Source organism: Mustela erminea, chromosome 16, assembly GCF_009829155.1.
Source record: "Mustela erminea isolate mMusErm1 chromosome 16, mMusErm1.Pri, whole genome shotgun sequence".
Lineage (NCBI taxonomy): Eukaryota > Metazoa > Chordata > Mammalia > Carnivora > Mustelidae > Mustela > Mustela erminea.
This window is the reverse complement of record NC_045629.1, coordinates 23596227-24172942: the sequence shown is the minus strand read 5'-3', so window position 1 is coordinate 24172942 and position 576716 is coordinate 23596227. Positions and strand designations below refer to the sequence as shown.

Sequence of the window (576716 nt, the reverse complement as noted above, 5' to 3'; positions counted from 1 at the left end):
GGTACCACCCATGAAAAGAAAACATATACTGCAATTTCCCCAATTTCTTGTTATAATTTTGGGATTGGAAGAAAAGTTGTGTCTTGAAAATATCTTTGAGAGATATTTTATGTTTTCAAAAATGAAGTAAAATATAAAAATATATACTTAAAAGAGCTTAAAATTGGCATATCCCAGGTCATTTTTTAAGCTAGAAAGAACACAATGATTTGTTTTGCACTCAGAACATTGGAGTTATCTTCTTAACTTAGTGGGTACTCTTGACCAAATTTGACCTCAAATTGACATCAGCTATGATGATGGTATGTTGAGAAAAATAAAACCCCTAGATGGAAAACAACACAGAGTGTAGAAAAATAGGAATCGAGAGGCCAACACTCATTGTTGGTGACTTACAGTTTATCATTTCTGAGTTCTCAGCCCAGCTCTGCTGTGGGAAATCCACTTAAACTTGGCTTTTTTACCTCGAATGTGAAGATAATATACTTAAAAATATATCCTCAAAATCTCTACCTCAGACTGCAGTTTTTGCCCTGGCCCCTCAGAAGTACTGAATGAAAGAATTGATTGATATACGTGTTTCAAGCAAAGGAAAATAAGGTTTCCTTTGTTGTTAAGGCTAAGGGAAATGACTCCAGCTTTTTCTGAGAACCTGGCCTTAAGGGGAAAAAAAGATGCAAAAATCAAATGAAAGGTAGGGAAACTGAAAAGTAAAGCAGACGATGAATGTCTCAAGTTCATTTGGGTAGTTTCCTTGTTTGCCCAGCAAACACATAGTACCCAAGTAGGGTATAACCACCAGGTAACCTCTGTAGGCAGTTTGAAAACATAAGGCATTTAAGCGACTGTGGAATGTTTATTGTTAGGCTCATACTCTGTAAAATAAGTCTATTAGAATTATTCAATGGCTAGACATCCCAATTAGAAGTCTCAATACTCAAATACTGTAGTTCTAAAAGTTAATGAAATTGGATAATGCCAAGTATATTTTGGAAAAGTATCTACTGCCTGTTATATGTTGACTTCTAAAAAAGGGGGGGGGTATAAGAAATATAGCTTCAGTTTTGTCCAAGAATGATATACAGTGTGTTGAAAATTGCTTCAGCCAATTTCAAGAACGCCCATAAATTTTTCCATTGTGTCTCTTTTATTGGGCTGTCAACAGTAATAACACTTCATATTCAAGATATATTCCCCCCTTGTAAAATTTATCAATTCAGTAGTTCCCCTTTCCCAATTATAGATGACGTGTAGATGAAATAAGGAAGGCAGTTTTCAGAACAATCAATAAGGAAGAAGTCTTCATTATTTTAGTAATGCTGCTTTGTGAATAGTAATGCGATTTTAAATCCACACAAAAAAGTTGTGAAGAGACAGCAACTTGTATTTTTGTGGGAAATAGTCTCTTATGGCATAAAAGAGAAAAGAAACCATTTTATCAGTAACTTCAAATACTTTCCTAAAAATTATAATTTATTTTCATATATAAATTATATATATTTTCTTAATGTGTATGTATGGGTATTTATTTATTTACGCTTGTCTTCCTGAAATAAGAGCTTTGATAAGCCAAATACCATGCCCATCTTGTCCACCATTGTGTCTTGCATGTACTTTATTCAAACATTTAGTTTTGGATAAGTTAATATATGTATATAGATCATTTCAGCAAGGGTTTTATTGATTTTTCTAAAATGCTTTTATATTTTGTTTTGTTTTTAAAGTACTAAATCATGTGGATTTGTTTTTCCTTTTCCCCCATCCATTAGTCAGGTCTAACTGACCTGATCTTTGCTTATACCCAACCCAAAAGAGCAATCTCACTTTCCAGTGATTAATGTATAAAATATGAAGCCTAAATTTTCAGAGTTCACGTATATCTTATATGTAGATGCTGATTTTTTCTCTAACCTGCTGAGCCTCCAACTCTCACACTTATCCTAAGCCCAAAACAATCTTGAATTCACTCCTGATTTCTCATTTTTTGTACTTTTTGCATAATCTGTCACCAAGACTATTCTTCCACTTGGCCTTCCCCCTTATTCTCCATTTTCACTGCTATCACCGTGGTCCCCCATAACCATCCTCAACAAACACTGCTTAGTGCTTCTTGAGTGCTCTGTGTTGGATGTTCTGTTGATGACAGTGCCGTCCAGGCTTTCACTCCATCCTCCTTCCTACTGTCTCTCCTTTCCAATCCCTTCCAGCCCATTGTTCATACCACAGGTTTTTACTTTCCCCAAACCTTGCTTTTAAAGACGTTTCCTCTACTTTATGGAATTATTCCCAAATGCCAAGTCATCTTGTAGTTAGTAATTTATTCAACATATTTTTAATGGGGTGTCAACTATGTTAATTACCACTCTCTTGGCAGATATTTCCATAACCGAATTCAACATGATGTCATTTGTTGGCTCTTCATTTATTTATTTATATCTTCCTCTAACTCCCAAAAGGATTTAAGATAGTTTGTATAAAAATGAAATAAGGACAAGTAACTAAGGAAAATGGAATTCATCCAGAAAATACATGTTGTCTCTAAGCATTTGATAAAGTTAGAGCACAGATTTCAGTCTGAAATTTTCAGGAACCAAATAGAAAGTTAAGAGGAAAGATGTTTATTTATTAGATTCATAATATGTGTAAGGTTAAATTTAGACACAATCAGAATCTGCTGCTCAGAAACACAACTATTTTCCTATTGAGATTGGAAAGAAATTTCTTCTGTAGGTCCTTATCAAGAGCACACACATAATATAATAAACAATGCCCTCAACAACACCCTCACAATCACGAAGCAGCTAGTTTCACAGGCATTTCCAAGAAATGCCTCAGTGTTTGAGAATTGTATAATACCAAATGGAGAGTCAATTAAAGCACTTCAAAGATTGTGGTTAACTACATAAATTTTCAGATGTATTTTATGCACAGCATAACACTGATAATAATAGTGATGACAATTACAACTGTTTGAGCAGATAACAGATGTGCATCCTTTACATACATTGTTATTTAATCCTTACAGTAACCTCTTGAGGTAGACATAATTCCGTTCCACAAGTGAAATTTAAAATGTCTAAGGAGCACAACCATGAATACTCAGTAAGTACTGAGAAATAAGAAATACAACCCTGCCATTATATTAGAACAATTTATGCCAGCTCAATCAGTCTTCTGTCCTTTAAAGTAACCATTATCCTTACTTTTAGCATTATGGATTAGTCTGCCTATTTTAAATTTAATATAAATGAAATCATACAAAATGTATTATTTGGTATCTGCTGTCTTTCATTCAGTATTGTTTGTGGAACTCATGTTGCATGTAGTTGTCATTTGTTCATTCCCAATGATGTGTAATTCGCCATTATATGAAAATGCCACATCTGTTTAACCATGTAGTGTCAGTGGATGTTTTTGTCATTTCCCATTTTTTTACTATTATGCATATTACTGATGTAAGTATCATTGTACCTAGCCCTTTGAGCACATGTGCTCACAATGTCATGGTATATTCACCACTTCAGAGTAGAAAAATTAGATCATGGAAATGACTACCCTCCACTCTAGTAGATAAAGCTGCACTGTTTCCCTTCTCTTCCTTTCCACTTGTAATTTCATATTTCATCTATATCAAAAATACAGCTCAAATCAATCAAAGGCATTTCCTAATGAAAATACAACAAAATAAGTACCATGAAACTTTTCATTTTTAAATAAAATTGTAGCATATGATGACTACATTTTGAACAAATTTTAGTGCCCAAAAGAAGTAAGGGTAACTGTTACTCTTTTTTAATTATAGGATATGGTGAATGAGCTACTGCATGCCTATTGCTGTAGGCAGGAAACCCCCTCAAGAGCTCTTTGACACCACCTATCAGACCAAAGCACTAAAATGTCTTTGAACTTGAATTTTAAGTGCTTTGAAATACTGTAATCTTAATTAGCTATGACACATAAATTGCTTCATTTTACACCCACAATGATTAGCATTCAGAACCCTTAGTCAAAGTTTCTGAGTTCTCAGATTAATGTGTATGCCATGGAGAGCTATTATTGTCCCAGGAAGGAAATGTCTTTTGCTTTCAGTAAAAAGGTAGAGAACAGAAAGTGAAGGTTTCCACTTGGTAGATCTCATGGAATTTATCAGAAAAATTGCTTTACCATCGTCTAACACTGTTCCCCCAGCATTTTATGAAATGATTATTCATTTCAACAAAGATCTATCAATTTAAATATTTTCAACTGAGGTCCATGTAACCCATTTGGGGGGTTTGCAAGTTTTCCAGGAGAATATCTTAATTTTATGTATTTATTTTTTTGGATGATTATTTTAAAAAGTTAATGAGACACTTTATAGCTCACCTAAGTGACTGTCTTTCACTGAGCATTTGCATTTCTCAATTTCAATATTTGAGTTTGTTTTTACTTGCTGGATATTGTCAGCCACCATTGTATTCATTCCAAACTTCAGGCTAGTGAGAAAAGAAGAGAACATTGTACATAAATGAGTTCTTCAGACTTGTGGTTTTCAAGTAATTTGGATAGATTTCAAACAATAGAAAAATTGAAGAATCATTGTATTCTTTCCATGAATTTTGAGTGTTTTCCTCATAAAATGAGATGCCCATGTTCTAGTAATTCTGCCATGATAATTTTTCCCTGAATTTTCTCTAATTTGTAGCTTTTCCTCTTTTAAAATTTTTATGAGTTTTTTTAATTGTTATGTTAGTCACCGTACAGTACACCATTAGTTTCTGATGTAGTGTTCCATGATTCATTGTTTTTGTATAACATCCAGTGCCTCATGCAATCCATACTCTCCTTAATACCCATCAACAGACTCACCCATCCCCTACCCCCTTCCTTCTAAAACTCTGTTTGTTTACCGGAGTCCGGAGTCTTTCATGGTTCATCTCCCACTCCTATTTCTCTGTCTTCATTTTCCCTTTCTCCTAATGTCCTCCATGATATACCTTATGATCTACAAATAAGAGAAACCATATGATAATTGACTTTCTCTGTTTGACTTATTTCACTCAGCATAATCTCTGCCAGTCCCATCCAAGTAGATGCAAAAGTTGGGTATCCATCCTTTTTATAGCTGAGTAGTATTCCTTTCTATATATGGACTACATCTTCTTTATCCATTTGTCTGCTGAAGGGCATCTTGGCTCTTTCCACATTTTTGTGTTGTTCCCTCACTTTCCTTCATAGTTTTTTAACATGCATGTATAACTCAAAATAATATCTTGTGATTAGTGATGTATTTGGATTTGTTTCTGTTGATGTCTTTTTGTATCTCTTTATTTTTTTTCTTTTAAATAAATATTCTCTGATGTAAGTTGAGTCTTTAAATTTTTTATTCCATATTTTCTTTATAATAGCAAGGAATTTCACAGTCTATTACACTTCCCCCCTCCCCACTGGCTACTTTTCAAATTCTAACATGAATACTTACTGAAATATAAAATTAATTAAAACCTTTATCTTCCTACCAAATAGTACAAGGATTTTTAAACAGATTAGCTTGATCACCCACCTACATCCAGCATATATGTCATTGTATAAGTCTTTTGGTTCTCTTGAATTTTTATTCCCATTTCCCCAATTAAACATTTTCATAAACATATAGTCAATGTGTGTTTAGAGGCACCTGGGTGGCTCAGTCCTTTGAGCTTCTGACTCTCAGTTTCAGCTCAGGTCATAATCTCAGGGTTGTGGGATCGAGCCTCACCACGGTCTCTGTGCTCAGCTCAGAATCTGGTTGTCTCTGTTCCCCCACTTGCTCTTTCTCGCTCTTTTATTTATTTATTTATTTTTAAAAGATTTTATTTATTTATTTGACAGAGAGAGAGAGAACACAAGTAGGCAGAGAGGCAGGCAGAAAGAGAGGGGAACAGGCTCCCTGCTGAGCAGAGAGCCTGATGTGGGGCTCAGTCCCATGACTCGAGATCATAACCTGAGGTGAAGGCAGAGGCTTACCCCACTGAGCCACCCAGGTGCCCCCCCTTTAAATAAATAAATAAAATCTTTTAAAAAATACAGTCAATGATTGTTTAGATTTACACATATCTTTGTCATTTTCTTTGCCCACCATTTTTTCTTGATTCTCTGACTTTGCCATTGAGATTATTTTCTTCAGCCTCAAATAAATATTTTAGAAGGTTTTTTAAGACAGTCTTCAAGTATAAGTACTCTAGTTTTTGTTTCTCTGGTAATGATTTAATTTTATACTTGTTATTCAAAGGTGATTTACTGACTATAAAATTTTATGTTGACAGTTGTCTTTCTTTCAGTGCTTAGAAAATATTATTAGGTTGTTCTTTTGCTTTTATTGTTGTTGTTGAGAACTCGGCTCTTAATATAATTATCCTTTCTTTTTTATTGCTTTTTAAAAATCCTTTAAGTTGTGTCTTTAGTATGTGGTTTCACTACCAAGTGTACAGTACAGAATTATTTTTATTTCTTTTGTTTGGATTATTGTATCTTCTCAATCTGAAAATCTGTATCTTTTATAAATTTTACAAATTATCAATGAGTTTTTCAAATACTACCTTTTCTCCATTTTCTCTATTATCTCTTTCTGGAATTCTAATTAGATACATATTCTCCTCTCTCATTCTAGTCTTTATGTCTCTTATATTTTCTCTTATATTTTTCATCTCTTGGTGTTCTGTGCCTCATTACATGCATTGCTTCAGGCATAACTTCCTGGACACTAATTCTCTTTTCAGCCATGTCTAATCTGCCATTTAACCCATGAGATTAAAACCCTGAGATTTTAATTTAAAATGTTATCTTTTTCATTTTTAGAAATTATGATGCTAATAAATATAATCTTAAATAGGGTCTTTGTTAATTTGAGTCCTCCAAGAAGCAGGCATCAAGATAGAATTAGATGTGCAGGGGGTTATGATGGAAAAGCTTGTGAGGAAAAATGAGCAAGGGATGCAGGGAGAGCCATCAGACTGCAATGCTGATAAGGCCCGCATGGAGAAGAGAGGGGAGGAAGGAAGGTGAAGTGGAAGTCACATAAATTGAAGTGAATTTTGAAGAAAGTTTGACAAGGCACAATGGGAAGTCCTTGAGCCAAAGTCATCAATCAGAGGGATCTCACATCTTCCAGAAACAGGAAGTAACCTTAATAATTTACTCTACTCTTCCCATTTACTCTACTCTGCCCACCAAGATACATTCTTGGTGAGACAACGATGATAGACTTCAAAGTGCTGCTGCTGGGCCATTGGTCAATTACTTTGCCTATAGTAGGAGATCTGCAATGTGCATTTTCATTGTTCTGGAGTCACACTCTTGTAGCACACAGATCTACTCCATGCAGGGTTGGAGAGCAGTTCCTTCATGATTCCTGTGTGGCCTCTCTCCTTGAGGGAACACTCAGAAGAGGAAAGTTAATGGAACCAATTTTATCTCTTTTTTGCTGTGGTTGATGCTGGGTTTGGAACTGGCTATCTTATTTTCCTTCATTCATCATGTATTATAAATCCCCCATTATAGGTGGTGTAACATATATCTCCATACATGGGGTGGGGGAAGTGAGTCTGAATACTTGATAATCATATTCTTCTTAGGTAATTGTTGCTGTGTGCATCCATTTATAATTACAATGGGGCAAAGAAGTACTAGGAGGTGGTCAAGTGGACCACTTAAATTCCACACATGTTCTTCCAGTCCACATTATGTAAAAGCGGAGCAAACATTTTCCTTCTGACTAGGGTAACACTATGGTGATGCATCTCCTCCTTTATTCATCCCTGGGAACAAAAATTCCAGAGTACGTTGTCCTTAGTCACAACTTGTATTCAATGAGATCCTTGTACACTGGAATGAACATACCCCTTTTGGAGGCCAGTGTGTTCTCAAACACTTCAGAACTCAGACTTGTCGATGTTAGAAATTCGAAATTCCCTAGTGAGTCATTGAGAACAGCACTGTTTCCCTCCCTTAGTTCCCTGGCTCATATAGTCTTCCTAATGAGATATAGTATCATATAAGGGTCTCTTGTTTAATGCATGTACTGCATCTTAAGTGTATATCATCCTTTTAGAGTGTTGCCTCCAACGTGGTGCTTAGTTCTGCCTCTAGATCATTCTTTGATTCTGTGAGGATGACTGCTTATTGGCAGTGTCGTATGTGAAACAGCCAGTAGATACCATGGTTATAGACCCATCTCTACTTCCTTTTCTGCAAAATGAGTGTTGTAGTCAACTCCTAGGTTGTGTGGGATTTCATGCTTGTAGATCAAGCTCTCCATTGCCCTCATATAGTGGTGCTGCTGGCTGAGGCTTTGTAGGTCGGAAAGCAAGCCCATGCCCAGAAATAGCTATCTATTTCTGTCAAAACAAACCACTGTCCTTCCAGGCTGAAAAGGCCTGATATGGTCAACTTGTCACCAAAAGGCCAGCTGATTCATAGATCAATAGTGCCATACCAGAGACAAAGTGTTGTTCTCTATTGTTGGCAGGTTGGACAGTCAGAGGCAGCAGGAACTGGATTGGTCTTGGTAAGTAGGAGTTTTTGCTGTTTAACTCATATAGAACCTCTATCTCCGATTCTATGACCACTAGGATCATGTGTCCTTTATTCCAAATTTGAGATGGCTAATAAGGAAATTTGGCTAACATCAACTGGCTCAGTCACATTTTCAGTACCTCTTCTTCGTAGGGCATTAATGGGAAGTACAAAAATATTCACACACATTACCCACTCCCACACATTCATTCATATAGCTCCATCCCAGACTTTCTTGTCTTCAATATCCGGGTCCTTTTCCCTCTAGATCCCCAAAGATCTAGGCCTTGGCCACCTCCTAGGAATCTGGACATATTTCACTTCAGCCATTCTTCCTTCTACAAACACTTTATGAACCAGGTGCACTTCTCATAGCTCTGCCCATTGAAAATGTTTTTTTCTTTCCATTGTCTTTAAGGACCAGCCCTGAATGTGGATGTAACATAGCTGCCATCTATTTTTGGTTTGCCCCACATAACTAGGAACCCCATCTATAAACCAAGCTTGAGCTTTTTCCTCTTCTTTCAGCTAGTTATATGGAACCTACCCAATTGGCCACAGGTTCACATGGAGGGAGAGGACTGGTGCAATTGTCATTTGTTACAGAGAGGTCTGGGCCACCTGCTCATGCAGTTTACTCATGCCTTCTAGTCTTGCCTTGGATCAATTGCAAAAATATCGTTTCCATCTAGACTCATCTTACATTGTGACTTGGTTTGCCTGACTGAGCCCAACTCTAATGGTAAATTTTAAAGATACATTACAACTTTGTGTCTTATGGTCAAGCATCCCATCTCTATAGGGCCCAATAACATGCCATGAACTATTTCATTTTTTGCTGCAGATTCATAACCTTGCTCTGAAACACATGGGCTTTTATTGTGATTCTCCCATTGGAGCTTGCCCAAAACTTCCCACTATATCTTTTCCAACTAATGACACCTCCAACACCACAGGGTCACCAAAATTGAATGGCCCACATAGCAAAGCATATTATATCACAGCCTGGATCTGCTACAGTGACATTTTATGTTCTGGGCCCCAGTCATAGATCGGAGCCTTCCATGTTACCTGGTATATGGGCCAGAGCACATTGTAACCCTCTGTGTCTGCTCTGGACTGAATGTTTGTGTCTCCCCAAAATTCATTTGTTGAATTCTAATTTCAAATGAGATAAGGTTTAGCAGTTGGGCCCTTGGGAGGTGATTAGGTCATGAAGGCAGAGCTCTTATGAATGGAATTAGTGCTGTATGAAAAAGACCCCACAGAGCTCCCTAATACCTCCTGTTAAAAGGCAAACATCTATGAAGCAGGAAGTGGGTTTGCACCAGACACTGAAATCTGCCAGTGATTTGATCTTGAACTTTCCAGCCTCTAGAACTGTGAGAAGTAAATTTCTGTTATTTTTAAGACCCTCAATCTATGGTATTCTGTTATAGCAGGCTGAACAGACTGGAAGTGTCATTGCATTATAGCATATATTATTAAATATTATTATACATAATATATTATTATTATTATTATTATTTCCCTTTCCCATGCCTTTGTATATGTTTGTCATATATAACATAACGCAAAAGAGTAACGGTGAGGATAAGGATATATTGAGCTTCTTCTCTCTATCACCATCCTCTGCTTGCAAACTTACTTAGTTTTTTTCATCGAATTACTTCACTCTATTCTCTTTTGCATTTGTACCCAATTTTTATAAGTTTATTAGACCATAACATAAATTCTTTTTTGCATAGTTGCTATTTATTAATTACATATTAAAATTATGCAGTCTCAGAGATTTATGCTCACATTTTCAATGTAACTGACTTTTTTACGTGGGTCTCTAAAAAGACTTGTAGTAGCAACAACACTATATTAACTGTTTCTTTGTGTAATTGGTATACAATATTTAAACTTTAGTGGAACAGCAGATTTCTCCCACTTCCTAGGTGTCACATATGTATTAAATTGTTGTCTTTTAAATTCAACTCAACTATACCTATATCAGAATAGGAGACAGATGAAACATTTACTGCATGCTTATGAATAACTTTACTTTAGGGATATAACAACTTAGTTATCTATATAATTAACCATCTATATAATAAAGAAACCATAAAAAGAAAATAGCTGTATAGTATACATTAACTCATCCTTGGCATGCAAGTACTTACCAACAGTGCTCAAAAAATTGTTTCCTCAATTTTCTGCCATATACTAAATTTAATGAAGCAGCATAGTGTATGTGATATTTTGGTGATAAATAGCAGTTAAATCTATACTGTATATAATTTTCTGCCTGAAACTAAAACACAGTCTGCAACTTACTACTTAAATAGCCAGAAGATTAAAAATACTATCTACTTTGGATCTCCTTAAGCTTAGCATATTTAGTACACACCAACAGAACAGAACAGCTTAGAAATGTAAACTCTTCTGTACTTAATTTATCTCATCCAAACAGATACTTTGGATGAGGTCTGTGCTATGCAATTTTGATTTAAAAGAGACACCCAGACTTACAACAGACATTATAAGCATCTTGGATCCTTCAAAAGAGGATAAAACACAGTCAACGGACATTTTAAATAAATACTGGTCTGTCAGCTGATATTCATAATAGCATGCAGAATATTTATTATAAACTAGGGGTCTTTCACATTTATATTATTTTAGTCTTATTTGATACTACTTTTAAAAAAACAGCAAAGTAACACTGAAACATGTACCTTATGTCTGAAAGAGCATCATTTTTTTTGGATGTAGAAATGCCTTGTTCTTTTTTAGTTCTTTTACAGCAAGGAGGTGGTCAAGGAAGATAGCCAGATAAGATTAATTAAGCTGATATTAAAATATGCATGAAAATCAGAATTATAAACATACTGTGCTTTATGGAAGATCTTAACTGATAAGATTTCACTACACACTGTAACTTCTTTCTTCTTCCTAATCCTAGTCACTCAGCATGCCTGGAATGGTAATTGCTTAGCTATTAAAAACAATTTTGTTGAAATCAGACCCAAGAGTATGCTATTGGCTCATGTGTATCTTGAACAAGTTGAAATATTTGTCTATAGATTTATCTTTAGTTTCTTGTGATTCTTCCCACTCTTGTTACATGGTACCTTCATCTGTCCTTAACACAGACACACTCTACTACCCTTAATGGCCAGTTCTGGAGTGAAAACCATCCCTCTTGTTGGAATACAGTGATGTGAGAAACTATCCAATCATTTATTGAAGATCTTTTTTACCGATCATTACCTAATAATATCATGCAAGGCATCAGGGAATCAAAATGTAAACAATACAACTCCTCTTAAAAGGTTCTGGTAGAGCAGAGAAAATTTCCAATCCTCTATATTCGTACAAAAATAGACATGTATGCAAGATTCAAGGGGGGCAAGTGGGAGGGAACGATGCTAGTGGAGAAGTGAAATTTTCTCAAATGACTAAATACATAAACTCTGATGTAAGAGATGAATGGGTTGGGCTTACAGGCAAGGGAAGGAGAAAGAGGGGCTTCCAGAAAGTGGGTACTGTATATAGAGAGGCACAAAGGGTAATATAGCTTGTATATACACAGTATATATCTTCAGTGGATTGATGTAGCTGGAATACTGGATTCAAGAAAGGGAAAAATGTGCTATAGAGGTAGACACTAGATATATAGACATAGATGGATAGATATGTATCCCATCAATTCTAAGATGTAATGTGCTTTTACATCTTAACATCCCTAAGTTGGGCATTCATCTTTCACATGGTAGGATTTTGCCATCTCTGTCATTTAGGAAGTTGTTATTGCCAGTATAGGTACAAACTTGGTCATAGTTGGCTTGGTCCAGTCTTGCTCCAGTTGAATTATGTACAACATGTATAGTTAGTGCCATCAGGCATTAATGGGATCCAACTGAATTAGGTTCCAGTTGAATCATGTACGACATACTTAGTTAGTGCCATTAGATTATCTTTAAAAAGATCTCACATAATTCAGTGTTGAAATTTTAAAAAGGATTATTGTTTATGCAGAAAGTCACAAGAACAGACCAGCAAGGCTTACATTTGATGTTAGAGAAGCAAATAAATCTAAAAGTATTTTTGCAATAAATAATATTAAGAGTTCTAAGTAATGGGGTGCCTGTGGGTAGCTCAGTGGGTTGGTTTCAGCTCAGGTCATGATTGCATGGGTTGCAAGCCCCACATCAGGCTGCTTTAAAGAGTCTCTTCCTCTGTCCCTCCCCCTGCTCTCTCTCTCAAACGAATAAATAAATCCTAAAAAAAAAAAATAGAATTCTATGTGATAAAAAGCATTATGCCACACTTTAGTTGACATTTTTCTCTTTCAGAGTTTAATTAGCATTCTTTTTTCACATTTACTTTAGTACCTAAAGTAATTATGTATCCTATAACTAATAGTATGTTGGGTTTGATAAAGCATTGGTTATTAATAACTGAATGCAGAAATTCTCTGTACTTGTTTTATTCATTTTTGTTTTGTTAGAATAAACTATCTTAAAATGTGAAGAGGGAATTTACTCCTCTATCTATAAAGAATAGGTCACTGAGTCTTGTATTGTTGATTTTGGGACTTCGTCCTATAAGAAGATATTAGTAGACTTGGCATTCAGATGAGGTAGGCAGTCCTGAGGACAGACAGACACAAACACTGAGACACACACACACACCATGCACAGGCCTTGACTCCATGACATTAGAATAAATGGGATAAATAGGCTTTCTGGAGAAAAGGCAGACAGATGGATGAAGTTTCTGTGGAAGGTAGGGTCTTCTAGACCATTTGCAGTTTTGCCAACAGGCTGAATTTCCTCTTAGGGGTAAATGAACAAGTCTATATGGAGGCTAGGTCCAAGCTCTAAAGTCTCATCAAATGCCCTGGAGCCAAACTTAATGTGGAGCGAATGGAGTTACTAGTCCTTAAGCAGACCATGGAGATCTAGACAATGAGTATCTTTAGCATGACCAGGAAGAGAGATATTCAGAGGCTTCTTTTCCCATGTGTCCTAAGCTCTTCAATTCCTAGAATCTTATTACCGTGCAAGGTGGGTGGCATGAACCAAAAGCATGAAAACTTATGGACACTGAATTTTTCAACATATTAGTAGAGGCTTGATTAGTAGAGACTCAGAGATTGGTGTGTTGATTTAAAAATGAAATAAATGTGACATCTTATCAGCTACAAACACTGAGAAGAAATGTATTTCTGTGATCAAGCCAAAGAATTCTGAAAGCAGAGGGGAACCATTGACTAGGGCTTAAATTAGGAGAGTAGGTTAATTATATCTTCATTATTGTTCTGACAGCAATCAAGACAATGGAAGTAGGGAGGAAGAGGAATGGGGATGTCATTGTTCAGGTAGGATGTGTTTGGTAAACAGACACAGAAGAGTCAAACAAAGAAGAGATCTCTGTGGCTCACCTAGATGGCTCAGTATCTGACTCTTGATTCCAGCTCAGGTGATGATCTCAGAATCATGAACTCAGGGTTGTGAGGTTGAGGTCTTCTGCACTGAATGCAGAGTTTGCTTAAGTCTCTCCCTCTCCCTTTACCTCTCCACCCACACAGGCACAGGCTCAGGCACACACAGGCAAAGTTTCTCTCTCTCCCTAATAAAAAATATATTAAAAAAGAAGAAATTTGTGTAAGGAAAGAACATTTCAAGTTAGGAGATTCTGAAGGAATCCTGAAATTACAAAACAGAGGCAGCTGATTACTCAAATTATCTGTAAACCTATACTTTATGCAAAACATTTCTATATTTAAGGAAGCTGGATATCAGTTCCTGGCTGAAACACACATTTTGTCCTGTCTTATTATACAATCAGGAATTCCATGTAATATGGAGGGTGTATGATGAAGCTTTTACCAAGCTTAGTCATCAAGTAAGACAGACATTAAGAAAAATGTCTTTTCTCTCTCATGGAACCACTGAGCCACAGGGTGCAGCCATATATCATATAATTGGATATTAGAAGAAATCACATCTTACAACTTTGGACTCCTGATTGTACAGGCCTGTATCTTGGTTTTGGTTTTCTTCTATAGGATTTAGTTTATTTTAATCCTTTGTTTTGTGAGTGGTAAGGGGCATCATTTACCCATAATGTAATCTCCCTCCTCTTAGGCTCAGCCCATTGGAACACAATCCCTGTTCTAACCATATTCCCAGCAACTGGCTGATCTATCCCAACATATCTCAACCTGACCCTCGTATAGAAAGATAGGAGAAAGACGGAATCAGTTATATGTTTACCAAAGAGGAGATTGGCAAGCAAAACTTGGCTTCCAAGGCAATGGCAGCTGTTACCCAGGAGAGCAAGAGTCCTCAGAATTTTTACACATAGCATTTGGATCTCCCAACAAGTAGACTGAATGCCCAAAAAGTGTGGGAGTAGGAGTCAACATCAGAAAACCAGATGAGTAGTAAGCCTCAGGAGAATCAGTCAGTTTATGAAGTGATGAATTCAGGGAAGAGAACTGGAAGCAATTAGAGAGGGAGGGCTTTTGCCCTAGAAGAGAATTTAGGTACTCAGATAGGGGCTAGACCAGAGGCTTGGGAAGAGTACTCCAGTTAACAAATCAAGCGAAAAGACTAGGTACTGTATCTCAAGAACAAGGCAAAACACAACATCCTACCAGGGGAAAAGTTTAGAATTATACTAATTATCAAGGGCAACTTGACCTGGGATGAGAATAAAGAGTTTGAATGACTGAAGTATCTTTTATGTCAGTGTCATCGACATCATCACAGACAACAGTTATTAAGTTTTCACCAAGTCCTAGGCATCACGCTGTTACAAATACTTTATCTCATTTAAACAACGGAACAAATCTATGAGTTAATGTTGTTAGCATACTGAGTTTACAGTTGAGAGAACTGAGGCACAGAGAAATTAAAGAACTTCCAAGTGGAATAAATAGATAATATGTGGAAAAGTAAATTTGAATATATGTCTCACACTTTACACTAGGATAAGTACCAAATGTTTCAGGTATTTAAATATAATTTTTCTTTAAAATAATTAGAAGAAAAATAAGGTGAATTAATTTATGACCTTGGGATGACACAAAATCTAGAAGCAATAAAGAAAAACATAGAAATGTTTAATTACATAAAATAAAAGTTCTTGGATAGCAAAGGATATAGTGAGCAAAGTGAAGAGATAAGAGCAAACTTAGGAAAATATTTATAATGTAAACCACAGAATAGGGGATATCCTAATTTATAAAGAACTTTCAAAAATGAAGAAAAAGAAGAGAAAATCCTATAGAAAAATTGATTGCAAATACAAACATAGAACACACAGAAAGTGAAGTTAAAGTTTTTCCTTAATCATATGAAAAGAAGCATAAATCACTCATAAGAGAAATAGAAATTAAAAGTGAATTGAAACTAGCAAAAATCCACAAGTTTAACAATATAGCCAAATAATAAGTCAAGCAGAGAGAGTCAATTATCATATGGTTTCACTTATTTGTGGAGCATAACAAATATCATGGAGGACAAAGGGTGTTAGAGAGGAGAAGGGAGTTGGGGTAAATTGGAAGGGGAGCTGAATCATGAGAGACTATGGACTCTGAAAAACAATCTGAAGGGTTTGAAATGGCGGGGGGGGGTGGGAGGTTGGGGTACCAGGTGGTGGGTATTATAGAGGGCACAGATTGCATGGAGCACTGGGTGTGGTGAAAAAATAATGAATACCGTTTTTCTGAAAATAAATAAATTGAAAAAATTAAAAAAATATATAGCCAAATGTCAAAGCACTCTCATACATTGAGGGTATGAATACAAAATGATGTAACTATTTGGAAGGAAACTTACAGTTTCTAGAAAAAGTATGTACTTATTTTACTCCAATTCAGAAACTCACTTTTAGGAATGTATTCCGCAGGCACAATGGAAAATACAAAAATATAAGTGTACAGAGCCATTGATATAGGATACTCATAATAGCAAAAACTAGAAACAAAATTGAATGTCCATTAGTAAGGGACTGGTTGGATACATTAGTGTATATCTTAAGGCTACACTGTTATACAGAGTGAGGAGGTGGGAAGTATATCTATAAACACCTATGGAGTGGATGTACCGTTAAATGCAGAGAGCAGAATGGAGAAAATGTGTATAGTATGCACCTACTCATCTAAAAAAATAGGGAATCGTGGCAGGCTAAATAATGATCTCTCCACCAAATATTGCCTGGTCCCAATCCCTGGAACCTAAAATATGTTACTTTACATGAACAAAAGGGACTTTTCAGATGTGATTAAATTAAAAGCCTTGAGACGGGAGATTGCCTTGGATTATTCAGGTAGACCCAATGTAATCTCAAGGTCAAAATGGATGCAGAAGATGGGGATATGACTAAGGAAGAATGGTCAGAGAGATACAACATTGCAACTTCGAAGATACAGGAAAAAGGCCACTCACTAGTCAAGGAACATTTGAATGGCCTCTGAAAGCCATTTGTGGCAAAAAAGCAAGGAAATGGATTTTCCCATGGAGCCTCCAGAAATGCACACAGCTTTGCTGACATACTGAGTTTTGCCGAGTGAGAGCCATGTGAGACTACAAACCTACATGATTGTAGATAAATAATTTGTGTTGTTTTAAAGCCAATAAGTTTATGGTAATTTGTTATGGCAGGAAAGAAAACATAAAATGAAAAGAATAGTTGTGATGATCCATGGGGAGAAATAGGGCAAAGTAGTCAGGGATGGAAACTAGACTTGTTTCATAAATTTGACATGGACCATAGAAGAATTTTTCATAAAAAACCTAAAGTAAAAAAATCAATCTTTAAAAACAAAAATAAAATGAAGCAAATCAGTTGGTAGCATAACAAAACACATTCAAAGTGACTTAAAATACAGTTATTTGGCTGAAATCTTATATCCTAAGATCAAAATATTTTAAAACCACCAGGATAAAAGTCTTATACTATTTTCACTAATCATATGGCAGGTAGAAGGTTCTTTATTATTCCAAGAATATTGTGGATATATTGAGGATAAAACAGATGAGAAATACTTGTTATTCTAATTCTGTCATTCTGCGTAACTGGAACTCAGATTCTGAGGATGAGGAAAGGAGATTAAGATTTAAGATCAAAGAGATTAAATAAAAATTTGCAATCTTCAATCTGAATTCAAATTGTCAATCTAAACTTTTTTTTTTTAAAGATTTTATTTATTTATTTGACAGAGAGAGATCACAAGCAGGCAGAGAAGCAGGCAGAGAGAGAGGAGGAAGCAGGCTCCCCGCTGAGCAGAGAGCCCGATGCGGGGCTCGATCCCCGAACCCTGGGATCATGACCTGAGCTGAAGGCAGAGGCTTAACCCACTGAGCCACCCAGGCGCCCCTCAATCTAAACTTTTAATGAATTCTATTTCAAACAAAAATTTGGGTGCCTGGTGGCTCAGTGGGTTAAAGCCTCTGCCTTGGACTCAGGTCATGAACTCAGGGTCCTGGGATCGAGCCCCACATCCGGCTCTCTGCTCGGCGGGAAACCTGCTTCCCCCCCACCTCTCTCTGCCTGCCTCTCTGCCTACTTGTGATCTCTGTCTGTCAAATAAATAAATAAAATCTTCAAATAAAATTTTTCCTTGCATTGCTTAGTGAAAAGACCGAGAAATAATGACCAATCCCAGTAGCAATAAGCACTCTTAGTGCCCAGATTATAATCTCCAAATATAATTTCCCACTATAGAAACCAGAACTCCTCGGAGATTTCAGCTTTTTGGTCTTGTAAATAAATGTGTGTACTTGCTCTGGTCAATTTTTTATGCTACATTGCAATAAAGCTATAAAAGTAGAAGGAAATAATGTCAAAGTACACAGGAATCACTTCAAAGAGTTACCCATTGGTCAAAAATGGGTGAGAATAAATAAGGTTAATAATTCCAATTAGATTGAGGCATTTCAAGTACACATAAAGTATATGAATTCATAAGGATAAATTATTGGTCATTGTTAAATGCTTCTCAAGTATCAACTTATTTTGAGTACTGGTTTTTATGCAAAGTACATCTTTGCTTAACCCAATAGCAGATGAGGGAAAGTTTCTCTTTATACAGATATTTCAGCTAATAAATGAAGAAGGAGAATTAGATTTTGAATACCACCATTTTGCAACCCCTCATGGATTAGTGACTCTAACCATCAAATCATCAATGGCTGTCGATATCACAAAAACAAGAGAAACAGAAATTATGTGCTCGTTGATGACAAAGCACAGCACTACTTATGAAGTACTCTTGCCAAGAAAAAAGTACTCGAAATGATCAAGATTCTGCATCCAAATACCAACTTAACAGTAATTGGTTAAAGAAACCTGATAAATGGCAGCATAGTTCTGCACTAAGTAAAATTCAAATGATGGCAAAGTCTACAGATAACCCAGTTTCTTCAATAAATAAATTCAAGGGAAGAAATGTAATGGAAGAAAAAGATAAATAATAAAAGACTTGAAACATTTTTAACCAATCTCAGTGTTTTAATCTTCTTTGGATCCTCATTCAAACAATGTAAAAAAAAAAAAAAGAGAGAGAGAGAGAGACAATTAGAAATTTGAACATTTACTAGATATTAATCATATTACAGAATTTTAAACTTTGTTATTAAAGACATTATGGTTAGTCTTTGTCTTAGAGACAAAGAGGAAAGGAGATTAAGATTTAAGATCAAAGAGACAAAGAGACTTTGTCTTTCAGAGATATATATACTTAAATATTTATTGTTGAGCTCATGTGAGACTTAGGATTTGCTTCTAAATAATAAGGAGAGGGGAATGGCTGAGGGTAGAGATGAAACAAGATTGGCCATGAGCTCCTAACTGTTGAAGCACAGTTATGAGTACACAAGTATTTCAGAGCTTGTTATGTTATTTAGCATACATGTAAAAATTTTTTCCACTGTAAGAATATCTTATTTTAAAAAGGAATTTATATACTGTTCAGCTTGTTTGCTTTCCATTACTCTCTCTTCCAACTCTCTGATCTGTTCTTCTGCCTTCTCTAATCTACTATTGATTTTTTCTAGTATTTTTAGATACTAGTAAATACTAGAAAATACTAGTATTTTCTAGTATTTTTAATTTCATTATGGTGCTCTTCATCTCTGATTGGTTCTTTTTAATATTTTCTTTTTGTTGAAGGTCTCACTGAGATCCTCCACTCTTTTCTCAAGTCCAGTAAGTGTCGTTATGACCATTACTTTGGATTCTTGATCAGGCATATTGCTTATCTCTGTTTCATTTAGCTCTTTCTTGTGGTTTTGTCCTGTTCTTTCATCTGGGACATATTCCTGTTTCTTCATTTTGTCTAAATTTCTGTGTTTGTTTCTCTGTGTTAGAAAGTCAGCTACGTCTCCTCATCTTGAAACTAGTGACCTTATGAAGAAGGGGTCTTGTGGTGCCTTGCAGTGCAGTACTCCCGTTCCCCAGAACCAGACATTTCACAGGTGTCTCTTATGTGGGTTGCATATACACTACTATTGTGGCTGAGCCTCATTTGCCCGAGGTCCAGTGGGCTGCAATGGCCCACACTGCCTGTTGTGGGCAGGGTTTGGTCTCTGTGCCATTAAGGGGCCAGTCTGGGGCTTCCATGGGCTTGTAGTTGGGTGGAATCAGCAAGTTAGACCAGATGCCTACTTGCTGGGGCTGTTGTCACTCTGAACTACAGGGTGTTCTCCTTGTGCTCCTTCCTGGGGAGTTTTCGCTGGGGTCTAGGGATGGCAGTCCGATCAGATGCTTGTCCTCAGACTCTCTGTTAGGGCTGTGCAAATCCAATGAAGGGAAATGTACTCTCTCTGCACTGCTTGTTATAAGGATGGAACATGGGGCTGCAGGCAAACTAGTGTGTATAGTTATCGTCCTTTCTTCCCAGAGCAGGAGTTACTTTGGAGTGGCACTGGTCCCTGCAGGGACCACTTGCAGGATGAGCAGAAAGCAAAAGGAAAAAAGAATAATAAAAAACAGGAATAGATTAAAGGAACTCAATGACATCATCAAGCATAATATCATTCACAATATAAGGATCCCAGAAGGAGAAGAAAGAGAAAAGGAAGCAGAAATCAAACAGGAAATTTCATATATATATATATATATATATATATATACACACACATATATATATATATATATGAAATCTCATATACATATATAGAGAGAAAGAGAGAGAGAGACAACTAAAAATGAAAACACAGTGATTCAAAATCTTTGGAATACAGGAAAAGTTGTTCTAAGAGGGAAGTTTATAGCCTTACAGGCCTCCTCAAGAAGTAAAATCTCAAATGAACAGCATAACTTTACATATAAAGAAGCTAGAAAAAGAAAAAAAAGGAATATATATGTGCATATAAATATATATCATACATATATATGTAATAACTTACACAAGTTCTCATAACTAGTAAAAAATGAAGCTGAAATTCAAATCCTGATCTAATGCGATGCCAGGCTCCCTGCTCTTTGCATTGACTGCAGTGTCTCTAAACATGAATGAGAAAATATTCCCTCAATGTCTATCTATTTATTCTACCTCACCAACCTATTAGCTACAACTCCAAATAGGGAAGTTGCCTTTCATGAAATTTACAATATCATATTGCCAAGGACACAGGGTAAGGTCTGTGGCTCTGTGCCTGACTACCCAACACTACTGAAAATCAGGTGATGTCTCCATAGAGAAAATACATTGTAGACTCCTGTGGATCCTCAGCAGCTGATCTACTGTGGCCCAGATCTTTGAATAACTTTTGCTAGACAAGTGTGAGTATCAGAACATAACAGGATAGGTGTCGGCAGCTAGTATGGGGGCTCAAAGCATCACTGAACTAATTCCACTGAATATGTGAGAAGTAGGAGGTCAAGAAGGCTGGAGAAGGCTTAGGGCTGACACTGGTAAGTAGCAAACTGTAGGTTTCAGAGTCAGAGATGTAGTGGTCAAGGTGGGCAGAGCACCGAGGGGAAGCTGTAGACAGGACACCATCAGATAGGAGTGAGGAGGGACAGGAGGCTGATTAATGGGGAGGTGTTTACTTTCTGATTTCCTTTTTCTACTTGTTAGGGATACTTGGGTCTTGCAGACAGCAGGACACAAAGACCTCATATACCCCATGGGACAGTCAAAGGACAATAGGATTGAAACATTTCTGATTGAAACAGAGGCAAAGGAGCCAGACTTGGCTCAGAGCCATTTTGAAATCCTGATTCACTGGTGAAGGTTCAGAGGGGACAAACTGCTGAGTAGGAACTCAGACCTGTAAGCGAATAAATTGTCAACAGGCTTCTACCCTGACTTCTACCTCGGTTGTTTTGGTCTTTCGGAAGATACAAACTCACTAAATCCCATTGCCTACAGTTAGAGAGGTATGGATCAGGAGCATGGACCTCACCGGAGAACCTGTTAGACAGAATCAGACTCATCCAACCCCACTGAATCAGAATTCATTCTAATACCAACTCTGCAGGTGATTCATATGCAAGTAAAGTGTAAAAGTCCCTCCAGACCAGTTAGCATTATCACCACCATTATCATTTGGTTAGCACTTAACCACATGCTATCTCTTCAAATAAATTACCTCATTGCAACTATGTGAGCAAATCACTGTTACTATTCCCACCACACAGATGAAAACACAGATGAAAAAGCTGATATAAAAAATTTTTAAACTTGAAAATTTACATGGCTTGGAAATGGTGGAGCTGGGTTTCAAGCTCAGGTCCTTAGAACCCTTTATTATGAGCCTTAAATAGTTTTCTTAATCTCAACACTGGTCACACTCATTGGTAATAAAGCCATTGGTACCATTATGTTTGATTAAGAATGAATACATTACAGGCGCCTGGGTGGCTCAGTGGATTAAGCCTCTGCCTTCGGCTCAGGTCATGATCTCAGGGTCCTGGGATCAAGTCCTACATTAGGCTTTCTGCTCTGCGGGGAGCCTGCTTCCTCCTCTCTCTCTCTCTCTCTCTGCCCACTTGTGATCTCTGTCAAATAAATAAAATCTTAAAAAAAAAAAAAAAAAGAATGAATACATTACGGGCACCTGGGTGGCTCAGTGGGTTAAGCCTCTGCCTTCGGCTCAGATCATGATCTTAGGGTCCTGTGATTGAGTCCCGCATCGGGCTTTCTGCTCAGCAGGGAGCCTGCTTCCTTCTCTCTCTGCCTGCCTCTCTGCCTACTTGTGATCTCTGTCTGTCAAATAAATAAATAAAATATTTTTTTAAAAAAGAATGAATACATTACAAAGAAGGGAAGGAGAGAGAAAGATTCATCATCACCACCAAAGAATTTCCAAAATGAGTTAAGTCCAGATTTAAAACAGTTAGGTAGAGCAGAAAGGGCAAGGCACAATGAGAACTGCTAGAAGCCTTTCTTCACTGATTGTTTCAACATCATAAGATTCCATGTCCCACAGAAATACTTATCTGAGAGGAAAACAAAATTAATATTTTATGTTTCATCTGTTTCGACAAATACATAATTACCCTTAGCCTGGCAAAGATTTTCCTTGCTGTCCCAAATGAAAATCGACTAAATGTGACATGATTTTAGAATTAATCCCTACTATAGTTAGGATTTGCTACAAAGCAGCTGTTTCTTATTCTCGTTTCTTGAAGATCATGGGCTGATTATGACAGACTTATTAAATGTCTTTAGGAGGCTATCTGTGAAGCTGTTTTTGGCTGTTTGAGAATAGTTCCTGAGTTTTATCACAAAATTTTTGCCTGATTCTCTTGATCTAGGAGTGGTTTATATTAAGTAACTAAGAGATAATAATCAGAAAGAAACAGCATGCCTTAAAATCTGAAGCAGGGTTGTTTTAATCAGTGTATTTTAATTTAAATTACTTTTAGCTTATTTTTCAAAGAGAGATTCCAGATTTCTAGCATTTATAATTCTTTCCCTTTAAAATATAGCTTTGAAGTGTGCACAAAACACAGGCAGTGGCTATGTCTGCATGATACAAATCGCAGGTTGAAAAAGATGATATTCTGTCAGAATGGCTCCTTGCCACTGTCCAAGGCAATCCAATGCATCTTGAAGAGGTTTGTTCTCAATCATAAGCTCCTGTACAGGGGTACTTTTAAAGCACACTCCACTGTGAGCCAGGCAATTTCTTCCACTGGTTCCCAAGCATCTTATCTAAATTTTTTCCCCCCATTCCCTGTTGCTAAACTTTCACTTTAAATCCTTTCTTATTTTGTACACTCTACTGAGAACTTAATTCAGACTGTTTCTACTTAGGGAGTTCCCCATCTATTACTGGTGTTTATTCTTCATTATTTGCCCTTGATAGACTGGTAGAATTTTCCTGAACACAGGTAAAGCCCTGTGTGGTTCCTAGATATCACCATGGCATTCCTAGTTGAGCTGACCACAACCCAAGTTGGTTTGACTGAGACCTTTGCCCCCAACTCAGTGCCTCTGCACACAGTTACCTATTAGTTCTTGTAAGGGTGCTCCCAACAGAGGTCAACTAGTTTACTGGGAAATAGGAAATATTTTCTCCAAAGCATACCTTATAGATTGAAGATTCCCATAATCCAGGGGTAGTATAATTCATTCAATCACTGCAGTCTGTTGAGCTGAAACAGACCTGGAAACTCAGATGGGTATAGGCAAGTGGAGCTTTCTTATTTGTTTACTGATTTTCAAGTTATTTTAAAAATTTTGATGAGGTACATTTATGCACAGTAAAATGTGCAGATCTTACATTTACATTTTTTATATACACCCATGCAACCATCATCCAAATGAAGATATAGAACATTTCCTTCATACCATGAAGTTCCCCTTTGTCACTTTTCAGTCAATATTCCTGCCCAGAGACAACTGATATTCCTATTTCTATATATGTGGAGACATACAGATTGTACTCATTTAAGTTTCTTTTTTTCAATATAATTTTTCTGATAATCATTTATGTTTGTGTGTACTTAGCTATTTTTCACTGTTGATTAGTATTCCATTGTGTAACATATAGCATAATTTATTTATTCAACAACTGATGGATACCTGGGATATTTCTATTTTTTTTTTTTTACTATTATAAATGAAGCTGCTGTAGATGTAATGTATAAGTCTTTTCGTGGACATCTGTTTTCATTTCTCTTTAGTCTATGAGTGGAGTTGTTGAGTCATACTATAGTTATATGGTTATCTTTATTAGAAACTCCCAAACTATTTTCCAACGTGGTTTTGTTATTTTTTTACTTACACTAGCAAGATTTAAGAGTTCTGATTGTTCCTTTTTCTTGCCAATACTTGGTACTGTCAGTCTTTTTAAATTTCAGCCATTCATTCTAGTAGGAATGCAGTGTTATCTCATATGGTTTTAATTCCCCTCATAAATAATGATTTCATGTGCTTATTGGCACTCATATTCTTATTTTATGGAGTGTCTGTTCAGATCATTATTTTAAAGTTTTCAGGTTTAGTGTCTTGTATCAGCAAACTGGTTGATACACATTCCCTCCCAGTAGCCGGAAAACTAGAAGGTGACATACGTTGTATGGAGAGATCCTCTGCTTGAACTTTCTTGAAGCTATTCAGCACTACCAACTGAGTTATTTTTTTGAGGGAAACAAACAAAAGCCTCTTTCAGAGTTCCAGGGATATGCAGGGGCTATGCTATGATGGCCTTTGTCCATTTCCTTCTTTAGTCAACTATAATCATTATTGTAACCCTTGTTCTTAGTAGTAGATGAGCCGTGTCCTCGCCTTCCTGGAGTTTACAGTCTAGTAGGAAAGTCAGAAATGGAACAAATGATTAAAAGGAAAATAAATGCTTCAAAGAACATTTATTCAAAGGACAACAGAAGTGGGGGACACTTGAAGTTCATGCAGCAAAGGAGACTCATACTCTGGGTTGGTAGAAGAAATCGGGAGAAAGTGTCAGAGACTGTTTCTTTGATGAAATTATCTTTCAAATGAGCCTTGAAAAGTGAGTCGAAGTCATCTTGGGCAATAGGAAAAGGAAATGTGTTCCATTCATATTGCTGAAAGGATTGGTGGTATATATTCCAGGTGGAAATACCTATAACCACATTTTGCACTATGCAATGGCACCACCCCAGATTGCTACTCTGGACCATTGCACTTGATAAATTGAATGGGGACTTCAGGGACCTCTAGTTGTACTGTAGCAGTAACAACACCCTGTTATGTAACCATGTAAGCCCATTTTCAGCTTCCTCAAAAATTACCACATTTCCTTTCTACTTCAAATAGCCTTGTGACATAATATCCTTGATTTTCTCTTACCTACCTCTTCGCATTGACAAAACACCAGCCTTGTGATGGTAAATAAATTCACTGAGAGGGCAGGCTTTGTTTTTACACTGGGTCTCTCTTTTTACCAGTAACTGCCAGCCTACTTATTAATATGATCTTCCCACTGAGAACTTAGCCACAGCTCTCAATTATTCTCCAGGATCTAGAAGTCTCAGTAAAAATATTTTAACTCTAAAGTAGCCTATATACTACTATCATTACCACAGGGTGTCGATGAAAATAGCAGGCTCTTAAATTCAATTTATATTGCTAACCATCCTACCAATAGATTAGTAAGACTAACCATAGAGTTTGGGTATATTGACGTGCTTCATTTGTCTGCATGGAACACCCTATACCTTCACTATTACTCCGACGACTCACTTGATTCCTTTATACCACTGATATCCTGGATAGACATCAGTACTGAAGCAGACTACAGAACCCTAATCAGATATCAAGGATGGTTTCTCGTATGTTAGTGGCCAGAAGAATGAGTAACTGGTAATGTGGAAAGGGGAAATTGGGCAAGAGATGCATATTGCTCTCCTTCCAGAATATACTTAGTACTTGATGGTACTAGAAACTCAAAGAGTAACACTTAGAGAATACCAAGCTGGCAGCGATGAGCAAACTAATAACCTTCCTAACCTGTGTACCCTCTTTTCTATCTCTACCTGCTCTAGATGTTTCTGGGAACTTAACATACCCTCCTAACTATATCACAGTTGTCTGACCAGGAAATTCACCACATAGAGCAGGAGTATATTTTATAGCAAGAAAACACAGGAAACATCTAATGAAGACTTTAATCCCTTATTTCTCGTGCCTGAACTTGAGGTCCAATCTCATCGCCTCTCCTATCTATCCCCGGTTCCCAGTCCAAGGCTGTGTCACCTGGCCTGACAAGGTGGAAGAAAAATTCAGAGAGTAGATAGAATGAGACTAAACTTAATATTTAATGAGCTAAATGGCTAAGAATTTTCTAGAGTTAAAGAAAGATAGAAGATAGAAGTTCTTAGATTAAAAGAGTATAGTGAATGTGAAATAGAATAAAGTGTAAAAATTTACAACCAGAAACACTATATTCAAATGCAGAACATTAATGATAAAAATTTGAAGTCTATTAGAGAGAAAAGATAAATGATATATAAAAGTATAATAATCATACTGGTAGCATTCATTTGACCTAGAATAGAATTACATGCAGATCCTCAGTAAACTTAACTTCTAAATGGTGCACTGTAGCCAGAAGAAAAAGGAACTCAAACATAAGAACTAATAGTGAAAAAAGGTGTATACCTAAGTAATCATTACAGAAAAATAGTAAGTCATATCCATTAAGATAATAAAAAGAGGATGTACAACTTTGAAACTAGTAGAGAATTAAAAAGGAATCATGACTATTCCAATAATCTGTAGAAAGAAGAAAATAAATAAAAATAAAAGAAAAAATCCAACAAAGGCATAGTAAGTAGAAAATACAAATAAGTTAATAGAAATAAACAGATAAAAATAATGAATAAATAGAAATAAATCCAAGTATACTAACAATCCCAGTGAATGTAGATGGATTCTGCATGAACAAACATAACAGAGTCATAGATGGAAATTTTAAAAAACACTACCGTATTCTGGTTTTTTTTTTTCCATAAAGAGACAAACTAAAAGATAAGGATCAAAAAGAAAAGGATGGAATAAATTAGGATTATTATATCTGGGGATAAATTATTACTTTATGTATGTATGTATGTATGTATATATGTATGTATTTTTTTCTACATGATATGTACAGATCTCCAGGGCATCTTTTTATTTTTTTCTTTCTAGGTTTTTATTTCAATTTCAGCTAGTTAACATACAGTGTTATATTAGCTTCCTAAACCAAGCAAAAATAGCAAAACCACAATGGGCTAGATTTGGCTACATTAGACAAATGCATAGGATGAAATACACATATACATATACATATGCATATATATACATATATATATATAAACATGTATACATATGTATATTTGATTTCTCAATGTCACTAGCAATCAGGCAAATACAAATTCAAACAATGAGACATAATTTCAGACCAAAATTTTTAAATTTTGTAGTACCAAGTGTCAATAAGCATGTTGTGAAATGAGCACTTTTACACACTGCTGGTGAAGAAGAAAAAAAGTGCACCCACAACCTGACAAAAATCAAGGAAAGCTGAAAATGTGCTCACTCTATGATTCAGAAATGCTACTTCTTAAGATGCAGCACCAAGAGATTGAACATGTTTGCAAGATGTTCAAAGATGTTCTTTGCAGCAAGGTTACACTGACACTTAATAAAATAATGGTATATCAGGTTGAAAATACCCTCATATGGAGTACAATGATGAAAATATGGGTGGGTAGTAACCATGATAGTTACTACTTTGAGAGGAAGGGAGGAGATGGATTTAGGGAAGGATAAAGAGAGGTCTTCAATTATTTCTGCAAAGTATAATTTTCCTTCTTGAAAAAAATAAGCATGCAAAACAAATACAGTAAAGTATTAATATAAACTTGAAACTTAGATAGTAAGCATATATTAGACTTTTATATTTCCTCTGTATTCTATATGATTTGAATTTCATGATAAAAAAGAAAAAAATTCCATTTAGAATGGCAACAAAATATTACTAAAAAATAAATCAAATAAAAGATCTGTGTTGTGGACACAACAGAGATTTCCCCTTGAAGCAAAACCTTGATTTTGTTCAGAAATTATTTGAAAATAATAAAATTGAAAATATGCATACTCTATATTCCAGCCATTAATTCTACTTCTTAAATCTCTCTATATTCTTACATATATATAAACTTGTTCGTGTGTGGATATTCATTGCAACACTGTATATACAAGGGTGAAAAGTATAATGGGAAGGATACATTCCAGACTCACATAAATATTTATCTTTGAATGAAAGGATTATAGGTTTGGAGATGGGAGACAAAAAGGAATTCAACCTTGTAATTTTTTAAGGTAAAGGAGAATTTAAAATATTGATGATTAATCATTTTGAGTTGTGGATACAAGTATTTTGTATTGTTTTCTTATTTTTCTGTTTTTAAAATTCCTCCTTGCTGGAAAAAACTTTTAAATAGGAAAGAAAGAAGAAAGGAAAGCTCATAGACGATAAAGACAAACCACCTTTCACCCATTTTGCCCAGCCTCCACACCTCTCCCCTCTGACAACCTATCTGTTTGTTTTCTACATGTATTGGTTATTTGTGCTTTTTATTGATTTATTTATTTGTTTTGTTTTGTTTTTATTCCAAATATAAGTGAAATCATATGGTATTTGTCTTTCTATGTCTGACTTATTTCACTTAGCACAATATACTCTAGGTCTATCCATGCCATTAAAATGACAAGAGCTCATCCTTTTTTTACGACTAATATTTCATTATATATATATATATGTATACACACACACACACACACACACACACACATTTCTTCCTTATTCATTTTAATGACTATATAGTAGTCTTATGTGTGAGCCAACATTACATAATTGAGTCTTTATTGGAAATTTTGACCTTTCCAGATTTCTACTATTAAAAGCAGTGCTCTGATAAACATTTGTGTAGATAACATTAGTTGGGTCATTTTGCTTTCCTGGGCCATAGTTTTTAAATGTAAATGCTGCCTCCAAGTACACTCACCAATTTAGGAGTTTTGTTGCCTATTGCCAATTTGAAATGTAGAAAGATTCTGTCAAGTTTAATTCACATCAGCAAAATATAAGAGTCCTATTTCCCAAAACTTTTGCCAGTCTTGGGCATGACTGTATTTTTTCCTTTCCTTTTTCTATTTTCTTTCTTCTCTGTTTTTCAGGCTTTCATTAAATAAGCCTTTTCCTTCGTAAATGCATTTCTTTGTATTTACTCTTTGGAGGCAATTGTCTATGACAACAATTGCTCTTTTTTCAACGTCATTATTTCTTCTTTTATGTTTTTACAGTGAATACATGGTTACGATTAATACAGTATGCCAGAGAAGATGTCACTTATTAAGTATGAGAAACTACAGGGGTTACATGTCTAAACATACCTAGACAGGACTGATGTCAACATTTAAAACAGGAATTCTTGGTTTACTGAATTTTGACTTTTTCCTAGATAACCATGCAACACAGGGGCTATTGAGATCAGCTTTTTGGTGGAAAAGAAGAAAATCTTCTGTTTCTCTCAATTCTCTGTGTGTCTCTCTGGTTGCCTCATCTGCCTGGCAGAGGTAACCCCAAAGTATAAAACTCAGTATTGGGTTGCACACCCTCATGGATCCTGGACTTGGGGGTAAACGGAGCCTGAAGGGTGTGCCCCATCTCACAAATGCAACTCCTCTGGAAACAGTGGAGCATATGCCTTTTGATACCAATGGCGATGGCTGGGACAGAACTTCTCTGTGGAGCTCTGAGCAGAACACAGTTTGAAGTGAGGCTATCTTCTGGGCTAAGCAATACAGACCAACAATGAAGTCAGGTTCACCTGGAATTAATGAGTGAAATATTCCTAAGTTCCAGTAGCTCCTGGACAAGCCTCAGAGGCTCCTGTGAATCTAGACTTGGATCTCAAGGCCAAGGAATCTTAGCCTACTTAGAAGCTAACTGCTATTTACGTCAAGAAGAAGGGTTATGATTAGGTATAGCAGTAAACAGTGAATCCAGTAAGAATTTATTGAGCACCTATGTGCCTGACAAGTTGATGAAATCTGAATAAATGGCTTTATTCTTTCTAATGTCAAGTCACTGATTTGCACTTAACCACTGAAGAACATTAAGTCTTAATGCAGTATGAGGAAATGCACTGATGAACATCTGTATGCAATGCTTTTTTTTTTTTTTTAAACATATAATATATTACTAGCCCCAGGGGTACAGGTCTGTGAATCACCAGATTTACACACTTCACAGCACTCACCATAGCACATACACTCCTCAATGTCCATAACTCCACCACCCTCTCCCTACCCCCTTCCCCCCCACCCCCAGCAACCCTCAGTTTGTTTTGTGAGATTAAGAGTCTCTTATGGTTTGTCTCCCTCCTGATCCCACCTTGTTTCATTTGTTCTTTTCCTACCCCACAAACCCCCCACGTTGCATCTCTACTTCCTCATATCAGGGAGATCATATGATAGTTGTCTTTCTCCGATTGACTTATTTTGCTAAGCATAATACCCTCTAGTTGACCACAAATTCACATGCGTTACAGAGGGGCTCAGCCTTGTACGGCCAGAGCTCCCAGATTTGCCTACATAGGAAGACTGAGCAGAGCACATGAGGTGCATTCTTTAATAGCTGAGCAATAATCTTAGAGAGTCACAGGACATGGCTCTAAGAATTTGGAGGAAAAGCTGAAGAGCTATCTAGAGTGCTCACTATTCCCCCCATTTAAAACAATTCTGTTTGGGTATCAGAAAGCTTTCTAAGATTTTCTGTTATCTAGTTTTTATCACCTCTCTAAACTAGTTTTCCTGGGAGTTTGACATCACAAGCATGGCTTTCGAACTAGGTGTGTGCAAGGTCTGTAGGTATGTTTACTTCTCCAGTTAGATCCTCATTATCTGATAGAAGCTCTTCTATTTCTTGAGAATCTTGGGCAAGGTACAGATTAGACAACAAACTCTCTTCTGGGAGGAGGAGACTACAGTCTGGAGAGGGGCAGCTAGAGGGATGTTTTTAGTTTGTTTTTATATCCTTTTATTCTTTTTCTTTCATCCTTTAATGTAAGTACACCTATATTACTTGTGTAAAAAAAAAAATTTGAGTACTAAAATAAGTCAGCAAACAAAAAAGTGGTCTTGAGGTCAGAAAGAGTAAAGTTTAAATTCTAGGCCTGCCTTTTGCTTGGTCTGTGAGGAGGGATAATTACTGATGTTGTCCAACCATAGATTTCTTAATCTGTTAAAAAAAAAAAAAAAGATATAATTCTTACATCCAGGGGTAGATTCACATTTTGTAGGACCTGTGGTTTGTAAAATTTTGCAGGTCTTCCTTAAGAAAAAAGAATAGGAAATATCAATATAGAATTGGTATGAAAGTGAATATTTGGAATGAAAAAATACATTAAATTTTTTTTTAAATGACAGATACCACAAACATCAGAAACTTGGGACACATGAATGCATTACCACGATGCCTCTCTTGGCCTTGGAAGAAGCCAGTGGAAGGAGAAAACTTGAGACTGAAGCTACATTAGCTTTAGGTAGAAATGCCCACCTTCACTTCAAAGGGCCATTGAGAGGCTTGAATGAAATGCAGTTAGTCTCTGCTTAGCACTGAGTCTGACATACATGACAGCTCCCATAGATTTAAATCTCTATCCCTTTTCTTGTTTCCCTTTTCTTTTCTTTCTCTTTTTCTTTTTTTTCTCAGAATTGCTCAGGCAAAGGAGGCTTTAAGGAGCTATAATCACGTAACTGTTTATCCCAAAGATTCCTACTTTTTTTGTTTTCGATGCCAGATTGAGGACATGATGGTAAAATTATTACCAGGAGTAGCAAGTGGACTAAATTAGATAAAGCGTGTGGAAGGGCCTCACATATAGTGCCTGGTCTCCATTAAATTGATACCTGACCACTGAAGTGGATTATGGCTCGCTGAAAACAGACACTTCTCAGTAAGGCGAGCTGTATCTAAGCTACTTGTGAAATGAGGTACATACATGATAATAGAGATGGAAACTTAGGTCTGAGAAAGTGTTTGTTATCCTCAAAAGATCGTTATGAACTGTTTTGGAGAAATCCTGCCACCCAATTTAAAAGAGCGCAACACAAGCGTCTTGGTGAATCGCTAGCAGGTGAATCGAGCTTTGTGACATTATCCTCCCCCATGCGTTCTGTCCTGTGCTCATTCTTTCCCCAAATGACATTTACAGTGAGTAAATAGAGCCAGACCAAATAAGCCCAGCATTCAAAGGATGAGTTTTGAAAGTGTTCTCGTACAGCTGTGTTTTGTATGTCCTTTACTCAAGGGACGTAGCTCACATTTTATATAGTTCTGAGAATCAATTTAGAATGATTTTTGCTGACCTATATATTTGGTTTTTCTTTTGAGTCAAACTTTTTTCCCACTTTTTGATCCCCCCTAATCTTTCTTGGAAAAGTGATCATGTAATTACTTTCATAGTAGGTGAATTGCTTTATTTTTTGAAGAAACTCAAAACAGGATACATAAAATATCTGTGAGAATTAAAACAAAGGACTTCTGCTGGTGAATCCGTGCCAAAAGAGAGCCAGTCACTTCAGGAACACATGAGTTTATCCTGGAGAATTAGCAATCAAAGCAGTCAAATATAATTTTGACTCAATGACCAACCTCCCCAGCAGACCTATATAACAACCCTTCTATTTCAGAAAGTGGCGCTTCCATGTGGGCAGAAAACACAAAGTCTGCTGGGTCTGTTTGGCAAACAATGAGATCTTAAGACAGTTTCCAACCCAGTGACTGAAATCAATGGCTATAGCCAAATAAAGATAGACAGAAATATCTGTAAAAAAAACCAGATATTTTGATTCTACACGGAGAAAACATCACATGCTTAAATATAAAATTGAACAAAATTCAGTTAAATATCAAAGAATTGGAAGTGTCTATTTTTTCTCATAGTGTAGACAAACTGTGAAATAACACCTTAGCTCTTCTGCATTGTGTTGGTATCAGGCAAATGCAAGAAAAATGAATATTTTAGTCTACAAAATGCACTGATAAAGATCAAAGTAAAATCTAGTTTTCTGGATCAAGAAGAGCAGGTGTTGTATATAAGAAAACAAAGTCACCTTTAAAGATTACTCGAGAAAAACTGAAAAAGTATTATAATTTATCATTTTAGGTATGGAGATAAATGCCAAGGGACTGTAATTAGGCTGAGTATGTAGCATTAGCTAGTGAGGGGATTCTACTCAGTGGGTGCCTTGCACCTGGTTCAAGCTAGCACATTTAGGGATATATATATAGTATACACACACACACACACACACACACACACACACACACATACATACTATATATACTATACATTTGTGAGCATGAAGCATTGTCTATACAGATGTTCATTGGCACATTTCCTTACAGCGCATTAGCATTAACACTCCTGATTAATCGCGAAGCAGTGATTTGGGATTAGAAATCATAAACCCATTTATTAAGATTTCATCAATTTCCAGACACAGAGTTCCTTAATAAATGCCTCGTCTTCATCTGAAGCTTTCAACTAAGGTTCTCTTCGGGTCTCTCCACTGAGACCTCCTAATGGGGGGAAACTCATTATGCTTTCCCCAGTCTCACCCCGTACCCAGTACTTTCCCACTCCTAGCTTTCCCACTCAGACTCCAGAGTCCATAAAACTGCCAGAACGTTTTGTTCAGGGCTCCCTCAACAGTGGGAGGATCCCCACATCTGCACTAATCCACCTGACTTTCAACCAAGACACTCTTCCATGGGAAAATAGACAAGTGTGAGTCAGCGCTTTCTCTGGTTTTGGCCTCTTATTATACTTCTGCAGCAAGTGACTGAGAGCTTAGCTTTTGCACCTTTGGCTTGTTGCTTTAAATGGCTACTGCAACTCCTGACAGCTTCTCTCAGTTTCTCCAGCTCTGCTCAACAGGATGGCTCTTCAGAGTTGTTTTACAAGGGGGCCAGGCTGTATCTTCACATCAGCCATTTGTTGACTATGATCCACACTCTGGGAAGGTGCATAATCTGGGAGGGGCCATTTCCTGTGGCTGGAGGCAATGCCTAGGGAGGGGCACAGTTGTGAAACATCAGCTCCCAATATTCATAGCATCTGGGGATGGTTCTTTGGCTCTAAGGAAGGATCTTTGTGGAGCACCACGGTGCCAGCTATTGTCCACTTCTTGTACTGCTTGGGATCCTCTTTCTTCTTTTTGTAAGTTTTATTCCAGCTGGGAATAGGGTCTTCAGAATTCCAGTTTGCTTTTTTCCTGACAAAGTTGGGGTTTAAAAGGAGAACTATACCTCTCTCAACATTTCTCCTCAAAGCCTCCCTCAACATTTCTCCTCAAAGGTGTAACTGCTACAGCTACTCTGGATTACCCCACCGACCCACCCCAGCAAGCATCCTTGCTAGACGGGGCAGTTAGCTGGGGGCCATGATCCAGACTCTCATCCCCGAGGGGTCTGAGCCCCTGGTTCACAGGCACTTGACAGACTGTGGTAACTCTATTCATTCATTGAACATTAAAACTAGGCACAGGAATGCTAAGAGATACACTTGGTATTTTGCCAACCACCTTCTCTGTTCCTGTGTCTGAAGGCCATTCTCAGTGAGGGGCACATCTGTGAGCTTTCAGCAGCAGATATTCCCAAGAGCGAGGAGATACGTTAATACTCAGATCCCTGAGGCAGGGATCTAAATGAAGTACTACAGTATCTACTGGAAAAAGAAATCAGAATTTCTGGGAATTTTCATGAATTCCAAAAATCTTAAGTCACTCCATATTTTCAGAACGCTTTTTTCATGTTTAAAAAAATAAGTAAGTGTTCTACTTCTGACCAAGATGGAGTAACAGAAATCAAAATTACCCTACTGCCTAAAATAACACACGCACCTCCCGACCCCTCATGAGGTTATGTGAGATTAAGTGGGTTGATACAGGTAAAGGACTGACAACCCTGACTGGCCCAGTGTAAGTATTCTATAAATATTAGCTATTACTCTTCTCATTACCTCATTTAGAATTTCCATTGACCCTAAAAAGTAAGTATTGCTTCTACTTTGCAAATCAGAAAACTGACACTTTAAAGGATCAAATAACTTCCCTAAGACCACCTAGATTGGACATGGTAGCTAGAGTCAGAATCCAAAACTGGGTTGGTTTGTGTCCAAAGGTCATTTGTATGATCAAATAATTTATTGTTTATGTTTGCTGCTCCTAAATTACCAATGCAGATTGTAAGTCTTTTGAGTTTTTGTCATGTCTCAGACCCAGGATGGTATCGTCAGAGTTAGGCACTCAGTAAATGTTTGCTAACTGGAAGGATGGAGAGCTGATGCCTTCCTTTGCTTATAGAAACCAGCCTATTATACCTTGTCTTACTGTTCTCTTGTTGATGTAATTTTTTCTTGCTTGTTGTAATTACTCCAGGGTTGTACTTTCTACACTGATATCATATACTACCCACATAAAACCATTAATAAAGTTAGATGAGGTGCAAACATTTCTGAAATTTGGTTCTCTCTCCCTGAAGAGCTTCAAGCATATAACATAATTAAGTTGATCTGCTTTTGCCTTCCCATAAATGTGTGTCTTCTCTACTCCTTTTTTATTTTTAATTCAGTGACTATCATTATAGGGTCTACTTATTTTTTGAGTATGTTATTTGTAGTAATTTAGATAAGTAAGGCAATTGAAAAAATTCAGTCAAGTAGGTACTAATTCCCATCTGATTCCCCAAACCACTAAAAGAATAGGTGAAAACTTGGAGATTCTATAAACAACACGTGAAATAGGAAATATTTTAGCAAGATTATGGCATAATGTGCCATTAAATATGTGAATAAGCTGACATAGTGCCACAACTTTGGTGGTAGAAAGAAAATTTGGTCTGTGTCACTCGTTAATGTCACTATACAGTTTTCACTAATAAATTCATTAGGGCTTAATGGGAGTCTCATGTGAATAATCAAGTCCAGGATTTTCTTTCCTGGTAGGTTCACTGATCCATCTTAATGTTTAAGCAGCAATCAGATTTCCTGGAAAAACAAGGTCCAAAAAAAAAAATGGTCTGGTTGAGTGAAATGTAGTGGACACCTGTGAGTTTTGCTTATTCCCTTAAAATCCCCGATGATTTTGCCTTGAAAATCCCCTCCTCTATTCTTTGTTATGCAGTTGGAGTAGAGGTGTGCCCATGTGTGGGCCTGTGACTTAGGTGACATTCAGAAAAAGCACAGTGAAGTTGAAACCAACTGGGTTTTTGTTGGCCTGTTAAAAATAATCTCTCCTTCTGCTGGGGTGGATGAATGGATAGGCTCTAGGGTGGTTGTTTCTAGCAGTCATTGTACCATCAGAAGGCAGCTGTCTTCCAGGCAATATGGAGTCCACATGGAAGGGAAGCATGAATCAAGAAGGAGAAGGAAAGCAGGCAGGGAGGCACATCCAATGCCATTGTGTACCCCTAGAATACAGCTGTACTTCAAGTTCACTCTAGCGTTTTCCAGTTGTATGAACCAATATATTTTCTTTTTACCTTAAGCCAGTTTGAATGGAACTCTTCATCACATACAATTGAAAGAGTAGCTATCACCTTGTAAAAATATCAGTTTCCATTAAGTTCTGAAGTATTTGACTCTTGGATGGTAGCAAATACATTTTCCAAGTACTTGAAGTTATTTTTTTCACAGCTCAGATGGCCAGTTGGAAAGTGATATACCAATGATTCTACCAGGCTATTTCAATACTATCAATAAACTGTTTAGTGTTTTTGAGTTACTGGTCACAGTTTGTGTGCTCTTGTTTATTTTTGTTTTTGTTACTAAAATTAAGATATGCCCAGATAGACTATTAAACCTAATATGATAATTAAGTAAAAATGAAAGTAAATAATAATCCAAAAACTTTTATAGGAAATCACAAAGAGAAAAGAAAATGGAATTCTGGTACTGTTATTACACAATGCACTGTAAGCTTTCCAAAAGCAACCAAAGCCAAAAGAAAAAATTAGATGAGTTTTGATAATTTTCATTGTCTGTTAAAAGGAGGCTTGTCAGTTATTCCGAATTGAAAAGCTTAACAAATCTTTAGAAAAAAATTTTTTCTATACCTGAAACTAATATAAAACTGTATATTAACTATACTGGAATTAAAATAAAAAAGAAAAGCTGCAACATCTTTATTTACAAGATATTTATATTGAAATCAGATGATTGATATAAAACAAATCTTGCCATCCATTTAAAAAAGTTGAGGTTTTTTTCCCCTTCAGAATTAAGAGCCACAGTTTTTTGTTTTTGTTTTTGTTTTGTTTTGTTTTTAATTTATTTAGCAGCCTGGATTTTTGTTAAGGAAGTTTCATTTTGTTTGTTCTGTTTTTGTTTTCTTCCCATTCATCATGTGGCTTGGTAGCAACTTGAGTAAAACTGCGAGATAACATTTTCATGGCTTGCCTAATGTCTAATGATTAGAAAAGAAGAGATAGAAACCAGCTGGTTTAACCCTCCACCCGGCCAAGACTGCAGTGAAGTATCTTATCAGACAATTGAAACCACGTGCTCCAGCTCTGACCTCCTGCTCAAAAGGTCGAGGAGGTAATGTGCAAATTCGGGATGCTTCTGAAAGTCTTTTAAAAGGACTTCTGGGTGGTAAAAGCTTGGCTGAAATGACTTCTTCATGTTCCCTGGAAACTCAAACCGAGTATTTTTGCGGAGTCTGGGCAAAAGTGGTTGAATTTGACCTTGTTACTTCAAAGCTTCTGCTGCAGTCTTAAAGATAAAGGAAAACATCACGGCCTCGAAACAAAAGGACCGCTGGCTCCAAGCAATCATTTGAAGGTACTTAAACAGTCAAAAGCCATTAATATTATCGCCAAGTTGTACCCATCTTGGGAATCCTAAAACTACAACACGGTTTCCTTTATCAGCATCTATATTTGGTTCCATCTCCTCTCCTTTTTTCAGTCACAAGGTTCTTTAAATGTTTCATCAAACAATTTATGGGGACTCAATTAGTCCCTCTCATTCTTCCAAAAAACTGCATTCTCTTTTCAAAAATTCAGAGAAAGCAGAATTAAAACCATGAGCTCAATCCTCGGTGTTTAGTAAGAACTTACTGTGCATCTAAGTACAGTTCTCGAACAGGCAACTTTCAAATTTAAAATGGTTAAGCTCAGGGGTCTGAAGTCACTGGGGGACTCAGTGAAAATGAAGAAGTTGTTTCATCTTTACAATGATTGGTTCTTAAAATGGAAGCTTGTGGGGCATGGGGGTGACTCAGTCACTGAAGTGCACGACTTTTGATTTCAGCTCGGGTCACAGCCTCAGGGTCGTGAGATCGAGCCCCGCACTGAGCTCTGTGCTCCCCTTCCTCCTTTGCCCCTCCCCCCCACACTCTCCCTCTCTCTCAAATAAAATCTTAAAATAAAATGGGAGCTTGAAGACAGCAGGGGATTGGTTAAAAGGATTACCTCTTCATCAATTTTAAGAAGATGACTTAGGTTTCCTTTATGATTTATCAGTCACTTACAAGAAATAACCTAAGTTACGTTTTTCATGTTCATGAAATAAGCTAGATTTAGTTTTGCTTACATGGCTCAAATGGTTTTGTCTGCTCAGTGAATTTTCAAGTCTGGTCTCCTTTTTGTGTTTAACATCTGTGTGAGATCCCAACTTACGCAGTTTTTTCCCTCTGCTTTTTAAGACCTTGCCTATTTCATCTAGCTCATTGATAATTTATACATATACACCCTCAAGGCCTGAAAAGCAGCTTAAATCACATCCAGTTACATTTTTCTCAAAACAAACATTAAGTTTTTGCTTAGAAATGCCTGTGTTTTCAGTTGCATGAAGTATTGTCCTCCACAGGACATTTACTGTGAATGATTCCTAGAAACAAAAATGGGAAACTATGGGAGAAGAATATCAAGATACCTTCCACAGATGACAGAAAAAATTATATGAAAAATGTTAATAGCAGAGATCACCTTTGTGTATCTTTTTGCACTTGGATATGCATTTTTGAATGAAAATTTTGCTTATTTCTATTGAGGAATGCTTGCTTTCCCCAAGTTTCAGAACTTAATAATGTTTACAATTTCCCTATGTAGAGATGATGATAACAAGATGTATATTACAGAATAGCATTCTGATAGCTTCTCTTACGTCAAAGACCATAAATCTGGAGTGTGCGTAACACTGTCTGTGACCAGCATGTATCAGACAAACACCAAGACATCTCAGAATGTCTCTGCGTAAGGAATTTAGGAGACACAGTTTTGGGTTGGAAGGGAGCACTGGAGGGATTATCTAGGAAGCACATTATTTTACCTTAGACAGTATTTTTATGTTTATTTTGTCTGGCTTAGTCAGGGGTGGGAAAGATTGGTAGGGTTCTAAAGTCCCTGGCGAAGGCCAAGCAGCTCCTGACTGTGTGACTCAGCTAAAAACTAAGTGCTCAAAAAGAAACAGGCCTGGGCATCTGGGTGGCTCAGTGGGTTCAAGCCTCTACCTTTGATTCGGGTCATGATCCCAGGGTCCTGGGATCGAGCCCCGCATCAGGCTCTCTGCTCAGCGGGGAGCCTGCTTCTCCCTCTCTCTCTACCTGCCTCTCTGTCTACTTGTGATCTCTGTCTGTCAAATAAATAAAATTAAAAAAAGAAAAAAAAAGAAACAGGCCCACAAATATTTAGAGATAAGTGCAAAAATCACGGAGCTTCTAAGTTTATTAGTTACCTGACTGCTGCCATTGGCATCTGTGCGGTGAAATAAGGACTCTATCCCCATCCAAGCAAGCACCCTTCGATATGTCACTTCTCCAAACCCTGATCGACCACATGTTAAGATTTAATAATGATCATATATTATCTGATAATACTCCCCTGTTTCTCAAATCTCTATTCAATAAGGAATGAGATTTCCTATATCCATGATTCTCCAGGTGTGGTCAACAGCCATACGCGAGGCAAGTCCATGTCAACGGGTAATGATAATAATACAAATCCAAGTCTATTCTTCAGCTGTGCCGGGGGAAAGACCCATGGCTGCCCAGAATGGCATTGCTAACCTATGCCTCAGGACTACACCCTCAGTGAGTCATCAAGGGCTCCTAAACTTTGAAAGCCATGACCTAAAATTAGCACCAAACTTAGCTGCATTGCCACACAAGCCTGATGGCACTGCGAGGCTGCCACAGCACCTGTGCCTGTTTGGGCCACTGGATGACGCAGGAGTCCCAGAAAGGAGGTTTGGCTCACAGTGAGTCATCGGTCTTCTTTGGACCTGCTCATGCTTTTCCATTGCTTCCATTCTTGCTGGTCATTTAGATAGGACATTTGATTTGTCTTCGTCCTTATCCATTTCATTTATTGAATTGTTGTAGCATCAATATAAAGTACATACTTGATAAACTGGCTTTGAAACCTAGGTGATGGGGCCGGTGGTTACAGAGAAGAGTACGGTATCACTGTGAGACCCTCACAGCAGATGAGGGAGAAGGACAAATAAGTCCTCAATCGACATCAAAAAGGAGAAGGGCTGCCCTAGTGTTTCCTAAAAGGCACTGTAAATAAAAAGGGAATACTCTTGAGGCCCACATCTACATCTGATTTGTGCTTTTCTGCCACAGTGTCTTACGGCTAGGGAGGACTGAATAAATGTTTTAGTAATTTATGCAATAACCTTTCCTGTCTAATTTTTAGTAATACTAAATCCAAGGAGTATCTAAAATTTTCTATATTGAATATCACAAACCATGTATAGCCCTGAAATCCTACAGATTTCTATCACGTGGAATGTGTTGGTTCAGTTTCTTGATAGGTCTCTTTATGACAGTGCTATAAATGCAGGTGTTTTACACACCCCATATCCTTCAGAATCCTTCATAGGGAAATCTGAATCTGACCATCCAAGTGTGCTAGTTCTTGTCAGAGTGCAAGAGTGGCCACCTTCTGCCGCCTCCTTTATTAAGCTTTTCTGCCTACAACCTATTGCCAGTCCAGTTCCATGTCTTTCTTATGAAAACCCTTTCTCTGAAATGTCAGAAATCCATCTGCCACTGGAAAAGTATTGGGAGTTTACAAACTTTTGACACAGACATGAATTCTTCCCCTATAATTGTTAAATTGGATCTTAAATTACTTTATAATTTAATACACACTTAAATGCAGGATCTGCATTTGTTTACAAATATCCTTAAGGGAACCGTACACCTCCATACTTGTCTGTTGCATTTCATGGTCCTTCCTTCCTAGAAAGGGGTAGATTTTGTTTTTATGCCTCCTGCTCTCTCATGCAGAGCTGTTCCTCTGGAAAATGGAATCACATCTTTTCAAGTGGTCTGGTGAGATTAAGGGGGTGCATGACTCAAATGTGGACAATGAGTTGTAAAGGAAAGTCCACATGGGGACAGCTTCAAAGGAAAATTTCTACTCTAGGAAAAAAGGCCATTAGCAGGGATATTTCTTTTTGTCTCTCTGGGTGTTGTTTTTCTGAATGTGATTCCTAGGATGCTACACTGGGCTCTTGTTCCGCCTCAGAACAGCAGAGCTGTGAAGGAAAAGGATGGGTTCTTTTGGCAGGGCTTCTCAATTTACTGACCCACCAGGCTGTACACCTCGGGACTTCCTTTATATGAGATAGATCTATCTAGATCTATCTCATATAAAGATCTATCTAGATCTATCTCATATAAAGGAAGTCCCGAGGTGTGCAGCCTGGTGGGTCAGTAAATTGAAAAGATATCTATCTATATAGATCTATATATATATCTTTACTGAAATTTAACGCTTTTTGAGTTGCAGTTATGAGACCCGCAGTTTCGGAAAGTACCCTGATAGGACCTCTGAGTCTAAGTATAACCCCAAGCTCTGCCCCTGGATTATTTGCTTTGGTTTCCTAGTTCTGGATGCTAGGTTCTGGTGTAGTCTTGTGTTTTTTCCTCTTGATGATCTGGGTTCTTGTCATAGGTCTCTCTCCTCCCTTCCACATGCTTTTAATGAGCAGTGACTTGGTATCCACTCCTCTACTGGGCTTTGTGGGCACTGAGACACTGTCCTGATCCCCATGTGGGGACTTAGGCCCGCTGGCCCTGGTGGAGAGTGACTCCTTGAGTTTTTACATATTGTGCAGGCTCGCGATGCTCCCTGTTGCTGTTCTCTCCAGGACTGAAAACATAGCTACGTTGAAGTCCACTCTGCTCTTCCATTTTCTGCTGCTCTGTTTTCCTTCCTTTGCCAGTTCATTGCTGGTTCTTTCCTCCATCCATTCCTGGGGTTGTTTTTTCTCTTTCCTCTGCCTTGCATGGACATTTTGGTTTTTCCTCTTGAGTCTTCCACCTCTGAGCACAATGGAAGGAGCTATGAATCATCCCCTCAGGCCATGGTGTTTTGGGGAGAAAGACTGGCTATTGGACATTAGCAGAGAAACCAAAGACGCAAAGCCATTTATGAACCAGCAGTGAATCTGGGCAGAGAGCTGCAAAAGAGGGCCCTAGGAAAAGGTCATGGGAGCCATAGTGCAGGGATTGAGCAGGAAGACTCTGGGTTTTCAGAGCTTAGGTTCAAACCCCAACTCTACCCCTTATAGATGTGTGATCCCGATTTAACCTCCTTGTGCCACAGTACCCCATCAAATGGAGATGATGATAATTAGTGCTACCCCCATGCTTGCGATGAAGGCAGTGTGTTCATATACAACAAGCACTTAGCACAAACTGTTCCTGACCCATAGAAAGTGCTAATACTTCTATGATGGTCATTACCATTGAGGCTGCTCCCTGCCCACCTACACTGTAAGCTCTTTTATAGCCCTTTCTGGGGACTACTGGAATGCTGGGGCCTTGTGAGAGCAGGGGAATAAGAATGAACAGTCCATGGCTGTTCCACCCATGCTCGCCATGAGTGATTGGCTCAGTAGTGTGATTTGGACCAGAACTAACCTGTCTTAAAACTAAATGGACCTTGTACAGTGTGACACTGGCTCTCCTGAGGCATTGCATGCAGGAAATCCTGCCTGGTGGCCAAGACTTCTGGAGAACTGGTGCTCTTTGGTTCCAAATCCCAGATCTGAGCAAGTACCACACCGCAAGGGGTTAGATATAAAATACATGTCGAGGGGGCGCCTGGGTGGCACAGTGGGTTAAGCCTCTGCCTTTGGCTCAGGTCATGATCTCAGGGTCCTGGGACTGAGCCCCGCATCAGGCTCTCTGCTAAGCAGGGAGCCTGCTTCCTCCTCTCTACCTGCTTCTCTGCCTACCTGTGATCTCTCTGTCAAATAAATAAATAAAATCTTAAAAAAAAAAATACATGTTGATCACACCACAGACTATGCTCTGGTAGGTACCTCACATAAACCACAACCCATTCCATGCCTTTTATACAACTGGATTAAATTCTATAAACTCATCCTTACAAGTTCTCCATAAGCGAGCTGAATTGAATTAACTAAGGACCTGCCTGTTGCAAGTCGCCCTTGATTATATGCAATAGGGGTAGTTAAAAAGGTAAACCTTAGGGGCACCTAGATGGATCAGTCAGTAAGTGTCTGCCTTTGGCTCAGGTCATGATCCCAGGCTCCTGGGATCAAGCCCGACATTGGGCTCCCTGCTCAGGGGAGAGCCTGCTTCTCCCTGCACTCTGCCTACTTGTATATATTACCAGTTAAAATATCTTCGAAAAGGATGGAACTACATTGTTTGGGAACTTGGTGAAAGGGAGCCTTTTCACTATTCAAGTTAGGCCGGGCTGCATTGAACAGAAAAATAAAAATAACAAGGGATTATAAATGAAAGAAGTCCAGGGTAGCTACTGCGGAGCTGAGGCTACAGTCCCATGAGGTCAGAGCCATCCAGACCCTTTCAGGCTCTCTACTCCACCCCTTAGGTTGTAACCCATTTTCATGGTCCTGCCATCAGGCCCCCTTGCGGGAAGTAGGAGAAAGGAAGTATACAGAAGTCCTTTTGTTTCCAGAAGGCCTCTCGGATTCCTACCCACCACTTCTGCCACAGATCACTGATTGGGTTTTAAGTGTGTGGCCACACCTTTTTTCCAAGGAGTTTCTGGGAAAACTCCTTGTTTTAGGCTGAAGTAAAGAAGAAAGCAAGAATTGGGAGGCTACTACTATCAGTCCTTCTATGCTTTTGAATTACGGAATTAAAAATGCCCATTTAAAAACTAAGTAGAAATTACATTTAAAATGTTAAAAAACAAAACAAACAAAAAAAAAACAGCCTACAAATTTGTGCATGGGTAATGCCAGCCTCCTTTGGGGCTTATCTCTGACCCCACTCTGGAGCTGATCCACTGAGGAGTTGCCCTTTCCCTATATCCCATTTTGTCCCAGGTGGACCCAGGGCTCCCTAGAGTTAGTGCCCCCTAATGGCCATGTTGGTGGCCTAAGGGTCAGTAAGTACCTATCAAATGCTTGCAAAATTTCCCTGAAGTCCTATTTTTCCATCTCTTAAAAGTCACTTGCAGAATTCAGTCCATGAGGTAAATTTAGAACCATTGGTCTTCGAGTATTATTTTTAAATATTGTCTTGATTTTATTGATGAGAGCAAAAATTTTTGCCACATAACTAACTATGCCTGCATTGTTACCTGACTTAAAGTTAGTGTGTTCCAAAATAGAAAAACACAAAGTTTTAACTTCAAGCTCTTTTAACATGCTTAGAGACGAGGCGTACTTAGGAGAGAATATAGTTAGCTTGAGTGTGGCATCCCAAATACTGGAGAAGAGTAATTCATATGATTTCACATGTAGTAATTAATGTATGCAATGTACATTCTATGTAGAGGTTCATGTATGCTTTTTTATAATCAACTTAATAAACATTTATTTTTTTAAGGTTTTTTTTTTATTTATTTGACAGATAGAAAGATTACAAGTAGGCAGAGAGAGAGCAGGAAGTAGGCTCCCCGCTGAGCAGAGAGCCCAGTGCGGGGCTCGATCCCAGGACCCTGAGATCATGACCTGAGCCGAAGGCAGATGCTTAACACACTGAGCCACCCAGGAACCCATAAACACTTATCTAATACTTCACAAATAATTTTGTAACTGAAACCAAGCCCTTTTGCCATCCTTCAGGAGTTGCAGCCATTAAGACAGAGTAAATTAATTAAAAAAAAATGTCCTAGCCAGCACATTTTTCTTTATGTATGACAACATCAGTTGTGAATAATAAATGCTAGTAACCACTCCATTGAATAATAATGATGATGATGATGATAATCAGGGGACTATTTGTTTCATTAAGTGTAATCATCTACCCACAGATATTTAGGCCTGGTATTCACTGTTTGTATTTCCTAACCATTCACAAAGTAGGGCTGTTTAGCAGAGTTTGTACTTAACACTGTGGCTTCTCCCAGCTACTGGCAATCTCTGAGCAGTTTGTTGATTCTTTAGATTTGGACAGGTGAGTTCTGTTGGAGGAATCCCTTAATATCTGCCTCTCTGTTCTCCATGTGAGAGGGGTTCCCCTGCATCCCACTCCTCCAGGAGGAGCCAATATTCACAGGGAAACTTGATTGTAAGACCCTTATAAATCTAAGTGGGTTATTTGGCCTCAGAACCAGAAAGCAGACCCTCAGCCCCAGACATCATACTTCTGCACACTTGAGGCAGGGCCCACTTCTTACCCGCCTTCTCTTGCTGTCCATTTTGCCCAGTGGCCTGGGCCTGTGGGACTGGTGTCTGGGCACATGTACAGGAGTTTCTCTGAGGACCCAGCCGCCACCAGCCAGCTGACAGATGTATACAAATTATTCCCTCTTTCTACAGCAAAAGCATGATCCAAAGACCTGAATGAAGCTTACATTTTGAGGTTGGTGTGTACTGAGGCAAATCCATAGGGAACTCCCCAACCTGCCCCCTTCTCTCAAAATTTTATCCCTTTTAGTATCTGACAATATTATTCAGAAACCTGGGGAGTCACCTTTGCCCCTTCCCTTTGCCCCACTTGCTCTACATGCAGTCCATCAGGAGGTCCTATCTGCTCTGCCCTCCCCTGTATCTGAAGCACACCCACTTCCCTCCTCTCCATGCCTCCAGCGCCTCCCAGGAGATCACCACCCAGCCTCCTAACCTGCTCCAGCCGGTGCTCCCCGCCAGCCCACCATCATACAGTGCTGACCGCAATCCTGAAAAGGGTAGATTCCCCTGGTCAGAGGTTTCCAATGGCTTCCAGTTAAATGGAGAATAGAATTCAAGCCCCTTTCCGTGTCCTGCAGGTTTGGCATGGTCCAGGGCCCCTGGTCAACCTTTCTAATCCCCTCTCATTAGGTTCTCCCCCTGGATGAGTAAGCTCTGGTTTCTAGTACTTCTCCTAGTACTTCTGTCCATTCCCACGATGTGCTCTGCTCAGTCCTGCCCAGGGACCCTGTGCCTGATTTTCCCTTCCCTTCTTCACAGGACTGGTACCCTTCTTACCTTTGAGGATGTGGCTTAAATGCCTGAATACAAATGTCTTAGTGGCTTAAATGGCACAAGTAAGAAGGCTTAGAGAAGGGTTCTTGGACCATCTTATCTTTACTCACTTCACTAAGTTCCCCCCATTTTATATTATCAACAAATCCTGTTTATTTTCTTCCTAATGCTATTAAAAACCCATGATTATTGGGTTTTTAAAAAGATTTGTTTATTTATTTGAGAGAGAGAGAGAGTATGTGTGTGTGTGAGCGGAGTGGGGAGCAGAGGAAGAGGGAGAAGCAGACTCCCTGCTGAGCAGGAGCCCAGAGAGGACTCAGACTCTACCCCAAGACCCTGAGATCATGACCTGAGCCAAAATCAAGAGTCACCTGCTTAACTGATGGAGCAACCCAGGCACCCCATGATTTTTGTTATTCTGGTCATTATTATTTTACTGTCTGATCCCCAGGCAAAGCAAGGGTTTTGTTTCATTCACTGCTCTATCCCTGAAACATAGCGCTTTTCCAGGCACGTGGCAGCAATCTGATAAATATTTGCCATGGGAATAACGGAGGAAGTGAGTAAGACTGCTGCTGATCTTCTTGCGCAGAAAAGCACTCTGAGGCACTAGATTCAATATTATTCCATTATCTCCCAGACAACTTGGCCAAAAACTTTTATTTGCCACTGAATCATTCAACACAGTACTAGAGATAGCCCCCCAAAAAGCAGTAGCAAAATCCAGACTATACGAAAGTCGCTAGCAAGAATATCACCACCTCATGGACCAATATTTAAAAAACAAGCAAGTCCCATGTCTTTTGAGGTCATTTTTGTAGTCACACTTAGGGACCATCATGCTACCCAACACAGTGTCAGGCTTGCCTGGGGCCTTTGAACTTGTTCACTCTGCTCGGGGTGATCTTCTCCCAGATAACCAAGTCCCTTCTTTCTCCTATTGTCAGGTAGCACTCAGGTATCATGTTCTCAGTGAGGCCTTCTCTGTCCCATTTAAATTGTAGTCCCTCTCTGTCAGCACAGGAGCATATACACCCCCAACTCCACTTCCACACCCTGCTTTCCATGACGCTTGTTACAGTCTGATAAGCTATCTATACTCCTTCCTTCCTTCCTGCCTTCCTTCCTTCCTGCCTTCTTTCCTTCCATGACATCTCAAGAATGTTTGTTGGTTCACTGTTGAACCCTCAACCCCATAACGTGATGCCCTGCACCCTGTTGGTGGTCAATAAGTATAAATAAATAGGAGGTGGCATACTGCAGGAATGAAAATTTGTTCGCTTTCCTAGTCTTCGGTTCTATGTTTACATCATCTACAATGTGTCAATGTAAACAATCCAACCAGTTAAAATTTACTTTATTCACAGACCAGCATAATAAGGCTGCTCAGGTTGTGTACTGCTCAATTCCAATGAGACACATTCACAGAGACTTACCTCCTGGAGCTGGACACAACTTGCAGAGCCCCACAGGAATGAATGCCTGTTGTTTGAGAGAAGGAAAAAAGAATAAAAGAAGTGGGAGAGGGCGGTGGGTGCCTGGGTGGTTCAGTCATTTAAGCATCCAGCTCTTGATTTCGGTTAAGCTTATGGTCTCAGGGTCATGAGATTGAGCCCCTTGTCAGGCTCCATGCTCAGCAGGAAGTCTGTGTCTCACCCTTTCTCCCTCTGTCCCCTTCCCCTTCCCCACTCCTACATATGCATGCTCTCTCTCTCTCTCAAATAAATAAATAAATATCCTTCTTGAAAAAAAGGATAAAAGAAGTAGAAAGAGAAGCTGAAGAGGAGAACAAGAGAGGAGAGTGTGTAGTAGCAGAGAAAGAGAAGAAGGAGAGAGCTAGAAAGGCCAACAGAGGAACAAGAACCTGACCCAATACTTCATTCCTCTCTAGCTCTCCCAGTCCTAACGTCGAGGACCTCCTATCCCCTCACTGCAGATTTTGTATAAAACTTGAAAGTCAGCTGGCCACTTAGGCCACCTGTAGCTTCACCTGTACTAATATCTAATAAAGACAATAGGTACATAGACTGTCCACTTTAACTTTAAAAAGAATGCCTCTCTCCTATAGCCAAGATTCAATTCATCTATGGAATGCCTGCTCTTGATGTGTTAGGGTGACTGAGCCTGGGGCTGTATGAAGAAGAGATGGAGAACAGCAGTAGAAGCAGGAGGACTGGCCAGGAGATTGCAGGTGTCGTCACAGCGTGGGTTTGCAGTGATTGGAGCATGGGCAGGAGTATGATCTGTGGCAGTAGGCATGAAGTATAAAATCAAGAGATGGGAATGAAGAGATAGCAGGATTTTATAACAATTGCATGTAATGATAGAAGGAATAACACAGGATCCCAAAGTTAGAGACCTGAACAGTGCTGGCTCTACTGTTATTAAAACTGATATTTGAATACGAGATTCTGTATGGATCAATTGGGTAGAATATGGAAAATTGGTTTTTAAATATGTTTAGAGGAAATTAATCTTTTGGAATTGTAGGCAAGTACTATTGAATGGAAAGATTTATTAATAAAAACAACATACTATAGAGGAATCGAAATAATAAACTTCATTTTTATCTTAATTATGTAAGAAAAAGCTGATTTTGACTATCAATTTCCAATTCCCCTTTCCTAATGAGGTTATACAGGCAAAATAGCAAAATACAGAAATTTGAACGTAATTAGGAAAGGAAATTTTTAAACTAAACCTCACTAGTTTCCAGAGATGTTTGAAGAAGGAAAAGAAAGAAATTGCACATATTTTTTTTGGCTTGTAGCCCAAAGAACTGTACTCCAGGCTTCATAAGAAATTGAAGTAGGGAAAAAGCTGGCAAATGCAAAAATAAGACCGGGATTGGGAAATTTTCTGGTAGAGGTGTAGCTTGGTTGGAAATTAAAAAGCTAAGAAAAAAAGTTGCATTTTATAAGAACTACAGTAGTAATGAAATCTTTAAGCCTCATTTATAAGAAACAGGTTAAAAAATATAAAGGCTTGACTGATGTGGAAATAGAAAACTATATACCCTTCTCATTTTCTGCTAGTAAATCTTAAACCAGCTTCTCCACTTAAGTATTCCCATGTAACACTGGACAATAAGAATATCAGCCTCAAAGGTTGTCCTGGAAATTGTGTTAATAATCCACACAAAGGCACAATACCTGTCATTTAGTAAGTTATTCAATAAATCATTGCTATTCCAACTCTTCAGTGATTTTAAAATGAGATGTCATTTTTGCTAAAAAACTAAATACTGATTTTTCCCAATTTTGTCCCTTGTTCATTTCAGTCCTGGGAAAATGCCCATCCAGCTTTATAGAAGAGGGCAGGATAAAATATCTGGCTTCCACCAATGCTGACTTGATCTTGGGCATTTATCAAGAACATTTATGCTCTTCTGGGTAGAATCAATTACTATTCTTCTCTCAGTTTCTGAAGCAATGACCAAATACTGGAAATATTTCAATCCATAACACCTATGGTACTGCTTTCTCTTTATGCCTTTTCCTTCTGCACTGTACTGTGGGGACTACACATGGAGGAAGGCAGAAACCACCAACCCCTACCTCCACCTCCCTTTCTCCCACGCCATCCACCCATACCCCTAACTTTTTATCTTATATTTTCTGGAAGCTCCAGTCTTCCAATGTATATGGAAGTGTTTAGAATTGAGGTAGTCAAGGATAATAGTAATAAGAGTCAAGAGTGCTGTGTGCCAGGCTATGTTCTAAGCATTTTATATACCTCTTGAAAAACCTCATTTTATCCTCATACCCTCCTTATACAATAGGTTATAATATTATCTTCATTTTATAGAGGAAGAAACTGAGGCATAGATAAACTCCTTGTAGCAAGTAGTGAGTGATGGAGCTATAACTTGAACCAGGAATCTGATTCTAAAGGCCACCCCATTACATTAGCCTATCCCTCTAAAGAGAGTATTTCAGTACCAACTGGCAGAAAAATGGAAGGCTGTTGTATTGTACATTCTTGGGGTATGGGCTGCAGACTCTGCTTGAGTCAAGGTGGTATCTCCCCCATTCTTTTAGAAGCATAGGCAAGTCACCAGTGACTTTTCTCAGTTGAAAGTTCTCTATCTTACTATCAGAGAAAATATCCCCTATGTCTCCTCCACAAATTTTTGGACTGTATCTGGGAATTTTCTCTAGAAAATTGGATGAGGACCTCTTCTTTGGTCCTCGGTTGCTTCCATTTTCAACATTGTTTCTTCTGTTACACGATGTACTCTCAAACATTAGTTATGTTCCCAGTTCTACCGTCAAGGTGCTGCCTACTGCTAAAGGCACAGCACAGAGACTCTCCTCATACTTCCAAGGGTAGAATGGGGGCTGCCATTCATGGTTGAGCAGTTAGGTACCATGACCAAGGAGGCACCATACTCATTGTTGATGTCATAAATATATATATTTATTACAACAGTTTTTCAGCAGATGGCAGTGAAGACTTTTGTTTTAACAAAATTTGTATTAAATCAAATTTTTTTTTCTGACAGAGGAGATAGTGTCTTGAGGAAAGAGTCCCATCCCTATTCCTCAATTTAAGAAAATGTTACAGGGATGACTGATGGTACCAGCCAATGTGGGCAGTGCTCAATTTCTCAGGCAGGCTTCTTCTGAGTCCCAGCTATCTTTAAGACACCGTGTAGCTCTGGCCCCTTCCCATTTACCATGATTAGACTAAACACACTAATTTTCTCTCCATAGCCTCAAACTAGCTTAGTGTTCAAAGACAGAGGGTTATGTTCCAAGAAACTCTATTTCCACCTAGCCCTAGAAATGCAACTATCCCTTTGACACAAAAGGGATACAACTATTTATCTACAACTATCCTTTTGACACTACCCCCTCTTCCTAAAAAGGGGTAGGGCTAATGGGTAGGAGAAATACTTCAATTTTTTATTTTTCTTATGTATCTAAATAAGAAAAAAAAAAAAAGGACCCAGTTAGTCCCCTCCCTTAAGGGAATCTCCCTACTGGACTAATATCTACAGTTCTTTTTTCCTTGGTTATTAAAGGAAGATGAGTCCAAGAAAAATTCCCTTAGATTGGGGGTGGTGGTGAAATAGATGAGAATGCACATAGGGTAGATCATTCAATGTTTCAGAGTCTGCAAATACATAAAAGGGAAAAATATCTGAGAGGGATAATGGAGGGTGGGGTTGGGTACAGGAGATAAGTTAGAGATTTGGAGTGATGAGTATTAGAAATTTGATTTTTGGGGCGCCTGGGTGGCTCAGTGTGTTAAGCCGCTGCCTTCGGCTCAGGTCATGATCTCAGGGTCCTGGGATCGAGTCCCACATCGGGCTCTCTGCTCAGCAGGGAGCCTACTTCCCTTCCTCTCTCTCTGCCTGCCTCTCTGCCTACTTGTGATCTCTCTCTGTCAAATAAATAAATAAAATCTTTTAAAAAAAAAAGAAATTTGATTTTTGGAAAGGTTTGCTGTGTTTTATGCTCTGCAACCCTCTCCTCAATTTCCTTAAAGAATCTCAAGAAGGAATAACATGGAGGACATTGGGAGATGGAGAGGAGAAGTGAGTTGGGGGAAATCGGATGGGGAGACAAACCATGAGAGACTGTGGACTCTGAGAAACAGGGTTTTCGAGGGGAGGAGGGTAGGGGTTGGGTGAGACTGGTGGTGAGTATTAAGGAGGGCACATATTGAATGGAGCACTGGGTGTGGTGCATAAACAATGAATTTTGGAACACTGAAAAAAATTAAATTTTTGAGAAAAGAATATCAGGAAGAAAAAAACAACATAATCACTTTGAAAGACATTTGAGAATTAGATTTCTTTCTTTTTAACATCATTTGGTTTTACTGATGATTTCACATCAATGTGTGCCCAAATGGATGTCAGTTTGGTAAATGACAAACTCCCCACTCTGTGAGGCTGTCTTGAACCACAAGTTTATAGAACCTCTGCCTGCATTCTACTGCATGATTATCCTTTTATGACAAACAATGCATTCAGAGGGAGTAACATAAAATAGTCACAGGACAGCAAAACAAGATGAAAAAGCATGATCTGATTTCACCAATGCCAAACAACTGAAAATAAAAAAGCATAACCTGGACATTCAGCTGAGAATAGCCTAGGAAATGAATAAATGGTCAGTAGAATTAGAATTTTCATTGTAGAGAATATATATATATATATATATATATATATATATATATATATATATATCCAGAAGAAGAATTTCTGCATTATATGATAGTTCTATTTTTAATTTTTTTTTAGAAATCTCCATACTCCTTTCTTTAGAGGCTATGCCAATTTACATCCCCATCAACTGTGTGCAAGAGTTTTTTGTTTTGTTTTGTTTTTTCCTCCATCATTTCACCAACACTTACTAGTTTTTGTTTTCTTGACAATAGTCATTCTAACAGGTATGAGGTAATAACTCGTTGTGGCTTCAATTTGCATTTCCCTGATAATGAGTGATGTTGAGATCTTGTCACATGCCTGTTGGCCATCAGTTTGTCTTACTTGGAAAAATACCTACTTACATCTGATCCTTTTTTAAACAAATTTTTTTTATTTGTTGCTATTAAGTTGTATGAGTTCCTTATATATTTTGGATATTAATCCCTTATCAGATATATGATTTGTAAATATTTCCTCCCATTCAGTAGGCTGCCCTTTTTTTTTTTTTTTTTTTTTTTTACATCTAGTGTAGTTAGTATACAGTGTTACATCAGTTTCAGGCTTACAATATAGTGATTGAACACTTCCATACATCACCCAGTGCTCAACACCACAAGTGAACTCCTTAATGCCTTTCACCTATTCCATCCATTCTTCTACCTCCTCCCCTCTGGTAACCATCCCTTTGTTCTCTATAGTTAAGAGTCTGCTTTTTAGGTTTGTCTGTTTTTTTTTCACTTTGTTCAGTTGTTTTGTTTCTTAAATTCCACATATTCGGGAAACCCTACAGTCTTTGTCTTTCTCTGACTGGCTTATTTCACTTAGCATTACGCTATAGATCCAGCCATGTCATTGCACATGTCAAGATTTCATTCTTTTTTATGGTTGTGTAATATTCCGTTGTAGGTATATACCACATCTTCTTTATCCATTCACCTCTGGGTGGACATTTGCATTGCTGCCTTATTTGACTTTCATAAATAGTGCTGGGGCATGTATCCCTTCAAATTAGCATTTTCATATTTTTTGGATAAATACATAGAGGTTCATGTGGTAGTTTTATTTTTTAGTTTAAGAAACCTCCCCTCTCTTTCACAACAGCTACAACAGTTGCACTTTCACTAACAGTGCATGAGCCTTCCTTTTTCTCCATATCCTTGCCAACACTTATTTCTTGAGTTTTTTATTTTATTCATTCTGATACATGTGAGGTGATGTATGACTGTGGTTTGGATTTGTATTTTCCTGATGATGAGAGATACTGAGTATCTTTTCATGTATCTGTTAACCATGTATGTCTTCTTTGGAAAAAATATCTGACCATGTCTTCTGCCCATTTTTAATTAGATTAGTGTGTGTGTGTGTGTGTGTGTGTGTGTGTATGCATGTGTGTGTGTGTGTTGTGTGTGTGTGTGTTTTTATATTTTGGATACTACCCTTTTATTAGGTATATCATTTGGCAAATACCTTCTCCCATTCAGTAGGTTGTCTTTCAGTTTTGTTGATTGTTTACTTTGCTGTTCAGAAGCTTTTCATTTTGATGTAGTCCCAACAGTTTATTTTTGCTTTTGTTTGTCTTATCTCAAGAGATGTCTCTAAAAAGAGGTAGCTAAGGACAATGTAAGAGATAGTTCTGCCTCTGTTCTCTTTTAGGATTTTCATAATTTTAAGTCCAACATTTAGGTCGTTAATCCATTTCGGGTTTATTTTTGTGTATGGTGTAAGAGAGTGGTCCAGTTGCAGTCTTTCACATGTTGCTGCCCAGCTTACCCAGCAGCATTTATCCCATTTCATATTCTTGCCTCCTTTGTAGAGATTAATTGAACATCCAATTGTGGGCTCATTTTTTATTTCATTTTATTTTCTGTTCCATTGATCTAGGTGTTTATTTTTGTGCCAGAACCATACTGCTTCGATCACCACAGCTTTGTAATATAACTTGATATCTGGAATTGCAAAACCTCCAGTTTTGTTTCTCTTTTTCAAGATTGCTTTGGCTGTTAGGGGTCTCTTGAAGTTCCATATGCATTTTAGGATTGCTTGTTCTAGTTCTGTGAAAAATGTTTTTATTATTTTACTGGGGATTGCAGTAACTCTGTAGACTGCTTTGGGTAGTATCGACATTTTAACAATATTTGTTCTTCCTGTCCATAAGCATGGAATGTCTTTCCATTTGTTTGTGCCATCTTCAATTTCTTTCATCAGTATTTTATAGTTTTCAGAGTATAGGTCTTTCACCTCCTTGGTTAAGTTTATTCCTTAATAATTTATTATTTTTGGTGTAGTTGTGAATGGGATTGTTCTCGTAATTTTTCCTTCCGTTGCTTCATTATTATTGAATAGAAATGCAACTGATTTCTGTAGATTTATTTTTGTATCCTACAACTTTTATTTTAGTTCTAGCAGTTTTTTGGTGGAAGCTTTCATGTTTTCTATTTGTGGTATTATGTCATCTGCAAATAGTGACAATTTTACTCACAGTGGTGACAGTGGACATTCTTGAATTATTCCTGACATTAGAGGAAAAACTCACATTTTTTCCCTCCATGGTGTATGATTTTAGCTGTGAGTTGTTCATATAAGATCTCTGTTATGTTGACATATGTTCCCTGTACACCTTCTTAGTTGAGGGTTTTTACCATGAATGAATGTTTTACTTTGTCAAAAGCTTTTTCTGCATCTATTGAAATGATCATATGGTTTTTACCTTGTCTTTTGTTAATATGATATACCACTTGATTTACTTGCAAATATTGAATCATCCTTGTATCCCAGGAATAAATTCTACTTGATTGTGGTGAATGATTTATTTAATGTTTTGTTGGATTTAGTTTGCTAAATTTTGTTGAAGATTTTTACATCTATGTTTATCAGAGATATTTGTTTGTAGTTCCTTTATTGGTGATGTCTTTATCTGGTTTTGGTATCAGCATAATGCTGGTCTCATAGAATGAATGTGGAAGTTTATCTTTCCCCTATTTTTTGGAAAAGTTTGAGAAAAATAAGTATTAATTTCTTTAAGTGTTTGGTAGAATATGCCTGTGAAATCCTCTGTTCCTGGACTTCTGTTTGTTGAAGTTTTTTGATTACTGGTTGAATTTCATTATCAGTAATTGGTGTGTTCAAATTTTCTATTTCTTCCTACTTTAGTTTTCTTTTCACATTTATTTGCATGATAAATATTTCTCCAGCCCCTTACTTAGACTGCATGTGTCTTTAGGTCTGAAATGAGTCTCTTGTAGGTGGCATATAGATAGGTCTTGGTTTTTTGGTTTTTGTTTTTTTACGTAATCTGTCACCTTATGTCTTTTGATTGGAGAATTTGCTTCATTTACATTCAAAGGAATTATTGATTGGTATGTACTTATTACTGTTTTGTTATGTGTTTTATGGTTGTTTTGGTAGTTCTATTTTTCTTTCTTACCTTCTTCTCTTCTCTCACAATAAGTTGGTTTTCTTTAGTGATGTACTTGGATTCCTTTTTATTTTTTGTATATCTATTTTTGGTTTTTAATTTGTGGTTACTATCCAATTTGTATATAATATGTTCTTCATATAGCATTCTATATTAAGTTGGTGGTCACTTAACTTTGGACCCATTATTTACTCCTCTCCTCCCCATGTTTTAGACATATGGTGTCACACTTTACATCCTTTTATTTTATGACTCCTATGGCTCATATTTATAGATAAACTTATTTTTACTGCTTCTGTGCTTCCTACTTTTCTTATTTTTACATGTGGTCTTTTTTTTTCTATTCAAAGAGTTCCCTTTAACATTTTCTGTAAGGCTAGTTTAGTGGTCGTATATTTCTTTAATTTTTGTCTGGTAAATTCCTTAATTCTTTTTATTCTACATGATAGCCTTGTTAGATAGAGTACTATTGACTACTGATTTTTTTCCTTTCAGCATTTTGAATATATCATGCCATTTTCTTCTGGTCTGCAAAGTTTCTGCTGAAATATTAACTGATAGCCTTATGGGATTTTCTTGTATATAACTGTCTTCTTTTCTCTTACTGCTTTTTTTTTTTAATTAACTCAAAATGTATTATTAGCCCCAGGGGTACGGGTCTGTGAATCGTCAGGCTTACACACTTCCCAGCACTCACCATAGTACATACTTTCCCCAATATCCATAACCCAACCACCCTGTCCCACTTCTCCCAGCAACCCTCAGTTTGTTTGGTGAAATTCAGAGTCTTTTAGGGTTTGTCTCCCTCCCGATCCCATCTTGTTTCATTTTTTCCTTCCCTACTCTCCAAACCCTCCACTTTGCCTCCCAACTTCCTCATATCATGGAGATTATATGATAATTGTTTTTCTCTGATTGACTTATTTCACTAAGCATAATACCATCTAGTTCCATCCACGGTTGTTGCAAATGGCAAGATTTCATTTCTTTTGATGGCTGCATAGTATTCCATTGTGTGTGTATATGTGTGTGTGTGTGTGTGTATCAATCACATCTTCTTTATCCATTCATATGTTGATGGACATCTAGGTTCTTTCCAAAGTTTGGTTATCGTGGACATTGCTGCTATAAACATTCAGGTGCACGTGCCCCTTCAGATCACTACATTTGTATCTTTAAGGTAAATACCCAGTAGTGTGATTGCTGAGTCACAGGGTAGCTCTATTTTCAACTTTTTTATTTTTAAAGATTTTATTTATTTATTTGACAGAGAGAGATCACAAGTAGGCAGAGAGGCAGACAAAGAGAGATGAGGAAGCAGGCTCCCAACTGAGCAGAGAGCCTGATGTGGGGCTCGATCCCAGGACTCTGGGATCATGACCTGAGCCGAAGGCAGAGGCTTTAACTGACTGAGCCACCCAGGTGCCCCTATTTTCAACTTTTTGAGGAACCTCCATGCTGTTTTCCAGAGTGGCTGCACCAGCTTGCATTCCCACCAACAGTTTAGGAGGGTTCCCCTTTCTCTGAACCCTTGCCAGCATCTCTCATTTCCTGACTTGTTCATTTCGGCCATTCTGACTGGAGTGAGGTGGTATCTTATTGTGCTTTTGATTTATATTTCCCTGATGTCGAGTGATATGCAGCACTTTTTCATGTGTCTGTTGGCCATCTGAATGTCGTCTTTGCAGAAATGTCTGTCCATGTCCTCTGTTCATTTCTTAATTGGGTTATTTGTTCTTTGGGTGTTGAGTTTGCTAAGTTCTTTATAGATTTTGGATACTAGCCCTTTATCTGATATGTCATTTACAAATACCTTTTCCCATTCTGTCAGTTGTCTTTTGGTTTTGTTGACTGTTTCCTTTGCTGTGCAAAAGCTTTTGATCTTGAGAAGTCCCAATAGTTCATTTTTGTCCTTGCTTCCCTTGCCTTTGGTGATGTTCCTAGGAAGAAGTTGCTGTGACTGAGGTCAAAGAGGTTGCTGTCTGTGTTCTCCTCAAGGATTTTGATGGATTCCTTTCTCACATTGAGGTCCTTCACCCATTTTGAGTCTATTTTATGTGTGGTGTAAGGAAATGGTCCAGTTTCATTTTTCTGCATGTGACTATCCAGTTTTCCCAACACCATTTGTTGGAGACACTGTCTTTTTTCTACTGGACATTCTTTTTCTGCTTTGTCGAGGATTAGTTGACCATAGAGTTGAGGGTCTATTTCTGGGCTCTCTATTCTGTTCCATTGATCTATGTGTCTGTTTTTGTGCCAGTACCATACTGTTTTGATGATGACAGCTTTGTAATAGAGCTTGAAGTCTGGAATTTTGATGTCACCAACATTGGCTTTGTTTTTCTACATTCCTCCTATTCATGGTCTTTTCTGGTTCCATATAAATTTTAGGATTATTTGTCCCATTTATTTAAAAAAAGATTGATTGTATTTTGATATGGACTGCTCTAAATGTGTAGATTGCTTTAGGTAGCATAGACATTTTCACAATATTTGTTCTTCCAATCCATGAGCAAGGAATATTTTTCCATTGCTTTGTGTCTTCCTCAATCTCTATCATGAGTACTTTATAGTTTTCTGAGTACAGATTCTTTGCCTCTTTGGTTAGGTTTATTCCTAGGTATCGTATGGTTTTGGGTGTAAATGTAAATGGGATCGACTCTTTAATTTCTCTTTCTTCTTTCTTGTTCTTGGTGTATAGAAATGCAACTGAGGGGCACCTGGGTGGCTCAGTGGGTTAAAGCCTCTGCCTTCAGCTCAGGTCGTGATCCCAGGGTCCTGGGATCAAGCCCCACATTGGGCTCTCTGCTCAGTAGGGAGCCTGCTTCCTCCTTCTCTCTCTGCCTGTCTCTCTGCCTATGTGTGATCTCTGTCTGTCAAATAAATAAATAAAATCTTTAAAAAAAAAAAGAAATGCAACTGATTTCTGTGCATTTATTTTATATCCTGACAGTTTACTGAATTCCTATATGAGTTCTAGCAGATTTGGAGTGGAGTCTTTTGGGTTTTCCACATAAAGTCATGTCATCTGCAAAGAGTGAGAGTTTGACTTCTTTGCTGATTTGGATGCTTTTAATTTCTTTTTGTTGTCTGATTGCTGAGGCTAGCACTTCTAGTACTATGTTGAATAGCAGTGGTGATAATGGACATCCCTGCCATGTTCCTGACCTTAGTGGAAAAGCTCTCAGTTTTTCTCCATTGAGAATGATGTTCATGGTGAGTTTTTCATAGATGGCTTTGATGATATTGAGGTATGTACCCTCTATCCCTACCCTATGAAGAGTTTTGATTAACAAAGAATGCTGTACTTTGTCAAATGCTTTTTCAGCATCTATTGAGAGTATCCGATGGTTCTTATTCTTTCTTTTATTAATGTATTGTATCACATTGATTGCTTTGTGGATGTTGAACCAACCTTGCTGCCCTGGAATAAGTCCCACTTGGTCATGGTGAATAATCATTTTAATGTACCATTGGATCCTATTGGCTAGTATTTTGGTGAGAATTTTTGTATCCGTGTTCACCAAGAATATTGGTCTGTAATTCTCTTGTTTGATCAGGTCTTTGTCTGGTTTTGGGATCAAGGTAGTGCTTGCCTCATAAAATGAGTTTGGAAGTTTTCCTTCCACTTCTGTTTTTTGGAACAGTTTCAGCATAATAGGAATTAATTCTTCTTTAAATACTTGGTAGAATTCCCCTGGGAATCCATCTGGCCCTGGGATCTTGTTGTTTGGGAGATTTTTGATGACTGCTTCAATCTCCTTACTGGTTATGAGTCTATTCAGGTTTTCTATTTCATCCTGCTTCAGTTGTAGTAGTTTATATGTCTCTAGAAATACATCCATTTCTTCCAGATTTCTTCCAAATTTGTTGGTGTATAGTAGCTCATAATATGTTTTTATAGTTGTTTGTATTTCTTTGGTGTTGGTTGTGATCTCTCCTCTCTCATTCATGATTTTATTTATTTGGGTCCTTTCTCTTTACTTCTTGATAAGTCTGGCCAGGAGTTTATCTTATTAATTCTTTCTAAGAACCAGATCCTAATTTTATTGATTTGTTCTACCTTTCTTTTGTTTTCTATTTCATTGATTTTTTGCTCTGATCTTTATTATTTCTCTTCTCCTGCTGAGTTTAGGTTTTCTTTGCTGTTCTTTCTCCAGCTCCTTTAGGTTTAGGGTTAGGTTGTATACTTGAGAGCTTTCTTGTTTCTTGAGAAAGGTTTGTATTGCTATATATTTTCCTCTCAGGACTGCCTTTGCTGTGTCCCACAGATTTTCAACAGTTGTGTTTTCATTATCATTTGTTTCTGTGAATTTTTTCAATTCTTCTTTAATTTCCTGGTTGACCCATTCATTCTTTAGTAGGATGCTCTTTAGCCTCCATGTATTTGAGTTCTTTCCAACTTTCCTCTTGTGATTGAGTTCTAGCTTCAGAGCATTGTGGTCTGAAAATATGCAGGGAATGATCCCAATCTTTTGGTACTGGTTGAGAACTGATTTGTGACCCAGGATGTGATCTATTCTGGAGGATGTTCCATGTGCACTAGAGAAGAATGTGTATTCTGTTGCTTTGAGATGGAATGGAAATCTGAATATATCTGTGATGTCCATCTGGTCCATCACTTAAGGTTTTTTATTCCCCTTTTGATCGTTTGCTTAGATGATCTGTCCATTTCAGTGAGGGGATGTTAAAGTCCCGTACTGTTATTCTATTTTTGATGTGTTTCTTTGGTTTTGTCATTAATTGGTTTATGTAGTGGCTGCTCATATGTTAGGGACATAGATATTTAAAATTGTTAGATCTTCTTATTGGACAGACTGGCCATTTAAGTATGATAGAGTGTCCTTCCTCATCTCTTATTATAGTCTTTGGCTTAAAATCTAATTTATCTGATATGAGGATTACCACCCCAGCTTTCTTTTGATGTCCAATAGCATGGTAAATTGTTTTCCACCCCCTCACTTTAAATCTGGAGGTGTCTTTGGGTCTAAAATGAGTTTCTTGTAGACAGTATATTGATCTTTTTTTTAAATCCATTCTGATCCCCTGTGTCTTTTGATTGGGGCATTTAGCCCATTTACATTCAGGGTAACTATTGAGAGATATGAATTTAGTGCCATTGTATTGCCTGTAAGGTTACTCTTACTGTATATTGTCTCTGTTCCTTTCTGATCTACTACTTTTAGGCTCTCTCTTTGCTTAGAGGACCCCTTTCAATATTTCCTGTAAAACTGGTTTGGTGTTTACCAACTCTCTTAGTTTTTGTTTGTCCTGGAAGCTTTTTATCTCTCAATTTTCAATAAAAACCTAGCTGTATATAGTATTCTTGGCTGCATATTTTTCTTATTTAGTGCTCTGAATATATCATGCCAGTTCTTTCTGGTCTGCCAAGTCTCTGTGGATAAGTCTTCTGCCAATCTAATATTTTTACCATTGTATGTTACAGACTTCTTTGCCCAGGCTGCTTTCAGGATTTTCTCTTTATCACTAAGACTTGTAAGTTTTACTATTAGATGATGGGGTGAGGATCTATTTTTATTGATTTTGAGGGAGATTCTCTGTGCCCCCTGGATTTTGATGCTTGTTCCCTTTGCCATATTTGAGAAATTCTCTACTATAATTTGCTCCAATATACCTTCTACCCCCTCTCTCTTTCTTCTGGAATCCCAATTATTCTAATATTGTTTCATCTTATGGTATCATTTATCTCTCGAATTCTCCCCTCATGGTCCAGTAGTTGTTTGTCTCTCTTTTGCTCAGCTTATTTATTCTCCATCATTTTGTCTTCTATATCACTAATTCTCTCTTCTGCCTCATTTATCCTACCAGTAAGAGCCTCCATTTTTGATTGCACGTCATTAATAGCTTTTTTTATTTCAACTTGGTTAGATTTTAGTTTTTTTATTTCTCCAGAAAGGGCTTTTATTTCTCCAGACAGGGTTTCTCTAATATCTTCATGGTTTTTTTGAGACCAGCTAGCACCTTGAGGATCATCATTCTGAACTCTACATCTGACATATTACCAACGTCTGTATTGATTATGTCCCTAGCCTTTGGTACTGCCTCTTGTTCTTTTTTTGGTAGTGAGTTTTTCCTGCCTTGTCATTTTATCCAGATAAGAATATATGAATGAGAGAAAAAAATACTTTCAAAAAGTGGTTGATTTTCTGTTTCTTGAATTGCTGCTCTTCTTCAATATCCTGTTGGATTTATAGGTGTTCAGAATGGTTTGATAACTATCTAGCTGAACTGCTACCTGATGTCATCTCAGCCTGCTACTCCTCCACCATCTTGACTCCTCCTCTGGGTTTTCTTTCTAATAAGTATTCTCTTGCCCTCCTTTCATTTTCACTGTAATAATCTTCAGATTTGGTTGGCCATGCACAGATGTTATCTTTTGTTTCTCACTTTCTTTCTTCTGGATTTCTCATCAAAGTGTCTGTGCCCAGGCCGCCTGCCTCACGTACTCCCAAGCTTGAGTCCTGCCCACCTGCTCTTGCTGTCAGCCTGGGCTCCTCTCTTACTGCTTTTAAAATCATCTTTTTATTACTACCTTTTACCATTTTAATTCCTGCGTGTTTTGGTGAGGATCTCCCCGGGTTGATTTTATGGGGGGATCTTTATGCTTCCTGGATCTGGATTTCTGTTTGTTTCACCAGATTTGGGAAGTTTTCAATTATTATTTTTTCAAATAAATTTATATGCCCCCCTTTTCTATCTCTATTTCTTCTTGAGATCTCTGTAATGCAAATATTAATACTCTTGATAATGTTACTGAATTCCCTAACTCTATGCTCATTTTGCATTTTTTTTCCTCTTATCTGCTCAGCTTGATTACTTTCCATTATTTTTAACTCCAGGTCACTGTTTTATCCTTCTGCTTATTCTAGTCTTGTATTTCTTATATCTGGTGTATCTTAAATTTTGTTTGTGTTCTTCATCTCTGATTCTTTTTTATCTCTTTGTTAAGGATCTCACTGAAGTCTTCCACTCTTTTCTCAAGTCCAGTGAATATGTTTATGATCATTACTTTGATTTCCCTATCAATTAAATCACCTACTTCTATTTTTTTTTAAAGATTTTATTTATTTATTTGAGAGAAAGGAAGAGAGCAAGAACAAGCTGTGGGGAGTAGCAGGCAGAGGGAAAGGGAGAAGCAGTCTTCTTGTGGAGCAGTGAGCCTGATACGGGGCTCAATCTAAGGACCCTGGGATCATGACCCAAACCGAAGGCAGATGCTTAATGAACTCAGCCACCCAGGAACCTCTAAATTACCTACTTCTGTTTCACTTAGATCACTTGCTGTGTTTTTGTTTTTTTCTTTCATTTGGGACATATTCCTCTGTCTCCTCTTTATGTCTAACTCTGTTTCTATTTCTATGAGTGAAGAAAGTTAACTACTTCCCCTGCTCTTGAAAGGAGTGGCCTTATGAAAAATAGGTCCTATAGCACAGGGTCCCCTGTTTACTGGAAACTGGCACTTCAGGAGTATTTCTTTTGTATGCTGTGTGTGCTCCTCTGTTGTAACTGAACTGCTTTAGCCTGCAGTGGCCCTCTTTGCCTGTTGCAGTCAGGTTTTGGTTCCTGTGGTGTTAGTGGACCAGTTTAGGGCTTCTTGGGCTTGGGTCTATTCAGACTAAGCATTTGCCAGAGATGGAAGAGCACCAAACTTCATGGTGTTTTTCCTATGTTGTCTCCTGAGAAACTTTTGTTGGGGGACAGGGCCTGCATCAGACCAACTGTGTGTTATCTTTCCCTGTCCCCAGGGCAGGAGTCACTTTGGAGTGGTACTGGTCTCTGTTAGGGTTGCATGCACACTGCCAGACTGGAGGCCCCAGTATAAATGGGCTCCAGTCAATAGCATATTGAAAGGGGAAAATTCAAATTTTGCCCAGTGGTGGGGTCATAGCTTCCACAAATTTTTTGCTCTTTCAGAGGGGACATGCTGCTGCTGCCAAGATAGTCATCCCTGGCCCACCCACAAAGTATGCATGGTCAGTGCACTCAGTTTTAACAAGAAAGGGGACCCACAACCATCAGTACCAAGGGTTCACAAACTGTGTGGGTCAGGAGACAGGTGGTTGCAAGGTTTGTGCCAGTCTTCTGTAGGAGGAGACCTACAGTGCTGGAACTGAGGCAAGCCTGGCTGGAGGTAGTAGATCACCAAAGCCAGAAGCAAAGGGTGGGGGAGAGCAGGCACAGTATAAGCAAGTCAGGCAGTGGATGTTGGGTCAGTAGTGCTGTTTCCAGCAGGTGGCCATGTGTTTATATTGGGAACTGGGGGAGAGAAATGGTGCCTGCCAACATCTTTGTTCCTAGAGGAGTCTCCCAGGGATCTCTGTCCCTCCAGGACATATTCTAAGATTAGTAGATAACTTTACCTCCTGTATATTCCAGGCATTTTTCAAACTGCTACTTCTATGCTACATCTCCATGGGCTTTTTAAGGAAAAAGGGCAACAGTTTCCTGTTGCCCTCCATTTTCCCTCAGAATAAAGCCTGCTGATTTTTAAAATTCCGGGTTCTAAGTCTCACTGCCTTTAAGAGCTCCTGAAATTATAGCCCATCTAGTTTCCAAAGCCAAATGTTATGGGGATTCATCTTCCCTCTGCATGGTCCGCATTGTGATAGTCTTTTTCTCCTCCTCCTTAAACTTGCAGGTACGTCTGTCCCGTCCAGCAGTCCAGCAGCCTATTTAGATCCCCATTGCATCTCTGCCCTTCCTACCATCTTTGATATGACCTCTTCTCTACCTTTAGCTGTAGAGTTCATTCTACCAATCTTAAGATCACTTTCTATAGTATTTACATGACGTTGCATCTGTAGAATGAGATGAGCTTAGGGTCCTCCTCCTCCCCCATCTTTCCAGCCCTTCTCTCCTATATTTATTTAAGAATGTGACACAGGATATTAAAATTAGGTCAAGATGGCGGAGAAGTAGCAGGCTGAGACTACTTCAGCTAGCAGGAGATCAGCTAGATAGCTTATCTAAAGATTGCAAACACCTGCAAATCCATCGGCAGATCAAAGAGAAGAACAGCAATTCTAGAAACAGAAAAACAACCACTTTCTGAAAGGTAAGACTGGTGGAGAAGTGAATCCAAAGCAATGGGAAGATAGACTCAGGGGGGAGGGGCCGGCCACCGGCAAGCGGTAGAGCGACGGAGCACAAAACCAGGACTTTTAAAAGTCTGTTCCACTGAGGGACATCGCTCCAGAGGCTAAACCGGGGCGAAGCCCACTTGGGGTCAGCGTGGCCTCAGGTCCAGCAAGGTCACAGAAGAATCGGGGGTGTCTGAGTGTCGCAGAGCTTGCGGGTATTGGAACGGGAAAGCCGGCTACAGAGACAGAGCCGACAGTAAGCTCACAGCTCGGGGTTACCTTGAACTGGTCACAGGCTCGGTGAGCTAGGAGCACGGCCGGAGGTCAGGTAGACAGGAGTTACTAGGTGCTGTTCTCTGAGGGCGCACTGAGGAGTGGGGCCCCGCACTCTCGACTCCTCCGGGCCAGAGACCAGAGGCCGCCATTTGTATTCCCGTCCTCTGGAACTCTATGGAAAGCGCTCAGGGAACAAAAGCTCCTGAAAGCAAACCTGAGAAAATTACTCAGCCCAGCCCCTGGTAAGGGCGGTGCAATTCCGCCTGGGGCAAAGACACTTGAGAATCACTACACCAGGCCCCTCCCCAAGAAGATCAACAAGAAATCCAGCCAAGACCAAGTTCACCTACCAAGGAGTGCGGTTTCAATACCAAGGAGAGCAGCAGAATTCCAGAGGAGGAGAAAGCAAAGCACAGAACTCATGGCTTTCTCCCTGTGATTTTTTAGTCTTGCAGTTAATTTGATTTTTTTCTTTTTCTTTTTTTTTCTCTTCTTTTGCTAAATTTTTTTTAACTTTTACCCTTTTCCTTTTTAACGTTTTTTAACTAGTTTATCTAATATATATATTTTTTCTTCTTTTTTACTTTTCTTTATTTGTTTTCTTTTTTTAATTCTTTTCTTCTTCTTTTTTTTTTCTTTCTTTCTTTCTTTTTGAACCTCTTTTTATCCACTTTCTCGCCCCTCACAATTTGGGATCTCTTCTGATTTGGTTAAAGCGTATTTTCCTGGGGTTGCTGCCACCCTTTTAGTATTTTACTTGCTCCTTCATATACTCTTATCTGGACAAAATGACAAGGCGGAAAAATTCACCACAAAAAAAAAGAACAAGAGGTAGTACCGAAGGCTAGGGACTTAATCAATACAGACATTGGTAATATGTCAGATCTAGAGTTCAGAATGACAATTCTCAAGGATCTAGCTGGGCTCAAAAAAGGCATGGAAGATATTAGAGAAACCCTCTCGGGAGATATAAAAGCCCTTTCTGGAGAAATAAAAGAACTAAAATCTAACCAAGTTGAAATCAAAAAATCTATTAATGAGGTGCAATAAAAAATGGAGGCTCTCACTGCTAGGATAAATGAGGCAGAAGAAAGAATTAGCGATATAGAAGACCAAATGACAGAGAATAAAGAAGTTGAGCAAAAGAGGGACAAACAGCTACTGGACCAGGAGGGGAGAATTCGAGAGATAAGTGACACCATAAGACGAAACAACATTAGAATAATTGGGATTCCAGAAGAAGAAGAAAGAGAGAGGGGAACAGAAGGTATACTGGAGAGAATTATTGGGGAGAATTTCCCCAATATGGCAAAGGGAACGAGCATCAAAACTCAGGAGGTTCAGAGAACGCCCCTCAAAATCAATAAGAATAGGCCCACACCCCATCACATAATAGTAAAATTTACAAGTCTCAGTGACAAAGAGAAAATCCTGAAAGAAGCTCGGGAAAAGAAGTCTGTAACATACAATGGTAAAAATATTAGATTGGCAGGTGACTTATCCACAGAGACCTGGCAGGCCAGAAAGAGCTGGCATGATATTTTCAGAGCACTAAACGAGAAAAACATGCAGCCAAGAATACTATATCCAGCTAGGCTATCATTGAAAATAGAAGGAGAGATTAAAAGCTTCCAGGACAAACAAAAACTGAAAGAATTAGCAAACACCAAACCAGCTCTACAGGAAATATTGAAAGGGGTCCTCTAAGCAAAGAGAGAGCCTACAAGTGGTAGATCAGAAAGGAACAGAGACCATATACAGTAACAGTCACCTTACAGGCAATACAATGGCACTAAATTCATATCTCTCAATAGTTACCCTGAATGTTAATGGGCTAAATGCCCCAATTAAAAGACACAGGGTATCAGAATGGATAAAAAAACAAAACCCATCTATATGTTGCCTCCAAGAAACTCATTTTAAGCCCGAAGACACCTCCAGATTTAAAGTGAGGGGGTGGAAAAGAATTTACCATGCTAATGGACATCAGAAGAAAGCAGGAGTGGCAATCCTTATATCAGATCAATTAGATTTTAAGCCAAAGACTATAATAAGAGATGAGGAAGGACACTATATCATACTCAAAGGGTCTGTCCAACAAGAAGATCTAACAATTTTAAATATCTATGCCCCCAATGTGGGAGCAGCCAACTATATAAACCAATTAATAACAAAATCAAAGAAACACATCAACAATAATACAATAATAGTAGGGGACTTTAACACTGCCCTCACTGAAATGGACAGATCATCCAAGCAAAAGATCAACAAGGAAATAAAGGCCTTAAACGACAGACTGGACCAGATGGACATCACAGATATATTCAGAACATTTCATCCCAAAGCAACAGAATATACATTCTTCTCTAGTGCACATGGAACATTCTCCAGAATAGATCACATCCTCGGTCCTAAATCAGGACTCAACCAGAATGAAAAGATTGGGATCATTCCTTGCATATTTTCAGACCACAAGAACTCAACCACAAGAGGAAGTTTGGAAAGAACCCAAATACATGGAGACTAAACAACGTCCTTCTAAAGAATGAATGGGTCAGCTGGGAATTTAAAGAAGAATTGAAAAAAATCATGGAAACAAATGATAATGAAAATACAACGGCTCAAAATCTGTGGGACACAACAAAGGCAGTCCTGAGAGGAAAATATATAGCGGTACAAGCCTTTCTCAAGAAACAAGAAAGGTCTCAGGTACACAACCTAACCCTATACCTAAAGGAGCTGGAGAAAGAGCAAGAAAGAAACCTTAAGCCCAGCAGGAGAAGAGAAATCATAAAGATCAGAGCAGAAATCAATGAAATAGAAACCAAAAAAAACAATAGAACAAATCAACGAAACTAGGAGCTGGTTCTTTGAAAGAATTAATAAAATTGATAAACCCCTGGCCCGACTTATCAAAAAGAAAAGAGAAAGGACCCAAGTAAATAAAATCATGAATGAAAAGGAGAGATCACAACTAACACCAATGAAATACAAACTATTATAAGAACATACTGTGAGCAACTCTACGCCAACAAATTTGACAATCTGGAAGAAATGGATGCATTCCTAGAAACATATAAACTACCACAACTGAACCAGGAAGAAATAGAAAGCCTGAAGAGACCCATAACCAGTAAGGAGATTGAAACAGTCATTAAAAATCTCCAAACAAACAAAAGCCCAGGGCCAGACGGCTTCCCGGGGGAATTCTACCAAACATTTAAAGAAGAACTAATTCCTATTCTCCTGAAATTGTTCCAAAAAATAGAAATGGAAGGAAAACTTCCAAACTCATTTTATGAGGCCAGCATCACCTTGATCCCAAAACCAGACAAGGATCCCATCAAAAAAGAGAGCTATAGACCAATATCCTTGATGAACACAGATGAGAAAATTCTCACCAAAATACTAGCCAATAGGATTCAACAGTACATTAAAAGGATTATTCACCACGACCAAGTGGGATTTATTCCAGGGCTGCAAGGTTGGTTCAACATCCGCAAATCAGTCAATGTGATACAACACATCAATAAAAGAAAGAACAAGAACCATATGATACTCTCAATAGATGCTGAAAAAGCATTTGACAAAGTACAGCATCCCTTCCTGATCAAAACTCTTCAAAGTGTAGGGATAGAGGGCACATACCTCAATATCATCAAAGCCATCTATGAAAAACCCACCACAAATATCATTCTCAATAGAGAAAAACTGAAAGCTTTTCCGCTAAGGTCAGGAACACGGCAGGGATGTCCATTATCACCACTGCTCTTCAACATAGTACTAGAAGTCCTAGCCTCAGCAATCAGACAACAAAAGGAAATTAAAGGCATCCAAATCGGCAAAGAAGAAGTCAAATTATCACTCTTTGCAGATGATGTGATAATATATGTGGAAAACCCAAAATACTCCACTCCAAAACTGCTAGAACTTGTACAGGAATTCAGTAAAGTGTCAGGATATAAAATCAATGCACAGAAATCAGTTGCATTTCTCTAAACCAACAACAAGACAGAAGAAAGAGAAATTAAGGAGTCCATCCCATTTATAATTGCACCCAAAACCATAAGATAGCTAGGAATAAACCTAACCAAAGAGGCACAGAATCTATACTCAGAAAACTATAAAGTACTTATGAAAGAAATTGAGGAAGACACAAAGAAATGGAAAAATGTTCCATGCTCCTGGATTGGAGGAATAAATATTGTGAAAATATCTATGCTACCTAAAGCAATCTACACATTTAATGCAATTCCTATCAAAGTACCATCCATCTTTTTCAAAGAAGTGGAACAAATAATTCTAAAATTTATATGGAACCAGAAAAGACCTCGAATAGCCAAAGGGATATTGAAAAAGAAAGCCAAAGTTGGTGGCATCACAATTCCAGACTTCAAGCTCTATTACAAAGCTGTCATCCTCAAGACAGCATGGTACTGGCACAAAAACAGACACATAGATCAATGGAACAAAATAGATAGCCCAGAAATAGACCCTCAACTCTATGGTCAGCTAATCTTTGACAAAGCAGGAAAGAATGTCCAATGGAAAAAAGACAGCCTCTTCAATAAATGGTGTTGGGAAAATTGGACAGCCACATGCAGAAAAATGAAATTGGACTATTTCCTTACACCACACACAAAAATAGACTCAAAATGGATGAAGGACCTCAATGTGAGAAAGGAATCCATCAAAATCCTTGAGGAGAACACAGGCAGCAACCTCTTCGACCTCAGCCGCAGCAACATCTTCCTAGGAACAACGCCAAAGGCAAGGGAAGCAAGGGCAAAAATGAACTATTGGGATTTCATCAAGATCAAAAGCTTTTGCACAGCAAAGGAAACAGTTAACAAAATCAAAAGACAACTGACAGAATGGAAGAAGATATTTGCAAATGACATATCAGATAAAGGACTAGTGTCCAAAATCTATAAAGAACTTAGCAAACTCAACACCCAAAGAACAAATAATCTAATCAAGAAATGGGCAGAGGACATGAACAGACATTTCTGCAAAGAAGACATCCAGATGGCCAACAGACACATGAAAAAGTGCTCCATATCACTCGGCATCAGGGAAATACAAATCAAAACCACAATGAGATATCACCTCACATCAGTCAGAATGGCTAAAATCAACAAGTCAGGAAAAGACAGATGCTGGCAAGGATGCGGAGAAAGGGGAACCCTCCTCCACTGTTGGTGGGAATGCAAGCTGGTGCAACCACTCTGAAAACAGCATGGAGGTTCCTCAAAATGTTGAAAATAGAACTGCCCTATGACCCAGCAATTGCACTACTGGGTATTTACCCTAAGGATACAAACGTGGTGATCCAAAGGGGCACGTGCACCCGAATGTTTATAGCAGCAATGTCCACAATAGCCAAACTATGGAAAGAACCTAGATGTCCATCAACAGATGAATGGATCAAGAAGATGTGGTATATATACACCATGGAATACTATGCAGCCATCAAAAAAAATGAAATCTTGCCATTTGCAACAACATGGATGGAACTAGAGCGTATCATGCTTAGTGAAATAAGTCAAGCAGAGAAAGGCAACTATCATATGATCTCCCTGATATGAGGAAGTGGTGATGCAACAAGTGGGTAGGAGAAGAATCAATGAAACAAGATGGGATTGGGAGGGAGACAAACCATAAGTGACTCTTAATCTCACAAAACAAACTGAGGGTTGCTGGGGGGGGGGGTTGGGAGAAGGGGAGTGGGGTTATGGACATTGGGAAGGGTATGTGCTTTGGTGAGTGCTGTAAAGTGTGTAAACCTGGCGATTCACAGACCTGTATCCCTAAGGATAAAAATCTATGTTTATAAAAAATTTTAAAAATTAAAAAAAAATCAATATTAATATTAAAAAAAAAGATTGTGACACAGTGCTGAAATGAGTCTTTTTTTTTTAAGATTATTTATTTATTTATTTATTTGACAGACAGAGATCACAAGTAGGCAGAGAGGCAGGCAGAGAGAGAGGAGGAAGCAGGCTCCCTGCTGAGTAGAGAGCCGGATGTGGGGCTCAATCCCAGGACCCTAGGATCATGACCTGTGCTGAAGGCAGAGGCTTACCCCACTGAGCCACCCAGGCGCCGCTGTTGAAATGAGTCTTAAGGAGGAGAAAAAATGTCCATAAATTTGGTGTTATGTTAGTTTATGGTATTATGTTAGCTTTTCCTGTATCTATATTGTTCAATCATTCCTAAATATTTTCCTTAAAAACTTGTTTTTAGAGCTATTAATAAGTGACAACAAAGAAAAGCCATGGTTAAATAAGGGTAGGTTTTATCACACTATATACTCCTTTATTCCTCTTACCATGTTATAGGTGCACAGACATCCGTGTCCCAGGATCAAGTCCTGCATCGGGCTCCCTCATTGTGGAAGGGGGGTGGGGGTGCTGCTTCTCCCATTTCCCCCTACTTGTGTGTTCTGTCTCTCTCTCAAATAAATAATACAATTTTTAAAAAAATTAAAAGTGGCTTTATCAGGAACTACTACCTGATGTCATCTAAAATTGGAAGACAATTTTTTTAAAATGTGGAGTAATGCATTTTTCAAAAACACTATGACCAGACCATTGACTCAAAGATGTCATGTCAAATCAGGTAAAATTGGCCTTGGGAAATTTCAAAAATAACAATAATGGTAACAAATGGGAGAAAGAGAGTAATTATAAATAACTTATAAATTGAAGTTTGGTTTCAATTACAAGAAGTTTATAAAAATGATTTTTTTTGATCTGTGATTTTTTAATCATATATGCAATGATCAGGATTGTCTCAATTCATTCGGTAACAATGCTTTCTTAAAGGTACACCTTAGAAATTACTAGTAATGCAAAACAGCTTCATAGGTCAGCATTCTATCATAGATGGCAAGCTTTAAGAAATGTTGCTCATTGATATTATTTAATGAGGCACTGCCCTTGGCATTGTTAATTTTGGGTTTTCTGTGATGAGTAAGATCTATTAAGTTTCTGAGTAATTGCCCCAAATTCACCCATAAGTCCAAATGTTTATGTGTCACCTAAATACATATATGTAGGAGATAAAGGAAAGGGGAAAGGAAGGATAATGACCTTAGGGTTATGGACAACATTTAAGTTCATTTAAATCAATGGCTCCTGTTTATTTTCCTTCAGGACTGTGGGCTTTATCAGATTTCATCACATCCACACCTGCATCTTCTTGGTTTGTTTACTTTCCACCCCATGACTGCATTCAATAAACAGTACTCAGAGTGAATAACAACAGGAATTGGATGGAGAAAACCAGAGATGTTCTTAAAACCTAAGTTGAGTAAATAAAAAATTTCATTATCTTAATTTTGGCTAGTTGAAATTTTACATTAAATTTACAGCAAAAAATAAATGCGTTTGAAAGGAAGCTTCTTGATGATTCTTCTTGCATATAATCACTATTGGTTTAATTTTTAAAAATAAGGAATCCTAAAACCTATTCATTTCAGTAGAAAGCTGAAATCAGTCACCATGTCATTTCTCAACAGTTTTTCAAAGAAGAAACTTACCCTTTTTCCTTGAGGTTTAGTTTTTTGGGGACACTTTTGAATAACTATTTATGTGAATGTAATACCATTCATGTCTATGCAGTCATGCAGTTGAAGAGGTTTCTGTGACTTTTAAGTTTTTACACTCCTGTTAGAATGCTGTTTTCAAGAAGAAATGCACAACAAGCAATTAACTATTTGGTGACATTGATCAGCACGGAACATCTGAGCCCTTCCAGTAATAGAAAGTGTGCATTTTGGAATGTACTAGTTTCTGTTTTTCAAAGACTGTTAAAACCAGGCTGAGGATACATCCTCATTAACAAGTTATATGCTCTTCTAAGACTGAAAGCCTGAAGAGATGAATGAATCCACAGTCTCTGTACCTTGCATGATGCCTGTTACATAGTTATAAGCAGTGGGTATTTGTTGAATTGATCTGAAATTTGATTATACAAAATCATCCTATATAACAGATTAAAGTATTAGGAGACCTTAGAACTAGAAAATCAATAGTGATTACATTAACATTAGTCCTCTCACTTTATCAATGGGAAACCAAGGCAGTGAGCAGAGTAAAAACTACTAACTCAGCATTTAAAAGCTCACTTTCCTTCTCAAGTTTACAGAATCATGGAATCTCAGAGCAGGGACAAATTTGAAGTTAGAGATAGCCTGTGATGCACGACATTTCTTTTACAATATGCTCTTCAGATAATCATCCCAGACTCTTTGGCACATTGAGATGGGGGCGATTTCACTTCTGCAGCAGCCCATTTGATTTCCTAATGGGTAAACTTTTTCTTTTTATGAGTCAGATCTACATTCCAGCCAATTTGCACCCATAGTCATTGTTTTGCTCTCTGACATGAAATTTTAAAAGAAAATCTCTCTTTTACATGCATGTCTTTTAAATGTGTAATAACCTTCATTATTCCAGTTCAACAGACTAGGCATTGATTGCGTTCCTAATGTGTGCTGGGATCTTAGAAATAGAAAACTAAGTGTCCACATTTCTTTCAAACATTCCTTCAAAAAAGTACAAGCCAAAAGTCATATCTGTTTTAAATGTCTATAAATTCAGTGAAGTTATTGCTAATAGTAAGACCTACCAAATGCAATTGTGATTTGTGTTGGTACAGAGCTTAGTCGTTATAAGCCAATCGACCTCTGCTAAATAGCTTACTGCTAACAAAGACTGCTGACCCCCCTGAATGGAAATTAGGAAAATTCTTTTATGAGATGTTATTTGACTCACCCTGAATCTTCCAAAATTCCCAAATTGAGGATTGATTTAATTTGGGGCTAAAAAAGATATATATTCATCATGAAAAAACAATTCAAGTAATGTAATAAAGTATATCCAAAATTACATGATCAGAAATAGCCACCGTTAACATTAAGTGGCCAAAATTCCAGATGTAGTTTGTATTACAGTACATTTCTGTGAGAATATCATATATGCCTGGAAGATTTAAAGAGTGGCCTGTGGGAACAGATTGACCAAAATAGTTGCATAACATGAGACTATATAATATGCACAATTTTGACAAGATTTTACTTAGCAGAAGACATGTAAAAGAAAATAAACTTGAAAAAATTATTGATCTTAAATGTTCCCTTACTAGGAGATAGAGTCCAAACATTCCTACTAAGGTTAAAAAAGAGTTTGGTAATACATGAATAAATTGGAGTTATTATGTGTACATTTCAATTTTAGACAACACTGATTCATGACTGAAAAATCATGAGATGGTTTTTGTGGTGTTCTCATTTTTATTTTTATTTGTAAGATATATGACATTTTTCCATTCTGTCCTATCAACATAATCCCAACAGCTACTTGGTCTTATTTAAAAGAACTCAGTATTGACTGTTGGTAATTCATATGAGCTTCTGTATGTCTGAGTTTTTTATTTTAATTCACTTTTTGATTTTTGAATCGATGTATGTTATTGTCAGGTAGGTTTTCCATGAATAACTCTTGAGTGTTATACCCTCAGAGCTCTTAAATACTCGAAACTGCCTGCTTCCTTTATGTTCAAATGACCTCTTGCCTGGGTATGACATCTAGGATCACACTGGAGACATTGTGACACAGCTTTTGTCATGTGAACATCATGCATGTTCTTTATTGTGGCTTCTGTTCTTAACTGTGTTTTGTTGTTGTTGTTGTTGGAAGGATTTTCTAAGTTTCTTTGCTTGCCTTTTAAGCATGTTGAGAATGAGATGAAAAAAATAAGGCAAAGACTACAGGCCAAGATTTTAGACCTGAGAAATTTTGGGGGGAAGTAGGGAGACAGAGACCAAATGAGTTAGTAGGATGCCGGATCTCTCTATCTGCATATCCATTCGTTCCTCAGAACCACACTTAAGACACAGGTTAGAGCTTGGACTTTAGTAACAACCAGATGGGTATAGGGGTTCTCAAGAAGGCTAAGGCAGGTGATTTGGTTCCCTGGACATATGGGGGGGTTGGAACCCTCTAGAATAAACTCTACATGGCCAGTTCTGACATGACACAGGAGCCAAGGTGAAGAAGTGTTGAAGGAAGACCGGTAGGTGAAGGTGAAAGGTACATTTGTGGCTCTCATGGACCCAAGGGCAGATAATAGGAAAGGCTTATGATCACAAGATATAGAATGAAATAGGTAGGAACTTGGATACCATGGACTCCAGGAAATGAACCAAAACATCGTCCCTAAAATGCCAGATGAGAGCAATAGCATCCAATATGCACTATTGCACAGAACCATATTGGCCTACCTTGCAGGCATCCAAAGGACACAGAAGGGAATCTAAGGACTCAGACTCTACTACAACATTAGATTATGGAGAACATAGACCAGGCATTTTCCATGAAGAGGATGAGAAATCTCTTGTGCCAGCCAAGATGGAGTAAAACCACTACAGCCTATCTCTGTTATTGAGTCCAGCTAATGGCACTGGACAGAATAAAAAGCAACCATATAAGAACTCTGAAAAGTAAACAATAGTGAGCAGACTGGGGAGGGAAGTCAAAACTTGGACCATGTGACAGTGAGTTTACTAGGTTTTGGGTCCCCCCCCCTCCTTTATATTTTGACTTTGACCCAGGGGCAACTGATATCTTAGATCAGAGTAGTAGGTGTGGACAGCAAGACCTCCAAGAAACACCTCTCTGTTTCCAACCAGATGATAGAGAAATGGGAACCCTGTGAGATAGACAGTATGTATATGAGGATCTCCTCTGTCGCTCTGTCTCTCTCTCTTTTTATCCTGCTTCTTTACTGAGGGCAACACAGCCATGAGATTGTACTACCAGGTGATTGTGGCAGGAAAGGCATCTATAATCTCTAAAAGAAAGTGCATTTCTCTGACCAGAACTGGGATGGGGAGCCCGAGGAGTCTGAACGGAGGAGGGGGGTCTCATCTCTGTTATTTTTCTTTCTTCTTTCTATCACAGCTTAGCATTGAAGATATGATAAAGTTGAGGGCTAAATATCTGATAGAAACCCCAGATTTCTAGCCAAAGAGCTAAAAATTGGACTTCTGAAAACCAGAAAGAGGGGGGGGGGAGTTTCAGAAAGGGGAGAGCTGGAGAAAGGCATCCGTCCCTGTTGTCAACTAATCCAAGCTCCATATTTACCCCTGAGCTGCACTGACAAAGAAATATAACAAAGGCTTTAGGGTCTGAGCTATGATTAAAAACTACCACCCAAGTCTCAGACTAACCACTAAGTCACACATACACAGAACAGATCCAAAAACCATAGCAAAGTTTCTGAAAACCTAACTGGAACCATTGCCTGGAGAAGGCAGAATAGAATATGTGAGCTGAACACAAGTAGGGTTGTTCCCACCTAAAACAAGCAAAGAAGCAAGTCAGTGTTCCCCAGGGGTTTTTAACAGATCTCAAAGATCACAATATTATATCCAAATCCCCAGTATAGAATCCAAAATTACATGCCCAAACCAACCAACCAGACAAAAACCCCATGAATATCTGACAAATTCCCAAGAATAAAGAAGACCCAAATATTGGAATTGTCAAAGACCTTAAGAGTGAGAAAAAAGTGAATACTCTTGAAATGAATGGAAAGAAAGAAGTCTTTAACAAAGAACTAGAAACTATGAAAAAGAACCTAATAAAAATTTTAGCATTAAAAAATAGCTGACTATGGACTCTGAAAAACAATCTGAGGGTTTTGAAGGGGCAGGGGGTGGGAGGTCGGGGTACCAGGTGGTAGGTATTATAGAGGGCACGGATTGCATGGAGCACTGGGTGTGGTACAAAAACAATGAATACTATTATGATGAAAATAAATTTAAAAAAATTTTTAAAAAGTAGCTGAGATCGGAATAGTCTTTGGATGGACTCAGTAATGAAATGGAAATAACAGAAAACGAAGGTAGCAAACTTACAGCTAGGTCAATGGAGATAATCTAATCTGGAAAAAAAGGAAAATATTAAAAAATGTGAATAGATCCTAAGGACCTATGGGACAATAACAAAAAGTCTAACGTTTGTGTCATTAGAGTCTGAGAAGGAGAGGACAAAGGTAGAGATGAAAAAATATTTGAAGAAATATTTACCAGAAAGTTTCCAAATTTTGTAAAAGGGATCAATTTACAAATGGCAGTAGCTCAGAAAACCCCAAATAGGACAAATTAAAAGAAAAGCACACCCAATCACATTATAAACAAACTACTAAAAACCAAAGATAAAGACAAATCTTGAAGCAGACAGAAAATGATACATTACAGAGAAGGAAGTAATTATTTGAATTATTGTGTATTTTTCAACAGAGGCTCTGGAAGCCAGGAGACAGTGGAATAATATCTTTAGATGGCTGGAAAAAAAACTGTCAACCCACAATTCTATGTTCAGCATAAATATAGATACATATCCTTCAGGAATGAAAATAAGATAGACATTCTCAGGGGGAAAAAACTGAGAGAATATCTTACCAGTTGAGATGCCCTAAAATAAAGGCTAAAAAAATTCTTCAGGATAACAAGGAAATATGGCACATAGGAATAAAGAAAGATCAGCAGAAAAGGTAGATATCTGGGTAAAAATGATAGACGCTTTTTCTCCCTGAATGGTCTTTAAAATATGTCTGTTGAAAGCAAAAATTACAGCAGTGCCTGGTGGGGTTGTCACCACATGTAGATGTAAGGATTGTGGCAACTACAGCACAAGGGACAATATTTACTTAGGGGGTCTATTTGAAGTCCTGTATCAGGACACTTTACTGACTTTTCTGCTATGACCTATTGGGGTGCTTGTGGAAAAGGACAGAGCAGTTACAGAGAAAATAAACAAACTAAGGTTTCCTGGCCCAATGCAGTCCTACATATTTTTTTTTTCTTTGTATAGAGAGAGAGTCAGACAAAATATTTTCATGATTACCATGTTTCCAGTTACCTTCATATCTCAAGTGGGCAGCTCAGTTCAGAACTTCTAAAGTTTAATGTAGGTTGAAAATTCTTCTGGACATACTTTCCTTTAGCTGATCCCTGCTTATTTCTTACTCCAAGTAACTGCATTTGTGAACAGGCAAATTATGGTATTACTTTTTTGTTGTTGTTGTTAATTGGATAACCTTTGTGAGATGACTTAAGGTCTTTGCTCTCCCCTTTGTTAAGTGCCCTTACCAGATTCAGCTCTGCCATGAACCCTAGCTCCAACTGAGGTGTATCTTATTCCTTGGGTATGATGCTCCTGCTTTAGATCTTTCATTTTAGAACATGGACTCCTAAAAATGACTGAATATGGAATTTTCTTCACATGGTAGATGATGATAGTAGCCAGGGACTCCTACTCCTGAAAACTTTCCCTCTAATGTTCTAAAATTTCACCTCTTAATATATAGCTCTTCCTCTTATGTCCCAATAAACCCACCATAAGTTGAAAATATGGTAAGTCAAAATGCACTTAATACATCTAACCTACCAAACATTATAGCTTAGCCTAGCCTGCCTTAAATGTGCTCTGAACACTTATATGAGCCCACAATTGGACAAAATATCTAACACAGCCTATTTCATAATAAAATGTTGACTATCTCACATAATTTATTGAATACTGTACTGAAAATGAAAACCAGAATGGTTGTATGCGTACCCAATATTGCAAATATATCTATTATTTACCTTCATGAATGTGTGGCTGATTAGGACCTGTGGGTGCTGCTGCCTAGCATCACAAGAGAGTATCTTAGCCCAGGGAAAGGTCAAAATTAAAAATTCGAAGTACAGTTTCTATTGAATGTGTATCACTTTCATCGTAAAGTGGAAAAAAAAATCATGAATTGAGCCGTTGTAAGCTTGGGCCATCTGTATTTCCTTTTATATTGGGGTATATAAGAGAGAATTCTTTGGATTTTCTTGTCTCATCTTCTTTCCTTCTTGCGTTTTTGGAAGCACAGGGATGATATTGGAAACCACAACAAAATATTCTGTTCATTTCTGAATTTTATGTCATGGAATTTTATTAGTTTCCTTATCAGTTTCCTGTTGGTAACTGTCTTTGGCTGAGTTTTTCTCCTTTTGTTTGGGAATACAGGAGTATCATTTTGTAAGGTGTCGGGAGGAATTACTAGTGATCCAGTTTTATTCTGCTGTCTTTACTCAGAATCCTGAGCATGAGATAAAGGCTTTGGCTATAACACGATATATGCATTTCTGAATAACCCCACATCCTACAAACTTGTACTAAAAAAAGAGAGCTAATAGAAAAACTAAAATTAGGTATCTATCACTCAAAACCTATGCAACCTTGTAATTAGAGTATCAACAAAAAAATAACAATTCAATAAAATACTTGCAGAGTTAGAAGCCTATTAATTTTTAAAATAAATGGTGAATATAGCTTGATGAGAGGAGAAATAAAGAAAGGTTGAGGCTGCAGAGATTGAGGCCAGGCCAAGATGCTCATCACATGTCAGGAGACATGTGACAAGGAGAGAGGGAGGCCAGGGGTGCATCCCACATACTACTGAATACCTCTGCAGCTTGTATTCAGCGGTGCTCATATTGTTTGCATTTAACTGCTATTTGACAGTGTGAAACATTATCATGCTGGAGAAAAGTCCATATAAAAATTTCAAAGGAGGGACACCTGGGTGGCTCAGTGGGTTAAGCCTCTGCCTTTGGCTCAGGTCATGATCCCAGGGTCCTGGGATCGATCCCTGAATTGGGCTCTCTACTCAGCGGGGAGCCTGATTACCCCTCCCCCCAACCTTGCCTGCCTCTCGCCTACTTGTGATCTCTGTCTGTTGAATACATAAATAAAATCTTTTTTAAAAAAGAATACATGTATGATCTTGGAAACATATTTAGGTTCTATTATATACAAATGTATGTAATATACATAACCGTGTGTACACACACACACCCCAAAATGTTAGCTTTGGTTATTTCAGTTGGCAGGATTGCCAGCAGATTTTTATTTTACTTTCCCCCTCCTTATCTGTATTTTCTTTTTTTCTATAATAAAATTGTATTTCTCTTGCAATAAGATGAGGGAAAGTTATTATGAAAACTCACATCTGAAAATATTTTAGCTCTCACAGTATTTTATAGCAGGAAACAGCAAGCAATATAATTTCAAAACCATAGGGAGCTATTTTAGAGTCTCTTCTGCTTCAACCTACTAGGCTGGCGCGGCTTGGTGATGCGTGGCTGTGGCATGAAATGGGGTGCCGGGGTCTGGAGAGCTTATGCCAACACTCACTTATAGGTCTGTCGGATTTGGTCTGTTGCAACATCCTATGCTTATCGACAAACTTCATTTTCAGGGACCATCCATCTCTTATGGAAACACTGTTTCCTTGGAGGCACAGATGGATGGAACACAATCCAGGGTCTTTATTGGGGGAAGGAAAGAGCCATCATAACAGGAAAGTAGGTTAATGTTACATCATGAATCAAGCCACCATCCTCCTCCCCCGAAAAATGATTTCTTGCCCTTACAAATGTGGCCACATCTTGATTTAGGCCATCAAGAAAAGGGAAGATTCTGCTGGGTGTCTCTTTTTTTTGAGACTGAGAAAACAAGGCCAGATCTTAGTGGCTCTACCCCTGTTATGATTCTTTGTGTTAATAGCATCTATATAAGCCTGGGCCAGTGATGTACCTCCTCTCGGCCCCAGGTTTCCTAGCTGTTAAATGGTTGTGATGATCTCAGAGGTTCTCCTCTATCAAGGAAATTATATGGTGTTATAATTTAAGGGCATTCAATTAATAATAACTGAGCACCCACTACGTTCAGGTATTATGCTAGATGCTTCAGAAGGTGTAAAATTTAGTAATATGTGGTCTTTCTTCTCAGGACACTGATAATCTGAGAAGATACAGACATGAAGGCATTAGGTTATTAAGGCAAAATGAAAGTGCCATGAGAGTAGAGTATATGCAATGCTCTTAAAGTCAGAAATAGCATAGACCCAGTAAGAGTTCTAAAACTGTTCTCCTAAATTTGTTTAGTGGCTTTCAATTGTTCAATCATCTAGCTCTCTTAAATATGAACAAATTATTTTCAAAAACCCTAAAATGAAACTGTAACAAACCCACAGAATCTAATTTGTTGCAAACACTAGTGGAATTTCCTCTTATAAAATAGAATAAAACCTTAGTAATTCAGACCAAAGAAAGTAAGAATTGAGACAAAATGCAAATCCATTATAGAATGTGGACACTACTTGAGTTTTACTTTCAAGTGTATAAAGAAACATTGCCTAGAAACATTGCCTAGAAATCTTTATAAAACAGCTTTTGGGGAATGTACAGTTTTGTGGAATATAAGATATAAAACTACTCTAACCTTCTAGTACAGATAGGAAAACACCTACAAATGAGTTACTTGAGGCCCCAAAGAGAGGAGTCATTTTAAATGACACAGGGAATGTTTATAAGTGGTTATTTGATGTACTTGAGATTTCTTTTTTTTTTAAAAAAAAAGATTTTATTTATTTATTTGACAGACAGAGATCACAAGTAGGCAGAGAGGCAGGCAGAGAGTGAGGAAGGGATGCAGGCTCCCTGCTGAGCAGAGAGCCCGATGCAGGGCTTGATCCCAGGATCCTGGGACCATGACCTGAGCCAAAGGCAGAGGCTTAACCCACTGAGCCACCCAGGTGCCCCTGCACTTGAAATTTCATGAAAGTGCCTTGCTCTCCAATGTTCTTCACAATGCCTATACTTTTGTCTGTCTATTAGTTCAAACTTTATGTGTAGGAGATATGTTTGGTAGCAGGTGTCAGCTTTCATTTATTCATTGTTTTTCTGTTTAGCATGGCTTCAACCAGGCATTTTTTAGCCTACATCATTAATATGAAGTGTAAAGTAGAAGAAAGTCAACAAATACTTACTATCCAGGTAGTACGTTTCCAGGATAGGAGCCTGCCCTTCTGTATTAGCAGATTAAGTAACTATCAGTTTTATTTTAATGCCCCTGCTATTCTGCTAAGGCTGCATTACACTGTTACAAATTCATTTTTCTGGAGAATAATTTTGGGTCACCAGATGTCATGTATGAGAGGTAAGGCCCTAAGACTTCACCTATTCAGGTCTACTATGTGAATTGTTGCTTTGGTAGGTCATAAAAATTGGCAATTTAATATGAGTGAATTCATGTTCTGTAGCATTAGTTAGATATTAACCATTCTCTCAGAGAGCAGTAAGTAATAGGACCCTTAGAGCGAAAAGACACGGAGAAGTTACATTGACAGAAGAAGGATTTAGAAACAAAAAGGTTTAGGACAGGGGATATTGCTAAGATAACAGATGTTGGGTGAAGTCTCAACAAGGAAACAAAGTAGTCAAACTTGATCCACTCTATAATTTCTTTATTCCAGCTGTGTTCAGAGGTGCAAAGAGAGGAAGAGACATGATCACCACTCTAACTGGCAAGAAAAGAGCATCCAAAACACCTAGCCTATATGCAAGCCTAAATAAAATCAAAAGCTGGATTATTTTCAGACCACACTTATTATAATAATTCTGAAACCAGAAAAATCACTCTGGATGGTCAGGCAAGAGTCTAAAGACATAATACCTTCAACTGAGCCTTGAATGGTCTGAATAAACAGGGGCAAATGTACTACACGCAGGGCAGATTGCATCCAAAAGGAAAATTGGCAGCTTGTAATGTGGATATGAAAGGGTGTCCCTTGTTCTCCAAAGACCTCTACTCTTCTCCATCCCCTTGTTTGGGGGAGTGTAACACTGCATCATTCGTTATTTAACTCCATGTGAATTAATTTATTAAGTCTTTCCTTTGGGAGGCAGAGGTAAAGGGGCAGCTAGAGAGAGGGGAAAACCACACAAAAAGATGCTTATCTCATCCCCCTCTTCAAGTTCTCCATCATTGAGCAAGAGAACTCACGGGAACCAGAAGGCAGCAGAAAGTCTCATCTCTCAAGCTTGGGAATCTGACTTCAGTTCAAATTGATTGCTAGAAAATAAATAAATAGAATGAAGGCAGGGCCAAATCCTCAACATCAGCATATTGTGGTTAGTGTGCAAAAGTTTTTAAGCATAAACAGAACATCCAAATATCCCAAAAGAGGGGAAAAACAACAACAACAACAACAATGCATTTGGCTTTGGTAGAGGTGATGTAACTGGGTATCCAGGAAAAGATAGAAATATTCTGAGCAGGATTCAGAGATGATTCTACATAAAGATAACTCTGCCTCTATTTCTGAGAATATATCAGATAACTTGTCAAGAGCATTTGAACTATCTTTGAGACCTGTTTTTACTAAGAATCGGGTGTAGAAGTTAAAATATTTCCGCAATAAAAATACATTTTAAGATGAGAGCAGAAGTCCAATAAACTCCACGAGCATTATTTATTACAGTTCCTAAACTTGCACCATGAAATGCACCTTTTATTGTTCTTTTCCCCATTCCAGGATTCATTGCTTTATTAGACAGTTACTATTATCCAATAAAAATCTCATTTCATCCGTGTTTCCCGTAACTTTTCCATTTTAGTTGTATTCTAGATTTTAACAATCCATACATAGGAAAGAGTCACTATATATAGTGACTCTTTCCTATTGTGTATATATATATATATATACATACATACACAGAGGGACAGTCAGATCTACAACAGATTAGTATGCATTATCATTTCTAACCTTCACAAATTTCTTGTTTCGTATATATATGAAACATATGTATGTTTATATGTTTATATATACATGTTTATATATACATAAATATATATGTAGATCTGACTGTCCCTCTGTATTCACATCCAAGACTCGTGGCATCCTCTCATATCCTCAACAATTTATCAGAAGTCTTGATCAAGGAGGAGTAACATTTTCTTATTCTTCACCCCTTTCTCTATCTCCAGCCCTATTTTTAATATGTTCTGTTTTCAGTCTTTCTGTTCAGGGCCTCTTTAAACAAGTTGGATACTTTGTTCTAATTAATCCAGTTTCAATAGAAATGAGTAAATCTTCCTTATGCCAGATGAGGAAATCGGTTTATAGTAATTCTCTCTTCCCCAAGCTTCCACCAATTTTGTTATTTATATTTTGATGTTCTCTCTGTGCCTGGTTGTAATATAATTTTAAGCAGTAAGCCTAAACTTCCAATTCTTGTCACATCCGTCTTCAACAGAATGACGCGAAACCCCATTATATATGCTCCCACACTTCCTTCAATCACCTCTCTCTAGTCTATCTTCCATCTTGTCAGTCCTACCATTACTTTCCAAATTTCCTTAACTTCTTATCATAAAATTTTCAAATATGTGCAAAGTAAAAACCATAGTATAATGAACTTCCATATACACATCACCCAGCTTCAACAATGGTCCATTATCCGCTATTCTTGTATCATGTATATGTTCAGCCATTCTTCATTTTATCACTCACTAATATTTTCCCCATGACTTGAAATTGTCAATTTTATAACATTTGTCTTCTCCAACTAGCTTTTTTTTCCCCTTGAGAAGTAATATAATTCTAAAAAAAGTGGAGAGGTTGCTGTTAGCTTGCATGGACTATTTGCAAATGAATATACAATTTCTGTTAGCTTCTCTGAAATTATGGCTCCCCCATGATGACCAGGGTCCATACTTCTGGCCCCTAATTCCCCTGAGGGAGTTCCTTCCCCAAAACTGGATACGAGATCCTTATAGCTCAAAAGTGATGGGAGGGACATCTGGGTGGCTCAGTGTATTAAAGCCTCTGTCTTCAGCTCAGGTCATGATCCCAGGGTCCTGGGATCAGGCCCTGCATTGGGCTCTCTGCTCATCAGGGAGCCTGCTTCTCTCTCTCTTTCTGCCTGCCTCTCTGCCTACTTGTGATCTCTGTCAAATAAATAAATAAATAAACTTTTAAAAAATTAAAAAAAAAAAAGAGGAAAAAAAAAAGTGATGGGACCATGTGCTTGGGAGAAACATTCTTGCAGATTCAGCAGAAGGTGATGGAACCCAGGTCCCTCAAGCTGTCCCCAGCTTGAATTGTCTCTACTAATAAAAACAGAGCCAGAGGACCTCCTTTTCCCTAGGAGGCTTTCCTATTTATTAGACTATCTGAACATGTAAGCCATGCATATGTAAATATCAGAGAGCTTTAAGATCCCAATATTCCCAGATCTAATCCTGGAATTTAAGAGACAAAGTAGAGTTAAGCACGGGAGAACAGGAAACCAACAGTCGACTGGTTGGTGTTAATACTTACCAGTTAGGTCCATGAAGTAAATATAGGCATAAATATAGACTTTACAGCCACTTTGACAGGCAGCTTTAGCAAGATTTCTAAACTCTTCCATGCTCAGATTTTTCTTTTGTAAAATGGAAATACTACCAGCCTTAGACTTTAAAGCAAACAAAGTGTGTTGTGTTCTAGGCATTTGGAAATGACGTACCATAAACCATATCCCCCTCTACATGCAAAAGCACACATAGAAGATAGAACCCTTGCAGGAGCCCCAGGCAGATTTCTAATATCCTATCCCACTCCCTCACTACTGCAAATCTTTGCTACAGTTTTTCATGGCTCCTTTTTTTTATTATTATATTCTTCCCCTTTGTTTGAAGATGAAAATCATATTCCTTTCTGCTCTGGTAAAAAGTCCCTAGAGTGTGTGTGCTCAGTAAGCATCAATTATATTTAAAAAATGATGATTGCTATGATGGTGCAATAAATTTTTGAAAAACAGAAACATCGGACTTTCCTAGTATCCTGAGTCAATGACGGTCAGAAATAGATTCTAAAACTGCTGACCCATTGTCCTATGGTCTGCTAGCTCAAGGGATCTTTCTTTCAAGACCTCTATATGTAATTAAGTGTTCAGTTCTTCAATCATGTATTTTTCCTCTGCTTGTAACTTTTTTGCTGATGGCCAAGGGCATTAACTCCTTCCTTCCTTAGGCAGTAGAGCCTTGGGGGGAAAAAATGCAAGGAGAAATTCTATAACCCTGAGAATGTACTACAAAAATGTAACTGAGGAGACTTTTATTGGCTAATGATAGAAAGAGTTACCCAGCAGGTTTGAAACTGAAGATGGGCCTCTAATCTCTGTGATACATCAAATACAAAAGTTACGTTTCCCAGTTCCTGGAAATATCACATTTCCTCATGGTCTTTCATTGCTTTCTCTTCCCCCGCGATAGTTTTTCCCTACTTCTCAAAATGAGTTTACTTTTCCCCCGAAGACCCTCATAAAGTTATTGTTTCATGATAGAAAAAATTATTTGAGCTTGAGGGTGAGAACAACAATATGTCACATCCCCACCCAAGTCACATGGCATTCCTCAATATGTGATATGAAATTCAAGAGGTGAATATACCTGGATTCTTATTTTGTATGTTGTCTTCCAGTGGAAAGGGGCTTAATCTCCAATTAAGAGAACTTTCAATAGTGTGTTGTCATCATGCTGGAGAGGACCATGAGAATTCAGCCAAAGTGAATTAATCCATTGTTGAGAGGTAGCTGAACAAGAGAGTAGGTTAGGAGACAAACAATTTTGAGAAATTATGTTGATTCTAGCAGTCAGTCAGAATGTTGGCTACTGTGTCTAAAACAGAAAGAAAAAAACTGAAAATGTGTTCCAAGTGGGTTGCTAAAGTTGTTGGTGTTTCTGGCATTAAATCTTCACTCTGTTGAGAAGTATGGCCTTGTTGGAACTGAAAACAGCACAAACCCCTTTCTCCCCAATGAAACCAAAATACTAGCTATAGAAGTAACTGTGGTCCCACTAGCTAAGACTCCTTCCGACCAGCTAGGAGAGAATTTCTGTTTCTGGCTGCATCTTGGTGACTTTTTCTTACCTCCTTGTTCTTCTCTGCCTAATACATCCTTCTTGGAAAAAAAGAGCACTGATCAAATCTCTTATATGATATACTGCCATCCTGACATAGATTATCATCCACATCAAACAGAATCAAACTATCAAAACTAAGTTGGGTCCTCCTCTTCTGTTCCTTCACTCTCCCTTCTCCTGGAGCCTTCAAAGAGATTGTGGCTAAGGGACACAATCATTTACCAAGACACCTGGAAATGGGTGGTAAAGTAAAGCAACTAAAGGTAGAAGACCATCTGCCTTTGGAAGAGCAGCAAAATCATGTACAGCATTAAATCCAATCCCAAAGATACTTGGACTCAAACAAACATAAATGTCCCATGGTCTCCCATGGCCAGGTATCTAGCAATGGGCTTCTTCCTTTGGGTTTATAGGCATTATATCTATAAATCCATATTAAGCATATATCTACATATAGATAAATAGCTATTTAGATAAAATAGGTAATTTGTTCATAGGTAGTGTGCTCATACCTTCATTTTAGCATTCAAGAACACACCTTGTTCATTTTCTTATTGACTACCTAGTGTGTGCTTGGTATCAAGCACCACCCTAGAGAATTTGTGTGTGCGTTTTTTTTTTTTTTTTAAGGGATCAAGGCCTAAAGTAAAAGTGACAGTGGTTAGAAACATTATTAATGGTGAGAAGAAAGGCAAAAATAAATCCAGAAATAACTCAAATGTTGCAAACTGGAAAATGGATAATTACAAATTTATTAAGTGAAAAAAAATCAAAAGGATAGTCACAAAGTTTTCTTAAACTGTAAAAATCTACTTTTGTACATTAGACAAGAAGGGAAATATGTTTGAGAGGAAGGAAATGGTGCTTTTTGCTCATTGGATGTTTATAAATCAGACTGTAGTAATCACTTTTCAAAAATATAATGGGCAGAGTCCAGGCCATGAGGTTCTGTTTAGAGGGGGTAGCCTAAGTGGGGACCTTAAATTCTGGTGGCGCTGAAACCTACATATCTAAGAGAGCTACAAGGAGAGGAAGAGAGGGCATACAGATCTTTTTAGTGTGAAGTTCACTTTGAATCTGACCTTGAATGGTACACAGATAGTAACATTTGGTTCCATTCTCACAGTGTTTCTATTTCTATTCATAGTACAAAATGTTTTCTCAGTAAGATATGAACAAGGATACTGAAGGTCCATCATACTTGCTCTATTGAAAAATAGGCCATGAAAATTAAAAGTGGATATGTGTTAGGTATAAAAACTAAAACTTATTAGGAATGCCTTCAACAAAAGTAACAAAAAACCCAACAGAGGGTAACTTAAGCAATAAAAACACTGAAGCAGGGGCACCTGGGTGGCTCAGTGGGTTAAAGTTTCTGCCTTTGGCTCAGGTCATGATCCCAGGGCCCTGGGATCGAGCCCTGCATCTCTGCAGAGCAGAGAGCCTGCTTCCCCCTCACCCTCTCTCTGCCTGCCTCTCTGACTACTTGTGATCTCTGTCTGTCAAATAAATAAATTAAATCTTAAAAAACAAATAAATAAACAAACAAACAAACATTGAAGCAGCTCCTATAGAAAGTCTGGAGGGTGGGTAGGCACTTCCTAGTTTGGTAGGCCAACTCAGTAACCTCATCAGCGTATTATTCTCTTTCTGTCCATTCTGTATTACTGTCTTTAGCATGTTGGCTTTTTACTTTTTGGTCATAAAATGGCTGCATGACCTTATTCCCGCTTCCCAAACAGGAAAAAAAAAGGATGGAGAACAAAAAGCTGTCCTCAGCAAGGTCTGACTTTTTAGTTCCAACTAATTTCCCTTATATCTCATTAATGAAACTGGACACCATGTCCACACCTAAACTGGCTAAGGGACATAAATGGCCATAACTCATTATACTTGTGTGATCTAACCACTCATGACTTCTATTCCTTGGGACTAAGGAGTGTGCTTTCACCAAGGTCAGGGGACTCCTCTTGCTACCTGAATAAAATTTGGATTTGTTTTTAGCTAGGAATAATGATTGTGAAGTCATCAAAATCACCAAGGTCTACCTCAATATTCCGTACCTATCAGCCTGAAAACGGTAGCATAGTATATAGTTGATGTCTCTAAAGTTATTCAATCCATGTTTCCAAGATCAAGGGTACTTCACTGTTTTTTTAAAAAGAATTTCTAAAACAGAAATTGTGTAATTCCTTTCAGGAACACCTTACTGGGACTAATTTTGTTTCTTGGGATATTCATTTATTTTCCCTTTGAATTTTTCCAAAATTCACTTAAAAATATGAACTGACACATGTGGTTCAGCTTGTTTAGCAAAGTTCAACATTTTTTTGAAACCTGTAACTGTAAATTTTTTTACAAAAGAGATCTATTTGAAATGTGGTTGAATAAATGTGCCATTTGTTGTACTGTGAAATGTCGACAAATGACCCAGCTGAAATATTGCTCTGTTTTTCTTAAAGGATTCTTTGTTCCAGATATGGATATAGGTGATGTTTTTATTTTTAGAAATTTTCACTCAGAAATAAATCTAAGATAATACTTCTACTCAAATCCTCTTCAGAGACCATTGTAAGTGATCCATATAAGTTATTTTAAAGTTTCCCTCATCTCCATATAGAGTATTTAATTAAGTGGCATAGGAATTGGAGATATTTCTTCATAGCTATGACTCATAGTTGGTTTTTCCATAAAGCATAGTGTAAAAATTTACTTTGAAAAATCCCTAATATATACAGAAAAGCTGTAAGGTTTTTTTCTGACAATCATTTAACTTGTGGAGAGGGGAGTACTGTCTATAAAATTACACATATGACAGTGAGTTTCATGGCTTTTTTGCCTTAAAATTACAATGCAAAAACTTAGGCCATCTCCCAGCAGAAGCAGAAAAGTGGTGTTGACAAATACAGTAAAAAAAAAATTAAAAAAAACAATGGAAACTTTCAGAAATTTTCCTTTTAGAATAACTAACTGGGCACCTTTAAGATATTTTTCAGATTTCTTTATATTTTAATGATGGAGCAGTACAGAATTTAGAAGCTTGGATTTGGGGTCAAGTACATGAATTCAAATTTTGCTTCTATCTATTATTATTTGTCCAACCTTGGACAAGTTGATGGGTTTCTTTAAAACTTAATTCCCTCTTTGGTTAAATGAGAATAACAAGTTGTTGAAGAATAATTGTTTCAAAAGGTAAAATCATGATTCTCATACAAATATAAACCAAGATGCCCTTCAACGGACAAATGGATAAGGAAAATGTGGTCCATATACACTATGGAGTATTATGCTTCCATCAGAAAGGATGAATACCCAACTTTTGTAGCAACATGGACAGGACTGGAAGAGATTATGCTGAGTGAAATAAATCAAGCAGAGAGAGTCAATTATCATATGGTTTCACTTATTTGTGGAGCATAACAAATAGCATGGAGAGCATGGGGAGTTAGAGAGGAGAAGGGAGTTGGGGGAAATTGGAAGGGGAGGTGAACCATGAGAGACTATGGACTCTGAAAAACAATCTGAGGGGTTTGAAGGGATGGGGGATGGGAGGTCGGGGTAACAGGTGATGGGTATTACAGAGGGCACGGATTGCATGGAGCAGTGGGTGTGGTGCAAAAATAATGAATACTGTTATGCTGAAAATAAATAAATTTAATTTAAAAAATATAAAATGAATGCATGTCAGAGGCTTTTTTTTAATTAATGAGGAAAACAGCTGTTATAACCAAATAAAGCAGAATTCAAATTCACATCCATGTATCTGTCATTATAAATTCTCAAATAAATTTGCTAATAGATGCAGAACTAGTCAGTGAGCTTTAATTAGTGATTAATTTTATCTATCTCACTTCCACCAGCCAAAATTTATTTGCATTTTTACTAAGAAAAATCATTTATATTGTATCTAATTTCTACCACTTACAGGGTTGTAAAGTAATCGAGACAATGGGAGACAACCTGGACAGATGTGCTGGAGGGAATGTACTAGAACTCTGTAGGTCTCAATCACTTCAAGGGAAAATAGATGTCATTGAAAACATGAAGACAATTTTAGACCATCAGGTGCCTGAGTCCAAAATGAAATACCTTCTGACTTGCAAGAGTTTGCCTCATGACAATAAAACTTTTTCCTCTATTCTAAACATTTCTTTAAATTTGAGTCTTTACTCCAGATCAGATAGAAGAGCATACTGAATACGATGCCTTTTTCTCACTCTTACCACATCTGACAGGAAGATGCTGAAGTTCAAGGGAGAAAAAAAAAAGACCCAGACTGCAACTGAATGTGCTTCTTGGCACCCACCTCTGGGTATTACCTTAGGAAGGACAAGAGGATCTCCAAGATGGGGTTCAAGATTAGGATGCTAAGCACAGAAGACCGTTTTGCACTGCTTCCCTCCTGAAATTCTGGGAGGAAGCAGTCTCACAATATTTGCTGTTCCTAGCTCAGGTTATTGTGATAAAGAAAACATGGAAGCATGGAATATTTAGGGTGAGAGAAACCCTAATATACCAACCTGTGTCCCCTACACCCTAGACCTGGCTTAGGGAGATCTCATGCACCTACATCCCTATGCACACAGCTAGGGTATGCTCAGTGCAGGGTGAGAAGAGGTTGATGCCAAGTCCTAGACCTCCTTTTCAGAGCCCAGGGCTCAGACAACAGGAGATGCTGGCACTGCCCATGGGTAGATGGGGCTAGATGCTATAGGACAGAAGCCAGAAACACAGACCTCTCCACAGAGACCAGAGAGAAACAGAGGCAACACTCAGACATCCAGACAACTTCCTGAGGTTGAGTAAGGGGCAAGATCCTTGAGAGAAGAGAGAGGAGAAAGGTCGACATCAAGTTTGTCTTTTCCAATGACTGAGTCTAAACCCTGAATTGATTATTTGCCCTAAAGTCTGTATTCCAAACCACCATGACTGACTTGACCTGAGCTGAACAGCTTCAGTTATTTATACTATAGACTAGGCATTAAGCACAACGGTGATACATGTGAGAAGATACAATGTCAGTGTTTTATAAAAATATTATAAGATAAACCCATCTTCCACAACACCTTTTTAGCATCTTTCAAGGAACTCTACTGAAAGTTATCTCGCATTTTCTCATATTTTGCTATTAGTTATTTATGCAGGAATTTCCCCCACTAAATCCTGGCAAGGCCTATGTCTCATACATCTTTTTATAGTATCAACCCAGCACATAGTAGGTACTCAGTAAATGTGGGTACTTATTGAAGTAAGTTGGGTTATTTTTCTAAATTAAATCTTCAGTGTTTTTTTTTTTTCCCTAAGGATTCACATGTTCCCTATTCTTTTTTTTTTTAAATTTTTTTTTAAGATTTTATTTATTTATTTGACAGAGAGAAATCACAAGTAGATGTAGAGAAAGGCAGAGAGAGAGGAAGGGAAGCAGGCTCCCTGCTGAGCAGAGAGCCCAATTCGGGACTCGATCCCAGGACCCTGAGATCATGACCTGAGCCGAAGGCAGCGGCTTAACCCACTGAGCCACCCAGGCGCCCACATGTTCCCTATTCTGCAACAATTTCAGAGCTAAATGATATCAGTGATCTTTAATTTTATCATGTATTTCCTAATTGCAAAATCATTAAAAGTCTGTGTGCATGCACGTACATATAGAGTGATGATATAACATGCCTCATAAATGGCGTGGTTGTTTCCACATTGACCAGGTGCCTTGACCACACGTGCCCCATGGCCATGGTCTTGTCTTCTGCTAGGGTATTTGGGCAGTAGTGACCTATCGTTTGGGCATCCACACTTCTCCTGCAGTACAGGTGTGCCTGGCTCTCTTTTCATGCAGCCAGCTACGTTCAGGTTGCTGCCAACCACTACATACTAAACTTCCATTGAGCTGTCAGAGTAGTTTCATCATGCATGGCTAGATCATTTTTTTTCCCCTGACACGTTAAAATTAACCCAGAACTCCTCATCGTAGAAAGTCGCTGAATTGTTCTTTCCAATAGACATTACCTCTTACTGAACAGTCTTGTTTTTACCTGCCTGAAATTGCAACGTCTGGCATACAGAGGTTCAAGCTGTGTGAAGACAGGACAACACAGGCACGCAGATCTTGGCAGCACAGAGCGGCTCCTTGGCCCATGATTCCATTTGCCCCAAGGACCAATAAGTACCTCTCAGAAGGAGAACCTGCTGACCAAGCACACCAAGGAGACTGGTGCGATGGGCTGGACCCCTGAGGTTGCTGTGACATTGTAGAGAATGACACTGAGCGCTGCCTCCTCGCCTCTGGTACCTTCCCGTTCTTGGTGACTTTTGCCTTACTTCTGATTCTGCATGCTGATTCAGTGTCCTGGCTCTGTTTGCTGACACTGGTCATTCTTCTTTTAAACTGTTCTCCATGATTCTTGACTGCATCCTCATAAGCATTACCCTTCTCCAAAGGACTTGTCTCCTCCTTACTGATGGTGGTCTCAGGCTACAGAGGTGAGTACCATTCTAATTTCCCTTTCACTAACTCTGTCCCTGGGTACTAATGAGATGTTTGAAAGTGCTGACTCTGTTGTCTTAGCTTGCTAATTGCCTGCTTTAAAACACCAGTCAAGAGAAGATTTCGTGACCCATTGTGTCACCTCTGCCCTAGGACCAATTCTAATGGCACCTTTAAGCATTCATGCAAGAATGTGCTTAAGTGTGCCTTACCAAACAGCCAGAGATATTGCCAAGTTTTGGTAGACTACTCTCAACATCTGTTAATGGATTTTTTTTTAAACACCCTGGTTGGCTAAAATGTGAACTCTTAGGACTAATAAAAAATTCTGAGCCTCTGTAATCTAAAATATGGAGTCTTCCTAAAAGCTTCTTGACTTAAACTATAATAACTTGAGTTTAAAATGCATAATAAGATGATGTTTACACAGAATTCTAAACATATTTATTGAAGTGTAGGACCACATTACCCAACTTTGCACAACATATTCTTATTTCAGATTCTATTACAAAAGATGACTTCCACACTTGGGCAGGTTAGTTTGCCTCCTTGGCTTCCAGAATTTAAGTACAGGCCAGCTGTGAGCAAAAAACTCACTGCTTACTAACAGGAAGATGCAGATGGTTTACATCATACCTACAACCTAAATTATTAAACTCAAAATATTTAAAACGGCACCTGGACTTTATAAAAACTCTATGTTATAGATGGATTCCAAATTGTTTAGCAATACAATCATAATGGCTTGTATCATTTTCTAAGAAATTTTCTTTTACAATTAAATTACTGTTTGATGCTTCCCGAAGTTGATTTGTGGGTAGAGTTCTAGTCTGAGAAAAATCTGCTTTTATTTTTGAGTGATAGCAACATGAAAGAAACATATTTTTACCTCCTTTGCTGTTCTTCTTTAAAATTGCTCAAAACCATCTAAACCCTGAACACGAGGCAGTTCTTGTAGGTAGAGCTTGATGAGAAACGCAAATTGGAAAAAGGTCTCCAAGATTCAGGGAAGTGGTTTGCAAAGGCCAGACTACATACATGGAATAGAAGATCGTATTATCTGAAACAATAAAGATTTGGGCCTGATTCATTACAGCAAATCAAAAAGTTTGCGACAGTCACTCCCTAGATACAAATGCAGAAACAATCAGTCTAGATAACTGGTTAATTTGGACTTTAAAAACATTAAACAGAACACTTGACTGAAATGGTTGTTGGGTAAATTCTTTACAATGTCTTTCGGGCTTTGCCTGTGCCCAATAGGTCCAGGAATCTTGTGCAGAGAATAACTGCAGGGCGAGCAGTGACTTAAGGAGGCAATGCATGTTACCCTGAGCTCTGGGAGTACGAACCCGCAGATGTTCTTGGAAAACAGTGAAGAGAAAACAGAGAAATGTGCTGTGGGAGTCACTTGATGCCAGTTTATTCTTTTGCATAATTTGCATCAATTTTGTCAAATTCACATAACATAGACTTTTAAATAAGTGAGATGATAGGAAATAGTTCTGGCCAATTAATTTTCAAAAAGCTATTTTTGTTTGTTATTGCCTTTGTTCAGATTTAGATAACAGAGTTTCTATTTCTTGTTTAGAATCATTTAGGGTCTCCTAGTCATAATTCTGGACTTGAGTTCTCTTTCAAAACACCACATGTGTGTTTGAGATGTAGGTGATGGGGCTGAACATGGACTTCAGGCTACAGGCTGGGAGATGTTTTGGTTTAGCTTTGATTTTCCATCTTCTTCCCTTCTTTCCTGTAAAAGTGAATTGGAGTGTACAATTATATGACCCGCTCCAAAAATATTATGTATTTGTAGATAGTTCATGTATCTTTATGCATCAATTGTCTAGGTAGCATAATCAGTTTTACCGACATTTTGTTTAACTTGACAAATTGCATTCAACCTATTGAAGGAAGTGGTTACGACTCCAAGCTGAAAGTACACAAAATCTGGAAAATACTGAAGTTAGAATTTTGTTGCCAGTGTTTGCGCAGATACAGTAGGCACACAGAGAAAACATGTACATATGACAGTAAACTTTTGTTTTACTTTTATAAACTTTTGTTTATTTTTCCCAAAATACTGATTCCTAAGGAGTATAGGGTGAAGTGAACAGTATGATAATGATGCATTCTTCTGATCAGAGATTAAACTGATTGCAAAGCTACTGATTGAAGATAACCAGCCTAGCTCAATAGGCAGAGTAGTAGACTTGAGGTTGAATTTCTCCTGTGCTCCTCTGCTTCTTTCGGCATCATTCATCTTATAAACATTGAGAGCTTGCTGAATGTCAGACAAGTGCCAGGCACTGGAAATACAAGGTTAAATAAGGCATCATTCCTACCGTTCAGAACTTATAATGGTGCTGCAGGAAGAAAAGGTAAACTGATAAATAAATGCAGGCAAATGGATAAATCACACTGAATATGATCGCTCAGACTGACTCGGTGAGCGCACATGTGTGCACACACACACAGACACAGTGTCAACCTGATCTACCTCTAACTCTAAACTTTTTGCACACATTAATTTTGCTTTTCAGAATGCAAATCCAGTCACATCATTACTACTACTCACTCCTGATTTTTGCAAAGCTACTGATTGAAGATAACCAGCCTAGCTCAATAGGCAGAGTAGTAGACTTGAGGTTGAATTTCTCCTGTGCTCCTCTGCTTCTTTCGGCATCATTCATCTTATAAACATTGAGAGCTTGCTGAATGTCAGACAAGTGCCAGGCACTGGAAATACAAGGTTAAATAAGGCATCATTCCTACCGTTCAGAACTTATAATGGTGCTGCAGGAAGAAAAGGTAAACTGATAAATAAATGCAGGCAAATGGATAAATCACACTGAATATGATCGCTCAGACTGACTCGGTGAGCGCACATGTGTGCACACACACACAGACACAGTGTCAACCTGATCTACCTCTAACTCTAAACTTTTTGCACACATTAATTTTGCTTTTCAGAATGCAAATCCAGTCACATCATTACTACTACTCACTCCTGATTAAAATCCTTGTATAGTTTTCTCCTTCTTTGAGGATAAAAATGAAGCTCCTTAGTACAACTGCCTACCAGAGGGTGCATCACCCAGCTTTGGTGTCCTTCATGCTCTGGGTTCTGGCCATGCAGGCTTATGATTTTCCTGAACAGCTTTATTGAGATATCATGTATATGCCGTAAAAATCACACTTCATCTGTTTTAAGTGTAGAATTAAAATAATTCTAGTATGTCACCATGATTTGAGTTTAAAACATTTCTGTCACCCTAAAAGGAAACCTCATATCTATTTATAGTCATTCCTCAGTCTAAATCCACCCCTGCCCCCAATGCCCTACGCAATCCTTAATCTACTACCTCTCTTTATAGATTTGCCTTTTCTAGACATTTCATATAATCATATGAAATCCATTCTTTTTTGACTAGCTCCATTCACTGAGGATTTTTTGAGGTTTATCCATGTTACAAGCATATATCAGGACTTTGTCTCCTTTTAGTTTAGAATAGTATTCTGTTGTATGGATTGACCACACTTTATCCATTCCTCCGTTGATGGACATTTGGTTGTTTCTATGGGGGGGGAGGGTTATGATGAATAATGCTACTATGAACATTCACGTACAAGACTTTGTGGGGACATATATTTCACTGTTTCTGGGTAGATATTTAGGAATGTCATATAGTGGATCATATAGTAAGTCTATGTTTAACTTTTTATGAAAAACTATTTTCCAAAGTAGTTCCACAATTTCCACAATTTCATATACTCCTACCAGCAATATATAAAGGTTCCAAGCTTTCCACATCCTTGTCGTTGCTTGTTCCTGTGTGCCTGTTACAGCCATCTGTATAGGTATAAAGTGGTATCTCATTGTGGTTTAGACTTGTATTTCTCTAATAAAAAATGAAGTTAGACATCTTTTCATATGTTTATTGAACATTTGTATCTCTTCTTTGGAGAAATATTGATTCACCTTGTTTACCATTTTAATTGGATTGTCTTTTCATTCTTGAGTTTTAAGACTTCTTTATATATTCTGGATGCAAGTCATATAACTGATGTAAATTTGGTGGCTTCGCATTTCACTTTGTTGATGATGTCTTTTGAACTACAAAAGGATTTAATTTTTATTAAGTCCAGTTTATCTATTTTTTATTTTATTTGTATTCTCTTGATGTTATGTTTAAGAAATTAGTGCCCAACTCAAATCTGTTTTATTTTTACTCTCTGTTCCTCCTCCCTCAACCCATGTCAGCCTTTGTACATGCTACTCCCTCAGCATAGAACACTCTTTTGTTCAGAGAAGGCTTCCCTGACCTCTCCCTTCTATAGCACTGACACAGGTACAGCTTTTCCAGCTTCCCCTTTGTTCAGATAATTATTTTATGAATGCTTGCCCCTCCCACTACACTTTAAGCCTCTCAAAAATTCAGCTGACCTATTTTTGTGTACTATAATATCCCCACACCGAAAAATTCTTCTTGGCGTGTAGCAAGTACTCAATATTTGTTGAATAAATGAATAAATAATAAAGGAATGATGTCTTAGATGTCATCAGGAAGGCATCATTTAAACTGAATACTGAAGGATGAGGTAGAGGCTTAACAGGCAAAAAGGCAGGACAGAGAACTGAAGGCTGAAAGGGTAGGCACATGCAGAGGAGTTAGAAGTGGTAAAGAACAGCGACGGAGACTGGTGTGATGAGAAGTTCACTAAGACAAAGCAGGGTGTAGGAGTGTGTGCACGTGTGGACGTCTATGCCACTGAGCAGCGAATGGCAAGAGATCACAGATAGGGTGAGGCATTCGGATATATGTAGAACAGTGACTGGCAGCAGTTGGAGAAGCAGGGGGGCTGGGGCAGGAGGAGCCTATAGACCAAGAGATCTATGCAGAGACCATGCAGTATTCTAGTATTGCCTTCTCTCTCTCATCCTGGCATCTTGGGGCACACTATTGGAATGTGTTGTACCACTTAGGAGTTATACTTTGTAAAAGCAGGGTCAAAGAGAAGAATCCCAAGAGTCTTCCTTAATGATGGAATATCAAACACCATAGCTCCTGTTTAGGGGAGACAGTTTGGCTAGCAAGCCCTCCATATAATTTGGATTGCAACCTATAGGGCGCAGCGTACAACCGTAGGTAGGAATAAGAATACCTGTGTTATTTCTAGATTCACTATTCAGAATTCAACTTAGAAACCATGCAATTCACAAATGGTAACCTCAGGCACATATTTAACGTGGGAACAAGATTCCTCCAGCCCATCTAATAAGAGTATTCCAGAGTAATACTAAGAAAGTTGAGTTGTGGGAGCTAAACTGCGCAAACTAATCTTCCAAAAGAGAATGTCTAGGGGTGCCTGGGCACCTCAGTTGGTTAAGCACCTGACTCTTGATTTTGGCTCAGGTCATGCACAATCTCAGTGTCATGGGATTATGCCTTTGGCCGGGCTCCCAGCTCAGAACAGAGTCGGCTTGGGATTCTCTCTCTCCCTTCCTCTGCTCTTCCCCCGCACCCCCCCCATGCTCTCCCTATCTCTCTCTAAAATAAATAAACAGAATCTTTTAAAAAAGAGAGAGAGATTGTCAAATAGCAGTGTGTAGAATAATTTAGTTTATCACATATTTCCACTTTCGTTTTTTTTCTTTTGAAAAAGAAATTCTGATCACATTTAAGAAAATGTTGTGAAGTTTATAGTTTTAGTAAGAAGATAAAGATTGTGTTCGTGAAATTTTCAATCCTTTCTGTTTATACTCTGGCAAAAATCTTTTAGGTTTACCTTCTTAAATTAGATCTTCTTGGCTCATTGCAATGATTTATTTATGTTTTTGTTGTTTTTATTTGCATTGCAAAGATTGGATTTTTAAGGTGCTTGACATAAAATAAACTCACACACTTAAGTTTGGAACCCAGCAAAATTTGAAAACCGCATGTTCACAAAGAAACAGGGAGAACTCTGAAATTAAAAAATCCAACCTAAACTTAGGATGAAACCAGAAGTGTTGCAGAAATGTCCCAGAGTTCAACAGTTTGGGTCTGTGTGCATTGGTTTACCTTCTTTCACTTATGTGATGGAAAATACCAAAAGCTACAAAATGAGGTCATATGGAGAAATGAAACCTCCTGGAATTAAAGGTTCTCATCTAGCCTCTAAATATCCTTTCTGGTTATATTGCTCCTGTTGTCTAATCCCACACTCTGTGCAGATATTTTCCCCTAAAAAAAAAAAGGCCAAACTCTACTTTCTTAGATTTGTCAGCTAATTTAGATGAGGTGGAATAGAAATGTTGCTAATAATATCTATGTAACGAAGTTTATTTCTGTGTTATCTTTTGATTTGTATTGATCTTGAGCTGAGTTATTTGTTCAATTTTTATTTAAGATAAATATTTCTGCAGATCTTTGCAGTTTTGCATTAAGAAAAGAATAATGCTCTCTAGACATTTTTCTGGACCTGACAGTTCGTAAATTGTAGGCTGGCATTTTTAGCCTTAATATATGGTAAAAATAAGCCTGTGTTGATATCTCGGTCATGATTTAAAACTACTGTCTTTTATTTTTAACATTGTTGAAAAATGAGTCCCTTTATCTTCCATCGTTCCAGTTTATTTCCTATGCTTGCAACTTAAAAGGCAAGACATGCATTTTCCATTCTGGCCACTTGAGGGAATCAGACTTTAGAAATGGCAGATAATTGAGACCATTATTTCAAAAGGGAGGAGAGTAAATATTTATTTGTTGACAAAATGGTTCTCATGTCACTTAGACATCAAGAAGATCACAGAACCCCAGTTCTGAGATAAATTACTCTTTATATACTTTATATCCAGGTGGAAAAGAGGAATTGCTGATGAATGGGAGTCCAGGGAGGTACTAAGTGAGGGCCCCACATACAATTTATGATCAGCACTCTTGGACTTCAGAATGATTAATATCGTCAATTCTCACTGGAATAAGAGCTGTTTTAGCCCAGGAGAGGACTGTATATTACTGTTTATAGAAGCAGATAACATCAAAGTAACCCATGGCTTGTGTTAAGCAAATACAAAATTCTGGGTCAACGCAAATTAATCCTAAAGGAGTAAAGGAAAGTTCTTAATGACTGTGAGATCTATGCATTATCACTTTTCATTCGAGTGGTGGAAAATGGTTAGACCTATTGATGAGATTTGCAACTGGCCTTCACTGCATTGTGCTAACAGCTGCATAATAACATATTCTCTGATAAAGAGCCTTATTATCTATACATCTGTAGTTTGTTAATGAAGTGTAGAAGTCTATGCAATTTTAAAATTACATTCAGGAGCTTCTGAACCATTTTAATATTATGTTTCACAACAAAAAGGCAGCAAATCACATTATACTTTATATATTCTTACACTTTAAGTGGCTGTGTGGATGGATGAATTAAAGACTGTTCTCTTATCTACGTTATACAAAACAGATGTTATTGCAAGGGCATATCACAAAGAGATTTTTTTTTTCTCCCCAAATGATGTTACTCAGTGAATAATGATATATTCCTTTGGTTTTAGGAAGATGGGAAATTTGTAAACAAAAGAAAAATATATGTGGATATTAATACTTATTAATACTTACATTTAAAAAAACATTTGGGGGATTTTGAATATAATTCAAAGGAACTATGGATAAGGTCTGTTCCTTGATAAATATTTTTTTTATTTCTTCTCCTATATAGTTGCTTTTTGCTTTAACACATCTATATCCCAAAGTTTTTAATTATTTCATTGCCCCATTTGGGTTATGTCACATATCCATCTTATTATTTCCAAATGAATTATGGAATGCCAACCTTTTTCAGATAAGCATACTAATTAATTAAAATTTATCAAAATTGGCCTCATGTCCTCTGCCTGCTATAAGGTATATAAGGTAAAGTTTCCCCTTTTTTTTCTATTGCTTCAAGTCATACCAATTTCAAAAAGGTGGGAATCTAATTGACTTGAATTTCACATCCTTTTTCTTCTTGTTTTGATGTTGCTAAAAGTTGCAATAGAAATTGGCAGACTAAATAAATTGTTAATTACTTAATCCAGTCTCTGATAGAGCAAATAGATTTCCTTTGGAAAACACTCATAGGAAAAATAAACTAGTCGATGAAATTGCCCTGTAGTAAAGTTTTTAAATCATTTTGATATTTAAAGATTATGTCACTTAAATCTGTGTCTTGAACTCAGATTCCTAAGATTAGTATTTGACCATAGGTTTTATTATAAAACTTAGGCCAAGAAGATTATCTTAGTCTAAATGATACTTAGAGAAATTATCCCAATGAGTGTTCATATAGCATTTTTATTATTCAATGTTTTCTGATTTGTGTGTATTTCAGACAAGTCAGGTAAAATTAGGACTCCCTTTGTTCTGCCTAGTCATGAAATAGTCCAGGCTTAACCACCCTGAATTTGAGCATTCAAACTATAGTCTTTAAAGTGCTGACTGCTCACATTTAAGACGGCTGCGTGCCATTACAGCATCATGAATATATGCTATTTCTGATGTGATTTTCTTGAAACCTTGAGGCATAATGTTAGAGATGTTATCTCATTAGTTTGTTTACATTCTTTCTCTTGTAGGCTACATTTTTAGCCTCATGATCCAAACACTTCTAGATGCTTCTAGTGATTGGCAAGCAACTAATCAGCTTGGACAACCAAAGCAACCGGTCCAGGGACGTCTTTTTGACAGAGTGTTATTGTTACATTGGTAGGCTCTTTGTATGCCATTTTTATTTGTCAAAGCAAGTCACTGTTTTGGAGTTCTTGAAATGGTATAAGCCAAGCAGGGAAGATAGAACCCCATTTAACAGCTGAGAACCCTGAGTCCCAAAGGTCTAAAGTTAGGCCTAAGTCGGAGAGACCAAGTTCAAACAGCAAGTTACTGTACTTCAGGAACTTGGTGCAGGTATTTGCACATCTAGTAAGGGGTTCTTTTTCTAAGCCAGTTGCCCAAATGACCTGCAGCTTTAGCAAAGCTATTTTATTTTATTTTATTGTTAAGATTGTATTTATTTATTTGACAGACAGAGATCACAAGTAGGCAGAGAGGCAGGCGGGGGGGGGGGGGGGGGAGCAGGCTCCCTGCTGAGCAGAGAAGCAGATGCAGGGCTTGATCCCAGGATGCTGGGATCATGACCCGAGCTGAAGGCAGAGGCTCAACCCACTGAGCCACCCAGGTACCCAGCAAAGCTATTTTCAAAAGCCCTGCTTGAATAATAGATTATTTCAACATATCTATAAGTAACATTATATTAGGTAATAGACAAACCATTGGAATTCTGATCTAACCATGATCGTTGTTGATAAAAACCCATGATAAAGATACTGCCCCAGAAATAGTAACCAGGGTATTCAACTATGAGGACTTTTTTTTTTTTGGTTCTGTTTTACTGCTATTTTATATACAGGGGATAAAGGGATTCTTCCAATATCTACCATTTTTTTCTAAGTAAAACTTTGTAAACTGTGTGTTTATATACATATTTACCTACTGTGTAAGTTTCTAAACCAGTATCCTTAAGTAAGTAAGAGCAATTTACCTTTCAGTTGTGACATAGTAGAGAATTAGTTCAACTTGTCTCAAGCACTTCTTCCATTATTCTGCCCCCCCATACACACACACACACACACACACACACAGAATACCTTATATTTTTCTACCGCTTATAAGGGGTAATAAAAACAATGCTCCTTGACTGCGATATTGTAGGACGCCGCATGCTGTTTATTAACCCCTGTTGCAATTTGCAAATATCCCTTTTCTTGGGTCCTTATCAGTCATTTTAACAGTACTAGCCACTTGGGCTACCCTATCCACTGAGAGTTTATAGTGACTGTAAATCTATTAAGCCACAATTTGCACATAATAAAATGAAACAGCAAGTAGTTAAATGAAAGGCTCGATTCTGAGCTGCCTGCCGAACCTTTTCCAGGAAAAGTCATTGAAACTGCTTCTGCCACTGCTCCATGCCTTTGAGAAATTCAATCATGCTGATTGAGGAAACCTGGAGAGAGTTGGCTGTTCCTTCCTCCTGTTCATAATTGCCCTGTAGACCATTTAATCATCTGTAGATGAAACAAAGCTGGTGCTGTAGAGGGCCGGAAACAAAGGCATGCGCTTATCAATTGCTTCCTCCCCACCCTGCAGAGCCAGCACCCATCTCTGAGCCGACCTGCCGTGGGGTGGGGGGGTGATGCAGGCAGATGGGATCTTCCGGTTGTCAGGACGGTGGCCTTCCTGAATGCCTTTATTTTATTACAGTAAAGCACACACCAGCCAAGTTTTTAAGAGCTGAGTTCAGAGCAGAGAATGAAGTCTTTCTACTTGCTGGAGAATGCAGATGGGCATAGATAGACTAGCAAGACAAGAACTTGCTGGGTACCGACTTGACAAGAAGAAATTAAAGAAATTCTGGCATGGACTAAACAAAACAAAATGACTGACCACAAATGGTCAAATAAATTATGGGCACATGGTCAAATAAATTGCAATATAAGCATGGCACACATCTATCCTATAGATATTATCTGTAGCAAACGACCAGTGGCTATGCATGCAAATTTTGGCACATCACCCTGAAAGTTTAATTTTTGTGTTAGCAGCCCGTTTCATTGTCCTGTGTTGGTGGGTGACCCCAGCCCTTCGTGCACAAAAGGTCTGGTCAGAAACCACATGCCCAGTTTTATTAAGTAAGAAAAGAAGACAGGCTGGCAAGTGGAGACACTGAGAACCAGAAAACCTGATACATCACACTAATTGACTTGGAATATTAGCTCTGTGTAGAGCCGCAAAATGCCTCTCCCAAATGCAGACAATGTGGCCAACAACTTAAGCCCAAAGGTAACTGTGTGAAGCTGTCATAAACTACCATACCTAATTTTCAGAATGGAGTGGCGTGAACATTGTGTCTACCAAAGAATGGGGTAAAGAATAGTTACATTGTTTGGAGCTGTCCGTTTGATTGTTACAAGACAACTTTTGCATTTTTTTCATTTTGAAGCTTTTCTTGTCAGTAGGAAATTTGTAGGGAATTTTAATTCTAAAAAATACTCACCTCTGGCTAATGTGTGCCAATTAAGTTCTATTCATCGAATCAACAGTTTTCTGTTACCTGTTCCTTCAGGTAGAACAGGGTCTGATAGCCCTGCTCTTTCCCAGGCTTCTGTGCAAGGACCTTTGCTGCCTGCAAACAGTGGGGACACCTGTTTTCTGAGCAGGGAAGGCCAGCATCTGAAATCTTAGGAATGGGGCTGCTATTGAAAAAGGGGTGCTTGATAAGGCAGCCACTGTGATAGGCAGCGGAAATTTGATAATGAAAGGAGATGCTTAATAGATTAATCTGGTGTGATTTGCCAAAACACAGGGTTTTCTGGAAGATTATCCACACTCCCAATAGGAAGCCCTTTGTTTTGTGAAAGTCTCCACTTATCATTGTATTCTTTATCTCAATAAGAAACATAATGGTTTACTTGTTTACATGCATGGTGGATATATTCAGAGCCGGACTGCGGGGCTGTGAACTCCCTCTCATTTGAAATGTTTCCAGCACGCAGGTTATTAGCTGAGGGGGAACAAGCAGTTGGACACACATAAAATTTAAATCTGCCTTGCTTAGATTGGCAGAAAGGACTGTTATTTCATCCACTGGGAAAAGGTTTTATTTCCTGCTCAAATACTTTCGGAGGAAAATCACAAGCTTATTTGTAGCCATCACATAGGAGTGTGTATATATTTTTTGAGCTTAAGTGGTCTGTCTACAGAAATGGACTTTTTGCTGTCAACGTTATTTGCCACTAATTTTAATTATTTCATTAGCTTGTCTTGCTCCTTCTATTTTGTTCAGCTTACCCTAAAGCGTGACTTCCGCCTGTACATTATTTACATTGATGGTATGACTCAGATCAAGCCCTTGATGCATCTTGAACAATACTGCTTTGGTTTCTGGAATTGATTTTTAAATATCTCACATATCCGGCAGGACAGGACTTCCAAAGCACAGTGCTCCTACTCTGAAAATAAACAAAAAATATCCCCACTGTTGACCACAATTTGATTAAAGCGCTCACAGCTTTTTTTTTTTTTAAAAGAAATCTTCTCTACTGACACAACTCCTTTTTTCTTTTTTGTTCTCATACAAAATAAGCTTGCCAGAGGAAATAAATATCTATATGTTTTAGTACAGATACAGATTTTCATACGCCATGCTCCCAGGGTCTCCCTGCTGGGGTTCAAATGATTGTGTTTCTGACCTTTAGTAAGAGCAGCTAACATGTATTGGCTGGTTGGACTATGCCAGCCATGGCACAGGGGAAATTTTTAGGTCTGGTTTTTTTGTTTTTGTTTTTGTTTTTTTGTATTTTTTTTTCTTTACATAATCCTCACAACAATGTGACCCTCACAACAATCACTCTCCCCTTCATAGGTAAAAAATGAATGTAAGAAGGTCAGTCATTCCCTAGGCTTGCCTTCGAGCAGTAACAAAATGAGGTCTTGAACCTAGGTTGCTTGCCCATCTGGGGAGTGTGTTTCTGGCTACTCCATTTCATTGCTTCTTCAGTCACTGGACTCTCCTCATTATTCAATATTTAATGAAACTGAGAGCGAGGTAGGGGAAGGTTATTTTTATAGAAGTGTGTGACGAAGAAATGATTCCCAACAGGAAAATTTGGGAGGCCTGGAGAATACACTATCCACTTGCTTTTCTTTGCTGCTTTCTTGGCTTCGGTGGGACACCTTAGGGCATTGAATGATTGTTGCCAGGAAGGGTCGTCCTATCGCATGTGCAAGAAGGAGAGGCGGAAGGATATAGAAATGGATAAAGGGAAAATGGGAGTGAGAATCTGATAAACCTATGAAAAGACCATGAATCTCCAAAGAATTGTCTGTCTAGACCAATGGATGACTACAAACAGCAGCTGCTGGCTCAGGCCGCTGGCGATGGATCCAGCGCTGGGAAAGATTACCCCCAGGTAACACACGGCACCATGTGAAAAATGGCACCGTGCCTTCTTCATACACGTTTAGAAGTTGAAAGCCCTGGAAATCTAGTCTTCCCATTTATAGTTTTTGTTTCATATTTCACAGTTGGTTGAGGTACATATGGCTTTGCTGTCTTTCTTTTCCAGTCCTCTAGTTAACCTAAATTGGGGTTATTCTTTCCGAAAAATAACTTCTCACTGGGGGATAAAACTAGATCACCTGTTTTGAAATGGCAGTCACGTGGTCAAACTTGAGCCTGTGATTTCGTTTTTCAAATGCTTTCTAAGATGTTCCCTGATTAACATATTTGCATCAGAAGAGTGTTTTTATGTATTCTCATTTATTCAGTGTTTGGTTTCATTTTATGTATATGTAGAAGTCTTTCTATTTTGAGTCATGTCTGTGAATCTAAGAACAGTAACTGTCCGTCGTTTTGGTATCTCGTGAGTACATATTTTCAGTTTATTTATGTAAGGAATACGCCTCCTCTTAGTTGTGTTTCTGAATGGAAACGTATGGCTGCATGACCAGACCTGAAAACCGTGGTATTTCCTTTTCATAGATGTTAAAACACCATGAATAAGCAGGATTCCTCACCATCAAGCACCTTCATGGTTAATTAAATCTCTGCACAGAGACACATAGAAGACTCGTGTCTCTGTGGTGTGGTAATAGAGTCCCAGGGATAAACACAGGAACAAAATTGCTTGTTGGGCTTGGAATGTTTTCACTAGAGGCTGACTCCTTCAAATAGCTTATTTTTCATTGACTATAATTATTTACATCTACTGGAACGATTTTATTTTCAGGAATAGCAATAGTCATTTATGCTTCAAAATATCTTAGAAATGAGGAGTCCCATATGAAAAAAAAATTAATGTGAACAGCCACATTAAATTCAGGTTGCACATTTATAGAAAGCTTTGAATCACACTAAAGTCTCCATTTTATGAACTTTTCTAGTTCAAGAAATAAACTTTCCAGTTTTAGAATTAAGTACAAGCCACATGAGGCTGGATTGTTTTTGTACCTTGAGGATTCAGCTCATTCTGCTTAATGTAATGTCTTATTTCTTTTCCTTATTATTATTATGTTATTATTTATAATGTTTTATTCTTTATTATTTTAATTATGTCTTAAATTTTGTCTTTTTAGGGGGGACAAATATGCCTTTCCCCCCTTCTGTATAACATACTGTCAGTTTTCCACACAAGGATCACATCCTATCACACAAACATTCTCGACAGCTTTCCCTGGGAAGATACATATCTACATACTAAATATTTCTCCAATCTCTCCCCTTGAATATATATCTCTTCTACCATTAGTCTTGTTCATTCTACCTCATTTGTTACTGGGGCCATTATAGCCTCCTACCTAGTTTACTGCATCTACTCTGGCCTCCTCCAATCCATTTTCCCCCCTTGCAATCAGAGGAGGTATTAGGAAAGTATAAATCTGATCACCATTTTGTTTAAAACCCTTCTAGGCTTCCCATTGCTCCCAAGATCAAGCCAAATCCCTATAATGTGGTAGAACCCCTCTCGGCCCCTTCTCATTCTACCCTCTTGCTCCTTCCCTGTTCTCCAGGGACACCGGCCTTCTTTCAGGACCTTGAGATCATTACCTTTGTCCTCCTGAGAAGATTCTGCACATGCTCTTCTATCAGCCTGGAATGTTCTTGCTTCTTCCTGTCTCCTTCCTCGGGGAAGCTTCCCTTCACCTCCCTGATTCAGTCACACCTTTGTAGGATCTCTCTGAACCCTGGGGAACTTCTTCTGTAATAGCTATTGCAATAGTATCTTTATACTAACTTACGTGTCTCTCTGTTCCTTACTCGAGGTAAACCCCAAGACACTTCCACAAGGATATGTCCTTCCTGTTGTCCTCATTACCAAGGACACTTAATAAAGATACATCGAATGATCAATTAGCAGATTAAAAAATGAATCGCAAATATTTCTAGAATACTTGAGATAAGTCTCAAATTAAATTAACAACCTAAGCGGACAACTCTTTTCACTACCAAGAATGAGACCAGTCTCATCTCACAGGTACTGCTGTCTGAGGCATAGGCAACAGATGCTGAAGCAAAGTAGAGTAAATATCCCTCTTGTACATCAGCCTAGAGCTTGGGATCCCCATCAATAATATCTGGGTGAAGCAGGATTGTCAGCCCTTCTCAGGGATGCATCTTCCTTCTTCCAGCCCATAAGTCCCTGGAGCATCTACACTACACCTTCTAAATACGTAAACACCAACATTGTGTTAATAGGTGAGCAAGCACAGGAAATGCTTTATGAAATCATGTTCTGCCATTTTGTTTATCCAACAAATTGGTTCTTTGCACACTGTGTGCCTTGTGATGAAGATAATGCCCAGGAATTATGAAATTTGGGAGGAAAAATAATTTTATTGACAGTTTCAATGAAGGCAAGGGAAAAAGTCCTTATCCCACCCACATATCCAAGCTGCAGTACCACTGAGAAGGCTATCAGCTGGGATGGTAAGATCTTGATAGCACCAGAGTCATAAACTTCTTTTACCCATTGCTGCCAAGAGGCATGATAAAGCCAAGTATAATCAAGAAGTCTAACACCTAGCCATCCCAGCTGATGACCTTCTGTAGTGACAATTCATCAAGACTTGGAGTAGATGTCTGTTTAGCTATCCCAAGGTGTTCTAGGTCCTGTGCTCTGATCAGAGCTCCTCCCGTCAAGATCCTTATTATCCACCAGGGCGATCTGAAACACAGAAAGATGAAAAACATTTATTGTACCAAGGGCAGAGAACTGAAACAATTCTTCACAGAGGAAATTACACTTGAGCCAAACCTTGGAGGGAAAGTAGAGTTTACCAGGTAAAGTCGGGCAGAGGAAAGAGCTTAATCCAGAGCAGAAAGGTGTGAGACTGTAAGGCAAATCCAGAGAGCTGAAGCTAACTCATTGTGGCTGGAGTTTAGTGAGGAGAAAGGGCCAATGAAGCAGTTAGAAGGATGCTGATAATTATCCATGGTGGATCATGGATGGGAAGAGAAGCTGTTGTCCTCTCTATGTTGTGTCCATGAGTTGTTGTCTTTTCTCTTCAAGTAATATGCCCTCTTGTGTCCTTTCTTGCAATATGTAACAAAGGCAATGGACAATCTTGAGCTCATACTGTTAGTACATTAGTTTTGTATTATTGCATGATGAGTTACCAAAACTTAGCTGTTTAAACAACAAAAAGGTATTATCTCACAATTTCTCTAGATCGAGACATGGTATAGCTGGGTTCTCTTCTCAGGGTCTCACTGGGATGTAATCAGGGTCAGCCCATCCTGCTGTTTTTTTATTGACAGCAATAAACGAGCCCCTGGGTTCTCTTCCAAGTTCACAATTATTGGCAGAACTCAACACCTTGAATTAGCCAGACTGACATCCCCATTTTTTTTTGAAAGATTTTTATTTATTTATTTGACAGACAGAGATCACAAGTAGGCAGAGAGGCAGGCAGAGAGAGAAGTGAGCAGGCTCCCCGCTGAGCAGAGAGCCCAACGTGGGGCTCGATCCCAGGACCCTGAGATCATGACTTGAGCCGAAGGCAGAGGCTTAACCCACTGAGCCATCCAGGCACCCCATGACATCCCCATTTTTTACTCACTCTCAGGCAGGGGTCCTCTCTAGATGTAACATATAGCCCTTGCCTCCCAGTCCCTCCATCTTCAAGTCGGCAGGATTGCTTCAGATCCTTCTCATGCTTTGGGTCTCTGACTTCTCTTCCACCAACTGGAAAACACCCCCTCCTTTTCAAGGGTTCGTGTGATCTGGTTCTTCTCAACCAGATAATCTGCCTATTTTATGAGTATAGAACATAACCTAAATAGGGGAGTATAATCCATCCTATCCATAGGGATTGTGCAGGGTGTGGATAGCAGGGCAGGCAGCCTTGGGAATGTTAGAATCTTCTAATTCTGCCTACCACAATGAGCCACTACAATGGCTGTGATTCAGCTTTGTGTAAACAGAGGATGCAATGACAATAAAAAGTCCCCTTGAAACTACTGCCCACCCCATAAACTTTACCCCATTGGCCTACCATCCCTAACACTGAAGTTCTTCCACAGATGTTATTACTCTTCTAGGTTAACCAACAAACCAAGAGCCATGGTGTCTAGAGGCTACATATTGGGAAAAAATAAGGCAATCGCTAGAGCATCCTTCTCCAGTTTTCATGCCGGCATATTCCCCGTGCATTGATCTAATGGGGTCATGGGTTACCTGCTGGGATACTCTAGTAGAAGTGTGTTGCTTTTCATTGTCATGTGTTTGTTACCCTTCTTCTCACAAGAACACTCTTAGTTTCCTTTGAGGAACCACCCCTGTCCCTACTCTAAATCTGTGAGAATTGGGTGAAAATAGGCCCCTTCCTAGTAATCAGAGGTGTGTTAGACCAAGACCTGCCTATGTGGCTTGAACTCACTGGCCACAGTGATTTCCCCAGGAGTGTGCATCTAACCCAAGCTGAGCCAATGAGCACCAATAAGTCCTGAATTTTCACTAGCACTCTCTGGAAAAAGAAGCTTTTATCGGTGATAGACTGCCTCAAGCAGGGTTTCTTAAATTCCAACACTTTGGGCATTTGGGGCCCAATAATATTTTGTTGAGGGGGAGGTGCTGTGTACTGAGGACATTTTGCTGCATTCCTAGCTTCCACCTACTAGATGCCAGTAGCGTTCCCCACTCCCATCCTCAGTTACAACAACCAAAATTGTCTCCACAAATTGTCAGATGTCCCTTGGAGGGCAAATTCACTGACTACGAGAACTTCTGACTAGAGTTACTTGTGTCTGTCTTGCCACCAGGAGAAGAGACCCTGCTTGAGAGTCAAATCATTATAGAGAACAAAGCTGGGGCATGTTGAGGAACAAATTCTGATGACATGAGTTGAAAAATTTTGAGTCTTTTCTTATGAGATATACCCTAGACTTTTTAGTTATATGCAAAAATAAACTCCTTTATCTGTTTAAGCCTATTTGATTTAGGTTTCTTTTACTAACTCAGGCACTTTGGATGAATATAGTCTGGGAAAAAAAGATGCCAAGATATCAATTTCAATCAATTCTAGTATTGTGAGCCTAGGTCAAATGCACAGACAAATGAGCTTCTTAAAGGAAAAGTGTATGGAACTAAGTGATAAACTTCATAAAATTCATAATGTTGTCTTTTCCTTACCTACAATGTTTCATCTAAAATCTGTCTACATAGTCAAATAAGTAGTAATTGCCTGAATGATAGCCATCCTAAAGCTCTGAAAGAAGTTCTCCCAAAGTGGTACTACAAAGTGTATTCAGTAGGACTTTTTCAGGTGCAACTTAGAGAAACAAAACCTTAATTGGCTGAAAGAAATGTATTTAATCTCTCTTTCTCTGTCTCTGTCTCTGTCTCTCTCTCTCTCTCTCTCTCTCTCTCTCACACACACACACACACAAACCAAGGAGACTGAAAGATGGAGCTGCTCCAAGAGTCACTGAAACAATTCTCCTCAATTTCCCCAAATCTCTGCTACTCCCTGAACATCAAATTGTACCTCCCTTGATACAAAATACCTTCTTAAAATGACAAAAACATAGGTACTGATGGCTCCCCAGTATTCTGTCCCCAGCCATAAAAGAGGAACCTCTCTGCATTTCTATATACCTCAAGTGCAATCATTTTAACCCAGTGAATAGACTTGAATCTAGTATCTTTCCTCGGATCAATCAATGGTGGCTAGTGGATAGGCTACTTCGATGGCCCCTGTGCCTCTTCTCTCTAACCAATGCTTTAGGGTCATATAAGGACAAGGATGTGGGCAAACCCTGTAGTAACTAAGTGGCCCCGGGAAAGGGGCATTCCTGGAAAAAGTGGGAAGAAGTATTGAGCTGTCATTTTGGAAGGAGAGCACTCAAAGGAAACTTCTTTGAAACTTTTTCCTTGAAGTCCAAGCAATTAATATTAGGTTTTGCTGTACTTCCATTGTTTCTTTAAGGTTACTTTAGTTCAGCCCATTAGCAACTTGGATAGGGCATAATGATCCTTAGATGCATAGCCCCATGAAACAAAATAAAAAAGAAAAGAAAAAGGCTTCCCCAAGCACACAGCAGAGCCGCATTAATGGTGGCCTTGTTCAATAAAGCTTATAGATATAACTGATAGGACCCAGCCCAGACATTGAAAGTAGTATCTGTAGCAGGTCCAGATATCAGAGCCTCATAGCCTTTTTGGACAGATCCATTGTTTGTAGACCTTTAGTGGGATCCGGATCGTGGTGCCTGTTGATGCCAGAGTCTGTCTACTTCGGTTCCCAAAGGACTTGCCGGACTGTTGGATGCAGTACAAAGTCTCCATGTATTAATGCAGTTGAGAAACGTTAACATGTTCTTTTTTTTTTATTTTAATTTTTGTAAGGCCAGTTACACAATGGCTGGGGCAAGACTGCAGGAGGAAAGGGGAGGCAAGGAGACGGACAAGAGAGCTGCTGGCCTAACTGAACACTCTGGTTTTCCACAGAAAAGAACAAATCGTCCTAGTAAACTCAAACGCTGATTCCCATCTTCTTGACCCAACAAAGATGACCAGAGGCAAAATGTTTATTTGATGAGCTCTGAGTCTTGATCCTGAAGCCCTATTAGGAACTTGAAGAAAGAAAGGGGGGAAAAACCCAAACCCCCAACTATTCCACTTATTCTTACTACTTGCACATAGGTCAACAAGGGTGGTTAAAAAACTTGTAAACTACAAAGCAGCAATTACTAAATATTTTCTCTGCAAGAACAAATGAGCTTGACGAGGATTCTAGCCCAAACCAGAGCCAAAAGAAATGTTAACAATCCAGGCCAACACTCAGAGCCAAATAGAGGAAGATGTGTTATTCCTCCCTTCCTGCTTGTGGAGAGAAATGGTGTATAGATATATAGACAACACTTTCTCTACTTCGGCTTGCAGGTCAGACCTTACTTCTCTTCAAAATATATCTGAGGTGAATTAAAGTTCTGGAAAAGGCACAGATCGAATTGGTTTTTAGCCTGGTTTTTAAAGTCTTAGATCTATTCATCCAAACACCGCTTTTCAAACATTTTTCCCCAGCAGTTCCCCTTGTAACCTCATTTTGAACCCCAAAATATAAACCAGAAAATGTGGAGCTGCTCTAGCTGAAATGCAGGGGGGAAGCCCAGAGTTCTGCATGCTTGATTTCACCTCTTTCTTCTGGATTCCACAGAAAACCACTGACCTGAATCACCCTTGAGTACCTGGACAAAAGTCACAGCTCGGTCACTCCTAGACACTTGAAGGATCTGGGGCAGAGTCTCCAGATGGTGCTGCGGTTCAAGCCTGCCCTCGTGTCTCTGGGGGTCATGACACCTTCATGAAGATGTGAGTCAAAGCTGGAAGCCAAAAATGGAGGACTTGAAAATAAGGACTGGACCACGGGCCAAAGCAAGCTGGCCAATTTCCCACATCATGAAATGAGGCTACATTTGCAAAGAAGTAATTGGCAATCCTTCTCACTCTTGGAAATCACAAAAAGACTGCGCTCCCACACTGATCACCAGCTCTGCCCTCAGTCACTATCGGGGAAAATCCAGTCATTGTCCCAAAGACTGAAGATAAAGGGTAGAGGAATTGAGAGTCCCCTTGTCAGTGTGGCCCTGGTTACTCAGCTTTCAGATGAAGCCTTCCCTGAGGTGCTAGCTGTCAGGCAGCCATGAAGTCATACCGAGATGATGAGACCACAAACAAATGGAATTTGTAGGACTTGTGAATCATCTTGCTACCTGATGGCTCGCTACCAATGGGCTGTAAGAACTGAAATTTGATTGACAGAAAATCTTGCAAGAATAGTTTATTCTTTTTTTCAGAATACAAATTCACTAGGCTAAAAACGCAAAATTTTAAATCCCAATCCAATTACATTATAAGTTTTATTTGATTTAAATTTAAATTCGTATATAATCTGCGAACCACTTTCATTTTCCCCCTGCAGTATCCTTGGGCAGTAGACAGTTGATAGCTGCTATTGATTTGCTCGTATTTAACATACCAAAGACAGCATTCCTTGTTTCTTCTACCCAAGTACTTCCCTCCTTGGCTCACCCAACAGTCTCCAGTTACTTAGGCTAAATATTAAGAATCATCCTTAACTCTCTCCTTTCCTTCATGCCTGCATTCAGTGGGTTAGCAAACCTTATCAGTACTACCTCCAGTGTATGTTCTTTTTTTTTTTTTTTTTGAAGATTTATTTATTTATTTATTTGACAGAGAGAGAGAGAGATCACAAGTAGGTAGAGAGGTAGGCAGAGAGAGGGGGTAAGCAGGCTCCCCGCTAAACAAAAAGCCTAACACGGGACTTGATCTCAGGACCCAGAGATCATGACCTGAGCTGAAGGCAGTCTTAACCCACTGAGCCACCCAGGTGCCGCTCCAGTGTGTATTCTTAATCTGACCACTTCTCGTCATCCCAAACCCCTAGTCTGAGGCATCACGTCTTTTATTTGTTTTGCTTTGCTGCCTACTCTCCATTCTTCAGTTAGCCATCAGAGTGATCTTCTCAAAGCCTAAATCTGATAGTATCGTTACCCTGCATGAAACCCCACAGTGGCCCATTATACAAAGCATAAATAAACAAACAAACAAATGAAAATCCAAACTATTTATCATCCTCTAAAATTCTTAATAATGTAACCAGTCATCACCTACAGGTCTTACTTTCTACCCCAAGCTTTACTAGACTCTAGCCTTCTTTGTATTTCTCAAGCTCACATTAATTAACATTCTGGGTTTTGGCAGTGCTATTTCGTCTACCTACAAAATTCTTCCCTCTGGTCTTTGCATGTCTATCTCTCTTTTATCATTTCTATTTCAGGACAAGTATCACACCCTTAAAAAGTTATTTTTGACCATGTGACTATGGCCTATGCTGTAGTACCCACACATGCTCTGTGTCATTGGTGATATTATGATGATATTAATCACTTTATGATATTAATCACTACCTAAAATTATCCATACGTTTTTATTGACACTTATTCCATGACCCACTTAGCACAGTACCTTGTCCATAATAAATATTTAATAAATGGTAGGTATTATTATCACATTTTCTTACTTTATCTTTACAACAAACCAACAGTAGTTATCTGCATATTACATTTGAGGAAAAACCCTCATCCAAATAGAATAATTCCAGCCCTAGTCCGTGGAGCTAGTACCAAGTAGCACTGAAGATGAGATCTCCGCCAAGACTATACTTTTAATACTCAACGATTCTGCTTCACATAATGAGCTGTTTCCATGATTCTCAAGATTTCCAGGTAATCAAGACCCTGCTGGAGTTCTCTTGTTACCTAACCCTTAAGTAGGCTTAGACTCCTCCTTAGTAGACCACCCATTTGAGAGGAATTTGCCCTTATTGTCATGGTTTCAGTGAGGACAGATTTTGTAAAAATTTAATTGACCCCCTGGGCACAAAGATGGTCACCTCATCTCAGCTAGGCCAATAAAACATGCCCCAGGATATTTGGACTTGCAACAAGTGAAAGTCTCAGATCAATTTCTGTCTAGTCTTTGAAGCTATAAAATGTAAAATGTAAGAGTTACCAGCATTTACCCAGCAGCTTCCCAGTATGTTTAAAAAAGGAAAAAAAACAAAAAGTCATCTGGAGAGAGAATGCAGCCAAAAATGAAAGATAAAAATGTCTTGATGGCCTTTGGTTTCCTGATTCCTGTTGTTCCTGAAGCATGGTTCCTTCTCTATCATTCACAGAATGTGAATGTTCAGCTCTTCCTTGGATATCATGAACCAATTCCTATCAAGTTCAAGTTGAGTTTATAACTTATGACAAAAATAGTCTCAAGAAAGAGAAGAACATGAGTCCATGTGTGAATACAGATGTGTTGGGAATGCCTAACCTATTGAATACTTACTATATACTAAATGTGTCTTCTGTGCTATGAGATAGAGTGGTGCCCAAGATCTAGTCCCAGTTCAGTAGGATCCTTCACTCTGGTGGGAAAGAATAGGTATAAAAGGAAGAACATCAATATCATCAGAACTATGCAGTGGGTATTAAAACAAAAATGTGCTTATGATACAGGAGCACAGAACAAAAGCATATAAAGGGGAGGTGTCAAGAGGATGCCATTCTTTGACCATATACATATCCCTTATGCTTCTCCAACTATGCTTTCTCTCATTGGAGAGCTCCCCCTTTCCTTCTCCCAATGTTCCTTAAGGTTCTAAGTATACCCATTGTCCCTGGATTACATAATCCACTCAATTTCAGTGACCACCCATTTGGGAAACATTCTATTTACAAACTACACTCATCCTCCATGTTAGTGGTAAAACTCATGTGTATCACCTGCATTTATCTCCATCCCCTAATACTCAATATATTCCAATCTGAATTTGTCACCTTCTTCCCTATTTCTTTTACATTCTTTTGCCCAAATTGAGGCATCATCAGTCACTCAGTTATTCAAGCCAGAAAATAGAGACATCTTTGACTGGTCTACCTTCCTTGCCCTTACCTGATCCCTACTGGCACAGTCTATGGCAAACTTCATGGTTCCTCTCCCAGGACTACTGTAAAGATCTCACTAACCATCCTCCACACACACAAGAGACCCCTGAATACAAATTTGATCACATCACATTTCTTCAACCCCTCCATGGTTTCCTATTGCCCTAAAATTAGATGCCAAGTTTCTTTGAAACTGGTAGGAGGTTCTGTCATCTTTTCCTTGGAGCAACCACCAAGCAGAGGAAGGAAAGTTTAATGATGCCATTTAGCTACTAGGGATTGGAGTCTATCTGTAAAAAGATATTTGGAGCTATTACACATAAATGGTACAAGGTGACAAAAACCATAATTCTTTATAAAGATTCTTGTATGAAAATAAAATAGATACATGGAAGGACAAATAGATATATGAATATTTTGATGGATGGAAGAATGGATAGATAACGGATTTATGTCTTCCTCCTTTCAAAAATACTGTGTCATCTTTTTAACATATTTATACTATCATAATGTTATATGCTTATATATAATAACATATAATAATAACATATATAATAACATATATATTAACATATAATGTTATATGTTATATGCTCCATATTGTAACAAATGTTGAAAATGGGCAATTAACCTTTCGATTGTATCATTCGTTTCTAATCTTACTGATCTTTTTACAATAATCTCTTCCTTCAGATATATTTTAACAACATAGTAGTTTCGGATGTAGTTTCAGAAACTTGAATATTAAAAATGAAGTGTCCTTATTTTGGCATAATAGGAAATCAAACAGCATTTTAAAACTTCCTTATAGTCATATAAAATGATGACCGAAATGCCTTCCTGGCACAATGCTGAGCACGTGGCAGGGGTCCAATAGGTTTAACATTGTTCTTCTCGGTCCCTTTAAATAACTAAGTCATTGTGATCTTGTGTATATCATGAGACTTAAATAGTAATTAGAAACTAAATAAAGAAATGTCTTCACTATTCCCCATGATGGTTTAAGTTTCCAGATGTACTTTTCTCCTCATTATGATGGATTTTCTCAAGTCATATTTCCTTGGTGCCAAATTATGTTTCTACCATTTTCTAGTTTTGAGACCCTGGCCAAGTTATTAAACATCTCTGGGCTCAGTTTATTTGTCTATAAAGTAGGGATAAAAAGAGAATTGTTCTGGGGCACTTGGGTGGCTCAGTAGGTTAAGCATCTGCCTTCAGCTCAGGTCATGATCCTGAGGTTCAGGGATCGAGCTCCGCCATCAGGCTCCCTGCTCAGCAGGGAGTCTGCTTCTCCCTCTCCCTCTGTGTTTCCCCCTGCTTGTGTGCTTTCTCTCTCTGTGTCGAATAAATAAATACAATATTTTTTTAAAAGAGGGAATTATTCTAATTAAATAAGACAAGACATTTAAGGACTGAGAGCACTGCCCTGAACATGGTACAAATTCTCTGAATACAATGGTATGGTTTTTCAGATTACAAGCTATAGCAGAATGGGCTTCTTTATCAGAAAAGCACCTGGGATTTTGAAATGTATCAACCACAGCTCATAGACTAGAAACCATACACAGATACCACAGCACCAGAAATAAAGCAATGTTTGAGGTACATAAACTTCTTTTACAGACTTCATGGGATTAGCTGACTTTATGTCTCTAAAATAACCAATTAACATTTTAGGAATATCTGAAAATATGCCTAATGCAGGTATAAAATAACATTTCCCCCATTCTGCATGATGGTTTATGGTTGTAGAATTGAATTTCATCCAAATAATATCAACCAAAAAGTAATCTTGGAGCAACCCAGAATATGTAATAAAGAAACACTACATGCAACTAGAAAGTAAATTATGTTTTTCTGAAAATGAGAGAGAACTCCACAGTCTGGATTTTTTACATTACAAAGAGCTGTTAGAGACTATTTGAAATAATAGGTACAATAGACCACAGTTAATCCCTTCTTGAAATTGCCACAAAAATATACTAGAATAGTTTATGATACCAAGAAAACAAAGATCAAGCAAAGACAATAAAAACACAAAAAGAATCATAGAAAAAAAAAACAATGAAATTTATCATTTCTACACTTGAAACATGCATATCTTGGACTTTATTTCACAATTCTAATAAGCATGAGACCTGGTTTTCTGAAGATAAGACTATCACAGCACAGGCTGATGTCTCTTGAGAAGGGTAGATGGGGCAGTTTGTGTACTTGCTGCCCCATGGTTAGCATGTCCCAAGGAATAATTCCAGCCAAGAGTCTGGTCTTTTAGGTCATAGTTTGAGACACAGAGAGTAATGCAACTCAGAGTTCATCATTAGGGAAGATAAATAGGACAAGGAATCATTTTATTTTTACTTGAATTCCTAGTTTTTCATACTAACAGGCCCTAATAGCACAAGCATAAAGGAGACCAGGGGAAAACTGGTCAAAATAGCCCAGGGAAGGGAGACAAAAACAACCTGGAAACAACAACAACAAAAGGCTCCTTTCTTTTGGCATTGTTACCTTGGATCCCCGTTTCTGTATATTTTAACTTTTATTCTGTTTATCAGTTTCCATCTAAAAAATAATGTCTGAGCCAAATTTCATCCTATGTAACTCTATGAGGATTCTCTTTGCTTTCTTGGAGCCTAACTCTCCCATGGCATTGCAATGAGATGTAAATCTGACCCTAGGGGAATATTATTTCAGTGAGAGGAGAAACTGCCTTTTATGGCAGCATGGTATCATTTAAGTGGGTTTTTTAAATGTAATCTTTAAGAGAGATATAAAATTTATAAGTGGTAATGATATCATTTTAATCATTTGAAGATAACAGACCCACACAAAATGAGGGTGTTTTCTTCTTAAGTGGACTTAATCAAATGCAGAGTTCGAGAGTCTCCAATTTAGAGATACTTCTTCAAATAAGCATTTTTCCTGCTGAGTCACTGTGGTTTTCAAGGAATTGGTTTCTGAAGGTTGGAATTTACATGGTTTAACATTTTTCCTGTCCCTCTGACCCTAACTCCAACCCATTTTCTGGTTCAGTTGCTCTCCTGAGTCACGAGCCCGAGGACATCCCAGCAAGACCAACCTGCAGGATGATTTTTTGGCTCTCTCTCTTCCCACTTGACCATGTGAAACTCTTCCTCTAAACAGCAGTGGGATCTAGGGCAGGCCAGACTACAGAGTTCCAAGTCCATTCTCAATAACTGAACTACCCATCTCAGTGCACATATACATTTTGTACTAATGATTTATTGCCTTACAATTTCAACGATCTAGTGTCAAACGATTCTACTACTAAAATGCTGGTTTGCAAAAATGGTAGTGGCTTGTCAAATACTAAAGTTTTAGGTTTTTGTTTTTGGTTTTTTTTTTAAAGAACTGGTCAGTTTTTGTCAGTAATGGTTGTCATTAGCAAAAATAGACTTTTTTTGTTGTTTTTTGAGAGAGAGAGAGAGAGAGAATGTGCAAAAGAGGGGCAGAGGGAGAGAGAGAGAGAATCTTAGGGTGGCTCCACACAGAATGGAGCCCTATGCAGAGCTGGAGCTCCGGACCCTGAGTTCATGACCTGAGCTGAAATCAAGAGTCTAGCCCCTAACCCACTGAGCCATCCAGGCACCCTCTGACCCCTCTCCCTTATTTTTTCCAAAAGAAACAGAGAATGACTGTTTTGGAATGTATTGTTTTTCTTATTAAATAAAAATTGAAAGAGGAAAAAAAAGAATAAAAGGACCAGTTGGGCCATACATGTTTCTGCTTAGGGGAAGTATCTCTTCAATAGAATTTTCTGTGATGATGAAATGATTTATTACTGTGCTGTCCAATACAATAGTCACTGGTCATATTTAGCTACTGAGCACTTGAAATGTGCCTAATGCAATGGAGGAAATAAATTTTTAATTTTATCTGATCAATTAAAATTAAAATTTATGGAGCCACACCTGACACTGTTTTGGTTAGCACAGTTCAGAATCTTGAGTTGTGTAGTTTTGAGTTTATTTTCATTATACCCACTAATTAGATGTTTACATTTCTTTATGTCATTTTCAAATTTGATTGCAAATCATAAAGCACAAAAATTCTGAATTGTCTTCTTTTTACACATCCTGTGAAAGAATATCTTTTTAAAACCTGACTCTATTGCTAAAAGTTCATTCACTTTTGATTTATTTAGGAAATAAATTTGTTAAATGAAGATAGACAAAAGACTAGCTTGATTTTTGTTCTGGGAAAACCGGCTCCTAAGGATGGTTTTTGTCTCTTTAGCATAAAATTACTATTCTGATTTGTATTGTTTTTCTAACTAGTTCTTGATTTTTTATTGTTCTTATTGCTCTAACAGTGCCCTCAGGGTCTATGCTATAGGACCAGGTTGGAATAAATTTCTTCCAGCATTTCTAGTAACTAATTTCTCTTGGCAGAAACCCAAAACATTTTAACATTATACCAACGTTATACCAAATTCTACAAAACATTGGGTTATACAGTAATACACCTATGCATTTTGAGTCTTTCTAAATGCTTTGTAATTTATTATATACAATGTAACTTCATTTCACAAAATTATAATACAGGTGCTTATGACCTACTTTGTGAAATTCTATATAGAAGAATTTGAAGGTAATTAGAGACGTGTATTACTAAAGTACCTGCTCTTAGTCATTCAAATGTTTCAATTTGCAAAAATTTTATAGAGCTCAAACATGTAAAAATCTATAATATGAGATTTTAAGTGTTAATATTTCCTACAAATGTCATTTTATAGGTTACTAGTGTGTTATTTAAAATACTGTGCACCATTTAAGATTTATATTAGCCATAATAATAGCATACTTTCAATATTAGCTGAAATTTTTAGGTAATTTTAAAAATAAATAAAGAAGGATTCCTTAAGACTACACATATACCTGCAGTAATATTAAAATTTATGTGGGAGTAAAAACAAATATTGATCTGAAAAGAAGTAATCCTCAAAAATATCTTTAATTGCACTTGAAAAATAGGTCAGCATTAACAATATATAATTATTCCTGCCAGACTAAAAATTGAAGTTTGATAAAGTCATATGTAAAATAATAAGGCATAAAGTAATAAATATCTATTTGTTAAAATAAAATTATGTGTTTAAAACAAGAGGACAAATAGTCTCTATTCATAAACTTTTCTCAACCAGAACGGACATACAGTAAGAATTATAACTAGGGAAACAGGTGATATTAAGTAATCACAATGTGAATAATCCATTAATCAAAGGATAGCAAAAAAGGTAGTCATGGGTGTAACTCCTTTTGATACGTTACTGGGATCCAGATGAAGACAGAGCCTTGACATTAACTGTCGTCTCAATGCTTAGATGTTTCTGAAGAGATAAAACTTGAGACTGGGAAGGGTTTTCCGATACTGGACACAGCTTCGGGACGGTCTTCGGACCAGCACTCATTTTCAGGACTTGACTTTGTGATTCACTCTCTCTCCCTACCTCCCTACTGAGCTAACAAAACTTTTGCTTAAAAAGAACCATTAATGGCTAGGGAAAAAGAGAGGAATTTACAAATTCTCTAACAAGATGTTAGAACCACCTAGAAATTTTTATGGAACTGATATATATATATATATATATATATATATATATATATATATATATATGGCCATATTTGATAGCAATTGGAGGTGTCCATGAGCCACCAGAAATGGCATACAATTTTAAAGGAACACAGCTCAAACAAGAGATAGTTACTATTCAGGAAAATAAGTTAGACATGTATGTTAAGACGCTTAAAAAGGTGATGATTCTCAAGAAATTTAGATAGGAAATTTTGTTTAAATGCTGTTTTTGCTGTTATTTAAAATTTGTTAAACTAGAGTGATGTATGAAAGCCCATTTATAAATAGAACCGGTTTCAAAAGCAGCATGCTATGCAAATGATATGTATGATATGCAAATGGAGTATAATGGATGAGAAAAGTTTCAGAAATCATGAGCAAATCCAGGAACGTTGAGAAACCAGTTTAACTTCCTCGAGTTTTCCATTCATTAAGCATCCTCACTCCAAAAGGAGAGTCTAAGCGATGGGCCTCTAAACCCATGTTTTCCCCACTATGCAAAAATACAGCATTCCTGTGAAAACTTTCATGAGCTGAACTGGCATATAAAGAAGATGTAATAATCATTAATTTATATGAAAACATTTCTGAGAATTCCCAGACTTCAGAAAAAAAATAATAACCTCTCTTAGGCTTTTCGGATACTTTCAGACACACTTCAGTAAGGGCTGCCCAAAATAAATGGAGACAGGGCGCAGATGCTCAGACACAGTTCAAAGCCACGGCGGATCACTGCGGAGGGGCTGTGTGTAGTTCCTGGGGAAGGCGCTTGGGGGCGCCACTCTAGGTGGGCTGACTATATGCTACTTCTACAACGGCTTGTAGTCAAACGTTGAAGAAACACTATTTTTGCTTTTTGACTTTTTGTAAAAGGGAAAATTTTCGGATTCCTTTTGCTTAGCAAAAGCGGGTACTAATGTCGGTCTTTATGAAAGCAAAGTGGCATAACATGAACTTTCAAAAAGCAGAGGATACCTGTACCGTATGCAACATTCTGGTGACTGACCTAGTCTTACTAAAATCCCTTCAGAGCTTACCAATGACAGCGTGAGCAAAATATCCTCTTAGAGAGTGGGTTTTATCAGTGATTTCAAACAAAATTCAGAAAAGAAGTACAAAGCAATGAACACTTGGAACTATTCTGGTATGGATGTTGTGTTTGCTGCCATAAGCATCATGTTGTAAGCTTGCAATGGCCTTTTTGTAAAAAACATTAAAATTCTGATCTTTGATTATTGAATTACAGAATCTTGGGGTTCGAAGTCATTTTAGATGCTAATTCAACCCAATCCTTTCTGTAATATCCTTGCGGAAGGCTCATCCAGCTTCTTAACAAACACTAACAGCATCAGAGAACTTAGCAGATGGTTCTCATTTTCAGAGTTTTACTTGTTAAAAAGCTCTTCCATGTGCAGTTCCTAAGTGCATCTATCTTTAACTGCTCTCCTCTAGTACCAATTATACTCTCCCCTAGATAATCAAAGTAAGTTTAGATCTCCTCCCCAGGAAACACTGGTTACTTGTTAAGTTTTCTTTTTAGTTGTTTCCACCATTGCTCCCTTACCATAATTTATGGCATTCATCATCTTTTGAGTCTCTTCAGTTTGCCCATGTTCCTATTAGATTTGGGCCCCAAGAAACCAGCACAATAGTTCAGATGTTATCTAATCTAAGCAGGGTATAGCAGGACTAGTCTTCCTGGAGCAAAGCACTGTGCTTCCTTTAAAGACTGGGTCAGGGATGCCCAGATGGTTCAGTTGGTTGGGCATCTGACTTTGGCTCAGGTGATGATCTCAGGGTCCTGGGATCAAGTCTCGAATCTGGCTCCCTGCTCAGCGGGGGGCCTACTTCTCCCTCTCCTGCTCCCCCTGCTTGTGCTCTCTCTCTTTCTGTTGAATACATAAATAAAATCTTTAAAGACTGGGTCAAGTTCTTTGACAGCTACATCACACTGCCAACTCCTATTGATCATGTGGTCCGTCCACAGTGTGATATTAGCTGCAGATGTTTTAGAGATAAGGAGGTTCCCTTCTAGTCCTAGTTTGCTAAGAATATTTATCAGAAATGAATATAAACTTTATTAAATATTTTTCTGCATCTTTTGAAATAGTCCTATATTTTTTCTCCTTTACTCCTTTAAAGGAATATGACAAACCTGCCCAGAGACATTTTAAAAATGATCAATCAACATTATATTCTTGAAACCAATCCAATTTGGTCATAAGCTATTGGCTAATTTATGTATTGCTGGATTCTGCTTGCACATATTTTGTGTAAAATATTTTTTATTCCATACTCATAAACAACATCAGCCTAAGTTACTCCTCTCTTACAATACATTCATCAGGCTTAAATGTTAAGGTTATGCTGGCCTCATAAAAAGAAGATAGGAAGTGCTTCCTCTTTTTTAATTCTCTGGAAAAGTTTGTACCTTAGTTCTTCCTTAAATTATAGAGTTTGCACTGATCCATCCAGTCCCAAAGTGTTGTTCAGTTTGGTTTCATTTGATTATTGTTGAAGGTTCAAAATTACAGATTCTACTTCTTTAATAGCAATAGATATTTTAGATTCTTTTTTCATTATAGCTATTTCATTAGTATCTGCTCTTATTTTTATCATTTGTTCTTTTTGGATTGAGTTGAAGGTCTTTTTCTAACTACATGAGATAAATGTTAAGCCATTTATTCTCATCATTTGTTTTTTGTCATATATGTATATATATTTCTGGGCTTCAGTTAATGCAGGATAACCTTTGTCTTTTGAGTATACTTAATTCTTAATTACTAATGCAATTTTTAATGTAACATAATTTAAATGTAAGTTTATCGCAATTTTGTTTTTGCTTGGTCTTTACTACTTTTTCACTCCATTCTTGCCTTAGATTATTTTTTCCAATATAATTTCTTTATTGATTTGGAAGTTGCAAATCAATAAGTTTCCTATCCTAGAAATTATAATATGTACCCCTGAGTCATCAAAATCTAATGTTAGATTTCTGCTTCCAGCCAAACTTGGGTAAGAATGGTTTAATTTATCCTCTGACCTGAAACAACTGAAAACCAGATGAAATATATATATTACAAAAATTTTCTACAGACATTGGACATATGTAACTTAAGGTGTGTGATCCCCAAAAGGCAAGAAATTAATGAGGTGAATCTTGCAATTACCTCTGCTTAAAGCCTGGAGAAAGCAGTACAGGCTGTGCTGAAAAGAGGGCTATCTAAAGGAAAGCTAGGTGGTATTTCTAACTGTAGAGATTGGACTGAGAGTGGAGGGGAGCAAAAGTTGCTAGTTTCCATAAAGCAGTGTACCAAAGAGGAGAGAATTGCACAGAGGAGGAACTCTGGAGATATGCAAAAAGTTTGTCTCCAGTATGCCCTTGAGTGCCTATGAGGAAATTGCCCAGGGCTGGGGGAAAAAAAACTGCCCAAAATGTGAGAGGGGAGTGTACCGTCAGATCACTGGGGACAGGAATAGTGTCTGTTCCTGTATTACTCTATTTTCTTATTTTCCATATTCTTGAGGCACTGGGACCTGGGGTTTCCCTGACTGAGAAGGGACTACCCCTTCCAGGGCTAGCTAATTAATTCCTAGAAATAACAAATGAATCCTGTGCAAGCATACCTTTTATATGCAAACCAAACAATAGAGTCCAAACCTTTAACTATGTCTTCTATCCAACACTTGAGAAGACAATATTTCTCTGTCCTAATTACCCCGGTTCAGGTACCAGACAACTAGGGAATACCCCTCTAGCCCAGAGCCCACCATGATTATCCAAACTATTCAATCCTAAAGCTGTTCAGCAGTTTATTTTGCTTCACTTACTCCCTCCCATGAAAGCCACAGTAAAGACTTTTGCCCACGCTTCCCCATACTCCTTTTGCTTCCTGACTGATCCTGGTGCTTTCTCGTGTAGCCCTGCATGATGGGCCATGCTTCTTGTCTCTAGAGAACTGTCAGTAAAAACAAAACAAGAGAAAAACAAAAGTAAAAAAACTTCTTTTATGACAGTCATTTCCATGTCTGTGGGTCTTACCATAGCTGATTAAAACAAATCCTAACAGCCAGAATGGAAAATCTCAAATTCACGAATCATTTAATTACTAAAAAGAGTCTCACCTCAGTGCTGGGGACAAATTACCATAAGCTAGTTGCTGCTCTTGTCCCTTGTAACAAAGGCTAAAACAAGACTACAAAAATCTAACTGATTTCAAATAACCATATTCCAAAATAAAGCTCAAGAAAATTTATAAAAATGCAGAAATACCTATTACCCCAAAAAGTAAAATACCCAATGATTGGCATCCAATTAAAAGTCTCTGGGCATTAAAGGAGAGGAAAACTATAACCCATAATGAGGAGAAAAAAATCAATCAATTGAACCTCACCCTGATATGACACGAGTGATAGAATTAATAGAAAAGTACATTAAAATAGTTATTATCTTAGAAGAAAGACTGAATATGTTAAAACAGGAAAAATCCAAAAAATACAAATGAAATTTCTTTTTAAAAAATCACAATGATTGAGAAAAAAAATGCACTAGATTAGACTAATGACAGATTAGACATTACGGAAGAAAATATAAGTAAACCTGAAGACATAACAATAAAGACCATCCAAAGTGCAAAAGAAAAAGGACTGAAAAAAGGTACAGAGGATGAATAGTCATTAAACTTTAGGACAACTTTGTCCAGCCAAATGTATCTGATACTGGAATGTCTTCAGGGAAAAAAGAGGAAAGCGGAAAGAAAAAATACTGGAAAAATAATGGCCAAATAATTTTAAAATTTGATGAAAACTGTTAATCCATACGTTCTTAAAGTTTAACACCACCAAACACAAGGAACATCATGATCAAATTGTTATCTCAGGGATAAGGACAAAAATCTTAAAAGCACAAGAAAAAGAGAGGAGCAAAGTTAAAGACAACAGCAGACCTGCACACACACACACACACAAAAAAAGTCCTTAAAAGCTGAAGGAAAACGATACCAGATGAAAACCTGTATCTATACAGAAGAATGAAAAGAATAAAAAATGGTAACTACATGGGTAAACATAAATAGTTTTGCTTCTTAAACATCCTTAAAAGATAATAAACCATTTAAAGCAAAATAATAACAATGTATTATGGGTTCAAAGCATATACAAAAGTAAAACATATGGCTACAAATAGCAGAAGAGCTGGAACAATATACTGTTGTGTATACAACAGTATGTATACACATATGCACGCATGCGCGCACGCACACACACACACACACACACACACACACACACACACCCCACACACAAACACACACATTAAAGCAACCACTGGGATGCCTGAGTGGCTCAGTGGGTTAAAGCCTCTGCATTTCCACTCAGGTCAGGATCCCAGGGTCCTGGGATCAGCCCTGCATCAGGATCTCTGCTCAGTGGGGAGCCTGCTTCCCTTCCTCTCTCTTTGCCTGCCTCTCTGCCTGCTTGTGATCTCTGTCAAATAAATAAATAAAATCTTAAAAAAAAAAAGCAACCACTAGAATAACAGAGCAAAGAGTTATAGTTAATATGTCAACAATAGAGTTGAATTCATTTAAAAAAAAATCATTCAATCTAAAAAGAGTAGAAAAAAGGAAAACTGAGAAAAAAGAACAGATGGGAGTAGAACCAGGTTGGTAGACATCTGACCTGCGTAGTCATTTGAGGTCTTGCACTTAGAAGGGAACTGAATTTGGATTAATGCTCTGTTGTTACTATTTTGAAAAAATAATTTATAAACAAAGTTCCTACAATTTCATGTTCACTGGACCACACAAATTACATAATCAGTTTTGCATGGGACAAATAGAAAACAAATAATAAAATGTAGATTTAAACCCAGCCATACCAATAATCACATTAAATGTAAATGATCTAAACACTTCAACTTAAAATTGCAGATTGTCAAATTAGATTTTTAGATTTTATTTATTCAATTGTGCACTTCCTACAAGAAACAAATTCTCTCTATGTAAGATTTCTTAGATATGACAACAAAACCCTATCCATAAAAGAATAAATTGATAAATTGAACTTTATTAAAATAAAGAACTATGCCAGTGCCTGGGTGGCTTTTAGTGAGTTAAGTGTCTGCCTTCAGCTCAGGTCATGATCTCATGATCTCCAAGTCCTGGGATTGAACCCTACATCAGACTCCCTGCTCAATGGAGAGCCTGTTTCTCCCTCTACTGCTTCCCTCTTTTCTTCCCTTCCCACCCCCTGGATCCCTCTAATGCTCACTCACTCTCTCACTCTCTCTATGTCTCTCAAATAAATAAAGTCTTTTAAAAACAAAATAGATAAATAAAATAAAAGACTATGCTATTTGGTTTTTTAAATGAGTTTTTTATTTCACTTGTTTTAAAGATTTTATTTGTTATTTGAGAGAGAGCGCATGAGGGTGGAAAGTGGTAAATGGAGAGGGAGAAACAGACTCCTTGTTGAACATGGAACCTGATAAGGGCTCCATCCCAGGACCTGGAGATCACGACCTGAGCTGAAGGCAGATACTTAACTGACTGAGCCACCCAGGCATCCCAAGACTCTGCTATTTGAAAGACACTGAAAATAAGCTACAGACTGAGAGAAAATATTTACAAATCACATAACTAAAAAACAACAAAAAAAATCAAATTTGTTTCTTGAAAATATAGAGAGCTCTCAAACTCAAGAAAACAATTAAATTTTAAAAATAGACAAAAGAGGGGCACCTGGGTGGCTCAGGGGGTTAAGCCACTGCCTTCCGCTCAGGTCATGATCTCAGGGTCCTGGGACTGAGCCCCTGTATTGGGCTCTCTGCTCAGCAGGGAGCCTGCTTCCTCCTCTCTCTGCCTGCCTCTCTGCCTACTTGCGATCTCTGTCTGTCAAATAAATAAATAAGCAAAATCTTAAAAAAAAAAAAAAAAGCAAAAACAAAAAACTTACTTGTTCTTCTGCCTGAAACAAAGAAACAACAAACCTTTGTTTTAATGCATATCTTCTTGTAGTAATTGCTCTCATTTTTTGTTTAAAAATATTTTATATCACCTTCATTCCTAAAGTAATTCTTTACTGAATAAAGATTTACTGCATAAAGAATAGGTTGGCAGAGGGATTTTTCATATATTACTGATATTATTCCCCAGTCTTCTAGCTTTGTTGCTATTGAGAAGTAACTCTCAGTCTAATTTTACTCCTTAGAGTAATCTGCCCTGTACCAGCACCACACCTGCTACTTTCAAGATTTTCTCTTTGTCTTTGGTTTTTTGCAAGTTTCTCTACTGATGCATCAAGGCATGGATTTGTTCTTATTTTCTATGACTTTAGATTTGCTAAATTTTAAATTTGGTGGACTGGTAATTTTCACTACTTTTTAAAAAATTGAAATTTATAATCACTTTAAGTATTGTACTTTCTACACTCTTCATCTCCACTTTAGGTCCCCAACTGAATATGTGTGAGAGCAACTCACTGAATTTTTCTTCATTATCTGTCATGTATCTCTTATATTTTTATTATTCCATGCTTTATTATATACCATTTATTCTTAGTTGTCAAGTTTACTGTTTCTCTCTTTTGCTAAGTTTATTTTGCTCTTAAACTCAGCTATTGTGTTATCAATTTTAGTGATTAGAGTTTTCAGTTCTAAAACTTCTATTTGGTTCATTTCACATATGCAATATCATGCTTCAATTTAAAACTTGTTGCTGAATTTAAGTTGAGCTCTTTTTTCTCTAAACAGCAACCATGGTTGCTTTACAGTTTGTGTCTGGTATCTCCACCATGTGGAGTATCTGTAGGTCTCCATCTGTTGTCTGTGCTTATTCTTGTTCCTGTTGTCTTAACTCTTTGTATGCCTCATTGTATTTGATTTTTTTGGTAGACATTGTATTTGAAAAATAATTTTGGAACATGGTCTGAGACCTAAGCTAATATTAGTTTCCTTTATAGACAACAGTTATCTTTTGCCAATATTTTATTTTTTAAATGTTCAAAATTACAGAAAAATTTGAGTTTTATAGTAAACATTTCTATATTAACTACGAAATCTATACCTTTCACATTTTACTACACTTTTCTTTATCACATATCTATTCATCTATCCATGTAAGAGGTTTTTGGTTTCAGTATTTGCTTGCAACAAATACATGAGAAAAATAACAATCTGGGGTCATTTCAATTTAATTTCAGGGCTCAAGATTTTTCTGGACTATGGAGATGAGTTGAATAGGGCAGTCAGCACAGAAACTTTTACTTTTCCTTCCTTTCTCTTTTTTTAGTGTGCTTCCCTTCAGGGCACTAACTCAAAGGTGGTTTACTAACACTCTCCCTTAGAAGATTCTAGAGTAAAATTTTAGCTCCCCAATTTGTTGAAAATACTAGATGTACTAATTACTCTCTTGGTCACATTTTCATAGTTTACCAACACCCCTAAAACAAAAACAACTCCATATTACAGACTTCCTTCTCTGGATTCATACTTTCTTCTCCTTATCTCTACAGTTACTCAATACTCTTTTAGCTCTTTAATGATTTGAGAAGATTTTATGAATATTTCATCCACATTTTTAAGTTTTCCAAGGATGAGGAAATAAATGGCTTAAAATACCATTACCAGAAGTACAAATCTCTCATTTTCTCATGAACCCATTCAAATCACAATTTCATTCCTACCACTTCACTAAACCAGGCCTTCTCAAGGCCACTAGTAACTCCCAAATTCGTAATTCCAATGGTTGACTCCCAGTTTTCACCTCAACATTTCAGTAGTATCCAGTATTAGTGGTCAAAACTTGCTTTATTTAGTTGATATTTGAGGCTTCCCACTCTCCTGGATTTTCTCCCATCTCAACTGACTGCTCCTTCCCTAGGTTCATTTGCTGGAATCTCTTCCTTGAACTGGATCCTATGTATCAGTGTGGCCAGAGCTAAATCTCTGGAAAATTTCTCTTCTTTATGTCCACTTTTTAGGTGCTCCCCTCCTGTTTTAAATAACATACACATCCATCCTGACTGTCAAATATTATTCACCAAATATTAAATCTAAATATCATAGAGACATTTACTTTTCATGTTTTTGTGAGTTCTCTAAGCATTATATTTTGACTGGTTTAATTTCAAAGAGTGGCAAAGAGTATACATATTCAACAGAACATTAAGCACTCAAATAGCCTTGTAGTTTAATGAAGTTTTTATCCTTAATGAAAAATAAGAAGTCATTCTTAGAGAAAGGAAATGACAGTAATTTAACTACAGTCATGAAACATCCTGGTAGATAGAAACTGAATAAAAACCTATGGATTCTGATTTTTTTCATACATTTTTTTCTATTCAAATTGCTTATGAAACATTTTTCCTAGAATATCTAAGAGACATCTTGACATTAACATGTCCAAACTGAATTCTTGATTCCTTTCATCCCAACCCATTCAAGCTTCTCCTCCTCAGTGTTACACATATTTAATAAATGGCATTATCATTTGCCCAGGTTTTTAGATCAAAAATCCATGTGTCATTATGGCATTTATAAGTTTATGGGTTTTGCTAGCTTTGGAAAATTTTTTACTTCCATATTTTCAAATATGGCATCAGCCCCATTTTCTTTTCCCTCCTTCTGGGACTGCAAAACCAAAATGCTAAACCTTTCTACCAGGTTTCACATATCTCTTATACAATTTCCATACTTTAGCTTCTTTATGCTGAATTTCTTTGACTTATCTTTCAGGTCATTAATCCTCTTTTGGCTGTGTCTAATGTATACTTAAACTCAACTATTAAGCCCTTAATTTTGATTATTTTGCTTTTCAGCCTTAGAATTACTATTTAATATTTCATTATATTTGTCTATCTACTGAACTTCACAATCTAGTCCTCTATTTTTTGAGCTTATTAATGGGAATTTTTTTTTTTTCTTAAGATTTATTTTAGAGAGCCAGTTGGGAGGGATAGAGGAAGAGGGAGAGGAAGAGAATCTCAAGCAAACTCCCTGCTGAGTGCAAAGCTGATGCAGGTCTCAATCCCACAACCCTGAGATCATAAGCTGAGCTGAAACCAAGAGTTGTCTGCTTAACTGACTGACCCACCCAGGAACCTCATGACAGTGTTTTGTTTTGTTTTGTTTTTTAAGTTCATGTCAGATACCCAGATAACTTATTACCAATGGTTATCTGTTTCTATTCTGTGATTTTCTTGGTTTTTAGTTATTTAGCCATTTTTTTGATATGCTTGCTTATTTGTTAACTGAATATATGAAATTTGAGACTCTGGATGATGTTATTTTCCTCCAGAGAATGTACCTTTGCATTTATCAGGCATAGGACAAAATCTTAAAGAAATCAGGCCTTAAGCTGATTGTGATTTGATTTTTAGTCTTGGGAAGTCTGGTCCATTTATAGTTCACATTTACTTATGGTGTATATCCCTTCAGTGGTCTCAATAGAACATCTGAGGTGTTTTCCAGGATCCCTCCCTCTTGATGAGCCTTGAACTCCCATCTTTATCTTACTAGCCCCATGAGAGTGCTAAGAGTTCTGCTCAACTTGCCAGCTTCTGTGCTACCCACATGTGGATCTGTAAATATTACAAAGTAGAAAGCAGCACTGAATGTTGGGTTCACTCTCTGTACTCTTTTTTTTTTTTTTTTTGAGAAGAGTCATTCCTAGAACCTCATATTTTGGCTGACTTGGTATTTCTATGATGCCTGTATATCCATGTGTCTAGTAGTTTATTCAGCTTCTCTAGTTCTTGGTGCATGGTCTGATAAATTTAATCCACCACAGCCCAAGCATAACCCACAGGAGTGAATCTTGATGTTTTTCTTTCCCTTATATCACTCCATGTTTTATCCATTTTGAAGTGCTGTGGGTCATTCTATCCAGGTATATCCTAAATATAACCAATTATCACTCTCTACTCTTAGCCAGTATCACCTTCCCCTAATATAACAATAGTAGCTCCTTATAAGTAAGGGATTTAGCTTTAGGTTAAAAGTCAGAAAAAAAAAAGTCAGATTTTATTTTGAAATAGAGAAGAAATATAAAATGGATATGGAAAAGATACTTTTGTATATTTGGTGTTGATTCAAAACATGAGAAGTTTCCTCTTTGGTCCTTTTTATTTTCTCTGTAACTTAGGAGGTGAGGTAATGTACTAGGGAAGGGGCAAGTATACAAGATCAGAGATTTAAGAAGAGTAAGAAAATGATTTGGTTTGATTCAATGATTGATCTAATATAATGCAACATGATTGAGACCCTACCAGGTCATAAATGTAGCAGAACCAAGCTGCCATGTTATACGACCCAGAGGAAGTAAATGGTTGGGCTCACCAAATTTAATGATTTGTGAGTAAATAAAGTCAAAGTCAAAGGTTAGAGGAACTTTAGGTCATTGGAAAAATTGTTTTAACTGTTGGAATGACCTGCAAGCTCTAATTCAGATAGGAGTAAAATAAAAAAACAGTAAAGGCTAATATATTTGTATAAAATAAAAAGCTCAGTGACCAAAGTTTCCAAGTGAGATGAAAGAAGCATTATGGCATGGAGTACATGAACAGACAAACCAAAAACAGGAGGGTTGTGGTCAGATGTGGGCTTAAAAGCTAGTGATATTTGAGGTGAAGAAAATGCCGATGATGACAGCGTCTGAGGTGAAGTTGTGGAGTGGAGTGGAGAGTGAGGTGGGGAAGAGGGAAGGGTGATGGGAGTAGATCTCTGAGCCCTGAAGTAACTCAAGGTGATGGCAGGGCTTTGGGTGGAGAGAAGGACGATCAGCCAAGGTTTTTCATTGGCTGAGAGGTTGGAAGAATGACTTAATGGAAAGGCATGAACTTCAAACAGTAAGTCACTAATAATCTGAGAGGAGCAGTGAGAGAAAGACCACTCCTGAGTACGGTCAGGTTTTAGAAAAGAGACGACTACTTGTCAGTGCTTCATGAAAGTAGCTTCTTTGTTCCCTGAGTCTCAGAGCTGGGCCAAGGACAAAAACACAAGGACATGTGGGGAATGTCTGTTGAGTGGAAGACGGAGGGCCAAGTGTCTATAACAGATAGCTTCCAGGTTGCCTTCTAGCCTTGAGACCCAGGATAATAAGGCATCATCAAATATTTGTACTGTCTGAACATGATGTTTTTAGATAAAGTATAGCAAGAATTTCTATTTACTTTCTGGAAGATGAAATTAGTTGTGGTATCAAAAGTCTAAATATGGGAAAGAAATACTGCCACTAACTTACAGTCTCAACAATAAAAGATAAAAGGACATTATTAGATATTTATTATATCTCAAGAATTTGAAGGAACATGTTACACATAAAAATGACTCCTTTAAGATAAAACAGCAAAGGTGCTCATTTTGCTGAAGTGGCATTTCTGTGTCTATGGTATTATTTGTGTGATTTCTCTTAATGATGTGCCCGTCATGGCTTGATTTTTTAGTGAACAATATGACCATATATATAAATGCGTACCTTCCAAGAAGGGATAGAATGTGGTCTTTTAAATAGAAATTTGGAATTAGAAAATGCTTTCATTTGTTTATTAGGTCAAGTTATCTAGAGAGCCCGAGATTAACCAGAAATTTTTTAATTCACTTTTTTATTTATTCAACTGGTATTTAATACATAACTTGTAAGTGCAAGATACTGTTTTAAAACCCAGAGATATGGGGCACCTGGGTGGCTCAGTGGGTTAAAGCCTCTACCTTCGGCTCCAGTCATGATCCTAGGGTCCTGGGATCGAGCCCTGCATCAGGCTCTCTGCTCAGCAGGGAGCCTACTTCCTCCTCTCTCTGCCTGCCTCTCTGCCTACTTGTGATCTCTCTCTCTCTCTGTCAAATAAATAAAATCTTAAAAAAACAAACAAGCAAACAAAAACCCCCATAGATATAATGCAAAAAACAAAAACAAAAAACAAGTTTTATTCTCTAAGACATTTATTTTCTTTTGGATTGTGCATACATGTTCTCAAAACTAAGACCTGTTAGGGGAACCTGGGGGGCTTAGTTGGTGAGGCATCTGTCTTTGCCTCAGAGGATAGAACCCCCATCCAGCTCCCTGCTCAGTGGGGAGTCTGCTTCTCCCTCTCCCTCTGCGCCTTCCCCCTGCTTGTTTGCTCTCTCAGATAAATAAATAAAATATTTAAAAAAAAAAACACACAAGATCTGTTAATGAAAAGACAAAAATGATCCTGTAATTTGCTACAAAGATCAGCAATAGTCTAGGATAACATGGATTTCTGGCAATTCACTAGAAAATTTAAAAAATTATTAGGTTTTAAAGATCCTTGCACATTTGTTCTCAATATGCTCTGGTATCAATATGGGTATTAATTGATAAAAATAATAGTTTGTGTGTGTGTGTGTGTGTGTGTGAAACCACCAACTTATTCCATAATCTAGAGAATTAAATCCTTAGGTTGATTAAATCTATGCTCTTCAATAGGGTAACTTTCCCTCCCTCAATTACCAGGACAATCCCTGTTGTTCTGGACAACACTTTCAAAAGTATCCTGGTTTGAAAAAATAAAATATAGAGTCAGGTTACTTATAGATAACTAAGCTACAGGACAGTACTTAGCACTAATTTCAAAGGAAGCAAAATATGTAGGCACTAAATACAAATTCATAAAATTACTTTATACAAGTTAAAATTTTCTATCCATAACTAATTGTGAATTCTTTGTAAGTATTTTTTGAGTACTGTTTCTTGCAGTGATGTTTGAAAATACAGACAGTGTTGATTAACGGGAACTTGAGTTTTAGAACGGATTTTTAATGAGTGGTGACATATGATATTTATCTGCAGAATCAGTAAAAGCTATTAGCTTTTGGTTCCACCACCGCGAGACAGCAGCATGTTATGCATGATATCCAGAAAAAACACTAAAATAGTTTAACGAGCAAATTTCATTGTACCCTCAGGGATGATTTTTTAGTCAAGATCACTCCAAGTCTGCTATAACAAAGGTCATAACATAAAGAACACAGAGGTACTGTCCAAAGTGCCTTGATCTTTTCTTAGTGACTTACAGTGTAACTGTCACCCACAACGTTCTCAACTGACAGTCTTTCCTTTAAGTCTGGAAATATTTTTACATTTTCTTTCACTTATTTTTCCCACTGGCATTTGTAAATTGTTGCATGAAAATTATTCATACACACAATTGGTTCTAAAAGACGGAAAGATTTGTCCTGAAATTACTTTTTCGAGTCAAATCTGTTTGGATTAAATTATCATCCTATTCAAGCCAATGAAGGAAAATTACCCCTGGGTTTCTGGGGTTACGAATTTGGCCTAACAAAATGATAGCTCATGTCTCACTAAATATCAGTTCATTAATAATTTTTATGTGCAGTACCAGCGAGGTGAAAATCTCAAGAAATTCAATTCTGTCTAAAAATATTCTAATGATATTGTAAGAATTAACCACTACCGGGGTAAGAGTGGAAATGTACCCATTTTATAGAAGAAAAGGCTGATGTTCAAATATAAAAAGGACAAGGGAGGAAAAAAAAAGAAAACAAGAAATGTAGAATCCAGGCTTTTGCTATATGGAAATAGAAATTTATTATTTGGCCTTTTTTTTTTTTTTTTTTTTTAAGGGATGAGAAAGGAAATGGAGATTCAAATTCTATTGCTCTTGTTTTACTCTTTCTCAAATAACTGGTATTCATTGAGCATCTACTTTATGACAAGAATTCCAGTAGGTGCCTAATCTACATTAACTAATTTAATTCTCAATACAATATTGTGAGGTTTTTGTTTTCACAACCACTTCACAACATGAAATTAAAGCGAAAAGTTGAATCTACCTCCGTCTTCCAGAGTTTAGACTCAGGCCCATTCAGAGCACCTTCCATAAACCAGGCTGCTTACGCATTTCCCAAGGTGAGATTGCCATGATACTCAAAATCCCATGACTTTGGATCACCTCCATTTTGCAGATGGAGACACTGAGACCTTAGACGTGTACAAGACCACAGGTTTGCTTGACTTCAAAGCAAAGCTCTTTCTCCTGTACCAGTCTTCCTCCTTAATCCCACCCCCACCTTAAAATTATTTTACTTTTAGAAAATGTAAATAATCAGTGTTCTTCCATTCTCTTTTTTTATAGTCTATTACTTTTCATTACCACTGAAGAGAATTTCTCCATCTCAATGAGACCCTTTTATGCTTATAAAGTGGCAGGATGTATGCTCACATGATGCACATATATGAAAGACAATGTGGCTGGGGGGGAGATGACACCATATCAAACTGATATAATAACATATTACCACAGTGACTATTTTTTTATTTGCCCACTTTTTACCTGATATTATTTTATTATTTTCTGCATACTTTTTAGATTAGTGTGGACAATGGTCCCAATACTTTATCCTTTCTCAATAAAATACTTAGGCTCTGATTTCTAGCTGTGTGACTTCAGACAAGTAACCTCTCTGTGACTCATAAGATTGGAGTAATAAATGCGTCTACTCCAGAGAAGTGTTGTAAGAATTACGTGAGTTAGTCCATATAAAGATCTGGAATTAGATCTCAGAATTCATATAAAGAACCTGGCAATCAGATTTAGTTTACATAATAGTAAGATTATGATTTAAACATACCAACACACACACACACACACACACACACACACACACACGTAAGCACGCATCAGAACCTCCCAATTATTTGTTGCTTGTCCAGCTTCCCCTTTCCTTTGGCAATATCTTCATGGTAAATCTAAGTTTCGTGAACACAAATTATATACCTTCCCTAGTTGCAATCATTTTGTTTTTGAAATTGGAGAAAATGTTGAACTACACTAGAAGTGACCCATGACAAAGAAGACATTTTGAAACTAACAAAGAAACTTACTACTAAAAAATGGCAGTAAACAGTGGACTGAAAAATGTGGTAAGAAATCATCTTGTCTACATTTAGCATCCGTCGTCTTCTGAAGTAGAATGGTTATTGTCACCTCCCTAATAAAAGAAACCTTGACTGAAATGACAACACAGTGTAATGCCTTCCAAAATACTTAGGTAGATGAAATATAGCATGTTCCTCATAATACTGGGAAAATCATATTTTAAAGAAAGCAAACCAAGTAATGATTTTAGACCCAGGAATATTAGCAACAAGTTAACCTTATCTATAAAGCAGACATGATTGGCAACCATAACATTGAGACAGTTGTTAGAACTAAGGACAAATGTTCCATGGGAGGGCCTCAAAGTAATAAAATGATAGACTGTGACAAGAACAAAGGGAGGATAATGTTCCCATATATGCCATATTTGCATAATTTTTAAGGATACCTGAAGTAGAAATGTGGTAGCATACTCTTTCCCAAAGATTTGCTGGCAAAATCAGATTTGTGTGTGAGCTTGAATACTTACAGTCTATGTGTTTTGTCCAATATCATGAGCAAAAAAGTTCCCTGAAGTTCCATTATTTCCAACTATGTTGTTTTTTTTTCCTGTAAACTTTACTGTCATGGCAAGTACCATGAACTTTGTTGATTATCATTTTAAATTGGCAATGCTTGGATTTTCTCTGCTCATGAGGTGTTGCCCAGAATCTACTCAGTGAAATCTGCCCATTCTGGAAAGATTGTAGATTAAAAACAAACATATAAAGTGAAGAAGGACAAACATGCTCCTGAATGGTAATGAACACAGTACATCACTGAATAACCCATACAAATATTTCACATCCATGAGTGCATTATGCCTATATTTGTAGTCCTGAATCAACAATGTGACTGTTATCATTTTCTATGTACATTGCATGTTCTGATTTAAAATTTCAAAATGCTTTCCCATGTCAATGACAATCTTAATAGAGTCCAATTAGTTCCACAAGGCACTTTCTGATGCACAAGCCTCTGGCTTGATTGCGGTGAATGGTGGGTATTTCCTGTGTTTAAGCCCACATATGGATTGAGTAAGGTAGTGGCAGAGAGACTACTGTTTTCCTTCACTACATCTTCATTTCTTTTTCACAGGCTAAGCCTTTTTTGTTTTTCCTGGCTCTGTTGTCAAAATACTGACCAAAGTTTTGGCTCATGGTTTGGAGCACCAGGCCAAAACAATCCTCTGGAAACTAGTGTGGCAAAATGCATTTTAATCTATACATTCACCATTCAACCATGTGCATAACCACACCCAGTGACCCACTCTGTGGTTTAAAAACAACATGGGTTTGCCCCCAGAACAGTTTGATTTATATGACAAGTTTTTTCAAACCTGTTCTATCAACATTAAAAAATGTTCTGAGGCTTGGTTTCATCACATCTCTTGTGGAAAAAAAAAAAATATTAACTACACTAGGATCATTTTTGTTTCTGTTTTTAAAAACAAGGTGGATTCCATGTGCATTCTGCAGAATTCCTTTAAAATGTATTCAAATAATAGGTTATTTTGATAATGCCTGAAAAAATGTCTGAATCAGAAAATAGTTAATGCAATTATTGAAAGCATTTCCTAGCAGTTTACAAATAAGAAAAGATTAAGAATTTTCCTTGAATGAGTCATCATATTTTTCCTTTTAGATGAATTCACAGTGATTAATTCCTTTAAGTGTCAGAATCCATATTTTTCCTTGCCTTAGCAGAAATGCTGGATTAGTTCTCTGTTAGCTGTTTCCCAATACAAAAGCATCAAGAGTTGATCTCCCATCCAAGTTTGAATATTGCTTGAGAAATAAGATTGTTCAAGGGTATTCTGAAGAATTTTACTAACAGTGGCTTCCACTCTTGATATTGATCCAATTAATTTCCTCCTCTGTAGATCTACTGAATCTACTTTTTAAAATTCTGAACTAATGAATATTTTAATGAATGTTAATTGTTTCATTGTTCAACAAACACAGATTTTGATTCCTGTCTCAAAGTACCTGCTCCCCTCAAGATGTTTGCCTTAAACAAGGCGATACTGGAAAATTTTACTGAATTACTTAAATTTGCCACCTGGATTTTCTCCCAGATGAACAGCAAGAGCTAAAGTAGTCAAAAGAATGTCCTTCGACTTTAAATTAAGTATTAAAACTTTCAACAAAACGCAATTTATGGTGTGTGCTGCAGAAAATTTTACGGCTCCCCCTCCCTCCGCTAAAAGAGAGAGCAAGGGTGAGAAAGGAGGGCGAAGTCCTTTAAAATACGAAGTTTCTCCTCTCTCCCTCTCTCATATCGGACTACCTAAGTTTTAGTAACGTATATCTTGTAGGTCTGGCAGGAGAAAGATTTCAGTGTTCCAAAATCTAGATCTTCCTTTTTGAAAGAGAAGAAAATGTTGATTTGGGAACTTGGCAAAGGAGAGAAGAGTTGGGGGAGAATGAGAGTGAGGGGAAGGCGTATCTTTCTGATGGCTGGTGACCTACTTTGGGCTCTCTGCAAATTTTAAACGCATTGTTTAGAAGATATTTTATTCAGTTAAATTTTTAGACTTAATTGTTCCCTTCCCTCTTCTCAACCCAATTACCATTTCCTAAACTGTAAATTTCCATAAACCAGAGATATTCCCAGTTCCAAATACATTTGCACTTTTAGTTTCCCAGACTACTGATACCACCTAAAGGCTCTCACATGCATTTAGGACAAGGATTTAAGAGTTTGAATCAGAGGCAGCTTTTGACGATGTCACTGTCTGCGGGTGCCTAAACCTGCAGTTACCAGGGTACCCGCCCTCTCCGCGCACCGGAGCAGCCGCCCTGCCAGCTGTCTTCATCTGTAATCCCTTGAGGCTATACAACCCACAGTCAAGGTGTGCCAAAGCGAGGATCCCTCTGCCCAAACCCAGGCGCCCCGAGGTGGAGGAGGGAGTCATGACGACGTCACAGCTTTTCTTATATCTCTGAATTGAAGACAGGCTGCTACCCAGCCTGAACCACCCATCCAACCCTCAAGGCAAATCCACAAATGCATTCCAAGTCCAAAGGTGTCCCTACACCTCCTACCAAGATGAGCTGTAATTTTAATAAGCTGAATCATATTGTGCAGTACCTCTCATTTCATAGGAAACAGGGAGAAACTGAAAATACAACAGTGTTATTTGTGGACAAAAGAGCTTTTATCTATGATCTATGATCTTTTTAAATATTGGTCCTAGAAACAGTAGACATTGGATTATCAAAGTTTTTGTTAACTCTACGACTAATGAAATAATCCTTGAGAGGCTGAAAAGAATCAGAAAATTATTATATTGCACTTATTTTATTAGGATTATGCAGTTTATCACCTATTAATAGATTCTTACTCTGTAATGCCACAGGAATACATCTGTTTTTAATACTTGCTGTATAGATCATTAGCCTACCGGTCTTTCTGATCTGTTTCTGCAGTGGCAGAATAAATATCATAATTAGTGCTATTTTTGTACCTATATGTGCCACTTTTGTACAAGTTCAGAGATGTTATTGGGTCTGCTAATGTGACCCTGATTTTCAACTCAGGTGATTAGTGTAGGGAATTAAGTGTATCTACTCATTATTCATTGGAGATTGCAAAGATACAACAGACAATCAGAATCATAATTCCAAATGAAAATAAAGAATGATTCTTTAACCGTGTTTGGAAGGGTGCACGGCAGGGCATATTTTCTTTCTTACTGGCAAGAGTTTGTAACTGGATACGTTAACATTACTGAGAACATGAAAACATGAAACAAAAGTATTGATTCAAGAATTCACTGAAGAATCCAAGTGCACACTGGCTGCTTTTATTTTATTCTTTCAAAGTGCAAGTCATATTGGTTGTTTATGGTGGACAGGTACAAGTAGCTGGTCCTTCCCTTCGTGCATTTTTCAACATACACGAAAGAAAGTGTTATTTGTATTGTTAAATTTACATTATCTCCTCTTTAATTGCATCAGCTGCTAACTAGATCTAGAAATAATGACATTTAAAGAGAAAATGGCAACCATCTCCACAAGACTGGAGTATAATGGAAGAACCTAATTAATTTAACCTCATAATCTTCCATAATGGCTGAGTTTCATCATTCCCACAGATGGAGCTTGGAGGAATTAGGAGTGCTGTTCATCCCCACAGACTCCACAGATTGGCTGGCCAAGGGGAGATTTTTCTTTATATTGCTTCAATTCACATATTGGCAATGTCTGCTTGAAGTGTACTAGGAAGACAAAGTGTGTGGCATTAAAAGGTGAAAGTGAAAACCCCATTATTGCAAAATATCTTGCCTCTATAGAGTTTTATACAGCAGAGGCAAAACAAAATCTCTTTGTTGAGAGACGTGGGACCAAGAATTTAAGATTACCTATAAATATTCTTTTAGGTTTAAATTGCAACAGAAAGGGAAACAAGGCTTAACCTCAGGAAAATGAGAGATTTGCACACGTCTACAGCTAGTCTTAGAAATGCCGTTATTCATTTTTTTCTTTCCAGAATGATTTGTAATATTACCTGGAACTTTTCCTATTATAAGAAAATGGAAAGATGTGGAGATCCTGTGTGAGCACAGGTACAATACAGTAGGGGATTTAAAGAAAAAAAATACATCATAAGAATAGTTTCACTGTTTCATTTCTCTGCTACAGTGACTATTACTTTAGACACTATATACTGCCCAAATTCATTGTTGGTGAAGAAATCAGAGGGCATCTCTCTTGGTCATTTTGTTCCAAAGAAGCCAGCTCCTTTTCATTGTCATAAAAACTGTATGTTACTTTACATACCTTAACTGTGACTATAAGCATGGGTTCATATTTCTCTGATCACACTGAGCACTTATTCTCAGGATATATTGATAACTATGTCTGAGGGAACGCTAGTGTCAGATCCTATCCATATTGTACATGTATTAGATGGGCTGAGAATCATGAAATTGAAATGATTTGCTTGGGTCTCATACAAATCTTAGAAAGAGAGAAGATGGTAACTGATGAGGGCTCCCCAGAGTTGGGGTGGGGGGGACCTTACCCGTATTATTTCGAACACTGGCACTTTCTCATTCTAGGATCCTTGCATTTCTATATGCCAAGCCCTATGTTAGAGGCGAGAATCCACATTTTCTGCAGGTGCCCCCACGATGACTGTCCAAGCGTTACAAACATTTTTTCTGTCAGGTTGTGATTTTTTTTTTTAAGTTGCTGATCTAAATCTCGAAAATACCCCAGATCACTCTCTACCTCCCGAAGACTTCCGAATCCACTTTCTAGAGCAGTGTGTCTTGACCTGGAAAAAGCCCTATGGGTCTTCAGGTAGCACTTGGCTGACGACTCAACGACCTCCCTAAACGCATTAGCAAAGGTGTTTCTCCAGTAAATGGCAGCTGGGCATCGTCTGACCGCCTCCAGCCCAGCCAGTTTACTGCCTTGGCAGAAAGAACCCGAGACAGCTGGGGCGGGGCTGAGCAGTCTAGGTTTCTCCGCACTTCGCCGCGTGCGCCTCGCCGCGTTCCTTCCCGGGACTGGGAACCACGGTTCCCCCACGGTAGTGGTGGCCCCAGAAATCCTACAAGGCTTTAGCTAAAGGCAACAACAATGACCTTGCGGTGTGTCTGGGCTGGAGGTGTGTTCTTATCTTCCAGTTGTGAGGCACTGCACGCACGCTTTTTTCCACTTTGATTATTTGTTCACGGTGGGGGTTTGGCGGGAGTGATGCTAAAGCTTCTCCAAGCGACCTTTAAAAGCTCCACCCCTGCCATGAAGTGGAGGGTTTGTACTTGACTGCGGTTAAGCCCGCCAAAAAAAAGGAGGTTGGGGGATGGCCATGGAGGAGAGAGGAGACTGGGGAGAAAGACTTAACTCATTGTAACTTTCTGCCTACGGCAGTTTTTGATACTAAGGAAAAGGGACTGACCAAATTAAGTCCCAAGAACGGCAGGATGAAAACTGAGGTGGGAGTGGGGGGGTGGAGACCGCGGGATTCTCAGAAATCCCTGTGGAAGGGTGAAGGGTGAAGAGCCTTTGGTTCTCCGGAATCTGTCCTCAAAGGGGCATCTGGGTTTGGGAACGCTGTGCCCTGGCCTTGGACGCGCGGGATGGGCGGAAAACGCTCCGGCTTGTGGTTAGGCTTCGATGAAAGGGGGTGCACTGGGATTCCGACCCGGCCTAAGCTCCCGAGTCTGCCTGGGTATTCATTCACTGAACACATATCCACCGACGACTCGCCCCGCGCCAGGCACTATTCTAGATTTCGGATGTAACAGCCCTGTCATCTTAGGCAGGTCACTTAACCCCTGCGAACGTCAGTTTCTTCCTCCGCAGCACAGCACGGTTGGACGGCTGCAAGGCCGCAGAGATCCCGTCCAGCTGTCAGATAGGACACAGGCGCGAATGGGTGTGCCCTGCGCTGACGGATGAGCCCCCTACTCTCGGCGGTGGGCGGGGAGAAGGACCCGATAGGCCATTTGGCTTCGGTCACTTCTAGGATGGCGAGATACTATTGTTCTTCACGCCTAGCCAGCAAAACAAAGTTATGGGAGGGTGCGGGAACCTAACTGATCTCAGCCCCGAGAGCCCAGTTTCTCAAAATATTACGGCAAACCGAGGCGAAATCTTTCTTCCGAAGCATATCTTTAGGTATCTGACCACCGTTAGGGGCAGAACAGGCCTCTCTGCAGCAAGCGGGCCAGCCTTAGGCCCCTTACCGCCCCGGCGCCAAGGGCCCGGCCCACCGTCGGCAGACAGCTCTTGTCGCGGCCCGGGGTCCCACTCCCTCTCGGCGCTCGGAAGAGAAACCGAATGCAGCCCGCTGCAGCAGGGCTCTCTTCGTGGCGCGGCCCGCGGCCTGCACCGCTGGCCCCTGCAGAAACGAGCCCAGTGCCCCGCGCCCGCCGCGGCATTCCGAGCATCGTCGGCTTGCCTGGCCCAGTTTCCACAAAGCGTTTTAAGAGCTCCTGCTACCACTTCCCGGGACGCTATTTCTAGCCCCAGCTGAAAGTGCGGCGCGCCACGCGGGAATGCGGGGGCAGCCCCGACGAGCTGTGCCTCGGCTATCCGCGCGCGCTCTCCAGCGCCAGCCGGGGCAGTTTTACCCCAGTTCTCGGGGCCCCGCGCCAAGGGCCGCGACGCCGGCATCCAGTTCGTGGGTTCAATCCCACCGACGCTACAGGTGGCGGGTAGGGTACCCCGCCTCTCTCTCCCGCCCAGGCCTCCGACCCCTTCCTCGGCGCGGGTGGAGGGGCAGCTGCCTGCTGCAAGCGGAGCCCGGCGCCCTTCCCGCCTACGGCCTCCTAATCTCACCGCCCCAGAGCCTTCCTCCAACCTCCCTGGGTGGGTTCAAAGCCTCCCGGTCCTTCTGGTTCATTCCTCGTGCTCCCTCCCCCAGTGTCCCATTCTGGAGCTCAGAACCTGCGCGCGTGACTGCGCCACCGCGGAGAATATCCCGGGTCGTTGCGGAGCTTTAGGTGGGGGAGGCGGGGAAGGGAAGGGAGGGGTGGGAGGAGATCGAGCCCATAGAGAGGCCGTGGGTTGGGGCAAACTGATCCTCGCGGGGCTAAGCAGAAGCAGCTGCTGGTAATAGGCGCCGCCTGGGAGGGAGCGGGTTTCCCAGCCCCGGTGGCTCGCGGCTGCAGCGGGTGCGCAGGCGGCCAGAGCAACCGCCGGCGGGAGTGACCCGCAACGGAGAAACGGAGACACCCGTTCTACAAGCAGGCCTGGGTGCTCTTCCACCTAACCCTCCATGGGACCGAAGAGTCCCAGAGGGCTTTCCAGGTCAGCCTTCCTCACCCAGGCGGGGTAAAATGCCCCCACCAGTACCCTCCCCCTCCCCGCCCCGCTCCGGCCCGAATTTCTCCTTTCCTTCCTCGCACCCCAAGTTTGGTGCTAGATGGGCGTGAATCAAAGCTTCTTAAAGAGGTGGGATGGGGCACGGCAGTTGAAGTCCCCTCGCCTCCGCCCCTCACACCCAGCATCCTGGCGGAGATAGCCAAACACTTCTCATTGTTTCCGGAGGTCAAGCAGCAAGGACGCGCTTCACTTAGAAGCATCTCTGGCTGTCTTTTCCCATGTACTTCTGAGAAGTGAAGCAAGGAAATGATGCCTGCTGCAGTTTCAGAAGCTTATATTGGACAAGTGTTCGTAAATGAAAAAATTTGGAACCTTAGCAAAATTAAAAAGCACATGGAAATCCACGACAAGCCATAACAACTGATTTTTATCTATCATTTTATATCCGTCTATTATCCATCTAAATATAAAAACCCCGTGATTTTATGTAGTTTACATAAACCACAGGTATTTGGCACTTGCTCTTGTGTTTTATTCTGATACATTCATGAATTGGCAATGGGCCTTCCAAACCGAGTAATTACATATTTTAATCTTGGAAAAATGAAATTCGGCTCAACTAATTCCATTTACATTTTATGTTTTGTTTTGTTTTTTGTTTTTAATTGGGAGATGGTTCTCTAAAATCCCCTCACCACCCAGTTAGAGTCCTAAGGCTTTCAGCCTCTGGTTCCACTATTTCAGTGATATCTAGTAATAAAATCTTTGCGGTCCCTGAAGATAATCAATCTAGAATTTCTTTCTTTGGATGTTTACATCATGAAGAGTTTTCGTTACAATCTTGTTAACATGTTTTGTTTAACTCGAGACATGTTAGAAAAAAAAAACCTGAACGTTCTTATGGAGGGAATATTTTTTTTTCTTAAATCGTGACTTAACTGAGGTGTCAGCGGTAGCACTCTGTTTTATCATCCCTTTCCGAAGAAAATTTGTGTTGGATTTTACTTGTCAAATGATGCATCGCACTGACAGTTTGTCTTTTGATTTTATTTACGATAATATAAACTTTTAGCAAATAGAAGATATATTCTGAAGCAAAACAGCTTCCAGAAGTAAACCGTTTTTTTCGCGTATCCGCCTACCTGTTTGGCGACCCAAAACAGATCATAAAAGGATGTCTTTTCATCTTGTCTAATTCTTAAGGTTTTAAACATCTCTAAATACATGAAATATGAATGTCCTGTTTTAGGGAGCCTATGCATTATCGCATCTTGGATTTGAACAATAGAACTGTTCATAATCTATGGAGAAATAAATGTACATTTATTTAGAAACAGCCCGGGGAACGGCAGCCCTCTTTGAGGTTCTTCCGCAAAAATCCCCGCCAGCGAGCTGCTTGTACATTTATGTCCGTAGGCACGTCACTATTCAGGCCATTATCTTCCCTCTTCCACTTTTATTGGCAAAGTGCAGCTGTGAAGAACGAAAAACAACATATATTGGGAAATAATAAGGGAGATTCTCGATTTCTAAAGCCGTACCCTAATTTCTAGTTTCACTTCTGTCTTCTCCACCTCCCCCACCCTCTTATCCCATTTGCAGGACCACGTGTGCGATTCTGCATCCCACAGTCTGTTCTCGAATTTCTTATATAGTTTTTTTCCACCCTCTCAAGTAGTCAAAAAAAAAAAAAAAAAAAATGCCAAGGGGGGAAAAAGGCCTGAAATCAAATTGCAAAGCGACCAGGCAGAGCGACCGGACGCGCCTGCACACGGTACCAGCAACCCGGAGTCTCCGGGGCTTTTCCGAGAGCATCAGACTGTGCCGGCGTCCTAGGCTTGAGGAAAAAGACAAGGCTTAGGAAGAGAAGCTAGAATTCCATAGACGAAGGCGAAATCGACAAAGAAAAACCTCCTGCCCGAGGTGAATTCTGCTTAACTATCTGAATCCATCTCACGTCGTTTCACGGTCTCTGGTCGGGCGATTCCTCCGACGTCGACCCAGCCCCCAGGGCGCGGGACCCCAGACTGTCTCTCTCGGTCGGTCTGTCTGTCTGTCTCTCTCTCTCTCTCTCTCTCCTCAAACTTCCTAGCTCAATTTCCACATCAAATGAGTCATCCAAGTTTGACTCTTGCAGCCTCATTCGCAACATTTCTTGAACGGTAAACACCTCTTTCCGAGGCAAATCGTTTTTTTTGATCAGCATTTGTAGCTCACGTTTAATTTTCTACATTCTTTCACACGCCCGGCGTCCAGTCTCACTCGCAATCCAATTCCACCGGCACTGAGGGCAGGTAAATGCACGGTGTGCTTAGCCTCCATCGATGTCATTGTAACTGATTGTGCCTAAGAATTCCCCGCGTGGCTGGAACGACACCCAAACGGATTGAATGAATGACTTGAGACTGCTAACAAAATTTTACATAACTTCAAAGATTAGAAATTACTACAAGTGGTCGCAATGCAGTCATCCCAGGGATCATGTTATACACATACACAGAAGAATAACCCCTTTTTCACTCCAAGAAACATTTTGCCCCAGCTAACCCAGCAGTTTCCTTGGCTGATTGGGCCATGATTTGAGTTTTCCTTTTGAATATATAAATAAATTCTATGATGTGAAAGGAAATATGTTTCATGTTAGATTTAGGCAAATTATTGAGCTAGGCATTTATTTCAGGATCTACAAGCAAACTAAAAAATAAAATCCAGGGACAAGGATTTCTAGAGTAAAATGGCCATTAGCTGGCAATAGGCTGGTGCACTCTGAAAAGTGAATAATAAAATTTATCTGTTGGGATTCCCCCCTTTCATACTCACCATAAGCATCCTGGTTTGGGGCTATGATTTAGGTCATTTATAGATTTAATGTCATGTAAAGGTAATGGCTTAAACAATGCATAAAGCAGTTTTAAGTTTTATTTCTTCAAGAATTGCTTAAGCTATCAAACATTTGTTTGATAAAATGGAATACTCTAACAAAACAAGGCAAGCAAACAAAATGTCTGGTGTTAGGAAAGAACCCACATGGAGGCAAAGAACAAAACAAAACAAAGAAAATAACAGACAAAAACAGAAACAGAAGACATCAACCCCAATCAGCAATTCAGCTCTCTGAATATCTGACTAATATTCAAGGACACATTAGGTTTTCATTACCAAGAACAGCTCTTCAGTGCCTCTTGTTACATGTTAAGAAATAAAGACAATTACAATGTTGGAAACATAATTTTCCTCACCATAAATATTTTATGCTTATCAAACAAACAGTGGATTGTTTGCTTTGTCCTTCCCACTACTCCTTTGGCACTAATTTTGGCATTTAGATGGTACTTGGTTTGGCAGGCAAGGCAAGGCAGTTTGAAAATTATCTTTATAGCTACCTCTAGTACCGTTCTTCATGCTTATTGTTGGCCAATTGAGAGCTGATTGTTTCATCTAAATGGCCTCAGTCCACAGTCTATGCACTTATAGGGTAAACCCTTCATGTTACATCTTTTCAGTGAATCCATGCTTTCTTATCCTGGGCTTTCTACCCGCTTAGTTTTGTTTTTGCCTAATGACAGACTCACAAAATGGAACCAATTTTAAGAAAATGTTAATAGTAATTCACAATTATAAACCAAAAGTCAACAAAAGTACTATCAGCTATCTGCCAAAAACATGGTCAGGAAATAGCAAATGAGATTTAACCTAGATAAGCACAAGTCATAGTCTGGGGAAATATAATCTGAAAGTCATAAACTTGAGGTCCAACTTCATACTCTTCATGAGTCAAACTCCCAGAAATTTCCGTTCTGCTGGCCATTAGAGTTTACTTATAGAGCATGCAGTTCTGTTCTAAACTATGTTGGAATAGCAATTATGTTTGATTTTTTAAAAATACACCTGCAATTGTATTCTTGGGGGAAAAGGTGCTGTTTTAAAAAGTACCTAGTTGTGAGAAAGAAGAATAAATCTGATGCTTGTTTGTCATATGATATTACAGAAATGTAAAAAGAACAATCAAGCCATTGCCTTTGGAGTAGGGGCAAGAACAAGTGACTGCCACATCCAGGAGTCATATTCACCCAGAGCACTTGTTAGATATCATCTCTTTATAAAAGTAAAGGCAGCTCACAAATGGATATATGTTAATAAGTAGAATGATCTGGATTAAAGCATATTGGAAGCTCAGGAGAGCTCCAACTCTAACAGTAGTTGAGAATGAAAAGTATATATGTGCCAAGGGAGAAAAATGATAAAAAGAACAGAAAAATCAGACATGTTAGATTAAGTATGCAGAAAGACTGAATCTCAATAACTTTGGAAGATTCACCTAAAAGGAAAAGAGCAACAAAACAGGTATTTTTTAAAAAAATAATCAAATGTACAATAACGTTTAACAGAGTACTTATTTATGAGACCTAAGACACGGGTAAAACATCACTTGAAAATTAACCTTAAGTCTTTGCTTTAGTAGAAAGCTGGGCAAGAACCTTGTATTGTATCCCACACTTGGCTTCCCAAGCAATAAGTGCATAAAGCATCCTCTCATTAGATACTTCCAAAATGCCTGGTATGATTAAAGAATTTGATGATGTTCTTTGGAAGTCTTGATAGGGGGAAATGTATTTCCTAATGTTAGTCAACAATAAATGGATTAGAAAACCAGTCCTAATGTAATGAGAAATTGGGTGTAAAAGTTAAAATTTATGGCTCACATAATAAGTTCCTGTCTAGTGAGTAAATTTCTCCAGGGTTTACCTCATACTGTGTTTTTAGAGGAGCAATAGGCATAGACATTAACTTTCAGACCACAGGATATTACAGTAGACTAAAACTCACACGTACTTTTTATAATATACAGGCCCTAGAGCATAGAGATCAGTCTTGTGCATCATTTTTCTTGGCACTATTATTCTAGTGCTTTCCATTCATGCTCTCTGGCCAGACACCTTCTACCCTGAAGGAGTTAACATGATGCTAACAGTACTAAGTGATTTAGCTAAATGAAAAAAGACCAGTACTGGGGGAAAAAGTGACTGATCTAGTGAAAGTTTCTTTAAATGATTCCTGCACATAAGAAAATTTCTAACTCATACCTGAAGAGTTGACTTGACTTTTGGCTATTCCCACATGGTCTGGTCTTCTCCCACTGATGCTCCGAAGTAAATCTCCATCTAAGCCAGGGGCCTGGATCTTCATCTTCTTTTAAGGAAAATTCCCACTAGGTGCATTTGACGATTTTTTTTTAGAGATTTTATTTATTTATTTGACAGACAGAGTTCACAAGTAGGCAGAGAGGCAGGCAGAGAGAGAAAGAGGAGGAAGCAGGCTCCCCGCAGAGCAGAGAGCCTGATGTGGGGCTCGATCCCAGGACCCTGGGATCATGACTTGAGCTGAAGGCAGAGGCTTTAACCCACTGAGCCACCCAGGCGCTCCTTGACAGATTTTTCTATATGAAATTACATTGCCAAATCAAATCATAAAAGGAATTTTAAAGTGGGTGTGTGTGTGAGAGAGAGAAGCATAAAATTTCTTTTGATCAGGAGTGTTCATAACACACCTAACCTGTCATTGTAGACAGAATACAAATGCTCAATGAACTACAAAACTTCTGTTGATTTTTGCCATCTGCCTTTTTTTTTAAAAAGATTTTATTTGACACAGAGAGAGATCACAAGTAGGCAGAGAAGCAGGGAAAAGCAGGATCCCTGCTGAGCAGGGAGCCCAATGTGGGGCTCGATCTCAGGACCCTGAGACCATGACCTGAGCCAAAGACAAAGGCTTAACCCACTGAGCCACCCAGGTACCCCTGCCCTCTGCCTTCTGTGGATCTGTATTTGAGAGGTTGAATAGGACCTGGGTTTAAATATACATTTCTGTCACATGTGTTCTGTGTTTATACCATAAAGCTAGAGTATAACTCTACACTTAAGCAATTTTTGTTCCCTCATGTGCAAAAAACCCTATCATTTCTTTATTGTACATAAGGTAGGTTAGGATAGCAGTGAAGATTAGTATTTTATGACAAGTAAGCAGCTGAATGTTCTCAGTCCAATATAAACCAACAGATACATAATTGATTCCTTATGGTATTTACTAGTTACATGGAAATTCAACAGATACGTATATTTATAAATACACCAACAGACGAATAGAAACATATATGTTCTCAAGTGGATAATTATGACTATTTGTCTTATTGGGTTTTGGCTTGGTGTGAAAAAGGACATTTAAATTTTTACTGAAAAGTTTATTCAGACTTACAGTTGTATCAAATGAAAAAATAAGTAGTCTCATGTTAAAATTAAACCTATCTTAGGTGGTATAATGCATTTGCTGATTGTGACCCTATGCCCGAACAGGACTATAAATCCACACTGTGCCTGTGATTGATTTGGGATTTGGTTTTCTGATCTGGCAGAGAGATGTGTAAAAACCTCAAGTAGTCAACAGCTCCCTATTGGCTGTGCATCTGAGGGACTCAAGAGCATTGTTTATTCCAGCAAGTGTCTGGAATACATTATACTCAATAAATTGGCTCCTGTTACTCCCGTTTTGGAGAATATGAAGAATTTGTATACTGCACAAAAATAAGTGTACTTTGGCCAAATAACAATTTTCCTTAATAAAAAATTCTGAATATGACTTTATCTTCTGAATCTAGTACTACCAATATTTTAAACACATGGCACTTCCTAAAGAGCAAGAATGAAATAATTCTCCACACCTTCAAATTCAGAAACTGGTTCAAAGTTTAGATCTGTTTTCATCCAAAGACCATATGAATCTAGGTTTTGAGAAGTTAAACAAAATAATATGATCAGATATTTGGGCTGGCAGCTGCCATATATATATATATACATATATATATATATATATATACACACACACACATATATATTATATATATATATTAAGGAAATTTTAGGATTGGGGTCAAAGGACTGTATTAATACATAAAATTTTTAGATTATGTGTTACTTCTAAGTTATAGAGACTGACTTTTTAAATATAATTTTCAAATAAATACCATACCTGTAGTCTTTGACAAAAGAAACTTTCATTGCTTTTGGTGAGTTAATAGCAGACACTTGTATTTGGAAGTTTGTCCTTATTGTTGCTTTAAAAGACTCTGGATTTGCTTTTTTATATTATAAAAAAAAAATTATGTCATAATGGTAGAAAGGATAAGCAATGGATTCCAAAAGGCAAAGCCATCCTCATCAATTTGCCGATTTGGTTAATATTTTTATTAAGACAAGATATTGGGGGCTATTAGGTTAACAAACTATCAGCGCACTGACTTCTACAAGAAGTCTTCTTACCTGATATATATGGTCTATTTTGGAAAGTTTCAGGGTCTGCATCCACATAAACACCCAGCAGTTTAGGGCCAAAAATCAGTCGGTGCATGTTTCTACTTATCTCCTGTGTGTTGGTCTTATCTGGGAATCTATAACCTATGGTTTTTGAAGGTGAAGGATTCTGACTCTAACTTCATGGTATTTAGTACAAGTCAACAGACACTTGACTGATAGAAACAACAGGAAAGCATGTGACTCTAGATGAGTTTGAAGAGTATGCACAATTATATTTGTATTCATGCCACGCTTTATACTTTCCGAGGGCCTTTTGCCTACATGATCTCATTTGATGTGAATAATTGAGCGAGGAAGAGGTAGGCATTTTATTTGAGAGGGAGAGAGAACTGCAAACATTTTAATGCTCACTGAGAAGCCTGAGTCCTTATAAGAGCAAATCATCAAAGTATTTGCATATCTTTCACTGCTTGTGATTGGATTCCCCTAATCAAGTAAGCGGAAGTTCCCAAAGAACGAGTATCTCAGGTTACAGGTCTGTGATGGATGCTTCATTCAAAGCCGAAATACTTCACAGGTTGAATCCAGGTTGGCTCCAGCTCTCATTAACTCACAGATAGAGGGATTTTGAGGTTACAGAAACTTCACCCTACTCTCCCAAAGGGTTCCGTGATGCAACAAAGGCTAAAGAAGAAAGAAAGAAAGGAAGAAAGAAAGAAAGAAAGAAAGAAAGAAAGAAAGAAAGAAAGAAAGAAAGAATGAATTAGTAGAAAGGGCCAGACGGGACATTTAGTCCTGTCTGAACGATTTGTGGGTAATCCACTTACTACTCTTTGTCTCAGTTTCCTTAAGTTAAGAGTACATACCTTTAAGACCACTTATAAAATTATTTGAATCCCAGATGTCTTAGTAAGTTTCAGTCTGACTGCTTATCCCTTTAAATCCTCCCCACCCCAGCAGGGGAAAGAAAAAAAAAAAAAAAAACGAACAAAAAAACCATGTCACTCCGCCTGTCTTCCCTTAAGGTCCACCTCGAGCACACCTAACTCCCCCTTGTTGATAGACCAACCCCCACCACCTTCTCCCTCAGTTTAAACACTGTAAGGGCTGAGGAGTCCTAGACACCCCGCGGGGCGTGGGCAGCAGGCCCAGGCTCCGGCTCGGGTGGCGGAGGGGAGTCGGGAGAGGGGGCTGGGGGCCGAGAAGGGGGTACTGGGAAGACCGCGGGTGCTGAGAAGAGGGTTGCCCTCGCCAGCGCCGGCCCTGCTGTAGTTGCGCACTCGGAGCCGCGCAAAGGGCGCCCCTCAAACCCGACGCACAGGCGCATTTAAGAAGGAAAGAAAGAAAAAAGCCACCGCTGGCTCGAATTTCTGGAAGCCAGAGCAGTTTTTGCCCTAAACACAGAGACAGTACCCCTCTTAGCGCTGCCCTGGCCTCTCCGTTACCCATTTTCGGTTTGGTTTTTGGAAGAACCGGTTCCTCAGCCCCTCGTCGCCGCAGTTGTGACACGAGTAAGTCCTGCCGCCGGGGACCCTGTCGCCGGTCACCCTCCCCTCGCGCGCTCTCTTCCACCTTCGGCCCCGGCGGCGGCGCTCCGGCCCCTGCCAGGGCTGCCCGGCCGCTGTGGCCTCCAGGCGGATCGCAGTGACGAAGAGACTTTGTTGTGTAACTAAAGCTGACCCTCTGGCTCCCAGGCAGCGGCCGAGAGCCCGGGGCCACTGCTGCCCGCGGCCCCACCCGGGGCGGGAAGGCGGCGATCGGTGCCCGGGAAGAGGCAGAGGGGGCGCAGACACCAAGGGGGCCCCGATCCCCGGGCGAGCGCGCGCGTCCCCTGCACCCCAGCCCGCCCGCCGCCTCCAAGGTGCGGACACCGCCGCCAGTCACGCGAGGACTCCTGGAAGGGCGCGGCGGCGCGCGCAATAATGGGGACGCGCGTCGCCCCTTTGCCTGGCAGCCTTAGGGCGCCCGCTGCACGTGGAGGGATGTGTCTCGGACGGTTTGTTTTCCTTCCGGGAGGTGGTGACTGATTGGGACGTCGGGGGACGGGGGAGGGGGGAGAGCGGTCATCTTGGCCCTATTTGATGTGATTGCTGTCTTGGATGTGTGCTTGCGCTCGAAGCCCCAGTAATGGGAAACATTTGGGGGAGCAGTCGGGGCAAGTAGATATTTATATTTAGCGCTTTCTAGCCCCCGGAATTCCTTAATTTGGCCGAAAGTGAGTTGGTTGGTCCAAATCAAGGAGGCCAGTTAAAAGTAGTAGCAGATGACTTGGAGAGGCCAACGATGGTGACACATTATTATTTCTAGGAATAAGTAAAAAAGCAAGGACAAATAAACAGGATCTCTGCTTTACCTCTGGTGAGGTTAGGGGGAGGTAGGAATAATGCATACAGTATAAATAATTTTTATCGTTTTGACAAGACCCACCCAGCATTTTTGTTCTGGTGGCCACGCTGGTGAATGCGAGCTCCGTAAATAATCTCATTAAACTCAAAACCTCTTGGAAAAAGAAGGGGGGTGGGTGGGTGGGAGGAGGATTCAAACCTGTAAAGAAGTGTGAATTCATTATATGTTCAAAAAAAAAAATGAGTAGCAAGTATCTACTGAGCAAACAAGATGCCAGCTATGAGCGAGAAGTGGAGGAATAATGTAGAAGCAGGATGTCCAAGTAGAACAAGAAAGGCATTCTTCCATCCTGTGCAGAGACCCCCAGTGTCCTGTGTCTCAAGCTCTGAACTGTTCATTCAGCCGTTGCAGGGAAAGGGGCCCTGTACCAAGCATCTTGTTACATGGATAAAAATGGTTTCTGCCCTGAAGCAGCAGCATGGTGGACAATTGTGACCTAATGTGACTAGTACTCTGCTGGGGGAAATCATAGGTGTACCAGGCTTCCTGGAGGAAAGGACTAGATGAGCCCTGAAAGCTATGTAGGAGACTGGGTGAAAGGTACATCCTTCAGGCAGAGGTCTGTTGCCATCAGAAGCATCTAAAAGTAGCCAGGAGCAGCTGCAGGTGAGCAGGAGGGACCTGGGATGCAGGAGAGATGCACAGAAATGGTAGCTGGGGCCAGACTGGGAAAGACTTGGATGTCAGACCCATCAGACTAAATCAGACTTGTTCCTCGCTTTGGGCGAGAGCACAGTCTAACAAGTTTCACAATTTGGAACATGTAAATACCTTGGAGAGCAGGCAGAGGACTAATTAAGATAATTAAGATAAATTACAAAATAGGAACTATGAAAAAAATCTGTTAGTGGATTTATTTCCCCTATAAAAAGTGGAAGAGTTCACAAAAGGTAATCAAAGGCAGGTAAAGAGAGGGAGCTCTACAATAACAATACAGTTTTACTAATTGTTATTTTAGTAACCTGAAAGACAGCTTCTAAAAGTGTCTAATTAAGCAGTTGACTTACATAATAATTTTTGGATATAAAAACTAGAGACAATTAAGCGTATTGGATTATGACCTTTCATAATTTTATGACCTTTCACCCTTTACAAAAGGCTTATCATCTGCTCAACATAAATTTACTGAACATGTATTATGTGTAAAATACAATAATCTCTCTGTCCTATTGGGTGATATTAATATCATTGTATAGATGAACAAACAGGCTCAGAAAGGTAAATTTTTCCAGGATCACAGGGTTGATAAATGTCAGAGTTACTAACTGCAACCCTTACCCTCCTACCATGATCCTCCAGTACACTTTCTCACTCTTTGATTCATCAGGACTAGCTCTGTTTTTGGCTTTCTCCTCTTTATCATTTCTATTAGTGACTTTATTGTTTTTTAATATTTTATTTATTTATTAGAGAGAGAGAGATAACGAGAAAGAGAGAGAGAGAAAGAAAGAGAGAGAAAGCAGGGGCAGAGAGAGAGAGAGAGAAAAGCAGACTCTCCCCTGACCAGGGAGCCCCATGTGGGACTCAACCCCAGCACCCTAGAATCATGAGCTGAATGCAGACACTTAATTGACTGAGCCACCCAGGCGCCCATTATCAGTGACTTTAAAGTAGAAAGCTAAAGCAGTGGTTTTTAGGTTGGCATATTACACAAAGCTGGAATGGTTACATTAGTCATTCCTTGCAGAATCCTGAGTCAAAGAGAATCTGAGTGAGTTTGATTGACAGGCGAAACTAACGCAATGAGAATTTCACAAGGATGAGTCAGTTCCTCAAATACAGAAGGATTGGGACTTGAAAATAGGTCATTTGCAGAATAGTTTGAGTGTCCCGAACTCAGTCAGTGCCAGTGGTTTTGGGATCCAGGGCCCACTGGCTGACAGACATGTCCTGTGGAGGGAAATCAGAAAGTTAACCCATTTTGAAAGGACCTTTTGGGCCTAGAAAGGAGAGCCCTAAGGGGGCTATTATTCATCTTAAATATTTCAAAAACGACTTTACATATGTAGGATGTATAGGAATTATATAAAGAATAATACAGGAAGGTATTGAAGTATATTTGTATCACTGCAGAAGAAAAACTGATGTTAGAGAAGGGGCTTTGATGGGTCTGTTTCAGCTCAGTCTAAGAGAAAATGTCCTCGAAGTTAAACCTCCAGCTGTGGACCAAATGACTTGCCAAGCTGGTGAATCTCTGTCCCCAGAAGTGTTCCTGTAGAAGCAGCCTGACTATCTGGAAAGGACGTTTTCGGTGATTCCCGCTCTAGATGGGAACTTGGATTCCACACCTTCCTTCTGTGGTCCCATCACAGCATCTCATACCGCCTGTATCCCAGTACGCATGTCACTGTTAATTGTTTGCTGGTGGAATTGAGGGGAGGCAGATTCCTGAAATGTCTCTAATGTTGAACTAATGGAAGTTATCCTTTGATTTTAAGGAAAGAGTGAAATTCACAAAACCCTGAATCAATGCCTCTATTCTGACAGCTTAGGGCTTTCTCCATTACTGTCTTTGTTTTCGGTGTTTTGGCCTCTGAGATTGCAGTCCTGACTCTGGTCAAGAAGCAAGTAAAAGTAAGAGTCAGCATCCAGGAAATGAGGAAATTGCTTTGCTAAGCTTTAGCTGTGACTGTCAAGGGTAAAGGAGGTAGTGTTGGAGCAGAGCAGGGAGGTGTTTTTTCTCTAGTTTCTCCTAAACTGGCATATGTAATATGCATTAATTCCAAGGTCTAATGATGAACTTGGATCCCCTGTACTAAATATGTTACCTAATGGTCTGGATAGTGAAGTCTGTGCCTGTATCCATGGCTAAAATTGCCTTTGAATTTTAGCAGAAATGGCAAAAGAGTCTGGGAAATAAATCTTTCCATGTATTTTTTAGAAATAAACCTGCTTTTTAATTTTGACAGCTGAACTTTTTTGTAGGCTAAGCACAGACCAAGTGCTTAATGAATCTGACCCAGGGTATTACTGAAAAGCTGACCATCATTCCACATTTTAATTTATCTTCAAAAATTAAAACCTTCAGGATCACATCAATTATTGACATGCTAATTAAACTTTAATATTAAAGAACATTGTATACTTTTTATAATCCTCACCCCTTAAACCATCTCCTTAAAGGAGATGTCTTAAAGCCCCTTTTTGCTTTGATACCTAAAAATGAACATTATTAATTGTACTCAGGTAGGAGTGAATGTCAGCTGCATTAGAGAGGAGTGTTGGTGGATAAATGGCTAGACAAAGATCAGCACTAACATCGTCAGATTTGATTTGGAGGGGCAAGGACAATTATATTAGCAAAATGTTACTTTCTTGATGGTACTGGGAAAAAAAAGAGGTTAACAACTAATAAGAAATGTGAATTGTGGCACTTAAAAAAATCAACTTTATTATTTTATAGTTCAGTGAGTTTTGATCATTATGTTCACCTATGTCACCACCACAATCAAGATCCAGCACTTCTAGTGCCCCAGAAAGTTCCTTTGTACCCCTCTACTGTTCATCAACCACTCTCCACCCCCATCCTGGGCTCTGGTTCCAGGCGACCACTGTCTGCTTTCCATCCCTATCGGTGAGTTTTTATGATGTATTTTTAACATCTTAGGAGGTATCCAATGGTAGATCTTTCTACATGAAAGTAAAGGAGTTGATGTTTCATATCTCCTCTTTGTCTTTTGAATAAAGTGAGAAAACTCATCACTTAGTTATAGCCATTTACTTAGACACCGAATAACATAGTCACTGAATGGTACCAGTGCAGTTTGCTACTAGTTATTCTAGACCTTGTTATTTTAAAACTGAACCTACAGTCTCTGTAGGCTGAGAAACTATTTCTATGATACATTGTATCATAAACTACACCTGTAGAGGACTGATTGTACCTACAACCAGCAGATGCAGCAGAATTAATATACCGGCCTGGTGAAATTTTAGATACTTTTCTCATTTGCGTATTATATTTTAGGTTACTTTCCCTTGGATGCCTGCATTTGTTCATTATGTATGAGATTTATAGGCCCGTGATTCTCAAGCAACATGCTACCACACAAACCACTGTTCCTCAAATCCCTCATGCATGTTCCACCAATAATAATTAATGGGCAACATTTATTATTTCTACGCTTGCGTATAAGGTATTTTATTACCATGGCCGTCAGACTCAACCAACTGAGTCCTGTGGCATGGTGATTTACCTTGCTGAAAGACAGGAGAAAGTGATTAGGATGGTAATGAAAGGGCCGATGTTTATTGGAAAGAGGTTTGACTTTTCATCTTCAGTCCATGAGAGCAAGATTGAGTGAAAGAAAGGGCAAGTGAGCCATGTGTGATAACTATGCATCCTATCGGCATGGCGATGGTGCACATCAACGATTTAAGGCTCTCAAATGTCCAGTCATGGTCTTTAGTATTCAAAAGTTCTTCCATGAACAAAAAAATTTAGCAACCTTTGATATAGGGAGATTCATGAATGCTGTCAAGATCACAGGTTCTGTGGTGGTCATTTCATTGGAATATTCTTAAGATAGGACTCTCATGTTTCATCCTTCTGCTAGGGTCAGTGTTGTATGGAAGAGAGATCTGAATAAGTGAATTTGACCTCACTTACTAGTTTCGACTATCTTACCTTTTGATCCTCTAATTGCAGTTTGGAATTTATCCTCAAGACATTTAAAAGAGGGAAAAGAGCTTGATGAATGCAGATCTTGAACTGTTATATGCTATAGTGCAAGAGTGAAAAAAAAACCAAATGTCCCACTTTATGGGAATATTGCTCTGATGAAATATGAATTATATGGAAATTAAAAATGATAAGTACAGACCATAAAATGTTTATGGAACAATGTTAAGAGAAACCAGAAATAAAATGAAACATGGTGACTCACTATGATTATCGTTTCATAAAAGTAAGTTAGATTAATGGGATTACAGGGGCCTTCCTTTAGAGTTTTCTTAATATTGTTCATGTATTAAGTGATGCATTAAAATACTTCGTAGGTCTACTGCTCTTGAAAACATAGTTTGAACTGAACTTTAGTTACTGAATAAACACATACTGTTAATTTTCCTGATTTGCTTCAACCCATTCAATTGCCTCCTTGCCTTCCATTCTTCATCTGAAGTTAGTAGGAAGTTGCATATGGTGCAGGCAGAAATCTGGTCATATGCATATAGAAGGGCTATGATGAATAGATAGGCTTTATACATAAAACTTTAAAACAGTTGTACCAGTAATTAAGTGGAACAGCTATAAAAGCAAATTGTTGTAGACATTTATTTCTATAGAAACTTTATCTCCAGCTGTGGAAGACTTCCACCAATGTAGAGCTGAACTTGGTTTTGCATTAGTGGTTTCAGCAGTTGGGATGTGCTCCTGAACAGTCTCAGAACTCATTGAGTATTTGGTTTCTGAATCTCATTCACCTGAGAATGCCCAATCTCTGTTTTTCTTGCTATAACCAAATATCTTAGGAAGGTGAGCACAGCACAGAATAAGAAACAGTGACGCACGGCATCTTGTGGCTTTGGGAGCCATGGAATGGTGAGTCGTGTGAGTCCCTGGAGGACACTCATCCAGTGGTTCATTTCATTGCAGGCTTCTGTTTGTAAATTTTCTTAAAGACCCCTTGATTTGATATATTTATTCAATCTGTCGTTGTAGTCTTCTGGTGACATACTTCAGAATAGCCCTTTTCTTTTCTATAAAGCATGTTCAACCACCAGTTTCCTTCTGCTTCTCAGGAATGTTAGAAAACTCAACACTTGGTGAGAAAGCAAAGATTAAAGTGATGGTGTGTTGTAACGAAAATACTCTTTCATGAAAGGAGTCACAAGTTATTAACAGTATCTGATGGATCTCTGGTTCATTAGAGGTGATTTATGTGTCATCTAAAACATAACCCATTTTTCAAAACCAGCAGGAAAAATTAAAATATAGATGATGTATAAAATTTTTAAAAAATATTATTTTCTTCCAAATCATATTAGTCTCCACCTTATTTTTCTTCAATCTAAAAGGTCTGTCTGGTGAGCTTGCCTGACTAGACCCTTTCTCCGTTATACACTTAATGCCAACTTAATGTCTCCCCATATTTTGTTTTGACAATGGCCAGGAAGTTTGTGATGATCCAGAACTAAGGTAAAAGCAGGATGAAGTTTATGGACAAGATGAGACGCTGTTGCTTATTTTATAAACCACCTGGTTTTGCTGATGGATAGAAATGAATGGGAAGAACCTATGTGGAATGAATATGGATTTTACTGAACCCAGGGAATTTTAGGTTCAGAGTTATTGAGTATTTTTCTTTTCAGCAGCAAGCGCTGTTCATAGACATGGGGAGACAAACTGGCATCCCAAGGAAAGTTTAAACTAGAGCAGGAATGCGCAGAATAGATTTTTTGCCTCACCTGCAAAAAATTGTTGTTGTATTTAGAACTGCTCAGTATTTTAGAGAGTAATAGTCTTGTCAGTTGCCATAGGGCCTAAAATGTCACCTCCAGGTATCACTGAACTCTACAGATGTAATTATAGTCCATCACTAGGGGCCCAGTTTTGTTATACATCTGGGCCCCCAAAGGAAATTTCATATGATTATGGTATTTGTCATTTTGAGTCTCAATTTGATGCTTTCTACAGATTCTATTTTATCAGTGTATATGTCTGATGTTTATTTGCTAGTACCTATACACCAATTTTAGTCTTTTCCTACCCCATTCCCCCAAGAGTGGCAAATAGAAAGGGAGTTCCTAAGGCTTCCATTACTCCCATGTCCAGGGAGCCCACCTATCAAAGTTAGCTTTTCAGTGTGTTTCATTGACAGTCCGGGTTGGACTAAAGGAGGCATAGTCTCTTCAGTTGTTGAAAAGACCAGACAGGGCCAGTGCTCCTTGTCTCCTGCTTGCCCAGCATGGCTTCCACTCTCCCTCTCGCTGAGCAGAACCACTGGCATGACTCCATTCAACACCGCCTGCCTAGGCTAGCATCTGGCCTGGGCCTGTGAGGGCCCCTAGCCTGTCTCCTGTCTCCTCTGAGCTGCAATGACCTTGGAAGGGGATGATTACCACAGTCTGCCCTGGGAGAGCATTTTTCTCAGGTGACCTCATGCAGCTAGTGAATAGGAAGAGCCGAATCACATATATTTAAATGTGTGCCCAGCTGTGCAGCTGTTTCTCACCATTTTGTTCTGTTGATCTTTTCCTCCTACTTAAGGAGTTGTTGAAATACATTTCAGGAAGAGGCTTCCAGGCTTTTCCTCTGTGCTCAGAGTGGATAACTGACTCCAGAATAATGACATTGGTCCGCAGAAACCTAGGCTGTCTCTCAGTCCCTTGCCTTTTGATCAGGGAACTTTATACTTCGGTGCCTAACAGAGCGATGGCCTTCCATGGTGTATAAGTCCAGGGGGCACCCCTCCCATATGGGGTGCCATAATAATTGACTTGGTAGTGGTTAAGTAAAGGATTTGGCCTTTTGTGGCAAATGCACCTTGCTTTTGGCAAGGTGAGTGCTGGGTGGCTGTGTGAATGGGTGTCCAACCACCACCAGACTCATGGTGCCCTGTCCTTTCAGGGAAGCCTCTGATACCAAGGCATCTGCTGCTGGTGCTCCACAAATCTCCTAAAACAAATCTCAACCCACTGATCCTTCCATCAGTGTGCACCTGCCCTCACAATTCTGTGTCTAGATGAGTCTCCTTGAATATTCCTCTAGTCCTTCTTTTCTAGGAGCCACTCCTTGGTCTAAACAAAGTCCCTGGGAATTTCATCTCAGAGTACTCCACATGGGTTTATATGTAGGTCTAAACAGTTTTATGAAAAACAACTCTCTGTACTGTAAGTAGGTAAATAGGTAGGTAGTCAGATAGATAGGAATCAAGTAACCTGTTTTCGCTTGAGCCTGTTTCTTAGGTAGTTGAAACCAATGTTCAGGACCAGAAATTTGATGGGTACTTTTCAAGCAGATTGAATGATAGCACCACCATTTAGTTGCCCACCTAATTCTGACTCAGAGTTCACATGTATTAAAAAAATTGCCTTGCATCGATAGCATTCATTCATTCATTCATTCATTCATTCATTCATTCATATTTAATGAGTGCCATATGTACCCTGAACAAGAGAGGAAGGCATGGGCCTACGCCTCATGGAGCTACAGTCTAGTGGGGGAAACAGGTAGAGAAATAATTACAGTCCTATTAGGTAAGTGCTATAATGGGGGCAGGCTTACTCATAAACCATGAAAGATCAAGTCCAGCAAGGGAATTAAGGGTTTACTAAAGCCAGGCTCCTAAATATCAGTAGAACCAGTCATGGCCTCTATTGCACGGTTTGGATTGACATGTAGAAATCTGGAAACAACTAGGCTGATTTGGCAAGCAGTGGAGGATTTGTAAATAAAGGCCATGGCTCTCTGTGATTTTTTGATTTTTGAGTGGTAGTCTTTCTCAGTGGAGACATCTATCTGAAGTCGATGAATGCTGACTCTTTTGACTTCTCAATAAGCTCAGTCTTTTCTTTTTTAGCCCAGGAAACAATAACAAATACAGCATTCGGTACAGAACAGTTTCATCTTCAGAAGAAATACAATTACGAATGAAATACCTTTCATGCTTCTGTAACTTTACCATTCTTAATACCTTAAACTGTTCAGTAAGTTCAATATGGAAATATGGGAAAGAAACACATGGGAAATAATCCTGGAATATCAAATATACAGATTTTGATTGAAACATGTTCTCAGGACAGGTATAGAGAGGATGGGAGTTTAGGGGAAATCAGAGGGGGCTTTGTCTTGGGCCTGCTCCCTTCTGGGAGGAATGAGACCAGACTTTGTCTAACCACATATAGGTGCACTGTGGGCAATTCACATGAAAGCACTTTGGAAACTGTAAAATGTTTGACCAAGGTGAGGTAGGATTATTATTATAATTTTTAAAAGTTGCCTTATCACCTTAGAAAAGTTAATGTGCCTCAAGAGAGTTAACTCAAGCAACAAAAAAAGTATAGTTTCTGTAATAGCTCTTCCTTGATTATGCAAGGAATCCTCCAACAGCAATGATGGGGTGATTTTAAGATTCAGTTCTGTACTTTTGAGCAATTGGAAATAGAGTACTATATTGTGTTTTCTTGGTTTAGCAGACTGTAAATACATCCACAGCATTTTTATTTATACATAACCTGAAGTTATAAAATTGTTTTTGGTGAAAATTAAAAAAAAACAACACTGTGCTCTAGTAAGGATTCTCAAATTTGGGGAGTCTAGTTATTTATGAGTCTTAAGTTATGAAAGAAGCATCACCTTTGTGCTGACAGTGGTTAAGGCATATATTTTCCAGCATTGATAATTGTGAGGGAAACAAACATAAATGAAAATGATTCTAGTATTTCAAAGTTACCTCCCAAATCATTCAAGCTTGGGATCTTTTACCTGAAGATTATGTGTGTAAATACATGCATTCATGAACTTATACATATAAAATACATGCCTGTAAGATAAAATCCAATTGAAATCTCCCATTTCACAGATAGTAAAACTGAGGCTCAGAGGGATAAATTATTTACCTCAGATCATTCAACTAGTTAGTGGCAGAGTCAGAACCTAAATTCAGATCTCTTGACTTCCCGGGGAGTGGTTTTCCTACCATCTAACACGCAGAGGTTCAAGAACGTTTACAAAAAGTGGTACTGAAGTCAGCCAACCACATACTCATGGTGCCTAGGTAGCTCATTGGTTAAGCATCGGACTCTTGGTTTTGGCTCTGGTCATGGTCTCAGGGTTGTGAGATAGATCCCTGTGTTAACTCTGGGCTGGGTGTGGAACCTGCTTAAAATTCTCTTCCTCTTCCTCTCCCCTGCCCCTCACATGCACTCACTCTCTCTCTCTCTCTCAAAAAAAAAAAAAAAAAAAACAAAAACACAAAACAAAACAAAAGAAGAAGAAGAAGAAGACTACTACATATTCTCTGTTCTGTAATTTTGTCTTGGGTGATATTAAGATCATGTCTTTTTTTTTTTCCTTAAAATTCCATAATATTTAAATATCTATGTTGGAGTTGATATAAGGCATGTAGAAAAATGTCTTAGTTGCCAAGCCCAAGTAAGAGAACCTGAGGATCTCTTTTGGGTTCCTCATTTGAAGATGAGCATGAAAATCAATTCAGAAAGTTTGGAAATGAGACTGGGAAGCCAGAAGACTATGTTATTATTATTTTTTTTTTGAAGATAGCTAACGGCAGAATATATTTCAACATACTATATTTATTGTCCACACCTTGCGGCATCCCCAAAGCCCACTCTTCTCAAAGGTGTTGAGTCTCTGAAGGTTCAGAATTGATCAGCCGTGAAACTGTGACCTAATGTAAACTTGCTAAGAAATAGTATAATAATATCCTTGCCCTGAGGCTAAAACACTCAACTCTAGATTTTCTCTTTTATCCTCACTCAGACTACAATCATATCCCTTTGTTACTCTTTCCTCTTTGCATTATGGTGCAATTGACGTTGATAAATAGCTTGGAGAAACTGAATTCAAAAAGAAAAAAAAAAAGCTCTTGTACTGTTGGCTCAAAAATAATGTGTTGTAGAAAGCCCTCTCCTTGGCCTCTCCATTCTTTTTTTTTTTTTTTTTCCTTGGGCTGCAGCTGCTGACAGCAGACACACTGAGCTATAATTTGGCCACATTTGGCTCATGTAAATTGTGATAAACAGTGAGCCCATAATATTTATTTTAAAGATTCATTCAGTGAAGGTAAGCATTCTTGACTTGTGTATACATGCAAGTAAATGGAAAGCTGCAGATGCAGAGATCAGCTCTTGATTTCATGCCACACAATTAATACGGCCGCTTGGTGCTCTATTCTTCACAGGTGCAGGGGTGTTGGAGCCCTTTGAAGAAGTGTGTAGCTAATAGCCCATATATAATTCAGAAGAAAAAGTCTTCAATGGAAGACCCCCGGGGGATAAATGGACAGTCTGTAAGTAAACAGAATGTCAATCCTAAGGAAAGAGTTATTACTCTTAAAATCGTAATTACTATTTTTGTTGTAACCTGAGTGTCTGGAAATTCCTCAAAAGCTCTGTACCCATTTTTAATGATTTTAGAAGTTATGAATTAAGTAGTACGCTATTTAATCAGCTTAACCTAATTTATTATCTGTCTTAGAGATACCAGAAATCAAAAGTAGAGTTCTGGAAGAAAAATGCCAACCTTTAGTATGACTTAATTACACCAATATGAATAATGTTGTTTTAAGGCTTACATTTTTCCTTACCTCTGGGAAAACATACATTTGTCTCATAAAACTTGAAATTAATGTCTAAGTTTTGGATTGCCTTGTGTGTATTTGTTTTACGAATACGTGTGTGTGCGCATCCTTTAAATGTGTGTTCATTGTTTATTTCCCAGTTTGATAAACTCTTGAATGCGCTTTAAGTTAAGAAGAACTTTAGTTTTAAGGTCTCTTTGGTTTTATTTCTTTTGTTTATTCTGTGAGCAGAAGAGAAAGGATTTAGAAATTTTCCTCTGGTTCATATCAGGAAGAAAGCAAGCTTCCTTTGGCTCATCAACAAATATTCCCAACTAGAGGTAACCTTATAAATAACTTTGGAGGTATTGAATAAGGCAATGGATATTAATTTTTAAAGAGCACACATCAGTAGGTTAAAGTTGTTATGGAAAATGTCCATAGCAATGTTTGGGCTGGCATTCGTGACTTTGTCTTTTAGGTTTTCTGATCAGATACGATGCTTGTAGACCTGTGGTTTCATAGCTCAGCTCTGTCCACAGTAGAATTATTACAAACCTGAAGTGTGATCTTTAGTAATGCAGTTGTGGTTCCTGTAAATGTGTGTTTTACAAGACCTGTTGGTGTTATGCAATAAGCAGTAATGGCTAATGGATAAGGATTTTAATAACAAAGGGTCAAGTGCCATCAGAGTACTTTTGTAGTCACACTGTATGCAATTACAGGGTGTATTTTTATAGATTTCCTCAGTCATCTTGTGAGGTAATTCACATGAACACTTCGAGATCATTCCATAAGGTCTAGCTTTTAGCCTAAACAGGCAGAGGACCTTTAACCCATTTAATTTGTTTGTTTGTTCTTTTAAATTCTTGTAATGCGCCTTGTGCATTTGATTTTATTATTATGTTAAAATATTTTTGTAGTGCTTGTGAAATTAATGAAAAATTCAACTTGCTAATAACTTCCTACTTATTGCCCTCTTTCGTGTAACTTTTCTCTTTAGGTTGATGTAAATTGATACGGTGGAAACTCACTAGGAAATTAAACAGTATCTGCAAATAAATGCTGATAGTGTTTCTTTTAATATCTTAAATTATGCCAATTCTAATTTAAGAATTAAGATCTGGGACTAAAATTAAAAGAATAGGTAAAGAATATAATGACTAAAGATGTTTTTTGCAGGGGGCGCCTGGGTGGCTCAGTCAGATCTGCTCAGGTCATGATCTTTGGGTTCTGAGATGAGCCCTGTCATGGACTTCAAGCTCAGGGTGGAGAGTCCCTCTACTCCTACTCCTTCCCTCTCTGCCCATTCACACACATTCTCTCTCTAATTAAAAATAATAAATAAAGTGGTTCTTTGCATATCGTAACAGTTGTGCTTACAGGGCAATCTCATTACATATCTTTCTGAGGTTTCTTCCTTTTTGCTATATTAGAGCGAAAACAGTTTTTCTCTTGAAAGCTATCTCGTTAGCATGGGGGTAGCAAACCGGGTGGGAGGTTTCTCAAGGGCAAGCCACGTGGCACTGGAGAAGCGTTTGCTGGCAATTTGGCTCCTGCCCATGGCTTCAGTCTTTTCAAAGACCCTGTACAGAGGCTTGGAGTGGGCTCCTGCCCAGGCTCCCTTTCTCTCACCCTCAGACTCCCCCATTTTCTCAGGAGGGTGGCCGTTCTGGGCAGGCTACAGAGGTGCACACACCGGAGTTGTGTCTTTCCACAATGTCAGCTTTATTTGGTCATAAAGCCAAGTTAATCACAATTATAAAGCGGGTTCAGGATCCCACACTCCATGACCATGTGTCTCACCATGTGATTCACCTTGGCATCTTACACGGCACACAGAGCAGGACAGAAGACAAGCCACACAGCAAACAAGATAACAGAGGGCGCAGGACATGAGGCTGCAGGTCAGGCTGTGGGTGCCCGGTTGAGATAAGGTCCAGGTCAGCTTGTGGCCCTCAATGCTTCTGATATTCAAGCAGTAAATCTCAGTTCTATTCGGAGATCGTCGGACAGAGCCTTCTGTGGCAGCTGCTGTTTTAAGCGATCAGACACAGAGGGGTCCGGTCTGAAGAGTCTGACAGTTTGCTACAGAAATTCCCCCCTTTTGAATCGGTCTTGGGCCCCTGGAGTCCTCCTCTGGTTGCTGGTTGTCAGTTCTGGGGTGTCAGCTAGCTGTTGCTGGTCCCAGCGAGATGTCCTAACCACAGTACCTTAACTGCTTGCATTACTGCTTGACATGAGAGACTCCACTGTGCTCTCTATGTCTGTGGAGTCTCATCCACAGACTCCAGATGGGAAGAGGACCTTGAACATAGCTGAAAACATTCATGTAAGTCAGGAAAGGCAAAGGATCAAAAGCAGACCAGGAACAGTATCAAGAAGAGCTCACACTCTCGAACATGAACTGAACTTCCCCTTTATTGGCTTGTTCACCTTTCAAAGTCGTTGTAGAACAAGTTTCAACTATCTCCAGAGCAACCACAAGAGCACATTGTACCCCCACTGTACCCGAGTCAACATTATCAACATGCAGCCATTCTCATTTCGTCTTCTTTCATTCACGGCCATGTCACCACAGAGACACCGCTCTTCTTTTATAGTTTGTTTTTTTTTAAGATAAAATTTATGTACACTGAAAGGCTCAAATCTTAACTGTACAGTTTTGGTGAATGAAAATGCCCACGTAATCCATATCCTACCAAAAATTAGAACATTTCCATCTGCCCAGAAAGTTCTCACCCCAAATTTTCTCACTTGATACTTCCCAGTACCCACCCCCCCACAAATCAACCACCCTTCCAATGGTTTTCACCTTTGATCAGTTTTGCTTGTTCCAAAAGTTCATATACATTGAGTCCTCCCGCATGTTTACTTTTGTTTCTGCCTTCTTTCATTTAGCATTAGGCTTCTGAAGAGTAATGAGTGTCGTTGCATGTACTAGTATTTTTTTTGCTAAATAGTATTTCATATAAAATATTCTTTTTATACAATATTAAGTATATTCTATGCATTTCTCTGGGAACCTCAATTTCTGCATCTATAACATAAGGAGAGAGAACTCTCATTTAACCTAGTGTCCTTTATAGCTTTACTTTTGTAGCATACTTTCTCCTCCTCTACAGACCTTTGCTCACAGAATTTCCTCTGCTAATGGCCCATTCTACATTGTGCCTCTTCTGATAAGACTTCATACTTGTTTCCCTCAGCATATTTCTGATAGGAGTAGTAGCTTTATTTAGTTCCCTCAGCAGAGAAATGGTATTTTTTTTTTAAAGAAAAACTTCTTGAGAGGTTTCACACACCAGTTTTTAAAATGTATCTGTAAAGCTCACCATGTGTAGTCATCAGCATAAAATTACGAATCTCTATTGCCTTTGCAAATAATAATTCTTTCTCACCTCTCAATGGTTCTTTCTCTACTCCCTAGATAAAAAGATATGTGACTAGGTGGGAGAAGAGACAGTGGAGCCTCTACATCCCTTCTTTGAAGCCTGGACATCTGGGCTGGGCAGGAGGCTAACGAGAGGGCTGCCTCTTTTAGCTTCTTGACAGCTGTGAGCCCAGAGGGTCTCTGTGTGTAAGAGGCTGAAAAGAAATCCCAAGGCCTTCAATGGGCAGTGAAGAGGGAATGCTCTTCTTCTTGGTGCTGCCATGCAATGTGAGATTCGAAGCTAAGTTCTGAGGTGGCCTGTGATTCTTTGAGGGAGAGAAAATGATGAGCTGAGCATCAGAGAGTATAGTATTTCTATAATTTAGCCTCTTGACCCTCGAGGTACTTTGGAAATGAATCTGTCATGTGACAGGGGACTATCGGCAGAGGTTCAGGAACTTCTCATTTTGATCCTAAGTAGACATGGCACTGGACAAAAATGTTCTTATTCTGGAATGTTCTGTGTATGTGCTTTCCACATCTAGAAAGAAGTAGCTCATGTGATTTTGTAAGTTTGGTCCACCCTTTAGTTTGCCTCATGAGGACGGAAAGGAGAGGAGGAGGAGGCCCATCATAATGCTGGACAGTCCTCCCCCACCTCTTGAGGAGGACCCATTCGGGGAACACAGCTCCATTTTCCCTCAGGAGAACCAAGACTGGCCCTCTCTGAGGTAAACACCTCTGAAACACAAACATCAAAGAGCCCAACAATGTCTATGTCTTTCAATTTCTTTAGAGTATGAGGATTTCTGGAAGGAGATCATGTCAAGATTAAAAAAAAAAAAAGCATCTGCTAGCTCTTTGGGGGGAAAAAAGTGAGTCAAGAAAATATATCATTGTGTTTTTCTTATGAAGTTGTGAGGCCAGCAGTTAAAAACCCACCATGTAATCACCTGACCCTTATATCTGAATTAGACAGACAGCCTGGTATCTTGAAAACCACATTTTAGATTCAGAGTCAGAAGACCTGGTTTTTAACTGTTACTAGTTGTATGGACCTGGGGTAGATTTTCTAGCATCTGTCCCTTCAGCAGTAAAACAGAGATGATAATTTTTTGCCTTCTTCTATTTAAAATTGCAGTGTTGTAAGTAAGTAGAATCATGTATTTAAAGTTCTTTGAAAACTGAAAAGTGCAATATAACTCTAATGCACTTTTATTGGAAATATCTCTAGGAAAATGTGGTCATGGATAGCAAATTATCTGGCCACCTGCAAGTTTGCAATAAGAATTTTAAAAATGCAACCATCATACCAGTGCCAATTATAAGCACTAACACTATCTATATTTGCTTGTGTGTTGTCAGCTATGGGGGGGAATCAGGTCTCCCGAGACTCTTCTAAAGAAAAATTTTATTATAAATCCTAGATTGTTAACTCGCTTATATTACAAAAATTTCAAATGATGATATTTTAAAGCTTTTAGGAATAACAGTATATTAAATCTCCATTGTATTCTCTCAAATGTACCTCTTATGCCTTAAATTATAGTAAATGTGAAATGCTAACTCCAGCTTTTGCTGAGATGCTGGATTTTGCAGGAAAACCATTAAATAACATATGTACAGACTTTATTCCTATACTTGAAGATTCTCAAAATGAAAAGTGACTTTTAACCAAAATGGAAAAATGAAATATTTATTTTATTAAGAGAGAGGCACACTGTTGAGCAGAAGTTACTAAAAGCAGTTATCTAATACATATGTGTAAACCGAATTAACTGGGAAATCATAAATTAAATCAGGATTTCACTTATGCAGCTTCACCATAAATGAGAGGTTTTATAGCCATGAAATTTTTAAGTAACTTAAATTTAAAAATAGAGAATTCACTGGTTTTCAGTTTCCTTTCTTTTCTTTTTTTTTTTTCTTTAAGCTTATCTGTTTCTTCAGGTTGCTGTAACAAATGACCATAAAGTAGGGGGCATAAAACAACGGAAATATATCATCTTATACTTCTGAGGCTAGATGTACAAAATGAAGGTGCTGGCAGGGCTCCTGCAGAAACCTAGAAAAGACTTCTTCCTTGCTTCTCTGGAGCTTCTGGCAGTTTGCTAACAATCCTTGTCATTCCTTGGCTCGTAGCTGCAGCATTTTGACCTCTGCCACATGGCACATGGCATTCCCCCATTTATATCTGGGTCTCTTCTTCTCTTTTTATAAGGACGATAGTTATATTGGGTTAGAGCCCAACCTAATGACTTCATCTTAACTTGATATTTGCGAAGACCCTGTTTCCAAATAAGGGCACGTTCACAGACACTGGGAATTAGGACTTGAACAGACTTTTTTGGGGTGTGGGATGCGATACAACTCAACACATAACAAAGTCCAGTAAATATGTGAAGCCTAAAATAAAACCTTATCTTTGCCTACCCATCCCGCCTCGAATGTCTGAAGAACTCCGGATTATTTGGTCTAAAGTGGGACAATCACCACGAGCTGGTTTAAACAAACAGAAGGGAAATCTGAAAGAAAGGAAGGAACTAGGAAATCTAGGCAGTTTTCTTTCTGTTTTTCTCTACACATTTTCTTCAGTCCTGTCTCTTTCTGTGGGCTGGCTTTGTCTGCTCCCCTTATACATTCTCTGGCTTACTGGGTCATGCACTGTGCGGAAAGGGAGGCTCTGATGGGTACTGCCGGGGTTTTGATTCTGTGGCGGGTAGAGCAGGGGGCTGCAGCAGAAACAGGAAGATTCCCAGATTAGGGGGCTTGGCAGACCACCCAACAGGTACCTCTTTGACCCTTCATGAAAATTCATCAGGGAGACACCAGTTTGAAACCATAGGTCTAGTCCTACCTCAACATTTATAGTTGGGAAGAAAGAGCCCTGATGTGCCATCACTTACATTCTGATCATTTTGATAGAAATATATATATATTTTAGATTATTTATGTATTTCTTTGACAGAGAGAGATCATAAGTAGGCATAGAGGCAGGCAAAGAGAGAGAGGGGGAAGCAGATTCCCCACCGAACAGAGAGCCCTACATGGGGCCTGATCCCAGGACCCTGAGATCATGACCCAAGCCGAAGGCAGAGGCCTAACCCACTGATCCACCCAGGCGCCCCTTGATGGAAATATCTAATAACAAATAATTCTTTCCTGATGACTTAAGGTTCCTTTTACAACTATGAGCTATAAACTGCATCCCTAATATCCTAGTTTTTCTACTCTCCTTTGACCCATCTGAGAACAGTGATGCTTAGCCTTTTCAGTCGTGGAGCGGAGAGCTGGGGCAGAACTGTTCGGGATGGGCGCACAGCAAAGAGATACCAACTTCTAAGTTAAGCCAGGAAACCCTGACGCAGACTCAGAATACCCGGTTTTGCATCACAGCTCAAATATAGGGCCTTGGGAAAGTTATTTCAATTCTTCTTGGCTTCAATTTTGTTTTTGTAATAGAGATAATAAAATCTATATTGCTGGGTATCTGTGATGAAGAAATAAGCTTGCATATGTCAAGGCACTGTATAAACTGTAAAACAATATATACAGTCACCTGTGCCAAGCCTTGTGGGGCATCTTTCCCCAAAGCACAGGACATTTGGAGTCAAATATGTCTGCTACTGACAAGTTTTTAGCCCTCTCTCAGCGCCAGTGCTTCCTCGTTTGTAAAGTGGGGTTAGTGATACCTTCCTTGCATGGCTGTATGGTTCAAAATAATGTATAAAAGACATCTAGTGACTAAGATCAGTTTCTGGAGTCGGACTCCTGGGGTTCTGGTTTGAGCGGTGGTTCTCACATGCTGCGTGACACTGGGCATGTCTGTGTGCCTGCCCCAGGCCATTTTCCTGGTCTCTAAGTGTTGATGAAAGTCATAACTGACACCACGGGTTGGTGTGAAGATTGAATGAGAGTATTTCCATGATGATGCTATGTCAGTGTTTTCCGTTGTAACTGACATGTCGGGCAGATGTAGGGTAAGCACTTAAAAAACTTGAGTTGTTATTTAATTAAAATGGATTTGATTGGGGAGGGTGAAGTACTACCTCTTATTTTAATTTTTTTTAACTTTATTTTCAGCATCACAGTATTTATTATTTTTGCACCACACCCAGTGCTCCATGCAATCCGTGCCCTCTATAATACCCACCACCTGGTTCTCCCAACCTCCTACCCCCCCGCCCCTTCAAAACCCTCAGATTGTTTTTCAGAGTCCATAGTCTCTCATGGTTCACCTCCGCTTCCAATTTTCCTCAACTCCGTTCTCCTCTCCATCTCCCCTTGTCCTCCATGCTATCTTAATTTAATTTTAATGGACACACATCCACAGGGTTAAGATGAGTGATGACTCGGGATGTCAGATTCATGCTGGAAGGAACTAGGCACATTTTCCCCTTTGCACGGGCAAGCCTGGTGCGGGCACATTAAAGTACCCAGGTTGGAATATGATCTGAGCGTTTGGAAGAGACTGGCTGTTAGAGTTCAAATTGGGCACCAGGTTTTATTACCAGCTGGGTATTTTAGATCAAGAATTAAACCTAGACAGGAAAATTACTCCAGAGCCAGGACAGTGACTTGTTTATATTTCTAGGGCCAAACACAAGGTCAAGCCCTTTACATGCACTCAATAAATGTTTGTTTATCTGAGTTGGCTGGCAGCTCATGTCCTGGTATAGCTCACTTGGTCCATATGCACCAAACAGATGGAGTGTGACAGGGATGAAAATTGCTTGTGGCTGATGCTGGACAGAAAGGAGAGAGGAGTTCTGACCATTCAGACTCCCTGCCTCCGGTCTGTCTCTCTGCACTCTTAATAATTCAGATTCAGATCCGTATGTATATGACTGTTAACAATGATGCTATATGCGTCTCTCTTTCTGAGTAAAAAGCACAGACTCTGGGACTTTTTTTTTTGGAAGTAGGAAAGGCAGCTTAAATCCTTAACAGAGACAAAGAAAACCTCCTGGTTTATATCTCTTGTAAACATCACCCAAAGTGTGGGCTGGAATAAGAAAGCCCTTCCAATATAGCAATAATATAATAAACATTCTCATGTAGAGAAAGTAAAAGACCAGAGAGTAAGTATTTTGGACTTTGAGGGCAAGAAGGTCTCCAGTCTACAGCTGTGGCATGAAAGTCTGGGAGGTAGGGAACTGAGCCACAGGCTGCGGTTAATGCCCGAAGAGAGACTGCGTCCCCGCCCTTTGTTCACCTGTTAGCACATGCAGGTGAGGCTGCACTTGTACCTCTACCCCCTTTCAAGGTTTCTCATTTTGTCCCTCTCAAGCTAGCTCTGTCATCTTGGATGTGACTTTTTCCTCCCACTGGCCTCCTTGTTCTCATTTATAAAATGAAGGATTGAGGAGCTCTCTTTTGGTTCTAACAAATAATGATTCTATTAGTGTTCATAATGTACTGGGTAATCGAAGTTAGTAAAGTTTAGGCATCACAGAATGAATATGTGTGCTGGCCGCCAAGGGATGGACAAGAGGACCCATCACTTTTTGCGACCCCACCAAGTGCTCTGCTTGATGACCCCATTCTATATAATTCAAATCCCAGGTTTGAACCATAATGTGATGCGTCTTCCCATTTCTAGGGTCTCCTGGTTTTTTTCTGTTGCAACTTTCTTCATTCCTCGGTCAATGAATACTATTGTTTGTGGAGCCTGTAATACATCTTTATTCTGGCACTTATAACGTGATAAGGGGTTTTTGCTGCCCATACTGCTGTATATGTATAGTTTTATTTTATATGTAATATCATATACAAATGTTCCTATCATTTTTTAAATTTTTTATTTTATTTTTATTTTTTTTTTAAGATTTTGTCTATTTATTTGACAGACACAGATCTTAAGTAGATACACAGACACAGGTCTTAAGTGGGCAGAGAGGCGGGCAAAGAGAGAGGAGGAAGCAGGCTCCCTGCTGAGCAGAGAGCCCGATGTGGGCCTCGATCCCAGGACTCTAGGATCATGACCTGAGTCAAAGGCAGAGACTTTAACCCACTGAACCACCCAAGATCCCAGGACTCTAGGATCATGACCTGAGCCAAAGGCAGAGACTTTAACCCACTGAACCACCCAAGATCCCAGGACTCTAGGATCATGACCTGAGCCAAAGGCAGAGGCTTTAACCCACTGAACCACCCAGGCGCCCCCTATCATTATTTTTAAAAGATGCCAGGAAGAACAATAAAGAAGCACTTCTGCGTCTTGTATCCCATTCCTGAATGTGTTTATAGTGATTTTAACTTAAGTATACAAATTCACTGATACTCCTCCCTTTAAGATATGAAGCCTTTTGATGATGAACCCCTTGAGTTGACCCCTCCTCTTGGGTAGGGTCTGGACCTAGTGACTCACTTCTAATAAGCAGAAACACGAGCAGAAATGGTATGCCACCATGGATATTAGGTCATAAAAGTCACTCTGGCTTCCTCCTTGTTTTCCCTTGAATCACTCACGGTAGGGAAAGCCAGTTGCCATGTGGTGAGGGTGCTCAGGGAGTCTCATGGACAGGACCATGTGGCCAAGAACGAAAACCTCCTTCTTTTCCCTCCATGTGATGGCACCTTCTTGGGAGTAGATTCACCAGCTCGAGTCCAGCCTATAGGTGACAGAGCCCCAACAGACAACCTTGGTGTATCCTCCCGACAGCCCCTATATCCAGGTATCCCCTGATACTTAAATAACCTGCTCCCAGATTTCTGACTCTCAAAAATTGTGTGAGATGATAAATGTGTGTTATTTTAAGAGGCTAAGTATTGGGGTAATTTGTTATGTAGCAATAGATGACTAATACAGTGATCCCTTTCACTTATTTTTGCATTAAAATGATCTTTACTCCATATTTGTGAATAAGAGTGAAGCTTGATAATTTATATAATTATATAAATAAATGTTATATTTCTTACAGATAATATAGTTACATAAATACATATAATTGTATAAATATAGCTAGTATAACTTGTTTTTCTGATTGTGTTTCATGTAGAATCAATCACAGGGTGTTTTTATTTTTTTCCCTTTTGCCAGCTGGGTACCTTTGGATGTTAATTTATTTATCTTTATCTGTGCCCCCCATTAAACAAACAGAACTTTTTCTTCTTGATACAATAAATGCTTTGAACTGCTAATTAGGGTATATTTTATACTGTGTTATATTGTCAACACATACTCACAAATCTGCTTGCCTTCTTGATAGTGAGCTATCAGAGGGCAGAGAACCCTGGAGAGGAATAGTCAGTCACCTGTCTCTTTGACAATCAGCCCTCTGTTTTGTACATTGTAGACGCAAATGATGTTTTGGTTGATTCAATGAATGAATGAATAAGTACAATTGCCTAGAGCGAAGCTTCTGTAAACAGGGAGAAATCTTTCTAATTGCTGGTTGGGCAGCTTTTACTCCACATATCTCCGGGGAACCAAGCACCTTTGGAAACAGACCAGAATCAAGCTCAGAGCCTTTCTTGCTCTGTCAGGTTTCATGAAGGTAGAGGGACACTGAAAACAAACACGACTGCTGTGAAATGTCTTCAACTGGACCTCCATTAATGGAAATTTCTGATAATTTAAGCAAAGGATGCAGCTAATTCTTATGTGTGTCCTTTTATGGAAACAGGATTATAAAATGACACTATAGTTTTACCTGTGTATACGAATATAGAAAAACAGTTGGGCAAAAGAGGCTGACAATCATATACCAAATATTTCATGTGCTTTTGTAAATAAACCTTATTCACTTAGGAAATTTTCCAAAGTGTTCTGCTAGGTTAAACTAGATCAATTAATGTTTATATTTCAAAGGAATTCTTGAGATCTCTGTAAGAGGGCTCCCAAATTAAAACTTAACACAAATTAGACTAACGTTCTCTTATTTTTAGAATTTTGACTCACGTGACTCTATGAACATATGTACAGCTATCTCACATCAATACAGCCATAACTGAGCCTGTACTCTTCCCAGTTTGTCAGGAGATAGCCATGAGGATACAGGAGCAAGCATGGGCTTAGCAAGCCTCAGAAGTCTTGCCTCCTGACTCAGTGGCCCCTCTGGGCGTGTGCAAATCTCTGATCATCTCCCAGCCAGCGTCATTAGGGAGCCTCCTTCCTCCTCTCTCTCTGCCTGCCTCTCTGCCTGCTTGTGATCTCTCTCTCTGTCAAATAAATAAATAAAATATTAAAAAAAAAATTTCTATGTCCCTTTTCAACAATTTCCCTTCTCTTTGAAAGGGAAACAAAAACGGGAAAGTTTAAATTCCTGATTTTATTTCATTAATTCTTTTTTATTTTGAATTGATGTGCAGAAGACAAGGAGATGCAAGGGATAATATTATTGGGCTGTGCAAATGTTGAAACGGATGACTGTGCATTCACTAGTTCTTGCTTTTACTTAAATCATATCTAAACTAATATTTCTTTTAGGGATCCCAGAATTTAAGATAATTGATGTCTAGAAATTCTATAATCATTTTATTATATCAGAAATCATTTGGAAAGGTATATAGTACATGATGATTTTGTCCTTTTTGAGGCTTTTGTATTTCTTTCAAAGTATTTGGGTGTTGTTCAAGAATGAAATTTTATGCTTTGTGTAACCAGCTATTAACCTTAACAGAAGTCATGTTTTACAGGATAAAAATAATCCTTGGCTTTTTTATAATCTAAAAATAGTATCCAGAAAGAATATGCTAGAGTATTTATTATTCAAACAATCTATTATTTAAAAGTTCATCTGTAGTTTCCATTTACAAAAAAGAAATAGATTTTCTCAGCGTAAGGAACAATGGCCAAATACACATTTATTTCTTTTACTGTCAGTTGCTCATATTGGTAATTTTTAGTCATCTGTCCATTCAGGTTTCTGTTAAACATTTAAAAAACATACATTTGTCTGGCTTCATCTGGTGGGCTGGGAGCGTAAACTTTAAAAATGGGTCCAAAAACTTCTTCTGTTTGGGTGTGTGAAATTATGTCCCCTGAAAATGTTTATAATTGGTTAAGCATGCCTGCGTTTAACCACTTGTTTTCTCAAAATAGGAAACTACTGGTGGTGAAATGGAGCCCAAACAACTTAAAATAATTTCATCCACAAAGCTGACTTTTATTAACATTCATTTGTTAAACGTTCCCTTTAGTCATTAGAATGACTTATTTAAGATTTCAAATTATTTGGGAAACATATATACTTAACCGTTTACTATGGATTAACAAAATCAGATCTATATTTTAATTTAATCAATAGCATTTTAGTTGTCTTTTAAAAAAATGCTTATCTTTCCATTTGCCCAAGGATAATTTTTTAAATACGATGACTGATTTCTGTCAAAATTGATAAAAACTCTTACTTACATTTTAAATTTAAATGATGAATCAGGCTGCCATCCTAAAACACTACTGCCCACAGATATTTTCAAATGAACGGTGTGTCCATTTGGAATATTGAATGAGGACAATAACTCACAGAACCATCAACAATGGCCACAAGAGAAATAACTACACTCATTCACACAAGTGTGCTTTGAGATTGTACTGTGAACTTCTCTGTACTTGGAGCATTAAGAAAGTTGCATTACCTTCTTGGACAAGGTGATCTACTGGAATCGTGACTGAAGTTAGTGTCAAAATTTACCTATAGTGCCAATAAGAGTTGAGTAGGTTTTGATACTACTTTGGGAAGACCAGGCCCTACAATCTTGTGATGCTCTCACCAACCTTAAAGAGTGAGAAAAGATAGGATAATATACAAGACATTTATAAAAGTAAAGTTTGTAATCCTATAATTTAATGAAAACTTCTCAGATGATAAATGTTTTGCTAAAAAATGAAAAAAAATTGCATATTAAATTGATCAAATTATTGTTCCAAGAGTCCCTTTATGTTGTTGCCAAAAAGTTGTTTGCATCGATAGCTAAATTCTCCATACGTTGTATATTTTTAAGTCATTATACCAGGAATCGTTCTTAAATACTTCAAGTTACAGGGAAAGATGAAATGGGCTGATCTTCTTGGCGGTATCAGCTTCCTTGGAGATGTTCGGTGCCTGAATATCACAACTACGAATAAATAACATTTATTAGGCCTTTACTACAGAGGAGGGGGTGTTCTAAGCACTTTACCCATCTAGCTTTAGCTCATTAGTACTTGGTGATAGTCTGTAGTAGACTCCTGCATGGGAATAACGTGGAATTGGATTACCTCTAAAATCCCTTCCACTGCTGAGATTTAGCGAATCCATGATTTATTACTTAGTGCTTAATGAAAGAGAGGAAGCAAGGCTGTAAGGATCAAGGTGGTTTTTCCATATTCAAGGAAGCAAAATGCATAATGCTCTCTGTGTTCCTTTGGGGTTAGCATATAATTTTGAAGAAAACTTGCTATATTTTCCAGAAAGATTCACACAAAGCACATACAGATTAGAAATACTTTGTTTCTTCCATTTTTCCAAGCCCTCTGTGAGCCCCAAAATATAGTAATCAAACCTCTTATTTCTTTATAATATCTAACAAAATTATTTAGTGACCCATGGTTAAGTAATATAAGCTTTAACTTGTTATACATTCATTCAAGGTAATAATGTGGTTTCTTTTTTTGTTTTTTTTTCCTTTCACCCTTTCTCTTATTCTCTCCTTTAACAAAAGTTCAGATCAGTAGTTAAAAATTTGATCTTAAAATGGGAAATGTAGCTCATTATTTGTTGAATAAGTAATTATCTTTGAAAATATTTATCTAACTTTTTTTGCACTTAGGGAGAAAAATAAGTTTATGTTTAGATTTTGATCATTTAAAAAAATATGTTGAGACCATATTTCCCCCATCAGAAATTTTATAGAAATCCAGGAATTCTTCAATTATTTCTCCAGGTAATAGATGCCTGCTTTTCCTGCATCCTACTTTTACAAGTCTCTGTAGGGAATCTCTAGATGAATCTTCATTTTACCGTGAAGTCTTTAAATTTCTCTTGTTTATTTGAATGAATGACTTTCCATGGTTCTGAATTTTGCAAAATTAATTAGTCTGTGAGTATTTTCAGTTAAATTAGAATAAAAATCATAAATATGATTATCTTATTAGACTTAATTCCATGATACTGAAATTTGAGGGTGATACTAAGCACAACTTTTGATATACTGAAAGCATCAGTTTTAGCCATTTTCATATATTTTTTCTCATTATTTGTTAATGTTGTTTCCATCTATTATTAATTATACTGTATATATATTCTCTTTGATTCAGCTCCTAGTAATGCTGGCATAATTTGTGTTAGAAAAGAAAGATTTTTTTTTTTAAGAGGGATCCAACTATAGGATTAGGCGAAAGTTAATCTATGTTCCATCTTGTGATAAGTATTTTTTTTTAAACTTTTGCAAATTTAATGACATGTGAGATCTCATGGAATCTTGGAAACCAGAATATATTTGCAACTAACTACAAAGACCATTTACTGCAATTGCTTATGTAAGTTTTAGAAGGACATGCATTTTTAATACATTTTTTAAAAAATTTTTCTTGATACTGTGCTTTAGGTTTATTTATTCTATGTGCACATACTTTCGGATGGAAAAAAAAAGTGTTCCCGGGCTTCAGCCTTGATTTCTAATCCTCATTTACCTCTTGATAGAATTAGCACAAATTGACTGGGAGCTCCATTCAGCTCACTCAAGCTGAACTCTGGCCCCCAGGGGGTGTGGAGGTGGGGAGAGGAAGTGTTCTTCATCTCTTTCTCAGAGGTGTTGGTTCTGTTTACTTTGGAAGAAAAGATACAAGTATCTCCTAAAGTGGATTAGACATGCAAACCGAGATGATACATTTGCACTATAAACTCTCAGGCAGCTGTGAGAATGCCTTACGTGTGAAATTTCTTACCTTCTTAAAAATCTTGATAGAGTTGTAGCTAAGCTCTTAACAGTCGAAAACAAACTGCCAATGAAGTTTATTTTCTTTTTTGCTGAGTTTTCTGGACCATTGTTCCGCTCGAGGGCCCTGTTTGTTAGTCTTGGCTCAGAGACTTCTCTTCCTTCAGGATAAGCTCTCCTTAGGCACTTGTACAAGGCGTACTCGGGGGCTGTCTGACAGTTTATTCACAGCCCCGGCTAAAGCATAATTCAACTGCGTGACTTCCTGTCTCAGAGGAGGGGGTGGCCGGCTTTGGGGTTTGTATTTGTAATGTAAATATATAGTTGATTTTGTGGAAAACTGGGACATTTCTGTTTGTTCTCAGAAAAGATTCCTGCTCGAAGTTTTATTTTAAATTTGGCTTTTAGCCTTTTTCACTGTGACTTGGATACTGATCTGATTTTCTGCTTTCATGGCCCTTTGTAAAAAAAAAAAAAAAAAAAACAACTAAAATATTTAATTCAACATTAACTGTGCTTACAAGCTACATAGCCGAATAAAATCACATTACAAACATTGTAGTATTAGATTTTATCACCATTTATTTCTTCTAGCCTGTCCAGGGATTTCTTCATGTTCAGTAGAACTAATTTGCAGTCAGACATTGAGGTCTTCTAGAAGGCCAGCAGGCTCCAGAAATTAATTTATCCAAATAACCGATCCCTCCTAGGCCAACCATAGAGGGACACCAAAATGGCCTAAGAAGGCAGAGCCTCCTTTTGAAGTCTGGAATGTTTTGACTGACTTGAAACAGGCGGCTGGAATGAAAGGATAATTTTCAGTGACCCAGGGGATTTTTTTTGCCATTTTCAAATATTAGGTAAAACAAAGAGAAATTGCTTGCTCTAATTTAGAAAGACTTAGTAATCAGGAAGGCAACCAGACTGAGAATAAAGTTCTGAGGTATAGAGCAGAAGCTTATTTACTAAAACCGAGATTGCTGGCAAAAATCAAATTTATTATACCCTGCAAGAAAATCTTATAGGGGACACATTTTAGTCAACATAGCTGTATTTTCATTCACCCCTACCTGAATTATTTTCCTCGTATTTAAAGAGAAAGTTAATTGCTTTGAGTTATTGCCATCTAAAAACATTACTAAGTTTTTAATCTTAATTTTAATAAACTAGGTTATCATTTGAAATCGCCTGCTATACTAAATTAGTTTACTAGAAACACTGAGTAGATATTTCGTATTTGTCTAATTTTCAAAAAAATTAATAGATTTTAAGGCCATCAGTTCTTTAAAGCAAACTGTCGTATGAGTAGAAGCACAGGACGGTCCAGGTGTAACAAATGTTTTTTGACTACTCAGAGGAATAGATCAAAGTCATTTTGAAAAGATTTCTTCCTTATACTTTTGATAAATATTCGTTGTCACAGAAAAAAAAATACCCTTTCTGTTTTTAGTGAAGAAAGGGAATTAAAAATAAGAATTAGCAACCAAACTACTTCACATTGAGGTAAAGACAGGAAATGCTTCTTTTTACACAAGACGCTCCCTGTCGCCTGTAGTGCTGTTATGCTCATGTAGTGGTATTTAGGGAAAAAGGGCCTGAATGATACTTGTAATTTAAAAGTTCTGGATATTAGATGCCAACGGGACTTTATGAATGTAGGCTTATTTGGCAGTTTTGAGAATCACAAAGTAATATACGTGCTGATGAGGCCACAAGCATGTCAATCTTGTGGCTGCCAACTGGTCATTCTTTAATTGGTAAAATGTGGCCTGAATTAATTTAAATAGGACATCTATTGTAATTTTATTTGTTTGACTTTATTTTCAAGTTCGTTTTGCTTGTTTTACATCGGGTCATCAGGGTTTGATATTTTTACTATAGAAGTTGTCCACCCTTTTTCTCTAAGTTTCATCTTTTCAGATCAGCTTTCCATTTAATCAGCTGCTCTTGCAAAGCCAAAGTACACAGTAAATAGAAGAAAACCTCCGAAGGCAAAGGGTTCTAATGGGAGGCAACGGTCACATTATTCTAAGGTGTTTCAGAGAGAAAATAGCATTGCCATTCACTTTTATATCATCTTTAAGTTCTTCTTTTAGCTACTGAAATTCTGAGTTTAAAAAAAAAAGTCAGCTCTTAAATTAGTTGTGGAAAATAACCTTTGGGAAAGAAGGAATGTGAGAGGTTTAAGTAATGGTTCACTGGGGCCAGCAATGTTGATGGATTTCGGAGGGACGGTGAGTTAAGCTATCTTTGGTAATAAGAACTAAGACTACTAAGTACATGGCAGATTTGAGAAATGTGTGCAGCTGAAAATGTTGGGGGGATGTGTGGGACATAAGACTTGCTCATACCAGTGGTCTGCAAAGAAGAATGTCGGCTGGGGTTGTATGATCCATTGAGTCATGGGAAGCAACTAGAATTTCTAATTTTTAATTTCATCGTTTTAAAGAGCATATATTTTGTGTAGGTTTTATATGTAATATTGTAGTAAGGCGATATTTGTGTTATAGCATATAGATATATGTGTTTGTTTTTTATTGATGAGGAATTAATGTTTAAAAAAGCATTTAGAGGTGGTTAGTTGGGGCAATAGTTAGCTTTATATATTTTATCCTGAATATTGTCCATTAGGAATTAGCCCTTGGACATGTTGATCAGAAATCTGAAGTATCATTGACCCTTGAACGACACAGGTTTGAACTGCGTGAGTCCACTTACACGTGGATTTGTGCCTATAAAGGTATTTCATCTTCTTATGATTTTCTTTCTTTTTTTTTTCAAAGGTTTTATTTATTTATTTGACAGAGAGCACAAGCAGGCAGAGAGGCAGGCAGAGGGAGAAGGAGAAGCAGGCTCCCTGCTGAGCAGAGAGTCCAATGTGGGGCTCGATCCCAGAACTCTGGGATCACGACCTGAGCTAAAGTCAGCCACTTAACCAACTGAGCCACCCAGGTGCCCCATTCTTATGATTTTCTTAATAACATTTTATTTTCTCTAGCTTACTTGTGAGACTATAGTATATAATACATATAACATACCAAATGTGTGTTAATCAACTATATGCTACAGTAAGGCTTCCCGTCAATAGTGAGCTATTAGTAGTTAAGTTTTGGGGGAGTCAAAAATTATACATGGCTTTTCAACTATGCAAGGGGGTCAGTGCCCCTAAGCCCTGCATTGTTCAAGGGTCAACTGTAATTGAAATATGAAATTCCATACTCATGATTAATGTATGCATATAGATATTTTCGTTTTGGTAATACCGAGTTTGTATTTTTCTGTATGTGTGAACAGCATATCTTGGTGGGACTTGACCATATTTTATCTTTAAAAGCTAATATTAGTTTTTTGCTTGAATCACTATAAGGTAAATGTATGTCATTGCATAAATGCTATCTTATGTGTACATATAATAAGGAGTTACCTTGGGTAAAAGGTAGTTGATTTTTCTTTGAAATTATGGTAATGGACTTTACAATAACTTTTTTCCCCCAGTATTCATTGTTTGATCATTTCTTTCCCCTTGGAATCACTGTAAATTTGACATCTGCATAAACAGAACTATAGTTACTTGGTGATAAAGACTTAGTGATGACCGAGTGCTTTTTTTTCTAAACATTTAAAAGGTTTACATGCAGGAGAAGACTTTGTCTTACTATGTTTAACTGCAAATGATGGAGGATAATGAGTTCAGTTTGAGATATTTTGAAAACCTGAGAGATTTTGGAAGTATACAGGTGATTTCCATAGACTGTTAAAAATTTGGATATGGGTTGGGGGTGCCTGAGTGGCTCAGGTGTTAAGCGTCTACCTTCGGCTCAGGTCATGATCTCAGTGTTCTGGGATTAAGCCCCACATTGGGCTCCCTGCCCCGTGGAGAGTCTGCTTCTCCCTCTCCCACTTTCCCTGCTAGTGTTCTCACTGTCTCTCTCTCTCTCTCTCTCTCTCTGCCAAATAAATAAATAAAATCTTTAAAAAATCGATTAAAAATTTTTTGGGGGGTATGGGCTTCTGGAGTGGACTGGGTACCAATAAGTAGGTACTAAAGCCCATATATGAGGTAGCTCAGGAAAAGTGTGATGAAGGAGAAAAGGACCAAAGAAGAGATTTAGGGGGCTGTCAGAACCAGGGAGGAGATGAGGAGCCAACTCTGAGGTCTGAGGTGCTGTTGGAGAGGTAGGTGATCCAGAGACCCTGAGACAGCTCCCTGAAGAGGAATGGCCAGTGGTGCCAGGTTCCTTTGAGAGATAAAGTCAGATGAGAAATAGAACAGATAGGATGTCATTAGTCCTAGCAGTTTGAGTGGGATAGTGAAGGGTGAAATCCAAATTACTGTGTTGATAAGTCAATGGGAAGTGAGATACAGGGGATGCGGTACTGAGAGTCAGTTACACTTTCTAGAAGTCTGGCTGAGAAAAAACGAGTTAGGGCCATTGCTAGAGGGAGATTAAGGATTGATGGAAGATTTTTAGAGGAGAAGATGTTTATGCAGAGGGAGTCCAGGGGAAGTCTACACTTCCTCCTCTGATCCTGAGCTACGTCTAATGTCACGTTATCTCATATGCATCTCCTGTTCAGAGAGTACAACTTTGTAGGAAATGGGAGGAGTACCAATAAAGTTAGAGCTATAATAAGTATCTGTAATAAAGCTGGATTTTGCCATACAACATTCATATTTGCATAGTAGCAAATAACCATTTATGTGTTACTGGCTGAGGATTAACTTATACTAACTCTCCTGGCCCTAAAGGCCACACCTTCAATCTTGGCTTCCCATTTTCTCTGCCTGTTTCTCTGCTTGGCATCTCCTGTTTTGAAGTCAGAGGCCAGCCCTATCTGATGTCTACTTTGGGAACTTCAACTAGTTGTTCCCTCTCTTCTGTGATCCTTTAAGAGCTCTACTGTGACCCTTTGTAAGTTGATTTACAACTAGCTATTTACACATCTCTCTTTCAATGACCTGTGAATTCTCAGAGGAACTCTCTCTTAATCACTAGCCCATCTCCTTGCCTGGCACTTCATGGCTCCTCAATCAATATTGCTCAAATGAATGAACTAACAAAGAAGGACTTGAATATAGACAGACTGTAAGCATTAGGAGAGGCAACCAAACACTGTCTATTTATATTCATTATACTCATCTCTGTGTAACTGGCTCAAGGCCAACTTGAACTATAAGAAGGGACAATTATTACAGTTAATTGAGATGATATTTACACATCATGACCCTGTTGACTCAAAGGAGGAACACACTTAGTTTATTAATCTCATCCTTTCAGAAGTATGTATCTGTGTAGGATTCTTATTATGCATAATACTTTGAAGTAGAGATATGCTCTGTTTAGCATATTCATTATTTGTTAAACAAGAGCAAATAAATGAGAATTTCACAAGGAAGTTTGAATTGCCAAATGTCTTGTTGGGAGTATTTCGAGGATACAATTATAGTTTTAATAGAGGCCATCATGTTCAATGGACTATTGTTGAAACATTTTTTTGTTTTTAATATTTTTCTTTACAATGGTTCCTCCCATTGCTTAAGAATCTTCAAAGTAGGGGCGCCTGGGTGGCTCAGTGGGTTAAACCTCTGCTTTCAGCTCAGGTCATGATCTCAGGGTCCTGGGTTCAAGCCCCACATCTGGCTCTCTGCTCAGCAGGGAGCCTGCTTCCTCCTCTCTCTCTGCCTACTTGTGATCTCTCTCTCTCTGTCAAATAAATAAATAAAATCTTTAAAAAAAAAAAAAAGAATCTTCAAAGTAACTGCAATTGAAAATTAATGTAAAAAAAGACTTGAGTTAAGAAATCTTTTACATAATCTTCTATGTTTCTCATCATTTATTCCAACAATACTAGATTTGGCACTTTCTTGTCATGGTAATGCCCTGGTATGAACTGTATCAGTAGTAAAAATGTGCTACTACATAATTAATTAGCTTTTTCTTTTGATGTTGTTCAGATTCAACTTGATTTTGAGCTTGTGGTTAACTGCATACTTTTACAGAGCCAGCAACTAAGCACTTTATTTATTATAAAAGGATAATGAGATTAGTTTCTCTTAGAGTCAAGAAATTGGGCAGCAGAGGATTGGAAGGGGAGAGCGTGGCTTTGGAGTCAGATGACTTGGGTCCTCATTCAGACATTGTCACTGGCTGGCTGTGTAACCCACATCAAATTACTTATTTGGCCTTCCTCTTCCAAAAAATGAGCTACTAAAATGTTATGGAATTGCAAGTCACACATTATACAGTGCTCGGCATATGGTAGCTACTCAGTTAACATTTGTCTCTCTTTCTTCTGCTGGTTTTATTCTACTTACTTTTGTAACTCAATGTGTGTAACTCATTGTCCTTTCTTTTTCACCTTTCCAATAGGAAAGAAGATCGGAGGCAAGTTTAATGCCAACTATTGGGATTTGTCTAATTCTAGATCCTACTATAGTCTCCACTTTTTGTCTTCTTTACTGATTTTTTATGTCTTTAAGTTTTCTTACAAGGCTGTGCTATTTCTACAGAAGTAGTACATTGACAATAAAGCTTCAAATGATACAATAAATTACTGAAAAATAAAGCAAAAGAAAACCACCTTAAATCCTACTATTGAGAAATAACCATTGATGATATCAGATACCTATCCTTCCAGACTTATCTTAATGCATATGTGCAGATGTAAAGGAATTTTATAAAAGTTGGATTATTCTATTTAATTCTATTTGATTTCAATTAAAGAAAAAAACTAAAGTGAGCAAAAGAATTGTTGACCTCCAGGAAGATGTTACTTTTCCAAATAATATTAGCTTATAAAAGACAATCTCATGTGAGAAAAGATGAATATAAAACTCGAGTTACTTTTTAACTATGTATTAATTTTAAACAGACCACTGACTTTTTGCCCTAAAACCTGAGGAAATTAGCCCACTTCTCACTTCCTTTTTCTCATTTGACAGTTTTTGTTATTTATTCTTTTGACATTGTCTAGGTTTATAATGTTCTGTTATAAAAATTGTGATAGTTTTTTAATCCGAAGCGTTAAATGCTCTTTACTAACTCAGTAATCCAGTGTCACCACCATTCTTTTTGTTTGTTAGTTTTGAAATTTTTAGTAAAGTAATTTTTCAAGAAGAGCTCCCGGGGTGCTCTGCTCCCTGATTTTGTGCAAGTTTGGTTAACACCTATATTGCCTTCATACTTAAAAGGCAACTTGGAAGAATGTGAGATTATTGGTTCTCATTTTTTTGTCTCCTTAGCATTGAGACATTGCAAGACTTTCTTCTGTTATTGCATGCTCCTGTGAGTGATGTTATCGACCTGATCTTTAACCCTTGTGGGTGATTACATTCTTTTCTCCTTGAATTTCCTTCCGATCTTTCTTTGTCCTTGAGATTTAGTAAAAACATATATTTGGGAATTGATTTTTCTGTATCACTATTTTGTCTTTTTTTGGTGGCACATAGTGTGTCTTTTAAAGCATTTACTAGAAAAACTTTATAAATGCTCTGTGAGATTGGTGTGCCTTTTAGATTGAAAAATTCAAGTATAGATTTCAAGAGCAATTTTGTTTTATTGTATTTTAAATTTTAGTCTTTTCATTCGCTGAGTTAATTCCTTCTGGATACTGATTGTGTATATGGAAGATATCTATTGTCTGCTCTTCAGACATTCTCCATAAAATCCATTTTTAATTATCTTCCATTTTTTTTTAAGATTCTTTATTTATTTATTTGACAGACAAAGATCACAAGTAGGCAGAGAAGCAGGCAGAGAGAGAGGAGGAAACAGGCTCCCCACTGAGCAGAGAGCCCGAAGTGGGGCTCAATCCCAGGACCCTGGGATCATGACCTGAGCTGAAGGCAGAGGCTTTTTTTTTTTTTTATTGTACTTTAAAAAACTTTTATTAAAATAATATGTGGGGGAACACTCAACATGGACTTATTCTGTTAGTTGATGGTAAATTGAAGTCTTACCATAAAATGTCAGTTTAACTTTTATTTATAATATTATTAGGATTTAAGGAAATTTTGTATTTCCTAAGAAACATCGAGCCCATCCTATATAATAGAGTGATAATCATTATTTCAGGTCTTTTATAGCAGTAATTGTTGGCCAGCTAAACACAGTCGCCAGTGTATAAGCCTGTGTGTCCAAAATTTCCTGACGGAAGACACTTTGCACAGTGTTTAGGAAAGAACAGATAAAGGCCAGATTAGTTTAGAGGAGAAGATGATTGTTGTATCTAGATCAGGTTTTCTGGTGAGATGAGTTGGAGGAGAGGAATAAACAGAATGGTGGGGGGCGCCTGGGTGGCTCAGTGGGTTAAAGCGTCTGCCTTCAGCTCAGGTCATGATCCCAGGGTCCTGGGATTGAGCCCCACCTCGGGCTCTCTGCTCAGTGGGGAGCCTGTTTCCTCCTCTCTCTCTGCCTGCCTCTCTGCCTACTTGTGATCTCTGTCTGTCAAATAAATAAATAAAATCTTAAAAAAAAAAAAAAACCAGAATGGTGGAAGAAGGAAAGAAAGATTAATTGAGTGAAAGCAAGAGTAAAAGGGGAAATCTTTTTCTAATTTGGTTGACAGTGTAGAGTCTAAGGAACAGAAAAATAGATATGTGTAGGCAAATAAGAATTAGTGACCTAAGACGTGACAATTAGAACTCTAGTCCTGGGAGATACTATGCGGAAAATAAGACAATTTGGGCTATGCTATTTCATCCTTTTTGTTTAATTTTGCTTTAATTGGACTTTCAAAAAATGAACTTATCATAGAATTATTGTTCCATAAATTAAGAACCTTCACAATAGCCCTTGGGAGAATACTGAGCTAATACTAATAGGAAATAAGGATTGTTAATTAATGGACCTCTACCATAATCATTGCTTCTTTAGAACAAAAATGATTAGATTTAGGTCATACATATTATTCTGTCCTCTTTCATTATTAAGTCATAAAGATACATTGAATTGAAATGGATTTACCATTCAATATTGTCACACTTCTGGAATACAAGATTATTCTAAATCCAGGTCATGAAGGTAAGACCTCTTCATATAGAATCCTCAGACCCTACATAATGTTTAAACAAGTAGCTCTATTAGATTACACTGGGTTTTTTGTTTGTTTGTTTTCATTTATTTATTCATTATTTTTAAAATTTTTTAATTTTTTTATAAACGTATAATGTATTTTTATCCCCAGGGGTACAGGTCTGTGAATCGCCAGGTTTACACACTTCACAACACTCACCAAAGCACATACCCTCCCCAAGGTCCATAACCCCACCCCCTTCTCCCTCCCCCCCCCCCCCCGCAGCAACCCTCAGTTTGTTTTGTGAGATTAAGAGTCACTTATGGTTTGTCTCCCTCCCAATCCCATCTTGTTTCATTTACTCTTTTCCTACCCCCCAAACCCATGCTGCATCTCCACTTCCTCATATCAGGGAGATCATATGATAGTTGTCTTTCTCCAATTGACTTACTTCACTAAGCATAATACCCTCTAGTTCCATCCACATTGTCGTAAATGGCAAGATTTCATTTCTTTTGATGGCTGCATAGTATTCCATTGTGTATATATACCACATCTTCTTGATCCATTCATCTGTTGATGGACATCTAGGTTCTTTCCATAGTTTGGCTATTGTAGACATTGCTGCTATCAACATTAGGGTGCACATTGCCCCTTCAGATCTCTATGTTTGTATTTTTAGGGTAAATACCCAGTAGTGCGATTGCTGGGTCATAGGGTAGTTCTATTTTCAACTTTCTGAGGAACCTCCACGCTGTTTTCCAGAGCGGTTGCACCAGCTTGCATTCCCACCAACTGTGTAGGAGGGTTCCCTTTTCTCTGCATCCTCGCCAGCTTCTGTCATTTCCTGACTTGTTAATTTTAGCCATTCTGACTAGTGTGAGGTGGTACCTCATTGTGGTTTTGATTTGTATTTCCCTGATGCCGAGTGATGTGGAGTACTTTTTCATGTGTCTGTTGGCCATCTGGATGTCTTCTTTGCAGAAATGTCTGTTCATATCCTCTGCCCATTTCTTGATTGGATTATTTGTTCTTTGGGTGTTGAGTTTGCTAAGTTCTTTATAGATTTTGGACACTACCCCTTTATCTGATATGTCATTTGCAAATATCTTCTCCCATTCTGTCAGTTGTCTTTTGGTTTTGTTAACTGTTTCCTTTGCTGTGCAAAAGCTTTTGATCTTGATGAAGTCCCAATAGTTCATTTTTGCCCTTGCTTCCCTTGCCTTTGGTGATGTTCCTAGGAAGAAGTTGCTGCGGCTGAGGTTGAAAAGGTTGCTGTGAAGGCAGAGGCTTTAACCCACTGAGCCACCCAGGTGCCCCTTCCATTTTGTTTTGAATGATTTTCTCCAACTTCTCTTCGGTATCTTTGACTATTCCGTTCATATTTATTCTATTTATTGTTGCTTCTCTTGTAGATTTTATCTTCGTAAAGAACCATTCCCAATTTTTTTTCTGTTTCTTTCAGGAGTTTTGCCGGCTCAATTTTATCACCCCTTGTTGTTTCATAGTGTCTCTTTGAGTTTTCTTTCTTTCTTTCTTTCTTTTTTTTCTTTAAGCTCTCACGCAGTCTATAAATTTTCTTTAAGAACTCATGTGGTCTATCTAAAACTTCTTTTTCTAAACTCTTTTTTTTCACTCTACCTCCCTAATATCTCTTGTGACATATAGAGTTCTGGACTATTGAGTGCCTTTCTGAAATTTCCTATTGAAGTACATTGAGCCTAGAAGACATTTTCACTCATTCATGAAGCTACTTTGAAGGGATATTAGGGAAGCTAGTGATTTCCTCTAATGGATCAGGGTTGGCATTAGACAAAATATACAGTCTCTCACATTGTGCAAGAATACTTAGACTTTATTTGGCACTTTCCAGATTGGGAGGTGCTTTCATATGTATTACTTGATCATGACAACAAAATATGAATAGATGAGATATTACCTGCTATCTCCCCTCTGGAGGGGCCCGGATTTCAAAGAGCATGTGAATCTTGGTCAGGGTCACCAGGCTTGTGAAGTAGGCCCAGGGCAAAGTGCACCACTACTGAATCCCCACCTGAGATTTCTAGTTTGGGTGTTGTTTTCTTCCTCTCATTTTGCTCTTTGCATTGGTGGGAAGAAGACACTTAAGGTTCTTGCATTAATTACATAGTTTCCTCCAATTTTTTTTTAAATATAATCCTGAGACTTGGTTTATTGAATAACAACAAAACAGTGGTGGCAGCATGTTTTAAATACTAACATAGAGTATGAAACTCACAAGATGTCTAATGACTTCATGAATGGACCACCACCTCTCTCCTCCACGTGCTCTCTTGATTCTAACCATGCACCTTGGTGTTTTGGCACTGTTAATACCCTCACTTGTTCTGTCTACTCTCCCTAACCCCTGTAGATCTCTTTCTGGAGTTCATTTCTACTAGTCACAACAGAACAACAACAACAAAAACAAAAACTCTTCCATTTCAGCATCATCTCTTTTGAGAAGATGTTTTGTCCTCAGCTATGATCTGCCAGTTCTCACTACACATTCTGATCATGGTCTTAGCTCCCTACCATGAAATAGCTGGTTTCCTTGCTCTTCTCTTCCAGGAGACTTTAGTTTTCTTTGTATCAGGGAACATGTCTGATGGTGGCTTTTTATTGCATACATCTGGTAATGAGGTTAGAATATAAAAGGTATGCAAAAGTATTTACTGAAATCAAAGAATGGACCAACAGATTAGTTTCATCTACACGGGAATGAGTTGAAGGTTTCTCAATAGAAATTTTCTACTTTCAGTTTCTTCAGCACCATTAATCTGGCTTTTATGCACAGGGTAGTTTAAGAGAGAGAATGAGGAGGACTTACTAGAAAACTGTTAGAGTGTTAGGTGTGACATGAAGATGAATTCAACTTTCTTTTCAAAGCAGTCAAAGCAGTTAGAATAAAAAGAAAGGATAGTGCAAGAAATGTTATAAAGAATGAGTGACAGATCTTGATGAGGGATTGATAGGACGTCTTTACTCATATAGCGCTTCAGCCTAGGAAGCCTTTCCTCTCCTTTTCACATATGTAACTTATAAAATTTAATTAATTATTAATTAATTTAATGATTTTATTTTTACATGATCTCTCTACCCAATGTAGGACTCGAATGCATAACCCTGAGATCAAAAGTCACACGTTCTACTGACTGAGCCGACAGGTACCCTGATTTTTTTTTAATTTTAATTTTTAAAATTGAGATGTAGTTGGCATATAACATTGTGTTAGTTTTAGGTATAAAACTTGATTTGATATATGAGTATATTATGAAATGATTACCACAATTACTTAACATGTGTCGCCTCATACAGTTATAAGAACTTTTTTCTTGTGATGAGAACTTGTAATATCTACTCCTTTGGGGTCCCTGAGTGGCTCTGTTGGTTAAACCTCTGTCTTTGGCTCAGGTCATGATTCTGGGGTCCTGGGATCAAGGCCTGCATTGGGCTCTCTGCTCAGCAGGGAGCCTGCTTCTCATTCTTGCTCTGCATGCTGCTCCCCCTCCTTGTGCTCTCTCTCTCTCTGTCAAATAAATAAATAAAAATCTTAAAAAAAAAAATCTACTCCTTTAGCAACTTCAAAAATACAGAGCAGTATCATTAACTATAGTCACATTTAGCAACGCATTACATGCTAAGGACTTACTTACAACTGGAAGTCTGTACGTTTTGACTACTTTAATCTATTTTGCCCATTCCCCACCCTCTGCCTCTAGCAACCACCAATCTGTTCTCTGTAACTCTGCGTTCTGGGTTTTGTTTGTTTTTCGATTTGTTTTTGTTGTGGTTGCAGTGGTTGCTGTTTGTTTTTTTAGATTCCCCATGTAAGTGAGATCAGAACATTTTTGCCTTTCTCTGCCTGACTTATTTCACTTAGCATAATGCCCTCAACGTTCATCCATGTTCCCACAAATGGCAGGATTTCCTCCTTTTTCTGGCTGAATAGGATTCCATTGTCAATCAATACCACATCTTTTATCTACTCTTTGGTGGACACTTAGATTGTTTCTGTGCCTTGGCTATCGTAAGCAATGTTGCAATAAAGATGTGGGTGGATATTTCTTTTTTAGATACTGATTTTTGTTTCCTTTGGATAATTGCCTATAGGTAAAACTCTAGATAATATGGTAACTATTTATAATTTTTTGAGGAATCTCCGTATTGTTTTCCATAGTGGCTATCCTGATTTATAGCTGGTAACAGTACACCAGGGTTCTCTTATTTTCTATGTCCTCACCAGCACGTATTTCTTGTCTTTTTGATAATAGTCATTCTGTCACATCTGAGGTGACATCTCATTGCAGCTTTGATTTGCATTTCCCTGGTGATTAGTGATGTTGAACGCCTTTCTACCCATCTGCTGGTTCACTTGTATATATCCTTCGGGAAAATATCTATTCAGATCTTATGCCCATCTTTTAATTGAATAGTTTCTTTCCTCACATATATAAATTTTATCCATCTTTCACGTCCAATTCAAAACCTTCCATTAGTCAGTTTTTGGCACAGTAAGCCTGCATGACAAACAAATTCCATGTCTCCACAGTTCGTCGTAGCAGACAGGTATCCTCGTCCCTATATGTACAGGTTGACTGGAGTTTGGTGGATCTAGCCTGCGTTCAGCTGGGCAGTTCTGTTTCCAGCCAGGGTAAGCTGGGTTTGCTTCTAGGTTTGCCCTGGTTTAGATCTTCTCCCTGTCTCTTATGATGGCAGGTCTAATAATGGCCAGAAAGTAGCACAAGTGTAAAAGCAAGCATTCTTAAAGCTTCTACTAGTTTCTCATCATACCAGCATCTCATTGGCCAAAGAAAGTCACATGGCCAGGCCTACCTTTACTTAAACAATGTGTTTTATTATACAGTAAAGTAATGAATAATTTTGAGGGGGAGGATAGAGTAGAATATAATTATAGAACAACATACCATCTTTTCTATGGTTCTTTCAGCAAGAGGCATTGTCTTCTGGTTCTGAATTTTTGTGAAACTCTATTTTGTGCATAGGACTTTTTCTTGGTACTATTAAAGCAGTCAGTCTTTAAAGCAGAAGATGACCCCTTATCTTTAAGAGACAAGACTATGTGTTCTCCAGTGGAACAGATCCAAGTGTAGTAAAAATGCTATTCATTCAAACCTTTTCTAAGTATATTCTTGAAATAAAAAGATATTCTATCTTTGTTTGATTATAATATGATAGTCCTTAACCAAAGAATTAGTTTTCTCTGTTTAGAAAATTCCCTTCTAAGCAAGTAATTAAGATATTTCAGGAATTTTTTTTCCTAGTTAAGCATACTTTCTGAAATAGCTTTATGAGGCAGAAAAATTTCTATTTTTGTATGAAGGTGGTTTCTAAAGTAAATAATTTATTGCATAAATTATAAAAAGTTGACCTTATGCAAAGGAATAATGGCATTGAAGAAAGATTTGTTTTCTTTTTTTAAAATAAAATATACATGAAGCTATGTGATGTACACTATCTCTAGAATAGATGATACATTTGCTTGCTTTAATAAGAATCCAAATGAAATGAACTGTTCTGAGAAATACTGTATAGTGATTATTTTACCCACCTTGGTTAGTGCAATAGAATAAGGGTACAAAATGCATTTTCTTTGGATAACCTGAGACACTCCCCTTTTGAAAAAAAAAATGTTTGTTCTGATGAGAGAAATCTACTTGTTAAGTTGTCCCTACTGACCTGAGGAGGAGTATGGATAGAAATTTTTTCTGTATAATGGGGGGAAATGGGAATTCCAACAAAGAGGAAAATGTACAAGCTGAAAGACAGAGCCAGCTGGTCAGCAAAAAAGAGTTCATTCCATTGGGGGTGTGAGGTAGCTGTGCTATGTGGAGGGTCCCTTAGGCAGAGCATCACATTTAAACCCCATCAAGCCATGATTAGTTAACTGACAAAGTTGCCTAGAATAGAGACTCAAAAGAATAGAATGAATTAGTATTTTATCATCTTCCTTTAACTTAAAAGACATAAGATGTACTTATTTGTCAATGTTTTGATGTTAGACAAAGCTTTTCCTTTGAGAATGGACTCAGGTTTAGAATTCAGAATCCTCTTTTCTTTTTCCTTAGGCTACAATGAATATAGATATTGTATTTCTTCTTCCTGTACAAAATATAATTCACTCTATACGTGGGTCTGAACCTTGGTTTTTGCATTTACTGTATCTTGGAGATCATTCATGTCAGTACACAGAAGGCTGCTTTGTCCATTTTATTCCATTGAATGGCCGTGTCATTATATTGGGTCTGTGGAATTTTTCTAATTTTTTGCTATTATATACAGTTCTATGTGAATAATGATCTTAGAAATATGTCACTTTGCATATACACAGTTATATTATATAGGAGTAGGTTTGATGGCTCAAAGGGCAAAAGTGTTTGTAATTTTTATAGTCACTGCTGGTTTGCCTCAGTATTATAGCTGTTAACATTTCCCCAGCAGTGTTACTGGAGTGTGCCTGTGTTCTGAGGGACATTTGCTGAGAGAGTATATTACCAAGCTTAAATTTTGTCAGCCTGAGAGGTGAGAAATTTTAATGTGGTCTTAACGTGCATTTCTCTTATTAGGAAATGCATAGTGGTTAAAAGTACTGACCAATACTCAGGGTTAAGCACAATCTCCACCATTTATCAGTTCTGTGGCCTAGGGCAGATTTCTTCACTTCTTGGTGCCTCCATTTCCTGTGAATATAGTACACATAGTAATACCTCACAGGGTTACTTTGAAAACGAAGTATCTTGGGGTGCCTGGGTGGCTCAGTCAGTCAAGCATTGGGCTTTTGGTTTTGGCTCCTGGTCATGATCTCAGGGTTGGGGGATCAAGTTAGGCTCCCTGCTCAGCCAGAAGTTTGCTTGAGATTCTTTCCCTCTGCCCCTCCCCCCATGCTCGCACACTTTCTCACTCCAAAAATAAATAAATAAATCTTTAAAGTAGTGAGATATGTTAACATATATGAAGAGCTAGACTAGTTTCTACACAGTGTCATGGCTATTAATGTAGTTAGTGGAGTTGAAGATCTCCTCAACTTCTATTCAACCTCTATTTTTTCCCTATCAGTTTTCTATTACTTATTGATCTTTCTCTTAAAAGTTTCTATGAGCTTTTAATATGTTAAGATTAGTTCTTTATATAAAATCTGCAAATATCTCTGTAAGTCTGTTGCTTGTCTTTTATTTCTACCAACAATGTTTTGTCATACACACTTTTGACATTTACGTAAGTCAAATTTATCAATCTTTCTTCCCTATGGTTTTAGGATTTTGATTAGAGAAGCCTTTCCCACTTTAAGTTTTTAAGGCAATTCTCCATACTTTTTTTTTCTAGTACTTTTATGATTCATTTTTTACGTTTAATCCTTAATCTATTTGGAATTTATGCTGGTGTATGGCTATGTATTTTTTACATTTAAATCCTTAATCTACTTGGAATTTATGCTGGTGTATGGCATTTTGATTTGCTTTTATCAATGATCTTTTCCCAAGTGCTGATTCAATTTCAAGAAGTAATAAAAATCTCTTTTCGCATAGAGTGTGTTTTTATGTAATAGAATGAAAATTGCGAAATTACAGTAACCAGGGTGGATAGGCACTCATAGGTTTGAGAAGAAACTCCTGCAATCTCTGCCTTCCTTTCGTAGTAGTGGATAGGATATTCATCATGTTTCAGGGACAAGGAAAAGAATGCTTTGCATGTAACATAAAGAAACACATAAAACAGGACCACCTTATCTGGCTCACCTCACAAACTAAATGGAGACTTGAACTGATACTTCCAAATGCTGGTCTTTCTTACAAATCTTCTTTGGTGAGTCAACTTCTTTCCTTTCCTAAATGCTTCTGACTTTGGGTCTTCCTTTGACATACTTCATCATGATGGTGAGGTTTGGTTGCTTTGTGGGGAGGGAAATGAGGATACCACTTCTTTAGTCTCTCCAGTTTAATACAAAAATATCAAAATGGGAATGGGGAAGGGATACTAAAGCTGGCTGTGCAAACGAGCTCTGCTTTTCTGGTTTTGTGGGACCAGGATTTCAAGACGGAGCTGGTTGGCTTCTTAAAGGTGGCTGTGGCTGCTGCAGCACCCACAAAAATCTGTTAGATCAAAAAATTAGGGAACACAGAGGGTGGTAATCTGTGCTGCTGCAAAAGCATTCCTAAATTTCACAGTCTTTTTGGATGCCAAGAAGAGAGGCTGGCTTCTCCTATGTGGGTGGTCACCCCAAGAGTCACCTATTCCTGTCCCTAGTCGCCACAGAATGAAAGATGAAGAAATTTAATAGAGGTGTCTTTGTTGGTGTTGTTACTCCTAACTACAAGGTCTGCTTATTAATGAGGACTTATCCTGCAGGTAACATATAGAAACATGTCATAGTATTCTCTAGTCTTTCTGGGTATTTATTGAGCCAGCAGTTCTCACCCTTGACTCTAGATCAGATCACCCAGAGTATTTGCCCTAGCTCCAGACCTAGTGTCTCTGAATTGCTGCCAAGATTGAGAACCAGTGCATTAATCTTTATCTGTTTGACTTTCGTGGGAAGTATCATAGTAGAAGACAAAAATCCAGGTTTCTTAAAGTCTTTGGTCCCCCTGTGTCAGAGCCACCTTCACTGTTACAATGAAGACCTGGGGACTCCCAACTAGGGTTGACTAAAGCAGGGTCTCTGGAGATGGAGACCAGACGTCTGCATTAATAAGCATCTCAGGTTGATTCTGATATACAGTAAAGTTTAAGAACTGACATGAAAGCGAGTCCTGGAATATTTGAAGCCAGTGAAATTCAATGAACTTTATGATTGTGGAGATAAGGAAAAAATTTTGTATTTCTCTCTGTGAATACATTTTAGAAGATCCCTTTTCATAACAGATTAAAAAATATATGTAACCTTAACTATGAGTTTCAATAGTAAAAATACCCACGAAGAAGATAATAATGGAATGTTCGTTGTGTGGTTTTTAAAGAAATTGAGAGCCACCTTAAAATGGCCCTTGAAAAATCTAAACAGTATATCCATATTATGCATATTTTAAAATTCACTTGATTTGCTAATTTGAAAGTATTCCTTGATGACTTTAAGCTCATTTACAATTAAATGTAAGCTATACAGCCCTGGAAATCCTTCTATAATTAATAATTCAGTTAGTGATTCTATTTCTATAGTGTTACATTAAAAAAATTTTTTTAAGTAGGCTCCATGCCTAGTGTGGAGCCCAACATGGGGCTTGAACTCACAACCCTGAGATTAGGACCTGAACTGAGATCAAGTGTTGGACCCTTAACCGACAGAGCCACCCAGGTGCCCCACATTTTTAAGTTGTAAATTAAAATTCTTAAAAGTTACAGGAAATGGAAACAAGATTCGTGCTATTTATCTCTGAACCGGAAAGAGATGCACAGTAAAGCAAGGGCATGAACACATGTACCCCCTAAAAGATAATTTCATAAAAAGTAACATAAAGAAAATAGTTATTTAAACCAAGAAGTGATCGTGTTACCCATAAAAATTTTTGATATAATTCAGGGGTATCTCATTCTAAGGAGTAACTGATATTGGAATATCCAACAAAGGAGGCATCACTGAGATGTGAGACCACCAGTGGGGCCTCTATTGACTGGTAGTTAATTAAGCATGCAGGCTTGGCACTGGAGACAGTGCGATTAAAGTCCAGTTTTTTCTGTGTTCTATGGGGACAGTAGGTATATAATTAACCTTTAATGTTAGTAATCATTTGTTATAGAAGTAGTATTTCTAGTATCAGCTTAGCACTGAAGTCTATATAATGTGTATGAATATATTTATCCCAACAGTGGTCATTGTGAGACAGCTATTTATGATGTTTTTGAGGAATTGGCTCACATGGCTGTAGAGTCTGAGAAGTCTTATAATCCTATCTGTTGTTGTCTATAAACTGGAGAAAGCCTGGGGCATAATTCAGTCTGAAGTCCTGAGTCTGAAGGCCCATAAACCAGGTAGCTGATGGTGGAAAACCCAGTCTAAGGGCAGGAGAAGATGAGATGAGGTGTCCCAGCTCAGCAGTGAGGCAGGAATATACAGCCAAGTTCTTTCCTCCTCTCTTTCATTCTGTTCAGGTCCTTGATGAATGAAATGATGCCCACCTACTAGAGGAACACAGCCTGCTTTCCTGAGTCCACTCTTTCAAATGCTCATCTCCTCCAGAACACGCTCATAGACACATTCAGCAATAAGGGATAGTGTGGCACTCTGTGGCCATTCAGGTTCACACATGAAATCAATTATCACAGCATCAAGGCTCACTTTGTGAAAGAGTGCGTTTCTGTATTCAAAGTACGCAGACCTCAGGGATGGATCTACGTTCTGGCCTTCCCATCTTTATGTGGCGAGCACTGAAGTCAGTCTCTTCTACTTTGAATACTATTTGTTTACACTGTTTAACTGTTCTTAGGTTTATTAAGTATTTAAGGAAAAGCTATTGTGAGCCAGGACCCTGTCCTAGTCACTGAGTAAATGGATAGAGCTCCTAACTTCAAGGAGCATATGTATGCTCTTGGAAAGTAATGTATTTATGGAAGCAATTATAATTCAATATCAGAAGTGATACAATGAAGGTAATGGATGACTAACAAGTTTATTACCAAAAAAAAAAAAAAATGCTTATTTCGATGAGGGGTGTGGGCAGAATCCACCATTCAGTTATAATAAAAATGCCCCATACCCTCGGGGATCTAGTGATAAGATATACTCCACTAAATAAACTCACATGGATAAGGTTGACCAGATAGATGATTTTATTAAGAGACATGCTTGTAGAGGAGCTCTTGACTAGGAGTTTAGAAGCCAATTTGAGTTACACAGAACTCTTTATCTCCATGCTTCAGTCTTCTTACATGTCAAGTGTTAAATTCTAAGTCATAATCTATGATTTTTGTCAAACAACTAGTATTGCTGGGTAAAATACAGGATGTCCTTTAAGTTTTCATTTCAGACGAGTAACGAATAAATTCTTTGGTATAAGTACATCCCAAATGTTTCATGGAATATACTTATATAAAGAAAATTATTCTGAAATTAAAATTTAACTGGGCATCCTCTATTTTTATTTGCTAAATCTGACAACCCCACACATGACACCAAGTGAATTAGAATGACGAAACTCTAACCCTGGCAGTATGGGTGATGAGAACTGGGAGGATAGGGAGTTTCATGCCCTATAAAAATAATAATGTGGAACACAGGAAACAGAATAAGAAAGAAAATGATCTGAAAGCCAGGAATCAAATAAGATGTGCACAGAACAGGAAATAATCACACAGCTCGCAGACCTGTCATTGCAGCGTGCATCACATTCTGTTTGTATCATCGGGTCTAATGGACTATCAGAGAGGGAGAGAAATAATCTGGTGTTGCATCATGTGAAGGTCCCAATGATTAAAGTTGTTTGAGAGATATACTTTTTTTTTAAAGATTTTATTTATTTATTTGACAGAGAGAGATCACAAGTAGACAGAGAGGCAGGCAGAGAGAGAGAGGGACGCAGGCTCCCTGCTGAGCAGAGAGCCCAATGAGGGACTCGATCCCAGGACCCTGAGATCATGACCTGAGCCAAAGGCAGCGGCTTAAACCACTGAGCCACCCAGGTGCCCCGAGAGATATACTTTTAGGGGCATCTGGGTGGCTCAGTTATTTAAGTAGCTGACTCTTCATTTTTTTCTTCTTTTTAAGATTTTATTTACTTGACAGAGAGAGAGATCACAAGTAGACAGAGAGGCAGGCAGGCAGAGAGAGAGGGGAAGCAGGTTCCCTGCGGAGCAGAGAGCCTGATGTGGGGCTCAATCCCAGGACCCTGAGATCATGACCTGAGCCGAAGTCAGAGGCTTAACCCACTGAGCCACCCAGGTGTCCGCTGACTCTTCATTTTAGCTCAGGCCATAATCTCAGGATCACGAGATCAAGCCCTGCGTCAGGCTTCCTGCTCAGAGCAGAGTCTGTTTGAGATTCTCCCTCCCTCTCTGCCCCTTCCCCTGCACTCTCTAAATAAAGAAATAAAATCTTTAAAAAAGAGATCTACTTCTTAAAAATTTTATTTTCTTGGGTTCAGATTCAACAAATATTTACCAAGCACTTAATATATATGAGGTAGCATATTAGTACTTCGAAATGCATATCCCATGAAATGAAGGATGGGGTCAGTAGGTCCTAGAACTGAAAGCTTTATTGAGTCTGAAAATGTAGAATCTAAAAGAGACAAGTTACAGAGCTCGTTGTTGTTCTGGTTGCACACACCTCCATAGTATTTGCACGGTTCACCATCACTTGAGCCTAGAAATTACGAGCAGGGTATCCATAGCTAAAAGGGTTAAGTGTACAATATTTGCCATTTCCAGAAAAACTGAATTACAAGCTGGGTTTGTAAAACCATATGGAGCTAGCTCTACGGTGCTCTGCTCGTGGACCATTATCTTGACCTCGTGTAGCTGCAGCAGCCAGGATAGCTACCAGTAGCGATTCATGTCCATTTTCCCCATGGAGCAGGCTTCTTTCACTGTAAAGTCCCAAAGTTGTTTTAGCATCCAGCATGCATGAGCTAAGAGTTTTCCTGCTTTTCTTTACATAGATGTAGTATAAAATATGGCCTGGTTTATGCTTTCAATCATCTAAATTTGTCCAGGCATGATGGAGGATGCCATACAATTTTCTTTTGGTAGTTAGAGCTTTACTGACATAATTGCAGCCCAATCACATTTCTGAGATAACTAGTACAATATGTACATATTTAATTCAAAGTTTCCTGGAGGATTTCAGGCAAATAATGACTGTGTTTTAAGTCATCTCAAAAAAAACAGAGACTCAAAAGTGAAAGCGCTTTTTCATCATCCGGGCAAGGTTGCTCTAGGCAAATGTGTTTATTCCTTCTGCTTTTGACATTTTCCTCCCACAAGAACCCTGGTTTCCCTTTTATCCCAGACCTTGCTTCTTAGTCTGCATCATTCTCTCCCTCTGTCCCACCAACCGAGTTTAGAATACCATATTATTGTTTTAAAGTCGTATCACGTAACTTGTAGGTTAATATGAAAAGTTTATTCTGGTATGCTAATAAAACTTAATGGCTGGATGAGTTATTATGCCAGATGACATATTTAGATTTTAATGGTGACCTTTTATGTCTTGACACCAAGTTGAGGCCAAGAAGGGAATGTAAGTGTAAACTGGAATGGGAAGAAATTCCAGGGGAGATAATTTTTTGCACAGAATCTCTTAACCTCATCAGATTGTATCACTAGAAATCTTTTTATCTGGCCCAAGTTTGGGGACAATGAACGTGTGTAAAGATTATGAATGTTCAGCTGAGATGAGGAACTTATATTGTTTTTAAAGCTCTTCACGTTTTATAGCATAGAAAATAAAGTCACAGTGGAACTGCCTGTGTGTATGTGTGTGTGAACGAATGTGTATGCTGTAATGAAGTGTAATAAAATGCACACTTTAGATTATTTCTTCTCATTTGGATCTATATGGGCACAACAGTGCCTGCAGCAAAGTGGAGAAGGGGAGAGAGCATCTCGAGGAGAGGACATGAAACCCTCCGGAATCATCCTGGAGATTCCACAAACACTCCCCTCCTAGCTATAGGGTCTGGTAGCTTCTAACAGTTGTACACGTTATAAGCCATGTCTGGTTTCTATTTTCCTCATACATGGAGGTCAGTCCTTACAATTAGGTTGCTTTTATGCATATTTGTTCTCTGGCAACGTGTCTGATACTTTTCTTTAAGGTAGTTGCAATGAATTAGACAAATTTATTAATATGATATTCTCACACATTTATCTCCTAGCCTCTCTCCAGAAGGCCACACTCATACATTCAGATGTCTTTCTGGACATCCCTTGTCCATTAGCGCATGGAGACTGGCTCAATGAACATGCCTGAAACTGACCTTATTGTGTATTTACAACCCATTTCATTGTGAGAGTCATTTTTTACAGCCACCTGCGAGTCTTCATTTTTAAATTCAGTCAATCAAATTGTCAATTTCACTTTCACAATGACTCTTAAACTGCTGTCACGTCCATCCCAGTTACCACCAATCTAGTTCGATGAATTTGCTCCTTAAATTTCCTTGACTGGATTATTTCACTCATTGACAATTTATCCACCTAACACCATTCTTGCCCCTTTCATATCTATCTGCAATATGCAGCCAGAATAATCTATCTAAAGGCAATTTTACTAAACTACAGAAAAAAAATCCCAAGATCCTTGGCATAGGAAGCTCTCCCTGGCCTGACCATCTCAACCTCTCTGCAAAATCTCAGCGTATTTCTTACTCCATATTTTATTTTCCAGATTGAGGAGCTGCCTCATTTATAAATCTGATATAGTCACAGTGTATTTAAACAATTTCTTGAGCTTTCTATACCTTTCAGCTAACTCCTACTCCTGCAAATAAACAAACAAGCAGAAATTCTCTGTTCATCCAGTGGGCAGTGACAGAGTCTCACTCATTTTCCTTTGCTCTGTGTAGCATAATGGCTTTGAACAGGCTCTGGAATCAGGTTGCCTTCAATTCTAGCTCTATCATTTTGTAAGAACGATCTCTAGTGAGTCACAAGAGCTCCTGTACCTCAGTTTCTGCATTTTTAAATTAGGGAAAATAGCACCTGTTTCACAGAATTGTGAGGAGGCATGAATGTCAGGCATTAGGACAATCAGTGTCTGTCATAGAGTAGGCAACCTACTGTTATATATTATCATAGAGAATGTATTCAATATCTTATGAAAGTGAGGATAAATAAAGAGAAGTTATTGCAGGGGAAGGACCGACCAGGTTTGCTGACAGACTTACTTTAGTGGTAAGTCTATTTTTCATTTGGAAGATGAATTAGACCATATGTGCTGGTGGGTATTATTTAGAGTGTGAGGAAAATCCCTGGGCAGAGGGTCTCCAGCCCCATACTCCACAGCTACACCCTGGTTGAAACTGTATCCCAGGAGTCTTGAGGGCCAACCCATTCTGTGTAGATTCTGCCTTTCCTTCTCAAGCTGACAGAAGACATACTGTCTTTGTCTACAGTAACTTGCCCCAACAACAACCTGGTTCCTGTTTGGGAGATAATGGATGTTTTCATCAGAAGGATGCTTTCAGTTCACAGCTCAACGGTGATATAAAGGTGATAGACATTTCGAGTCTAATGAATGATCATTCTTTTTGGACATATGTTTCCAGCTCTTCTTATAACCTCTGTGTAGTCTCTGATGACTGACTCAAGTGACCTTCAGAATCCTATCACTACCTTTCTACCATAAACATAGATTATAGATGCTTTAACAGACACAGAGATTGGTTGCCCACTGGTAGAAGAGATCTTCCCTGACTTCTCATATGGTGCTGGAACTCTTCTCTGCTCACATGTGAAGAGGCATCCTGAGAGTGCTCCAGAATTGAGCCTCTCCAGGGCATGTGGTCTGGTAGAAAGAGTATGGTTTGATAGCTAATGTTATAAACATTATATTCATTGAATTGTCAGTGTTCTTGGGATGAATATAGAGATGTTTTCCGATCCAGAAGGCTCCCAACTTATGATGTTTTGACTTAGTTTTTGTTTGTTTACTTCACAATGATATGAAAACAATATGTATTGGATAGAAACCAGAACTTGAATTTTGATCTTTTCCCAGGCTAACAACATGTGGTAGATGCTCTCTTGTGATGCTGGGCAGTGGTGGTGAGCAGAGGCTCCCAATCAGCCATGCAATCATGAGGGTATACAACTGATAAGTTTCCAACCATTCTGTAGCCATACAACCATTCTGTCTCTCACTTTCAATACAGCATTCAATGAATTACATGAGCTATTCAAAACTTCATTACAAAATAAGCTTTGTGTTAGATGATTTGGCTCAACTATAGGCTAATATAAGTGTTCTGAGCATGTTTGAGGTAGGCTTGGCTAAGCTGTGATGATTGGTAGCTTAGGTATATTGAATGCATGATTAACTTACGATATTTTCAATTTACAGTGGATTTATAGGGAAGGAATCCCATCCTAAGTTGGGGAAGATCTGTACTCTTCTTCCTTTTTTACCCACTACTTCTCAGTTGTTATGAAAACATTAGCCTCAGAATAATTCTAAGACCAGGATGATCACAATGATGAAAGGAAAAGTTTGAAAGTAACTCTGTTCTAAATAGAAGAATATTTTGGTGCCAGTATCCAATGGCTCCTTCATGGGCAAGAGACTATAATGTGATTAAATTTTAATTGGTGGCCCTTCTCTTTCTTTTTTTTTTTTTTTTTTTGTAGACAGTTTACCATACTGGAAAAAGTGAAAGAGGTGAACTATGTGGGATAGATATCAGATTTTCTGGCTCTTGTGAATTTAATCGACCAACAATAATTGGTGGTAATTGACTGATACAATTGGTTTCCCTGTGGTTCCCTGAAAAGACTGTGTGGTAAAGGACTTAACGACAGAGGGTGAATTTGGGGGCCATTTTGAAGTTGCTGCAATTCTTTTAGGCCACAAAGGTACCATTTAGTAAATTAGTGTTTTGTTGATGAATTTTAGTTCCAGAGGTTAGTTCACAGAAGAAGAGAAATTGGCTTAAAACATTGAAAAAATGCTGATAAATTCTTTCTGTGGGTACTGTAACTTCTAAATTACAGCAAGCTTAAGTATTTTAAATTAGAAACAGAATAATCTGTTTTCCTATGAATATTTAACACAGTTTGAACTATAACGTTTCAGTTAGATATAAATAGAAATTACAACTCATAGTTAATTAAACAATTCAAAGATCCCTTCCTGTTTTACAATCTGTTTTTGGTATCAGGGTATAATCTGAGCGAATTAAGTGCAAAGACCCATAATACAATGATTTGCATAAGGCTGCCAACAAAAATAAACCTGGCTGTGATTAAGGCTATGACAATGGTGTTAGTTTAGCTATACAGGCTCATGGAAGCATGCAGAACAAGAGCAATTAGATTCACAAACTGATTTATTACATAGGCTGCAGGTGTTGAGTTTTATGGGAATTGGGGATTATCAGACTTGCCTCTACATATTTCAGTTAAGTTATATGGCCTCTTCTTGAAAATCATTCACTGAAACGTTAAGAAAAAAAGAAGTAGTGTCTCCATTCATGAGTTTTTCTTTTTTTAAGTTAATTTAACTTAAACATGTAAAAATCTTGGTTTGAGATTTAATGATGTTTAGGAGTAATAATAACAATTCACTTCTCACCCATTACAAACCTTTACTTTTTAGAATCCATAATCCAGTGAACAAAGTCCCCATAATGCTTGTGGTGATTTGCTGGGATGATCTCCTGGTGGGGCATTCCCTCTCAAGTTGGGGGTTGGGAGGAAACTCTAAGATACTGCCAGCTCACTGGGGAAGACCACTCATATTCACTAATTATTGAATTATGTTTGTCATTTTGATTGATTTTTTTAAAAATAGAGGACTTCTGAGAAGTTAATTAAGCTATAGAAGAAAAGAGAATCACCATAAAATGTTGACTTAAAACTAAAATTAAGATGCTAATAGTTCCAGTTTTCATAAAACTAAGCTTTATTGAACTCCCTAAATAAATCTTACATCAGATCAGAGCTATTACCGCAGTTTGTTAGCTGTTATTTTTATTGTGGAAGGAAAAAGAAAAAAGCAAACAAACCTTGTCATAGCCATACTATAGTAGTAATTTTGTAGACTTCAAGCATTTAATTGCAGAAAAGAATTATCTTCTATAGCAGTGAATTTTAGAGAACCACTAATGTTTATCTCTCTAATGTGTGTTTTTTGCTTTTCAGTTTCCTTTCTAAAAAAAAGTATAAATTTGCAAGGTCATCAGCCTTGAGTTAGTGGTTTGCCTAAGTATGTTCTGTATTGTGGTATCTTCCAGAAGCACAGAAAATATTCGTACACTACCTAGGAGTTTGCTATTGCTGTGTTTGTAAATACTTTATTGCTTTGGCCTTAAGAGATGGAATGAACCTTACGCAAATTTCAAAACTCGTGGTTCGACTTTTGTCTGTTAACTGGTTTAATGAATATCTTATTGAATTTGGCTTAAAAATATTCACATATGTGTTTCTCATGCTTAATTCTGTTATTTACAGGGTGTTTTCCTTCTACATATTTGAGATTATAAATGCTTGACTTAAAGCAGCTGCGTGTCCACTTCGTTTCTAGCCCTTGGCACGTAAGACTTGCTCCAAGCCCTGTCTTCATTTACCTTTCACCAGATTGCAAATGTGCAGCATTTTTCTTGCACTTTTTGAAACCGAGCAAATTATTCACAAATGTTATAGGGTGACTGAAGCTAATGGTCTACTTTTCTTAAAATTCTTTTGCCTCTGTGCTTTACATGAAAGAATACTGGTTTTGGCTAGGGTATACCTTGCTCAGGCTATAATAACAAGTAAAAGGAAGGAGCAAGTAAAAAGGATTTTCTTAGTAACCAATTTTTGAACCTCTATTTAAATAATATGGCATTGTTGTTACATTGTTGAAATTGCTTGCAATAACACAGTGATTACATGAGGGGAAAGTTGTATAATCTAAAGAAAAAGGCAAACTAGAACTCTGAATTGAATTAATATTAGAGTGTAACGCTTTTCTGTATGCTGGAAGCCAGCAGCTTTTATATTTTTGTTGTTGTCTTACAGTTTTGTTGTCTCTGAGGTCTGTTTGGAATCTATGAAATGAAGTGCTGTTTAATTTCAGATCTACAAAGCTAAGCTTTGAAATTATGTGTAAAGCTATTCTGCCTCAATACCATCATTGTAATTCACAATGAAACTAAAAAAGGAAACTGAATTTTATTTTGAAATTTTCTGCAATTGGTCCAGTCAACCCTATGGAGACAAATAAACCTCTTGAAATCCACTACAGAAAGTTTCAATTGGAAAAATATAATGTATAATATATAATGAAACACACAATATTTAAAGTGTCTCCAAAAGTGAAAAAATGCTTTTCTCCCCCTGGTGGGAGTAAAGTGATTTTTACATGCAATATTGAATAAGAAGTATTGCAGAAAGCCTGGTTTTTGTATGTGGTAAGAAAGGTACCAATTCCTCTGGACAGTTTCACAGTTTATTTACCACAGACCTGTACTGATATGATTCCAGGCTTCTAAGCTGTTATGAGTGTATCTCAGTCATGGAGGCAGAGCGGTGAAGAAAGGGTAAGACTATGGGTAGCAGAAGGGGTGCCCCTGTTCCTATAGAGCAGAGGGGTGTGTGTGTGTGTGTGTGTGTGTGCACGTGCACATGCGTGCCTATGTTGGTGTATTGTCATATCTTTCATTCTGTGGGCAGGGCATGACATCTGCTAAAGACTGATGATTCCTAACTCTTCCTGCTGCTAATTTCTCTCCATTCCTATTCCATTGAAAATATGCTGTATACATTATTAGTCCATCAAGACGATTTTCAAAAGTAACAATATAAAAGGTGGTTGGTGTGTTTACTTAGTAGTTATCCAGCAGATCTATATTTGTTTGTTTGTTTTTAAATTCTATTTATTTATTTGAGAGTGAGAGAGAGCATGAGAGGGGAGAAGGTCAGAGGGAGAAGCAGACTGCCCGTGGAGCTGGGAGCCCGATGCTGGACTCCATCCCAGGACTCCAGGATCATGATCTGAGCTGAAGGTAGTTGCTTAACCAACTGAGCCCCCCAGGTGCCCTTGGAATCATTTTAAATATGACATTTCAGTTAGCAACTGCCATGGATTGTAGTTGGTGTTTGAACTGAAACCCCTCCACCATCCTGCTTAGGAATCATAGTTCCTGCAAGGCTGATCCAACCAGAGGAAACTGGGTCCAGTAGTTCCTTCCCCCACTGGGTGCTGGTTGGGAATAACTAAATGCTGGGCACATTCAGGTTAGCTTTGCTTCTTAAGTAGAAAGGCAAATTTTAATTAAAATAATTGTATAAGTTGGCTCACTGTATTCAGTAAGCTAGGTAGTCATAGAAGACCACATACATTCTCACACCTTTGTCTACTGTTAGTAACCACTGTGTAACTGAATTTGGGATTGCACCTGTTATTCTGACTTGTAGGGGCAGGAGGTAGCAATACTTGTGTATTAGTTCACCAGGACTTCCAGAACCAAGTGCCACAGACTATGTGATTGAAACAACAGAAACTTATTTTCCCACAATTCTGGAGGTTAGATATCCAAGATCAAAGTATCTCTAGTTTCTTCTGAGGCCTCTTTCCTTGGCTTGTAGGTGGCTGTCTTCTCCCTGAGTCCTCATATGGCCTTCCCTCTGTGTCTGTGTTCGAATCTGTTGGTCTTATAAGGCCATCAGCCATATTGGATTGGGGCCCTTCCAAATGACCTCATTTAGCTTTAATTACGCCTTTAAAAATCCTGTCTCCAAATACAGTTGCCCTCTGAAGTACTGGGCATTAGGATTCCAGTATATGAAATTGAGGGGTGGGGAGGGGACATAGTTCAGCCCGTAACAACCTGTTTTAGTCTCCGGTTAAGGACTATCTTCTCTTCGTGCTTTATCTATCAGAATGAAGAGTTCATTTCCTTCTGGTCCTACAACTAACTAGAGTTCCACTTCCTCAAACAACTCTTCCTTTTTTCTCCTACTGCTTTTTTAAAAATAAAGAAAGGAACATAGTAACCTGCAGAAAAGTGGTGACTCACAAAGCAGAAGTCCTAGGTTCTAGCCCCACCACCGCCACTAATTAGTGGTGGCGTCTGTCTTGCAGAGGCCACTTGGCCATAGGTGCTTTATATTCTCTAGAAAATAAAGAGGTGGGATAAGATGACCACTTAGGTTTTCCCTAGAGCTAATATTTCAAGACACTACCTAGTATTATTTTATGCCTTCCAGTATTTATTCACCAATTATTTGAGTGTCAGTAGCGTGACCTACTTTATGTGCCCTGCCCCCCAAGAAGGCTCCGTGCTATCCAACTGAAATACAACCTCACACATTTTAATTCCTCATAGCTTTCTTTTTTTTCTTTTGTTTTATTTTAATTCCAATATAGTTAAAATATGGTGTTACATTAGCTTCAGATATACAATATAGTGATTCCACAATTTCAGTGCTCATTGTGATAAGTACACTCCTTAATCCCCATCACCTGTGTCATCCACCCCCCCCCCCACCTCCCCTCTGGGAACCATCAGTTTGTTTTCTACAGCTAAAAGTCTGTTTCTTGGTTTCTCTCCCTCTCTCTTTTTTTCCCTTTTCTCCTTTGTTTTTTTCTTAAATTTCACATATGATTCTCATTCCTTTTCTCTGTACCCTCTTTTCTGGTCAGTACTTCTTTACAGCCTGCAAATCACTTCTTTGGTGCAAAATTTTTTCTTTCACGGGTTACAACTTTCTCTTCTAAACAACTTTTCAAGTTGTGGATTCTTTTCCACTTAATCTTTGCTTCCACAGCTATTTCCTAAAAAATGTTAAGACTTTTCATTGGGATATTTGAAACATGTTTTAAAACCTAATTACACAAGAGTTTCTCAAAGGTTTATCTTGTAAACTCCCTCAATCATATCCTTCTCTCATTTATTCAGTTTACTCTTGAATAATAGGGATTATATGCAGATTTTTTGGATAAATATAGTGCAGTACTATAAATGTATTTTCTCTCCCTTATGTTTTCTAAATAACATTTTCTTTTAGTTACTTTACCATCAGAATACAGCGCAAAATACATATAACATATAAAATACATGTTAGTCAAACGCTTATGTTATTAGTTAGGCTTCCAGTCAACAGTGGGCTATTAGAAATTAAGTTTTGGGGAGACAAAAGTCATATGTGGATTTTCGACTGCATGGGGGGTGGGTATCCCTGTGTTGTGTCAACTCCACATGATACACAATATACATATGCATATGTGTGTTTATATATGTATATCTCATATGTATCTATACCAACCCTTTAAATACTTTTTTCAAAGTAATTCTGCTTTTTGTAAGCATTCTTATTGGCATCTCCAATATTCCCGAACTTTATAATCAATCTTTTAAAGTATCTGTTTCAAAACAACTAATTTTCTAATAACCTCATTGAAAACATAAAGGATGGAAGTTTTTACAGTTCTGTTTGCTGGGTAGAGTAACATTGACACAATGTACCCGTAAGGTTGAATTCTGAAACGGCTATTTCAACATTAGCTACCCCATGGTTACTTAATTAGGCAAATCAAGGAACCTTGTCAGTCCGTTTTAATGGTGGAGAATCATCTCCCTTCAGGAAGTCTTGTGGTCAGTGGGCAAAAATGGCAACCAGCTTCTCAAAAGTTGAAGGCATTATTATGTACTAAAGGTCACCCACAACTTTTATAATAGAGAGCCAGCTGTGTAAACTGCAAGTTGTTGTCAAAAGGAAGTGCCAAGCAAAACTTTGGTGCTGTTTGCTGACTATGCTGAAGGGCAGAGAATCTAAATTCTTGCCAGTAGTTTAGAAAATTGCTTAGAAAAGCGTAGCCTCTGGGAGGTGCTTACTCCCCAGGGCCTGGGATCCAGTCCTAGAGATCACACTTGGCCTAGCACCGCGGTCCTCAAAATCTTTCTAATGACAAGGCCTGGATCCTCCAGGGTCAGACTCAGGAAGCAGCTGGGCAGGCCGTGCTTCTCACTGGCCTAGTTAAGCTGCCAGTTCTTAAAACCTGGAAGTAATTCTTTAGATGGTTTGGAATCAGCATCGGCTGTGATGTGGTTGCAGGACTGTCAACTGAAGTTGATTAAAATACGTGTCGCTCTCTATGACATTATAATTAAAATAACCCAATTTCCAAATGGTGTGCAAGTTTTTGCAGGCCTAGAGCAAGGGTTCTTTCATGGTTTAAACATGCGTTCATGCTCTGTATCACATGATCCGAAACATTGCCATTAGCTGTAATTGCACAGAAGCAGTGAAATGGTGTTCGTTACACCCCTATTGTCTACCTGAGACTCGTTAAAAAGTCACACATGGGCCAGACCCGAGGAGCTTATAGTGTAGTTAAAGAGAGCAGAACAGTATTTAACCGTGTACTGTGGGCACTCTGTTTTGGTTTAAGCCGAGTGTTTGTAGTGGTTATCACACAGTGCAGTAATGCATAATACAATATGAGAAAATATAAAGAAACGAGAGTGTAGAGAAACGAAGTACAGTGGTAAAATGAAGCCAGGAATGAAAGTGGTTAATAAAAATAGACATTCCAGTCATTTCTAAAAGAGAGTGCTTGGAGGTAGGTGGAAAGTCAGAAAAGAGTGACGAGCAAATGGATGTGGGGTTTCCACTTTGTGTTCTGACCACCAGGAACTTCACCTATTGGATTAATGGCCCCCATTAGATAAAAACAAACCAGTTGGGTGGCTCAGTGGGTTAAAGCCTCTGCCTTTGGCTCAGGTCATGATCCCAGGGTCCTGGGATCAAGCCCCGCATCGGGCTCTCTGCGCGGCAGGGAGCCTGCTTCCTCCTCGCTCTCTTGCCTGCCTTTCTGCATACTTGTGATCTCTGTCTGTCAGATAAATAAATAAATAATCTTAAAAAAAAAAAAAAAGACACACACACACACACACACACACAAAAACAAAAAAACCGGTTGCTCAAGAGAAGCAGCTTTCCTGACCTGAGCACCCAAAGAACTCTCTCCAGTGCTTCTATAAAGGAGAAATGACAGAAAATGTCCTCAAATAATATCCTTCAGTAAAATGGTATCAGACTTCACCTTGTTTCATATAAAGCCCTCCATGTAAGATAGGAGTTAATCCTGAAACACAGTTTAGTAAATTTCTACTTAGAGGCAAAGATACACAGGACAGTTGAGGATTGTGTGTAGATCTGCTCTCATTCAAGAGTAAAATAAAAAACATCCCAAAAAAGCAGAGGGTGGCCTATTCTTCATTTAATTCTCATGAATATTATTTTGTGAGCCTGGGCTTTTTTAACTGTCTTGTTAAAACTTAAGTACAACATATAGGTGGTAAAATGTGTTAAAATCAAATATCAAGTGTGTGGTTCAATGAATTTTTCCATCTGCATACATTTGTTTAAAACTATCACCCAGATTAAGATTTAGGACAGCTGTGGCAACCCAGAAGTTCTTTATTCTCCTTCCTAGTCACTACGACCCTTCATTGTTGACTTATAAACACAATTGATTAGTTGTGCCTCTATGTGAGTTTCATATAAATTAAATCATACAGTAGGTACTCTTTTGAATCTTGCTCAGTGTAAATGTCTGTAAGACTCATCCTTTTTTTGTACAGCAGTTCATTTTTTTTTATTGCTGTGCAGTATTCTATTATACGAATTTACCACACATTGTCTTTTATCCCATTGATTTATATTGGAATATTGGATTGTTTCCCACTTTTTTTCACTATTATGAATGAAACAGCTATGAAAGTCCTCATGTGTGTCTTTTCCTAGAAATGTGTGCTCATTTCTTCCAGGAATGGGATGGCTGATCATAGAGCAAATGTGTGTCTACATGTAGATGACAATGCTAGACTTTCCAAAACCAGTATACATTTCCACCAGCAGTATCTGAGTTTTCCAGTTGTTCTGCAGTTTCACTAATCCTTGCTATTGTTAATCTTTAAACATTTTAGCAATTTTGGTGGTATATAGTGATATCTGATTCTGATTTTAGTTTGTAATTCCTTGATAAGTTGAGTACCTTTTCTTATGCCTGTTTGTCATTTGTCATTTTGTCATTATGCCTTTTTTGTCTGTTTTTAAAAATTGGATTGTCTTTTTCTTAATCCTTTGTAGGCATTTTTTGTATGTTCTGAATATGAGTCCTTTTTGGGTTTATGTATTAGAAGTATCTTTGCCCAGGCTACAGCTGCCTTTTTACTGTGTTAATGATGTTTTCAGATGAACAAAAGATCTTGAGCCTTTGATAGGAGTTGGGTAGAACAGTGAGGGTTGCCTATGATATCCCCCAGTAAGAACCTGTAGTACAGCAGAATGTTATGGTAAAATGCTTAAATTATAGGTATAGGTAGAAAATAAGACCGTGGAGAATAAGGTAGTAATTGTATGGTAGCTAATATAAGAAGAATCCAGATCTTTGTAGACTGTTTGGGCTCAAAGACTTAGGGAATATTCACTGGGAAGGTTTTTGGAACTCATCTGCTGAACTCTTCATTTTACAGATGAAAATGAAGCCTAAGAATGTTAAATAATGTGCAGTAATTAAATTAGACTTGATGTAGAAAGTGAAATCGTAGCTGCTTCTTAAAGAATATGTGAACTACACCTGGGAAGATTTTCTGTATTCATCTCCCTTCAAATAATTGTCCCATTGTCCTAATAATACGTTTGCCTTTCTAAGATTGTTTCCTGGGACGAATTTTTTTTTTTTTTTGGAAAGGAAGGAATTGGGAAAATGTGGTTACCACTGGCAAACCACCTACTCAGTGTGTGATCGTGATGAAATCATTTAGCTTCAAGGAAACTCTTGCTGGGAATTTAAGGGACAATAATGAGTCCTACCTCATTCCCCACTCCTGAACTTGGAACTACCTGAGAGGCAACATGGAATCACACAGAAGGGTATGATATAAAATAGTACCTTTATTACCAGTAAGGCTGATCCACCTTTAGAGTTCCCATTCTGCCTCCACCACTGCAGTGAGAATTTCTCCAAGTCAGGCACCGTGCCTCAATGCCAGGTCTGACAGCCCTCTACCGGGTAGGAAGTCTTAGCCATGGCAGGCGTTAGGTACTTGCTGTGATGATTCGGCCCCACCCTTCAAACCAGGAAACCCGATACTGCCATGATCCTCCCAAAACCGTTTGCACTAATTAAACTCTAGTTCTCAGATCCTAATCTTTGGAGGGAGGGCAGGGACTTCCCAGGTCTCCTTAAAAGTTGGCAAAAGCTGTAGACCCCTTCCTTCAGTAAAAGGCACATCAAACACAATTTTCTATATTGTTCCCCAAGACTCATCAAAGCCCTAAACTCATCCGTGGAGCTTAGGATGACTTTGGACATCAGTAAAAACCCCCTGTAATTGAATTAGGAGAATAACTCTGCAGATTTTAATTTAAAATCCAGTACACTTTTAAATACATTATAAAGAAAAACAAAAACCATAATCCATTTATCCAGGGCTAATTAAGAACTTGGGGTGGCTGCTTCTAAAACCAGTAATTCCTCCCATTAGCTTACTCTTCTATTCACTTGTACTTTTATTCTGTAAAATATGTTCTCTTCTTGATTAGAAGTTCTTCCTGCATGACTCCAAGAAAGGAGAAAACTAGGTGGATATGGGATTTGAAATTCTCAACCTAGGACTTTTCTCCAATGCCATGCTCTTCTAGAATAACACGTTATTCGTATTTATATAGATTTATTTTTGACACTCTAAAGGGAAATGTTTCAATTATGAAAACAACATTTTTATTAGTTGCACACATATGAAAAATCACCATTTCGCTCAATGTGAAATATTTGATCATTTAAAAATTTACATAATTATTTGTTTGGATGAAAATATTTTGATGCTTTATGTAATATTGCGAAGTGTAAATGTGAAAAACATTTTTCCATCTAGTTTTATTCACAAAAATAAATCCACAAAATGAAGTATATACCAACAGTAGTTTGGAATAGAAGATGTGTGTCAATCAGTCAGATCCTCCTCCAATTTTTATCTTTGGAACACAGTCCCACTTGTAAATGACTGTGAGGCTGTTTAAGGGGTTTGGCAGACTCCATTGAAACCTGCTGAAAGGGGCACAGAGCTTTGCATATTGCTTACATGTGGCCTATGAAGAATGTCACAGGCATGGCTCCCAACCCAGCACCTGTTCCCTACCTTCTAGTGCCTCTGGGACAGGTCAGTCTGGAGCCAAGGCCTGTGCAGTCAGCCAGCACATGGAAAGGGGGTTATGGTTAGATAGGCTTTTCCGGTTGGCATGGCAGCGGACAGTGGGATGATGCCTGGTACTCGAACATATAATACATTCCTGGGAGGTGTAATGATTTCCCAGGAGTCTTTCATCAGGTAGCATTTCCTCTACCCAGTAAATACAGTAGTATTTACTACTGGGCAGCAAAGCATGTAGTCTTGTAAGGGCTTCTTGTTGATGGGCAGACTGGACTGTCATGTGGTTACCTGGGAGAAGCTCTGGAGCGCCAGCAGGAAAGGAAACATCATCAGATGCTTTGTCTCTGTCTGCTCTAATGGGACACAGGTGTTGCTTTTTGAATGATATGTAATAATTCCCTGCTATGGATGGCCTTGTGTTGCTGCAGAATCCCGAAAGTCTATGCTGTGATTCTCCTGCTGAAGCCAGCCATACGCTCCACATAGCGTCTCTCTTCATCACAGATACCTCTAGTGCCAGACACTTTCCTGCTGGTCTGCTCGCATCACCCTCTGATTGCAAAGAACCATGTTAATGTTTCATGGGACCTGAGAAATGGATGAAAGCAGTATGCCTTTGTTTAAACTATATTGTCTTCAAAACCTGCAGAGGTCTAAAAAGGGTTCTGCTTCCTTCTGGGTACTGGGATGAATATAACTCATCCTTTCCTTTGGAGAGGATTTCCCCATGTTACATTTCACTGTATAGGCCAGCTACATGGTTTTCAGGGTCCAGTGCAAAATTAAATTATGAGATCTTGGCCAGGGATAGAGAAGTCATTGTAACCCTCCCTTGTGTCCATGTCCCCAACCCACAGCAGATAGATGACCCACAGGGATTTCAAGCCCCATGCATGGACACTCTTGATGCCTAAATTGGGAGTTCCCTCATTACAAGTATCAAGTTGAGAACAGCTCATGACCAATGGTAAAACCCAAGCATATAACCCGTGCATTGGTTCATTTGGTCCTCACAATCTCTCTTTGAGGAAGGTGATAAAAGAAATAGGAAACATTTGCCTGGCACTTTATAGTCAGCATGTATTTTTTTTTAATTGACTAATTTGATGCTTGTTTTCCTGTTCCTCATTCTTGTACAGGACACACTTCAGCAAATTGATTCTTGGAATTTTCTGAACATAAGATTCTGGTCTTAGGTCATCATTTTCCACTTTTTCCATTTTCCACTTATTTCCATTTTCCAACTGGAAATAAAGTCCTTCCACACCTTTGTTTCCTAAAACGCTCCTGATACAAGCACCGGTCTTTTTCGTTTTCCCATCAGAATTGGGTGGCTGTGGGTCATCGGGTTGGCATAACCAGATTACCTTCCCCATTGCCTTCCTGAACCAGGGGTGTTGACCAGCTTACTGATAAGTGTGGCCCACATATAATTCAGTAGTTGCCCCTGCCTGTCTTTGAAACACCCCGTGGAATTCACAGAAATTGCAGGATTCTGTAGCTGAGACCCTCTTGTCTTTTTTGTTAAATTTGTGTGCCATGGCACAAGGAAGCAATTCATCTCTCATTTTATTCCTCATCCTTGCTTAGCCAAACTCATTTTCTCAGCTCGAAGGAGAAACAAGAAGCAATCTTCCTGTTGTGTTCAGGGGTCAATGTAAGGACACAATGAAGGAAAAGCTCTTGTTAACTTTGCATTTGGGCCCATTTTTATGCATTACATCACCGCTTTCAGTTCTTGCCTTCTATCCTGTATGTTTGCATACCCAGGAAAATGCACACACACATACACCATGGATACTACTGGGGATATGGTCATATTCTTCCCACATCCTGCTGGTTTTTCCCAGCCTCCCCAGAGGCCACATAAAAAGTCTTTTTGTCTATTCTAAATATTTGCTGAAGACTAAAGGGGAAAGAATGTGAGTGAATTTTGCATATTTAAAAAAACCCTGCTAAACATTAGAATAAGTATTTTTCTGTTTTTTGACAATTCACAGAAGCTCAGTTTCTTTTTATTTCTTCTCCAGTGTTATCAATCTTCTTGTGATTGATTCCCATCAAATTCTTTTGGCCAACCCCCTAAAAAACCCACGCAGACTCAGACAGTTGGATAGACACACACACACACACACACACACATGGGCACACACATGAACAGAGGATGTTGAAGTTTTAAACAGAATGAGATCAGGGTAGGGCTTAAGTGAGAAGACGACGTGTGAAAAAAGTCTTGAAGAAGATGGGCAAGTGACCTTTGTAGCTATCTGGGAGAAGAGCATTCCAGGAAAGGGGGACACCCAGGACAAAAGCCCCGAGACAGGAATATTCAAGGCATGCTTCAGCAGCAGCAAGGAGGAGGATTAATGTGAAGAATAGTAGGAACCTAATGGTGTTGGTTAGTGTGGACCATTATAAAGAGTTTGACTTTTACCCTGAGTAAAATGGGAGCCACAGATGGGTTTTGAACAGAGAAACATCATGACATGCCTTATATCTTCAGAGAACCAACTGGCCATTCCCCACAGTGGGAGCATGATTTTTTTCTTTACATATATACCCCTATAACCACCACTAAGAAGGGATCAAATATGTTCAGCATCTCTACTGTATCCTCTCTTTCAGCTGATACTCATGCACTGAAAGATTTGTTTTGCCTCTTTTTGATTCCATATAAATGTAAATCAACTAGTATATACTCTTTTGTATCTGGTGTCTGTTGCTCAATATTTTGTCTGTGAGTTTTGTCCATGGTATTGCATATGTCAGTGGTTTATTTTTTTCACTGCTGTCCAGTATTCTGATATCTTAATGTACCAAAACTTATTCACTCTGTTGATGGACTTTCATTTGTTTGCGGGGTTTTTTTTTTTTTTGCAGTTTTTTTTTAATGAAGGAAGTTACTCTGAACATACTTGTTCCTATCATTTGTTGAACATACACATTCTTTTTCTTGAGTTTGTACCTTGAGTTTATATTGATTGGAATTAGTAGGTAATGGGCTAGGCAACTGTCTGATTTTGGAAGGTACTGCCAAACAGTTTCCAGTGTAGCTGAATCAATTTAAATTCCCACCAGCAACGTGTGAGCACTTCAGTTACTCTACATCCTTAATAACTCTTGATATTATTAGTCCTTTAACTTTAATCGTCCTGGTAGATCAGCAATGGTGTATTATTGCGGTTTGATTTGCTTTCTCCTGGTTAATAATGATATTGGACACCTTGTCATATATTTACTGACCATTTGTGTAGCCTTTTATGAAGTACCTGTTCAGGTGTTTTGCCCGTTTTAAATTTTGCGTTATCAATATTTTTTGTTATTGATTGTAGGAGTTGTTTATATATCCTCGGTAGAAGTCCTTTGTTAGATATGTGTTTTGTGAATACCTTTTCCTAGTCTATTACTATCCTTTTCACTTTCTTAATGATGTTTTTTGAGAAATAGAAACTCTAAATTTTAATGAAGATTAATTTGCTAATATTTTCTTTTATGGATGCTTTCTTTGCCATGATAAAATATTGTTTTTCTCTTAACTTTTTTTCCTAAAGAGAAAAATTAGAGAAATCAAAGCAACTTTGGTTTAACTAGTTTTTAGGTAGGTCTGAGACTAAACCACCCACTAAAATATCTTGTCTCTTCACCTTCTCTTATTCTTTATTTTTTTCCTACTCCTGCTCCCCCTCCCTTCCTCCTCTTCCTCCTCCTCCTTTTTTGTTCTTCATCAGAAAATAAATCCCATCCTAGTGCAGTTATGTCCTGGCTCTATTTTCCCCTGTAGTAACTACTGGTGCTACTGATCATTTTCAGGGCATTTGCAGGCCTGCCCAGCTAGATTAGGGAAGAGTAGGGGACAGAATATAACAGAGGACTCTAGTTGATCCACTTGCTTTGCAATTATCCATTACACTCATCCTATCAAGGGAATTAGCCCAGTTTTGTAGAAACCAAGTATAGATAAGACAAAGGCAGTACCATTTTTATTGCATACATATATGACAACTTGCATAATCCTGGCACATAGTAAGCACTCAGAAAATATTTTCTTTGAAGCTTTAGTGGATTGGTTCTGAAAAAAATCAAGAAATAGGTACTTGCAGTCAATATAACACCCTACAAGTAATCACTATTTCCACTATAATGTAGGAGATGGTGTCATAGATGCTCTTCTGGTCAATCAGTGGCTTTTATCTTAAAAATTAATGGCAACTTTAGCTAGCACATATTTACTATTTTTTTAACAAAAAAACTGTTTATACAAATGTAAATATATATTTTGTACATTGCTACCTCATATCTTTATGGAGTTTTAAATTTAAAAACTTTTAATGCCTAGCTATATTGTTTATTATGTTCTTTATTTTGTATATTCTAATAAGTGCTATAAATTTTTGTTTGTTTGTTTTTCTAGGACAACAGAGTAAAATCCATGCATTTTCTTTGTTCATTTGTATATATTTTCCTTTTTTATGTTCTTGTATTTAAAATCTCCGTCTAATGTTTTATAACATTACAATAGGTATCTAACTTGGGATGTCTGAGTGGCTCAGTTGGTTAAGTGTCTGCCTTTGGCTCAGGTCATGTTCCCAGTGTCCTGGGATTGAAGCCTGAACTGGGCTTCCTGTACAGTGGACAGCCTGCTTCCCCTTCTCCCTCTGCTGCTCCTCCTTCTTATTTTTCCTCTCTCTCTCTGTCAAATAAATAAATAAAATATTTTTTTTTTAAAAAGATGTCTAACTTGTTACCTAATAATTACTTTAAAATAGTTTTAATATTAGAACTCCAGGAACTTTTCTGAATCAAGTTTTGACATTAGCTTTTGAAAGTTCTTTCATCAGAAAACAAAACAAAACAAAACAAAACAAACAAACAAAAAAACCCTCTGTCTTTCCCATTGAAAAAAACCATTTTTTTACCTCAAAGAAATTTCCTCAGACCTTCTAAAGCTAATATACACATAAAGGCAAAATCTTTTCATTTGTATTAGGTATATATATGTATATATATATGTGTGTGTGTGTATGTGTATATATATATATATATATATATATATATATATATATATCTGATGTTTGTTTTAGAATATTCTCAACAGGTGGGTATTTTGCTTTAAGATCTATTTAAAAATCAAAACTTAAACTGCCCCTTCTACTGATGCTTTTTAGCGAATCAGGCATCACGTTTCAATTCCTTGGTGCTAAATCCATTGACATGCATTATTTTGAACTCCACAAGACTGAGAAATTAAGCTCAGGTTTGAAAACAAAAAAGACGTTCATGGGATTTTTACTTTTTGGCTGAAGATACCTGCATTTTTTTTTTCTTTAGAAGGTAAATAATTTGCTTAGAGGCTATTCTTAATCTCTCAATTTTACAGACAAATCAATGGGATTTAGTTGAAATGGCTCAAGACAATGCATGTGTACAAGTGACTGAATCGGTGAAGAGAATAGAAAACAGCATCTGCTCTCAGCCGAGTTATTGCTTTTGTACTGCTGTATAAAGGCAAACAAAGGTTCCTTGTTTTGCTCCATTTTATATCCTGATAATCTCATGTCATATACAGATAATCCCCATTTACATTTTTCACACATCTGTAAATGAACATTTTAATAATGATGTCTTTTCTGTTGATTAGAACTGTCATGATTAAATGGCTTTGGGTTTTTTAGCCTGGGAATGTACAAGATTAGAAAGGAATTACAAACAAAATTAAGAAAACTTTAACAATACTTGACGGATAAACTTTACTTAGGAGTAAAGCACCAGGGATTGATGGGTTTCTTTCTTTCTTTCTTCCTTCCTTCCTTCCATTCTTTCTTTCTTTCTCTCTCTTTCTTTCTTTCTTTCTTTCTTTCTCTCTTTCCTGAGAGTGAAAGAAATGAGAACAAGATGAGGAAATGAAAAATGTAAGTGACCACATGTATTTCTTGAAATAAATACCAGGGATTATAAAGAATCAGAAAAGATTTAGGAAAATAGGGTAAAAATAATTCTCTTCCAGTTCATTGTTTCCTCTCTCTTCAGGCTGTTTGTGGAAAATTCAGACCATTACACAATAAACATTTTACATAGAAATAATTTTTGTCCACCCACATAGCTCCCTGACAGGTATTAATGGAAAAGCAGAGACGGAAGCACAGCTGAGTGGTGTTCAGGTATCTCAGGAAATGCTATCCACTGTTGAGTGATAGAGTATCTTCCCCCTCACTTCTCAGAGGCTGAGCATAGTTGCTGTTGCCATGGGAGTCCAGCTGTGATTTCAGATGCTCTAAAATAGTGTCCCCAAAGAGGCAGTCCAAGGAGACTTTCTTATAAGGCAAGTATTCTAAAGGTATTGGTATTGATTACTTACCTTCACTCAACACGTATTTATGGTACATGCTGGAGAGACAGCAGTGAACACTACAGACAAAAACAATATATCCCTACCCTCGTGGAGCTTACAGTAAGGGGTAGAGTAATGATGATAAATACAATAAATAAGGAAATTACACAATGTGTTAAAATGGAACAGAGAAAGAGAAATAAAATCAGACCAGGGTAAAGGGGATAGGAAATGATGGGGACAAGTGGATTGTAATTTTGGTAAGATAGACAGAGTTGGTAGGCCTCACTGATAAACTATAATTGGAACAAGATCCCTACGGAAATAAGGAAGGTGAGTTATGAAGAATCCAGGTAGGCCGAACTCCTAGGGCAGAGGGATGAAGGAACAAGCTTGTGTTAAAGAACTAATAAAGAAACTAATGACTGTGGTAGAGCAGGTGAAGTGAGAAAGCTGGAGGTGAGGTTAGAGAGGTAAAGGTGTGCCCTTGGTGGGGGGTGGGGCCCATGTCCTCTAGAGTCTCATAGGCCATTGTAAAGTGTTTGGCTTTTGTTCTCAGAAAAATGGAGAGTCATTGCAAGGCTGTAAGCAGATCCTGTCATTTTACATTCTTCTTGATACCCACAAAAGAATGTAATGCAAAGATAACTATTCTCTTGTAACCCCCAGTACCTGTGCTAGGTGGTTGCTCAGTAAATATTTGTTGAATGGATGAATGAAAAATAGCAACACACCCATGCCCAGGTTTTTGATCAATCTGATGATAAAGTGCCTCATTGTGGTATTGTTGTCTTTTCTCTGCCCGGGACCCTGTGACTAATTAAGCTGTAGGTTTTCCGTGGAAGTCCTCATGTGCCTCCTCTCCCCACTGCTGTGAACATACTGGGTCTTCTAGATTGGTGCATAATAACTTGAGAAGGGTCTTCAGAGGAACTTCTGTCTTTGTGGCTGGTGTCCACAGCATGGAGGCAGGATTTTTCTTGCTAGCTCCTTCTCTGGCTGAGTGGCTATTCATAGGTAGAAGCCTTCAAAGTAAGACTTTAATCTTTATGGGGCCCTTTCATTCACTTCCAACATTTTTACCCGAGCCATGGGTTCTACAAGGACAGCATTTCTATTTTTTTTTTTTAAGATTTTATTTATTTATTTGACAGACAGAGATCACAAGTAGGCAGAGAGTCAGGCAGAGAGAGAGGAAGGGAAGCAGGCTCCCGGCTGAGCTGAGAGCTGATGCGGGGCTGGATCCCAGGACTCTGGGATCATGACCTGAGCCAAACGCAGAGGTTTAACCCACTGAGCCACCCAGGTGCCGCCCAAGGACAGCATTTCTTAAAGTGACTGTTGTTCAAAGTATGAATGTACTAGTCCCTTGCTGTTTCCTACCTCTCTGTTTATGGAGATGGCTCTATTGGACTGTCACTAATTGTGTTGTCTTTATCCAGTAGATTGGTCCTAGCATATTTATATCAAATAACATCTGTGACGAACTCTAGTTGTAAAGTTGAGTGCTGATAGTTTTCTTTCTCCACCTAACCAGTCTTTCAAAAGTTCTTAAAAATAATTGTTGCTGACTCTCTTTCCCTCATGTTAGGTTTATCAGGATAAAATTTACATAGAGTGAAATCCACAAACTGTTTTCCCCTCCATTTTAACTAAAAGTGTACGATTCAGTGTTTTTTAGTCTGATCACAATATGTGCAAGTCTCACCACTACCTAATACTAAAACATTATGGTCACTCAAAAAAGAACCACAGAATCGTTAGCAGCCACACCCAGTTCCTCCCTCCTCTAGTCCTTGGCAACCCCTAATTATCTACATTTTGTTTCTATGGACTTACCTATTCTGGACACTTCATAGAAATAGAATCGTACAATATGTGACCTTTCGTGTTTATTCATTTAGCACCATGCCTTCAAGGCGCATCCTTGGTGTGGCATGTATTAGCACTCACTCCTTTCCATGGCCTAATTATACTCCAGTGTATGGGTATACCACCTCTTACTTATTCATTCATCAGTTGATGGACATTGGGGTGGATTTACTTTTTTGGCTACTATAATGCTGCTACAAACATTCTCTTACAACTTTTCATGTAAACATGTTTTCATTTTGTCTTGGTATATACCTAGGAGTGGAAATGCTTCTAGGTGTATATGTTTATATTTTTGTCTTTAATTTTTTGAAGAAAGACCAAACTATTTTCCATAGTAACTCCATGATTTTATAATCCCACCAGCAATACATGGGCATTCCAGTTTCTCCACATCCTCATCAAACCTTGTTCTTTTCCTCTCTCTCTCTATCTCTCAATCTCCCCCGCCCTTTTTTAAAATTATAGCCACACTAGAGCTAGTGAAGTGACATCACTTCATTTTGATTGATTTACATCTCCATAACAGCTAAAGATGAGCATCTTTTCATAAGCTTATTGTCTCCATGTATTTTCTTGGAGAAATGTCTACTCAGATTCATGGCCCTTTTTGAATTGGATTATTTGTCATTTCATTATTGCATGATAGCAGTTTTTATATTGTCTAGGTGTAAGTCCCTTGTCAGGAATATGACTTGCAAATATTTTTTCTCCTATTCTGTGTGTTGTTTTTTCACTTTCTTGATGATGCACCTTAAAATGTTAAAGTTTTTAATTTTGATAAGTCCACTTTATTTTTTCTGTTATTTTTGTGTTTTTGATATTTTATCTGAGAAATCTTTGGCTAACCCAAGATCATGAAAGTTCACTCTTCTTCTTTTTTTTTTTTTTGAGTTTTATAATTTTAGTTCTTATATTTAGCTCTTTGGTTCACTTCAAGTGTATTTTCAGTTATGATAGGTGATAGGGCTCTAACTTCATTCTTTTGCATGTGGATATTCAGTTGTCTCAGCACCATTTGTTGAAAAGACTATTCTTTTCTCATTGAATTTTCTTGGCACTCTTTGTAAATCATTTGATCATAGATGTAAGGGTTTATTTTTGGGCCCTCTGTTCTTTGCATTGATCTATATGCCTACCCTTTTTTAGTGTCACATTGTTTCAGTTACTGTAGTTTTATAAAGAGTTTTGAAATCAGGAACTATGAGTCCTACAATTTTGTTCTTCTCTCCCAAGATTGTTTTGGCTATTCTGGATCACTTACATTTCCATATGATTTTAGGATTGGCTTGTCCATTTCTGTGGGGTGGGGGGCGGGGGGAAGGCTGTTAGAATTTTGGCAGGAAATTCATTGAATCTGAGGATCAATTTGGGGAGTACTATCATTTTAACAATAATAAATCTTCCAATCTATGAACATGGAATGTCCTTACATATATTTAACTCTTTAATTTCTTCCAACAATCTTTTATACTTTTGAGCAAACAAGATTTGCCTTCTTTGGTTAAATTTATTTCTAGATATTTTATACTTTCTTAATGCTTTGTAAGTGGAATTAGTTTCTTAATTTCATTATCAGAATATGTGCAAATGTTAAGTTGAACCAATTTTGAGAAATTTGCTGTTCTTTGATTATGTAGCAAGAGAATCGAGTTCAGTTCACTCTTCATTAGAATTTTCTAGATTGGGGTGCCTAGGTGACTCAGTTGTTTAAGTGTCTGCCTTTGGCTCAGGTCAGGATCTCAAATTCCTATGAGAGCCCATGTCAGGCTCTCTGCTCAGCAGGGAGTCTACTCCTCCATCTCTGTGCTTGTACTCTCTCTCCTCCCTCTCGCTCTCTCTCAAGTAAATAAATAAATTCTTTTTTAAAAAAGAATTTATCTACATTATAGGAAGATCATGGTGATTTAAAGGAAAAAAAACTTTTGGATTTTTGTCATGTCTGTCCCAGAAGAACTTTGTAAGAATTTTGTAAAACTTTTCTATAGACTTTGTTTTCTTAAGACTAATAATGCAAAGAATGCTTTGATTTGTAAGAACATCACATAGTAAGATAGGCATGAGTTATTGGGGTTGGGAGTAGGAAATGAGGAACAGAAATTCAGATTTTTTTTAAAAATTCTAAGTTGTTTATAAAATCAACTGAGCCAATACCAGTTTACAGCCCATGAAGTTTTGGATAAGAGTTTTGGGTGAAACATGACTTGGGAAGACTAAGATAATTTGATGTAGTCATTCCATTGAATGGCTATTTAAAATTGGGAAATCAAATTTTAAAATATTCCATGACTCTTAGAAACATGTCTAGTGAAGACTAAAAAAGTCTTCAAGAAGTTGTATATCAGTTTGAAATTTGCTTTTAGTTAGATCAACAACAAAATGGGTAATAATTTGGGGTTCTATTTCAGGATAGACTGAGTAATAAAATAAGCAAATGAAAATTGTAGCCAGCAAAGATTTTTGTTTATAAAAAAATCTCCAATCTCTAACCATTTGCTCAGCTATGTAAACTGGAGAGGAGAAATTTAATGGCCATGGAAAGAAATTGGAGGAGGAACCAAAGCTTTTATCTTCCCTGCCAACAGTTATACTGTTGTGCTTATTTTGAGTCTATAACATTAGACTTTGGGACAGATGAAGAAAGGAAGGAAAATGTAGTAAAAGTTCACTATGGTTTACTGCATAGATCTTTCTGGTTTTACACTTTTTTTTTTTTTTTTGCCTAGGTCTTTATAAAAATAAATGTTTAGAACAAAGTTTTGTTAATTTTTAATATTATAAAAAAGTATATGCACATTTAAAAAATAATCAACAAAACAATAGATCAATGAAAAGCAAATCTTCATTTTGCTCTAGACCTCCAGTGCTGTTCCCCAGACATAACTCCTTAACCGGTTCTTACCTTTTCAGAACATTTTCATGCACATATGTGTACCTAACTTTGGCCCAAACTACACATACTATTATGGACCTTGATCTTTTAAATAAGCAGTCTGTTTTGTTAGTTCCAAGTCAACACATAAATGTGTACTTCATTCTTTGTAGCCATTACAGAATATTTCATTATGTGGATGAACTATAATTTTTTAAACCGTCCTCTATTGCTAAACATAGATTTTCTTTTATTTTTCTTTTTAATTACAAAGGATTATTACATATCTTTGATGTAGGAAAGTGAAATTAAAAATATACTGTTTTTCTTTTCATTATCTATAAAAATTATTCTGTGCTTTCTAGAGTATTTTTGTACATTATCATTTTCACAATTTTATATAAAATGTCATTATTTAATAAATAACTTCTTAAGGCTGACTATGCATGGTATTGAAAACAAGTTGTAGAGTTGAGAGTATGCATGATGGTTGTGAACTTGATAGCACAGCTCTTTAGATAGAAGCTTTATTCTGTCATGCTGCAAAACAACATGCTGTTTTGGGATCGCTGGATGTCAGTATGACATAGATGCTGAGCAAATAAAATATGTAGTCCTCTACTGTTGCTCTTGTTTGTATTCTCCCTTCATCCTCACCCCTGGAGCCCATCAGTTTTGTGCCCCCATCTGGAAAGTAGTACAAGCTGGATACAAGGAGAAGGTCTGTTTGAGTTTGAGCTCTTCTTTTCCTGAGCCCCTCTGCCCACATACACATAGACAATTGGACCTGTTCAGTAGATGAAGCTAGCATACAGAATTTTGTCTAGAACTAATATAATAAGCTGATGCAAGCTGTCCAAAAGATGAAGCATGAACAAAGGGAGCTGTAGACTAGGGTGTCAACACCATTCAAATAGGCATTTGCCAGAATGAAAAAGCACAGGTCTACTCTGAGTAAAGGCACTAAGCTATCAGGATTCCATTAGGTCAATAACTACTCCTATGTCTGGCTCCATTTTTGGCTCCCTACTTTTTTCTTCTTCATCTGTCTAATCAATACCCATCATTTTAAGGCTAATGAAGTCCCATCCTCTTCATGAAAGTGTGCCGTTCTACTGAGATCCTTGGTGCACTCTCTTTCTCTGCATTCTGATGAAACCATTATTAATAGTAATAGTAACCAACTTGCATGTTGTAATAAAATCAGTTACATGATGTTTGTATGTAATAGCTATTTCCGCTTTTATTGATAATTTTTTGAATTAGAACAAATTGTTAGCTACCCCACCTACCTCTTGCCTTATCTTATACTGTGTTCTTTACCACTCCCCCCACCCAGTGTCCCACTTAAACTTGACTCCCTCTCAGCCACAATGATCTTCTATGTTTCTCATTAATTTTGTTTTGATTTTAAGATTTTATTTAGTTATTTGACAGAGAGAGAGAGAGAATACCAGCAGGGGGGAGCAGAAGGGAGAGGGAGAAACAGGCTCCTGCTGAGCAGAGAGCCCCAACATGGGGCTGGATCCCAGGATCCTAGGAACATGACCTGAGCTGAAAGCAGACGCTTTACCTACTGAGCCACCCAAGCATCCCATTAGTTTTACTCTTTCCACCAGAGTTGTTGAACACCCAGAGTCTTTGAACAACCTATTGTCTCTCTCTGGAGCATATTCCATCACTTTTGTCTTCCTCATTTTTCCAATCTATAATCAAGTATTGCTACTTAAGGGAAACCTGATTGATATTCATGACAAATGCCTCTACATTATGTCCTCATAGTACTTCTTTATAGCAGTGACTTTGGCTAAAATTTTATATATATGGTTATTTGATTAATGTCTGTCTCTTCCACCAGACAGTAAACTATGAAAACAAAGGCCTTGACTTTTTTTTCTTCATCATTTCTCTTGGAAAAATTTTTGTTGAATAAATGAATGACTTACACAGTTCACATTATAATGCTAATGTTTGGTACTTGCCTTTCTTTGTTTTCTTATATAGGAAAAGAGATGAACTTAAAGCCACCAAACTAGAATTAATTATTATTTGGGCTCATTTTAATCTAAGCTAAAGTCTGTTGGTTGAGAATATGTTTTGCAGATAGGGCTTTCTGGAAAAATATTTTTAAAACCTGCTTTATACTATTACTTTGACAATTATGTACTCCCTGATTATATAGTGTTCTACTCTTTTTCCATCTAGATTGTAAGCTGGCAATACAAATAAATATAATATGCATAGATACATGCACACATGCATCTATGCATAACTAGATACATACATACATATCTATTACATGTATACACATATGTACATGTATACATGTACACATATATTTCCATATGTACATATATATTTCCAAAGCTACATCTAAAATACATGGACTCAATGTATTGGTTAAGTGCATGACTTAGGCAGCCTGAGTTGGACTTTGGCAATGATGCCATTCGATGGCTAGTAATTACCTTACATAAGATACTCAGTTTCCCACAGCCCCAATTTTTTCACTAAAAAAAAAACGAAAGAAAGAAAGAAAGAAAAAAATGAAACCTGAATGGGTTGCTGTGAGAATTAAATGGGATTATGCACTGTAAAGGACTTAGTGCCTACATAATAATAATGGCTGTTTTTTGATTGGTTAGTAATTTATATCTAAAATAGTTAATGAATAAATGGCCATGGCCATGACCTATTTTCGGTTCAAAGCTGCATACAGGGTCAAGTCAGCAACCACAAATATAGAAAAAAAAAAAAAAAGTAAGAACTGAGGGAGCACTATTCCAGGAAATGATGTATAGTGATTACCTACTAGAAATTGTCACTTTCTCAATAGAATTTCTCTGCTGCTTGATTTGCCTGAGGCTCACAGTTTCTTTTTAAAGGTGTTAGAAACATTGCATTTACTCATGTTCTTTTCCTTTAACAAAAATGTTGACAGAGAGAAAAGGACAATTTGCTTGAAGTAGGCAGTGTTTAAAGTTGGCTGACTGCCTTGTTTGAAAGTGAAAAAAGAAACCCAACTGTAAACACCAGACTAGCACAGACTTACAGAATGATTTCACAAAAAAGAGAAATGCAGTTGCAAAAGAGGGTACATTTTTTTTTTAAGATTTTATTTATTTATTTGAGAGAGAGAGTGAGAGAGCACAAGCAGGGCGGACAGTGGGGAGAGAGAGGGAGAAGCAAACACCCTGCTGAGCAGAGAGAGCGCCATGTGGGGCTCCATCCCAGGACCCTGGGATCATGACCTGAGCGGAAGGCAGATACCTAATCATCTGAGCTACCCAGGCACCCTGAGGGTAAATGTTTTTATGGTTGGATATAAGACATATATTAGGCTCCACATGATCTTTGTTTCTACTAATTCTCCTGGGACAAACAGGATTTTTGGTTCCTAGGAAAGAGCAGTGGGTCCTTCTTCAGAACTGCATATGTATTTGGAGAAGGCTTGCAAGCTTATCAGAAGCGTACAAAGAGTGATTTTGCACTTGCCAGTTTAAGTGATCAATTTATAATGGAGAAATATGGGCTACAAAAGAGACTTTCATGATTTGAAATGAAAAGCAAAGTTTGGCTCTTTGTAAACCACAAGCATGCCACAACTCCAGAAACTTAGTTTCCATTATATGATAACATCCCGTTCTCACACCCTCCCCCTTGCATCCCACCAACCTCAGGACAGCAAAACAGAACAAAACATAACAAAATCCCATTTATGCTTTGGGGAGTTCAAATCACTTCAAATAATTTGAAATAATTAAAAAATGTATAATATATTACTCCGGGGTGGGAATATAACTAGGAAAAAAATGATCTAGAAGTTGAGTACTAGATAATAAATTTTTTGTCTTATTTATGAGAAAACAGTTACTTTTCAGTTTTAATTTGTATATAGATATATATGTATATACATATATACATATATAAACATGAATTCTTATGCATATGCAATCCCTATATGCACACATACAATCATTACGTTAAAATTTTGTATGTGTACATGTCAATATATATTAACTTTTTAGGTAATAGTTTGCTTTATATAGCATTTGTAATAACAAACTCTATATTTTCAGAAAATAAGGCTTATGTTCATCTGTCATTCCGTAAATTAATTAAAGACCTAATTACATGACAATTTTTTAAAATTTGTGTTCACATCATCTAAATGATTGGAATTCTGACCCTTCCCCCAGAGTAAGAGGCAATTCAGATCCTATGCTAATTGAGTCCTGTGAGTCTTATGAAATATCAGTTTTATTATAGAGATTGGTTTTCTCTGGGGCTTAACTAGGACCACCAAATGCAAAATTCTGAACCACACATGTTTGAGAACCTCTAACAACTCAAGATGAGTTAAGTAAGAGTAGTAAACTTTTTAAAGATGTGGGAAAATGAGCATAAATGTCTTAAGAGTGAGGTCTGTCTCCTTTTTTCCTTTAAAAAATAATTTGTTGGCACGGCTGTTTGATATGTTACAACATTTGGAGCAATCGCAGCAGCAGCTCTAGTCAGAAGTTAAAGGTAAATCAAATATTGTTTCTTCATATAGTATAAAGTAGATAGGACTTTTTAAAAATGCTGTACATATCTTTTAGTCTTGCAGTATTGTCTGTATTATTACATGGATATTCTTCTCCTTCATCCTTGAATATTTAGGATATTTGAAAAAACGAAATTTCTCTGCATTTCTTACATGATTAATGTCTTTTCTATATCCTGTTAATATTTCTTCTATCAGTCAGAGTGGCAGAATGAGTTAGCTAATGCAGGTCCCTTAGAGACTAAATAGTCCAGACACCTCCCCTTCTACAGAAGGGAACAGAGGCCTTACGTGCTTTCAATAAATGTAGAGCTGGTTCCCTTTTTCTTATGAAATTCACATGTGGTTATGAACTCACAGAATTCATTATGAGTTAAGTCAGAGGAGTATCATTGTTTCTACTGACTGATGGAGAAAACAAAGGAATGGAGAAGTGACTCACCTTAAGTCTTAGATGTTGGAGTAAAAGCCGTCATCGAAGGCAAAATAATTTGAAATCAAATACATGTTTTTCCATTTATCCTTTAAAATTTTGTTGGAGAGCAATTGCATAGAATAACTGATTAGACCTTATTCAGGGAGATTCTCAAGGGTTTTGGTGGGAAAAGAAACCATCTGGCCAATACTAGCAAAAGGAGAATGCTTTTCCAGTATTGTTTCTTGCTGGTTTGCTTACTTTCAAGTAATAGTGGCTGACTCTGGTGACTGAAGTGAAGAGAGGTTTATTGAAAGAATGTCGTCGTAGCTAATGGAATCAAAAGACCTAATGAACACTCAAACCTCCAAAAGGGTAGCACTTGGGCAATTCAGGGACAGTCCCTCTAAAGTTTTGCCATGAGGGATTCTCAGTTTCAAAGACCTTCCATTTTTCTCTGTCTTCATTTTAGTGATCAAATGCTCCAGAGAACGAACCAGATTGATACAACCTTAGATCATACACTTAACCCTCACATCAATTAGTTATAATCAAGAGGAAGTCAGATACACTCAAAGTGTGTATTTGACAGAGAAATCCCAGTGTGCTGGAGATGCGCCTAACTGTCATGTACCAAACCTCGAATGTGCTTAGAGACAATAAAACGGTTGACTGTGTAGTACACACACACACACACACACACACACACACACACACACTTTCATGCATGTCTGTACACACCTGATTGCAGATTGCAGAAAAGAGAGCATAGTTTTGTTTCAGGATTGTATGCTAAGGCAGAAAAGGGAGCTAATATTTATTGGGTGTTTACAACGTGCTAAGCACAGTGCTAAGCATGACACATACATCATTTCATTTGATCCTCATAGTACCACTGAGATGGGTACTATTTTCATGCCCATTTTACAGGGGAGGAAACTGAAATGTTAAGGTTGTGGCTCTGCAAATCACAATTAGCTAAGTGGTAGGAGTATCTGTATCCATCTTTGACTACAGAGCCTACTATTTTAAGGAGTCATTGACATTTCTTCAACCAAAAAAAAAGAAAAAGAAAAAAAAACCCTCACACATAATACATACCATATTGAAATACAGTTAATTGTTTACAGCTTTCCTCTCCTCTTAAGAATTGAGCAACTTGAAGACAGATTGTCTTACTTATGTCTTGTTAATAACACCCAACAGAGTGCCTGATACATACTAGATGTTTTAATTAGCATGAATGAATAAAAGAATAAATGAGTGGACATGTGACCCAACCAGATATCAAGTTCCATGCTAATAATTCTTGCAGTAGAATTAACTAAACCTTATTGCTAGAGGACATGCTGATTTCTAGAGTCATTTGTTTAGGGTCAGCTGGGTGGCTCCGTCAGCTGAGTGGCGTACTCTTGATATCAACTCAGACCTCTGGGTCCTAGGATGGAGCCCTTCTATGGGCTCTGTGCTTAGCAGAGAGTCTGCTTCAGGATTCTTTCTCTCTCTTTCTGTCCCTCTCTTTGCTTATGCTCTCTCTCTCTCAAATACATAAATCATCTTAAAAAAGAAAAATAATCATTTGTTTAGTCCTTACTACTTTAGGATAGACAGTCCTAGTGAGAGTATATGGATATCCCAAGAAATATAACATATATTGTCTCCTGTCAGAGAGCTTGTAATTATTCAGTGATAAAATTCATAAAAATACATGGAAATATTTAATAAGTATTAAAATTGTGATACTATTAAGTGGATATAAATAATGTAGAAACTGGAGTTATTTGGAAAAATGTCATGGGAGACATGGAACTTACCTGGGGATTGAAAATATTGGGCAACTGGAGGGAAGACGTTTTAGGTGGGGAATAGTACTGACAGCAACACACTCTTTTTTAAAAAAAAATATTTTGTTTATTTCTTTGACAGAGAGCAAGAGAGCACAAGTAGGGGAAGTGGGAGAGGGATAGGAGCCCAGAGTGGGGTTTGGTCCCAGGATCCTGGGATCATGACCCAAGCTGAAGACAGACGCTTAGCTGACCGAGCCACCCAGGCATCCCAGCATTAATTTTTTTAATTGTGGTAAAATACGCATGTCATAAAATTTGTCATTTTAACCATTTTGAAGTATATAATTCAGTGGCATTATGAACATTCATGATGTATGTTTGTGACAGTTTTGGAAAACAATAATCTGACAAGTTCTAACCAGTTACCTGCTGGAAATTCTCTTTAGACTCATGTAAATTTTGATTTCATTTTCCCCAATCCCCCAACTCCAGCTTATTTGTGAAAAATTATGATTTTTGCATACCTGGAACTGCAAAACAATGAAGCCAAAATAATAAAAGATAAACCATTCCAGATGAGAGAGCAGCGAAAACTCTACTGGATAGGAAGACCAGAGACCAGTTTTTTCACAATAGCTCTGCTATTAATGAGTATGTTCTATTGTTTATAAGGATAAACTAGGCCAGTTATTTATATCCGCAAGATCCCTTACCAGTCATAAACCTCATGAATCCAAATGTATTAAATTGGCTTATGAAAGAATGCTCTGTGTTTTCTCTGAAAATGGGGAGTCATTTGGTCTTAATACTATATGAAGAGGCCAAAATAGTTATCTAGCTCAGCTGGGCACTGCCCTGGATCCTGGCTATGCTACTGCGACTTTGCCTTTGGGCAACTAAAACTTCAAAGTCAGGACTACGGACTACTTTCCTACTATATGTTCAGTTCAGTGTGGCATCTGTCCATGGAGACTTAGTAAACAGTCTAACTGAGAAAGAGGAAAATTTCCAATTTTTCAAGACTTAATATGATGAGGTATTACAAAAAGATACTGAAATTCATGCTATCGAGATTCTAATGTACAAAATCATCTTTATTATCAGGCTATTAGTATTTGAGATAACTCTGCATGTATATTCGTGTATAATAATGTATCACTTATGCTGGTATCCATACAAACCAATGTCCACTTGAGGTATTCTGTACTTTGATATGCTTTCTTTCCTGGTCAATGACTCTAATGGGAAGAGGCCCTTAGGCACATAGAACTACTTATTAAGAAACTCTCAAAATTAATTACAAAATAGTGCGTTTTAAATGGCACCCAAGAAACACAAAAGGTCTTTGATGATTCTGAAAGTACCGAACTTCCTTGGAAGCAGGAAATAGCTTATAACTTGTTTAACATGGTAAATAAAACATATAAACAGTTAAAATATACAATAAGAAAAATAAATTTGCTTCCTTTTCCTAGGTACTAGTAATTTTTTTATTGTTGTTCCTTCTCAGAAAGAAATATGCCACCAAGGAAGGATAATGACTTACAAAACATTTAATACTCTGCTTAGTTGGCAAATGGCTAAGATGACTCTGTCTTATTTATTAGACATTGTTAAAAACAAGAGAGATCTAAGGACACTGGACTCTGGAAAGCACATTAATTTTGTGTGTATTTGAAAATGGATATTTGAAGTTACTTATTTTGAAAATCATGATGTATTTCTTAATGCAGATGTAATTCTGTCTCCTGCATCTAGCTACTTACTATTTTTGAGATAAGAACTGGGTTCTAATTATTAGAATGAAATACATTTACAAATTTATGAGCCTAAAAATCTTGACATGGCTTAGAATATGACTGTGTACCTATTTATTCTCAAGTGGTCCTTCTTCTGATAATGCAAATATAAATATTAAACATATTTAAATCCTCTCGTTAGTAGACATCAAAGGTTTAATGACTTTTAAACCCATGGGTATGGATGGCTCTTATCCTTGTGCTAAGAAGGAAAGATGGAAGACTTCCAAAGACCAACAATGTGAGCATATTTCCTGCCTCTTAACTTCCAACGGTTCTCTTTTCCTCCAGAGATTCTGCTTCTAAATAAACATAAATGTCTTTTCCTTGCTCTATTACTTTTATTCCCTTTTATTAGAAAAACAATAACATGTTTAATTCAGAAAATGACTTTTAAGGTGCTCCACTGGGAAACATTTTGTCAAGAAGTATGTCTGTGGTCATAAATTTATAGTGTGTGCAGCTGCCTTAATATTGATTAAGGAGTGCGTGGGTGGCTCAGTCAGTTAAGTGTCTGCTTTCAGCTTAGGTCATGATCCCAGGATCCTGGGATTGAGCCCCACATCGGGCTTCCTGCTCATTGGGGTGTCTGCTTCTCTTTCTCCTTCTTCTTCTGCCATTCTACCCAGCTTGTGCTCTTTCTCTCTCTCTCTCAAATAAATAAAATCTTCAAAAAATGTTGATTAAGAATTAAATCTCTATACCTGCTTACATAAAATTATATGTATTCTTATTGATATTTTGCAATCATTGCCAGTTATAATTCGTGTTTCAAATGCTTTGAGTTTGAATATAATGAATCAAGTACTACATAGTGTGATGGCACTCAATGCAAAATATAATTTTTATTACATATTATTCTCTTCTAAGGTCAGCATTTCAAAAGAGTTCCACTAAACAAGAGCTGCTTTTGGTATGTTTCGTGTTTGTCTATATATGCACAAAAATTTTATTCTTCTGTATGAAATGCTCTGATATAAAAACCATGTTGCCAGGGAGTTGTTGCTTGGGTATTTCCATTTTTATTCTGAGACCGCCAGAGCTTTTTAGTGCTGAACCCTACATTACTGTAGACATATTTCTAGCTCCATCCTAAAATACTTTTATCAGCATTTTAATAAAATGAAAAAAAATTTTCACTGAAAAAAAACTTTTCAGCAGGATTTTTGGTTGATCATATTTTCATCTGTAATTCTTTTTTTTTCTGCTATGATGTATGAAAGTGATCTTCTCTTTTGTTTTGTAGAATTTTTGTCCTTTCATCATTTTAGAAATAATAAGCAACCAATAAATACTTTAAATAAATATATGAATAATTAGGATAATACAATTATATTTAAGTTTCTGAATATTTTCCTTGCCTTTTCTGACTTCAAAATACTTTCATAAATCTTTTTCTGACTTTATAAGTAACATCTGTAATCTCCAGCAGATCTGAGGAAATGAATTAGGTAGATGAATACTATTTTCCCTCCCAGTTTTATTGAGAAATAATTGATATTCATCCCTGCCTAAGTTTAAGGCTTATAGCATGAAGGTCTGATTTACATAGATTGTGGAAATACTACCACAATAGGTTCAGCTAACACTTCTCATATGCATACAATAAAAAGGAAAGAAAGAAAAAAATGGGAAAACTTGTCCTTGTGATGATAACTTTGAGGATTTACTCTCTTAGGAACTTCCCTGTATCGTAGAGCAGTGTTAGCTGTAGAAATCATATTGTTTATTACATTAGTCCTTATTTATCTTACACCTGGACATTTGTAACTTTCACTATCTTTCTTCACCTTCCCTCCCCATTTTGAGTTAATTTCTCTGAGTAGTATAAGATATGAATCCAGTTTCATTCTTTACATCAATATCCAGTCATGACAGACCATATATTAACGAGATTGTCTTTTCTCCATTGAGTATTTTTGGTTCCCTCATCAATTAGTTGACCATATATACCCTTGGCATTTTATCTGGGCTCTTGATTTTGTTGATTGATGGTTTGTCTATACACATCTTCTTTACCTATTCTGTGGATGGACACTTGGCTATTTCCAAACGGCTATTGTAAATACTGAAATACACATAAGAGTACATATATCCTTCAACTTAGGGTTTTTGTGTTATTTGAGTAGATAATAGTGTGATTGCATGGAGCACAGGTGTAGTGCATAAACAATGAATTTTGGAACACTGAAAAAAAACAAAATTAAAAAAATACTAGTGTGATTACTTGGTTGTAGGGTAGTTCTATTTTGATTTTTTTTTTAAAGATTTTATTATTTATTTGTTAGAGAGAGAAACAGAGGCAGACAGAGAAAGAAACAGGCTCCCTGCTTAGCAAGGAGCCTGATGCAGGACTTGATCCCTGGACCCTGGGATTATAACCTGAGCCTAAGGCAGCTGCTTAACCAACTGAGCCACCCAGGTGTCCCCTATTTTGGATTTTTTGAGGAAACTCTGTACTCTTTTCCACAATGGCTACACCAGTTTACATTCCCACCAAAAGTATGTAAGGATTCTTTTTTCTCCACATCCTCATGAACACTTATTTCTTAAGTTTTTTATTTTAGCCATTCTGACAGCTGTGAGGTGATATCTCATTGTAGTTTTGATTTGCATTTCCTTGATAAAAAGAAAAGAAAGAAAAAAATGGGAAAACTTCTCCCATAAGTGATGTTGAGCATCTCTTCATATGTCTGTTGGCCATCTGGATGCCTTGTCTGGAGAAATGTCTGTTCATGTCTTCTTCCCATTTTTAAATTAGATTATTCATTTTTCGGTGTTGCATTGTTTCAGATCTTTATATATTTTGGATACTAACCCTTTCCGGATATTTGGATACTAACCCTTCATTTGCAAATATCTTCTCCCATTTAGTAGGTTGTCTTTTTGTTGATTTTTTTTTCCCCCTCACTATGCAGAAGCTTTTTATTTTGATGTCTCAGTAGTTAATTTTTGCTTTTATTTCCCTTGCCTTAGGAAACATATCAAGAAAACTGTTGCTACAACTGATGTCAGAGAAATTACTACCTGGGCACTCTTTCAGGATTTTTCTGGTTTCATGTCTCACATTTAGGTTTCTAATCCATTTGAGTTTATTTTTGTGTATGCTGTAAGAAAGTGGTCCAGTTAAATTCTTTTGTATGAAGCTGTCCCATTTTTTCAACACCCTTTTCTCAGTGGATATTGCCTCTTTTGTCAAAGATCAGTTGACCTTATACTTGTGCCATATACTTATTTTTGGGCTCTCCAGTCTGTTCTTTTGATCTATGTGTCATTTTTGTGCCAGTACCATACTGTTTTGATTACTGCAGCTTTTTAGTATGACTTGAAATCAGGAATTGTGATTCCTGATTCAGGCTCTTTTGTGGTACAAATTTTAGAATTATTTGTTCTAGTTCTATGAAAGATGCTGTTGGTATTTTGATAGGGTTTGCATTAACTCTGTAGACTGCTTTGGGTAGTATTGACTTTGTAACTATATTTGTTCTTCCAATCCATGAGCATGAAATATATTTCCATTTCTTTGTGTTATCTTCAATTTCTTTCATCAATATTTTATATTTTACAGAGTTGAACTCTTTCATTTCATTGGTTAAATTTAGTCCTAGGTATTTTATTATTTTTGGTATAGTTGTAAATGGGATTACTTTCTTGATTTCTCTTCCTGTTGCTTCATTATTAGTGTACCAAAGTGCTGAAGATTTCTGTACACTCATTTATCCTGCGACCTTCCTGAATTTATTTATCGGTTCTAGCAGTAGTATTTTTTTGATAGAGGCATTAGGGTTTTTCTATATAGGGTATTATGTCCTTTGTAATTAGTGAAAGTTTTACTTCTTCCTTATAATTTAGATGTTTTTAATTTTTTTTTGTCTGATTGCTGCAACTAGAACTTTCAGTACTTTGTTCAACAAAAGTGATGAGAATGGACATACTTGTCATGCTCCTAATATTAGGGGAAAAGCTCTCAGTATTTCCCATTGAGCTTAAGACTTTTGTTATGTTGGGGTTATTAATATTATTATTATTATTGTGTTCATATAAGGCCTTCCACACCTAGTTTCTTGAGAGTTTTTATCATCAATGTATGTTGTACTTTGTCAAATGCTTTTTCTGCATCTGTTGAAATGATCATATGGTTTTTATCCTTTCTTTTATTGATGTGATGTATCACACTGATTATTTTACAAATACTGAACCACTCTTTGCATCCTGAGAATAAATCTCATTTGATCATGGTGAATGGTTTTTTATTATTGGATTTAGTTTAGTGATACTTTGTTGAGGATTTTTACGTATATGTTCACCAGAGATATTGACCTATAGTTCTTTCTTTGTAGTGTCTTTATCTGATTTTGGTATCATAGTAATGCAGGCCTTGTAGAATGAATTTGGAAATTTTGCTTTCTCTTCTATTGTTTGGAATAGTTTGAGAAAAATAGATATTAACTCTTCTTTAAGTGTTTGGTAGAATTTACCTATGAAGCCATGCAGTCTTGGACTTTTGTTTGTTAGAACTTTTTTGATTATTGATTCAATATCATTGCTGGTAATTGATCTATTTTCTATTTCTTTTTGATTCTGTTTCAGTAAGTTCTATGCTTCCATTTATCCATTTCTTCTAGGTTGTCCCACTTGTTGGTAAATAATTTTTCATGATATTCTCTTACAATCTTTTGTATTTCTGTGATATTGGTTGTTATTTCTCCTCTTTCATTTCTGATGTTGTTTGAGTCCTTCCTTTTTTTTTTTTTTTTTTTTTTTTTTATGAGTCTGGTCTAAATGTTTATCAAATTTTTTGATCTTTTCAAAGAACCAGCTCATTTCATTGATCTGCTCTATTGCTTTTATAGTTTCTTTTTTCTTTCTTTCTTTCTTTTTTTTTTTTTAAGATTTTATTTGTTTATTTGACAGAGATCACAAGTAGGCAGAGAGGCGGGCAGAGGTGGGGGGGAAGCAGGCTCCCTGCTCAGCACAGAGCCTGATGTAGGGCTCCATCCCAGGACCCTGAAATCATGACCTGAGCCAAAGGCAGAGGCTTTAACCCACTGAGCCACCCAGGCACCCCGCTTTTATAGTTTCTATTTCACTTAATTCTGCTCCAGTTTTTATTCTTTCCTTCTTTCTGCTGGCTTTGGGATTTGTTTGTTCATTTCTCACTCTTTTAAATGTTACGTTAGGTTGTTTATTGAGATTTTTCTTGCTCCTTGACGTAGGCTTGTATTGCTATAAATTTCCCTCTTAGAACAGCTTTTTGCTGTATCCCAAAGGTTTTGGACTGTTATGTTTTCATTTTCATTTGTCTCTATGTATTTTTTTATTTCCTCTTTGATTTCTTAGATGACCCATTCACTCTTGAGTAGCATGTTATTTAACCTCCATGCCTTTGTGCAATTTCCTTTTGTGTGTGTGTGTGTGTGTGTGTGTGGTTGATTTCTAGTTCCATAGCATTGTGGTCTTTGGACTTGGATCTTTGAATCTTTGATCTTTGAATTTGCTGAGACTTGTTTTTTGTCCCAGAATGAGTTTTATTCTCGAAAATATTTCATGTGCATATGAAAAGAATGTGTATTCTGCTGTTTTAAGAGGAATGTTCTGAATATATCTGTTAAATCCAGCTGGTCAAGTATGTCATTCAAAACCACTGTTTCCTTGATTTTATGTTTGGATGATCTGTCCATTGATATAAGTGGGGTGTAAAAGTTTCGTATTACTATTTTATTATTATTGATTAGTTCCTTTATGTTTGTTATTAACTGGCTAAAATATTTGGGTGTTCCCATATTGGGTGCATAAATATTTATAATTATTATACCTTCTTGTTGGATTATCCCCTGAATGATTATATGGTATTCTTTGTCTCTTGTTATAACCTTTTTTTGAAAATTTCCTTTGTTCAGTTTAAGTATTGGCACCTTGGTTTTCTTTTCACATCTATTTGCATGATGAATTCTTCTCATCCCATCACTTTAACATGCATCTTTGGATCTTGTAGGCAGCATATGAAGGGTCTTGTTTCTTATCTATTCTGTTACCCTATGTCTTTAGACTGGAGCATTTGATCCATTTTCATTCAAGGGAATTATTGATAGGTATGTATTTATTTTCATTTTGTTACTTGTTTTATGTTTTGTTGTTGTTGTTGTTCCCCTCTTTTCCTTTCTTCCCTTGCTCTTTTCTTTCACAGTAAGTTTGCTTTCTTTAGTGTTATACTTGGATTCCATTCTTTATTTTTTGCATATCTATTGTGTTTTTGATTTTTGGTTACCATTTGATTTTTATGTAGTATCTTCTGTAGGTAGAAGTCTAGAATAAGTTCCTGGTCACTTAACTTTGAACGCATTATTTACTCCTTTCCTCCCCATATTTTTGTTGTATGGTGTCATATTTTACATCCTTTTATTTTGTGATTCCCTTGACTTTTATTTATAGATATACTTTTTTTTACTGGTTTTGTGCTTCCTGCTTTTCTTATTCTTGCTTATGGTTTTTCCTTTCCACTCAAAGAGTTCTCTTTAACCCTTCTTGAAGAACTGGTTTTGAGACAGTGAATTCCTGTAGCTTTTGTTTGTCTGGGAAACTCTTTATCTCTCTTTCTATTCTGAATGATAGCCTTGCTAGATAGAGTACTCTTGACCGCAGATTTTTTTTTTTTTTCAGATTTTTCTTTCAGCACTTTGAATATATCATGCTAATCCCTTCTGACCTGCAATGTTTCTGCTGAAAAATTAGCTGATAGCCTTATGGGGTATCTCCTTGTATGTAACTGTTTTGTTTTGTTTTTTCCTCTTGCTGCTTTTAAAATTCTCTCTTTACCTCTGGTTTTTGACATTTTCATTACTACGTGTCTTGGTGTGGACCCCCTTGGGTTGATTTAATATAGGGATCTCTGACTCTTGGATCTAGATTTCTGCTGTCCCCAGATTTGAGAAGTTTTCAGCTATGATTTCTACAAATAAGTTTTCTGCCCCCTTTTCTTTTTCTTTCTTTTGCTAGAATCCCTATAATGTAAATGTTCTTATTCTTGAATGGTATTGCTGATTTCCCTGAGTCTATTTCTCCTTTTTACAATAATTTTTTTTCTCTCACTTTTTCAGTTTTCCTACTTTTCATCACTCTGTCTTCCAGGTCACTGGTTCATTCTTTTGCATCATCTAGTCTACCATTTATTCCATCTAGGTGTTTTTTATTCCATTTATTATGTTCTTCATCTCTGATTGGTTCTTTTTTTTTTTTTAAATCTCATTTGTAAGTGTCTCACTGATGTTCTCCACTCTTTTCTCAAGCTTAGTGAGTGTCTTTATGATAATTATTTTAATTTCTCTATGAGGCATGTTACTTATCTCAATTTCACTTATCTCTCTTGATGTAATTTTGTCGTGTTCTTTATTTGGTACATTTTCCTCTGCCTCTTTTTTTTTCTCTAACTTTCTGTGTCTGTTTTTGTGTGTTAGGAAAGACAGCTACTCCTAGACTTGAAAGTAATGTCCTTGTGAAGAAGAGGTCTTGTTGTACCCTGCTGTGCAGTATCCCCTGTCGACCAGTACCTGGCACTTCAGGGGTGTCTCCTATATGTAATGCATGTGCCCTACTGTTGTGGCTGAGCTGCTCTTTTCTCTAGCCCAGTCACCTCCAAGGGCTCTTTTAGTCGTGGTCCCTGTGTTGTTAGTGGACCAGTCTGGGAATGCCTTAGGTTGTGAGCTGAGTCAGACCAGACATTTGTTAGAGATGTAGCAGCACAGAACTGCAGGGCACTTTCCTTGTGTTTTCCATGGAGAAGCTTTCATTGGTGGACAGGGCTTGCAGTCAGACAGATGTCTGCTCCCACCCTGCTGCTGGGGTTATAGTATGACTAGTGTGTGTATGGTTATCTTCTCCTCTCTCCAGGGCAGAAGTTACTTTGGAGTAGTGCTAGCCACTCTAGGAGCTCCTCCCACACTGCCAGACCTGTGGCACCACCCTGTGTAGGTTCTGACCTAGAACGTGTTAGGGAGCGGAGATCCACTGAAGCAGTGTGGGGTTGGAGTGGCAGGGTGGCAGTTGCTAACAAGCTTTGCATACTCCAGCAGGTCCTCTGTGCGAGGGGTCCCTGCAGTGCCTAGACTTAGGCGGGCTGTCTAGAGGATTGAATTGGTAGGAGCACAGTGCAGGGCAGGGGGGCTGGGGTGGCAATGCTAGCAATTTAGATAGATTCCAGTGTGTTTAAGCTGGGGAACAGGGGAGGCAAATGGTACCCGACAATTTCTTTGTTCCTGGAGGAGTTCCTCAGCCATTCTGTCCCTCTGGACACACTCTGAGATTAGTAAATAACTCTCCTTCCTATATACTCCAGGCAACTTTCAAATTGCTGCTTGTATGCTATAGTTCCATGGGCTGTTTGTTGTGCGCTCTCTTGAAGGGTAAGGACTCGGTTTCCTCTTACTCTCCTGGCTCTCCCATAGCTGAGCATACTGATTTTTTTTTTTTAATCTAGTTTTTATAGCCTGTTGCTTTTAAGAATCCATGAAATTCAGCCTCTCTGGTTCTCAAAACCAAATATTATGGATATTCTTTATCCTTGTGCAGGTTCCCCAGTGTAAGGGTATGCTACTCTCCCTCTCCCATCTCTGTGCCTGCAGCATCCCTTCCTCCTATGGACACTTCGGAGAGTCCACTTAGTTCCCAAATGAGTCTCTGCTCTTCCTACCTATCTTATTTTATTTTATTTTATTTTATTTTATTTTATTTTATTTTATTTTATTTTTCCAGTGTTCCAACCCATCTTAGATGTGGCTTCTGCTCTACATTTAGTTGTGGAGTTTATTCAGCTAGGCTTGATGTTTTCTGGGTTATTTACATTGATGTGAGTGTTAAAGAGTTGTATCAATGAGATGAGGTGAGTGTAGTATCCTCCTACTCCACCATCTTCCTCTGAACGAAAGAGATATCTGTTGTTGACTATAGCTTTATGCCTATGTTCTATGCCTCTTCTTTTGTCCTTTTTTTCTCAGAAATTCTTTGAATCTCTAGGGTCTTTTGGATATAAATTTTAAGAGTGGTTTTTTTTTTACTTCCATAAAACATGCCACTGGAATATTGGTAGGGATTGTATTGAAGCTGTAGATGACTTTTGTAGCATTGACATTTTAACGCTATTTGTTCTTCCAATCCATAAACATGGGATACATTTCCATTTATTTATGTCTTCTTTGATATATTTCATGAATGTTTTCTAGGTTTCAGAGTAAAGTTCATTTACCTTCTTGGTTAAGTTTATTCCTAAGTATTTTACTGGTTTTGGTGCTATTGTAAATGGTATCAATTTCTTTATTTCTTTTTCAGAAAATTCATTTTTAGTGTATAGAAGTAGTACCCATTTTTATATGTTAATTTTTTATCCTGCAACTTTACTGAATTTATTGATTAACTCTGGCATTTTTTGGGGTTGAGTCTTTAGGATTTTCGATATATAAGTTCATGTCATCTGTAAATAAAGACAATTACACTTTTTCCTTTTTAATTTTGAAAGCTTTTATTTCTCTTACTTGTTGATTGCCCTAGCTAGTACTTCTAGTACTATGTTGAATAAAAATAGTAAGAGTGAACACCTTTGTGTTGGTTCTGATCTTAGAGGAAAAGCTTTCAACCTTTCACCATTGAGTAGTACATTAGCTGTGGGGGCCTGTCGTATATGGCCTTTACTATATTGAGATGTGTAAAGAGCTTTCTTATGTCTTCTATGCCTAATTTGTTGAGGTGTTTTTTTTTTTTCATTATGAATGGATGTTGAATTATTTCAAATAACTGATAATGAGCATATGATTTTTTTCTTTTATTCTATTAATGGGATATATCACATTGATTGATTTGCATATTTTGAACCAGCCTCTTATATCTCAGGGCTAAGTCTGATCTGACTTATCATGGTCATAATGGTGAATAATATTTTTAAGTGCTGTTGAATTGGTTTGCTAGTATATTTATTGAGAGCTTTCGCATCTATATACATCAGATATTGGCCTGTAGGTTACTTTATCTAGTGTATTTTTCTGGTTTTGGTATCAGGAATGCTGACCTTATAAACTGAGTTTGGAAATATTTCTTCTTCTTCTAGTGTTTGGAAGAATTTGAGAAGAATTGATATTAATTCCTTAAATGTTTGATAAAATTCACCAAAGTTATCTAGTGCTGGGCTTCTCTTTGTTAGATTTTTTATTACTGATTTAATACCTGTACTCCTTACTAGTACAGGTATCCCTTACTTTCTGAAAGCTTGCATTATGCCACTTTGCTTTTATGAAAGACATACATTAGTACCTGTCTTCCTGCTAACCAAAAGAAATCCCAAGAGGATGTTTGGTTTTATTTAAAAAAAAAAAAACAAAAATCACAACTATTAACATGGTATTATAGGTCTTTTCTGTTATAATCTTTATCATTTGTTTCCTCTGCTAACTTTGGCTCATTTTTTCTTCTTCTTCTAGTCCCTTAAGGCAGAGAGTTAGATTGTTTATTTGGAATTTCTCTTTCTTCTTAATATAGATTTTTATTACTATAAACTTCTCTTTTGTAGCTGCTTTTGCTATATTCCACAAGTTCTGGTATGTTGTATTTTTATTTTCATTTGTGTCAAGAAACTTTTCTTTTCCCCTTTAAAGTACTCTTTGATCCATTGTTTTTTCAGGAGAGTATGGTTTAATTTCTAAGTATTCATGAGTTTTCCAGTTTTCCTCTTGTCATTGATTTAGTTTCATGCCATTGTGGTCAGAGAAGTTACTAGGTTATGCTATCAGTCTTCTTGAATTTTTAAGACTTGTTTTGTGGCCAAAATATAATCTATCCTAGAAAATATTTCATGTGTGCTCTGGAAGAATGTGTATTCTGCTATTGTTGGATAGAATGTTCTATGTATGTATGTTAGGTCCATTTAGCATGTAGTGTTCAAATCACTGTTTCCTTATTGATTCTGAGTGATTTATCCATTGTTGAGAGTGGGATATTAAAACCCTCAACTCTTATTGTATTATTGTTTATTTCTCTCTTTAGTTTTGTTAGTTTTTGCTTTAGGTATTAGGTGCTCCAATCTTGGGTGCATAAATATCTACAATTGTTTTGTTTTCTTGAGGTATTGATTCCTTTATCATTATATAATGACATCTTTGTCTCTTCATCATTTTTAGACTAAAGTCTATATTGTTTGATATAAGTAGTTACTCCGCTGTTTTTCTTATCATTTGCTTAAAATGTCTTTTCCCATCTTCACTCTCAGGCTATGTGTATCTTTAAGGCTAAAGTGAGTCTTTTATAAGCAGAAGCATATGGTTGGATTTTTTAAAAATTTTTTTGGTCAATTCAGCTATTCTGTGTCTTTTAATTAGAGAATTTAATCTATTTATGCTTAAAATAATTACTGATAGGTAAGAACTTACTATTGCCTTTCAGTTTATTATTTTCTGGTTGTTTTGTAGATCCATTAATCCTTGTATCTAATTGTACTGTCTTTTTTTGTATGTTTTGATGTCTTTTAAGAGGCACCAATATGCTTTGACCTCTTTATCATGTTCTTTCGAGTAATTCTAAAAAATACTCCCTTGTGGTTACCATGAAGTTTATATAAAGTATCTTAAACTGGGGTGCCTGTGTGGCTATTGGTTAAATGTTTGCCTTTAGCTCAGATCATAATCCCCAGCATCCTGGGATTGAGCCTGCCATCAGGCTCTCTGCTCAGTGGGGAGCCTGCTGCTCCCTCTCCCTCTGCCATTCATGCTCATTCTCTCTCTCTCTCTCTCAAAAATAAATAAAATATTTAAAAAAGAAAAAGTATCTTAAACTTACAAGACCCTATTTTCAACTGATAACAACTTAACTTTAATAGAATTTGTAAACTTTACACTTTTATTTCTCCTCCACCTCAGATTCTAGGTTTTTGCTGTTACCATTCACAGACTTTTATATAGTATAACTAATAACAGATTATTGTAGTAATGTATATTTTTATTACATTCAACTTTTTCTCTTAAACTAGAGTTTAAGTCAATTATGCTCCACTATTTCCATATTGCAGAACCTAATTGTAACTGTATATTTACCATTACCAGGGAGATTCACACAAAATTTTTTGTTTTTTATGATGTTCATTAACATTATTTTATTTCCACTCAAAAAACTCCCTTTAACATTTCTTGTAAGGCAGGTCTGGGGGTAGTAAACTCCTTCAGCTTTTGTTGGCTTTGGAAAGGCTTTATTTCTCCTTTGTTTCTGAAAGAAAGCTTGCCTTGGCCAACAGTATTTTCTTTCAATATTTTGAATATGTCATCCCACTCTCTCAACCTTAAAAGTTCTGTTGAGAAATCCACCAATAATCTTACGGAGATTTCCTTGTACGTAAGTTTTCTATTTTCTCTTGATGCTCTTAAAATTATCTCTTTGTCTTTGACTATTGACAATTTAATTTTAATGTGTCTTAGTATAGCCCTGTTTTTGTTCAGCATATTTGGAATCTTTTGGTTCATGGATTTGTATATCCATTTTTCTCCCTAGGTTTTGGAAGTTCTCAGCCATTGTTGTTTTAAATATACTTTCTGTTTCTTTCCTTTTCTCTCTTTCTCTTTTTAAAAATGCCCATAATGAAAATATTCTTTCATTTCTTTGTGTCTCACAATTACCATATGCTTTTTTAACTCTTTTAAAAATTTCTCTTTTTGCTTCTCTGACTGGGTAATTTCTAATGTCCTACTCTCCAGTCCCTGATTCGTTCTTTTGCGTGGTCAAGTATACTTTTGAAACTACTGAATTCTTCAGTTCAATTATTATATTTTTCAACTCTAGGATTTGTCTTTGTTTGAAGTTTCTTGGTTGTTTTTTGATGGTTACCATTTCCTTATCAGACTTCTCACTTTGTTCACGCATCATTTTCCTAATTTAGTTTATTTCTGTGTTTTCTTGTGGTTCACTCATCTTCCTTAAGAGGGTTATTCTGAAGTCTGTGTCTGACACTTCATAGACCTCCATTTCTTTAAGGTCAGTTATTAGAGCTTTATTCCTTTCCTGGTGTCATGTTTATCTCATTTTTCATGGTTTTTAATTCCTTACATTGATATATGTATATTTGAGACTCCTCTTCTAGATTTTACGGGTTTGTTTTGTTAAAGACAATTTTTTTTTTAAACCAGTCCAACTGTTTGGGCTTTTGGATCTGTCTGCTAGTGTTGCCCTTATATACATGAGGCCTGCTATTATGATCTATTTGGGGGTGAGTCAACTAGTTGGGCTCTGAGGATGAGGATAAGGGTTTTACCTCTGTCTGAGAACTGTTAGATAAGACTACTGTCTTGGTTCTCTATGAAGAGACTGTAGGATGAGCTTTGTGCTTGCCTGGATTTTGGATCAAATTACTAGATACTCAGGACTGAGTATTATATTCAATGATAGATGAGGTTATCAGTTAGTTTCCCTACCCCAAGGGGCAAGATGATGAGACCCAGGGCCTATACAGATGATTGTTTGGGGGCCTGAATCCAGAGTATCTGCTGAATTCTCTGGTCAGCTGAGTCTACCAGTTTTGTTCTGCAGATGATGGAAGCCACAGGCTGTGCTCTCTGTTCAAGGGCAGTTGAATGGACTATCCAGTTTCCCAAATGCTTTGGTAAGGTTTCTTTTCCAGACAGGCTGAAGGATGTTTTTAGTGATAGGCAAGGCTACTCATTAGATTTCCTGCCCAAATATAGTGGGAGAAGCAGCCCTAAGTGAGGATAGCTCTTTATTTGTTATCTTAGCTCAAGCTGACCAGCACTCAAAGTTCCCTCACTGAACAGGGATACTGGCTTTGCTCTGAACCCTCCTGGTTCTGCCTACCTCTCAGCTGAGTGATGCTGGGCCACATAGATTTCAGGAATTGTTGCCAGCCCTTCTGGTCAGATGGAGCTAGAAGGTACTCTTCACAGTGGGTGGGATTGTGTCTTAGCTCCTTTACTGGGTAGAAGGGGTAGGGCTCACTCCAGGCTACTCTCAATTTCCCAAACAGGCTCTTTGAATGGGAGCCACCAGGAACTACCCTCAGTCTTGGCTACGAATTAAAGCTTGTACTTGTGTGTAGCACGGGACTACTCGTGCTCAGTGCTGCTTTGTTCTGGGGGCCTATCACTCTGTTTTTCCACCTTTCAACTCAAATATGCTGGGCCACACTGCTTCCAGGAATTGTCATCAGTCCTTCTGGTCAAATGGGACTAGGAGACACTCTCTACAGTGGAGGTAAGGCTGTGCTTTAGCTCTTTGCCTGGATGTGGGCAAACTGGGCCCTGGAGCCAGCAAAACTCCTTGTTTTGAGGAACTGAATTCAGGAACTGAATCAGATCTCTATCCTGCTGAGTTCTTTGGTCAGAGTGTACCCCTACTTGGTTCTGCTCATGAGCAAAACTGCTGGTTGGGATTACTACTTGGGCCTTGTAGATATGAGCTTAGTCTGCCAATATCCAAGTGCTGTTGTTGCAAGAGCCTCCCCTCTTCTCCATCACAGTCAGATTCCCAGTGGTTGAGCTCCATAGATTCCCCTGCATTCCCTGTGTTGTGAGATCAGAGTAGGAACTCCTGATAATGACTTACAGTGCTGGAGGTGGGAACTGTTTATCCCTCCTGGGCTTTCTTTTCCCACTAGAAGAACTAGAGGTTCAAGGGAGACCACTCCATACAGTGCTATGCTGGTGTAGGGGAGAGGCAATGTAGTCAACATGTAGCCATTTCTCTAACCCTTCTAACGGAGTCTGCCTTGATCTCCATGGTACAAGGGTTGCTTCAGCTTCATCCCCATGTTCTAACTTTCTCTCAGTGTTGTGTTGTTCTTCGAATAGATATTCATTGTTCTCGTGATGAGGAGTGAAGTCAGGAACAACCTATATTACCATCTTGGTGACTTCATTACCCCCACTTTTCTAATAGTTTGTTGCTGAGCCTAAAATAGAGAATTGCTACTTTCTTTAAGGAAACTGAATATTAATAAGATTTTTTCCTCACTGCCTTAACATCTTGATACAATGCAACAAATGACAACAATGGAACTAAACATAATACAGGAGTGCCAATGATGCAGTTACAGTGGAAAGATATGCATGATAAAAATTTTAACCAAAAAGTAGAAATGTAGTTGGCATGTTCATCAGAATAAGTGTTCTGATTTACAAGAGTGAATTAGTAAGAAACATTCACAAGAGTCTGGCCTCTTACACATTAGCAGCAGGACTTTAGTATTGCTAGTATGGTTCTTGTAACTTGATGACTGGCTGGGGATGGTTTGCAGTAGAGATCTATAGGGTTGCATATACTCTCTCTGCTATTGCCTCTGTGTTTTCTTGTTCTTTTTTTTTTTTTCTCCCCCTTCTAATTTATCTCTTCCTGATGTAAAATTGGTTTTCTTTTTTTTTCGCTTTTAATGAATGAGGGAATAATATGACTTTTCTTGATAAAGAATGAATTGCTCACATTTAGAAAAGAAAAGAAAGTTCCTGAGAATATGCTGCTAAAGGTGGGGGGGATACATGGAAAACTAGTGTCTCTAGCCTGAGGAGATCTTGTGAAGAAAGGTATGGATCGATGTGCCGATGAGATCTCCTGTCTGCAGGAAGGGCTGCCTGACGCTCACCCACAGGGGATGGGGGAGACATCATTCGTTATGGGTTCTCACAATTCACCACCACCACCTTAATGCATTTTGGCAAAGCAAGCCCTGGGTAAGACTATCTGGGCAAGTTATCTGTGCACTTCATTTTTAAAGTTATTTTTATTGTGGAAAAGATCACATATGCAAAAGCATGCATAAAATATATCTACACTGTTTAAGAAATAACAAAAACAATTTTGATGCTGAATATACAAGGTAAAGAAATGGAACTCTACCAGGACTTAGATTACCCCTCCCAGATGACACGACATCCCTACAGTCTCCCTCCCAGGAGGAAAGACTATCCTGATTTTATGTTAAATATCCTGTTGCTGAGTGACATTGAGCACTATTTTATGTGTCTGTTGGCCATTTGGATCAGGGAAATATAAGTCAAAACCACAGAGAGATACCTCACGCCAGTCAGAATGGCTAAAATTAACAAATCAGGAAACGAGAGATGTTGGTGAGGATGCAGAGAAAAGGGAACCCTCCTACACTGTTGGTGGGAATGCAAGCTGGTGCAGCCACTCTGGAAAACAGCATGGAAGATCCTCAAAAAGTTAAAAATAGAGCTACCCTATGACCCAGCAATCACACTTCTGGGTATTTACCCTAAAGAAACAAATGTACTGATCCGAAGGGACACGTGCACCTGATAGCAGCAATGTGCACAATAACCAAACTATGGAAAGAACCCAGATTCAGATTCTGATTTTATGGCAGGGCAGGGAGTTGTTGGGTTGTGGGGAGGGGGGAGGAAACAAGATGGGGCAGTTGAGGGAGAAAAACCATAAGAGACTCTTAATCTCAGGGAACAAACTGAGGGTTGCTGGGGGTTGAGGGGGAGAGACAGGGTGTCTGGGTTATGGACATTGGGGAGGGTATGTGCTATGGTGAATGCTATGAATTGTTTAGGACTGATGATTCACGGATGTGTACTCCTGAAGCAAATAATATACTGTATGTTAATAAAAATAAATAATCAATCAAATAACACACACACACACACAGTATCTTATTGCTTTTCTTATGTTTTATCCTTTATGACTATTCCTATAAACATAAATTAAATTATACTGACTATGTGGTTAAATGTATTTTTAACTTTTTTAAACTAATGAAATATAAAATTACTATCTGATGCTGGTAAAGATGGAACAAATTGAAATTTATTGTGCTGGCACCTGTATTACAACTAAACTCTGTATGACCTTATATTTTTCCAGCTCTTTTATGTTATCAAAAATACATAATTATATTTCATGTATTTATTTCTTCCCTTGCACATTACTGTAATTATAAAATTTATCTACTTTCTTATAGAGTTTTATACAGAAAGCCCAATCTGTGGTACTATATTTTACAGATATAAATCTATTCTGACAAAAGGCAATTTGGTAATAAATATTAAAAACCATAAAAGCTTCATATCCTTTGCACTATTAATTCCATTTTGGGGAATTTACTCTAGAGATATGTGGGGTTTTTTTTTTTTTTCTAAAAAAGTTATATGGTAAAGTTATATGGTAAATATTATCATTGCAGCATTATTTCTGTTTTCTAAAAGTTAAAAATAAGCTAAATTTGAAATAAGGAAGCAGTTAGATAAACTGTGCTAGTTCTTTTCATTGGACTTTTTGCAGCAATGACACATAACAGCATGAAGACCACATTAAAATATGCAAACATTTGTGATTTAATGTTAGGTAAAAACATCAAGCAAGATATACAAATCATGCATTATTATAAAGGAGAGCACATGAAAATGCTAGTAGGTAAAATAAACAATCAGATTATTCTTTTATTTGGTTTTGGAAAATTAGCTACCTTTGCCATATTCATAAATTTTCTATAATGTAGAAACTTTACAATTTATGTTTTAAGAAAATAAAATAGATATAGAACGTTTCCAATAGAAACTTTGAAAAACATTATTTTATGTCTGAAAGAATAAGTTAAAATTGTTTTTTATTTTCTGAGTGAAATAGAAACAGCTTTACATATAGTCGAGACTCAAATATTTGACTGTATAATTATTAAAATATGACTTTACCTTTAAATTGGGAGGTTTTGAATATAATTATTGGCTGCAGTAAGATTTAAGAAAATGTTTCTCTGTATCTTAAGACTCTTTTTAGAAAAACTAAAATTCTATAGAAACAAAACAAATGAGCAAAGGGAATAAGAATTGATTTTGAATTAGTCTGCAAAGAAAGGAACTTAGTTTCACATCACCAGTGTAAGCTTTTCCGTTTCAAATAAAAACTAAATATTTTAGGTATACTTGTATATTTAAAATAATCAACTCTTGATTATGTAGCCTGTTTTACCAGTCTAATTTGCATTTTATAAAGGGATTTCTACTCCATTTATTTTAATGTTAACAACAGCTTCTGCAACTCAAACATAATTGTATGGAAGCAATAAACAGAGTTTTCACAGTAACATAGTTTATCGGTTTATCCTTTCTGAACAAACTATGCAGTAGTAAAGTGTTATCATTTAACAGAAAAATGTTAAATTTAAGCATAAGTTATTTTTAAAATATGAACGAAGTTCTACTTTATCATTATAAGTTTCTTTTAAACTATATATGAGTCCTGCTTATAAATTATACAATGAAAAATATTAGTAAATATTCTAAAATCTCACTAAGAAGTGATCCTTTGTTGCTCAGAGGGAAAGTGTGATCTTATTTTTGAAAACAGACATTGAAGTTCAGAAATGAAATAGCAATGATCTTAGCAAGTACACTTGTAATAAGTTGAATCTGAAAATAAGTTTAAATATAAGGCTTATAATATGAGATCCATAGTAGAAATAAATGTGTATTATTATTGTATCTAAAAGAACAATGACTGTATGTTATAATTTGTTATATTTTATGCTATCTTCGTTTCATACGAAATAAGTAGGTAGAGCCTTAGAAACTTCAAATCATATTAAGTTATATTGCAACCATCCTAAACAAATAAATGCTATGATAAAGAATTGTTATTTTGGAGTTTCTAAGGATTTCACCAAGATAGTGAGATAGGAAGTTCCTGACTTCCTCTTCTCCCACAGATGTCCCAAGTACATAGCTATCCACAGATCAGTTCACTCTGAGAGATATCCAGAAACTAGTTGACAGATTCCTACACAGTAAGAGACAGAAGATACCCACATCAAAATGGGTGGGAAAGGATGAGATACAGTCTCACCATAGACTGCACCCCTGGCACAGAGTCTTACAATCAGGAGAGAACCCCAACTCCCAAATTCTCCCTGAGGAGCAAACAGTTTGTAGTCTATACCTGGTGCCCCAACTTGAAAGGCTACCACCTAAAGGACAGGTCCCCAGATCACCTTGCTCTGATAGCCAATGGGGCTAGGCATTCATGAGTCCAACACGACCACGTTAAACAAAAAAATGAATTTTCAAATGGGGACATGAGCACTTCCCACAGCAATTCCTCATGGGCTCAGCGAAGAGGGAGCAGGTAAATCAGTCAATAAATCAATCACTCATTCACTCACTCACCTCCTAGTTTCTCCATGGAGGGGACCTGATGGCATAATTTCCTAGCTGTTGCCTGAGGTTGCAACCTCTTATCAGTTTGCATGTGACAACAGACAGATCTTCCTGGAAGACTGAAAGGGCTGGTGGGCATGTCCCTGCCATCTCTCTTGGGCTCACTCCAGCACTTAAACCAAGTCTCCATACTCTCCCTAGAAGAGGCTTGTCCAGGTATCCACCACCCCAACTATTACATTACAGCTGTAGCCTGAGGACCTGGCCCCCAAATCACCTACTTCTGGGAGCTGGCAGGTCACAGCATTCACAGGGCCCCTGGACCACATAAAACACAAAAGCAGTTCTAATCAGGCACAAAAGTACTCTTAGAGCCTGGCTATTTTGTTTGAACTCAGCACAGTGTGTAGGCAAAAATACCCAGCTCCCAGTTTCCCGCTGATAGGGACTAGCCTGTATATCTAACATCCTAACTTTCCCAAACTGCTGCCTGGTGGTTGAGCTTCCAACTGGCTTGCATTAGAGAGCTGAAGGGAGACAAAATAGTTAGATAGCTGGGATCCTTACCTGACATGAGGGCATTTTCCACACCTCTGGGACACTGATAGGTCTTGGCGCATCCTGATCTGAGGCAGCCAGCTGAGACGATCACAAAAGTTTGACAGGCACCTGGGAGCTTTAGCTGGGCTGACTGATGAGGTTCATCTCCTAAATGAGGCCAGCCTTTCAAGATATGCATAGTATCTCAATAGATGCATAAAAACATTGAGAAAGGTGGATCCTTTATCTGAAACATCAGTTTTTTTACAAAAAGTAAAACTGAATAAACAGAGGAATATGTCCCAAACATAGGAAGAAGACCAATCTCCAGAAAATAACCTTAACAAAACAGAGCTAAGTGATTTATCTGGCAGAGAGTTTAAAACAACATTTGTAAAGATGCTCACCAAACTCAGAAAGAAAGAACCAAACAGAAATCATACAGGTGAAGAATACGATAATTAAACTGAAAAATTCAATAGAGGGCTTTAACAGCAGACTAGATGAAACAAGAAAAGATCAGGGGGATGGAGAGAGGAGATTCAAATAAATTAAAAGATGAGAGAGGAGTCATTATCACAAATAGAATCAGAAATAAAAAAAAAAACATAAGGAACTGTAATGAACAATTATACAGCCAACAAATGGATAATCTAGAAGAGAGGGATAAATTCTTGGAAACACACAACCTACCAAGGCAGACTCATGAATAAATTTTTTAAAAATCTGAATGGACCAGTTATGAAGAAGGAGACGGAACTGGTGATCAAAAACCTCCTCGCAAAGAAAATTGTAGGACCAGATGCCTTCACAGGTGAATTCTGCCAAACATTTAAAAAATTAACACCTATTCTTCTCAAACTCTTTCTAAGAATTGAAGAGAAGGGAATACTTTCACATTTATTTTATGAGGTACTGAAATACTAAGGCCAGATGAAAAAAGTACAAGAAAAGAAAATTACAGGCCAGTATCCCTATTGAACATAGATTAAAAAATCTTAGGGGTGCCTGGGCGGCTCAGTGGATTAAAGCCTCTGCCTTTGGCTCAGGTCATGATCCTGGGGTCCTGGGATTGATCCCCGTGTTGGGCTCTCTGCTCGGCAGGGAGCCTCCTTCCTCCTCTCTCTCTGCCGGTTTCTCTGCCTACTTGTGATCTCTCTCCCTCTCTCTGTCAAATCAATAAATAAAACCTTTAAAAAATTTTTTTAAATCTTAAATAAAATATTAGGAAACGAAATTCAAGAGTACATTAAAAGTATCATACACTATGATCAATTGGAATTTATTTTTGAGATACATAGATGGTTCAACATGTGCAAATCAATAAACATGATCTGCCACATGAACAAAATTAAAGATGAAAACCATAGTATCTCAAATGATGCATAAAAACATTTGACAAAATACAACATCCTTTCATGATAAAAATTCTCAACAAATTAGATATATATGGAATGTATCTCAGCATAAAAGCTGTATATAACAAACCAAGCGCTGACGTCATACTCAACAATGAAAAGCTGACTTTCCCCCTAAGATCAAGAAGAAAACAAAGTTACCCACTCTTGCCACTTGTATTCAACAGAGTACTGGAAATCCTAGCTAACACAATTAGGTAAGGAAGAGAAATAAAAGGCAGCCAAATTGCAAAGGAAGAAGTAAAACTGCCTCTGTTTACAGATGACATGAACAATTATGTAGAAAATCCCGCAAAATGGTTAGAACTAATAAACAAATTTAGTAAAGTTGCAGGATACAAAATCAATATACAAAACCCAGTTGTGTTTCTATACACTATCAGAAAAAAAAATTAAGAAAGCAATCCATTTACAATAGCATCAAAAATAGTGAAACACTTAGGAATAAATTTAACCAAGGGAGTGAAAGATCTCCACACTGAAAACTATAAAATATTGATGAAAGAAATTTGAAAAGACACGAATAAAGGAAGATAGTTTGTGTTCATAGATTGGAAGAATTACTATTTTTAAGTGTCCATATCACCAAAAGCAGTCTACAGATTCAATATAATCCCAATATAATCCCTATCAAAATTCTAATGGCATTTTTCATCAAAACAGAAAAGACAATACTCAGATTTATATGGAACCACAAAAAAAACCTAAATAGCCAAAGTAATATTGAGCCAGAAGAACAAAGCTGGAGGCATCACACATTCTGATTTCAAACTATTTCACAGAGCTATAATAATCAAAGAGTATTGGCACAAAAAGAGACACATTGATCAATGAAATAGAGTGTTCAGGGGGAAAAAAAAGAATAGATGGTCCAGATAAACCTATACCTATATATATATGGTCTATTAATTTTTGACAAAGGTACCAAAAATAGTGGAGAAAGGATTGTTTCTTTAATAAATGATGTTGGGAAAACTGGATATTCATATACAAAGGAATTAAATTTGACCCCCATCTTAACTATAGACATAAATCAACTCACAATGGATTAAAAACTTGAACATAAGACCTGAGATCATAAAACACCTAGAAGAAACACTCTAGAAGAAACTCTTAAGACCAGTGCTCCCTGGCACTGGATTCGGATTTCACACCAAAAGCAAAATAAATAAAAATAAAAATAAACAAGTGGGACTGCATCATACTAAAAAGCTCTTCACTGCGAAAAAAACCATCAGCAAAATGAAATGGTAACCTATGGAATGAGTGAAAATATTTACAAACCACATATCCAATAAGGGGTTAATATCCAAAATATATGATAAACTCATACAACTTAGTAGCAATAATAATAATAATAATAATAATAAAATTTTTAAAGTAACCTAATTAAAAAATGGGCAGAGTATCCAAATAGATATTTTTTTTCAATGAAGACATACATGTGGCCAAAGACACATAAAAATTGCTCAACATCACTAATTATCGGGGAAATGAAATCAAAACCACAATCAGATATTACTTCATACCTTTTGGAATGGCTTTTGTCAAAAAGAGAAAGGATAAACACATGCTGGTGAAGATGTGGCAAAAAGGGAACCCTTGTACACTGTTGCTGGGAATGTAAATTTGTATGGCCACTGTAGAAAACAATATGGAATTTCCTCAGAAATTAAAAGTGGAACTACTGTATTATCCAGAAATCCTATTTCTAGAAATCCTATTTCTATCCTATTTCTATATATCCAGTGGAAAGGAAATCACTATCTCAAAAAGATATCTGTACTCCCATGTTCATTGTAGCGTTATTCATGATAGCTAAGACTTGGAAACAACCTAAGTGTCCGTTGATAGATAAATGGATAAAGAAAATGTCACACACACCCACACACATATACACACAACCTGCAACATTAATGAGCTTGAACAAAGAAGGAAATCTTTTTATTTGTAACAACATAGATGAAACTGGAGGACATTATGCTAAAGGAAATAAGTTAGAAAGCCATGGTATCACTTATATGAGGCATTAAGTTGAAAAAAATTAAACTCATAGAAACAGAATAATTTGGTGGTTACCAGGGGCTGAAGGGTGAGGGAAATGGGAAGAGAATGGTAGAAGGCACAGACCTTCAGTAATAAGGTGAATTAATTCTAAGGATCTAATGCATAGTATGGTGATTATAGTTGATAATAACATATTGTGTAATTGAAATTTGCCAAGAGAGTAGTTCTTAAACATTGTCACCAAAAAAAGAAAGTGACTATGTGAGGTGATGAATGTATTAATTAGCTTAATTATGAAGTCCTTTCAGGATGTATATGTATATTAAATACATTTCATGATGTATATGTATATTAAATACATTTCATTAAATACATTTCATGAGGTTTATGTATATTAAATCATCACCTCATATACTTGAAATATAATTATATTTGCCAATTTACCTCAATGAAGCCAGGGGAAAAAATTAAGGTGTCAGGAGTGAAAAAAATAAAGTCACTGAAAACTGTTTTTTAAATTGATAATGTAAAAAAATTAAATATAATAAATAAAAATATTACTGTAATTATACTAACCACCTAAGTACCATCACAAATATCACAATATCACAACATATTGTAAATACTATTTCCTATATGTAGCTATTGAGCCAACTAGGTGCTTCATATTGCCTGTTGAGTTTGGCTATGGAATGCCTTCCCTATATGAGAGGCACAATCTGAGGAAAAAAGAAGGATGGCTGTTCCTTATCAAGAGGGTGGGAATACATTTTTGTAGCTCAAAAAGGTGCCTCTTGGAAAGGGGAGGGGAGATGTAAGCATAAATTTAATAACATTTGTTATTAAGGGTGGGGAAGAACATTGAGAAAAAAGCCATACACATGGCATCAGTACATGAAAAACTTGTGAGTTCTTTGAGATATAAAGATTAGTATCAAATCTGTGACTTACAGGAAGAGTTTCGAAGGGGCCCAAAGGGAAGGAGCGAGAACACAATAATGACAGAGAGCAATGCTAAACAGAGTAATGGGGGAGAATTGCCTGGAGAAAGATTATTTAGATACAATAGATGAAAAGTTCTATGAATAACTACCTAAAGAAGATCTGTATAATGGACTCTCATAATTACATAGCAGTAGTGATCATAAAAGGCATCACTGATAAGTTTAAATCCCAATTAGGTAGTAACTTCCATTAGCTTAAGTTACAGAGAATGTTCTTTACACTAGAGAAAATATAAAGGTGAGAGGATTGTGAGACACAGCAGTGGAGCGGGGGAAGGGGAAGCATTTAGGGATGGTGATAAGAAGACCAGAATGAAAGACTATGTGATCTATACAAATTCGGGAAAGGTCCAAAGAAATTTTTAAACTCTTTTGTGATAATGGTGGTAGACCAGTAGGAATAAGTGACTAGAAATTGTATGATGGTTGAGTATATGATATACATACACATATGCCAGTATATGTGTGGATGTGTTATTTGCATGCGTGTGTACATGTGTGAGCAACAGAGATGGGAGACAGAGAACATACATATGTCAAGAATAACTTTTAGCCTAATGTATGGTTGTAAATACAGTATGTCAGATCTGGAATGTCTGAACTGTAATTAACCTTAGAGATCATCTCAGCTAACTTTTTTTTTTTTTTTTTTTAAGATTTTATATATTTAACAGAGGGAGATCACGGGTAGGCAGAGGAGAGAGGAGGAAGCAGGCTCCCTATGGAGCAGAGAGCCAGATGCGGGGCTTGATCCCAGCACCCTGGGATCACGACCTGAGCTGAAGGCAGAGGCTTTAATCCACTGAGCCACCCAGGTGGCCCTCTCAGCTAACTTTTTGTGTCATGATCCATGAACCCATCTTCAACATTTCGCAAGGTGGTGGTTGTCTAATAGCTGCCTAACCTTGTCCAGTGAAAATGAACTCACTGGGTTTATGAGGTGGTCCACTCCATTGTCTGTAGACAAAGGAGTAGACCAGGACTGAAACACATTTTTCTCTGTGCTTGTGAGAATGACCACCATTGTTCATCATTTTGTTTTCTTAAGTCATGGGACAGAAAACCCTGTAACTTTGGTCTAGGTCAGTGCTGTCCGATGCAGTAGCCACTGGTCACATGTGGTTACCAGATACTTGACATTCTGTTAAGTCCCAAATTGAAGTGTGCTGTATACATCAGATTTTGAAGACTTTATGCAAACAGAATATAAAATATTTTATTAATAATCTTGTTATTATATGTTAAAATAATGGTATTTGGAGTATATTGGGCTCCTTAAAATATATTACTAAGATAATTGTCTTTAAAATGTGGCAATTATAAAAATGTCAAATCATACAAAATGACACTCAGCATTAGGGCAGATTCTACAATGGTTTTCATTTCTGTAGGATAAAATGTGAACTTTTTTAAACCTTTTCCAAACTGGTTAAATCCTGTCGTTTGCTTGACTGTCTCCTTCCTACCTCATTCACACAATTTTTCAGCCACTCTGACCTACTTACTACATTCTTTCCTGTGTTGAGTTTGAATTTTTTCCTTCATTTACCTGATGTGTCTCCTCCCTAGCCCTCCAAGCCTGGCGTACTCTGCTCAATTTTCGCTACAGGCACCTATAAATAGTTTACTTCATTCTGCCCATTCTAGGGAAGGATAAGTGCTCTCTACTCTTTTTTCCTACTACAACAGTAAGCAAACCAAGCTACGCACTTAAATCATCTGAGAACTTTAAAAACTACTGAAACTCTGGCCAAATCCCTAAAATTTCGACTTACTCCATTTTAGGAGGGTTGTGGAAATTGAAATCTTCTAAAAGCTCCTCAGGATACCAGTTGAGAGTCTCATTTTGTGGTTTGAGCACTCTCCTGTTTCAGAGCTTTACCACACATTGTTGTAATTATTTGTTCACGTACGTCCCATCACCCCAGACTGAGCACCTGGAGAGTACGGGCAACGTCTTGTTTTCTTCGTATCACAAATGCTGGATATGAAAAATGCTCAAATGCATTTTGAATGAATGGTTAAATGAACTTTACTCAGTGCAGGTTGGTGAGCAGACGAAGGAGGTAACAGAAAATAGCATGCGAGGGCAATTTTTTCTAAATCCATGTGCTGATAATATGGAATATACTCTCAAAAATATAACCTGGAATATATTTCCTGTTGGAAAATGGGCTTACCTGGGGGTGCCTTGATGGCTCAGTTGGTTAAGCCACTGCTTTCGGCTCAGGTCATGATCCCAGAGTCCTGGGATCGAGTCCCGCATCAAGCTCCCAGCTCTGTGCGGTGTCTGCTTCTCCCTCTGCCCTTCTCCCCTCTTATGCTCTCTCTCACTCTCTCTCAAATAAATAAATAAAATCTTTTAAAAAATGGGCTTACCGGTAGGATTAGTTTATTTAAAAAGAACGAGTATGGGATAAGCAGATTGAAAATTACTTTTGTATTATCAGAAAAAAAAAAAAACCTGAAGATAACTTGAAAAACAAGAAGGATTTTGACTTAGGAATATAAAAAAAATTAAGAGCAGTGTTGGAAAGACAGATAAAAACCATGTAGTAACTAATCCTTACTCTCAAGGTACTATGAATAATATAGTATTTAACATAAACATGACAAAAACAATAAAAAGAGCAAGAAAAAGGTTGCAAGAAGAGAATATTTATATTTGAAAAATTAGCAAATAATTCAAAGAATTCATTTGAAACTGAAATAGTAAAAATAAAGATATAAATAGTAAGCTTGTGTGTACTTAGGTTAGTATGGAGAAAAGACAATCAAATCACATTCATAGATGTTTTCAAGTTTTATGTTGATGAAGACAATAAAGATCAGTGTGGCAAATCTGGAGAATTAAAAACCCCACTACTACAAAACTTTACGTTAAAATAGCTGAAAACACTTTGAGAGCCAGTATAGATATGAAATGAAGAGGAATAATTGAGTTAGGTACAGGTTTTGCAGAAGTTAAAAGCAAAAATTACAGATAAGGAAGTGAAAAGCATATAAAAGGATTTGGTCACATCATCTAATTCTACAAGATTTTTGAGATCTCTCCAGTGAATTTCAGTTAATGGGAATTGAGATATGAAGCCAAAGGGCATGTCATAATGAGCATGGAAAAACATTGGGAGAAGTCCCAGACTATGTCAGAGAAATGCGGAAAGTCTCTCACTAAGCCTAGAGTAAGAAAATGTTCTTGAGCCGTGTTTCCCCCACCCCTAAAAAAAATCTCTGTGAATATGAGTATTAGACAAGCTCATCAGATAAAGTCATTGTTTTGGAATCTTAAAGCTGAAGGATACTATTGAGATAGCAATTTAGCAATTTTACAGATGATAGGATCACCACCAACAGTTGGTGACAGAACTAGGATTAGAAACCGGTCTCATTAATCCCAGCCTAGTTCTCAAATAAGCAGTCGTCGGTGAACATGTGACTGACATAACAACATTTAGATGCTAAGTGAACACATCTGGCAAGTGTGTGTAGAAATAGAGTTCCGACACTCTCCATGACTGTGTATATGATCCCTACCACCATGATAATTCATATGAGAAACCAGTGCCATGGTGGCAAGGAGGAAATGATATTACATCTGAGGGTGAATGAAAACAAAGGATGATGTTGCAGTGCTAGTTAACGAGTCTCCCTTTCTCTCTGCTTTGTTTTAGTTTTACCCAGATTGCATTTAGTAAGTTGCTTCAAATACTTTTTTGGAAACCTGTGAGCCAATCTGTTGACTCCATTGTCTTTCTACACATCATTGCCTTCTCATCTTTCCGACTCTCCTGATCTGATTTAGCAGCCATAAGTTGTCATTTTAATAACATCCTTGCCAATATTGTAAAATCCTCTTGCCCCTCTTGTGTGTGTGTGTGTGTGTGTGTGTGTGTGTTGTTTTGTTTTCTTCAACCATCTAGCAAAATCCCAGCCTTCTAAGTCCATCTATCCATTATCTTCTTGCCTCTGTGTTCCACATGCATTATTTAGCTATTTCACTAACGTCTTCATTTTGTATGTCATAATAGCACTTCGGACTCAACATGCACAAGACTTGACTCAGGAACTTTTTCTCCAAGCCTTTATTTCCTCCAGACCTCTTTATCTTCAGTGTGACTCCACTTATGACCTAGTTGCTTGAGCTTTCAACTTTAGAGATTTCTTTTTTTTTTTTTTTTTAAAGATTTTATTTATTTATTTGACAGAGAGAAATTACAAGTACACTGAGAGGGAGGCAGAGAGAGAGAGAGAAGGAAGCAGGCTCCCTGCTGAGCAGAGAGCCCGATGCGGGACTCGATCCCAGGACCCTGAGATCATGACCTGAGCCGAAGGCAGCGGCTTAACCCACTGAGCCACCCAGGCGCCCCTAGAGATTTCTTGATACTACTTCATTCTTCATCATCCATATCTAGTCCATCACCAAGAACTTAATGCATTCTGAATTGACTAAAGGAGCTTATAAGTAGCCATATTTGAAGGGATGTAATCCCTAATAGTCTTCCTTAGTAGTATATTCAATAGTTCTTGGTGGTTGACGGAATATAGCTGATGTTTAAGAAAGCATATTCTGAATATGTGAAGTAGTGGACTTTTTAGAAGTCCTTAGAATTTAAAAAAAAAAAAAAGAAAAGAAAAGAACTAAGTCCTTAGAATTATAGTAAGGGTTTAGCGAGTGTTGAAAAGACAATAACAACAGCAAAATTACTGAATTCTTGTCCAAATAATTAATGTTGGAAGTGTCAGGAAGTACCACTGCGATTCCTCACATTGGTGTTCTTACAAATTTTAAGAGAAAAATTTCAAAGTCCATGTCCCACCTCACTCCACTGAAGTTGAAATTTAAGGGTTTTGTCCTGAATGTCAGTAGTTTTTTTTTTTTTTTTTTTTTTTTTTAAAGTTCTCAGGTGACTCAAATGTGTAACCAGGGTGGAACACAAATGATGTTTTAAAACTTCCATTTTCTGTGTTTAAAATACATTTTTGTTTATATCTTCTTGTCTCTCTTATATTTCTTAAAGTAAAGTAGCAATATATTCACTTTTTATGAAGAGTCACTCCCTATCCTGAATACTGCAGTATATGCATACTTAGACAATCACTCAGAGTACACAGTTTCCAAATACTAGATTGGGCTTTAACAGAATGGGAGACTGTAATTAAGAGGTAAGGTGAGTCAAATTCAAGTCCACAACTAAACATAAATTGTCCTTAGTACATATGTTAATTATTGGTGAAACAATCTCTTGTAACTTGACATTGGAAGACTAAAATCTTCATAAATCAAAAAGATAATTAACTAAGATGTATCCACCCCACTAATTAATAGTTTTACAGATGAGGAGCCACATAGTGACTATCTTCTCTGGTAAAGGAGTAAAGATATATACAGATAGTTTTAAAGAAGAACTCTGAGTCTAAGAATGAAAAAATAAAAAGGAAATTTGGAAAAATAAATATATGCCTATAAGCCTATAACCAGGTTGATGTTTCATATATTTCTTTTTTAGTGTTATCTGTATGTGTGGTGCATATGTAATTTATAGATTTGTCTCATACGTATATAGTTTTATGTTCTCTTATTCTTTGCATCACATTTGACATATAATTAAATACTTTCTAAAGATGTCATTTTAAATGACAGCATAATATTTAATCCATTGGCACCAAATTTGTAAAATATTCCTCTATTTTTTTATATTTCTGGAGTGTTATAGGTGTGCTATTATACTGACTTCAATAATGGACTTGAGCACATTAAAAATTATTCCAAATGTGTGATTACTAGATTCAAAATTATGTATCTTTTGAAAGCTATTAAAACATAGTACCAAATCATGTTCTAGAATAGTTTATCAATTTATATTCCCATCATCAGTGAACAAAAATATCTGTAAGTTCACTGTACCCTTATTACATTAAAAATATGATTTAAATTCTTCCCAATTTAATGGGTAATAATAGTATTATAATGTGCATTTCTCTGATGATTAATGCAAATGAACATTTTTTTCCCTGTTTACTGTTTGCATTTCTTTTGCATATTTTAAATTCACAGACTTTGCTTACTTGTGAAATCATTTTAAGGAAGTTGCAAAAAGCTTTAGAGAAATGTAATTCCATTTTGATTTATACATTTGCGCTTATATTTTTATAGTGAATCCAATAACCACAGATTGCAGTCTCTACCTCGGTGAGGTCCATTGTGGGAATCATTGTAGTTCATCATTAGCATTCAATGGCTACGAATTACCACAGTTTAATTCAACACAGTTAAATAGAACTTTTCCTATCAATGTGAACTGCACAGAGCAGATTAATCTGAATATTCTAGATGTACAGGGATCATTGAGAACAAGTGTTATTTTATTATGTGATGATGTCGGTCGTTGTGAAATGGTTCTAGTAAGAAGACGAAATGTCACGAAACTCACAGAGCACACGTGGAGAGTGTTTTTGAAGAGGTACTTCTAGCCTTTTGCAGACTTTACAGTTGCTTATATTTCAGGCTTGTTAAAGAATGAATTGGAGACGATGACAGGTTGCCATTCAGCAAAAGTTTAAAGCAAGATACATTTAGATTGATTGAAAGCTGGGAAAGTTGGAGCCCCAGAAAGAGGCGGAGGGTCTAGTGGTGAGTGACTGACAGAAGATAAAGAGGGCGACAGCCTTTTGTGGTGCAGAAAGCAAAAAATGGGGGTCCTTCACTATGCCATTTTGTGTAATATATATAAGACAGAACTGCCAATAATGAGGTTTAAGAGCATGAAAATTCTACCAAGGGCAGAACAAGGTAGATGCTAATTGACATTTTTAAAAAAACTTTTGATGGACATATTATAGATGCTCAGTGCCTGCTGAGAAGAAATTCAGCTTATTTTAAGCTACTTCTTTAAGATAAGCTGCAAGTGGCCTGGTCAGGAACATTTTATAAAGACCCACCAAACAAAGTATAATGTGAAATGTTTTAGCGTTGCTTTCAATTTCTGAAAGTCTGGGGCAGATGGTCATGCTAACAGTGGTCAGAACTGCAATGGTTCACTCTGAACGAGCATTCGTATGGAAGATGAAGCGGGATAATCTGAAATAAGTGCCAGTCCTAAAAATAGCAGCTGTCATCATAATTCAAAATTTTTAGCATTTATGCTGAGTGTGAAGAATGGCTGGCCACCTGTCTTCTTATCCACATTTGCAACACAATATGAAAGAGCTAAATTATAGTATGTACTTCAATATGGGCTTTTCTTGAGGTAGGGGGCCTATTTTAATTATATGGACTTGAGGGACTATGGGTGTTTAATAAATAAGATTGCAAAATAGTGATTTAGATATTTCATGCAATTCTGGAGGCTTTTCAGAAATAAAGCCAAATGCTTTCTAAAAATATATCTGTTTATGAAGTTCTTACATCTGAGAATGGTGTATAATTCAGATTTATGTGTTTCAGTCAAGTGTATTCTACTAGTGTGTGGTTCTAGAAAGGAAGTGAGTGAAATGAGAGTGAAAACGAGGTTATAAGGAAAATGAAGGCCTATACCACCTCCCTGTTTTTTAATTTCTGAGTAGTTTAGGCTGGTTTGTGATGGCAAAAAATCTTAAAGCAAAATACACAGTTAGAAAAGAATCTAAATTAATACTAATTAATGCTGTTACTTTAAAGAAAAAATCAGTTCCTAATGTTTTCCATTCATATGGGTGTTAGATATCAAGCCAGACAGAAATGTCATTTTGTCTTCCACATATATTAAGGGTAAGGCTAAAGCATTTTACTTAGCTGATGACTTTTCTTGAAAAGTTTCACTGAATACCCAGTCTTGGATTTTCTGTTAAGACAAAGTCTCCATTTCAGCTACAGATTTCAGCTTCACTTCTATTAAATCACCAGACAAATTTTAAAATCCAATCTCTTTCCCCAGCACAAATCATTCAGTATAGTCAGGAACAGTAAAAGAGCTATTATGGAATGGGAGTTTTAAAACAAAAAGAAATGGATGATGAAGGTGGATTTTCAGTCGCTGAACTCAGCCAGATTCTGGAAGCACATTCAGAATCTTTCAGAACATACATACACACACACACATACACACGCACACACACACGCACACACACGGGCACCCATGCATATATACATACACACAATAAAATATAAAATAAAATAAATGCAAACAAAAAGTATTCTACTAGCAGCAATGCTAAAACATTGGGCTATCTTGTGAAAATTCAGAGACTTTCTGATAGTCTGATTTGAGTTCCATTTCTCTCCAATTTCACACATGGTTTGGATTAACAGCTCTAGCTCTTGGAAAAAAATGCTACATTTAAAAATTGTACTTAAAACTACATATTTTCCACAAATAGATTTGTAATGGCCATCTTGAATATTTTTCTAAATATAGTTTTACTATCACTACCTCCCACGATGTGAAATCTGGTTGGTGGGGCAGACAGTTCAAATCCAACTTCAATAGTTAAGAGTATAATCCTGTCTAAGAGTATAAGTTCAGATGTGTAATTCTCTCTGATATTTCTAACCTCTCTGTGTGGATTTGGGCTATGAGCTAGAAGCACATAAGGATGTTCATTTCCTCAGCACCAAGTTAGGTCTCCTCTAACCTTGGTACCTAATGTCTGACTAATGACTGACCTAATGTCAGTCCCATATAGCCATATCTCCAGTCCTTACATCTTAATCTTAGTCAATGAAATTCTCAGTGTTGGGTTCTCTATCTTTAGTACCAAAACCTTCCTTGGTCACTCTCTCTGCTTCCTTTTGGTCTGTGATCATGTATGTGCTCTGTTCTGGCAAATGGTCCATGATTTCTGATAGTACTTTCCACCCTTGCACTAATCTCTCCTGTTGGCACTCTCTCCTGATTCTGTGTCTCCATGTGTCCTTCCTTAAAACAGTGCATGCCTCACTGGGCTTGTGTTTAGACCCAATCCTGGAGGTCTATCTCTGCTCCCATTCTGACTTTTCTGGCTCATGAACCTCTTCTCCGTTGGGAGAAAGGAGCGTTAGGCTTTCATTCTGTGCTTTGAAGATAACTCATCTTGTGTATTCAGGTCACCTCAGTGTAGTAAATTAATGTGCTAGAAGTCACTTTAGCATAAAGTAGGCATAGCTGAAATTGTATTTACAACAAACCAATCATTCATTTAGCCAGTAGATCTATATAGAAAACATAGTTCTGTCACTTACATAGGAATCCAAGTTATAGAAGCTTTTGGAATTAAAAAAAAAAAAGATTATGTATCACATGTTTCTAGAAAAAACAATCTCATTTGTGTCTATAGAAATACTCTAGAAAGCTGTCTACATTCTCTCCAAAACTTTAATATTCCTAATGTTTTTTAAAATTCTGTTTTCCCTAAGGAAAAAACTTCAATTAGATGTTAAGAAACCTTTTACTAAGGGGCCTCAGAGTTTGTTTGAGGGTTTGAGGATGGACCCATTGGGAGAGCAAAATTCAGTGATGTGTCAATGCAAACACTAAATATGCACAGTTTGGAGGGTGGGTATGGGGGCAAGTTCCCTAGGAAATGGGGGTGCCAAGAAAATGGGCACTGCATTGGGTTGTGTAGTATCATTATAATATAGTTCTCTTGTAGATGCATAGCATACATAGTTCATTTGTAGATGCATTGTTCCTTTCCCTCAAATCTCTGACTTATCTTTGGTCTTAGATTTTTCCAGCTGAGAATTATAGAACTGTTGATCAGTTGTCCCAGCCTGCAACAGGTCAGAAGTCTTGTTCATCATTATCTCTCTATCCTGAACCATTTTCTTGAACCTGTGTTTTAATGCCTAGCATGATATTCTTCTGTTTCTTTGTGACTGATCCTACTGTAAGTAACTCATCTAGAAAGTCTAGTGGATAACTGCATTGTTGACAGTAATTGCTCTATGGTGTGTCAATTCTCACTATGGAGAGTATATAACATAGTGCCCTGTAGTGGCTCTCATTTGGTTGTTAGTGTAAAGCATGGGAGAACAAGAAGTAAGCTGGGAAATACACTGTAAAAATAGTTAAGAGATAAGGTATTATGACATCAATATTGGCCAGGACATGTTAAATAGTGTACAAAATGTTCCCACGTTGTGTATTAGCCCTGCAATTTTGGTCAAGCGATCTTAAACATCACAATTTATTTATTTGTAAAATCATGTTATAGCTTCAACTGCTTAGTGATATTGTAAAGATAAACTAAGTTAATGAATATGGAACCTATAGTAGAGCACCTGTCATAGTACCTAAGTTAATGCTCAAAAAAGCATAAATTGAAAATCTATCAATTCAGAAGTTTTGATGAATGCCAGAAAAAGTTTTCTTTCAAAGGCAATACAACCTTTTTTGTAAAGTGGTCTACATTGTATTATAGCCATCCACGTAAAGATGCAGACCCAGAAGTTGCATACATCTTATGGTTTCTGAGATACAGGCTTATATTTCAATTACTTTCTAGTTAGATTTGGAGAAGGATAGATGCATATACATTACAGTAGTTTACACAAACACGAGAATAACATTCTGTTATCTAGGAAGCAATTCAGTTGCCTCAGGATTCAAATGTCTTCAAAAGAAAATGTCTGTTTCCCATGAGACCCATTGATTAATGGTTCAGTACATTTCCACAGAGAGCTGTTGTGAGAATTAAAAAGATGGTACATGTAAAGAGCTTAGCGCATTGCCTCGCTCACACTAAGAGATAAATAAATATTAGCTATTATAATTTATCTCACTTTCTCCTTCTAATAACAGATTACAAGTGGGCTATATTATTACATTTAATTAAATATTAGAAAGAAAATACACGGACAAATTCATTAACTTGTCCATAATTGCATAGTTAGTAAGTAGAGGAGCTGGGTTTGGAATCCAGAAATGCCCAACTTAGAAGCCAATATTCTTTCTTATTCTATATATATCCTGTATATTGCTCCAAGTTGTTGTTGTTCCAAGTGCATAGACTGAAAGGAGTGGCAGGACCTGTTTGAGCACTAGAATTACTCCATTGCTGTTCCGGTATTGTTTCTATGGAGGACAGAGAGAAATTAGCCTTCCAATTCGATTTGGGTGGTTTTAATGTTCTTTTCTGTGTACATGACTCCAAAGCAAATTACAGGTGTATCTTTCTCATCACTACTTTTATCTCTTGAATATACACAATATTAACCTCTTATGAAAACTCCTGTTTATGACCGTGATATTATAATTCATTCAATACAATTCACACAAGTTATTTAGGCCCCAAATATTGGAAGTTCCTTTAGATCCTTCCTCTCTTTTGTGCATATATACTTGGGTCTATATTTAGTGTTATTAGTGGTTTTGAGGAATGCCAGAGAAGTTTGACTTTCATAATCAATATAACCTGCTCTGTAAAATTGTCCACATATAGATTTAAGTAGGCTTCCTAAGCACTGGTGTATCTGTAGGAGGGTGCTTCTGATTTGTTCTCTCTGCCTTTAGGGACCTTAACAGGGACTTACACTACATGGACTTGGTTCTTCTTTGCTTCTCATTTATACATTCCTTTTTTTCTTTATATCTTCTTCTTGGGCAACTTTAACCATATTCAAAATGTTAACTATAATTTAAAAACCCATAACTCAAGGGGTGCCTTGGTGGCACTGTTGGTTAAATGTCTGCCAACAGCTCATGTCATAATCTTGGGGTTCTGGGACTGAGCCCAGTGTCAGGCTCCCTGCTCAACGGGGAGACTGTTTTTCTCTCTCCCTCTACCCCTCCTCCCACCTGTGCTCCCTCTGTCATTCTCTCTCACTGAAATAAATGAATAAAGTCTTAAAAAAACAACAACAAAAAACCTCCGTAACTCAAAAATCTGTGTCTCTGCGTATGGCCAGAGATGACCAGTAGGAACCTGATGCATGAGCTCCAAGTTCATATCCAGATGTCTACTGCACATCCTCACCTACATATCTCACATTTTGAACTCTGCAGTTCTGAACCTGAACTCTTCATCTCCATTCCTAAACCTGTTGCATGCTTAGTTTTCCTCAGCTCTGAAAATGGCCTGTCCTTGACATAGATGCCCAAGACTTGGAACTGTTATTATCCTGTACTTCCATCCCACCGTTTCCCATGTCTACATAGTGATCAAGTCATATAAAGACTTGCTCCAAAGCTCCTCTTCATTATGTCCCCTTGTCTTTGTATGCAACAGCCCTGCCTTTGTTCAGGCTCTTGTCACTTCCTGCCCTTGTTGTCAGAGAACTTCCAAAATGATATTTCTATCAGCACTGCCAGAACAATTTTTCTAAAGCAAAAAACTGATCATATTAATATGCCTATCATCAAATCTTCCAGTGGCTTCCCGTAATTTTAAATATAAAACCCAAACCCCTTAACTGAGCATACAGGTCCTTTTGTAATTTAGCTTCTACTTTCAAATCTTCAGGCTCCAGCCAAGAGGGTAGCCCCTATCTTGTTGCTTCACACCTTCGTTATCTTCACAGACTATTTTCTTTTGCCTCAAATTACCTTCTCCTATTTCTTCTGAACAGAAAATGCCTACCAACACTTGAAAGTTCTACACCAGTGTTTCTACCACTGGAAACATCTTTGATTTGGCTTTGATTTATGGTTTCTAAAAGTAATAATCAACTAACAATTATTGAAGACTTAGTATGTGTCAGGCCATGTTCTAGGCATTTTCATGTATGTATTCATTTAGTTTTCATAATTACTCTATGAGATGAATGTATTCATAATCAGAGCTAAGACACACAACTGGTTTAGTGAACAAGCTAAGAAGCTGCCTGCTTCATTAAGAGTAACACTACGGTCTATACTTCTTTTAGTAGCTGTAGATGCTTAGTGAGTATTTGTGGAATGAGTAAATTAATGAATGTTCCTGCAACTGAGTTAATATTGTTATGGAAAGGATTGACACAGACCATTAATTAAACTTTACAACTCTACTTCCACGCCATGCACCAGAATGAGTGGTAAGCCAGGTAATTCCATGAAGGCAAGAAATGATGGAAGAGCCCAATAAGTATTTACTGAATGAATTAATTGGAAAATATCAATCTACACCGCAGTATAGGTCCCAGAATCATGGTCAAATGGAAAGACATTTAATAGCACTCAAGGTGTGACATGGGATACTAGCTAGATGACCAACATCCCAAATAATACATACTATCTGTCAAACTTTTGCTTAGAGCAGCTACTTCTGTAAGCTTATTACATACCTCATTTTCCACCTTACAGTAGCTGGGGTAACTACTTGGTCACAGTTTTTCTCATTCAGTGGACACCGAACAAGCTTAAAGCTCAAACCTTTTTTTTTTTTTTTTTCAAGGTTTTATTCCCAGACTCCAGGTTTATTAACTGCTCTTGTCTAGAAGATCCATGAAGACATTATCCCAACTTCAAAACACAAATTTGGCTCTTCCTTGCAAGTCTTGTCCAATGCCGTATATGCTGAAGCAGAGATTTATCTTCTGACATTCTCCCTCTCACTATGGCTAAGCTAGTCTCAGCCACATCCCTGCATGTGCTGTCCCCCCTCCAGCTTCTCTTGGACCCCCCACTTGGATACCCTCTTTTTTCTCTCTATTTGTATACACTTGACACACTGCAGATATCCCTGTAACAACCTTCATATCCTTCAAGAAGTCAACACTCATAATTCCCTCTGTACTGACCAACCCTGACAGCACTTCCTGCCTATATCACTCATTTTAATCTTATTACATATTTTCAGTGCCTGTAATTCTTCCATGAGGTCTTAGGATCACTGGGGAGGAGTTGTGACTTATGTCTGTGGCATTCTTTGGTGCCAACCGTAATTATGAATTTACTTACTTTACTTACATATTTAGGTTATTTATTGCCATAAATGTATAATTCCCTTAGTTGACCATAGAGCATTTGATTATGATTAAGTTAGTTGGGTATGAGTTATACATAATCTTACACATTTTAAAGAGTTACGCATCATCATGTATATTTTAGAGATGGAGAAACTGAGGCCTCAAGGATAAGCGTCAGGTTTCTGGTAATCAGACTGATCATCAGTTTGCTTCTGATTTTAAAGCTGGCACCAAGGGAGTCTAGAGTTTGAACCCTGCCCTTTCTAACACAGTACACAGGTATTTTAGTAGAGGGGTAAGTGACAAAAAATATTTACTTGAGCCACCAGAACTAAATTTTTTAAAAAATTAAACTAAATATTTTTAAAAAATTATGCCAAAAATGCAAATATCCAGAAACAAGAAATCCTGGCTGAAACAACAGCTTTTCCTCAAACTAATGGGCTTTAGCCATATTATTTCCTTTTGTAAGCTATTTTGATAAACAGTATGATGATGTTATATTTTATCTTTGGTATTACCATTATGACATGCGTGATTTTATATTATGCTTAGTTTCAGGTGTACAGATATGTGTATGTATACACATAAACATAGATAGCTTAAATACAAAGTATGTAATACGCCTTTAAGCTGCCAATGTTTTCCATTTTTTTAAGTCCACTAGTTTGAGTCCGCCTGGAACTAAACATAATGTAAAATCATGCATATCATAATTATCACACTCGGAAATGCACCAAAGACAAAAAACAACGTCATCATACTGTTTATCGAAACAGCTTACAAAAGGGAAATAATGTGGTTAATATTAAACTCCCCCTGATGAGAGGTACTGTTTGAGGCAGGATGACCTCTCCTTTATTAGTGTGGATTTACCTTCAAGGCAAACATTTTTCAATCAGCACTAATTTGCATATAATTTATCAAGAGAGAAGTGCAAAATAATTTTGTTTAAAGATTTCCCTTTGTTTTAAGTGTCATTAGCAGTCCTGACTAATCCAATTTTTACAATCTCATCAGACGCTTTTAGAAAATTTCTCTGAACTCATCTGGAGGATACATTTATTCCTAAGTGTCCCATATTGCATTACAGCGCCGTGGAGAGGCACAACCCACTACAGATGTTTATGTGAAATGCAGTTAACACTCTGCCAATTTAGTTTTTATAGGGACACAATCAATTTTTATTCATTTAAAAACCAGAATGCTTTCTTTTATTGTGTGCAGCCTGTCCTGATTATACAGCTAAACAAATTATTTCTCTGTTTGTACTAAATGGTACTATTGGGGAAGGGCAGTGGCACTGGTATAAGTGTACCATATATACACCAGGCAAATACATAATGGCTCTCTTATAGGGTATGTTCCTTGCAATGGATCATTTAAACTTTTTTTTTTTCATTTTCCTTACTGTAAATACACATAGATGAAGTGTAAATCTTGCATCGGGGAGTCTGTGAGCTATGTCATTTGATCTTGATCTTGTTTTTCAACAGTCTTATAGTTTCTCAGCTATGCTTATGTCTACCATCCTGTATCATTTAAGATACTTAGGTTTTATTGTCAAGACTTTGGAATATTCAGGTGTTTTGATTGTTTTGCCAAAAGATTCCTATAGCTTTACAGATTTATTGCACTACAATTTAAAAATGCTTTATTAAGACTATTTTATTCCACTTGTCTTTCACTAAGAGAAATTCAGGTTGAATTAATGCCATAACTTACCTAATTGTATAAACTTTTCCTTCTGCAAAAATCTTCTTATCGCTGCATTTGTAAAAAACTTCCTCTGAGAGGCAGGTTTACAGAAAACTGAAATGCTTTACTCTATTACTTATGAATAATGCGTTATTGTACTTTTAAGGAAATGTTGGAATACCTATATACATGAAATTGTGTGCCAGGTGCTCCAACAAGTCATTTCTCAAGGTTTCAACTTGCAACTTAAGATAATATCCAGAAAATTTTTAATATCATAAAGAATGAGCAATAGGCATGTAAATATTTAATTGCAAATTTAGTGGCTACTCCATCTTCAGTTGATTGGACTCCTAAATTTTCTCAGAGTTATCCTTGATTCTGCTTTTCCTTTCATATTCCATATCCAATCCATTAACAAAATCAGTTGTGTCTACCTACAGAATTCATCAAGAATTGACCAATTCTCAACAACTCTACTGCAACACCCCTATTCCCCAGTTGGGTTATTGAAATAGTCTCTTAACTCCCTGCTCTACCTGCTTTCGTTTTCCAGAGCCAAAAATGTTCTCCTTAAAATGCAAATCAAATCATGGAATTCTTCTGTTCAGAACCCTCCAGGTCTTCTTATTTCACTCAGAGTTAATAGCCACTGGCTTTCAAAACGCTGAATGATCTGGCCCCGGTACCTAGCCAGCATTATCATCTGCTCTTCTCTCCCTGACTCTGCTTCAGGGTTACTGGCCTCTCTGTTGTTCCCCAGACTCACCAACACACTCCCACTCAGAACGTTTCATTTGTTATTTTGGTTTTCAGGAATATTCTTGCTCCCCAGCATCCCCATGGCTTGTTCCCTCTCCAGTCTCTGCTTTTTATTAACACGGCAGTCTCCTTGTGAAACTTGACTTGCCCTGGCTGCATTTAAATTGCAGCTTTCTGAGTTCTCATGGGTCACACCATAAAAATACTAAGTATTTCTCTTGTTTCTTTTGTGCCCATCTCCCAAGTCAAAGGTAAGCGCTATGAGACAAGAATTTTGTCTGTTTTATTTAAATCTATTCAAGTGACATTGGAGTATAATCTTCTACTTAACTTCGTTCCTAATACTGAAATATTCTGGAAAGTCCTGACATTTTCATACTTTTTTTTTCTCTTTTCAAATCTTTCCCTTATTTTTTCTTGTGTACAATGAACTATTATTTTCTAGATACCAGAAATCTGAAAAAAAATATAAAACTCTAAAGAAAATTTTCCAAATATATCTCTTTCATGCTTTCAGAAGCCACAGGAGCTGCAGCTAAAGGAATGCTTCCTGTGCAGGGCGGGCAGCTTGGTATTTGACCATGTAGCTGGTTAATCCTAGCAGGAGTAGGAGTCTCCTTAAGCTTGCCTTTGACTTATGTGTTTCCTGAAACAGAGAAGGTAATTGTTTTTAGTTTCAAATGCTTTATTACCAGGCACCAGACATTATTGTGGTGTAAAGAATAATGTAAGTTTAAAAAAAAAATCTAAAAGCAACTTAAAAATGAAAACTTTGGAGCAGTGCTACGGCAAATTCTTTTCCTTCAGTCTTTATTCAATCTCCATCTGATTAGTTCCACTCATTTGAATAAGTGATTCAAAAGGATTTATTATAGACTGGATTATGCACCTCTCCCAAATTAATACTGTTGAAGTCCTAACCCCCACCTCTCAAGATGTGACTGTATTTGGAGATAACACCTTTAAAGAGGTAATTAAGATAAAATGAGGTCATATGGGTCACCCTAAGCCAATTTAACTAGTGTTCCTATAACAAGAGGAGATAAGGACACACACATGCACACAGAGCACACTGAGGAAGGACCATGAAAGACAGAGTAAGAAGGCAATCATCCGTAAGCCAAAGAGAGATAGAAGCTCAGAAGATATCATAGGCACCTTGATCTTGAACCCTCAGCCTCCAGAACTGTGAGATAGATTTCTATTGTTTAAGCCACCCCTTCATGGCATTTTGTTATGGTGGCTCTAGAAAACTAATATGGCATCCTGTTGATGAATGCCACATAAGGATGTCTGGTGGCCACAAGCCCTTCTTTTCTAGATAAGCCACTCTAAATGCACACTGCATCTGGATTTCTTGTTAAGCAGATGTTGGGCAAGCAAAGTTTGCTGGATTCTAAAATGTCATTGGTTATAGGTATTCTCCCCCTTTTATCGCCATCTTTTACATCTCTGAATAGAGCATTGTTTCAGGTCATAGGCATACAAATAAGTAAAACTAAACAAAACATATTTCTTAACCATGAGAAGCTTATGGTCTCTTTAGGGAAACAGAATGTGTGTCGTCTATAAAGACAAATATGCCAACCATTCAAAGAAAGAAACAACTTTGAGAAACCCTGCTGATACTTAAGCGAAATCCTTAAAAGTTTGTCAGACCCAGGCTAATGGAATAGTTAGAATTGTGCTCCATGCAATACAGATAGCACAGGGATGTGTGAGGCTGACAAAATCTAGAAAATATGAGTAAATCAGACCAGTTGAGTGGTGAGGAAATATCTGGACAGGTTGTGAAATTCAGATGCCATGAAGACATCATAGAGGAGCCTCTGAGAGTTGTGATTAAGTGGGGGATATAGCCAAAATAGTATTTTTGGAAAAGCAGTATGATAGAAATGTGTGCAATAGTTTTGGGGAAGGGAGTAGGGAAGATAGCCTTTGGAATCCATTTCAGTCATACAAGCTAATGCTGCCCAAAGCGTTGTCCTGAATTTCCTCAAAAGAAAAACTTCCCCAAAAGAAAGGACTTGTAGTTAAACTGAGTTATATTGTGTGTTCTTAGAGAAACACAATGCGAATTAGTCAATTTTAAAGGCCCCAAGCATTTCCTTAGTAAAGATGCTTGTTGAATTATGTTTAGCTTGTGTTTCCTTTACTTAACTAACCCTGGCACATTTTTCTAAAAAATTGGGGTTAGCGGAGTAATGCCTGTATATATATCATGGAACTAGTCATTCATTGTTACTAGGCTTGTAGGCCCAGACTGGAGTGGTGGGAAAAGGAAAACAAAAGGAAATATTGGGCTCAACAAACATTGGAAAGGAAGAATGAATTGATGTGATCTCTTCTTAGGTTAAGTGAGAGAGGCTCACTGAATGATGATACAGTTTGGAGGAAAGGAGGCAGGGAAATTATTCTCCCTCTCCCAATCAGAATGTAAATTCAAGGAACAATGTAAACCCAAGGAACAAGGACTTTATCTCATTTCCTTTTTCTTTGTCTTTGCACTTAACAGAGAACTGCAAACATGATCCATTTACAATAAATAGGTATTAATAGCTTTCTTGTCTAGTATCTGAGTTAATACTAGGGAGAGGACTTCTTCGACATTACATTCTAAGCTATTCATAACTATGAAAGCTAGACTAAAAATCCTTTTCATATCTTCAAGCTTTTTGGGTGTCTACATTGACTCTGTAATGGCTTTTTTCATTAAGTGGATACTTAATGAAAACCAAGTTCTCTTGCCCCATGTTCTTAGACTCTGGGGGTTTTGTTTCTGGGTTCGTATTCTCTTCCAGTTTATTTCTAATTATCCATCTTTTGGCTGTTCCATATACACTCCCACCTCTCTTTTTGAGTTTGATCTTAAAGTGACTTAGGTAGCTTTTGACTTTGCACTCTATAAGGACTCTGTTCCTACCCTTTGGCTTCTCCATTTCTGGCTGCTTCAGGAAATTTTGCAGCTCCAGCCCCAGTTGGTTTCAGGGATAACAACCCCTTGGCCAGCATCCCAGATGGGCTGGCTCCAGCCTCCCCCTAAGGGAATCAATTATTTACCACAGGTTATTTCTAGGCATGACTCAACTGGATGTTCTTAGCCCAAATCAGAGATGATGATGCAGGGCACTATTCCAAACAGTATTGATTCATGCTTTCCATCTTATTCTTATCTCCCTTCCTTTTCCAGATTTTAATATAGTTTCTCAGTATTCATTAACCTAATTTATTCTTTTGTCTCCTGGACTCTCAGGATGAGCTTGTACTCAAGTTTGGTTAACAGGTTGCAAATTAAGCTTTCCAGCCCTTCTGCTGACTGCTTTTGTGTGACTCTGAACAGTGTACTAACCTCTTTGGACATCACTCTCCTGCAGCTGTAACATGTGGATAAAAATTATCCTAAATGATATCTCCCTTACAGGGATAAGAAAAATCAAATGAGATAATAAACAACATAAAGGATTTAGCAGAGTTGCTGGCACATAAATTGTTTGATAGAGGTTAATTACTATTAGACCCCTCAGAGAAGGCAAAACCTCTGAATTAAAGCTTTTATTATAGGATTAATAAATTTTAAGTAAAATATATTTATTTCTTTCAAATTTATACAGTGGCTCAAGGCTTACCAATAAAGCACTGCTTCATAGGTTTTTTTTTATTTTTACTAGCAATAATTTACTTGCATTTTAAAGCCTCTCTCTATATATAATAATGCAATAATTATAAAAATTAATGATCCTTTATGTGTTTTAGTTATTACATTCAATATAACATTTTAATTTTAATATATACAATCCTCTTTTTTTTAAGATTTTATTTATTTGACAGAGGAAGAGAGATCACAAGTAGGCAGAGAGGCAGGCAGAGAGAGGAGGGAAGCAGGCTCCCTGCTGAGCAGAGAGCCCGATGCGGGACTCGATCCCAGGACCCTGGGATCATGACCTGAGCCAAAGGCAGAGGCTTAACCACTGAGCCACCAGGTGCCCCTACAATCCACTTTTTGTAAGTGATTCCCATGGAACATTTGATCATATCGATAACGCCAAAATGAAACTGCAGTATGGTTTTTGTCCCAATGATTAAAAAAACTTAACTTGGAAAGTATTAATAACTGCCTTATTTACAGTTCACTTCTTTATCTCAGTAAGAATAATATAGTCGCAGTGGTTCACATATGAGAAGCATCTTCTCTATCCAAAGTCCCATCTACAGTATGCATGTGTATCAAATCATTACATGCTACACCTTAACCTTACACAATATTTTATGTCAATTAAATCTTAATAAAGCTAGAAAAAAATCATTCCAAAAGGACAGACTGGGTGGAGAATCAGAAATCCTATCAGGAAATTCATAAGCTGCTTTTCCACAAAATCAAATGATACATTCTTGGCTCATTCCCTCCATCGATCTATACATATTTCTGAGAGCCCAGTGTTACTGAGAGCCTACAAAGTCAGACTTTGTTTTTCCATTTAATGACATTTTGAACAGTTGATCATCTCAGATAAGTGTTCTTGATAAAGTTCTATTCCTTACTGGGATTGATGATTTCTGTGCTTCTTTTTCAGTTACAAGATAATCCTACCTTTCTCTTAATACCAGGTGCTTACCAATGTTGATTATTCTTATCATTTGATCTAAATTATCTAAAATACAAAAATTTTATCATAGAGATGGTTTGGGCAACATTCTCAAAATGGGCTTAAAAATACTTTTTTCCCCTAAGTCAGCTTAAACAGGTACTTAGATGATTAGACATCTTTAATCATGTACTAAAATGAAAATCATTTTGGTTATATTTCAATGAGATTTATTGGCTAAAATCTGTTGGGTCTTCCCCATATAAATCTCCAAAATATTTTCTGCTTTTTCAAGGAAATAAGAATCCAAATTCCTTTGTTAATTTCAATGGGCTGATGCTTTCAAGAAAACAAAGGAAAGGTTTGAAAAATAATGACTTTGACATTCAGGATAAATTATATATTCAAATGACTTTGGCAGAACAAAGCCATCGGAGGCATGGCATTTCAGCTATTCAGAACTGATTTCTCCTCCTATCGAAGGTGACCAAATATTTCCATCAAAGGGACTAATACCAAAAACTCACTTTCAAGCTCAGTTTTCCTGGGCCTCCCTGCAGACAGGAGTGAAGGCCTCTCGAGTATTCAGGTTCAGTGAAACCTAGTTGAATAATTGTAGAAAATAAACACCCCTAGGAAGTATGGAAAAGGTGAATGGTAGTAAATGTTATTAAACTTAGAGATTTCAGCCCCCCGCCCCTTGTTTCTCCTGGCCTTTTTCAAAGGAAATGCCACAATGGCTCAGATTTTTTAAGTCACATGCTGAACTTGCAATAGTGTTAGAAAGGAAAGCCATTGTGAAATAGAAAAAGAAAAGAGCAGTTAGGACACTTTAATGAAGACTTGAATGCACCTCAAATGAAAAACAGATGTTCTTTGTTAGATTTAACAGCGTTTCTTATTCAGATTGAAGTAACTGGACAAGCCAGTGGGGTAGAATTGGCTTCAGCAAGATCTTGTTCTAGGAAAGTTTGTGTATTTCTTGTTGCTCTGTACAGAGTATTTCCCAGGTTTTTTCTACATTTAGATAAAAATGAGCATTTGAAAGTAAGTCATCAAGAGTGATTTTATTCGTGTATTTTGCATTAGTAATGATTCCTATACCAAGGAAGTTTGGTACAATTTAAATTCATGAGATGGTTTTAGTTTTGTTAACTATTACATAAATCTTATTCTGGCCTTGCATTGGGTTTTTTTTTTAAATGCATCATTGTCACAAAACAGCATAAGTTAGTATTAATATTTCAGAGCAGCAACTGATGTTATACTAAATACATTTTATTAACACCACCCCACATAGAAATATATTTATCCACACCTCCCCAGTAGCAATCTATTTCAGTCCATCAATCAGTGGTACATTCTTCTGTGTGCCAAAAATTCATTATCCTATCTTAACTGATTCATTCTATGGAAACATGGTCAAAAGCCAATGCAGACTCACCCACATGACCCTTTCCTAAGAGTAATATAATTATATTACTACTCCAGTTTTAACAATCTTTGAGAAGCACTGGGTTTCCCAGGCTTTTGGTTTTGGTTGTGTTTCCTTCCTTCCTTTCTTTTTTTTTCTTCCTTCCTCCCTCCCTTCCTTCCTCCCTTTTCTTGGCTTATATATTTTGAACTACACTTGGCATTGTATGTAACCACATACGTGCCAGAGACTCCAATGATAGAAAGCAAAAAAAAAAAAAAAAAATAGAGACGAGGAGAAAAAAAAAATTGGGATGGATGGGGTTGGATAACAGATCCAGTGTATTAACATATTATTATTTTTTAAGCCATGAGTGATTTTATAGGAATTATAGAAAGTAAAAGAGAAGACACAATCTTAGCCCACAAGGAGATGAGAGAAGTAGGTGATTTATTCAGTACCCTTCAAACAGACAATTTAGACTGAAATCAGTAGTTCTGAATGGTGTTATCTTCTTAAGTGTTCTGCGTTTCTTTATTTCTGTATCTTGGTCTGACGCCTGGGAAATTTATTCTCTCTTGTTTTTAATCTTTATTATTTAAAAAGAAAACCCATGAAACAAAAGTAGAGCCAGGTCATTAAACAGCAGGGGAGACAATACAAAAAGCCAAGCAAACCGTGTAGGACAGGAAATAGCCACAAGCTGCTGCCGGTAGGCAGAGGGAGTCCCATCTGAGCAGCAGGAAGGCCAACCCAGTATCAACAAGAAATGGGGAAAACAAAAAACAAAAAATTGCAATATTTCGAAAGGATAAAAATCATAGCTCCAAAACCACTTTGACGTTTCTATGTCATCATAGAAACATGTGACGTCACACTGAAGAAGGGATAGGAAAGATAGTACTTCAAAGCTGGCGGGAGTAGTACTTTTAGAAATCACATATATCATTGTTCAGGTTGTAATCAGAATTTACACTACTATACTATCCATTTCATGCAAATACTAGGGCAGGGCTTCAAATGTCTCATTCTGAGTGTTCTTCCTTCTTGTTTGTTTTCTTTTCTCCTGGAATGTTCATAGATAAATTTAGTGTTGTAAATAGTATAGAATTTTCAGTCATACACAAAAAATAATTTTTCTCTTTTTTTTTTTTTTGAAGTTTTATTTATTCACTTGCAAGAGAGAAAGAGAGAGCAAGAGTAGGTGGGGGAGAGGGAGAGGGGAAGAGAATCTGAAGACAGCTCTGCACTGAGCAAGGAGCCCAACCTGGGGCTTGGTCCCATGAAACTGAGATCTCCGCCTGAGCCAAAACCAAGAGGCTGACACTCAACTGACTGTATTACCCCAATGCCTCCCAAAATAAGTTTTCTTAAAAACAACTCCATATTTGAGAGAAATAAACCACAACTAATAAATAATTAAGAGTCCAACCATTACATGAGTGCCTCGCTGTCTCAGTCAGTTAAGCATCTGCCTTCCGCTCACGTCATGATCTCAGGGTCCTGCGATCGAGTCCTGCTTCGGGCTCCTTGCTCAGCGGGGAGTCTACTTCTCCCTCTGCCTCTGCCACTCCCCCCAGTTTGTGTGTGCTCTCTCTCTCTCTCTCTCTCAAATAAATAAATAAAAATTTAAGAAAAGGGGGGGTCCAACCACTGCAATATTAAAGAATATTCGATTTGGGAATCAGTATTTTCTAATCTATAAAGGAGAGGCATAAGTTATTGATTTTTTAGATTATGAATATTTTGTTTTTGAGTAAACAACTAGGTACTTTGCAGACCTAGTTGTTTAACCAGGATTTGGCGGGGTGGGGGGGTGCTGGGAAAGCTAGGAGGTAAGGAAGAATAGACCTCTAGTGTCCCGTGTTGGTGGTTATTTGCACGTCTCATCCTTCCCAGTCCCCAAACTCTTCCTTTCATCCAAATTCCAGTGAGATTTCCTTGGCAAGATCATTGGTAAATGGTAAGTCTTGTACATCAGTACATCTTGTTCATCCACTATCCTGCCATCCAGCTGCCGTTCCTTTCTGTGCTTAGCTCTTACAATCCAAAGATGCTTCATATGTAAATGTTCAGGCTACTTGTCTTGTTACTGTCTCCACATGAGAATGAACAGATTGCAACGAAAAGTTCTCTTAAAAATGACACAATCCCATTATTAACAGCTATGTTTTACACCCTATGATTAAATTAGGAAGTTACCTAATTTAAGTTTAGGCAATACTAAATTATTTGATTAACTTTAAATGCACGCTTTTGTTATGATTCAACATTGTGAAGTATTAACCAAAATGGATGATATATTTCCTTCCTTAGTCTCACTCCCCTAATCCAAACAGCCCAGCAAAGCAAACATGAAGTTGTATCATCAGATTCAATCTTATGAGGTCTATTTGGCTTTAATCAGGACCTTTTCACCTTTTCTATCCTCCTGGGTCTTTGGACATCTAGCCTGGAGCTGTTTGTCCAAACTCCCCTTTTAGATTATTTGCCCATCACTGGCAGTGCCTCATATCAGTACTGGCTAGTCTGCCAAATCCCTGGAACGTAGTACTTCTCTCAGCCTATTCTAGCTGGCATGCTTGTTTAAAGTTACAATACTAAGACTAGATTCCAGTGATACCAAAGCAACAAGACCACTTTCCTACACAGACACACACAGAGAGATACATTAAAGATATAATGGAGAACTCATTTTTTAAATGAGTATGATCTAAAAATATCCAAATATGGAAAGGAATTAGTATTTGTGGATGTTAAGCTCCTTCAGTGAGGGGCATTTCCCCACTAATCAGTTGTATACAGAATATAATTTTCCCATCGTGTGTGTGTGTCTGTGTGTGTGTGTGTGTTGTGCAAAGCAGAAAAATTAAAAATTATTATTATTGGGGCGCCTGGGTGGCTCAGTGGCTTAGGCCGCTGCCTTCGGCTCGGGTCATCATCTCAGAGTTCTGGGATCGAGTCCCGCATCGGGCTCTCTGCTCGGCAGGGAGCCTGCTTCCTCCTCTCTCTCTCTCTGCCTGCCTCTCTGCCTACTTGTAATCTCTCTCTGTCAAATAAATAAATAAATCTTTTAAAAAATAAATAAATAAATAAATAAATAAAAATAAAAATTATTATTATTATTATGTGAACATTTTATATGCTTATTGAAAAATAAGGATAGCATCTTTTTTAGATGTGTAAAATTTATTAGCATGTCTTGTTTTTATAATTTGTATTTTACTGTTTCAAAACTTACTTGCTTTCTTAACCTCTGCTTGGTCAAGAATTTTTTTTAAGTATGCATTCCCCTAGAAACTATACAAAATTACTTGAGAAACTGGCCCCCCCCCCGCCCCACAGAGTTGTACAAGGTTTTCTTTAAGAGTTTGGTGACAGGGGCACCTGAGTGCCTCAGTGGGTTAAGCCTCTGCCTTCAGCTCAGGTCGTGATCCTAGGGTCCTGGGATCGAGTCCCACATCGGGCTCTCTGCGCAGCAGGGGGCCTGCTCCCATCCTCTCTGTCTGCTTCTCTGCATACTTGTGATTTCTGTCTGTCAAATAAATAAATAAAATCTTAAAAAAAAAAAAAAAGAGTTTGGTGACAGTTCCTTCTAGAAGCCTATGTCACTGCTCCAGTCAACAGGCTCGGAAGGCATGGCTGACCTGGCGGGCTGGAGGAAACCATTCCCTCAGGCCAGGGTGAGGGCAGACACCTGGAATGTCTCAGAAAACTACTTACCTTTTACTAATTAAAATGAAAACCCTAGCAGGCAGAAAGTTCAAGGGGAAGAAGCATCGATCACATAAGGCTGAGAAAAAAAATGTACGGACCACAAACATATACGTTTCCTGTGCAGATAAGATGACATTTGCCAGTTCTGCCATCTTACTGAAATACATGTTCCCAATAAGAATATTTCTAATAAATTTTTATTCAGATGGGCTGCACATTGTCCTAAGGTGAGTCTTGGATTTGGAGAAACTTAGATCTTCATAGAAATATATCATATACAATACAAGCATATTTCCTTGGTAACATTGTGTTACGGAAAAATCACTGGCCCTGGAATAGGTGGTGCTTAGAAAGCATTTGTAACAAGCATGTGGTGAGTGTCTTTCAGCTACTTTTATCAAACTTTTTGTTTTATATTTAAAAACAGCAAGAAGCTTGCACCTTCTATAAGGAGGCCTTTTTCTAAATATATGGGGCTGTTGCTTAACATCAGCTGAAGTTTACGAAAGAAATAGAAGTAAGCACTGGCAAAAGATAGGGGAGCAAAGTCAAAACAGTTCACTTAGCTAGAAAATGACCCTAAACTGTTACTCAAGAGCAGTATCTCAATTGCTTTCAGGTTTTGCTTCTGGAAAAACTTGTGCTATAGACATGTTTAGGAGTGCATGTCTTTGAATCAAGAGCCTTCTATAGTTTGTTGTTGGCTATTTTATGTAAAACAAAACAAAACACCAAAACAATGTATACATACAGGGGAAAATCAAGATAATTTTATTAAACATTTTCTTTTTTTTTTTTTTTTTAAGATTTTATTTATTTATTTGGCAGAGATCACAAGTAGGAAGAGAAGCAGGCAGAGAGAGAGAAAAGGAAGCATGTTCCCTGCTGAGCAGAGAGCCCGATGCGGGCTTGATCCCAGAACCCTAGGACCATGACCTGAGCCAAAGCCAGAAGCTTTAACCCACTGAGCCACCCAGGTGCCCCTATTAGACATTTTCAAATAGTGATATTGTATACTTGGAACACTTTGAAAGAAATCAAAAGGAAGGAATCCAAATTCAATTCAATTCTATCAAAAGGAAAAGGAGACTTTTGTTCCTTTCCTTACTTTGCCTATCATGGACCACTAATCCTATATGCACAGATAAAATCTACAACAAGGAAAATGGAGTTAACCAAAACAAGGAAGACAATGAAATCTGTTGAAAATTATTATTATTATTTGGATATCCTAAAGAAATAAAATGAGTTATAGACTTCTCTTGCAAATTTGAAGAATAAAATCAAGTAACATTCTAGTAGAATGGGATGGATCAGATAATATAAAAATAAAAACATATCAGGAACAGTCATGAAAGCAACACTCTAATGAGGTACATTGAAATGAGGGACAATCCTATTTGTACTGTTGATATTGGGGGAAATTATTTCAGATGTTTAAAACAGTATGTTCTTGTCACTGTTTGAATCCAGTCTTTAAGAATATTTTTGTCAATCCAGGTTTGTCCTGTAAGAGATCTAAACTTTTGGATTGGTACCATTCCCCAACCACAATATGAAAAGATAAGCCTTTTCTGAAAAACAGTAGTCTATAGCATCTTACAGTAAAGGGAAAAAATTACAAACTGTAATGTTTCTGTAGGTCTCTAAGTTTAGAGTCTCCATGTGTAAAATGAGACTAAACATGTTTATACTATTATTTCTAGTTAAGGTAGGTGTCTGTATCAGTTCCTTCCCTGAGAATGCACTGAAGCCCCCAGTCAAAGACAAAACTCTAATTATGAATGGATTAGGAGTGAGTCTGCCTAAGGCCTTGTATTTTCCATGCCTAAGAAACAACAGAAGCAAATATCCCGCCACCTGGATACCCCTATTCCCAAAGACCAATAATCAATTTAGTAGTTTTGGAGAGACAGTAACCCTAGAGAATAAATCAGTCCCTCAGTGTCTTCAGGGGGAGAATGGATTAGAAAAGTTGTTCTAGACATATTCTGCCTTTCACCCTCAAAATCGCACCGGATTATCACTGGCTTCTTTGTAAACAGAACAAAGTCAAATTGGAAAGCTTCCTTCTCAAAGCAAAGTAACCATTCTTTTTCAGTCATTCTAAAAAAAGTCTTTATTACATAAAAAAGTTTCCAGATCGAAAATCCTCATCTTTACATTAAGTGAACCCAGACATCAGAAAGGAGTTATCTAATCACTACAGAAAATTTATCTCCTTTAAAAATTGATAATCTGGGTAAATCCTTGTCTTGGTTCCACCCAACACCCCCACAACATGGAGGCCAGTATTTTTCAAATCTTAGACTAGTCTCTGCCCCATGTGGCACTTGTTGTCCACCACACTCTGCACACATGTACTCACATGGACGACATAACCCACTGTTCATTTCACAGGTGCAGCAATAGCGGCTTTTGATAGCACAGTAGTTCACTCTCAGGTACACTTTCTATATCCCATATGTCTTTTTTTTTTTAATATTTTGTTTATTTAACAGAGAGAGAGAGAGACCACAAGTAGGCAGAGCAACAGACAGAGAGAGGTGGGGAACCAGGCTCCCGCCAAACAGAGAGCCCGATGCGGGGCTTGATTTCAGGACCCTGAGATCATGACCTGAGCCAAAGGCAGAGGCTAAACCCACTGAGCCACCCAGGGGCCCCGTACATCCCATATGCCTTAATTGAAGGTTAGAGGGATAGGAGGAAGTTGGAGGTGCCGGATAAGCCAGTTCACTGTATTTGTGTAACCCGTCGCTGACTGCCATCACCAGCACACAGCTGTTCAAAGAGCTTAGGCATTAATTTCCTCAACTTTTTAGGATTTTGCCATCCAAAATTGCCCCTTTCCATCACACACACACACACACACACACACACAAGCTTGTAGTGATGGGTATAAATTTTAAGAAACACGGACTATTACTATCACCATCATTAAGAAAATTTTTTCGGCAAGTGGTGTAGTCAAAAAAACAAAACAAAACAAAACTTACACTGGCACTCAGAAAACCTGGATTTTTTACTTAGTTTTGCCATTTACCGGTTGGATAGCCTTGGACAGGTCACCTCTGTTGGCCTTAAGTTTCCTCATCGGAAAATGCAGCAGTGTGACTAGGAGATGTCTGACGTCCTTTCGTCTGTAATTCTGTGATAAATTCCCATCCAGGAGAAAGACTTGTCAACGTTTCAATGGGATTCATTGCAACCACACCAACAATAAAGGAATTGATTGATCATCCTTGGGGAATGAAGCAGCGACCACTACTCATCCATCTCCTTATCCCCGATGAAAACAAGGAGTTTCCCTGTAAACAAGGTGCCTGTTTTCCAGGGCTCAGAGAGCCCCACGACTCAGATTTCAGGAGATGGACCATTGTCCAAATACATAGACCCCTACTCTGAAGCCAGCGGGGTTGGTTCTGTGCTGTTTTAAATGCCAATTTGGACACAGTCATCACAAGAAGTTACGTTTAACTTTTAGAAAAAATTGAGCATATGCATGGTCTATGCATTGTTATTTGCTGTGTTATTGGCAGGGGAAAAAAAAAACAAAAAACCTGTCTGGAACAACCGGCTCCAATTTTGTGGTGATTTCACCTTTACATCTCACAAAATGATGCCTTTAAAAACAGTATTTGATAGAAGACTGATGTCTTTTCTCATTCAGGTTAATTCATAACTGATCACCTGTAACGGAGAGAACTACTTAGACTACAATTCTACTATTCTAGTTCAGCTAAGTGCTTCTGGAGACTTGAAGCACAAAACTCTGCTCACTCAAAAAGCTTGTTAATGGGTCCCTCATGACTCAGCTATCAATTTTTTAGTATCAGATAGACATGCTGTATCCATTATTACTTTCACTTAGAGCCAGATCTGACCTGACTGGACAGCGGCTTATGAGATTTTATTTATTTTCATTTTAGCAATAGATAAAAAGTAGACATAATGGCACCTAGAAAAATGTGTATTTTAATAAGCATTTCCAGTGCAATATTTTAAAGGTAGTCACTTTGTCTTTTAAAAGACTTCTTAATTTTTTGCATGTTTTCTACCTTTAACATATCCTAGATTGTTTAAATGTGCTTTGTAAGCAATGATAAAATGACAAGTTATCATTGATCTGTCCTTTCTTCCATCTCAGAGGGATTCATTAAATAATGCATGCACCCCTGTGAATTACTTTCTTCACTATAGTATCCCCAGACCATTAGCCAAATATAGCAACATTAGCATCTTTCAACCCTTAGAAACCCTTTTGGCTTTCATTTAATTAAATTATCCCATTATGAAAACTCTTATAATGAGATTAAATTTAATTATTTATTAGACACTTATTTGCACTAGGGAACCTATCAATTATGCATGGTTGAGCTAAACATTTTTCAATCCATCACCTTTTCTTTTCAAGGAAGGTGCAATTTATTAAGTACATTTGGGATACTGTATCTAGCAGACCTTAATGGGGATAATTATTTAGCCCTCTTAAAAGGTACTATAATAAGGATTAAAATTACTATGAAAAATAGACAAGAGAATTGCTCTCAGGTATTTTAGTGTTCGAGAGTTCCAGGTTTTGTAAATCTTTGTAATAGAGTTTGTAGTCCATCTTAGAGGATCTTTCCATTAATACACACTTAACAAATATATCAAATATAACTTAAGTTTTACATATAGGAATAATTTTGGTACTAGTAAGGCATGCATTTAAATCATATAGTTTTTAAATAATCCTATATTGAAATGTTAATATTAGTGATATTTTAAATGGTGATTTTAGAAATTTTTATGAAAAATTCAAAATATGCAAAAATGATGAAATGAACCACCAGGGTAACCATCTCCCAGCTGCAACAGTTTGGAAACCATAGCCAACCTTTTCAACCGTTGGCTTCTACCCCCACCCTCAACTGAAGCAAATCTAAGACCTGAAATTATGTTGACAGTAAAAGAAAATTAAATGTCTCAAAGGCAGAACATATTTTTTTTATAATGGAGGTGTAGAATTTTTAGTGAATGCATAGATAATACATGTCAATTTGCAGCATATGTCCTCCTATCAAGTTTCATCCATATGTAATTAATTATTCTTCTGGTATAATTTGTGCTGTATCTTAAGTCAAGGTGGTAGGAAGCATATGATTTTAAAAGTATAACTAATTTAAAATTATAGCATATATAATATTATATGTATAATATATAATGCATATATGTGAAATTGATATTCCTACATATAGGAAACTATTCTCATTATTTTAATGTGGAGATAATGATGACAATAACTGTACAGGTTCTCAGACACCTGAAGCATATTCTTACCTCTAGACCTCTAGAATTCCTCACCTGCTCTTCCTCAGACATCTCCATAGCCTGCTTTCCCACTTACTCCCACCCTCTGCCCAAACTATCTTTCACGGAGGCCTTCCCTGAGTCTGTGGTATAAACAGCCCCCCGCCCCCTGCCACCTTTGCTCTGTGCATTCATCCCTGCTTCCTTTGTCTTCACACCAATCCTCACCATACGACTTACGACTTATGTATTTGCTTTGTTTGCCTCTGCTATCAGGAGGAGAGTTTCATGAGAGAAGGCACTTTGTCTTTATGTTGCATTCTTCTCTATCCCCTACACCTAGAATAACTGGCATATAGTAGGGTAGGTATTCAATGAATATTTGCCAAATAGATGAAAATAATTTATCCAGTTTTCTGAGATAATATATATGTTTGAGTATTCATGGCAGTGCAGTGTTTTTAGAGAGCGCTTTTATATGGGGAGGGAAGAGGATGAAGAGAGAGAGAAATTAAGACCAGTTTGGGTCACCAGCATTATAAATCAAATGTAAGACTTTTAGATGTTATTCTGGAAGTCAAAGTGCCTATGGGGTCGAGGCAGAAATTAGATTCAGATAGGAGGGAAACTAGGGAAAAACCAAAGAGCTCATGACTTGTATCAAAAGAGAGTAACAAAAACAGTTTATATGAGACTCTGCATTCCAGGTTAATATCCTTTCTAATTTTTTAAAAGAAATGGAAAAAAGCAAAATTTTATATGAAATTTCCCAATTTAAAAAAATCAGTGCGATTGAAATTAATCATATCCAAGAGATGCTATTTTGCAACTCTGACACTAAATGCTGGGGACCAGAATAACTTTCTAGGTAGCAAAATGGAGAAGACATTTGCCCTTAGGGAAGTGACTTGAGTAACACTGTAAAGAGCAGACTTGCCTGAAGAGAGCTAAGAGGTAGAGAACTTAACTAAAAGGCTATCGTAGTAGAAGAGGTGAAAATGATGGCAGTATCATGGTTGTGGTACCAGAGGAAGTAGAGGTGATGAGATTTTGTGAGCAATGGCTGAGGTAAAGTGCGGCATTCAGGATGAAATTCTGTTTTCTCTTTTCTTAAATATTTTATTTATTTGTCAGGGAGAGAGAGAGAGCAAGCACAAGCAGGAGAAGCAGCAGGCAGTGAGAAGCAGGCTCCCCGCTGAGCAAGGAGCCTGATACAAGGCTTGATCCCAGGACTGCAGGATCATGACCTGAGCCGAAGGCAGACGCCTAACTGAGTCCCCCAGCAGTCCTGACTTTTTTCTAGCTTAGGAGAGCAGTGGTATAGACTTAGAGTCTGATTTAGGTCTGGGAGGGATGATGGTGATTAGTAAAGAATGTGATTTATCTAGATATCAAGATAGAGATATCTTTTAGACAGTCAAAAATACGGGTCAAGGAGGTAGAGTTAGGCAGAGTTTCTGAACCTCAACATTGTTGGCCATTTGGGCTGGATGGTTTTTGTCATAGAGGGCTGTCTGGCACATTGTAGATGGTTTAGCAGCATCCCTGATGTCTACCAACCTGATGCCAATAGCGCTTCCCAACTGTGACAACCAGAAATGTCTCTAAGCAATAACAAATCCCTCCTGAGGGGCAAAAAATTCACCCCCAGCTCAAGAGGCACAGGACTAAAGATATAAAATTTGGACTCACAATGCTTGTCTAGTGTTTTTCACATTTTTATATGACTACAATTAACCACGAACATGTTAAAATACAGCTGTTGATTCAGTAGGTCTGGCATGTACCTGAGATATTGAATCTCTAATAAGATCTCAGATGATGCTAAGACTGCCAGTCAGAGGACCACACTTTGAGTACAAAATCATAGATGACACTTGAAATCATGAGAAGGGATGCAGATCACCCAGGAAGCTTAGATAGAGCAGAAGTTTTCACTTCACAAAAGTGGGTTTTAAAGAGGTTATGAATTAGGCCTCCCAAATGATTATTTTCTTCTTATTATTTAAAAAATTACTTTTCTTTATGTCACCAATATTTTTATTATAGACAGTATCATTGTATTCTTTTACTCTGGATCAGAGTCCCAGTAGAAGATAGAATTCCCCTCAGATGACACAACTTAAGAGCATTTGATAGGGCACCTGGGTGTCTCAGTGGGTTGATCCTCTGCCTTTGGTTCAAGTCATGGCCTCCGCTCAGCAGAGAGCCTGCTTCCCTCTCTCTCTGCCTGCCTCTCTGCCTACTTGTGATCTCTCTCTCTCTGTCAAATAAATAAAATATTAAAAAAAAAAAGAACATTTGATAAAGAAACTATCTCCACAGATGAGAGAGCAGGAAGCTGGAAACATTGGGATGCCCCAAAAGTACGCTGGTGCTTTGAAGAATGCCTCCTGGGGCTGCTGCCCCTGACAGAACCAGGCACAAAGCAGGAGGGAGCAGGGAAGAAGTACCCCCTCCTTCTAGCTCCTCCTGCTCTCTGACCACCTTCTTGCTGCTTCCTGTTGGTTGAGTCCAGTTTGAAGCCTATCGCCTGTCAGCATGGGAGCTTGGGTGACGTAATCTGTAGAGATCCGCCTCCTGAGGCAAGAATGAGTGGAGATGAGCGGAGAATAGGTCCCATGCATTCCAAAGAGGTATCCAATGTATATACTCAAGCAATGGGTATCTGTCATTACCCCACATTATGGTATCAAGCATAGCTTCTTCTGTATAAGGATTAAATAAAAGATCCTGCTATTATGAGGATAGAAGTTTGGCTTTGTTTATATTGGCTCCGGCTTTAACGGAAAAATGTCAGTGAAATAAGACCGAGCTCAGCTATCTTTCCTCCCACTTTCATTGCTGAACCTGCGACAAGGAGCCCCAGCACTTTGTGGCCACCGCCTCTCTATGGATACATGAAGCTGACAGAACTAAAGCAGCAGCTGGTGTGCGCCCCCCTGAGAGCGAACCAAGCAAGACAGAATTGCCAGATGAGGGGAAGGCTCAATTTTAAAATGTTGGGATGACTCCCAAACTAACATTGGTCCCCAAAAGATGCTTGAAACCCCACGTGGTATAGTTAAGAGGGCAAACGTTGAAGTCTAGAACCCGAGTGTCTTTGAATCCGAGCTTCCTACCTGCTAGCTCTCTGTATTTAGGCTCACCATTTAACATCGTTTGGTATCAGTTTTCTCCTCTCTAGAAAGGAGAATCCCTAAAATTGAAATAATAGTAGGACTTACTCCATTCAGTTATCATGAGAATGAACAGAGATGATACAATTAGATTATGTATGGAAGACCCTCAGTAATTATCAGTTTTGTCGTTGCTACGCTAAAGTTGATTGCATTGTGTCCAAACAGAAGTAGCAAATATTAAGTGTTGTGGAAATGGTCAAAGAAACAGAGGAAGAAAACCAAGTAACCTGTGAAAGAATGACTGACATTTACTGAATTCCCTTCAGGTTAGACGTATGACGCCTATCAGAGCGCCCAGGGTCTCTGGTTTTGTTTGGCTATCTGCAGACTGATGCTATCAAAAAATATTCTATTTCATATGTTTTGGTGACAAAAAAATCGATTTACAAATAAGTGGATTCCTGCAATGCCCCAGAACATGCCAGATTTTGTTGTTTTAATGAAGAATTTTCTAACTAATCATCTGACGTGAAAGTCACGAACTTGATTAGAGCTACAGATTTAAATCAGTATCTTCTCCAGAAGTTTAGTTCATAAAGGAAAAAACAACATAACGGTTTTCCCCTGATGCTTTTGAATACCACAATACCTGAAGTTTGCAGGTATTCTAAAGATCAAGGCTTTGAAGCCCTTAGCCATAAAATGAATATTCTATTTTCTCTGAGTGAAAAAGGCAGCTCCTCTCAGAATTATTTGACCAGACAAAGCTTCAACACAGCTTGGCTTACTTTGTGGAAAATGGTGACATGTATGTTTGAGGTAAATATTTTTATTCAAGAACCTGAAGTAACTTTTACTATACAGACTGAAAAAAGTGTTTTGGCTCACTAGTCCCTCTGAGAAGGAGGGGATTGCAGGTGGGTTTTAGTGTGAAATTTCTAGTCCTGGGAAAATGTGTCTGAAAGACTGCACACCTTGCAAAAAAAAGCAGTGTACACTTGGGGACAAAGGAAATCTGGAACAAGAATTCAGTTCAGAGTCTCAGAGAATTCTGATATTTCCTGTAGTGGACACTGTCATGTGCTGCCCAGATCCTGCTTCAGGTATAAAGGCCAGTAGTCCCTAGTCTCTGGGACTGCTGTTCCAAGATGCTTCTCAACTGTTAGCTTTCCTCTAGGGATTTCTTCAAGGGATTGCCTTAGCTGAAAAGCATAGTCTCACCTGAGGGAGGTCACACCCTTCCTGGGACAGCCTGCCTCCAAGGACTAATTGATTTGCTAGTGGCACAGCATCTGATCTCAAGTCAGGATAACTCTGAAACACCTTCCCACCTGGAAGGCCAGCCAGGTGGGTGCCCTGCATTCAGCCTCTTTCTCTGCCCATCCTCCCTACCTTCCCACAGTATTGATCCCAGCAGTGCTCCCTCATAGATAAACTGTGTGCTGATTATCACTGATTGTGCTTTCTAGGAAACCCAGCTTGTGACGCCCTCGACTAACAGAGTAAACAAAGTGAAATGATTCTTTCCTGGCTTCACACCTTTAGAAGCAAGATCTTTAGTACTAGCTATTACAAAGTCAGTTGAGTAGCTGAAGATGACACAAATATACCTGATCATGAACACACTACGACTACAGCATTGCTGTCAAGCTAAACGACAGCATTAGGATTTACTTTTGAACACAGGTTACTTTTTATTTGGCATATACAATATGCATTTTTTCTTCGTATAATAAAAATGGTTATTTTTTATTTGTGACATGACAATTGTTTTATGACTGCACATTTGAAGTAAATTTCCGATGTAATAAAATATAGGGCATACCAAATTTTGTGCATAGGTGTTTATGGGCATTTTATCCCAGGGAAATGGCCCGTGCCTTTCATTGGATTCTCATAGGAGTTCATGACCCCAAAATGGTTAAGAACAATTGGTATAAAGTAAAATGAGAAGCAGAGCTGGGATAATATACTGAGCATATGGAAGGCACTCAAATGCTTGCTGAATATCCAGAGGCAATCGGAGTTGCTAATGCTGGAGGCTGAGCAGTTCCAGTCAGAGTGGCAGGCTGCTGGCCCAAGTAACACCTGGGGCTGTCATCACCACCACCATGCTGGAGAATCTTAAGAATGGGGCTCCAGAACACACTTTCATTGGCATTTTAAAGATAATCTCTTTGGCTTTTTCTTATCTTTGATTCTATTCTACTTCTAAACCTCCAAACTCCTGCCTTTGCAACATTTTGGTCCTATCTCATCCTGTAGAATTAAACTATAGTTCTTTCACCTGCAACATTGGTTTTGAACTATGATTCGGTGTTCTCAACCCGACTCCGCTGCTTTGCACAAATTCCTGTCACCGTCTTAATTTAGTCCTGGAATCCCCTGCCCTAGCATCGGTCCCCAAGAAGTATTCCCACCAGACTTTGTGATTAGGAGAGTGAAGGTAGAGGAGAATGAGGAGGGAAGTGACCTTGAAATCAACTGTGAGACTGCCAGGACATAGGGATTAGGTAACAAGGTCAGGTGCAACAGGAATCATGATAATAACTTGAAAAGATGCTCATGAAGTTGGCCATTTTGTTTGTTGATGACTGTGCCCAAAGCAGTTTAAGTAGGATGTTGGAATTGAAGCCCTGCTTCTTTTTAACTTTTTATTATAGAATATTTAAAATATAATAGGATAAACCTCTATGTTCATTACTCAGATTTAACAGTGATCAACTCATGGCCTTGTTTTATATAAGATTTTATCTCTTGTATGTTTTGGAACACATTTCAGATGCCATATTATTTTATCCATAAATATTTCAGCATGTATCATTAACAGATAAGGCTATTAAAAAAATTTTACAATTATCTTACTGTTATTGCACCTAAAATCAATAAATAATTATTTATTTGTATCATCAAATACCCACTTAATGCTATTTATATAATTGCTGTTTTCCACAATTCAGAATAAATGTCATATATCGCTTTTTAAAAGCTTGAGTCCAAAAAGGTCTATGAATTAAGATTTTTTAATATTTTAAAAATCTATGTTTACATTTACCTCTTTCTCTTCATTTATGGCTAAATTGAGCCATTTGTTCTGTAGAGCTTGCCACATTCTGAATTTTGCTGATTGCATTCCTATGCTATGTTTTAATATGTCCCTCTGTTGACTGTATTTTCCTAGGAATTGTAGTTGGCACTAAAGCCACAATTTAAGAGTTGAGGAGTGAATGCAGGTTGGGAAGGGGGTAGTAGCAAAATTTGACTACTTTTCCAGAAAGTTTAGCTGTGATAAGAAGGAAAGAAATAGCTTAAAATTCTGAGAGAAGTTTTATTCTTTTTTTACCCTTTGTAATGGCTATTTGGAAAGTTTGTACGTGTGAATAATAAGGCAAAAAACTCAGAGGGTAGAAGTTTAAGGTCCAAGACAGATGGACACTTATGAAGCAAAGGACTGTAAGATAATGCAGTTAGAACTCAGCAAATGGCTCAGCATGTATTCATTTACTCACCCATTCCAACCATTCGCCTGTCATGTAGCAGACATAGTACTGGGTGCAGAGGAAATGCAGACAAGTTAAACACAAAACTTACCCTACATGTGAGAACCTAATATGCTTATGTGCTAGAAGAGAAAGACCACCGTGTGAACTAGTAAAGGAATGAAGTGTAAATACCAATCTTGTAAGAGGCTGTACTGAGAGCAGTGGGTGGCTCAAAGAAGGGTGGGATCCAGTCTTTAACTCTGACTGGTCGCCATTTTATGTGTTAGAGAGATTGGTACCCTGCAAAGGATTGGAGAGGGGAGGGGAAGGGAGAGGAATGGAAAGGGAAAGAGAAAAGAGGAGAGAGTGGTGATGAGAATGGGGATGGCTTCAGGAACTATTCTTCTTTTTTAAAAAAATAATTTATTTATTTATTAGAGAGAGAGGGCAGGGATTGAGGGTCAGAGGGAGGGGGAAAGAGATTCTCAAGGAGACTCCCCACTGAGCATGGAGCATGACTCAGGGCTTGATCTCACAACCCCGAAAGCAAGACCTAAGCCAAAACCAAGACTCTATACTTAACTGATTGAGCCACCCAGGCACCACAAGGAACCATTGTTCTAAGTGGCTTTCTTGTTGAAGAAAAACAAAACAAAAAAACCCCAAAAAACAAAAAAACAAAATAATACAACCACCACAACAAAGATCTGGCTTCGAATAAATAATGATTTTTAAAAATGAAGATAATAATGATAGACTCTCAAGACCTGGAAGAGGGGGGCCTATAGATGATCATTTGCCTTCCTAGAATGCCTTATAAGGTAACATGTTGGCTCCTATCTACCACTTTTATTGGTAAGAATAGGCCTGCATCCTCATTTTGTGATGGCATCTTGGACTGGACTTTAACAAAGAGGTGGGATCCTGGAGGTGGCCGTGACTGTGTAAAGTAAGAGGAAGTATGTTATCCTTTTGTTTTAAAATTTCATTTGCATTTCATTTTAAACTTTTGGACTTTAACATTGTTCAATTCTTTTGTCCTTTAGTTTGCAATCTATCAATTGATGTGTTCTGTCAGTTTTACCTCTAAAAGTATTAAACTGGCCTTAAATGTATTTAATGGCAACCCCGAGCTGGAAATCTTTTTTCATCACAGTTTGTATGTATGAATGAATGCTATATGCCTGAAAAACATCTCCAGAGGAGCCCTCACTTATTAGGAGTGATGCCCTCTGATATTTTATATTGTTTCATTTTTCAAAAATGTTCATAGTAAGTCATTCAAGTCATTTGAAGGCCCGGTATATATTGTGACCAGTGGTTTGAAAAACACTATTCCCATGTTTCTCTTTTCTCTTCTTGCTGGGATTTTAAAAATAACTATGTGAGGGGCGCCTGGGTGGCTCAGTGGGTTAAAGCCTCTGCCTTTGGCTCAGGTCATGATCCCAGGGTCCTGAGATAGATCCCCGCATCGGGCTCTCTGCTCAGCAGGGAGCCTGCTTCTTCCTCTCTCTCTGCCTGCCTCTCTGTCTACTTGTGATCTCTCTCTGTCAAATAAACAAATAAAATCTTTAAAAAAAAATAACTGTGATATGGACACCTCCAAAATATCTTATTCCTATTCCAAAATGCTATTACTTTTTAAATTTACATTTCTTATTGGGTCATTTTCTTAGGGACTCTTGGGTGGGGCAGTCGGATCAGCGTTGGGCTCTTGGTTTCAGCTTGGGTCTTTTTTTTCCCCTTTTATTTATTTATTTTTTAATTTTTTAAATTAACATACAATGTATTATTTGCCCCAGGGGTACAGGTCTGTGAATCATTAGGTTTACACACTTCACAGCACTCACCATAGCGCATACCCTCCCCAATGTCCATAATCCCACCCCCCTCTCCCTACCCCTCCTGCCGCAGCCCTCAGTTTGTTTTGTGAGATTAAGAGTCTCTTATGGTTTGTCTCCCCCCGCCCCAATCCCATCTTGTTTCATTTTTTTCCTTCCCTATTCCCCAAATTCCCCACTTTGCCTCTCAAATTCCTCATATCAGGGAGATCATATGATAGTTGTCTTTCTCTGATTGAATTATTTCACTCAGCATAATACCCTTCCATCCACGTCGTTGCAAATGGCAAGATTTCATTTCTTTTGATGGATGCATGGTATTCCATTGTATATCTTTATCCATTCATCTGTTGATGGACATCTAGGTTCTTTCCGTAGTTTGGCTATTGTGTGCTATAAACATTTGGGTGCACATGTCCCTTGGGATCACTATATTTGCATCTTTAGGGTAAATACCCAGTAGTGCGATTATTGGGTTGTAGGGTAGCTCTATTTTCAACTTTTTGAGGAACCTCCATGCTGTTTTCCAGAGTGGCTGCACCAGCTTGCATTCCCACCAACAGTGCAGGAGGGTTCCCCTTTCTCCTCAGCTTGGATCTTGATCTTTAGGTTGTGTTAAGCCTTGTGTGGGGCTCTGTGCTCAGTGTGAATTGGCTTAACACTCTTTCTCCCTTGGCCCCTCCCCCCAAATGAATACATAAATCTTAAAAAAATTAGGTCACTTTCTTAAACACAAGAGATTCCTGAATAGAGCTGAAATGTGTTAGTCTTTTATAATGTGTACCCTGACACCATTTTTTTTTAAATATTTTATTTATTTATTTGACAGACAGAGATCACAAGTAGGCAGACAGGCAGCCAGAGAGAGGAGGAAACAGTCTCCCTACAGAGCAGAGAGCCTAACATGAGGCTCCATCCCAGGACCCTGGGATCATGACCTGAGCCGAAGGCAGAGGCTTTAACCCACTGTGGGCACCCCCCCACACGCACACCATTCTCAATCCAACTTCTTCCTTTCCAATCACTGTGCTGTAGTCAAACTGACTTATAACAATTGGTTCCCTAAGCAAGCAAAATTATTTTTTAAATGTCTTTAGTTTTTAAAAAATTCACATTAAAATTTTAGATTTTAAATTAATAATTTTTAATTTAAAAAATTGAAATTTAAATTCACATTAAAATTCACAAAAATTACATATACAATTTAAAAAGTGAAACAGTCCAAACATGCTTAAAGACAGAGTGAGTAACCGTCCTTCAGATTCTCCTTCCATTCCACACCCTGAGGTATATACTTTCATAACTTTTTCCATCCTTTTTTAAACATACATATTATTTATGAGGTTTTGTTTGTTGTTGTTTTTTAAATGGCATCGTAGTATGTACATTACTCTGCTACTTGCTTTTTTACTTGAAAATAGATATCCCGAGGTTCGTGGGTGGCTCAGTCAGTTAAGCATTTATCTTTGGCTCAGGTCATGATCCCAGAATCCTGAGATCAAGTCCCACGTAGGCTCCCTGCTCAGCAGGAGCCTACTTCTTTCTCCCTCTCCCTCTGCCACTCCCCCTGCTTATGTCCCCTCTTGCTGTCCTTCTCTCTGTCAAATAAGTAAATAAATGCTTAAAAAACAGATATCTCTTCAGGTTTATAGATTTTTATTCTTTTTAGAAGCAGCATGAAATTCTTTCTAACTTACAATTTATCCCTTGATTTTGCTGCTTCTCTATGATCAAGTAGATTCCATTTTTACCGTTACAAAAATGATACCATGGAAGTCCTTACATAGTTGTCTTTTTTATTTCGATAGTGTACATTCTCAAAAGTGGGATTACTGGTCAAAACATGAGCAAACTCAAATTCTAGTTCAATGAATACTACCAATTTACATTTGTGTAAATTCATATGTATACATTGTAACGTTTTTTTACTCCCACCAGCATCCTATGTGAATTTCCATTTCTTCATAACTCCACCAGCACTACTTGTTACCCCTTGCACACATTCTGTTTTGTTTGTTTGTTTGTTTGTTTTTGGTCAGTTTTTTTGGTTTGCCAGTAAGGATGCATTTCTTTTCACATGTTTCCTGGCTATTTGGATTCCCTCTTCTACCAAGTGCTTGCTTACATTCTTTGAACAATTTTCTATTGGATGGCTTGTCTTTTTCTAATCCGTAGATGGAGTTTTGCTTGTTTAGGATTATTCACCCAATTTCTGTCAAATATTTTCCAGGTCTACTACCATCACCTCTGACTTCAGTTACGCTATCTTATGCTATACAATAAATTAGACCTTTGTGTAGTCAATTATGTTAATCTTTTTCTTTATAGCTTTTTGGTTTCCTGTTTTGCTTAGGAAAATCTCACCCAATAGACCTTGTGCAAATGATATTCTAGTTTTCTTTTTAAATATTTTTAAAATCATTTATGCTTGAATTGTTAATCCATCTGGAATTAATTTTTGTACAGAGCATACAAGCAAAATTTAACTTTGTTTTTTTTCCAGCCAATTATGCTTGCACTGTTTATTAAATAAAATTCACTTTCTTTACTGACTTGAAATGCCACCTTTGTCATAAATTAATATGCATTTATACTCAGATTTATCTTTGGTTTTCTTTTCTATTCTGCTAATTTCTATGTATATTCCTATCAAAAAATTACCATTTTAATTGGAGTGATCTTACAGTAATTGCTATTAAGTAAAAACCAAGACCTGCCTTAGTCTTCAATTCAGAATTTTGAGGGATATTCTTGAACATTTTAAATTTTTTTACGAACTCTGAAAATTTTTTATCTAGTTTGTCACCCCCATTTGAGACACTCTGCTTTGAATTACATTATGGTATAGGTTAATATTTTAAAATTTTTATAATTTTAGAATATTATGCTTTCTTATCTTTGAATATGTTATATTGATTTATGTGTTTGGCTCTATAACATTTAATAATAGTTTGTTTTCCTTATAAAGCCTCATACCTTTCATGTTAAATTTATTTGCATCTTAGAATTTTTGTTGTTATTTTGAATGAAATCTTATTTTGCCATTTTGTTTCTTGCCATTTTTGTTGCTATTTTGAGTGAAAATTTTTTTTCAATCAGTTATTACTCCCATTCCCCATTTTCCGCTTGTTATTTCTAATAAACTTTGGACTTCATCTCTTGACTCTGACAGAGAACAAGGGTTCCAATAAACAGAGAAAAAAATCTTGCCTCTCACTGAGGTCTGGGGAAGTAGATCACAAATTGTGGTTCTCTGAGGCAACCTAAGGGGTAGTAAGTAATCTGCCTATTTGCTGCATATGGTTTTCAGATGGCTTAATCTTACCAACTCTGCAGAATTTGGAGGGAACCTACCCCAGTGGGCAGAATAACCCACAGCTCTTGATATTGTGGAAAAGGCCTTTAATTGTACCAGACCAGTCTGGGAGCAGAGACTGTATTCCAGTGCTTAACAGAAGAGCAGTGGTCACATAGCCCTCAAGAACATAAATATCGTTGACACCATTGTTCATTCATTTGTCACTACTTGAGAGACCTTAATATCCTGGCTTGTATAGATGCTAAGGGAAAGCAAAAGCCATAAGCACACAAAGAAAAAACACAGTTTATTTAAGTGGGGTTTAGTAAACCAAGGGAAGACCAGCAAAATGACAGTTATAACAAGTGGATTCCAATGAAGTAGACCTTCAAAAAAAAGCAAAGAATATCAGAGTTGCACTTAGAACATAGAAAAGACTTCCTGAAACTAAAAGCCATTATTAGTTTGTTAATAGGTAAACTGAAAAAGAAAATGTACACTTCTGGGTACTTAATCAGTGGCTTGGATATCAGGTGGAAAAAGAATCTCACTACATAAAATAAAAATAGATGGAAATTATAAGATAAATTTGAGAAATTTTGCCAAACCTCAGGGATCTAATAAGGCTAACGTGCTCATATGACAAAGTAGTCAAATATATGGAAAATACTTCTAGAAATCTATTTGTTGCCTTAACTGACTACATAAAGGTCCATTACAATGGGAAACTTTAATAAACATCTCTCTAGTAAATAAAAAAAAAAGCAAATAGACTATGACTCATATAGTTTACAAGTATTCTAGGACATACACATTTATATAAATGTTTTTACCTTTTTTATTTTCATGGAATACTTAGAAAATATTATATATTTGGCCACAAAGTAACTTCTGCAGAGTAAAATAATTAGGGTTTTACTGTTGCAATATCTAGTCATTATCTAATAAGCACAGACATAAATAAGTAGACCAAAAATCTCAAGTATTAGAAATTAAGAATCCACTTTTAAATAACCCAAACAAGAAATAAAATCAAAAGTAAAAATTATTCAGAAAGTAGAAGTAACAACAATGATTACTGAATGCTTACTCAGTGTAAGCCTTTTAACCTGGAAAATCTCAATCTTAGCAGTTATGTATATTATTATTCCCATTTGGCAGTAGAGACTGGGGCATAAAGAAGTAACTTGCTCTAGTGAATACAAGAAGAGACAAGAGTTGCAATTCAAGAAATGTACACTCTTAACCACCATACTAGAACATCTCATAGCAAAACCTGTGTAATACGTTAATACACATATACTAATGTTTCAGAGGAAAATTTATAGCTTAAATAATTTTATTTTGAAGAGAGTTTGAAAATAAATTATTTTATTGCAGTAATGAGAAACTAACAATATAAACAAAAGATATTGTGATGATACTAATTACTAATAAAGACAAAAGCTAAAAAAATAAAAAGAATAAATTGAAAGTTTACCCTTTGAAAAGACTAATAAAATAAAGTTTTGCTATGCCTGATTTTTTGGAAAAGGAGTTTAAACAGATATGCCACATTAACAATGAAGAGATGTAACCACATATATGGAAGAGATAGACATAAGAAAACATTTTTTTGCTTGTTTTCGGTAAGTATATAGCAATACTTTTGAAACTTTAGGAGAAATAAACGATTTTCTAGCAAAATATGAACTAAAAATATTGACTCAAGAAAGAACTAAAACCCTGAAATACCAAAAACCATAAAGCATATTAGAAAGATAAATAAAGTTCTGTATTTTAAAAGGCATTAGTACTTCCAAGGACAACCAAGATGGAGTAAGCCCACTATAACCTATCTGTCTCATTGGTTTCAAAGGAAACCCTGGATAAAACAGAAAGAGCAGCCATTTAGAACTCTGAAAAGTATTAAATAAAAGCAAAAAGATTGGAAAGAGTAGGTCAAAACTTAAGAAGCAAATTATATGGGTGTGAGTCCCATTTTCTCTCTCTCTCTTTCTTTTTTCCTCATGGTTTTGATTTGGGAGTGATCATCTCATCATGATTCCATAGCTGCAGAGATACAGGAAGCAAGAACAGAGAAAAATTCGCATCTTTCTGGCCATAAAGCCAAAAACAAAACAAAACAAAAAAAACCAATGCCAAAGAGTATGGAGGTAAAATCTTCAGGATGTTTTTCTTCCTGTTTTTTCATCTCTCCCTCTCTTGATTGCAGCTCCAGTGGTGAAGATGCAGACAACCAAAACTCAGAGAAATCATCTCTCTGTCCAGAAGAAGTAGAAAGACAGACCCTGACAGTCTGAAAAGTGTGGGGAAATCCCCATTTTTTTTCTTGCTTTAATATTTCTGGTTTGATTCATGACTAGGCCCCCAGTCAAGGAGCTGTAGCTGTCATTCAGAGATAAACTATCTTTCCAGCCAGAGGGTATATAAAAGAGACCCCTGAGTGGTATAGTGTGGTTGAATCTGAGAAAGAGGAAATCTGGAAAAGGGGACTCCCTAATTTTGTGCATGAACTGAAAACATTCTAGGTTCAAACTTGAGCTCTGTATCCCTAGAACCAGACCAAAAAAAACATAGCAAAGGCTTTAAGAATTGCACTATTATATGACAATATAGCATAATCTTTGAAACCTAAACTGACCTTGGGACCAACACCCACAGAATGTAAGACAGAACTTGCAGTCTGAAACTAACTGGATTCATTGTCTCCTAAAACAAAGAAGTCAACAGTCCCCCAGGATCCAAAGTTTCACAACATAGTAATCAAAATGTCCAAGGCAGAATCCAAAATTACCTGACATACGAAGACTAAGGAAAATGTGATTATTTCTCACCAAAAATAAATAAGAAATACCAACTGTAAGTTGAGATTGGAATAGTCAAAAATTTTAGAGAAGAAATTATAACTGTGCTATGTGAAATGAATGTGAAGATAAAAGTTCTCAACTATGTAACAGCAACTATTTAAAAAAAGATAGAAATCTTTAAACTGAAAAGAACTGTATCTAAAATTTGAAAGTTTACTGTATTGTCTCAATAGCAGAATAGAGATGACAGAGAAAAAGAGATGAACTTGAAATAGATTAATATAATCTAATGTGGAAAATAGGAAGGAAAAATAGTAGAAAAAAACAACAGAGCCCCAGGGATTTATGAAAAAATTTCAAAACACCTGACATTTATGCTGTTGGAGTCCAAGAAGAAGAGGAAAGAGAACTTGGCACAGGGTGCCTGGGTGGCTCAGTCACGTAAGCATCTGCCTTGGCTCAGGTCATGATCCCAGGGTCCTGAGATCAAGTTCCACAACTGGCTCCCTGCTCAGTGAGGGAGTCTGCTTCTCCCTCTACCACTCTACCTTGATGTCTCTTTCTCTCATGCTCCCTCTCTCTCTTGAATAAATAAATAAAATCTAAAAAAATATAAATAAACTGGCACAGAAAAAAAATTCAAAAAGACACCAGATTAAGTGTCTCTGTCTTTAAAAAAAAAAGAATACTTCCTATAACTTTAAAATATTTCATATCATACCAAAAAATGGTCATTTGTCATATTCATTTTATGAAAAAGTTTATCATTAATATCAAAACCTAAATTTTAAAAAGGACAAGTTGACCAATTTTGCCTAAAATGCAAGATCTAAATGTTGAAAGGAATTTGATTAGAAAATCAAATCTAGTAATGTATTAAAGGTTTAATACTTTTATTTTATATAATTTTAATTTTATTTTAATTTTATATTATTATTTATTATTTATATTTATTAATATAAAACTTATTTTATATTAAAAGTTCATTTAAATGTATTAAATGTATTCATTTAATGTATTAAAATACATTAATTTATTAATGTATAAAAAATAAAATAAAATAATAAAAGCAGTATATCCAATTCCCAAGTCAGAGTTTTCCAGGAATTTAAGAATGTTTTAACATAAGGAAGTCTATCAACATATAAGCCACTACATCAGAATATTTGAAGGAGAAAAATCTATGAAAATATCACTAAATACAAAAAATAAATGGCTTCTGATAAATTCAACAACATCAAAGGATACCTTAAATAATGCTACAAAAAAATTAAGCATCTTAAGCATCAACTAGGGAAAAGATGTGTGTGAAATATAGAAGTAAATATGATAGATTGAAAAATGCAGAGAATTTAATATTGGCCTACAGACCTTCAAGTTTTCAAATTGAACTGTTGGCATTACATTATAGAGAAGTCTGGTGGAGCCCAAAAACCCTATAAGGAATGGAGACCAATTGATTAGAATCCTGTACTAAAGTTGACTTCCAAAAAGATTTTAATGTGCATCTGTCATTTATACATGGAATATCAAATATTTGGGGGTCAATTTTTTTCCAGGTGATAGTATCTTTTGTTTGAGGACTTTTTCCATAATGTTGAGTTTTCTACTTGCAAAGCCCAACATCTGATCTGACCAACACTATTGAACAAATGGACCTAACAAACATAGAAAATGTTCCAGCTAACACCAGAAGATTGTTATTGTTCTCAAGCACACGCAAAACATTCTCCGGGATAGATCATATGTTGTCATAAAACAAATCATAAAAATTTTAATAAGGTCAAAATCATTCCAAGTATCTCTTCTGACTATAATGGAATGGAAGTAGAAATCACTGACACAAAATGGGAGAATTCACAAATAAATGGAAACTAAACAACACATTCTTAAACAACCATTGGGTCAAAGAAGATATTAAAAGGAAATTTAAAAAGTGTCTCAAGACAAAGAAAACAAAAACATAACATACCAAAAATTGTGTGTGATGGAAAAACAACAACAAAAAGCAATACTAAGAAGGAAATGCCTACATTAAAAAAGAAGAAAGACCGAAATAAACAACCTAACTTTACATTGCATCTGTTTGTAGATGACATGACATTATATGTAGAAAACCCTAAAGACTCCACCAAAAAACTGCTACATCTAGTAAATTCAGTGAAGTTGAGGATATAAAATCAATCAACGGGCAAAAATCGGTCGCATTTCTGTACACAAACAACAAGCTGTCCAAAAAAGAAATTAAGAAAACCATCCATTCACAGTAGCAACAAAAATAATAAGCTACTTAGGAGTAAAGTCAGTGAAAAAAGTGAAAGACTTGTACACTGAAAATTATAAAACATTGATGAAGGCAATTAAAGGAGACACATATAAATAGAAAGACATCCCATTTCATGGATTGAAGTAAATAAAATTATTAAAATGTCCATACTAATCAAAGCAATCTATGGATCTAGTGCAGCCCCTTTCAAAATTCCAATGGCATTCTTTATAGAAATAGAAAAAAACCTAAAATTCATATTTCTGTTATAAGTGTATAATTTGTTGTTCAAGATAGATAATTTCTGGAGATGTAATGTACAACCATGTGGCTATAGTTAACAATAATGTGTGATATACTTGAAATTTGCTAAGAGGATAGATCTTAAGTGTTTTCATCCAAAAAAAAAAAGTGACTATGAGATGATTGATGTCTTTATTAGCTTGATTGTTCACACTGCAGAGTTATGTAAAAATATCAAATCATACACCTTAAATATTTTAAAAAGTTGTCAATTATACTTCAATAAAATTGAAGGGGGAGTGCCAAGCCTAGAAAGAGAATGTAAAAATTCTAGATTGACCCTCTTTGATAAAAGCTGCTTAAGGAATATACAACCTGCTTGGCCAATTCACTTTCTGAAAATCTTGCCAAGTGCTCCTGATTATATTGAGAGTGTTTAATAAGTTTCATTAAAGGGGATTTCCTTCCTTCCTGCCTTCCTTCCTCCCTCTCTTTTCCTTTCTCTCTCTCTCTCTCTCTTTCTTTCTTTGCTTGATTGACTGATTGATTTGACACAGATAGAGGGAGAGAGAACACAAGCATGAGGAACAGCAGGCAGAAGGAGAAGCAAGTTCCCTGCACAGGACCCTGATGTAGGGCTCAATCGCAGGGTCCTGGGATCATGACCCGAGCTGAAGGCAGATGCCCAACAGACTGAGTCATTCAGACATCCCATTAAAGGGAATTTTTGATGCATTTAGTGTCTCATCTAACCTGTAAAATGTGGAACTGTTTTTTTCTTTAATTATTGTTAATCATTAATAGAAGAGAGATCACATATCCTGACATTCTTTACTCTAAAGCAGAGATTTAACAATAGAATTAAATACAGTTTGTTGTATTTTAAAATATTTATAATATATTAAAATACTAATGAAAAAGATAAACAAGTAAGCCCTGTATTCCAATGGTAAATGCTGTTAGAATAAAAATAATGAAAAGATCATGAGACTTCCTGGCAGAAATTTTTTTCCCCCATAAAAAAAGGGCAGGGGAGATAGGAGAGATTTTGTTGTTTTTCTCTCTTTCCTTTTTTCTTTTTTTGTTTTTTGTTTTTTGGGTGTTGTGTTTGTTGCTTGATTGTCTTGGTAGAATCCTAAGATGAAGGAGATTGGCAGGCATCCTAGTGCGGAGGGGTGAGAGGAGCCCAGAAGAGTACTCTACGTGTTTTAGTCGACAGAGGGACTTGTGTGTCAGAACTGGCTGGCTTCCCAAATCCCTTGGAACTAGCTGGATGCTGTGAAGTTGCCAGCATGATGTTTGATAACCAGGACCAGTCTGCATAAGACTTGGCATATAATTCAATTCATTGCCAAGCTGATTTTGACTATGATTCTCATGCTTATTAAAATATACTTTCTCTGATCTGAGTCAGTATGCCAAGAAAGACTTGCTCACTTCTGCTTTCCAAATGTGTGATAAAGCTTCAACATCATAGGGTATCAAAGGAGCTTTGTGTTTGTTTGTTTGATGTGGTATTAATTAGAAAACTGAATAGTATTATCATCCTCTCTAGTTCCTATTCCTTAGTAGCTGAGACTATAGGTAGCTGGAGATGATCAGTAGAGTCATAGTTCCAGAAAGATTCATCTGCTCTCTTTCTGTCTCTGTGTTAAACTATAGATTAGCCATCATTATAATGAATACCTTGAAAATCCTTCATAGACAATCCAACCCATGCCTACCTCTGCTTTCGTTTTCTTACCATCATAGCCAAGGTTCTTTACATTTGCTAACTCCATTTCCTGACTTACCAATCATTCCAGAAATATAGAGTTTCTAGCTGTAATTCCCAGTGAACTTCCTATTATAAATTCTAGGGACACTTTTCAGTCCTTGACTTACTTGATCACATTGCTGTATGACTTTGAGGATCCCTGGCATCATGGTGAAGTAAAATTATTCAGACTTTGAAATATGGCAGGACTACTTTTGAATTGCAGTTGTTTTAATTCCAGAGTGGACCCAGAACAAGATTTTACCTTTGGGGGGTAGCTTAGTTTTCTTGACTCCAAGATGTATACTATACAATGATGACTAACTGTGAGGGCTTCTAACAGTGTGTACATGTTTAGCAGTTATTGGCATGGGCTAGCTGTACAGTACTGCTTATTCCCTTCTTGAAGGCTCATCACATATTTTATCAGGTCTTGTGCTTTTCTGTTGATTTCTTGTCTGTATTAAGTTATGGTGTTGCCCTAGGCTCCTATGTTCAGCCTCTGCTCTTCTCATTATACACCCACCCTAAACATTCTCTACTACTCTCATGCTTTAACCACCACCTACTTTCTAAGAACCTTGTAAGGTGTATTTTCAGCTCACATCTTATCCCCAAGATTTAGACTACTGAAAATCTCCACTTGAATATCCCATAGGCACCTCTAAGTTAGAGCATCACCTTCCTTGAAACCTGTTTCTCTTCTTTATTCTTGGTCTGTTTGGACACTACCTCTATCTACACTGTGAACTAAAGGTAGAAATTTGTGAATTATTGACATTGCTTCTCCTCAGCTCTACCACTATATAAATCCTTTAGTTGCAACAATTTACCTTTCCAATCTTTTTCACATCTTTCCCTTCTCTTTCAAAGTTTCTTATCTCTTCTTTTTTTAAGTTCTTATGACTCAAGTAGACCACAATTATAGTCCCATAAGAGGTGTGTCAACCCCTTATTTATCTCTCATAATTCTATCCTTCACAGCTTACGAGGTTATCTATCTAAAATAGATTGTAATATTTTCTTTTCTTAAATGTTGTCAATGGCTTACTCTACATGGATGAAGATGCCATGTTATTTCTGGCTGGCATCCCTTTGCAAATGTTCTTTCATTTGTCTTTCCTAGTTTACCTGAAGAACTTCCCTTCATTCTGCAATATTTAAGTTCTAACATCACCCGCATTAAGTAGTTGCTGACCATGATTCTTCCTCTCCTCTATTGCCCCCCAATATTTTCGTACCTCCCTAGCAGCCTTGAAATAAATCTATCACATTATGTCTTTTGCTTGCCTCAGGGATCATGAGCTCTACAAGGACGGGGATCATCCCTCATTTATCTGTGTTCTTAGCACGTGGCAAAATCTTGTCCACACAAGGGATTATAAGATATTGGTTGACATGAATTGAGCTAAACCCCATCTATCCAATAAGTTCCATGTTAAGAATCATTTCACAAAGCCATTAGGAAGATGATACTAAATAGTCTGATTTAGAATGAAAATTTCTGTTTACAGTTATTTTTTGAATCCTTATATCAGATTATCATGAAATAGAAGAAGGTTACATCTCTTCCTTTTAAAACTTTTTTTATCCTTGGCTTCTCATCAACATTCACTTATGTTGGCACAAGCAAGCAATATCTTCCTTCATATTCATTCTGTAGCTCCCTAGCATTCGAATTATGTTGATACCATCCTATTTTTTTTTTTCTAAATTTATCTAAGAATTGGATTGTAACCAGTGGAGGAAAACAGTCTTCCCTATTGAAATCTGAACCAATGGTATGAAGCTTAGTGACTTTGTATCAACCATTCTGATTGTTAGAATAGGAAACTCAAATCGGCAATTGTAAACTCATGGACCACAAATACTGTTTGTTCTGAACAGTGCTGGTCAATATACTGTTTTAAAAATTATCTTTAATCATAATATTTATTTATTTATTTTAAAGATTTTATTTATTTGACAAAGACTGGGAGTGAGAACACAAACAGGGGGAGTGGCAGGCAGAGGGAGAAGGAGAAGAAGTCTCCACATTAAGCAAGGAGCCCAGTGTGGGGCTCCATCCCAGGACCCTGGGATCATGACCTGAGCAAAAGACAGACACAGCCCATGGAGCCACCCAGGCAGATCTCTTTAATTATAACATTTAAAGATCAGAACTTTCAAATGAAAAAATACAGATTTCTGGCTTTCCTCAAAACTTAGAACATCCAGTAATTGTGAAAGCATATTTCTGCTTGACAACCCATTAGGGTTGAACAGAAGGTGACCCATTCAGGAGAGTTTGTATCATACTGTGGGGCCCCCTATCCACTTTTCTTTCACACATACTGGTTCCTGAGGCATTGTGGTTTTCCAGACATCTCATAGCTGTTGACATTTGTCTTGGAGACAGCGCTAATCTTAGATGCATGGGAGTTTCTAGATTTGTGAGGTTCAGAAATTCAGAAGGTGGTAAAAAGTTATGACTGGATAATTTGACCTAATTGAGAGAATTAGCATCACTGAAAAATAGAAACATCTTTCTAAGTGGTGTGAAAGTAATAGAAAAAATAGAAACATCTTTCTAAGTGGTGTGAAAGTAATACAGTTAAGCAAATCTTTTACTGCAAAACAAAAACAAGTAGGAGAGTACTTCATAGTGACCTAAATGGTGAAAAGTTGGGAATAGATTTTCAAAGCATCAAATGGGAATTTATTCACTTGATCTCTATTAGTATTAATGAGAACCACACTGTTCGTACTTTGAATATTCCTCGTAGGTGTTTCTCTATGAATATTTATGCAATCAGAAGTAAAATACACAGTTAAGTATGACCCAGATAGATATTATTCAATTATAGCTGAGCTTCAAAATTTTCTAAATTCCAGCTCCGCTATAGTCACGTAGAAGCATTTCTTTTTAAGTGGAGGAAAATTGAGGAAAAGTTATAGTGCTACATTTTGAAGAGACTGGATTAAAAGTAAAGCCTTTGGGTTAAGTTTCGCTTCTGACACTATCATTTTGTCCTTACCCTCCCTGATTCTCAGTTTCCTTATCTGTAGAACAGTTATATTCCTGATCTTTCTTTCTTTTTTTTTTTTAATTTATTTCTTTTCAGCGTAACAAAATTCATTGTTTATGCACCACACTCAGTGCTCCATGCAATACGTGCCCTCCATAATACCCACCACCTGACTCCCCATCCTCCCACCCCCCTCCCCGCCCCTTCAAAACCCTCAGATTGTTTTTCAGAGTCCATAGTCTCTCATGGTTCATCTACACTTCCAGTTTCCATCAACTCCCTTCTCCTCTCCATCTCCCTACGTTCTCCATGTTATTTGTTATGCTCCACAAAGTGAAACCATATGATAATTGATTCTCTCTGCTTGACTTATTTCACTCAGGATAATCTCTTCCAGTCCCATCCATGCTGATCCAAAAGTTAGGTATTCATCCTTTCTGATAGAAGCATAATACTCCATAATGTATATGGACCACATCTTCCTTGTCCATTTGTCCCTTGAACGGTATCCTGGTTCTTTCCACAGTTTGGCGACCGTGGCCATTGCTGCTATAAACATTGGGTTACAGATGGCCCTTCTTTTCACTACATCTGTATCTTTGGGGTAAATACCCAATAGTGCAATTGCAGGGTCATAGAGAAGCTCTATTTTTTAATTTCTTAAGGAATCTCCACACTGTTCTCCAAAGTGGCTGCACCAGCTTGCATTCCCACCAACAGTGTAAGAAGGTTCCCCTTTCTCCACATTCTTTCCAACACACGTTGTTTCTTGTCTTGCTAATTTTGGCCATTCTAACTGATGTGAGGTGGTATCTCAAAACAAAGAGGCAACCCACGGAATGGGGGAAGATATTTGCAAATGACAGTACAGACAAAAGGTTGATATCCAAGATCTATAAAGAACTTCTCAAACTCAACACATGTCAAAAAATGGGCAGAAGACATGAACAGACACTTCTCCAATGAAGACATGCAAATGGCTATCAGACACATGAAAAAATGTTCATCATCCCCAGCCATCAGGGAGATTCAAATTATTCCTGATCTTTCTAATCTCAGGATTGTTGTGGGATGTCAGTGAGACTATATGTGGGGAAATGCTCTATGAATTTTTTAGAAAGCATATAGAAAATCCAGATTTTGCTATTTAATCAGTAGCTATTTTAGCAGGTATAATGTTTTTCCTGCTTATTTTCTAAGCTCTTGTCTTCCTGTGTACCTAAATTTTTCCTGTTTCCTATGATGGCTAGCAAGAGATCCACACTTATCTTTTAGTATTGGAGGGTGTTCGGTCATACCAAGTCCTGGCCTCATCCATTTGAGCATCCTAGATGCTCCTGAATATGTTTCTTATCACTCACTTCAGTTAAATAATTCTTAATTTACTTCTGTATTAGAAATCAAGTGCTGGGGCACCTGGTGATTCAGTCAGTTAGGCGCCTGCCTTCAACTCAGGTCATGATACTAGCGTCAGGCTCCCCGATCAGCATGGAGTCAGCTTCTCCCTCTCCCTCTACCCCTCTCCCCACTCATGTTCTCTCTCTCAAATAAATAAATGCAATATTTTTAAAAAAATCAAGTGCTAACATTATATCTAGAAAGCTATTCACTTCATTCTTCAGTTACTAAGTTAGAAAGATCTTTTGCATTGCATTTTAATATTTTAAATCTATGAGGGTGTATTTGCCACAGTTAGGTATAGAGGTATATATGGTGCCTACTTAAAAACTACTGCATCAGTGAGCAAGTCATTCTGAGGACTATTAATAATCTGATCAAAGCACTATTGTCAAAGGGCCTTGATGCTCAAAACTTGGATTCAAGAGTAAGTTGCATTTCTCCCTCCAGGAGAATTGGCATTGCCTGAGAGAAGGGTTCAATGCTGATTCTGCCCTTCACCTTTCTAAGACACAAAAGCACTGTGTGAAGAATGATACTAGTGAGAAAAGATGGATGCTGGTGTTTTTATTGATTCTTTCACGTCTTTATTCACCATTACCAAGCAAAGATGACTATGCGAGGACCTTGAGGAAGTAAAAGCAGAACCTAGCTGCTGCTTTCAGGAAACTTCTATTCTAGGAGAGGAGATAAATTATCTACCAGAACAGCAGGGTGAAATATTCCTGACCTAGATATTTGTGGAAACAAATGAAATCCCAGGAAGGGGCCCCAGCCTGGCTTTGGTCAGAGAGGGAAACCCACCTTAGGTCCCACCTGAAGTTAGTCCTAAAAGATGAGAAATCCCATTGTGAATGGGCAGTGGGATCTGGGAGAGGATAATCAGCCACACTCTGAATCTTACTTACAAAGCTTAGAAAAGAAGAAATCTACATGGAAAGGTTAAACTCTTTAAATAAACCTTCCTAAAAATGTTTTGATGGAGAACAGACACACCAATTTAGAATCTATGCAGGCTGATAATGTAAGCAACATGAAAAGAACCAATTACCATGTCAGATAGTGTATTATCAGGATTCTAAGTTCGTCTCTTAGTGAGGTTGGGAAATTGGATGCATTTCTTAAAGATCTAGAGATTGTGAATATGGAAAACACTTAAAATCGTACTTGCTATCTCTGAGATACAGTGAGTTTTTTTAAATGGAAGTATAATTAACATACAATGTTATATTAGTTTCAGGTGCATAATATCATGATTCAATATCATAAATTGCAACTTTAAAGAATTAAAAAGAATCTTTGTAGCATAAAATAATACTGTGTGCTGAAATACATGTGAAGTGAATATAAAATTAAATTTAACATATTTAAAATTTAAGGTAGATACTTTACCTCTGATATGACTTTAACATTTGGGATAGTTGGGATACTTGATCTTTTTAATTTAATTTATGTCTGTTGAGGTAGGGAACCTTGAAATATTTTTTTTTATGTAACAAATTTGTGTATATTTTAGCAACTTGAAATACAAAGTAATTCAATATTCTACATAGTAATTTGTTTCCACTGTATAAGTACTACTTCAATTCAATGTAATATAATTTTAATTATGAAAATTATGCTTTTATCTACTTTCATCTGGTTTTGATTTCTTCATTTTTATTATAAGATCCCTTCATAAATATTATGTAATTCATCTGTGCTTCTACTAAGATGTCTAGTTTTACTCTAACAAATGGAAGATCAGATGGTAGTCTTAATATATGCATTCTGTTTCTTCTCATCTTGAATGTCATTAGCAAAAATAAGGATGGTTGTGATGTATAATGAAAATGCAGATTCATGACATGATTAGCTTGATGTAAAACAAATTTTAAAGTGCCCCAGGCTTTAAAGGCATTACTCTGGATCGGTGCCCATGTTGTGTATACAAAGTGCTTTTTATATTATAAGAGCCTAGAATCAACCTGTTAACTAAAATACCATTAAATCCCCAAGGGACCCATGGAGGGAGACAGTTGTAAATGGTGTCTGCACACCAGAGCACGTGCAGTGGGGGCAGCATGTATATGTACAAGTGTGAGTCTGTGTGTGTGTGGAAGGGGCTTGTTGGGGTATCTTTGCATTCTTCTAAGAAAACCAGAATGGAGGAAATATTCAAAGCAGTTTTACAACCAAAGTATTCATTTGTGTCTGCACAGTTGGTACTCACAAGTGTAGAACCTTGGCTCTAGAGATGATACCATAAGGTAAAATTTAATGAAAGATCTTCACCTTATCCCTGATAAACATGAATTCAGTTTTTTTTTTTGTCTTTCCAAAAATCCAAACCTGTCAGTCCAGTTGCTCGCAAGTCATTGCTTGGGTGTGCCTTGTCCCAGGCCTCAACCTGACCATTTCTCTTCTCTCTTTCTCCCACATTTTGTACCCAAAAACCAGGCAAGTGTAAAATAGCACAAGAAGGGGCGCCTGGGTGGCTCAGTGGGTTAAGCCGCTGCCTTCGGCTCAGGTCATGATCTCAGGGTCCTGGGATCGAGTCCCGCATCGGGCTCTCTGCTCAGCAGGGAGCCTGCTTCCTCCTCTCTCTCTCTCTGCCTGCCTCTCTGCCTACTTGTGATGTCTCTCTGTCAAATAAATAAATAAAATCTTTAAAAAAAAAATAGCACAAGAAGTTAAGGGAAGTTTCATATCACATTGGCATGGAGAAGATTGAATCTTGTAGACTGGGGGTAAAGTGGGGTTGATGGTTAATGCACAGACAGCTCATTCCTTCTGTTTTTTTAACCTGCTGAAATTTATCTGGAGGTATACTATGGCCCTAATTTGCTTTCTTTTACTTTGGTATCTAACTGAAAGTTTCAAAGACATTTCCAATGGCAGAAACAGCACGAGTAAGGGTGTCTTGAGGAAAAGCACCTGTGTGCAAGGAAACTACAGAGAGTTGAGAGCTAGAGCATAAAGGGCAACAGGTGGTCCTGGGGTGCAAACTGAAAAGGTGGATGACATCTAGAGCATGGAAAGCTTCGCATGCTGTTCTATGGGTTTGGTCTTTAATCTTTGATAATGGAGTGTTGTTAGCTGGTAAAGAACTTGAAGCCTCACAGTGAAATTATCAGAATCCTTGCCTATGAAGTTCATGCTGGTTTCAGTGTGAATTGAAGAGGACCATCCTCTGAGAGGCTGTCTGAGCTGTAGAATTAGGGCAAGACATGAGGAGAATGAGGTGGCTATGTAGAGGAGGCCTGAGCTGAACTTGGCATTAGATTTCAATATGGAGAAGGAGGAGTCAAAAACCCTTTATATTTCCATGTAACAAACTCTATTTTTTGCATCCCCAATTAGAGAAGTAGAGAAGACGTTTTCAGGCTAAGAATATGAGTTTACCTTGGTGCATATTGCTTTTGGAACGTTTATGGGAAAGTTAGCTTGTTACACGGAAGAGGGGTAGGATTATGAGAAAAGGATGGCCAGGGTGATGGGCTGAGCTGAATTCTGAGAGATGGTAGGGCCTAGAAATTTCAGGCACAGGAAAAAACACAGAGTTGTGAACCTGAAGTTCAGGTTTGGAACCTACTCATGTCTCAGAATGGCTAGAAGGAAGCAGGTGTATGCAGCAAGAGAGGACCCCCAGCTGGAGAAGGAGGCTTGTGCCAGACCATCCATGGCTGCTGGGATAAACTGGTAAGTTTGAACCTCACCTTAAAATTTATGAAGAATTTTGCAATAAGAGATATGATGAAGTGTATATTTTATGAAGACATCTGGCAGTGTGGGCAGTACTGTGGGTAGATTGAGTTTGGAGCTTAGAAGATGTCCTCTGCTAGGGGCAGTGCTATTACAGTTTACCCGTGACTCAGATGTGAATTCAAAGTTGATGTTATCTTCCGTAACTGATTGCATCCTTCCATAACTTTGATTGCAAAACAAAAACTAGCAACAACAGCAGCAAAGATCCTTAAATGTGTCTATTTCAATGTCCCAGATCTCTTAGGTAAACAGGTGGTCCTTCCAGGTCCTTTCAGTCCCAGTAAATAGTTTGGATTCTCTGGCACCTCTTTGCTTCTCCCTGGGGTGATCTGTGCCTGAGGTGCACTTATGCCATCCTGTTCTTGGGGAAGATGTAGCTATTACATCTCTCATATGCATGTTGTGGTGTTGTCTATAGCCTGTACAAAGATGTCCTTGTCCACTTAATTGCCATGAGCCCTGCCTGGTAGAGGGCCCAGGCATGGCTGGCCCGTGTGGTCCTCCTGTCCAGCATCATGCTGGTTCCTTCTCTTCAAGTCCTTCGTTCTCATAGTGGCCTCCAGGCTCAGTGACCCATCTGTGACCTCCTCATTGTCACAAAAGCCTCTACTTAGCTCATCAAGTTTCTTAGCACTTTCATGTCCCCATTGAAGACACAGGAATTCTTGGCTGCCTTCAGTCTGCCATACTTGGGTGGGTTCTCATGCCTGAGGAAGGCTTTTGTATGTAAAAAGGAATTTACATAGTCCCTTGTGGTTTATCCCAAAGCTTACAGACCTTATTTTACTTTTAAATCTGGTTATTTGTCACAAAATAAGAAAAATTACTTTCACTTATTTGTTTGGTTTAATTAACTCACAGATTTAACCAATTGAATCTTCTTTAAACATTAAGTGCACTTAATTAATCAAATTGCCTTAGCCACTTCAAATTATGGTTTCTGGTCTATGATTTTAAGATGTGGTAAAGGTTTCCAAAATCTAAAAAGTCAACAAAGAATATAAAGAGCAGCCTAATGATTATGAAATGCATCACCTCACCAGCCTTCAAACTTTAGAGTATTGACAGTAAAAATTTCTAGTTTCTTCATTCATTTCTTAACATTTTGTGTTTTCATTGCAAAATATAACCCCTACACACATCTTTATTTTTTAAAATGGATTCTTGTAAATTCCTAGAATTATGATCATCTTACCAGGTCCTAAGGGAATGCTGGGCAAGGTTACTGGTTCTTGTTTATTGACCATTTGATGATTTTAGTTGAGGCATGGGACCTAGTTCCACATTCTAAAATTCAAACCTGAGTCCATGTTTTAGGCTTGGTCCCCCTTCTTGGAGCCACCTCTTTTTAAGTCTGATTAGACTTAATTAATTGCATAAATTTCCATTTCTAACAACCAGTGCCCAGAACTGGAAAGCTTTTCTCTTTCCCTTCTTGTCCTAAGGGGACATCGTATCTTCCATCCTCCCTAGTCTCAAAGTAATCTTAATGGGAGAAAGGCTTTGGGGAGATGAAGGGAAGATATAATTGCTGAGAAGGGAAAATTTATCAGGGCCTATTTCAGGTCTCTAAAAATAACTCAGTGTTATCAGAGACAGTGCTTGCTTTATCACTGCACTTATACATACTAATTGAAGCATAGAAGAGAATGAGGTCACCGGCATTTTGCCGGAGAGAACATGGACTCTAAGAGGAACTGGAGTCAGTAGAGAAAGACCAGCCTTCAAAAAAATGACCCAAGATGAAAGAATGAACAAATGAGGGGGAGGGGTGCCTGAGTGGCTCAGTGAGTTAAGCCTCTGCCTTTGGCTCAGGTCATGGTCTAAGGGTCATGGGATAGAGCCCGCATGGGGCTCTCTCCTCAGTGGGGAGCCTGCTTCTCCCAAACTCCTCCCCACCCCGCCTGCCTCTCTGTGTACTTGTGATCTATGTCTGTCAAATAAATAAATAAAATCTTTAAAAAAAAAAAAATGAGGGACAAAGTGCCAAAAGGGAGTCATGGAGTAAGACTTTGGGGAGAACATTTCAAGGAGGAAATGTGCGGCAATGTGAGATGTTATAATCAAGACTAAATTAAGATTCAATACTCATCATGTAAAAAGAAAATTATTTCATGATTCCACTTATAAGAGATGCCTAGAAAAGTCTAACTCATAGAAATAGAAAGTGGAATGGTGGATGTCAGGGCCTGGGGGGAAAGGGAGAAATGGAGAATCAGTATTTCATTGGTATAGTTTCAGTTTGGGGAAATGAAAATATCCTGGAGATGGTTGGTGGTGATGGTTGTACAACATTGCTAATGTAATTAATGTCACTGAATTGTACACCTGAAAATAGTGAAAATCACAAATTTTATGTTGTGTATATTTTACCATAAAAAGATGCTACAATTGAGACAGCTAAGATATAGACAAAAATGTGTGCATTATTTTTGGCGATCTGTGTATGATTGGTAACCTTTGCAAGAGGAACTTCAGTGTGGTGATGGGTATTTACTGCTATATTACAGACCATCATGATACTGTGGACTGCTCATGATACCGTGGACTGGCTAGGTTCAAATTGGTAGCCCTTCTGTTGGTACTGCTTGGAATCTCTCTCAACTGCTGTTAAAATATCAACAGCATTTTTCACAGAACTAGAACAAATAGTCCTAAAATTGGTATGAAACCTCAAAAGACCCTGAATAGCCAAAGCAATCTCAGAAAAGAACAAAACTGGAGGTATAGCAATCTGAGATTTCAAGATGTACTACAAAGCTATTGTAATCAAAACAGTATGCTAATGGCACAAAACCAAACACATAAATCAATGGAACAGAAAGGAGAACCCATTAAAAAAACCACAATTATATGGTCGCTTAATCTATGACAAAAGAGGCAAGAACATGCAGTGGAGAAAACACCGTCTCTTCCACAAATGGTGTTGGAAAAACTGGACAGCAACATGCAAAAGAATGAAACTGGACTACGTTCTTACCCCGTATACAAAAATAAACTCAAGATAGATGAAACACCTAAACATGAGACCTGAAATGGTAAAAATTCAAGAAGAGACCACAGGCAGTAATTTCTTTGACATTGACTGTAGCAACATTTTTCTAGATATGTCTCTTCGGGCAAAGGAAACAAAAGCCAAAATAAATGATTCTGTCTAGATCAAAATAAAAAGCTTCTGCACAGCAAAAGAAACTATCAATAAAACTATAAGACAACCTTCCAAATGGGAGAAGATATTTGCAAATGACATTCTGATAAAGGGATAATATCCAAAATATATAAAGAATTTATACAACTCAACACCCAAAAAACAAATAATCCCATTTGAAAATGGGCAGAAGACTTGAACAGACTCTTTTCCAAAGAAGACATACAGAAGGCCAACAGACATATGGAAAGATGCTCAACATCACTAATAATCAGGGAAATGCAAGTCAAAACTATGAGATATCACCTCACACTCACAAAATAGCTAAAATAAAAAACGAAAGAAACAAGTGATGACAAGGTTGAGGAGAAAAAGGAACCTCATCCACTGTTGATAGGAATGCAAACTGGTGTTACCACTGTGGGAAACACTATGGAGGTTCCTCAAAAAATTAGAAATGCAGTTACTGTATGATCTAGTAGTTCCACTACGGACTATTTACCTAAAGAATACAAAAACACTAATTCAAAATGATATAGGCACTGCTATGTTTATTTGCAAAATTATTTACAATAGCTGAGTTATGGAAGGAAGCCCACATGTTCATTGGTAGATGAATGACTATTGATGTATATAACACAATGGAATATTAGTCAACCATAGAAATAAATGTGGCCATTTGCAACAATATGGATGGATCTAGAATGCATAATGCTAAGTGAAAGAAGTCAATTAGAGAAAGAAAAATATGATTTCACTCATGTGGAATTTAAGAAACAAAACAAATGAGCAAAAGGAAAAAAGAGACAAACCAAAAAATAGACTTATCTATAGAGAACAAACTGATGGTTACCAGAGGGGTGGGGGATGGGTAAAATAGGCAAAGAAGATTAAGATTACACTTATTTAAAAAAAAAAAAAAGAAGAAGAAGAAGAAAAGTGGATGAAGCTAGAATATCCAAGATGGCTTGGGTGGGACCATTGGTAGACTGGGACTTCTCGTCTACCACATGGCTACCTTGGACTTACTTAATGGTGGCTACATCTAAAGAGCAAGCGTCCTTCAAGGATAAGCCGCAGGGAGCAAGCACAATTCTCTGCTTGCATCATCCTTACTAATGTTCCATTTGCCAAGCCCAGAATTAGTCTTTTTGAGAGGCATGGTTCGGTGAGAGCCACCAAAGTAACAGCCTATAATGTTGAGTTAGAAGCCAACAGCAGATGAGAGGTAGGCTGAAAAGAAAAGAGAAGTAAAGACACTTATATCGCGTTGGAGAGTATGCAGAAACAAATGTGAAGCGACAGGACTGAGCATGGCATACCAGGGTGACAAAGGAGGCTGGTGACGGGTAAGTGGGTGGGGAGGGGATGTGTTAGATAGTTTGACTAGATAGTAATGAAAAGACTCTTCGTTAACTTTCAGTTATTTAGATTGTAATTATTCAGGCTCTTTGTGTTTATGTCATGTTATTGTATGAGCAAGAAAGCAGAAAGAAGAAATGAATGGAGATGAAAGTCAAATCAGCGATGTTTATTGTTTATGCGGAGAGACTGGAGTCATCTTTAATTTCTTTCTTTGCCTCAAACCCACATCCAATCTGCCAGTCCTGTTGGGTCTAATTCAAAAATATGCCCTAAATCTGACTATATGTCATCATCTCCCCAGATAAAACTCTAGTCTAGATTACCCCCACTTCTTACCTAGATTACTGCTCAGCCCATTTGCCTCCCTGCCTCTGTTCTTGCTTTCCTGTTGGCTGTCCTCCACATGGCAGCCAGAGGGATCGTTCTTAAATGTAAATCAGACAGCATCATTGTTCTGATCAAAAATAAATTATAAAACAAAACAAACAAAGGATCGCTAGTAACTTTATATTGTACTAAGAATAAAATCTCAGCTCTTTAACGGGCCTACAGTACCCCACGCTCCACAACCAGCCGGGGTCTTGTTCTTTCCGTCTTGTTCACCACTATCCTCCACAATCATTATTTCGTCCCGTCTGCTTGCCAAGCTTGTTCCCTTTGAACTTGCTCTTCCTTTTCAGTGGACGGCATTCCCTCCCTCTCGAATTTTTACAAGTCTATTACCTCTTTTTCTTCTTGAGTTTTAAAATTCATTCGATTTCACTTTATTTTTGTTCAGCTATCATTAACACACAATGTTATGTTAGTTTCAGTTGTACAGTATAATGATTCAACAATTCTATACATTGCTCTCGGTGCTTCTCGTGTTAGTGTACTCTTAATCCCCTTTATCTATTTCACCCATCCCTGTTACTGGCAACCACTAGTTTGCTCTTTATATTCAAGAGTCGGAGTTGTCTCTTTTTAAGTTGTTTGTTCCTGCTCTTAAATTCCACATATGAGTTGAAATCATATGGTATTTGTTGTTCTCTGATGACTTACTTCATTTAGCACAATACCCTCTACATTTCCATGGAGATGGCAAGATTTCATTCTTCTATGGTTAAGGAATACTGTATAGATATGAATATCTATATATATACAGATGAATGGAGAAAGAATATGTGAGCTATATGTACATATTTATATATACATCTTACATATATAGAAGATGTATGAGGGGCGCCTGGATGGCTCAGTGGGATAAAGCCTCTGTCTTTGGCTCGGGTCATGATCCCAGGATCCTGGGATCGAGCCCCGCATCAGGCTCTCTGCTCAGCGGGAGCCTGCTTCCTCCTCTCTCTCTGCCTGCCTTTCCGCCTACTTGTGATCTCTGTCTGTCAAATAAGTAAAATCTTAAAAAAAAAAAAAAAAGATGTGTGAGATATATATCTCACATATATATATATAAAAAGAAGATGTGAGATATATATATGTGTGTATATATACATATATATAAAATATATATAATGCATCTATCAGTGGGCACATAGGCTGCTTCCAGTTTGCCTACTGTAAATAAATCTGCAGTAAGCATAGGGGTGGTTGTATATTTTTGAATTAGTGTTTTTGTTTTATTTTCTTTGGGTAAATACTCAGTAGTGGAATTACTGGATCAAGCTAATTCTATTTTTAATTTTTTGAGGAACCTCCATACTGTTTTCCACAGTGGCTGCACCATTTTGCATTCCCACCAACAGTGCATGAGGGTTCCCCTTTCTCCGCATCCTTGCCAACATTTGTTTCCTGTGTTTTTTAGTTCAGCCATCCTGACAGGTGTGAGGTGACATCTCATTGTGATTTTGATTTGCATTTCCCTGGCAATTAGTGATATTGAGCATCTTTTCATATGTTTGTTAGCAACCTGTATGTCTTCTTTGGAAAAATCATTTTGCAAATGCTCTCTCCTATTTAGTAAGTTGTCTTTTTATTTTGTTGATGGTTTTCTTCACTGTGCAGATGCTCTTTATTTTAAGGTAGTCCCAATAGTTTATTTTTGTGTTTGTTTCCCTTGCCTAAGAAGACATATATAGAAAAATACTGCTATAGCCAATGTCAGAGAAATTATTACCTGTACTCTCTTCTCGAATTTTTATGGTTTCAGGTCTCACGTATAGTTCCTTAACCCGCTTTGAGTTTATTTTTGTATATGGTGTAAGAAAGTGGTCCAGTTTCATTCTTTTGCCAGCAGCTGTCCAATTTCCCCAACATTTGCTGAAGAGACCGTCTTTTCTCCATTGTATATTCTTGCCTCCTTTGTTATAGATTAATTGGTTACATAATAATTGATTTCTTTCTGGGTTCTCTGTTCTGTTCCATCGATCTATGTGTTTATTCTTGTGCCAGTACCATACTGTTTTAATTAGTACAGCTTTGTAGTATAACTTTGAAATCAGGAATTGTGATTCCTGATTCAGCATTCTGCAAATTTTAGGATTGTTTTTTCTAGTTCTACAAAAATAATGCTGTTGGTATTTTCATAGAGATTGCATTAACTCTGTAGGTTGCTTTAGGTAGAATGGACATTTTAACAATATTTGTTCCCTTAATTCATGAGCATGGATTATTTTTCTATTTGTTTCTGTCATCTACTCTTTTCATCAATATGTTATAGTTTTTGGAGTACAGGTGTTCTACCTTCCTGGTTAAGTTCATTCCTAGGTATTTTATCTTTTTTTTTTTTTTTTTTTTTTTGTGCAAGTGTTAATGGCATTGTTTTCTTAATTTCTCTTTCTGCTACTTCATTATCAGTATTTAGAAATGCATAGGCTTGTATATATTAACTTTGTATCCTGTGACTTTACTGAATTCATTTGTCAGTTTTAGTAGTTTTCTGGTGGCATCTTTAGGATTTTCTTTCTTTTTTTTTTTTTTTTTTTGAAAAAAATTTTTTTTTTTTTAAAGATTTTATTTATTTTTCAGAGACAGAGGGAGAGAGCGCGAGCGAGCACAGGCAGACAGAGAGGCAGGCAGAGGCAGAGGGAGAAGCAGGCTCCCTGCCAAGTAAGGAGCCCGATGTGTGACTCGATCCCAGGACCCTGGGATCATGACCTGAGCCGAAGGCAGCTGCTTAACCAACTGAGCCACCCAGGCGTCCCGGATTTTCTATACATAGTATCACATCATCTGCAAAAGTGAACATTTTATTCTTCTTTAACAGTTTGGATGTCTTTTATTACTTTTTTTTCTGATGAGTGTAGTTAGGACTTTCAGTACTATGTTGAATAAAAGTGATGAGAGCGAACATCTTTTTCTTGTTCCTGATCTTAAAGGAAAAGCTCTCAGTTTTTCACCATTGAGTCTGATGTTTGTGGGATTTTCACACATAGCCATTATTATGTTGAGGTATGTTCCCTCTAAACCTAGTTTGTTGAGAGTTTTTATCATGAATGGATGTTGTATTTTGTCGAATGTTTTTTCTACATGTATTAAGGTGATCATATATTTTTTTATCCATTCTGCTGTTAATGTGATGTATCACACTGATTTGTGAATATTGAACCAAACTTATATCCCAGGAATGAACTCCACTTGATGATGGTGAATGATTTTTTTTTAACATATTGTTAGATTTGGTTTGCTGATATTTTGTTGAGGATTTTTGTGTCTATGTTCATCAAAGATACTAGCCTGGAATTCTTTTTTTTTTTTTTTTTTTTTGTATTGTCTTTATCTGGTTTGGGTAACAGAATATAGTGCTGGCCTTGTGGAATGAATTTGAGCACTCTCCTTCCATTTTTATTTTTTGGGTTGGTTTGAGAAGAATAGGTGTTAATTCTTCTCTCGATGTTTGGTAGAACTGACCTGTGAGCCATCTGGCCCTGGACTTATGTTCATTGGAAGTTTTCTTTTCTTTCTTTTTTTTTTTTTATCACTGATTCAATTTTGTCACTGGTAATTGGTCCGTTCAAATTTTCTAGTTCTTCTTCATTCAGTTTTGGAAGGTTACGTTTCTAGGAATTTATCCATATTTTCTAGGCTGTCCAATTTGTTGGCATATAATTTTTCATAATATTCTCTTATAAACACCTGTGTTTCTGTGGTGTTAGCTTTTACTTCCTCTTCATTTCTGATTTTAATTTTTTGAGTCCTCTGTCTCTTTTTTTTTTTTTTGGTAAGTCTGGTTAAAGTTTTATCAATTTTGTTTTATCTTTTCAAAGAACTAGCTCCTGGTTTCATTTATGTGTTCTATTGGGCTTTTTTAGTCTCTATTTTGGTTCTAATCTTTATTATTTCCTTTCTTCTACTGGCTTTGTTCTTCTCTTACTAGCTCTTGTAGTCTACTACCTTTTGATTATCTATGCCTCAACTCAAGTGCTCCTCCTCAAAGAGGCTTTCCTTGACAAGTAAACACAGCACCCACTCCTTTCCCTATAACCCTCTCTACTAAATTTTATCTGAAATATTTTTTAGTACTTGTCAACAAGTAGTATATACAGCAGAAAATTTATTTTGTTTTTATTTTAATTAAAATGATATGCACATAAATTTGAAAGTCAAACAAGCCCATAAAAATTATTGTGGAACGGAGATTCTCCTACCTAACCTTAATCTTTCTTTGCCTTTCCCAGATAAAACCACTGCTAACTTTTCAGCTGAATCTTGCTATATTTTCCCTTGTTGATTTTTTCCCCCCATTTTTAGGTGTTACTTATTAATTTGCCACTATGGAAGATGAATATTTGTTCCTCTTTCATCTCACTCCTACCCCAATCTCATACCCTTCCCTGATTGCTTAACTCTTCTTTCTGTATGTTCAGATGTATCAACTATTCCATCAATCTTTTCATCTTGAAAACTTTTCTGGTGTTTTCTGACCTCCTCTCGTTTGGACAGCCATGCCTGGTGCAGAGCTATCATCCTAGAAATTCTCTTTATTATGAACACTAGTGATTAGATTCTTCTCTTTCCTGTTTGGTTGAATTATTTCATGAAGGAGGTTTGCTCTCAAATTTCTATAGGACATATCTTCTGTTAGGTCCCTGAAAAAAGATATTTTGGAAATAACATTTTTAAACCTGACATGTCTTCACTTCTTGGCCTTTTGGCTAAGATCAAGTGTAAACCTGACATGTCTACAGATATCCTCCACTTGATTTAAATATCTTAAATACTTCTACTTGTTATAGTTTTTTAAGATACAAAATTCTAAGTTGAGAATTTATTTTCCTTAAGAAATTTGACACCATTGTTCTATTACCTTCTAGAAATACAGGTTTCAATTAAGAAGTCTGAAGTCATGTGATCTGTTTTGTCTGTGGATATGTTTTTTTCTCTTTGGATACTTTTAAGGGCTACCCTTTTGCCAAGGGATTTGAAACTTCCCAACAATGTCCATTATCCTTTTTTTTTTTTTTTTAATCTATTTTGTTGAGTATTCATTGAGCTCTTTCATTCTGAAAACTAATGCCCTTTAGAACATTTTAAAATTATTTATTTAAATTTTACCCTTCATTTTCTCTGCTTTCCTTCTGGAACTCCAGTTATTTTGTTGTTGGACCACCATATTTTTCTTATATTTCTTCATTTTCTTATTGTATTTTCTGTTCTCCTGTATTTTCCATGTCTTTTGCTCTATTCTCTGTAAAACTTCCTCAATTTTATTTTTTCAAAACTTACTGAATTTCTGCTATTCTGCCTTTTATTTTTAAGGGCTCTTTCTTGTTGTTAGATGTTTTTCTCTTTTTTAAAAAAAAATCATTCTTGCTACTTTCCTATCTTGTTTACTATTTTATTTCTCTGTAGATGTTAGTGAGATTTTGTTTTTGTTTTTGTTTTTCTTAGCTTTTGCCTGATCACCTCTGTTTCCTCAAATTGCTTTTCTCTGTTCATTTTGTTTCTACATTTCTTGCAAGAGGGTTTCCTCAGACACAGATAACCCTTGACTATTGGCTCATATGTACAAGTGAATTACCTTAGAATTGACTATTGTCTGGGGACTGATAGGCCATGGTTTTTAGGGTAGGGAAGTTGGGCTGGGTCTTTTCTTTGAGAGACCTCCACGTGTAAGTGTCTAAAGTCTTTCCTCTTGGGCTAGTTAGAATTCTTAGTGAAGACTCTTCTTATCTACTACCTGGATAACCTAGATAGAGCTGCCATTATTTTAGGAATTAGAATAGAGAAAGGCCTGGTGGGAGGAAACAGGGGCAGTTGTCCCAGAATTCAGTGTGTCCCAGCATTCAGGATTCTGCAAACAGAATCCACCTGTTTTTGGTTTGGTGCCCCTCCCTGAACATATTGTTTGTCTAACTATGTGGAGTGGCATCTAAGAGTGATTCTAACTGCTTCTTACACTGATTTGTCCTCCTTTTTTTGTATTTCTTTTTATTTCTACTTCCAAAAGTACTTGCTACTGCCAATTCCTAAGATGTCAGGGGCTTTGTTGGTGTAAATTGGATTGCTTTTCAGCTTTCCTCCTTGCCAACTTCGGATGCAGCTTTCCCAGATCTGCTAAGCCAGTTACTAATGGTCTTTTTTTTCACTTCTAATTTTTTTTTTTTTTTTTTTTTTACCATTTTCTCGAAAACTGCCCTCTTCTTTCTTTGGGCTTTATGCTTAAAAAAAAAAAAATCCATTTAAAAAATCCACTTACTGTTGTTTTAGTGGGGTTTGTAGAAAAAAGCAAAAATAAATGTGTATGTCCAATTGGTTGTCTTTTATTTACATACTTTTAGGCACACATGAAGTGGGAATTCTGTCTGCTCATTTACTGCTTCATCTCCTAGTGCCCACAGTACCTGGAACATACTAGATGCATGATAAATATTTGTGGAGTGACTGATAGGCTGACAGACCCACTAACTAACTTGGGTAGTTAAATTTCTGCATAGCCTCCAAGCTGCAGAATATTGAAATGATGAGGTTGTGGCTGTTTCTATAATAAAGTATTTCTGAAATGTGAGGATGTAGGGTTTCTTTAAAGATATTTTCATTCTATTGTGTATGCCCTTAAACATATTTTATTAAATTTCCTGTATTTTTCCTTTAAGAATTCAAAAGGGAAATATCAACTGCTTTGGGGTAAAGAGTTCTTTGGAAGGAATATGATAGGTAAAACTAAATATGCCGATGACAGCTTCTTTTTAAATGAAGCTTAACTTTTTATTTCGTTTTCTTGTCCCACTGTAAAACATAGACCATGTGGGTACAGTGATTTCAGGTCTCTTCTAATTTTTTGATTTCCTTAGGATTTGGTTATTTCCTGTTGTCAGGATGGCAAATTCCTGGCACAGTTTCAATTATTCAATCTGGTTCTATAAAGTGTTTTAAATATGTTTTGAACATGTGAATGAGATTAACTTCCCTATGATGATAATGTCCTAGCCGGTCCCCTTTAGAGTTTCCAATGGAAGACAAATACAACAACGTGTAAGGAATATAAAAACATCGAAGCAAAAGAAATTCAGGGAAATAACTTTTCTTTCACAAACCAGGATCCCATTCTGTCAAGTAGCCAAATGTGCATGCATTAATTAATTTACATAACGTTTATTGAGCACCTACCATGTGTACCAAGCTGTGCTAATGTTAGAAACTTGCCATGTCCTGACTGGGCACTCATTCTATATTTGCTTAATTTAACTGATTTGAAAATCAGTTTTCTGTTGCTATTTTACTATATATGAGAGCTTTACCTTTGCAGTAAACATTTTTTTAAAAAATATTTTATTTATCTATTTGAGAGAAAAGGAACCCATGAGCTGGGGGGAGGGTCTAAGGGAAAGGGAGAAGCAGACTCCCCAGTGCTGGGCTCCATCCCAGGACCCTGGGATCATGACCTGAGCCAAAGGCAGATGCTTAACAACTGAGCCACCCAGGTGCCCCAATTCTTGCATCCGCTTTATAGGTAGCCTGTTACAGATTATAAATAGAGAGTCTTCGTATTGTGATAACAAAGGGCACACAGAAAACCTATGCTAAGGCCAGCTTTAGAACTTGACCCTTTATTGCATTTTTTTTTTTTAGTCTAATGATTATAGGTAAATTTGGGTAGTTCCACAAATTTAAGGAAAAGGACAGCATTTAAACTTTGAACAGTGATAGACACAAAATCCAAAAGTATAGAAAGATGTGGTATATGCTGCTTCAAGAATGTCTTAATATGAAATCTCCTTTAAAATATCTTATTTATTTATTTATTTATTTATTTTCAAAATAAGCCATTCATTGGTTGGGAATAGACATGATTTTAGAAAACTGTAAATAAAGATCTTAGTGATGTGGGTTGTCCTTTTAAATGGTCTTTGATTTTTAGTCATGAACGCATTTATTTGTGGTGAGTTAGGACTTTTATATTTTTTTTTTCATTTTTATATTTATCAAACGAAAGGCCTCCCAAAAGAGACATCTATACCAGTAAGGGTACTGTAAATTTAAAACATATAAAAACTGCATGTCGAAAAACATGATATTTTTCCTTTAGAATTTCTCAGTCATTGACACTCATTCTTTTAAAAAAAAAGCTCAGATCCTTGAACTGGTTTTCTGATTATTATCTTGAGTAACTTCTTGGTTTTTGCTTTGTTTTTGTTCTGTGTCTCCTTTGCCTCCTCCTTACCCCTCTCATCCACTCTCTGCTGGTGAGGAAGATCTGTGCTCTCAGGCAAGGGCAGGAAGGAAAGTGAACAGCTGTCCCAGGAGGCCAGAGCTAATGGGAGTTTTGCGGATCTTTCAGCAGAGCTTGTCAATGATAACCATGCAGTAGAGGTCTCCCCTACTGGCTCTCTGACCTCTTGGTAAACTAGTTGTTTTTCCTTGTATTGATTAAAAAAACGAGCCACCAGTCTATAACTCCCTATCAACCGGGGTATTGTTTTTAAAGAATCATACGTATTTAAAATACGCTAATTCAGAAAACCCCAGATCTTGACTTTGTTTTACTCTAATTCAGGTAAACTGGATCTCTGATGATGTTAAAACAGTCCTTGAAAGAAACTGTGGATGCTCTGACTTCCTTTTTTTTTTTGAAAGAATACGAGCTACAGATTTTTAAAAATCAGTATAATGTTCCCAATATTACACCAGCTGAAGTAAGAATTCTGATTATTTATGAATGTCTAAAGACTAGAAAATTCCCATCTTTATTTCCATTTTGGTCCTGAAAAGGTGCTCTCTTTGAGTGTTCAAAGTGGAGCTGTTGTTTTCCTTAGCATATAATGCAAAATCTATTTTTCCCTAACTTGACAGCATTCTAAAGCAACGCTCCAGGACTTGATCGTCTGCAGGTATGAATCTTTACACTAGAGAGAAACCTTCAGATTGTATACCTATTGACATTGCTTCATAAAAACATCTAGAAAAAGGGTTCTTCTGGTTGTGTTTCCAATAGCAGTGTGATTGCCGCACACCGTGGATTAGGTTACCGATCCTTTGAATTCTGACCTTCTGTCTAAAACAGCTTGAGAGGTTACTCTTTTTTTCCGATTTGGGAGACTGGAGGGGGAAAAAGTTAATGCTGCTTGAAGGAGGAAAAAAATTCTCTAGGTTATTAAGTTTGGGTTTTTTATTTTGTCCCTTCCTGGCAATTCCTTTGTAATAATAAGAGAGCTTCTTGATTCTGGATACTTAAACTATCCCTCCAAATGCATAAGGACGTTTGGAGTACATTTTGAACGTAATTATTTCCTCATGAACGAATCAAGTGTTTATGATGTAATAGCTATTAAGATCAAAGCGTATCACGTTGGATAACTGAAATTAAGAATACAAAAGGGAAGAAATGGGTAGAACTGTAAAACAAGTTGTCCATATAATTTGCTGGTGGTAGATTCAGACCCTCAGTGTCTCTTTTTTATTATGAAGAAAAAGTTGGGGATATTTATAATCCTTATTTTAGAAAGATAACTCACCTTTTTTGGATAAATAATGAGAAAAAATGTATCTCTGATTTGATCATTTCAGGTTTAAGGATTCATTACTTTTTTTTCCCTATTGATCATTTAATGTATTTTTTATTCTTGAACCTGCACACTAACTTATATTTATGTCTGTGAATAATCCTGTATTACATAGTGATTGTGCCTGTTCTACAGTGAATATATCATTTCAGTATATATAGTTTCAACATGTTACACACCTTTCTGGATTTATTAACTTTAGTGGGTGTCCTCTTGCTCCAAAAGGAAGATACAGCCCAGGACACATTGATGTTCCAGTGCTCCATTCTACTGTTTAGTGGTAACTTCGATTGTGTTAGAAAAAAGAGGCACATTCTTGAACAAATAGTGAGGGGGTGGGGACACATTTTTTAAAACACAGGATTCCTACAGATAAGTTGTCATGTAAATGAAGAATGTTTGTAAAACGCCTTGCACAGCGCCTGGCATGTAGTAAGCACTCAATAAATATGAATTTCCTTCCCTGTTCCGTGAGATAGTCATCATTTCTGAAGAATTTAAAAACTGTGAACTCAGCTGTCATGAAACCTGGAAAACACAAAACAAATTTCCAGATCCTCTTACAAGTGTTGGGAGGTGCTGACAAGATTGGTTTTGTCCATGGCTTTGAGAATAAAAAGTTTGAAGAGGAGACAAATCTGGGTTTTCGAGGTCACCTCACGTCAACAGAAATCCATTTTAAAGTGTGAGAAAGCAAAAGAGCTTATGGCTGAGATTAAGCATAGGCTTCCAAGACAATTATTTACATATTTTTGGCAGAAGGGAGAAAAAGTAACTACGTTTGCCATTTTGGAAAATCCGTTGCTTTTAAAATAGAAAATCTGGCATCTGTCATATTTTTTTTAGATAAAGTACCTCTATCATCCCATTCGCTTTTCTTAAAAATCTACCACTGCCTTTGTTATCGTTATTTGTTTTGTTAAGTGCTCCTCAAAGTTTCTATTAGAATAATAATTTTGTTAAAAAAAATCCTACAGGCAGTCATCACTATATATGATAAATTTCCCACCCTACCTCAATAAACTTTATTATTCATATGTAATAACCAGTGTACTTATTAGAGGGCCAGGAAATAGATTATATTTCCAAATTGTGTTGGTATAAAGACTATAATATTTATTAAAATAATTTTCCATGGTACAGTGAATAGCTAGTAATTGCCTCCTGAAATTTACTGTTAAAAGCTATTCGTGTTGGAGTTTGAATGGAAAACATTAAGCAAAATACTGGTAGACATTCAGTTTGGCAGACTTAATATCATTCTTAAAATAAATAGAGGATGTTTTCCTTGGTTGTGTTTCAGCAGAAGGCTACTGGGAGCAGGGCCCTCACTGTAGGTCTCGTGCCAGTGGGGAAAGAGGAGGTCATGAAAGTGACCACTCCAAATGCCAGCAGGGATCTTAATGTCAGCCATCCACTGCTTCAATTGTTCCATAAAAAAGCCAGAAATGTAATGCCATGGCATGAGCCACGAGAAGAGAGAGTCCTTTGGAAGCAGGGGGGAACAGAAGTACAATATTTTGGAATATTCTATCTGCCATTCCACTTCAAACCATGAGAATCACAAAATGTTGATCTTATTGATCAGATATTACTGATTTTACCGATATGGAAGAAAGAATCATTAGGATTTTGCTTTTGAAGAGAAAATGCTGTCCTTTACATGCTAATTATGTTTTGGCAACTTACTATACCATTTTCATGAGCAGTAATCTGCTAAGAATGGTAGAAACATAGGTAAGAGATGGTTGACATCAGGCCAAGTAATAGTGTGTACCCTTAATTGTAGAATTATTAAAAGGTACCTACAAATAGAAGAGAAATAACTCCTGAGTACATTTTTTATTGAGAACTCCACAATTACTCACAATCTTTATTATTGTTACTGAAAGGAATAAAGGAAAGGAACATTTGCATTTAATCATTTTTTTCTGTGTTCATTTCTTATATTTTATTTGATTAATCAACTGTTTACTTATGTAGTATTAAAAAAGTTCAAAGTTACCTTTTCGATTGTTCTAATAAATTCCTTATACCTGCCCTAGACTTTTTAAATTATGGACATTTGTTTATTTTTGTAATCATGCCTTTATTTAAAATTCTGTTAATTGGAAAGCACTAACAACTTCTCTTAAAATTGCAGACCTCTCTAGAATCAGGCACATATCTAAGCAATAGCTTGTTCTAGAAGATAAAACCTGTTTGGAGATACAGTGGATGAAAGACACTGTCATCTTGACAGTATTCAAACACTTTGTTTCAGTTGCCTATTTCAAGTGTTTTCCTTTTCCTGATAAAATTATATATTTGTTTTTTGCTTTAGTGAGGAAAAGGCATATTAGAAATCTCTATACTCCTATTCATATGTTTGTGCTGAAATTTCTTCAGGAAATATCAGGAGGTAATGTTTTCTACTATTACCTGTCTTTACTTCTGGTAAATTTTGCAGCAAATGTTTCTAATTGCTGTTGTAATGTGTATGGCTTTATTTAAGGGACACCTTTGTCCTTAAAATACATGGATAAGTTATATAATTATAGTTAGTGAAAATTTAGAAATAGGAAGTCAGCAGTATACTACAAACTGGATCCTATTAGCAATGGCTTACATATTGGCTATTTATCAGAGAATAACTTATTTTTGGTATAAGTTGTATGGTGATTATTGCCTATTTGATAATCAGGAGTAGTAACCAGACAAAATTTATGGATAAGCATGTGATTGTTTTTAATCCATCTAATTTTGTTTTAGGAAAAGGAAACCATGTAGAATTGGTGTATATGCACATGGGTATTTCTTTTAGCCAATGACTAAGCTCTTTGTTACATAATTATAAAGCATGACCTGAATCATGTTAGTGGTCATATTACCTTCATCATGCTTTTCATAATTTTCCCCATAATTACATGCATCATTTCTTTAATGGTATCTTGTTTGGTTATATAAATAAAAATAATTGAATTTCAATATAAAAACTAATGTAATATGATAAATTTGATTATAATATAGGCAAGTAATTTATATATAAAAGTCAGATAGTTTACATGATATTCCTGCTGTTCTAACTTCATAGAGTTTGTGTCTCCTGGATTTGCAAATACAATCTCTCATGGATCAGAAAAGTAATATTTTAGCCTTTCGTATCTAGAATAAGTTGCAAACTATGGGAAGCATGGGTACAATTGCTTAACATAGGGTTTCAACCAGGGTTGAACCAACCAGCACCTCAGATTTTTATTTTATGAATCTTAGACATAAATATGATAGCAAAAGCAGTTACTATGCGGGTGCCTGACATCACAGATTAAAGTAATGTAACATTACCTGACATTTCACAGCACTAGAAACCTCCATTATGTGCTGTATTTTATTTTCTGCATATATACTTTAGTATATTGAATAACTGATACTTCTGTTTGAGAAAGTGCTGTAGGTAGCAATGTAATTCTATTTCTGCTGCATATATGAACAGATCCAATAGCAATCAACTGATTTTTGACCCAGCTTCCCAAACATGGCAGATGACTCACCCATGATTCCTTGCTGGTACCATACAAAATGAAATCCTAGGTGAGTTTGCAGTTTAAGCTGACTCTTAGTTTTGACAAAGCTTTCTCTTCTGAGGAATTTAGATTGGCATCCTTTCAGGGGGGAGAGAGGGAGAAAGTCCATACTGAATTGTGTTCATTAGAAGCTTTGTGTTTTGGTTGCATGGGAATGGTGCTTTCATTTACAAATTAGCAAAGAAAAGGTAAGACTGTGTGTGTCGGTTTTATTAGTTCATGATCTGGAAAGGTATTATAAAATTATAAGAATTTACTGTGATTTTTAAAATGTTCTTTCATACCAAAGCAAGAGCCTTTAAAAAAAAAAAGATGCTTTTTATTATGAACAAGATGATTGAATATATAGAATAGTATTTTCAGTAATGGTGAAATAGTTTGAAAGAAAATCCAGTGGGTTTAAAGATTTTGATTTAGAGTACAAGACTGGTTATGATAAGTGAGTAGTATCAAAATAAACATTTCCTTTGAACTTTGGTTTGGAGCTGGCAAATTAAAATATAATAGGCACATCAGTGATACCTTCCTTAAATATTTGAAATCAATATAACGGTTGTCATCGAGCTAATAACCACAGTTATTATTTGCCTAAAACATGATAATAAGTACGCATTTTAAACTAAAGCTGTAATTTTGTCCTAATATAAATAGCTCGACTCTCTAGATAAGTGTTATGGATTATACATAGATTGTGAATTTAGTTAAAAAATTTTTAAGAGAACAGTGTAAAGAAAAAGTTCTAGATAAAATAAATCTTTTCCCAAAAATGACTGTAAAATATTAACACTGAAATATTATCTGGTTCATATCCCCCACCCCCCAAAAAAATTGTTCCTGTAAAACTAGCTATTCTAGAAATCACTGCAGAAACTTCATCCGGGCTTTCATTGTTAAACTGATAATAGTTTACACGTTTGCTTGTTTTCTCTCTTTACCTACTTAATATATAAATGGCCATTCTCGCGCGCGATCTCTCTCTCTTTTTTATTTTTCCCAGACCTGCTAGCTGGTACATTCGGGAAGAAAAAAAAAAAAAAAAAGAAAAAGAAAAGAGTTGACTCCCCAAGTTTCAGGGCCTGAAAAAAGTTTTGGAAAAGTATAAAAGATAACGTGTAACTACTCCCCAAAGCTCGTAATTGGTAGCTGCTGTAGCAGGAGATGTGTGTTGACAGTGTCTCAGAGAACTTATTCTCACAGCTGTTTATTCAGATAGCATGGGGCGCGTTCATTTACATAATAAATTTTTTTTAAGCAGCAAGGTTGAGTCAGACGGAGCAGGGCTCCTTTCAATTGTTGCATTTAAACCAATAAGGTTAGCACAAGAGAATAGCTGTGGTTTGCGTTGCAAAAACAAAAAAAGCCCCGAGGCTCCACGGGCAGACCTACAAGGCTGCGCAAACAAATCGAGAGATGAGATTCTGCTGTTTCTTTGTCTAGGGTTCTCAGATGCTATCTGCTGCTGCTGTTTGGTGGGGAAAGAGCGCAGGGCTCAAAGCGGTTCCTAAACAGAACGGTGGGAGCTGATGGCTCCGAGTTTGGGGCGAGGTAGAAACTCTCCAGTGCCACTTCCGACTTTAAGCCTTCCTGTTGCCGTCCACTGTGGCGGTTTGCTTTCTGGGGAACGCGTTTTCGCTCAGTCGCTCGGCAGCCCGAGCCTGCAGCAGCGGCCAGGCGGCTGTCCCCGCGGCCGGGCTTCCCCCTCCCGAGGCGCCCCGCTCCCAGCAGCGCCGGGCTCCGCTGGGAGCTCCTAAAAGCCCTCCCGCGTCCTTACCCAGGAGCCAAACTGCATAAGGAATGGAGGTCTGCTAAACCAGAACATTCGAAGGAGCCCATTAAACTGGTGGATGCAGCGGATGTAAGCGCTGTAAGTACGAGCTGACTGTTTGAAAAATTGTAGCGACTGACAACAGCTGTCCCGTGGGCAGAGCCCAAGATAACAGGAGCGCTTTTAGTATTGTTTGGATTTGTTTTAAAATAAAAACATTAGGGCACGGGCACGGTTAGGACACTTTGTACGTAGTGCTTGACCAGCCACAGGGTGCCATCATAAAAGTACAGTTCTTAACCCCCAAATTAGCTGAGCGATTAGCATCATTAAGAGATAATTACAAATTAATTGTTAGCAATTACTGTTGTTGTGATCGATATAAATATAACACAGGGCTATATTCTTGTAGGGAGATTACTTCATATCTCTCCTGAATTGCACAGACCTCCAATATTGTTGTGATACTGAATAAAGCAATAAAGGCGTGTAAATAATGTGCATTGCAACACAGATAACTTTTCCTCTGCACCTTTGGTTGATAGGAGAAAATGAGGAAGGAATTAACATTTTGAAAGGACAACAGGTAACAAAAATCAATTGATACCACTTTTTAAGGGAGGAAATCCTTTGGCTTCAATAAACAAATTTCCCAAACATTATATTAAACATCTTCAAAAGGTGAAATAATAAACATTTGCTAAATTAATGTACTTTTCCATTATTGACACTTTATATGACTTGAATGGACCTGGAAATTTAAAAACAAGGTTCTTAAACTTTTGAATGACCATTTAAAGTATTTGTCATTTAAAATCAGTATATTGCTAATGACTCATGGGCTTATATTTCTTGGGAGGAGTTTTTGAACACATTTAAGTAGCTTTTGCAGGAATTCAATAAATTCAGACCTGTCATTGAATTTAGACAAGTGTTTTTATGTTGCATTTCTTAAAATGACAAGGGGTACAAAAAGTCAGCAGTTAAGCCCAAAGTGTAGTTTTATGGGGTTTGGGTGGGTTTGTTTTTGTTTTTGTTTTTTGGTTTTTTTTTAAATGTGTCTTTCAGGGTAGGTTTTGTTTTAGGCTTCTGTGAGTTTTTTTGCCCACCGTTCGGAGGTTTGAAGACATGTATTCATGAATAGTTATTTTTTTTTGCGTTATCAAATATTTGATATTTGACTTTCTTGCTGCTTGAGTTCTCCTAAGGCCCAGAGTGTTCAGTAAATGAGCAAACAGCCATGGGTTTTCAATCCTGAAAATTCTTTGCGGTGACAGACAGAGAAGCCTAATTGAGCCACTGTTCAGTTTTAGAGTGCCAAAAGGAAGTCAACTGCTATGTGAGTTTCGTAGACATGATAAATGATTTTCTCAACAGAAAATTTCCACTTGAATGTGAAAATTCATATTGGAATACATTGGGAAAAGCAGAAACACTTGCAGTGAGAATAAAATCCCTTCCATTTAATCAGATAGCAAAAGTATTTCATTCAACATTTTGAATGAATGCTAATTTTGAAAACAAATCTTTTAAAACTATAGTGGCACCAGTGTCTTTAAATGCTTGTTTTTGTTTTCACGGGGACTCGATTTTTGTCATTTTCTTCAAACGAGAAAGTTTGAAATACAGCATCTTACGTTGAAATCAGTAATAGTATTGGAGCATTCATTTTAGAGAGTCTTTGATAAAGAAGGAAATAAGTGTTAGCATTTAAAAGACATCTACCTCTTCCTAGAACTTCATTTCGATTTTAGGTTCAGGTTTTTATTGCAGCATTGACACCGTAGTAAGAAATACTGGTTGAGGAGAAAATTCTAGCAGGAATATATTCTAATTAAAAAGCAGATTTATGCCTAAGGCTCGGTCTTATAAAATACATTCTGATTAGAAAATTGCCATTGTCTTTCAAATTTGGGAGTCCTCAGGTTGATGTGTGGTTGGGCAAAACCAGCTTGTCTGCCAACTCTATTTATTTAGATAAGTTCAGTACTTTCACTTTGAAAATTTCTTTTTAGTTTTGAGGGAAAAAAAGTTTTAAATTATAGTCATTTTATAAAAATTGCTTCTAGCAAGCAAAAAAGCCTATGGAAAACCCATAATTTAGACAAGTACCTACATTTTATTTGCTCTGTGCTGCTGAGATTTAGAATCTCTTTCCATTTACAGTTTACTTTTCACAGAACATTATTAACTTTTTGGCTTCATACATGATCTTCTGTCAGATGCTTTTGATTTGTAATTTAGCAAAGTATAATAAACAGTGCAAAAGTCATGAATTTTGCTCGGCATCCTGAGCTCTGTGGTAGGGAAAATGTGATAAAATGTGTACCTTAAGTCTTGTTTGATGATCTCTCAAAGCAAGTTTGCCTTCTGGAAATAATTTCTGGGGTTGAAGAGCATGGTATTAACAGATTTAATGTGGCTATTCAATGGATTGGCGAAGTACTATGTGAGGTTTAACAAAATGAGAGAGACAAATTGAACATCAACAAAAGTTCCATCTGTGAAGAATTAGAAATTTAATTAGAAAAAAGGCAAACTTAAAAGACCTCATTAACTAATCAGAAGTCAAAGTTACTAGTTTAGAATTCTTGAATTTAAATTCTACGAAGTTCTGCTATTTTTTTTTTCTCTTTGTATTTTTGCAATTCTCAGTATGTTGCTGTGGGTATTCCATACAAAGAGTTTTAAAAAGCATTAAAATGAAGTGACTCCATTATAATAGAAGATGACTATTTGTGATGTTATGGGAAACATTTTTGTACTCATAGGAACATTTGAATTAAAAATACCAGATTAGAAGAAGACAAGAAACATATTAAGTTTATGGATGTGAAGCAGAAAATGTGAGCTTACTGAATGTCTAATAGCATTTTTCTGAAAACCGTGAAATAATTTTTTTTCTCTTTTTGAATGGGAATATGCCTAGTTAATGATTTTTGAAACACCTTTTGCTTTTAGACCTTTAAAACTCAGAAACTTCCAAAGATAGTGTCAAACATAAGAGAAAATCAGCACCAATCAGAAATAGGTGTTCTTTTCAGATAAGTCATTATTAAGAGTATGTTTCCTTACTGGACTGTAATCTTGTACTACACATAAAAAACTAAAAGCATGTGAAGTGTAGCATTTTGTAAACTGTAACTAATTTTGCTCACATCTGTGTCTAATTGTTGTCTGCATTCGCATTCTTGAGAGTAGATTTATTTTTCCTGGACCACGATGTGGATTCAGCTGACCAGCCTAAGTGAGGATTAGTTGTTTTAAAGTTATTTTGATTAAAGAGTCATTTTTAAATACAGTAACACACAACACATGGTTTAAATAATCCTTGAGACACAAAAGAATATATCTGAAGTATCCTTAATGAAATGAAGATCATGGATATGGGCTTTCAAAAATTTTAGTGTATGAAAGTACAGTAGAGATTGAGGCCAGCGTTAAAAAAAATGTTGTGCAAATGCATTTTTTTCAGTGAGAAAACGTGTTAGAATAATTCTTATTTTTTTTAAGCTTTATTTTGAAGTTTGACTGAAGACCTTATTTTGAAGTTCCTTTTTAAGTTTGACTTTGAGGTTTAATTAATGATAGGCTAAGTCACAAATATAAGTATAATCAAACTTTCAAAGTATACAATGAAACTAAAATTATATTTCCAACATTATACTATCTAGCCAATGTTAAAATAGGAATGCATTTTAACGTTTAGCAGAAAGTGTGTTTTACATACTCTTTCCCATAATTGGGCCAAGAGAGTTCTTAAAACTGAGTTAGTTCTCACCTATAATTTATTCCAGGTGTATAAAAGCAGGAAAAGGGGAAAAAAAAGGAAATTTATCCTTGAGGTAGATTGCTGTAGTTTCTAAAGGAAAACATTTAATCTTGCGTGAGAACATTAAGCAAAAACTGCGGACGCCTGCTATCACAAAATGACATATCTACAGGCATTAAAATTGCATTTTCACTTAATACTCAGGCGTGTCTTAATTATTTTTCGTCCTGCACATATTCTAGAAACACAGACCTAGAAATTTCACAGAGCCTTACACCAAGATATTTAGACTCTAACAATGCGCTGATCTTGCCAGAAAGGTAGAATTTCTTAATTTCATAAATCATAATTAAAAAATAACAGGACTCAATAGTAGATACTCGGTTGGATCACTTTGATGCCATTTGAGATGCTTCGGTTCTCATCTTTGTTCTGTAGCCCTAATTGATGTCAGTTCAGGTTGAATGAAAATGCACATCAAAGATTTGGAGTTCTGAGCCATTTTAAGCAATTTTCAGAATGCTCTTTCCTGGGAGGCGTTAGCCCGAGCTTGCAAACCAGCAGCCCACTCTCACCTGAGCTTCTCACCTGCTGGTAGCTTGCGCTGCCTCTGGAGGAAGGGCAGGGACTAGCAAAGCCTGCACTTTAACTTAGTTGATTCATCTGGAGACAAAAGGCACCAAAACGCTGGCTAACTGGGACATTGACTTGATTATTAAGCCATCCATTCTCTTTGTTGACTTGAAGGACAGAAAATTAAGCGGAAAGCTAACTGCTTTTTCTGTTTCAGCAGGCAATGGCAAATAAGCATTCACTGATTTTTTTTTTCTCAAACTTGCATGAGTAAATGAGCACATCGCTCCATGATGTGATTTTGGGGTCTGAAAACTTGCCTTTGCCAATTTTAGTCAGTCCAGCATCACCCGAAAGTCGCCCAGAAGCCGTTTCAGTAAATGTTAAATGGCAAATAGTAAATATAGGAGAAAACCATCATGATAAGGATAAGAAACTGTCAGGAGTCAAAAAGGTGGGCGGGAACTCTGTTTCAGCTGGTGATAGCAGAAGATGAAAGATCTTCTGAGGATGCTGGAGGATTAATTCTTCAACTGCTGTGAAACACACTCATTTTGCTAATAGCTATTTTTTTCTCCCCCCCCCCCCAAGCACCTTTTCCAAGCTGCCTGGGCAAGGCTGCTTTGCATGTTGATTGGGGGAGGGGTAATCCCGTTTGCAGCTGTCATAGGCCAGTGATGAATCACTATCCCGTCATTTGGCTGCCTTCCCCCCTGACAAGGGGAGGAGGAGGGTAGACCTGCAGGAGGAAACAACAGTGGAGACCTCAACTTAAAGACAATATGCCTTTCACTGCTGCAGTATCCTCCTTTTTCTCTTTTGGTTAAAAGAGAGCATTGTCGTTTTCAGCCATGTGCTCTGTATAATTAAGAGCTGACAGTGAAGCAGAGTTAACAACAGCTTCTAATTTCTTACCCCTGATCACAGGTGCAAACATCTCAAACCAGTTCAGATGTTGCTGTTTCCTCAAGTTGCAGGTAAGGATATTTGACATTTTTGGAGATTACCTTTCTGTGACCCATATCTATTTTTGTCTAGTATTTCTTCATTATTTCTATTAATAGCAACAGCCTCTGTTGGAAATTACTTAACAATTTGTGTGTGTGTGCGCTTGTAAAAAATTTTAAGTATGTCGAAAGGGAATAGGAGCCTGAGTTTGAAAATGATTATGGGCTATAGTTTCTGGTGTTAGGTAAACTGTGAATGTGTAATGTGAATTAGGAGAGAAAAGTTGGATTGTAAACCATTTCTAGTTTGGATTTAGAAGATTTGGGCAAGTAAAAACTCACTTTAGAAGTTACATGGTTCATATTAAGCTGTTTTAAAAACTATTTACAGTAAGTTGAAGTGCAGCCTTTAAATTAAAATATCTAGCTTTTATTGATGGGGCAGAAACAGTTTTCACTTCAGTGGAACATTAATGCCACCTTTTTTTTTTTTTTTTTTTTTAAGAAAAACACAGAAGTTTAAAATAAAGCAAATGGGCCTTAGATTTAAAAAAAAATGCAGAAGCTTATCTAGGTGTGTTTTGAGTCATTTGAAATAAGCCCCCTCCTTTCTATTAATAGAATATTAAATATTAATGGCTAATCCTGCTAGTGGTTTCTATACCATAACCTTATAGAATAAGTAACTACTGAGCCTGAGAACTTTGATGGGGGAGAATTTAACTGTTTTTATAAAACGGTAAGAATGCAAAATTGCAGCATTGAAGTAGAATTGTTGTTTCCCTGAATAAGTGACAGCTGAGGTATTCCAAGTGCTAATGCTCGCAGGGACTCACTGTATGTTGGCCTTATCCCTTTTCAATTGGGCACGCTGTATGTAATCCACAAAGCAAACAAGTGAGCCGACATCATAATGTTTTAATGCTGCATTTGTTTCAAGGGAAACAGAGGAACAATTAAGCAGTTTGCCAGAGTAAACACATGCATCAGGACTATCTCTTTCCCTGTCACTACACTATAAGCTTCAAGTGTTTTATTTGGTTTGGAGACCCATTAAATTACAATTGGGTGGTAAATTGTAAGAGAGTACCTAGTGCTAATTTATTAGATGGAACAGATTCCATAGAAAAGTGATTTTTTTCCTATTATACCCGTTTACGTATTTATCTTTCCATATTTTTCCACAAAAACAATGCTTCTTTTTTTTTTTTAATAGAAAAAGAAAAGTATGACTGCATTTTTTTTTTCTTTGAAAATTAAAATAGATGCAATTGTCTCATTGTGATTTGATGAGCTGGGTAAGAAAAAAAAAGATTTTCGAAGTGCCATGTGAATGTTTGGTTGGATATGTAAGGCAATGACACCTTTGAGCACCACATGTTATGAAAGCATGACTGAAGTTAAAATGTAAGATGAACTATCTGGAGTCTAAGAAAACAGATACAAAGGGACTTTTGTGTGCATGCGTTTCAGAGGTGTCAAGTCGTTAGCACATTAAATAGTAGTGTTATGAATTTGGTACATCTGTCACACGGAAGGCTTCTTGTCTTTAGGTCTATGGAAATGCAGGATCTAACCAGCCCGCATAGCCGTCTGAGTGGTAGTAGTGAACCCCCCAGTGGTCCCAAACTCGATAACTCTCATAGAAATAGTAATTCCATGACTCCCAATGGCACCGAAGGTGAGTGTCTGCCTTCTCCCTGTTTACCTTGCGCCTTGTTTCTTCGTCAGTATATGCTTTATTAGGTGGTTATGATTTCAGTTGTCAAACCCATGTAGCTGCCGTTCTAGTTCCCCTCTACGTAATTTGACTTGTGAATCGGTATTCATCCTCAGGAGGTGCAGAGGACTAAATTATTTTAACACAGGCTGGTTTTATTTGGCACAAGTGCGTATGTATGTATCTATACATATGATATGCATGTGTGCACAGCATTTCTAACCTCTGAGTGTTTTTTTTTAGCTCCTTCTTGATCATTCTCCAGAGCACAGTATCAATTTGCATTGTTTTACTCTATGAGCAATGAAAATTTGGGAATATTTCCTTTATTTTACTTTCCCTCTTGTTACTAAATACAGTAAAATTTGCTTAACTGTAACATTGGACTGGATTGTTTCTAAATACCAGTAAAATTGTGTGCCTGATGTTCTTGTGGCTATGACCATGAAAATATAAATAAGTAAAAGAAAACAAACTTGTTTATAAATATACAGACTTATTTGGGAGATACATGAAATTTGTTTACTTTCTTAAAGATTGAATAGTACACATTAAACATAGTACTGTTACAATGATCTTGTATAATGATACATATGAATATGTAAATTTTATGCAGATATCTATTTTAGTCCATACACTCCTAAGTCTAAACACGTAAGCAAGGCTATCCCTATGTATTGTTAGCTGTTATGCACATTTCTTTAGGTACTATGTGTAATTTTAGAACTTCAGCATATGGAAAGATATGTTACATATTATATTGTATTTATTTCTAATTTAGCCTATTGAAAAATTTCTTCACAGATATTTGTGCTTACTCCTTACTAAGCCTCAGAGCATAAGTTTTACTAGAAGTTCAAGGAATTATCCATGTTAGACTCCTATCCATAAACAGAACCCTTAACCATCATTTTCCAATCACCATGGTGATCTTTTATCACAGTTCTTAAAAAATAAACAAAACTAAATGCCATATAATTGTTTGCGATATGCCAATGTGTACTGGTGAGGCCTTTTGAAATTAGTAATATTACGAAATTTCGGATAATAGGAAAAATACAGAGTAAGTTGTTTCTGATATTAGACATCTTCATTTTTATACTGACAGTGATTATTTTTAACATGTAAATAGTCTGTTTTTACTCTTTGAGTAACTACATTCATTATGAGTGTTTATGAAAAATGATCACTGTCATTTTCTACCAAAGTAGAAACTTTGCTGATCTAGGAAAAAAAAAAAAAAAAAATCTCTGGATAAGGTGACTTTTCATATGAAACTCTTTCCATTTTGATAGGTGATCAAAAATAAATTGGAATGGTTTTTAGGAAGGCAGTTCTGGTATCTAAGTAGATTTTATAGGGCCAATAAAAAAAAATCAAGGAGTCCTTTATTCTTTCCTTTGGATTCTGGCTTCAGGTAGAAGAAGCCTGGCTGCTGCCCTGTTTTGGGGGCATGTGCAGCTCCCTAGGCTGATGGCCCTGCACCAGTGTTCTCACGCAGGTAGCTGCTGACAGGAGGGTCGAAGGGGGCCATGGGTGCAAACCTTCTGTAGTCATTCTCCTCACTGAGAAGTCCAAAGAAGAAAATCATACAAAGCAACTTAAAAATAAAGAAGACTGGTTAAATCATTTTTACACTAAGCATACATTTTGCATGGAACCATAATAAATAGGAGTAGCTGTAATTACAAAATAATAAGAGTTGATTTATCTATGAAGAAATGAAATGGGGATAAGGCAGTTTCATTCTGTCATCATTTCCTGGCAAATCGTCTCCTACAGAATAAGAACCACATAATATTGAAACAGACTATGTGTTGGGGACTGCCCCCTAGGAAGGCCTTGTGTGAATGATGTGTGGCTTGTTTTTTAAAGGCATGTGGAGTGGTTGGATTATTTCTTAAAAGTTTACATTTAATGGCTTGTTGTCAGGCCCATATTCAAGAATATTTATCTTACACAATTTTTGCATAACCAAAATAGTTCAAAAGCATACAATATTTTAGATAACTGTGGAATCTGCTCAACCAGGCAATCTGGCAAATAGTTAGAAACTACTTACTTATCAAAAAAAAAAAAAAATGATCTCAGGTCTTGGGAATGAATTTTTCAGACAGATGTAGTTACTCATCTCGCTTTGTTCGTAGCCATCATCCCTGGGTGTACTTTCCAAGGGTAATGGTAGAGAGGGAAGTTAGAAGATATCAATATAAATTATCCAAAGGGTAAAGGGAAATTTGGTCAAGACGTTGGGGATATCCAGTTTTATTTTAATACATAGTTTAGAAATATGGATCCAAATTTCCTTCAGGATCCACATTACATGCCTTTTTAGATGCAAATTATATAAGAAAGTTCTGGGTTATTATTAAGTTTGTGAATCAATTCATCAAAAAAAAAATTCATTCAAAAAAAAATCTCTGGATAAGGTGGCTTTTCATATGAAACTCTTTCCATTTTGATAGGTGATCAAAAATAAATTGGAATGGTTTTTAGGAAAGCAGTTCTGGTATCTAAGTAGATTTTATAGAGCCAATAAAAAAAAAAAATCAAGGAGTCCTTTATTCTTTCCTTTGGATTCTGGCTTCAGGTAGAAGCCTGGCTGCTTCAGGTAGAACATGCTGCTCACGTGTTCCATAATGTGTTTATTTCACTGCCCTCAGTCACCACTAGAGGAGTGAAGCTTAAAATTAGTGAACTTAGAGTGTCTAGCAAGCCTCCCTGGGATATAGTCATTATAGATTTTCCTTGTACTTCTTTGAAAATCTTATTGATTTTGAAACCAGCACGGTTCACCCATGAATTAGAATGCAAAACAAGAAATTCATTAAAATTTAGGAGCGTGTTTGAAATAGCCATCATCTCTCCTAACTCCATAACAAGTATCTCTAGCTATATATGCCATGATTTATATATATTTTTAAAAAGATTTTATTTATTGATTTGACAGAGAGAGAGAGAGATCACAAGTAGGCAGGGAGGCAGGCAGAGAGAAAGAGGGGAAAGCAGGCTCCCTGCTGAGCAGAGAACCCAGTGCAGGGCTCTATCCCAGGACCCTGAGATCATGACCTGAGCCAAGGGCAGAGGCTTAACCCACTGAGCCACCCAGGTGCCCGGCCATGATTTATATTTAGTTGACTCTACTTCAGCTTCGTTGAAATGAGCTTCTTTAACGAGGTCAACAAAACTTCCATTTAGTTTACACAGTTGTTGGCTTTGCCCACGTTTCTATAGGTTCTCTTCTCTCTTTCTCTCAGCCATTTTTTTACTTCCTGCCACCACTTGTCCCTATAATGAGGCTAAGAAAACATGAAAATCTCCTGTATCAAAAACCATAACTTCATCTGAAGAACAAACAAGAAGGGAATGGAATGGAGAGGCGGAGAATATTAAGTTTCTTCCTAAGACTGCTGCCAAATTATCATAAGACTCAATGTTTGTAGGTTCTGTATTCACAGACTAGTGCCTATTTTCATGGTTCATCTAAGGGATAAAGACAGAAAGACCCTGAGCTCCAGTCTCCAATACTGTGCTTTTTTATTTCCTAGATGAAATGTTCTTCAGTTAGAATAGTTGTTTGAATGTTTCATATTTCAAAAATTTCAGCCACTCGTGTTTTATATTCTAGTCCAAACTCTCTGTGAATCGTTATTGTAGTTAACTGTTGGTTTCACACACTTTATAAATTCTTTGAGATAGAAAGCATAGATAGGTAAAAATACAAAATAGTAGCATGCATGAATGTTTGCGTTGCAATGAAAAAAGCACTGGTAGAAGTGATGTGTTTCCAAATGAATTAATAAATATTTTAGTTACTATTAAACACTTAAGGCTTGCTTTGGAGGAGACTAATGGGTAGTTATGAAAACAGCAATTGTGGCTTTCTTTTAACCGTTTTGCCTATTTTGAGGGGAGGTAGTTGGTCTTCCAAGAGAGGGAAAGAAACTTCTTATTAGAGAGATTGTAAAATCATAATTTTTAAGACCTATGGTTCTTGCTGGTGTTGCTTCCCTAGATCCATATTAAAGCACCGAATCTGAGAGGATTTCTAATGTGTGGATTTATGTTCAAGCCTCTGTTCAATCGAGTCTGTGTGTTGATGTGTGTGTTGTGTAAGTGTGAGAAGTAGTTGGGAAACCTTCCTACGGAAGCACTCAGTGTTACAGCAGTGAAAGGATTTTTATTTACGTACCTGATTAAGGCCTTGTTTGAAAAGCAGTGATTCTTTCCATCTTTTTTTTTTTTTTTTTTTCTGGTTGTCTTATGTCTATGGGAGCCTAAGATTGGTCAGTTCATATATTGCTAATTTGAGTGTTTGTTTTTGGTTGTCTGGGGATGAGGAGTAGGGAAAGGCAAAAAAGAGGTGTGAGGAAGTGGAACTAAGAGCTCTAATTCTATGTTTTCTCTATTGTAAATTTAGATCCAAACTCAGAAAGAAGCTTAAACTTGTCTTCCAGCAGATGAATTTGCATTTAAGTGACATAAAACCAGATGTAGTTGGAATCCTCACTACAAATAGGGTTTCAGGAATTCTGATGGTAATTCAAATAGTAATTTTGGATTGGTATATCAGATTTCCAAGATGATAAGAGATACAATCTTGAATTAGGTGGCTAAATTTTCTGAGTTTTAAAATTTATTTAATTTTGTATTGCATATTTTAAGATGATAGGTTAATTCAATTTTACAAATTTATATTATCAGAAGCTATTTTAAAGTTGTTTTATCATTTCTACAAAGCTTAGAACACTAACAAATTATCTGGATTTGTTTTTCTCACTGTAATGTGAATTTAGTAAAATACAGTTATATTCAACTAGAGTATTTTTGAGAAAACCTTATTTACAAGAAATATGTAAACTGGAGTGAATGTGTATAAAATTATGGTTTGAGGCTGCTTTTTAAAGGCTATATTTGTATATTTGTGGTCAAATATTCTGTTGTCAATAGAAACATGATAATCTAATTTTATTATTGTTTACATTCTGCACATGATTTACTTTCTGGAAGATTAGGGGACATTGTGAGTAAAAGGATTTCTAACTGACATCTTTTAAGTTTGCCTGTAGCCACATAATTGGTCTCTTATAAATTGTTCTTAAGCAAAGGCCATGAAAGGATAAAGGAAATATTTTTTGGATTTGATATTTGCCCATATATTGTGTATAAGAAGAGTTTCCACATGCCTGTTACAAATTAATAATAATAATGGCTACTGTTTATAAATAACTTGCTGTTAGTCATAATGCTGACCATTCTCCATGATTTATTTCATTGATCATCAGAAAATTCCTGACCTACCAGCATAATGGTTAAGAGGCTGGATCTGAATCCCAGCTCCACGATTTACTAGCTGTGTTAGCTTCCGTTAGACTCAGTCTCCTCATCTGTAAAATGGGTAATAGCAGAACTTATCCCAGGCTGGCTGTGAGGAGGATTAGTAAAACAAGGAGCACACTTGGAATTTACTAAGTGCTCTGTATCTGTTAACTCCCATACCGTGTCTAGAAAATAGGCAGTTCAGCAGTACTATTGCTGTTTTTTTACACACTGAAAATTGAGTCTTAGAAACTTCAATGCCAAGTTTAAAGGCACAGACTTTGTAATTGGCACCACTGATATCTGATTTAGTATTTGAGTCAAGTTCTGAGTACAGACCCTGGGTTTTAAAATCACCATGTTTGGGGCACCTGGGTGGCTCAGTCAGTTAAGTGTCTGCCTTCAGCTTGGGTCATGATCCCAGGGACCTGGGTTTGAGCCCCATGTCAGGCTTTCCACTCGGTGGGGGTTCTGCTTCTCCTGCTGTCCCTTTCCTCCCACTTGTGTTCTGTCTCTCTCAAATAAATAAAATCTTTAAAAAAAAGATCACCGTATTCATCTTTGGAGAGAATATGTGATTCCCATCACCTAACAATATCTTTTCTGATACTTTTATAATAAACACTGGTGCCTTCACTGCCACATGGATGCCTTCGTAACTGGAGAACACCATTCCCTAGCAAACGCCAGAGCTGTAAAAGGACCTATGGCAGAGGTTTTGATGATGAAATGTCTTCATTATGAGGACACGTCCCCAGGGCAGTTATACTCTGGTCTTTAAGTTCTCACGTGTGTGAGCGTATGAGGTTTCTTCCTGGTGTCACCCGTGCATAACATATTGTATCAATAGGTTGAGTTTTAAGGGATTGTCTCTTACTAGTTTTCAAAGCCTTAGACTTAATTATAATTCCACCAGCCGTCTCTCTCTGTTAGGCTTCTCTGGGATCAAACAGAGATGGGAAGTCCTCTCTGCTTTTCATTATAATAGTCATTTTTATATGCACATTTGGATTGGAGCAGTGTTACTGTGAAATTTAAAAAAGCAGTTCTAGTTTTGCTACTGCTCAAGGTCACAGTTTTCTATGTCAGAAAGTATGGGTGGGTGGGTGATAAATTTGGTCACATTTCCCTTGACTTAGAGAACCAGGTTGTATTGCCCAAGTAGAACTCAGAGAAGCAGCTTCAGTAGCATTTTTGGGGGCCCCAAAGAAACAGCAGTTCCCAAAGCCAGGGTTTGGGGGCATGCGTGCTGTTGTCTAGGAGCGGCAAGTTGCTGTGCAGACAGTGTGAGTGGAGGGAAACGGACAGGACGTGTAGGAAGTGAATTCCGAGGATAAAGGGGTGGTGGGTGTGCGTAGGGCCTTGCAGGTGAGCAGATATACTAGAATTTATTATAAATAGCTTTCGTAGTAGGAATAGGAACTCCAGTGCTTATTGCCTGAAACTAGGCTCACAGTTTCTGGAGAGCCAGAGCCAGGCTTCTAGATAAACTCATGGCTCTCTGGAAACCGTCTACACCTAACTCCCAATGCCTGTTAGTTCAGAGAATCCCATTTCTGGGCCAGAAGTTTGGTATCATCAGAAATCTCTATCTCCTTTAGAATGTCCTGTGTTCTGGGAAGCATTTCTGGTTCCCTCCAGGAAGATGTGCTAGTATTTGGCTAATGTTTAATCCTTCACTCACGGGTTCTTTGCCTTAAGTAATTCCTAATTTGTTACGATGGCCAAGGACACCCAGGAGTGATCTGTATAGAGATAAAGAAGTGTGTCTCTGTGTGTCCACTTTGCTGACTTGGAGTAAAGTCCACGAGTGACTCATTTTCCATTTTTGGCTCCAAATATACAATATAATGGGAAAAATACATAATTACAAATTTTCCATTCTTACTTTGGGTAGGCAAAGTTATCTGACACATCGCTGTCTTCAGCGACTGCTAAATAATCAAGGATTTGTGCTGAGGACTTATGTTAAGTTTTAGGACCCCTTTTACAAGTGAAATCTTGTTATGTTTACAGTAATTTGTTGGTTTGGCTGGCTTTTTAAATTTCACTTCATGCCTACGATATCTCATTATACCAAAAAAAGGTAGATGAACTCTACCAAACACATCCCAAGGTGATACGTTTCTGTACACCCTTTAAGGTAAATTGGAAACTTTTTTCTTTTACATACAATGAATCAAAATCTAAAATGCTTACCTATTTTATCATTGCCTCTGTTACTGTTCAGGGCAATTCGAGTGGAAAGAATACTCATTAACAAGCTAAGGACTATGAAATGAATCGACCAAGTTCTTACTGTTTATGAAGCACATCGTTCTACCCTCTGCGTACCGTGTTTTATCTGCATTTTATGTACCTCATTTTAAAGAGTTTAAGCAGCATAGTAACTGTTTTGGAGAAGAGATTCTCATGTGAGAATGATTTCAAAACCCACATTCTTTACACTCTAAACGTGGATTCCCCCATAGCCAACTAACTTGGTTCTTACTGACATAATTTATCTGCCTTAAGAAATTTTTATGTTACCCTGTCTAAGCATATGCTTCAATGAAGGAAGTGCAACATCTATTTGTATGTGTTTTGCTTAGTAGAGTCTCTAGGTTCCCTAAAGGCAAGGATAGACCTGTTCACTACTGTGTCCTCAGCGTCTAGCGGAAGTCTTGGCAGCGATTAAGCAGTCAACAAATATTTGTTGAATGAATGCCCCAGATGACTAAGCAAATAATGCAGGCAAGTGATTACAAGAGAAGAGAACCATTCATTTTATTTAAAGGCACTAACAGATCCAGTGAGTATCTAAAGCCTGTTTTTAAAATTTTGAAAAAGATGATTTCACAGACCAATTTATATTATCATTATATAGGTCATCCTTCCAGACAACATCTACAGTCAGCGTGGCTGCTGATTTTGAATTCGATCTCTATAACTGACTTGCATTTGACCTGTACTAATTAATTCATTTACTCATGGAAACTACTCCTCCTATTGGATGTAATAGTATTTAGGAATAATGAAGCAACTTCCCCATAGGCCAAGAAATGACTGAATTATATAAAGATCAGGTGGTCAGTACACTTAGGGTTAGTATCCTTACAAGATGGTATGGAGTCGTGATTGGAGGTGAACATTCTAAAAGATGAAAAATTTCAAGAATAAGGATATGGACATACTATAGTGAGAAAGTCTGCATGTATGTATCTATAAAAATAGAGTATGTATCACACTGTATATTCAGCATTACATTGTTCATTCATTCCAGGAATACGTGGTGATTTGTGCCTAGAAATTTACTGGATATCAAATTGCCAAGGAGAAGTTTACAGTCTACTGTGATTTGCAGACCTATAATCAGATGACCACTATACTTTATAACAAGGGCTATATTATGCAGAGAGGTGGGGACCTAATTATGACTGGGGTGATCGAGAATGGTTTCTGCACACAGGTAATACTTAAATTGGGTCTTGAAAAAGAAGTGGAAAAACACTGGGTGTCAAGCCAGAAAGGAAGAAAGAACATGAATTGCAGAGCTATGGCAAAGATAACCCTAATCTCGGGGGTATTGTATGTGTGTGTGTGTGTGTGTGTGTGTGTGTGTGTGTAGTGCACATGCGTGTGTGTGTGTGTGTGTGTGTGTGTGTGTGATGTTTGGAGAGGGAAATGTGCAGAATCAAAAACAACAGGGCTGAGACAGTGGCCAAAAGCAGATGAGGAAAGGCCTTATGTACGAGGTTCAGGAGTTTGGATTCAATCCTGTGGGAGCTGAACAACCTAGAGGCTCACAACCAGGAGAGTGAGGTGGTAGAGTCTGTGTTTCAAAAATTGACTCCAGTGGTCCTCTGCAGCTGTATTCAAGGGATGGTGGGTGGTGAGAAAAAATTCCAGGTGAAAAGCTATGAGGACATTTTTGTCTGAAATCATGTACTTAACTTACATGCTATTTCAGTACAAATTTACATTCGATGTTTGCCTTAAAGTGGAGAAGGCATAATATTAAAAATATAGAAAGGCAGTATTGCATGATGGGGAGAATGTGGATTTTGCAGTCAGACTAACCCTGGCTAAAAAAAAAAAAAAAAAAATTGCAAGTTAGCTATTTACTAACAATGTAACAAGTGGGTTTTGAGAGGAGCTCTGCCATATACCAGTTAGCTAGTGTGGTGCTGAATGATTACTTAACTCCTCTGCCTCTGCTTCCTGGTCTGTAAAATGAAGATAAAAATAGCACCTACCTGTAGGGTTGCAAGGATGGTTACATGAATTGGTATAAAGCACTTTGAAAACAGACTCCTAGGAAGTGATTAATAGTCATTGGTTATTATTATTATTATTTCCAGGATCATCATCATCTATGATCTCTGAACCTTGTTTTTTCTCCATTATGAAATGGAGGTTGCAGTGTTATCGTGGTATTATGGCAATGTCTATTTAAGATCCTGAGCATCGTGGTGCCTGGGTGATGCGGTCAGTGGAGCGTCTGACTGTTGCTTTCAGCTCAGGTCATGATCTGGGATAGAGCCCTGCGTTGAGCTCAGTGCTCCGCAGGGAGTCTGGCTGAAGATTCTCTCTTCTCCCTCCTTGTCCTCCGCCTGCTCTTTTTCTCTCTCAAATAAGTCTTAAAAGAAAAAAAATAAAAAGTAAAATAAAATACTAAGCATACTTCCTAGCATCTACTACACACTCAAAAAATAGAAGCTGTTATTAAGTAGTTAGAAATATTATATTTTAAAAATCTGCTGGGACTGGCTACTGTGTCTCCATGGAAGGAGGGATATTTTCTCTTCCTCTGAGGTCCTTCACACTGTCTAACGGCTGTTACAGGTACCCTGAGTACCTGGGCTGCTCAGCAAATACTTGCTCAGTTAATACATAATAAGGGTTGGGTACTGGGTACTCCTGCAATTGGTGAAGAATGGGAAAACATGGGGGAAAAGCATGATCTGAGATGTAAATTTGGTAGGTTGATTATGTTTTAGGCAAGTAAACCATTTTTCCAGATTGATATGATTGAGGTTCTGAGTCCGAGCCAGCTCATCTGCTTCCAATCTTCATACACTAGTTTATTTTACCATCCGCTAATTTGCAACATACACTGATACAGTTTTATTCAGTGCCCTGGTATTCTGGGACTTTTCCTATGGCTGTTCGGTTTGCTGATTGTTCAGATTTCCATCAGAGCAATGATTAAGGATGATAAAGCCCTAGTTAGAAAATGTTTGAGTTTTCACTTTTTAAAGTTTTCTTGGAAGATGGCAATCAAAAAAAAAAAAAAAAAAAAAGAAAGAAAGAAACTAACTATGTGACCTTAGGCTAGTTTTTAGATACCTTTAAGCTGCAGTTTCCTCATCTTTTAAAATGTGACTGTTGTAATAAATATTTCATAAATTCACCATGAGGAACAAAAGAACTACTGCTTATAAAATACTTAACACAATGCTCAACATTATAGTAGGTGCTCAATAAACATAAACTTCCATTTAAATTATTCCTTTTCCATTCTAAAATTCCAGTTAAATATCACCTATGTCATAAATTGAGAATATTACTACCTTAATTTTTAATATTAGAGCAACCTTTTCATACCATTGTGTTATGCTTCCATTATTATAACAAACTAGTTATATCAAAACAGATCCCACTTTGAAAACGAAACTGTAGGTATCTGTTAAAAGTCATTACATGACACATTTAAAGTTTGTATATTGAGTTATGTATACATCTTAATTAACCGAAAGAAGAATCAGAAACACACATGAACTCTAGTTGATGATGTAAATGGTGAAGTGTTGAGGGACTATATATTGTTTATGCAACTTATTTTGAAATGCGTAAAAAATAGGATGGTTTTGTAAGAAGTAGTTAGGCAAAGTAAATACAGTAATATTAATTATGAGATTCAGGTGGTTGGTTTATGGCTATTCACCATATACTTTTTTTTTTTTAAGATTTTTCTTATTTATTTGATAGAGTGAGCGAGAGAACAAGAGCAGGGGGATAGGGAGAAGCAGACTTCCTGCCCAGCAGGGAACAGGAGGACATGGGGCTGGATCCTGGGATCCTGGGACAGATGCTTAGCTGACTAAGCCACCCAGGTACCCCTTAACTTTTCTATATATATGAAAACTGTTATAATAAAATATTGGTGAAAAAAGTGAACCTACAATACTTAACGTGTCTTAGGAGGGAAACATTAACAAAAAACAATATTTATTGTTTTGTTTTGTCTTATTTTTGTACAAAGAACTATTCCAGAATCTAGCAGTAATACAAAAAAGTATATGACATGACTGCTGCCTTAAGGAAATCACAGTCTGGTTGGGGGAGGCAAGACTTTTTGAAAATTGAGACCAAATTCAAAGCTCCCACTTAATGTCAGTTGAGTTATGAAGGTGGAATTTTCCATGTGTGGCTGAGAGATCCCTGGGAGCTGTAGAGCTAGTATTGAGTTCTGCAAATGCTTTTGTGTAAAAAGCTTTGTCTGAGGATGAGGAAATTAACAGGCCACATGTATGTTTAACTCTTTTTCACAGGGGGACATTCTGTTATCTTCATTAAAATACACGTTCTCATGTCTGAAAATTCACAGTCGGTTTTTTGTCATTATGCGCTTTCTCAATCAGCAGATTAAAAGTAGTCTGTCATTCATGTTCCGAAATATTTTGGTGTTAGAAAGAGGGCTTCATTCTCAAGAAGGTTAGAAGCCACTGATCCAAACAAAAGTGCTCTCAGAGTTTGGAAAAAGAGCTCTTCAGCTTGCTGAGGTCTGGCCAGGCTTCAAGAAGAAGATGGAATCTGAGCTGAGTGTTGGGAAATGGGTAGAATTTGAATAGGTTGAGAAGAGATGGAATGCATTGGAAATGAGGGACCAATCTGAACAAAGGTAGGATAGTTTGGGAGACTGTGAGGAGACTAGTTGAGCTAAAGAAGGAATTGATCGTAGATAAGGGTGGAAGGGCCAGCTGGAGCCAACTGTGGAATTTGGACTTCATCCTAGAGCCAGTAGAGAAGCCACGCAATACTTTGAGCAAGGGCTTGATAGGGTGAAAGTGTTTTAGGTATTAATCTGCAGCAATTTCAAGGAAAGCCTGGAATGGGGGAGAAGTGAGCAGTGCTACAGAGGCTCATGTCGTCTGCCCAGATTTTATGGGTCAGGGATCTGAGCTCGAGTGGCAAGGAGGAGAGTCTCAGAAAAGGAAAGTGAAGTCTCAAGAGACCTTTCAAAGGAGCCGTCATCATTTACCATGCGGCATTTCTTTTACTAAAAAGGATCAACCCTGCAGAAGCCATTGCATGGTGCTGCTCCAGTAGACTGCACGTGCTACACTTCTGTGAATAACAGGTTCTGAAATTGACTGACCGTTCTTACGGGCCCTGTATACACTCAGATTCTAACTGTGGTCTCTACATGTTGCTTGGTTTTTCATAGAGTTGTATAAGGTGTGACATTTTGAAATGTCTTTTAGGCAAAAGAGCATGGGTGGCTCGAACTATAAAATTTTGGAGGGATAGCAATCCTACGCCATGGCCAACATGCACTTATTAAGGAATGCCTCGTTTTCCAAAAGGGAACTACCCAAAGCAACACATTTGCTTCATGGACGTACACATTTTTAGATAAAAAATGGTTAAGTGGCTGCTTACAATGTTTATTAATTTAATACTACGTCTTTAAAAAGTATCACATAAAATGTATAAATTTAGGAATATTTCTGTTTTCCACTTTCTTATTTCATGTAATCATTTTATTCATTCTTCATTTTATTCATTCTCTTCACGTAGGCGTTTGGTATCCCTTGATGCCACTTCCATCATTTGACACAATTTTCAAAAGCCTACATTTGCACTTCTGCCTCAGGGTTTGAGAATGAGTACTCATTAAATCCATGAGTGATATTGTCATTGAATCCAAACAGTAACATAATATTATGGTGGTTATGCTTCTATTTTGTCCCACAAGTTTATATTTGTTATCTAAACAACATAGTCTTGTGCAGTGTAGCTTTTATAAGTTCCTTTTAAGGTCTGTATATTAGCAGTAGCTAATATTTGCCTTTGAATGGTTATGTCCCATGCATTATTATTATTTTTAAAAGATTTTATTTATTTATTTGACAGAGATAGAGAGTACAAGTAGGCAGAGCAGCAGGCAGAGGGAAAAGGAGAAGCAGGCTCTCCACTGAGCAAGGAGCCTGATCCGGGACTTGATCCCAGGACCCTGGGATCATGACCTGAGCTGAAGGCAGCTGCCTAACCAACTGAGCCACTCTGGTGTCCTTCCTATGCATTATCATTAAAGCCATGTAATTTACCTCACTTTTGAAGGATCCAGTCCCATTCCTCTTTTAACAAACAAATATTCCAATGGTAGGCACTATTTTATGTTAATGTGTCTTCTCCATTATTTTGCTCAAAATAATGTAACAACATGTCTTAGGAGAGAGGCTTTACAAGAACCTGCACATAACCTGCACATATATTGCTGATGATAATTTGGGAGGAATAAAATGTCATCTTACTTTTGAGCATATATAGTATTATTGTTAATTGCTCTGTGCAATGGGCCTAGCAGTATAAAGTCAGATGTAAGTCAGTTGTACATTTTTACCTTTACTTATTCTCTCAATGAATATTGAGTTTCAACTATGTGTCAGGTGTTTTGCTAAGTTCTATAGGGATATAAAAAGAAGTAGCTCCTACCGTAAAGAAATTTATAATGTATTAAAATGAATAAGACTGAAATGTAAAATGAGGTAGAATAGGATGTATTTTCTAAAGGAGGTAAAAACTCAGATTTAGTACCTCAAGAAAAGGAAAATCAGTCCTGAGTAGTAGATCAAGCAAGACTTAGCAAAGCAGTTGCAACTTTGATTGAACCTTGAAGAACTATGGGATTTAGTCAGATGGAAATTTTGTTAAAGGGAAAGGCATTAGCAAAACCATGGGTTTGGGGATGTATTAAGCATCTCAGTAGGCCAGTTTGGTTTAAATATTGAATATGTACAGTTATGTTTCATGATCTGCAAAATGGGATAATAGTAGTTTCACAAAGAAAAGTCAGGACAATTAGATGTGACCATGTATTTTGTAATACTTTTGTGTTCTTGTAAGTCACTAGTTATTATACAAATAGGAAGTAAAGCAAAAAAAAAAAAAACAAAAAAAAATCTTGGTGTTAGAGTGTATAAGGGGGCTTAAAAACATGATCAAGTGATGTAACTTGCTGGCTTAATTCAGGAGAACATGGAGAGCTGAAAACCTCAGAGCAACGAGTGACTCACTCAAATCTAAGCTATGGAGAGAGATTGGCATCTGCTTAAAGTAGAACGGCCAATTGCCAACTTTTACAAGAGAAGAGATATAAAGTAATGGGATAGTGGCTGTGAAGTTAGAAAAAAGATGGTTGGGAAAGATTACAGTGGTAGAAATTGTAGACCTGACAGTAGGGTTTGAGGAGAGGGGATCTGGGAGAACATGGGGCAAAAAGGAAACTTTCCGTTTAAGTGACATGACCATTACAGAGGAATAAAATGAAGATTTTATGTTTGAGTAGGTTGAGTTCCACACTGATCCAGGCAAGAGCCTTGTGTAAGTGGGACGTGGGGATTGATTCCCGTGAAAAAGATGCGCTCGTTGATAGAGATTTGGGAGTCCTCACGTAAAGATGATTTTTTTTTTTTAAAGATTTTATTTATTTGACAGACAGAGATCATAAGCAGGCAGAGAGGCAGGCGGGGCGGGGGGAAGCAGGCTCCCCGCAGAGCAGGGAGCCTATCTCAGGACTCGATCCCAGGACTCTGGGATCACGACCCCAGCTGAAGTCAGAGGCTTTAACCCACTGAGCCACCCAGGCGCCCCTAAAGATGATTTTTTAAACCTCTGGCAAGGAAAGACTAGAGAAACATTCAGACAGGTAAGAATAGCATAGAATTAAAAAACCACAGAATAAGCAGAGGGGAGAAAATCCAGAGAAGGAGATAGATCTAAGGGGGTGCAGGAAAATGTCACCGTGTTGTATTGGTCAATGATAAGAGAATCAGAGGAAGGCCCCTTCTGTAAAAGAATTAAGGAAAACCAGGACTGGGAAAAGTATGATGTGGACCATTAGGAAAGTCCTTTTAGTAAAACAGCAGCTATAAAGGGATGATGGAAAATACTAAAGAAAGAATAGATGTTCTAGATTTCAAGGCAAATTTTTAGGAAACTCGGTAATGAAAGAAGGGAGAAAAGTATCATGGTTGAAGGAAGACTTAAAAATTTAGGGAAACCTGCTCTTTAAATTAGCGTATACATGACACAAAATGTTACAGTGAGTTTCAGGTGTACAACATAGTGATTTGACAAGTCTGCATGTTACGCTATGCTCACCACAGGTGTTGCTACCATCTGTCACCATACAGCATGATTACGATACCATTGACTGTATTCCCTATGCTGGGCTTTTTATCCCTTTGACTTATTTATTCCACATCGGGAAGCCTTTATTACCTAATCACCTTCATTCGTTTTGTACATGCCCCTACCTCCCTCCCCTCTGGCAGTCATCAATTTGTTCTCTGCATTTACAGGTCTGTTTCAGCTTTTTGTTTGTTTGTTCCTTTGTTTTGTTTTTTAGATTCCATATATAAGTGAAATCATATGGTATTTGTCTATGTACTTATTTCACTTAGCATAATACTCTGGGTCCATCCATGTGGTTGCAAATGGAAAGATCTCAGCTTTTTTTTTTTTTTAATGGCTGAGTAATTTGTGTGTGTGTGTCGTCCCACAAGTTTATATTATCTATACAGCATAGTCTTGTGCAGTATGGCTTTTAAAAGAGTTCTTTTAAGGCTTATTTATAGCAGTAGCTAGTATTTGCCTTAGAGTGGTTGTGCCCCATGCATTATTATTCAAATACTTGTAATTTACCTCTCTTTTGAAGGCTCCAAGCAGGGTCCTCTTTTAGTAATCAGAATTCTAATAGTAGACACTATTTTATGTTAATGTATCTTCTTCAGAGACTACTTTGTTCAGAACAACATAACCACATGTGTCCTGTAAAAGAGAAACTTTACAAGAACCTGCACATGAGTAAATATATGTATATGTTAGATATATATGTATGTACACATGTATATATATCTCTGTATACACACATATCACATCTCCTGTATTCATCTCTCCATGGACACTTGGGTTGCTTCCATATCTTGACTATTATAAATAATGCTGCAATAATCATAAGGGTTCCATATATCTTTTCAAATTAGTTTTTGTTTCTTTTGCATAAATACCCACATGTGGAATTACTGGACCATATGGTATTTCTATTTTTAACTTTTTGAGGAAGCCCATACTGTTTTCCACAGTGGCTATACCAATTTACATCCCTACGAACAGTGCATGAAGGTTCCCTTTTTCTCCATATCCTTGCCAACACTTGTTATTTGTCTTTGATTCTAGCCATTCTGAGAGGCACAAGGTGATACCTGAGACCTGTCTTTGTTGGTAGAAGGGAAGTAGCCTCTTGAGATGGAATTATTGAAGATTCTGGGAGATCAAATAATGAAGTTTTGTTGCAAAGGAGATATGGCAGTGGCACTAAGAATAAAGGCTTAAGAGGTCAAATCCTATGACAGGAAAGGAAACCTCCATTGAGATTAACCAGTAGGAAACTGGGAGATGTTGTAGGAAGATCACTGAAAGATTTAAAGTAACTTCAACATTCTTTATAAGATAGTTGGTTAGGGCTTGCGCTAAAGAGAATGGGAAATGAGGTGAGGATTGGGGCTTGAAGAAAGTGGAAAAGACTCCACAGAAACTGTCTCAGGCACAAAAAATGTAAAAGGGAGATTGTCGAGTAACAAGGTGTCTCACAAGAACATGGAAAGCATAAATTTAACAAATCTGGTCAGTGTGCATATTGTGGCCTCCTCTGCCATGCTCAACCATCCAGAATAGCAGTTGAAGAGTGAACAGCAAGGGCTTGCCAACGCTAGGATTAGAGCTGGCAACAGAGATGCTTGGAAAAACAAGATGACCCGGGACTCTAAGGTGGAAGCTCTGGGTTGCAGACAGGGCCCGTGAAGTTGGAAAGACACAATGTTCTGAGGAGCAACTCCAGTATAAGTGAGCTAATGCAAGAAGTAAAAGGTGGCGTTTCTTGGAGGTCATACAATTCTAGGCAGTGGTGTCGCTGAATCATTTAAAATAACCAAAAGGGAATGAAGGCCAGTCTCCTTAAAATATAAGAGATGAAGGAATCAGAGGTTAGTAGAGGTGTAGTGAACTGGGTTTTTGATGCTCTCGATCATTATAATGGGAAACAAAATAGAAAGGAAGACCAAGTGTATGCCAAGTGAAGATAAGCTATGCTATTATAGTGTGGAAAAAAAAAGTTACAGAATTAGCTTAGATATTGCTGGGGGGGATCTGCTGCTCACCTGGGCTCATGTCTTCACTGTGTAATCCTGGGCAGACTCTTCATAACGCAAAGGCTGCCTCCTACTCCAGTAGGCAAAGCTATCCTTTGGTAGTGAACTCCCTTTAACTGCACTCTTAATTTATGGTAAAAAATTAACCAAATGGATTTAACATGTGACTTCTCTAATCAACCCATCGTCTTTCTGGAGACTATTTATATAGCCACAGCATTCAAAGTATAACCAGAATTTGCTTGATGCAAATCATGCTGTAATGGGTTCGTTGATAGCAATGTCACCAAGCTCCAATGGTCTGATAGATGTCTCCACTTAAATTCTTGGTCAAGGAATACCAACTTATCTTCTCCATGAGCCAGTTATAGTATATTCCCCCTAAACAGTACTAGAGAGAGAAGCCCATGTTTTCTTCCAGAAACCTTGATGTCCATTGTCATATATATCATGATCCTCCTGCTAGCCTGTTTCTTCAGATTGTAGTGACGGAAGTACAGTAGTACCCCCTTATCTGCAGTTTTGCTTTCCTTGGTTCTACCAACTTTTGTCTAGAAGTAGACAATCCTTCTAACCTATCATCAAAAGGTCTCTAATGGCCTAACACTACGTCACATTCCTACGTCCTTTTCCTCACTTCACCTCATCCTGTAGGCATTTGATCATCTTGCATCATCAGAAGGAGGGTGAGTTCAGTAAAATAAAATATTTTGAGAGACCATATTCACATAACTTTTATTACAGTATATTATAATTTTTCTATTTTATTGTTAATCTTACTGTGCCCAATTTATAAACTAAACTTTATCATAGGTTCATACGTATAGGAAAAAGCATAGTATGTGTAAGATTTGGTGCTATCCATGCTTTTGGCATCCACTGGGGGACTTGGAACATAGCCTCCACAGAGGAAGGGGGATTATTGTGTAAGTTTTCTTATATAATCACAATTAATTCTACATTCTTATATTACATTTAAGTTATCTTGATTTGATTTTGGCCATCCTGAGTAAAGTGGCCTCATGGTGGATCTTAGGTAAGTCGCTTGACTTTATCTTTTTAATTTATTTTCCAAAGGATAAGCTTAACTTTAAAGTTTATAGTAGATTTTGGGCGCCTGGGTGGCTCAGTGGGTTAAGCCTCTGCCTTCCGCTCAGGTCATGATCCCGGCGTCCTGGGATCAAGTCCCGCATCAGGCTCTCTGCTCAGCAGGGGGCCTGCTTCTCTCTCTCTTTCTCTCTCTGTCTGCCTCTCTGCCTACTTGTGATCTCTGTCAAATAAATAAATAAAATCTTTAAAAAAAAAAAAGAAAAAAGAAAAATAAAGTTTATAGTAGATTTTATCCCATAAAACCTTGATTTCTCTTAATTGATGATACAGTGATTATATAAGTAGGGCCTTTGGACTGGGTTAATGATTTGTAAACCACTGGACAGTACTCCGCTATTTCTAAGCATTTCTCTTTTTCTTATCCTTGTATGAGTAGGTTACCCCCATTTAACAGATGAGGAAGCTGAGAGACATAGAAATTGAGTAACTTTTCCAGGTTTTTACTGTGAATAGCAAAGCTAGGTTGAAACTCAGTTGATAATTCTGAAGCTGGTGCTTTTAACAATCTGTATTTGCTGTTGCTCCCAGGTACTACTCCCCAGGAGAAAGGCATTCAGTGTAGCAGAATCCTGCCACTACTAATGATGATGATAAATACAGTTTCTGCTCCTACTTTATACCGGGTACTTTGTATACATTTTTATGAATCCTTCCTGCATTCCTGAAATCTAGCTATCATTTAAAAATTTTGTAAGTGAGATGATTAAGGTTGGAGATCAAATAACTTTTATAAAGGCATGTAGCAGATAACTGGTCTTTGACTCTGGAATCAAGGCTCTAAGGCGTAGTTGGATGGGAGTTTGTGGCACCCCTGGAGAGTAGCAGGTTACTCTGTATAGTGCGGGCCTACAGTACATGGCTGAGCACAAGAGCTGGGGTGGGGGTTGTGGAAACTGAAGAGGTAAAGGAGAGTTTCTGAATATTTTTTAGAGATGAGTCGGTGCTTAAAGTATCAGATGGAGATTGAAGACTTGAATGGTAAAAGAGACTCTTGAGTGAGGGCAGAAGAGAATAAAAGTTCTGCTTTCTAATACACTGAAATCCTGCAATGAGAGAAAAAGTACAATAGAGATAAAAGAATTGTATATTTATTTATTTATTTTTAAAGATTTATTTACTTATTTTAGAACAAGAGAAACAAAGAGCGTGCGCACAGATGTTTGGAGGGTCAGAGAGAGAGGGAGAGAATCCTCAAGCAGACTCCTTGCTGAGTGTTAAGCCTGACTTGGGGCTTGATCCCAGGACTCTGAGATCATGACTTGAAATGAACCCAAGAGTCGGCTGCTTAACTGAGCCACCCAAAGACCCTGAGAAATGTATAGTTATTTAGAAGAACATAGATGATTCATAGATTTTCCTTTTCAGATAGGTGGCTTAGATGGGATCATTGTTCTCAGATATAACAGTACCTTAAATCTCTAAGACTGGGAAAAAAAAAAAATTCAGGATGTGGTGTTTTAAACTCAAAGCCTTGGAGAGGTGCTCTATGGCATCATCTACAGCATATTTATAAATGTGATAGTGCTTGTGAGGATTGGTAGTTTGGTGGCTGGATGTTAGTCTTGTCTTTTTAACTTTCTGGTGGGTGTATGCTTGACAACAACAGGGGAAGTGGTCCCTTCTCATCTGGCTTTCAGTCAAACTATTTTACATCACAATAAACCTCCAGGCTCTTTAGCATCAGGTCCCTGGTGATCAAAGTATTCAATTCCAGTATCTGATAAAAATCATGAATATCCTGGTAGTTATTTTATGTGTATCCTCTTCAACAGAGCCTTTTAAAAAATTGGATTCATTAGGAAATGGACTCTTTATTCCTTAGAGAATAGATAGGTATATTTGAACAATGGCAAAAGGCAATGTACTTGGGGCCTAAAAGAAAAAGTATCCTCTTTCTTTCCTTCCTATTTTTAATGGAATTTCAAGTATAATTGAATATGTCTCCTGGGACTGGAAGCTATATTTGATCAAGCTAATAATATGGAGAATAGCTAGGGTAAGTCTTTGGAGTATAAGAGTAGGAGTGGTTTTGGCATAGTCAAGCTTTCACCAAGTAATTTTATAGTCTAATCTACAGAATTATAGATCTTAGACTTGGCAAAGACTGAGAAGTAACCTGGGCTAATATCTTGTACAATTAGAAAATTTCTTCTTCACTATTTTCTCAGACAAGTGGACGTGGAGCGTCTACTTGAGATCTTCCTTTGAGTGCACTAGCCTGGAAGTGTTAACACTCTAGAGGAGGGTGTGGACTGCTGGGGTTTTACTTCCTTCGACATCCACAGCCTGTGGCGCTGTGCCTCAGTTTCCTTGCTCTGCTGTAGAATAGTGCTAATTATTGGGCAGTGCTAAGTATTGTCATTTCTTCAAACCTTGGGTTTGAAAACATCCAAAATCATTTTCTATTTCTGCCACTTGTGATGTTGGGCAATTTTCCTAATACCTTTGGTTTCCATTTTTGCATGTGAAACAAGAAGGCAGTCCCCAGCCAACTAAGGAGTTTGTGAGTTGTGCTCTGAGACCTACTTAGGGAATTATTTAAAAGAATTAATCATAATGTCTGTAGTCTGACAATAGTAGGCACTTTACATGACCTCTTCTCCTTGGGCCTGGTTCTCATCTTTGATCGGTATATGGTATTTGATTCTGAGTTCAGATCCCTGTGGTAATCTGACCAGTACAGAGTGTAAAATAGAGCTATTGCCGTATAGGTACAGGGCACTGTATGAGTTCTTTCAGGAAGGCTAGATAGGATGTGGATAACTGGGTAGGATACTTTGGAGCTGTTCACCAGAGGACCTGCTTTCCACAATCTATGGCAGTGTAATGATTATGAAGAGCAAGGTCATTCGATTGCCTGGAGGTGTGAAGAGAAAAGGGAAATACAGGCTTATGTCAGAATTTATTAGCATCAACTAAGAATTCTAACAACAGTTACACTATTGTTTGGTCTCCATTAAAACAGTTGGAGTGATTCCCAGTAGGCTCACTGGCTTTATTTTTCAACTTTGTTTAGAAGCAGTCTAAATAATTAATTTTTTGGAAGTGACTATCTGCTGCAACTATTTATAATGTCTATTTGAAAACTCATTATGCATTAGTAGAAGATTCACGGGTCAAGGAGGGTGACTGTTCTTTGCTTGATGTTTGTAAGAGATTGGCACTGTGGAGAGAAGGAAAAAGCTGCATTTTCTCCATCATTCTTTCCCATTTCAAAATGTACATACTCTTGAGAATCCACCCCAAATATTCTCTTGGTGTAGGACCTTGTTTTGGAAAACATGTTACTGATTTTTAAGTAGCCTCTGAGGTATTATTGCATTTTTTTCTGAAACCCCGTTAGTGGGAATGTATAATGTCTACAAAGTGAGCCACAGATTCCAATGATAGCACCTCACCAGTTGTTTCTAAGGAAAGCAATAATGCTATCTCTTCATTAAAACAAAACAAAACAAAGCAAAACTAAATCTAGGGAAAAAGACAAATGTTCTGTGGTCTGGCTTATTTGCTTAATAGGGTCAATAATACCATCACTATATCAATGGGTTGGGTTGCTATCATAAACCTGCAACATAAATCTAAATTTTTTTATTGTATAGCCACAAAGGAATTTACTAAAGATCAAACTGTTTTCCACAAACTATCTGCTGTTTGTTTTATTTTGGAATGAAAAAGTTAATTTCTGCCTCATTTACACTTAGTGTGTTTTTGTACTAAGTGTACATCAGATATTGACATGTTGGCAGCCAGGTTTGGCTGAGTGGTAATAATTACCCATTAAACCGAGCACTCTGTTCTTTAGCCATATTGGATAACCAAGAGAGTGTGTGTTTGTATGTGTGTATGGGTGTGTGGGTGTGTGCACACACACATGCTTGTCTGTGCCTGTGCCTGTCCTTAAGTATGGTGAAAACCTACCAGCATTATTTCCTACTCCAGGTCTTTTTATTCTACCCTTTGGGCTCTGTTTGGCAAAATGTCTACATAACCAAGGAAACACTCTCACATCCTCATCATGTAAATTTGAAGAGATAAATTATTTGTAAATAAGCAATTCAATTAATATGTAAGGTAATGAGTTTGACTACTTCTAAAGTGTTTCTTTCAAAGGGTAGCTTGTTATAATGGGTTGTTTCCTTAGGGATTAAATAGTTAATGTGTATGTTTTTCAAAAAATCCTAAGTATTAATCTGAATTACATTCAAATATTGAAAGACTGGTTTTTAAAATGACTTTCTTGTAACTCGTTTGAATATAACTTCTCTACCATGCCTTTACAAATAACTATTAATTGGATATATCATATATGTTGTTTATTTTTGTAGTTAAAACAGAGCCAATGAGCAGCAGTGAAATAGTTTCAACAACAGCAGACGGGTCTTTAGACAATTTCTCAGGTTCAGGTAAGGAATAAATATTAGATTTTCACATTAATACAAAACATAGTTTTTCTTAGTTTATTTATATATGCAAATATATCTCTATGTGTATATGCATGTGTGTATGTAGCATAAAATTGTAAATAGCTTTACTCAGAGTCCTGTACCTGCAATTCTCTTGTTTTTATCCAATGTTACCAAGTATTTGCTGAAAATGTTGATACCCTATAAAGGAGATAAAATCGAAAGGAGTTTGTTTTTCATATTTCTTTCTACTAAATTATCTTTATTATGTTAATGACTCCTGCCCTTTTTTCCTCATTTGTATGGTTTTTTCCAATTACGCAAGTTTAGGTAGGCAAAATTTGGCTTCTGCTAACTCTTTTTTTTTTTTTTTTTTTTTTTTAAATATTTTATTTATTTATTTGACAGAGAGAAATCACAAGTAGATGGAGAGGCAGGCAGAGAGAGAGAGAGGGAAGCAGGCTCTCCGCTGAGCAGGGAGCCCGATGTGGGACTCGATCCCAGGACTCTGAGATCATGACCTGAGCCGAAGGCAGTGGCTTAACCCACTGAGCCACCCAGGCGCCCTTCTGCTAACTCTTTAAGCAGATTTAATCAAACCATCCTCCTAAGTAACTGTCATGTCAACTATAGATCTATATTAAACTTTATAAAGCAGCTTTCAGTCTTTAAGTTCATTTTACATTAGCATTACATTACATTCATTTACATTATCTCTTTCACATTAGCAAAGTTTGCCTCCAACAAACAAAATATCCAAGTTTCGTGTCTTTACTAATGAAATTACTGATAAGAAAGTCATTGTGGTAATAAAGTAATGGTAAGGTTGTGATTATATATTTGCCAAATTACCCAGCTTGGACTATTTCAATAAAAAAAAAAATTCTATCAGATGTATTTCTTAAAATTTTTCACCTTTTTCTTATCCTCTGCTGTGTTTACCAAACCTCTTGAGTGGAAATGCTATACTTCACCAAAGTTTGTAATTGACTTACTCCAACTCTCAGGGTCTCTTATTTAATACACACCACAACTAAAAGGAATTATACATATTATATAACATGAAATACGAATGCCTAACTTTTATACTAATGATACCAGATGGAAACAAAAAGGAAAAAACAAAAGGGTGTTATACCCATGAGTTCTTTTATAAAACACTTACTAGAATTAGACTTATGCCAGAGAATGTGCTTGCTGCTATTATAGATGAATAGGTATATGAGAATGGCCCTGGTTTGGGGCTTAGTAGGGTGAATAAACGACCAGACCATCATATTATGGTTTGCTCTTTCCAGAGGGAAGGCCAAGTATTCCCAAGAAGGGGTCCTCCAGGAAGGGACCCAACAGAGACTGGGTTGGGATGGGAGATCAGGAAAGATTTCCTGGAGGAGATGCTTGCTTTCAGCATTAAAATAGGAGTAGGAATAAAGCATACGTAGACCTGGGGAAGGAGAAGTTGGACAGATAGAACATTCCATGGGAGGAGACCAGGACACAGAGGCATGGAATTTGGAATTGCCAATGGTTCAGCATTCCTGGTGTGCACAGCGTGAGTGGTGGTGGCATGCTGGACAGGGTCAGGATAGAGTCTAAGGAGGCATTTGTGTCCCACATGATGTTTGCAATGTATCCTGAGTGCAATGGGAGGTGTCAGAGGAAAGGAGTTGCATGATCATATTCACATACAGAATCCTGACTGTAGCTGGAGGGAGGGGGGCTGGAGAACAGAAGTAGAAGGATCAGGTACAGTATCTTCGTTTTAGTTCGGGCAAGAAATCATGAAGACCTGAGAGAAGGTGCTGGCAGTGTTATGGAAAGATGGTGGATTAAGGTGTATTTGCAAAGTCGAATTTATGGCATAGTAACCAATGAGTACAGGGGGTATGTGAGATGCAAGAGGAGCATGACCGAGAGGGAAAGGCATCTTGAATGGGAGATAACATCCACCTGAAGATGTTGAAGCTCAGGAATGATCTGGAATGGAAATTTTGGAAGTGTGCGGGGAGTTGAAGGTAGTGGGCTACTTGCAACACAGCTGAAGACAGAATCCAGGAAAAACGGATATAGAGAGACAGACAGGGCATAAAATTAAGACACAGGTTTTAATTTTTCAAGAAGGAGGAGAGTTGAGTTGGGAGTGAAGGCAGGAAGAGTTTCACGGAAATGTTGTCTGTAGGATAGATTGGTATACAGCTATTAAAAACAACTTGGAAATAATTAAATGGCATGAGCAAATGTTAACTATATTAAGTGAAAAGCAGGTTACAAAGAGTAATATGCTCAGTATAACCCATGGATTTTCAAACATTTATGTGTATGCGTATGTGTCTTTGTGTATGTGTCTAAAAATTAATGGTGGCTTTTTCTGGATGATGGAATATAATTTGAATTTTATTCCTTCTGCCGTTTTTCAAAAATGTTTCACAGTGTATTTGTATAACAGTCTTAAGTTTAAAAAGTAGTAATTTTGAAGTGCAAGTTCAAAGTCACATACTAAAAAGAGGTAAGTTTAAGTATCTCTAGATAATAGTACTGCTTCACTATTTTTCCTGATACTGAAAACCTATAGTAAAGACATTCCTTGTTCTTACTAGTAATTTTAAAGGGACATCTTAGCTGCAGTTCCAAAAAGAGTGAACTATACATGGGTTTGCATATACACATCCATAGGGAAAAAGAGAATAGAGAATAAAGCTAATGTCCTAAGATGTTAGCATTTAGAGGATTGTGGTTAAGGATATCTGGGAAGTTTTTCTGCTTTCTTTGCAACTTTTCTGCAGTGGCAAGTTACGTCAAAATAAAATCTAAATGAGAAACATCAGTGGATTTAGCCTACAGCAGTTTCAGTGGGTGGTGCTTTACTTTCCCTCATGCCCACTTGCCCATATGCCCCATTTCTGTTGTCTTCAATATATTTCCTAGCAGATACATGTGTTCATAAAGTGCACTGAGTAAATGGATGATTTCACCAATAAGGAAGGAGAAAAATGTCTTTTAAACATGTAAGTGGTAAAAGGAGAAGAGCAGGTAGTCTATTAGAAAGCGGGACCTAGGGTTGAGGATGACATTTAGAAGGTCAGGGTGGTTTTGGCTGCCAACACAAATTTTACAGAGGTAGGGGTTAAAGGTATAGAGAAAATGGTGATAATTGATGCAGGGAGGTCCCTGCTGGGACAGCAATGACTTAAATTCAAAACAGAAGTGGATCGCCTTAGAAAAGAATCACTTTCCCACAGAAACATCAGGAATGACGGGATGGGAATTAATGCAGATGAGTTTGAAGTGGAGGAGGAGTCAATATGTTCAGGGAATTCCTGCCTGATTCCTCTGTTCAAACCCTCCTATAGCTCTCACATGTCTCTCATATCTCTGGGTAAATGCTAAGTCCTTGTGATAGCCACAAGCCCCACTGGACCTATTGCCTCCCTCCCACTAGTCCTTCAACATCCCAGACACGTTCCCAGTCAGGACCTTTGCAGTGGCAGTCCCGCTGCCTGGAGCACCTCTCTGTATACTTGCCTGACTCCCTCTCCACCTTCCGGTCTGTGCTCTCATCTCCCCTTCTCTATGAAGCACCCTCAGCCCCCATCTCGACCACTACTCAGTGTTGCAAAACTCTCACTGTAGGCTTTCAGCCTCTCTGACGTGCTAAATACCTTATCCCCCACCCCCAATAACACAGCCTTTTACAATCCATATCATTTACTCATGTATTAGGTTTATGGTTGGTGTTTCACACTCACCAAAATGTAAGCTTGTGATGGTAGAGGTTTGTCTTGTTTTGTTCATTTGTATCCTTGACACCTGAAAGAGGTGCATATGAGGCACTTAGATATTTGCTAGATGGATGAATGAATGAATGAATGAAGGCTTCTACTATTTCCTCTGAAGCAGCTCCAAGTGAGGATAGTGCTAGGCTTATGAGCTGGAAGAGATGGAGAAGATTGAAATAGATGTCATGAGGAGCTGGGAAGCCTGAGGTTGCTTAGAACACAAAGGAAGGCTGGCAGTCGAGTCAGAGTCCACACAAGGGTAGAACTATGAGTGTGGAGACTTTATCATAGAGCAATTTTTCTCTACAAGTGTTTTGCTACCCAGGTCAAAAGATATTTTTCTCTGTGTGTGTGTGTGATTTTTTTAAAAATTTAATTTTATTTTTTTCAGTGTTTCAAAATTCATTGTTTATGCACCACACCCAGTGCTCCATGCAATACGCGCCCTCCATAATACCCACCCCCAGGCTCACCCAGCCCCCCACTCCCCTTCTTGATCCAGGGTTAAGGATTTTGCAGGTCAGGCATGGAAGAATATGGAAGTAAGAGAATTGAGGGTATCGATAAGAGAAGAGTTTAAAATAATGATTCATATAACCTCCTGGGATAAGTATTTTTTAAAAAATTAAAGGGATAACAAATTGAGAGAAGATAAGGATGTGAGGACTCCTGCATCTATCATAAGCTTGGAGAACAGATTAGATGGGAATAAGGGAAAGAAAATTCTGGCAGAAGAGGATGTTCTTTCCTTAGTCTCATAACTCACTGAGGCCACTACCCCGTGCTTCTGTAGTTAGTCCTCCATACTTCCTTCCTCAGCCTTCACCACTACTTTTAAAGTTTCTTTTCATTGTCTTTCCTCCTGCTAAACCATAGCACTATGAGAACAGAGATTTTGTTTGGCTTGTTCACACTTATCCCGGTGGCCATCGTGGGATTAAGCACATGGATGCTGGTCAGTAAATGTTGGTTCAGTAAACAAATGAATTGGTTGATGCTGTTGTGGTACAAAACTGTGGAATATGGGGCTGGGCCGGGGGGAGGTCCACAATGTGGTCTTGAGCTTGATGGTTGGAGTAGAAGGCCAGAGTTGAGGTCTAGACAGAAGGAGAGAAGGGTTGGACCCATAACCCAAGATAACATTGGGACTTGTTAGGGAACAGAGTTAAACATAAAGGTTTTGATAAATGCAAGGCAGTGTGTAGGAGGTGGGTCATTAATGAAATGTTAAAGAATTGTCATAGAAGGAAAGGTTTTATGGGAGAGAAAAAAAAAAAACCAATTTGGAAGAAGCAGCAATGGGGTTATGTTTTTCAGGTCTCCATAGTATCTGGAATCTGAGAGCGTGAGGAGGCTCTACTTGAAAAAGACATGCAGGAGAAGCAGGTCCTTGGAAAAAGGCTTAGCTGAAGGTGAAAGGATCGTTTGGTGAAGAGACTGGAGCTATAGGGGATCCTGTTTTTGGTAGATTGACTCTCCGTGTTGCACAGTGGAGAGGGACAGAGTGAGCTGAGTGGGGAATCAGGTCTAGGTATAGGAAAAATAAAGCTTTTCTCTTAATTCTTTTTTTCCTTCTTTCTTTCTGTCTTTCCTTGAGTTAAGATGCAAAAACTATGGCCAGGCTTTAGGGTTTATAAGGGAACGAGAAACCAATCCCCAAGCATTTGAATCTAAAATGGTCTTCACTTCTGTAGTCACTACTGCTGCTTCTCCATGATGGCTTAAAAATTCACATCCCAAGCATTCTGGGTGTCTCGAGGAAACAGGCAGCAAGAATAAAGAAACAGAGCTGTTCTGACACTGGTAGTAGCTGTCTCCTCCTCTGTGGAATGTGAGGCTCTTAAGGCATTAAAGAGGCAATGAGACTGCCTCTTTTCTAGGGAAATCACCAGATATCCTGGTTTGGGGAGACTAGAGGGAAGCAGCTGATTTTCAAAGGCCTGTTGCTGAACTGAAAATTGCAAAGTTGTTTATTATGTTTTTAAAATGTAATGTTTTGCCCATTTATTGTTTACCAATGAAAAGTAATATTTTAATGATCTAAATGTTAAGAATAATTGAGATTGAAAATAATGTGTTTCGCAATTGCAAACTGTCTTTGCCCTCTGTTTCTTCCATTTCCACAAAGCTTAAGTTTATTATTAACTTATTACAGGAAGTGCCAGTTGATGATAATGATCATACAATGTTGATGTCTGGGGGTATTTGAAAATTGAAATGGGGGGCGCCTGGGTGGCTCAGTGGGTTAAAGCCTCTGCCTTCGGCTCAGGTCATAATCTCAGGGTCCTGGGATTGAGTCCCACATTGGGCTCTCTGCTCAGCAGGGAGCTTGCTTACCCCCTCTCTCCCTGTCTGCCTGTCTACCTACTTGTCATCTCTCTCTCTCTCTCTCTGTCAAACAAATAGACAAAATCTTAAAAAAAAAAAAAAAAAAAAAGAGAGAGAGAGAGAAAAGAAAATTAGAAATAGGAACAGGAATGCTTCTAGAGGAGAAAAAAAATATGTCTGATGAATAGGACTTCTGTCTTTTTTTTTTTTTTTTAGATTTTTATTTATTTATTTGACAGCGATCACAAGCAGGCAGAGAGGCAGGCAGAGAGAGAGGAGGAAGCAGGCTCCCCACTGAGCAGATAGCCCGATGCGGGGCTCTATCCCAAGACCCTGGGATCATGACCCGAGCCCAAGGCAGAGGCTCAACCCAATGAGCCACCCAGGTGCCCCAGGGTTTTTGTCTTTTAATTGTTCCTAAAAAGATGTAACTCTGGGGTCTGACCCATTCAACAGTTCTGCATAGGGCACTTACTATAAGTGAGGTAGCGTTCTAGGCAGTGGGAATAGAGCAGGGGTGAAGAAGATGAGGTTCCTGCCTTCATGGAGCTTTCATTCTGTGGGAGAGACAGATAATAAAGAGGTAAGTGGTAGTATAAGTAACTAGGCTACAAAAAACCCCACAAAAACCCCCAAACCCAAAGAAGCTCAAGTAATACAGTGAAGAGTGGTTGGGGGTTTCCTGTAGAGGGAAGACAACCTCTCTGAGGGGAAATCATATGAGCAGGGATCTTAGTGAAGTGAGGGAGTAAGTTTGGGTTTATGAATGCAAGTGTTTATTTATAAGTTTGGGTTCATTTGAATGTAACAAGGATAATGGGGCTTGGAGTTGGAGGCCGTTGTGACATGATCTGTATTTCTTTGGAGAGATCATCACTTGTTGTGTGGAAAATGCTTCATGGGAGAAGAGTAGAGAGGAGGGTAAGTAGAAACAGACCAATGTTGCCCTGGCTCAGGAGAGAGAAGACTGTGTTAGCTCATGTCCTTCTTAGAAGAGCCACTGAGGCAGGACTAAATGTGTTAGGATTCCACTAGGAGAAAGGAGTGGCGAAGAGTGGGAAGGAGAGCCAGGTCGGGGGGTGGGGGGGGGTGTCCTGACTGCCATCCTCTAGTGGCCGCCACTGTGGCAATTGGAACAGAGGGGTAAAGAAGAGCAGTGAGGTATAGGACATTCTGAAGGGAGAGCTGGCTGAATTTATCATAAAATGGAAAGAGAAGAGTCAAAAAAATTTTTTTTTAAGATTTTATTTATGCGACCGAGATCACAAGTAGGCAGAGTAGCAGGCAGTGAGAGCGGGGGAAGCAGGCTCCCCGCTGAGCAAAGAGCCAATGCGGGGCTCGATCCCAGGACCCTGGGATCATGACCTGAGCCGAAGGCAGAGGCTTAACCCTCTGAGCCACCCAGGTGCCTCAAGAGTCAAAACATTTAATCTTTGGACCTGCTTATCCCGCTGAGTGATGTTGACATTCACAAGATGCGAGTAGTAAACTGAAGACCTGCTAATTTGGGGATTTCTATTGACTTTCTCAGTAGTTCCTCAAGCTTGGGTCCTCCCCTCCCTACAACAAGATTTGGGGAACTTCTTTAGCTTCTATGTTAGAAGTAAGAGAAAGAATGGAATAATAGGAAACAAATGTGCTAAAACAGAGAGAGAGAGGTACTAGTTGCCCATATGTTCCCAAAGCGTAATTTGGAATTTACTATGCCAAAATAACCATCTTATTTACCTTGAAGAATGACAGATGATCTGGGTTTATTCTGTTTATTCTGATCTCATGAAATGAAAATCAATCTAAATTCCTAACTTATTACTTAAAACGTTAAAGGTGTTTTAGGCAATTAGGAGGAGAAGTACTTGAGGTATGAGATGGAAGATTCTTGACTTTAGGCCACACAAAATTGTAGGAGTTTGGGTTTAGGAAAATTCCCAAAAGATACAGCTTATTTTATGGCATTAAATAATCATTTAGGGGCATGTGGTTAGGTAATTAGTAGCAAGATACTTGGGCAGCATTACAGGTTCTTACTCACATGTATTTTATAAGGAATACTATTCATTCCTAATTATATTGCCAAAGAGCTAAATCAGGTTTATTATATATGTTTATATATGACTTAAAATAATTTAACCATCCTTCATATCATCAGGGTTTTTAAAAAAATCTGCTTTGCTAATGACCTAAGTCTCATACTGTAATCAAACAAATATCATTTATTGATACTTACCACATACCAGGCCCTGTCAGGTGCATGGAAATAAAGGTCCTGGGCCCCAGAAGCTCACGATTAGCAGAGGAAACTAACATCTCTACATTATACATGCTAACTATAATGCAGTGTGGTTAAGTGCTACATTGCCAATGTTTACAACACTTAAAGAAAGTAAAAGAAGGAAGACATTATCCTAAAGAGAAAATGATGTTTCAGTCCCAGCAGAGGAGGAACTGTTTGTCAAGCTGGGGAAAGAAGGTCTTACAAGGCAGAGGATGTGGTAGGAAGAGCCCCGAGCCAAATACGAAAATACATGGCGCTGACCGGCCATCCTCAAGCCCAAGGAGGCTACAGGTTACTAAACCCAGGGGAGGGTGGATGCCTCCATCTCCTTGTGTACTCTGCCAAGGAATTTGGAATTCTTCCTAGAGATAGTGTGAGCACAGTTGAGACATGGCGAGTTGGAGAATGGACTTGAAGTTTCTGTTGAAGGAAGATTACTTTGGTGGCTGTGGCAGGAGTGTGTGGAGGGTGATGAGTGGCCTACAGGGAACCGGACTCAGACTAATGAGAACCTGAGCCAGGACTGGGGTGTGGGTGTGGAGTATTCAGGACAGCTCATCAGGCAATATCTGGAGTTGGGATGGGTGACTCGACACTCATGACATAGAAGAGGGGAAAGGAGATGATTTTGAGGGTGTTAGTTTCTGTGTAGCAGGTCAGGAACTAGTATGTTTGAGGGACAGAGTCGGGCAGACATGGGTTCAAATACCAGCTTTCCCATTTGTTTGCTTGGGTGTGTTACTTCATTTTTATGCCCCAGATGTACAATGGGAACAAAAAAATCCTGCTTTTAAGTATTTTGCTGGACAGATGGTGATGCTGTCCATTGAGTAGAATTAAAAATGCAGAAGGGAGGGCAAATTTGGGGGCAATAATAAAAGGACTCTGGAGATCTGAGCTAATTAACATTCCCCATTACACTGTTCACTTTGTCAATGATCCCATTTAGTCCTCAAATGATCCTGGGAGGCGTAGGTGGTGTTCTTGACATCATACAGGGGAACACAACAAGGCTTAGTGGGGTCAGGCAACTTGACCAAGATAACCAAGAAGTTGGAACCTCAGTGTTAGCTGAAATTAAATTCTGACTCCAGAACCTGTGCTTAGTTACCACACTCAGCAGCCTCCCAGATGTGTTTCTTTAATGTGCCCACACCTAAACTATACATTTGCTCTTAAGGCATCATGGAGCTCCCCTTACCCTCCGTAACAACTCCGATATGCACCATTCTGTTATTCTGTTTGTTTAAAAAAAAAAAATGCTGAGTATAACCTGTGAAGTTGAGTTTATGATGTTTTCATGGGTCCCAACCCACAATTTGAAACAAAACAAAACAAAACAAAACAGGGATAGAACTGGAAAAGCATGAAAGGGATTTCTGTGACTTCCGTCATCGCGTTGCACTGGGCTTTTGTTCTGGTTTTATTTATTTATTTATTTTTTAACTTATTTTTAACTGTGATTGTCCAGGGAAAGGATTAGTCCTCCCCAGCTACTCTGCGGGGCAAATCTCCTTTGCCCTTGGCCTCTTTCCAGGCTTAGCAAAGCGGAGCAGGAAAGGTTGTCATCATGGATGACCTGGACAAGTGGTAGCCCTTGTTGTCCAAGTATTCTCTCACTAATCCCTCCCTTCTATAAATTGCAATATTTAACTAATCCCCTCACGGCTGTTTGTGTGTCAACCTCCCCACATGGGACAGAGAGAACTTGTCTTTGCATGTTTGCATCTGCAGCATCTTGCCTGGTGCCTGGTACAGAGCAGTGACTCAATATGGGCCTGCAGATGGGTGGGGGAGGGGTACCACCCGAGCTGGCCTGTCTTCGCTTTAATGCAGACCCTGGCTCTGCCAAACTGAGAGCCACATGGGGGACGTCTGGCAGCCTACGTGTAAGAGTTGTGCTCATCTTGAGCTACTCTGCTGTCCTGGGTTAGGCCTCCCTGCTTTACACGGAGAGAATTATTCATCGGTTACAATTCTGGTCCAACTCTGTCACTCTTCTCCCAAACACAAATGGAGAATTAAATCTGAGAAATAGAAATGTACTGATGTGACGTCATGAAAAACGTATACAACTTTGAGTGCATGGAACCTTACGGAAGGATTTTAATACACAGTGTAGTTACTGAATAATAGAGCCTGTGAATACCAGGATTATTAGTGGAAGAAAAGATAAACATATTATATCTTATAATTGTACCCAAAGAATATGCTTCTCAGCTAGAGGTAGAGGATAGGTAGAGGATAGGAAGAGTCTGAGGTGGGGGGATATATATATATATAGATATAGTATCTTTTTAATATATATTTTATGTATATTATACATAATACATAGAAACACATATGTATATATAAAAATATATATACTGTGTGTATATATAAATATATAAAGTGTAAATGTGTGTAATATATATGCACATGAAAGAGATAGCTCCTATTTACAATAAATAAAACAGAACTACGATTTTAATGCCTTATGTTCACAAAAATGGATTTTTGCTCTAGTTCAGAATGGATGTAAAAGAATGTTTGGTAGAGTTTAGTGCGTTTTCTGAGACCTACTAAACAAAGTCCATGTGATTATAAAGAGATGAACTTCTACTTGAATGCTTGAATAACATCTTTAAATTAAAAAAAAAAAACTTTTTAATGGAATTAACTGAAGTTGAGCACATTTAACTGAAAGGTGCAGGAACACCACCTCAGTGCAAGAAAAAACAGGCTTAGTTTGCAACCTGAGAAATTTAAGAGCGTTATAGGAATGCATTTTTACTAAAAAATGTTGCTAAAGCAGTACAGGCCAATGAGGCTTGGCCCTATTTGTATTCACCTGAGAGCAGATTAGACGGGGTGGTGGGGGTGGGGGGCATGGGGGGGGGGGTGGAGAGGGGGTGGGGGGGTTGTTGGTGGGGAGAGGTGGGCGGGGTGGTGCTCTGTAATCCATTCTCAGGTGTGTGTGTTCCAAGCACACACAATAGGTTAGGAGAGTCCCGCCCAGCCCTGCAAACTCACCCTCCTCCCACCCCTTTGAGCAGGTCCTTCCGAACAGTAGCCAGGACACCTTGTTCTCCTGAACTGCCACTGACCGGTATTTCAGATGACAGGGACTACTTTCTAAGAGCTAGTTTAACATTCGAACCCCTTAATCAGTTCTCATAGGTCGTTCAATATATTTTAACTTTCTCTTAGGCTGAGCATATGAAAGTGCCATTTTTTTTTTTCCAGGCCAAATATCTTCAATTTCATATGGTCTCTACCTGTAGTTCAAAAATAGACTGATGCTTTAGACGTATTTTGTATTTAGCTGTGATTATCGTGCATTTCTTTTTTTTCAGCAATTGGGAGCAGTAGCTTCAGCCCAAGACCAACTCACCAGTTCTCCCCACCACAGATTTATCCTTCCAAGTAAGATGTATTTTCTCTTAATAAATGACTTTTTTGAGTAACCTTTACCTTATTTCAAGTCATGTTTTGTGCCCACATCTTACGTCTTAATTTAAACTAAAGCTCATTTTCTAGATACTTCAGTGTATTGACACAGATTTATTTGGAGCATCACCTAGAAGAGATACTAAAGCATCTCAGTACTTTGTATATTATATTCGAAAGTTATACTTAAGGAGATAGTCTTTAACTGCAATTTGTAATATGGTTGTTAATCAGTTACCTTGCATGTTTCCATCTAATGCATGGGCTTTCTATTTTCTGTCATTTCTGACAAATAGCAGACCATACCCACATATTCTCCCTACCCCTTCCTCACAAACTATGGCTGCATATGGGCAAACACAGTTTACCACAGGAATGCAACAAGCGACAGCGTATGCCACCTACCCACAGCCGGGACAGCCATATGGAATTTCCTCATACGGTGAGTAATCCTGTTACCTCAGTAGCTGGGATGGAGTGGGCAGGCCTGTGTGTGTGTGCACGTTTCACAGGAGTGGTACCCAAACACTGTCATCGGAGGCCACTTTAGAAAGTGTTACCACCTTATGTGTCTGAATTCTTTATACACTTGTTTTGAATGAGCCTTGAAAGAAGTGGTGGCTACTTATCTTGAGGTCAGCGGTGGCAACTAGATTGCCCGGGTCATAAGCCCTCTTGCTCTCATTTTTTTCCATTTATAGCTCGACTTTTAATTTGCCACTTGAGCACTTGGTTCTGGAATCCAAAGTATTTTGGTGCATATTTGCGATAAAACTTCAGTGAATGGAGTCTTTGGGGGTAAAGATTCATTTCCTATTTCTCAGATGCCTACCTATGATTAGGGAAGTACAAACAGAATTCAACAAGCCCTTGCTCTGAACTGAAGGTTGGCAGTGCTTTCAGATTTCAGCAGGATCAGCCATTAGGAAAAATGATCTATATATCACAGCTTGGGCTGCACTTGAAAGAGGCAAAGCAGGAGACATGGAAAGCTCACATCCCTATTTGTTCCTTCCCACCTGGAGATTATCTTTATCTTGGTGTAATTTAACTCAGTTGTTAAGGATCAATACCTGTAAGTGAAAAATAAATCCAGTAAAACCCTAAAGTTTAATTTTAAGAAATCCTAGAATTTCATGATACCTTTTCTTCAATTGAATTACCATGATAATTTAAGCAAATTACACTTTGAATAGAAAAAATATGAATTATTAACATTCCCTTAAGGAAAAATAAAATCGAGTGATCAAGAAAAAGTACATGAGAGTTTGGGGGGAAAGATGGGTAGAATAAGTAATTCTGTGTTTATAGCAGTATATGGAAAGAAATAAGCATTTAAACATTTCATTAATAATTGAAGGCAAATTACTTTATTCCTTTTTATTCTCTAGCTCCATCCCAACCAATCTATATATATATCTCTTAGAAAATATATGTAAATTAAAATATAAATTATATATGACTTCATTCTCGATAGTTTCACTTCAAAACTATCCAGAACAGAAAGTTCTCTAGGTAGGTATTTTTAAGCCAGTTTTTAGAAACAACCAAAAAACGGACTTGCTAGAATTCTTTTATTTCCATAACTTTTACTCAAGATTTTTGAAAATAGTATCAGATACAGATCAAATTTATCTGTAGTTTACTTTTAGACAATTCTTGCCTTAAAAGAGGAAAAAGGATCTCTGATTTGAATTGCATACCTTCAACTCTATAATGTGAGTTGAGGCGGTCCCCAATTTATATTCTCAAAACAGATTGATAAGCTGATTATTTGAAGTGTAAATGTATCTTCCGGCCCAAACAGTACTAAACGACTGTAGCCTTACCAGTACGGCCCCGGGAAGCTGCCATTCATTCCTGTCATGGCCTGGGCCTTCACGCACACAGCTCCTCTCTTGTTCTTTCTTCTTCCCATGGAGTCATGGTAGGGCTCTTTGCCTCTTTCTTGCCTGTGGTCTGGGACTGTTCCCGTTCTGAACCATTAGTAGATGTCCTTGTTTTCTGCAGTAAGTGTTCCAGGAGAGGAAGATGAGCAGAGCTTCTGAGATTCCCATCACAACAAGTAGAGGATGGGCATTTTAATGTGATAGGTCAGGAGATGGTTAAGAGCATGGCGTTTTGGTCAAGGGCTTTGGTCTCAGGGCTGTCTGTGCTTACAAATCTGTCTGAGTCCTTAGTATTTTCCCCAATCACTTTCTTCTCTTTCTGGGCCTTGAGTACAGAGAGATGCTCCCAGGGCTTCTGGCCAGGCATTCTGGGCCAGTGCTTTGAAAAATATGACCACCTCCTCCCCTCCACTTGCTTGTGAAAGAGGAACACATACATTGGGGTTTTTAACAGCTGGTAGTCAAGGTCCAGATGGTCTAAGAAGACTCTCTCCAAGGATTTGTGCCCCCTACTTTTTACTTAGACCCTGTAAGAAAAGATAAGCAAATCTTCTCATGGTGTGAACAATAGATCAGTGGGAAAGCAGAACTCTACTATTCTCTGATCTATATGGAGCTTAACAGTAAGAGGAGTTCGCAGGCTTGTGAGTGGAAGCCTTTGGAAAGGGTGCAGATAAGGGTTTTTTTTTCTGCCTCTTCTTGCTCTTCCTTATCTGTTTTTATCACAAAGATTAAACCTCTAGGCAAAAACCAAAGATGGTACCAGGGAAGACTAAAAGCAGATTATTAAGAGTCTGAAATGGAAAGAGAGAAGGGGAAAGAAATCCCTGTTGGTGACAAGGAAAGGAAGGGAGTTTCTAGAGCCATCAAACCACCTGCCTTAGGCAGGTGTTTTTCCAGGGACCATTTCTAAGTACGGGTTATTCATTGGTTTGGGATTGCTTGCACATGAAAAAAAAAAAAAAACCCAAAACACATTTTTTTAAAAAAATGTTAAGGTTATGTTAAGACTTAAATGTTAAGGTCATTATGAGGTTATTTAGAGATACTCTAGGAATTGTAACAGGCTCTCTCAGCCAAGAGTCAGATTCTTCCAGCGCCTTAGGAAAGTTACCTAATTTCATTCTACTGATGAAATTCCCCTAAAATGGAAATAAACAGTGAGACTACTGTGTATTCTAGATCCCAAAGATACCATTTATCTTAAGTGCAAAGTAAAATTACTCAAACATGTGAATTCGCTTGGCAGAAATTTTTCTCCCTTCCTTCTGTGGAAATTAAGGACAGTTGTGAACTTTCATGACTGTCTTTAATATAATCCAGGGCCGAGCCCTACACAGCCCTACTGCCAACCCCCAAGTCCTGAAATTCGGATGTCAGCCTGGTGCTTTGGGAAGTAGTTGAGGGCCAAAAACACATTATTTTTATATTATCATGATGAGAAAGAAAAGTGAACTTTAGGCTACACTTAAAACAATAAAATTGGAATAAATTCTTGAAACTACAAGGACAAAAAGGAATCTCCTAGTCAGCTTCACTTGTTTATAAAACACTGTGCAACTCTTCATGATTCGGTTTTCTAATACTCTCCTTTCTTTGTGCTTCCTTTCCGGTAGGATCTGGGTATTTGGGAGAAGGCTTTCCCCCTGGCTTGCTTACTTCTGTGCCCATTCTGACTTCAAAATGAGTTGTGTGCTAACATCAACTTTGGGCAGAAAGAGTAAGGAAAAGACAGGGGAGAAAAACGCTGCAAGGCAAGAGACTAATCTCTTTTCAGAAAAGAGAACTTTGACACTTATCACCGTGGTGACTTTTGGAATAATCTAGTTAAAGTTTAATTAAGACCATCACCTGACTACCAGAGATGCTCTTTTAATCTCTTATAAAACAAAACTACATATAGACACGATAGCATAGAAGTTAAAATTTATAGAAAATATAAACCGGAAAAACAGGAAAGGACAATGTGAATAATCAGTCAAATCTGTAATACTCCTCTGTTTTTGTTTTTGGTTTTTTTCAATGGAAGTTCTGGTTTCGGGTATTCTAGTCTATGCCTGTACACCCTTGATAACTGAGATGACATTGGGAAGCGTTTGTGACTCAACAACTGGGGGAGTGTTTTTGTGTATTGACCAGCTTTGGAGACGAACAGATAGATAAGCTATCACTAACTGATTTAGGTGCATTGTGGGCAGGCATCAAGACTGAAGGTGGATTGTCACAGTCTCAGTCGCCCGGACAGACAGGATTTCTCAGCTACGGCACAAGCTTCGGTACCCCTCAACCTGGACAGGCACCCTACAGCTACCAGATGCAAGGTCTGTATACACGCTGACTCTTTTCAACAACCCTGGAGTCCAGCAGTGACTTTCTAGACTAGAACCCAGTTGTTGGGTGGAAGTCGTAGATGGGGGCTGAAGGCAGACTGGCCTGAGAGACAAGATAACCTGGTTCTGGTTTGGCTCTTCACTTACTTATTCTCTGGGCCTCTGTTTCCGTATTTATGATATTAAGGGGTTAGACCCAATCATCTCTGAAGTTCTTTTCAAAAAGCTCTGAAATGTTCCCTGAAGTTGAAGTTTTCTGCTTTGGCCTCTGTCCATTCAAAAAGGAATGACAAACCCAAAGTCAATGATGTAAGAGGCTGGAGAGTGAGAAGTGCTCAAACTGTTGGCATTGGACAAACTTTTGATAATGCTGAGGTCTTCAGTGTAATTATCGTAGCTGTACAAGTAGACTGTGTGATTGACGTGAAACTAAACGACCTACCAATGATGGAGAGATCAAATCGACAACCACCCCATGCATCTTGGAGGTACTACTTCTAAGAGCCAGTTCTTGGGCTCTAATTTTTAAACTGTGGACAAACATAATGTACATGCAAGTCAGATAGAAGAAGAGTTGAAAGTTGAACATTGTTTTTAGGAATACATAGGCATAAGTGTGATTAGCAGATAATTATCATGCAAATGTGCCTGAAAAATACCTGAAAGTGGGTCTCCTAATTTAAATAGTCTCCTAATTTACTGCAAATCCTTTCAATCACAATCTACCACTTACCAGTGCCACTAATTGAATTAATTCCCTTATCACTGCTTTTTGACTGAAGGTGTTCTTTTTGTATTTTTATCTTTTTAATATCTTTAATCTTATTTTTCATTGCATTAAAATAGTTATTGCAGGTAAATTAGAAAACAGAATAAAAAATAATTAAAGATCTCATATATTTATTATTACTTTGATATATGTTCTTCCAGATAGGCAGTATGGGACCATATTGTATAATAGAGTATTGCAACCTGTTATTTTCAGTAACAATAGATTGTGAATACATTGTAAACATCTTTCCACATCAATAAATTCTATTCTACAGCATCATTTTAATGACTGTGCAGTTTGATAGGTATAGCTTATGTCACTACTCTCCCTTTTATTAGACATCTAGAGCAATACCATGAGTGTTTACATTCTTAATTACTTCCTTTGAATGAATTTAACTGTGAATTGCTAAGTAAACTGTTTTAGACTCTTAAAGATTTGTTATATATTTACACAAGGAAGGGCTGCATATTAGCATGAACACATTGAATAAAATCTTTTTAAAAAGTGCCATTTTAGCAGGTACAAGATTTTATTGTTTTCATATACATTTTTTAATTGAGAAGATAAATCATTTTTTCTTTTCATGGCAGTATTCATCTTTGTCTTATTTCATTTATTAAGATTCTTAAACTTTTATAATATTTTATAGATCGATCTCCAGCTTATCATTTTTAAGTGTGGGGTTTTTTTTTTCTCTTCAGTAAACTAAAATTTTATGGGATCAGTTCCATTAATCTTTTCATATTTGGTTTTGCCTTTGGTATAAAAATACTTGAATTATATAGGCACCAGGGTGGCTCAGTTGGTTAGGTGCCCAGCTCTTGATTTCGGCTTGGGTCATGATCTCAGAATGGTGAGATCAAGCCCTGCATTGCATGTGTGCTAGGTGTGGAGCCTGCTTAAGATTTTCTCTCTTGCTCTCTGCCCCTCCCCCATCCCTCTCTTATACTCTCTCTTAAAGAAAACCTGAATTATAAAGTTTGATATATTTGGTGGCTATAAAATAAAAACCGTCTTACAACAGATAGTATGTGTTATTAGAGGGCTGTTACTGGATCTCTGATTCCAGAACTTTAAAGCTGCCTAGGAAAGAATCAGGTTTCTGCATGTACAACTCCACTGACACTCAGTTGAGTAGAGGAATAAAAGGAAGAGTGATGAAAAGACTATTTTAAAAAAAAAATATCTTATGTATTTATTTGGCAGAGAGAGATCACAAGTAGGCAGAGAGACAGGCAGAGAGAGAGAGAGGAGGAAGCAGGCTCCCCTGAGCAGAGAGCCCAGGGGGACTCAATCCCAGGACCCTGAGACCACGACCTGAGCTGAAGGCAGAGGCCTAACCCACTGAGCCACCCAGGTGCCCCTGAAAAGACTTACTTAATGCAGGTAATAGTCCTAAGCCTTGTAATGAAACAGATCGTAAGACAAACAAGGTCCGTTTGCTGGTAGAGCTTTCATTTATGATGGGCAGAGTCTCCTGAGCGCTATGAGAGAAGTACATAGGGCACCCTGGTAGGTTCTGTTCTCTACTGAGCATCCAGGTCTCCTCGAGGAGAAGGTCTTTGGGTCTTGAAGGTGAGAAGGAAACAGGTGAAGCATGTCAGAGTGAGAGCTACCTCAGTGTGTGTGATTTCTGGGCCCAAGCCCATCTTCAGTCTCTTGGCTACCTTTCCACAGTGAGCCAAGTACAGAAATTTCAAGTTAAGTGTTTAGAAACTTATATAGTATGCCAGTAGTAAAACTCATGTTGGTTAAATCAAATAATAATTTCAAGAAATGGGACTTATACTCTCTTTTTTCATCTTCTTCTTTTGCAGTACATTAATATTGTATTTTGCTGACTTGTCAGTCCTGGAAGGACTGGGGAAAAAACTGGTCTTATATCTCAGAGACTTTGAGAAACAATGCACTTGAAATTTATTTTTATTCATTCTCTCCTCTCAGATTGAAAGCTTGCACAGCAGAAACAATTCCTAAGGGGACTAACCGGCTATCAGAGTATAAGCATAGTGTGAGAATAGAGAGAAGTATGGAAACGGAGGAGAAAGACAGTTTGGAGAAGGAAAAGCTATTTATGTTAATGAAGTAAGGACACACGCAGCATGAAATACAGCATTGCTTCTCTGCTCATAGATTTCATTGCATCTGGGCATATTGGATATTGCATTAAAACGTTTTTGTGTTTTTGTGCAGCCGTTGGTTAGATGGTCTTTCCAGTGGAATTTCAGAACCCATTTTCCATGCTTAAGATATTATTTTATATGGGTATTTCTATAATGGCACTTGACTCAATTTTAGATTATTAGATATAATACGACTTCCACAGATCAAGCGAGATAATTATATGCTATTAACTTGAAACATGCTAGTGTGATGATGGATAATGATACATAATATGCTATAAACTCCTTATGGCCAGATTTGGATAAATAACGTCTGATTAATATGTATTTCACAAATATTAAGTGCATTATGAAAAATGCCTCACTATTATTAAATGATTTTCTATAGCCAGTTGTGGGAGTCCATTGGCCTTTGAGTATCTAAAAATTTCTATAATGTCTTATTTTCAAAATTCTCTGAATTCTTTTATCCTTTTTTTTTTTTTTTTTTTAAAGATTTTATTTATTTATCAGAGAGAGAGAGGGAGAGAGTGAGCACAGGCAGACAGAGTGGCAGGCAGAGGCAGAGGGAGAAGCAGGCTCCCCGCTGAGCAAGGAGCCCGATGTGGGACTCGATCCCAGGACGCTGGGATCATGACCTGAGCCGAAGGCAGCTGCCCAATGAATAACAGTGATTTTTGTTTATGTCAATCTCATTTTAGAGCTATTAAAAATTCTTAGAATCCTGGAAGAAGCTATATGTATTTTAGTGATTTGGGAGTGTTTTACCTAGCTTTTTCTCCCCAAGATCTTCTCACCTTTAAAATATAAGGTACAATAATTAGTTATTCTACTAGAGATTTAGCTACTAGAATTTCACAACACTAGAAGAAATATTCTAGTAATCTAGATGACTCAGACTGAAATGTGGTATGTGTGCTCACTGTGTTGTGCTGATTTAAAGAGAATGTACGGTGATCCTTACTTTGATTCTGGCAGACATAACAGATCTAGACCAACGGCTCAGTGAAATCTTGCTCTCTGGTTAACAGCGTAGGTTCCAGAGTCAGACTGCTTGTTGAACAACCCTGCTGTTGCTGTCAGTGGGCCTTCAGCACAGCCCCTGACTTCACACCTGCATTTCCTTACTTTCAAGTGGGATTATTGTCTATTCCCATAGTGGTGGTGTGAGATATAATTGAGATCATCCAGGTAAATCACTCTGACCAACACAGTAAGGCCTGCAATGATTCTTTTCATTGTTACCGCTCTCATTGTGGTGGTGATGTGGTTACTATTATTACTGCAATTGTCCAGCTTTTTCAAGTAGTTTCAAATTAGGAAGCACTACCTAAATGTTCCTGTTCCCCAGGAGGAAACAAACAGAATATATAAATTTAATATAGACATAGTATACTAAAGATTTGTATATGTGTATATATACATATACATATATATAATTTATATAATTTACATATATACATATATATAAATTCTTTTTGTTGAAGATATATATACACACATATGTATATATATATATCTCCAACTTTTTATTGGAGATATATATATACGCACACACACACATATATGTGTATATATACAAATATATATATTTGTATATATATATTGTATATATATTTGTAGTTTTCTCTTTAAATCTTAAAATATATATATTTGTATATATACACATATATGTGTGTGTGTGTGTATATATATATATATATATATATGTGTGTGTGTGTATATATATATCTATCTCCAACAAAAAAAATTCCAAGAACCCAGTAACCAGGTAAGCATAGGAAAAAAAAAATTCAGATCTAACTAATGTACTGGCAAAAAGAAAAGTCACTATCCGTAAAAGTCAGGCTGTTTGTACATGAGACAAAAACTAAGGGGAGAGATTGGAAGAAAAAGGAACACGAAGAAGAAACCCAGAAGAGAGAAGATGCTGTGTTGGCAAGAGTGGGGACAGACATTGGAAAGTGAAAGCAGTGGGACACACAGAAGGGCTGCTGGCAAAGATAGGTGCTCAGTTCTGCAGAGGTGGAGAGAAGGAGGCATGAACCAACTGTTTATGTCTCAATAATCCCTCTATCATCTCTCTACTTTGAGCAAGAAAATTAGCAAAGGAAGAGGCAGCAGCCATAAACAGCAAATTTTTTATTCAGAAATCAAGGTTAAGGGGGCACCTGGGTGGCTCAGTCAGTTAAGTGTCTACCTTCGGCTCAGGTCATGATCCCAGGGTCCTGGGATCAAGCCCCACATCAGGCTCCCTGCTCAATGGGGAGCCTGCTTCTCCCGCTGCCTCTACCTGCTGCTCCCCCTGCTTGTGCTCTCTCTCTCTGTCAAATAAGTAAATAAAATCTTAAAAAAAATCAAGCTTAAGGAAGAAGATAGGACCATGACAAACTATGCTATGCAGATGGAAAATTCTAGTTCCCATACAACAAAATAACACTTAATATTTATTCATTATATATACGTGTATATATATAAATATATTATATATAATATATATAACATTATTCAACAATGATTAATGCTAACAACTATTCTAATTATTTTACACTTGTTGTCTCAATCCTTCTGAAAACCCTGAACAATGACTTTAAAGGATAAAAATTTGAAAATGCCAAAGAATGCCTCAAAATGAGAATGGTTTAGGGGGCGCCTGGGTGGCTCAGTGGGTTAAGCCTCTGCCTTCAGCTCAGGTCATGATCTCAGGGTCCTGGGATCGAGCCCCACATCTGGCTCTCTGCTCAGCAGTGAGCCTGCTTCCCCCTCTCTCTGCCTGCCTCTCTGCCTACTTGTGATCTCTCTCTCTCTCTGTCAAATAAATAAATAAAATCTTTAAAAAAAAAAAAAAAAAAAAGAACTCTCAGGCCCTCCTGTGTTGTAACGCATCGAAATTATAGTGCCAGTAGAGGAGCCTCTTAGAGAAAACTACAAAAAAAAAAAAAGAAAAAAACAAAATGTATTTGCTTACAGTGTATACATTCTGAAGCACAGATTTTCTCTTTAAGTAACCGAGACATTGCAGTACACAACTAAGTATATAAATGTTCGAAAATAACATCTCTAGAAAAAAAATTTTCAGATAATTAAATTTTTTTTAAAGATTTTAATCACTTATCAGAGGCAGAGAGGGAGAAGGGTGAGCAGCAGGCAGAGGGAGAAGCAGACTCCCTGCTAAGCAAGGAGCCTGATGTGGGACTCGATCCCAGGACCCTGGGATTGTGACCTGAGCAGAAGGCAGACACTTAACCGACTGAGCCACCCAAACCTCCCTAGATAATTCATTTCTGAGCACTATTTGTACTTTAACACTTTCACGGTACTTACTGGACAGATTTATTTGGTAATATGTGGGTACGTGCCACTGCCAAGCCTTATGAACTACGTCATTCTTGCTTCCATGTTTGGTTTAGGTGATCTTTCTGGATCCTTCTAGCTTTAGCATTTAGCACTTCTGTTATGGTAGGCTTCCATGGATCATGCACATACCAGATTGTAAACCAAACAAGGATTGAATTTTTGTTTTATATGCACTGATGCTAATGACCCATGATGGGTTTTTTGGTTTTGTTTTGTTTTTTGGTTTTTTTTTTTGACCCATGATGTTAATAACCTCATGGATTGGGAAATTCGGTAGCCTTTGCTTTTGCTGCAGGATTGCTAGAAAATTCTATTTATCTTTTCTCTGTCTCTCCTTTACCTCCAGTGGAGGATTAGAAACTTAAGTTTAGCTGAAAAAAGCAAAACATTACTGTTTGTAGACAATGGTAGGGTTCACCCTGAGGAAGCAAAAGCCTTGCTTTTAATTTGATACCTTCTTGCTCCTAGGATCAGCCTCAGTATTTCTGGAAGACACTTTGGAATTGTGTGAGGAGGTTTTCCATCACACACCGTTGAAAAAGTCTGTGCAAATTAGCTGAATGGATGAGTATGAATGGACGTAGGGTGCCTGGAGACTTTGGGTCAATGAGCCAGGTGGTGTAGGGAGTCTCTCCAATGCTGCTGGCCAGTCTGAGGGCACTGAGATGGTGAAGCGAGGGTGTTGTGTGTGCCTGTGTGTGTTGGGGGAAGGAGGAGTATCTATGAGTAAGGATTTGTCCATGTAAAAATCCTCCCAGGAGAAATTGCTTCGACGTTTGGCTTACTGACCAATTTCCCAGAATATCTGCTCAGTTTGTCATAAACTCGTTTTATTCATGCTTTTATGTACAAAAGGCAATTGACCTGAAATCAAACTGTTATTTTTTTTTAAACACACGTTCCAGAGTTGTTGCTTGCATCGCCCTTCCTTTACCCCTGCATTCCATACAGTATAGGCTCAGAGTTCTATCTAGCACAGAAAAGAAGAAACCGCATTCATAATTTGGAGGGTGAGTCACATACAGAAAATGACAGTTTGTTTGGCAGTTTATTTAAGGTGAGGAAGTGTAAACATTTTCACACACAAAAAAACTAAAATCAGACTGGTTCAATGAACTGAACCTCAGCTTTGAGGAAAACCCAGTGTTCCATAATAACTTGGTCCTGTTGATTCTTGATGGTTACAGGCAGTCATCGTCTTTACTCATATTTTCATCTCTGGTATCAGTTATAGAATATGCAAATGTCTGTTAAAGGTGGAGAGGTCAATGCCATAAAGAAGGCTAGAGATTAAGATTGAGGACCCTTGCTCTCTCCATTTGGAGAAGTGATTTTGGAATTTAGCATAATAAAAATCTTGGTTAGTGTGTGATTGTGGTTTGTTCAAAGCAATCTTCCCTTGTGTTCATGCTCGTTGGAGGAGCTGGTTGGGGGCATCGCAGAATGAGAGTGGGGGTATCCGGTGCTTTTTCTGAGTGTTTTATTGCCCCAGAATAGTAGTTGTGGTGTGGGGCATTCCTGTCATTCTGCACCAGGAGGGTGTCAGGATTGGCTGTGATAGATAGGAGGGGCTACCCAGATACACACGCCTGAAAACCAGAGGACCCTGGAAACTTCACTTTGTTTATTTTCCTTAGGCTTTATTGCTCTCCCTTAGAGAAGAAAATAACACAAATTCTGACTGCCTCTTTGTATATGGTGTTGTTCATTCTGTTAAAGAGATCGGGGTTTAAACCCGTGAGGAAGAACAAAAGGAGGGCAGGGGTTTGTTCAAAGGTATGTGGCAGGGCTCACGATTGTGCAGCTTTCCACACTGCCTTATCTGGGGCTCATTATCCAGTGGAAATGATCTAATAATAACCTAATGAGGGAAACCATCCTTATTTCCTTTGTTCTGCCCGTCCAGGGCTTTTTAAACATATAGCTGAAGTGTTTCCGTGTATGAGTCATTTAGAAGCTCAAAACTGCTTAGTAAAATGTACTTTGAAAGTTTTTCATTGCCCATAGAAATGGTATTTTTCTAAAAGAAAAAAATAGCAAACTCCAAACTGCATGGTTTTAAGGAACCTTTTTTAGAATCTGTTATGATAAAAGCAGTTGAGATTTATACTTTCTGACATGAAAGGACATGTTACAATTAGAATTGCAGAATCACTCCTGCAGCGTGTGCTGGTGTTCAGAATTTCTCCTTAATTTCTTTGCCAGTCCACTCACATTGATATTGTAGTTCATGGCCTTTTTGCATTCTAGGACTTTTTTATGCTTACATTGATTTTTTAAAGTAATCTTCCATTTTAGCTCTTTTGGCATCTTGTGTTATTTCAACTAAGGGGTATTGAAAAACCAAATTTTGTTGAAATCCAGCTGTCGCCATAAGTCATCAGTGATCAGTACCCAATTTGTTTTTTATAGGGATTGTTAAAGTATATAGAACTAGATCAAGAAAGGTAAATGCAAAGGCTTTCCAGTTCTTATTGCCTAAGTTAAAAACGCTCTTTGGAATATAAAAACTGTTACCGGGATAAAAAGGAAAGCTTGGTCGCTGAAAATCCTTCTTGTAAGAAAGGGGGGAAACTTTGGTGTTAAATAACCCATCTGGCTTTCAGAGGCTTGTCCCCGGGGAGTTGCGCTAACTTCTGCCACATAGATCGCGCCCGATGATGGACATAGCCCATGGCAAAGAGGCCAGGGAAGGAAAGCAAATGGACTTCTGTGAAAATACACGAGGGGCAAATAGCATCCTGCTTGCCGAGGAAGTGCTAGGAAACACTCTCAGACATGGGGAGTACAGACAGGCCCCAGCAGGTCCCAGCATTCTTAGGTTGGCTGGGATTCTGGTTTTTAATGTGAGTCCTTGTTCTCTGTGAAGTAGACCTTTGACCTACATGTTAGCCTTTTCTTTTCCTAAGTGTTTTGAAGTTCTAGTTGGGCAGTATTCTCCAGGTTAAATCACATCCGAAACTTCGATACTTTAAATTATGGAGTGTGTCAATATCACTTATGTTCTTAATATGCTAACTTCGTAGGGGTTTATTAATCAAGGTTCTGAGAGGTTGGCTTATTTTTAAACTATAGTTGCTTAGTACGTAGAATGACATGGCCCGCACCAGGCCTTCTAGCAAGACTGTTTCATGTTTGTTACGGTTGACGAGACCACCACCCTTCTCTGTAGGAACCCCTGACAGTGACAAGAGGAAAGCAAAATCCTTGTGATCCATGGTGTGTGGGCATCTTTATATAATGTGCTTTTCAAATTACTTGCTAGCCTACAGGAGAGTTATAAGGAAGAAGTCTTTTAGAAATGAGATGGTTTGATGGCAAAGGTATTCATTAAATTTTTCAGGTGCCTTTGTCTCTACCATCTGCGATGTTAGTGTAACCAGAAATTAAGGCCACATTTCAGAATATACAATTCACTTTCAATGTCACTGAATCAGAAAATCTGAACTGTGGGATATGGCATGGTACAGTGACCTGAAAGTGGAGACAGTGGTTCTTCCCTAACTGAGAATCCTTTTGCATGAGAGAAAGTAGCTTCACCCTGCTTCTTGGCAAAGGAGAAGGATCCCTGCCTCAGCTACCTCACCGTCTGATGGTGGAAATAACCAGAGAAAAAATGGGGTGGAAATACCAAAATATAAATGGACTGTAAAAACATAGAATATTATTGTATTCTGAATATGAAATTTCTCATATGCAAGCAAGACTCTTAATTTCATTATATACCCACAGGATGCCAATATCTGAGCTAATAGTAGCCTCTTAGGAGGCCCATGTTTGTGTGGTAAGATCAGTGTTCTATTAGGACACCTGTGTGGTATTTATAGGGATGTGACATCCTTATATCATCTCTGGGATCCAGTGGTACTGAACATCTAAAACTGGTGAGATTTTATGAGCTGTTCAAAATCCATGAAGTTTAATCAGTTTAAAATCTTGTTTGATCATTTAAAAAGCAAAACAAAACAGAGGGCACCTGGGTGGCTCAGTCCGTTAAGCGGTTGGTTTGGCTCAGATCATGATCCCAGGATCCTGGAATTGAGCCCCCACATCCGCCTCTCTGCTCAGCGGGGAGTCTGCTTCTTCCTCTACCCCTCCCCCCAACTCATGCTCTCTCTCAAATAAATAAAACTTAAAAATAAATTTTAAAAATCTTACTTGATTTAAAACTCTGATAGATTTTCTTTTTGGAGATTTAGAAATATTTTAAATCCTTCCAGAAGGGTGTTTATTCAAGCCTGAATTTAATTTTCTTTAATTTAAATCTAAAGTAGTGTCTGTAATCTAGTGTTTAAAGATAAGCCTTTATACACCATCTAGTTTAAGGAAAAAAAAAACACTAAAGTGTGTGTTCTTTAGATAAAATCTGAGAAATAAGCTGTTATTAATTTGTTTCTCCTTTCCCTCTTTTTTTTTTTCACTGCTGAACAAATAAGGAAGTTGAAACATGTTTTTCTCTTGTGATGTCTATTGGCTTTCAAGTTGCCCTTCCAAAGTGCCCATAATTACCACAATCATCACCAAAAAAAAAAAAAAAAAAAAAAAAGGTGATTAAAAGTCTTCCTCCAGTCCATACACCTGATTTTTAGGACAGGTGTATTATTACCAGGCCCTTTTGTCACTTACCACACTGAACTAAAATTCTCAAGCACCGGTTCTCACATGAGCCTGGATGAAACCCTTCAAAGGCATGAATCAGCCATGGCTTATCCGTCTCCATGTGAGGCAGGCAGGAGAAGTACCACACAGAAATCTAAGGAACAAAGGACAGAAGCAAGACTAGCAAAGAGGCAAATTCTGTGGCTTCCGTTAGCAAGCTGGGATTCCCAGAAAGTGAAATCCGTGCAGAGACGACTTGTCAGGGAAAGCTTATTGGAAAGCTAGGACTCGAACCAGGCCTTGCCAGATGATGAGAAACAGACTGTTAGAGGGAAGCGGGAGAGGAGAGGAGCAGGAATGAGTCTGACGTGTTTCCAGGATCCCAGGGATCCCGTCCTGAGTTAATACAGCAGACTATGGATGAAGGAGCTTAGGCAGTATCCATCCCAAACTCTCCTCTCCAAACCTCATGTCCCTTCTCCGGGCCCAGTTTTATGCACATACATGTCCTTACATGTGTGACAGCTTCCCCCTCACCCCCTCTACCCTCTCATGTTTCCTGTGCCACAATATGTTCCTATTGGCATGTTCAATGTCCAGATTCTTGGGTTTTTCAGTTAGAGAATGCCATGTCTTTTCCTGAACAGTTAATCTTTTCTGAAATGATCAAGAAACTTCTTTCATCTAATTTTCGTCTCTCCCCCTGCTTTTCTGAGAATGTTTCACTCTCTGATCTTCTCCTTTGGGCACTTTTCCCTCACTGTATGCCAGGAACACACTACTTGTTTGTTTGTTTGTTTGTTTTGTGCAGTTATATTTTCCTTCCCAAACTAACCTGGTGCTTTCATTCACTTGAGTAGCTTTGTGTCTTAGAGGTGTTCTGAAAGGAAAAATGATCTCAGTGTTCTTTTCTTTTCCCTTCTCTGCCAAAAAAAGTATTGCTGTGATTTTTCACAATAGTGAACTATTTAAGTAGATAAGATTTTTGTCTTAACAACTGGGTAGGAAGTTTCCTCCACTGCCACCCTGCTTGAAGCGTAACTTAATTCCAAACTGTACCAAGAATTAATACTGTGCATTACTGGACCTTCACTTGAACCTATCCCTGTCAAACTCCCTAATTAAGAAATAATGAGTTCTAAGTGGGAATTCTTTCTACTTTGGCGAATTTTTGTAAGTTCTGTTATATAAAATACACAGCATTTTATTTTACAATATATTTGCTCTTTTATTTACCTAGAAGTGGCTTTTCACATATAGTGGTTTGTCTCTAGGAAGGAGAATATTTTTAGTTTTTTTGATAAAGAAATTCTGAATATTAAGCCTAGTTCTCTGACCTAAGGTAAAAGTGAAGACTCATGAATCAAACAGAAACTCGCAGCAGATGGATCCTCAAACGGACAAAGGAGGTCTGTTTTCCCTCGTCGCGTCTTGCCCTCTCTCCCCCTCCGGCATCCATGTTCAAGCCTGGGGTAGGGAAGCCTTCTCCACAAAAGTACCTCTCCTGCCGGGGCTGCTCAGAGTAGAGAGTGGATTTCGCAGTGACACACTGAAACTTTCTCAGGAGCATTGAGGTGGTTCTGTTGCCGCTGCTTTCTGGTGTTCAGGCCTGGTGAAATTCATCGGATGGTATGGGCACCAGGTCTGCCTGGGATCAGCTGTCGCCTTGGAACCCTCACCTCCCTTTACGAGCACTCCCACAGCTTGAGGACCCAAACTTCCCCTAAACAGTCTCCTTAAAGCTTCCACTCTAGAAATGCTTGGTGAGTGTGATTCCTTTCTTAGAGGAAAAAAGGAAGCCTGTACTGGTTACGTGTTTCTGAAGCGACTACGAAGACACCCACTGAATTGGTATAAAACACAGTCGCAGTTACTTGAGGTGTTTGATAAACCTGTGGCTTTTTAGGTCAAACCCTCCCTCTTCTACCTCAGTGAGATGGTTGGTGATTCCTCTGTCTAATGCGGGGTGTAGACATGTGCCTTTTAACAGACGCCTCCTGACAATTGCCTAGCATTTGGCTGTAGGTTGGATATGCTAAAAAATAATTTTTTTCCAAGATCTTCTCCAACCCCTCTCCCCCACCACCACCCTGGTCCCAATTGCTTTGAGAGGTAATCTACTGTGGGGATTAGAAACCTAGCCTCTGGGGACAGGTGGCCCGGGATACTCTCCATAATCTTTGGTGGTTTGCCCATCTGTAAAGTGGGGTGTAAGTTCTCCTCTCACAAGGCAGTTAGGAGGGCCCAGGGAGCCGTAACATGGAAACTACTGGCTCAGAGCCAGCACTTAGTAACCTTTAAGTGCTATCAGTTGTTCTTATGTACATCTATTTTGCTTCTGATGTTTTTCTTAGTCCTGTAGAAAACTAGAGTGGATTTCAGGGCTTCTATAAAGCTGTATAGAGAAGGTAAGAGGGTGTGAGAGAGCATTGTGTAGACTCTGAAACCAGACGGAGCTGGGTTCAATTTCACTTCTACCCCATTAAAGCTGTATGATCTTGACCTAACCCTCTGTTTCCTTACTTGCAACGTGGGAATATTAATACTGCCTATAGTATCAAGCTGTTGGATTTAGATAAAGCATATAACAGAGGAACACACTCCTAGCACATAGTAAGTACTCAGGGACATTGTTGATCTTTACTGTTACTCTATTTTGTATTCTGGTTATGTTTGTATGGGTTGACTACAAACATCCAATTCTATAAGCTCTAAGATTTCTTTTTAGCTTATTTAATAGGGAAGGGACTAATGAGTTTAAATGTAATTATTATTTGAGGCTGGCTCAGTCAGTTGTGTCCGACTCTTGATTTAGACTCAGATCATGATCGCAAGGCCCTGAGATCAAGCTCCGCCCACATGGGCTCTGTGCTCAATGGAGAGTTTGCCTCTCCCTCTCCTATCCCCTTTCCTCCCCTTCATGCAGGTGTGTTCTCTCACAAATTAAATAAAATCTTTTTAAAAAAATGAGTATTTAATTTGTATCAATTTTCTAATTAATTAATACTAGTTAGCTTAAAATACTGATGAGTAGTCCTAGATGTATATAACTATATAAATTTGTGTGCCTATTATATAAATTTATACAATAAATTATACACAAACGTACAAATGTAAATATATCAATATATGTTATACATGTAAGTTATATAGAAATTTATATAATATAAATATATAATGTATCTAAGTATATATAAATTTATATAATACTATGTATACATTACAGAGGTAGGTAGCTAGGTAGGTAGGTAGGCAGATAGACAGACGGGAGATTCAGTAATCCAGGCTTAGGAGGAAAGAGAATATGGGAAAGGTGTTTGAGAAGAAAAGTTTCTAGTCCATGCTGAGTTATGAAGTTGATGAGATATTAGTCAGGATACAATGGGGAGGAGGTAAGAGGTGCAAGAAGCCACCTTAAGAGAACCACATGTTGCTTCATTTGTGTGAAGTTAGGTTGGAATGTGTATCTGGTTGGGTTGGGTTGAGGTTCCTGAGACAAAACCAGAGCAGTCCGAAAGATAGACTGGAACCAGACCAGGGTCTAATAAATAAGCTCTGGGAAGGAGTTTGAATTTTATCCTGAGGGCAAGAGGAAGCCACTAACAGTTACGTGAAAAACCAAACCAAACCAAACAAAAAAAAACAGGGGAGTGAGAAGATCAGATATGCACATTAGAGAAAATATTCTACCTTTGTGGAAAATGAACTGGAGAGGGCCGGAAGATGGGCAGGAAACCAGTAAAGGAGGCTGTTGCAGAAAGCCAGTGCTGGTGGCCTAGACTGAAAGTTAGCTGCCTTCTTTGCCTAAGTCCTACATGAAGGCAGGTGGTGTGGCCCTACAGATCCAAAGCTGGTGGTGAAAAATGAGTATTGCCTGAGCCTGAGTCCCTAGTGTGTACCCCTCTCCCTGAAGTAACTTAGACCCTTTTGGAAGTTGCATTAAGTCTCCTAGGCCTCAGGAGTGCCATTAAAGCCTGCTGCAGTGTACTAAATGGAATGGAATCTCGGCCAGCTGTCAGCCAGTAAATGACTATAACTTATGTTGAATTCCAGCTAATGTATAGCCTTAGAAGTAGCATTAAGTCTGGAAAGTCACTTGGGTACCATTTCAAGTACTGAACTCTGATTTACTTGGTCATACCTCAGTGGCCTGTATGTGCCAATATAGCTTCCGTGGCCTTTTCTACTTTGTTCCAGGGAATAACTTATGGAATGAAAACACCCATTTTAAAAATATATTTTCTATATCGTACTCATTTTCTTGGTGGATAGGGATTGTTGAGGTCAGTATTTATTGTTCAAAAATGTGTAGTATAAATGAAAGTAGCAAGTCATAACCTAGAAATGTGCAGTTTTAAATGAAAGTAGCAAGTCATAACCCAAAGTAATGTTTCCTATTAAATGTATATAGTATAGTTTAAAAAAGTATTGATATTGCACTCTTATCCAAAAGAAATTTAAATTTTATTTTTACAAGGCATGTTTACGCTGTTCAGTGTAAGTTTGCTTTATATATAAAATATCAATATTGATTAATTACTCGCTGATAAATACAGAGTGAGTCACATGCCCATGAGGTCCAGTACTTAAAAAAAACCAAAACCGATGTCATCCTGATAAGTCCTGAGAGGTCCCAAACTATGTCTCAGTCATTCTTTTATCCCCATGTAATTACCACCGCGAGTCCAGCACTTAATATATGTTTAGAAGTTTGCGATTGTCCCATGCTAATGACAGTAATAGGGGAAGCTTGCCTGAAGCCCCAGTTTTCATGGCAGAATAAATATTAGTGCAGGAGCTCTTTGTTTATCTGTGATGGGTGTTATGGGAACTTTGAACAATTGGTATTCCTGAAAGTCACAAAGAAAGAAACCTCAAATATGAGTCTGTGATAACCAGATTTGAAACTATCTTAGGAAATATTTTCCCTTAATAAAAATAACAAAGGCTTGGATCAGGTTTTTAAAGTTCAGAGATGTCTGATAAATAAGTAGGAAAAGAATGTTAGATATGCAAAGAGATTAAGTGCTATTTATCTAGTTTGGGAAAGTAAGGAGAGAGAAAAGATACAGAAATGCAGTGGAGAATTTTAGAAATGTTTACTGAGATAAACAATAACAGCTTCTAATACTGGTGCGCTGTTGTAGATCGGGCACGATGCTTTCCAAAACATTACCTCATTTGATCTGTTGAAGAACCTCACAAAGTAGAGTTTTCACGGATGGGGAAGTTAGATCTTAGAGTGGTTGGGTGATCTGTCCAAAGTCCAAACAGCTCATAAGTGATGACTGGAAACCCTGTTTTCTGACTCTTGAGGTAGTGCTTAACTGCCGAGTAGCAAATAAGTAATTGGCGTGGATTAACTTGTGCATCATACCTGAAAGCATCTGTGAAGAGCTAGTTCACACTGAAGACTTTCTCCTTCAACTGCCAACACATTCATTGGCCATAAAATTTTAATTAAAGGAAACGGTTTTTCTGTTTATAGAAGCAACACAGCTTCTGGGTCGAAAAGTCTGAAGTATGACTTGGCTTCATGAATATTATGTGACCAACAGCTATGCCCTTCCATAGATAATGTTTCTGAGATTTTTGTGCTTTTTAAAAACGTTGTATGCTTTCAAAAATATTCCAGATGAAATCATCAAAACATTTTCCTTGTTTTTATTTTTACTCTAGCAAAATAATATGAAAAAATTTTCCATGTAATTAAACATCATTATGATACCATTTCAATGTCTTCATAATATTCCCTTTCCTGAATAACTGTGTTAAGGATTTGGGAATGCTTCCTATGTTATTAAAAACAGCACTGAAGAACATCTTTGCTAATGATCTCTTTGTAAATCCATGCATTCTTTTCTCACAGCAAATGTCGGGCAATAAAATTGCTGGCTGTTATTTATCACTGACCAAAGAGACCAGCCAGAAAGGTTGCATGTAAATTCCCGCTTTGTAGCATATGAATGCCTTGGTTTACACCTTTACCAATCCCTCATATTTTCAAAATCTTTGCTAATATGATCATCAGAAATAGCATATTATTGGGGCACCAGGATGGCTCAGTTGGCTAAGCTTTGGACTCTTGATTTCACCGTCGGTTTAAAATCTCAGGATCCTGGAGTCGAGCCCCACCTCAAGTTCAGCATTGGTCATGGAGCCTGCTTAAGATTCTTCTTCTCCCTCTCCCTGCCACTCACATGCACACACTCTCTCTCAAAAGTAAAATGAAATGAAAATGTTGCTTTGAGTAGTTTAACAATAAATAAATAAAACAAGAGAGGGAACGGAGATTTGCTTTTATGTTTGTATCCTGCCCAGTGACTACTGTTTATTGTTGAACACATGTAGACATTCAGCAAACAGAATTTACCTAGAGAGCACATGTAATACATAAAACATTGATCGTGTCCCTTTTTGGTCCTTGTCTTATCAAATACTTTAAGGGCTGCCATTTATTCTTATGTGTAATGAAATAATCAGCTTTTTCAGTAGGCCATTATAGTGATAAGTGCAGGTCTGAAAGTATTTGAAAGTAGTTGTAGTTTTTGAGCCTGCAAGAACTTTAAAGATCCTTTGATCAGGTTCCATCATTTTTCATTAAGCATATTTAATGTAAAGCCATGAAAAAACCCTGGTGTGTTTCACAAACCAAAATGGAAAGCCCAGTGTCTATTTTTTTGCACAAATGTATAATTTTATATGAGTTACTCATGTCCTCAGAAATTTAAATCTCTCTACTCTTTAATGTTTTGCAATATGGTGGAACTAAAATTGTCAATGATTTTAAGAAAACACCGTTTTTGTCATGGCGGTGGATTCTGGTTTTGAAGAGAAACCAAATACATTTGCAATGAATTTCAACTCTGTGTTATCTAAATAATGATTTCTTACAGGTACATTATTCTTGCATATTTTTTCAACCGTATTTCTTTTCATTTCGTTTCAGGTAGCAGTTTTACAACATCATCAGGATTATATACAGGAAATAATTCACTCACAAATTCCTCTGGATTTAACAGCTCACAGCAGGTAATTTTAAAAGCCAGTTTAACTTGAGAAATTTTTTTTTAAATGCGAGATGATTTTCCTATATAAAGAAAGATCTGTTTATATTCTACTGTGAGTGACATTTTACCTAAGCCTTTTAAAATACATATATTTTTTTTTTCTTTTAAAAATCACTTTAAGAGTCTTCCATGGTGAGCATTTGGTTTTTGGATTCATTTCATTTTACCTGGTCATGCATCATGGACTAGAAGGCATAGGGAGAGTGTATCTGATCTTACATAAAATTTGTTGGCAAGTCTGGGCACTTTGTCTGTGTGTACTTGCGTGCCCCTTTGTGAATTCAGAGAAGCCCCAGAAACACAAACATAGTTATACTTTGAAAAGGGAGTAATAAGCAGCAACATCCTCTGATGGATTACTCTTGTGTGGTTTGATTTGGTAGGACTACCCATCTTATCCGAGCTTCGGCCAGGGTCAGTACGCACAGTATTATAATAGCTCCCCGTATCCAGCCCATTATATGACGAGCAGCAACACCAGCCCGACCACACCGTCCACAAATGCCACTTACCAGCTTCAGGAGCCACCATCTGGCATCACCAGCCAAGCGGTTACAGATCCTGCAGCAGGTAACTATGTGCACTTTATTAATCCTGCAGGCTAGATTTCTGGTGGTTTAAATGCATTTTTCGACAGTCCTATATTCACGCAGTGGTTTCACAGTTTTGGCAAGTTTTGGCGCAGCCTACATGTAAGTCCAACATCAGGATTATGGCATTAACTTTATTTATTTTTATTTGCTGAAAAATTTCAGTATAAATTACGTAACTTCAAAAGCCCTTGAAACTGAGATTTTAGTTAGTTGTAAATATACTCAATTTTCAAGAGAGATGGTGTTTTGGATAAATAATTAGAAATATTGAGCTATAATTATTAACTATAATTATAAATATTTGCCCATGTATTGAATATGAAAATAAATATTACCTCAAATTCAATGTTTATTATCATTAAATATTTAATGTTTCTCCAAAATAAAAAAAAAATCAGAGTTAATAATGGAAAATCATGATTCCTCTGGCTCACCCTTCCCACTCTCAAGTCCTACTCTGAATTTCATAACTGGGCATGAGAATTTTCATACTTCTGCACAAACCTTTCCAGTGAAAATCTCTCCATCTCTGGAAATTTTCCTACCTAGTTTTTGACATTTCTTTCCCTCCTTTAGTTTTTTTCTCTGAAACTCTTAATATCGTTGGCTTAATTTCCTGAATTGGTCTTTACCTGTATTTCTTATATTTTCTCTTGTACGTGTCACCTTTGTCCTATTAAAAATATAGTCTCTCCTTTCATGGAGTATGAAGTGAGCTATTATCCTCAAACAATTGCAGAGTTTGCTTCCCTTTGCCTTTTATTTTTAGAACCAAAGCCTGCTCTTTGCTATAAGCCATGGTAAAATGGTCTTCCTCTGAAATACACTTCTATCACAATGCGATCATAGTGTGCTATTTCTAGTTGGTTATTTTAAATCATGAAAACGAATTTTATGGAACAGGTGCTAATTTCAATCTTGACTATAGGTTTGTCTTGAAAATATTACCAGATGTCCCCCATAAGAAAAAAAAAATCTCCTTTCGGGTTTTAGCGTTTCACATTTTTTCTTAAATGTAGACGAACACTATTTTGTTCTACAGCAGGAAGTTACATCATTCTTAAACTTGTATTCCAGTGAACTATAAATACTATTTCTGCACAGCTCAATTCCAAACATTCTAATCTAATCTTTGATTATCGTAATCTGTTTCCCTTTATTTTTTAAAAAGTTGTTTGGTATATTTTTTACTCTGTTCACATGTATAAATACAGTATTCACAGAATCTAGTATACAAGTCCTTTAGATTTAACATCTATATAATTGCTGTCAAAAATTGGATTTATTATAGAAGCTGTTACAGAGTTTTCCTCTCCACTTGCATTAATTTCATAGCATCATGAGGAAAGATAATGGCTTGTCCCAATCTCAGGGAGATCTCATGTATTCCTATGAGCCATCTGGGTCATCCCAACTTCTTGAGGACTAACAGGAGCTTTGAATTAGAATAGCTATGTGAACAAGTGGAGAAACTCTTCAGGATTTGTGGAATAACAATGAGAAAAGAAGACCGCAGAGTAATTTTACTTAACTCATCATGACATTTTGATTGGGAAGAGTACAGTACAAAACAAAGTAGTGAAAACTTAATCATGTTTTTTTAAAAATTAAGGTTGATTAGCTCTTTCTGAAAAATCCCAATTTAGTCATATCAGAAAAGTTTGTGTCTGAAACGTGCCATTATTTTAAGTGAATTTTATTTATCAAAAGCATACCAAGTGAAGGAGTGGGGAGGGCTTGCCACAAAGCCATGTCACGTAGGAAACAATGCAAAAGTATGATTTTCAAAATGGCTATAAGATTTTTTTAAAAGATTTTATTTATTTAGTTGACAGACATAGCGAGAAAGGGAATACAAGCGGGGGGAGTGGGAGAGGGAGAAGCAGGTTTCCTGCTGAGCAGGGAGCCCGATATGGGACTCGATCCCATGACGCTGGGCTCATGACCTGAGCTGAAGGCAGATGCTTAACAACTGAGCCACCCAGGCACCCCTCAAAATGTCTATATGATTTTTAATATTAAATTATTTATTTTAGATTATATTTGAATCAATGCTTAGTGTTTCAGGTACTCATTTCAATTTCAGTGTATGGCTACAGCATAAGAATGAATTGAACTGGGGAGAAAATAATATTTTTCAACTTTCTTTTATTTACCACTTCCCACTAAAATAAATGTATGGATCACCCTTCCTTATGAAGGAGAAGGTTCAGGGAGTTTCCACATTAAAAAGAAATGTAGATTACTTGAGAAATTCAAGGAAGAGTTAGTCTGATTTTAGAGGTTTTGGTTCATTTGTTTATTTACATTTGCAGTGTGACTGTGGATTCTGCCTAAGTCTTTTGGTGTTAATTTTCCTTTCTTACTGATTATGTAAGATTGTAGACTGGTCTTTGATAAAAAGGAAGTTTTGAATGATAGAAGCCATAAAATCATTGAAGAATTAGAAGGAATCAATGATTTATAACATATAATCTAATGTTTTTGTCTTATGATAGAAATAAAAAAAGGTTAAAATCATGTCTATTTTGTTGAAATAACTTCAGATGTTTTTCTTTTTAATAGTCTATTATATTTAAGGTCATTATTTTGTACATTGGAAAATTAGACTCTAGGTATGATCTGGTCTTCTGTATGGCCAGGGTTCTGCCTTTCAGTTTCAAGGAATTATACAGTACAGAATGAATGCACAGTGTATATATGTGGCTTCCTCCCATACTTTATAATACCTGTCCTTGTATTATTCATGGAATTGTTAGGTCGTAATGAATATATAAAGATAATCTTGCAAGGATTTTTCAGGCCTTACATATAAGGACTGATTATTTGGTGTTATGCATTTTTAAAGTTATGAAGTATAGTTAGCTTTTAAGTCTATGGTATTAAGCAGTATCACTTAGAAACATGTATCTCCTCATGAATCTTAAGTTCAAAAATTATTTTAATGTGTTTATAATTAAATATTGAAAACTATAGTCTCCTTTGGGTAGATATGTGTAATACATTCAAAATAATATAACTTGAACATGAAAGTTTAATCTTAAAATTTCAATTCATTTTAAAAACTAAAAACAGCAACGTTTTTTTATTGAGATATAATTGGTATTTAACATTAGATTAGTTTCAGGTGTCAACATAATATGATATTTGTACATATTGTGAAATGTTCGCTGCAGTAAGTCCAGTTAACATCCACTAGCATTTGTAGTTGCAGATTTTTTCCCTTGTAATGAGAACTTTTAAGATCTACTCTTGGCAATTTAAATCCTTTGCATTCATTTTTTAAAATGATTTTGGGGCACCCAGGTGGCTCAGTCAGTTAAGTGTCTGACTCTTGATTTTGGTTCAGGTCACGATCTCAGGGTCATGGGATTCAGCCCTGCATCAGGCTCCTTGCTCGATGGGGAGTCTGCTTGAGATTCTCCTTTTCCCTTTGTCTCCCCCACCACACCCCGCCACCCCGGCTGTCTCACATGTTCTCTTTCAAATACATAAATAAATCTTTATTTTAAAAAATGAGTTTGTTAGTCAACAAACTCATTGTTGTTTTGACTCTCTTAATAAAATAAAATTTACATCTTCTGGTGGAAATATGTGAGTGTTCACCTACCTTGAGAAATACGGTGAGGTTTATCTGGTTATTTAGCAGCATTGTAATTTACTTATTGGGCTCAAGAAAATCACACCTATCCTTCAACTAGCAATGCTAGCCTCCCCCTGCCCCACTGAAAGCCATCTTGGTTGCTTCTAATTTTGGCAATTATAAATAAAGCTACTATAAATATTTATGCTCAACTTTTTTTTTTGTATAGACATAAGTTTTTAAATCACTTGGGTGGTAAATAACTAGCTGTGTGATCACTGAATTGTATTATAAGAATGTTTAGTTTTATAAGGAATTATCAAATTGTCCTCCAAAGTGTTCACCATTTTGTGAACCAATAAGCAACAAATGAGAATCCTGTTGTTCACAACCTCGCCAGCATTTGGTGTCATCAGTATTTCAGATTTTGGCCATTCTAATAGGTATGAGGCAGTATCTAGTTTTAATTTGCATTCCCTTAATGAAATATTATGTTGTGTATGTTTTCATATGCTTGTTTGCTCTGTATATCTTCTTTGGTAAGGTGCCTGTTCAAATCTTGTACCCACTTTTTAATGAGCTTGTTTTCTTATTATTGAGTTTTAAGAGTTCCTGTATGTTTTGGATACAAGTCCTTTATGAGATAAGTTCTTTCTCCTATTCTGTGGCTTGTCTTTTTAATTTCTTAACAGTATCTTTCAAAGAGCTTAAGCTTTTAATTTGAATCAAGTCCATTTTAGGCGTTTTATTCTTTCATGGAATATGCTTTTGGTTTTGTATCTAGAAACTCCTTGCCTCGCCCAAGGTCACCTAGTTTTTTTCCTATGTAATCTAAAAGTTTCATAGTTTTGCTATTTCAGTTTAGGTCTCTGATCCTTTTTGAGTTAATTTTTGTGAAAAGTAGAGGTCAGTTTCTAGATTCCTTTTTACTTATTTATTTTTGCATGTGGTTGCCCAGTGTTTGTAGCACCATTTGTCGAAAAGCCTATCTTTTGCTCCATTTGCTTTATTACTTCTTTGTCAAAGATCAGTTGGCAAACTTTGTGTGGGTCTATTTCTGGGCTCTCTGTTCTCTTTCATTGATCTATTTGTCTGTTCTTTTCCTATTACCACATTATCTTGATTATTATAACTTTGAATAAGTCTTTTAGATGGGGAGTATCACACTTCTACCTGTGTTCTTCAATATTGTGTTGGCTATTCTGGGTCTTTTGCCTTTCCACATAAACTTTAGAGTCAGCCTGTCAGTATCCATCAACTAACTTACTTAGATTTGGTTTAGAATTGCATTGAATCTATAGATCAAGTTGGAAAGAACTGAAAATATTGAATCTTGATAATCTTGCATCTTCCTATCCATGTACATGGAATATCTCTCCATTAATTTACCTTTTCATCAGAGTCCTATAGTTTTCCTCATATAGATTTTATACATATTTTTAGATTTATCTTTCTTTTTTGGTGCTAATTAAATCATATAATTTTTTCATTCAAATTCCAATTGCTCATTGCAGGTATCTAGGAAAGCAATTGACAGGATACAATATACAATATATTGTATCCTGAAACTTCACTATGATCACTTATTAGTTCCAGAAGTTTTTCATGTTGATTCTTTGGTATTTCTTTTTTTACATAAACACTTATGTCATTTTTGAATGAAAACAGATTTATGCCTTTCTTCCTATTCTGAATATCATTTGTTTTTCTTTTCTTATCTTATTGCATCAGCCAGGACTTCCAATATAGTGCTGAACGGGAGTGGTGAGGAGACATCCTTGTTTTGTTCCCAGGATCTTAGTGAGAAAACTTCTGGTTTCTCACCATTAAGTGTGTTGTTAGCTACATGTTCTTTGTAGTTATTTTTTCATCAGCTTGAGGACGTTTTCCTCTGCCCCTAGTTTGCTGAGAGTTTGTATCATGGATATGTGTTGGATTGTGTCCAGTGCTTTTTCAGCACTGTTGATATGATCATATGATTTGTCTTTCTTAGCCTGCTGATAATGATGAATTACATTATTTGATTTTCAAATGTAGAACCAGCTTTTCTTACCTGGAATAAATCCCACTTGGTCATGGTGTATAAATCTTTTATACATTGTTGGATTCAGTTTTTCTAATATTTTAAGAATCTTTGCATCTATGTTCATGAGATATATTGGCCTGGGGTTTTCATTTCTTATAATGTCTTTGTCTGGTGTTGGTATTAGGGTAATAGTGACCTCATAGACTAAGTTAGGAAGTTTTTTTTCTGCTTCTATTTTCTGGGACAGATTGTAAAACAATTAGTATCATTTCTTTCCTAAATATTTGGTAGAATTCACCAGTGAACCCATCTAGGCCTAGTGCTTTCTGTTTTGAAAGGTTAATTATTGATTAAATTTCTTTAATAGATATAAAACTATTCAGATTATCTATTTCTTTCTGTGTGAGTAGATGGTCTTTCAAGGAATGGTTCTTACCATTATAATTGGTGGGCATAGAGTTATTCATAATGCTCTTTTATTATCCATTTAATGTCTAAGGGATTGCTAGTGATGTCCTTTTCACTTCTGATATTAATGATTTGTGCCGCCTTTTTTTTTTTTTTTTTTTTGCCTTGGTTAGTTAGCCTAGCTGGAGATTTATCAATTTTATTGATCTTTTCAGGAGCCAACTTTCCATCTCATTGATTTTTTCTTTATCATTTTCCTATTTTCAATTTCACTGACTTCTCTGATTTTTATTATTTCTTCTGCTTTATTTTGATTTAACTTGGTCTTCTTTTTCTAGTTTCCTAAAGCTTGAAGCTTAGGTTGTTGGTTTTAAATCTTCCTTCCCTACTAATACATGCAGTAAGTGCTATCAAGTTCCCTCTAAGTATTGTTTTTGTTATATTCCACAAAATTTAATATTTCTATTTATTTTTATTTAGGTCAAAATATTTTTATTTCCATTATCATCAAACTCCTCCCCTTTGAAGAGGTATATATTTATAAACTTTTTATTGGAGAAAAATATTAGAAACTTGATATCAGTACAGTATGTATTATTTGTGACAGCTGTCCAGTTTTTCATATCTTTCCAATTAAATGACTTTCTGTTGTTAGAAATGTATTTAGTTTCTGAGAAGAAGAGTATTTCATGGCAAATTCAAATTCCAGTATCTATAAGAGAAAATTTTTATCATAATCAACTCTTTTTCTTTTTTTATTCGATTCTAAGTCTTGTAAGACAGTATCACAGTTAAACCCATGGTTACATTAAATTTTAAATGATGGGTTTCATTTTAAATTTCTTTTTTGAAACAATTCTTTACAAAGCAAATGGTTTTCTTTTATGTTCAAAAACATATAGAGGTAAGAAAAAAGAAAAAGGCATTTTAGGATGTTTTTCTTTTTTGATAGCATCTGAGTTCACATAGTATCATCTCTTAGCCACTGACATGTGATGAATGCTATTTTCTTATATTAAACCCTAAAAATTTTAAGGCATATTATTAGCAAAGTAACCAGGTACAGTTTTTTCAAAAAGATGATAAAAACTATTTAACTACCATTTGAGAGTAATGGTCATGAAGGAGTTTTCTAACTTGACTTTCTTAGAAAAGTACTTAAGCCATTCTTTAAAAATAATTTTTATTGTATGATTTCCCCTTATATGATCAAAATATGAACTTATTTATAATTCATTTACTTTGCTTAAACAATTTGGCTGGAACACATATTTTTTGTCAAAAATCTTAGAACATTTCATAATAATTACGACAGCTATCTTAATAATAATACATAGTACAAATGTAATTGATGTTTTTAGAACTTTACATTACATGTAATCTCATAACCATGAGGTGTAGTACTATTTGTCCCCATTTTACAGATGGGGAAAATCAGGTACATAGCTCTTACATGCTCAATAAACTATAAATATTATTGAGTTAACTGAGAATTTTGAGGCCAAATTTTTGTGGAAGGACTAATCACCTATAACATTGTCTTATTGAAATACTACAAAGCCACCAGAGAGAAAGAGTAAATAAATAGGAAATAAAATATTTTAGGCGAATGCAAAATAAAACTAGTTGTTCATTAGGAATGAGTTTTGGTATGCATGCTATAGAAAAGTCAGGTTTTCAAAGGATTTGTTCATTTGAATTCTTACCAAAAAGGTAGACGGTTGAAATCTACCTTTTCATGCTCTGACTACATGCAGACGATTTACTGGTTAAGGTGATGTACGGGAATCTTGCCAATATTGAATTTCAAGTGACAGAGGAAAAATCAGTATAAGAGGGAATTCAATATGCATGGGAAACCATTTGTTCCCTCTGCTTCTTTGATCCTTGCCAAGGCACACGAAAGTAGAGCAAAGCGCCTGAAAACCGGGAACATTCTTGTGCAAAGTTGCAGGGGAACTCTGAGCTCTCACAGGAATTCAGTGTGACAGGATGAAAAACTAAACTGCCGGCCGTCTGCCTTATAAATGCAGGAAATTCGGGCCACGTCTATATAACCGAACACGCCTACATCTGTCCACTGCAGAAATGATCCTGAGGTTTGCAACAGCATGGGTCTCCATTGCTCCGTTTTGCCGAGTGAGCAGTTCTGAAAATCTTTAGGCCATACTTGCTCTTTTTCGCTGATGCCTTGTGGACTTTGGAGAAGTTTGCAATTTGTTCAGCTCAAAAATAAACTCTTTCACTGAAACAGTTTTAACTAACATTCTGGAAACATTTGTCGGCAAAACAAATATTTGTGTCTAAAATAGTCAGGCTATTATGATGTGAGAAAACAAAACAGATGTTTGTTTGGGGTTGTTGGGTTTGTTTGTCTTGATGGCATTTGCTTTCTTGCTTGCTTTTTTTTCCTCACCCCAGAGGAAACACAGTGTTAACCCTAATGAGATTATAAAAATCTTGAAACTAAAGTTCATTTTTTATTTTATATTGTGAGGAAAGTCATAAAAGTGGGTTGCCTTATCTTTGAGTTTTGGATTGTGTTTCCAAAAAGTGAAAAATACGGTGTTTTAGAATTTTCCCATTTTGTGCCTCATTACTGGTTTGACTAATTTTTTCAGTTTGTAGTCAGTTTTAGTACGCGTGGATTCAAATATGTCATTCTCTCTTCTATTTATACTTAACATGTGATTTCTGTATAAATACCCCAAATAACAAAGCATATATCATTGAGCTAGTTAAATTCATTTACTATTCTTCCCGTTTATTACTTTATCTTCTTTGGTAGCTAATTGATTTGTTGTTTCTGTAAAGCATTAAGCATCCTGTGGGACCAACACAGATCAATGTAATAAGTTTCCTTGTTTAAGTTGGAGGACGTCAGCATTTACTGATAAATTTTTTTTCTTTGGAGATGGTTGAGAAAAGAACATACAAAGTTACCTGTGCCTCATTTAATTTGGATTGATTTGTTTAGTGGATAAGTTTTGGGTTGACTTTCATTTATTTTCTGGGGATGGTGTAATTTTATTTATGTATTTTTATTGAAATACTGTTAATACACAATGTTACATGAGTTTTGGGAGTACAACATAGTAAATCGACGGGTCTGTACATTTCGCTGTGCTCCCCACAACTGTAGCTACCATCTGTCACCATACACCACTATCAAAATACCATTGACTATATTCCCTGTGCTGTACCTTTCATCTCCGTGATTTATTTGGATTAATTTATAAGTAAAGATAGAATTGATGGCTATCATTTTTAGTCCCAGTTTGATAGCCAAAAATTTAAGTTTAGTGAATTTTTACAGTTTACTAAAGAAAATATGAAAATGGGAAAAAATTATAAAAGTATAGGAGGATTTACAGAGAAGAATAAAATTCCCTTAATCTTTTGTAGTCAGTTTTTTTCAGCTGAGTTCCTTGTATTTTCCAGGGATACATGTTCCTTATATAAACATATACAAAGCACTTGCCCCAGATACTTTTTTTTCCCCCCACATTCAAGTATGTATAGTTTGTTATTTTACTTTTTCCTTAAAGAGAATAGAATACATACTGTTTGGTGTTTTTTTCTTATTTTTTTTAAAGATTTTATTTATTTATGTGACACAGAGAAATATCACAAGTAGGCAGAGAGGCAGGCAGAGACAGAGAGGGGGAAGCAGGCTCTCCACCAAGCAGAGAGCCCGATGTGGGGCTCGATCCCAGGACCCTGAGATCATGACCTGAGCTGAAGGCAGAGGCTTAACCCACTGAGCCACCCAGGTGCCCCAGAATACATACTGTTTTGTCCCTTACTTTTTTACTTAACAATATACAGAGAAAAATTAATAGGTATTTTTGATATGAATTTTATAAGCAAGTATAATAATAGCTGTTTTTTTTGAGTACACACTATGTGCCGGTCATTTTCCTAAGCACTGTTCATGCGTGAACTTAGTTCATTCTCACCCAATTGCAAGAGATAGGAAGTGTTATCATTCTCCCCATTTTACAGATGGATAAGCTAAGGAGAGAGGTCCATGGCTGCATGAGGATTTAACCTCCAGAACTTGACTACAAACTTGAATTCTTAATTAGACCAGCAGGCTGGTTCCAGAAACCACTGTGTCTGAGGTTTCAAATAAGCAAAATAATAGAAATGTAAACAAAGAAGAGGCAGAAACGATCTGGTGTTCATTTTCTTAAATTATTCAAATAACTTAGCAAAGGCATGTATTAGCAGATATTCAGTTAAATATGTGTTAAATAATTTGAATAGGCTCTCTTCGCTTGCAAAATAGTATAGGTCTGAAATTACAGAGAAGTGGTATATAGTATATTTAAGGTATCTTGTAGTATTTCCTTTTCTTTTTTTTTTTTTTTAAGATTTTATTTATTTATTTGACAGAGAAAGAGAGATCAAGTAGGCAGAGAGGCAGGCAGAAAGGGGGAAGCAGGTTCCCCGCTGAGCAGAGAGCCAGATGTGGGGCTCGATCCCAGGACCCTGGGATCATGACCTGAGCCAAAGGCAGAGGCTTAACCCTCTGAGCTACCTAGGCATCCCATAGTGTTTCCTGAATTATAGGATCAGTTTGTAGATATCTTGAATAACCCAACAACCATAAGCATACTTTTCCTGAATGTGCACTCTCTCCACTCCCTCTTTATCCTATTTAATAGTTATCTGTCATGGACTTGCTTAGAGAACAGTTTCTCACAACATCTCTACCATCCCCTGTCCTTCCCGGAGGATCTGGTTCTCTACATTTCCAAGTTCTTTTTTCTTTTTCCACTTGGATCTCCTGGTGATGAGCAATAAATGTAGGGGTGATGCTATTATTTTATCAAGGAAAAGGGAAGCCATCCATCTTAAAGTATAAGTAGGCATCTTAATCTAGTACAGTCACCTTCTAACACTTTTGAAAATATTTATATGACCCCTCCAGAAACTTTCTCAGGTGTCTCTTCATAAAATTAAAACTGCATTTTCTTCAGTACTAGTAATTAGGACGGATTTTACTGTTGTTCCCTTTTATGTAAGTGCTGATATTTGAGTATAATTATCTAATATTTTGCAATAGTAGTCACCTGGGTTATTGATTGATTTGATGATCACATTATTGATTGACATGATGGATTGATTTAGCAATCACGTCTGCCATTGTCTCTGTGGAGAATAGCTTCTGGGTTCCAAAAACCGATTTAAATGTATGTAAAGCAGGGGAACCTGAGAGGCTCAGTTGGTTAAGCACCTGCTCTTGATTTCTGCTCAGGTCATGATCTCAGGGTGGTGGCATCGAGTCCCACCTTGGGCTCAACACTAGGGATAAAGTTGGCTTGGGATTCTCTCTTTCCCTCTGCCCCTCCCCATGTACAAACTGCTCTCAAGCACTCTCTCTCTCAAAACAACAACAACAACAGACCAAAAAACATAAAACATGGCTGATTTGTAAATTGACAACTCTCTTGTCTCTACAAATCCACCTGAGCAACTTTATCATGAAGCCATTGGGCAATAGGGAATTTTAAAGTTAGAAGGGACCTTACAGGTTCTTTTGCAGAAGACCTTCACTTTCCTGATTATGAATAAGGAAACTGGAAATAATGACATCTTTCCAAAGCGGCATCACCCATCCTTGCCCACATCTCTTAATGGCATGCTGGAGTGGCAGCCTTGGAAGGCAGTGTGATGTGGCGTGGCCTTTCCTCCACTGCTCTGGGCAGCACTGCTGTCTGTGAAAGATGGGGACAGAGAGCCCTTAATGAGTTCGCAAGCAGGATCAGTTAGGGAGACAAATTGTTAGGTTTAAAATTATCAGGGTTTTCCTGTACCTGAGGTCTTTCCGGATCCTTTGATACTAATACCCACCGAGAACTGCACATAGTGGACATGCTTCCCAATAATACTGGTCTCGGAACCAGTCTCCACCCACCCCCACCCCCACAGGGGATACCTGTGATCTTGGGGACTGCACCGCCTCAAGGTATTAATTAAGAAAAAGGAGTGGTGGCTAAGGATTTGGGGTTGGGCTAACCTGGATTTGAATCCTGGCTCTATTATTTACTCTGAGCAGGTCACTTAGCACTTCAGCGTATCGGTTTTCATTAAATGAGGATAACCCTGCTCATGTGTATGGGATGAATGTGAGGATGACGTTACGTAAGTGGCCCGCAAAGTGACGGATGCCCACGGGGCCCTCAAGTGTTCATTTGTTCCATGTGTGCATTTAGCAGACATTTATAAAAGCTAAGCTGTGCCAGGCCTTGTGCCTGGCCCAGGGGATATAGGGGGGACAAAAAGCGCAAGATCCCTGGCAATAGGGAGTCAGTGTGTTTTCTTCCCTCTTGAAGGGAAGAAACGTGGCGGCACCTTGTGCATTGTTATTTCAGACGCTGAAGCCCCTGAAGGGTGGTTGACGTAGTATGACTGGGAGAGGCTGAAACGTGTGAGGACGGATGATAGAAGTTTCTATGAGGTTGTCTACAGAGTACTGGAGACAATGGCTGTATTCCAGGAGTGAGAAATCTCTCTTGATTTAGTTACTAGACCTTGACTGAAGAATTAATTTACCAGGGAGACCACAATCAGTGATGGTGTGAAAGGGAAGTAATGGTTGTAGATTACAGATAGAGAAGTCAGAACAGTTCTCTAACATTAATTCAAATATGTACTAATCTGACTTCTGGCTAATCCTATAACATTAGTCAACAAGTCTACTTGTGTTTAGTTTATTTTACCCAAGTTTCTAGGGGAGAGTTCTATAGCTGATAACTTAAAGTTGTTAAGATTCCTTTGAGTGTTCTCCTCTTTAATAAGGTAATATTTATTCAGAATATAATATAATATAGTATAATGTAATTTATTCAAGACCTTGCTGAGACTTCTGGGTTTTGTTCATTTGTTTGTTTGTCCAAGACAGCAAAAACTCCCACTTAAAACATCTCCCAGTATAACATTGTCATGGTCACACTCTGTGGCATATAATTTTGAAGGCTTGATAGCCTATTACTTGGTAGGTCTATAAGAATCCCAAGCAGATTTTGAGGACTATCGTGAGACTTTCCCTTTGGTTGTGGCCTTCCACATGGGAATCTTCCCTGGTTAGGTCCCTTTATTTTCATAAGAGAATATCGTTTCTATTCTCAACACAGGTAACTTAGTAAAACATATCCTTCTCCACTCAACTGAGCAACCAAGAGGAGCTCCACTTCAGGTAACTTGGAGTATAACATCTTACCTCATTGCTTCTTAACACTCGAGGAGATACTCGCTTCTGTCAACTACCAGAAGGGCACATAAAGCTTCATTCTTATAGATATTTTCAGTTTTACCCTTAAAATAAGCAAGGTCCCCCCACGGCCCAGCTCTGCAATCTAAGAACTGAGTTAGCCCTATGAAGTCAGCTGTTCGTCCGAGAAGTAAGAATCATATGAAACCTGTTGTTTTCCTTTACCATGAGGATATATCCCTGGCATCACATTAACATCCTCTCAGTAAGCAGTCTTGGGAGGCATTTCTGTCTCGTCTCTGTGCTAGAAATACCTAGGTTTCTATAGAAAAATTGACGGTCTCATTATAGATACCCCTGAGTCTTAGAATTCTGTGTGCCATTGACTGCAGACCTTAGGGCAAGCAGACATGTGCTGACCACTCTGTCTCCTGATTTTATTTTACCTTTTCCAATTCAGTATGTTTTTTTTCTAATGTGGTCATTTGTTTTTTTTTAATTTCCTTATAGTTATTGTGTACTTATTTCGTGCATTATCTTAAACCCATTCTGGAGAGCGGTAAGATATAAATTATCTGGAAAATACAATTAAGAACTAAAATGTTTTATTCAATAAGAATAGGAGTGAGAAAATCGATTTACCCCATCCGGTCCATATTCAGGAAGCACTTAGTTTCTAAATTTTCCATTATCACTGTGTTTGTAAATGTCACCATTTTGGTTAATATGTGCACAAAAACCCACCTCAGGATTCTCATAATTACAGCTTCACAAGAGTACACACCTGCTCATCTTTTCTTCTCTTTGCTCAAAGCCCCAAACTGCCGTGTCTAATAGGCTTGTTATGTGTTTCAATCCAGCTAATTTATATAAAAAACATGTTGTGAATTGCAGAATGGCTCCCAAATGTAAGAATTCATTTTCTCTACCACTGACATTATTTTCAACTTGTGCAATTTATTTTCTTTTCCATCCCTGATGACATTTTAAATGTTCTCCCTTTCAGTATTCTAAGAATGTTCTTTCTGTGGAGTCTCTTTGCTTTCCAGTTTCCCAGTTAATGTTTTCCCTAAAGCGTCTGTTTCAGTACATTTGTTCATCTAATTACCTCCCCTGACTCACTTTTAATATTGATAAAGGTTATCGAGGAAGCACATTTCTCTTGAGACTTATTCCTTAATCTTGCTATTAAATTTCATTACCTTGTTCCCTAATTGAAGGAAAGGCAGAAAACACAGTTTCTTCTCCTTTCAAATATGAGTGAGGGCTTAAAGATGTTCCTCAACATTCCATTAGGTATTCATTGAGCAGCTCTTAATTATAAAGTTGTCTTAGGTTCTGAAGGGATACAGAGAATAGGACGGTTCTTCCCTATTCTCAAGGAGCATTTATGTAAATAGCCAAACCTAACAAACCTTATATTTTTAAAAATGCCATGTTAGAAGCAGCAAAGTGCTCTAAGAATATCGGAACAGAGATTTCTTATATAAAATATTTGGAGAAAAAACTAATGAAAGGAATGAAATTTATTCTCAGCAATGAATGATGTAAATGGGTGAAGGACAGAGAATAGAGATGGGGTATTTATTCAAGGCTGGAGAAATAGACCCTTTTAAATGGGCTCGTCGGAAGTATCACTTCCATCAGAATATAAATTTCACTGAAGAATGAAATCCTTTTTGAGCCGACAAATTACTTTGTGATCATCTTTATGAGTAAGATAACTGAGCCCAGAGAGACAACTTTGGACAATTTACTTCTCACCACAACACTAACACGTTGGCTAATTCTACAAATGACAAGTTACTAAGCCTGTTCAGATCCTACTGTCTGAATTTGTAGGTTATGCTGTCTACCACAGTGAAATGTGAACTACTCAATTTTCCATGTTCAGTAAGTTAAGGAGGATGTGGAAATGGACCAAGTTTGCAAGATCCATCCCTTCCACAGGTGGGTTATTTCCCAAAAATTGAAAGGGAGGAGGTCACATTTTTGGAGTCTGTGCAGGTTCTGTAATCCATGCTGCTAAGCCTCGGTTCCAGGCAGCTCCCTCTCTGACCCCAGACCTCCCCAGGCAGGGGCTCATCAGTGACTCTGTCATCTCTTTGTCTTCATGGCTGTGAAGCAAGGGTTCTGGCTTGGGGAAGTGACATGCTCTCTGAGAAAAGTCAAGACTGGTTCAGTCAGGTGTGTGAAGCCAGAGAAGGCAGATGGAGTGAGAGAAGTAATCTCAGAGCCTAGAGGAAGCCGTGTTCAATCCACTTGTCTACTTGTCAACCCTAATGTGGCCTCTTCCAGTGAAGGGTAAGGTCTACTCCGAGTTCTGTACTGCATAAAATAAGTTGAACCCAGAAGATGGAATCAGGAACCAATGGGCCCAAGTTCCCCTCCTGTCAGCTCCTCCCAGTATGAGCATGAAGGCACACGGATAAATAGTTAACTGTGATACATTCTTTATGAGAATGGTGAAATAAGATTTTCATGAAGGATTATCCATGATCACGTGCAACTTGTAAACCAGGGATGTCCCACATGCTGGGTTGTTAGCTCATTCAACAATGGAGGTTTATGGTATATTCCAGGCACTGTTCTAGACACAGGGCACTCGGCAGCACACAGACTACAAGTCAATGTAGAATGCCTCTGGTTGTCAGAAGTGCTTGGAAGGATGAGTTTGTAAAATAGATAGAGTTAGGGTAGACAAATTCTTTCAGAAGCATGGTCTGGCAGGGTGACATTTGAGCTGAGAACTGGAATTACTTTGTAGAGAGTGCCACCTCTGAGTCTTGGGGGTGGGGGGAGAGTGTTCTGGGAGAGGAAACAGCAGTTCCCCAAGCCTGGAGGCAGGACTGTGTTTGGTGAATGGAGCAGCAACAGGAAGGCCAGTGTCACTGGATCACTCTGGGGTGGAGAGTGGAAGGGGTCTGGGGTAGGGAGGTAAGAATCTGGATCATAGAAGGCTTGTAGGCATGGGGAAGACTTTGGATTTTTTGTTTGTTTTGAATGAGGTGAGAAGTGTTTAAGCATAAAAGTGACATGGTGTCATTATATTTAAAATAGAATCTGTCTGCTTGTTGGACTTAGAATAAGCAAGAGAAGAAGGGGCATGGTGGTCACGCAGGAGATGGTTCCTGTGGCCCAAGAGGAGGGAGCTTGGGCAGGCTCAGATGATAGGGGAGGAGGTGGTGAATGTGGTCAGATTTTAGAGAGATTGGAAAGTAGAGCTATCAGGATTTGTTGGTGGATTTAACGTGAAGAGTAATAAGAGAGGAATCATGACACCACAGTTTTGGGCCCAAAGAGCTAAAAAAGGGCATTTGACACTTATTAATATGGTAGAAATGGCAAGAAGAGAAGGTATTGTTGGAGAAATCAGAACTTCTGTTGAGCACGTGTTAAGTTTGTGGTGCCCTGGCTATTAGAAATCCAGGGGAAGATGGCAAGTAGGTTGTTCGGTGGATAAGTCTGTTGGGTAGGAAAATTCAGGACCTAAATTTGTGGCTCATCACATATGCTATTTAAACCTTACATGTCTGCATGAGTTGACCAGGGCAGCAAGCATAAATGTAAAACGTGGGAGAGCCAAGCATGGCGCCTGGCCTTGCAAACAAGAATTATTTGTTTCAAGGATTTTTGTTTTTAATTTAATGCTGTCTATAAAGACCTTTTCAAAGGTTTCCAACTTTGTTGCCCTCTTACTGGGAAATGAAAGTAGCTGAGCGAATCTGTGCACGCACACACATTTCGTTGTCTGTGGTATTGCCTTCTGACACAGAGGAATTCAAGCAGGAAGTTTAGGCCACCACTGGAATTTCTCTAGAGGCTTGACAATAGTAGGAATTTCAGTTTTCAGCTCTGAGAGGGTCTGAGTAGAGAGGTTGATTCCAGGCAGTGCTCCTCCTGATGGCCTTACAGGAGAAGAGAATCCATATTACAAAATGTCGTCAGACGGCAGAGGCGAGCCTGTCGTCAGAGGGCTGGAGGTGAGCCTGCGAAGGAATGTTCTTCAGATTCAGTTATTAGAGGACTCCGTTAGTCCAGGACATCTAAGTGCTCAGTGGGAAAGGCCTACCTGCCCCTTTGCTATTGGATCTTTCACCTAAATTTCCTAATTTTCCTGTGTGGTGAACAGCATGGCTTGACAATGGCTGGGCATTTGAATTTTTCTTAGAAAGACAGCTTAGCTCATCATCCAGTATCCCTGATGTGCTTGCCTGCTGGGGTAGCTTGTGATTGTGTCCTTCAGATTCTGTCAACTACAAAGAGTCCTGTAAGAAAGCATCCCCAAGGCCACACCTTGCTAGAGCACACCTCCAGCAGTTTCTTTAGGCTTGGTGCCTGCCTAGAGTCATTCTGCTAGAGACAAGGACACAAAATCACTCGCACGATATATGCGTCCAGTGTTCCTACCAACCCAAGGAGACGCTGATCTATTTTGCATGCCAAGTTACTGTGTTCATGAGAAAAACAGAACCTTGTTCGCATATTCAAAGTAGATATATATTGATACCATGACTGCTAGGGTCACTTCCCACCTGGGATAATATGTACTTTCAAAAAGTACATATTAAATTAAATTCCTTTTCTATTTATTATCAATTCCAAAAAAATAAGCACCTTGTTTTGGACTTTGTTCTCCAGTTAGTTTGGCAACATGGTTCACTTATTACTTGTATCATGATGTTAACATTTAAGGTTTGCAGCAATGTTGAAGAAGCAATATCACCCAGAGTAGTAAGGTGACAGTCACTTAAATCGCAAACTCATAAGGGAGTCACTTACTGGAATCTCATATTAACACACTATTTCCCTAATGAATACAATTATATACTCCCACAAGCCAAATCTGTTTGATAAAGGTTTGTTGAAACACCACCATACTTGTTTATTTTTTAAATTCAATCTAATTAATTTTAAAAAAGTATTACTAGTTCGAGAGGTAGAGTTTAGTGATTCATCGTTTGCATATGACACCCAGTGCTCATTGCATCATGTGCCCTCTTCAATGCCCATCACCCAGTTACCCCACCTCCCCTCCAGCAACCCTCAGTTTGTTTCCTATGGTTAAGAATCTCTTATGGTTTGTCTCCCTCTCTGTTTTCATCTTGCTTTCTTTTTCCTTCTCTACTGTTTTGTTTCTTAAATTCCACATGAGTGAAATCATATAATTGTCTTTTTCTGACTTGTTTCACTTAGATTAACACACTCTAGTTCCATCCACATTGTTGCTAATGGTAAGACTTCCTTTTTTTTTTTTTGGTGGCTAAATAATATTCCATTGTATTTTGTATTCATCTGTCAATGGATGTCTGGGCTCTTTCCATAGTTTGGCTGTTGTGGACATTGCTGCTGTAAGCATTGGGGTGCATGTGCCCTTTCAGATCACTACATTTGTATCTTTAGGGTAAATACTCAGTAGTAAGATTGCTGGGTCATACGGTTCCTCTATTTTCAACGTTTTGAGGACCCTTCATACTGTTTTCCAGAGTGGCTACACCAGTTTGCATTCCCACCAACAGGGTAGGAGGGTTCCCCTTTCTCCATGTCCTCACCAACATCTGTCATTACCTGACTTGTTAATTTTAGCCATTCTAACTGGTGTGAGGTGATATCTTAGTGTGGTTTTTATTTGTATTTCCCTGATGCTGAGTGATGTTGAGCAATTTTACATGTGTCTGTTGGCCATTTGTCTGTCTGAGAAATGTCTGTTCATGTCCTCTGCCCATTTCTTGGCTGGACTATTTGTTCTTTGGATGTTGACTTTGATAATTTCTTAACAGATTTTGGGTACTAACCAACCCTTTATCTGATAAAACATATGCAAATATCTTCTCCCATTCTGTAGTCTGTGCTTTGGTTTTGTCCACTGTTTCCTATGCTGTGCAAAAAGCCTTTCATCTTTATAAGTCCCAATAGCTAATTTTTGCCTTTGTTTCCCCTGCTTTTAGAGACACCACCACCCTGTTCCTTTATTAATATTTTGTCTATGGTTGCTTTTCCACTTCCAATGGCAGAGTTAAGTCACACAAAGCCCAAGGCATTTACTATCTGACCATTAAAAAAAAATTGCTATCTTTTTCATTAACGAATAGAGACAAAAAAAAAAATATATTGTGGACAAGTCGACTCCATGCCTCTCTCTGGGTACCTATGTTATCTGTACCTCGCTATCCCACCAGTGGGTTTCACTGCCCTTTCACCTCACAGTGTAGCTATTTGAGAGAGGGTTTCTGGGAACCTGAGTATTTGTGGTTTTCCTACTTTACTCATTGATTACAGAACCCATCCTTGGAGTAAGAAGCAACCCCATATTTACCTTATAGTAATCAAACTCAGCTTTATAGAGTAGTTTTGGGTTTTTTTGGGGTTTTTTTGTTTGTTTGTTTTTTTACCTCATAGGAAAACCAATTTTAAAAATTATAAACAGAAATAAACCCAATGGTGGTTTAGGATTTGTTGGGCTTGTGGCCTCCCTATGGGAAATGTCAGGGTAATCAGAATAACCTTTCCTCATGGAATCAGAATTAATGTCTCTGCATTCTTTCTCTCAATCTTCCTGATTTTGGCTTGATTCATCCCATTTGAGAGGATTTTTACATATACATATGTTGATTTTGAGAGTCTCAAAGTTTGGGGGTGCCCCATGGTCAGTTGCTGACATCTTCACACTCAACCTGTATAACTGTCCGTATACTTAAAATGTTGGGTCTCAAACATGACAACACCTGCTTTTAGGAAAGTAAGACACCCTGTTCTTTTTGTCTGAGTCCCCTATAGCAGCAAATGGAATACAACTATTGATTGCCATGTATCAGGTTCATTCAATCTAGGTAATCTCTATAAGGCTATCCCACAAAGCTCTGTACTTCCTCTTGTAATTGGTATTGTCTTAGTGTAGATTCAGGGTCTAGCCAGAGATAGTAGCTTTCCTGGCCTCAACCCAATTATCATTATATATGTGGCAAGAGCTGCCTGTCCACACAGAGTCTGGTTACTTGATTCTGTTTCAGAGGAGTAGTCTTTCACCTCAGTTAAACTTAGAAACAAGGACGGAGAGCTTCCATCCTCCCAAAGCAAAAAGAAGTGCGCTTGCAGGAACCCTGTATTCTACTTCCTTTACAACTACCACTGGCATATATAGTCCCAGGATTATAAAGTTAGATCAAAAATTCTCTGCTCCAGTTAGAATAAATGCAAATGCTTATCCCTAAATCTTCAAGGAATCAACCAGGCCAACAGGCTGTGCTTTATATAATCTAGGACTACATAAAAATAAAAAAACTTCTGTGAAGGAAGACATAATTTAGGGAAATACCAGCATCATTTGAATATTTGAGGAGCTATCGAGTGGAAAAGTATCTACAAACATGAAAAAGAGGTTAAAACTTTTGTATTTATTAGTAAAAGGAGTATAAAAAATTGCCAAGGATTTGGATAGTTCATAAAGGGAAGTATAATTTTCAAACCCATATTTGTAAGTATCTCCAATATGTCCTAATTAAAACCACTACTATTCTACACTGAATAAAATAGCAAGGACTTCTTTAAAACAATAATAATCATTGTATGTAACGCTGTGGTAAAATTGACAGAATTTAAATTGATACAATCCTTTTGAAAACTGTTTGGCAATGTGTATAAGAAAGTAGCTAACCTGTCCAAGAATAGCATGAGAACTAAAACCAGATAAGGAATTTGCGCTAGGTACTGATGGATTCTGATGGTTGGTGTTGCCATGGTATTTTGTATAGATTAGTCTGAAGGTGACTATGTAAGAGGGAAAGAATAAAAGCTAACAGCTAGAAAGATGTGGTAAATATTGTATGTCACAGATAATAAAACTTTAAGGCTAAATCATCTAGGCTGTGTCCTCAATTTGATAGACCAGGAGGTTACAAAACATGGAAGAAATGTCCCTAAGACTCCAGGAGTCTTATATATAGGAGTTATGAACTCAGCTCAGAGAGAGCCAAGAGGAACTAAATGAAATCTTCTGAGTTCCAGTTCTGTTTTCCTTTGCAATATTGAAGGATTTATGGAACTCTTCAGTAATACTTACAAATGTAAGAATGTTAATGATCTTATGTAGATTCTAAAATTATATGATTGAATATGTAAACATTAATGTTTAAATAAGCTTTAAAAACAAATTTCTCATTTTGAAATATTTTGACTAGCTAGTAGGAATAATTAGGTAGGTAATCTTCATAGACTTAATAGAGCAACAGCCAAACTTGAGAAACATTCATTCTTTCAGTCATCTTTTTTTTTTTTTTTTTTTTTTTATGTGTACTTGGTGCTCTGGACTCTCACTGCATTCTCAGAATATAAAATGAACACCACCAGCTTCTTTCCTCTAAGAGCAGGAGTAAGGGACATTTGCTCAAAATAACTCAAGTTGTTATCCACTATGGACGTAAATGATTGCAAAAATTGTATACCCTACAACAGAGATAAACATAACTGCAAAACAGGGACTCAGATTTAGATAGAAAATTCATGAAGAACATACATGAACTTTAGGTGTTCATGGGAATTTCACAGACAAATCAGGGGAGGGGTAGTAAGTATAAAGAAAGAGCATTCTAAAAAAGTGGAATAGCATGTTCAGTGTCATCAAAGAGCATGACATGCTCAGAGAACTCAGAAAATTAGGTGTGACTGTCTGAAGAGAGAGAAGTTGGACTTGGTGGGACTTCTCTGTGTTTCAAGGTAGCTAACATAGTAGAGTGCTAGTGTCATGCACCAGTTCTAACTACCTTTATATGTATACTGGTTTTACTTTTCTCATTTATTCTGATTTTACAGATGATGAAACTGACTCATAGAAAAGGCAATTAATTTATCCAAAGTCATACTTCTCATAAGCAGTGGGATTGTGACTTGAAACATAGCAGTTGAGTCCATAGCTCAGTGTCTTAAAATCCTATAATCTAGACTGTCCTTCCTATTCTACTCTAGGAGTTTTAAAGTTTTTAAAGTTTTAAAGTTTTCTGTCATGTTGGTGTAGGTGGTAATTGAAAGGTTGTGGGTAGGAAGCTTGAAAGCCACCTGTTGCAAGAATCAAGGCAGGGATAATGAGAGCCTGAACTTGGAATAAAAAATATTCAAAAGGTAAAATCCACAAAACTTAGTCTAGATGATGGAGCCAATAAGTAATTTCTGTCTTGAAAAACTGAGTAGATGTTGGTACCATTAAGCAGACTCATTAAGAGAGAAGGAGGCTCTTGCAAGGGGAGACAGCTTTAGTTGTGGTGCCCATGGAGTATTCAGGTAGAGAGGGTTAGCAAACACTGAGGTGTTCAGGTCAACAGATCCAGAGGCTTTAGAATCATCAGCCTGGAAGTGATCATTGAAATCCCTCTTACAAATACTACAAACTGCTGAGAGCTTGTAGTGAGATAAGAGAGCCATAGAGAAAATTCTCCTGCACTGTTGCTCGATATACTCCACCAACTGGCCACCTATCCACTTTGTTTAGTAATAGTCCATGTGACATGAGGATTTGCTTCAGAATATAATCAACAGCATCGCTGAGCACACTGTGTACTTCAACTTCTGTTTTTAATCTTAGCGAGACTTTTGATGAAGGAAGCATCGCATTAACATCGTGATACAAGCTTCTTATTTTGTCCCAGATCAATTTGAGTATCACTAATACAGAAACACTAACATTTAAGCTTTGGGTAGAGGAAGAGGTCTCTAAAGGGATGGAAGTAATAGTGTGAGTGGGAGGATGAGAAGCAAACGTGGGAGGACAAGAAGTCAGTTACTCTAATGGACCCCAGTTTAGAAGAGCCAGTGGTCAGCACAGTCACAGCAAAGTGCAATAAGACTAAGAACTAAAATATAATTATTGAATTTGGCCATTAGAGGGTCTTCAGTAACAACCCCTGTTTACTCTTCTACCTTCTGCTATCTCATTTTTATCCTGCTAGTCCACCACCTCCATACTTCTCAAATCTATACTTCTGCCATGTGTGCTAAAGTCCTCATCTACTCTAAATCTCCAAGTACTCTTGGAGTCAGTCTTCACTTTAGCTTATCTTTAGGCTGATCAGATCAGCCAAATTGATCACTTTTTCCTTCAGGACATACTCTTTCCTCTACAACACACTAACCTTTGTTTTCTTCCTCATGTCCTACCCATTTTTCTCTGCCTGTCCCTCTTCATACCCTCCATGTCTTTAATTATACCCATTTCTTTAATCACATTATGTATGGCATCAATTTCCAAACCTAAACCCAGCCCACATTTCTTTCCTCAGCTTCAGAGCAGTCTAGCAGCCTACTGGACATCTTGAATACCGCAGACTCTTCAAGTTCAGTATGTTCAAAGTTGAATGTGAATTCTCATCTGCACACTTTCCCATAATCCATTCTTCCTAAACCCATGCCTTGTGCCTTATACCTTCGCCTTCCCTGTTGTTAAACTACTAACATCGCCCACTGAATTATCCTCCTGGCTGGTCTCTGCTTCTCACTCTTGACTTGCCACCAGCACCTGCACCATAGTGGAGCTAGAACCATCTGTCTAAGTTGGAAATTTGATTTCATCCCTCCATTCTTAAATTCTTTGCCTGCTAATCCAGCCTCATCTCTATATTCTTCCTCTGTAGAATCAGGCCAGATTAATTTTTTTTTTTTCAATTCTTTGACATTCTCTCTCCTCTCCTCTCTCTTTCTCTCTTTCTCCACCATCACACATGCTCATGTCCCTGCCTGGAGAACATTTATATTCCATTTTTTACTGGTAAGTTTGTTCTTCATCTTCAGGACGCTTCTATAATCCTGTAAATCTAAGTTATGTGCACTTGCTCTATGGTTTCCCAGCACTCTACCTTTCTCATGTCATGACCCTTTCTCTATTGTTTTCTAATCTCTTATTTTTGTTCATAAATCAGTGCCTTCCTCTGAATTTTAAGCTCCAAAAAGACTATATCTGTATGGTACATCATCATACTTCAAGCTCTTGGTACAGTGCCTGAAATAGTATGGGCATGCAGTCATTGTTTGTTAAGTGAAATAAATGCTCTTCTATTTTCACATTCATTATCTCGGTGGGGGTAAAGTTGAATAATTTGGAAAGGATTTTAATGAAACATGAGATTTCAGTGGATTAGAAGATTAAATTATTTGTTGAGTTGTTTTACACTAATAGAAGGAAGGAGAATAGAGTCAGGAAAACTGGTTAGGAGAGTAGAAGTGTTTATTCCCACCTCATAGAACAAAGAGGAAGAGATTTTTTTAAAATCTAGCTTGCATTGGGGCACCTGGGTGGCTCAGTGGGTTAAGCCTCTGCCTTTAGCTCAGGTCATGATCTCAGGGTCCTGGGATCGAGTCCCATATCGGGCTCTCTGCTCAGCAGGGAGCCTGCTTCCCCCCTTCTCTCTCTCTGCCTCTCTGCCTACTTGTGATTTCTCTCTCTGTCAAATGAATAAATAAAATCTTTAAAAAAAATAAATAAAATAAAATCTAACTTGCATCATTTAACTTTTATATTCCTTCTAATAAGTTGAGGCCTATAAGGGGTGTGTGTGTGTGTGTGTGTTCTAATATTTAGAAGTATCAGATTGTCCATATTTAAGGGCTTCTTTTCCACCTGGAAAAACTTTAGATAAGATAATTAGGAAATCTACCTGTATACTTTGCTCATTGAACTTAGTTTCTTTGGGGATAGGTTTATAGAATTGAGTAATCAATTTAATATTCATTTTTATTTCAAAAAAAAAAGAAAGATGGAATACATTTTTTAAAAGATTTAATTGGGTTTTAACACAGGAATAAAGAAATATACACCAAAAACTAAAGGAATGAGTAATCCATAGGAGAAATCTAGGGTAAGAAAACCTTGGAAAACCTTGGTAAGTTGAAACACATGGTGAAAAAAATTCGCCCTAAACTAGCTAGAAGTCAAAGCGAAAGACATCATATGATATGATACATTGCTTCACATCTTTTAGCTTCTTCTCAAATATGAACCTCAAAAGGTGGAGAATTCACAACTGAAGATGGACTTTGCAGTCAAATACTTGAAGTACGAGTCAAATTTAGATGCCAGTTATGCCAGTTGCAAAGTAAATGTTGTTTTGACACTGGTAAAGAAATTGGCCTATGTTCTGTCTCAGATGGTGGCTATCCAGGTTTGCACAGAGATGTAGTTACAGAATTTTTAAAGAAGGAGGAGGTCAAGACTTTTTCTTCAAAACACAACTTTGAATTCTCTGAGCTCCTTAAAAATATGTATTTCTTCAGAGGCCTAATTCTCTATAAAACATGGAAGGCAGATGCTTGGCTTTGAACGTTTTGAGGAGAGGATACCACAGTCCTCTGTAAGAAAAGGATCACATGTGGATTTGGAGAATGTTACAGTTTGACTAGCCAGCACTGTATTTTGATAGTTCTACAAGATAGGTTAGCTCAAAAATGCATCCCATGGAACTACATATGCTGACGTAGTGAAAAGTTGTTTTGGACTTTCTGGCCATAATTAATTAACAAGCTTGTATGTTACGATGGTGGTTCCTGGGTACAAGGACCCCATGACTGGTGCATATGAAGAAGTTTGCTGTCTTGTTTTCTATGGCAGAAGACATGCAAAAGCCTCATCCAAAAGTGATAGGAATCTGTTTGGATTTTAAAGTTAAAACAGAAGATATAGGGCTGTTCTATGTGGTTTAGAAGTGGAATTTACTCTGTTGAAGTCCATTCCTATCTATTCCACCTCCTAAGGCTTAAGCCTTAAACTTGGAAGTAATACTGAGACCACATGGTTTGACACACGGCTGGCCTTCTGGATATAGTTAGGGATGATAGTATATTAATAGAGGCTATCAGATATTCAGCTGTTCTCACTACTTCTCTGTTTGGTGAAATATAATATAAACAACATCTCAATAAGAATTATCATTCCTTATACCACCTTGGGAGAGTCCAAACTGTATCCAGAAGAGAAATCTGGCAAAGCATTTGGGGAGGTAGAAGTTGTTTAATGCATGGACTGGAGAAAAGAAGAAACTGTAAGGGGTTTTTGCTCATTTTGGAGCAGGGTAAGAGTGCTCCTAGCCCAACTCTATAGTCACCACTACTCAGCCATTCCTGTAGCTCGTTAGGGGTGATTCTTTATTTTGTCATTTCTGTGATTTCTCTGAGTTACCCAGGTGAGCAATTTTAATGTGCTCTCTGTTTTGGTTCAGAGACTAAGATACAGTGAGAATCTGTGATGGATGCTCTCAAGGTATGGGTATTGCCCATATGTCTGTTCTTCCTTATCTTGCCACTCCTTTGTTCTCACATAGAATGAGAGAGAAAAGGAGATTTTGAAATTTTCAAAGAAACATCTGCCTTGGGAGTCAGTTTTTTCCTGTCCCAGAGTTGATTTTTCTTTTCTTTCTGTGAACCAGAAGACTTTCATAGGTGGGAGAGTGGCTGATAAGGCACCTGTGTGAACCTCTCTTGGTATGGCTGGGCCCTGCTTGTGTGGAATGAAAGAAAAACACGTACGTGGAAGTGGGGATGGGTGAGCTTTGTCTCATCATGGAGAACCACAAAGAAAAACTAGGCAACTTCCTACAGCCTCCAATTTTGCACTATCAATTAATTTTTTTTCATTTCTGATCACACATTCTTTCAAAAGAATGGATTCTTGGTATTCAGTATCTCATAAATTATTCATCAATGGAGGTAAACAGCAACAAAAGGGAACAGAATGAAATGTGTTTTACTCTTCAAGCTTCCCCCAAAATTAAAACAAGGTTGATCTTGACACCGTGGTAATAGAACCAAAAGATGAAAGGCGTTTCTTTATTTCTACAGAGTACAGTACAATCCACAGCCCATCAACACCCATTAAAGACTCAGATTCTGATCGATTGCGCCGAAGTTCAGATGGGAAGTCCCGCGGACGGGGCCGAAGAAACAATAATCCTTCACCTCCCCCGGATTCTGACCTCGAGGTATGTCATTGCCAGTGCCCTGGTAAATAACAAGGTATCTTGGTAGTTAAAGGGTAGTTCTAGACATCTGTAATGTAAATGGCTGTCATCAAGATGTCCAAATGCTTTGTAACTGCTTTCTTCTCTGTATCATAAGTAAAGCATTTTCTTTCTGTTTTCTTTTACTTATAGTTAAAAATAATCATTTCTGTTTTCTCTACCATTTTAACTACATGTAAAGTATCTGGTTATTTCTCTTTAAAATAGTAAATTATATCCTTTTGCATGAGGAAAATTCTTTTATATTGTTCTATATCATTGTCATTTTAATTAAGTGTCATACTAAAAAGACTTACTAAAATCCACTTTGAAAATTAAAGATACACTCATATATATTGAGAAAGGAAAACCTAGGATGTTCTAAACTGAAATGGTAGTCATCTTATGAGACCTGTTTTGGTGGAGTTCAAAAGCAGGAGGGATTAAATAAAACCTTGAAGGGTAGATTTCATAACCTTGAATCCACTGCAATTAGTTTCTGTGTTTTGCCCAGTGAAATCCGATGGTGGAAAACACGATTATTTTGGCTGAAAAGATGGACATTTCCCAGCAGAACCCATGTGTATGAATATATATTGGTATGAGTGGAAAGGGGAAGAAGACAAGTAGGCTTGGGAGGCCTCTGTGGTATCTCAAAGATGTTTTTGAAGTGAATTCCTTTAAATCTGATTCCAAATAGCCTGAGTGTATCAAGAGCCTGTGTGATGTGTCTGCTTAAGTTGTTAACTTAAGCAGACACATCACACAGGCTCTTGACAATTAACAAGTCTGCAGTCCGAAGAAAACCAGGCAGGAGTCATACATAACCCATCCATGTGATAACAGTCCAAAGGTAACAGAAGGTGAATAGTTGATGTGAAGTTAGGTTTTAGGTATAGTTTTTTAATACTTGGCTTGATGAAAATCAAACATAAGATTCACTATTTTAATGCTTCTTAATAAGCAGAAGAGGTAAGAAAAACACATGAGTTTTAATTTATTGGCCTCTCTCTGTCTCAAGAAGTTATAAACAGACTAGTTTTAGCTCATTATTCATTTTTTCAGAAGAGTAAACTAAGAATATACTTCAGAAGTAGAAAGGACATATATTATTATTTTTTGCTTGTATTGATGTCATGAAAGGACATATATTATTATTTCTTGTTTGTATTGATGTCATTAATATAATTATTCTTTTGTATCTCACCTGATGCTATACTCTGGAGAAAAGCTAGAGGATGCTTTTTGGAACAGTTGTATTTTAAAAACACAGTAAATTCAGGTTTTTCTTCTGTCTTCTATTTTAAGAGTGCTTATTTATGTTGAAATGCACTGAATAACAGGTTTCTCAACCAAGGGAAAGACGTATTGATTTGGTTCTCTCTTTGTAGAGGGTGTTCATCTGGGACTTGGACGAGACAATCATCGTTTTCCATTCCTTGCTCACAGGGTCCTATGCCAACAGATATGGGAGGGTGAGTACCAAGAGACATCAGTTTTTAATTTCTTTAGAATAAATATGCCTGGAACTGAGTTTTTTGTCCAGATGGGAATGTGGTTTAACTTTAAATAATAAATCTAAAGTATGGAAGGGGAACGTCTTAATTTATTGATAGAGTCCAATATATATGTAAGACAAAAACATATAGTTGAACAAAAGGAGTTTTTTTAGGTCCTTAAAAATGAGAAAAATTTATGCAATTAAATTTATTCTGATTTCAGACCCTAATGAATAAAAGTGTTTGGAATACTGTTCTAGGATGAAATAATAAAATATAGAGAGACATAGAACAATTTTTGGTATTTTTTATTTGCACCGTTCTTTTACTTTTACTATTCATAACATATTCAGTGGAGCAAATATTTTACATATTCTTGTCTTCAGTGATTAGCAGTTTTAGTATTTTACTTTCAAAACACCCATTATGAATGTCTTTATAAATCCCTATGTCATGAGGCTAAGGTATGTGAATGGTGTGTAAAATTGGGCCTCTGAACGCCAGTTGGACAAATACTGTTGTTACAATACTTACCTTGGTGTGGTATATAAAAAAGAACGTTACAGGGGTGCCTGGGTGGCTCAGTTGTTGGGCATCTGCCTTCAGCTCAGGTCGTGATCCCAGGGTCTTGGGATGGAGCCCTGCATCAGGCTCCCTGCTCAGAAGGAAGTCTGCTTCTCCCTCCCCAACTCTCCCTGCTTGTGTTCCTCTCTCACTGTCTCTCTCTCTCTCTCTGAGATGGATGGATGGATAGATAGATAGATACAGGAAGGAAGGAAGGATGGAAGGAAGGAAGGAGAAAGAAAGAAAGAAAGAGTATTAGAGACTGCCTTCTATGAGTAGACGTTCAGCCTCCATGTTCTCCTTTTGAGCTTCTCAAAAACCTGAGAAATTCTTTTTGATTTATTTCTTGGTGGTTTCATAAACTTTTCCTACACAAAAACTGTGTTGTTTAAAGGGATCGGTAATTTCTGAAGTTATCCTGTGAATATGGTATTTTTCATTTTTTTAATCTTTAAAGAAATCATTTTACAAGTCTAACATCATTGAAGCCATTGGTTCAGAGCCTTAGGAAGTGAATTCTGTGACTTGGTGACTCCAGGTGTTTATCACAACTAAATGTTAAAATTGATACCCGCAAAACGCATCCTGTCGATACAGATTTTATCCAGGCACCCATTCTTTCGATACATAAATATTGAGTGCTGCCATGTAGGTATAGTTTGTCAGTGAAAGTTGAGGAATTATCAGTTGAGCTTCACAATGCAGCTTTCCTTATCTTAACCCTGGAGTTACACCTAACCCCCCACCCCAAAAAAACGGCTGGAAAAAATGCACATTTGTAAGAACAAACATATTCTGGAATAATCCACCCTTCGAATTTCTATTCAGAAATAAGTTATCTGTAAAGCAACAAAATGCCCCATCTTATTGTTAGATTTTCTATGAGAAGGAGACAGTGAATAAAGTACAGTATGATTATTATTAAGAAAAAAAAATAAAGCCATAGAATCAATCATTCAAAGAAAATGTCTACTCTGTGGCTAGCACATAATAAGGATCCGATAAATATTAGCTGTGGCATGTTTTGGTCTTCCTCCTCCTGTGAATATGATTACTAGTATTTCTATGAATACTACTACTAGTATTTCCACAAGACTACTACTTAACAAACTAAGGATTAGTAGCTGAAATATCAATGTATCATTAGTAGGAAGAATCCTGAAGATCTTCTTAACCAAACCATTTTAATGTCCCTACAACTAACTCTTAAGGAAGAAAGCATTGAAATGAGCATGTGTTTAGAACACCAGCATTTGAAAACCATCCAGAAAGTGTCGAATCTTTGAAAGCTTTCGCATTAAGGGCCAGATTGATGCAAAGAGAGCTGTCTTGATCAGGGCTCTCTTCACCAGTGAAAGGCACCAACTTTGGGTGAGGCGGTAGGCATCCCCATGACCTAATGACCTTGTGTCAATCCCAGGCGATAAGTCATTGGTTTGCACATGGAATTCACACCTAACCTAGAAGCCACTGGCAGCTTAGGGTTTTTCATTCAGACCCTCAACAATATCTAAACAAAGCATTACAAGTACCACAAATTTTATTTTTAAAAGTATCAGCCATCAGTATTTTGAGGTTTCATCAAATAGTATTTTGTTATTTTGTTTAGTTTTCTCATCCTAGAGCATATGATAAAAAGTTTTATCTCCTATAATTTTCAAAACCAAATGTATATATTCTTTAGTATGGGTGATCTGAAATATTTAAATGTAAGTTAACCATTCATTTATAAGTTGGCAGGGGTTGGGAAGAAAGTAACCTTGGAAGGCATGTTTGGGGAAGGTCTTCCTGAGTATGACTTTGAACCAGAGGTCAGAATAAAAGAGGCTGGTTGATAATGTGGCCATCAGGGGAAAGAGAGTTCTAAGCAGAGAAAGCAGTGAGCACAGAAGCAGGAAACGGTTTGATGTTAGAGACAAGTGTGGCTGAGCTCAGTGATGAAGGTGCAGAGTCAGGATGTGTGGTGGGATGAGGGCAAGTACAAGGCATGTCAAGAGGGTTAATCTCATTGCACATCCCAGAAGAATTTACTGAAGGACTTCAAGGGAGGACATGAAAAGATCTGATTCAGATTTTCAAATTATTTTGGCTGTGTGTGAAGAACAATGGTGGGGGAAGAGGGTTGGGGAACTGAAAGGAGGTAGGAGTGACCCAATGGACTAGCAGTAGAGATGGAGAGAACTCACTGGCTTCTGGATTCTATTGGAAGTAGAAAAATAGGATTTGTAAAGGATTTGTCTTGTACTGGTGATCAGTAATAGAGGGGAGTGAAAAAAACATTCCCAGGTTTTTGTCCTAAGCAGCTGGGAGCCTAGTTGTGTATTTGTTGAGATGAGGAAGACATCTACTTGGACCAGGCAAGAAGGTGGTTGTAAGGTGAGCCTGGGACATGTGGGAAAGGACAGGTCTTCAGATGACGGGTTTAGGGTCAGCAGGACACAACTCTGAATCAGAAGGTCCTCAGACACTCTTAGTATGATTTCATACTAAATGTTTGCGAACACCTCTTTTGCACTGAACACCTGTTGTCTCAATGTCATGAGGCATCCCTTCTAAAGACACATTGCTGAGGATGTTGAACTGTAGCCTGCAGCATGCAAGGAGGCTTGCTTAATGTTCTTTTGATTAGAGAACTTTAGAGTCAGGAAAAATTTGCTCTCAAATCTGATAATCACGCCTTGTAAAAATATGTGGTTCAACAAGGATTCTTCCAAACAATAATACTAGCCAAGCTGATCTGAACACTTTGCCTCCCTTTCATTCCTTTCACTAAGGAGAGCAGTCTTAAAGCATTGAAGGGCAAGCCTTTTTTCTTGGAGCATAGTTTTGGTGGTGTCTCTGAGCATTGTTAAGGGAGCATGTGGTTGGGCCTTACTCTACAGGCATATAAAGAAATGAATGCCTGACAATGTGATAGCTGTTCTGTCTCTATGGGAACCAGATACTTGAGAAGTAGCTTAGTCACAGTAGCTTAGGCAACTCAATGAGTAGGCCATTCAGTAAGGGGATACAGGATCTGGTTGATATAATGCAAAATTAGGGCATGTTACAGCAATATGTACAAAAAAGTTTGAGAATGTCCCACCTTCCATGTAATCCTAGCTGTGGGAAGCAGGCATGTTGGGCATTATAAGGAAGTGTTTTATAACAAAGGTGATGGGAACAAAAAGGGTGCTAGGTACATGACAGGTCTGGCTAGGGAAGAGAAAAGAAAGAACATATTAGCATGAAAATGAAGTCCATGGGTGTGTTACCATAAATTAGATTGTTGTTAATCATGTCTATCCTAGCTTTTTTGGTTTAATGCATTTTAAAAGTTGCTTTCAAACTTATCCATGTCCCCCAGTTTTGCTGAAGAAAACAGATCTTGATCTTTTTTCCATTGAATGCCCTTGTTAAATTAGACAATATAATCCTGTTGTTAATATCAAATCATATACCCCAAACTTGTATTCCAAGTAAGTATTGGGCTGATGTCCCAAGCCTGGTTCCTTCTTGTGGGAGGACTCCCCAAGATATCTATAGCCAATGGCTTCATTGTTTCAATACCTTATTTTTATTGTTGTTTAATACCTGTGTCTCATGAATTTGGGCTAGAAATGGTCCTAAAGATATTGAGCCTCACTCCTCATTTTACACAAAAACTTAAACAGGAACACTTGAGATAACATAAAATGTAACATTTTTAACTGTAGGCCCTACTTATTAAGAATTTCCTATGTGCCCAATACTCATTTGATTCACCATTCATGCTCTGAAATTGCTATTACCAAGCCCCTTCTACAGATAAGGAAGCTCAAAGGGTTAGAGATTAAATGTCTGACATAAATTAAACACTAATTTTGTTTTAGTGTGATTGAACCTTAACTACCAAAAAAACACAAAACAACCAACAAAACACAACCTTGAATCTGGGACATAGTGGCCAGGGAGTAATATGTTGTATGGTCTTTAAGTTTATGAAGTACCAATGGGAGATCGACCTATGGTGAGATAGAAAGCATCAGAATTGAATTCATATAGATCTAGACTCAAATCCAAGCTTTGACTTTTCAGTTGACCCTGAGTAAATTGTTTATTCACACTGACGTTCAGTTTCTTCATCTATAAAATTGGCGACTTGACTTGCCAAATTGTTTCAAGAATTCAATTGTGTCAAATATATTTTGGGTAAAGCCAGGAGAAGAAAGATCTAAGTTGTATCCTGAATCAAAAGAGCCCAGCACTATGTCTTATTAATAACAATAACCCTATAATGAAAACAGCCTGTGTCACTGATTGATCATGTATCCATTCTCTAAACATTTGTTTTATAATGCACCAGACTTTTGGAAGGTTGCTAGTCACCGGTGTGAATTTAAATCAACTAAGCCCTCCCTAGTGAGTGTTGACTAATCATTTAGGACACTGAGTAGAGAAAAAGTTGACAGCACTTGAGAGAGCCAATTTCATTCGAACACGCCTGTTAACCAATGTAGGTTGCTGTTCTTACCCTGTTTCAGAGAGAAACACTAAACTCCAACAAAATCTTTTGAGGGATGATCTTCTGGGGTAGCTGGTATAGATGCCGAATTCTTGGCATAGCACCAAAGTAGCAGACACACAATGTCCTCCTTGGATTGTAGAGGATCTGGTTACTTAAACAGAATAATCTCTCTTTAGGAAGCTCCGAACCAGAGGCTGGGAAATATTTATTAGCTGACCCTTTACCAAAAATGAAGGTTTTATGGGCCATATGCCTTCATAACTGCTCACCTTTGCCCTAAGAGTGCAAAACAGCCACAGACAATAGGCAAATGAGTAAATGTATCTGTATTCCTGTAAAAGTTTACTTGTAGTTCCTAAATTTGAGTTTTCATCCATCATGAAGTATTTTTCTTCCATTGGGTTTTAAAAATCAAGCCTAAGGGTCTAGGCCAGGAATTGACAGACTGTATCCCATAGGCTAGATCTGGTTTGTGGCTTGTTTTTGTTGGGCTTTCAAGCTATGAATGTTATTTAAATTTTTAAAGGATCGTGAAAAAGGAGAGGAAGAAGAAAGAGAATATGTATCAGAGACTTCCTATGAACTGCAAAGCATCATATCTTTGTCTCTCCCTTTAGAGAAAAAACATGCCTGCCTCTACTCTAGATTGTGCTCTGAACTTGGTGGTGCTTTATTTTGCTCCTGCCCTTGGGACATCAGGACAGTTCAGTGATACACACTGTGGCCACCTAGATTGTAAACTCAGTGCAGGTATCATGTGTCTGTGTCTGGGTCCCCACTGAAGCACAGGCCAGCACATGAATTTGTTAGGGTAGGTGCAGCAGCTGTAACAAATAGGCCCGATATGTCATGACAATAGAAATTTGTCTCTTCCTTAGTTAGTGGTCTCGAGTGGATCTTCCTGGTTACTTGGTTTAGGTAAGATTTGGTCACACAGATCATGGTTGTGCCATCTCACCATCTAGCTCTTAGGATTCTGTGATCACTGTCATCAGCTTTCTAACCCACAGAGTGAAAAAGCAGGGGGAGCTAGAACAAAAGGCTACACGAACCAAACTTAGAAGGGGCACACACTTCTGCTTACATGACCTGGGGCAAAGGAATCTAGGAAAGCAGAAATGGCCCAGCTGTGTACCAGAGAAAAAGCAGAGAGTGAGTTTGGGTGGACAGGTGGCCATAGCAACCATGGTTCTCAGTGAAGAACTATTTGATAAATGAGTGAAGCCCAAAACACACTTTCCACCACAGCAGAGCAGTGCCCAAAGGCAGTGTGACAGGTGTGCAGCAGAGTAACGAGTGGTCAGTTCAATCCCAGAGCACGCTTTCCTGATTTTGTTACTTTCTTCTTTGGATATCAATGCTGGGTTAAACCGAAATGATGAAATAATTCATGGTTCCAAGCAGAACTTTTAGATACTGTGGAATGACCCAGAATCCAAACTCTCCAAACAAAAAGCTTTTAGTTTTTTGTTTCAAAAAGATAGTGTTTTTGACTGTCAGAGGGCTGTCCAGCTGAAAGATCCTCCTCCATTCATTTCTTTGTCCTTATCTTGATGGTTATTCTCTCCCTTTCACTGCCAGCCCCTTCCTCCTAAGTGGCGGGCCATGAAATGTGTATTCCTGCTACCTTATTGAATGTGGCCTTATTTTCCTGCAGACCTGTGAAAGGGAACACAGTGAATGAGCACAGATCACAGCTTTCCACACACAACACTGACCTGCCACCACCAGCCTTGGACTTCCCTCATTCTGTGGCCTTAGGATAGCCTCCTTCTTTCTCTGAGTCTCACTTGCTCTGTCGTAATCTTCCCATCTACAAAATGAAAGCAATCACAGCACTGCTGGGAGAACAGTGTAAACCAACTAGAAAAATACTTAGAGGCATTCCATCAATAAGAGCTCTTGCTTCCTTGGGGATTCTGAGAGGGGAGTGGACAATCGGAGAGGCAGTATTTTGTTGTTGCAGGTAGCAGAGCGGAAGAGGTGGAAGCAGAAGATAACCATTTAGGGAAACCATAGGCCAAATGGCTGGAGAGCGACCTGTAAAATATATCTGGAGGACCAGACCAGCAGATGAGCAGCACATAATTTATTGAAATGGCAATAAAAATACCGTACCTTTGTTGAGCTTGTAGAGTTTACACATCTATCTCACATTTATTATCCAGCTGATTTCTTCTTTTTTTTCCAGTGGGGAAACTGGGTCTCAGAAAAATTAAATGATCAGCTTCAGAGAACACATCTATTAACTGACAACAGCAGGAACCTAATCTAGTCTTGTGATGGGTCCATTGCCCACAAAGGAGGACGGCAGGGAGCACTGAGTGCCAAGATTTTGTGCTGTAGGTGTGGGGATGCCACGGACAGTATAAAAACAGCAGAGGGACCTGATGGAATTACACAATTTGGAAGACTAGCCTGATAGCAGAGTAGATCATCACAGTTCCTCTGGTAGGAAATAATAAAGGCCTAAGAAAATGGCTATAACACGAGGATAGAGGGAGATAGGAGAGTGGTTACAGATGAAATCTAGATAGGTCTTTTGACTGGATTAGCTCGTGAGGCTTTCGCAGGCCCTGTGTGGGTCCTTATGTGTCCAGGCCAATTTGGCTGGGTCTGCTCTGGTTTTCTTCTTCTTCCTCCCACTTTGTACCATTTCTTGGCAGTTGTCCTATGTTTGGGATTCACTGGGCTTTCTCCACAATCAAAATTAATCTTTGGAATGGTGAAGTTCTTTTTCTTACTTTCCACGTGGGTATTATTTTCACGATGTTGAAAGGGAGTCTCTTAAGGAGAAAATTAAAGCAGTTGGGTGTCACATATCTAATCAGTAGAAATGACCTGATTAGCCCCACCACAAGTTTGGGTTTGGTTTTGTTTTGTTCTTTTTTAATCATTCAGTCAGTAGTTCAAGCATGGTTTATTTTTCACGTGTATACACTCTCTCATGATAATCCAGATTATTCTTTAATTGGCTTCAGAACTATACCCAGCTCCTAAAACGTGGCATTTTATGCCAGCTGTTTAGTGATAGGAGCTTCTAAAATTGCAAGAAGTTAATATTCCATGTGATGATATTGATGACTTTAGACAGGTGGAAAGAAAACAGTGGAAACTTTGGGTCTCACAGGTTATATAGACCACTTACATAACACTTCCAGGGATTTTTTTTGAAAGAAATAACATTTTTGCATAATTTTTTTTTCTCCTCTCAGATAAGGAAGTTAATTTTCCTAATCTTCTCTTTAATCCTTCCCTTGTGAGCTGCCTGCATGGGGCCAGGAAAATAGGTCCCTCCTGTACTTAGAGTGCCCATTCCTGTTTTTCAGCTTCTTTTCCCCCAAAACAAAAGATCCTGAATGAGAATTTATTTTAAATGACATCCAGGCCTTGTTTGTGGCTGCAAGCTTAGCATTCTAAATAAGGACTTGTTGAAGGGGTCCCAGACAGGTATTTTTGGGTTCATCTGGCTGGTGCTTCCCAAAGCTGTGTTGTCAACTTGAGCATACTTTACAAGATTTTCCCATTGACCAACAAATCCTCCTAAACCTGTCCACACTGTTATCATCACACCTCACTGGGCCACTACAACGGAGTGATTGCTTGCCAAGGGAGGCTTAGCTGCCCACATAGGATCAGGGCAGATATGGTTTAGGAACCGTATCCTTCATTCTACAAATTCAAAATCCAAGTACCGTATCCTGAAGAACTAATTGTGCTTTTGAAATAGTTGAATCACCTTCTAGTAACTCTTTCTAGCCTAAGATTAATTCTTTAAACAGCGTTTTCTTAAATATGATGTATTCTATTTTTGATCCAAAGCAGAATAGCAGTTGCTAGGAGTTTGTATAGATTTGATCTCATAGATATAATAAGGCACACATTCAAAAAAGAGAGACACAAAAGACATTTAGCATATATTTAAAATGTGCTTATAAATTGAAAATAGAATAGATAAAAATTTAAAAGTTTTATATATATATACACGTAAATACACATATATAACATATAACATATATGTGTATTTACGTATATATATATAAAACTTTTAAATATATAACATATATTTATGTTATATAAATTTAAATATATAACATATATGTGTATTTACATGTGTATATATATATTTGTTTTCTTTTTTTTTTAACTTTCAGAAAAATAAATCCCCAACACCATAGGTACTTTGTAGAACCCAATTACTAATTCAGAATGCTGTGACTATCTAAAATTGGAACAATAAGGGTGCCTGGGTGGCTCGGTTGGTTAAGTGTCAGACTCTTGGTTTCAGCTCGGTTCATGATCTCAGGGTGGTGGGCTTGAAGCTCCGTGTGGAGTCAGCTGGAGATTCTCTCCCCTCCTCCTCCCTCACCCACTGCTCCTCCCCCTCCCAATAAATACATAAATAAAATATTAAAAAAAAAAATAAGATTGGTGGGGCGCCTGAGTAGCTCTGTTAGTTAAGCAACTGCCTTAGGCTCAGGTCATGATCCTGGAGTCCCGGATCGAGTCCCACATTGGGCTCCCTGCTTGACAGGGAGTCTGCTACTCCCAGTGAACTCTCTCCTCTCAAGCTCTCTCTGTGTCTCTCAAATAATAGTTAAAGAGAATCTTTTAAAAATTTTTAAAAATTGGAACAATAACTTGGGTATTAAAATATTTCTTAAAGGTTTCAACTTTAAAGAATTTAAATCGGACAAGTGTCTATTGCCTTTTGTGCTTGCTTGATTTATCTTAGCATTATTTTTTCTGCTTTTCAGTTTAGAAAAATAAGATAGTAAAAGAAAAGGAATAAAAAGGCAAATGCCCCATGGTATGTCAGTAGGAACCAGAGTTACATTTTAAATAGTAACAGTTTTGAGTGCTTGGCTAGCTCAGTCAGTAGGGAATGTGATTCTTGATCTCAGGATCATGAGTTCAAGCCCCACACTGGGTGTAGAGCATACTTAAAAAAAAAATTTTTTTTTTTTTTTAAATAAGAACATTTTTTTTTCTGTTAATGCTTTACTGGTAGATCTGAGCAAAAAAGAAAACTTGCATCCTTATTAATATTTGGCACTATTTTTTATTGTTCTTATAGTAAAACTGAAATGAGATTGTTATTCTTTTTGGACTGTACATGATCTGATGTAATATTTGGCTCTTGTGACATTTTTAAGCCAAAACTAAAAATCTAGGGAGACATCTTTTAATACTATTACATAAAAGGAAGATTTTTTATGGTTAGTTGAATGGCTAGTTTTAAGATTTCTAGAGAAAGAAGAAAGTTTTTTATTTTTACACTCAGAGAAACATTCTAGATCCTGTTCTAAAAACCCAAGCAGAGAGAAATAGGTTTTCTTTAAACTATCTGTTTTGAGGCTTGAAGGACCATGGACACTCTGAGACACACAGAGAAGTAGAATTTTTGAGATAGTAAATGAAAATGGGTTAAGAAAATAATTTAAATCAGGCTCAGTTCTGCCTGTGGGGGATGGGGTTGTGGGGGGTGATTCATGTTTGACATTAAAAATAGATAAAATTGCCATTTGAAGCTAGGGAGTGAGACTTGAGGACGAGTACATATAACCCTTCAAATATTTTTTGCAGCACTTACTTAAAAGAAAGTTAAGATCAAGTATCATGTACAGAGGCGCCTCGGTGGCTCAGTCAGTTGAGCATCCAAGTCTTGGTTTTGGCTCAGCTCACGATCTCAGGGTTCTGAGATTAAACCCCATATCAGGCTCTGTGCTCAGTAGGGAGACTGCTTAAGATTCTCTCTCCCTCTCCCTCTGCTGCTCCCCCTGTGCACGCACACATGCACTCTCTTTCAAGTAAATCTTAAAAAGAAAAAAAAAAAAAAAAGAACCAACCAAATATATACAAATAATGGAATTAGCAATGCAGTTGCAACTACAATATTTCTCAACATAAATGGGCAAAAAAAAAATCCGAGAAGCATGAACTTCCCCCGGTCATGGGAATAAAGCAAAAGTCATATAAGAAATTACCCACTTCCCCCCACCAGCGGGGACACCAGAGGAATTCACCGTGACGTCCCTATTGGCTAAGGTGCCCTGCTAATACCGTGTGGTCTCCATGCTGGGGCTACCCCAAATTTAAGACTCTGTCAAAAGAATTTGTCATAATAGGAGGCACTTAGTACCTTATCCTTCTGGCAGTAGTTTAGCTGTGGGTAATGATCACTGAAAACATCCATGAAATAATTCAGAAAATTGTACTAGCAAATGGCAGTCTTCTCAAGTTGCACACACAAAATTCCCTATGTTACACAGGCTATCGTACCCAAGACACACACCTGATTACCCAGCCTTCTTCTTCCTGAGACACGATTTGTTTCCTGGCCTGACACTAACAAGTTATTCATCAGTCTTCCATAATTCCTTAAGCAAATATATTTATAGTATGTATTTGTATATATCATATATTGTATATATATATTATATAGTGTATATATATAGTGTGTGCATATATATGTAGAACAAATGTGTATATATAGTATATATTTTTAATTAGTATATATTTGTATATATAGTGGTGCTAGCCACAATTCCTGCTTTCACGGAGCTTATAAATTAATAAAGGGGGCTGCTGGGAGAGAAGGGGTAACTCTTCAACAGTAGTCTTTCCCTGGGGCATGACTGTTCTGAAGGAATGCCACTAGAAATCCACAAAGAATGAAACCACAAGATCTCCAAAGGAATAACAATATTACGAAAGAAACAAGTCTCCTTGTGTTATTCCTGACAGGCATTCTCTTCCAGTAGCAATAATCACTTCACTAGTTAGAAATAGCCAATAATAGGATGTCAGATGATAACACTAGTCTTGTGGATGAGAAAAAAAAAAAAAAATCAGGATCCACGGGAGCCGTACAACCAAAACATAAATGCCAGAGGCCCTAAATGAGATGCTTCTAGGGTTACCGCTATTCTTAAATTACACTGGGAATTCTCCTTTGCAGCCGATCAGCATTGCAATGTGATACCATCATTCCTCAGTGCATGAGACGGAGGTCCTGTGGCTTCAATTATAAATGTAGAAGTTCCCCTGGTTTTCTGGAAGTGAACATCCCATGTGATAAAAATTAGGAGAGTTAATACAGGCAAAGCAGTGTCTGACATAGATTCTTGTGTATATTCTAAAGCTCACTTAAGCCTGGGTAAGGATTACCAAGCAAAGCCTTGTGCCTTCTTTTCAATAAACGGTGATAGGCTGAGGAACTCTGCCAGGCTTTTGTAATTTTGACTTTTAAAAAAATTTTTGACGTTCTATAATATAGCTTGAGTGTGCTGTAAGTTTTCAAATTAAATAGCCATAGTTTCATCACCAAAATGCAACCAGTCTTATCTTGGTGAGTATTTTTTCTATATTTAAAAAAAAAATTATTATACTGACTTCTAAACATACAGAAAAGGAGATGGGATAGTATAATGAAACTCATTGTAACCTTTCTAAACTAACAATGTCAAATCCTAGTGACTCTTACTGTATCTGCCTCTCACCACATCCCTCCCCTGCCCTGCTCTGTCCTATGATTATTTTTGAAAGCAGATCCCAGATATATTATTTCATTTGTGTATATTTCTAGTATATATTTAAGACTCCATTAAAAGAATTTTTTAGAATAGAAATAGTAGATGGTACCCAGTACTTTAGTTATCTAGCAAATTAATAGTAATTTCTTTGTTATTCAATGAATAATTAACAGGTACATTTCTTTAACTCTAATTCATTTTTATGTTAAGTTGTGATAAAGTACATACCATGTAAACTCTACCTTCTTAGTCACTTTTAAAGCATTTTTTTAAAGATTTACTTATTTATTTTGGAGAGAGACAGAGAGGGAGGGGCAGAGGGAGAAGAAGAGGAAAGAATCTCCAGCAGACTCCCTGTTGAGCCCAGAGCCCAACTCAGGGCTCAGTGTCACAACCCCGAGATCATGACCTGAGCCAAAACCAAGAGTCTGATGCTTAACCAACTGAACCACCCAGGCACCCCCTTCATCATTTTTAAATGTATAGTTCAGTAGTAGTAGATCTATTCACTTTGTTATACAAGCAGTGTCCATGACTCTTTTCACCTTGCAAAACGGAAAGTCTCCATGACTCTTTTCACCTTGCAAAACGGAAAGTCTATACATTAGACACCTCCTCCTACTCTCCTGCCCCTAGCTCCTGGCAACCACCATTCTGCTTTCTGTCTCTATGATTTTAACTACTTTAAATACCTCATACATGTAAAACCATATAGAATTCATCTTTTTCTGAATGACTTATTTCACTTAGCGTAATGTCTTCAAGGTTCATTCGTGTTGTGTGCAAGTGTCAAAATTCCCTTCCTTTTTAAGGCTGAATAAAATATGCCGTTATAGAGATATATCCCATTTTGGTTATCCATCCATCACTGGCACTTCTTGAGTTGCTCGTACATTTTAGCCATTGTGAATAAGGTGTGTATGAGTGTACAAATAGCTTTTACTTTTTTTTGTATTGTTTTTTTTTTCACCTGAAACTAATATGTCAACTATACTTCAATTAAAGGTTTTAAAATGCAAATATCTTTAAGACCCTGCAGTTCTACTTCTGACCGCAGAAGTAGAATTGCTAGATCACATAATAATTCTATGCCTAGTATTTTGAGAAACTACCATACTATTTTACATAGTTGCTGTACCATCTTATATTCTCACAAACAATGTAAATATATTCCATTTTCTCCATTTTCTCATCAACACTTGTTATTTTCTGTTATTTTTTTCTCTTCCCCCCTGTTTTGATAGTAGCCATCCTAATGAGTGTGAAGTGGTATCTTACTGTGATTTTGATTCATGTTTCCCTAATTATTAGTGATATTGAGCATCTTCTCATTTGCTTATTGATTATTCATATGTCTTCTTTGAAGAAATACCTGTTGAGGTCTTTTGCCCATTTTTTAAATCAAAATTTTGTTGTTGTTGAGTTGCAGGAGTTCTTTATATATCCTGAATATTAACCTCTTACCAGATACATGAGTTATAAATACTTTCTCCCATCCCATAGGTTGCCTTTTTACTCTGCTAACTGGGTTCTTTCACCCACAGAAGTTTTCAGATATAGTCTCATTTATCTGTTTTTTTTTTTTTTCTGTTATTCCTTCTGCTTTTGGTGTAATATCTAAGAAGTTACTGTCAAACCCAGTGTCATGAAGCTTTTCCTACAAGAGTATTATACTTTCACTCTTAAATTGAGGTCTTTGGTCCACTTTGAGTTAATTTTTGTATATGGCATAAGGAAATAATCCATCTTTGTTCTTTTTGCATTTGGATATCCCATTTCCCCAGTACCCAGTTTTGTTGAAAAGACTATCATTTTCTCATTGAATGGTCTTGGTACCCCCGGTGAAAATCATTTGACCATAGCATAAGAGTTTATTTCTGGACCCTGTTATATTCCATTGGTCTGTATCTCTTTCTTTATGTCAGTACCACACTGTTTTGATTACTGTGGTCTGTAACAAGTTTTGAAGCCAGAAAGTATGAGACCCAACCTTGTTCTTTTTCAAGATTGTTTTGGCTATTCAGAGTCCCTTGAGACTCCATATGAATTTTATAATGGATTTTTCTATTTTTGCAAAAAAAATTCCGTCGAGAATTTGATGGACGTTGAATGAAATCTACAAACCACTTCGAGTACTTTTAACATCTTTATATTAGGTCTTCCCATTGAATGTCTTTCCACTTATTTGTGCCTTCTTTGATTTCAGCAACATTTTGGTAGTTTTTAGTGTACAAGCTTTTTGCCTACTTGGTTATGTTTATTTCTAAGTTTTATTCCTTCGGTGCTATTGTAAATTGAATTATTTTCTTCATTTCTTTTCTGGATTGTACATTGTTAATATATAGAAGTATATAGAAATGAAACAGATTTTTGTGTATGTGTGTGGAATCTTTAGAGTTTTCTACATATAAGATTGTGTCCTTTGTAAACAGATAATTTTACTTCTTCCTTTCCCATTGGAATGGTTTTTCTTTATTTTTCTTTTACCTAACTGCATTGGCTAGGATTTCCAGTATTCCATGAAGCAGAAGTGCAAAAGTGGGGCATTCTTATCTTTTTCTTGATCATAGAGGAAAAGCATTCAGGCTTTCACCATTGACTATGCTGTTAACTGTAGGCTTTCATATATGGTCTTTACTGTACCGAGATGGTTTTCTTCTGTCTTCTCTTACTAGTTTGTAAAGTCTTTTCTCTAGTGGTTTTATAATTTGTAACAATTTACTATATGTCTCTCAAGTGTCTTTTAATCTGTGGAGCCTCACTCAATCTTTTTTTTCTTTTTTTCCCCTTATCTTGTGCATTTTTGTTGAAGTAACCAGACCTTGGTCCTATACACTTCCTGGGAGTCTAGATTTTATTTATTACATCCCCATTGTGTCCCTTTGTCACATATTTCTTGTCCCCTGTACTTCCTACAAATATAGAAGCTAGATCCTTTTATTTATTTATTTATTTATTTTGCAGGGGGTAGGAAGGTGAAGACTTCATAGAAGGGTATATCTTTCTAGTAAGAGGTGTATAATGTCTGGTTGCTGTCATTTTTAAAACTTCAGCATTCTGGTTAGACAGTCCCCTTTAGCAATCCATTATAGGATGTTCTTACTTATCCTGTATATCTTTTCTTCTTGGCTCAAAGATAGGTGATTAGGAAGGAAGAAACTCAAGAGTTTTGGGGGTGGGGGTTAAAATATAAGTTCATTAATTCAGCTAGTAAATGCAGATCCACTGTCAGAAACAAAATGATTAACAGTTCTTGTTGCAAATACCTAGATTTTAACTATTTTTGGTGAGGCCAAGTTTGGAGATGAATCTAAACCACTTACTTAATTTTGAGGTTTTCTCAAATATCTCTTCTTGAATAGCTCTCCAGTATTACTGAAGATGCTTGATTAAATCTTCCTAGTCACTTCTAGTGAACGGAGAGATAATCTCAGTGGCTCATGTTGAGTAATCTGGCCGGTGCCACATTTCTTTATTATCTTTTCAGTAGCATGGTGAATTTTAGTTTATCAAACATAGTTTCAAGCCAGTGAACTAACGTGATTAATCTGTAGATGGGCTTGACTTTTGGCAGCTAATTTTAAAGATAAATCCTATTGTCCTGCAGAAGGCTTGAGTTTAGCCTAAGGCGTTTTCTCTGCAGGTGGTTTCCTTGCTAATTGTAGTGTAAGAATAATATTTAACAGAGGTTTATGTATAATGTGTATACAATGTTATCTTGACTTGGAAGTAATTAACTATTTACATTAGGGAAAGAATGCCCACATCTTTTCTTTTCCCAGTAGTCAGTCATATGATTGATTCAATCAGAGTTACTATTTGTGGAAGAACTGATATTAGAAGACCTTACTTTTCTTTCTTACTATGGTAGCTAATAATGATATGTCATGTTGATATTCTTAAAGTGCTTCCACAATTTATCCTTTGACCCTACCACAAGCAAAAACTCTCTATGGTATTCCTGAAATGCTGGAGTACAGCAGCATTTTGTGAGCACTGAACATTGTCAGGGACTATATACATTGAAGGTACTAAATTTGTAACACACCTCAGTAATTACTGATTATTGCCATACATCACCATAGCCACTTGGTTTTTTTAAACTGGGGCAGGGTCAAGATTTTGCCAAGACATGTTCTCCCAAGTCATTCACTAACTGGCTGTAAACGATGGATTTGGACTATGCTTACCTGCCTATTCACAAAGTCTGACCTTTTAATGATTAATGGCATAGGCTAAGAGGTATTTGTGACTAACTCAGGATCACACTGCTTGGCTATGAAAGCGACATGTGTTGTTTTTGTTTTTGTTTTTTTTTAAAGAACACCTGTAATTTTCAACTTAATTGGTGTGGTGCCTTGACCCTATCTGAATGACACTACTTCCTACTCAACTTCTCAATCTTCAGTATATGAAACATATTGCTGGTTTCCTAGGGTTGGGTCATCGCTTCTAGTGGTAAGAACCAGCTTTGTACCAAACAGCTTGGTTGCTATTTTTGTGAGAATAAAATGCAGACACTCCTGGGAATTAAAACACTGGGTGTTAAAAGTTTAGCTTCTATGCAAATCAGCTTCACTGAGTACTATGCTCTTAAAAACATGGTCATCTTAAAAATATTGGCATGGGGAATTTATGGTTACCCTTATCATTAAATAGCCTGAACTTCACATCCAATTTGATTTAGAATGTTAATGATCTTTTTGTAGTGGAATATGGAGTCCCATGTCTGGATTGACCTACAGCTATTGGAATAGTAGTGATAAGAATGGTAGAAATAACACCACCACTACCAGGAATAGTAACACCGACAGCAGCTTCCTGCTTGCCAGGCACTATGTTCAGAATTTTAAATTACCAAATTTAACCTTTAACACACACCGGTTTTATTCCCATTTTATTGAGGAAGGACCTAAGGCTCAGAGGTGAAGTAACATACCTTGACCACCACACAGCTAGTCAATGACAAAGTTCAGAATCCCAGTCTAAACTCTGTGACTGCAAAGCTTGTGGTATGACCATTATGAGACTGTGCATTTCTGATGCTCTTCTGCACTTTCGTGCAAGAGTTTTTTGCCCACAGGTTATGAACACAATTATTTTTAGAAGAAACTCCTGTAATTTCTGTGTCATGTCATCAAAGAGTTGCCCTGAGAATGCCTTGTGTTAGACCTAATTAGTATTAGACCTCGTTCAGTCAGGAGATGAGCTGGGTGACTACATCGTAAGTACTGTGGACAAGGCAATTTCAATACCAGCCATCCTAAGAGAACTCCTTGACTGACACGTAGAAGCAAATGGAACAGCCTTGCAGGAGCAACAGTGTCTTCATCTGGTTGAATCTCAGTAACATCAAATTTCTAAATTGCAAAGATTGCATATTTAATGGCCCTGATAATTTATCAAATGCCATAGCTCATCTTTGAAAACAGGGTGACAAGAGGCCATATCACAGTCTTCTGAAATCCCAATACCCACGTGTATTTACAGACATTCTTTTCCTTTATTCAAAACAGATCATAGATTTTCAACATGTGAATTCAAGACTAACAGACACAAATCTCTCTAGAGGCTGAATTTAATGGCATTTCAGCCTTTCTGCGTACTAATTTTGCCTAGAATTTCTTTTTTTCCCTTTCAAGCATTTTCATGAGATGAACATCTAGTATAACTCACAGCGATCAAGCTGAAAAAAAAAAAAATCAAGAAACAGAAAAAAATGACAATGGACCAGGGATGCTGCTGGTGATTTTAGCTTAGGATGACAACAACTTGAGTTTCTGTGGGCATTCTGTGTCCCAGAAACAGGAGAAAAAGATCTTGAGGCAGTGAGATAATTAAAGATCACTTGATAAAGGATGAAGGCAAAACAGTCGTTTTAGGCCTGGGTCTGTCCTCAGCAGATTTCACTGTTATTTAATTTTTCAGCTAAATGCTGCTTTCTGTTCAGTAGACATAATCATCTTTGACCTAACATGCAATAGCCAGGGGTAACCTCATTCCTTCACTTTATTTTCATGACTTTAAGCAGACATTTGCAATTTAATATCCTATCAAAATAATTTAGGAGCAGAGTTAAATTTCAGTTCTCTGTGTGTATATGGGATGTTGGATGCTGTTTGTTTTGCTTTGGTAAGAACAGCTTGAGAAGAAGGTCTCCGCTCATAGGATGTCCTGGGCATAAGAGCTATAGTAAATTGACACTATTTCTTGGTAAACTAGGAAAAAAGATAAAGTATCTCACTGTATTTTCTCTTTTTGAGCCTCATCACTGTATTACTCAATTTTTACTAGGGAACTGAATTGCAGAGCACGTAAGAATATATTTTGTAGAATGATGTGATGCATACCAATACTGAATTTAAAAAATAAATAATTGCCTGCTGATCTTATGCTAATCTTATCTACCACATGAAGCAGATAAGTTATGAGCAGCTGTTCTAAGAATGGGCTGCACTTTCATCAGGTACTACAAATTAATCAGGCATTCCTAATATGTTTAATTCTGTATTATTTAGATAGAATCATTTTAGGACTCAGATGTCTGGGTTTTTGTTTTTCTTTTCCTAAGCTAGGTATCTAGGAATTTTCTTTACCAATATTGAATGCTAACAATTAACTAAAGAACAAATTTAATTTTTGCCATTGTAATTATTTGAAATACTCTATATATTGCTTTTCATTCATTTATTATTCCCCCAAACTTTGGGAAATCTCTATGCCAGGCATATTGTGCTAGATCCCAAAGATATAGAGAATGTAAGGATATGGCCCTGCCCTTTTTAGACAAGAGCACACGCAGCTATGGTACCGAGTACAGCCAGGCTGAGAAAAGTCAGGGATGAGACTCTTAACTGATGAAGGGGTGATGACCTCATCATACTAATGTGGGTGAACAATGGAAACTGATTTTTTGCCTTAATTTTTTTAAGGGCTTTGGTAGGAATGTCTATCAGAGCTCCTTCTCTTTTTTTTGTTTTTAAATTTTAATTCAATTTAATTAACATATAGTACATTACTACTTTTAAGGATAGAATTTAGTGGTTCATCAGTTGCAAATAATAGCCAGTGCTCATTACTTCAAGTGCCCTATATAAATGCCCATCACCCAGTTACCTGGTCCCCCACCACCTTCCCCTCCAACAACCCTCAGTTTGTTCCTATAGTTAAGAGTCTCTTAGGTTACCTCCTTCTCTGTTTTGCTCTTATTTTATTTTCCCTTCCCTTCCCCTATGATCATATGTTTTGTTTCTTAAACTCCACATATGAATGAAATCATATTACATTTGTCTTTCTCTGACTGACTTATTTCAATTAGCATAATGCCTTTTAGTTCCATCCATGTCATTGCAAATGGTAAGATTTCATTCTTTTTGATGACTGAGTAATATTCCACTGTGTGTGTGTGTGTGTGTGTGTGTGTGTGTGTGTGTGTACACCACATTTTCTTTATCCATTCATTTGTCAATGGACATCTGAAAGACCCTCCTCTTTCATATAAGGCCTCTGCTTAGTCAACTTTTGAAGAAAATATTTCAAGATAAATAGTTTGAAAAACTATAAATTGGTCACATGTTAGGGAGGTGAGTAAGAGTCTGACATTTATGGGCCTTTAGTACTTATTGAAGTGTTTGGATGTTTTCTAAAATTGATGGGAGAGCGACATTGTTAGAGCCTGGGCATAGAGCCCAGGAAAAGAGACTATTGCAGATATCCACAGAGGAGGCACCGGGCTGGGATGTGGGGAGGGGGAGTGTTGGAGAGTAGGGAGTACAAGAAAGGCACAAATTCCGGATCCAAATGGCAAGATGTCATGGTTGATTTGATGTGGGGTAAAGAGAGGCTCTTTAAAAGCATGCCAAGGTTTGGGGCTGGTAGGTTGCCATTCTCCTAACGAAGGAAAACAGTAGGTTTCCAGAGAAACTATGATGAATCCAACGTGCAGCACACTGAGTTGCAGATGCTATATGGGACATCCAGCTAGAAATGACCCACAGGTAACTGATTTGAGTTGAGATCAAAGATTTAGTAGAAGGGAGTAGGGTGATTGTTGAAGCCATGAGTGTATTGTGGTCTGTAAGGCAGACCCCAACAGTGAGGAATGGATAAAACAGTCCCAGGGGCCCATATCATTTAAGGGATTGATGATGAGTACTCAGATTCTAGAAAGATAACTTCAAAAAATAGTGATGATGTTATTGGCACCAGGAAGGAGAAATGTCAAGAAAATATTGAACAACAGTGACGAGAGCCCCGGAGGGTCGAGTTCTGGAGGAAAAAAAAAAAAAGGAAACATTTGGCCCCAGGGTTTACTTAAATGACATGTTTCTTTGAGGCAGAGGCAAAGTTCTAAATAATTTTTCAAAAGTGATATAACAAAAAAAATGGTTTTATAAAAGCATCCATTTTATAACTGCTGCTCTGGAATTTGTTATTGCAAAGCACAAGAAAAGTAAGATTAAGCCAAAGACGTGGTGATTTTAATGTCTCAGTTTTGGTCTAAAAAATGTGGGTTTTTTCTTCCTTTAAATATGCCAAAATAAGCCATCAAGCTATGACTAATTTATTAACTGTTCACTGTTGGCTTTTGTCACATTTGACTTGTATCAGATATAGTCAAAAAATCTGAAGGTATTAAAAGATTTTTATAAAATAAATTTCACCTCAATATGAGCACTCCAGTGTAAGCAAACTTGTGAACACGGTTATCTGTTTGTTCTTCTGCTAGTTTCCTCTTAGGTAAACGACTGTGGGCGAGGCGCCCCGTGCACTCTGCCAGCCAGTCAGCCCTGTACCAGGAGCAGATCAGATCACTGCTACAACTCCAGTTCCCCGTCTCTAAAATCACAAGGGGGTATACTCCAGAGCTCTTCTTTTCAAACTGTGGGTCCTGATACATTAGGGGGCCACGAAATGGAAAATCTGTATCAGAGTACACTCCGCAAAGTGGGTAAAGTCTTATTTTGACAGATCTTCATTTCGGCTCTTTTTGTGGGAGAGACAGAGGGAGAGGAAGAAAGGAGAGAGAGAATACTAGACCATCATGGAAATTGTATTTTTGACCATGGATTGTGGTTTTTAAAATGTTTGAGAAACTGTATTCTCAACTAGAACCCCTTCCTATTCTAAAAATCTCTAGTTCCAGTTCACTGTCAAACTGTTTTTTTGGTGTAGTAAATGGTTCATAATAATACAGAGGAGCGGCAGGTATAAAAAATGTGAAGGAAGGACAGCTCATAACAAAGGAGAAAAACATGAAAAGGTAAATAAGGCCAACATCTGTGTTGTATTTGACCACAAGTCTGAACAAGCCTTTAAAATTTATTAGTATTCCAACTAGCAAGTCATTACTATAATTTATGAAGTAAAGTTAAAGTATGCTATATATTAACAAACAATGGAGTAATTCTTTTGATGGTGGTATAAGTAAGCAACCTTACCAAGGAGAAATCATACTTTTTCAAAAGTAACAATACCATGGCACATAAATTCCAGAATTGGCAATTAAATAAATGTGGTGAGTCTCTTCCACCTGGCCACATAAAAAGATTCATTGACATGGTTATGAGACAAGTCAGTGTATTTTTATTGGCCTGAGCTAGAGGGAGTAAACACCTTAGTCAGGTGTTTTGTTTTAGAAACAGCTGTTTGAACTTCTGCTGGTTAGTTCTGCTCTAGGGTGTATTTGAGCAATTGCTTTTTCCAAGCACACTTTACTGATTTGGAATCTGAGTGAGTGAGCAATTTCCTATAAAACTGAGATTCAGTGAAAGTTTTTCTTTACTTGTGAACTATTTTTAATTCTTCTGCAACCTACAAAATTGCATGGATTTTAAGGTGGTATTAAACAGGGATAATTTATTTTTTTAAAGATTTTATTTATTTATTTGAGGGCGAGAGAGAGAGATCACAAGTAGGCAGAGAGGCAGGCAGGCAGAGAGAGAAGGGAAAACAGGCTCCCTGCTGAGCACAGAGTCCGATGAGGGGCTCCATCCCAGGACCCCGAGATCATGACCTGAGCGGAAGGCCTAGGCTTAACCCACTGAGCCACCCAGGAGCCCCAAACAGCAATAATTTAAACTCATCAAACAGGAAATCTGAGGACAATGTTATTTGTCTTCCCTACCCAGCTCTTGAACACTCAGTTTGTCTTTCTTCCCTCTTTGCCCTGTTATAAACCCTGGGGTGTTTTTCTTTGCCCCTTTGCCAATCTAACCCCTGACTTTTGGCGACACTGCGTTCCCTGTCTCTTCCTCACTGTCAGTCAGTGGGAAGAGAAGGCCTAGACAAGACAGGAATTGAGACTAGCAATGTCATCCTGCTCTACTTCCCCAAACGCTCAGCTGTCCCTCCTTTGGGACTCCTGAAAGATAGACCATTGACTTGCTGGCAGGGTGTGAGCCCTGCTGGCAATGCAGGCGGTGCAGGGGCCGTGTTGACTCCTCCTCCCTGGCCAGCTGATTGGCTCTGATAGCCAGTGAGTCTCCGCCCCCATCCCTCCATCCCAGGCCCCTGCACTCTTGAAGGTGTAGGAACAGGTATGGTTGCGCCCAATTAAGAGATGAGAAATTTTGTTTTAATTGCACATGAGAACAAAGTGCTTGTCAGTTAGCCATCTGACTTATTAGATGAGCAAACTAAGGATGAAGGAAGTAAGAACACCAAAGTGAGAGAGGAAAGGTCAAGCCTGGAGCCTGGGTCCAGGGCTCTTCTTCTAGCACGTCCTGCTCTTTCCCAAAGTCCATGAGGAGATGGTACTTTAGATCAAGACTCAAGGGCTTGATAGATTATAAATACGTGGGGAGTAGGGGGCAGGACACAGACCAGTCTTGAGTTTTGGAATGAAGACAGCGTGCTCAGAAGACAATACACAAAGCATACAAGGTTTATGTAGGACAGTGTAGATACACAAGACAGTACTCCAACAAGTAGGTGACATGTGAAGGCATAATTTATCCAGTTACAACTTCCCTAGTTCAACGATGATACAGGTGGATTCTATACTTATTCCAAAGGTCTGCTGAAATAATAAGATTCAGAAAACATTGTTTGGAAATATTTAAAATGTCATACTTGTAAAAGCCAATATTGTTGTTAGGATGCTGGTAAAACCTTCAGAAACTCACATTACATCTTTGTGTACTTTACGGACATTTTTTCCTTCCTCACTAATTATGCAGGGTCTGCACCAAGAACCATGATGTTTCCTGGATTTGATATATTACCAATACAGTAACACCATAAAAACTGCAAATATTTCCATAGCCCCTGAGTTTATCTCAGTGCCAGTAAATGTCATCAGGATATGGGGTAGATGAGACAGACTGCTCATCACTAGTGTCCAAGGCTTGAAGTTTTGGATGGAAGCCATTTCAGAATGCTGGTTTTCCCCTTTGTGTATGGGACTGACTGTTTGATAATGGGATAGTGTCACATGAACGTCAGGATCAGCTCCCCAGGCTGGGCATGGTGCCAGGTGGTCAGAAGTGGCCATCACTTCCTTTGAGTGTACTCAAAATTGGCAGATGGTCTGAATAAATAAGAAATAATGATAATTATCATCTGAAATAGAAATAGTATTTATTACCCCTCTGAAATTAATCTATATTGTATCTGTTTTCTGGTATTTGTGGCAATGCTTTTAGATAATCTTAATGGATTGTGGCATAACGTAAACAATGTCTTCTCTAGTCACTGAATTTCTTGCTCCTGAAACAGGCGCATGAAACTAAATTTCCTCTACTTTGTATGTCTACATAACTCTAGGTGTTATATCTTTGTAATAGTTTAAGCAGCAGATTATTTCTTCATTATGCAAAGTATCAACAACATTTGGGTCACTTGTTAAATAAGTCACTGAAGTTTGCATACTGAAGTTTGGATCACATAGACCAAGAGCAGCTGGAGCTCCAATCTCCTGATGACTCTCTTACTCTCAGCCCTTCTTGGCACTGATTCCCTCTTACTGTGACAGTGTAGTCTATGAACCTGAAGGATATACTTGACCTGAAAAATTCTTCTTTTAGGATCCACCTACATCAGTTTCCCTTGGACTGCGAATGGAAGAAATGATTTTCAACTTGGCAGACACACATCTGTTTTTCAATGACTTAGAAGTAAGTTCTGATTATTTTATATTCACACTTCATGGTGCATGTCTGAAAATTGATAAGTGACCTTGCAATATCAATGAGATACTGTTTTATGAATCTATAACTAGAATAATGAGATTAATTATTGATTATATGGTAATATGTTTGCCTTCTTTATTTTGACTGTTGCCTTTCAAGGTTAGATTCCTCATGACCCTTGGTAAGGATTCAAATTTGATGTCAAGAATTTTAAATATTAAACCGTGTTGATATCAGAAGCTACCGATTCCTCAGCTTCATAATTACTGTTGAGATGGGTTTCCTTCCGAATCCTTTAAAGCTGTGATGGTGGCATCCGCTGTCCGAATCAGACTTTCATCCTGTTGGGTCAGCTGCTTGTCTTTCTGGCTGGCCCAGTTGTATGTTGTTTCAGCCAGGTTTCTGCTCTTGGACTTGCTGGGATTTCTTAGGTCAAACTGCTGATGATTTTATTTGCCCGTTACAGTTTTGGGGGGGAAACTTTTGTAAGATGGTTAATTAATTGTGTCATGGGCACCATCAAATATGATGATCTCAATTAGCAGCATTCTTAAGAATAACGAATATTGTTTCTTCTATCCCTATTATCACTACGCTTCACTCTCTTCTTAATAGAGACAGTTGTTTATTTAAATCCTGCTGTTAAGTAAGTTTGTGGTAGCCTGCCAACAGGCATTAATCATCAAGTTGTTGTTTGAGTAGATTTTATAAATGTATGTTATTTCAGACAGGAGAAGAATCTGAAAGATTCAAATAGAACTTTTACTGATCAAAGTTAATTGGCGGCAATTGGCCTTTAAATATTTCCTGATGTTTCCCTTTTCAAAATCAAGCAAAACACACCTTATTTAATAGATGAGCCAAAATCATTTGAAAAATGCCAGTGTGTGACAGAACTTAAATGCGGTTTGTTCAACATCTGTCCTGTATTTTGATTTCTTTTCATCTGCAATGAAACTACTCATAGACGAATTGGCAACTTCCAGTGCAATAAAATTATTTAAATGTGCTTCATTTTTTCCCCATTTCTTATTCCTTAGTGAAATATTTCTTTTTACACTTAGGGTAAAATACAAATTTTTTTTTTTTTTTCATTTTAAAGTGTTTGCTTTTCTTAAGGAAATTACATGTAAGGCATTACTGTTTTTTAAGGTAGAAATATCCCAAGTGAGTGACAAGTTCAGAGTTGCCTTTAGGAGAGCTTAATAATCATTCTTATTTTCAAAAGCTGTTTCTGATTTATGGCTGTGATTCGCTTCATAACAACACACAAAAAAATTCCATATTTTACTAGTATGTTAAAATTCCTTCCCCAAGTTTCCATTTGTTTCTAATGATTCAGACCAAGCTGCTATTTTGTATTGGGTATAACCTTGTTACTCTTATTGATGTTAATAGGTGTTAATAGCACCCATCAAGAAGAAATTAGCAGTAATTTGCTATTGCTTTTAAATTCTACCTTCTTAAAAATATCAAAGCTCCATCCATGCAGTGCCAAAACTATGTGGTGAAAAGTGAGAGGTTGGGCAAAGTAATAATTCGGTATAATATAGACCGAAAAACTTCCAAACTTGGTTTTGATACAATATATTTGGATTTTTATTTATTTAAGGACATTATTCACAGTGAACTATATACGGAGAGTGTCTGGAAATAGTGCTCAGACAAATACATGAAAAATACATATTGAAAGTTCTAGCTTAGGGATGTAGGGGATATAGTTTTTCCATAAAACAAAAAGTAAAGGAAGAAGTCTGGAGTTCTATGAAGTCATTAAAATATCTGATTCTGTTCTTGGTATAAGGACTCTTCTTTATGTAAAATAGAGAAGGGAATGAACCAAATACAAAAATCAATGGTAGAAACATTATTTAGGCTTACAACCTTATAAAAGTTGATTTTAAGTTACTTTACTCAAGAATAATATAAAGGTATCAGCAAAATGAAATATCCATTTAGCCTTTGCCTTTGAAAATTCTTTACTTGCTCTAGGGTTGCACTATATTTTAAAAATAAATTGGTTCTTATGCTTCTTTCAGTCTTTCATTTTATATTTTTCTGATTCAACAAACCTGGGACTGGTCATTGCAAATATTAATTTCTTTCAAAATAAAAAGCAAAATTATTTCCTGGGAAAAATAAATGTATTGGCATTAGATTCCCAAGAAAACCAAAATTATCTCATCAGGCAGAAATGGTGTGGTAATGCTTGATTTCACACTCTAATAAGCAATGTGCTGCGGTGGGGGGCATGGATATTTTAATATATTTAAATTACATGTTTTTAGCTTTCTAAGATCTCATACAAGTAATTTCAAGGAGATTAATGATCTATTGGTTAGCTTAAAGTGTGATTTCTGAACTCCAATTGTTGACATTTGGCCTCATTTTCTTTTAAAATGTTAACTTTTTGCCAGCAACCCCTCTGTATAATTTGGTTAATTCACAGTTCTGGCTTGTAAGAGAGTCTGAATAATGAAGCACACTACGTGAGAGGCTTTCCAGAACAGCTCTTGTATTGTCTTGTATTATATGCTTAAAATTGTTATTAGGATATTATTTAAGAAATTTAGGATATCTTTTTTAAAATAATTTAGAAACACTGTAATTTTTTTTAACAAAGTTAATTATTTTTGGTTCTAAAAGTTTTATCACCTATCGTTTAGTAATATTTTTTAATAAAAGCAATCACGATTTAAATTAGTTGTGCTGACTCTTGGAGGGTAATATAAAGGAGAAATTTGGGGGTTTTTTGTATCATTAAAAATATTTGACATGTTCAGGAACAGGAGTGACAGGGAGACATAATTATCAAAGGAAATAATATCTTCCCCCACCAGAGAAGGGTTTAAACTTCAGTCCCATAGTGTACTTCTGCCTTTCCTATTTCTAAGTCTGACTAACGTCCTGCGTATCATTTTACCAAAAGGTCTCCGCGTGCAGTACGGTGATGCTTATATGGAGCTTATTTTTTATGAATGACAGTATGGAACTAGAGGTGGTTTTTCTCCCCCTCAGCTTCTTTAGTAAAGTATGACTCTTTCCGAGTGAATGGAGAAAGGATTCTTTTTGTTGGATTTTTTACTGAAAGGCAACTTGCAGAGTGAGGAAAGGCCTTTCGTGTATGATAATGTTTCAGTTTAACTTGCTGTTGGTCAGTTCTCCTGCTAGATTTGTCCGCAGCTAAGGCAAAAATTATATCAAGATAGAAAGAAGTAAGTAAAAATAAGGTGCAAGCTTATGTGGAATTTTCTCTGTCTGTGTGGTGTCAGGTAGTATTTTTCTCTGGCATGAGGGTTGCCATGCTAACTGGTGGTGTTGGCGTGGTGGGCCTCAAGAGGCTCTGGTCTCAGTCCACACTCCCCAGCTGCAAGGATCACTGGAAAGTGGCACGAATGCTCCCCACCCTTCCGTCTTCCTGTGCAGGAGTTGGACACATCACATTCACCTGGTTAAGTGTGAAGCTACGTTGGAGCATTCTCCTTTTCCTCGTGCGTTGTGGGGACGGTCGGGACAGACCAGAGGATTTCTTCGTGTTAGGATTTACATAAATATTTCAATCCTTTCTTCGGTCTTCAATGTATAGATTCCTGTCCCAGACCTGATTTTTAAGCACCTGCTGTTGGTAGCACCTTGTTTTCACCTTTTCCACTAAGAAAAAGCTTGGGATAGAAGGTTCTGGTGTTGGTAGAGGCTAGCCTGCTTTTGGTGAATCAGAGGGAGTTGGATAGTTCTCTAAATGTTGCCGTGGTTTAAAGGAAGGGAGTTGTAATGGTTTTTCGTTTTTCTTTCTTCCTTTTTTCCCCCCAAAGATTTTATTTTTTACTTATTTAAGATTTTTTATCTTAAAATTTTATTTTAAGATTTTATTTTATTTAAGATTTTATTTAATTTATAATCTATTATAATTCATAATTTATTTATTTATTTATTTAAGATTATTTATTTATTTATTTATTTATTAGAAAGAGAGAGAGAGAGAGCAAGAGTAGGGGCAGAGGGAGAGGGAGAAGCAGACTCTCCCACTGAGCAGGGAGCGTCACATGGGGCTCAAACCCAAGACCCTGAGATCATGACTCAAACCAAAAGCGGGTGCTTAGATGCCCCTGTTATGAATTTCTTTATGAAGCAAGTTTGCCTCTTGGTTTAATTCAGTCTTTAAAATTCTAGTAGTATTTTGTCACTCCAAACATTGAGTTATCATCTGTTATTTATTTTAATATATGTTGTTTGTAAATTTATTTTTAGCTAGTAAAGAAAAATCTATCTTCAAATTATCAGCCTTGCCAATGCTCGGTAACTTCAATTTCAAGCGACGCATTCTGTAGTGATCTAATGCTTACGTTTCCAAAAATGTAAAGATTTAAGCTAATTCAGAAGTTGATTTGAGTTGATAAAATAAGGCACCTAGAAAGTGCCTTATTCTCTATACGTAGGAAGAAACTCAGTCCCAGAGTCCAGCTTTTCCGGTGGAGGCTGAAAACTCTGGTTGTCTGCTGCCACAGAAAGGGTTTCGTGATTGCTAGCAGAAGAGGACATTTCAAGAAGGGCTTGAGCTGTTTTCTGTTTCCAATCTCTTCCACAAGCCAAGAGCACCTATATGAAAATGTGTGCACACATCAATATTATACTCCAAACGTAAATGAACCCAGGCACATATACACATACACAAATATGCCACTTGTTTTCAGCTCTGTACATAGGCTTTTGTATACTTATTTTCTCCTTATGAATTAAGCAAACCAGTAATATCACCTTTTTTAAACTCCTAGTAGCATCTTTCATAACACCCCAAATATTTCCTTCTACCTTTTGACCATTAAATGAATTAAACTGAATTCTTTTTTTTTTTTTAAAGATTTTATTTATTTATTTGTTAGAGAGGAGAGCTTCAGCATAGGCACAGTGGTAGGCAGAGGCAGAGGGAGAAGCAGGCTCCCCGCCTAGCAAGGAGCCCGCTGTGGGACTCGATCCCAGGATGCTGGGATCATGACCTGAGCCGAAGGCAGCTGCTTAACCAACTGAGCCACCCAGACGTCCCTAGATCGAATTCGTAACCTGTAATCTCAGAATAGCAATTCCTACTTTCTTCCCCATGGAAGACAATAGAGTTGACTTGGCCTTCCTCTGCTTTAATGTAAATTGTTTGGCCTTCTCCATTTCCTTAGTTGCCAAGAGTAACAACAAAACTCTCAGTGTAAAGGGCAAACTACAGTTTTCAAGTAACGAATGATTATTAGACATAATAAATGAATACTGAATTTAATGATGTAATTAGTGTCTGAAAAGAAGCAATGTCCATATTTTATTATTATTACTAATGAGTCATTTGAAGTATTCTTCCTGTTTCATCATTTCTTACAAAATTCTGTCATCTTTTATCTAAAATAAGAAAGAGAAATAAAAAAATATAGTCAAGGGCTTCTTTAATTCTGAATTTCATCAGAAAGTTAGGAGTCAAACTATATGTAACTGTTTAACATAATAAAGATACTAACCCTACCATGATAGCCAACATTGTACTTAGCAATGAAAGAGGCACGTTGTCATTACAAAAGGAAAAAAATTAAAATGCCCTCTCTCAGCACTATTATTCAACATTATTTTAGGAATTTGAGGCACAATAAGATGTGAGCTATAACTATTAAAATGAAAGTGATGGAAGTGATTGTTCTTTGCAGAAAATTTGATATACATAGAAAACTGAAGGGAACCTACTGGAATAGTCTTAGAATTTATAATGCACTTCAAAAAAATGAACGATTATAGAATTAAATTTAAAAATCTGTAACTTTCTTCTACTATAGCCAGACATGCAAAACTTTTCATTGTAATTTTAAAGTAGCAGCAGTCCCTGTAATACCAAAACAAAAAATCAAAAAAGGAAAAATAAGGAGTAACCTATGCAAGAAGTATTTGTAAGAAATATATGAATAAAACTTTGACATCTTACTGAGAGATCTAAAGGAAGATTTGAGTAAAAGTATCTTCCTTTCCTTTTCTTTTTTGTAACATGTTCTAGTAATTTGTAAAATTGTCCCTAACGTCCATTTGAAAGGATAAATAGGCAAAAAATAACCAGAAGTTTTTGACAAAAAATAGTAGCATCCAGCTCAACCAAATATTAAATATTTTATAATTTTACAATGATATGAAGATTTGTGTTGACCCACAGTGGCATTGGACTAACTATGGGGAGAAAAGATCGCACAGGCATAGCCCCAACTTCTAGAAAACTTCTGTATGTTTTAAATTAATCCAAGCCAACAAATGGTGAAGGAATCGGTTATTCAACTTATATGCAGAAATAAGTCAATTAAAGAGTTAAAATGTAAAAGAATAAAAGAGAAAGTATAGATAGATCAAAAAAAGATCTCACATTGCTTACAGGAAGTAAATTTTTGGGTAGCTGTTTGATGATAAACCTCAAGAGCCTAAAAAATTGCACACATTTTATATCTAGACTTTTTACTTTTATCAGAGATAAAGACAAATGTTTACAATAATAAACATTTCTGAATTATGAAATTCTGATAATGTTTTGTTTCTTGACCCAGATACTGGTTACATGAGTATTCCATTCATTCAAGCTGTATATACTTTTTTCCAAAAATGTTCATTTTTAAAAAGTACTGTTTTAAGGAATAGACCCACACATACAGTTTGCTGTCAATTCTGTTAAAAAAATTATATGTCCTGTGTATAATATATTCAACAGCTATTTTTCTAGCAGAGGATCTGACCCAATAGAAGGCACTCAGTAAATACATATTGAATGCAAAATAAATGGAAGAACAAAAAATATATGGAAAGATATAGCCTGGAATTTTAACATTGATTTTATCTGCGACTTGGGGGTTAATTATTTTTATTTGCTATAAAATATGCTTATTTTCTATAAAATATGCTTATTTCTTTTATAATCAGGGTAGAAAACAAATACTATTTTTTAAAACATTAAATAAAAGATAAAATTTCTAATTGATAAAATAATGAATTAATAAGTCAACTCAGTAAGATGAACTAAGAAAGAAATAGCTCAATACAAGAAATGAGCAAAGAACGTTGAACAGATCATTCACAAGAGAAAAACATTCAAATCGTCCACACACAAGAAGGAAAAATGTTAAGGTTCACTTTTGGTAATTAGAAATGCCAGATAGTAAGTGTTCGGCCTGTTGCCCATTATATCAGCAAAGATTTTAAATCAGTAAAATGGTCTGCGGTACAGTAAGATAAAAACTTGTGTACATTACTGATAAGGATATAAATTGGTACAAGTTTTCAGAAAAGCAGTTTGATAATATGTATTCAGTAGCCTAATGTGCTGATTTTTTTTTTTTTTTTTTTGGGTTGGTAATTGTACTTTTAGCTTGTATTCTAAGAAAGGAGAGCTGTAGACGGATAACTGATACAGTAGTGATAGGCATTCAATGACCACTTGTCCTAATGCTTTGCATACATTATTCCACTTCATACCCTGAGGTTTCTCTAATAGAAACACCGGCATTATCTCCATTTGATGGAGGAGCTTAGTGAAGCTTGGGGGATTAAACCAAAACTTGCCTAAGCTCATACAGCTACTGAGTGACAGATTCTAATGCAGGACTGGTGCTTTCTAGGAGTCTACTCACCCCACTCTGTATCTCCCCATCATGGTTTTTTTCTACCTCTTAAATACAGAAATGTTTTCAATATCCAAAAATAGATTAATAATGAAATAAATGATAATACTTCTGCATTGAAAATTGTTTTAAGACTACATTAAATACAGAGAAAATATTCATGGTCCATTTCAAGTTTAAAAAGTAGGCTCTATAATGCAGTGTAAACATAATGTTAAAATGTACAGCATTATTATCTGAAAAGGCTACATACCATATGATTCCAACTATAGGACATTTTAGAAGAGACAAAACTATGGAGACCATAAAAAGAAAAAAGTTGGTTGCCATGGGTTGGAGGGAGGAAGGGTCAGTAGATGGAGCTCAGATGATTTTTTAGGTAGTGCAACTATTCTGTGTGATGCTACAGTGGTGGATATACAACATTATGCATTTGTCAAAACCCATAGAATGTACACCACCAAGAGTAAGCTCTACTGTAAACAATGGACTATGGGCAGTGATGATGTGTCAGTGTAGGTTCATTGATGATTTCAGATGTAACACCCTGATGTAAGATGTCCATAGTATAGGAAGTTACGCATGCATGCAGCCAGGGTGCATATGGAAAATCACTGTCCATTTTGGGGGGAATCTACTACTTCTCTAAGAAATAAAAGTTTATTAATTTTTTCTTAAAAATTATGGCATATTAAAAATACTGGAGGAAAAAAATATTTTTAAAAGCTACCGTAATATAACTTCGAGCTGAAAAATGAGTCTGCAAAATAAATCATACTATATGATCCTATTTTAATGTATATGACATTGAAAGATAACCAAAGGTAAATATATTAAAAGTCGCCAGTCCAGATGATGGGATTACAAATGCCATTTCTCTTTGACGCTCCAAAATTGAAGTGACCACAGCATTTTGTGATCTCTTTATATCTTGTTGCTTCTGTCCTTTATTCAATAGTTAATACATACTTACCAAGCAACCATTAAGTGACAGACACAGTTCTAGATGCTGAGAATATAGTGATGATTGAGTCAAGGTTATTCTCATGGAATTGCACTCTGAAGGGGAAGAAGGAGTTAAAAACTATGTAAATGAAACCATTTAATGTAGAAATAAGTGCTATAAAGAAAAAGAGTAACTGGATAAGAGTGGATCAGCTAAAGGGGGCATCTTTAGCTGAGATGTTCAGGAAATGGTATCCCTGAGGAGAGGATATTTGTGAAGAAACCAGGAGGTTGGGAGGGAAGCAGGTGCAACTGCAGAAAACATTCTGGAAAGGGAATGGCAAGTGTAAAGGCCCTAAATTGGAAGTGTGTTCACCCCTTCAAGAAATGAACAAGATCTGTGTGGCTACAACAGAGTGAATGGGGGACAAAAATAGATTAATAATGAAATAAATGATAATACTTCTGCATTGAAAATTGTTTTAAGACTACATTAAATACAGAGAAAATATTCATGGTCCATTTCAAGTTTAAAAAGTAGGCTCTATAATGCAGTGTAAACGTAATGTTAAAATGTACAGCATTATTATCTGAAAAGGCTACATACCATCTGATTCCAACTATAGGACATTTTAGAAGAGACAAAACTATGGAGACCATAAGTCCAGATCATGAAGGTTCTCATAGACTGTAGTGAAGAAGTTGGATTGTTCTTCTAATTTCAGTAGGAAGCCATTGGAGAATTTTAAGCATGACCATGATAGATCAGTGTTCATAGTCTTAAAAGGTCAGTCTGATGATCATTTGAGGAATAAGGCAAAACTGAAACCAATGAAACCAATTAGGAGACTGTTGAACCAGCCAGGGAGCTTTGAGCTGAGATTGTAGCAGTCCTGGACATGGTTAGAAGTTGTAGGATGTACCGTATAACTTGGAGGAAGCACTGGCAGAATTTACGGAAGGGATCAAAGGTGGGAGGAGAAAGAAAGCTGAGTCGAGGATGACCACTTGGTTTTGACCTGAGCAACTAGATGGGGGTGGTTTATCTGAGATGAGAAAGAGTGGTTTTGAGGTGATGAGGGTGTGGAAGGAGTTGTACTCAAGTATCTGGATTGAGCATACATACTCAACATCCAAGTCGAGAGATTATACACACACACACACACACACACACACACACACACGTATATAGGATTGACTCTCAAAGGAGAGAAGCAAATTTGGAGATACAGTTTTAGAAGTCATAAAAGTATCTTATATGGGAAAGAGTATCAGTTGAGAAGAGGGCCAAAGATTGAGTATTAGACACTTTAATAAGCAGAAGTAAGAAAGAAAGAACTTTCAAGAGAGAGTGTTCAGGAATAGGTAGTGAAGTAGGTGGGAAAGTATAGGGTGCCACAGAAGTCTAGAGAGTAGCATTTCAGGAACAAGGGAATGATGCACTGTGTGAAATCACCAATATTGAGCAAGTTGAGAACAGAGAAGTGACTGTTGGATTTGGCAAGAATCTTGGTTAATGAGTCTGATAAGACCATTTCCATGAAGCAGGAAGACAGAAACCCAATTAGAGTGGTTTGAAGAGAGCATGAGGGTTGACAAAGTAAAGACAAGAAAGATTGAGAGTTTCCACAGGAATAGAATACAAAGAGATGGGGTGGTGTGTGTGGTGTGTGCAGGGGATCGGAGGATCGAGGGAGACTGTGTAGTTTTTCAGTGTAAGATATTTAGGCATGTTGGATGCCAGTGGGAATGATTCAGTAGAAAGGAAAAGATACATGGTGTGGCACGGAGAGAGAATAACAGCAAGAGTGAATTTCTTGGGTAGAAGAGAAGTTGGATGATATGTGGAACACAAGGTAAGAAGAAAGGGAGGGTTGACAGGTCCAGATGCTGCTTGGCAGCTGGGAGTTTGGCAGTGGTAAGAAGAGGCTGTTGTCACTATAACAACCCTTAGTACTCTATTATTACGATTTTCTGTCTCCTGTTCTCTGTTCCCTACTCGATAGGCCCTTAAGGGCAGAGACAATGGCTTGGCCCCCCTGAATCCTAAGCTTCTAACACAGGAATTGGTACATAGAAGGCTCTTACTTGTTTCTTAAATGTTTTCCAAAATTTTCAAATTGATAGTCTATAACGAGCACTCCTGCTTTTGTATCTATTTATTTGAGAGAGAGCACTCATGTAAGCATGGGGTTGGTGGGTGGTGAGCGGGGAGAGGGAGAGACCCTGAGGTCATGATCTGAGCCACAGTCAAGAGTCAGACACCTCACCAACTGAGCCACTCAGATGCCCCGGCATCCCTGCTTTTATAATTTAACCCATGTTACCTTTTAACAAGTAAATGGTTAATCACAGCCTTAAAAACAATTGAGATTGTCTAAGATGTTACATTTTGATAGCCTTTTCTTAAAATCCTATTTTCAAAATTCTAATGCCAAAATACAATATACATGGAAGAAGTGTGAAATAAAATCACATACAGTATGGTTCCAGGTTAAGTTTTAACAAAAAGGGTATTTATGTGAAAAGAAAGATTAAAGATTTTCTACATTAAAAATGTTACAAAAGTAATGTCTATAATTAAAAAGACTTATTTCTGAGGAGTGCTATAATACTACCATGAATTGCCCAGCAAGTTTTATTTTTTTTTCTTTATTTACTATTTCTTATAATTAGCAAGTGATTGAATTGTAATCAATGACTCACCTATTCCAACTTGACTCAAAGTCCAGTATTTATGTGGTTTGTTATCTTATAGCGCTAAGAAACCAGCAGTTGAACTCGTGAATTCACTCATTCATGGAGGAATGCCTCTGTGCCTCAATTAACTGTTTGTAAAATCGGGTAATGATAGTACATGGCTCATAGGGTCCATGAGAAGATTCAGTGCTTCTGTACTGCTAAGGGCATAGAACCAGCACTGTCCCACAGGAAGCGCTGATGGGGTCTAAGCTGCTATTATTGCTTATGGGTATCTTCTACATGTCAAGAACCCTGGACAGTAGAGCTATAGAGGAAGAAGACTCGAGGGGTCAGGGAATGAGATCGTAGCTGGGTTGCTGCCAAAATTTCCATGTAGAACTCCAAGAGTAATCCCACCAGAAGCAACAGCAACATCTGCCAGTGTTTAATTTGCAAATGGAACTCCTTCCAGGCACATCACACGGTACTTCTCCGGCTCGTTCCTCATGCACACACACACACACACACACACACACACACCGCCCCCAGTTCCATGACAGGAGATTCACTGTTAGCAGTTAAATAGCTACTGTATCTGGCTACCATCATGCTGTGCTGCTCCTTCATAGAAAATGAGGATGCTGGCTTCGTGTCAAGAAGACACGTGTGTCTTCGCTTGTGTGGATAAGTTTTCCGTTCCTTGTCCAATTCCTGCCCTGTGTTCTGAAGGAGGGCTCATGGAGCTTGCTGGTAGCCCGCAGTGTGGAGCAGAGCCTTGCTGGGTGTGGAGTCTCCTGGCCACGCAGAGCAGCCCCTCCTTGGGGTCACCCCCTCACAACAGTGGGGCTGCACTGTTGGGCTCAGCCTGTTCATCCACTCCTGGTCGAGTAGGGAAGACTGGAGGGCAGCAGAACTTAGGGAAACTCCTCTCATCCATCAGAAAGCTTTTACTTTGATGCTCCCTCAGCCCTGTGAACTCCATCTCAGCATCTCTGGCTTATCTGTGTGGGAAATTGAAGTGAAGTGATTTTTGCCCAGAGCCACTTTGGGAAAGCTGGGGTCGAAGCAGGAGTTTCCTGCCATAGCTCTCCTTGCGCTAAACCATGGTAGCTGTGTCTTACAAGCTGACACTTGCTCATCAGCAACATAGAGGAGGTAGTAGCATGAGGTCATACAGCAGAGCCCAATAATGGCATTTTTCTCTGATGTAGCCTTTGAAAGCTTTGCTTCTTGCCATGTCTTCCGAATGGTAGCTACTCAATCTAAAATCTGCTCTGAGCAAGTTGGGAGAGCAGTGGTAGATAGATAAACAGGCAGGCAGTCAGCAGGTGGACAGATGTGTGGTTTTAAATCCCTGCTGTTGAATAGACAGAAATGTTGCTTTTGCAGCCTCTGTATTACAGAGAAAGAGCTGATGTGCTGTAAGTGCACACATGCTTCCTCTGTTCTGGACAGTCTATGAGGCATAGAGGAGAAGAGATGAAATATATTTGCAGCCCTCAAGGAGTCTGGATGCTCTGTGAAGAGAGAAAAGCGAAAGCACAGTTATATCACAGAATGATCTCTTTCTCATCAGGGATGGGGACACGTAAGGACATTATTCGTTTGAGTCCCAAAGGCAGGGTGGGTCACTCAGGTTGAGGGAGAGGGCGTGGCAAGCTGTGAGTGTCAGAGAAACGGTTTCCCAAGAAGGGATCTTTGACATGAGAGGGCATGGCGTTTAGCAACCCAGCTGAGTAGGTATGAAGCACAGAGCACGAGCGGCGGTTGTGAGGTCAGAGGGTAGAGAGGGGGACCGGAACCCAGTCATGAAAGGCTCTGTAGACTCTGCTGACATGAATGCCAATGGTGAACTGTGATCGTTAAAGAATGTTTAGCATGACCAAGGATGTGCTTTGCATCATGAGGTCAAAGGTGTCGGTAATCTAAATGAGAAATCACCAGTTTCCCTGCAGAAACAGAGTACGGGGCCAGATGTGAAAGCTCAGAAACTAGTTTGGAAAAAGTGGGGAATGTATTAAACATAGGGGATAGGGAAGCAAAAAGGTTACTTTCTGGCTTCAGTAATCAGGTATAAAACCACAGGACAGTTAGTTGGCTTGGGAAGAAAGGTGGCAAATTCAGTTTTGAGGTGTTGGACTTGAAGCATGGGTTGGACAGAGAGATGGAATCCGCACACAGTACCACGTACAGGTCTGAGGCTTGGATAAGAGAACTGAGCTGGAAGTCATCACTCTTGAAAGTGGTTAAGATTTCCCAGGAAGGAATGTACCGGATAAAAAAGAAAAGTTATCTCAGAGCAGGGGTCCCTCTGTGAAATGTTCATTTGGAAACACAGGCTCCAAGCATGTGTTGGAGATTCCTGATTTGGAAAAATGGAATGAATGACTCCCGTAAGGCAAGAGGGGTCCCGCTAGCACCGTCATGGTTAAGCTGCCCTTGAAACAAAGGGTCTTCCTGGTTTGGTCACGGTCTCTTTATTCTGAAGATGGAGAGGCGGGGAGGGGGGTGGGGGAAGGGGGTCTGAGGAAAGAGGGGATGCTTCAGGGATGGAGAGACTGGAGTTCCGCCTTTGCTTCTGACTCATGTGTGACCTTCACACAGTCAACCCAACAAGCCTCAGAGGTGGCACAGGGACACGGAGCAGTGAGGCCCCCCTGGGGGGAGCACCGTCAATAAACAGGAGTACCATCCTCTCTTGAGTAGAAGTACCACTTCACCTTTCCCAGAGCCGGCTGGTTGGCTGTCAGTTTACTTAAAAATCCTGTGAAACGGACCTGTTGGTGTCACATATGACAGGCTTTTCATTTAAAGTCTTGATTTTGACAGGTGCTCGCTAATCTTCAGTCTGGGAGCGAGTCACTATTTTGTAAAGTCAGATTTTACTCAGTTACCTTCATAGGAAGTTTGCTTAGTACAGAAAGGAATTTTTCTTTTCTTTTAGATTGACCAGTTCGGGAGAAAACCTTGTGACTTCAACTTCCCCAAAATGTGTCTAAGTTGCAGTCTCAGGAGACTTCTCCCATTTCAGTGCAGTTACAATAGAGCCTCTATGTGAACAGCATTTCTAAGGAAACACTTTCTAAATCCTGGATTCTTCTCGCTCTTAATTGTGTGCTACTCCTTTGTGGGACAGGTGGAGGGTCCAGAGCAGGGGAGAGGATCCTGTTTTCATCCTCATTATTTTGCAAATTTGTTCGCCTCCTCAAAAATAATTGACTAAGATTTATCTCCTGGTATTGGCATTCTGGCATTCTGTCAGAAAGTTCAAGGGAGCTCTTATGTCCAAGGTATCTCTTCAGCTAGTGGGAATTGTTGATCTTAAACACATATCGCCACCCTACTGGACTTGGGAGATCAGATAGATGAGTCCAGCAAAAAGAAATCAGTAGCTTGGAAAATTAACAGTTGAAAGATAGTGTTTTGCAAGTACATAATAAGAACCTGTAGAGAGAGTTATGGTGAAATATGAATATTTTCTCATTTTCAAGTAGGAATTATAACATTTACTTGTCTTAAAATGTAACAAAAATCACTTGAATTCTAAAGGGCAAAAATGATTATTTCTTTTTTTTTTTTTAAGACTTTATTTATTTATTTGACAGACAGAGGTCACAAGTAGAGAGGCAAGCAGAGAGAGAGGAAAAGAAGCATGCTCCCTGCTGAGCAGAGAGCCCAATGCGGGGCTCTATCCCAGGACCCTGAGATCATGACCTGAGCTGAAGGCAGAGGCTTTACCCACTGAGCCACCCAGGTGTCCCTGAATATTTCATTCTACTTATGATCACGTACCTACTAAAATGGTCGTAAGCAGAAGTTACTCCTCATTGGCCGAAGGCCTTACGGAGACCGACAAGAGGGGCTCTCCTTAAATCTAAGAGAATATTGGAAGACTTAATATTTAAGTTGAGGCAAGAAATCAGTGGATTTTGTGGAACTATTTTTAGTGATAATGGCAAACAAGATGAAGGTAGTCCCATTCTCAAGGAGCTTAGCATTGTGGAAGACAGAGTAGGAGGGGCATGGAGCGGGGGTGTGCAGAAAGGTGAGGTTGACACTCAACTACCATCAAAGGATTAACAGGGACCTGCAGAGCTACATGGGGTGGGCTTTGGAGAAGAGTGGTCTAAGCAGAAGGTGTATCGTGAACAACAATGCTCTGAGTGATAAAAGATACCAGTTGAGGAAAATATAATATTGCCTAAGGATATATATAAATGCCATAAACCCATCACAGTGGCCACTAAAACACTTATTAAACAATGACTGTGCTATGCACCAAATGGGATTTTAGATGCTTAAAATAGAATTATAAAGAGAGGGGTGCCTGGGTGGCTCATTCTTTAAGTGTCTGCCTCCGGCTCAGGCCATGATCCCAGGGTCCTGGAATTGAGCCCTGCATGGGCCTCCCTGCTCAGCGGGAAGCCTGCCTCTCCCCCTCCCACTCCCCCTGCTTGTGTTCCCTCTCTCACTGTGTCTCTCTGTCTCTCTCTGTCAAACAAATAAATAAAATCTTAAAAAAAAAAAAAAAAAAGAATTATAAGGAGAACTGATAGTTGTTGCCCTACAAACACTGTTAGTCCAAAAAAAAATACTGGAAATGACCAGCCATTGTTTGGTTGAAAGAAATATGAAACATATACAACATGGAATATTAGAATAATTTAAAAGATAACACAAATGATTAATATAAAAAGATCTTAAGTCCATATTGCTGAGTGGAGGAGACAGTAGCTATAACACATGTCTGGTTCAACCTGCTTTTTGGGTATGTCTCCCCCTCTGACAGTGTAAGCCTTTTGAAGACTGTGAGGAACTTTGGACCGTTAAGTCAGTAGGAGGGCAGGAAGGGTGAATTTAATGTTACTTCTGAAGGATGGGATTAAAGCTTCTTTCTTTTATATGCTTTTTTAGGTTTGCATGAATTTTCTACATGAGTATATATTATGATCGGACAAAATAAATGTCTTCTCCTAAAACTGCTTTCTAACACTTCTGTGACCTGAGGCAGCAACTTTATCACTTCCCTTCTGGCTTGGTCCTCAATTCTGTCATAACTCAGTTCTGTCTGATGATCAGAAGGGTTTCATTCTGATCTGTACCATCTGTGTGTTTGGCCTGCATCAAGAGAGAAGTAGGGTCCTGTTTAGAAAATAAATAGGGAGGGCGCCTGGGTGGCTCAGTGGGTTAAGCCACTGCCTTCGGCTCAGGTCATGATCTCAGGGCCCTGGGATTGAGTCCCGCATCGGGCTCTCTGCTCAGCAGGGAGCCTGCTTCCCTCTCTCTCTCTCTCTCTGCCTACTTGTGATCTCTGTCTGTCAAATAAATAAATAAAAATCTTAAAAAAAAAAAAAGAAAGAAAGAAAGAAAATAAATAGGGAGAAAAAGACCCATGAGAAGTTCTCTCTCCCTTCAAAGAGTTCATTATCTGCTGGGTTGCTTACCTGCTTCAGTCTTCATTCCCTTATCCAGCAAGTATTTGGGGGATGATTGGAAATCATATGTAATACTGTGCCTAACACACAGTAGGTTCTCAGTATTTGTCACTACTGTTATTTCAGACAGGGGGTTCCAGAGCATACATCAAGGGTTGGAGGGAAAAACAAAAGGCAACCACAAGGTTAACAGAGGAATTTTCTTGAACAGGAGAGAAAGGAGAGGGCAGGCAGGCTGGTGGCAAATAAGACACAACTATCGTCTGGTGAGTGGGAGTGGAGGAGGCCACGCTTACCAGGACTAGCCTGGCAGAAGCACACAGGCGTGCAGTGGGATGTGAGGGGTATGCAGATGGACATGGCATCGGATAGGCAAGGTGAAGGCTCACCGTAGAGGCCCTCAGATGCCCAGCTGCCTCAGAATATATTGGTTCCAGCTTGATTTTTCCAAAGTACATATTGATCACTATCTGGTTAAAAGCAGAGACAGAAAAGAAAGCGAAATGTATTGCCTGCTTCCAAGAAACACACTCCATGTTGGAAATTTTATATTTGGATAGAGCAAAACCTACTTTGAGAAAAATGTATCTGAAGGGGAAGGTTGAAAGAAGGACTAGCAGCAGGATAAATTCAGTTTGACACTCTCATAGCTTTGTAAGAATTCTGGTTCCTTCCCTGAGAGAAAATTATAGTGACACTCACTTGTACCCTCTCTCTTTAACCCTGTCAGATTCATCAACCTTGCTGGTGATATCTGTATCTGATTTATTTTTTGTGTGCTTTGTACCTGGTATATAAATAGGCAGTCAGTCATTAGTAGTTGAATGCATGACAAACTGAATAAAAGAATACAGAATTTGTGTCCTATAGTTCCACAGTTAACATATAACATATGTAACATAAATCCTCTATTAGTGATGTATAATATAGTATTTTCCTAAATAACATAAATAACCAAATTTATAATTAACAACCAAATCATGATTGTCTGTCATTTTAAATATTCATGGCAAAGGGGTGGTTTGCTAGGGAGTGAGAATATGAGTAAGGAGGAAATTTTTCCCTAATTTTCCTTTCAGGCACCCACTCCTTCTCCCCTACCCCCATTGGCACCCACTGGTTTGGGGCACACCAGAGCTTCCCAGAGTGGAGGAAATCTATGGTAGAATAGTTCACACCAAAATAATAGAGCTTAAATAGTTTACCTTTCTAAAACAATATATTTATTTATTTATTTGACAGACAGAGATCACTAGTACTCAGAGAGGCAGGCAGAGAGCCTGATGTGGGGTTCGATCCCAGGACCTTGGGATCATGACCTGAGCTGAAGGCAGAGGCTTTAACCCACTGAGCCACCCAGGCACCCCAATAATTTACTTTCATTTGAAGTCTTTGTCTTATAAAAGAAGATGCAAAGGGAATGATTTTGGGGTGCAGATTTCAGATGAAAATACTTAGAAAATTTTTTGAGTAAGAAAGTACCCTTTCAGAAGTCCTCACTTCCTCATGAGGGGCTGATATGAAAGGGGACACAGAACCTTCCAGTAGCTCACAAAACCCTTTTTTTAAGTGCCTGTATCTGGTTCTGCATATTTCTTTCTAGAGTCAGGAATAACAGAAGAAATGAGCTTGCAGAATTTTCATCGACTTATTATTTTTTTTTAAAAGATTTTATTTATTTGACAGACAGAGATCACAAGTAGGCAGAGAGGCAGGCAGAGAGAGAGGAGGAAGCAGGCTCCCTGCAGAGCAGAGAGCCCAATGCAGGGCTCCATCCCGGGACCCTGGGATCATGACCTGAGCTGAAGGCAGAGGCTCTAACCCACTGAGCCACCCAGGCACCCCTTTTCATCAAATTATTAACTAAGGATATTATTCTGAGCTACACATTCTCTTATAGAAAACTGAGGATTTTTTACTATTATAAAATGATCTGGCTGTATGATAGAAGTTAAATTAATACATGAGCTCCTTTAAATTCAAATTTCACTCCCCATCCTTGCAGAAAGGAGTCACCTAAAAAGGGAATGACTTTCAAATATCTCTTTAAAAATTATTTTGAGGTGTGGTTTGTAGTTAAATGAAGATGAACTGTTAGGCATGGAATAGAGATAAACTAGAACTAATATTTCTTGCAGATATTTAATTTCAGATTAAAAATTTCTCCAGGGGGAAAAAACTGTCTTCAAACATGACCTATTTAATATCACAACTTTAGTTCCTTGTTTTATTTGTGATCACAACAGAAATATCCTGTGTAAATTAAAACTTCCAGGTAAACGCTTTGTGAATAAATTGATATGGGATTCATTTTCCTCAAATGGCAGTGAGGGCTGTAAGAAAATGATTGCAGAAAAGGATAAAAGGGCTCCTGGTTGGAATATTTTTCCATGTTTCTGGCAGCAAGGTTGCAGTAAAAAGTATGATTTTTATGAGAATGTGATTATTCACAGCAAGATGAGAGTTGGTGTCAGTATGAAAAATGCTTCTTCAGTAGATGCTCTCAGCAGGAATAATAAATCTAAAAGAAAGGCCACAAGAGTCATACAGAACACTGTTGCCAATGACAAATTATGTTTGCCAAACGATGAGCAAACCCATTGAACACTGAGAAATCAGTTCAGCAGTAAATCAAAGGCTTATTCTTAAAAGTAGTTCTGACTCACCATTCAAAAGGATGACATTTATATTACATACATGCTGGTTTTTTTTAAGTTTTGAAATATTTTGTATCTTAAGTCTGCCTTGAATCTTTTAACACATGAAAAATCACATGGTACCATTATAAATATGTACAGTAGTTTTAGGATAAAATTGTAATAATGCAGTTAGACTTATTATCAACCACTAATGCTACTGCCCTATTTTGTCTTTGAAGGTCTGCAACATTTTCACAGGGTCCTACACAAACTTATAAAATGCCATATCTTCTGACAGTAGTTGGATCATAAGTGAAGCTATATATTTGGGCTTATGCCTCTTGTGTATAATACCATGTAGGGGTATAGAATGCACTGAACATAACTTAAACAATAAAAGATGGATTTTATGGCCTTAAATAGAAGGTACTCTCTTAACTTTTTCAAAAGGAAAGAAATGATGGGCTGATATCATTAGATCACATGTAATATATGCCAAAATTACCAATTAAGTTAACCCATTAATTCGGTATTGAGCAATTTTAAATAAGTCTATTTTGTTTTTAAAAAGCTTGTTTTATTTTCATTTCTTTCTTTTTCTCATCCTAATGTTGAGAGTGTGAATAAAAACAAATATATTTAATCTAATCATGGGGTAAAGAAGGTATTCATGGTAGAAAGAAGGAACTTCAAGCGGAGTGAAGTTGACCTATTTATTAACACTGTACTTACTCACTAAAAAGGAACTGTCTTCATGTAATTCCTTTGGGATTCTTGGAGCAGTGTTCTAAAGTGGTATTATGATGACATCTTATTTGTAAGACTTTAAAAGAAATTAATACAAAAATATGTAAAACTTTGAAACTTTTTTCTTTATTAACAGTAAGCTTGAGCTTCCTGTAAATTTTTATGTAGTGGTCTGAAGTAGTTATCATAACTTTGTGTACAAATACATGACTTAGCACTTTTGTTTATCTTTTGCTTTAATATGCCGTCTTCAGGTATTTTCAGTAAAGATTTTATTCTCTAAATATTTTACGAATATTCCTCTCAACAGAATCAGACTGAAATTGCTAATGTCTTCTTAAACCTTTGTTGAAGCTGTCGTAATTCAAATCTTGAGTTTCAAATTCGAGTACCTAGGTCTCCTAGCAAACATAAACATGATACTAGTAAAAATCTCTCTCTTGTTCTGATAACCTCAACAGGATATTGTAAAATTAAATATATTAAAATACTGTTTTTGTAAGTAAGACACAGGAATTAAAAGCCACGTATATCTCTGCAAGTTGTACCTTATGACCAAATCTCAAAAACAGATGTTAGAATGCCTCTTACTGGTTTCTGAGATTTGAAATTCTGTCTTTTTCCCCTGTTGGCTGCTATGGCTGTGTCCTCTGCCTGTCAGAGCAAATAGAGATATTTAGATACTGACTTAGACTATACATTGACACCTATGCTGTGCTGAGTGGATAATCTAGAGTGAGAACTGAAAGATGCGCTTGTCCAGGTATGTTCTAGTTCAATAACTTGCATTTCCCGAAATTGTCAAACAGAATGAGGCCAATTTCCAAAAACTCCTGTGCCTTAGCCATGTACCCTTTTCTTTTGCAAGAAAGTGTTGCCGTGGGAAAGCAAGGGTGGGTCACAAGGCCTGGCCAGCTGTGCGTGGGGCTGCAGGGCTGCAAATGGCACACTCCCTTTGCACTTGGCCTTGCCTCAGGCTCGCATCCAGTCGTGGATGGCAAACACAAGGGCACAGTAGCACGTGAGATCTTCAGCATGTCTGTTTGAAAGTGCAGTGAGGGCTTTGACACACCTTTAGAAAACATATTGCAATCATATTATTCCACACCAGTAAGCAGAAGAACAGTACATTGACTGGAAGGTCTCCCTGTTATAGAAAGAAATGTACAAGTAAAAACCTGGCTTTTGCAAAGTGACTAACTCATGGACAGAATTTCTTAACTACAGAGACTAACAAACTCATTCCAATTGTCAGTGAATTAGAAGCAGCATTCTTCACATCTCTGCCATCAGGTCGGTTTGTTTCTAGACCACCTCCTCCCCCTCAACGTCTGAATCACAGAGGATCTCTAGGATGATCCATTTAACTTTATTTTCCCAGAAAAATGATAAAAATATAGAGGCAGTCAGGAGTTCTATCTCCAAAAGCCACTCTGAAAATCTCTCCCTTAGACCTCTGTCCCTCAAATACTGGTCACCCTGTAAGGCCATCTGTATAATTTAGACTTTCTGTGAGAGGACCCACAGGGGGAGGACTCATCCCTCCCCCAACCTTTTTCTTTTTAAAGCACTGCTGATCACTAGTCAAAGCATTCAGACAATTTGTGTGTTTGTCTCTAAAGTACTGGACATACTTATGTACTCCGTATAATTAAATATTTTCGTGTATGGAAATAAGAGGAAAACTTCTTTTTAGTCACTTGTGGATGTCTAAGGTATTGAGAGAGTATCTATATTGTTCAGTGGGGAGGTGGGCAGAGTAGACATAATGGCTTGATGACAGGAGGGTACGGAGGACCCCCGATCATTTCCTCTGCTTCGGCCAGCTCCAGCTGGTCTCCGAGGGCACACTGATATACAGACACAATGAAAATAGCTCATTCTCTAGTGACTCTCTTTTTCCTTTCATTTTTACTTTGTAGAGGACGGTATTGAAACAATTAGTTGGTGGTATGGTGTTAGTTTCCTCACGGTAAATTTGGAAAACGGAGCGAATAGAGCTTCGGTCGGCAGAATTTAGGTTTGTGTAACTCAACTTCTCCAAAGATGTGTTTGTAACATGTTTATATTGTTCCCTTTCATAACACACAGTCTACCTCAAAGTCTTCTTAGCGTCTCTGTTTATTCAAAGACTTTAGGTGTACTTGGAGTTTATGTTTCTGGTGTCGTGTTCAGAGGTATAGTTCCTGAACAGGCTGGCGATTACATCACTGCCTGGCATAGATAATAAGCCCCATTGTAACTGTCTTAATTCTTTTTATTAATTTTCCTAAACTAACTTGAATGGTATGGGTTTTTTTACATAATTATGGCACAAGTGAAAGGCTTGGAGGAAAAGTACAACCACTACGGTATCAAAGCAGAATAAATATTTGCAGAAAAATTCTGCCATAACTTAATATTTTGCATATGAGCCCCCGTACAAAATCGGAGTTATTCCTGGGGCTTGGTCCAAAAGAACATGTCTGTGGCCCGGCCCTGGAAGGCCAGAGATGATGATGGATCAGAAAAAGGTCAGCTTGAGTTGCAGTGCCAAAAATAATGACAGAAAGGACCAAAAAGGCAGAATAACAGTGCAGCCAGAGTTCTGAGAGGGAATGTGCCTTTGCCGCATGGCTATGAGATCGTACCCCATGTGGCTTTCTTCATAGTCCCAGCACCACGGCTGGTATTCAGCTGCTCCATGTGCTGGCAATTTTCCCCAGCCATCCATGTCAGCATTTGAGATCCAGCCCGTAAGCGCTTAGATGTCTACTAGCGGAGGGCCAGTAGTAACCAAAGCTGGTTAATTTTATTTATTTTACTCCTCTGCAAAGCACAGGCCTTGGAACCTAAAGCGAAGACGGGTGAAGGTAAAACTCTGGTCATTTGGCTTGTGGTGTTTATGGGTGAGATGATCATAGAATCCTGTCATGTGGCACAGAGGTTCTACACAGGTGTTGCACCTGTGGGCTCAACGCTGCGCCTCTGATTGTTGCCATCTGCCTGGCCAGATCCTTCTTCCTGGGCCTCCAGGCTCCTCCTTAGGATGCGATATGTGAAAGTCATTCTAACACCTATGCTCTCACCACCCACAGTCGTTCTCTGTACCCTCCACCCGGCAAAGTCCCGGTGCCCACAGTGGCTCTCCTTCCAGGATGATTTCCCTCTGAAGGGCCAGGCATTGGAGGGCCCCTGTGAGATGGGTGGAGGACTCCCTTCTGAGCTCCAGGCTGGGAGAGAAGGCTGTGGTGACAGACGCTGGGCACAGCAAGAGGGGGGCAGGCCAAGGGGAGGATATGTTTTGTGCCTGAGGTCTCCTGGGCTCCAAACGACTCACAAGCCACAAAGGATCTAGATGGCGGCAGTTGTGGGCATCGTGTGAAATGGGTGAGGGAAGAGACCATGAGTTAGGGGTCAAAGGCAAAGTGTCTTGGCACTTTACCTTATTTAACTTTCCTGAGTCTTCATGTTTTGTATCTGTGAAATGGGTTATACCATTACATACTAATCCACTTTGACCGTAAATTGGTGACCCTAATTCAGCTCAACAAGAAGCAGGAATGTGTGTGAGGGAAAGAAACTGTGTGCCTGCCTCCACAAGATCTCCACAGAAGTGTAAGAAATGACTTATTGAGTAGTTTGCCACCCACTTGGGGAGGGAGGAATATACTCCTCAAGGGATACCAAGTGTCAAAATAGGACATTTAATCAAGTGCCGTCAATAGCTCTTGTGTCCCCGGTGCTTTAGGATTTCCGAAAAGGGAGAGGCCAACCTCCAGTTGCTTTAGCAGTAATCTAAATTTGGTAATTAATTGTAAAATTCTCCTTGTGAAGGATAATCACTACTTGGCCTAGCACTGGCCCTGACTCTTTCTGAGAATTTGTGTTATGTGAGTGTATATGCAAAATGATGAAATAAAAATGTTAATTATATATTTCTCCATCACTGACTTGATACAGAGCTCTGTATACAAAAGTGTTGCTGATTTTGACCTCCCGTTGAAAAGCCATTATCAAAAAACAACTTTTTCCCCGCCTCTTGATCCCTTGCCAGCTGCCGTAGCAAATTTCAAATCTGTAACTGAGAGGGTAACAAAAACCAGCCCCTAAGGGAAGGGGACCTGCTTGCTAACTCCATAGAGTTCCCTGCATGTCTGCGAAAGAAGTCTGGGCTATTTCCTAGAGAGAAGGACGGCTTGCCCAACAACTGCCACCTTCCCCCACCCCCTCCTCACCACCACCATAAGTCGCGGTCTGGCGTCCACAGTCTGGGATCAAAAAGCTATGTTTTGTTTCAGTTACCACAGCTTCACTGACTGTGAACCATCTCCAGTCTGAGTCTGCCGTTGATCTCTTGATTGCTTTCATCACAAAAGCACTGAGGATAAACGGTGGGCGGTGCTGTCCCTCCCCAATCTAGGAAAACACAATTGAAGTTTTTCAGACCTGGAAGCTCTTTTAGACTAAATAGAATTCAGCCATTCAACAAGAGGATGTTCCTTTGAATGCTCCTCAAGGCAGTTGGGAGCATCTACTCCCATTGTAATTTATCACCCCTGGAGTTAATTAACTTCTGTCTTTCTGACTAAACTGTATGCGCCTCGAAGGCAGGGGCTGAAAACTGGATGCTACTTCCAGTAGCGCCGCCTTCCGGTCACCTGAGAGCCCTTATTAACTCTTCCCAGCTGATGGCTGATCTCGTCCTAGTGCCTCCTTCCTGCTTCAGCCTCCAGCACACAGGATTCTCCTGCCTCAGGACCCTTGAACCTGCTCCGTCCTTGGCCGGCAGAGCCATTCCCCAGACCTCACACAGCATTGCATCATTCCCTTGCCTGCTCTTTTTTTTTCTCCTTAACAGTTATCAGCATCTAACATAGTACACACTTTGCATATTTTCTTGTTTGGCCCGACTAGAATGTTAATTCCAAGATGGTAAGGGTTTTTGTCTGTTAAATGCTGCATCATTAGCATCCAGAACATAGTAGCCCCTTAATAAATAAGAGGACACGTGAATGAATAAATGACCACTTTTCTAAGCTAAGGCAACCGTTAGCCAGCTCAGTTGTGTGTTGAGTGTGGAATCTACCAGGCGTCCTGAGAAGCAGTACTTCCTCCCCAGATGAGGACCCCAGCCAGATCCCCAGACATGGCAGGGCTACCTGGGGCATCTCCAATCTCAACAGGGCATATTAATGCATAAAACCTGCTAGACTGGCTGACCTGGCCATGGTGGGCCTGAGACATGGGAATGCTAGCCAAAGACTTGGCCTCAGTAATGACTTCAGTGCCTTAAAAACCCTGTCGTGGACTTTTTGGTGGTTTATTTCAAAAATACGTCTTCAACATATTCAGTCTTTTTGGAAGAAAAACTTCCTTTTCCCATGGCATTCTACATGTTCTAAACTCTGTTTAATAAGCAGTAAAATAGGGTTTTTAGGGCTATGTCTTGATGCCTAGAAATATGGAAAGCTTTCATTCTTGTTTTCTGTGTCTATGCATTCATCCAGGGGGCTTTAAATTTTGCCATGTTGTGTCAGTGAATCCAGAACGCCCGCTCCCCTCCTTCAATTATCTGATTTTCTGAGTTTAAAACAGATTTAGACACTAAAACAACAAAGTCCAGAAAGCAAACATGAAAACCTAAAATTAGGCTCTTAAGAGGACAAGTGAAAGATAGTTTCCGAAGAAAAGTGGGGGAGGAGAGACTCATCCCAGCGGATAAAGAATTTCAGATCAGGATGCGGGGAACTGCAGTTTCTAATTTGAGAGTAGATGCACTTCTTAGAAAGGTTTATACATTCCACATGTATCGAGCTACTTCTGTATTTTCATATTCTCTGTTCTTTGAGGAATTAAAAATGTTAATAGGCAAACATCAAGATAGTAATATAGTTTCTCATCAAAATAAAACCTATTTCCTGAGACAGTTTTACCAAGATGTAGAAGCTCACACCAAGACTCAGTGAATGGACCTTTAGTATGTATCTTATCTACCCAAAGTTTGTGTAGCATAATAGTTTTCTGTCATTAAATGACACGGACAGTTCTGAAAACATATTGTACTTGGGCATTTTCATGGTTTCTAAACTTTCTATTCCTGGGGTGCTAATTAGGCCCTTTAAAAAAGGCTCCCGATGGCTGCATCTATTTTCCTGAAAATCATTCTACAAAACACCTCTCCTGATGAAGAATGACAATTTCTTTGTTGCCAACACACCAGAGTTGATCCGATCTCTGAGAAGTGAGTGGAGTCTGCAGGTAGAAGCTCAAAGTTGTTGACACTCAATTAGAGCTACCCGGGATCCTGAACCATCCTTCAAAGGAGGGCCTCAGCCCTGGGAACAAAAAGACTTGGATAAAGCTCTGGGAGAAAACAAATACAGGATGTGAGAGGACAATAGCAACAATGGAGTCATTAACAGCACTGGAAGATAACTGGCTTCTCTGTTAGTCATGGAGATTTACAACTGCATTCATTTAAGAAAAGCCTCTTAACACCCTGCCTTCCCAAGGAATTCTCCCCACCCCTAGAGTTAACTGAGTAACTTGTAAGTCAGCTTTGGTGTGATTCATCGAATTAAACCCTTTTTTAACATAGCTTTTCCTCTTGGACTTCCTCACTTTCCACCTCCTGGTTCTCCCCAAAGAGAGAAAATTTCCATGGTGGCGCTCTGGCTTTTTGAGTTTTTCTGTTTTTGTTTTTGTCTTTGTTTGGGGGCGGTGGTTTGCAGTACACTTTTTTTGGTTTGTCTTGGTTTTCTCATCTGTTTTGTACACTCACCATGCCCCCCGGAAGAGTTGTTTACCAACAACATCAAAAATGTATTTCGGACTGGATAAGTGGCAGAAGTGTCTACACATGATTTAGTCACTGTTTAAACCTGGGATAAGTACCTTGTTGAGGAAACACAACTATCATTCATCTTTTGAAGTGTGATTAAATTAATAACTCTGAGAAGTCCTCCAACATGTTTTCCAGGAATGACCTGTTTTTTAAAACGTTAAATTCATAGCCCACATGTGCGGCCTCCTAGACTGGCTTTTCCTCTTTCTTATCTGAGGTTATGGACCTCAGGAGAGCAGGGGAGGGTTACAAGGTCAAAGTCTTTTCCTCCTTGGAACTTGCTGCTTGCTGGGAGGCGGTTGCCTGGAAAGTAGATGCTTTAGAGAAGAGGTTGGGGGGTCATGATTTTAATTCTGTTAAGCAACAGCTGGTTTGAGTTTCTTTCCCCTTCTATCTCTTGCTCCCTTCCTCACAAATCCGTGGAGAGAAAAAAATTTGTTCAGAAGGAACCCGCAACATAAAAATACACCTTGTATTACTGTGGTGCTTTATGTCTGTTGTCTCTTTTACAAATTGTATGTTGAGCACTAGACAAATAGACTAGATTTTACAAAATTATACAGGAAATACAACCAGCACTTTAGTCAAGAGAAACTTTAAAAATACAGGGTACATACCTGGACATCTTTTAATAATACAAAAATAAGTACGATGAAGGGCTCTGGGGTGTTTGGAGCCTGTCTGTAATAAATCATGACTGAAATATTAAAGCACACCACGTATGGGTGCCTTGTCTATTTGTGGGAGACCTAGTTGTGTGTCTCCAGATTAGTATGCTGTCATTCGTTCAACAACTGTTTACCTGTCTGCTCCTTACAGAGCTGTGGGATATCACGGTGGGATGTTGGGGTGCTCATATGCAAACAGGTGCATAATCATCAGCTCAGTCTCAGTCTCGGCAGAGCTGTATTCCAAAATCACAGCTTCCTCTTCTGAACAGTTTACACGTGGTTTGGGGATTTAAAATTCGGGTCTGTTCCCACAACTTCATTCTATAATAAATCCATAAATCCAACACTTAAAAGGAATATATAATAGTGAAACAGTTAAAGAAAAAAAAGTAAAAAACACTGCATGGTTTGATTGTTTTTATTTGGGTTTTGAAGCCTCCCATGCTTTCTTCCTCCTACACACATACACACACACACACACACACAAAGAATAAAACTCACATCTCTCAAATCAATGGCAAACCAGTAACAGATTTTTTCGTCTGGGCTCCTCAGCCCACTGGCCTCAGGCTCTGTTGGTGTGTGGCTCAACAGCAATCAGAGGTCATAATTTCATTGGCAGTTAGCATCAGGTTTAATTTTTCTAGCATGTTACATTTACTGAAATGTCTGGTTTCAGTTATGCCTGGGCACTGACTGAATCCGCTTTGAGCAGCGTGATGTCTTCAGGTACCTGAGGTTTATGGAACACATATGCTAATTGTTTTCAATCACTTTCCTTTCTGAACACAAAAATGTGTTCTCTGAAGCTGAATAACGGTAGTCCTTAATGACATTGCTCATTTTTTATGTTAAAAGAGGGCTGGAGTAGGTAAAAATATCAACTTCACAAGACTGACCCCTACTGATTGACATTGTGGAAAAATAGTCCAATTTAAGTTGGGGGGGGTGGGTTAAACAGTTGTGTGTGATTGTTCAAAAAAAAAAACAACAACAACAAAAAGAAGATGCTCCTCGAGAATGAACCTGTCTCATTTTAATTGCATTTTAGGAATGTGACCAAGTTCATATAGATGATGTGTCTTCAGATGATAATGGGCAAGACCTAAGGTGAGCATGTTGAAATGTGAAGTGATTTTCTCCAATTTATAGTTTAATGGCTCAGCTAATGAAGATGAACTTTCTGTTTGGTTAACATTGGGCTTTTCTTGCATCTAAATAGCACATATAACTTTGGAACAGATGGCTTTCCTGCTGCAGCCACCAGTGCTAATTTATGCTTGGCAACCGGTGTGCGAGGTGGTGTAGACTGGATGAGAAAATTGGCTTTCCGCTACAGACGGGTAAAAGAGATCTACAATACCTACAAAAATAACGTTGGAGGCAAGTAACTACCCCCAGTATCTTACCAGGTTATTGAGATAGTCTAGGAAAAATTCTCCAAGTACCACACACACTTACACATCATGTTTTTTGTTTTTGTTTTTGTTTTTTTTAATGTCATAGCTTTTTTAGAATGGTTTCATCTGACCCGTGATTATTCAGTTGTGATTTAGTGACAGGAATATTGAACTTGAACCAGCCACCCTGGCTAGCCTAATCTAGTCCTGGCTCCATTACTTTGTAGTGTGTGGGACCTAGAATCAGTTTCTTGACCTTTCTGATACTCATTTGTCCTTCCAAGGAGATGTGGGATTAACCACCTTTGGCTAAAACACTTAAGATGGACTGTAAAGCTCATTCAACTGTGTTTCAAAATAGCTTGAGCTTACAAGGGAATATGTTGGCTTAATAATGAAAAGTTTGGGGATGTCTTGGTTTCCAGCGTGACTAAATCCACATGCTTAAAAAGATGACATACAGAATCTCCTGCCTAGGCTTCCCTTTGGGTAGGAGTTTTTGTGGATCAGTCCTTCCTGTAAGGTGACATAGGTGCCCGACCATTGACAGATTCAAGTTTATATTCTGTGAGTTTAGCACCTTGGCGGGGTAGAAAAATACCTTTCCCAGTAGATTCAGGAAAAGTTCCAAGACTGATTCACTCTGGCCAAGCTGCAATCATACACCTGCCCTGGGAGCCCAAGGGTAGGGTTGGCTCTATCCAGGCTCCAGGATTGAGGAATGGTGGGAGCAGACCCCTCAAAAAGAGGAGATGACTTCTATAACCAGGATGCAAGGAATGCAAAATCAACAGTTGTTTCCTACAGTACTAAATAAATATGTGTCAAATGGATGCTAATATGTGAAAAATTATCTGATATGCTATAAAGCTTGAGGATGAGTAGTATTAAATGTTTATTATTTATAAAGTTGTCTAGACACACTGGTAACGAAGGAACTCATGTACTTTTAAATCCACAGGCCTGCTTGGTCCAGCCAAGAGGGAAGCCTGGCTACAGCTGAGGGCCGAGATTGAAGCCCTGACGGACTCCTGGTTGACACTGGCCCTGAAAGCACTCACGCTCATTCACTCCCGGTAGGCTGTCCCCAAGTCCCTCCATGATGCTTTTGCTGGAAAACAGCTTTTCCTCATATTTGTTCATTTTGGAGATTCATTTTTCATCAGTTTTCTTTTCTTTCTTTCTTTTTTTTTCTTTTTGGTTCTCGCAGGACGAATTGTGTGAATATTTTAGTCACAACTACCCAACTTATCCCAGCGTTGGCAAAAGTTCTGTTATATGGATTAGGGATTGTATTTCCAATAGAAAATATTTACAGTGCAACAAAAATAGGTGAGCTGCTTTCGTTTTGTTTTATACCTGACTCTTTCTCTTCAGGCAAGTAGAAGTGAATGTGTAAAACAAAATGGGACATTTTTCATTATACTAGGCGTCAGAAAACTAGAGGGACAATGTAATTTTGTTGTTGGAATTGGCTTTAGACATCAAAAGAAATATAAATCATAAGCCATGCAGCTTAATTCAAAAAATATTACTCTACTGGTTAACGTTAAGACCTATGCATTTTAGGGCACCTGGGTGGCTCCGTCGGTTAAGCAACTGCCTTCGGCTTAGGTCATGGTCCTGGAGTCCCAGGACTGGGTCCCACATTGTGCTCCCTGCTCTGCAGGGAGTCTGCTCTCCCTCCTACCTCTCCCCTCTCACGTTTTCTCTCTCTAAAATAAATAAAATCTTAAAAAAAAAAAAAAAGGCCTATGCATTTTAGCCACTCTCACTTGAGCATCAGTTCTGGATTATTACCTTATTTGTGTTTTAGATAACATCACCAAAAATATCTAATAAGCTAAAACAAATAATAATATGGAGATTTACAAAGTATAACTGAAACAATTCTAATAGCTTTCTTTAAATTATTATCACTGGAACCATCTTTTTTTTTTTTTTTGCTTTATTTTAATTCAACATGTATAAACAATCAAGTTCTCATTTTTGTTACAGGGATACCAAAAAAAATTAAGTGTTTGAAAGAAGTAATCATAGTTGGAGAAAGATGACTAGTGTGAAATTTGATTCACCATCTAGTGGGAGAAGCAGACATCTAAATAACTGTAATATGACAAAGGAGTATGTAAATGAGCAGTTATCACATATTTAGCAGATGTCCAGAACTATACTAAGCATTTTACATACTAAAATCAATCTTCATAACCTTTACATTTTACAAATGAGGACACTAAATCTCAGAGACTTAATTGTCCAAGTTAACAGCTGGTAAAGGTAAGGGTCAAGCTAGGTCTGATTCCAGGGTCCAGACTCCTTTCTGTAACCTAGGGAGCTCTCTACCACTAAATGCCTGAATATGCTCTTGAACGAGGAAACATTCATTCCCACCCAGGAGGAGGCAGAAAGCATAAAATGAACACTAAAAGGAAAAAATGGTATTTGAGCTGGGTATAGAGGTACACATAAGAGTTAATAGGTAGGGGCGCCTGGGTGGCTCAGTGGGTTAAAGCCTCTGCCTTCGGCTCAGGTCATGATCCCAGGATCCTGGGATCGAGCCCCACATCAGGCTCTCTGCTCAGCAGGGAACCTGCTTCCTCCTCTCTCTCTGCCTGCTTCTCTGCCTACTTGTGATCTCTCTCAGTCAAATAAATAAATAAATAAAATCTTTAAAAAAAAAAAAAAAAGAGTTAATAGGCAGATGGGCTAGTGAGAGCAAAGGGACAGAGACATTAAAACATGTTCCCTGCTAAAGGACTGAAAGATCCTGGGTCATCGAAGCTGAAGCCGGAAAGGTAGAGACTTAGGTCTAGACGTATGTGGCCTTGTTTATCACCCTAATGAGATATTATTTTAGTGAGTCCTGGGGAAGGGGGATAAGGATCCTAGTAGGTGGGAAGAAGATTGTTTCTAGCTGCTCAATTCTATGTAAAGAAAAAAGGGCAAAAATAAAATTCTAGTCTCCATCTAACTACACTTGTATACTTTCAGTACTTTTTTTTTAAAGCATTTACTAAATATTTGCTAAAGAATTACTTTTATAATTATTTGTTCATAGTCTGACTTTCCTATCAAACTGTAATATCCTTGATAACTGATTCTGTCTGTGTTGCTCATCATTGTGGCTATAGTGCCCAGCACATACTAGGTGCTCAGTAAATGTCTGTTCAATAAAATGGATGAGTAAACGGTTGTTTATTCTGAAGAAGATTGACACAGAGGTTTTTCTTAAATACTGGGTCAGTACTGCCACATTTAACTGATGGGGAAAATCAGGTGTCATGGGAAAGATAAGAGTTAGATTTTATCAATGTTGAGTGTGAAGACCCTCTGATATTCACATAGCCCTGTCAAGTTGGAAATAGCTGGAGTTGGAGAATGACTGATGCCTCCTGAAAAGCACTAAGAACAGAATGCTAGAAAATATTTAGAAAGGAAAGGGACACCTGGGTGGCTCAGTCAGTTAAGTGTTTGCCTTTTTTTTTTGGGCGCAGGTCATGATCCTAGAGTCCTGGGATAGAGTCCTGCTGAATGGGAGTCGGCTTCTCCCTCTGATCCTCCCCGACGCTTCTCTCTCTCTCTCTCTCTCTCTCAAATAAATAAATAAAATTTTTTAAAAAGAAAAGAAAAGAGGGCGCCTGGGTGGCTCAGTGGGTTAAGCCGCTGCCTTCGGCTCAGGTCATGATCTCGGGGTCCCGGGATCGAGTTCCACATCAGGCTCTCTGCTCAGCAGGAGCCTGCTTCCTCCTCTCTCTCTCTCTCTGCCTGCCTCTCTGCCTACTCGTGATCTCTCTCTGTCAAATAAATAAATAAAATCTTTAAAAAAAAAAAAAAAGAAAAGAAAAGAGACTAAGAGAAAAGAATGTTCCAAATAGAATTACTGGTAGCCCAATCAATATAACCAGATTTTATATGTTCTCAAGTCCGTAAAAATAACTGTTTACATTAAGTCAGATATTTATGTTATCCATAACAATAAAGAGGAATCATATTGTGTTTTATAAACAGGAGTCCATGGTAAACATTTATCAGCCCATGAAAGAACAATTTCCAAAAATGTTTATAGAATGGAAAGGATAGTGCTTAACGCCCCAGAAGGAAAGAACAAGTAGTGTATTACGCGTCATGAGCATTGAACTTTAATCCCAAAATATTTAAATAATTTGAAAATATTTGGATAATAGAAAATTATAACAATTAAGTGTATAATCGGTATTTTAATGGGTATTTTATGATACTGAACTTTAATTTTTATCAATACAGAATTAAAAATGAGGATTAAAAAAGGTGGTAGAAATTACCTCAAAACCAGAGGCAGAACCACTTTTCTATGGTATTTTTAAGAAGAAAAGTAAATGGGGCACCTTGGTGGTGGCTCAGTCAGTTAAGTGTCTGACTCGATTTTGGCTCAAGTCGTGACCCCAATGTCCCAGGATCAAGCCCCATATTGGGCTCTGGGCCAGGCATGGAGCCTGTTTAAGATTCTCTCTTTCCCTCTTCTTCTCCTTTGCCCCCCCCCCCCCGCCCCCAGGCACGTACTCTCTTGCTCTCAAAAATAAAAAATAAGAATAAGAAAAGTACAGATTGAAACTCCTATAGTTTTGCTAATTTTGCTATCAAATGAGCTATAATTTGGGAGTCGATGCAGAAAACCCAGGAACCTTCCTATTAGGCAAGTGGCAGTAATTGAAGGAGATAGCTGGTATCTCGTTGTTAGCAGGGCTATGATGTTCTTCCAGATAAAATGGATTCATCAAAATGAAAATTTCGTGTAGGATCTCTCATTAGCTTCTAAAAGTCAGCTTCAGTTTCTCAGTCTTTATTATGGAAGAATCTGTGTGACTCAGACTTTACAGTGAAGCCTATACAAGATAGGATATAGGTGAGAAATTTTTTTGTCTACCACAGCCTCACCTTTAAATAACATTGAGTTTACCTTCCTTTTCCCATGAAAGGGAAACTTGGCAAAAACACATAAACATTTCCCTCTAAGGAGGAAAAAACTTTCATGACATCTGAATTTTTGATTGTATATTTTTGCAGTGGAAACTACCCTTTGTATTTGTTTCTTAAAGTGATTTAATATTTCACAGTTTAGTGGGCAACTAAAGAAGCATTGAAATTACATCCTTTGAATAAGGCTAGCCAGATTTCATTCTGTCAGATGCAAACCAGAGATTTTAGTGCAAAATACAAATATAAAGCATACATTTGTTTAAGCAAACAAGCAATTTGTTCATGAGTATATCTGATCCTTATTTGAAAGAGATGCGGCCTGCTCAGTCATTTACATTTGAAAACTATAAACTATCCTATTGTCCATTAAAATGGTCCTGTTGGCAGCCCAGGACTTGGAACAGCAGTTTCTTCTCTAAAGGAGCAACAGTGGCTGTGTTAACTGTAGGGATGGGCCCCCAGAGAGCCCAAACCAAGTCTTGACTTGGGAAAGATTAGATAAAGGTATTCTGTTACCTTTATCCCGTTTTTCCTCTAGGAAGGTGCTTTATTGGACATTAGATGCCTGGGTAGGGCAGGTGTTGATCTTTCCAGAGTGCCCCAAATTACCTGACATTTATTTCAGAAACAGTTTTACCAAAAGATTTCAAGTAAACACATTAGGTTTGGCGGGGGCTGGGGGCAGTGGTCTTTCATTCAGATAGACTCCCAACTGGAAAACGAATGAATAAAGAGATTCCATTGTTTGATTTCTCCTGCTATAACAAAACCAGTCAGTTTCTTTCATCCTTCCCAATAGACATGGGATCAGATATTATTTTCAGAGTTTGGTATATTGTGAAACATTTTTTAAATAAAGTTCAGGGAGGTTGCCAGAATTGCATGCCTTCATTAAGTCTCAGCTGGTAGGAAAAAAAAAGTACTGCTGCAAAACATTATTTTTTTCCCAAATGCTATACTATGATCGACTAGATCCTACTTTTTAATAAATGAGCCCTTGGGAAAAGAATATTAAAATTGACAATTTCTCGGTGGCTCAGTTAGTTAAGCATCTGCCTTCAGCTCAGGTCATGATCCCAGGGTCCTGGGATGGAGACCCAAAGCAGACTCTCTGCTCAGCAGGAAGCCTGCTTCTCCCCCTGTCCCCGCTAACCCCCAACCCCCCTGCTCATGCTCACATACACATGCTCTCTCTCTCTCTCCCTCGCAAAAATAAATAAAAAATAATCTTTAAAAAATAAAAAATAAAATTGACAATTTCCAAGGGACAAGTCACCACATGGATAATTTACAATTTGTAATTTGCCTTGTTGTTCCACATTCTACCCAAATGGCATCTGTACGTACTCTTTTCCAGTTTGCACAAGTAGGATAGAGTTGAATCAGAAGCATAAAGGAGGTATTTCGTATAAAAAGTTCAAGCGCTATAGCACTGAGTTACCCAAACTTTACACTTTTATAATTTATTTTTATGTATTAGGAAAGGAAAGCTGTTTTGAGAGGATAATTCAAAGGTTTGGAAGAAAAGTGGTGTACGTCGTTATAGGAGATGGTGTGGAAGAGGAACAAGGAGCAAAAAAGGTCAGTGTCCCTCGATAGCGCGTCTCATACCATTTAATTTTTTGTCTTCAGCATGCTCATTGCTGGATCATTTAAACAAGTTCCCTTCCTCTGAAACAAATCAGAAATGTGTTCAGAACTGTAAGCAATGAAAAAGGACAGAGTACAATTACACAAATATGGCCTCTTTTAAGAGGACTGTGTGCAAACTCAAAGGTCGTGGATGGCTGGTCTTCACAGAACGTAGACTTTTGAGCAGAAAGGAAGGTTTCATGCTGTAGCCGTCATCCAGAACAGAGATAACACATTTGCTGTGCTCATGTGAGCATGTCCTATTCTGCCCTATGGCAGACATTGCCAAGTGATTAAAACCTACCTGAATTGAGCCCAAGAACCTTCTAAATATCACCTCAGAAATACTCTACCAGTTGGTCAAAGCTGGTTTCCCAAACTGTTTGCCGCGGTAGAGTAGAGTGCCGCCTTTGTACCACAAGGTCAACCTCTCCTCCCTTGGGAGACTTGGAAAGGAAGCAGGGGTCAGAGCCAAGGGTGAGTCCCTTGACTCCCCGTTTGCCCATCAAACACCCTTTCTTTCTTCTGAGTCCCTGCAAGTGTCCTTCTGCCATTTCCCTCAGCAAAAGCTTGCTCATTAGCATAATCTATTACATTTCAAAAGAGGGGAGGAGAAAGGGACCGTATTTCTTCACTCTGGAACCACTCAGGATCTTCACGGTCTAGATAAACACAGCCTACCTGGACCGTCTTTCTCACCCCAGCACTTGGCATTGCCATCTCTTCAGCCATGCCCTGCAGCCCCTCCCAGCTGTCACCTCTGCTTAGAATGTTCTTTTCCCTAATGTGCTACTGTCAGTGTCTTACTTATTTTTCAAAAGCCAGTGCCTATTCCACCTCTTCTATTTCCCTTGTTTATAAGAGCTTAATTATAGTACTCACTCACACTTTAATTGGAGAAGTTGTAAACAGCTTGACTGTTTGAGCAGACAGCCCAGGTTTGAATTATAGCTCTACTGCTTACCAGTTCTGTGACTTTGAACAAGCTATAAGCTATGGATCCCTCCTCTTTCTCTTTCCTTATCTATAAATAGCAGTAATAACAGCATCTAGCTCATTGGGCTATTTTAAGAATTACATTTGTTTAAGATGTAAAACACGTAACACAGAGCCTGGTACTTATGAAGTGTGCGATAAGTGATAAAACTGTTATTAATTATTTGTGGATATGCCTGTTTCAGCCGTAAAAGATGAGCTCAAGAGGTAGGAATCTTATTTTGCTTAGTTTGCCATTTGAGACTTTGTTTTCAGTTTCTTTTTGTTTTGTCGGGTTTTTGTTTTGTTTTGTTTTTTGTTGTTGTTTTTCTTTTACAACCCCCTAAATCTTAGCACAGTCATACTCTCTAAATATCTTTTAAATTGAAGAGCATTAAGTATTTTATAAGGTTACCCAATAGAATTATTTTCCCTTCCTTTCCCCACACACTGACTCATAGAAACCACTGTAGATTTCCATGAAGGACGCAACAATTCAGTTCTTCTGGAGTTTTCTAGTATATAACAGAAGTGACCCATAAAGTCACCAGAACATAGATTCAGCATTCAGCACGACACGTGGCCAGCCTTCTTAGAGAGCCTAAAGATGATTTAATTCACCTTCAGGGTCTCTGAGTTCTAATAAAAGCAGAGAAACAGACCCTAATTTTATAAATAATATATTATGTCACTTATTCCCATTGATACACAATGTGCCCAGGATTACATGCTTCCCCAAGTGGGATCGGTGTGGTCGGAAACCCACACACGCTTCAGATCCAATAGAGGTTGATGCAAAGCTGCATTTGCTACATACAAGCCCGAGTTCTGACATTCCAACTTTACCAGGGGGCAACCACCATGATCATTAGGTACATCTGTCAGCCCTTTGGGTTATTTCCATAAAGTGAAATTTTTCCCAGAATAAATTAGAATACCTAAAACTCAGCCCTGGAGAGTTAAAGAGGATGTTTAACGGCAATCCAGACTCAGGTCTTCTTCCTGGGAAAAGCCTCTGGAATCCTCCATGCCTTTCCTAGGCAGGACCTCGTACTGGCTAGTGGGATAGATGTGCACGCTTTGAACAGCATAGAAATGAAGAGCCACATCTCATGCCCCTGCAGCCCAGGGGCAAAGATGTGACTCTGCCCGCTCGGCTGGTCATCCTCCCTCTAGTAGTCACCAAAAAGTTGAGCTTCAGGAGAAGGTTGCCACAATGCGGCTTTCCAGCTTGTGGTAAGCAGAACGATGCTTATAAAAGTGATGACTTATTATGCCAGGAATCCTTTGGGCCCTAGCAAGGCTTCTGTATGGGTAAGTCACTTCCTAAACCTTTCAGAGAAGCAGGTTTCTTATATGTTCATCATGGGTGAACATAACATGGAAAAAGTAAAGGAATTCTTGGTTTGATATTAGAACTGGAAGTGGTAATGTGGCTAAGAGTATTTGTTCTCTTGGCAGAATGGTGAATTTTTTGACTGGGATGAGTATTCTTAGCTTCAGCTCTCTGGTTTGATGTTGTGGGATGAGTATATGTTGTAAGGATCCAGTAGTATATGTTACAAACTCTTTGCACCTTGAGTCTTACCCGTGTGGGGACTCTGACAAAAATGTGAGCAGGAGTGATAAGACTGTTTATGTGTGTGTGTACAACATACAGATTTTTCAGAAAGTTCAGATTCCTGATAATCTCACAAAAAATTCAGATGTCATCAATCTATCATCCATAATGACAAACTGACCATTCCTTTCTTATATTCTGTCTAACCTTGTTAGGTCAGCTAGTATTTAAATAGCAGTATTCTGTGCATGAGTTAAACAACAGGAATCTAATAATTCACAATAGAAGAGTCTCTTTCTAAGTGGTCTTCTGCAGAGAAATAAGAGAATATTTAACTTAGGGAAAATGCTTAATTTAGGGGGAAAAGAATACTACTTAGTAATATCCCATTTTAAAAACTATATAAAAATTCAAGCTAAAGAAATAAATTAAGAGATGGTTATCCGTGTTGTCAAAAGATTAATAATCGTAATGGTGAGAAAGAAGAATTATTACAATGATAAACCCCTTAATTATATTCCACACTCTCTTTTAGGCCCTTCCTATCCACTATCTCATTATCCTTATCGTAATTCTATGAGGAATGAATTCTTCGACCCACTTTATATATGAGAAAACCAAGGTGCAGGAAGGTGAATAATCTGGCCAAGACCACATAACTTAGAAGTAGCCACACTAGAATTTGACGCTAATTATATCCATGAGATGGAGCACACAGTTCCTTTAAATTATAAACTTGATTACATATCCTAAATATTATTTGATTTAAAAAAAAAATTTCATGCTTTTTAAAAAAATTATTAGAATAAAGCGTACGATATTTGCTTCTTTCCTTTTGGGAGGCAGATAGAACGATTTAAGTGTTCTCTTTCTCCTAAGTTTGCATTCATCATTAAAATTGTAAAAAATAAATCATTGATTCTAATGCCGTTTGTGAGCATTTTCAATTATTAAATAAAATAGTGAACCAGTCAAGTTCTGCAAGTTTGAGTGCTAAAATGCTCTGCAAAATCAAAACATTTTGCAGTTTTTCTAAGTCAATTTTAACCATTTAGCTTGTCTCTCCTAGTTTCCTAAGTCCTTTTAAAAATCTAATAGAACATTCTTTCTTTTTCCCTGTAGAGATGTCTTTCATCTCTCTAAATCATGTTCTTTTGCTTGAGGTAGTTACTTTTTTCAAGCTCAGAAATGAAACCAGTAAGTATTCTGCCAGTCGTCTGTTTCGTTATGGTCAATTGAAGTCTGTTCTGTCATCTTTGTTCTCTTTGCCAGTATAGTCCTGGGGCTTTCAGTAATTTTATCTAATTCTATAATTCGTATCATTAAAACATACCCCATCAAAGAGAAAAAGTTGAAAATACCTTTGTTTATTTAAAAGAACAACTTTCTTCCAAAAAGATTGCATGAAAGAGTTTTCTGCAAGCACCTCTTTGTTCCTAGAAAGACCGCAGAGAATGTGAGACGAGCCATATGGATAACTTTCTCTGACCGGGGTCTTCTGTTGTCAAGATCTGCCAGGCTTTCTTTTTTAGCATAGGATTCCATGTTTCCCTAATACAGAATCCTTTGCATGACAACAATAGGCATATATATGACTTTTAAAAAGTCAAAATGTAAGTGATAGTCTTCTGCATACCAGTAGCAATTTTCGATTCTATAATAAAAGTGGCCTTGTTTTAGAACTCTTCAACTAAACTAAACTTACTTGAAATAGGTTGCTGGTGAACACCAGTGAGAAAGTGACAGGCATCCATTATTCTGTGTAATGGCAAAGGCTTCATCAATAAATGTCCATTTTATGTATGTATGTATGTTTGTATGTATGTATGTATATTTTTAAGTATAGCTGACACACCCTGTTACATTAGGTTCGGATGTACAGCACAGTTATTCCACAGCTCTGTACTGTGCTCCTTACAAGGGTAGCTACCATCTGTCACCATACAGCACTATTACAATACCACTGATTATATCCCCTTGCTGTGCTTTTGATCACCATGACTTACTCATTCCATAACTGAAGCCAGGACCTCTCACTGTGCTTCTTTTATTCTGCCCATTCCCCTCACCCTTATCACCTCTCTCAACCAGTATATTCTCTGAATTTATGGAGCTGTTTCAGCTTGTTTGTTTGTTCCTTTATAGGTTTTGTTTTTTAGATTCTACACATAAGTGAAATCATATGGCATTTGTCTTTCTCTGACCTATTGCACTTATACCTTCTAGGTCTGTCCATGTTGCCACAAATGGTAGGATCTCACTTTTTCTGTGGCTGAATTAATATTCGTATATATATACCACATCTTCTTTATCCATTCAGCTATCAGTGGACACTTAGGTTGCTTCCATATCCTGGCTATTGGAAATAATGCTGCAATAAACTTAAGGATGCAGATACCTTTGGAATTAGTGTTTTTGTTTTCTATGGGTAAATGTAGTGGAATTACTGGATCATATGGCATTTTGTATTTTTAATTTTTTTTGAAGGAACCTCCATACTGTTTTCCACAGTGGTTGCAGCAATTTACATTCCCACCAACAGTGCATGAGAGTTTCTTTTCTCTACATTCTCACCAACATTTATTTCTTATCTTTTTGATACTAGCCATTCTAATTGTTATAAGGTAACAGATCATTGGGGTTTTCATTTGCGTTTCCCTGATGATTAAGGATGTGTTAAGCATCTTTTGCTGTGTCTAATTGTCATCTGTAGGTCCTCTTTGGAAAAATGTATATACGGGTCCTATGCCCACTTTTTAATCAGATTATTTGTTTTTCTGGTGTTGGCTTATATAAATTCTTTATATATTTCGGATAGCAACCGCTTATTAGATATGTCATTTGCAAATATCTTCTCTCATACAGGTGGTTCCCTTTTCATTTTGTTGATGGTTCAAAAAGCTTTTTATTTTGGGGTGGTCCAAATAGTTTTTGCTTTTTGTATCCTTTGCCTTAGGAGTCATCATCTAGCAAAATGTTGCTAAAACCCATGTCAGAGATATTACCACCTATGTTTTTTTCTAGGACTGTGATGGTTTCAGGTCTCCCATTCAAGTTGTGCATCCATTTTGAGTTTATTTTTGTATACGGTATAAGAAAGCGGTCTAGTTTTATTCTTTTACATATAATGGTCCAATCTCTCTAGCACCATTTATTGAAGAGACTGCCTTTTCCCTACTGTATATTCTTGACTCCTTTGTTGTAGATTAATTGACCATATGCATATGGGTTTATTTCTGGGCTATTTTGTTCCATTTTCCTGTGTGTTTGTTTTTGGGCCAGCACCATATTATTTTGATTACTACAGGTTTTATAGTATACCTTGAAATCTAAGACTGTGATACCTCCAGCTTTGTTCTTCTTTCTCAAGATTGCTTTGGCTGGTCAGGGTCTTTTGTGGTTTCATACAAAGTTTAGTACCTTTTGTTCTAGTTCTGTTTGTTTGTTTAATATTTTATTTATTTATTTATTAGAGAGAGAGTTCATGAGAGAGAGAGTAGAGGGTGAGGGAGAAGCAGACTCCCTGCTGAGCAGGGAGCCCTGTGTGGGACTCGATCCCAGGACCCTGGGAACATGACCTGAGCTGAAGGCAGATGCTTAACTGACTGAGCCACCCAGATGTCCCCATTTGTTCTTGTTCTGCGAAAAAATACTATTGGTATTTCAATATTGGTTGCACTGAATCTTAGATTGCTTGGGATAGTACGGGAATTTTAACAGTATTGATTCTTTGAATCCATGAGCATAGAATATATTTTCACTTGTGTCATCTTTAATTTTTCATCAGTGTTTTAGTTTTCAGGTATAGTACACTCATCATCTTAAGTTTACTCCTAGGTATTTTATCCTTTTTGGTGCAATTATAAATAGAATTGTTTTCTTGATTTCTTTTTGCTACCTCATTATGAGTTCTAATACTTTTTTGCATGGGTCTTTAAGGTTTCCTATATATAGGATCATGTCATCTGCAAATAGTGACAGTTTACTTTTTCTTTACCAGTTGGATGGCTTTTATTTCTTATCTCATTGCTGCAGCTAGGACTTCTATTTTAGTCTATTTATCTTTTATTTCTAATTTTTCCACATTGAATAAGATAGATAAGAATGGATATCTTGTCTTGGTCCTGATCTTAGAGGAAAAGCTCCCACTCTTCCATAATGTAGTATGATGTTTGCTATGGGCTTATCATATATGGCCTTTGTTATATGGAGGTATTTTCCTCTGAATCCACTTTATTGAGTTTTTATCATGAAAGTACGATGGATTTTGTCAGATGCTTTTTCTGCTTCTATTGAGATTGCAAATTGAGATAATTTTTATCCTTGATTTTGTTAAGATGTTGTATCACTTTGATTTCCAGAAATTGAAGCATCCTTGCATCCACAGAATAAATCATACTTGATCATGGTGAAAGATCCTTTTAATGTATTGTTGAATGTGATTTGCTAATTTTTGCTGAGGATTTTTGCATTTGTGTTCATCAGGGATATTGACCTATAGTTGTTTTTTTGTTTTGTTTTGTTTTTCTTTTTGTTTTTTGTTTTTAAATAGTGTCTTTGCCTGGTTTTGGTAACAGGGTAGTGCTTGCTGGTCCTATAGAATGTATTTGGAAATTTTTCTTCCTCTATTGCTGGAAGTACTTTCAGAAGAACAGGTATTAACTCCTCTTTAAATGTTTGATAGACTACTCACTTTAGCAGCGTATAAACGTTTAACAGAATTCACCTATAAATCCATCTGATCCTGAACATTTATTCGTTGGAAATTTTTGATTACTGACTCTATTTCATTACTAGAATTGGTCTGTTTAGATTTTCTGTTACTTCCTGATTATTTTTAGATTATACATTTCTAGGAATTTATGCCTTTCTTCTTCGTTGTCCAATTTGTTGGCATATGATTTTTCATTGTAGCCTCTAATAATACCTTGTATTTATGGTGTATGTTGTTAGTTCTCTTCTCTCATTTCTGATTTTATGGAAGTCCTCTTTTTTTCCTTGATGAGTCTGACTAAAGGTTTATCAATTTTGTTTAACTTTTCCAATATCCAGCTTTTGGTTTCATTGATCTTTTCTATTTTTTTTTTAAGTCTATTTTACTTATTTCCACTCTGAACTTTATTATTTCCTTCCATCCACACACTGTGTTTTGTAATTCTTTAAGTGTAAGGTTGGATTATTTATTTGAGGTTTTCCTTATTTCTTGAAGTAGGCCTGGGTCACTTGAAACTGCTTCAGTTTCAGTCTTGAAACTGCTTGTCACTGGGTCCTAAAGATTTTGGACCTTTGTGTTTTTATTTTCAGTTGTCTGTATGTATTTTTTATTTCCTCTTTAATTTCTTTGTTGACCCATTAGCCTCCACATCGTGTTTTTTCCAGTTTTTTAAAATTGATTTTAGTTTTATACCATTGTGGTCTGAAATGATACTTGAAATGATTTTGATCTTCTTAAATTTATTATTTTTTTTTAAAGATTTTATTTATTTATTTATTTGGCAGAGAAATCACAAGTAGGCAGAAAGGCAGACAGAGGGGGAGGGGGTAGCAGGCTCCCTGTCGAGCAGAGACCCCGATGCGGAGCTCAATCCCAGAACCCTGAGACCATGACCTGAGCCAGAGACAGAGGCTTAACCCACTGAGCCACCAGATGCCCCAATCTTCTTAAATTTATTGAGACTTGTTTTGTGGCCCAGCTTGTGAACTATTCAGGAGAACATATCAAGTACCCTTGAAAAGAATTTGTATTCTGTGGTTTAACTTCATGTATTAACTTCTATCTATTAACTCCATTGACTCTAATGTGTCATTCAGAGAGCCCTGTTGATTTTCTGTCTGGATGATCTACCCATTCATGTAAAGGGGGTGTTAAAGCCCTTTATAATTCCTGTATTTCTGAAATTTTTTTCCTCTTGTGTCTGTTAATAGTTGTGTTACGTATTTAGGACTCTAATGTTGGATGCATAGATATTTACAATTATTATATTCTCTTCTTGGATTGATCTCTTTATCACTATGTAATGCCCTTCATTGTCTCTTTTACAGTCTTTGTTTTAAAGTCTATTTTTGTCTGATATAAGCATTGCTACCCCAGCTTTTTTATATCTGTCCATTTGCATAGAATATCTTTTTCCATCCCTTTACTTTCAACCTGTATGTGTCTTTAGATCTGAAGTGAGTCTCTTGTAGACAACACATAAATGAGTCTTGTTTTTTTATCCATTCCTTCACCCTGTCTTTTGATTGGAGCATTTAGACCATTTAAAATAATTATTGATAGGTATGTACTTACTGCTATTTTGTTCATTGATTTCTGGTTGTGTTTGTAGTTCTTCTCTGTTCCTGTGTTCTCTTGCTCTCTTTCTTTGTGATTGATGGATTCTTTAATGTTACATTTGGCTCTCTTTCTCTTTTTTTTCTTATGTATCTGTTACTGGGTTTTGGTTTGTGGTTGCCATGAGGTTTATATATACTATCCTAAGTATATAGCAGCCTATATTAAATTGATAGTCGCTTAAAATCAAACACATAATAAAAGAACTTTATTTTTACTTCTATGTTTTAGGTGCTTGTTGTCATAGTTTACATCTTTTTATTTTGTGAGTTCCTTTAACTAATTTTATAGGTATACTTGGTTTTATTACCTTTGTCTTTAACCTTCATATTAGATTTATAAAGGACTTTTCTACTACCTTTAATGTATGTTTACTTTTACTTGTGAAATTTTGTCCTTTCATAATTTTCTTCTAATTATAGCCTTTTGCTTTCACTTAAAGATTCTAATATTTCTTATAAGGGCCAGTTTTGTGGCGATGAACTCCTTTAACTTTCGTTTGTCTGGGAAAGTCTATCTGTCCTTCAACTCCGAATGATAATCTTGCCCAGTATTCTTGGCTATAGGTTTTTTCCTTTTAGTTCTTTGAATAGATCATGCCACTATCTTCTAGCCTGCCAAGTTTCTGCTTAAAAATTAGCCAGTTGCTTTATGGGGTTTCCCTTATATATAACTAATTGCTTCTCTCCTGCTGCTTTTAAAAACTTCTCTTTATCTTTAAACTTTGTCATTTTAATTATTATGTGTTATGGTGTAGACCTCATTGGATTCATTTGTGTGGAATTCTCTGTACCTCTTTAACCTGGATGTTTCTTTCCCCAGATTAGGAAAGTTTTCTGCTGCTTTCCGTCACTGTTTTCTTTCTGGGACCTCTATAATGCAAATGTTTGTTTGCTTGATGTTGTCTAAGAGATCCTTTAGCCTATGCTCATTTTTTTTTTTTTAATTTCTTTTTGCTATACAACTTGGGTGCTTTTCATTACCCTGTCTTCCAGATCACTGACCTCTTCTTCTGCATCCTCTAATCTGCTGCCAATTCCCTCTAGTATACTTTTCATTTCAGTTATTATATTCTCCAACTTTGATTCTTTGTTATATTTTCTTTTTGTTGAAATTCTGAGTTCATCCACTCTTCAGTCCAGTGAGCATCTTTATGACCATTACTTTGAATTCTTTATCAGATAGATTGCTTATCTCTATTTTAGTTAGTGTTCTGAGGTTTCAGCTTCTTCTTTCTTTTGGAACATAATCCTGTCTCATTTTGCTTGACTTTCTGTGTTTGTTTATATGAATTAAGCACAACAGCAATTTCTCCTAAACTCGAAGGAATGGTCCTGTGTATGGTCATCCTCTATGTAGACTGTGTATGCCTGGTGACTTTGGCTGAAATGCTGGAGCTATGGATGGCATTGTCTTGGTTACTCAGTGCTGGGGTTGCCCTGGTGCTCTTCGTGCAGAGAGTACCATGGCAGGATAGCTGAAGTAGATGTAAGCCAGTATCTCAGAATATTTTATGTAGAAGTGCTATGGCAGGGTGGCTGCAGCCAATGTAGGCATGGGCCATGGCTTCTCAGGGTGCCCTAGAAAGTCATCTACAACAAAAGTGGTACAGGTCTGGAGTGTTTTGGTTTATTTTGTGCTTGTGTCACCTTGGCAAGATGACTGAAGCTATAGAGAACATGGGTATACTGCCATCAGGTCACCTTTGTGGGACAGTTGGGGCTCCAGTGGGCTATGGGCTCACTGAGGGAGTGGGTCAGTTCTACTGCCCAGCCCCTGCTTCTGTCCAGGCTATCAAGGTAGAAAGGGAACATAAAGCATGGCCCTTGCCCACCCCTCCACTGCAGAGAGATTTTTCAGCAGCATTCTCACTGTTTGGTGGAGTTCTGGAGCTAGATCCTTTATATCCTAATTGCCCTTTAACCTGCAGCTTTTGTGCCCCAGGACAGACAAATGTGTTCAGGGTTTCTTGGTACTATCCCACCCTGCTGTGATTCACAGCACTGGAAGTGAAGGTTCATGTCTCTGTTTCTCTTGCCATTCCCCATGTAGTCTGTCTTTGGTTGTGAAGAAGCTGGTCAGTTTGTTTGCAATTCTTCAGAAGATATTACTAAATAAGTGCCTACTTAGTGTGTTCATGGAGAAGGTGGGTTCAGGGTCTTCCTGCATTGCCATCCATACTAGACAAACAAAAAATGTCCATTTTTTAAAAATATTTTATTTATTTATTTATTTGACAGACAGAGATCACAAGTAGGCAGAGGCAGGCAGAGAGAGAGGAGGAAGCAGGCTCCCTGCTGAGCAGAGAGCCTGATGTGGGGCTCAATCCCAGGACCCTGGGATCATGACCTGAGCTGAAGTCAGAAGCCTTAACCCACTGAGCCACCCAGGCGCCCCCAAAAATGTCCATTTTAAATGTGAACTCCAAAATTTGCTGAAATCCAAGACGAAATGGAAAACCTGATTAATAATGCTCAATTCCAAGCTTATTGAGAAAAATGAGAGCTGCTTTTGTAAAAATAATAATAATAATAATAATGATATCTTTAATGAATTATTTGATAGATTTTGAGATATGGGGATTACTAACATCAAGTACAGAGAATTTTATTATTCTAAAGCCATTTCACTTAGTTCTTAATGAGAACATATATATGCCAGGTCTTGAATTGGATTTCATCTTCATTCTTAAAGAATTCACTTTGGTCTAGAGTAGGACCAGATATGTAAATAATAAAAGAGCAATGCTGTGCAATAAATTTCATGCCGAAGTTTTAGAATAATCTATCTTCCAAGATCTTTTTATTTATAATTTGGGAAGTATTTGTACATCCATATGCAAATTTTCCTGACATAATATGAAAGCAAAGCTATGTTCATTTTTTCCCATACAAATTGTAACTATAAACTTTTTTCTGTACCTGTTTTTTTTGTTTTGTTTTTACAATATATTCTGACAGTCATTCCATATCAGTGCATGGAGTTCTGTATCTCTAATTCTTTCAAATTGCAGCACTGGCATTCTATTACTTGGATGTGCTACACTTCAATGAGTCCCTTGGGGTGAATATTTAGGTGGTTCCCATATTTACTATGACAAACAGTTCTGTAGTGAATGGTCTTCATGTGATTCATGCATGGGCAAGTGTGTCTGTGGGATAAATTCCTAGAAGTACAGTACCTGAGCCAAAGGTTATATCCTTTTGTGGTTTTTAACATTTTATTAATATATTCTTCAGCAAAATTCAGTTTACATGTGAGTGTTCATCCACCCAGCTTTTTTTATGTTAGTAATTTTATGTATATCTAGAAAAGATAAATGCAAAATGATGAGGAGGAAAAGTAGAGGGATTTGGAAAGTTGCACATGTGGACAAGAGGAGCAGGAAGGATGTGTCATTTTCCCATTATGGAATATTTTGGTTCTAATAACCCAAAAATGTGTGCTACTTTCCAAGATATTTGCTTCAGTATCTATTTCTCTCAATATACGCCTAATGCTGATAAACTAATAATATACTCATCAGTTCCAGCTATCTTTTCTGTTTATATTTGTGATTAGCTGTTTTTAGTCCCATGGCTCTCATTACCTGATGGAGTATCTCCATTTAGGCATCCTAAGTCATCCCATCTGAATATCAGCTAATAAAGTAACTCAGTTCGCCCCTTAAATTTGCCTGGTATTCTCCTCCTCCAACCCATCACCAAGACATATGTTATTGTTTATTCACGTGGCTCCTATCCATTGTACACATTCCATTTCCACTATCCCTTGGCATAATTTCTCTACTACTGGGCAGCCACACCTCCAATTCATCCTTCCTAAGTAGATATCCCAAATGCTTCTACCTGGAAAAAGCTCCTTCCTTACTAGTCTTTGTTTTGAGCATACCATCCCAGTCCCATCACGTCACACTAAATGCTCTGTTCATCCCACCTATCAGCCTTATTGTATATGATCTCCTGACTTGGAGTCCCATCTCTTTCCCATCTAGCTAACCAGCTTTGCCCTTCTTCAAATTCAGTGCAGGCCCAGCTTACCCTCTCCAGCTTATAACCGAGCTCTCCTCACTCTGAATGCATTCATTGATTTTTTGTTGTTGTTTTATTGAGATATAATTGGTAGACATCACTATATAAATTTGAGAAGGTGTACAGCATAACAATTTTGGTTACATATATTGTGAAGTGATTGCCACAATAAGTAATAAATTTAGTTAACAACTATCATCATAGCCACAAAAAAAATGTTTTTTTTTTAAATGTTTTTCCTTACACTGAGCAGTCTTAGAATCTACTCCTAAATTTTAGACATACTATAAAGCAGTGTTCTTTTTCTTACAATTGGAACTTTATATCTTTCATTTACCTTCATCTAATCCCCCCACTCCCTGTGTCTGGTAACCACAAATCTGATCTTTTTTTTTTTTTTTTTTCCTGTGAGTTTGGGGTTTGGATTTTTTTTTTTTTTTTAAGAGTCTACCTATAAGTGAGATCATACAGTATTTATCTTTCCCTGACTTGTTTTACTTGGCATAAGGTCTATCAATGTTGTTGTGAATGTTAAGATTTTCTATCTTATGGTTGAATAATAGTCCATCGTATATAGATGCCATAAATCTTTTATCCATTCGTTCATCAGTGGACACTTAGGTTGTCTCCATGTCTTGGCTATTATGAATAATGCTGTAATGAATATAAGGGTACAGATATCTCTTCAACAAAGTTTTCATTTCCTTTGGATATATACCCCCAAAAGTGGAATTGCTGGATCATAGGGTAGGTTTTTTGTTTTTGTTTTTGTTTTTGTTTTTTGGCATTCCCACCAGGAATACGCAAGGGTTCCCTTTTCTCCACAATCTCACCAGCACTTTACTTCTTGTCCTTTCGATAATGGCTGTTCTCACACACATGAGATTGTGGTTTTGCAATTCCCAGATTAGTGATATTGAACATCTTTTCATGTATCTTTTGGCTGTCCGTATATCTTCTTTGGAGAAATGTTTATTTAGGTTCCCTGCCTATTTTCAATCAGGTTATTTGTTGTTTCACTACTTATTTGTATGGGTTTGTTATATATTTTTGACATTAATTCCTTATCCAATTATGGTTTACGAATATTATTTTTCCCCATTCTTTAGATTTCATTCTTTAGTTTTTCCATTTTGTTGACCATTTCTTTTGCTAGGCAGAAGTATATTTTCAATGCAATCCACTTGTTTTTTTGCTTGTGCTTTAGGTGTCATGTCCAAAAAAAAATCATTACCAAGATCCATGTCAAGGAATTTTTTAATGTTTTCTTCTAGGAGTTTTCTGATTTCTGGTCTTACATTTAAGTCTTTAAATGTTTGCAACCAATTTTCTCAGGATCATTTATTGAAGACACTGCCTTTTCTCCACTGAGTATTCTTGGCTCCATTGTCAAATTTTATGTGACCATATACATGTGTTTTATTTCTGAGTGGTTTATTCTGTTCCATTGATCTATGTGTCTGTTTTTATGCTAGTAATATACTGTTTTTATTACGATAGCTTTATAATATACCTTGAAATCAGGAAATGTGATGTTTCCCACTTTCTTTCTCAGGATCGCTCTGTCCATTTGGGGTTATTTGCAATTCCATATAAATTTTACATTTGTTTTTTCTACTTCCTTAAAAAATGCCATTGAAATCATGGTAGGGATTGCACTGAATCTCTGGGTGGCTTTGGGTATGTATCATGGACATTTAAGCAGTATTAATTCTTTTAATCCATGAACATGAGATATCTTTCCTTTTGTTACATATTCAGTTTCTTTCATTCATGTCTTTTGTTTTTTAGTGTAGCTATTTTGCTTGGTTAAATTAATTCCTAACTTGTTTTTTACAGGTCATTTAGTATTCGTGCATAGAAACACTATGGATTTTTGTATGTTAATTTTGTATCCTGCAACTTTACTGAATTTGTTGCTTAGCTATCATTTCTTTTGTATGGAGTCTTTAGGGTTTTCTGTATAAAATCATGTCATCTGCAAATATTTTGTTCTTTTCAATTCTAATGCCTCTTTTTTTTTTGCCTGCTGGTTCTTGTCTGTGGGGGCATAGGTAATGCAGATTATTTTATACATCTGTAGTAGATACAATATTCAAGTCAAAGACTTTATTAAACCTAGAAGCAACCTTGATTTATTTCCCCTAAACCTTCATGTTACAGATAAATAAACTGGCGCTCAGGAAAACTGTCATAATTCAAAATCCTATAACTAATGTCCGAGTTGAGAGTATAACCCAGTTCTCCTCATCCTGGCACCTGCTTTTCTTTTGCCACCTTATCTCTCTGACTTCATATAAGAAATATCTGTTTTAGGTTTAAAACTGACATGGAAAAAATTGTTTTCTTGCACCCAGTTGTGCTAGGAAGCTCTTGTACATTCATAAACTCTTTGCATCAGTTTGTGGTGAATTAGGGAAAGCATTTGTAATATTAGTTCTAATTATTTGTGAACATGAGTTTGAGTTTCCTCTCCCCTGGATTCAGTCTTCTTATAATGACTCACTTAATATTAAATACGCTTTTCTTAAAGTAGAAGCCCAGTGAGTTTTGTGAGACTGAAGCTGCTGATTCTAACAGAGATCATTAGCCTTCATGTTATGAAATAGTGTTGAGGGAGAAGTTGCTGTCCTTGTATAGGGATGCTTCCAGAGAGTACCTCTTCCCTTTCATATATACCTAAGGTTTGCCAGTATTACTGTGGAGCTTTCTGCACTTTGGCTCAAATGAATGACCCCATCATCACTGTCTTGTAATGAGTTGTGTCTGTAATATACCACAGGCATATTTCATCACTTGAATTTGTTTCAGGGTGCTACTTGATCAGTGGTTCTTAATAATACTCTATAGGAGGAGGAAGCTATTACTATTTCTGTGAACAAGCCACTCCAGGGCTCTTTGTGAATAACCTTGCCTTTCCATAACCTGTTTTGAGGATGGTTTAAAACAATTTCTCTGTTACCTGTGCTCTAAGCTGGAATCAACTCCCTGAACTGTGAAGATAAGACACATAACCATTGTAGGACTTTGTTTACTATGGAATTAAATCCCTAATGTTTATTTTAACATTTACCCAGGAAATTAGTTGGATCTTTTTCAGTTCCTTTTCCAGTTTCTCTGCCATTCTACAGTACATACGGCTGAGTACACCAATGGCTCTCAAATGTGTTTTGTTGTCAATGGGAAACATATCTAACTTCAGATAATCAACATGCAAAAGAATTTGGCTGAACTTACTTTGTAAAAAAAAAAAAAAAAAACAGAGCAACAGAATGACTCAACCTTTGTTCAGTTGTTCATGAGAAGCAGCTTTGAGGAAGGACAACAAATCTCTGACACATTAGAGAAAATAAAACAAATAAGAAAAATATACAAGTTAATTAAAAATAAAAGGATATTAAAAAGATGGTTAAATATACAAGAAGGCTGTATATATATAGCACATATATACGTATATAGTTGAACACTTGAAAACTTTTAAAATAGTGAACGATTTTCCTTAAAAATGATGTGTCAAACATGGACTTGAAATTTAGTAAAATGAGCAAGTTGCTGAATGGTACATACTATTTATATACACAATTTCAAATATGAGCGTGCACACATAAAAGATATAGAAAAAGACTTATGGAGGTTATCTGGATAGTAGGATTAGAAATGATTTGCTTTTCCCTATAAAACTGAAGTTGTACATTATGCAAATATTTTACAGTACACAGATTTTTATTAACAGAAAAAAAAAAAGCTTTCTGTGTTAACATTTTTCAGATCTGATCTATAATATTTCAGTGTTCCTTACTCAACAGAATGTGGGAGGGAGTGTTTGTATTTCAAGCTATATACTAGAGTACTGATAATTTATACTGTTGGATTAAAAGCCCATTGAGTAGAGTTAGGAGGCATTACAGCCTCTGGGCTTAAGCTTCAAACCTGACCTGATGTGAATCCAGTGTGCACTCCATACCAGCTGTTATTCAAACCTCTCCGCTCCTCCTCCAAGACTCAGTTTTTTTCTTCGGTGACACCATGATGGTAATACATATCTATCCCTGAAGTTATAGAGAGGCTTGAATCTGAGACTCTATATAAAGTGCTCCGGACAGTGCCTGATGAAATACCCCCTAAATTACCGCTATCATTATCATCGATGACCTCCTGGTAGGCCCTGCTCCACGTGGCTTCTGCAGCCAATCATGTCTTTCTCACATCTTAACAATGCAATTCCCCTTCCTTCTCTGCCCCGAACACAGGCAACCTTCAGGTGCTCTTCTGAATGGTCATCCTTGCATAACGTAGCTTAACGGTTGCCTCCTCGTACCAGGAACTTCCCCCAGCTTCCCAGGCCAGAGGAACTGGCTCCTCCTAGTCCTTTCGTAACACACAGACAAAAGTTCGTGACTGTTGTGCATTTCCACGTCTCACCCACAGACGGCACCATCCCTGCAGATGCGGAGAAGGAGTGAATGAAGGCAAAGGAGTTCAGTCTGTTTTTCTAATCAAAAAAGTTGACAAGTAGATCCATCCTAAAACTTTGGAAAGAGGTCTTCTGGGTCTCAGTGCTGGACTATTGAAAGATAGGGAGTCCAGAACGGTCAACATTTGATACTGGACTGTGCTATATGCTTTTAGTAGATTGCTTGAGACAAAGGCATTGTTAATAACTTAATAGTTGGCGTTCTCAGAATACAACAGTTCTGTGATCTACATCAAAAGAGTTACTTGCTTCCACTTTTAGGTACAGATAAGCACCCCCACCCAAAACTCTCATGTTCTTCTATTTGCTTCCATGACAAATCCTTCTTTTTGTCTGATTGTAATTCCTTTTGCACCGTAATTGCAAAGTATAGTCAGGCCTTCACAGTATTTCTTTTATTGTTGTTTTAAAAAGCAGTTTTTCTATGGGCTAAGTAGAATGTTGTCTTCCGAAAAACAAGGATTACCTTTCCTTTATTTGAAAAAAGATTTTGCTGATGCCTAAGTACTTACTGTAGAGCTTTGAGCAGTAAGAGTTTATAATCATGTTTTCATCCTTCAGGGATGAGGTAATCTCTCTTCTTTTCCTGTTTTTCTTATCGCTGGCTGATTCAGGTGTTTTACAAAGAGTCTCATCATTTAAACTAGATTTTTAGGCTGACTTTTTTTTTTTAAACAACTACCAGAAAAACCATTCGATCGTCATTTAAAGTTTTCCCATATGGTAAAGCCATTATATAAGGTCAATGTGAAGAATGCCTAATGGAAGTAAATGAAAAAGAGCTGCTTCTTACATGAGCAAAATTAAGTTTTGAAAAATGTAAAATGCTACCTTCTAAGGAAAACTGCTTAAACTTTTAGCATTATAAATCCACTGGATCCATATTTTGAAAGGCAACCGTGTTTGACAAAGTTTCCTTCATAGCTGTTGTGTTTTATGTACAGTTTGGAATTGGCATTCAAGTCACAGTACAGATCGACTTCAGAGATATCCATCACTTTCTTAAAAGAAGCAGACTCCAGATTATATTTTAAAATGCAGTCCAGTAGTCTTCGGGGAGAATTAAGTTTGAATTTTTGTTTTAAACAGATGTGATGTTAAGCTCTTCCCTGGCAGTTCTCACAGTGCTGAGAAAAAGGGATGAGCGTTGTAGCGAATTTCAAAAGCAGGTTCAGGCTTCGTGCTGGGAGCATGGCCTGTCCTCACCGTGTGTCTGCCCCTTTCACAGCACGCCATGCCCTTCTGGAGGATCTCCAGTCACTCGGACCTCATGGCCCTCCATCATGCCTTGGAACTGGAGTACCTGTAACAGCCACCTAGCACTTTGGAACCGCACAACTGCCTGTGACCAGGAACAAATCCAGCAGGCCTGAGGCCTGTGTCCGCGCTGGAGTACCCAATGTCGCGATTTCACCATGTGGACGCACAGCTGCCGGCGGTCTTCACCTCTGCCCTGGTGGTAAATGAAGGACCACATCGATCTCTTCAGACCAGCTGTTGACTCTAGTACTGTGAATCCCATGAGAAGAAGCCATGAGAATGTTCTAGTATGGTGTGATGTGTCTTTGCCACAGTAACTACATGGTTCAAACCTGTGAAGAAAGGACCTGCAGACGCTTCCATTGTTCACATCTTCAATGTGACAGAAACATTAGCTTTTCCAATACAGCAAACTTGATTGCACAACAAAGACTGAAATGTGTTTCCCGAAGACCAGGGAGGGGATCTTCTTGGAAAGAAAGTTTACTTTTTTGGTGTCTCATACCCAGGGTAATCTGTACATCTCTACTTATTTATGAACAGACTTTTTAAAAACAGCTTTAATTGAGGTATGATTCCAGCACCATACAATTCACTCAACCAGACTTTTTTGACATCTAGTAACTGAAGAGACAGTAGCATCATAATAAGCGATTAAAGGCCTTTGCCTCACGACACAGCAAGTACTTTGAATCTTAGCACATTGCAAAGTAGTTTAAAGTATGTCTAATTTAAACGTATAATATGTACATCACTGAGACAATCATGTACAGAGAATTTGGGGTGTAAATTTGTAATAATGGATGATTCTTTTACATATTGTTTAGAAAATGATATTGAAAGGTAGCGATGCCTTGATAGTGAAGTATGAGGCCATGTGTGCAGAAAGTCCTGTGCAGTGCCTTATCGAAGTACTGGGTATAAATATGTAGATAATGGAGTTTGTTTTTTGTTTTTTGTTTTTAGATAATGTTGTCAAGACCAAAAGCATGGATGTTAATAGGAATTTGTTTTCCAAATTATTTTTCCCATCAGTTTTTTCTTCTTTTTTTAATGCTGTTAGGAGGACCTTGGTAAAATACAGCAGTATCTTAAATAATCTGAAAAAAAAAAAACAAAAAACAGTCCTCTTACAACCTCACTTTTTCAGTTTCAACACTCATGTATTATATGTAACTACTTGAAAAAAATGATTATGCAAATGCTTCTTCCCACAGAAAGAATGTAGATGATTATTAGATATATTTTATTAATAAAATGATTCATGAATTGGAGACTAGCCAAGTTTTGTGTGCTCAGATTATAGGGTCTGTATTTTCTTGCTTAGATAAAGGAAGGCATTATCACCTATCTGGAAATGAGCAAAACTTTTTGATCGTTCCCTCTGTTTTCCTCCACACCTTTCCCTCAATCCCACCCTCCCTGGAAAGTTCATTGCAGGCAGTGGACATGGCCCAATAATCATCAGCAAGGTTATTTCTCACCTGCATTATCTATAAGGCATAAATCTGGGAAATAAAAATTGTCACCTTTGTTATGCCATAAGACAGTCTCTCTAAAAGTGAGGCAGTTGGGCACTAGTTTTCATCTAAAACCTTCCATTGTTATGAAATTACTTTTTGGATGAATTTTAAAATTACATTGAGGGAAAAAAAAAAAAAAAAAAAAAAACACCAGCTTTAACCCAAAGTAGCTAAAGAGCTGCTCTTAACTATTCCTGAAGTTTCATGTTGCTGCTAAAATTAGTTGTGAGTTTTCCAAATTGCTTAAAAATCAAATTTGGGTAGTTTTTTTCTTTTTTTGCTTGAAGCAAACAGAAGATAATTTTTTTAGCCTTTTCATTTTATGTTTTTGTACTCTGCAGATTGGAAAGCAAAGTTTATCCTGGCTTTACTGTATAAAGGTGTGTTGTGTCCACAATTGTGTACAGAATTTTTCTTCATTAATTTTGTGTTTAAATTAATAAAATTGATTTGTGAAGTACTGTAATCTCCTTGAATACATTCTCTTATCTCTCGTTTATGAGAAATAGGATCTTGGTTGCATTAGCATGCTTCTGGTCCAACAAAAGGAAGTGGTATGAAGTAATTGTAGTAATAATGGCTTTATCAGTCCTTGAGGAGACTAAACCAGAAGGGTAACATCTGTTTCTTTGATCACTGTAAGAACAGATGAACAGAAGGGCTCTACACTTCCTTTAAAACTATATAAACTGGACCCTCACTCAAATTTACCATAGAACAGAATTCAGCATCAAGAATCTTGGATAACAGAGCATCGATTTAGCCACTCAAATACCATAGGGATAGCAAAATAAAGCAGTTCTATCTATAAAGAACATCCACAACACTTACCTCTAAAATTTGGCCAGATTAGTCACTGACAGGGAGCTATAAAACAGTACAACTTGCTTCCTCTTGGGATTCAACCTTAGAAACAACATTCATACACACAAACACATGAAAAATCAAACATGCGATTATATGCCTCATTTATCCAGGACCACGATGTTCGTTTTTCACAGGTACACACCCAGGCAAGTGGCTTGAGTGACGAAGTGCGTGAGCACGTTTGGATGCCTGAGAATAAAAAAAGTTTGGATAAAGTCTTCAGAGATGGGCAAGGATGGGGAGTGGAAGGATTTTTAAGTCTCGGGTAAAGAAAATAAGGAAAATGGGCAAAATGGAGGTTATATCCTCAAAAGAAAAATTTTTTTTAAAGGATTTTATTTATTTATTTGACAGAGATCACAAGCAGGCAGAGAGGCAGGCAGAGAGAGAGAGGAGGAAGCAGGCTCCCTGCTGAGCAGAAAGCCCAATGCGGGACTCGATCCCAGGACTCTGAGATCATGACCTGAGCCGAAGGCAGCGGCTTAACCCACTGAGCCACCCACGCGCCCAAAAGATAATTTTTTAAAGCAACACTTCTAACATAATACTACCTGACTACTATATGTAAAGGGTTTCCCTTTGACCACTGATTAGAGCCCAAATTTTTCTACTTGGCATTCCCAAGTTTCCAAGTATAGTATCTACTTTCTTCCCACCATAATCTCTCATTACTGCTATGAACAAACCTTCAGTGCACATTAACTGGACTCTATTAAATAGACCAAACCACCTATAAGCATCCCTGCCTCACTTGTTTTCAGAGCATTCCTATTTCCATTAATGACATCCTCCACTCTCAGTGCAGGATTCTTCTTCGGAGCCTTCTTTCGCATCATGGCACCCAGCATTAGTCCCCTCTCCTGACCTTCTCCCACTCAATGTCTATAGTCTCATTGGAGTTCATATTGTTCCCTTCCATAAAGATTCTCTGGGCCGCCACTATGGGAGGCATTGTCCTAGGTGCTAAGGAAGGTCCCTGCCCCTGAGGATGGGGTTTTACACTAAAATAGGTAAGAATAGACAAGACATGAAAGAATGAATGAAATACTTGAAACACTCTTGCTGGAAAATTGGGACAGGGAATATAAGTGACAGGGCATAAGGATGGACAGAACCATAATGTATGAACTTAAATCAACTGCTGAGAAATAAGCAGCATGTGAAGATCAGGGGCACAGAAAACGGGCGAAGGTCCTCGAGAAGAAGGCTTCTATCTATTGTGTTCTAGGAGTGAAAAATCATGCCCATGGGTCCAAGAAGAGATAACTTTGGAAAAGGAGGGAGACCTTGTAGCCTTGAAGAGTTGGCTAGAGATTTGGATATTATTCTAAATGGAATGGGAGACCATTGAGGGTTTAAACAAATCTGACACACTCTGACATAATGACCCTGGGGGTGGGGTGGAGAATGGGATGTCAAAGAGCAAGAAAAGAGGTAGGAAAACAAGTTACTAGCTTAATAGGGCAGAACCAAGTCCTTGATGGCACAGACCATTTATCAAGACACTGCCTTATTCTGGTTTAGTAAAACAAAAACAAAAATAAAGAAAGAAACAAAAACAAACAAGGTGAACAGAACAGTCCTCTCCCTGCCCTCAAGCATTCAGATAGTAATTTTAAAAGGGATCAGTTACAATGATAAAACAGTCTTCCGTGAGCAGTAGGGATGGATGTGAAATGGGGCTGGCATAGGCAGCATAGGCAGGTAGGGGAACGCTTCCCTCCAGGAACTGACCTCTAAACAAAGATCTGAAGGCTAGCGTTGGTCTGAGGAGAGGGGAGAGAAGGTGAATATGAAAGAAGCCTTGATTGGGCAGAATGTGGCAAGGGAAGGAGAGAAGAAAAGGAAAGCCATGGACTACGGGACTGCTCACCATTGAGTGAGGGTAGAAGTGACCAGAAGAGGAGAAGGGCACAGGCTTTACCTGTCCTTCATCTCAGAGTAAACTTTAGGCTTAGTGTGATAGGAACAGAAATTTCGCTCAGGCTCCTGCATTAACACACACAGCCTGGAAACTTTCACTGTGGCAATGAATCTCCAGGAGACTTAAAATGTTCGGTCTAAATAGTTGAGCCCCTTCTAATTTACAGATTACGAAACTTGGGTTAAATGCTTTGCCAGAGGTCACAGCCAAATAAGGCAGAGTCATGACCCCAACCAACTCTTGGATACAACACAGAATCATGGAAAGATCAAGAGCTCCAGGGGCAGCAAACATTCGCTTTGCCTCCCTGCTCTATCTCTGCATACCGGGGTGAACTTTGAGAGCCCCTCTCAGTTCAAGGCATATTCAGTGTCCTGTCCACCCAGTTCGTACAATTTCCTAATGATGTCTTTTTTAAAAAACCTTAGCAAGCACCCTCAATTCCATGTCATCTTTTCAGAGATTGACTTAAAATTTATCTACTAATTGGTATTTACCAATGTCAACTTTTAGCAATAACTTACAAAATTTGTTTTTAAAAAAATACTTGAATCTGACATGGGTGTTTCCCAATTCAAATGAATATAAAGGAGGTCATTTGCTTAACAGAATGTGGAGACGATGCCACAGACATTGTGTGTTCATTTAAGACCTGTGAGAAATTTCCTTCCAGACACTGGAACTTACTCACACAACATGCAGCTCTGAAAGATTCCACTGGAATAGTCCTGTCCATCCCATTCAGGAGAGCTTTTTGACAACCCGAAAGGATAGAGTTGGTAAAAGCACTTCTCTCAGTGTCTCAGAATGTTTCCATTTCTCTCTATTCTGTGCAATTATACAAACTGACAGGATAACTTGTGGCAGAAGAAATGAAAGGGTTTGTAATTTAGGAAACCTTTGGCCCCACTGACTGAAAGCAGGTTGTTTGTAAAAAGGAAATCCTGACCTCAGCTAACTGGCAAACTCTGTCAGAAGCAATAGAAGGAAGCAAAGGAGAAAGAACAGCGCCGGGGATTTTTATTGGCAACAGAAGAAAAACGGATGCTCTGCCAGAGGAAAGCCCTTCGAAGAGAACTCTCCAGTGGGGGAACAAGACATGCCCAGAGTTACTGAGTGTGTGACTGCACAATTGCATGGTGGTTCTGTTCTGGTTTTGTGGGCTGGTCTGACTGGGGGAGTTTTCTGCATGGGGATGATGGCTAGGCTGACAACCCTGAAAGTGGATTTCCTCCAGTCAGCTGAAGTTGGGAGTCCCGCTTCTCCCTCAACTACCTGATGTTTTCCATGTTAGTGCTGTCCATCGACTCACCCCCACTAACTTCCTCCCTCTATGTGCGGTGTGGCAGGACTCAGCAGGGACCTCTTGGTAACTCCATAAAAGAAACTTCTCTGCAAGCTCTAATTTTCTTATGCCAGTAATTTTCAATTAGCTGCCCATTGAAATCACCTAGGTGCTTTGAAAAATACTAATGCTTGAACCCCACCTCAGAGACTCTGATTTGTCTTGAATAGGGCTTATGCAATAGCCAAGGTAAAAAGTCACTGTTTCATGACAATCAGGTGTATGTAAGAGTGACCTCCACTGTACTCACCTCCTGGCACATGCAGGCAATTTGGGAAGTGCATTTTCCTGCTCTTGGTTTTTCCCTTCCAATCCATTCTGATTCCCAATTGGCCTTTCCTATATTTCTGAAATCCTTATGACTCCAATTCAACACCTGGGGAGATCTTACTATAACTAAAAATTCTGCTGGATTTCAGGGGTATCCCCAGAGGGTTGGCCATGTAGTGAGGGCACAGAGATACATGATAAAAAGGCAGACTGTGATGAGAACCTCACTAGATTGTAGAACACTTGCAATGGGGGTGGGGGGGGTGGGGAGGGAGGGGAGAGGGGCAAAGGTTGCAAATAATTTTAATTTATGATGCAAGCCCAGAGGGTATACCCAGTGGATGTTGGCTGAGGAGACAGGAGAAGTCACACTGAAGAGCTGATATTTTTGTTGGCCTAAATGGAAAAAAGAAAAGATGCTGATAGGCTCCCAAACTCTGGCCTTCCCTTGATTAATAAGAGAAATATAGTAACCACAGGCTGAAGGACAGTGGGGGGTGACTGCAATAGTCCAAATGAAATGTAATGAGGGTGTGTCCCATGCCAGCCCTGAAGACAGAAATATGGAACCAACATAGTAGATGTCCCAGAGGCAGAGCTAGTCATGAGTGGATAAGGTGAGCTTCCACAACCCTTTGACTACCCCCCTACATTTGACACCCAACACCAGAAAGGGTGTGGTTGGGAAGGGGTTGGTTCATTCTAAATCTTCTAACTCAGAACTGGCAGGCTTTTCTCTTTGGAACCATCTTTCCACAGATCTTCCTTGACATATGATGTGATTACATGCCAGTAAACCCATCCTAAGTTGAAATTATTATACATCAAAAATGCATTTAATAAATGAAATCTTCTGAACATTATAGCTTACTGCTCAGAACACTTATATTAGCTGAGAGCTGGGCAAAATCATCTAACACAAGCCTATTTTATAATAAATTATTGACTATCTCAAGTAATTTACTGAACGGTGTACTGAAAGTAAAACACAGAATGGTTGTATGCATACAGAACGGTCATAAACATACTGGTTGTTAACCCTCATGATTGCACGGCTGACTGAGAGCTGCAGTGGCCACCATTGCCCAGCATCGTGAGAGAGTATCACACTGTACATCTCTTGCCCAGGAAAAGGTCCAAATTCAAAACTCGAAGTATAGTTTCTACTGAATGCATACTGCTTTTGCACCATCATAAAGCTGAAAAATAGTAATTTGAAACATTGTAAATCGGGGACTGTCTGTATGTAGCTGAGTGTGTGTGTGTGTGTGTGTGTGTGTGCATGTGTGTGTGTGTGTTACAGAACTGTTGAGGGTAAGCAGAACAACCTGGTTTCCCTGATGGATCCAGAAAGTGTAGTAATCAGGTGGAAGCCCTTTACATGTAATGGAGAAAATATCACTCTTCCATTGCACATAGGAGAAAGATGTCTGTCTGATTAAAGGAGAGTATAAGGAAGTTAAAGCCTCCCTATGAAGTCCCTTATTATCTACTTTCTAAAAACATGATCTGGAGGTGGCAGGGGGTGTACCCAGGCCCAAGTTCAGCAGTACCTGCATGGCTTTTGTAGCATCTCCAGGAGGACATAGGTCCCCACAAATGCTCACCCCTCACACCTCCTATTAAGGGATACTGCACCCTTTGAGATGAACCAAGCACCCAGGGGCTGTCCCAAGATTCCTAACACAAAATTCCTTTGACTATGTCCCTTGCACTTTCTTGTTTATAAGCACAGAGGCTGCCCACCTCAGACAAACAGCAAAGTATTGAAGAGAAGAAAATGAAAAGAAATGAAGAGAAGAAACACTGAGACTAAGAATGTGGACAAAGTAAGTGAGAAGGTTGGTCGTGTCAATGTGGACAATGAAAAAGAGTAAACCACTGAACAGACTCCCCCTGAACTTGCTCTAGCCCTGAAGCGCAGGAGGCCTGGCCAGAAGCCACCCGCTGTCACAGGGATCAAAGTCCCCATGAACTTAAGTCCAGACAACCCCCGGGAAGGAAGAGGAAGGAGGAGGGGGTCGAGCAGGAGGAGGCAATGCTCCCACCGCTGGCTCTTCAGAAAGGGCCTCTTTCACCACCTCCGCATGTTCCTGTCTGTACAAACCTCTCACTGAGAAACGACCACAGGCCCCATCACCTAGCCTACTTAGTGGTTCAAAAATACGAAAGGTTTTGCAGGATTTCCATTCTTCCCAAAGTCGTTAAAATGCAAGCAGGGGGGAGAAGGAGTTGATGGAGGAAGCACACGCCCTTACTGGAACAGGCTTGTTTTGAAAAACTTCTGCCCTCTGGGGTTGAAAGCATTTCTTGGCCCAGTGGAATCAAGAGGTGCCATGATAGCTCCAGAAATGCTTCCAGCCCTTGACCTTGATATTTATTTGCAAAGCCTTACAGGAAATCAGTTCTATGTGTTCCATGAAAAACAAAGGAAAATGCAGGAATCAGGAAAAACAACAGACCGCTCCAAACAGCCTTACATGAACAGACTTTAAAGAAAATGAGAGGCTCAAAAAAGAGTTCCCTTTGACATGTAATCTCTCAACTTGTACTGAAGACCCACTGTGTGTTCAGGCCTCTGCTAGGTGCTGACAGGTTCTGTGCCTTGAGAGGTGCTGAGGGGATAAAGGTGGTGAGCGGGTGATTTCAGCTTCACCACTGAGGCACGGGAGGAGCTGAAGGCTTCAGACACAGAGGGAAGAGGGACATACTGTGGAAAGACTTCTAGCAAAATCTAACATTTAATTTGTATGTGAAGAACAGGTAGGAGTTCTACAGATTACATAAAGAAGGTGGCTGGGAAGAAAGCAAATAATGTCTAAAACACTTTCAGAAATTGAGCCTAGAAATTACAGTAAAAATTAAGCATGACTTTGAAAGACCTGATAGTCACTTACAACCACTTATGGCATGCTTTCTGCATGTCGTGAGAAATTCACAAAACAGCAAGGGAGATGTGCCAAGCATATAAATGCCTAGGATTAAGTTCACCGAGAATTGCAAACTCAAATGACAACATGGGACAGAAAGTAATATAAATGAGTAATTGATGTAGACCTAGTATAGGGATCCTCTTCTGGTAGTGACAGGATATCAGAAAAATATTTCTACACTGTAAGAAAAACATCAGAACAAGCAAAAGGCATTCATCCTCAGAGGGGAGGAGACAGTAGGAAGTGGTGGGGATTGTGTCAGAGGAAAAGTGCATGGCCCTAGAAAGAGGACAGCTGCTTCTCAACTCTGAACAGTTGTTGCCACCTAGGAATGCTGGCTCAGGGTGTCAGGTTTTCCAGTTTTCAAGAGAAGCCAGAAACACTCTTATTGGGAAAAGCTGGTTGTGGGAGTTTTAAACATTATGAATTATGGATCAAAATTAAAAATTGTGTAGGCAGATCAAAACAAGACCATGAGCACAGTTTAAAACATTCCAATAATGGGAAATATTTGTCTGGAATGTCTAGGAAGACTTCATGGAGGAATTGTTGGTGAAGCTGAGCCTTAGGGAAAGTTATTGGTAGAACTGACAACCTCACAGAGAAGGCTGAAAGGAAAAAGGGCTCAAGTGACAGAATAACTCATACTTTTGAAAGTCACATAATTCACAGGTCCCAAACTTGGCTATATACCAAAATGAACTTGGAAATTTTTGTTATCGTTCAATGCATACAGAATTTCTGTTCAGACAATGAAAAGTATTTAGAGATGGATAGTGGTGATGGTTGCACAATATCTTAAATGCACTTATTGCCACTAAATTATATACTTAAGAAACTTTAACATAGTAAAAAAAGAAGTTTATGTAACCCAAGTCATGTCTTCTTATTATAAACATTCGTCACAGAGTATAGAAAAAGCCATTTTAATAAAGGATTTTTGTTCTCAACCTGTTAAATGAATTTGCAATAAGCCAACCAATTCTTCCTATCACTCCCCTCAAACTATTAGGAGTTCATCCCACTGGACTCCTACCTTTCAACATTGGATATTTCACAGGCAACAACCTCAACTATTTCCATTAGAACGATCCTGGGCTTCATATGCTTTGATTCTGATTCATTGATCATTTATAGGATTTGGGGGAAGAGAGATGAGAGAAAGCAGCTAAGTTTTGGGTTCCCAGAAAATAAAGTCATGTGAATACCTTTATTTGTATGTATGTTTGTGTGTAATGTGTGTGTGCATAAATATGTTTAACCATATTGGCTTATTTTACTTAATTTTCTGCTTCTTGATTTTTAAAAATATTAACTAATTTAGATACCTTCCCACTTCAGTACTTACAGATTTAATTCTTCACTTTCAACAACTGTCTAGTGCTCTACTACATGTAAGAAGCATGCCTCTTTCATTGATAGAAACTGAGGGAGTTTGCTATATTTTTTCCTCTACAGACTATGCTATAATAAATATTCCTTTATATATATTTATAAACTTGCAAAAATATTTCATATAAATTTCTAGATATATATAGTTGCAAGGTCAATAGATTTTACTATTTAAATGCAATAAAATTTGCCTAATTCTGCAAAAAGAAAGAGTGCACCGATTTTTATACTTCCACCAAAAGTGTTATGGAAGCTAAAAGGCTTTTTAGACTCCAAGGACCCTACTTCCAGAAATCCTGATGCAGTAGTTCTGTGGTAGGGTCTAGAAATCAATATTATTTAAAAACTCTATAGGTAACTCTAGTATTTACCAACTTTTAAACCATTGATCTAAGTACAGTATGAACATCAAATTGTATATTAACTAATTGCAACTAAAATGTGAGAACCAAGAAACATTGTTGACAGAAATTGAAGAAGTCCTAAATAAATAGGAGGGTATAATATGTTCATGAATTAGAATACTGGATATTGCAAGAATATAAATTCTTGATCTGTGGATTAAACATAACCACAATCAAAGAACAAAAAGAGAAAGAGAACACAAGCTAATTTCTTAAAATAGAGCAAGAAGACATACTAGCAGGTGTCAAAACCAATCACAGAGATATAGAAATTAGTATTGTATTGGCACTAGCCTAGACAAAAAAAAGTATAAGGAATAGAATATACACTATCACAGGTGTCAAGGATGAGAGTACAGTACAGCAGAGGAAGAACGGCTTTTTTTTTTTTATTTAAAGAATAGCCTTTTTGATAAATGGTGCTGATCAATTGTATTGCCTTTTGGAAAAAGAATGACTCTTGACCCCCTACTTGTCACCATACACAAAAATAAAATCCTGAAAGATTGGAGCTCAGATGTAAAATAATAAAGCTATTAGAAAAATACATTAGAAAAATACATCTTGATGACTCTCAGGAAAACAGAGGTTTTGTAAGAGGACACAAAAAGCAATAACCATTTCTAAAATGACGAATTGGACTATATTAAAATTAAGATGTTCTGCTCATCAAAACACATCATTAAGAGAGTAATAGGGCAAGTCAGAGTGAGAAAAATATTTATAATATCGATATCTGGCAAAATACTCATAAAAATAATTTATTTTCTTAAACTCCTATAAATCAATAGGGAAAAGATAATAAATCCCAATATAAGAAAATGTGCATATGAAGAGGACGTCCAACTGACTGACAAACATAGGAAAAGTTGCTTAATTTCACTGGCTGTCAAAGAAATGCAAACTAAAAATGATTGAAGTTTAAAAAAAAAAAAAGATAATACCAGTATATAGTGCTAGTGGGAGTATAAATAAGAACAGGTTTTTTGTAAAACTGTTGACACTATCTACTAAATTGAATCATGCCATTCTCCTCTGAATTGTGGAGGAAGATAATCTTGATGCCATTTATTTAGTATTACCTATTGCCTTGAAAAACAATGGTTGGTTTTCACACATATATTTCTTAACCCTCTACCCAGCATTTTAAAGCTTCCTGGAGCAGGAATAATGCCTCATTTCTTATGCCACTAGAGTATCTAGTCCATCAGATGGACTAGATAGGTAGTATCTAGGTTGATGAAGAATGATAGGTTGAAGGTGGCACTGATTAACACTGTTCATCAATAAGTCCTTTTATATGTTGCCAAAAAACGGATTCATTTTTCTTTAATATCTTCTATATGTTAAGCATGCTAGTGTCTTAGATCTCAATTTTTAAAACCTGCTCTAATTCCATTTCTGGGAACTGATTCAGAAGAATATTGTTCATTATTTATCCACCAGAAGCTGCGCTAGTCACTGAGGACAAAACGGGAGCAAAAACAAATACCTGGTTGAAATAATCATGACCAGACCATAAAAATGAATGCTTGGGTTCTGGTGTAAGATGATGATATGAGAGGATACCGAACTCACTTCTTTCCATGGATACACTGAATCTATAGCTATGTATGGAACAACTCCCTCTAACAAAACCTGAAAACTAGGTGAATCCTATGTAGGTGAGAGAGAGGGCCCACACTGAAGCAGGTAGGAGACACAATCTTACCATAAACCTCATCCCTGATATGGGAGCCCACAATTGGGAGAACTCAAAACCCACAGCTTTTCACCCAGTAGCAAACGCTTTAAATCTCACAGCAGGCACTCTAACTTTTAACTGCACCCATGGCCCATGGCTATGAGAACCACAGGCCACAACAATCTGAGAAATGGCTCTTCAAGCACTTATACGTGGACTCACCAGCCCCAGCACTTACTGCAAAGGTGGGGGATCAAGAGGTAGCCAGACTTTGTATGAAAAAGGCTCATTGGCATATTGGCTACCTCCTAAGGGGCAGGCATCTAATTTAACACAATTCTATAGGTTTAATGGCTCGCAGGCACCAACTTCATGTTCCAGTAACATATTTGTACTCTCTACCTGCCGTGCTCCATCAGAGGACACCTCTGCATCACATGACTCTGGTGGCCAGTGGGACTTATACTTGTGGGGCCCACAGAACTGTAACCAATGGAAAAAGAACTCTTAAATGGCTACTATTCTTAGGGCACACCAAGAAGCAGCAAACCTGGGACCTTGGTCTGTATGTAAAAGAGGCCTATTAGGTTATCAGCATAGCTTCAGCTCCAGGTGCAGGCTTCCAACTAAACACAGCTAAGTGCTGACTGGAATCCCTTCCAGAAACCTCAAAGTGTCTGTCTTTGCTATCTTCATAGTCCCTCTCTGCCATGCTCCAGAGTGCCAGTATCTCCCAGAGGGGAGCTTTTATATACATCTAGTACCCTGGTTTTTATATCTGGTGCCCCAGTTTTTACACTGCCCTTTAATTGTCTTGCTTTGGTGGCAAGGGGAACCTGGTGTTCCTGCGGTCCATGGGACCATGATAGACAGATCTTGGTTGCCACCCCCAGGGCACTGCACAGAAAGCAGACTAAAAATACCCCCAGTCTTTCTGTGAAAAAGGTCTATCTGCCTGTCCTAGAGCTTTGGCCTGAAGGATGGGCTTCAGATTTGGTACACATCTGGGGGCAAACAGAAGTGCTCTCAAGAAACAGGGTGATGGATGCCATCTTTATGCTCTCCCGCTGCCTCACTACAGTTCATTGGTGTCCCCAGAGAGGAGTTTATGCATTCATTGGGAGCCCCATTTTTTGCATCTGCTGCTTAGGGGACACCTCCAGATCACCGGCTCTGGTGGCCAGCAGAGCATACAGTTGTGGTTCCAAATGACTGTATTACTTGAAAACATTTAAAGCTGCTGCCTGAGGGTCTGGCTCCAATTGGTCTGAATCTAGGTGCTGACTAAGATCCTCCCCTTTGGGAAACGCTTAGGTCTTGGAACACCTTCAACCACTAAGCTATTTTTTCTTTAATTACTTTAATATAAAAGACAGCAGTGTTCCTTATTTCACATAATATTTTTTTAAAGTTTTAAAGTATTTACTTAATATGGGGCACCTTATTGACTCAGTCAGTTAAGCATCTGCCTTTGGCTTAGGTCATGATCTCAGGGTCCTGGGATCAAGCCCTGCTTCAGGGTCCCTGCTCAGTGGGGAGCTCCCTCTGTCTGCCACTACCTGCTTGTGCTGTTTCTGTCAAATAAATAAATAAAATATTTTAAGAAAGTATTTAATAAATACTTAATGAAAATAAATGTATTGAAGGGTAGAAATAACTACAAAACTAATACTACCAAACATTACCGAGCCAGACAAAGAAAGGCAAATACCATATGATTTTATGTATATGGAGAATTCAAAAAACAAAACAAATAAATAACTGAAAAAGCAGAAACAGACCCATAAATACAAGAGAACAAACTGATTGTTGCCAGAGGAGGGGATGATGGGCAAAATAGGATGAAGGGACATGGCAGGTACAGGTTTCCAGTTATGGAATGAATAAGTTTTGGAAATAAAAAGTACAGCATAAAAAGTACAGTCAATGGTATTGTAATAGTGTTGCATGACAAATGATGGTAGTTACACTATGGCAAGCATAGCATAACATATAGAGTTGGCAAGTCACTATTATGTACACGTGATACTAATGTAACCTTGTGTTTGATCTATATTTCGGTAAAATAAAAGAGAAAAGCACTAGGCTCCTAGGACAGTTGTAGAGGTTTGAGAGAAACCAAAAGCTAGTACAGCGTTAAATGATGAGGCATAACACCTACATGGGGCCCCTACTTCATCTGATTTAAATAGCTCTTTTATCTAATGCACAAATCCAACACAGATTGTCAAGGAAAATGAAGAAGCAGATGAATATGTTTTAAATGAAGGAAGAAGATAAGACCTCAGGGGAAAAAATCTTGAAAGAAATGGACATAAATAATTTACTTGATAAAAGTACAAAATATTAAAGATGCACATCAAATTCAGGAGAAGAATAGATGAACACAGTGAAAACTTCAACAAAGAGCTAGGAAATAATAGAAGTCATAAAACTGAAGAATACAAAAACTGCATTGAAAAACACACTAGAGGGTTAAATAGCAGACTAAAAGGAGCAGAAAAAAAGAGTTAGTAAACTTGAAGAGAGGGCAATGAACCTCATTACCAGAGAAGCAAAAAATTTTTTAAAAATGAAAAAAGTGAAAGTAGCTTAAGGGACTTACAGGACAGCATCAAATAGATTAACATTCACATTACAGGGGTCCTAGAAGAGGAAGAGAGAGATGGAGAAATGGGCAGGAAACATTTGAAGAAGTGATGGTGGAAATTTTCCAAACCTGGGAAAGGAAACAGACATCCAAATGTAGAGAGCCCAGAGAATCCCATAGAAGATAAACTCAAAGAAGCCTATACCAAAAAACCTTATACTTAAAATGTCAAAAATTAAAGGAGAGAATTGTGGCACCTAGGTGGTGCAGTCGGTCGAGTGTCTAATTCTTGGTTTCAGCTTAGGTTGTGATCTCAAGGTCGTGGGATCAAGCCCTGCATCAGACTCCACGCTCAGCATGAAATCTGCTTGGGATCCTCGAGACCCTTTCCCTTTTCCCCTCATGCTCTCGCTCACTCTCTCTGTCTCTCTCTCTCTTTCTTTCTGAAGTAAATAAATGAGTCTTTAAAAAAAAAATAAAGAATCTGAAAAGCAGCAAGAGAAAGCTTATTACATACAAGGGAAACACCATATGATTACCAGAATTTTCAGCAGAAAATTTGTAGTCCAGAAGAGAGTAGCACCATATATTCAAAGCACTGAAAGAATAAAACTTCCAACCAATAATATTCTACCTGTCAAAGTTATTCAGAACCAAAGGAGAGATAGTTTTCTAGACAAGCAAAAGCTAAAAGTATTCATCACAAATAAACCAGGCTTACAAGAAATTTCTTTACACTGAAAAGAAAGGGTGCTAATAAGTAACAACAACAATAACAAAAACCTATGGAAGTATAGCTCTTGCTGGTAATGGTAAATATATAGTAAAGACAGTGCATTAATTACTTCAAAAGCTAGCATAAAGTTTAAGACAGAAGTTGAAAAAAACTATAATTACAATAATTCATTCAGGGATATACAAGATAAAAATAGGTAAAATGTGACATCAAAAACATACAATTTGGTGGTGGAAAGTAAAAATAGAGCTTTAGAATGTATTTATACTTAAGTTATTATCAATTTAAAACAGAATATTATCAGTATAAGTTGTTATATGTAAGAATCATGGTAAGCACAAAACAAAAACTTATATAAGATACACAAAAGAGAGAGAGAATGGAATCTAGACATACCACTAAAGAAAGTCCTTAAACCACAAAGGAAGACAGCCACAGAAGAAATGGACAGAAGAATTACAAAAGAGCCAGAAAACAGTTAACGAACCAATATGGCAATGTAGGAAGACTCTGAACTCACCTCTTCCATGGACACCGACTCTATACCTATTTATAAAGCAGTTCTTCCTGAAGAAGGACTATGGGGCTGACTAAACAGCTTCTGCACAAGGAAAGATAGAGAGACCAGATAGAAAATGGCAAGAGAAATAGGGACAAAGTTATGAAAGGACCCCACCCCCTGAAGCTGCCAACTACAGTGGGGAGGGATAATACTGAGAAACTACAAAGAGATTCATCTGCCCTAGGGCACAGACAAAAGCTGTGGTCTAAATGGCCAACTAGAATATAAAGAAACATGTCCTAGAGCCCTCCAAAATGGCAGGGGAGGTGCTGAAACTCTCCATGGGTTGGAGGAATAGGTAAACTCCACAGTTTACTTTCCCCCTCCACATTGACAGCCCACATGGGAGCAGTGTCTACAAGCTATAGCTAGCCTGCTGCCTTGGAGAGCCCTGGACCCCTAGCCCACACTGGTCCTGAACATCCTAGTACACAGGGCAAAAAAGAGAAAGTTCAATAGAGCAATTAGAATATAAAGGATCCAGTCCTAGAACTCCAGAAAATGATAGGAGTGCTGCTCAAGCACTCTCTAGGTAAGAGGACATGACAAGCACCTTGGTCCTCATTCTCATCTACTTTGATAACTCAGATAGGAAAAAGGTCCAGGTGCCATAGCTGACATGACACCTTGGCAAGCCCTGGATCCCTAGCCCATACCAGCCCCAGACACTCTGGGGCACAGAAATAACTAAATAACTAAATAACTAAATAAATAAATAAAGCAAGCTGTGGTTTAAAAGAGTACCTACAATATAAAGGATCCAGCCCTAGAACTACACCAAACAGTAAAGGAGGTCCTGAAACTCATACTGGCTCAGAGTGGCTGACAAGCACCATAACTTACATTTCTCCTCAGACTTGATAGCCGACAGGATTGGGTGCAAGGCACCATAGCTGACCTGCTGTCCCAGGGACAGCCCGGTAATCCCACCAATGTGGCCTAAACATGATGGGCACTGGAGCGCCACTGGTGAACATTCATTATAGCTCTAGCTATTTCACTAAAGTAACAAAGGTGCAAAACACCTCAGAACACTCCAGGAAAACATTATCTTCATTCCAGATGACTTGTCAGGGCACCACTGGCACAAAGTGCTTTGACTCTGGCTGCCCTGGCAGGGTGCTCTTTGCACAGAAAACCCCAGACCACCTGGCCTGTGCTTAACTCAACTCCAAAAGCATGACCACGGTGCCCTCTCCATGAAATGCCACACGACACACCAGTTTACACACACTTCAAATTTAGCTGTCCTGCCAGAATGGCCTTTGCATGAAGACCCCTGAGCCTCCCTGGTTTACACTCATTTCACCTGCAGATGTAATCTGATGCCTTCATTTCAGGTAGCACTGGAATGTTGCTAGTTCCCACCTCAGTTTCAGCTGTTCTGCTAGAGAAACCTCTACACAGAGAGCACCAGGATACCCAGCTTTTACACACTTTAACTTCAGCTGTCCTACAAGGGAACCCCTTGCATGGAGAGCCCTGGGACCACCCCATCTCACACTTGCTTCAGCTCAGACCATACCACCAAGGCAATCACAGCACTGAGTGTCCTGGGATTCACAGCCATGCTAGTCACAACTCCATTTAGCCAGCCCAAGTTACCAGGGACACACAGTCAACACAGGGGATGACCACACACAATACCATTCCTTTAAGGTTAGGAGAAATAGCTGTTCCACCCAATTTATAGAAACAAACACAGAGTCAAACAAAGTGAGGAAACAGAGGATATGTTCAAAAGGAAAGAATAAGACAAAACCTCAGAAAAAGATCTAAATGGAATGGAGATGACCAATTTACCTGACAAAGTGTTCAATGTAATGGTCATAAAGATGCCAACCAGACTGGAGGGAGAAGTGAATGTACCCAGTGAGAATTTCAACAAAGAGACAGAAAATATAATAGAACCGATCAGAGTTGAAGAATACAATAAATGGAAATGAAAAATATATCAAAAGAGCATCCACACTGAACAGCAAAAGAAAAAAGAATTATTAAAAAAAAAAGAAGAAGAAGATAGGTTAAAGACTTACAGGATTTCCAAGATAATATAATTTGCATGATAGGGGTATCAAAAGTAGAAACAAACAAACATTTGCATGATAGGGCTCTCAAAAGGAGAAGAAAAAAAGACAGGGACAGAAAACTTACTTGAATAAATAATAGCTAAAATTTCCCTAATCTGGGGAAGGAAACAGACAACCAGATTCAAGGAGCACAGAGTTCCAAACAGGATAAACCTCATGAGGTCCATAAGATGGCAAATAAAAATTAAGATGTCAAAGATTAAAGAAAAAGAATCCTTGAAGAAGCAAGACAAAAGCACCTACTTACATACAAGGGAAACCCCATAAGATTATCAGCTGATTTTTCTGCAGAATTTTGCAGGCCATAAGAAAGTGACATGATATACCCAAAGTGCTGAAAGAAAACAAAACAAAACACAGCAAACAAAAACAAAACTACAATTAAGAATATTCTGTGGCACAATATTATCATTCAGAATTAAAGGAGAGAGCATCTCCCAGACAAACAAAAGTTAAAGGAGTTCACCAGCACTAAACCAACCTTACAAGAAATGTTGAAAGGAATTTATTAAGTGGGGGGGGTGGGGAAGACCACAATTAGAAGTACAAAAATTATGAAAGGACAAAATTTCACGAGCAAGAGTATATATAAACATAGTAGAGCAATCACTTATAAAATTAGTATGAAGGCTAAAGACAAAAGTAGTAAAATCAACTATAAAAAATAAGGGGACTCACAAAATAAAAAGATGTAAACTATGACAACATGTATGTAAAACATAGGAAAATAAATATGAAGGTTTTTTTAGTATGTGCTCAGTTTTAAGTGACCATCAACTTAAAAGATCGTTATGTAATTAGAATGTTATATATGAAATTCTTAGTAATTATAAACCAAAACCTGTAATAGATAAAAAAAAAAAAGAGAAACAATGCAACAGACAACACTGAAGAAAGTCCCAAATCACAAAGAAAGAGAGCAAGAGAAAAAGGAGCAAAGAACTATAAAAACAATCAGAAATTGATGAACAAAATGTCACTAAATACCTATCAATAACTGCTTAACAATGAATGGTCTAACTACTCCAATCAAGACATAGGTGAAGGAATGGATTAAAAACAAAAAAGAAAACAAACAAGCAAAAACAAAAAAAACAAACAACCAAGACCCATCTATATGCTGTTCACAAGATACTCACTGCAGCTTTAAAGATACACACAAATGGAAAGTAAAGGGATGGAAAAAGATATTCCATGCAAATGAAAACAAAAAAGTTGGGGGTAATACTTATATCAGACAAAATAGACTTTATTACAAAGACTGTAACAAAAGACAAAAAAGGGCATCATATATTGATAAAAATACCAATTCAATAAGAAGATATAACAATTGTAAATATCTATGCACCTAACATTGGAGCACTTAAATACATAAGCAAATATTAGCAGACATAAAGAGAGAAATTGACAGTCCAATAATAGTAGGGCACTTTAACATCAAACATATATATCAGTGGATAAGATCATCCAGACAGAAAATCAATGAGGAAATACTGGCTTTGAATGACATATTAGACCAGATGGATTTAACAGATATATGCAGAAGATTCCATCCAAAAACAATAGGATATATATTTCTTTCAAGTGCACATGAGACATTCCCCAGGATACATCTAGACTACAAAACAAGACTCTATAAATTTAAGAGGATTGAAATTATATCAAGCATCTTTTCCAACCACAATAGTATGACACTAGAAATCCATTATAATGGGAAAAACACAAACACATGGAGGCTAAACAACATGTCATTAAACAATAAATGGGTCAAGAACGAAATTAAAATTTAAAATACGTGGAAATGAATGAAAATGAAAACACAAATGTCTGAAATCCTGGGACACAGCAAAAGTAGTTTTAAGATGAACATTAATACAATACAGGCATACCTCAGGGAACAAGAAAAGTCTCAAACAATCTTACCTTACATCAAAAAGAACTAGAAAAAGAAAACCCAAAGTTAGGATAAGGAAGAGAAAAATAACAATCAGAGTGGAAATAAATTAATAGAAAAAATCAATAAAACCAAGAACTGGTTCTTTGAAAAGATAAACAAAATTGATAAACCTTTAGTTATTCTCACCAAGAATAAAAGAGAAAGGACCCAAACAAATAAAATCAGAAATAAAAAGCAAAGTGACCAGACATTGCAGAAACACAAAGGATTATTAGACATTACTATGAAAAATGATATGCCAACAAATTGGACAACCTAGAAGAAATGGATAAACTTCTAGAAACATGCAACCTTCCAAAACTGAATCGGGTATAGAAAATCTGAACAGAGGGATTATTAGTAACAAAACCGAATTGGTAATCGAGAATCTCCCAAAAAATATCTAAGACAGGATGAATTCACAGGTGTTTTCTAGCAAAAATTTCAGGATCAGTTACCTCTTCTCCTCAAACTAAACAATAGAAGATGGAAATACATTTTATGAGGCCAGCATTACCCTGACACAAAAATCAAATAAAGACATTGCAAGCAAACACACACACACACACACACACACACACTATAAGGCAATATTCCTGATAAATATAGATGCAAAATTCACTAATATATTAATAGTATCCTTCACCACAATCCAGTGGAATTTATGCAGGGGATGCAAGGATGGCCCAATATCAGCAAACCAATCGACATGACATACCACATTAACAAAATAAAGGTAAAAACCATAGGATCATTTCAATAGATATAGAAAAAGCATTTATGATAAAAATTCTCAACAAAGTAGGTTTATAGGAAACATACTTCAACTTAATAAAAGTTACATTATAGTTATAAACCAACAGCTAACATAATACTTAATGGTGAAAACTGAAAGCTTTTCTTCTAAGATCAAGAACAAGGCAAGGATGTCCACTTCCACTAGTTTTATTCAACATAGTATTAGAAGTCCTAACCATAGCAATCAGACAAGAAAAATAAATAAAAGGCCTCCAAATGGTAAGGAAGAAGTAAAATAGCCACTTTTTGCAAATGACATGTATTATACACAGAAAACCCTAAAGACTCACCAAAAAAAACCTCTTAAAAGTAATATATGAATTCAGTAAAGTTGCAGGACACAAAATTAACACAAAGAAATCTCTTGCATTTCAATACACTAATAATGAAGTAGCAGAAAGAGAAATTAAAAAAATCACTCACAATTGTACTATAGAGAATAAAATACCTAGGAATAAACTTAACCAAGAAGGTGAAAGACTTGTACTCTGAAAACAGTAAAACACTGAGGAAACAAATTGTGAGTTGCACAAAAAAGTGAAAAGATATCCTATGCATATGGGTTGGAAGAATTAATATTGTTAAAATGTCCACACTACCCAAAGACATCTACAGATTCGGTGCCATCAATATTAAAATATCAATAGAATTTTTCACATCACAGATTCAATGCAATTGCTATCAAAATACCAATAGTATTTTGCACAGAACTAGAACAAACAATACAGAATTTGTATGGAACCACAAAAGACCATGAAAAGCCTAAGTAATCTAGAGAAAGAGGAACAAACCCGGAAACAGCATGCTCCTTGATTTCAACTGAGTTACAAAGTTATGGTAATCAAAACAGTATGGTATCAGAATAAAAATAAACTCGTATCAATATGACAGAATTGAAACCTCACACATAAACCTATGCATATATGATCAATTAGTTTATGACAAAGGAGCCAAGAATATGCAATGAGGAAAGGACACTCCCTTCAATAAATGTTGGGACAACTGCACCACTATAGGCAAAGAATGAAACTGGATCACTACTTTAAATCATACACAAAAATTAACTCAAAATTGACTATCTGCATGTAAGATCTAAAACCATGAAATTCCTAGAAGAAAACAGATTTTAAGCTTCTTGACACCACTCTTGAGGAATTTTTAGATTTGACACCAAAAACAAAGGCAACAAAATAAGAAACATGCAGGACTTCATCAGACTAAAATGCTTCTGCCCAAAGGAAATCATCAACATAATGAAAAGACAACTTACTGAATAAAAGACAATAAATGAAATCACATCTGATAAAAGAGTTGCTATCAAAAGTTTATAAAGAATTCATACAACTCAATAACAAAAAACAAGCAATCGGATTTAAAAATGAGTAGAAGTTTTTCCAAGAAAGGCATACAGATTGCTAATAGATACATTAAAATGTACTCAACATCACCAATCATTACAGATACATAAATCAAAACCTTATTACCTCACACCTTTTAGAATGGTTAGTATCACAAAGACAAGTAACAAACTTCCTGGGAAGATAATGGAAAAGGTCACCTCAGTCCATGGATACATCTAAATAACACCCATAACACATAAATAATCCAGAAGCAGCCTGAAAACTGTCAGAACACACTCTCCACAGCTGATTGTAGAGAAGAGCCCACATTGAAAATGGTAGGAAGGACAAAGACATGGTCAGGAACAAAACAGATACTTGAAACTGACTGTGGGAGTGAGGGACATGGCAACCACAGAGAAGGGATAGGAGCAGAATCCACCCAGGCATGCCAGGCACAGGGTACCCTCACTGAAGAGACAGAACCCCATAGCATTTGGTTTTGAAAACCAGAGGGGCTTAACTACATGAATTCTTACAATCAGTGGGGCCCAACACCTGGAACTTTAAAAATCAACACATTCAGCTCTGGGAGAGCCAGGAGGGCAATAGGAAACTGAACCCCCAGCCTCAAAGAGCCAACAAAACAAACAACTTCACAAAGGTACAGCATAGAAGTAGCAGTCTGAAAAATGCCTGGAGTATATGGGAAGAAGATTTATTTATTAAACTCGGAACATGAACTGGAGGGAGAGGCAGGAATCTTTAGGAAACTTCTCCAAGAAGAAAAGAATTGGTGGGATCTACTTCCCTTCCCCAACCTTTAGCCTGAATACACACATTCTTGCAGGAATGAGCATGAACACTGCACCTAACTTGCTAACAATGCACCTTGCACCATGCTCTCCTACACTCTTGCCTTCTTTTATAAACCCTTGGCAGGAGTTCTCCATAATTGCTCCAATTCCCCTTCCACAGTGGAGTGGTGCAAACCTTACAAACAGCACACCCCACTTCTACATTCTCCTGTCGACCCACCCTCAACAGTTCTTCAAAAGGGCTCTAGGTCCCTTCCGGTAGTAAGCCAGTGCAAACATCGCTAACAATGCATGCCCCAGGCCTGTGTTCTCCTGTGGATGCACCCACCAAAGCACCCTCAACAGAAGTCCATCCAAAGCAACACCACAAGCATGGTATTGGGCAAACACTCCTGACAGGGGCTGGTACCACTTCAAAGTGACCCATGCCTGGGGAAAAGGGAAGATAGCCATATACACCCGTTCAAATGCAGGATCAGCAGTGTGCTGCTTCTTTTTAGAAGACATTTAGTTGACTGTGGGAACTACCCATCAATAAAAGCCTCTCATGGGACAACACAGAGAGAGCAACTGCAGTTCAGTGCAACGGCAACTCTGGAAGACCCCAACTCTGACCCAACTCAATCCCTGGGTGGCCCAAGACTGGCCCATTAACAACATAAAGACTGAACCCTGCCAATGAATGGCAAAGAGAGCCATTGCAGATGACTGGACTAAGAGAAAATGTGACTCAGGCACAACAGTAGGGTACATGCAACACACATAGGAGACATCCCTGAAGCACGAGGTTCTGGGGAATAGGGGAGATTGTACTACATGGCAATACAAGACCTCTTCTTGTATTGTATATAAGGCCACTACTTTCAAGAGCAGGAGCTATAGCTGACTTTCCTAATACATAAAAACAGATACAGAATTAGACATAATGAGGAGACAGAGGAATATGTCCTGAATGAAAGAACAGGGGAAAAAAAGCAATACCAAGAGAGATAAATAAAACAGAGATAAGTAATATTCATGAAAGAGAATTTAAAGTAATTATCATAAAGGTACTCACTGGACTTGAGAAAAGAGTGGAGGATCTCAGCAAGATTCTCAACAAAGACATAGAAAACATAAAATAGAACCAATCAGAGATTTTAAAAAACTCAACCACTGAAATAAAAAATGAAATTAGAGGGAATAAATAGTACCCTAGAGAAAGTAGATGAACAGATCAGTAACTTGCAGAACAGAGTAATGGAAAGCAATCAAGCTGAATAGGAGAAAGAAAAAAGAACTTAAAAATGAGAACAGATTAAGAGAACTCAGTAACACCATCAAGCATAAAAATATTTGCATAATAAGGATCCCAAAAGAAGAGAGAGAAATAGGGCAGAAAAATTACTTGAAGAAATAATAGATGATAACTTCCTTAATTTAAGGGATGTAGAAATCCAGATCCAGAGGCACAGAGAGCCCCCAAGAAAATTAACCCAAGGAGTTCCATAGCAAGACACACAGTAATTAAAATGACAAAGAATAATAATAAAGAGATAATTTTAAAAGCAGAAAGAGAAAAGAAAACAGTTACATACAAGGGAAACACCATAAGGTTATCAGCTGATTTTTCAGCAAAAACTGTGAAAGCCAGAAGGGAGTGGCATGATATATTCAAAGTGCTAAAACAAAAAAAAATCTGCAGCCAAGAATACTCTCTCCAGCAAGGCTATTATTCAAAATTGAAAGAGAGATAGTTTCCCAAAGAAAATTTTAAAGAATTCATGACCACTAGACTAGCCTTACTAAGGATGTTAAAATGGACTCTGTGAGTGGAAAGAACATAACAAGGAGTAAGAAAAGGAAGAAGCACAGAAGCAGTAAAATTAAGTATATCTATTTAAAAAAAAATCAGGTGGGTGGGGGGTACATTAAATAAGGGTTGGGTATTAAGGAGGCACTTGTCCTGATGAGCACTGGCTGATGTATGGAAGTTGAATCACTACATTGTACAACCAAAGCTAAAATAACACTGTTTATTAACTAACTGGAACTAAAATAAAAACTTTAAAAAAAGAAAATATATTACACATGTACAATAGAGTATTATTTAGCCATAAAAAATAAAATCTTGCCATTGCAACAAAATGGCTAGACCTTGAGCACATTATGCTAAGTGAAATAAATCAGACAAAGAAATACAATATGATCTCACTTATCTATGGAACCTAAAAACAGAACAAAACAAACAACCTGAGCTCATAAATACAGAGAATAGGTCGACAGTTGGTGGTTGTCACAGTCAGGGGATAAGGAGTAGGCAAAATGGGTGAAGGGGTCAAAAGGTATAAATTTCCAGTTATAAAATAATTAAGTCATGGGGACTACAGTTAACAATACTGTACTGAAAATTTGAAAGCTGCAAAAAGAAGAGTTCTTACAAGTTCTCACAAGAGAAACAATTTTTTAACCCCGTATAGCATCAATGTTAATCAGATCTATTGTGATGATCATTTGCAATATACATAAATATGAAATCATGTTGTGCACCTGGGACTAAAATAATGTTATGTGGGAAGTATACCTCAATAAAAAAGTGAATGTTTGATGACAAATATGAAGGTACTATAAATTATACTTCAATGTGCCAATAAGCAGGGAACATTGTACCTCTGTGTTCCAGGAGAATCTTCAACCTCCCGCACATCACATTTAGCATACTTTGTGTTGGTTAATTGCCTCAAGCTCTCTCTAGCCCCTTAGTTCTATGAGGATTGGAATCATGTCTGTTTTGTCCATCCCATCTCTAATAGAGAGTACATGAGAGAGAATTAAGTAAAATAAATAAATAAATAAATAAAGTACATCTATTTAATGAAATAATGTGCAGCCATTAAAGAAATGATGTAGTGCTATAGTTTAGTCACAGAAAGCTACCCACAAATTATTATTTAGTCCAAAGGGAAAAAAAAATCAAGGCACAGATTGGATGAATATATACCGGTGTATGCAGTGATAACCTATGAATGGTGGAATTTTGAAGGATTTTAACTTCTTGATTATGTCTTTATTTTCTTAAGCTACCAATGAGCAAATGGTATATCTGAATGGAAGGTGGTGCAGCCACTCTGGAAAACAGTATGGAGGCTCCCCTGAAAGTTGAAAATAGAGCTACCCCATGACCCAGCAATTGCACTATTGGGTATTTAACTTAAGATACAAATGTAGTGATATAAAGGGGCACATGCACCCCAATGTTTATAGCAGCAATGTTCACAATAGCCAAACTATGGAAAGAACCTAGATGTCCATCTATGAATGGATAAAGAAGATGTGGTATATATACATACAATGGAATACCATGCAGCCATCAAAAGAAATGAAATCTTGCCATTTGCAACGACATGGATGGAACTAGAGGGTATTATGCTAAGCGATATAAGACAATCAGAGAAAGACAATTATCATATGATCTCTCTGATATGAGGAATTTGAGAGGCAGGGCGAGAGGTCATGGGTGGTAGGAAAGGAAAAAATGAAACAAGAGGGGACTGTGGAGGGAGACAAAGTATAAGAGACTCTTAATCACAGGAAACAAGCTGAGAGTTGCTGAGAGGGGCAGAAGGAGGGATAGGGTGGCTGGGTTATGGACATTGGGGAGGGTATGTGCTATGGTGAGTGCTGTGAATTGTGTAAGACTGATAGTTCACAGACCTGTACCCTTGAGGCAAATAATACATTACATGTTAATAAATTTTTTAAAAAATTAAATAACTTAAAAGCTATTTTAATTTTTTTAAATGAATTTTCCTTATTTTTCTAATCACTATGTTTAGCAAGATTTAGCTCATATACCATGTCTTCAGCAAAGAGGTGATTTCTTCTCTGAAGCTAGGCATTTTTGAGAGCCATGCCCTGTTCAAGAGATGAAGCTTTCCATGATCTCTGCTTTCTCATACATCTTTCCAGTCTGTGGGGTGGAAAAGTACTGGGTCACCCAGGTAGGCCAGTCCCCTGCCACCACAGCCTTGGCTTGAAACCTCTTTGTATCACCAACACCATTTACTTTTCACCATGTAGTCAGTGAATCTCTATTCATGTTGTAGGCCCTGAATAACTATGCTAGACCCTGAACTAGACAAAAGGAACGTATGGGGGATTGGCTGGCACAGAGTTTAAGGCCTCAAGGAGATCACGAAATCCTTGGAAGACAAGACACACACACACACACACACACACACACACTTGTGTACACACACACCAACACAACAACAGGATTATCCACATCCCATCTCCTTGAGGCCACAGTCTTGGCACTGGTGATTACTAGCTATACCTGGAAGCCAGCATACCAATGACAGTGGACAACATTGACTACTGTTTGGCTTTCCAGCTTATTTAACTGCATTTTAATATTATCCACTAGAAAAAGTACTGGTGGTAGCTTTGAGAAGTACACAAAAATATAAAGAAACAATAAACTTCTGCATGATTTTTCTATATAAGGCATGAGCCCTGTTAATATTTTAACTCGTTTCTTTTTAACCCTCCTATTCTTTCTTCTTACACAGTTGAGATCAAACTGCATATTCAACTTTTTTAAAAAGATCTTATTTAACTGTCAGAGAGAATGAGAGAGAGAGAGAGCATGCACAATAGAGGGAGTTGCAGGCAGAGGGAGAATCAGGCTCCTCCCTGAGTAAGGAGCCATTTGCAGGACTTGATCCCAGGACCCTGCAATCATGACCATGAGCCAAAGGCAGGTAGGTGCTTAATCAACTGAGCCACCCAGGCATCCCACATTTTCAACTTTTTATCTCTTTTTTCCTGACAGTTTTTTTCCTGACAGGATTAGTATTTACCCATGTCATTAAACACACTTCCTAAACACCCTTGTTTAGGGGGGCATGATAATTCATTATAAGAGCACATACTATTTGCCAGATGCTGTACCAAGCACTACAGAAGCTGTAGGAACTAACGCTAGGGGCTGCTAACCACTTTTCTAAGAGCTGGGTAAGGGGATTGTTTCATTTCATCCTGACAACTTTAGAAGATAACATTCAGAATAAAAAAGAAAAAGGTCCTCAGTTATAAAAATGTAATGCACTTAATCAAAGTCAAAGAAGTGGTAAAGGGCAGAACTAGGATAGGAACCTAGAAAATCTGACTCCAAAACCTACCTACTGAACTATCATGTTACCCCCTGCCCTCATCCCCTGAATGGATAGTAATGGCTCATAGTAAGCTGTATGCCAGGCTCTGGTATAAGTTCTTGAGGTCCATGAATTTATGTAATTCCCACCATCATTCTCTTACTATCCTCTTTTTACAGATGAGAAAGCAGACACTTAGAAAGGATAGATAGTGTGCTTAAGATCACACAGGCAGAGTGTGATGGTCTTGAGTTTGAACCCAGGTCTCTTGACTCCAGCCCCCAATTTGACTGTTCTTCTCTATGAGGACATAAAACATAGCCTCATTGCCAGGTCTAACATCATGAAGCTGTTCCCTCCTATAAGTTTTCTGCTGAGAGTTTTATAGTTTTTGCCTTAACATTTAAGCTTTTTACCTATTTTGAGTTAATTTTTGTATATGGTGTCAGGTAAGGGTCGAGCATCATTCTTTCGCAATGTGGATATCTGGTTTCCCTAGCACCATTTGTTAGAAAAGACTGTAATTTCTCCACTAAAAAGTCTTGGAACTCTCCTGAAAGACACTGGACATGTGAGGGTCTATTTGGGCTCTCTATTCTATTGCATTGGTCAAGATTTCTATCTTTATATTTTGATTATTTTAGCGTTGTATTGAGTTTTGAAATCAGGAAGTGTAAGACTTCCAATTTTGTTCTTTTTTTCCCCCAAGCTTTTGTTTGCTTGTTTACTTTGCAATTTGGGACCCCTTGAGATTCCACGTGGATTTTAGGATGGATTTCTCTATTTCTGTAAAAACAAGAACAACAACAACAAATGTTGCTGGGATTTTGAAAGAGTCCACAATAACAACATGCAAATCAATAATTACAACAAAATGCTGTGTTGGGAGCCACTAATCTTCCCCAATAAACGTTAAGGATTCCAAGGGTAATCATTTCATATTTGTAATTCCCTCAGAATGTAGTTTGAATCACGTGTTGGATAGAATTCGATTAATGCCTCTGAATGAATCGGGATTACAGAGCATCAAATACTTCCTCATCTGGTAAGAACCAAGATCTTTTAGGAACTGAACAAGACTGAAAAGAAACAGTGTCTTCTTTATGATCAGACTTCTAATTTCTCAGTAAAGTAAGACAAAGTTGAGGCCTGGCTGGTACAAACACATCATAATTTCCATGGTTATATAAGAACTTGGACAGATGGAAAATAAAGTGTGGATTTTTTTTTTCCTACAGTTTAAAACAAGTAGAAACTCTTCCTAATGTCCCACAGCCCCCAGCCAAGCCAGCTGTAGCTTAATAAAATCTAAAGGTGATACACACACACACACACACACACACGTGCACGTGCCTATCAGAGGTAAGTGGTTTATTATTTCAGGGGCTGTATTACTGACTGCATGCTTTATTGTAAGTGCTCAGAATTGGACATGGTTTATTCCATTTATAGCATTAGTACTATTTTTTAAGTTTAAATAAACTAAACAGATTGAAGAATTGAAGTTCGCATAGTAATGTTGTTATATAATATAAAAGGTATGAAACATAAACCTCTTCCTTCCTTCTGCAGAGTCTAATGAAACTGCCAGTTGTTTATTTTAGCACAAGAAACTTTTGGCCTGCAGAGCACAGGAAAGACAGAAGAAACGCTTGCTTTGATTCTTCTAGAATTAACCCAAGAGGCCTTGTAAACCAAGATAGCAAAAGTGCCCTTATACTGCCAGCCCAGGCACCGTCTCCTTTGCAGCCCCTTCTCTTGGCAAACAAAACTCCTAGAGCTCACAAAGGAATAGTCCAGCATCCAGTGGTGGTGGTGTGCAGGAAGAGAATTCACTTTCATCTAGACCAGGAAGCCTCAACCTTTTATGGGATATAGACCCCTTTGAAATCTTAAGAAATATGTGAACTCTGACCCCCAACCCAAACTCAAATGCAAACGTACCTGCAAACTTTTACATATGATCTCAGGGGGTTTACAGACTAAACTTCTGATCCACTACATGTCAGCTTTGTGCTACATACTGTTTTAGGTGAATTAATCCAATGTTATATACATTTATCTGGCAAGTGATGTTGTTTGGACTAAGGGATATAGGGAAGTATTACAGAATGACACATTTGCTAGTATATTTTAATGGATTTGCCAGGAAAAGAACCCCACTGGTATAAGACCTGGAGACAGCGAAGAGACTTGCTAAAGAATTTGGCCTTGTATGTTTCAAACAAACCACCTGTTCTTAGCAGGATGCAAGGGCCGGGCCGAGGGTAGGATCAGGTAGGTTCGCCTCTGGGAGAGATGGAATTCTGGGCTAGATGAACAGAGGTAAAGCAGAGGTCTTTATGGATGTGTGAAATGTTTCCCGTGTTTTGCTTTGATCTCATCGCCCCACCAAGGCAAGGGGACCAGCATGGGATTCTTCTGTACTCTCACTGCTACCTAAAAAGAAGATAGGTTTTCTGGATTTGTACTAGTGAAAACACAATTTAAAAATTCTGTCCCTGATGTGCACCTGGAGGAGTTACTGGCTTTGAAACTGAAGTCTTATCCCCATTTAAAAGAATAGAGAATAAACGTGCCCTATTTATCTCCTTATCCGGAGCCTTCCCTTTTCACACAGAGTCAAAGGACTCTCATTAGAGAGCACTAGGGAGAATTCTGGAAAATACCAAAGACATCAGTGGGACCTAACCTCCAGTCTTTAGAGCCCATTGCACAATTTCTGGGATTCTGCCACTCTTTGCTCTGAAATAATTCAGAAAAAGCTACAAATGTAAATAACAAACATAAATAACAAACATAAATATTGAATGCAATATAAGCTGAACACTGATCTGAAATTCTACCAAGGTGCATGAAGAATAAAACAGTAAGGCAGAAAGGAAGATACCTGGAGGAAATAAATCCAACCTCAACAGGAAGAATGAGTTGGCTAGGAGAAAGAGGGAAGCAATGTAGAGACAGATTTGGATCCTGAGAGAACATCATTTCCTCTCATGACCTATGGGTCCTCTTCAGCCTCAGTTTTTTTGGTCCTTAAATGGTGATAAAAGTATTTACTTCAGGACAGACTATTCTAGATTAAGAGATATAACAACCAATCATGTGTGACCTTATTTGGATCCTGAGATGAACAAACCAACTAAAAAAGGAACTTCTGAAATAATAAAAAATGAAGATGGCTGAATATTAGAGGATACCAAAGGATTATTACGTTAATGCTTTGATGAAATGTTCTTATTTTTTATTTATTTATTTTTTAAGATATGCATTGATATAGAGGTAACACCATCTGAGTCCTGGAATTCGCTTTACAATCTTAACAACCAAAAAGGGAGGGATGGAGGGAAGGTGCAAATAGGAATTCTGATTTCCAAAGGCTTCTTTTTGGCTCCACCCAGCTGTAAACAGCCAACTCATCCAAACCCTCCCTCTCTAAAACACATTACCACATTGAAAAACCCAAACATTCTTTTTTTTTTTTTTTAAGATTTTATGTATTTATTTGACAGAGAGAGAGAGATCACAAGTAGGCAGAGAGGCAGGCAGAGAGAGAGGAAGAAGCAGGCTCCCCGCTGAGCAGAGAGCCTGATGCGGGGCTCTATCCCAGGACCCTGAGATCATGACCTGAGCCTAAGGCAGAGGCTTTAACCCACTGAGCCACCTAGGTGCCCCAAACCCAAACAGTCTTAAAACATCCTTCAATATGAGCCACACAAGATGCAGGCTGCTAGTGGGGGCTACCTGTAGGTATTACATATTCTCAAATCAATTCCTTGACATTTTTACGACATCACAAAATCTACACCTTTGCTCCAGCCTAAATCAACAACAAAAGCATCAGCCAAGACTGCATAGATTACAGGATTCTTGTAAATCAGCAGTTGCCTTTGGGCTCGAGGGGCCTCCAAATTTGACCAGCTGTTCAAAACAGTAAAATCTCATTAGTTCAATGTCCAGCCACTCAACAGTAAGGCTGACTTCAAAGTCACACTCTGCAACCAAGAGAGAATAACCAGGAAACTTTTGTATTTATAAGGTGATTAATAAGCTAGAAACCCAATTTCTTGTCAATAAGGAAAAAAGAGATAGTATGCTATTTAAAGAAGGGTTTTTTTCCCCTCCTTTTAATTATTCTTCCACTTCCCTTGTATGAGGAGACACTTTTTCTTTTTCTAATGGAGAAGAACTGGTAGGGCTTTGCTCCCCTATAATTAGATGTTAAAAGCCATTAACGCAAGCTTGATGTTGACTGTTCTGATGCACTGAAAACTTTCACTTGGTGATCACATTGACTTGGGCTACAGGCTGTGAAAATTTGGCATTGACTTTCATCTCTGCTGACCAGTGTTATGGAACAGTGGGTACTATTCATTGGTATTTTAGTAAAACCCATATATACCAGAGATTCTTTCTTAAATACATGCTAACACTGACGTGATTGGTTGGTAAGTACATTGGACACCAAATCTGGCCCAATATCTAGCACATGGTGAAAAAAGAGAGGAAAACTGTGAGCATGTGTGGGTATATTTATTAATTTGGGGGCATAGTGATGGGGATGTTGAGGGAAGCTAATTACAAAGCTAATTATCCTGATCACTGGCAAGCTAAAGCAAAATAGAACACTCAGCTGATATTCAACACCAGATGTTTTCACCTTTGTTAATGGTCTACATATACTCAGAGAGTTTGAGAAGTCTTTATGTTCTGATTTGATGTAGGGTCTATGGGGAACATAATGGTGATCAAGGGCACTGAGAGAAGGCAAGAGGTAGAAGGTGGTGCACTTGACTTTGAACCCCCTACTTCTTCCCAGTGATAAGCTTTTGCGTGGAGCAGGTGTGTCAGTATAACAAAGCCTACTGATTGGGTAAAAAACTCTTGAAACCAAGATTTGGTAAGAGGGGTCCAGCTGGTCCATTAAGGAATGGAAGCCCACACCTGGCTGGACCAATAAATCCTTCCTTAAAAGTGTGCTTCTGTCAAGCGAGCACATGCACAAATCCGCTCTTCACATCTTGTCTCTTGAACATGTTGTTTTTATCATCATGTTGCATTCTACCTCTTCCAGAAGCTATTCTGGAAAAGCTCAGCTTTAAAATTAAAGAGGATAAAAGAAATGCCAGTAACCATGCCACTGTCATAATTTCTTTTTAAAGAACCACATCACTCTAGAGCATTTTCATGGTGGGTTTTGAAAAGGAAGCTTAGTGACAATAACAGATTTCTGTTCAAAAGGGCACAGCTTCGCTAGCCCAGGATTTCACTAGAAAAAGCTTCATGACAGCTAACTTCCATATCAGTGTAAGAATAGGGCTGTTATATAAAAGATGTTCAACAGATGTTTGTTAGCTGAGTGAATAAATGAAATTAGTCTATTTTACCTGTTGTTTGGTGGCAAGGGAAAAGTATCGCCCATGAGATTCACAAGGTTGTCTGAGAATGAACTTCACTAAGACTTTACTTCATTCCTTTTTATCATGTTTCTCTTGCACCATAAACTCCCATGTTTGCTAAAAATGCTACTCATTTATTTGTCACATGGATGCCAAACACATTTGTCAAAGAGGAGGAAGTCAGAATCCTGCTGTGCGTGTTTTGTATTCTTTGAAAACAACGCCAAACCAACCACAGAAGGCCACTAAGTATTAAACGGACTATTCCTGTTGAACGATCAGCCCTTGCTGGCAAGTTTTCCAAATTGCCAGAACGGTTTTAGAAACCAGACCAGAGACAATGTTAACGTACAAAACTCTGCCAGATTCTCACACAAGTTTTTAACATCACCCTTCATAGTTTGGTACAGATGAAAGGGTAACTGGAAGCCTGCGGAAAATATGAGTAGTGGGGTCACAGATTTTTCTTTGCTTCTCACATATCCCTCCATACTCTAGAAGGGAAGGAAATGACTTACACAATGTTGTGATAGTATTAAGTGACCATTGTTTCCATGTTCATGCTAACCACCTAAGGCAGGTCAGGGTGTGGATTCTGGCTTTCCAGTGGAGGGGACCACAAAAGTCATGAGTGTATTTCAGTTCTTTTCTCTTGCAGTATCCAAACTCAATCGAGCAGCAAGCACAAAATACAAAGACTTCCAAAAATCTGAGGCTCTTCTCCTCTAGCCCAATGATGTACTTAACAGAAAAAAGGAAATGAAATTAAATGAAAACAGGTTCCCAAAGACTTTGTAGTTACCAGCCAAATCAAAGTCCAAAAAAATGTTAACAGCCCATGATTATATCCTTGGTAAAGGATGATCCAAAACATGATCCATCAGGAAAAAGACAGTTTAGTCCAAGATATTCCTTGAAAGGGAATCCCAGCAGTATATGAAGTAGCTTCAACCTTCCTCACAGCAGCAAAGAGCAGCCCCTCTCTCTTACCCAATCTGGTACCGAGTCCACCGTGCCAAAAACCTATTATAAAGCCGGCTCCCTGGCCCAGTAAGAGAAGGGCCATCAGAGTAGGCGGCAACAGCTTTATGTTTTGAATGTGTGCCTGCATCTACGTAAGGAAAATCAAACATTCGGTGACAAAGCTTCACGCAGGCATGCTCCCAGACTGGTGAGGAGATCCAGAGAAATGAACAGACACTCTCTCTAGCATGCTTCCTCTACTATAGCTAATGTCGTGTCTTTGCCTGCACACTTAACGCCGAGATATTTATTTGTCCGCCTGGATCCTGCTGGTTATTCCCAGCAATCCGCGTCTTTGTTTAGACCTATTTCTATATGCATGCCTCAGCTTTGCTGCTTCATATGTACAACCTTGTGATGTCCACAGTTCCTCGTGTCTTTTCATCTATTATACACAAATGTTCCTCCATAGCTACACAGATCCAGGTGGACTCATGTAGCACAACGATTTACCAACAGAAAGCAGTCCCAGCCCACTTCCCAGATGCCCATTTAGAGCAGGGGAGAATATTGGGAATAAGCTTTTATTTTTTTCAATTTGTCAAATTAGCAAGAGAACGATAGAAATCTCGCACACACGTGCATGCGCACATGTGCGCGTGCACGCGCACACACACACACACAGTTTAACTTTGAAGCATTTAAGAATCCCAGGATTGTTGTTCAATTTATCTACTGAAATGAATTAGAAGAACAAAAATCCATTTTAAGCAATTGTACTGTTGACCTTTGAACAACATGAGCTTGAACACTGGTCCATTTAAATTTTTTTTTAAATAAACATAGTCCAATAGGGTGAATTTTCTCTTCCTTATGATTTTAACTTCCTTTTTTCTAGCTTACCTTATTGTAAGAATATAGTATAATACATGTAGCATACAAAATATGTGTTCATTGACTGTTTATGTTTCAGTAAGGCTTCTGGTCAACAGTAGGTTATTATTAGGAGTTAAGCTTTTGAGGAGTCAAAAGTTGTACATGGAGTTTTGACTGTATGAGGGTCAGTGCTCCAACTCCCCGCATTGTGTAAGGGTCACCTATACTGACTTATTTAACTTGCTCATTAATATAGTTAAGAACTGCCCTCAGGTGCTCAGATCCTACATACTTAGCCTTCCTTCCTTTCCTCTCTCCTTCCTCTTCCCTCCCTCCCTTTCCATAACTGACTAGCAACTACTGATATTTATGGAACAAAAATTTTAAGTGCTCTGTTGTAAAGCAGAGTAGCTCTTAGGTTATTGGCCAAGTTTTAACTTGTTCATTCTTTATTCACTCATGCAACTAACACTTAGTAAATGCCTATCTGTGCTAGGTGCTTGGCATATGAACCTAAGTCAGAAACTTTACACTTAAGAAATTTAGACCTTATGAAGGAAAATAATGGATATGCATAACCATAAAGCAAGGTAAGAAGAGAAAAGCTCAAGGGAAGTACAGATATGATGCCTGGGCAATTCAGAGGAGGAATTTTAAGCACAGAAAGATCAGGGAAGCTTCCCAAAAGAAGTCATTTAAGTTGAAGAATGAGCTCACAAAAAAATATATGCAAAGTGTGTATGTATGTATTACCTCAATATTTTAATAATTTGTCTGTTTCTCTCAGTTATTACACAGCAAGTTCCTTGAGGGCAAGGGGAACTATTTTGTCCACATTTATGGATTTTTTTTCCTAATATCTAAGCCAGTACCTGGAATGTGTTCAGTAAATGTTTATTGAATGAACAACTTTATTAATAATTAATTTGGTCATGGGGAGAATTCCAGACAGAGGCCACAGAGAGTGGCTGATTATAGACAGATTCTTTTGATTCCACTGTTTGGCAAATAGAGACTCTTTCAGCTATGAAAAATAAAGCAATATGTTTCTTGTTCCATTTGAAAGTTTATTTTGATTTGAAGCAAACTTCCTTGTCTTCTCCCCAAGTCCTGCTCCATGAATTTGCCGGGTGTGCCCGTATGTGCTGAGAGACAACAGAACTCAGGGTAGACATTTCCTTTTCTCACCCAGGTTCCTAAGCAGCTTCCTGGCTGAGTAGGGGCTTCACTCAAAGCCCCTCCAGAATGTGGGAATGTTTCACCATGGCTATACTGAGGATTAACCAAACTCAGGCAAGTGTTTGGAGAGACTTAGATGAAGGTCCCCATAGGCCCACAAGGTATTAATGGGATGGAATGTTTAGAAAATCTTGCAGCTTGGCTCGATTTTTCAAACTTGTGGGGCTCTGTGTTGGAGTTATTGCTCTGTTCCCATTTCCAACAGATCAGAGCCCATTACCAGCCATAGCATGGGAAAAGATTTAGGGAAGGGAGAAAGAGAAATAAAGTCTGAAGCCTATATCACTTCCATATCTGTGTGTGAGCCTGTGTGTGTGTAAGGGGAGGGTCTTGGGGTGGACTGGGAAGAGAGCACGGTAAATAACTAAATGAAGAATGTGCTCCAAAAATGTTCCAAGTAGAGAGAAGAAAGGCAATCCTTCCCCTGACCATTTCATGGAATACCTGGAGAGGACCAAGTCTTTCTCAGCTCCCTACTCTCCATATTGTTTCCTAGAAGTTAAATGATAGAGAAGATCCTTTTATTCTAAAAAGGTACTTACTAGCAAATTCATTTGATTATGTTTGAGAGGTATTTAAAACAGGACGAACCTTGTGATCTCCAAATCATTCTACTTGAAGATCCTCATTTTGCTTTGCTTGGAAAAAAGGAAGACCCCCCCCCCCCCGGGGGGAACAGGATAGCCACCACAACTCTTAACAAAGGCACAGAATAAGAACACCTTTACGTCCCACCACTTACATTCTACCTTTGCAATTTCGTATGTTTGTATTTGTGACTTACTGGATCTTAACATAGGTCAGACATTTTTGGCCCCATTTCACAAAGAAACAGATCCAATTAAAAAGGCTTGTTTCCACGGGCCTGCTAATGAATAATAGAGGCACTTCATAAATATCTCTTCCTTTAATTCCTACACCAGCCCTGCAAGAGAAGGGCTCTCCTACCTTATTAGAGATAAGGATTTCTTCGAATTGGAGAAATTAGGTGCTTCCACTAGGTTACCATGATCACGACAGCACCAACACTATTCTTTAATCACGCCTTTATTTATTTGATAGTCTGTGCTTTGAGTGCCTACTATGAGTCAAAAGCTCTTCGAGGCACCTCAGCCAGATCAGCATCTTGTGATGTTGGCACGTTCAAAATGGAGGTAAGTGAATGACCTCACTGTTCTGTGTTTTTGTACTTGTGTGCACACGTACATATTCCTACTGAGGCTCTCCTAAGAATAGCTTGAATGATTTGGAGTGAATTTACCAGAACTTAATTTTACAAATGGAAACAGCTTCTGTGTTTTCAGTACTTCAAGTACAGCTCAAGTCGTTGCAGGAGCCACAGCATGGTTTCCCTGCATGGTTTTACCCGAATCTAATGACTAGATCTTAAAAGACCCACCCCCAGGGCCTTAGAGGCTAAATGTAATTTCTCAACCCACAGTCTTAGTCTCAGACCCTACTGTCAGAGAGAGAATAAATCAATAGCAAAGCAAAAGGTATTCATATTAAATAATACCTATTTATGTCTTGCCCATGAGCCAAAGAATCTGGTACTCCTGATACAAATTTGAAAATAAAATGGTTAAGAGTAAGTTGTATTATATAGAAGTGACTAGTTATAAAGTTTTGTGCAATTCAGTCATCAGCTATCTCTTAGGGAATTTGGAGAGTGTTGTGCTACCATTCAAATATTTCTTTCTCTCAGCCCTGACTTTTTAAATGTTAATTGATTTGCTCCATGAAATGCCCTGTAAAGCAGCCAGATGTTGTAAGAGAATCTTGATAGTATGGGAATTCAGCAGGAGACTTCAGCAGCATAAAATGATCCTCAAATTTCCCCAGCTCTCAACTTAGCAAAAACAAAGGCTCCCACTTTAAGTGGGATTATAAAGAATCTCCTGGATTTCACTGGCAATGTCTAAAGAAAAGAAAAATTGCCCACTACCCACATCACCAAACACACCAAGAAGGATTTTGTAAACACAGAGGATATTATCCTGAACTAGTAGGCAGGAGACCTTGGTTAATTCTTGACTCTGCCATTGCATAGCTGTGTGACCCTGAACAAATCATACATTCTCTGGGTTTCACATTCTCAGTTATTAAAATGAATGTTGAACATAAGTGTTTTCCATGAGGAATGAACAGGGTACCATGGGGAGGGGTGCCTCTCTGGCTCAGTGCGAACAAAGTGCTGGGGGGAATTACAAGAGCCAGTAACTCTCCCAGGGGAAGTCAGGGAAGGCTTCCCAGAGGAGGTGATATCTGGTCTAGTCTTTGAAAGGTAAGAGGAGTGTGCCTGCTGAAAAGTCAGGGACAGGAATGTAAGATAGGAGAGAGGATGGGGTGGCTGTACAGTCATAAGAGCTATTTGCAGAGATGATCACAAAAGCGGATGGTGTGACAGTGTCTTCAGGGATCAGGGGAAAGCAGTGAGTAACTGCACCAAGGTACACAGGTCAGGCTGTGAGATCAGTTCCGTTCAGATTGTAGGCCCTATGCCCTTCACTCAGTTTAGATTTTATCCAGAAGGCAACAAACAGCCAGTGGGAATTGTTACATGTTTGTTTGATTACTTTTATTTTGCAGCGGGACAAGATTTTTAACAGGAAGAGAACTCTGTTGGCTGTATGCAGGACAATTACATGGGAGAGGAAAGGATGATAAGAGACACCAGTAAGGAAGTTACATCAGGCAAGACATAAGGGTATGCATTTAAAACCTGGAAGATTTTAATGCAGAAGAAATATCTGAGTTTAAAACCTGGCAGAAGAAATTTCTTCAGGAGAATAGGCAAGACTTCATGACTGGGGAAGAAAAACAAAGACCAATGAACCAAGAGAACTATAGAGTTTCTAATTTGGGTGGCTCGACGGTGCCTCCATGGAGACAGGAGTTCTGAAACGTGAGCGAGCCTCAGAATCATCCAGACGGTTTACTGAAACACAGGATTTCTGGGCCCCCTCCGCCAAAGTTTCTGTTCAGTAGCTGTGAGTGGGGCTCAAGAGTTGGCATTTCTAACAAGTTCACAGGAGACACTGTGGCCATTCTGAAGAACATGCTTTGAGAACCACGGATGAAGGATTTGAGGAGGTGGAGAGTTAGTTCTTCAGTTAGAGGAAGTAAACTGAGGAGTTATTTTTAAGCATGCATCAATGGAAGGGCCTGTAGGGCATGTCCTAGGTTTCTCCATGATTAATCACCCCATCAGATACAAACTCTAAGAGAACAAGGGTATTGTTTGCTTCATATTTGTACCACCGTGCCTACTATGATGCCGAGAACATAGCTGCTGCTCCATAAGAACTTGCTAAATAAACAAAAGAATATTAAATTAATTCAGGTAGGGACTACCGAGAGGCAGTTGGAAATATGGGTCCCTGAACTTTGGAGAAGTCTTGGCTCTTCCTATGGATTATGCTACACAGATGGGAGCAGGATGATTAGAAATAAGGAGTTCAAATCATTAGAACTGATATTTTTTTCAAATCCTTAAGAAGTCTAGCACAATTATAAGGAATTAATAATACTTGTTATAACACTTATAAGAAATTCTACCAAGTTCATAAACTTTGCAGGTAAGTGAAGATGTGTCCATGCTTAGACTCTCTCCCAGTTTGAGTAGCAAGTACACAACCTGCAAGCTTGAAAACTACTTGATCCTAAAATTATGGAAACAATATTGAAGGGGCATGCATGTGGAATATTGAGGGAAGAATTTCTGTACTTAGAGGGAAGCAGGACTAGATGAGCTCTCAGTTCCCTTCTAACCCTAATACATGTCATAATTCTATGGAGTAGGGAATAGGGAACAACAGTGGATTCATGTTAAATTGAAACGAGGACCGTGGTACCTGGATGCAGCAGTAGAGCCCAGCAAAATTCATTTCAGAGTGGGACAAGCATAATAAAAATATAAGAAAGAGCTGAGATACTCTAAGGAGAAGAAACACATGTGAGTCAGGGCACTCGTGAAGTGCTGGCCATGACCCCACCCTAACTTGCTAGAAAGAATGGAAGCACCATTTCCGCTCCTAGCCAAGACCACGCGGCACAGAGCATAACAAGCCTATACACTAGGCAACTACTCTTCTGTCTTCCTTGCCTCATTATTCAGACGTTAACAGATCATTATGAGAAAATAAAGCTCTTGTTTATCAGAAAGTCCTAGACGGTTCTTGTGCTGAGAAGTCACGATTCCAGTTTCAGAAGCATCAAGAAAAGACACATATATTCTAGCCCTGGCACTTACATCTCACAGGATTATTTTTAGAAAGAAGGCATATAAATCAGGCAACATTTTGCTGAGAAGTAAATTCTTTTTATCAGTAAAGGAAATTTGTGGCCTGATAGTGACAGAACATGGCCCTCTCAACTTAGAGTATGCTTTTACCTCTGCTACTGGTTTAGAAATACTTTAGAAATACACAAAGGATTAAAAAAAAATGGGAACGCAGTGCCTTGGGGAGTACCGCTAGTTTAAATAACACATGAAAAGTATTTATGAGCCCTTTTTTATGAGGTGGTCAAAGAAAAGACCATCCAGCATGTAACATAAGACTGGCTGAAGAAGAAAGCATTTCCAAACCACACTGGAGAGTTAAGTATGAATGGAATTTTATTTTAGTCTCTATTGCTTATTTAAATGAATGGTGTTTTCAGATGGGGCCTAAATGATAATGCAGATCAAGGTGAGACTTGCCAGGGAGAAAATATACTAGTCTATTATTCAAAGAATGTTGCTAGGTAATGCTGGAATAATCTGAAATATACAGGTTTAGCAAAAGGGGGCTTCTGGAAGGCGTCTGTGGTTGTAACGTGCCGGACTCCACTTTGAATTCTGTGGGTTGAGCCTTCGCTACAGTCAGTGCTTTGGAATGACTCCATGTTCAGCAGATTGTGGCTACGTTGTCCATCGCCACCCATGCCAGGACACTGTACACACAGGACTGCGCCATGTTCTAGCACTCCGTCCAGTCGGCTACAAAATGTACCGTTCTTCCTTTGCTCAACTGTTGAAACTGACCTCTCTAGAGAGAGCATGCCGTTCACTTTATTTTGCCTAAATGGCCATGGCTCTGAGCTAATCTCCCCACGATCTCCTTTCTGGATCTCTGTGTGACAAAGAGCATGCCCGAGTGTGTGACAGCTGGCAAAGGTTATGGGTTGTAGATGCAGCCATGAAACAGAACAAAAATAACTGGACCCTAGAGGCATTAAATGGAGATCCTTGGCCTCATTAATTTTCTGTCTTATAATGAGCATCTGCCTCATGAGTTGTATCAGTAACAAACTGTAATGGTAAAGTGTTCCCTCAGGCCACCAGTTGATTGAGTTCCATAGCTGTGTCAGGAGTATTGATGTGTTCAGTCCTTAAATGAATGCTAAATGCTCCTGGCTATTCACTCATTCATTCTGAAAACATTGATTGAGCGCCAACTATATTCCAAGCACTGTGCTGGGTTATAACCTAACTTAAGTGATTTTTTTTTCTACCAAACTCCTTTGGATACTACAAATATAACACAGTGTATTAAATCTGAAGTTAGCATTTCGGGATCAAACAAGAAAACCTGGGGCAGGGGTCAGGGGGGCCTGGCTGGTTCAGTCAGTACAGCATGTGACTCTTGATCTCAGGGTCATGAAATCAAACCCCACATTGGGCATGGGGCCTACTTAAAAAGAGAAGATCCATTTTTTGTTTAATAATTTGAAAAAGAATCCACTGGATCATTAACATAGCATTCCTCCTCAAAAAGCCCACGTTTCAAGTTTGGAAACATCAAGCATGGTACATATTTTCTAAATTTCACGTTTAGTTGAGGTATTGTTGAATTAAACGTGGAAAAGGAAATACAGTCTCAGAAACTTTGTCATTTGTGTATCCACACGATAGCTTCAAAACATTATGAAGGAAAAAGGAAATTAGGTGATAGGAAGTTAGGTTTTCAGGAAATTCAGAAACATCATTGAAGTATGTGTTAGTCCCTTCTTACAGAATCAAATCAATGTTGTTTACAAATGTTCCTTGAGGGGCGCCTGGGTGGCTCAGTGGGTTAAGCTGCTGCCTTTGGCTCAGGTCATGATCTCGGGGTCCTTGGATCGAGTCCCGCATCGGGCTCTCTGCTCAGCGGGGAGCCTGCTTCCCCCCCACCCCGCCTGCCTCTCTGCCTCCTTGTGATCTCTGTTTGTCAAATAAATAAAATCTTTAAAAAAAAAAAATGTTCCTTGAAACATTCACTTTTTTCATTCCTTGCTCATCTACCTTCCTGACACCCAAACTTGTGGTTTGCAGAATAATACAGAGGTGGGCTCCTGATTCTGCCTCTTTAGAAGGGATGACATCAGCTAGTGCACAGTGCAGCTTGGCACACACATAACCCCTCTCCTCGGTGCCCATCCTCCACCTGCCTTTCTTTCCCTCTAACCTTTTTGCCAGATGGAAGAGTGGTTTACCAGCAGGAGGGAACCCCATCCTGTGACTGCCTCTACGTGAGACCGCTGGACAGAGAACCAAAAGGTGTCTACCCTTCAGCAGCTGTCAAGCCCAACCCAAGGTAAATGATCACGTCTTCATCTAGTGGTGGGGGCTCCTCTCCGGGAGGTAAAGGTAAAGCTTACTTAGCTTCTATTAAGAGTTAATCCACAATCATCTGTGATGACCTCATCTCCAAGATGGAGAAGATCTGACACACCCCCGCCCCATCTGTGTGTGTGTGTGTGTGTGTGTGTGTGCATGTGTGTGCGCACGTGCATGTGTGTGCGCGTGCACGCATGCCTGTCTGTCTTTGGAAGTTTTCCTGTTCTTCTCTCTTGATCTCTCGTTTTTAAACTAGACTGCTTTAAAAAGAAAAGTAAATAAAGATTGCCTTTGGTTCACTTTTCACTCTGGCAAAATTATTTTTTAAATATATCTTGCCAGACCAAATATAGAGTAAATAAATACAGGATGCCACCCCCCCCCTTTTTTTCTTTTTTTACTGCTGTCTTTGACATAACTGGTGGAGGCTAGAGACTTGGTATTTTGTGCAGCAATTCGCTACCAGTTTACCAGTGCAGGGTCATGTAGTGAAAGGGCTCTCAACATGATTATGGATTTCCAGCCATATTTGAAAGGCAAGAACTTAGGATTCTTTTTCTCAAATAATCTGTCTTACAATTCAGCAAACAACAACTGCTACGAGCCCCTAGTTGTCTGATTTTTTTTTTTTCTCTAAAATAACAGTACAATTCCTCAACTATACCTGATTAATTGAAGGTCACTCTATTCGACTTTATGCTCAAATTCTTCTTCTTTTGCCTCCCCAGAGGCAGGAATACTTTTAGTTTTAACATGAAAAGATACAACAGCTGAATCCAATGCAGCCCTAGTTTCTTCAAGAATATTCTGCATTATCTAATGGTAACTCACTTTATTTAGATTGTTCCAGCAGCTTAGAAGTCATGAGCATGAAATCCTTCCAGTGTTTTCCCAAGAAGCCACTTCAGTACATCCTCACGGGGAGGTAGTAGGAAATTCTTCACAAAACAATGCTGCCAGCAGTATCAACTGGGTGATCATTGCAGCTATGAAGACCATGTATTATTGAACTTGGCTCCCTCAATAACGCAGTCTAAAAAATACTTTAACTTATTTATAGAACTCTGTATCTTTTCTTTTTCTCTTTTTTAGTGAAGTGCAATTAATACACAAGGTTATATTAGGTTTATATTAGGTGTACAGCATAGTGATTCGGCAAGTCTGTACTTTAGACTATGCTCCCCACAAGCGTAGCTACCATTCGTCACCATAGAGCACCATTCTAATACCATTGACTACATTCCCTATGCCATTCCTTTCAGCCCGTGAATTACTCATTCCCTAATTGGAAGCCTGTCCTTCCCATTCCCCTTAACCCATTTTGCACATCCCCCCATGTCTCTCCTCTCCATCACTTATCAGTTTTAAAACAATATTTTTAGTAGTCTTTCAACTTGAGGATATCCCATAACCAAGAATGAATTCCAGTTCACACTCATAGCTGTTGGCCAGCCATGTTCCACTGCTGCCCCATCCTCTACGTGTTCAATGTAAGGACCACGCCAGGTGCTGGTATATTTTAGCTACATGGACAGCATGCACTGCAGCACCCAGGGACCTCTGAAAACAGAACCACCTCTGTTTGCTACCAACAGGAGATTAATCAAGATTCTCCTCAGTCTTGGGCTTCACATCTGCCAGTGTGTGAAATGCTGCAGTAGCCTGTGGACTTTACTGTAAGAAATCTTAGACAAGAGCCACGAAGTCCTTAATCCAACACGGAGTATCAACTTTGGATCTGGTACTGTTCTAGTTCTAGAGCCATTCCTCTTACAGAAGCTGCATTCCACAGCTTTACATTTATAAGCATTTCATCGAGATCATTTCACACAGACTGAACAGAGGTTGGCATATCTGAAAAGACGTTTGCTTGTCTGGAGCCAGCCACTGCCATCATATACTGGTCTCTATTAGTGATACCTGTTGACTTACATGGGATCAAGAGAAATCACATAGGAAGCTGTCCCTCGGTTTCAGAAACATGTAACAGTTCCATTGGCCTGGGCTGGGTTGTACTGGAAATAAGAAACCTGAAGGTTGAATCAAGTCGCGCAGAACACTGGAGAGTTTCCTTCTGAATGAGGCACAGAACTGCATAATGCAATCTCTCCACATGGCCTCTCTATACTTCCATCTACACACACACACCCTCCCCCCAAGACATCTGCCCCAGCACGGACACACAGGCTAGGGAGTAGGGATTAGCATGATAGTTACCTTTACATGTATCTCTTAAATGACGGGAGCTTGGAAATGATGGGAAATGATTTTAGCTAAATTTCATCTACCATTCTGGGGAAAATGAATAGTATGAGAAATCCTAATTTATAAAGAGACTCTATAGTCCCATTGGCCTGAGTTCTAATTCCTTTTTTTTTTTTTTTTTAAGAATTTATTTATTTTTTTGACAGAGAGGGAGAGAACAAGCAGGGGTAACAGCAGGCAGAGGGAGAGGCAGGCTTCCCGCCTAGCAGGGAGCCTGATGCAGAGCTCGATCTCAGGACCCTAGGATCATGACCTGAGCTGAAGACAGATGCTTAATGACTGAGCCACCCAGGCACCCCCTGAGTTCTAATTCTAACTGCACTGCTTGTCACCTGACTGTCCTCAGCAAGCTCCTTAATGAAAGTCTCAGTTCTTCCATCCATGACGTGAAGGTTCTGCTGCCTGTGCCCTCATGATCTTTGGAGGGTGAAGATAAAGCGCCCATCAGAGTGCCCAATACAAAATAGAGACCAAACAGTGCTAAAAATCAGCTTCTTTCTCCCTTAATACAGCATACATTTCTCCCTTCATTTATGGTTGGGAAGAAACACAGCAAATCCAGATCAGAGTTCTGTGGTTTTATGGCAATATGAAAATCTCTATATAATCATTCAATCCATTTGCTTATACTACTATCTCTTGGTAAGGTTCCATGTGAAAGACACTGCCTCAAGAAGGACAACAGTCATCAAGCTCTTTAGTATTACCTCATGCTTTAATCTGAAATCTGTCGTTTTTAAGTGAAGCCTAGAGTCAATTGCCTACCAAGAGCACTAGAAGAAAAAAATTTTTTTGCCCTTCCTAAGTACGTCCAATTTTTTTTAAAGGCAGAATTCCAATCTCACAGTCAGAAAATGTGGTGTTTAGGGTGGCAGTTATAATACTGTGACTATATTTCTCAAACCATAAATTGACATGTGGTCTGACAAGCATAAAGTGTACTTCTGGAGACAGTGGGATAGAATATTTGAAATCAGAACTGGAAAATTTGGGACATATGAAGGCTATAAATAGTGGGCAGAGACTGGGCTAGTTCCAAAGGAGACCTGATTCCTACTAAGAACCACATAATTAGCCAGCCCCCATTTGTTATACATATAAATACCCGTCCATAAGAAAGGCAATTTAAACCAGAATGGTAAACAAGACAAGTCTGTGCCAGACGGCTGCCTGGCACACACAGTCTCTGTTCCCAGAGCTCTGCACAGGATAAGGCTGCCCAGAAGAACAGACTGTATAGCTGGGAAAGAAAAGTGTAAGGCCCAAACGTATGCAAAGCAGTGTATTCGTTGACTTGAAATGGTCATCTTCTGTTGCCCTCCAGGAGACAGGTAGAATCATTTTGCACAGGAAGTTTTAACCCGTCCATGCCTTTTCCCAGGGGGAGGAGCCACTTTGGGCTCAGACCCATTAGGCAGTTACTCCTCCTAGGTAGGCTGACCAAACAGTGCTGGGGTTGGAGAAAGACACAGGAGACCTGGGGCAGAGTAAAAGCAGGGAGCATGCACTGCACGGAGCTATCAGAGGGAAGTTATGCTTCTTTATGAATTTTACACTGTACTTTAGGAGCAGGGCAGAGCCCCTCTCGGCAAAATATAATAAGGACTTCAATAGGAGACTAACTGCTCCAACACAAAGGGGCCATGGACAAGATGTGTGGGGCATATGTTTATCAGAATCATGACAGATATGGTCTATGATGATGAGAGTGACTCATGACTGGTATCTACCGGACACGCTGCTAAGGGCCTTTGCAAAGATCCTCTTTTCATCTCAACAGCCCCAATTATCATCTCACCTTTTACAAGTAAGGACACTGGGGCTGAAAACCTGGCAGAGAAAACTGCCTGGGTTCACACAACCTCTAATAAAATGTACTGTCCAATCCATAATTCCCAACAACACATCATAGCGAGAGAAACTTATTTCAGGAAGGAGCATAACAGAGACTATTCTCCCAGACTTCTGATTTTTCACAGCAAAAGCATCAGAATCACAAAGGAATGCTTTGAAATTTATAGGTGCTTGGGCCCCAAACTACAATTTCTGATTCAGAGGGCTTGGACCTCTGTATTTGGAAGAAGCTCCCTGCCCTGCCCTGGTGATTCTTATACACACTTCCTTTTTTGAAGATTTATTTTAGAGAGAGAGAGAGTTCAAGCAGGAGGGTCAGAGGGAAAGAGAGAGAAGAACTCAAATAGACTCCACACTGAGCACAGAGCCCCCCATGGGTCTCAGATCACACCTGAGCCAAAACCAAGAGTTGGACGCTCAACCGACTGTGCCCCCCAGATGGGCCCATACACACTTCCTATTAAGAACTTCCTGACAAACCGTGTTATATCTGGTTGAGTTTCTACTTATTGCTTAGTGATGAGGGATTAAAAAATCAGCATTTAATATTACCAATAAGCATTAGCTGTTACCCAATATAAATCCACCACAGATGAACATGAAGTAATGGCTAAATAGCTCAGGTCCAGGGTGGTGGTTCAGGCATTCTCTAACCACCTCTCAGGATTTTGTAGTCCTTGATGCCTACTCTGGGTGACACATTCTTGACTACTGCAAGAAGCCAAAGTCAGATTAAGCCAAATCCATGTTCAAGAGATGGCCAAATTATGAAAAACTGGAGGGGGAGGCAGCAGCAAGAGGTGTAGGTGTAGCAATGCAGGCTCAACTCAAGTGGCTTTTAGTAAATGGAATGTGTCGATTTTAAAGTATGGAAGATATATTGGACTAAAAGTAAAAAATCCACAAAAAATCAATCCTTACAAAATGCTCAAAATAGGAGGGTAGAAAGGATGAAGAAAATAGACCAGTCCATTTCCAAATCCTTTGAAAATTTTTCAGTGCTGCCATCATGGAGTTGTGTACAAAAAAGAAATGGGACCAAAATATCCAGGTTCATATTTCTGTATGAGCCAAGTTTCAGAGGTTATCCATTGTTTACTGTCTTTAATGTGCAATAGAACAATGGAATTAAACAAGTTACACTGTGCTCTTGGCTTGATGATAGACAAGAACAGGATGCCAAGGGCAATTTATATTCCCAACTGGTCTCTTCTACTCAGTGACTTAGGCAAAAGATTTAACTCCACTGCCTTGATTTCTCAATCTGAAAATTTGGGTAGAGAGGAAGAAGGGAAATATTGGTAGATGAGAGACACCACATTTGTACTATACTTACGCTCTAATTGCAAACTACCCACAGTTATGTACATTCTGTTTTATGTGCTTTATAAGAGTCAGATGTGGAATTCCCTGTGGTGGTGGTTATTTTAACTCTCTAGAAACTTGAAGAGAAGTTAGAACTAAAAAGAAACTAAAGAAATAGGACTTAAGAATTAAATGTTTTGAATATTTTCCTTCCTAATTTGCTTTGCAGAAAAATGGATCACAGACTATCATCAGTGGGGTGCTTTCAAATGAATCATAATCACATGTATGTGCAAAACCATCGGTGAAGTCTATATGTGCAATTAAATGCCTAATTATGCTTAAAGAGCCCCTGCATTCTTTAGTCCTGGCTATACCCTCAGGAAAACACACAGTGGCCTTCTGTCTTGAGAACGATCTCTTTAAAGTGTTTAAATGCCATGAAAGTGCAACTGTGTGCCCAATTAGGGGTGCAATTGCTGGGTCAAAGCATGAAACTCAGCCTATCCTTTGCCACGCTGGGTTAACTCTCCAGATTCTAGTTACCAGCCCAAAGGGCAGTATTAATCAGACTCCTCTGTCATCCTGGGGCTGGCTGAGAAGTATTGGATGCTCTATCCTTTGCCAGTTTTAGAGATGGTACAAGGGGGGGGGAATCAAACTTAGTTGAGGAAATAAACAAAAGAAGCACCAAAGTGACTGAAATTTATCCTTGGACATTGCTCTGCTGCTTGGAGTCAGGTAATGTGGGAAATGAGGAGAAAGTATAGGAACTCCTTAATTTGATCTCAGTACTAATCCTGATCTTGCCCTTTTTCAGCCCACTGAAGACAAATTGTGGATTACCAAGATGGACTTGCTACTAGGGACCTACAGCACATGTCCTGAGAAGGTCTTAATAAGGATTTAAAATATTCTTTAATTTGGAAGTGATAGATAAATCTTGTTCATCAAAAGATCTTACATTGGTTGGACATCTGCCTCCCTAGTTCCAACTGTCTTCCACAGATTTTCAAGTAATTGCTAAATCAGGTCATGGCCAGTGTGGAGATGGGCTACATGGGAAAGCCCAAAGCCAGGGGTTAGATAACCACACTCTATAGGGTGGCTAAGAGGAGCAGGTCTTACTGGCAGGGAAAATATGCTGGGTAGAAATGCGTGGAGGGGTATGGAGAGCAGGTAAAAGGAGGATAACCTGTGTCAAGCTACATATAATAGCCATAAGAGAGAGATTTCAGAGGCAGAACTTCAAGTCCAAAGGAAGCCATTGGAATAACAAGATTTGAGTCAGAGGAAGAAGAAATATAGGGAATCAAAGAATGGTCCAAAGCAAAAGAAAGAAACCAGAGAACTCAATGCTGGATCAAAATATGAGGACAGTGTCTGGTCAGGAGAAACAAGAGAAGAGGTCAGGCACTGAAACTTTTTACTTAGAAACCTTTGACTAAACACTTAATATGTGTCGTGTGGTGATTATAGCAGTTAGAATTGACAATACAACAGTAAACCAGTTGATAAAAGTAATGGTCTGAGATCATCGAAGTAGAAAATCAATAAAGAAACAAGAGTATTGAAGGACACATTGGACCAGATGGACCTCATAGATATATACAGAACATTCCACTTAAAACAACGGAATACTCATTCTTCTCAAGTGCACATGGAACCTTCTCAAGAACAGACCACATACTGGGTCACAATTCAGGACTCAACCAATACCAAAAGACTCAGATTATTTCCTGCATATTCTCAGATCACAATGCTTTGAAACTGGAGCTCAATCACAAAGAAAAGTTCGGAAGGAACTCAAACACCTGGAAGCTAAAGACCACCTTGCTTAAGAACGCTTGGATCAACCAGGAGATCAAAGAAAAACTTAAACAATTCATGGAAACCAATGAGAATGAAGACACTTCAGTCCAAAACCCATGGGATACAGCAAAGGCAATCCTAAGGGGGAAATACATAGCTATCCAAGCCTCCCTCAAAAAAATTGAAAAATCCAGAATACACCAGCTGTCTCTACACCTTAAAGAACTGGAGAATCAAAAACAAATCAAACTAACTCCACATGTTCTTACAAATAATCAATCATGTTCTTGAAATAATCAAGATTATAGCAGAGATCAATGAGGTAGAAACCAGAGATACAGTAGAACGTATCAATGAAACTAGAAGCTGGTTTTTTGAAAGAATCAATAAGATTGATAAACCATTGGCCACACTAATCTAAAAGAAAAGAGAGAAAGCCCAAATTAATAAAATTAAGAATGAAAAGGGAGAGATCACAACTAACACCAAGGGAGTAGAAACAATCATCAGAAGTTATTATCAACAGTTATATGCTAATAAGCTAAGCAACCTAGATAAAATGGATGCATTCCTAGAAAACTATAAACTCCCAAAATTGAACCAGGAAGAAATTGACAACCTGAATAGACCTATATCTAGTAATGAGATTGAAGCAGTGATCAAAAACCTTCCAAAAAACAAGAGCCCAGGACCTGACAGATTCCCTGGGGAATTCTACCAAATTTTCAAAGAAGAAGTAATGCCTATTGTCCTGTGGCTATTTCAAAAAATTGAAGCAGAAGGAAAACTTCCAGACTCTTTTTATGAAGCCAGCATTACCCTGATCCCCAAACCAGTCAAAGACCCTACTAAAAAGGAGAATTTCAGACCAATATCACTGATGAATATGGATGCTAAGATTCTCAACAAGATCCTAGCAAACAGGATCCAACAGCACATTCAAAAGATTATCCGGGACGCCTGGGTGGCTCAGTTGGTTAAGCGGCTGCCTTCGGCTCAGGTCATGATCCCAGCATCCTGGGATCAAGTCCCACATCGGGTTCCTTGCTCAGCAGGGAGCCTGATTCTCCCTCTGCCTCTGGCCTGCCACTCTGTCTGCCTGTGCTTGCACTCTGTCTTTCTCTCTCTCTCTCTCTAACAAACAAATAAAATCTTTAAAAAAAAAAAAAGATTATCCACCATGACCAGGTGGGATTCATCCCTGGGTTACAAGAATGGTTCAACATTCGCAAAACAATCAATGTGATAGAACAAATCAATAAGAGAAGAGAGAAGAACCACATGGTCCTCTCAATTGACGTAGAAAAAGCATTTGACAAAATCCAGCATCTGTTCCTGATTAAAACGCTTCAAAGTATAGGGATAGAGGGAACATTCCTGAACTTCATAAAATCTATCTATGAAAGACCCACAGCAAATATCATCCTCAATGGGAAAAAGCTTGCAGACTTCCCGTTGAGATCAGGAACATGACAAGGATGCCCACTCTCACCACTCTTGTTCAACATAGTATTAGAAGTCCTAGCAACAGCAATCAGACAACAAAGAGAAATAAAAGGTATCCAAATTGACAATGCAGAAGTCAAACTCTCTCTCTTCGCAGATGACATGATTCTTTATATGGAAAACCCAAAAGACTCTACCCCCAAACTACTAGAACTCATACAGCAATTCAGCAACGTGGCAGGATACAAAGTCAATGTACAGAAATCAGTGGCTTTCTTATACACTAACAATGAAAATACAGAAAGGGAAATTAGAGAATCGATTCCATTTACTATAGCACCAAGAACCATAAGATACCTGGGAATAAACCTAACCAAAGAGGTAAAGGACTGTATTCGAGCTATAGAACACTCATGAAAGAAATCGAAGAAGACACAAAAAGAGGGAAGACCATTCCATGCTCTTGGATTGGAAGAATAAACATTATTAAAATGTCTATACTGCCTAGAGCAATCTATACTTTTAATGTCATTCCAAGAAAAATTCCACCAGTATTTTTCAAAGAGCTGGAGCAAATAATCCAAAAATTTGTATGGAATCAGAAGAGACCCCGAATTGCTAAGGAAATGTTGAAAAACAAAAATAACACTGGGGGCATCATGCTACCTGATTTCAAGCTTTACTACAAAGCTGTGATCACCAAGACAGCATGGTACTGGCATAAAAACAGACACATAGACCAGTGGAACAGAGTAGAGAGCCCAGATATGGACCCTCAACTCTATGGGCAAATAATCTTCGACAAAACAGGAAAAAATATACAGTGGAAAAAAACCAGTCTCTTCAATAAATGGTGCTGGGAAAACTGGACAGCTATATGTAGAAGAATGAAACTCAACCATTCTCTTACACTGTACACAAAGATAAACTTGAAATGGATAAAAGACTTCAACGTGAGACAAGAATCCATCAGAATCCTAGAGGAAAACATAGACAGTAACCTCTTTGATATCAGCCACAGCAACTTCTTTCAAGATTTGTCTCCAAAGGCAAAGGAAACAAAAGCGAAAATAAACTTTTGGGACTTCATCAAGATCAAAAGCTTCTGCACAGCAAAGGAAACAGTCAACAAAACAAAGAGGCAATCCACGGAATGGGAGAAGATATTTGCAAATGACAGTACAGACAAAAGGTTGGTATCCAGGATTTATAAAGAACTCCTCAAACTCAACACACACAAAACAGATAATCATATCAAAAAATGGGCAGAAGATATGAACAGACACTTCTCCAATGAAGACATACAAATGGCTATCAGACACATGAAAAAATATTCATCATCACTAGCTATCAGGGAGATTCAAATTAAAACCACATTGAGATACCACCTTACACCAGTTAGAATGGCCAAAATTAGCAAGACAGGAAACAACATGTGTTGGAGAGGATGTGGAGAAAGGGGATCCCTCTTACACTGTTGGTGGGAATGCAGGTTGGTGCAGCCACTTTGGAGAACAGTGTGGAGATTCCTCAAGAAATTAAAAATAGAGCTTCCCTATGACCCTGCAATTGCACTACTGGGTATTTACCCCAAAGATACAGATGTAGTGAAAAGAAGGGCCATCTGTACCCCAATGTTTATAGCAGCAATGGCCACGGTTGCCAGACTGTGGAAAGAACCAAGATGCCCTTCAATGGACAAATATATATGTGTTCCATATACACTATGGAGTATTATGTCTCCATCAGAAAGGATGAATACCCAACTTTTGTAGCAACATGGACGGGACTGGAAGAGATTATGCTGATTGGAATAAGTCAAGCAGAGAGAGTCAATTGTCTTATGTTTTCACTTATTTGTGGAGCATAACAAATAACGTGGAGGACAAGGGGAGTTAGAGAGGAGAAGGGAGTTGAGGGAAATTGGAAGAGGAGGTGAGCCATGAGAAACTATGGACTTTGAAAAACAACCTGAGGGTTTTGAAGGGGCGGGGGGTGGGAGGTTGGGGGAACCAGGTGGTGGGTATTAGGGAGGGCACGGATTGCATGGAGCACTGGGTGTGGTGAAAAAACAATGAATACTGTTACACTGAAAAGAAATAAAAATTTTTTTAAATAAATAAATTAATTAAAATTTAAAAAAAAAAAGTAATGGTCTGGAGGAGATCTGGCAAAGGGCTGGGATACTAAATACATAGCTTTGGACTCAGGGAATCCTTTAGCTACCTTTACAGATCCCAAAGTCTGGGATAATACAGAATGGTTTCAGCTAGAGTCATCCAAGTGCCACTGAATCAGGGCTCTAACAAGATCCTGATTTTCTGGTATATTTTTATTCTTTCTTTTTTATTTATCTAGGCTGGTGTTTTTCTACATTCCCAGTCTTGCTTTTAAAAAGAAAAAGAAAAAAAAAAACCTGTCTTAACATGCCTTACCTCCTTCCTAGTTGGCTTAAGAGCAAAAATTCCAGCTGTTGGTATTTCATGCCTCATCATGAAAAGAACCTGACCTCTCATTGGCAAAGTTGTCCCCCGTCGTATGTGGGCACACAGAGCTCTCCCAGCCTGTCCCACAATCCTCCCCCTTGCTTTTGCCTAAAGAGCTCTGTGTGACTGAGTCATGAGCAAAACAGTTGAAGTGGTGGGAGGCCAGACCCTATCTCAAAGAGAAATGCAGTGGCTATGCCTCAAAATAAATAACACAGATGCACTGATAAGGGAAAACTAAATAAATATTTAGAAATTATTCTTTTCATCAAAAATATGCAATCTTAATAGATAGTACTAATAATATGGCAGGGATCAAAGATACAGTCTCCCCTCTGATACTTGGAATTGTGCATGACAAATAGTCCATCTAAGGGGCAGGCTAGATAGTAGCTTGGTTGGAAATCAGTGAAGGGCTAGGGTAAACCTTTTTTGGCAGAGATCCTCTTGGTCATAATTTTGATGTATTAGTGGTTCTAACATATCCATATGATTTTCCCCAACTATAAGCAATGAGTCATGATCATTATGTGGCTTCCACTACGCTGGAGAAAACCCAGAGCTGGCAGAACCCCATACAGCTGAAGTTTCATTAGCCTAGTGGGAAATCTGTCCCATGATATATCTAAGGCAAAATGCTAAAGTGGAAGTATCTGATGCCTGAGAAGTCAGAATCATCTAAAAGTAGATTCTGCCTCAAAACTACTTTTGTAAACATCCAATGGGCTAAAAAGGACTTAGAAAATATTTGGAGGTACCCCGATACACTATAACACAGGGGCTTCTGGACTTATCTATGGTCGCTAATAGGCAGCCAATAGCACTGACGCTGCCCCCAACATGTTAGCGGCCTTAGACCAGGCACCATTCCTTCAGGTTCTCATTCTTTCTCCCTTGTGTTACTCAGATGTTTTCTACTGATCTCCCAACTTGCAGTATCTCCTTTTCCTCATAGACATATGAGCTAGAGTAATATTCTAAAAAACAGACTCTGTTCATGCTACCCATTTGTCTGACATCCTTGAGGACTCATCCTTACCAAATATAACATGTAACAATATAACATTTGGTGGCATAGGCAAGTGTCTGACTCTGTTTTGGCTCAGGTCATGATCTCAGGGTCTTGAGATGGAGCCCTGTGTTGGGTGCTTAGCATGAAGTCTACTTAAGAGGCTCCCTTTCTCTCTCCCTCTGCCCTTCCCCCCAACTCTCTATCTCTTTGTCTCTCTCAAATAAATAAATAAATCTTTAAAAAGAAAAAAAAATTATAGCTGCCACTTACTGACTACTGGGTTTCAGTAATTTGCCTTGATTATTGTCATTCTCACAATAATATCAGGTGGCGGTGCCCCCCTTCAATCATTCAATAAATAAACATGAATGAATCCTCACTGAAGTAATCAATGAGAGAAATAAAGATCAGAAAGTTTGAGCAATCTTTCCCAAGTGACTCATAAGGTCATCTTAGTATTCACTTGCAGATCTATCCAGTTTGAATCCTGGGGAATCTCTCTACTCTCCCAGGCTGCCCCATTAAAAAACAAAACAAAACAAAAAACTCTAATTGGCATTCAAGCCCTTCCAGAATGGGGACAAGACAGATGTCTCCAATTGGATCTCTCCTACCCATCCTTTGTTTTGGTCAAAACAAATTTCATGCAGGTCCTTGGAAATACCCAGCCCCACCCTATGTTTGAGATTTCTGTTCTGGGCCTCTGTCTCAGGATGCTTCTCTCTCATGTAAATTCTACCCACCAATCCCAGGCTTCCTCAAAAGCACAGCTGTACCACCAGCAAACCAGCTAGAGGTGATTTCTCCTTCCTCTGAACCCCCCAAACAGCCTTGGGACTCCCTCTTGTGGATTGTGTCATGGAATGGGACAAACTCAATAGTCAGATGAACCAAAGTTCAATTCTTCACTCTATTTAGTCCTTAAACTCTAGGACCTCTGTCTCCCTGCACCATAGGCTTGTTTTCAGAATTCAGTTACATAACAAATACAGAAGTACTCAACATAGCCTGCCAAGGAGCAAATTTTCAAATGCCTACTATTATCATTAAAATGATTTGTATTCATGCATTACCCTGTCTTTAGCTCCTTGAAGGGGGCCGACAACCTTACTCAGTCCTTTTAATGGTACATGGAAATGTTTGATGAAGGAATGAGACACAATGGAGTTTCCGATCTAATTTCAAAACCCATCAGTCTACCACTGATATCAAAGCTCCATATAATAATAAAGCAAAATTACAGCAAGAATTTAATGAGGCAAATACCTATATGCTTCTGGGTTATGGTTTTGTCTACTTGGATGAGTAGGATCCAGAGTCTATAATGCTACAGCCACAGTTAAAGGAGAGAAAAAAAGTACTCAAAACACACTTTCCGTTCCCCATACATGAAGCAGCACTCCTAATGCTTGGGGGAGAACAGCGCCGTAGCGAAAAAAAGTACTCAAAACACACTTTCCGTTCCCCATACATGAAGCAGCACTCCTAATGCTTGGGGGAGAACAGCGCCGTAGCAGAAGTATCATTACAGTAGCAGTAGGAAGAGCTGCCAACATTTATCAAGCACTTAAGTACTGACACTAGTTTAAATGCTTCACATGTGTTACCTCATTAACTTTTACAACAACCAATATAAAGTGCTTCTATTCTTTCCACATTTTTAGGTGAGGAAACTAAGGCACAGCAAAATTAAGTAATTCTTAAGGTCTGAGATGGTAAAACAGGGATTCAAACCAGAGCTCATGCATCCTACATATCATGACAAACAGCAATGGTCGGGATGTGGGGCTGTTTTCCCCCATAGTAAGAAAATATCTATCTAGGCAGACCTCAGAAAATGTTCCTGTACCTGATCTACCACTTATTAGACTAATAGGTTGCCTCCTTTAGGGCACCCAAATGATGGGGGTGAAAGAGTAGTGACATTAAAGATTAACATCTATCTTTAAAAGCCCATAGCTTTGCATTTGCAAAAGTAGTTTCAAGTACAGGATGTCTGTTGGTAAAATGACTCACATGGGTACAACTTAAGAGTATAGGTAAAGACCCATAAAGATTCTGGTCAGCAAGCTCTCTGATGAGGTCATGGTATGTAAGGAAGTCAGTACAAACTGAGGCAAAAAGAATATTGAGAAGCAGCCTCACTCCTAGATTAGTTCCTTCAGGAAAATGAATACACAAAATCTGATGAAAATATTTTTAAAATCCCACATAGCTTTAGCATTCACTATCCATAGTTTGGGTGATGGGGTCATTTGATGTTGAAGAGTTAATATTGAAATTGGTGCCTAAGCTAGTTAAACAAACTAAGAGCCCTTCCTGATGGAAACTAGGAGGAAGAAAAAAAGTAGGCCTGCATAAATGAAGCCCAGAATGGCTGTGACCATTCGACAGCATTCCTCTCATATAAGCGACTCCATTCCTGAAGGGCCAGAGGCTACCATACTCTTGAACATGAAGCTGATCGATTGCAGAAGAAGGAATTTTACAAAACCTGAGGTTGTGACATCCTGGACCATGACAAATCCCTGTTCTGTTTCACTAAATATGTCAAGGAAAAGGGAGCATTTGACTGCAGGATGATATATCCCCCAGAGTAGGGCCATGGTGTTGAGTGCCTGGCTGGCATCTAAGCATGCAGAAGAAAGGCAAGGAGCTGACAGTTTCAATTACTTAGTTAGATCAACTCCCGGACAAGCTTTGTATCATTCAGTTGACCCTAGAACATGCATTCTCAATAGGGGCAGTTAAGGAAGCAACAATTTTTTCTTGGGGAATGACAAAAAACTTACTTTTTGTATAAACCACAGATATGTATGAAGTACCTAACCTTACATGTATGTATATGTAATATGTGCTATGAAAATTCCATAGTGAAGAGAACCACTAGGGAAAAAATAAACCTCTTTGTGAGAGAGGGACAGGAATGAGCCCACTTTTGGAACACCAGAAGAAAGATGCGTAAGAAAATCCGAAAAGATTGTTGGTGTTGGAGACAGCAGTTGGAAGACAGGAGAGACGATATTCCCCAATCTTCAGTTTCTGCCCAAACCCACCCACAGTCTTTGAGGACATGACTGGAGTCTATATCCAGTTTATTCCTTTAGTATGGTTTGGTTAAGTTAGCCATCATCAATTAACCTAATGAAGGAAACTCCCTTGTACAAATAAGAAAAGGTCCAAAATTCAGCAACTCCTTGAAGCTTAGGAAAAAAGATGATGAGGCCTCAGGAGAAAATAAACCTCATGACAACTTGACCTTGGATTTCTAGCCTCAAGAACTGTGGGAAAAGTTAGTTTCTGTTGTTTAAGTCACACAGTCTGTGATACTTTGTCATGGTGGCCCCAGCAGACAAGATATACCTACTATGGTGTACATGGTAGGTATCACTTCATTACCAGTGCTCATTTGTACCTGGGCCTCCTCTCCTGGGCACAAGAGGACCACTTCCTCAAATCTAAACAATTAATTATAAGCAGAAGGGACATTATCATATTTCTGAGCCCAAGCATTAAATTGCTTGGTCAAAACACGTGTAGTGCTTGTCCATGCCATGGTGACCAGAGAACATGTGGAAAGGCAGTTGCCAGAAGACTCAAGTAGCCCAGAATTCTAAACCAGTACCTCCCTGGAGAATTGGCCTGGCTCTGCAAGGAATACCATGTAAAAGGGAAATAAAGCTTTCTTCTGTTAAGCCATTGAGATTTCTAACGTTATTTTTTATACAGCAGGACTTAGCCTAGCCTTACTGATGTACCTAGCCATAAATCTGGGAGAAGGTGGTCCTGGGGTGTCTCTTTGTGGGCCAGCTATGAAATAAGAACAAAATCATGAGAAAATAAAAAACTGGCAATGAAATGAAGAGTTCAGATGAAGGGGCTAATCCATGTGGCACCTTTACAAACCAGGGATGAAGGAAAAGAGGCAATGTTTCTCTGTGCTTTCCAGGTCAGGTTGGAAGACAACCTTGAGGGTATGAGCAATTGGGGGCAAAAGAGTCATGTTTTGGCATAAGGCAAGATAAGTCAATGGGTCCAATTTTGACATTAAGGAAATGTCCTTCAAGACCTTCTCTGGTTCCATTCTCACCAGAAAGGCTCTTTGATTCTGAGAGTTTGATTTCCTGGATAGTCAACAAGAATATCTCTTCCCACAAAAATATAAAACACCATAGAAAACTATAAATAGCTTTCCCTGTCCATGTCAGTTAAGTAAAATTCTGACAATACCTCAAGACTTCATGAGACCAAGGTGCACTGATTACTGAAGTTCCAAACCTCCATGAAGAAACCCACCTTCCAGAAGCCACCAGTTTATCCATTTTAACCTCACAAAAGAGGGGCAAGAGATTCCCTTAACTTGATGGAATTCACTAAATGTATCCTCTTTTCACAGACACATTTTACTTATTTCTCAGTCTCTCTACTACTCACAAGTCCTCTAACCAAGGCTATGATTAACTTTCCCAGAATAAGGTCAAGCTGCCTAGGCCACACTGATCTAATCACTCATCCAGCAATTTATCTTCTGCTCTTAAACCCTGATTTCTGTCTCCTGTGGAAACCTAGCAAGGGTGTGTGTAAGTTGAGTCCTGTCAAAAGGTGCTTGGGGCCAAGAGGTCAGGAGAGGCACCTGACTTCCAAGCAAGCACTCCACTTGTCAGGACATGTGACTTCCATGGTCTCTCATCGGCTACCAGACAGTTCTTAGAAGAAGAACTCAGGTCTGCCCAGAGGAGGCCCTTTGCTTTAATTCACACCAAGGTCTTTGTGAGCTGGCAACGGCACTGACCCGCATCATACACCCCTTTTCCAACTTTCCATTTCCCTCAGAGCTCCATCTAGGTTATTATGCACATACTTCACAGCAGACAGTCCCTTTAATAGGGCTGCCCCATTACCACTGCTAAGGCATCATTCCCGTGAGTGGGTTTTCCCTGGCATCTGATAGACAGACACCATACCCACATTGTTACTTAATTCTGTAGTTCTCAACAGTGCCACCCAAAGGGACGATCTGGAAACTTGTGGTGGCAGTTTTTTGGGCTCTCACAATAGTCAGAAGCACTACTGGCTCCAGTGAACAAAGGTAATGGATGACAGCCATCACACAATGTCTGGAGTAGTCTCATACAACAGTTAATTTTCCCTCATCCTGCATGATTTTCAGATGTCCTACCTAATTTTACAGAGATGAAAAACTTTCATACATTCATACAGATACTAACAAAATGCTTGCCACATGCCAACCATGCTTTCAGGGGTTCTGGGTGAATGAAATTCTCTGCTCTCTGGCACTTATAAAAACCGATTTTAATTGTCTGAGCCTGGAACCTAACTCAATTTTACATACAAACAGAAAGTACTTTTGTCCTCTTTTAAGATAACTTATGTTTCCTGAAATGCAACCACCATGCAAATCAAGAGAAAATTGTAATTCATTTTATTCTGAGTCCACCCGGATTTATTCACTGCATCAGAAAACCACATCACTAATTGCATGATTCCTCATAATATCTAAGCCACCAGGACAACTGGTCTACCCCATCCACAGCTGTAGCTGAGCCGTTGACAGGGACTCTGACGAGGCCAGCATTTGACTCCTTTATTATATTCTCTCACACAGCCATGTCCAAATGTTTACAATCAGAAAGAAGTGAGTTTTTTTCTTATTATAAATTGTTATACTTTAGTTTTAGCTACATTCTTCTTAGGGTATTACACTGCTGCTGCTGCTGCTGCTGCTGCTGTTGCTGCTGCTGCTACTGTTGTTGTTGCTGAATGTGTGGTTGGTTATATTATCAATGAATCCAATTCCAAGACGAAAAATGTAATGTGTTAAAAAAAAAAAAAAGGAGGTGCCTTTCTTACAAAGAGGGGACACTGTCTCTGAGAAGGCATTGATTCATAATCATTTAAATATTCAACCTTCCAGCCTCCAGTGAAAACTCTCTTCCTCAACAGTTTTCCAAAGAAAGCCTCAAATTTCCCCCTTCTAAAACAGTCCCCATAAGTCTAATGAATTTGAGGAACACTTCCTCAAGAAACCAGGTCCAGTGAAAAGTCTTACCACATAAGTTAGAAAAACATGTATGGTTGTTTCCAGTGAAATTAAGGAAAACAAATTGAATTCCACACACATTAGTAACTAACTTGAAGTTAGATTCTGAAAACCCCATATTCTCTACTTCGGTGCAATAAATTATTCACAAAAAAATTAACAAAGTAATCATTGACTAGTCATTGGTTAAAGTGAAAAGCACAACTCTAAAGCCATTTGGAAAGATATCTGTACTTAAAACAAACATGTGATCAACAATATACATCTCAACAGAGAGTGAATGTCAAGCAAGGCATGAAGCAAGATCTAAGACAGGGCTTAGAGAGGAGAAGACCAAGTGAGAGGGAAGGCATTTAGGCATTCTGACAGAAAGAAGCAAGGCAGTGCTGTGTACTAGCTGTGTATTAGCTGTCTGACTGTGGAGAAATTTCTTTTCTTATCCATCAGTCACAGTTCCACTGGAAATGCAGAACCAGTAGGAAATGTAGATTAAGAGATTAACTGCAAGAAATTGGCTGAAACAATGATGGGACCTGGCTAGGCAAGTCTGAAATTCATGAGGCAAGACATAAGCAAGGCAACCTGGAAGTCCTGCTCATGGGCTATCACTTTCTCTACACGCAGAATCTCTCCTTTGAAGAGGCCTCAGCTCTGCTTTTAGAGCCTTTGGACGGATTGAATTAGACACCCATCTCCCAGACTATCTAGAATAATCTGCCTTAATAAAGTCAGCTGATTATGGGCTTTAGTTACGTCCACAACAACACCCAGATTAATGTTTGATTGAATAATGTGGACTTAACCTTGCCAAGCTGACATACCAAAAGACCATCACAGACCACCCCTTGTCAACTTGGCACCTATCCCTATCTTTTAAAATCATACTTAGGGGTGCCTGGGTGGCTCAGTCAGTTAAAGAAACAGCCATACCTCTGCCTACCATGATGTAACTGTACTTCATAAAACTGACAACGCATTAGCCCTTTCCCAAAAAGGGAATGCAAAGTTCTTGGCTGAAGTTCACACTTCTCCAATGACATCCTGTTACTTAAATACTGTGCAATAACATTCCCTATTAATAAGCTTTATGTTAGATAGTAAGGGGGCAAGAAAAAGTAAAAACAAAAATACTTATTTAGTATGTATACAGACATATGAATAACAAAATAAGAAATACTTATAGCTCTTACCAGCTATTGTATTCTCAACTCTGATATGAGAATGGCAGGGACCATTCACATGTTGCTAAAGAATTATGTGATGTGATAGGTTACATGCACTATAATCTGAATATCAGCACCTTCATCAGTATTATTACTGGACAGGCACCTGTAATGGTGTTAAGCTGAGGACTGTAATTCAGAAGAGGGCAATGGTAAGTCTGCAATGTAGGAGTGAAAAAGGAAATAAGAAGTAGCTACTTCTGGGAGGTGGGTGGGTGCATACTACAGAAATAAAGCCATGGTGAAATGTGCCAGGTTCTAGGATGGAAAGACTAAATATTGAAAATTTCTAAATTATTTTCATAGTGTGTACAATGGAGAGGCAGCCTTCCCCTTCAGGAACAAAAGTATCTTTCGATAAGCAAAATACCTACATAACCTCTTCAGCTATAAATAATAAAGCCTCTTTCCTCTTCCTCTCCACCCATTCCCCCCTCCATACTACCCACCAAGGAAGAAATCCAGATTAAAACAAAGGAGGGTGAAGGGGGTGTTAGTGACTTCCCAGCATGAAGACTTTAACAATCTGGAGGACTGGACAGAAAAGACAGTAAAGTAACAGACAGACAGACATTCAGACAGAGCCTGAGTTGGG

The 576716-nt window shown here is 38.0% G+C and overlaps 2 protein-coding genes across 15 annotated transcripts; one reads left to right on the top strand and one right to left on the bottom strand.

Moving 5' to 3' along the window:
- Positions 1 to 151078: 151078 nt before the first annotated feature.
- LOC116575527 (collagen alpha-1(I) chain-like) lies at positions 151079 to 160671 on the bottom strand. The gene is made up of 4 exons (XM_032316885.1): positions 160611 to 160671; positions 155730 to 156271; positions 152094 to 152196; positions 151079 to 151327 (listed from the first exon to the last, which is right to left on the bottom strand). The coding sequence occupies exons 1-4, from the start codon at positions 160669 to 160671 to the stop codon at positions 151200 to 151202; spliced, it is 834 nt and encodes a 277-aa protein (XP_032172776.1). The 3' UTR covers positions 151079 to 151199.
- Positions 156104 to 515219, top strand: EYA1 (EYA transcriptional coactivator and phosphatase 1). Of its 14 annotated transcripts, none has more exons than XM_032316543.1 (19): positions 156104 to 156312; positions 167588 to 167695; positions 346108 to 346157; positions 347681 to 347808; positions 371018 to 371095; positions 382810 to 382879; positions 383203 to 383345; positions 386991 to 387113; positions 404926 to 405008; positions 405430 to 405616; positions 432691 to 432830; positions 434240 to 434323; positions 458959 to 459048; positions 487685 to 487743; positions 487856 to 488016; positions 488995 to 489109; positions 489244 to 489365; positions 494470 to 494570; positions 513222 to 515218. In XM_032316543.1, the coding sequence occupies exons 2-19, from the start codon at positions 167663 to 167665 to the stop codon at positions 513300 to 513302; spliced, it is 1848 nt and encodes a 615-aa protein (XP_032172434.1). In that variant the 5' UTR covers positions 156104 to 156312; positions 167588 to 167662; the 3' UTR covers positions 513303 to 515218. The 14 variants fall into 14 exon arrangements, with proteins under 14 accessions (XP_032172434.1, XP_032172442.1, XP_032172433.1 ...); XM_032316551.1 differs by having other exon boundaries at positions 386976 to 387113; positions 513222 to 515217; XM_032316542.1 differs by having other exon boundaries at positions 383200 to 383345; positions 513222 to 515217.
- The last annotated feature ends 61497 nt before the right edge of the window (positions 515220 to 576716 follow it).

What these genes read in the sequence shown, in the direction of transcription:
- EYA1 (XM_032316539.1), top strand. Translation starts at nt 167,663, where the DNA reads ATGGAAGACCCCCGGGGGATAAATGGACAGTCT. An exon ending in ATATGGAATTTCCTCATACG is followed by an intron (nt 383,346 to 386,975) that starts GTGAGTAATCCT and finishes TAACTGATTTAG; the next exon opens with GTGCATTGTGGGCAGGCATC. An exon ending in GAGGAACAAGGAGCAAAAAA is followed by an intron (nt 494,570 to 513,219) that starts GGTCAGTGTCCC and finishes TGCCCCTTTCAC; the next exon opens with AGCACGCCATGCCCTTCTGG.
- LOC116575527 (XM_032316885.1), bottom strand. Translation starts at nt 160,671, where the DNA reads ATGAGAAAAGTATCTAAAATTTCACCAGGCCGGTATATTAATTCTGCT. An exon ending in TTCTGCTGCATCTGCTGGTT is followed by an intron (nt 156,272 to 160,610) that starts GTAGGTACAATC and finishes GGGCGCCCTAAG; the next exon opens with GCTGCCAGGCAAAGGGGCGA. An exon ending in CCAGGGCAGCGCTAAGAGGG is followed by an intron (nt 152,197 to 155,729) that starts GTACTGTCTCTG and finishes CCTTAAAAGAAG; the next exon opens with ATGAAGATCCAGGCCCCTGG.